At 36.9% G+C, this 576,716-nt stretch overlaps 4 long non-coding RNA genes, 3 other non-coding genes and 1 pseudogene across 11 annotated transcripts; 4 read left to right on the top strand and 4 right to left on the bottom strand.

Moving 5' to 3' along the window:
• The first annotated feature begins 54,770 nt into the window (after positions 1–54,770).
• Positions 54,771–98,363, top strand: LOC143662594 (uncharacterized). The gene is made up of 3 exons (XR_013165447.1): positions 54,771–54,854; positions 73,283–73,498; positions 98,021–98,363. It is a non-coding gene; the product is annotated as an uncharacterized LOC143662594 (long non-coding RNA).
• Positions 98,364–207,462: 109,099 nt separating this feature from the next.
• LOC143662581 (keratin, type I cytoskeletal 18 pseudogene) lies at positions 207,463–208,713 on the top strand (annotated as a pseudogene).
• A 27,736-nt stretch (positions 208,714–236,449) lies between these two features.
• On the bottom strand, positions 236,450–237,933 carry LOC143662574 (uncharacterized). The gene is made up of 3 exons (XR_013165437.1): positions 237,891–237,933; positions 237,252–237,303; positions 236,450–236,792 (listed from the first exon to the last, which is right to left on the bottom strand). It is a non-coding gene; the product is annotated as an uncharacterized LOC143662574 (long non-coding RNA).
• A 16,745-nt stretch (positions 237,934–254,678) lies between these two features.
• On the bottom strand, positions 254,679–511,083 carry LOC143662555 (uncharacterized). Of its 4 annotated transcripts, XR_013165410.1 has the most exons (8): positions 510,891–511,083; positions 385,883–386,025; positions 355,420–355,510; positions 309,079–309,143; positions 280,980–281,088; positions 275,364–275,472; positions 262,081–262,243; positions 254,679–254,940 (listed from the first exon to the last, which is right to left on the bottom strand). It is a non-coding gene; the product is annotated as an uncharacterized LOC143662555 (long non-coding RNA). The 4 variants fall into 4 exon arrangements; XR_013165420.1 differs by lacking the exons at positions 254,679–254,940; positions 275,364–275,472 and having other exon boundaries at positions 260,449–262,243; XR_013165427.1 differs by lacking the exons at positions 254,679–254,940; positions 309,079–309,143 and having other exon boundaries at positions 260,449–262,243.
• Positions 305,065–305,252, bottom strand: LOC143675428 (U2 spliceosomal RNA). Its single transcript, XR_013171652.1, has one exon. It is a non-coding gene; the product is annotated as a U2 spliceosomal RNA (small nuclear RNA).
• Positions 460,146–460,216, bottom strand: TRNAV-UAC (transfer RNA valine (anticodon UAC)). The gene has a single exon. It is a non-coding gene; the product is annotated as a tRNA-Val (tRNA).
• A 30,486-nt stretch (positions 511,084–541,569) lies between the features above and the next one.
• LOC143675166 (U6 spliceosomal RNA) lies at positions 541,570–541,676 on the top strand. Its single transcript, XR_013171410.1, has one exon. It is a non-coding gene; the product is annotated as a U6 spliceosomal RNA (small nuclear RNA).
• A 19,965-nt stretch (positions 541,677–561,641) lies between these two features.
• LOC143662544 (uncharacterized) lies at positions 561,642–570,973 on the top strand. 2 transcript variants are annotated; one of them, XR_013165403.1, is made up of 3 exons: positions 561,642–561,740; positions 568,568–568,615; positions 570,866–570,973. It is a non-coding gene; the product is annotated as an uncharacterized LOC143662544 (long non-coding RNA). The 2 variants fall into 2 exon arrangements; XR_013165405.1 differs by having other exon boundaries at positions 561,658–561,848.
• The last annotated feature ends 5,743 nt before the right edge of the window (positions 570,974–576,716 follow it).

Here is a 576,716-nt window from a genome sequence, read left to right as displayed (position 1 = left end):
TCACAACTGTTCTAGCTCTCTTGGACTTCCTTTTACTATATCCGTAATAGTCCCAAGTGTGGCTCAAATCATTGAACATCAACATTCTACTCTCTTACATTTGCAATGCAAGCATTCCTAACCCATTCATCCATGTATTCATTCAGCAATATTTACTATATGCCAGAAATCTATGAGGTGCTTGTGACAAAATGGGAAATACATGCTTTAAACACACATTATGGGTTTCCAGAATGGAAGTATGAGAAAGTGTGTTGGGAAGACTAACTTTGCTTGGGCATATGGAAGCATTCATGAATTGGTGAATTCTCTAAAATGTAGTAAAGAATTTGTATGCATAGTTGAATTTTTCTAAGACATGCCTTCACAATTGTCATCATATTATCAAAGAGGTCTATGCCCCCACGAAAGTGGTAAACAAAGCTCTAATTGTACGTGTTTGTCTTGTCTTTCCAATTAGTGAACCCTTCCAACATGAGGAGCAGGTACAATTGTTTTAATTTCATCATTACCTCAACAGTTAACTTGTCCTGCTTCTTGCATCTCCTACCAAGCTGGGAAGAATACAAAACGCATTTTCTCATTTGTAATGATTGCTGTCAGACCTCTGGGAGATTTGATTGAAAAAAGGTGAGTCCTTCCGGCCAGCCTGGGAATCTGAAAATCAGCTTTATATAGTTTTGAAAAGCTTTGAAATAAAAAGAGATGTTCAGAGAAAAAGTAGCAACCAGGTCAGAATCAATATTTATTGGCTTATTAAAAGAAGGGGGCTGTTGGAAGCAAGGGTCGCTCCACATGTGTGGGCCGGGGAAAATGAGTGTATATATGCCAACTGCTGCCTGACTGTGAATACCAACTGTTAGTGTCAAATATTCTCATTTTTCTTATATTTGCAATCTTTGAGATTTCTCATTTAACATGTCACAGGGCATGCATGCAAGCCAGTCAGGTGTTAATGCAGCAATTATTATACCAGAAATGATTTCTATTTTTGTTTCATCTCTCTCCTTTCACCCCACTCTACACTTCTCCCACATGTTTGCCTTTTCTATCTTTCAACATTTAAACTCTGCAGGAAAGATTCTAGTACAGTTTTCATCTTCAAAGGCAACCAGTTTCTACATTACAGAAGTCATGGACAGCCTGTTGAATCAACCTCTCAGGCTTCTAATGTGTGTGGATATGCAGACATTCATGGCTCCAAGGAAACTGGCTTCCTGTGGAGTGCCAGAAGGCAATGTCAGTTACTCAGCTGAGAGATAATACTAATTTGGTTCAGGGTAGTTGTGGTAGAGGTGGCAAGAAGTGATTTCAATCTTGATTTCAACAGGATTTGTTGACAGATTTTCAAAGATAACGTCATGGTTTTGGGCCTGAATATTTGGAAGGATTTTACTGAAATGGTGAAGTCTCTTTGAGGAGTGGGATTTAAGTATAAGTACTAGGAATTTGTTTCGAACATGTTAAATCTGAACTCCTCCTAGGTATTCAGATAGGAGTAGGCTATGGAAAATATGAGCCTAGAGTTCAGAAAGATATCTCTGTTGGTGATTAAAAAAGAAGGTCATTAGCATATATATATATATATATATATACTATTTAACATCATAAGACTGGATGAAATGATCAATGGTATGAGTTAAAGGAGAAATTCAAGGACTGAGACTTGGAGGACAAAAAATTAAGAGGCAGGAAAGAATTGGAAGAAGTGGGGTATGAGGAAAAAACTAAGTCTGTATTTCGGTTTGCTAAACCTGCCAGGATGCAACATACCAGAAATGTATTGGCTTTCACAATGGGAATTTATTACAGATTTACAGTTCTAAGGTCACAAAATGTCTAAATTAAGGTATCAAAGGATGATACTTTCTCTGAAGAAAGGCCACTGGCATCTGGGACACCTCTGTCACACGGGAAGGCATATGGCAGCCTCTGTTGGCCCTTCACTCCTGGGTTCCATTGCTTTCAGCTTCTGATTCCAATGGCTTTCTCTCTGAACATCTGTGAGTCCTCTCTCAGCATCTCCAGGGTTATTCTCTCTCTGTGAGTTCTCTCTCCTTTCATAAAGAACTCCAATAAAGATTAAGATGTATCTTGAGTTGGGTGGGTCACATCTCAATGGAAACAACCTAATCAAAAGGTCCCACCCACCGTAGGACTGCCCCCATAGGAATGTATTAAAAGAACATGGCCTTTTCTGTGGTACATAACAGCTTCAACTCAGCACAGTCTGGTATCCCAGAAACTAAGCAGACAAATTTTTTCCAGGAGGAGGAAGGGGTGATGCTGAAAGATTGACCATTGGATTTAGTAATGTGGAAGCTTTTACTGGCCTTGACAAGAGCAATTTGAGTGGAGTGCTGTGCAGTGGTAAAAGTAGAAGTCTAATTGGAGAGATTTTAAGAGAGATGGAGAGAAGAGAAATTGGAGACACTCAAGAATTTTTATTCTAAAGGAAAGTAAAGAAATCATAGATGGAGAGGAAAGTGGAATTTTATGAGTTGAGAGGATTTTTAATTTTTGCAAGAAAGTAGAAATAACTGTATATTTATATGCTAATGGAAATGATACAGTAAAGAGAAAAAAATTTAAGGTGAGAAATGGGAGAATTTCTAGAGCAAGGCCTTTGTGTAGGTGAGAAGGGTTGAGATCTAGGGGAGAAAGGGAGGGGTTATTCTTAGCTCAGAGCACCCCATTCCTCTATGTCATAAGGGAAGGAAGAAGCGCATTGGGCTCTGCTGTTGGGAGGCGGGTGGATAGGCCAGGAAGAACTGGTTGACACACCCTATGAATGGCTTCAATTTTCCATTGATATAGGAAGCAAAATTGTCAGATGAGAGTGAGAATCAGGGAGGAAGGGATAGAGGTTTGAGGAGGAATAAGATAATCCTTTAGGGGAGCAGGACGGTCAGAGGATAGGGCATTTAGAATGATTTTTAGAAGCATTTAAGGCCTAATTGAGATTTGCGATCATGAATTTGAAGTGAGAACAGTTAGCCAGTTAAGCAATTAGCGGAGGGAAAAAAGCATCATATGGTAACACCACTCTGCCCCAATCAAAGGTTCTGGAAACTTGGAAATAAGCAAATGAGTGAGGAAGAAGGTGGTAAATCAAAATCAAGATTTGCTCACCTCACAGTTATGTCCAGAGAAGGGGCTACCACATATGAAAAAGCATTCTCCTGTAAACCTTTATCATTAAAAAACTGAGTTTTTTCCTCACCATAATCGTCTACTAAATTTGAAAGCTTTGTCGGCATCACTTCAATAGGCTTTGTTATCTCCTGGTCACCTTTGGATTGATATCTATTTGAACAAGATTCTAAATGTTTTTGTGAGCTTTAGTAGTCAGCCACTATTATCGTGACTTCCTGTAGAAGTATCATGGAATGTTAAAACTGGAGGGCTATTAGCCAAGTATGTCTGGTCTCTTTTTGCCTATAAAATAGCAGAAACTCAGAGAAGAAAGATGATTTGCATGAAGCCATCTAGTTTGGGATAGGAAAGGAGTTGGTATCCAGATTTGGGACTCCTGCCCACTGCTCCATCTGGCATGTTTCTCAGCTGGTTCCTTGGACTCTCTAAAGACATCTGCAAAACATCTTTCAATTGTGAACTGAGAGGAGGCTATTATGATGAATTTTACAATGTCAATTCATGCTAGTTGAATAGAGCACATTGATATGAAATTAATTTTGTTTGAACATCAAAGCTTTAATAATGAATTATGTAAATAACTTAAAAGAACTAGTCTAGGTGTCATATTTTTAAAGATTAATTACAATAATCAGGGAAATAGTGACAGTTTTCACATTGATAATCTGGTTTCTCTTCCTTCTTTCCATGCCAGGATATAAGGTACATCCTTAAATTGAGGATTTTAGTTATATTAAATCCAGTGCCCATTCATGTCAAGTTGGCAATGTGAATTCTGGACTGTCCATCAGGAAGATTATTGTTAAATGTGAAAAATAAATCCATTACATAATAGCTTTAATTTCCCAGTAATAATAGTGCAACTACATGAAGGATGATATGAGGAAAAACAATTATGAGGGCAAGTCAGGTAAAGCACTTCTGCTAGGTCTCCTATAATTAGGTAGTTAATTCTTGATGACATCACTGTGATGGGATTAGCTTTTCTGTGATGTGCTTTCTTCTTTATACTATTATGTTTCTATTTAATTGCTTCAACAAGTTGGAATTTGTGTGAGCTGAAGCATGGAAGACTGGAGCAATGGGTTGCTGCCTGTAAGTGATGGCCAATTATCTGATGGGACCAGATTACTCTAATAATCACTGTAAAGTGAGTCATGAATATGTCTGCTTGGATGCAAAGTTTCCAGGGAAATATATTTAGAAGTTTGAAATAGAATGAGTGAACATGATTTTAGTGGCTAAAGTAGACATCTGAATCATGCATGACATTGGGTCTCAGGTGATTTTGGTTGTGAACCTGAACCTGGGGAGAGAGCCTACCTACACCACTTTATTTTGCTGCTATTGGATGCACACATCAGAGGCATCTTTGTTACAGTAGAACTCTGTTTTTACTTTTATCATGCACCTGTAGTTCTTATAGTTAGAGACATCTAGGAACCCAAGGATAGCGTGCTTGAGGAGGGTGTTAATTTGAATTTAAAGAGCTCATTTGTCTTCAGGTTGGCATAAAGGCATTTTCTTGACACCAATGAATCCTCTTTCTTATTTCTATTTGTGATACCTTATCAAGGCAAGAAGATTACCATTTATGTTGAAATGATCATCTCTTCTGTACTTCTTTTTACAATCAATCGAAAATTCAGGAAGGGACTGTAATTGGTTGTAGAATCTATCAGATTGTCCCATTTAGCCCCAAGAGCATGTACTCTTCCTGAGTTATCACCTGGAAGAAATATAAAGTCATCAATTAACCACTAATTAATTTAAAAGGCAATTTTGTTCGGTCACCATGTTAAGTATTAGTGACATACAAGGATAACTATAGCAGGGCCTTGGAATGCAGAGAGCTCACAGTCTGGAGAGGGAGGGTATTTTATAGAAGGTGTTATGTTTTTAATAGAAGGCAGAAATAAGTGGCATAAAAGGTGAAGATGGAAAACAATGCAAATGATGCAATACCCACATTTTAACTGAGTACCTATACGCACACATAGAACATGGTCCTCAGGTTTCCAGAGCTCACAGTCAACTGTGGCAATTATAAGTTATTTTTCAGTTATAAGGTGGTAAAGAGTGACACAGCAGGCATAGCACTGATTGCAGTGGGTATTCATAAAAGAAAGATACCACTCCAGCTGGGGTGATCAGAGATGGTTTTAGTGTCGAGAAAGGATTTAAGTCTACTTGTGAAATATCTCCTCTGACAGGTGAAGGTGACTGATTAAAGGACATCTCAAGAGAGGTGAAGGAAACGGCAGAAAGTTCTAGAATTGGGAAAAGTATAAAACACTCTGGGATCAATGTATATGATATCCACAAGTGCCTCCCCAGCTCCCTGAATTCTGGCCTAGGTGACTCAGAATAAAATTCTAGTGTAATGGTAGATCCCTCATATCATCTGAGAGAGTGAACACCTGGTGCCTGACCAAAGCTTCATTCACTGGCTTCTTCACAACCTGAAAAGATTTAGATATGGGGATGGAGAAAGGTCAGATGACAAAGATGGATTGGGGTTAGATAGAGGAGCCTTAAGTGACAGAGTGAAGATTTTGGTAAAGATAATTTGCGGTTCCTCTGCTCATGGAGGTTACTCTGGGTCTTGTCCATTGGTCATTATAGACCTAGCAGAAATTGTCTGAATTTGGAAAAGTCATGAAACATCTTCTATCCCAGTCCTGCAAAGCTTGAAATGTGTCTAGAATACAGACTTAGCCTCCCACGGTGGAATTTACAGCCATGAAACTTTCGTGGTTGCTATAGAGAATCTGAGCTGCTTGATGTGACGGTTTTGAAAGGATTATGCACCCTAGAAAACCCATTCTTGAATCCTAATCCAATCTTGCAGAGGCAGCAGTTTCTTTTAAACCCTATTTTGCACTGCATGCTGGAAACTTTATTAAGTTATCCTCATGGAGATGTAACTCACCCAATTGTGGGTATTAACTTTTGAGGGAGATATGACTCCACCCATTCCAGGTGGGGCTTGAGTAGTTTACTGGAATCTTTTAAGAGAGGAAGCATTTTGGAGAGAGCCATGAGAACACTGAGAGCCCATGTAGTCAGAGACCTTTGGAGATGAAGAAGGAAAACACTCCCAAGAGAGCTTCATGAAACAAGAAGCCTGGAGAGAAAGCTAGCAGACATCACTATGTTCACCATGTGCCTTTCCAGCTGAGAGAGAAACCCTGAACTTCATCGGCCTTTCTTGAGTGAAGGTAACCTCTCATTGGTGCCTTAATTTAGACATATCTATAGACTGCTTTAATTGGGACATTTTCACAGTCTTAGAACTGTAAACTAGAAACGTAATAAATTACCCTTTTTAAAAGCCATTCCATTTCTGGTATATTGCATTCTGACAGCTAGCAAACTAAAACATTTGCTTAGCTCATGCATCTCACCCAGCTTCCTTAGAACCTCAAAGATCAACTTTAGGGTCGTTCTGGACACCAAGAAAAGGAGTGAACATTTGGGCCAGCCCAGGGTGCTATTAGAGCCAGTCAGTCAGTAAGCATGGATCTTTTCTTCGTGACTTTATGTCCCCTTTCTTCATACTCATGCTTCCTCTCCCATGCCCTTCCTCACCTTTCTCCCTATTATAGCACACACAATCATGCGGAGCACCCATCTCCATCTCTAATGCAATGAATGTTGCTGTCAGTTCAGATAAGAGCTCCTGCTGGATAGAATGGCAATATTTTCAGTCCTGGCAAGCACGATCATAAATTCAGTTTATTAATATTGCAACAGTTGCACTAAATGAGATCACTTGGCTAACAAAACATTTATCAACAAAACGCTGCCACCTACTGAAGTTTTGCAAACAGCCCAGATGATTGGATAAGATCGCAAATTCGCTCTGTCACAAGCTTATGGTCTTTTCTGAAATGGTTCAGATAAAAGAATGATAACCAGCAAAACCAGACAAGACAGTGCTTTCATGCAGTCTGTTTAGAAAGTGTCAGGGTAAATCCCACAGAGTGGCATCCAAGCAGAGGTGGAGGTTTGGAGGCTCTTGATGTGTAGTTTATTATGGAATGTTCTAACAGTGCTTTGGTAACAGAGCTCCCAAAGAACTGCTGGAGAGGGCTGGGTCTATTAAGAACACTCTGTACAAAGTGGTCTGTAGCCCTGGAGTTCAGTCTGCAATGGAGGCATGTAAAAACGAGGAGGTTTTTATTTGCTGGAAGATAGAGATATTTGGTAACAACAACAAAAAAATCCTGTGAAACTAATGATTATAATAATAGCCATTTTTCTATGTGAATATATAGCTGTGGAAATATGCTTTCATTCAAAGATTCTTTAAACTGTGGCAACCACTTTGGAAAGGGATAATTAGAATGCATTGTGTTTATAAAGTTCGGGCTACCTCAGTAAGTAACGTGAGAACTAATTTGTAATGTCAAGGGGGAATTCAGGCAAAAAACAATGATGATTTGTGTGTGATTTTCTTCTTCTGAAGCTAATAGTCATTTCTTCCAAAATAAGTGGGAAGTAATTTTGAAATGTTGAATGACAAAACAGGACTCTAAATACCTCCTCTCAGGTCCCCAGACTCTATTCTACAACAAGCTAGAATTGGCTAGGAGAGAAACAAAACATGCTGGCACTCTTGCAGTACCAGGCACCTCTTTATGTATAAAGAGATCATGTTTTTCCATTATACTGTGAGGCTTTCAAGGGGAGGTCACTGGATGCTGGGGTTTAGGAGATTGCCTTGCATATTGCAGGGATTCAGTGAATATTTGTTGAATGAATTGAAGAGACCTCAGAAGTTTATTTCTGAGATCTATTTGGCAAGCTGCTCCATTTTTCAGTTACTAATATTCTAGATTCCTAGCATTAGGAATATTTTAAAGAATTGATTTTTCTCCTTTTTCTGAAAACTCGTGCAGTTCCCTACGAAAAGGAGGTGGGTATGTTATCACCAGTTGAATGACTTTCAGTGGGTGACTGGTCAACCTAATAAATAATAACACATGATACTGTAAATTGAACACTAAGCAAGTGCCAAGTACGGTATGAGTCATTTTACCCCTATTAGGCATTAGTTCTAATCCTCATAGTAATCCATCAAGACATGACTCAATCATTTTACCTGTTTTGGAGAACAACAACAAAAAAAGTTGAGGCTCAGAGAGGTGGAGTGACTTGGCCAGGTTCGCTTAGATTTGACAATGGGAGAAAGAATCTGCATCTAAATATATGTCTTCTAGTTCAAAAGGCCTGCTCTTTTTTCCATACCAGTTTGGGCATAGTCAGTTTATTTTTCCCTTTGCTTGTGCAGAGCGTTCGTAGAGAGAGGGGCATAGAGGAAGCTCCTCTCTTTTCTGCCCAGGGAAGCTGTACTTCTCCAGCACATGCAAGAACAGAGTTTACTGTGTGCTAGTAAATGAGATCATGGGTAGAAAGCCCTCGGACCTCCTTAGAAGTAAGTGACTATAAAAAATCCCAGCCATCCGTATGACTCTTGGAGGTGATACAGTTTCAAACGGATGGAGAGCACGGTGTGTCTGCTGTTCAAATTGGCATCCCTTCATGCCATTCTGGGAATTAGCTCAGAACTGACTACAGGAAACATAAATCACCTTTGATACCCAGTACTATTTCCTAGCAGGCCCATATTTTCCCAGGAGGTTCATTCTCTGTAGTAGATAAAAGTTAGCCTTCATTTCATGTGATCTCATTTCATTTCCCTCTGCCGTAGATACCAGCTTACCAACATCATTCTGGGAAAGCAGGATCCTATCCCCTGCTCTTAAATTCACGGTGGTCCAACTCGAGCTTCACTTTTCCACTGAATCCCTCCATCACTCCTATTGTTACCAGGGGAACTATTCTCAGTCTCATTGAAAGGGAAAGCACATTCTGAATATGTAACAATAACCTGCACACAGCTCTCTGATTATAAATATCAAGTGCTATAAAAGCCCCATCAGTGTGGTGATCAAAGGCACAGGGGACTCACTGCTAGAGCAGCAGGTGATTCAGAACAATTGGAACAAAGGGAAATGCTGAGTAGACTTGGGGTCCCGGGAAATCCACATTATGGATTTTTCAGTTGTGCCTTATAAAAGCATTTCACTAGACCCTAAGAAGGCAACTGATTTTGTATGGACTCCAACATGATAATCAGAAATAAATGAGATTTCTCATTACTAAAAATGCAAAAAAAAAAAAGTATTCTTTCTAATACTATCCTTTAGTACAGGTAAAACAAAAACAAATGAAGAAACAAAAAATAACCTGATAAAAGTGTTCCCATTGGCATTTTCAGAAAGACATCGTTCTATCAACCAGAGAGAGATGGGGATCAAAGAGAGAAATTCAGAAAGAGCTGGTGGCCAACTAGGCAAAGCAAGCCATGTGTGTGGTAATACATTACTTGTTCTTTCTGAGAGGAAATAATTCAGGCTTAAGAATTATCAGCTAATCAGATTGAATGAACCAATCATGGTCTCCTAAAGCAAGTTTGGGGACACATCTGACATAGTCAACGCTCTCCTCCACTTTTTAAAAATCATTGATTAACTTTTTCTACTTAGAAATAAATTTGTCTCTCCCAAAAACACTTTTCCAGAGAGTAGAATTCACGAAGGGTGGCCCCACATTAACCTTGATCCATGTGAGTTTCTGAGATACCAAAGGGACAATTGTATGGCCACTTTATGAGGTGACTTTGAGAACGGGTCAGAGTCAGACACGAGTGAAATGAAATACAAAGCTGAATATGGGAATCTAATGAAACCCAATAATGACATAAAATGAAAGAAAATGTCTTGGTTTTGCTTGAGAAAACTAAGATTGTCTATATTACCATTTAGTATTCATGCCATGATTACACATATTACTATTTAGTCATGGTTACTAAAGTAAATACCAGTATATATTATTAATAGTGTATATTGTTATTTAGTTAGATCATTCGTAAAGTAAATGCCATTGTACATTAATAATAGTGTGTTGGACTGAATTATATGCTCCAATTTAGATATGTTCTTGGCCCAGGAAAACCATTGTAAATAGGATCTCTTGAAGATTTTATTTTAGTTGAGGTGTGGCCCGCCTGAAAGGACCTTAATCCGGATTACTGGAAGCCTTTTTAAGCAGAAGAAATTCAGATGCAAAGAGAGAAAGCCTCGGGGAGTGGCCAAAGTAGGAAGTCAGTGGGAACCTGAAAGAGAAAGGAGAAGACGCTGTAGCTTGTCAAGGCAGAGATAAGCCAAGGAACCCCCCAGCCAGAGTCAGAACACTGTATTATTTGGGGATAATGAAAGCCGTGCTGATGTCTCAACTTTGGATTTCTGCTAGCCTCAAACCTGTGAGCCAGTAAAATCCCATTGTTACGCCAACCCACTGTGTGTTATTTATGATAGCTTCAGCAAACAAGCAATACGTGTTACTATTTAGTCATATCATTCCACAGCGAATACCTGTTACTGCAGCATGAGCATTCCTACACCTGAAAATCTTAACTTGTTTACTTTTGAAAAAACTCTATTTGCTTCCTCAACCAATGAAAATCAACCATCAGATGCTGGGATGGGTCATTTGCTTGTTTCTCTTGGGTCTTCTGCTTATCCTTCCCCGTTCTGCCCGGAGCTCCATCTCCCAGGTTTGCCTCTCTTGTGGGGGCTGAGTAAGCCCAGCCAATGGAAGCCACTGACAGGAGATAAGAGGGGAGGAGCAGGGGAGGAGCCTGTGCATCGCTCCCCATTTCTTTCTGCCTTGTGTGGTGTCTGCAGCTCCAGCTCTGCCTCCTTGGAGGTCTAACTTAGGCTGGGCAGACCTGCCCTGTGGTCCTCTCTTGGAGGAGACTTGTAGTCTCAGTTCCAGTAACACCCGCCATCCTCACCTTCCCCAGCACCCCCCCCCCCCAAACACACACTCATTGGTGCCGTGTCCCTGAGTATGATAGCAGCTTCCTGATTTTGTAAGTCCCTTGTCTGGCTTCTGGATTCATCTACCATCTGTGTGGACCACTCCATCTATTAAACTCCTTCTGTTTGACACACCTAGTGTTTTCTGTTTCCCTGACTAGATGCTGACTGATATGTCTCATCCTAGATCAGTGCTCTATTAACATGTGCTTACATCTCAGCATCCATCTGACCTTACACCTAAAGAAGCTCTGTTGTTTTTCTTGTTGCTACCATTACTGTTACTATTATTTTTGTTGTCCTACTATAGACTCCCTGTATTTCTAGGCAGGAATGTGTTTTTCAAGTAGGAGGGATGTACAGAGATGTTCTTATTTTAAGAATCATGAACCTAGGGTGGGCCATGGTGGCTCAGCAGGCAAGAATGCTCGTCTGCCATGCCAGAGGACCCGGGTTCGATTCCCGGTGCCTGCCCATGTTAAAAAAAAAAAGAATCATGAACCTAAAGTTGTGCAAAAAATTTGAACCCTAATAGGCTAGGAAGGCTTCAGACTCCCTGCCTACCAAGTGTAGGTCCACAAAAGGACCACAGGCAGTTTCTTTCCCCTCTCTTTCCTTGACAATATCTTTCCCCTTGGCTTTTCACTGAGTGCAAAGCCAGCTCTCGACTGAGAGCGTGTTCTCATCCTGTCACAGCAACAAGCACCTGCAGAGAACATGCTGTCCAGCTGCAGCAGTAAATATTCAGAAAGAAAAGGACAGCATGCATTTGCATGTGCACTTTCAACTTGTACGTTTAAAGATGAAGCCTTCCAAGGAACCAGCCAGGAAAAACCACACTCCTTTAGGCAATGACCGTTGTAGACAGTAGATGCACATCAGTGATCCTTGTCAGCTGGGGATCACACAGAACCACGGTACCAAAAGAGATTTACTGACCAGTGGATCAACAGAAGACCCGTGCTGATTTGAAAAAACAGATAGCTCTCAAATATGAATGGTGCATTTTGGTATATAATGCAACTTAGAACAGGTATTAAAAAATATATATCCTAAACTCTAAAGCTACGTGCAGGATTGTTTTGTGCTTGTTTTTGTTGTTTTAATTGTAACATCAGCCACAATGTAATGCTAGGGAAGGGGGGTTTAAGTTTCTAATTCAGCATAGCTTTTATCTATGCCTGAGCTTTTAGGGTGTGCCCTTGGGATTCATCCTAGGTCACCCTGAGGGTTAGGCTAATGACAGGCTCTATATCAGGTCATCTTCAGATCCATTGCCTCTGAGATAAGGGTTATGGGCAAGGACTTTGGAGTCAGGAAGATGGGATTTGAAACCCCCTTCTTTCTATTGCTACCTGGACAGCCTTTTGCAAGTTACTATACTGCTCTAAGTTTCTCTCCCTTTTTCTAAAAAATGAAAATAATAATAAAAGCAATTGGTGAAATATTAAATTGCATAATACATTAAAAAATTAGCATTGACCATGAATCAAAAAAAAAAGTTAGCATTGTTTCTGGCACATTATAAACACTTAACAATGGACTGAAAACATTTAGGAAACAGTTGGCAAGGTACTGAAAGCTGGACCCTACCTCAGGGCATCGTTGCAGCTTTTGACAGGTTTCCCCATGTCCTGAAATCACCTTAATCTACATTTCTTCAACCTGAAGAGACTGGCTATGTTTTGCACTGGTTTCTTAGGATAGGCCACTGATAATCCGTTTCTCTAGGACTGGAGGTACAGATCTGGGCTCTAAGTATATCTGAAACAAAGTTGGCAGTATGAAGCTACAAATGGACTCATACTAAGACATTTATGTTTTCCTGGGAAGAGTCCTGGTTTGGAATGCTTGTTTTGGATTTGATGTTTCTGTCCAATATGCTGAAGCGAAATTTCATCACTCTTTCTTTACTCCATGCCAATTTGTGGATATGTGTCCTATTTATTCTGCTGATTATCTTTGAAAGCTTTTCATTAAGCATGAATGAAGCAACTGGGAAGGTAGATGTAGATGGTGCTATGGCTAGTCACGAGAAAATACCTCACTGGAAAGATGCTCTTTCTACAAATCCAAGAGAATCACTCCTTCAGTTGGTTTTCTCTGTAGCTCAGTATTGAATTGGTTGTGCTGCTTCCATTCCATAACTTTTAGTGACAGGGGAAACAATAAATAAGAATCTGGCACATAATCCTCAACCCCTTTTAACTTTACTTGAGGATAGGGTAACTCTCCTGAGGCTGCCAACAAGTCATTCTTGATGGAGTGCTTGAGTAAGAGGAACACTAGGATGGGTTGGTAGAGAAGTCAGCAATCTCTTGGGATGGAGTTCACTGATGTTTTCTTTGTGATGATGTGATGGTTACTCCATATTTCAACTTAGCTAGGATATGGTGTCTAGCATTTGGTCAGGTAAACACTGGGCTGATTGTTACTGTGAGGCTTTTTGGTAGATGAGTTTATATCATTTGTTGCATCTATGATTGATGGCATCTACAATCAACAAAGAAGCTTGTCCTCTGCAATGAGGTCTTAAAAGCCAGAACCGAGGATTTCAGATTTCAGAAAGAAGAATTTCTGATTCTACTTCAGCCAGCCAGCTTCTCCTAGGGAATTCAACTTCATCTTCATTGGGATTTCCAGCTTGTGGCCTGCCATACAGGATTTGGATGTGCTAGGTTTCAGAATTGCTTTTTTTAAAAGTTTCTAGCTTGCAGCCAGCACTATGAAATTTGGACTTGCCAATCCCCACAGTCTTGCAAGCCAATTCCTATAATAAGTCTCTTATATATATTTATAGGCAGTCAGTTCTGTTTCTCTGGAGAACCCTGACTAATACAAGTGGTCCAGGAAATAGCTCTGTAGAGGGGAAGGTGATACAAGGCCACCTCTCAGTTTCTTTCTTTAATTTTTTTTTTTGTTGTTGTTCTCATTGCTTAGCTCTTTTGAAATAAAATATTTTTTCCCTCACAGAGTTTTTCCCTCTATTCCCACCAATTTCACTTTCCTCTTTCTTTCATCTGCTTTTAAGATTCTAAGTTCTAACTCTTATTATCTTTTTCTATCATTTTGTTTTTTTCCTATGTCCCTTAATTGGCCTGAGAGGTCCTTTCACTTACAGGGAGATCAGATTCCTCAGCCTTTTCTGACCTAGAGTCAAGCTCCCATATAATTGAGCCAGGGACTTTCATTTCGATTTTGTTGAGTACTCACCAAACCTACATCAGGTCTGTTTTTCTAATGTAATTCCACTAGAAAACTCCATGTCCTTCACACAAGTGAGGGTGCACTTTGCTGTAACTTTGGCCACCCTGCAATCCCACTAATAGCCTTTTACAGGAGGGAGACTATCTACAGCAGATCTGAAAGTGCTCATCCATCCAGTGAGTCCCATGGAAGAAGCAAATAGAGGAGCTAAGAGACAGCTAAATGTTTTGGTCTCTGACTATAATTGCAGTTAAGTAAAGCAATTGATTGTCTGCAAAAGCAGTGGGCTTTCTACCTTCAGTCATGTGTGCTTCCACCCCATGATCCCAGAGCTGCGACAGGCATTGAACAGAAGTGCGAAGCAGAGCAAGTCGTAGTTTTTGGACATCTGTGACACTAAAGATAGGGAATACTGCATGGTCAATATTGTTAACAAAATCTGGCATTTGAACTTTTCTTAAGAATATGCCAGACCAGAGCTGTGCAGTATCTAAATGTATTTGTTGCAGATCTACTTTATGCAGTGGGGCTGATGTTACGCTGAGAGGAGTTTGCACCTAAAGAAAAAAAATTAGCTTTCTTTAATTTTCTAAAATTTCCCTCATCCTTCTCTTAAGGCTGCATCTGTCTATAGATGGAGGAAAAATTGCCCATACAAGATAAATGCATTTCTTTCCTGTAAAAAGATACCTTTGGGGTAAATTCTTGGGCTTTTAGGTTTTCCCCCCTCCTATATCCTTGCCAGAATGGTTTCTGGATGTAGGGATATGACTACATGTCCTCATATGATAGTGCTCTCACCTGGTCCTCACTGCCAAGGCAGGCGGTGTCCCTCTGACCTTTCTACAGAGCAGAGACCATGCTGGCCCTTCCCTGGGAGGACATAAATCCTTTCCTCAGCATGTTCCTCTGAATCTGAGCCAAGTCTTCCATCCAATACTAGATTAGCTGACCTCCGTATAGCACCTGTTACAGGGTCACCTTACATTCACCAGGGTTTGCCTTTTGGGTCCCTTCAGCCTCAACTCCACTGGGACCTCATGGGAATTTCCCTAAAATAGGTAGGAGAGTTAGAAAAAAGAATGATAAAACTTAGTTTGGAAATATCGTACAGAAACATTAAGTCCAGAACAAGTATTTGAAGCCAGGCCTTCCTACAGTGACATAGATGCCTCAGAATGTGTTTATTTGTAGCATCAAGTTGGAAGCTTTGTGTCAGATGCATTTAGGGTCCTCAGTCTGTACCCAAAGTCCTGGGGAAACTTTGGGAAATAATCAGAACCTGTCCTAAGCATCCAATGCAAAGCTTTAGCCTGTGACTTTGGCCTGAAGAAGCAGATTCCTTCCATTCTACAACGGAATTAGGGAAACTCAGGAAAGCTTTCTCCAGTACTTTTATGACTATATTCTTCCCTTAGTTATTTTTTCCACTACTGAGTGGTTAGTGCTTTTTTGGATATGACACTTATAAAGGGGCACTTAATATTTTCACCATCTCTGCCAGAGCAAGTGATACAGAAGCTTACAACTCTGAGATTCTCCTACCACTGCCTTACCATTTGCACTCCCAGCCAGGAATTTGGTTGGAAGGAAAAATTAGACACGTCTTTGACATCTTCTCCAGCTCCCCACTTCCATCTCCTTTACCTATATCTAGGACCAGGAAAACTCTTCACTTTCTTCCAAGGTGGGGAGGAAAATTTCCTTAGGCTCTATCATCCAAGTTGGTTAGGTATTCTCTTGATATGCAAAAGGGAGATTTTTCTAATATAGAGACCATTTTTTCTCAACAAACCCTAGTTCCCAAGAAAATTATATCATTGTAAATGCAAAAGAAAATATGTAATTTGAAAACAGATTGAGCAAGACTGCCTTGTTCTAGCTGGAGTCTACCTACGTTTTGAAGCACTGAAACACAGTAGTTCAATGCTTGAGGAGCCTCAGGGAATTATGATTTCAAGGGCAATAAAAAATGCATTTGTTTATTAAAGATTTAAAGCATCAAAATAAAACTTAAAAACTTCTTGAAGAAAATAAAAAAGAATATTGTTATGACATTGACATAGGAACCAGTTTCTTAAACAAGATCCCCAAAACACATCAATAAGGAAAATCTTGAGATTAGTAAAAGGTTGACCTGGGAGGTGGGGACACAGGAAGAGAGGCTTTCTTTGGGGAGAGATGCCATTGGCCCTTCAGCTGCCAAGGATGCCTCCTTCTCCCCTCCACTCATGGGTGTATGTGCTAGAAGGGAGTAGAGGGGACTATGTAGATAGTTTCCCTCAGAATTTTGGGGAAACACAAGAGATTGGTGTTTGTTTGATTTGTGTCTGAGAAATTAAAATGATTAAAAATGTAAGAGTAAGGAGATATTGGCTGCATTGGAAGCAAGCTGTGCTTGCCCCAAAGGTGAGTTAAGATTTTGTTGTCATTGTTGTTGCTATTTGCTTTCTTGCCTTGCAAATTCTTTTATCTGTAGATCAATTAGACTTGCTCGCTGGCCTGGAATTTAGAAGGGATATTGCCCAGGAAGACCCTCTAGAGAACTCTGGTCCTCAACAAAGCCCCAGGATGTGGAAACCTTGGGTCTGAACTTTGAAGTCACCAGCTGTCATCTACATTAAAGCAATTACAGTTAGAGATTTCCAGGAGAAACTCTTAGAAGAACCCACTAAACGGCTTAACAAACTCACACTGGGAATATGTCATGTTCAGAAGACCTCATCATCTAATCAATTAAGAATTTTCTTGTATCTTACCGCTTTTCTCCTCCACCTCCAACCCAAGCGGTGTCAGAAACTGTGACTAAGGAGCAGGGGGATGGGTTCAGAAGACATGGTGAAGTTAGGAATAAAGTGTTTCCAGTGACTCTTTTCCTCAGACAAGCTTCTCAGTTGAAACAGATAAAGTAACAAGAAATCTCAAATACAAAGATAAGCAATCAGACAAGAATTAAGAATTAAGGCATCCAACACCCAAGGGAGAGTCACAAAACAAACTGTGGAAGAACTAGAACCCAGAGAAATATAGCTAGTGGTGGGAGGGTTTTCAGTTTGGGTTTTCTGGAAGCAGACCCTGAAACAAGGATTCAAGTGCAAGTAATTTATTTGGGAGGTGAAGAAAACAGCAGGAGGGGAGTGAAGATGCAAAAGAAGGAGGAGAAGGCACAGAAGCCTGTGACATCAATCCAGCAACCACTGTGGGCAACTGAAACTCAATTCCAGTGGGGAACTACTAGCAATGCATGTAGAATACATGCCTCAGAATTAGCCACCAACAGCCTCACACATTGGTGCTCCCTGGGGATGTTAATCCCTCAATACTTCCAGTCTGAGATTTTGGCTGCAATGTGGGCTCCAGTCACGAGAAAACCCCAAGGTAAAGAAACACAGATGCTTCTAGGCAAGGTTGTGGTAGGAATGTAGTAATAGATATAGGTGGGGTACTGAGACAGCATTCACTACAGAAGCATACCTATGACTTTTACAATAAATAATTTAAGAATCTTCAGAAAGATGAGAAGAAATTGCATTATTTACTTAAAAAAATCAACCAGAGGAGCTGGAAATACCAGAGGAAAAAAAAAAAGAAGAGTAAATTAGTGTAAAGATTAAGTCAAAGTATTCTCCTGGAAAAACACAAAGCATTAGAAAGCATGAAACAAAAGTTGATAAATAAAGGATGAATCCAAATGTTCTATTCATCTCTTCTAGAATAAGATAATGGAGATTATGAGGAAGAGAAATTACTCAAAAAATAAGAGGGGAAATATTTTTGCCTAAAAGCAATGGCTTAGGGCAGGCCATGGTGGCTCAGCAGGCAGAGTTCTTACCTGCCATGCTGGAGACCTGGGTTCGACTCCTGGTGCCTTCCCATGCAAAAAATAAATAAATAAGTAAAAACAATAGCCTAAAATGTCTTAATAAGTACTAACAAGGTTAATGCTAAAAAGATAAACACCTGGACATAATTCTTTTATAATGGAAAGTTCTTAAATAGACCTTTGTTTATAGGACATTATGGCACATGATGAAGTGAAATTTCAGATTAACAGGGAAGATAAATCAATCATTTAATACTTGATGTTGTCACAATTAGCCATCAGTTTAGAAACCACAATTAGCCTGCAGAGTCCTAAAATAAATAGGAGATGAAATAAATAACTAAATAATAAAAATCTATAAAAATGTGAAATAAAATACAGAGGTCTTGCTTTACATTTATAGTGACTTGATTTTCAACCAGGGTGTTAAAACAATTCAATGGGGGAAATAGTAGTCTTTTCCACAAATGATGCTGGGGCAATCAGATATCCATATGCAAAAGAACAAAGTTATATCCCTATGTGCTGGTTTGTAACTCTTGTGTACCTCCAGAAAAGCCAAGTTCTTTAATCCTCATTCAGTGTTACTGGATGGAATCTTTTTTATTGTTTCCACAGAGACATGACCCACCCAACTGTGGGTGATAACTTTTGGCTAGATGGTTTCCATGGAGATGTGTCTCCACCCATTCAAGGTGGGGTTGCTTACTGGAGCCCTTTAAGAGGGAACCATTTTAGAAAAAGTTTTAGAACCAGCAGAGATGAGAGAGCCACACAGCCAGAGATCTCTGGAGATGCAGAAGGAGAAAATCCCTGGGGGATCCTTATGAAATGACAAACCAAGAGAGAAAGCTAGCAGATGTCGCCATGTGCCTTTTCAGCTGACAGAGGTGTTCTAGATCCATTGGCTTTTCCTGAATCAAAGTATCTTTACCTGGATGCCTTAATTTGAACATTTTCATGGCCTTTGAATTGTAAACTTGCAACTTAATTCCCTGTTTTAAAAGCCATTCTGTTTCTGGTATATTGCATTCTGGGAGCTTTAGCAAACTAAAACACTCTACCTCACACTGTATCCAACAATTCACTCAAATTGGATCAAATTCCTAAGTGTAAGTGCTAAAAGTATAAAACTCTATGAAGAAAGCATAATGATAACTCTTTGTGATCTTAAGGCATGGCATAGATTCTTAGATGTACCATAAATTGGACTTCAAAAAATATTTTAAAATTGTGCTTCAAAAGACACTATCAAGAGAATGAAAAGGTCATAGAATGGGAAAAATATTTGCAAATCATATACCTGATAAAGGATTACTATCCAGGATAAATAAAGAACTCTTAAGAGCAACAAAAGCAAACAATCTAATTAAAAAAAAAAAAGTACGGCAGACAATGGTGCCGCAGTGGCAGAGTTCTCACCTGCCATGCTGGAGACTCGGGTTCGATTCCCGGTGCCTGCCCATGCCCCCCCCCCCCCCCAAAAAAAAACAGTAAGTCTCTCTAAGCCCAACTCTTTAGGTGAAATTGTTACTCTTCCCACTATGTGGGCCATGACATCCAGGGGTGAAAGTCTCCCTGGCAACCTGACTCCCAGGGATAAGCCTAGCTCTGGCACTCTGGGATCAACAATGCTTTCCTGACCAAAAGAGGAAAAGATTTGTAACAAATAAGATATCAGTGGCTGAGACAGTTCAAAAACGTCGAGAGTCTACTCTGAAGGCTGGTCTTATGCAAGCTTCAGCTTAGACATTACTACTTACCATGGTTTTCCAAACTTCAACCAACACCATTCCTGCCAATCCTAAAGAATACCTAGGGCATTATAGAAAATTCTACAAAGGTTCCATTCATTAGAAACCTACAACCTCTGGTTGTGTTCCTGGACCAGGTAAATCCTTAAATGCAGAGGGGCCAGCCTCTCCAGAACATCAACTAGTTCCACCCCCCTAGTCCCTATTATCAACAGCCCCTCCCAACATGAAAAAGTTAAATGGGCATAGCCTAAATACCCCTAAAGAATGGGAGAAAGATCAAAGGAGATGGTGGGGTTATTCAGAGAAGATAGGGCTTAATAAATTAGTATGATTATAGAATCATTATACTGATATTTCTTTTAGTCTCTAATGTCTTGGAGCAGCTAGAAGGAAAAACCTAAAATTGTGGAATTGTAAGCCATACCAAACTCTGAAATCTGTTCTACAACTAATAGTTTTGCTGTGTTTGAACTTTATTGCTTTTTTGTATATATTATTTTTCACAATAAAAATAAATAAATAAGTAAAGAACTTGAATATACACATCTCCAAAGAAGATATTCAAAAGGACAATAATCACATAAAATGAAGCTTGACATCATTAGTCATCAGGGATATGCAAATCAAAACCTCGATGAGACACTCCTTCACACCCAATAGGAGGGCCATAATTGAAAGACAGATAAGTGTTGGTGTGTATGTAAAGAAATTGGAATTCTCATACAGTGTTGGTGAGAATGTAAAATAGTACAGGTACTTTGGCAAGCAGTCTGGCAGCTACTCATAAACTTAAACATAGGGCGGGCCACAGTGGCTCAGCAGGCAAGAATGCTTGCCTGTGATGCCAAAGGACCCGGGTTCAATTCCCGGTGCCTGCCCATGTGAAAAAAAAAAAAATTTAAACATAAACTTTCCATTTGACCTAGGAATTCCACTTGTAGATACATACCTAAGAAAAGTAAAAGCATATTTCCGTACAAGATGTTTTGCATAATAGCCAAAAGGTAGAAAAAAAACCAAATATCTGACAGCTGATGAATAGTTAAACAGAATTGATACATTCACACAGTGGAATATTATTTGGTCATAAAAAATGATAAAGGACTAAAACATGCTACAGCATAGATGGACCTTGAAAATGTGGAGTGAAAGAAGCCAGTCATAAAGGGTCACTTACTAAATGAGTCCATTTATGTGAAATGTCTAGAATAGGCAAATCTATGGAGACAGCAGATTGGTCCTTGCCTAGAGTTGGTGGGATGGGAGAGGAATAGGTTGAATTGTGGCCCTGTAAAAACCAGGTCTAAATCCTGCCCCCAGTCCCGTGAATATCATCTTATTTGGAGATAGGGTCTATGACGATGTGATTGATTAAGAAGCTGGATTTGGGTGGACCTTAAGTCCTTATAAGAAGTGGGAAAGAGACACAAACAGACACATTAGAGAAGGCCAGGTAAAGGTAGGCAGAGATTGAAGTGCTGCCTCTGCAAGCCGAGGGACACCAATGATTGCTAGTAAACCATCAGAAGCTAGGGGGAAAGGAAGGACCCTCCACTGCAGATTTCAAAGAGCAGGGCCCTGATGACACATTGCTTTTGGGCGTCTCGCCTCCAGAATTTTGCTACAATATATTTCTGTGGTGTAAAGCCAACAATAGTGATAATATATTAACAATAGCCACAGAAAATTAAGTGAAGCCGTCTGAGGGTGTTTGCTAATGGATGCAGTGTTTCTTTTGGAGGGATGAAAATGTTCTAAAATTGATTTTGTTGATGACGGCACAATTCTGAATATATGAAAAGCTACTGAATTTTATACTTTAGTGGGTGAATTGTACGGTATGTGAATTATATCTCAATAATGCTTTTACACAAAAATATAGGAATCTATTTCTGTAATCTCAATGTACAGAAGATGTTGCTAAGCACACAAAATCCAGAAGTTAAGAAAATAGGTAGATACATCAACATTCAAAATGTACCATAAAGTTAAGAAAGGAAAAAAAAAAGAAATGATAGATTGGGAGAAAAAGTTTGCAATATTTATCAACAAAGAATTCATATCCAGACTACCTAGAGAGCTTCCGCAAATATTAGGAAGAAAAACACTAATGTTACTTTTATTATGTATATGCATGAGTATGTAGTGGGGGAGAGGAGAAGGCGTGAGAAGGGAGAGTAAACTGTGAAGCAGAGGTGTAAGATTAACCCATCAGTCCAAGCACCTGAGCTCGTGGGCAGAGCTGCTTTACTTTGAGTAAAGTGAAGAATTATGTGCTTATAACTCTGGACTGGACATTTTATTTTTCCTCAAACAAGATGGCTCTTGTGCATGAAAGAGATGGAGAGATTTTTTCTTTTCTGTTAGCCTTTGGAAACGCAAAGGGATTTGTCTGAGATTTCACCCTCCAGAGTGGGGAAGACAAAGAAAAGATCTGAGTCCTGGACGGAGTTTTGTCCAGGAAGTTGTGGAAATTTTTTTTAAAGTTCTCTGCTTAGTCAATGTACCAGTTATAAACACATGGAAAAATGCTTCAACTCAGTAGTAATCAAGAATATTGGTTAAATGGATTTCATTCATCAACTGGGCAAAATTTTAAAGCTTGGCAAAGGTGTGGGAAAGCTGCTATTTTCATACCTGGTGGTAACATAATTTGATGAATATTTTTGGAACACAACGTGCTAGTTTCTATTAACATTAAAAATTGTCATTCTGTTTGACCCAGGAATTTCACTTACAGTTATTCTTTCTAGAGAAATAGTCTCTGGCATTTATAAAGGTTGTATCTACAAAAATACATATTGCAGCCATGTTCCTGCAAGAAACTTGGGGGAAAAATTTAAATTGCATAAATCAGGGAATGTTAAATCTTTGGAGGGTATTTGTGAAACCTTCCTGTAGCAATAACCAAGGATGGGAAAGACATACAAGGACCAATTTCCTAGATACTGTTAGATGGGGGGAAAAAAAGCCAATTTCAGACTTTTATAACCCTATAAAGTTGCTCTGTTTTGCTTTTAATTGTGTGTACATCAAAGAAGGTCTGTAAGAATACATAACAAAATGTTACAAGTATTTGGTCTGGGGAAAGAAGTGAGGAGAGTAAAGAGGAGTTTTCATTTTATATGCCAATCAGCACTGCCCAGCAGAAATATAATGAGAGCTACAAATATGAGCCACGTATTTCTTTTACATTTTCCAGTAGCCACACTTAAAAAGGTAAAAATAAACTAGTGGCATTAATTTCATAATATATTTTATTTTATCCAATCTACCCACAATGCCATCATTTTTAACATGTATTCAACATAAAATAATTATTTTTATTTTTATTTTTTTTGGCATGGGCAGGCTCTGGGACTCAAACCCAGGTCTCCTGCATGGCAGGCAAGAATTCTGCCACTGAGCCACCACTGCCTGCCCATCAACAATAAAATAATTATTAATGTAATATTTTACCTTCTTTTCTTCATACTCTTTTTTTTTTTGTATGCTGCATGGCGGGTGTCACATTTCATTCTTTTTCCATGTGAGTATCCTGTTATTGAAGCACCATTTGTTGAAGTTTTCTTTGTTTCTTTGCTTGTTTGTTTTTGGGAAGTGCATGAGCCGGGAATTGAACCTGGGTCTCCCTCATAGCAGGCGAGAATTCTACCGCTGAACTACCCTTGCATAACTCAGCCTTTGAAGTCCGGATGTCTATTAGACTTACAGCCCATCTCAATTGATCATATTGAGTGGGACAGTATATCATGGACTTCTGTATAGTTCTGAATTATTAATGATCAGCCTATGTTTGTGTTACTTTCAGTATTTTGTAAAAACGACAGCAACGAATAGAGAGAACCAGAACCGCTGAACATTTCCGATGGAAAAGATGTCAGTAGACTCTTTTTTATAACCACGTGCTTCGGGTGCCTCACTGTGTTTTTTCTCTGCTGGGTTCTACGACGTCGCGTTTGAAAGAGGTAATTGGCCAAGGTTGCAGTGGGCTCCGGTAAACCGACAAGCATGTGTGCTTCTCTTGCCTTATAGGGCTGTGACTTGAGATCAAATGGTTCCCCAGGGGGCTGGGCAGCTCACTCTGGTTACAGAGGACTTGACCTACTCTGCCCAGGCTGTAATGGAATCACCTAAATCTGGTTGTGGCCCGCCCAAAGCATGTGCACAAGAGATTATTTCTGGAACAGGCATCACCCAAAACTCCCCTGCTGCTGCCTGACCCTTCCAACCTGTCCCTTCCTCACTGCCTCTGGTCCTCTTTATTATGCTGATGCATGGACTTCAAACGGTCTCTAAGCCTCCTTCTTGCCGTGCAAATATTCCCAGTTCTGGAAGACTTGCTAATATTGGCCCTGCATTCCTTTGGACCCCTTCCAAGTTCTTCGTGCCTCTCTTTAGTGCAAAGAGGCAACACGGTCATCTAATTAGCAGAGTTAGAGGATTAACCTGTGGTTCCCACAGTTTATAGTCTGCCTCATACATTATGACATTTCTCCCCGCTATGCTTTTTTTCCACACCAGCAGCATTTTACTCAGCCAGTTATTCCCATTGCATTTGTAGAGAGCTCTGAGACCCAAGTTCTTTCCCTGTTCACGGGATAATTGACTCCCCTGGCAGAAATAAGATAAATTATCCTTCCTTGAATTATCCTTCACCCCTTTAAACTGCCAACATGACTAAAATTGGAATTAAAATTTGAGAGAGTCCCAGGATAACTATTCAGATTAGAGTGAGATGCCCTGATTTGAACAAAAAGTGTGACAGACATGAGAATATTAAGTTAAATGGTATTTTTCATGGTGGATGCGTTATCTTGTGAGTCTGCTCAGATCCCAGCCTTCCCTAATTCCCTGGGGTTGGACTGAGAGCTCTCCTGAGCATTTCCCCCCTCTATCTTTGTGCTCTGTGTCTTGGCCCTCAAGTATTGAATCTTAATTGACTGTTTACTACATTTACTTCTCCTGGGGCTTGGGACCACACCTAAAAAAATGCACAGAGGCCAGATTTTGGTCTAGAGCAGAGGTTGCTAAAGGTAAGAGACCCCTTGAAATAACCCCGTCCATTGAAATGTAATGATAAACAGGTGCATTTTATTTGTGACAAACCTCCCCCACATACACCTGCCCCTACCTACCCTCTCAGAGGACACCACAAGTTCCCTTGCACATCAAGAAACACAGAAATAAACGTTTCACGATTTTGCTTTCACTGAATTACTACTCAGTCAAATCATAATGATGCTTAAAATTGTGCAAATTTTCCGACTGAGCTCTTTTGTTGACAGTGAGGGGCGGTGGTGGGGGGCCTCTCTCAGGTGCCCTGTTGGCTGGCTGCAAGTAGCGCAGTGTCTGGAAGACAGCCAGTCCTTACGATGTGATTTTTGAGTAAACGAGCTGGATAAGATGGAATCCCATTGGGAAAAGAAGCCATTCTTTTAAGGATCCTATTTCTAGGCTATTGAATGTCATGTAACAAATCTGGTCATTTTATGCATCTGTTTATAATATTTGTTTCCAGGTGTAGAAAGAGTAAAAGTAATAATCAGTGTATATGTTCATTTATTTTTTTTTTGCCAAAGTGTAAGCAGGATATGTAATATTTACATTTGTTAAATCTACTACAAATTCCATGTTGCTATTTTCAACTACTGTTTTATGACAATAATTACTGATAACTTCAGTGCTTTGTATTTATATGGCAATTTCCATCAAGGAATTTCAAAAGCTTTTATGTCAAGGTGTTTTCAAGAACAAATTCATATTATATTATAGAGCCTTACTCATTTCAATAATGGCTGTGGATGTTGCTCATTTTGCTTCTAATTTTATTTCTTTTAATCTGCCTTTTTCTTCTTTTCACAATTCAACATGATAATCTCATCTTTTTGAGCTCTTTCTTCCCACATACTCATATCTTGGTCCAAATTATACTACTACCCCCATTAGAGTATATTCGAGGATGGTCAATTGCTAATACTAAGTTGAAATAGCTCTTAATAAGCATATGATCATTTCAGTTGGGAAGACCAATTTACTTTCCAAATGAAGCAAATGTTGCATAAGGATCGAGAAATAAGGTCTATTACATCTATTGAATACAGATCTGCAGTCATGATTAAATCCTGGAAACAAGGCTGCGATTAGTTCAAAACAGAAGCCCTAATTGTGGGCTTATAATTCCAGTGATTTCAGGTCAGGATTTCTTATTCATAATTCCAGAAATATAAACCAGAGGGCACATAATAACAATCAGGATGTATAATTTTACATTTTACAATGAGTATGTATATCCATATGTTAAAATACCAGGGACCATTATAGTGTGGTTCTCCAGAAGACTCTAGCTACATCTCAGACAAGTTTAATTCTATCTACATTTACCCAATTTGGAATAAGAAAAGGTGTTTGAAACTGAAATGATCATATGTAAATTAAGAGTTATTTTTACTTGTATCTGTGGGAGTCGACCTACCCTTTGCCAATACATAGGGTAGGAACCGGTTGTTGGAAGGAAAGACAAGGAGAGACAGAGGGAGGGGAAGGAGACAGAGAGGAGTCAATTGCTAGTTGTTGTTCTGTGTTTTTTTTTTTGCTGTGACAGATCCAGTCAAAGCATGTTGTGCATAGGTACCCTTTTAAAGCACTGTGCTTTGTCTAAGAATTGCAATGATGGTGAGTAAGAACATTTGAATGAGACAAAAAATGTAGGCAATCGTTTGGATGTTTTATTTGCACATTGCCAAAACGTGAATAATGGGAAAAGTTTGGTTGACTAATTGATTGGACTAGGTGAAAGAGTGAGCCTTCCAAATACGGTGCTTTATTATTATTATTATTACTATTAGGACGAATAGTCATCATTCATATTCCTCTTTTGAAGTCTGGCAGCCTCAATCAAACTTAGTTTTTCTTAATGTTCTGAATCCAAATTGTCTTTCGAAATATAACTTCAAGAGGGGAAAGAAGTAAATCATTCAGATGGCATATTTACTCAATAGTGATGAGAATAAAGCACTTTTATTGAGAAATCAGTATGGTTATTTACATATCTGCATTGATGTATTAATGCTAGAGAGTCTTACACATTCATATTTACAAAGGGGTGTGCCATTATGCATTATCTAGTTTTATGAATTAGCTTGTAAAAATAATGCAATTGCTATCAAGGCTATAATGCCTGGTGGAATTTACTTTGCTTGTTTGTTTTGACAAGTGAGGCTTAGTTTTATGATAATATTTCAAAGCACACAAGTAAATGCCCTGTAGTCTGTTTTGTAAAGGTAATGAAGCCTTAGCGATGTTCAATCTTACTGCCGCGTCCTGATATTAAATCTTTCCTTGAAATCTGGAGAGTGAGACTGCTGGCATGTTCACTGAGAATTCTTAGGCCAAGTAAAAAGAATAAAAATCCCCACTACAGATATTGCTTCAGTAAATTCACCCTGGTCATTATCCTGTTATGTTTGAATACACATTTCAAGAGGGTTGGTGCATCTTATTAATGATAGCAACAAATATTTATTGAGTCCCAATTCTGCCAGGTCCTGGGCATACAGATTCAATAAAAAAAACAGACCGAAATACTTCCCTTGTGGAGCTTACATCCCTCCCATCCAAGAAAATAAACTAATAAAATGCAAAATCGAGGCTACAACCTTCTGGTGCAGGGGCTGTTCCTAAATGGCATCCTGTTCGAAGTTCTACACAGGGGCAAAGCTGTCTTCCTCAGATATAGATCAGATCTGCCACTTTTCTGATTATGTCCAGAAAAATAACCTAAACTCATTGCCAAGGACTCCCGGGCTCCTATCCAGGTTGCCACCCTCATTTTTACACCCCAAACATGCTTCAGCCATGGTTGCCTTCCAATTGCTCAGGTTTGCCAAGCCCCACCCTGGCTCTGGCCTCAGTGCCCTTCCCCTCATTTCACTATGCAGCCAGCCCTTTGCCTTCTTTTTGGACTCTGCTTACATGTCACCTTCTAAAAGAAGCCTTAACCTAATCACCCTATTTAAAGTAGTTTACCTACCATGATGTTCTCTGTTTCAGCCTCACTTGGTCTCATTTATGGCACCTAGAGCATTTGTAATAATTTCGTTTGTTGGTTTTCTTTTCTTTTTTTTTTTTTACTTGCGTTTGTGTATGGTTCCCCAATAGAATTCATGCTCCATATACCTAAGGTCAAGGTTGGTCTTGGTCATCGTTTTGTCTCTATAATATATAGAAGTTGATCAATCAAATGTGTTGACTGGCTTTGGATGACTGATTGACTGACTGAATGAATGAGTGAAAAGGTAAAGAAAATGACAACCATATACTCACTCCCTCCATTCTCCGTAGTTACTTGGTAGGAGGACTTCATACTAATTGTTGGACTGGGAGAACACTCATTGCCCTGTCCCTTCCCCCCTATATACCACACACACACACACACACATACACACACACACACACACACGCACACATGACTATGTCCAACTCCCCTACTGTTTGCTATATTTTAGTATCACACATGTTAAGTATTTTGATTGCACCTGGCATTTTCTTGTGTTGAAATTTTACATGCTTTGGGGTAATATTGATTAGTATTAGCTCCTCTAGAGCTAGTGAGCATCACAAGGGCCAAAGTTATATCACGCTCTTACTTGTATCTGCAAAGCCGGTTCAAAGCCTAACAAATTATGGGCACTCAATAAAGAGGTACTGAGTAAGTGAATGAAGGAACAAAGGGAAGGAGTTATGGGAGCTGACCTAAATCTGTCCGAGGATGCTGTGTGCACAAAACTCACCAGACTGACCCTATCAGAAGTGTACTGAATGATTCAGGATTTAGCAATCAGAGGAGAACATGCCACCAATTTTTACCCACTAAAACCTCAAATGCCTGAACTGCTTAAGGAACACAGGTTTTTCCTAAATGTTTGCCATAACGTAAGCTCCTCTCTGGTTCAATTCTTGATGTCTAAGATGTACTATTCTTCTTTCTGCCTTAGTACATGACTTATAATCGGCATACCTCACTCTCCACTGAAAGGGAAAGATGGAACCTGAAAATGCTGACTGAATGAAGGTGTCCAGAGAAAAGAGGGTGGTGAGGGCTGAAGAATTGGAGAAGACAGGCTCTCTTTAAGACATTACACATGAATTAGAGGAGATATAGCAAGTAGAAAGAATATGCCATCAAGGCCAAATGTGTCTGTGGGCCCTTCAAGAGTCAGGATTATGATATGGTGGTGTGATTTCTTACTAGTCATGAAGATCCCCAGGGATATGATTTGCATTGAAGAATTGGGTCCTTTGCACCTTTGTGCAACTGGCTGATTAGGTTATCGAGAAGGAGCCTCTGAGCTGGGCACTGAGAAACAGCAGAGAACAAGATAGACAAGGCCCCCGGTTCTCACAGGGTCTAAGTTCTACTGGGGAGTAGAGAAGATAAACTCTTTACACAAGAAAATCACCAGTCGTGGTGCAGTGCTCAGAAAATCAAATTTCTTCAATATCCTGACCTAGTTCATTTCAGTTTATTTATTTTCAGAAATATCCTTTTTATCTCTTTCCCACACATGTTATCTGCATATATACATATCTTGTTAAATTTGGAGTCCCAGCTTGACCATGTACTGGTGAACCAACGTTTTGCTGTAAGTGGTATGAATTGTGGTAATGTTGATATTTTGCAACACATCCTGTTGTTTTGGCTATAGAAAATAAGATGCATGAATAATAAATTAATGTGCAATAATATAACTAAATCAAATTTATGTGATGTTCTTTGTTTTGCAAATTAAAATGCACAAACAGCTCAATCCTTTTGTCTTTATTGAACAGTTTGCTGAATTGCCTCAACTTGGAGCATGTACATAAATATTCAAATTGAGTCTTTCACTCTGAGGCAATTTTGACATTTCCATATTGGGTTGCTCAGTGTTTTATCTAAGAAAGATTAACCACATGTGACCAAAATATGGTCACTTATATTTGTATTACAATTCTTTCAGTCATATACCTAACAAGTGGATGATTTTACCTGGTACTCCTAAATGAAAGCATTGTAGAGGGTTTTGTGTTAACCACTTATGGAAATAATGATAAAATGTTTGTAGCGAGCTATAGCTATCATTAGCACAAATAGTTCAGTTGATATCTCTATGGCCCTCTGTCTATCTTCTCTTGTGTTGAGATGTTCTGAGTGTGAAGCACTTTTATTTAAAATGAAGGTCGTGCCAGCTAGCTGCTTCGACTGGTTCCAGAAGGCAACGTGAGCAGCGTTAAGCAAGGGGCTGTAGCAGCTGGTGCACAGGGATGCAAGGAACCAAACCTGCCCCAGTCCATCTTCACTTGCAATTCAAACGGATGACTGGGGGACAGCACTTTCCATTTCACTAGCTCTAGTCCTTTGTTCCTTTGTTCCTTTGCCAGTGACAGTGAAGGAAAGAGCCATATGTTCTTGGTGAGGGTGGAAGGAAACTTATTTGGACAGCAGAATTGGGCCAGAGTCCCATGTTGCAGCATAGATTCATGAAAAAGCAGATGCAGCAGTAGAAAGCTTAGGTATATGTCCTGGTTGTCACTTAACTAACTCTGTAAATAGGAGCAAGATGCCTCACCTCCCTGAGTCTGGATGCCCTCATCTGGGAGAAAAATAAGGATGGTAAAAGTGTTCTCCCCAGTGTAGGATGTCACTGTCTAACACATGGGAAAGGAAACCATAAATATTTGGTGGATGTCAGGAGTCTTCTATAATTTCACTCTGTTATTAATATTTGGGGTAAATAGCATCCTTGCAGAGTTTCACTTTTTTCCTCTCATTTTTGCTAGAATCTTCACCCAGATTTCAGTCTATTATTGGCTGTGGGTTTCAGACTAGTGGATAGACCACCCAGAGGACCTTGGAGATTGTTCTTTTTTTGTTTAGCTTGTTTTTTGCATGGGCAGGCACCGGAAATCGAACCCCGGTCTCCGGCGTGGCAGGCAAGAACTCTGCCACTGAGCCACCGTGGCCCGCCCGGGAGATTGTTCTTCATCTGCAGAACATTACCTTGGGAAATATTGGCCAAGGAAGGGGATGGCATTTAGTTATTAGCATAGAAAAAGCATCTGTGTTCATGAAAAAAGCGCAAATTGGACTCCTACAGCCTGTGTCTATGCCTTCGTAGACTGTAGCAAATTACGCTTTCAGAGATTTTCACCAAAATCCTAGGTCAAGTTCTCCCTTGCTGACAAGGATATTTCTGCAGAAGTCCAAGGGCAGCTTTTCACCGGAGGTTAGTAACCCATCATTACTGAAAATTTTATTATGCAATGTTAGATAATTGTATCCTGATTTACGGTTACTTAACATATATGTATACTTTGTCTCTCCTCTTTCTCTCTCTCTCTCTCTCTCCTGCCTTTTCCCCTTTCCTTTGTGCCTTACCCCTTTCCCCTCTCTCACTTTTTTCTGTCTCCTTCAGCTCTATCTCTATAGCTATATATGTTTATATATATGTATGTATATACACACACACACATACATATGCATATATATATATATATATATATACAGACAAACATGCAAAAGGATAATATTTATTTTACCTGCAATGACTAAATTTCTTGCTCTATAGGTTTACATTTTCTTGGGCTTAATGTTGCATTAATGCATTTTTGTTTGCCTGAATGAGTTATCCTCAGCCCCTGCTTGAATCTGTTCATTAACATTTCATGAAGTCAGCTCTTGATGAATTCACAAGGCAGAACCGCAACTTTCTCACTGTTTTCATCGTGTTAGAAAGCACAGCACCAGCTTTTCATACTGGTGGATGCTGGAGATAAATCCTCCCATGCCAACTCATCACGTTGGAATGACAGAACTCCTGCTGAATTTACACAAGTCTTTTATTACGTGACCTGATTTGAGTGAAACAAATGGGTTATTTACTCTGTAACAAACTAAGAAGTGACTCTTTTAAAATGGTAAAGATTACCTTACATCATATCTGGAAAGATTTTTGCCATGTGTTTTTCTGATATTTCTGCAGTTTATGTGAAAGTTGAAAATCCCAGGCACAGATTTCTTTAAAGGAGAGAGTTACAGGAAGGCGGAGAGGAGCAGTCCCCTGGGATTTTTGGAGGCCTTGCATAGTGCTGGCTGATCTTGTTCCAATTGAGAAGTTATTTTCAGGCATTTCCTCATTGAGGGTTTTAAAGCCACAGAAATACTTTTTGGGGGATCAGGTGTTATTACTTTGTCTTCTGTTTTTAGCCGTTTGAGCTAAAGGGAAAGCACATGATTTGAGAGTGGGAAAAAAGGATATTGTCATTGAAGCTTCTGTGAGATGATGGATTGGGGGGAAGGGAAATAGCTTTACTTAAATAAGATTAGGGAAGCTTGAGGAGGCCCAGGAAAGCAATGAAGGCTGCTGCCCTGACCTGGTAGGAGAGCTTCCAGTATTTGTTATGAAATGCTTGGTGAAATCCAGGATGGGGGAATTCTACACTGAAGAGGAAGGGGTGAAATAGATATTAGGAGATAACAGCTTCCACCTCAACCAGGGTGCCCCCATGGTGCCTCTGCCCTCCACACTAGTGGAAATCATTATAGAAAACTCTGGAGCTTCAGGAAGGGAAGGGTGATGGAAACCGAGTCCAGGGCGGTTTCTAGAACACAGTATTTTAAGGTCTTATTCTTCACATTTTTGAGACTCTGAACACAACCTATCTATAAATTCCCATTTCAGCCAACATAACAGCCTCTATTTCACTTGACTCACCTGCTTTTTGCAATAACCCAGAAATCAGTCAGTTTCAGAGTAATTATTACTCCAGCATCCAAAAGAGGTTCCCAAACCACCATGTTTGTTCTGTTTTGGTGTCTTCTCAACAGGGAAACACACCTGCAAATTAGGCTGCTTTGATGGCTCCAGACTTCATTCCCACCTTAGTTTTACCAATAAGCAATGTCTTAATTTCTCACCCATTGGCTGACTCAGACTGTAAGATTCTGAGTATGCTTTGGAGCTGATCTTGTAATAAACTCTTAATTTTTTATCCCCTTAAAAAAAGTCCTCTCTTTTAAACATCTGCCACATTTTTAACTTGTTGCGGTCTGCCTTTTTCCCAAGTGTGACAGGGTCCAGAAGTTTCTTTGTTTATTTAACATATTTTAAAACACTCACCACATGTCAGGTGCTTTTCTAAGCATTGTGGATTCAGTGACAAAGCCACTGCTCTCATCGAGATTACATTTCAGCGTGTGTAGGGCTTGGGTGGGGCAGGCAATAAACAATCAAATACACAAAGATACCTACCATATGTCACATGGTGATACTCACTGCAGAGATAAGTAGAATAAGGGATAGAGTGTCTCAGGGTTATGGAGATTTAGGTTATTTTAGAAGGGTAGTTAGGACAGCCACTCTGGTAAAGTGACATTTAATCTGAAATGAATGAAGTGAGGGAGCAAGCCATGCTTATTTCAAACTTGAGACATTTTGTAGATACAGTATGGAGGTCAATGTGCATATAGTAGAGAATGATAGAAGATGAGGCCAAAGAGATATTCATCAAAGATATCAGTAACTCAAGATAAAGACTTTGGGTTTTATTAAGAGTGAGATGGGAAGCTAGTGGAATGTTTTGAGCACAGGAACAAAATGATGTAATTACCATACTATGAGGGTCACTCCTGCTTAGAAGCCACATATCCTCACTTCTGCTACGTCCTCCTGGTCACACAAACTAGCCCCAAATCAATGGGAGAGTATTCCACAAAGACACGAATACCAAGGAGCAAAGATAATTGGGGACCACCTTGAAGGTGGCTATCACATGACTATCCGATCTTTCCATCCCCATTTGTTGGAAAAAAACTATCCTTTTCCCATTGAATGACATTGGTTCCTTTGTTAAAAATTAATTAGCCATATGTTACTGGGCTCTCTATTTGGTGACACTGATGAATAAGTATAAATTATGCCAATAACCCACTGTCTTAAAATAAATGATGAAATAAGGTAATAGTGCAAACCCTACAAATTTGTTCTCATTTTTGAATTTTTGGTTAGTTGAAGTCGTTTGCATTTCTATATACATTTTAACTGCTATTGTCAATTTCAACAACAAAAATCCCCTTTGGGATTTTGATTGAGGTTGTACTGAACATATAGATCAATTTGAGGAGAATTCACATTTTAACATTATTGAGTCTTCTGATCCATTAACATGACATATTTCTACTTTTGTTTAGATCTTTAATGTTTCACAGTAAGGATTTACAGTTTATGTGTAAAGGTCTTGCACTTAGTTTGTTTTTGATGTATATTTTCATTTCAATTTCCAATTCTAGGTTGCAAAAATACAAAAGTATGCTTAATTTTTTTAAATGCTGAAATTTTATCATTTTTAAAATATGATATTCATAAACTCAATTATTCATTCTCCTTATTTGTAGATTCTTTAGGAGTTTGTATATAGACAATCATGTCTGTAAGTAATGACAGTTTAACTTCTTCCTTTCCAATCTGATGTCTTTTATTTCTTTTTCTTGCCTTATTACACTGACTAAGTCCTCCAGTATAAAGTTAAATAGAAATGGTGAGAGCAGAGGCTTATTTTATTTCCAGTCTTAAGGGGAAAGCATTCAGGCTTTCATCATTCTTGCCTGAAAAGAATGAGTTTTCTGCTATCATTGGGTGAAGTGTTCTACAAATGTCATCACACAAATTTGTTTGAAGACTTGTTCAAGTACTCTATATCCTCATGGGTTTTTGTTGCTGTTGAAATTTCCATTAATTATAGAGAAAACTAGACACTGCAGAAGAAAAGAGCTGTGACTTCAGGGACATAACAATAAATAGAAACTATTAGAAATCACCACATAGAGGGAAAAAAGATTGAAAAATTAGGGGAAATGTAGGGAGGAAAAACTATTTGAAAGAATAATGGGGCTGGAAAATTGCAAATTTGATGAAAACAAAAACATACGGATCCAAGCAGCTCAATGAACCTTAAGCAGAAGAAATATAAGGAAAAGTACATAAAAGCATATCATGAACACATTTTCTGAAAACACATAATAAAGAGACATCTTTGGAAGTAGTTTTGAAAATGAAGGAAAACTGAAGACTTTAGAATCAACAAAAGCTGAGAAAATTCATCATGAATAGACTATGTACTAAAAGAATATAGTCCTTTTTGAAATTAATTTATTAATTTTTTTTTAAATACCAAAAACACCAAAAAAATGCAAACATTCTTAACTTTTGATCATTCTGTTCTACATATAGAATCAGTAATTTACAATATCATCACATGGTTGCATCTTCATCATCATGATCATTTCTTGGAACATTTGCATCTATTCAGAAAAAGAAATAAAAAGAAAACAGAAAAAATTAATACATACCATACCCCTTACCCCTTCCTTTCATTGATCACTAGCATTTTAAATTAAATTTATTTTAACATTGGTTCCCCTTATTATTTATTTTTATTCCATATATTTTACTCATCAGTTCATAAGGTAGATAAAAGGAGCATCTCAGACATAAAGTTTTCACAATCACACAGTCACACTGTGAAAGGTGTATCATTATACAATCATCTTCAAGAAACCTGGCTACTGGAACACAGCTCTACATTTTTAGGCAGTTCCTTCCAGCCTCTCCATTACATCTTGACTAACAAGGTGATAATCTATTTAATGATAATCTATTTAATGCATAAGAATAACCTCCAGGATAACCTCTCAACTCTGTTTGGAATCTCTCAGCCATTGACACTTTATTTTTTCTCATATCGCTCTTCCCTCTTTTGGTCAAGAAGTTTTTCTCAATCCCTTGATGCTGAGTCTCAGCTCATTCTAGGATTTCTCTCCCACGTTACCAGGAAGGTCCACACCCCTGGGAATCATGTCCCACATAGACAGGGGGAGGGCAGTGAGCTTACTTGTTGTGTTGGCTGGAGAGAGAGGCCACATCTGAGCAACAAAAGAGGTTCTCTTGTAGGTGACTCTTAGACCTAATTTTAAGTAGTCTTGACCTATCCTTTGTGGAGTTAAGTTTCATATGAACAAACCGCAAGATTGGGGGCTCAGCCTATAGCTTTGGTTGTCTGCACTGCTTGTGAGAATATCAAGAATTTAACTGGGGAAGTTGAATTTTCCACCTTTCTCACCATACCCCTAGGGGGACTTTGCAAATACTTTTTTATTCACTAGGACATAGTGTTTTAAAAAAACTTTTCAAGCATAAGGAAAATTGATGCCAGATGAAGATATGGGACCTTAAAAATGTACTGATTAGTGCCCCAAATAGTAAATATGCACATAAATATAAAAGATTTATTCCTTTTTTAAAATCTCTTAAAAATAGCTTATTAAAGGAAAAACAATAACACTGTATTGTGAGTTTTATAACCTATGTAGAAGTAAAATGTGTAACAAGAATGCACAAAGATTAGAGAATGGAAGTATGTTGTTGTAAGGTTCTCAGAATGTATGTGAAAGGGGGGTAATAGATAAAGTAAACTCTGATAAGTTGAAGATGTGTACTGTAAACTGACCTCAGGTAAGTTTTAATTAGTGTATTTTGTGCTTCTACTTCTAGAGTTTCAACTTGCATATTTTTTAGATAGCTTCCATTTTCTCCACCTTGTATCCATGATTTCATTTACATCCTTGAACTTATTTTATGATCCATGAGGACAGTAGTATTCAGCTAAAGGTTCAAGGTTTCCTTTGCAGATCTCCCTGACTTTCTCTCTGTTAAGCTTCTTCCTTTATGGTACTTGGTCCTACAAATTCTAGCTATGTTGGCGTTTCCTGACATCAATCTCTATTTCCTGCACTTAGTGATACCATCAGGCTCGATTTCACTTGCCCCTCCCTATGCTGTGATTGGGATCATTGTGACCAGGCATTCTGTTGGGACAATCACAGGCCCTTTTCTCTAGGATCAGAGTCCAGGGCTCATGGTTGGTCAGTGTCTGAAAACCATTACTTCATTTATTTTGTCCATTATTAGTACCATCGTTCATGATGAGAGGGCAATTCAAGTAGCAGTTAATTGTTTATAAGAAGAAATGAACTCCCTCAAAAGCCTTTTATTTTTAATCTTCCTCAGATGTTGGGGTAAATTAGTTGACGCTTCTTTATGCTCTCAAAGCTCTTATACTCTAAGATTGCACATTGTATTTCAACTTACAATTCACATGTCTGTCTCTCCTTCTGGTCTATAAGCACCTTGCAACAGTCACTAACTCATCTTTGTGTTTAAGCGCTCAGCTGGCACAGAAACAGTTCTCAAAAATATCCATTCAAGCTTTCTCCTCTAGGGACACATTTTCTTGGGATCTCAGAACATGCTGGTTAGCAAAGAACATATACATACATTAGTGGTGGTAGAGATGGGATTATATCTTGCCACTTTCCTTGTCAGAGCCCATGCCAGATATTATCAATCATCCTGGTTCTGCTTTCACCCCAAATCACTGTGGCTTTGGACTCTTACCTAGTATACCTTCTACCAATATGTATGAGTCTTCTTATATGCTGAAACTTCTAGGCCATCGATGAATTAGTATTACCCTTAGATATATTTTGCTTAGCAAACATTCACATGGCACTTGTTATATGCCAGCACCATTCTAAGCACTTTACAATATTACCTGCTTTATTCTGATTAAAATCATATGATGTTGGAACTTGTATTATTTTTGGTTTATAAATGAGGAGACTCAGGCCCGGAGAAGTTAAGTAACTTGTCCAAGGCTATACAGATTGTAAGTGGTGGGTCAGGGGATACTAATCCAAGGAAGCTGGTGGAGTGAGTGTCCATTCACTTGCAGCCTGCATGCTCTAAACCAACTAAAAGGTGTCTGTTATTAACACATCCTTTCTGACAAGCAGCAGTAAGGGACAGGTTGAAACAGATGGGAGTTGTAGTTGGAAGTAGCTTGGACTTCTTAGAACACAAAGGAATAAATCTTCCTCTTGATTTATTAATTTCATAAATATCTACTATGCTTCTTTTCTGTTCTAGTCACTGCTGGGAAGGAAGACCAAACATTAGGCCAAAGTGAGACAAGACAGTTCTGTACTGAGATTCTTTTTTCAGACACACAAACTATCAAGTCTAAGACAGCTCACCTTAATTCCAGATCCTGCCAGCTAGAGAAACAGACATACTTTATGCCTGGATGCGGGGTGGGGGTGGGGGGGCTGGGATTGCAAAAGGTCTGGGACCCCAGCTGTGAGAGGCTGGGAAAAGTGGGAGGTAGCTGGATCTTCATTTTCAAACATTCATACACCATGTTATTGGTGCATCATTGTGAAGGGCTTTTCCTAGCCTTGTGTAGCTGTTTACTTGGGCTCACAAGATGTGTTCCCCCAAACACCAAGAGCAAAGAAGAAGCAAGAGACTGAGCAATAACAGAGGCTTAAGATAGGAAAAACCAGTTATCGATGACATTTATACCACTGGAGGAAAAACTGTTCTCTGGTAATGTTGTTCTTGTTTTGTGTTTTACTTGTTTTTTGACCCAGAGGATGGGATTAAAATGATACTTGAGGAATTTTGTTCTCCCATTTAGGATGACATCTTGGGTTCTCTGGTGGGAAACTGGATCTTTTTGGGTGAAAAGAGATGGGGAATTTGTTTCACTGGCATCTTGATAATTGACTAGTCAGCATGACCCTTGCCCACAAGCCAGCCCACAAAATTCAGCAGAAATGCTGACCACAGATTTAGGTCACACATTTAATTATTAACATGATATTTGTCTAGGCTGATTGGTTGCATGTATTAAATTATTTGTCATTGCATGAGACTATTCATATGGTTCTTTGCTGCAGGGGAAAAAAAAGTTTTCATCCAGATATTTTGGAAAGATCTTGTTTCTCAAGGATTCTACCATTTACTTCAAAGTCTATTAGGTGCTATGTTTCTCAGCAACGCCAGAGCAAAATATTGTTAGAACATAGGTTTTTTGATGGGTTGATAAATTTCCTCATTTGCCTGTAGTGTAGGAAGTTGCCTGCAAGTGCACATGCTTATTGGGAATCAGGGTGTGTGTGTGTGTGTGTGTGTGTGTATGTGTGTGTGTGTGAAGAGGCTTTCAGTGGGTGCAACCTCCACTGAAAGAACACAGGCACCCTTTCCTCCTTTTAGACGATGGATGGGCCATGGAATGCAGGGGAGTGGAGAAAACATCTGTTAACCCCGTGAAGTGTCAAATTCTGGCTAGGGTCTGGAATGAAACTCATGCTTCTAGAATTTTGAACAACCGTGAAACCAGCCCTATCCTTTTCTGGCTCTACATCTTCAGACAATCAGTTGCAAAGATACGAGTGAATATATATTTACATATGTGTATAGGTAGGATTATTGGGATATAAATAAAATAACATAGATTTGTAAAACATGCATATGGTGAAAACAATAACAACAAAAGACCAAACATGCTTTAAACAGACAAACAAAAACCAGAACAAATCAAAAACAGGAGGGACAAAATAACACAAGATGGAGAATAAGTCCCCCACCAGAAATAGAGCCCTAATATCAGTTCTCTATCTCAGAGGTAATTATTATCAGTTCTTATATATCATTTGCAGATATAAGCATATTCATATTTATGAAATTTACTTTTTATATTAGTATGATTGTTCATTTCATACAAGCAGATATGGACGTTGGTGGTGGAGGTGGTGGTTTTGGTTCTTAGGTAGGACAACTGGTCAAAAAAAGTTACTAATCTGGATTTCATAATTTTATACTGGAGGGTAGGGTAGGGAAGGAAGGTTTCTAATAGTCATTTTATGTCTATTATGCAACAGGTCTCATGCAAGGAATTTTATACACACAGGAGCAGCGACATAATTTTGAAGAAACAATGTGAAATGCAAATGTGGGGCCATCTCTTAGTGGATTGGATTAAACAATAGAAATTATTGGTTTATGGTTTTGAGACTCGAGTCCAAAATCAGGCTAATGACAAAGTTTGCTTTCTCCCAGAGTCTGTGGCAGGCTGCTGCTGGCTGCCTCCTATCATAGTGCAATGCCCTTTCCTTTCTGACTCTTCCAGTTTCTGCAGACATCTGGCTCTTCATTTCTCCTTTTTAAAAAGCCTCCAGTAATATGGATTAAGACCCACTTTCATCCATTTGGCCACACCTTAATGAAAAATAACATCTTTAATAGGTACTACTGGCAAAGGGCTCACCGCCCCCCCCCCCCCCCCAGGGAAGATTAAGAATATGTGTTTGTTGGGCTACATAATCCAAACTACTACAGTCCCCTTCATCAAAAATCAAGAATTTCAAGACAGGGACAGCAGAGCATTATGCATGCAAGAGGCCCCACTAAACAAGCTCTTATGTGACTTCACAAGCTATACAACCATGAAGCCAGCCTTATCCACACATTTCCAAATTCCATAAAACAACATGATGATGGGAGCATAGTTGCCTTCAGTTTGCAGATGGAAAGGGAAGGTTTAGAAGTTTTAATCCTCAATCCCCTTTGCCTCGTATTTACCTAAAGGATGGCTTGAAAAGAGCATCCATCCCAAAACAATATGAGTTCCCCAAAGAAGAAAAATATTTGACCCTGATATCAGTCATCTGGACAATGTGAATTTTATATGAAAGAGCTGCTCCAACTTCCAGTTACCAGATGTCTGCAAAAATTCATAGTAGGCTATTAAATTTAGCAGATCCTGTCTTAATTAGATTAGCTTCTGCACAGCATGACAGCAGAGAGCCTCTCTGATGGAGGGTTTATAAAGATTGCTGGTGGGAATTCTTTATGGAAGATGGAGTCTTTTATCCAAAGAGACTGACAAATAGGAAACACGCACACACACACACCGCATAACAGTATAAAAATGTGGTCATGTTGTGTTAAAGCAGAAACATAGGTCTTTATTTCATTGACGTTTTCCTTTTTATTTGGCTTCAGAACATGGATCGTTGGGGATAAAGATGGGGGGAGGGGATGTTCGAAACGACCAGCTAAGAGAAGAGCATACGGGAGGTGGAAACGACGAGCGAAATTCTTGTCTGCAAATCCTCCAATAAATCTAGCACCAAAGGACCGCTCAGCTGCCTGTCAGTGCACGAGGGTTATTTTATTTATTTATTTATTTATTTTCAGACAGGAAACAAAACCACACAGTTTGTCTTGAGCTGGCCTTACGTGATTAAACTCGGCATCTATTCTCTCTCTCTCCATTTAAAGTCACTAAAAACAAAACAGAACAAAACAAAAACGCTCACGCAACGCCGACCAAGAGCCCAAAGCCCACCTCTTTATTTCCCCCTCTCTCCTCTGCCAGGGACATGGGACTAAGCCTGCAGTGGTTGTGTGGAGACGTTGCTTGCTTTTTGCGATGCGGATGCGCACGCAATAACAGATGAGAGCTGAATGGCTTTTCCCGGATCCTGGTCACTGCAGAAAGATAGCGGATGTGGGCAATTTTTCTTATCATGTGATTCACCAGCCGAAAGGTCACGTTCGTGGAAAGGCATCTTAGCTCTTCCGCTGTGGTGTCTGCGAGAGGGACTGAGAGGACGAAAGCAGAAGAGAAGACAAATCAGTTCCCACCTCCCAACTGTCCTGCCCTTGGGCAGCAAGGGAATTGGGATGTCCTGAGACCCAGAGCGCATGGGAACAGGTCAGGAGTGCCGGGGGCTGACCCGTCATTTGCTCCTGCAGGCTGATCAGATTCACTTCGTACACAGGCAGGGTTACTAGGCAACTGATGAAATAAACGTGCTGGTCCTGCAAGCGAGCTTGCAATTAATTAACTTAACCATTTTCATTTCGACTGTTTTCTTCCCTTCTCCACCTCAGTCCACTTAGAGATGCTGAAATGTGAGAGGCAGTGAGGGTCCTTTTGGTTTTAGGGGGAGGAGGCCAGGACCCATCTTTGCCTCCAGAGGGGAATGTCCAATTTGCATTAGTTCTTCCAGCAGGTCTTAAGAGAGAACCTGAGCAGCAGGCAATTAGCATTTTAAGCAAATAAGAGAAAATATACAGAAATGCCAAAAAAGAGCATCTGGCATATACCTATTCAAAACCTGCAGGCTGATCAGATTCACTTCGTACACAGGCAGGGTTACTAGGCAACTGATGAAATAAACGTGTGGACAATGCTTCTTCATTGTCCTGGTCACTGGGTAAACCAAGAGGCACAAAACTTACAGTATGGAGAATCATTTCAATAAATCGATTGTTTGCACATACTATGGTAGATACTGAGGGAGAAGCACAGGGGGCTGTGGAGTGATAAAGGCAGTTCCTTCAACCAGCCCAGGCTGTCAGGGAAGAAAGTCTCTGGAGCAGATGAGGTTTGAGCCATGACTTACAGACCAGTAAAGGTCGGGAGAAAAAAAAAATGTGTGAAGTAGGCATTCCAGGGACAGTCTAGTAGGAACAAAGATCGAGTCATTTTAGTAACATTGTGGACAATTCCATTTTGAGAAAGTGAAAACTGAGTGGCCAGAAAGGAGACTGGAGGAACTGGCAGTGCCTGATCATGAGGTCCCATCCATGTCCATCTAAGGGATTCATACTTTACCTTGGGGGTGGTGGAAGCATAGCCGGACTTTCACCATAGACAGTTGACTCTTGGTCAGTAGAATCAGGATGTTAAGAGGACCCTGAAATGGAAAAAACAGCAAAGAGGCTTTTTCACCAGCCCAAAAGTGAGATGAGGAGACTTAGTACAGTCAGGGAGGAATGATGGGGCAGAATGGGCGAGTTTAAGAGCGATTTGTCTTTTGGAGTTGAGTAGGGGTTGGGTGGGAGGGAGGGAACAAGAAGCCTAAGGGTTCCTGCTTGCAGAGGCTGAGCGGGTAGTGGTGACATTAAATGAAAGCAGGACGTACAGCTCCTGGGGGAACAGCGAAATACATGAATTCTGCTCTGTTGAATTTGAGGGTCCATGTCCAGCAGACAATTGGTTAAACAAACCAATGACTTAATTCCCTAAAAAAATAAGAATAAAGGGGATTCCTTATAAAACCTGTGATTCCCCCCAAAAGACTCTTGCATGGGATTTAATGTTCATAGTAATTTTTAAAGCAGGATAGACAATGGGTAGGGAGAAGCGGTAGGGGGACAACCTCATCCAGGGAGTTGTCCACTTAAACGTATTTTGGTAACAGCCAAAGAAAATGCAGATCTAATAGCAGTGATAACGTTATTAATCATAGCTACTTTATTCTCTCTAATCTATCCTTCTAATTATGTAATGGTGTTGTCAGATTCAAATGTGAAATAGACTGGAATTACCCATGGCAAACAGAACAGCCCCGGCAAATAGATGGTCCTGAATGATCTGACTTTCTCTGCACACCTGATCAAAAGCATCCATCATTCTTGCCTGCCATGCTGGAGACCCGGGTTCGATTCCTGGTGCTTGCCCATGTGGAAAAAAAAAATCATCCATCAGGCTCTGGGGCAGGAGGGCTTATGACATGTGAGTGGGGTCAAATGAGAATCTCTTAGCTACCTTGTATGATTGCTGAACAGGGAAGAATTATTTCTCCAGGCCCTGGGAAACTAGATTGTTTCCGTTTCCTTTGTAGCAACCAGAAGATTTATGATCTTGCTTTCATATTTGCCTTAAACTGGCCATATCTCTGTGTAACCACTGTTGCAGCCAATTTTTGGTGAAACGTAAATGACAATGCTCTACACGAGGTCATTGGTCTGTTGTGGCAGAGCACAGAACCAGTGGATTTTGACAAGGATGTGTTATCATTTTTAAGTAACAGGATGCTGGCCGCAATAGCCAGCGTTTTATAACTGTTCCCTCATTTTTTTAAAAAAACTTCAAATCTACATTTTATATAGAGATGTCTAGCTTTTTATTCATAGACTACTTCATTAACTAGAATAATTTTTATCTGTGGATGAGTGTGGATGGGTCAGTGCCAGTGCCAGCGGATTAGTTCACTGAAAACTCTAAAATATGTTTTCAATTGTTTGCTGAGCTAGCTGCTTGCGATTTAGCTTCTCCGACACTGTCTTTCCCCCCAAAGAATTATTATTTTCCTGATCACTTCTCTGAAAAGCCTTTTGAAATTGCTCCAAGGGAGCCCTAGTTTTCAACCTTCACTTGAAGTGTAGGCCACATTTGTTCCATCCTTGGTATGCCATCCCTTACCTGAGCCATTTGTGAGTCACAGTCCTCTACTGTCAGAAGAGAATAAAGAGTTTTGTCCCTTACCCCAGTAGAAATTGGGTTAAGGGATGAATCAGCTTTGCAGCTCTATAGGCAAGGAGCTATAAATGAATCCAAATTCGACTGGAATGCAATAGGATGGGAAAATTCTCATTGCATGTCTTAAAACTTGGTATGAGAAAACCAATCCTGAATAATACTTATTGCCTGAAAATCTATAGTCTGATATGAATGTGGCTGCATCAGCTTTATTTTGGTTAGTGGTTTCTTGGTACTTTCAAACTTTCTTTGTCTTCATGTTTCAGTTGAGACTTCTATAAAGAGAGCATAATTGGAGCTTATGATTTTTTTGCTTGAGAGCATAATGAGTTTATTATTATTTTTGTTTGTTTTATGCAATAATCTGATCCATTGATCTCTAATTCCTGATGGGAGAATTTATTCTATTTACATGCATTGTGACTTTGGGATTTATTTTTCCCCAGCCTTTTTTGTTCTTTCTGCTCTTCTTTCCTCCCACTTATCTGTCTTCTTTTGGTTTGTTCATGTTTTCTTCTAGTGATTAGCCCTAAAATGTTAACATCCATAATTGATCTGACAACATCTAAAATCAATTAATAACTCTAATTTCCTTTTCAGTGACATGTGGAACTTGAAATACCTTATCTTGGATACTCTCTCTTCCATTTTATGCTATCATATTACTTTATTTCTTCCTTGTTATTATACTGCTCGAAATTAGATATTATTTTATTATTCTTTTGAATAGTCAATTCTTGATGAAATTTATCTAGATGCAGTGCCCATTTTCTTGTTCACACTCCTGTTTTATCAGTTTTTCCTTTTGAGACAATTTTCCTTTTTCTTGAAATATATCTATTAAAAATTCCTCCAGTGAAGGTCTGCTAGTGGTAAGGATGTTATTTTTCTGTTCTACGCATGCCTCTATTTTCCCTTTAATTTTCCATATTATTTTAAAATTTTGAAATAATTATTTAGGGTCAGAGGAAGTTGCAAGGGTAGCATAAGGAGGTCCTATGCACTCTTCACCCAGTCTCCCAAATTGGGAACATCTCCCATGAAGATAGTGCAGTTTCAATATCACGTAACTGGCATTAAAACCACGGAGTTTATTCAGTTTTCTCCACCTATACATGCACTGATGTGTGTGTGTGTGTGTGGGGGGGGTTATGTAGTAGAGAATTCTATACAATTTTATCACATGCGTAGTTTTATGTAACCCCCATACGATAGAGATTCTTTATCACCATGTTTCCCTTGCAGGACCTTTTACAGCCACTCCTATTCCCTCACCCTTCCATCCCTAACCCATGGCAGCCACTAATCTGTTCTCCATCTCTGTAATTTTGTTACTTCAACAATGTTGTATAAATGGAATCATATCAAATGTAACTTTTGGGATTAATTTTTTTTTAATTCAGCCTAATTCTCAGGAGAGTCATCCAGGTTGTTACATGGAACAATAGATCATTTATTTTTATTGCTGAGCACTGTTCCATGGTATAGACGTACCATAGTCCACGTGACTATTCACATGCTGAAGGGCATTTAGGTAGCTTCCAGTTTGGGACTCTTGTGAATAAAGCTGTTACGAACGTCCATGTACAAGTTTCTATGTGGACATAAGTTTTCATTTCTTTGAGATAAATGACCAAGAGTGCAATTGCTGGATCATATTCACTCTCAACTGTTTGAAAGATTATTTAGCTGTTTGTAAATTTTGTATTGTTTGCTGTCTTCTGACTTTATTGTTGCATTTGAGAAGTCATTTCTTTTCCTTTAAATTATTATTCTGTTTTAGGTACAGATTGCTATTTTCTGTGGCACTTTTAAGATCTTCTCTTTGGTATTTTCTAAAGACATTATATGTCTGGGTGTGGATCTATTATTACTTTATCTGTTGAAATTTTTTATTCCATGAATTATAGGATTCATAGATTTCATACTTTCTGGAAAATTCTCTGTCATTATCTTTTTCAATTTTGCTCTCCACATTTCTTCTTTTCTCTTCTTACCGATAAAGTTTGAATTCTTCACTCCATCCTTTATGTCTCTCAATCTCTCTTTCAAATATTTCATTCTTTATTCTGAATTTTCTTTAGTTTTATTTTCTAGTTTCAAATTTTCTCTTCAGCTGTATGCAAATTAGTGTTTAATCCTTTCATTTTATTTTAAATTTATTTTCCACACTGATTGATCTATCTAATCATTTCTTTTTCCTTTTCATGTTTTTAATTTTTAAAATTCTTTTTAACGTCTTCAGGCACAGACATTCCCTTCCTTTATTATTTATATTTGGTAAATCTATTATCTGGAATTCTTAGGCACCTAGTTCTGCCACTTATTCTTTTCACATATTCTTGTTCATGGTAAATTGCTTTGTTATGCGTTTTTAGTTTTGCATTGTGGGCTCATGTTTGTTGGACAATTAGGTATGGGAATCTTTTGCCACCTGGGTTGAAAATACGTTCTTCCAAATAGATTTTGTGTTTGTTTAGTTAGGTAGCCCAGGGCGTTAGTAGTCCAGGACTGCTTTTATATTGATTTCTTTGCTTGGGTATTCCCAGAACAACCAAGTAGTATGAATTCAAACCTGGAATCCATGTGAAGGCATACTTTTTGTTATTAGGTCTTATGGATTTTGTTCTGTTCATTTTGTTTGGTCTAGCCAGGCTAAGAGAGACAGATTAAAGCAGTACACAGTATGCTGTGGTGTGCTCTTTCAGGACTCCCTGTGGGGTTGCCTGAAGCCTTTGGGAGACTATATCATAGTTAGCTCTCACTCTACCCAATCTTGATTCTTTCCCTTTCCCCAAAGCTGTAAATCCCAAGAATGCTCCCTTATAAAACTTCTTGCATGTTAAACTTGTCTTATAGTTGGATTTCCAGGTAGACCAACCTGCAACAAAGACATGATCTCTTTCACTGGTGGTGTAAACATTTGGGGTTCTGCACTAATTCAGGCATCTCTGGTTCTAGTCCCCAAATCATGATGCCCATTTCTTCCTCTTCTGTCCTTGCTTGGTTAATAAAATCCCCATCTAGTCAAGGCCAATCACTACTCACTTTCCATTTTTTATTTCTTTTTTGCCCCTGAGAATTTTCTTTTTCTCTTGTGAGCTCAGCTTTGCATTAAAGGTATGTTTCCTATGTTTAATCCAATATTTCCAGGTGCTTTTCAGTGTTGCTCAACTCTGTTAGTTGTCAGAACAGAAGACTGTGCCAAGGGGTTCAGAAGGGATCACTCAATAAAATTTCCCACCAAACTTGTTATTTCTGTGAAAATCAAAGTTTGCTAATTCTCCCCTTCTTCACGAATGTTTTAAAATCTGGTCTCTATGTCTTTGTGGTTGATTTTTGTTCCCTCAGTGAGGAAAGACCTTTCAGCCTTAGAAGAATAAGGATATGATCCAGCTTTTGCTGTGTTGCAGTGGGTTGTGTAGGTTCAATTGCCTTCCCCGATATGCTTGGGGTGGATGTTTGTTCCCTAACCCAGTTAGGTTTGGAGTAGACAACTTACTTAAGCTTTTCCAAAGTGGACAAAAAATCATCTTTATTATTCTAAAGAATATCAGTACCCTAAGATAGAACACACAATTTTTAGAAAATCAAATTTACTGAGGTACAATTTGTATGTAAAAGATGCACCCATTTTAAGTGTACAAAATTCTCATGTGGTTTTTTTTTGTGTGTGAAAATAATGTATATACAAAAAAGCAATAAATTTCAAAGCACAGCACTACATTTAGTTGTAGAACGTGTTTCAGAGTTTGGCATGGGTTACAATTCCACAGTTTTAGGTTTTTACTTCTAGCTGCTCTAAGATACTGGAAACTAAAAGAGATAATTTAATGATTCAGCAATCATATTCATTTGTTAAATCCTGTCTTCTCTGTATAACTCCATTATCACCTTTGCTCTTTCTATCCCCCTCTTTAGGGGTGTTTGGGCTCTGCCCATTCTAACTTTTTCATGTTGGAAGGGGTCTGTCAATAATATGGGGTAGGGAGATGAACTATCTGATATTCTGGAGAGGCTGGCCCCTCTAGGTTTCAAGACTTATCTGGTCCAGGGACCCATCTGGAGGTTGTAGGTTTTGCAAAGTTACTCTGGTGCATGGAACCCTTGTGGAATCTTATATATTGCACTAGGTGTTCTTTAGGGTTGGCTGGAATGATCCAGGTTGGGAGTTGGCGGATTATTATAGGTAGCAATGTCTAAGTGAAGCTTGCATAAGAGCAACCATCAGAGTAGCCTCTCGACTCTCTTTATACATTTTGATATGCTTTGACAAATTTATACACACATGTAACTGTCACTACATGAAGATATAGGACATTTTCATCACTCTTAATAATTTCCCTTGTGCCACTTCCAAATCAATTCCCTCAGAACCCATGACTGCAGGCAACCACTGATATGTTTTCTGCCAGTATGGATTATATTTGTATTTCCTATCCATTATATAAATTGAATCATTCAGAATGTACTTTCTTGAATCTGGTTTCTCTCTGCACAATGTTTTTGAGATTCATCCTGTTATATGTATCAGTAGTTCATTCTTCTTTATTGCTAAGTAGTTTTATATTGCATGGGTATACCACAATTTGTTTTTCGATTCACCAGTTGATGGGCACGTGGGTTGTTTCCAGCTCGAGCTGGAATAAATAAGCTAAAAAAAAAATTTAAAGACACTAAGTTTAAATTTCTCCATAAACTCTCTTTACTGTATTCTAAAAGACTTGGATTCGAAAGTGTTTCACTTGTGAGATATCATAAGGTGTTTTTAAGATGAGAGGGCCTGCCCTACTCCCTGCCTCCTGCAATACCTGCTGCTTTTCTAATGTGCCCCCTCCCCGCCCCAGATGGTGAGGCCCCACTGTGGTCTCCTTTGGGGAAGAGCCTGAACTCTTCTTTGTGCCAAATTGTGCACTTCAGTAATAGTCTATAGTCCAATTTGTGAGGTACTAGTGGTTGGGAATGACATAAAAATACCCTTCTTTCTTTCTTCCCCTCTGTACTCTGTAATATTCAGGGTGCAATTGAGTCCAAAGTAGGACGAGAGAACATCCAAAATTGAAGGTAACAGCAGGGATCACACATACCTTAAGCTTCTAGGAAAACACCGATAAGTCAATTTCTTTAAAAACAAAACAAATAAATAGAATCCTTAAAACTCCATTCACTAAATAAAAGCGGGAAAGATAAAGACAGGTGGAGTTTGGGAGCAATTCAGAAATGAAACTCTTCTACATATAGGTAGGCTGTGTACCTCTCACCCGACTTCTCAGGCTCCCAGCTGTTTGCCAACACCCACTGGGGACTGTTGGACTTTCCACAGGAGCCTCATGGTCCTCTTCCTCTGAGCAAAGTTACCATGTTCAAGCCCACCTGCCTCCTGAGCTGAGCCTGTCTCCAACTGCTCTGGGGACCTTCCCATGATGCTGTAACCAAGGGTCCCTGTACCTCCAGGGGTGGCAGCTGGACTCTTGGGCAGCTTTCAATATTTCAATGGTAATTTCAATATTTCAGTGGTAGTCTGCCATGAGGCTGCAATGGCTAAACCAGAAGTCACCACCATTGGAAAGGGAGTCATTTTAAATCGGTTGCATGTATGTAAATTAGTTTGTGATGATTAAAACCTCTGGCTGGTAATTCTGCATGTCATTGGTTTACACAAATGATGAAGCAAATTAATCAGTAAGTAACAACTGTGGTGTAGGTAGTAGACAAAAATTTGTGAAAGGGGGCATCCTACTGAGAAAAGTCATAAAGGTGGCCCTTGGTTAAAAAATAAATAGGGATGACTGCTGTAAGTCTTTCTGGAAATGTCTTCATACAAACTATTTCTAAATCTAATAATTCACTTTCTGTTATTTATTTCTTATAATACTTTTTTTTTTCCCTTTTATAAGATCATCCTGCTGTCTGTATTCCTTCCCATCTCTCCTTCCTTGCCATACAATCTGTGCTTAGTGGATGACTTATGCTTTGTTCTGTGGTTCCTAAAAACAATGACATAAAGATAATTTTTAAGTTGCAAAAGTGATGTGCTCTTACACAAACATAATGTGGGAAATAATTTACCTCGAATCAACATATCTCACCTCCTTCAAATCAATGATAATTTCCCTATTTTCTCCCCCTTATTTGTGGAAATTGCCAAGGACAGGGACCTTTTCCCTTTACTTCCTTTTAGGTTCCTTGCGGTACCTGGTGCCATTCTGAACACCTGGTAAAATGTTCAAGAATTTCTTGAACTGATTTCAAGTCATCTGCATGGAACTCAACGTAGTGTTAAGTAGCCTGAGCAAACAATAAATGATGAAAGGTGAGTTGATAACCACACACATTCGTGAAGACCTGGCATTTGTCTGCGCTAATTTAAAAGGCAGCAGAAGGCAAATACCTTTGTTCTGGTATAAATTTTGGGATTTACTCCTCTTATTCCTCAGGCTGCTCACTAGTTTACCTGAGCCTTTTGGGCCACAGTCTGAAGGAATGGCAGAGGTGGGAGGGTTTGAAGTCAGTTATATCTGCAGCCAGACTCGCAGGACTGGTGTTTGGTGAGCTGGTGGTATTTTCATGGGTTAGCATATTTGTAGGTTTGGGAAATTGAACTGCCAGTTCAGCTTGCAATGCCACAAAACTCAGTATGCAGTTTGACATGATCAGATACCTCATTTATTTTCCATGTTGCAGAAAAAATGTTATGATACGTTAATGAAAATTGAAATGAGAGAAAAACTACCTGTGATTCACCATGTCAATAAATGACCATTTTCATTTTTTTCATATTCTATGTTCCCTCTTCAAGTGAATACATTTTATGTGGTTAATCACGGTAATGTAGACACAGCTCCTTATTCTGTTTTTCGTTTAACATTTCATCACCAGCATTTTCCCGTGTCATTACTGTAGTTCCAAGGCACCGTAGCCTGCTTACATCGCACCCAGCTTTGGCATTTCCATCAAGAGGGCATCCGATGGAGCTGGGTGAGGCCTGTTCTTAAGAGGTCAGCAGGGCCTTTCCAATGTCCACTCTGGGTGCTGGGTGGGGGGTTATTTTACCCTGGGGAGCAGAGAATTGAGGGGAAGAGGGCCCTAGGGTTGTCTGGACAAAACAACCTCCCCATTTTCCTTCCAGAAAGGCCCTGGGGTGGGGGTTCGAGGGGGGCTTCTAGGGATTACAGGGCCTGGTGGGCAGGTGGGAAAGGGGCAACTCAGAACTCGGGGCAACTCTGCTAATCACCAGACAGGTGTCTGTGGGGCCAGGAAGAAGGTATGAGTGGTCAGGCGTTCTGTCAAGTCAAGTTCAAGGCCACATACATAAACTCAGGCTAACCCTGGCAAACAAAGGACCAAATGGGGCCTGCTGGGTGACTGAAACCAATGAAACTGGGGAACGCTTCTGCTTTTTGTACCCTCACTTCAGTGTATACCTCAGAAGCCATCCAATACATTTGTTCAAGATTCTTATTCTGCCTCCTTCCATACAGGATGTGAGATATCTCGTCCCAAACCCTGCAGATTCGATCATTCCAGCTTGTTGTATTAACATCAGTGTCCCTTTTAAATTTAGACCCACGGAGTGTGGAGTGAATAGGAAGAAGGAAAAGGGCTGGGGAAAGACAAACGAAGCCCACGGAGGGTTGTAAAGTACACAGAGGAAAGCAGGTGAGCTTGCCCATTATTTCTTAGACAGGACATGCCAGGAATAAAAAATACACAGCATACTATTCCTCCGAGGAAATGATGCATGAAATAAATGTTATTAGAGGCCCAGGGGGATGCTTTTCCTTATTTGTTAATGTACCTCGTGCTGAAAATATGCCAAGAGCTGTCAGCACTGGGCTGCGGAATTTTAAGAAGCCTTCCCTCCTGATTCTTCTAGTTAGTGGAAGGCATTCTCTCTCCCCTGTTAGAGAGAGCCTATCCAGCCATGAAAGTTCATATCTCTCCACTCTTGTTTCATCCCCCTCCTTCCTTGCCCACAGTTAACAATGAAACAGATTTCCTGGATGAATACCACCATTCACCAACCAGCACCAACACTTCCAATTTACTCCGGAGCATCTCTCTTGTCCTAAATGAGGGGCCAGTGTTCTCTTGCTCTCTAAGCTGGGGCTGCTTTTAGGAAAATTTGAATGCAGTCAAGGTCATCCAAGTGGTGGGGAGTGACTTGCAGTATCCCTGGTCTTCCCTGAAGACAGCATTGGAGCAGTAGCCTATTGTGTGTGTAAGTCAGGGACAGGAAACAATCCCACCCAAACACATTTAAAGGATTTGAGGGTGTCTCCTTCATCACATTAATCTAGCAGAGAGGCGAAGGGGGGTGGTGGTGGTGAGGTGGGCTTAACATTTGTATTTTGTTCACATGGGCTGACAGGTTGACAGGTTGTAGCTTGCTGGTTTTCCCCCTCTGTCTAGTCAAACTTTGCATTGAATACTCTCTAATTGTGCTTGTATTTGCTCTCTTCTCTCCATCTCTCAACATTTGTGCCCAAATATGGCTTTATTTTGGCCCTTATCTTTCACTTCACTTCAGATGTTCAATCCTGTGGGTTGGGCAGAAAAGGCAGTTTGCCAAGCTTAGAACAGGACTTATGTATAGAGAAGTAGTGTGTGTGGGGGTGAGGGGAGAGAAAGAGAGACAGGGAGAGGAGGGAAGGGATATATTCTAACGTGTTTTGGAGCTTGATTCCTCAATAATGAAAGTAGTCGCTGTCATATGGACATGTTAACATTCTAGTCATCTTTGATATTGACCTGCGCATCCACTTATTCATCCATAAAGTCATTCAACAAGCACTTAGTGATCACAGCTGCTAGGTGAGTTAGGTGCTTGATGACAGTTAGCTCCTTTTTCTTGAATATGCTGTTTCTGCCCAGGACCTAGCACAGTGCAGCACTCCGAGCAAAGAGGCATGAGATGATGGTGGGTTGATGTGGAATCATCCAGTCCTTTCCTTTGCAGCCCAGGAAATGTATAGCCATAATAGTTCCATGTCCTGAAGCACAGCCTCAGCCTTCCTTGCATATACTGTATGCAACGCTGATTTGTGATGGATAGACACTCATTTAGGGTTGACCCCTTTGGATTTGAATTCTGCATCTGCCACATTTTGTGCATGACCCTTGGACCAATTACTTGTTCCCTCTGGGTTTTGTACTTATAACGGCTCAATTGCTAATATGTTGTTTTTATTTATTTATTTTTAATAATGGCTTATTCTTTTGTTCCTTGAGTATCTTGTAAGGATTTCTCCATTGTCTCTCTTTTTTTTTTTTACACGGTCAGGCACCGGGAATCGAACCCGGGTCCTCGGGCATGGCAGGCAAGCATTCTTACCTGCTGAGCCACCGTGGCCCGCCCAATATGTTGTTTTTATACCTCTGTCTCTGGTAATTTCTTCACCTCCTTCTCCTTCCTTTCTAATTACCAGGTACTTCTCCTCTTCATTCTTTTGCTGTTCTAGACTTAGCTACTTCTCCTCAAACACTGGCTGGTAAAGTACCAGCCAGGTACTCAGTAAATATTATTCATAAATAAAGTTTTGAATCTGATTTTCCAGGAGTTGATAAATGTAGAATTCCCCCTAGCTTCTCTCCACATATCCAAGTGATTTCAGTGGCCAGGACTGAAGCAGTTGGAAGGCCCCTTAGAGAATTAGCGAGAGATTGGCTTTGTGTGGAGGCTTACTGAGAGAGGGTTTTGAGGAACTTAGTTTTTAGTATAATAGTCAAGTGCAACTTTTTTGCAATTAGAATTTTATTCCCATTAAAGTCATTGTTTTAAAATTTATTCAAATATATTTGGAAAATAAATTATTTTAGTTTCAAGTCATTTTCCTAAGTGGTAATTTATCTTCTTAAATAAAAACAAAGGAATAGATTTTTATGGAGAACGTATAATATTTGGAAAGTCAAAAGTTATCTCACTGGTGGGCATAGTGCTTTAAGTATTTATTTTGATATTTCTATCAGTAATATAAGTATTCTGTTTGGGTCCAACATACAGGAAAATGCGTGTCTAAAATGCTCTCTATGGAGTCCTTTGTTCAGGTAATTTCTGTTTCTGAAGCTGAAAGAAATTAACCAGTGTAAGTATTTTTTCTGACAGTCCTGTTACCAAGGCTGATTTATTTAACTTTTTTCTTGGAATGTGTCTTCAAGTTTAAGTCATCCCTTCCAACTCATTTTTTGTTCTGTGCTTAAATATCAGGGGGCAGGAAAATCCATCCCACCACCTGCTTTTGTAAATAAAGTTTTATTGAAACATGGCCATGGCCATTGGTGTACATAAAGTGTATGGTTGCTTTGTACAGTAGCAGAATTGAGTAACTGAGGCAGAGGCCAAATGATACTTCAAAGTTGAAAATATTTACTCTCTGACCCTTTTACAAAAAATGTTTGCCATCCCCTAGAATTATAACACAGTCTCTAATTGATAGATATTTAGTTTGTTTCCAATATGGAGCCTTTATAAATAATGCTTCCTATAACTTATAAGTAGCTCACTGTATGTATATGTAAAGGTTTCTCTACATTATATGTTCAGGAGTAGATTTGCTGAGTCTAAAGGTGTGACCTTTTTTCTTTTTTTTTTTTTTTGTATATGGTAGGGTCACATTTCATTATTTTTCCATGTGAGTATCCTGTTATTGTAGCACTCCATGTGAGTATCCTGTTATTGCAGCCCATTTGTTAAATCTTTGTTTGTTTTACTTGGTTGTTTTTTTGGGAGGTTCGTGGACTGGGAATCGGACCTGGGTCTCCTGCATAGCAGGCGAGAATTCTACCATTGAACTACTCTCGCACCCCCAGGTATGAACATTTTTAACTTGACTTAATTTTGCTAAATTATACTCCAATCCTCTGTTAGCTCTTTTTAAAATGTGGTGGGTTATTCTATTATTCTATTCTCTGTCAATTGGTTTTCTTTTTACATATCACTTAGACAAAGTATAAATTCTTGGGCCATGTTTTCTTTCCTTGTGAACTTTATATGTCTTGTTCAGAATGTTGCTGTAAAGAACCCTGAAGCTCATGTAATTTTTCAAATCTCTTATAGTGCTTTATTATTATTTTTTGACCCAGGTATGAAAGAGTTTCTTTTCTTTTTTTCTTTTGTTTGAAACCTAGGAATTCAATACTTTGGGTCTGTCACCATTTTTATTGGAGCGTTGCTTCTCTCTAGATATGAGAAATAATATAAAGCATAGAAGGATAAAATGTTGCTCCCTTTTCTATTGCTTCTGCCAGAAGCCTGAGGGTACTAGGCCTTCCTAGGTCATCTTACTCTAATTTTAGGGACCAGGATTTCGCAGGCCATGCAGAGCTGAAGTGCAAGAAAGGGCTGACTTCCTTAGGATTCCTCCACACTTTGGCGAATGTCCTTCAGATCCTAACCCTAAATGTGGGGGGGTCTTTGCCAGGGCTCCCATCCTTGGCAGGCCCTGGATGACTACTCTTGCAGTATTTTGGGGGGGGGAAGTTTGTTTACATTTATAGCAGCTGACAGCCTATCTCCGTCCTCCCTCACCGCACTGGTGCAATTTTCACTGCACTCTGAAGATCTTTACAGCCATTTTGGTTTAGGTTAGAAGAAATTCTATTTTCACAGAAAACATATTTCTTTCAAACTTTCCTCTCCCCCTAAGTTTTTAGCTTACATAAAGGGAAAGAAAGAGGCAGTGCTATCTTTACTTTAACATCTTATAATTGCTTCCCCATGGCAAATTTTTGAGCAGAAAGTTGGTCCTCAATTGAAAATTGCATTTAAGGAAGACAATTTCCTTTGTGGTGCATTACTCCCTTTGTAATGCCTGGCTTAGATTTACAGCAAAACAGGCAAGGTTGAGTTCCTAGAACACACATTGCCCTACTGGTTAAGAGATGAAGGGACAATTCAGAAATGCAGCTCTGGCAAAGGAAGCAGCCCTGGAGTCATGTGCTTCCTTTTGCATGTTCTGAATTCACAAAAGCTATGTATGACACCACATGTCCTACAGATTTGCTGCAAAGTGACCAGCTCTGTTTATAGAGCTGTAGTACCTTTATTTTCTTTCCTTTCTAAAAACAAAAACACGACCCAGTCATGTTAATTGGGAAGTCAAAGAGTCAAAAACTCAATTTAAACCATCTTTGGCTTGTAGGTAAGTGAGTACTTGAATCCAGCCCTGTGTGAAAGGTCTTATGAGTCATTCAGAAGTTTAAGAAAAGGAAGGATGAGATGAGAACACGGGACAAGGTTTGCATTGATTAGTTTTTACCCTTTCCCCTTCTGTTGATGACTAGTTTTTAATAGATGAGAGACATTTACCAGTTGCTGATTGAGTTACTTTGAATTAATCAACTCATTTTGAAAGCACAGTTTAGGATGATATTGTTTCAGAATAACCATATTTATGAAGAATCAGTTTGGGACAATAATATTTCAGAATAGCTCTACTTATGATGAATCAGTTTAGGATGCTATTATTTTAGAATAGCTCTACTTATGATGACTCATCCACAGTACAGCTAGGGTGTAGCAATTGTTTCCAATTATTCATTCCAGCTCCCAGAGTCAAGGTAGACCATGTTAAACTTATTATCTGTTTAACGTCCTTCCCAGGACAGCATGTCCAAGGTTTTTTTTTTTTGTTATTACTTGGGTCATCCTTTTCAGGCTAATTGTATATTCTGGTGTGTCTTGTTTAAATGGACCAGGCTAAAGCTGAATTTGGTCCTTGGAATCAAGAAAGACTGTGCTTTGGCACCCTTCTAACATCTTATATTCACTTTAAGGGGCTTTAGACAGGTTACTGGAAATGATTTCCAGTACAGCATTGCTTTCGCTTATCTAAACTGAATTTCTTTCCTTGGCCATTTTTGTGACTTATTCCTGCTTCCTCACAATTTCTTGTAGTCTTGACAGCCTGTGTAATTATTGTTTTTATCGGCAGATTTTGCACTTCTGAGTTGCTAATAAATATGTTGAAGGAAATGCGCACTATAAGCCTAACTGTACTCAGTTTCTTGGGGAAGAAACTATTAACTTTGTCTAAGGCTGCTTTTTAGTTTCTGTCTCTTCAACAGTTCCAAAAATTCACAATGGGATTCTGCATTTTATTTGACATATGTATCAAGTTTTTCCCCAAAAGTCACTAAAACCTTTCAGAAGCCCAAATTTGTTTTGTGCACTCATTTTTCCTTTATCTACTTTTTGTTGGCCTGTTTTGAAAACTTTCTAGGTAAACAGTCATAACTTCCCTGTTGCAGAAATATGCATGTCTTTATGACAATAATATGCAAACTTATTTCTTGCATGTGGTTACAATAGAGAGTATAGTCACTATCCCTATATCCCTACCCACCCACCCCTACCTCCATTGCTGAGGAATTCAAAGTGGAAGGGAAGCCCGTCTTGTAGTAGCCATGCAAGGTGGGTAATTTTTGTAGACCTAAGCCCTGAGCTAAGGAAGCAGAAAAATGGATTAATAGACATCACACTCTCCCCCAAGATATTTAGAAATAAATTCAGGCTAGGGCATTTACTACATCTTAAAAAGGGTTTCTCCTTGTGACTGACACTCCCTTAATCCAGTGTATGGCAGATGAATCATAAAATAAAGATAATAAATAAATAAACAATAGGGGGGATAAGGGGCATGGGATGTTCTGAATGTTCCATTTAATTTTTAAAATATTTTTATTGTAAACAACAAACAAACATACAAACATTCTTGACATACAAATATTCTTGACATGGTTACAATCAATGGCTCACAATATCATCACATAGTTGTGTATTTATCACCATGATCATTTTTTTGAACATTTGCATCACTCCAGCAAAAGAAATAAAAAAGGAAAAGGAAAAAAACTCATACATGCCATACCCTTTATCCTTCCCTCTCATTGATCACTAGCATTTCAATCTACTCAATTTATTTTAACCTTTGTTCTCCCTACTATTTGTTTATTTCTTACCCATATGTTTTACTCATCTGTCCATGCCACAGATAAAAGGAGCATCAGACACAAGGTTTTCACAATCACACAGTCACATTACAAAAACTATATTAATATACAATCATCTTCAAGAAACATGGCTACTGGAATACAACTCTACAATTTCAGGTACTTCCCTCCAGCCACTCTAATACACCATAAACCAAAAAGGGGATATCTGTATAATGCATAAAAATAAGCTTTAGGATAACCTCTCGACTCTGTTTGAAATCTCTCAGCCTTTTTTTCTTTTGCATGGGCAGGCACCAGGAATCGAACCCATGTCTCCGGCTTGGCAGGCGAGAACTCTGCCACTGAGCCACAGTGGCCCACCCCCACTTTACTTCTTTTATGTACAACTCCAACAAAAAGAGTTCTTAGGATTTCTTTATCTGAGCATTAACCATTCACTCCCATATAAAGGAGCCTGTACACAACTATATGATGGGCTTGTTTGCATTCAGTTTTAAAAATAGGATATAATCTTAGGAACTTGGGGGTACATTTTAGAGATTAATAATGGTGCTGTCTTCAAAATCCCTAAGTAGACTCATTGCCAGTCTCTCTGTCTCTCTCAGTATGCAACTAAATGGACATCAGTCCAGTATATGTAGTTAATATGCATAGCAAACTAATTCAAATTATGATTATTTCTGCATATCATCACCCCTTGACTCTTGAAGACTTGTTAGATAAGGTTAAGAGTCTGAGAAATAGAAATGACTTCTGACATATAGTAGACCATGGATATTTTGCCATGCTAAATAAAAATGTATTCATTGTAGATTGCTTAACAGGTAAGTAGAGAATTATCTGATTTTCTCTTTTCTGCTCATTCTCTACATCTTCTTCTTCCTAAAATAATAGTGAGTGGACCAAGTGAACTCTGATTGACTTATGCTAATACTAAAAAATGGCTACCTTTTAGTAAACACTGTTCAAGGACTTTTCATTGTCTCGTTGGCTCAAAAACCTGTCAAGTTTATATGATTTTTATTTACATTTATATGATTATTATTCACATTTTAGATAAAGAAGCAACATCAGAAATTGCCCAACAATTCACAGGCAAGAAGTCACAAAAATGAGATGGAGGCTTAGATTGACCTTATTCCAGAGTCTGAGCTCTTCCTATGTGACCATATTTTTGCCCCTTCTCAACCCTCCAACATCCCAGGTGTGTGAGTGTATTTCTGTGAGTGTATTGAGGGTAATGTGGAAAAGAGTTGGAATTGAGGAGATGAAGAAGAAAAACTTGCTTTTCATGCCATCTTCCAATGCTATGATGGACGTTGTCCGTCATGTAGGGGTTTGATGACAGCAGACAGACACAGCACCTGCTCTGTGATGTTAGCCATGTTTAACTGACAATCAGCGGAAGACATTGGCCTATGGATTTATTTCATGCTAGTTTCAGGTCTTTATGAAGATATACTAGAGTATCTTATTTTGAAAGATGGTCTGAGTAGATATATAAAAGATCTATATATCTCATTTTAACTCTACTTTGTCATTGAATGATACCTAAGCTTAGCCATTTGCATATAGTTGTATGCATTTACATTTAGAAAGTTTTTGTTTGATGGTGTTTCCCTGTGGTTATGGCAAGATCCGTCAGGCCATGTCTTTCTGAGCCATCGGTGACTTATTGTATCTGTACTGTTTGGAATTTTCTAAAAATGTTCAAACAGTCTTACCAGGTTGCAATGCTAGTTCTGCCTTTTTTTTTTTTTTTTTTTTTTGCTGTCACTCTTTCCCTTAAGGGGAAGAAACGGAGTTGGGTGTGTGACAAGATGAGGGCAGGGGAGGTAGACTTAGTCGCTAATAAAGTTTCAGTTCATGAGGAAAGAGAAACACTTTAATTAACGTGTCTCTTAGGAAATCTGAGATAGAATGGGACAATCTCATCACAATCATAACTGTCCCCTACCTAATTAGTGGGATATTAAAGCAGAATTGTTTAAGTCAACCCATCTCACGTTCATAATCAAATGTGTACCCCAAATTTGCACACACTCTGACCTGAACTTTTCTTATCTTAATTTATTCCAGGGTCTGGAGGTTAAAATTATTTCAAAATAATCACCCTCTCTGAGAAATATGCAAGTACACCCAATGCCACATTAGTTAGCTGAATAGACGTGTGTTATCATGAATGCTATGCTTTTTGCCCAACGTTAGTTCAAGATGTTTTTCATCAAAATCCATTTGTTTCCTTAGTTTTGTCTTTAAGGGAAAAGCTAGGGTCTCACAAATTTAATAAATATTGGTTAACATACAAGTGTGACATGAAAAGACATAAATAATTCTTGTTCTTTTAAAAAATGTTTTTGCTTTCTGACATAATTTATTAAATGACTCCCACTCATAATATAAATTTGTAGTTTTGAGTAAAGCCCTAACATTTTCCAAATGTTTATACACTAAAATGTTTTGGCTAGTAAGCCAGACATATCACAATAGCAGACTCCTATGAGAGTTTGAAGTGAATGACTTTTTTCCATGTCGTAGGGCTGCTTAAAGTATGCCAAATTTAAATTCTACGTGTTTCCTTCTGGTATTAGGGCCAAAAAACAAAAGAAAAAACAAAAGAAAAACAATTCACCAGTGCTACGAAAGTGAAAATCGGGTATGTAATTTGATGCAATGATTTATGCCTAATACATCATGAAAAATAATGTTTTTTTCTTTTACTTAACAACTATTCATTGAGCACCTAATATATGCTAAACATTATTTCAGATGCTGATGAATAAATCATAAGCGAAAGTCTCCATTTTCTTGAATTGTACACTTTAATTGGGTTTGGAGAACACAAATAATAAATAAGTAATATGTGTCCCATACCAGACTGTGGGAAGTATATGAGTGAAAATAAAGCAGAGGAATTGGCATGTGGAGTGATGGGTTTGCTAGTTTAAGAAGGGTGATCAGGGATACTAGAAAAGAGGACCTGCTAAGCAGTTAATGCAAATTCCCAACTTATGGATATGCGTTTTACAAATCTGAGGCACATATCTACAACAGCTCCTTCTCCTTGACCAGCATAAATGGCTCTCCTTTCTGGTTGTACCAAGTCACCAGTCAGTTTCCACTCCTTGGCCCCTTTCTATCTCTTAAATGCTGAAATCTTTTCCTATACTTGAAACGGATGCTCTTTCTTTCTTTTTTTGTGTTTAATTTGCGTAGGTAGGCACTGGAAATCAAACCCGGGTCTCCTGCATGGCAGGCGAGAATTCTGCCACTGAACCACTGTGGCACCACCTAAAATAAATGCACTTTTTAAAGATCTATTTTCCTTATACCTAAATCTCCATCTTTCATGGAATTCTGCTGGTTTTACAACTCCAGATTTTGGCCCATGGGGAGGTGAACGTTCTTATAAATACTGTTCACCATCAACTTATATAGGGTAAAAATTGCTGTAAATTTCTGCTTTCTTGGGAGTTATTTATTCCCTAAAATATACATTTGTTTCATTTATTTTCCTGTGATCTTCTCAATAGTTAATCACGATACTATCCACAGAACTCCAAATTCAGTACATCAGGTAGTCTGTCTGTTCCATTATTTTTCTCAGATTATCTTCTGTCCCAGTGTGGACTCATTGTTCTCTGGTCTCAGGTGTAGCTGTCCTGAAATTCCCTCTGCCTCTCTTCATTGTAGCCTGAAATCAAGGTTTTTGTCTCTTCCATTTGAGTGTTTGTTTTGGTGAAGCATCAAAGATACTATGAATGTGTTTGTAACATTGGAAAATATCTTTATGTTATACTAACATAAATTAATAATTTGTCTGAAATAGAATATAGTTTAGAAATAATTCCCATACATTTTAAAGAAAACAATTTATTTTGAGATTTAAAATTTATAGGACAGTTGCAAAAAACTCCACTACCCTCATAGAAATACACAAAATCACCAACTTTTAACATTTTGCCACATCAGTTGTATCATTTTATCTCTACCATCTGTTTAGCTTTATCTATACCTATATCTACCTATATCTCTCTATCTCTATCTCTCTATCTCTATCTATCTATCTATCTATCTATCTATCTATCTATCTATCTATCTATATCTTCTAAACATTTGAGAGTGGATCATATACATCATGCTCTTTGAATACTTAGCACTTCCATTCTATCTGACTTTGGCAGAATTTCTCCATTGTCTTCTAGCTATCAACGTTGCTTTTGAAAAGTCAATTCCTATTCATATTCCTGATACCTTGATTGAGACCTACTTTTTTTCTTCTTGAAATTTCTTGGACCTCTTCATAGGCCCGTTGAAGATCTTATTTCCAAATGAGTTCACACCCACACTCCTGGGGGTTTGGACTTGAAATTGTCCTTGGAAGAGACATGATTCGATCTTCAACAATCAAGTTCTGTATTTTTTTTTTTCTTGGAATCAGTTCTGTCAGAGAATAATCCTTTAATCTTGTACCTGCAGAATATAAGTTTCTTTGCCTATATCCCGGAATCCAACGGGGGAAGAGTTGGTGTGCAGACCTTTATTCAAATCCCATTCTTGAGATGGCCCCAATCTGGTCCCAGAAGGGCCTGGGGTCCCTGAGGCCAGAAAATGGTCTGTTTCAACCTTTGCTGAGAGGGTCTCTTCAGTTCTTTGCCAGGGAAGTGAGGCAATTGCCTGAGCATAAAATTCTATGTTGAGTATAATTTCTTTTAGCACCTGTAGACTAAGTTCCATTGCATTCTTACGTGCAGTGTTCCTGATAAGACAACAGATACTGGTCCAACTCTACAATCCCACGAACAGCTTTTTTTCCCTAGAAGCTTTAGGGATGGCCTCTTTGTGTGCGGTGCTCTGAAGAGGCTGTGCAATGGACATTGACCCTGAGTTGATATTCATCATGATTGGAGTTCTCAGAAGGTCTTTTTATTCTTAAGGCTCTTGTCTTCTTACAGCTCCAAGACATTTTTATTGTATCTCTTTAATGTCTCCTTTTGTTTTCCTTATCCTTTCTGAAATTCCTCCTACTTAGATATTTACCTCCTGAGATCAGCTCTGCCACTTATCTTCTGCCTCTTATTTTTCCATTCTTTTGTTTTGGTTTTTGTTTTTTGGATGCATGGTCCGGGAATCGAACCCAGGTCTCCTGCATGGAAGGTGGGCATTCTCCCACTGAACTACCCGGGCACCCTCTCCATTTGTTTTTGTGTTTTATTTTCTGTGTAAATTATTTTATCTTATAACCTTTTTATGAGATTCTTTGTCTCATCAAAGTCTTTTTCCTGACAAGAGCTCTTTCTTGCTTTCCTATCATTTTAATGCCACCCTGTCCTTGTTTTGTAAATTAAAATCTTGTTAATGTCTTTGAGGCTATAGTTTCTTGATAGTTCTCTTTTGTGTCTTTACTATTTCTTCCTTCGGGGTTTTGTTCTATGTTGCTTACCTAAACTTTCTCTTTCATGTTTCATGCTTTCTTCAAGTTACCTGCTCAGATATTAGATTGAGCAACTACAAAATTACTGCAATCCTTGTCCTGTGATTAGGCAAGGCATTTGTGGACTAGCAGCTTTAAATCAAACACAGACATAGCTATGAAGCTTTGAAACCACAGAAATGAGGATGTATTTGCTTTGTAACCACCACGTATGTATTCCTCTCTTTATATTTAATAAAGAGTTATTTTATGAAGAGTTAGTGTTAAACGCCTGGCTGCCAGACACTCTATTTGCTCAATTAAGAGTTAGGAAGAAGAAAATTCACAGTCACATATTCTGACTTTCAAGTGATCTTCCTTTTGTCAAACTTTATGCTTTATTCCCAAATTTGTTCCTGGAGTTCCTAATGGTGAGATTCTCCAGTGTTTTACAAGGCACTCTCACTTTTATTTTAGCCTTCCTATACTTCTTCTTATTATTTTTCTGGTGTTTATTTTTTTACTTTTATTGCTAAAGTGAATAGGATTCTTTATATCATACTTTCTTTTAAAATAGGATCTTACTTTTTATCATACCTTGACAAAAATTCTAATTGATTTTTGATTAATCCTTTGTGCTTTTCTAGTTACACAGTCATATAACTTATAAATAGCAACTCCTATTATTGATGCTTATACAACTTTGTTTTCATTTCTCCTGTTTCATTACATTAATCCTAACTTCCAGAATGATAATGGCCAATATGGTAGAAGGGGACACCTTTTCTTATTCTTATTTTAACATAACACTATCCATGTTCATTCTTAAACCTGATACTAGTTTCAAATAGGCATTCCTTATTCTGTCTGATATCATTATGATTTCTTGTGATCACAGTTTCTTGGGAGAAATAGTAAAGATTTCATTATGGAGTTGAGAGGAAAAAAGTAGCTTCAGTTGAATCCTAGGAAATGACAGTGACTCAAATTGAAAATCTAGGAAAGGATCAAAAATAGAAACTCTTGTATTGAAGGACCATTTGTCAGATGTTTATGGAGAGAAATGATTTTGTAGAGATAAGTTACAAAATACAAAATCAATACTTTTTAAAATGGATTCATCTCTGAAATTCAAATTTTCACTGATCTCCTGGGACTGACAAGCATAACTTTAAAATTGGAGCACCATGTTTTGATCAGCTACAGAATAAATAAGGAATTGAAATCAGTTGTTTGAAGGAAATATGACTACAGGACTTGTGTTTGATCAGCAATCTTCAAAAATTTTAGATGAATGTAAATTATTTGCGTAAAATTCCTTGCTTGTTCTTTATTTAAAAGTTTTAGACAGTGAAAATATTCTTTCAAACAGGACTGTCTAACCTTTAGGTCATTAGAATTTTAACCCTTGATAATCCAGGTAAATAGTTGCCTCATGTGGATTGCTAGATTTCCTTTTGGGAGACTTGAAAGTTGCAAAGACCCAAGAGATACTATACAAAGAGCTTCATTTCATTACCACTTTCACTTCTAGGCAGAGATATTGGATCTCCTTTCTTTAGACTTATATTCTTCCTTTCTCCCATTATCATAGCCATGAAATGCTGATTGCCCATTATAATCTCATGCTCACATTTTACCCACACTGAAAGAGGAGACTGGCACCTTTGGATGATACTAAGTTGTTGCTAAGATAAAACATGCAAAGATATTATAGAAAAAAATTACTAGGCTCTGGTGAAAGTATTGTTTTTATTTGATTTTAAACATCCTAGAATGGTCCAGAAATGAGACTGTTTTCAGCCTGGGAAAAGAAGGAAGAAAACAAAACTAAGCAAACAATCTTTCTGAATGGAGCCCAAGATTTCTAGCTGGACTTGTACTAGACCGAGAACACATTTTCTTTGCTACACTGCTATTTCCACAGGAATGTTGTATTATAGTGGATTCATTTCCCACACATCCTACTGTGGTCATCTGGTCACCCAGTAATTTCCAGTGTGTCACTAAAAACAGGCAGGGAACATGGTAACTCTTCCACTTGTGTTCAGTTTCTGCTTATCTCTTTGGGTTCCCAGCATGACATAGTACTGAGAATTCCCGGGAGCAGGCTAGAGGCCAGGTTCTTACCACACAGGATCCCTTTAGACAACTAGAAGGTGAGAAAATGCACACCTGCCAAGCCAATCTCTCACCTAACTTCTACCTCCAACCCTTTCTACCCAGAGAAATGGAAGACAAGCACTCACTCTGTGTGTCATTGGATTTTCCCCCCTTTAAACTTTCCTTAGGGATACAAAATGCTGATGCAGTTGAGTCCTAGAAATAGGTGATTTATAACTAAAATGGACCTCTGCAGCAAAAGGTCTATGAGAGATGGGAGAATTTATTTGCTAAATTGCTATGCAAATTTCACAATTAAATCTTAACTCAGCTCCTGAGGGAATATCAAGGATTACTGGAGGAAAGGGGCTTTGACATGATTTTTAAAAAGGAGAGAGAGCAAAAAAATAGCAGAATACCTTCCAGTTTTTCAGCTCTTCTCCTCCACCTTCCATGACAATCTCCCAGTGGGAATCACAGTCGAGAGAATCAGGTGGAATAGGGAACAGGAAAGACGGTGATCAGGGGAAATGCAAAGAAACCTACTTTCTATTTGTAAAACTGAATTAATGAATTTTTAAAAATATCTGTCGGTACAGTGTGCAGTCCGGGGGGAAATGGATTCGGAGACACACACAGACACTCATCTTTGCCTTTATTCCTTCCCTCTGTGTCCTCAGCCACCTCTTTCTGCATCTTACCCTGACTCTGTGTTGGTGGTGAGTGGAAACTTCTTGGTCTCCCCCTCCCCCCACCCCATTCCCAGTCCTGACTACCCAGGCGTTCTCAGCTTGGTACTTTTAGCAAGAGACTTCTGTTTTGACAGTCTGTCTCTTGGGCATCACCACTGAAAAGGCCAAGGATCCCAGTGCCGTTCAAATCTTTGCCTTTAAACAGCTTCTCACTTTCCTGAACTGCATGCAAATAGGAATGGTCTCAGAGCTCTGGGGTTCACCCAGCTTCCAAGTGATTATCTCAGCTCTGGAAAAAGCTCTCACTCCATGAGTGCTTTGGAGGGCATTCGCTCTTCAGACCCTTTCCCCCCTCCCCCCACTGACTACCCCCAGGCTGCTGTCAGAGCTCAGCAAACACAGATTTCCACAAGCCTCCGTTTTCCACTTCTGGTAGAGGGGAAGGCTCTTTTCCCTCGTCTCCAAGCTCAGCTAAACAGGCCGAAGGCAGCTGGTTCATCCTCCTTGGCAGAGACCTAATTGTTCCATGGCAGCAACCCTAACGTATAGTGCAGTTTCTTCCTTAAGAAGGAAGCACATGTCCTTTTCCAGGAGAGAAAGAGTGCAGCAGCCAGCTCCACATGCAGCCTGGCCATTGTGCAACCTAAAGACTAACTAGTTTGTACCACAGAAAATTAGGAAAATGACATAGGAAATTCCCACTATTCTCAAACACCTATGTTTCAATTCCTTCCTTTGAATTCAGCCCCTGATAGAAAGCCACGCACCCCCAAGAAGTCAGCTTGGGGTAAAGAAGGGCGCTTTTTGCTGTGTCAGTTGTACCTAGGATGGCTGACCAGAAATCAAGAAAGGCCATAAAAGCAGTGAGAAATAATGGGAACAAGCTGCTTCTTAATAACCCTAGTACTTAAGATAAAGGAGATGAAAATATCCAGGCTTTCTTCTAAGGCCCTGGATTTTCCTGGTTTGGTTGCATTTAAGGAATCAGAGAGTAACATAATTCGCCAAGAATGTGCCCCTAAGCATTTGCCTCCTCAAAGTTTATTTCTATGGGGAAAATATGTATATTTTGCTTTGGGAGAGGAGGTAAGCTTGCAAATCTCATTAAATTTATAATCAAGTTGATTAAGTCACCCAAGATATTGGTTAAGACAACAGCCACTAATTATCAACTCAAACGTGCCCAAATCCAGGGAACCCAGCAAACTTTCTCTCTCAACAAATAAATATCTTTTTCCAGTTTTGGTGAGGAAAAAAAAATCATGATTGTACCATAACACCTCGCATAAGGGGGAACTTCCTGTAAAGAAGTTGTGCACTTCAAAAGATGTTAAACACTGAGCACATTGTATAGGTACCTTTTTGTTGCCATGTCTATATTACACTTCTATTGAGTGAGTTATATTTTTTTCAAAAATGCCTTCCTATGGGCATCACCATATTGGCTGCCCAGCATGGCCCTTTGAGGCAAACTATAAATTGATTACAGGCATGCCTTGTTTTGTTGTGCTTTGCAGATATTGCATATTTTAAAAATTGAAGGTTCATGGCAACCTTACATCAAGCAGTCTATAGGCACCATTTTTGTAAGAGGATTGTTCACTTTGTGTCTCTTGTGTCTTTGTGTCACACTTTGTGTCCTTGTGATATTTCGCGTCACATTTTAATTAGGGAATGAACGTTGTGCTTTTAGACATAGTGCTACAGCATATGTAAAGACCACAGTATAGGGTGAGCATAACTTTTATATGCACTGGGAAACCAAAAAAATCCATGTGACTTGCTTCACTGCGATATTCACTTTATGATGGTGACTAGGACCCAAAGCCACAATGTCTCTGAGGTGAGCCTGAATCTGGAACTAGAGCACACGTGGTAGAGCGTACTTTCCCTTATAACTTAACCTTCTTCCTTTACAAGTAAATGGCTATGAGAAAATTGGAGTTTTAACAGTTCTTTCTGAGAAATGAACGCGAATGGTGAGGAATTCAACGCAAAAAGTGGGAGTCATGGGCTGTCATGGCAGGAAGGGACTTCAGATATTGTTTATGGGGTGGGGGGTGGGGGCACGTGATGCATGAATCCCTTCATCTCCTGGACCATTGGTGGTGCTGCAGACCCTCCATGGGCACTTCTAGTACTGGGGGACACTCCAGTCCCATGAGACACACTGTATTGCTGAAATATTATTTCTTAAATTGAGCCTCTTTGTAACTGGTAACTTCTGCCCATTGGTCCTCAATGCTCCTCTGTGATGCCTCACATGGAGAGAACAACCCATTATTTCATTTAAGTGTTTACTGAGCACATTCAATACTTATTGAGCATATACTATATGCACTGTTCTGAGGGCTAGGGAGATAGCAGTGAATGAAGCAGGTGAAAATCCCTGTCTTCAGAGGTCTACAGTCTAGTGGAGGAAGAGGGTGAAAAAAACAAGAAACTGATGTAGGAAAGCAGAAATGATGATGCTATGAGAAAAACAAGGTAGGGAAAGAAGTTGGCAATATGTAGGGAGAGGAGGCTCAATTTTAAATCACGTGCTGAGAAGGTGACATTTGATCAAAGGCGTGAAATAAGTAAGAGAGTGAGCCTCATAGGTGAATGACATCCTGGGTAGAGAAGACAGCCAGAGCAAAAGCTTTGAGGAAAGCATGCACTTGGCAGGTTTGAAGGACAGTAAGTGTCTCAGATGAGCATTTGTGGCAGTGGGAGCTAGGGAAACAATTATAAGAATTGGGGAGTGTATCAGTTTGTCAGGGCTGCTATAACAAATACCGTGGACTAGTTGGCTAAATCAATAGGAGTTTATTGTCACAGTTTTGGAGGCTAGACATTCAAAATCAAGATATAAGCAGGCCATGCTTTCTCCAAATTCTGTAGCATTCTACATTTGTGTTTTTTACAAATTGGAGGTTTGTAGCAACCCTGTGTCAAGCAAGTCTATGGTCACCATTTTTCTAACAGCATGTGCTCACTTCGTGTCTGTGTGTCACGTTTTCATTAAGTGACTTGCTGCCACTTCGTACCTCCATCTCTGCTTCTGAGTCATGGTGAGCTGTCTCCTTCTGTCTCCTGTCTCCTACAGACCCTGTGTACAAATTTCCTCTGCTCATAAGGCCTCCAGGTCCAGGGGTGTCTTCGTGGGGGACCCGATTCAATCCATAATTGGGTGGAAACTCAGGCAGATTGGGCAGGTGGGCAGTCAGGTTCTGTGAGCCTCTGTTTTTCACTCTGTGGTAGGAAACCCCTGTAGAAGTGACGTGATCTGATATGTGTTTTTTTTTTAAAAATCTTTGGCTCTGGGTTTAGAGCCAGTCTTGGATGGGGGATGAGAGGCAAGTCAAAGTGGGAGAAGGAGATGAGAGAAGAGGTATTATAGCAGTCCACTGACTTGGAGCACACCTCCGAAGCTGTCAGGAGGTGGAGGTAAGATGAAGAGAGCAGTCAGAGATAAGCCCTGGGATTTTAGGCTGAACAAACAAAAGGATAGCACCACCTATTGACCCAGATAGGAAGGACTATGGATGAAACATTATGAGGAGATAATCAGAAATTTAGCTCTGGGCATACGTCGTATTTGAAATCCATAATGCAGGATATTTCAAATATTTGAAGACAGTTACCATGCCCAGAAAATAATGAATATCAGTAAGTTCTGCTATAATGGATGTATGCATTCCCCCAAAATCATCACACTGTGTAAAATTGCATACTAAGAACCTTGGGGTTTATAGAAAAAACATTGGGTTGGGCATAGCACTTAAAACACTTTAAAAACAGGGTGCAAGGGTAGTTCAGTGGTAGAATTCTCGCCTGCCATGCGGGAGAACCGGGTTCAATTCCCAGTCCACGCACTCCCCCCAAAACAAACAAGCAAAACAAGCAAACAAAAATTCAATAGGTGGTGCTGCAATAATGGGATGCTCACATGGAAAAAATAATGAAATGTGACCTACCTACAGTGTACAAAAATAAATAAATAAATAAATAAATAAATGTGCATGGTTTCTCACCTGCTAAATGTTTATGAAATACATAAAGACTATAGTAAATCTGACATTTTTACCTTGAAAAAACTTAAAGTTTGTTTGTGAACATGGCCTTTAGAAGGGTTGCAGCCTGTGAGTAATTGGGAAGTAGTACAAGGCGGTGATCTGAAATCGGATGGAAAGTTGGGACCCCTGATATGGATGGGTTAGTGTTGGCACTGGACAGCACAATTAAGCAGTCTTTTGAAGCTTCTATTCCTGGAGGCATATTTTTATGCCTTAGAGATACAGGTTCTTGAAGGTATGTACTTATAATAGATGCCTGTGTCATCAAAAACTGAGAATTTGTGGGAATGCATATACTTCTTTAATTAATTTCTGTATCACCATTGGAAATTCTTTTATGGTGATTTCACCTGCACTCACAGCTTCACAATGCTGAAGACTTTGGAAATTGTAGCAATGTTGGAAACCACTAAACCAACCTCAGTTAATGCTGAAAGGAGGCACTTCTGCAGGATTTGGCAATCACCACTGAAGGTCTTTGAATGCAGGTAGTGATTTTCAGTATTTGCACGCAACATTGGGTGTTTTGAACTAGTACACATGCTCAAATTTGGGATGTTGAATGAGTAGTGCTTGTTTGTTGTTGCTGTTGTTTTGTTTTTGTTAATAGAAAAGTGCATAATGCGAAGGAATAACCAAACAATATTGGATGGAATACCATACATGGTGAGCTGGAGTGGTTGATAGATGCGTGGGATGTGTGCCTGTGTCTATCGTTGTTGTGTTTTCCTCCACAGCTCTGTTCAGCTCAATGCAGCTTTCTGCATCCACCTCGTGTTTCTCAGGGGCTAAATTGCACATCAGCAAACACAAAATTCACATTACACTTCAGTTGTCCCCTGGTATATCAATTGCACTGGGGCAAATACACAATTTCAAAACAAGACTTAGGGTAAAACAGACTGCACAAATAATAATCTGGGGAAAAAATTTTAAGTATTAGAAAGTTAAATTGGGTAGAAAGCAAATTTAAGAGTGTTTTTATTTATGCTATAAGCTTGATGTAGAAGAGGAATAACTGTGATCTGAAGCAAAGGTAACTAAAGTGAGTTCAGTCTGTGAAAATGAGGATTAGCAAGAAATCCACACCCTGCCTTGCATGGTGGAAGTTTCAGTAACTGCCAGTTTCTAACCTGTTCTGGAACAGAGTCTTGGGCCATGGAGAAGCCTCCCTGGGCAGGGCTAAGAAGTGAGGATGGCTTAGTAATTGCTTGCCCTGTGCAGAGTTTTGCCTTGACCCCAACTGCACGCATTAGCACGGGCCCAGAGGCCCCGCACCTCAATGAAATGTGGCTGGACTTAAAAGGAGCTTGGGTCTCAGCAAATAAGAATCACATATAAAAATGAAAACTGGGTCCCATATGTCTTTAAACCCATGACAGTTACTGCTGATATGATACTGCAGGGGGAAATGGCTGAAATTTTTGTTGGGTAGATGGATTTTTGGGGTCTTTCTGTGCAATTTTCTGTAACATAGTGGGGTCTTTGTCACTGTAATGAAAACTGCCTTCAGCTGGAAGGAAAAAGGAGAGAAAGAGAGAGAAACAATAGCAGCCTAGAAGTAGGATTTTCCAAATAAATTAGACACTTCTGAGAAACAAGATTTATATTAGAAACACTGATAAAAGCTTCTCCTTGAAGGTGTGAAGATCTAGGTCTTAAAATTAATGTAAATAGCAGTATTACCCGCCGCAGGCATCAATCGAAATCTTTGAGCTTATGAAAAAAGACATGCATAAAAAGAGGGACAACAAAAGAAAGGGTCACATCTAATAAAGAGTGTTTGCAAAATTTCAGAAAAATTTGTGCAGCTTTGAATAATAACACCTTTCATTTTTACTTCTTCATGGATATTATATGAAATGAGACAAAAAAAAAAGGAGAGGTGGAGATGGTTTTTGACTTGCTTCATTTACATGAACAAATGTAGATTTTTTTCAGGTTCTTCTGTATGTGCATCTGTCTGCAGAGAGCCCTGGTTTAGCCTGAGCCCAGAACCCAAGATCAGGAAGAAAGAGAGTTCTATGGCTTATGGCCTTTGATACACATCCTACCTGTAAATATAAAAACCTTTCAGTTCTCAGGTTTACTCAGGTGAAGAGTATGTGAAAGATGGGTGCAAAAACATTTTCAAAGCAATGACATGCCAATCAAAGATTAAGTATTATTAATGTGGGAATAAGGAAAGAAGGAAAAAACGGTCAAGCAAAAGGAAAGATTGCTTTAGTTGATCTGGGTCCCATGAGAAATGTGCATTTTGCTAGTGGGGAAACTGGGGCAGCTGGGTATGCGGAAGACAGAAAGAGATGATGTGCACATGTTCAAGTGTTTGCAAATGCAAGGGGGACAGCCTTTTATTAGGCAACAGATATGCTGAGTTTCAGGTTTACATTACCAGGAGATTTGGAAAAGTTGAAACTCAGCCTAACAAGGGCTGCCAATGGCCTCTAATGAAAATTTCCATTTGGAGAGACTCGATGTTGACTTGGCATGACACCAAACAAGCAGCCTGCTGCAAAATTTTACACCAATTGTATTTCTCCTAATTAAACCCTGTCTGACCTCAGCATTAAGAAACAATTTGTTTCAGGATATAACCAGCACACATAAGCAATTACATTCTGTTTGCCCCATTAGCATTATTTGGCTCCTTTGCTATCCAGGGCTGCTACTGCAGCAAATGCTGCCCCTGAGCCAGAGCTATAAAAAGTCTGGAGTGTTTGGAGGCTTCCCCCCAACCCCCACACTAAGAACTAAGAATATCATCATATTTTAGCCAAGCCAAAGATTCTGGGAACGGTGTGTTTCTGTATTTATTATAAGGGAGTGCCTCTCTACATATATTCCCTCTAAATTTTTATATGTACATGCGTTTATATATATATATATATAATATATGAGAATTTCTTATGAGTTTAAAAGACCTTTACTTATAAAAAAGTGAGGAAGCTATAAAAATCTAAGCTTATAATAATCTAAGCTTATCTCTGCTATGCTATTTTTCATGTCCCCATTCAGCTCTGACCTGTGTAACTTTTACTTTTTTGTTGCTATCAAACTTGGTGAATTTTGAAGTTTTAACTGGGAACATTGGGTCCTGCCTGCAAAGCTTTTCGGGGAGACAGCTGTTCTGTTATAAAAGAAGACTCCTGCGCCTAACAGAAAGACTAATTAGAGAAAGATCATCAAACCTGGAAACTCTCACCTGGACCCACTGTCAAGTTCACTTCAGAGGTGGGTGCTTGGAGTCTAGGGGGTCGGGACTCTCAGGTCTGGCCCTCAGAGCTGTTTGCACATCACCTACCTCCGTGGATCTCCATTTCTTCTTTTATAAAATAGGATGGACAATAGCTGAGATGTTGCTTCTTACAAGGGTTTTGTAGAGATTAGTTTACTCATAGCTGTATTAATATTTGGTCCTTGAAAGTTGCAGGGGACAAAATAGGTATTAGAACCTGCTTCCTTTTAATGTTACTCCAAATCTTTTAATTGTGTGCTCTGATTCATCATCTGCTCTTGAGTTGGGAGCTGAGGTGGGAGGGAGGATGCTCTGTATTCCATCAGGAAGGAGATAGATAGAGAAAAGACTATGCAATCTTTTGGAGTAAGCCATAAGTAGATGTTTGGTCTCAGATTTTGTCTAATTTTTGCTTCTAATGCTTTGGGAAAATAATTACCATTACTTTCTGTCCTTCAGCTTGTCTGCCTGAAAAATGGGGATAAAACCATCTTGCCCTTCTTATTTCACAGAAATATGATAGGAATAAGCCGATGATTGCCAATGAAGGGCCTTAAGACTCTCAAAATGCAGGTGCTACCGAATCTAACTTAATTTCATTTCTGTTGCTCTAGTTGTGTGCCTCAGAATAGGGTTGTGACACTGACTCTCTAGAGCAGGGTTGCTTTCTGTGAATCAAGAGCACCTTCTGTTGGCAATAAGTCTCATGAGACTTGAAAAGAAAGGTACATTTCAGCATTGAATTGGAATTATAGAAGACTGAGAATAAATGCTTCAAAAGCCATAAGGTTAAAGCTCATTATGAAGATACTACATCATCACTAACAGTAGTTTTTAATAAGTGACTACAAGTGCATGGCAATGAACTGGTGAACTGGAACTCCATCCTCGCCCCCACCCCCAGCAGAGGTATGTCCACAAATGCACAGACGTGTAACTCATTTGCTCTCATCCTTTAAGATGAAGGGCCTGGACTGAAGCATGTTATAGTGGGAAGAGCACGTGTTATATTGGGATGAATGCTGCACTTTGAAATAGAAAACTTGGATGGAAGTTTTTTACTAGCCATGAGGTTGGGTCAAGTCCTTCCACTTTACATGGTGCCAGCTTAAACAAATTTAGCTTTCCAGATACTGCTATCTGCATTTTGTTCTCCTACAAAATTCCCATAAGCAGACATACTGCTTATATGACCAGTTGCTAGACCAGGGATGCAAAACATTTAGGAATCATCTGAAGCACTTTTGAAAATGCAGATTCCTAATCCCTTAGAGGTTCTCATATGTCTGGAGGGATACATGGGAATTCGCATTTTTAGGCAGCAATCTTGGTGAATTTGATGTAAGTGCTCTGCCTCTAAAATACACGCTGCTACATATATCCACCGGGAAGAACAGTGTCTGATGCATAGTAGGCGTTCAATATACGTTTTTTGACTTAATGAATATATGATGCCTTAGCCTCTCCACAGCAAGAAAAACTGCCTATCCAGAAAGAAGTTTAAAAGCTTATCTGTTGGGGTTGGCCTCCGCCTAAACATCATGGCGTTGGTACTCTGATAGAAGGAGAGACAAGGGAAGAACTGCTAAAATAATCAGGATAAGAAGAGTTGGAACTTCATGACAATAATAACTCTCTTCCGCCACTGACTTCAGGGTGAACCACTCACCTCCTGCTTTATGAAAAGCATTTCCTGCTCTTTGTATTCTTTCTATTGCTTCTTGGTTTTGATTTAGCAGTCACAATCTTGATGCTCGTATTTACTCCATCCTCCTCTTGGCGTCTCCAGCCATAACCAATCTTACTTTTTCCCCTTCATCTCTGAGATGTCCTCTTAGGCCACTATAATGTTTCTATAACATTCCATTGATACTGATCTGGTTTTACCACGAACTACTTAGTGCTAATGAATTAACATGATTTTTCTGGATAAGGTTGCCAGATAATCTACAAGACACTCGGTTAAATTTGAATTTCAAATAAACAATGAATATCTTTGAGGCATAAATGTATCCTGAACATTGCACAGGACATACTCAGAGCAAAAATTTATTTGTTATTTATCTGAAATTCAAATTTAACTGGGTGTCGTGTACTTTTAGTTGCTTAATCTGGCAACCCTGTCTCTGGGTGATCATGTTTTGCATCTTTGAATCCAGTTAATCTCTTGATTCTTATTAGTTTTCTGATGACTTATTCTTACTTATTCTTTCATATCTGCATTGACCTAAAGTTGTCATCTTTCTATGTTATTCTTCTTTTAATTTTAATTTGCATTCTCCTGGTTCTTTTTCTGTCTAACTGGTATTGCCTGGACTGTAGACTGTTCAGATCCCTGTTCCCAAGTTTAATATAGACTCTAAGATACAAGGGAACTTTGTTGTAGGTTTTCTCCCTGTGACTCCTACCTGGCTCCTAACCCTGGGAAAAAAAACCATCAGGGTTTAGAAGTAGTAATCTATTTGGAAAAGGGAGCTGAAGCAGCAATAGCAAAGAATTTCACGCTGTTTGGGATATTCTCAGTTGCTCCTGTCCAGGAATGCTTATAATGGGTGTAAGATGTCCATCCAGGGATGCTCATAATGGTGAATTTGATGTCCATCCAGGAATGCTCATAATGGGTGTAAGATGTCCATCCTTCAGCTCTGCTTCTTATTTCCTGGAAACCAAAGAAGGAAATCCTAGACATCAGTAGAAGATCTTTGTCAACATGTTGATGATGACATTTTGTTCTCATTCTCATTTCTCTGATGCTTCCTACCAACCATATTTCTTTTATCTCTTAACCTCCTTCTCTGGGGAGCCAGTGACAGGGAAAGTTGTTGTACAAATGGAGGTATAGTGGACAGTGGACATTTCTATGGCTTTTCTCTCCTCTTTGTCAGTGATGGAATAGGTTGACTAAGTGCAGCAGTGGGATTCTTTCCAGATCATGAAGGCATAATAAATGCAGTAATTGAAAATAGTTTTTGTTCCTCTACATTATGATCTTCCTAGACCACACATAAACTAATTAAATGAGGTAAAATGCACAGTCCGTGTCTCTAACAAATTTCCGTATTTATAATTTCCTAAAATTCTAACTATATACCTACCATCCCATAGATACCACATCATAGATAAAGTTTAGCTAACTCCTTCATATCACAATATGCAGTTAAGCATTGCTATTAGTTGAACTTGACTGCTTGGATTTTTAGGGCATAAAAAAATTGCTTGTTTGGGTAATGTAACCAAAAAATTATGAAATAAAGTTTTCTTTAGTAGCCCTTAATATTGTAGATTTGACAGCAAATTTTGCCACCAATCTATAGATAATTCTTAGTTAAACATAAAACTCTGTTTGAAAGAGTTTGATAATATGTCTGCATTCATTAGCTTCTACTAGAGGGAGGTTCAGAAATATTTTTTTTTCCTTACTTTTTCTAAGTCAACATAGCTCTTACTAAAATTGGGATTATCAGTGGTTTCTGTCCCTGGTACGGCTGCCAAGACCATCTGAGAGAAATTCCTCTGAACCCCATGTCACCTCTACAGGTGCTACAACTTTTCATTTCTATTGAACTACATGGAATCCTTGAGGACCTCAACTCCCAGCCTTGCGATCTCTTCTCCCTTCAACCACAGCCCAAGTGAAAGGGAAACGTTCACCATCCCACCCCCAGCCCCAGATCCACAAGTCCAGGGAAACCCCAATGTCCCCACAACCAGAGACAAGCACCTACCCCAGCTCTGACTCCCTCAATTCAGAGCTCACCCCTATCTCCTTGACCCAACACTGGAGCGCCTTTTAAAACCAAGAATCTGGAGCTCTGCAAGTGACCAGATAAATATGGCCATCACTTTGGTGAGCTCCCCACGCCACTCTGACTTCATCAATTCACATCCAAATAGTACCAGAGGGGTCATTTCAAACAAAAATCCAATTGTCTCTCTCCCTTATTCAAGACAAACATTTTTCATTGTGTCCATGATAAAATCCAACTGCAAGACTGAGTATCGGTCAACCTCCATTTGCTTACTTTTCCAGGTGCACCACTCCTCCCTCACTTACCATATATGCTTCCTTTCAGCCCTGCTGATGTGCCAATCTGTCTTCTACATCAAGGTTGTCTCATTTCACCTCCTTTCCTCTCTTCTCATCACTTCCTCACAGGGATTTCATCTCAGATAGACCCCTTGGGTTGTTATTCTTGGTAGAGCCTCAAATCTTTCCCTTATAGCACTCAGCACCATCCATTATTCTGCCCTGAATTTTGTATACCTAACAAGTATGGGCACTGGATGACCATTTCTGCATGTGGACCCCACTGGGAATCAGAACCCATGCCCCTTGTTGAAATTTTCAACTTCCAATGAATCAGGAGAATCCCCTGTGCTCTCCTGAGCACAGTGTATCATCATTTCATATTTCTCTTTACTCACTTTCAAGCATTGTCATACATTTGTGATAGATATGAGATTGGTAATTCTATGTTTCTTGCTGCGACACTCTTCTGTTTTTATTTAATAATAATAATAATTGTTGATATTTATTCAGTGTCACGTAAGTACAACCTCCATGCTAAGCACTATATTTTATACATTATCTCCTTTACGTCTTACATTACTCTTATCCCTATGAGCTAGAGAAAGGAAAACAGATGCATAAAAGTTAAATTATTTGTGCTAATTTAAGTAATTAGTAAGCAGTAAATCCAAATTGTGAGCCTAGCTGACTGATATTACAGCTTACTTTTTATAATATGCTATGTTTCTCTCCATGTGATAAAAATGGGGTTTTAAGAAGGAGGAAAAATAACCAACTTTTCTAGCTATTTACCATACTCCTTCAAGTTTGGGGTTATAAAACAAATGAACTGTAATCCAGGTTTGGGAATCCAGGCTAGAGAGTTTCTTAGTAAGACTTTCTTTTCCTCAATTTCTGCTACAAACTTTTCCCTGTGGTTTCATTTTTTATTTTCTTAGGTGCATGGTTCGGAAATCGAACCCAGGTCTCCTGCATGGAAGGTGAGCATTCTACCACTGAACCACCTGTGCACCCACTGCTGTTCATTTTTACCCCCTTTCCCTGGCATCCTTTCCCTGGATCCCTCAACCGTAAATCAGTGGTAGATATTGTTATAGCTTGCATAACTGAAATGGCACCTCCTTCTCCTCTTGCAGATGATTTTCCTCCCAGAGCCAGGTTTTATGAAGTTCTTACTAATCAGATCTAAATTTGGAGCAGTGAGTTGGCTAAGACAGCTCACTCTAGTTTGGAATGTTCCTGAGATGATTGGATCTTGTTATAATTGTATCAAAGTCCAAAGGAAAATGCTTTCCTTTGTTTCATAAGCATGACTTCTGGAATGAATTGACCCTAGGTCTACTCAGATGAGGGTGAGATAGAGATCCATTTACCAGACCATTGCCAACACCCAAATCTGTTTGCTTTTGCCCTATCTCACTTCTAAGCAGCGGTGTGAGTGCTCTGAAGCAGCAGTGTCATTGGTTAACTTTGCTTGAATAAAGGAAGGATGAAGAATATCTAAAGTCACAAAATATTTATTTTTACTCTTAAAAACTTTTCAGTGAAAATTCTGCCACAGTCTTACAATCTTCATATTTTCCATGATTCTCTCTAAAAGCTCAGGGACTTGTTCTCAAGGGACAGGGCAGCATGTACCTTTGAATTCCCTTTTAGGCTTGTCTTTTCTGGTTAGCTTCAGATTGAGATTTCAGAGCACACCATGAGGTTTGTGAGGTTTGTGGTAACCAGGTTGCAGAAAGTGTTCAGAAAGAAATAGTGTCTGCCTAAGAAAAGCACGCATATACATGCACACATACTCACACATTTGCAAACACACGAAGTCTCATTGACACATGCTGCATATACACGCATGATCTCACACATGAACATGTACACATGCACTCACACACGTGCACACACACATGTGCACACATGCACATACATGCAAACTCACACATACACACACAATCTCAAGAGGAGGCTAGAGCTGGGCCTCTGCTCTGAGTTACTGAATAGGCCACTCACCCTGAGATCAGGTCTCTGCTTTGAAGGTCACATATTTTGTGGCTTATCAAGTATTTGAGCCTATGATCTGATTCTCACTAAAATGTGCCAGGATGTCCAAATTTCTGTTGATGAAATCTTCCCAGTGAGACAGGACAAAGTGACTACTAGGATTCGAATGATGATTGGAAATATTCACCACTTTTCAAGTTGTGCTAGTGCTACCCTGACCCCAGTGTCCATCATGCTGGATGAGGAAATAGGCACTAGTTCTTCAGAAAAGATCAGGGCCCAAGTAGGCAGTTGGAAGAAAGAATACTCCCAGTTAGAATCTGAGAGGGAGCAAGGCTTTGTATGTAAGTAATTGGGTGGGACTTCACCCATGGTGATTAAATGAGGCAGAAAACTTATTGGTTACTACTGGTTACAGCACTAGCTTTTGAATCACAGTTTGGATTTGAATTATGTTTCCGCCATTTATTATAACTATGCCTGGACTTCACCCCTTTAAGCTTCTTTGGCCTGTAAAATAAAGATATTTGTATTATCCAAGTAGCGATTGGTGCCAGGATTAGATGAGAGAATTATGAAAAGTGCTTAGCACAGAGCTTTGGACATAATAAGTGATGGAAATGACAGTGACTGTATTATTTTTCTATTGCTGCATAACAAATTACCCCGAATGGAGCAGCTTAAAGCAATAGAAATTTCATAGCTCACAGTTCTGTGAGTCAAAAGTTTGGCATTGTGTGCAGGGGTTCTCTGCTTAGGGTCTCACAAGGCTGAAATCACAGTTCCAAGGCACCTGGGCTCTGATCTGATGTTCTGGGGAATAATCTGTCTCCAAGCTCATTCAAGTTCTTGGCTGAATTCAGTTCCTTGTGGTTGTGGAACAGAGGCCCTTGCTTCTTTGCTGGCCATTGGCTGACGGTGTTTTCAGCTCAAGACCTCTCATATTCCTTCTCATGCGGCCCCTCCATCTTCAAATCCCCCTTACCTTTCTCTATGACGTCCTTTTATGCTCTTGGAAGCTGGAGAAAGCACTTTGCTGTTAAAGCAAAGTCAGTCAGGCAAACCCAGGCAATCTCCCAGAGTATGTTAAGGTCAACTGACTTGGAGCTTTTATTACATCTGTACAGTCTCTTCACAGCAGTACGTAGATTTGTATTTGATTGAATAGGCAGGATACATCTGGGCATCTTTAGAATTCTACCTACCATAGTGATGATGATGGTGATATTGATGTTTCAAACTTTTGAGTAGTCTTTGGATATATTAAGAGAGAGCTGAAGCTAAGTTTGGTGGGAGATGGTAGAAATTGCCTAATTGTTCTGCATCCAGAAACACAGTGCACTTCTTTGCTACTGGGAGGGCAGGGATGAGTTATAAAATGAGAAATGGATGGCGATGAAAAAGAGAGGAGAGAAAGGAGACAAGCCATATGCTAGAGAAACTGAAGGAGATTTAAGATTCAGGGTGTTCAATATTTTATCTGAGGTTGCCCTTTTGTTTTCTCAAATCTCTGATAGTACCTTATGTGACTAGCTTCTAGGGCTGAGTAGATGTAGCACAGAAAAGGACACTGTGATGTTATCCATGGCTATACTGAGTTAGTAGATGAAAGAGCTCAGATGGAGGTGGTCAGAAGAAAGAATTATCCCACTGTCTTAGTTTGCCAGGGCTGCTATGACAGAGTCACAGGATAGGTTGGCTTAAGAATGGAAATTTATTGTCTCAGGGTCTTGGAGGCTAGACATCCAAAATTAAGTTCTTGATAGACTATGCCTTCTGAAGTCTGCGCCCTTCTGGTATTGGTGCACCACAATCCTTGGGGTTCTTTGGCCTGCATTTCTGCCCCCATCACTTGACTTCTCCTTCTGGCTTTCACTTCTCCTGCTCAGTCATCTGTGTCTCTGCCTGGACTTTCTCTCCTTATGAGGGTTCTAGCAATATAGATTAAATCCCATCTTGATTCAATTTGGGATCATCTAAAAATGATCTTCAAAGTCCACCACTTAACTAACAATAGCATTTTCATAGCTCTATTTAAAAATGGGTTCACACCCACAGGAATGCAGATTAAGATTTGAGCATGTCTTTTGTTAGGGACATGATGCAATCCCCAACACCCCAGGAACAGGTGGGATCTCAGAATGGGTGAAGACTTTAGTACACATTCAGAGGACAGGACATCTAGAGATGACCTGACCAAGGCCTCTGTGTTCTGGGCTCAGACATACATGTATTATCCTCTCTATTTAACAGATTTGTTCATTCATTCATTCATTTGATAAACATCTATGCAGTATCTTAAATATATATACAGGAATTGTTTTGGGTTTTAGAAATGCAGTGGTGAACAAAAAGTTGCTGGCCTCCTAGAGCTTATGCTCTGATGGAAGAGATGGTCAATAGACAAATAAACAAATACAAAATATTTCAGTTAGTTATAAATGCTAAAAAAATTTAAGCATGGTAAAGGAATAGATGCTGATGGTGCACGCAACTGCAGATGGGGTCGTCAGAGAAGGCCCCTTTGAGGTGACACTGTCCAGGCCTTGAGCAAAGTCAGGAAGCATGGAGAAGCTTGCTGGAGACTCAGCTACGATGATGAGTGAGGACTCAGCCCCAGGGGGAGGGAGTGCAGGACCAGAGCAAGCGAGACTAAACCGCTCCAGACACTTTTGTGACTCATATTATTTCTTTTCTTGCTGGGTTTGCTTTGGAATTGCTGAGATGAATGCTCCCAGGTCTACTACTTATTAATGAAAATGTGTTTCTCAATAGGTGCATGGAGAAAACCACATCTGTCTTGATTTCCAAGCACTATCAGCACTCCTGGAGGGCCAAGTAGGGTGTGAGCTGAGGCAGGTAGGGACAGATTTCTGAAAGGGCCTCTCACCAAAGTTTGCTGTGGAGCCTGATTTTAGGGTTCATTCTCCAATTTCTGTATAAAAGGGATTGATTGTGACAATTGAGTTTGGCCACCCACCCCACGGTGTTTCAGAACAAGATAGAAAAGGTTTTGTTAACATAAGATGGCCTCTAGACAACAATGTGGTCAAACAACTGAAAATATAACACTACATTAGGCTGAAGTGCTAGTAAAGACAATGGTGGGATAAAAAGTGATGGTTGGTGTTTATTTCCAGGTATTCCACTTCCATGCAGCCATGATGAGAGAGATTGCATAAAGGGAGGTGAGTAAGTAGATGCTGTCTTTATTCCAAAAAGGCTGGAAGGACATGCAGCATTTTGTCTATAGAGGAGAAAATGAAGGGATATGTGGCGTTCAGCAAAGCTGTAACTTCTCCTCATTGAAATCTGAATTTTGTGAGGAAATGAACATCAAATCCCAGTACTCAGCCCATATTTGACATATTGTTAACTGCCCAATAAATATTTGTGGAGTGCACGAATGCTGAATAAGCAATGAAAATGTGCTTTTTTTTTTTCTAAGTGGAAGAGCTAGTTTTTATGAGAATAAGAATAAATAATTGTCAAAGAGTCTGAAGATGCACTGAGAAAAATAGGACACTCCTGGAAGCAGACCTTAGTGCCACAGAGGAGGGATTTTATAATAATCCAGATGATTAAAACAGAGGACACTGCTGCCTGAAAAGAAGCTGAGCTTCTACTCACTGAAAGTCTTCACGTGCAGGACGACCTGCATTGCTCGTGTAGTTGAAACATTCTTTCATTGAGTAGGGAGCTGTTGGGGCAGACATTGAACTCCAAGAGTCCATGATTCAAAATGTGGATGTTAGGCGATATGCATTCAGGGAACTATGGAATTCCCCAACATAAGAGGGCGGATGTGTTACTACTCAACCGAGAAGATACTTTACATGAAGGTGTATCACACACCATCTGACACCCATTTACTCACATGCCCCCTCCCCCATCCCTCTCTTTACCAGGCTTTTGTTCTTGGGATGCCAAAGTGTGGCCCACTAAAATTAGGACGTGTCTGAACTCCATGTTGAGCAGTGGTTGGAAGCTCCTATCCCCGGGAATGATAGAAGGTTTTACCTCTCACTCTTCTTGTTCATGGCTTGTGAATAAAGAATTAATGAAGTGAGTTTGGGGGCAGCCAAATACCCTTGAGGAGCTGTGGTCTAGTCCTTTCCCTTAAACCATTTGCTTTTAACTCTCTCTTGAGCAACTGCTCAGTAAAGTTAATAGCTGCAAGCTCTTCAGGGGAAGGTTTGTTAAAATTATGTCCAAGAAAATAAATATAACGAATGAACAATCTCTGGAGAAAGCCTTGACATTTAAAAAAAATGTAAATTAGTCTCACAAGAATCTGCTATGAAATAGGCAAAGTGCATTAGTACAAATGAGATATTTTTACAGTGATTATAGGAGCCATCTCCTGGGGACCACACCTGAGCTCTTAAAAGCTGAACCAAAAACCAGTTGTGTATGCAGGAATCTAGCGTGACAGATTTGAATGTATTCCACTAATAACTCTCCTCTCCCCATGCCTGCCTCTCAGTGCACGTTTCCCCTGTTGCTCAATGAGCTTTGATACAAGGATGCTGGAGCATGGCTTTGAACTCCTCTGAACCCAATTATACCCAGCCATTTGGAAGTGCCGTGGAGGGATGATGGTAGAACAGCGCTCTCTGAACTAGCACACGGAGAGTTCAAGAAGGAGTTGACTGCGGCAGGTCTGGCAGCCAATTCATACAATTCATGCATGGAACTGTGCCGCCGTGGCACTGCTGTCTGCTGCCCAAACATGGGCATGGAGGATATAAAAGGAAAATTCAATTAGTTAACCAAAAAAAAAAAAAAAAATGCATTGAGCTAAGTGAAGGGGCAGCTGGTAGCAGCTTCTTTCCTTTGATTTGCAAGAGAAATGTCCTGTTAAGGCCCATGTCCCCTGACTAGGTTTGTGTGTGAAAGGAGAGGCATTTCCCCTTCCCAAAGAATTTTTCAGCTCTTCAAACCTAATGGAAGTCAGTTCTCCAGGTGAGAATCCTACCCTTTTTCTCTCAAAATCAGCTTGGGACCAATTAAGACGATTCAGACAGAGAAAAGAAGAGTCTACTGGTGACTGCTCTTCTCCCATAGGGTAGGGGGTTTACACTTTTTCCTTTCAGACAAAAGGCATGGCCCCAAAGAACTTGGGACCAAGATGAAAATGTGGGCTTTTGTGGCCAGCCTCTAAGAAAAGGGAATGTGTTTTATTTATATCATAAATCTGTTTTATTTTATGGCTCAACCATAAAACCTTAAAATGACATTTTAAATCTAGATCCTCTAATATGGGTCTGTTTTCATTGATTGAAGCGGACATGACCTCCAAGCCACTGAAGGCAAGCATCCATTCACACTTGCCAACATGTCTCCTTTAATGTTTGGAGGCATCACAAGGTGAGGACATAGAACAGTTCATTTCTAAACTTTGCAGGAGGTAAGAAATCCCAGAACCTTTAAAAAGCAGCGTTCCGTTTTGTTAAATTCCTTCACTCAACAGGCAATGGGTAGGCAAAATATTTGTTTTGTTTTTCTTCTAAACATCTAAAATATATTGCTGAAAAGTAGTTTCTCCATCCTTAGATTGAGTCAGATGAATAGGCAGGTCTTTCAGTTAAGTGACCCTTCCCAGCATCTGGCTGAGCAGATGTGTGATTGCCCAGGATACTGCAGCAGCAACCGACTGGAAAGGACCTGCCCCCAGCCCAGCACATCACTCTCTCTGGAGCCTTGGTTTATACATCTCAATTCTCTGTGCGCTGTAATTATGAGCCCCTTTTCTGCCTGTTAGGACCAAGCCTGAGGTCCCTAGCTTCTGAGCTCTGCATCCTACCTGCTAGTATCAGCAACCACCTTCATGATTCCTGTGTCAGTCCACAAGAAAAAGCTTTTAGCTTTTGAGATCTCTGAGTAGGATACAGGCACCCACCATGCTGCAACCACCGCTGCTGGTCCCTCCTTACTAGTCTTAGGGAAAGGAATTCTTTCACCTCTCTCCTTCTTTTGGCTTTTCATCCCCTTCCACCCCTACCCCAAGCTTTCCTCAGTAGATCCAAACTCCCCAAACCAAAGCCTGAATGGGAGATTGTCTCCCAGCATGTTCAACCTCTGTTTTTTAGCGTTGTAACTACCTCCTTGGTTCGGAGGGTCCAGACTGAAACAAAAATTCCTGGTAGGGAAGTGGAGGAAATGCTTTTCATTTATTTCTGCATAAGTAAGAACAAAACACAAGTTAATAGGCATGAAATTTTCTACCATGCTGACATCAGTCTTGCTCTATGACATGGATCAAAGCAAACAGCGTGGACTCTTCCTTTGTTCCCCCTTTATTGCACATTCTTCCTTTGACTTTTTCCAGTGTCTCCGACATGCTTGCTGTAAGCTGATGAAAGCTTCCTTTCATCCAGTCCTTCCTCCAAGCCTCTTTTCTTCTCTTTGGACTCAGGCAAAAGCCTTCTAATTGAGCTCCCTGTCTGTGGTCATCCTCCCTTTAATGTATCATCTAATAATGGTATTAGCTCCCACGTGCCAGGAATTGAGCTACGCAGTTGCACAAATGACCTCAGTGTGTCTTTTCTAGTGCCCTAGGGTTTGGGGTTGTTATCAGGCAGAGGATCTATTGATTTTTCCTCTAATTTTCTTGAATTCACAATAGCTTCACTTTGCATACTCCATTTAGTCCCAATGACTTTAAAATCCCCCTTGGTCTGACTTCAACCAAACTTCTGGGCATGTTTAACAGTTACTACCCCTAGTGCTGAGCCCCTGAATGCCCAGGCTTCATAGACATCCCATCTGCCTTCTGATTACACACACACACACACATATATATATATATATGTGTGTGTGTGTGTGTGTGTGTGTGTGTGTGTGTGTGTGTTTTAACTTCTCACAATTGTCTTCTGCCGCTTCATTCTTTTGAAGGGTCTTTTGAACTTCCATCTCATTCTCACCTATGGTAACCTACCCATGGTAGAAACTGATAGCTGCTTATCAAATATCTATTTTCTCTTCTTTCTTACCAATAGATTCCCAATCCTTCAATGACTTCCTATAATCTTGCTTAAAATAAAAACTCAATGCCCTTTCTATGAATGATAAGGCCCTATAAAAGTTGAGTCTTGCTTATCTATCTCTTACCACTCTCCCTACTCCCACCTCTCTTGGAATTCTTACAGTTCCTTGGATAATCCAAGTATTATCTAATACCAGCTTCCTTGCCCTTATTTCCTCTTTCTTAATACTAGAATAATTACTACCTCAAATCCTTCAGGTTTTTACTTAAATGTCAGTCCTTAGACAGAGTTCCCTGATTATTACCCTTACCAAACTCTGAAATCTGTTCTACAACTAATTGTCATGCTGTGCTTTAAAATTTTTTGCTTTTTTGTATATATGTTATTTTTCACAAAAAAAGTTGGTTGTGACAGTAAAAAAAAGTATTTATTCCTTCTAGCCTCCAATGTTCTGGAGCAGCTAGAAGGAAAAATCTGAGATAATGGTATGGTCGCCCATGACAAACTCTGGGATCTGGCTTATAACTACTTGTTGATGAGTGCTTTCAAAACTATTGCTTTTTTCTTTCTTTTCTTTGTATATATGTTATATTATACAGTGAAAAAGTTAAATAAAAAATATTTAAAACCCTTATCAGAAAAGAAAGATAGCACCATTTACTCTCTTGTTATACACCATTATATTTTCATAGTACTTATTACTAATTTTCTTACATTATAACTATATTATACTGCTATATATTATAATATAATATATTATGTTGTGACATGTCATCTCATATTCATTCATTTTCATAATCCATCTTCTTTATTAGAATGTAAGCTTCATGAACTGGAGATTTTTGTCTGATTTATTCACCACAATATCCCCAGCATATAGACTCATGCCTCACACATAGTAGGCAGTCAATAAATAATTGTGAGCTGAATAATTCCAAGGAAAGGAGTGAAAGAAGAAAGCAAGGAAAGAAGAAAAAGGAAGAAAGGCCAACGATTTTGGATACAGATTTGAAATAGTCGTACTGTTCCTTAAGTCAGAGAAAATGAAGGACTGATTTAGGAGCTGAAATTCCTCTGAGGATGTTTTCCCCAGAATAAGTGACAATTACTTGAGATAACATTTCCCTGGATTCCTCCTTACATCAGAAGATGGTAAAATCACTAAAGCATGTTATGTCAACGCCTTGCTCTTGCAATTGCTGGAGGGAGTGGTGTGAATGTTGCCTCAGCAACGTTACACCTTGACTGGTACATCTTAAGTAAAATCTCCAACATGCTGCAGATAGAGTAACTGGCTTAAAAGTTATCTTGGGTCTCAAAAATATACATTGCTGTCTAGTTTTGCCGAACCAGTTGCTTATGGTTAATAGCAGACTATATGTACAGAGTTAAAACCAATTATGAACATTGTCCATTGTAGGGGCTTGGCAGGAGGGTGGCAGGCTAAAGAGCACCTTGCCATTTATATAGAGCAGTGTTCCAAATGTTAATTGATATAAGTTCTACTGCCATTAACCTAATATTGGGAAGACAAGATTTGTAACACACTAAATAGAAAATGACTTTGTGTCTAGCAATGCGATTCTCTATTTCTCATTAAAACTTACAAAACCCAGCAAGGTCTGGTCCTGTCACCTTCTCTTGTTCTTGTTTCCCATGATTCTGATACATGAGGTGTCTTTCTGTCCTCCTAACACACCGTGCTGATTCTCAGATCCACCCAGTTATTTTCATGGCTCCTTTCCGTCATTTCACTGCTCAAATAGCACTCATTTGGGGAGGTTTCATCATAGGGTTATATTACTATTTATTTACCCTTCAAAGTTGATGGACATGTGAGTTTTTTCAAGTTTGGAATTCTATTATATAGCTGCTAAGACCCCTCATGTTCATGTCTTTGTGTAGACAAAAGTTTTTTATTTCTCTTGGGTAGATATCTAAGAATAGAATTGCTGGGTCACTTGAAAAGGGTATTAACTTTACAAAAAACTGTTCAAGTGTCTTCCAAGATCACTCTACCATTTTGCATTTCCACCAGCAATGTATGAACGTGCAAGTTGCTTCACATTCTGGTCAACCATTGATATATCAGTCATTTTTCCATTTAACCATTCTAATGTGCATGTAGTACCATTTCATTGTAGTTTTAATTTGCAATTTTAAATGGTGCATTGTAGTACCATTTGCAAAAAAAAATCTTGATGCTCACAATGTTGAGCATCTTTTCATGTGCTTATTTACTATATGTATGTGTTCTTTGATAAAATGTCTTCATATCTGTGGTAGCATCATGTACCCCCTCAAAAGACGTGTTATTCATCTTAATCCACGTTCCTGTGGGTGTGATCAGTTAAGGTATGGATTCATTTGTGAATAGGATTTTCTAAGAGCCTGTTTAGGTGTGGCCAAACTGAATCAGAGTCAACCTTGATCCTTATCAAAAGGTCAGAGAAAGCCATAGGAAGAGACCAAAGATTCTGCCATGTGATAGGTGGCAGAGATGCAAGTCAAGAAATGCTAAGAATTGTGGTAAACCAGTAATAGAATGCTACAAACTTCGAGGAGAAAGAATGACCTTCTTGAGACTTTGATTTTGGATTTCTAGCCTCTCAAATCAGGAGATTATAAGTATTTGTTATTTAAGCCAATTCATTGTATGGGATATGTCATAGTAGATCTGGCAAACTATGACAATACATTTTGCCCATTTTTTATTAATTTTGTTTTCTTCTTGTTCTCAATGTTTATCAACTCAATAGAAGAAAAGCTAAATGAAAAACTTTTCCACGTATTTTATGGTATTGTTATTGAAATTACATCCCTTCTGTTGTTCAAGCATTGTTCCTTGCATAAGGAGAACCTCTCTCCTAAATAGTTAGTATGCATTTTTTCATCATGAACTGTGAATAATTTCATTATATTTCCAAATCTGCTTTGCATAAAGGAAGTTCAGATCTAAATTTAATGTTTGATCACAGAAATTGTTATTCTAGTTTTTTGATATACATGATTTTCCTCCCACATGTTTTTCTGTATTAATAGAAATATAGTGTTTATTGTTTAAGTGTTTATTGTTTTATTGTATACCTGCCTTTAGCTTAATCAATTTGAAATTTCTTTTGAAGGTAAATGTGACATATCTCAGTTCCTTCATATTTGAATATGAATAATGCTGCTGCTGCCCCAATTCATGGGAATGTTAGAAATTTTATTAATGTTCTGGAATCATCAGACATTCTTGGTGATCTCGGATTGATATAGCCTGAAATGGTCTTTATTCAAAACATGGGCACTAAAGTAATTATTTTCCTATGTTTCTCTAAAGAATCACTTTTTACCTTGAGTATGTACACTTATTTGTACTTACAGCAGCATTTATCAGTATGGCATGTACTTATATGCCATTTCATGAAAGCGTGCCATTGTTTTCTGAAACAGAGTATATAAAATTATTCTTTTGAAATTTCTCTCTCCAATTACAGATAAGGTCTCTGATGTCATGAGACATGTCTTAAACATCTTTATTTCTCTCATCATAGCACTAAAAAGGTGATCTGTGCATAGTAAAATATTTAATAAATGCTTGGTAAAATAGGCTTGGATAAAGGAGTAGCAGCATTTACTGATTTTTGTACATCATTCATTCATTTACTCTGACACTAGTCTATCTGTTTTAGCATATACATGCAGGTGAACTGCCTTTAAGAAGCTAAAGGGAATTAGAGAGCTGTAAGGTATAGCCATAATGTTCTCTAAATATCATTTTATTTCTAGAAATATCATGCCCACTTAGTGATCAAATAAATGAAACTAGTAAGAGAAAGAAAATGATGAGGGAACAAAGCTGCTCAGTGGGAGGCCTGAGCCAGAGAGGAGTAGGAGAGGGTGACAGAGGTTGAGGGAAGAAACAGCTCTCGCCCTTCTGTGGGGCACTGATTCTGTGGCTGTACCAAGCTCTCTTGGAATTGAATAGCAAGGGTTAATTTGACATAATAAAATCAGCATGAACACTGCCAAAGAGGCCTGAGCAGACCCTCAAGTAAGTAATTAATTCTGGCTGCTTTCCGCTCTCTAGCTTTCAGCATCCTTAATGTTATCTAATTGTAAAATTATTCTTCAAAACTTCCTAGTATAAAGGAAGAAAATGCCTAGATCTAGCCAGCTTTTCTGGAGGGCATGGGTGCCTCCTGCATTTTGGTGAAAGTACCCAAGATGCTACTAATTAAGGGTGTGTGTACACTTGAAAACTTTTGATCAACTTTCATAAAACAACTTACAGAGAAGTTCTAGGAAAGCTCTTCCTTTTTTGCACTAAGCTACCATTCTGAGGAAAAGCACAAGATCATCGCCACATCTCATGGCTTCTCTGTCCTTCAGTGACCTTGATGGACCCTGGGATGTGCATCCACATAAAGGGAAAGCATGCAAGGAGGAAAAATAAGTTCCTTGTCTGGCCTTTAGTTATTGCTGCTATTGGGGGTTGATAATAAAGAAAACATACCGGACCATTCTGCTTAGCATATGCTGAAGATTCCAGTACCGAGGGTGTTAAATTCATGGCATTGCAGCCAGATAAATAAAATCCTCACTCTTCAAAGGTCTCGCTTTTTCTCCTGTTGTGTGTCCTTATTGCTCAAATATGAAGGCCCTTCTGTAGACAAAGTCATTTCTCTACCCATGACTGTGGCAGGAGAGACCCGTCGATGACCTGAGGCCTTTTCCACAGTGATGACCTGCTTAGATTGTAGGTCTTGGGGTCTCTAGATAGCCTTGGCAGTACAAGTGCAATGCACTATTAGAATAATGACTATTTTCTTCTGCCCAGTTAAAAAATAGAAGGGACAGCTTTGGATGGCATCCTGGTCAGGGGGGACATATCTCATGTATCCCTGGGGTGAGATATAAAACTGAGGGCTTGACCTCCTTTGGCCATTAAAGACCTTGGGGTCCTTTCCTGTCTCTTTGTTTCCTACAAGAGTAGTGGTGGAATGAATTCTGTGGCTGGCTAAATTCTAACTGGCGTAATTATGCTGTCACCCTATATCCCCCTGGAGACTCAGTTAGAAAAGTTACTCTTTGATCATGCTCTTAAATCCTACAGAGCTGGGCTTTGTAACATGGCAGGTGAAGAATGGCTATTGGATTTTGCATGGCTCCCTCGCTGGGTGAATGATGCTAATTCTATGTATGTATTCTGCTGAGTGCTTTGGGATCCTTCAGGGGAAGCCACTGAAGGAAGCATGAACTATTATTAGTTGAGTCTCAAGAAAAAAGAGTTTGTTGTTCTAGGCTATATTCTTTTGATAAATTTCAGTTCAGACGTCAACAATTATCAAAAGGCTGAGGAAGATTGCTAGAGGTTTAAGATTTCATGCAATCATTATACACATACACATATGTTTATATATACATGCTCATATATATTTACACATATAAATACACACATGCATGCACATATATTTCTTAGAGCTAAAAATAAGTTTCATTGCACATATAACACTTTTCATCATAAACATCCCAGATAACCTCTTGCTCACAGCTGTTTATTTCAGATTAACAGTCTCCCATGTGGAAATGGCCAGTGAAATGTGGGAAGGGCAGTAGTGGTGCTTGGACTGGATAATATTTTGGTGGTTTTTATTTAGAATAAAAAATTATGACTGAAGATGCTTTAAAAATACGATGAGAGAGTCATGGAGACAGTAATTATGGACATCTCCTAAATGCTAGATTTTTAAACTCCTAAAAGGACCAACCTCACTACAGAGGGTTTCCAGAGTTGAAGGGTCTAATGTGCATGGAGGCTCAAATAATATGCATGGCTGAACAAGAAGCCCACCTTAAGTCTTGCATAACTTCACATTTATAGCAATGGACACACCCACATATATAATTATAGGGCAAAACTGTATATATGAATGACCATGAGGAGCCATGCGATGGTGGCTCAGTGGCAGAATTCTCAGCTGCCATGCCTGAGATCTGGGTTTGATTATCAGTGCCTCCCTATGGAAAAAAAAGAATGCCCATGAGTTTTAGTCTCATCCTTTGTGACCCTTTTCTTGTTTTGTTAACTCAATATGAAGAAATAAATGAGAAGTTTAATAATCCCATATGGGGTGAAAGAACCTAAATAAACATCAAGAGAGAGGGATTTTTTTTTTAGATCAAAATAAATGACCAATGTAGATCCTTATTTGTGATCATGGAAAGATGATAAATAAGAAATCAAACTACAAAATAATATCTATAATCACATTCCTGTAAAGTTTATATTCTTGTGGTTTGTATGGTGTTAGAAATAAGTTTGGACTTCTGTACATATCCAGCTTTAACAGTGTTTACCTCCTAATGGTTTGCTCATTTTTATTTCTTTGAGTTTTTATGAGTTTTGTAAGTTATATTTTTGTAATGGAGGGTTAGTACTTGTTTAAAATTAATTGCAAGCAAGACCATAGAGAAAAAATATAACCCAGATCACATGGTACAGTAGTAAAATAGCTTAGAAAAGAAGAATCTACTTTCTTGGTTTGTTGCAATCATCTGTTGTAAAAAAATCAATATGGCAGACTGGTTTATTTGGAATATGGCATTTTGTGGGTCAGAAACAAGCTGCTAAATAACTGCTCTGAGGGGATGGCTGTCAGATGAATCTTAATTCTGAGGTTGGCTCAAAGAAAAATTGTAGCAAAACTCTCCACCTGGTCTTGTGTTTTGATGATCACCTGACTTGTACCCATCCTCCAGACCCCTCTGAGTCAGTGAGGCTGAGAAGGGACAGGACCAGCCAGAGCAAAACTCACAGGGGCTTGCAATCTCAGGATCCCATGTTGGAATCTTGCAACCTTTAAGCTTACTAGTAGTAAATAATAAATGAAATATCAATAGAAATGATAAAATGTTAATCAAATATATGCTGCTACATAGAACCTTGTCTAAACTTCTACTGTGAGACTAACACATATTCTTGGATCTTACCTTCCAAAATGCTCCTTAATCTGAGCCTGAAAATAGCTTTAAAAAGCTAGATTTTAGCAGATGGTTGTTATGTGTTTGGCACCCCAGAATGAGCCTATTTGGTGATACTGTTATTACACCCCAGGAAAGCACTGAGGCACAAGGAAGCTAGTAATTTGTCCAAACTTATCAATCTGATATAAATGTTGGTATCAAAACTTAAGTCTTTACCTTTTGTGCTGGTTTGAATCTGTTGTGTACCGCAGAAAAGCCCAGTTGTTTAATTCTTGTTCAGTATTGCTGGGTGGGATCTTTCTGATAGTCCCATGGGAGTGTGACCCAACCAGTTGTGGGTGGTCACTTTTGATTAGATGGTTCCCATGGAGATGTATATTCACCCATCCAAGGTGAGTTTGCTTACTGTAGCTCTGTAAGAGGGAAACATTTTGGAAAAGGCTTTAGAGCCCACACAGCCAGAGACCTTTGGAGATGAAGAAGGGTAGTGACCCGAGAGGAGCTTCATGAAACAAGACTCCTGGAGAGAATGCTAGCAGACGTCACCATGTTTGCCATGTGACTTTCCAGTTGAGAGAGAAATCTTGAATGTCATCGGTCTTCTTGAGTGAAGGTAACCTCTTGTTGGTGTCTTAAATTGGACATATTCACAGCCTTAGAACATGTAAACTTGCAACTTAATAAATTCCCCCTTTTGAGAACTGTTCCGTTTCTGGTATATCGCATCCCAGCAGCTTGCAAACTTGAATACGTTTTCACTCCAGAGCTGCTCCACTCACAATTATTGTATAAATTGTTGAGAATAGAAGGGTCTTTGTGAGTTTTTCTGAGATTCTGTATCTTCATGTGTGAAATAAGTACAATAATGTTGATTTCAGAATGGTGAAGATTGCAAGGGAAGGCTTCCTTATGTAAGTATTTTAAGCAGTATTAGCTCTTTGTTGTTCATAGGTGGTTGGGTCCTTGGAGACTATGTTGGCTGCAGTTATTGACTGTAAAAACACAAGATCTATAGCTTTCTGCAAAAAAGTTTTGCAATTTTTTTTCTGCAAAAATTCAGATGGGTTTAAGTAATTGTATGCCTTCCAATTCATTTTTCACACCTCTTCAATCTATTTGCCACCAATACAAGGACCATGTTTTCCAAATAACAAAAACTGAATACATGAGCTGATGAATTACTTTTTCAAGCTTTCAAATTTTTTATGTCTAGTTTATTCATTTATATTACTTAACTAGGATACTTTATTTTACATCATAGAATTATTTATAGAATGATATAGAAAGATAAAACATTAAATTATTTCTTCATACATGTAGTGAATCACATTAATTGACAATAATTATATTGCATGAAATTTAAAATTGTCCTAGAAAAAAATCTCATTGTGCAGGCAGTGTCTTCAGAGTGATATACCGTTGACTTTGTTACAGGGTCAATTCTTCACGCTTCAACTCTGTATTCAAATTCTCACCCTTCTTTGTGATTTTTTTCCTCTATATTCCCATAGCACTTGTTACCTGCATTTTCTTTATTGCACTTGACATACTTCACTGTAATTATTTGTTTGCGTTTTTATTTCTCCAATTGAACTTCAAGTTTAAGAGACTGAGTCCCTATTTACCTCTCTAGCTGTTTTGTTTTGCTAAAGCTACCACAATGCAATATACCAAACATGGATTGGCTTTCACAAAGGGGATTTATTATTATCGTTCTAAGCCCATGAAAATTTCCAAATTAAAGTATAAAGAAGGAGATACCTCTTTATCTCCCTAGAAAGGCTGCTAGCATCTGGGTTTCCTCTGCCGCATGGGAAGATACATGGTGATGTTTGCTGTCCTCTCTCCTCTCTTGGATTCTGGTTTCAAAATGGCTCTCTCACCTCCTGTGGATCCTTCTCACTTCTCCTAAGATATTTTCTTTCTCTCCTAACTTCTCCTAAGGCATTTTATTTCTCTGAGCTCTTTCCAAAATGCCTCTACCCTTTATCTTCTGATACAGGACTCTAGCAAGGGGATTAAGACCCATCTTGAATGGGCTAGATCACATCTTCATGAAAACAACCTAAGCAAAGATTTTACCCACAATAGGTCTGAACCCACATGGATGGATTTAAAAAACATAGACTTTTCTGGAGTACATAACAGATTCAAACCAGCATACTGGCTTTATGTTTTGCTCTTACACTCTAAATACCACACTGAAATCCTGCTCAATTTGCCTGGATTGTTCTCCCATACTTATCTGATTTCTATTGTCTTCCCCTGTGCTTGTTTTCCACACTTCTCCTCCAACTTTAGGTTTCCTCTTAAACATCTCTTCTTCAGGACAGCCTTCCTAACCCAACGAGACTGTAGTAGCTGTTCCTTCTGTGAACTTAGCCACTCTACTTACCTAAAAGATGGCCTTTATCTCATTGTGTTGTAAGTGGCTTTTATTTATCTCTAACTTCGAGGACAACAGATATTCTTAGACTGAGAGTGATTCCTCTTTACCATTGTGTCTTGTGATGGTTAATTTTACAGGTCAATTTGGCTCAGTTCTGACACTTAGTTGTTTGGTCAAACACTGGCTTAGATGTTGATGTGGACGTCTTTTGTAGATGTGATTAGCATCTACAGACAGTTGATTTTAAGTGAAGGATGTTGCCCTTCATAATGTTGGTGGCCTTAAAAACAAAGAACTGAGGGTTTTAGAAAAAAAGAAGAAATTCTGCTTCAAGACAATGTCCCTCAAAATTTCCAGCCTGCTGTCATCTCCTATTAATTTTGGACTCAAGACTGCAGCATTACTCTTACTGAATTTCCAGCCTGCTGGTCTACCTACAGATTTCAGTATTGCCAGCCCTTGCCATCAGGTGAGCAATTCCTAAAATAAATCTCTTCCTAAGACTGGAACTGAGCATGAAGTCAATATATGCTTGCTCCAGAAAGGAGTAAATGATTGATTGAATGAATAAATGACTCTTCTTCTTTTAAACCAGTCATTCATTCTGGATTTTTAAGGCCAGTTATATTTTCAAATGTTCCACACCAGAGTCTCTGCATGTACAATTTTCCTTGCCAAATGTTGGCTTAGAAGAATAAGATCCATATGTGAGAGTAAAGTATAGTGGGACCAATGTGTTTCTTTATTTGGACTATTCACTTAATGTAGCCTAAACTTGCATTAACTTTTATTAGTAGCCATATCATACTGTTAGCTTATAATGAAATTGTGGTCAAATAAAATCCCCAGGTCTTTTTCACATGAACAGTTGTCAAAATGTATAAACAAACTGGTTGAATTAATACCTGGGAATGGCTAATAGGGAAACCCTATTGCTTAAAATGCAATTCTTTCCAGGCCAAATGTTCACCCATCTTAACAGTAATTGCACAATGCATTTGCAGCTAAGACCTCATTAAAACTTCATGCTCACCTGTGCTCCAGTAGTACCGTGTATGCATATGGGTTAGGGCAATGACCAGGTGATTGCCTCCTGGGTTTGCCCAATTGTGAATTTCAGTTAGAGCCACAAAAGTCTGTGCCTTTGTGCCATGATTTATTATAGGGAATTTGGATCCCAGGGGAGTTAAAGCAATTCAGAAGCAGCAGGAAGAGACAGGGAGGAAGGTGAGCAAAGAATTGAGTGACTGTGAGCGGTATTGTGACACCTTGTTAATTATTAACTCTGACAGCAGGCTGTCAGTTAACCGGAAGGGGAGGGTGGACCTAATTAAGTGTCCAAACAGCAGTTCCAAGGGGCAGATATAGTCCAGAAACCTACAGTTTCCAGGGGGGTGGGTGCAAATAAGTCAGACACCTTGAGTCCTTGGGAACCTGGATATATTCCAGAAACCTGGAGTATAATCTCTGCACACCTGCATTCATTGCCAGTTGTAAGTGTGGCATATGCATCAAGCCCTCTGTATGAGAGGAGACATTGGAAGTTGGATAGCCAATTTTTAACTCAAGGTAAGATGAATGGTAGGTAGAATAGAAAGAAGGATAAGTAATCAAATGAAGTTAAAGCAGTTGTTTACATTACCTTTTTGCTTAGTATAAAAAGAGTGCCCTATGGTATAATAGATTTTGCAAAGATGCAAATATAAAGTGACTCTTCAGTGGGGTAATTTTGGGAAAACTATATATGTTAGAAGATCTTATAGAGAGGGTATGAAGGGATTGAGGGGAATAAAAATCAAGAGATTGGATGAATAAAAACTGCAATCTCAAGGAGGAGGAAAAGACAAGTTTTCAGTGGGGATACACAGAGAGCAATGAGGATGCACCCAAGCCAGCAGGGTCTGTTGGAGGAGGCCTCCATGCTCAGAGATGACTTGGGGCTCCTTAAGTTGATGTGTTGGCCTGAAAGGACTATGTGCCCTAGAAAAGCCATGTTTTAATCCTAATCCATTTTGTGGAGGAAGCTGTTTCTTTAATCCATACCCAGCACTGCAGGCCAGAAACGATTAGATTATCTCCATGGAGACGTGACATGCCCTATTGTGGGAATTAACCTTTGATGTGACTCTGTCCATTCCAGGTGGGTCTTGATTAGTTTACTGGAATCCTTTAAAAGAGGAAGCATTTTGGAGAGAGCCATGAGAACCATGAGAGCCCATGTAGCCAGAGACGTTTGGAGAAGAAGAAGGAAAACGTCCCCAGGAGAACTTCATGAAACAAGAAGCTTGGAGAGAAAGCTAGCAGACGTCACCATGCTCACCATGCACCTTTCTAGTTGTGAGAGAAACTCTGAACTTCACCAAGGTTACCTCTTGTTGGTGCCTTAATTTGGACATTTTAAGAGGCCTGCTTTAAGTTAGACATTACCATGGCTTTAGAACTGTAAACTTGCAACTTAATAAATTCTGCCTTTTAAAAGCCATTCTGTTTCTGGCATATTGCATTTTGACAGCTAGCAAATTAGATCAGATTCCGTCTTTGTAGACAAGTCACTTAACCTCTCTTTGCCTCAGGTCCACACACCCAAGACAAAGGGAATATCTACTTCACAGAGTTGACGTAAAAATTAGATTAACTGGCATCAGTTCACTTCCTAGCACAACCTCTCTCTCTATAGCAGGAGCTCAATATCTTAGTAGATACCTTAGCCGTATCTGCCTTTAAGCCTCATAGGAACCAGCAATTTCCCAGAGGAAGAATTGCTTGAAGGTGTCTGGAGATCACCTCCTGAAGCAATCAGGTAACTTTATGTTACCTACAGTTGGACATGCATGGCATTACCTTTGCACATTGTCTCTCAGCCTGGCTGCCACTTTAAAAGGAGAGTGAGCCCTTCACATAGGCTTGGATCTGAATGGAACCCCTTAGAGATAGGCAATGTGCAGTTAGCAGAAAAGAACGTATACTTGGACTGCCACTGGCAAATTACTTTGAGTGTTTGTGGATTATTTTTCTGTTTATGAAAGTGAAATGTGCCCAATATAGAAAACTCAGTAAGTACAGAAAAGGCATGTGACAAAATACCTCAACTGCTCAGAAACAGCCCCTCTTGCAAAATTAATATTTTGGTTCAGTACCTTTCAGACTTTTCTCTTTATGTATTTATCTCCAGCTACTTGCAAGGTGGATCACCTATTTGCCCTTTCAATTTTAAGTTTAAGTTTAACAAAAATGAACCAACTCTTCAATCATCAATACTGAGAGTGAAAGAGAATTTATAGTGGCTCCCTGTACAGGATGATAAATTCAGCAAGTTTTTACGTCTTGTTGCTCACTCTTTCCTTAGTCTTTCTGACATAAATGAAGTATTAGTTGGTTGCTAATAGTTGTTTTTTTTTACATGATATATCTTCTCTTTAAGATTTATTATTTTGGCATTGCCATGTTGTAAGGTAAAGTTAAATTCTTAAAAAATCGTAAGAGGCAGACTTCAAAAAATAGCCACTGTGACAGGTTTAGAACCCACAAGAAGAGATTATTGAATAAGGCAAACAAAAAATACAAAAAGGGTTTGACGAGAAACTGGAGGAAGAACTGATAACTTTGAATCCTTATATGTTTCTGTTACATGCAATGGTATTAAAAAATTTTCAATTTGTGATAATACTTGAAATTTATATTTGCATCATGTTATGAATCCTTTTTTTCCCCTCAGGATCACCATGAGAATTACTGCATGGATAATGCCTTGTGGATCCCAGCTCTAAATATTCTTAAAAATAGATTGCTAGATTGCTTTATGGCTTACATTGTGCACTTAATGCTTTACATTAACCTCCATAATTACCTTTGAAATTTAGGGATCATTGTGTTCATCTGCACATATGGGGACACTGATTCCTGCATAGCTGAATTCTTTGCATTGAGCTGCAGAGCTAGTAAGTGCAGAGCCCTGATGCCAAGTCACAGCTTTGTCCTCCAAACCTGGACACTCCCAGGGCAAGCAGCCAACTTAGCTGAAAGAACATGAATATCAGTGGGTACTAGTTTGGGGTCAAGGCTGTGAGTTGTTTTCCATATATTGGAAGAGTCCTGAGTTTTAATTGAAGAAAGCACATGCTTCATACATTCACTACAGGTCCAATTCTTCCTCTAAGCAAAAAGTCAATTAGTTGATATAATTGTTGTCCACAGAATACGTTTACATTCTTTTGTCACTAGTGTTACTTTTGAACTGCACCGAACACATCAATACACAAATTCACTCTCCTTACAGAAAAAAAGCACAGGAATATAATATTTTAATTTGTTTTTTTACTCCTGAAGGTATTAAATCAGAAGAATAAGTAAGAGGAGTAATTTCTTAAATTTAAAACATGGGATGCAGCTATAGTACAATTATCCCAAAGTTTTGGTATGATGCCAAAGGTTTTTAAAAACATAACACGATTTTCTCCCATCTTGTATGTGGAAAATGCATACTATACACAAGCACAAATATACTGTTTGCTGTCACTAAAATGAGTCGAGTCATCCAGATTATCCCTGACATGATTTATCAAGCCTTTAGAACCCCTTGCAAACAGTGATGTTCTTGATCTTCTTTTCTTCCTAAGTGTTTAAGAATCTTGATCTAAATATTTGCCAAAGGATAGGAAACCCCAGAAATGTGTATTTTCTCAACAAGGTATCCCTTCATTAAGGAATTAAGATCAGAAAGGATATAATATATTATTCTTTCTGAAAAGCCTATAGGAAATATTCTAATTCAAAGCAAGAAATTTAAAAATATGACGTAGGCAATTTGGAAAAATCTGTTACCATCTTCCATGTTTTCTAGCCAGTCTTCTACCTTAATTTAGGGTTGCAGTCCACGGGGTCCTTTTATTATATTAATTGATTTCCAGATCTACTTCCAATTGTCCCTGTCAGTGTAGCTCTAATCTGAAAAGCAGAAGTGGAAATTTGGGTCTCTGTGCCTTTCCAGAATGTTTTCTGATCTTCTGATATTACAGGTGATGAAAGCTACCTAGGATCATTGCTTTTTCAGTAGGAGGTAAAATTTAACGTGTAATAGGAAGTGTTTAGTGAAACTGAAGATTTCTTTAGGGTAGGAAATGGTTGCAGCTGAGAATAGTTACAGATTAAAGGATCTAAGCTCATAAAATGCTATACTTTCAAATCCATTTGGAATAAAAAAAGAGTAAGCCTTTCAAGTAAACCACTATTGCCTATTTTTTTTTACCATTACCTACATAATCCATACCTAAAACTTAATGAGTTATATGGAAATAAAAAGATTTGTATCTTTTCTTGTACTATGTGCTCTTAAATATAATTTATATCAGCCAACCCACCACTTTACTTTTCCCCTCCTGTGAAATATAAGAATAATTTAGAGATGCTATCAATCTGTCGAAATCCCTTTCTTAACTCGATTTCTCACTAGACATTAAGGGATGTCAACCTTTATTATGCCTTTACTATATATCAGGCAGTAAGCTGATTTTTATAAATTATTTCATATAAATTTCACAACCGCTTTGTGAAGCAAATGGTTTACTTCCCACTTTGCAGATGAAAAGACTAAGCCTCCAAATGGCTAAATAATGACCCTCCAATCATGGAACTAGTAAATAGAAAAGGTGGCATTTGAAAGAGTTTCGCTGGGCTGCAAGATCTGCCTTCGTTTCTTTTCTCTATACCATATTGCTTCTCAATTCCCCCAAGCGGTTAGTGAATATGACGCAAGTCTTTGTTTTCAGCAAGTCAGTGAAGTCAGTTCTTGCTTTGCTGACCGCACTCCCACTGGAAGATCATACCCTTCAATCGGTGAGCACTGAAACACTTGAGGCTGGGCTGCTATGGCTCTTTGCATCATGGAACCCTAGGAAGAAACTGGAAGGCCAGTGAGTATGTACTTAGCAGAAGTAAGGTATTTATGTGGACCTTGATTACCTTTACATTCCCTCCCCTGTCATTTGCAGCCCTGACCCAATCAGGTAGCAGGTTTAGAAAATAGCTACAAAGAGGAGAATGTGTTAAAAAAAAATGTTCACCCAATTTGCACCTTTTAACAAGTCAACCCTCTTTTGTGATTTGCAAAAAGAAAAAGAAAAAGAAAAAGTCACATCATAATCCTCAATTCTACCGTTACTTCTTTCCTGGCTTCTTGTGGGGGCTATGTAGCAAAACTATCATTTTGTCTGAGTTGGTCAGTCAAATCGAATGGGTAGAAATAGGTTACGCTTTTGAAATCTCTTCCAATAAGATGAACAGCATCATGTTACACTTGATGGAATGGTTTATCCTTTTAAGGGGACCAGGATGCTGTTTTCATGTGCAAGGTGCTGGGCTGTCTAACTGACAGAGCCGGTCAGAATCACAGTCTTTGGGCAAGTTAAGAAACTGCTGACAGCCTCAGTTTTCTCTCTGTAAAGGAGGATGGCAATAGCCTATGGAGTATGATGGGTGGTGCCCAGAGACTAAGGTTGAAGAAATGCCAGTTACCCCAAGGGGAGCAGAGTCCGTTCTTGCCAAGGTGTGCCTGTAACAATAGATGGCTTCTCCATCCTTGAGCCCACTGTGTCCTCACAGCCTGATAATTGGAATCAGACCCTTTAGTATTTATCTACTTGTTGATGGAATGACTAGCTCTGGAGAATGCTTTTTCCCAATTTCCTATTTTTAGAAAGTATATAAATACCTAAATTAGATTTAGCCCGAAGTGAGCTGCAGTATTTGATATGCCAAGAATGTAATTAGGTTGCTCCGTTTACCTGCACAGTCACATGCAAACTTTAACTCATTAATCTGTGAAGGACTTTGATGAAACTTTGAATGAGACACAAATATGCCAGTCATGGCAAAGTACTACTATTCTTGGAGAACTTTCAAAGGACTTAAAATGATTGATATTAGTAATAAGGTTTTATAATATCATCCTCACGCTGTGATCATGCCACCCTGAAATCATCAGAGGATTCTCATAGTTTTGGCGTCCAATTAAAGGCAATTAGGTAAGCTAAAATCATAGTACCAAGAGCTGGTAGATCTGTGGGCTGCTCAGTTCTTCTCTTTGCCATCAGCGATTGGTAGGATGGAAAGCTTCTGGGCCTCAGTTTCCTCTTCCACGAAGTAAGGATAACTATCAAAGATCAGAGAGAAGTTAAATGCGCACATGCCTATGAAAATGCATCAGGAATTTTAAGTGTAGATTTGATTGTTGGACGTGGAGACGGCAAGCCTTGGTGGGATCAGCTCTGTGTCTTCTACCTGTCCACACCAACCTCACCTTCCAGAGGTCCTAATTTCCATTCTTCAAACCCTCCACACCCTGCTTCATTGTCACAGGACATTCTTCCCTAGTATGGGTCAGAAACTCATCTATCAAGGCTAAGTTCAAATGCTGTAACTTCTATACACCTTTCACCAACGTTCTACTGCAAGTAACCTCAGCCCTGCCTGGGCTCCCACAGCATTTTCTTTCTTTTTTGCATGGGCAGGCACCAGAAATCAAACCCGGGTCTCCAGCATGGCAGGCGAGAACTCTGCCACTGAGCCCCCATTACCCGCCCCCACCCCAGCATTTTATATTCTCTTTATTGGACTTACCACGCTCTGTCTTGTGTTAAAAATTTCACATACGAACATTTACTTTTTAAATTCATGCATCATTACAGTATTTGTCTCATCTCCTTTGGGTTCAGAGAGCTAAACCAACCTCTACCTCTGCTACTATCTTCCCACCCCCTCTGGGATATTGTACCATCACATATGCCCCTTTTCCTTTATTTTTCTCTCGATAGAACACTTACTCTCAGCCTAAAACATATCCATGTGTGCCCAGCCCTAAAACAAGGTCCCCTCACCTCCCTTTCCCAGTAAATGTTATGACAAAGCAGTGCACAAAATGCCTTAATTTCCTCACCTTCCCCTCACTCCTTAATGCCTTAAATCACCATGCTCTGTGAAACTGTTCTCGCCATTTCCGCAATTGAGCCCTCTATTAACTTTTGCCTAGTTTTTCTCTCTCCAATTCATTCTAAATCCCTCTGCTAAATATCTATTTCAAAAATAGTTCTTACTATGTTATTTTCCTCTTTCTTAGGAAACTTTGATCTACAAAGAACAGGAATAGACAATCCTTAGAAAAGAAACTTAACAAAAGGCCAATATGCACGTGAAAAATATTCAACCTTACTAGAAAACAAAGAAATGTAACAGAGTGAGAGATACATTTTCTCATCTTTCTTGTTGATAAAGATTTAAAAATATATATATCTAGCCAATGTAGTTGAGTTTAGGATTAAATGAACACATTTTGTGAGCAGCCATTTAAGTGGAAATTGGTATAATCTTTCAGAAATCCTTTAAAGCACCTGTGTTTAGGGCTGGGCACACAATGGCATGTTTTTAGGCTGAGGATGAGCATTCTGTCGAGAGAGAAATAAAGGAAAATATACCCATGCAAATTTTCAACCAATTAAATTTTAGCAATCTACACTAATTTCTAATTGTACCATTGTTTATAATAGCTAAACATGGAGATAATTCCATGACAAAAAGAAAATTAACATGCAGCCATGAAATGAAATATCATGCACCCTAAAAGGATGGTGTACAAGTATATTTATTGACATGAAAACATTTTGTAATACCTATTTAGGCAAAAAAGTAAATTTACAAAATGGTATTTCAAGCATTCCTAGTTTCAAAACTATTTATTGTACGCTTAGGCCACTTCCAGTCATTGTGGATCACGATCATTGCTTCCAGAAACACCAGGGTGCAAATGTCCATTCATGTCCCCACACTCAGTTCCTCTAGGTACATACTGAGCAACAGGGTTGCAGGATCATATGGCAACTCCACCCCTAGCCTCCTGTGGAACCCTTACATTGCCCTCCAAGGGGCTGTACCTCTCATTTCCCTACCGACAGTGAATAGGTTTATCTCTTTCTCTGCATTTTCTCTAGTGCTTGTTTCTCCCTGACCATTTTTAAATAGTTTTATTCACACATCATACAACCCAGCCTAAGTGTATAGACATGTGTTCTAGTTTTCTAGCTGTTGGAATGCAACACACCAGGGATGGATTGGCTTTTAATAAAAGGTAATTTATTTCATTAGTTCTTCAGAGGAAAGGCAGCCAACTTTCAACTGAGGTTCTTTCTTATGCAGGAAGGCATGGGGCAATCTCTGCTGGCCTTCTCTCCAGGCCTCTGGGTTCCAACAACTTTCCCCGGGTTGATTCCTTTCTGCATCTCCAAGGGCCTGGGCTGAGCTGCGAGTGCTGAGATGAGGTAGGCTGCGCTGCTTGGGCTGTGCTACATTGTGCTCTCTCATTTAAGCACCAGCCAATTAAGTCAAACATCATTCATTGCAGCAGGCACACCTCCTAGCTGACTGCAGATGTAATCAGTCACAGATGAGGTTCATGTACCATTGGCTCATGTCCACAGCAATAGAACTAGGCACCTTCAGCTAGCCAAATTGACAACTGAATCTAACTACAACATGCCTATACTGTATCTGAAGACATTTCCTTTTCTTCCACAAAGAATCATACTCCTTTCCCAATCCCACCACTTGTTGATATTTAGTTTTGGCATAATGCTTTTGTTACATTCAGTGGAAGCATGTTACTGTTGACTATAGACCCTAGCTTATATTGATTGTATTTTTTTTCATATACTATCTATTTTCAACACCCTGCAATACTGACTACAACTGAGGAATGGAAGGGGGAACTCTGGTGTATACATATACACCAGAAGTTCATTTCTGCAAGAAGAAATGAAGTTGTGAGACATGCAACAAGATGAATGAAACTTAAGAACTGTATGTCGAATTGAAATGTCGGGAACAAAAAGACAAACGTTATCATGCCTCAATTATATGGTCTAACTATAATATAAAACCTCAGTGGACTAAAGTCGAGGTCATTGGTTATCAGGTTGGGGCTTATTATAAAGGGTCCTGGATTGTAAGCTCTTATGGCAGTCACATATATTCAGGAGGTGTAACTGTTAATTCTGAATTCTGAGATACTGAGCTGTTTGTGTATAATCTGGTCTTCCCCTGAAACTTCAGGTATTTATGTGATATCTGAGACTCAAAGTCAGAGCTCTAAAGCTAGGAAAGTCAGCAGTACCCCATCCAGGAACAGTTTAAAAAGTTGAAAAAGTGATCAGACTTCAAACAGAGATATGAATGAAGTCAATCTGGAGAAGACTAAGGCGTTGTCAGAAGACTGGGTAAAGGATGATATTGTCCATATTGTAAAACTTCAACTTCTGTGTGAGACTAGAGGGAGAGATGTTTATTTGAGGCAAAATTTATATTTTGAGTAATGCATTTCCTAATTTAACTTGTGTGGTCAGTTTAGTTGAACACCATAATAGTACAGGGAATCTTGAATAAGGCGTGAGATTTTGTTGAAAGACCAGGTTAGTGTGATGCCTCAATAAATCATAGAGTGATTTGGATAGTGAATAAAGAAGTATTTGCAGGGTCCCTGTAGGGGAATGGGGAGAAAGGGGGAAAGATTCAACTTCCTCATTTGGAGAATTTCTGATATTCTCAGGGCAGTGGGGACAACCAAATAAATAGGCCAAGCTCCCGATCTTGAGGTTCACCCCTATGAAACTTATTCCTGCAAAGGATAGGTTAAGCCTACTTAAAATTAGGCCTCAGAGTCACCCCCAGAGAACTGCTTTTGTTGTTCAAATAAGGCCTCTCCCTCTGTCTCTTAAACCAACATGGCAAAAGACCTCACCGCCCTCACAAGTGACATGATGCCCAGGGGTGTAAACCTCCCTGGCGACGTGGGACAGAGATCCCAAGATGAGCTGGAACTCAGCATCAAGGGATTGAGAAAACCTTCTTGACCAAAAAGGGGAAGAGAGAAATGAGAAAAAATAAAGTGTTGGTGGCTGAGAGATTTCAAACAGAGTCAAGAGGTTATTCTGGAGGTTATTCTTACACGTTATATAGATATCTCTTTTTAGTTTATGGTGTATTTGAGTGGCTAAAAGGAAGTATCTGAAATGGTAGAGCTATGTTCTAGTAGCGTTGTTTCTTGAAGATGATTGTATGAAGATATAATGTTTACAATGTGACTTGTGTGATTGTGAAAAACTTGTGTCTGATGTTCCCTTTATGTAGGCTTTGGACAGATGAGTAAAAAATATAGATAAAAAATAAGCAAATAGTAGGGGGAACAAAGGTTAAAACATATTGGGTAGATGAAATACTTGCGGTCAATGAGAGGAAAGGGTAAAGGCTACGGTATGCATGAGTTTTTTCTTTTTATTTCTTTTTCTGGAGGGATGCAAATGTTCTGAAAGTGATCATGGTGATGAATATACAACTACGCGATGATATTGTGAGCCATTGATTTATATCATGTATAGAATGTATGTTAAGAATGTTTGTGTTTGTATATTGTTTTGTCAATAAAAATATTTTAAAGAACTATTTATTGAGTACCTACTATGCACCAAGGTATTATTCTAGGTATGAGAAGTATGAGTATATATAGAAAATTTGGAAGAATAGACATAAAAGGTTAATAATAGTGATGATATTTAGGTGGTGAAACAATTTTCAGATTTTCTGCAATGGACATACATTACTCCTACAATAGATTTATGGTTTTTAAATTTATTTAAAATACCAATAACCTTAAACTAAATATCAGTTTCTCTCAGTATCTTCTTCTAGCCCAAGATACCCTAATTCCTTTTCCAGCCATATTTCCCTTAAAACCATCCACCCAACATCCATTATCTATTTTCGCTTGTTTAATCAGCCACCTGAATTTCTTACTAGTGTTCCCGTCTCGTGGAATGCTCGTGCTCCATTTTCTTTATAATCTTCTTTGCAGAGGCCTAGCAGGGAATAAACTTCCCCATCTCTGAATGTGCATATTCTTTCATTAATATCTCTCTCACTGCGTCTATGGTCTTCGTCCTCCTAGACCAGACTGTGTGATCATTAAAGGCACAGCTCATACCTGGTCCATTTCTGTCTTCCTCCCATAGGACAGCATCTTCTTTACAATCTTGAACATATAAGGTCCCAAATGAGCATTCACAGGTTGAATTGACAAACGTATGTATTCCTTTCTAGATTATTACTCTCCTTGAGAGCAGGGGATCTTCTTCTTTAAGGCTTCTACAACATCTCTTCACAGAGGGACACTTCTCCTAGCATGCACAAGCCGAAAAGGAATCAGTTTCCAGATCCTGAACTGCCGTGTGAGTTCAGTCCCCAAAGTGAGAATGGAGGCTGTGATGGAGATGTCCAGTTGGGCTCCTTTCTCATCTAGTCATTCCTAACTCCTTCTCCCACCTTACCAAACAGTTTTCCTCTTCCCCATCCTGATTCTTATTATGGTTCATTGCCTTAAGATGTACTAGTCTCCCGGGTACCAGGAAAAAGCCAGCTTGAAATTTTGTCAAGCAATCATATATCATATCACTCATCCAACCTCTTCATCCACAGAGCCCTACGACAGCAAATAGCTCCCTATAAAAAAAAATCTGCAAAAAAATGAAAGACCAGGAGCCCTCGGGTGGGTAGAATGCTGCCTTTCATGCGGATGACCAGGGTTCAATTCCTGGACCATGCACTAAATAAATAAATAAAGACAATGGCTTCTTCTCTCACCCATGTAACAAACTCACGGTCAGGGTCTGTGCTCAAGATGGCAATCATTTTATCTTTATCTTTATTTAAAAATTAGAATACAAAAGGGAAATGGTTGTCAAGGAACATGTATTTACACATTTCTTTGAAACAAAGAATGAAATCAGATATCTTCAGACAGAATTGTACTCTGACCTTACTGATAGCTGTGACAAAGAGGACGCAATTGTCATCAAGTTTATATAGTGGGCTTTCCCATAAACTGAATGAACTAAATCTGAATTTCTGAATGTTGACAAAATATATTTAAAGCATGTGATAGGACAAAAATATTTTATTGTTTTAGCAAATGTATTTCGAAATGAATCTACTTTGTTTTAAAAGAATTTTTCTCAACATACTCAAAGTAAAATATTAGTGTATTCAGTGAAAGATGCCTCCGAGTGAAAGAGTAACTGATATAATTCATAGTCATTTGGTAAGTCTTGGTAAAGCCTTTGAGGATCCTTCCCAGGAACTGAGAAAGAGAATGTGGTTAGTGTCAGTAACAAGTCCTTTTGCAAGTCAGGTGTTTTCTAGTATTTTGCTTTCCACAAAATTGAAAGAGGCCTGCTTTTGTCAGGGTTCTCCAGAGAGACAAAACTGGCAGGATATCAACACAGATACAGATATATGATAGTTATTATAAGAATTGGTTCATATGACCACAGAGATTAGCAAATCTGAATTCTGTAAGGCTGCTAATAAGCTAGAAACTTTGGTGAAGATGTTGTTGAATTCCCCAGGGGAAGCTGGCTGGCTAAAGAGGAGGCAGAAATGCTTCTTTTCTCTGAAATCCTTAGTTCTGGCTTTAAGACCTTATAATGATTGGAGGAGCAGACTCCCTTCATTGCTGAGGGCAGTCTTCTTTGTTGATTGTAGATGCATTCAGCCATAGGTACATTCAGCTGTTTAAAGATGTCATTTTATCTATGAAACATTCTCACAGTAACAATCAGACCAGTGCTTGTTCAAGTAAACGACTGCATACCATAACCTAGTCAAGTTGACATGTAAAATGAACTGTCACAATACCTTAAGCATGTTTTCAGCTAATCACAAAAATGTTTGTGATATTTGGCTGACAACTTAGAAGAAGTTCAAGGAATTGAGTAAAAGGGCTATAACAAATCTCCTTTCATTTCCATCTACTTATTCATCAACACGTTTTCTCAGCACTTGCATCCATAAAAATGAAAATCAGAAATAGATTTAATGATAGACAATATCTAATTCTAGCATTAATTAATGCAATGCAGGAGAATATTTTAGTACTTAGATCTTGATGACCAGGTGAAACAGTAAATAAATAAATTCCAATTCATATACCAATTTTAGTTGCAGAGATGAATGACAAAGTATAGTAGAAATACCAGTTCAAGGAGAAACAGGAACAATGTAAAATTTCTGGCTCTTGAAGTGTCTGTTAATATCTTTTTAATTGATAAGGGTGGCTAGCAAATTGCTCTGGTATTTATTTTTGACTTGATGTATTTGGAAGATGTAATAGTTTTATTTTAAAATGTCAATGGCTACAATACACCAGAAATTACATCCTTTTCAACTATGTAAATTTATGATAAAGCAGTTTAGATATCAGTCTAATGTCTAACCGTTTTTCCAAATTCTTTGCGGGTGCATGAGCAAAGGCAATTTGAATATAACTGCCCTATAAAACAGAGAGCTTTGTACTTAGTTGATGCTCAATAAATTTTCAGGACAAATTAAACCTTAAACAGTAATTAACAGAAGAGGTGAGCCAGAGATGTTACCTTTCCAAACTCCGGTAACAGATGGGATCTACTTCTTGGCATATTTCCTCCAGAGAAAGAATTCAATCCACAGGTTGTGTTGAACAGAACAAAGTGACAAGCCCAGTTTTCTCTCATGTGCTTCTCAGATTAATTTTAAAATGCAAAAATAAGTGCCCTTGAAAAATGGCAGCTATAAATCACAAACTCAGGCCAATTACTCTTCTGTATCTGAAGTTTACATAGACTGTAGAATGTTTGCAAAAGCAGTCACTAGAACAAAAGTAGACAGGAGTTGTGCCCTGAGAGAAAGGCTTTGATTGGGTATTGGCCAGGAAATTCTTCCCTTCTTTTTGTTCACTGCTCCACCCTGTGACTTTCAAGATCTGACTTCATTCTTGGTGAGAGGATATAGAGCTCATTCTGAGCAGAAGGAATTCTGATCATGGCATTCTCCATGTAAGTTGTGGAAACAATTTCTGCTGATAGGGGCATATCGGTTACAGCTTTATCTGAAACAAATGTTGAACCCAAATTAAACTTGTTTCGACATTTCCAGAAAATGAGGATAAACGTTTGAGTTACGTTTTCACATGATTCAATCTCAGCTGACCTCATGTGCCCCAGCTCTCTCCTGGTTCATTCCACCCATCCCATGCTCACAGGCTAGGTGTCCCTGCTCACTTCCCCTTTCCTCTGCCCAAATGACGACCCACACCCCCAAAATCATGGGGTTTGCTCCTTCAATGTCCTAAAGCCACCTCCTCTCAGAGGGCTCCCCTGGTTGCCCTGTCTAAAATAACAACAAGGCTACCATCACCCTATCATCTTTCTCTGCTATTCATAATTATATAGGGACAACTGGCTTAAAGGAGGACTGTGCCCAAAATGGGGCATATGATCACCCTATCAGAACACATATCCCTCCCTACATTTATCACTTCCTAAAACTTATCACTTCCCTGTCTTTGCTTTCCTTACAATTGCTTTGACGTCTGGCAGAGTGGTTGGAGGACCTTCATAAAACTTGTTGAATAATAGTAAAGTTGGCATTGTATTCTGAGAATTGTCCCATATCATTAAACAATCTTTGACAATAACATTTTAAAGATTTCTAATACATATTGCCAAGTTGTTTCCCAGATAGATTTTCTATCTTTCAGCAATGATCTATGAAACTCTTTTATAACATCAAATATTAATATATACTAATATTGTTACTAATTGGGTAGACAGTTTCAATGTGCATTTCTATGATTACTAGGCAGAATGAACATGGTTTTGCATTTAGTGGCTATTTGTATTTTTCCTGGGATCATCTATCTATAATCTTTATCCATTTTTTCTAATAATATTTATTGTGTGCTTATTATATTACTTACAATGCAGAGGAGAGAGTCAATAATTACAAGTTATGGGCTCTAACACCCCAGACTTTCATTTTTACTCAAAAAGAGTAAAATATATAGAGAATAATAGCTCTGAGAAAAGTTTAGAAATTGGTTTAATTGGGAAATAATTATGGAAAAATATTCAAAAATTTTAAAAGAACAGGGTTGGAAAAAACACTTGCATAAGGACCTAAATCAGCAATATTTGTTACTGAGCTTTAAAAAAACATAAAGCTTAGGGCAGTGCGATGGTGTCTCAGTGGCAGAATTCTCACCTGCCATGCCAGAGACCCGGGTTCGATTCCCAGTGCCTGCCCATGCAAAAACAAACAAACAAAAAAAACCATAAAGCTTAAAAGACATATTCACTGTTTCCCAATTGGTTCTGCTACATTTGCATGATGAATAAGAAGAAAGCAGAGATTTTTAAAGAGGGACCTTCCATTCCCACAGACCATAAAGAAGGAATAGGACAGAAAGGAGCCAATTCTACCCTATCCAGTTCCTACTGAAAACCATAGACTGAGTTAAAATTAACTATACCGAATGGTGACTATCTTCCTTGAATTTCAATTAAAATTGATAATGTGTGACTATTTGTGCTTTGCTACAGATACCTCTTTGGGAGAGGTTCCAAGCAGAGGATGCCTGACTATGCCAGTCACTGTCTCACTTCCTTATTGCTTTGGCTCTGGCTCCATCCCTGACACAGACCTCCAGGGAGTCAGGTGTTTCTTGTTTGTTTGTTTTTCAGGCATGTGCAGGTCCTACCTGCCTGACCAAAGCGGTGGGTGAGATCCCAGCAAGATCTGGGCTTCTATTAGGCCTGCTCTGCACAAACTGGAACCAAATTAGAGGTCTTGAGCCAACTGCTGTCAGAATAACAGAAGGTACTTTAAACAATAAGCAAAAGTACATTTTTCATTCAGAGCCTCTGCTTTGGTATGTTAGAAACAGAAAGCAGTGTGGTTGGTACTGAAATGACATATGTGGGAAAATTATACCTGGACCTACATGGTAAATATGTTTGTTTGTTTTTTTTTTAGTTTTTGTTTTTATAAACAAATACTCCCCTTTCCCTCTCTCCCTCACTCCATACCCTGTAACTTCTAATCTGCTTTCTATCTCTGCGAATTGCTTTTTCTAATCATCTAGTGTAAAGGATATCATATAATTTTTGACACAGCATGTCTCACAACTTCATTTATTCTTGTGGCTAAATAATATTCAATTGTTTGGATATATCACATTTTGCTTACTCATTCATTTGTTGAAGAAGGCTTGAGTAGTCTCCACCTATGGCAATTGGGAATTTGTGCTACAATAAACATTGGTTTAGAAGTATCTGTTTGCAACACTGTTATTCTCTTTGATTGTACCCAGAAGTGGAATTTCTGGGCCAAATGGTGATCTTATATTTAATGTTTTGGGAAATTACCATTTTACTTTCTGCAGTGCCTATACCATTTACATCCCCAGCAACAATGTACTGCAGGTCCAATTTTTCCATGTTCTCTCCAATATTTGTTATTTTCTGTTTTTTAAAAAATATCAGCTGTCCTTGTAAGTGTGAAATGGTATCTTATTGTGATTTTAATTTGCATTTCCCTAATGGCTAATGATGTTGAGCATCTGCTCATGTGTTTATTGACCATTCGCATATCTTTATTGGAGAAATATTTATTCAAGATTTTGCCCATTTTTTAAATTGAGTTGTCTTTTTCGCTGTTGCATTGTAAAAGTTCCTTATAAATTCTGGATAGTAAACCCTTATCCAATATATGGTTTGATACTATTTTGTCCCATTCTGTAGGTTATCTTTTCACTTTCTTGATAATTTCCTCCAGTGCACAAGTTTTTAATTTTGATGAAATCAAATTCTTCTATTTTTTCTTTTGTTGCTCATGCTTTTGCTGTCATATCTAAGAATTCATTGCCAAACCCCAGGTTATGAAGATTTCCCCCTATGTTATCTTCTACACATTTTATAGCTTTTGCTCTTATCTTTAGGTCATTGATCCATTTTGAGTTGGCGTTTGTATATGGTGTGAGGTAGGAGTCTAACTTCCTTCTTCTGTATGTGGATATTGATTTTCCCATGGCCATTTATCCTTGGAGACTTTTTCTCCCCAAACCCAATCCCAAGTCTCTGGGTTACCATTCTAGGTTGTGGAAATGCTGATCTATTATAGACCTACAAAAATGAGAGGAAATAGAATGTGAAAAGAGGTAGAGAGAAAGAATGATGGAAGGAGGAAGGTGGTGTCACCAATGCTAAGTCTCCTGATTTAGCCTTTATCAGTCTTGAGCTCTTGGACTCCTGATCCGGAGCTGCCCCTTAAGGTCGAAGGCAGTTCAAAGTGGGAGAGAGAGAGGATGGAAGATACAGAGAGACAGTTGAGATTTCTTAGAGGACTAATAGATCTGTTGCCTGTTACCATTCTGTCCTCCATGGAAGAAACACGAGACCAAGAAACAGAAACCAGAGAAGAAAGGACTGTGCCCAGGTTCTGTCACCTTTATCTCTTTAAGAGTTGTGCCAGTGCAAGGACCTCGGTTCGGGCAATTCATATCAGAATGCTTTCTCCTTGTGGGTAGGGTGTCTTTATCCTGACAACCTGGGGGAAGATCGAGTAGAGGTGTGGAGAGAAGAGCAGAGTTAACCAGCAAACTTCTCCTGAATGTCAGTGATCCCCATTTTGATCAGAGATATATATGGCACAGGAGATATAGGCCACAGGAAGCTTTGCTCTAGTCTTAAACGAGGTGAGGATGCTCACAGCAAAATTCGGTCTAAAGCTCAGTGCATTGCTCTGTGCTGCAGAAGGATAACACTTGAAATAGAGCCACCTGGGGATTGAGTAGCCTGAAATGCTTTCAGGAACTTCAAAGCAAATTGAACATTAACTGGGAAAGTGCCAATTCTCTTCAGACCTAAGCAACTTATGGAAATAAGAACTATACATCAGAGAGAAGTTATATTTTACATATGGAGTATTATTCATTTGTTTTCCTTGATCTAAAACAATATTTAACCAAAAAAATCTACTGGAAATTTTAGAATAAGACATTTCAAAGGAGAATGAACATTTAAAAGCTATTCCAATGCCCTTAACACCACAGAGAAGGAGGCTGATGCATGGGTGTCCCCAAGCTAAACTAGAATCCAAGTTTCCAGGCTTGTATGCAGAACCTTTATCACTATTATAGTGGAGGGATTGTATAATTTTATTTCACAAGAGAGCAAGTTTGTTTGAAAATGATAAAGACTTTCCATGAATAAAGTTGGATGTATATGGATTTTCAAAACACCTACTATGTCTATGACTATGAAGAATTATATCACCAAAAGTAACCGAGAACATAATTTAGTGAGATCTCAAATAATTTGCAAATATGTGATCTATGCTACACTCTGAAAGGGAAGCATTTTTTTAGATGCAGGTACTAAGTAATAGAGCACTTTCAGCATAAATGTATGAGAAAATAAATAATGCAAAACAATATACCTCTCCACTTTCTGAGTGCCAATATAAGCATTTTATGTATTTTTATTATATTTTATTCTCATAACAACCCAAGTAACTCAGTGATGTATTGTCCCCATTTTACAGATGAGGAAACAAAATGAAAAAGAAGCTGAATCACTTGCTCAAGGTCACACAGTTTATGAATCACAGAACCAGGACAAATTGACAGTCAATGCCTGTGAAATTCAAAGAAAGGAGCAACTGCCACTTCCTTAAGTAGAATTTCGTTTCAAATACACCACTAAAATCCTATCAGAATCTGGGCAAACATGATTTGGGTGAATTATCTAAGGGATGTGCTATGTTGCCATCCATTTAGGTATTCTTATTTTACCTATAATCAGAGTTGATCATCAGAATGCCACACAAATGGAATATATCTTGGCCATTCACGGAATTCCCTTTACAGAGCTACATTTTAAAATTATCACTTGGGCTTTTTTTATAACGTACTATCTCATAAAATCCATTCTTGTATTCTATTTAGGGGTGTTGAAAGCACTTTCTGCTACATTATTTGGTACCTGGTACATGAAGCTCAGTGTGGAAAGAATTGTTTTAGAAATGCCTGCTGGGGCAGTCTTGCATTCTCTATGTGAAGTTTTGTGCCTGAGACTATTGCTCTTTCATTTTGGATGCCAGGAAGCTTTGAATCAAATTTTAAAATGACGTAATAATTGTGTATACTATTATGGTAGAGACATCTATTTTTATTTGCTTCTGGTTCTGACTTTTACCCTTGTTTGCTTTTCTCCTGGACACAGTTCTCCATTATTATTATTAATTATTATTACCATTTAGGGGATCTTTTCCTGTTGTAAACTATCTCGAATCCTTTATAGGGTTATCATAGATATAAATAATTAAATTTCAAATTCCATATTTAGTGTAGGGGCAAACATCAATGTCTAAAAATACTTTGAATCAGAACCTTTGGGTTCATTTTTATTCAACAATAGTAAGCCACTGAAACATGCCTAATTGTACAACATAATGTCGAGAGAATCACATAAGTGGGAAGATTAGTGTTACAAAGAACTTAGAGATAATTTTATAGGTGATGGAGCTAATGCTTAGAGAGGTTAAATAGTTTGCCCAATGTCATTCAGCTAGTTTAGTGACAAAGAAAAGAAACTAGAGACAAGTATTATTTATATATTCATATATAAAATTAACTCTCACTCTCTCTCTATAGAGAGAAAATAAAAAGGAAATTAGCAGTTAATAAATCAGAAAGCAAAATATTATGGTCTAACAAGAAAACCACAGAAGTAGCTTACCATTATAATGCAGCATGATTGATCCTATAATAGAAAAGTGCACGGGGACTAAACACTGATAGAGAATGGACACCCAGCTTAGCCAAAGAAGGGTGGAGATAGCTTTTGCAAAGATTATGACAACTGAATTAAGCCTTGAACACTTAGTCCAGTGAAGAAGGCTGGGGACATTGGGATGGTGATTTGGATGAGGCTGAGTGCGAGAAGGAACGACATTGGCAGAGAACAGCTGTGGGAGGATATGCGGCATATCCAACATGACTGAGACTCAGGGAACATCCTGGAGAATGGGGGAAAGGAAGTAGAGAAGCAGGCAGGGATGAATACACAGCAGGACCTTTTCCTGAGGACCGTGGGAGCTCTTGAGGACCTTCTACAAGATGGGACATATTTTCATGCTTTGGAGTTATTTATACAGGATGGACTGGAGAAAGGGTGATAGCAGAGACAGGGAAACAGGTGAGCTGGTGTTTTAGTTCACCAACTACTAAAACAAACCCCATGTACATAGTTCAGCTCAATGACAAGTTTCTTGGCTCATGCTTTCAGAGGCTAGAAGGCTTGCTTCCCCCTGAGATTGGTATATTCTGGCTGACAGGCAATCTTTGGGGTTTCGTGGCTTTATTGTCACCTAATGGTCTACTTCCACCTTCTGGGTGCTCCCCACGACTTCTCTTTCCATATCCAACTTCCTTTGCTTATGAGGACTTTGGCCATATTGGATTAAGACCCACCCTGTTCAGTTTTGGCATACCTTATCTAACAAGATCTTTGAAGGGCCTATTTACAAATGTGTTGACACTCAGCTGCCCAGGGTTAGGACCTAAACATGTCTTTTGTCGGGGGTGGAGGGCACGATTCAACCCCCAATCTCTGGCTATAGGCAATATTTCAAGTGAGAAATAAGAGAGATCTCACCAACAAAGTAACCCTGAGGACAGGGACAAAGAAATATAGTGTGGGGGAAAAAATGGGCATTTGGATCTTTAAGACTTGGTGATCAGTCAGATTGACAGACATGGGGAGATATGAAGGACAGGAAAACATCAAGCTTGGGTGACTGGGTAAATAGACACACTGTTGGCAAGAGAGTGGAAAAGGTAAAAATTAGGACTGGAGGGAAAGTAGTGAACCCACTCTTGAGCATATTTGCCAGCTGATATTGACAACCTAGGGGAGATGGCCAAAAGGCATTTTGTATATGGCTCTGGAATGCACAAGAACAGTCTGTGAGACAAATAGAAAATTGGAAATATCCATTTGAGATTATGCTCATGGATTTTTTTTTTTTTTTGGTACATGGTCCAGGAATCAAACCCAGGTCTGCCATATGGAAGGCAAGCATTCTACCGCTGAACCACCCCTGCACCCGTCAGTGATTTATTTTTTTATTTTTTTAAAAACTTTTTTATTGTATAGCATGACATATATACAAAGCAAAGAAATAAAAAGCAATAGTTGTCAAAGCACTCTTCAACAAATGGTTACAGGACAGATCCGAGAGTTTGTCATGGGCTACCATAAGATCCTCTCATATTTTACCTTCTAGCTGCTCCAGAATATAGGAGGCTAGAGGGCTTAAATATTCTTTTATCATCACAATCAGCTTTTTTTTTGTGTGTGAAAAATAATATATATACAAAAAAGCAATAAATTTCAAAGCACAGCACCACAATTAGTTGTAGACCATATTTCAGACCCACTAGAGAATCACTTTTATACCTACCTATTCCCTTACATGGAGTTCGACCTCATAAGCTAGCAGTTCACCCATCTTTAGCTTCTATGGATCTTTAAGTCCCCTATACTCTGTATTATAAGCCTCTGATTATACCTTTATACTGGTCATAAAAGTGGAATCATACAGTATCTATCCTTTTGTGTCTGGCTAACTTTGCTCAGCATTATGTCCTCAAGGCTCATCCATCTTGTCATGTCCTTCAAGACGTCATTTTGTCTTATTGCTGCATAATATTCCATTGTACGTATATGTCAAATTTTGTTGATCCACTTGTCTGTTGATGAGCATCTTGTTTGTTCCCATCTTTTGGCAATTATGAATAATGCTGCTATGAACATCGGTGAGCAAATGTGTGTTTGTATTATTGTTTTCAGCTCTTCTGGGTATATACCCAGTAGTGCTATTGCTGGGTCATAGGACAACTTGATACTGAGTTTCCTAAGGAACCGCCAAACAGTCTTCCATAGTGGCTGTACCATTATGCATTCCCACCAGCAATGTCCCAGTTTCTCCACATCCTCTCCAACATCTATAGTTTTCTGTTTGTTGAATAGCAGCCATTCTTATAGGTGTGGTGTTGTATCTTATTGTAGTCTTGATCTTCATTTCCCTTATAGCCAGTGAAAATGAACATCTCTTCATGTGCTTTTGAGCCATCCGTATTTGCTCTTCAGAAAAATTCCTATTCATATCTTTAGCCCATTTTATAACTGGGTTTGTTTGTTCTTTTGTTGTTGAGTTCTATGATTTCTTTATATATACAAGAAATCAAACCTTTGTCCAATATGTGGTTTCCAAATATTTTCTCCCATTGAGTTGGCTGCCTCTTTACCTTTTTGAAAAAGTCTTTTGTGGTACAGAAATATTTGATTCTGAGGAGTTCCAATTTATCTATTTTTTCTTTTGTTGTTTGTGCTTTGGGTGTAAAGTTTAGGAGCTATGCCCTATTACTTGAAGCTCCTCAGTGATTTTTTTTTTTTAAAGTTATATGCATGATTCTGCTGGAAAGTTTTCTCTGGAATTGTGGTATGTAATTAGGTAACTGAAGTCTCTGTGTTGTATAGACAGAGTCAGTAGCATAAAATGCGATTGCCAAGAGAAAGTGTTAAATTGGAAGAGGTCTGAGATATTAACCTCCTAAATTTAAAGGGTGGATGGGGAAAGAGGTGCCTCCAAAAATAACTGGAAAGAAATAGAGAAGTACAAGAAAAGCAGGAGAGAGGCTTATATGTCAGGGACGCCAACAACAATATCATCAAGTACTGTAAAGACTAAACCAAAGGAAAGCCATGCAGTACAAAACAAGGATTAGCTACAAATAAATTGAAAAACTGGAACAGAAACCATCCCTCTAATTTTAGCAATTAAGAATTCATGGATAATATTATGAAGAACAATTTTTCATAATGTCTCAAACAATGTTTTAACACAGACCAAACTGGATATACTGTAGATATTCAATAATTGATTATTGAACCAGTGCATGGGTGTTCTCTGCAGACTGGCAAAAGGAATTGTGGTTGTTTTATGAATTCTGGATATGAAAAAGCTATCAGCTCTTACATGATTAGAACTTACCTGTAAAATTAAGTTAGCAGCTGGGTGTTTAATATTGAACAAAATCATTGAAGCCTAAAACTCGGTTATCTTTGAAAAAGAGTAAAAGAGTTTGGTTTAATGCTTTTCTCAGTCCAATTATTTTACATAGATTTACATAGATTCAATCAAGAAATAAAGAATCAAACTGGGAAGAGAAGCAGGGCTGTTTAGAGGGCTAAATGAGAAATTGTATACCGGGTCACTTAGTATGATATTAGGCTTATAAAATGCTCAATAAAGAATAGCCATCAGTATCATTACAAAATTTCTGGAATTAAAGCATTTTCTATACAAAGGCAAATTGTAGAACCTAACGACTCCTAGATGATGGGCCTAAGTTGAATTATTTGGGGATTAATCTTCAGAAATTAAATGTTTCCCTTGAAAATATGTTCTTAGTAACACTGATGTGAATGATAAAATTGAATTATTGCCACGATACTATTCTATTTCCTTGAAATCCTGCTATTCTGGAGACTTTCTCAAAATTATTCTCTAAGGCATTTCATCCTGTTATAAATATCGCATTCCCCAACCTCAGTCATACATATGTAACACTTCTTTTGGTTGGGAGGTGGTGGTGGTGATAAGAATGGAATCAAGAAAGAGAAGAGAAGGAATTGGAAATCACTGCCATTCCTTTGTCAACAAGCCTTACAGGTGTTTCCTAGCAGCCTGTTTTGGTCTGCTGCTTGCTAAAGCAGTATGAAAAATATGTAATTATATTCCAGTAACAATTGATAGAAATACAAAAAGGATGAATCATAATCATACCTTGTTTTTACTTTCTCTTTTTAAGCTTCTCTCTTTTTACAGTAGCTGCATGTAGGTTCTAGGCTCAGTGCCAGTTGTATCAATTAAACAGTAACTAATTCAAGTACATTTGCAATCTGTGTTTGAAATGCCATCCCATACAGTAGTTACCAATTAAGCATGCGGCAGATTAATGGATGCATTGTTCTCCTGGGCTAACTCGACCACATTGTCATTAAGCTTGCAAGCCCCAGTGAACCAAACACTTCCATTTAAAGGGAAAGGAAAAATGCATGCTTCCAAAAAAAAAAAAGTTGAGTGGTGTTTCATATCAAGCAGAATTATTTAACAGTATAGTTGGCAAGGAACATTTTGAAGGGAGAAGAAATGATGGCTGTTCAGTATTTGTTTTTTTTTTTCTCAATTTCTTTATTTTGTATCGATTTGATCAATGGAGAAATATAAGGTGCAAAACAGGGAGGTAAAGAATGGGAACAGATCAGACAGAAAAATGGCTCCTGTAAGTTCACAGTTCCTTAAAGCAGATGTTCTTTTCAGCTGGTTATAGTATATCATTATCTCCGGGAGCCCTGAAGAGAAAGTACAAAGAATCATCGGGGAAATTGAGAATGTATCATGTTTATTGGGCAAAACACTTGGCTCCATGCCCCAAACTCCCGCCTCACCCACCATTGCCCATTTAAAGGGTTAAATATTTGTGATAGTGATTGGGTCCATATTGAATTTATAAGCTGATGATTTTTAGAACCAAATGTAATCGTTGCAAAGTAAAACTATTCTTAGCACTCTCTCAGAATTCAGTGGTCATTATAGTTCATATCACAACAAATGGAAAGAGGTTCCAAAAATAAAAAGAAGCAATTCATTTTAGTCCTCCCGCATTTATGAATTCCTATATAAATTTCTCTTCTTTTTTTATTCATATTCTCTTGTCATTTTATCTGCCCTTCAAGAAATTAGATGCTTTAAAAGATATTTAACTCTTTCTTATTAATGTAAAAATGTATTCTGCATTTTTTTTTTGCATGGACAGGCGCCGGAAATTGAACCTGGATCTCCAGCACGGCAGGTGAGAACTCTGCCACTGAGCCACAGTCTGCATTTTTTTATATGCTATATTCCAGTGGGCATGGGATGGTGAGATAATGGCTGCCCAAAGCCTGAAGTTGATCATTTCCCTTTCACTTCATGTTTTTCCACCTTGCCCTGTTCCACTGAAATCCAGAACCAAACGCGTGACGTCTGATGGACCCCTCCACTGGCCTGTCTAATAAACGATCATCAGAGGGTTCAAAAGTGGACCCACTACTTTCTGTCCAAAATTGCTTTTTAACCTTTCTGCTATCATGGCAGATGGCTACTTTTTCTGCTCTTTGATCAGGACCGGAAAGAAACTACTCACTCCTCTGAGCGGACTGGACATCTGGGAAGAGTGGAGGGACATTGATTCCACTAAATCTTTGAGGAAATTGTGGCTGCATGGTTCATCTCTGATGTACTGCAGTGTCTCTGAGCTGGGAAGTGAGTGTGCATGATTGTGTGTCTGTCTCTCTCGTGTGTGTGCATATGTCTGTCTCTATCTCTTTAGTGTTGGAAGGGCAAGTTAGCCATTGTGGTAACAGGTGTATTTAACTAACTTTAATCATCACAGAGACTTTCTAATTTGACCGCTGTTTCTGCTTTCAGTGCATTTAAGATGCGTTTAGGATTTCCCAGATAACTGGAATATGTGTTTTTTTTTCCTACTAATAAAAGTATCAGAAGGGCTTTTACTTTCTATTCCTCTCTCAGCCTCCTTCTTCTGGCTTTTCTTTATTCCACCTCCTCACATCCTTCTCCCCCTGTTCCCTCATGATGGGCTCATTGGTAGAGGAATAGAAATGTTGAAATCGATATGAGAATAAATTGCCACACAGTCTTTATTGTGGAGGCAAGGTTTCTACAGAAAATCTTTGTAATCAGAAAGGAGGGAAGATGCGATTAAAGTGATTAAACTGAGAAAGTCAAAAAAGGACAACTTGAAAGATTAGGTCTACAATGCCTGAGAAGCATAATCCGCTGTGCATGTTAAGTGGAGCTATCCTCTCCGCTATCAGCCCTTCACCACTGACCTTCTGTTGCATTAGCACAGAGCTGCTTGATCCAAGGCAAATGCCGGAAATTGAAAAGCCAGAATGCCAATGATTACAGCAGGTATCAATATTATTGTAATGCTGCTTCGTTATCATTAGGGGACTTAATTACTTAGGAAGAGTGAGAAGGCCACAAAGTGAAGCACCAAATCACAGCTAGAATCAGCCTCTAGATTGGGAGTGGTAGTTAGAGAAATGCCTCAAATTCAGATTCAAAGCTGGTCAACAAAAGAAAATTAAAAAAGAAAATTAAAAAAGGAGTGAGGTTATAAGAAGACTGTCATGTCATGGGTAGAGTAGACATGAAAATGGCTGGCCACGAACCTACTAGACAATGTTATTAGTTTTTGGAATGCATAACACAGCATCTGGCACATGGTAGGTGCTCAATAAATGTTGCGTGAATTAAAAAAATCAGTGAGTAAATTAAAAAGACAACAACAAAAAAATGAACCAGCTGAACTTACTCTGGTGACACGCTGAAAATGATGACTTCAGTTGAAAATTAAGATGTGAAAAGGTCAAATTTGGACATTGATCTTAACCAACTCAACTCCTCTTGAATGCAGAGCTAATCTTAGATTCTACACAACCTCTTTTTAACTGCTTTCTAAACTTCTCTTGATACAAGTTTACAGTTCTCAGCCTGGCTCTTGTGACTTTATAATTCTGAAATGTAGAGTTCAAGCTGGGCACATGTTTTCTTTTAACTCTGGCCTCTAAATAGAAACACAGGGCATTTCTGAACGTTCTGGGGCCATGGTTGTGCTGAGCCAAGCCAGAATTAGCTCCACTTACTGACCTACAAATAGACCTGACCCAGCCCGAGCTGCCTTCACAAGAGGGTTGTGGAAAATTCATATTTCTAAATTTATTGAATCAAATTTATTTATTCTTGGGTAGATACAAAAGCCAAAATAAACTCTCAGCTGCATTTGAATGAACTCGTACATTCAGTCAGGCATCACAGCTCACTTTTTCCTGTCATACTCACCACAGAGTCAGTTTGTCTTTGGCCCATTCAAAGTTGAAAAGGAAAAAGGAGTTCAAAAAATCTGAAAAAAGAAAATGTGTTTTGAGAAGGGAATAAGTTGACGTCGGTTCGGAGTGTTTTGAAAGCTTTGTAAACCCTTACAGATTACTTTAGAACTCAGTAGTATTGCAGGGGGCAGGGACTGTGCTCATTCCTTCCTACTTACTCAGATTTATCCTTTGCAAATGTTGTGTCCCTGGGGTGAAAGGAGGCAAACATGATACAAGGCATGATGGGATGAGTCAGGCTGGTTTCTTATGGAAAAGTAAGTAAATAGTTATAATTAAACCTCCTTCTTTGAATGGAAATGGAAGTATAGAGTACGGCTTTTTTTTATTTTTCTGCATGGGCAGGCACCGGGAATCGAACCCAGGTCTCTGGCATGGCGGACGTGAACTCTGCCTGCTGAGTCACCATGGTCCACCCAAGTATGGCATCATTTTCCTGTTACCTGAGAAAACTATTTAGAACCCATGGTCCAAGGATTTCTCCTGAAATTTCTTTTCTGCCAGTTCACCATCCATGCCAGGAAACTCTGGGCTTGTCCATGCCTGGAAGTTGAAGCTAACTTTATCTGGGACCTCAGGGAGAAGGAAAGGCCTCACTTCAGCCAAGATTTATGTGTTAGTTTGAAAGTTACTGGAATGCAGTATGAGAAATGGAATGGCTTTTATAGAGGGGAATTTAGTAAGTTACAAATTTATAGCTCTAAAGAACTGAAAGTGCCCAAATTAAGGCACCAACAAGGGGTTACCTTCAACAAGGGGTTACCTTCAAGAAAGGTTACTAGGTCAAGAAACCTCTGTCAGCTGGACAATTACGTGGCTGGCATCTGGTGGTCCCTTGCTTCTGGGCCATCGCTTTCAGCCTCTGCCCCTGTGGGGTTCCCCACTTTGCTTTTCTAGGGCTGGTTTTCATCTCTAGGCTTCCCTTGGCTCTCTTCAGGTTCTGGCTTAACATCTCATGTCAATGTCCGTCAGGCTCCAAGCATCTCCAAACATCCGTGTCTCTCTTCTCCATGTGTCCATATCTGTGTCAGCTCTGCTGTGGAGTTTCTAAGCCTTCTGCTGTTTCTTCAAAATGTTTCCTCTTTTAAAGGATTCCAGTAAACTAATCAAGACACACCTGGAATGGACAGAGTCACATCTCCAGCTAATCAAAAGGTCTAGCGAATCTGTTCTCGTTTGCTAGCAGCCGGAATGCAACACACCAGAGACGGATTGGCTTTTAATAAAAGGGGATTTATTTTGTTGGTTCTTCAGAGGAAAGGCAGCTAACTTTCCACTGAGGTTCTTTCTTACGTGGAAGGCACAGGATGGTCTCTGCCAGTCTTCTCTCCAGGCCCCTGGGTTCCAACAACTTCCCCCGGGGTGACTTCTTTCTGCATCTCCAAAGGCCTGGGCTGAGCTGCAAGTGCTGAGATGAGGAATGCCGAGCCGGAGATAATCTAATCGAAAGTTTCCAACCATAGTAGTGATTCAGGATTAAAAGAAACAGCTGTTCCCACAGGATTGGTGGGATTCAGGATTTAATTCAGGATAAAAGCATGGCTTTTCTGGGGTACATAGTACTTTCAAACTGTTACAGTTTACGTCTTCAAATTCTTTTTCTTTGTCCCAGGATTAACATATTCTAAATTTAACTGAATGTGGGCATAGATCCTAGATCCAAGAAGATAATCACATTGGCTGGAGTATAAAATTCCAGATACCATAAATCCAGTGTTGACCGTAGATCTGCCATTCTCCACCCTGGTTGCACAATAGTATGATCTCAGAAGATTTTGAGAAATATCCCCCAGACGTTCTTATTCAGTTGAGTTGGAATGGGGCCCTACTTTTCGTTTTTCGTGTGTGTGTGTGACTATTACAAATTCTAGGGTTACGTTCAATTTTCAATTTGTCCACTCCTCCTCATTCTTTCACAGCATTAACCAGCTTGAGCTTCTGTTTTTGATAACACAATGTCCAAAGAAGCAATGTTTCTACTTGGCTTTGCTACCTTTCCTAATTTACAAAAGTGATAGCAAGTAAAATAGCAACAAAAAATATGTTAACTGGCAAATTAATCCTATAAAAATATAAGCATAACCTTTCTGGCAAAAATGATAAGGTTTTATTAAAAGATGATAAAAATGTCAAAATAAATGGACCAATATATCATAGTTATTAATAGCAAGTTCTAATACTCTAAATATATCAATTTACCTCATATTAAGTAATAAATTTTGTTGAATTTCATACAAAGTCTCAGAACTGCTTTTCAGGGAACTGGACAAAGTTTTTCTACAATTTATATTGATGAACTATATAAATTGAGAATACCCAAGAAATTTAAAAGAGGAACCGTGGAGACAGACTTCCCTACAAGATATCAAGATAGCTTTATATATTATAAAGCTATAGTAATACAGTGTGTCATTGTCAAAGAAAGGATAAGTACACTGATGGAATAATGAACCCAGATACAAGTACATATACATCAAAACTTGATTTGTGGCAAAGCTGATCTCACTGATGAGTGGGAGAAAGAATGGGTAAGTTTACTGGGATAATTGGTTATTGATGTGAGAAAAAAAACATAAACTGAAATTGGCGTCTTACCTTATAGCTAAAGAAAAATAAATTCCAAATGGCTTAAAGACCTGAATGTGAAAAGCAAAATATAAAATTTTCAAAGAAACGATAGGATAATATCTTCATGAGAAAATTATTTAACAAGATTTTTAAAAAACCTTAAAAGATGGATAAATTTGGCAAAATCTAAACAAAAAACTTCTTTATATCCAACAATTCATAAATAAAGGGGGAACTATAAAGCTACATCCTGGGACAAAATATTTGTAACAAATGTGACTGAAAAAGTTTTACTGCTCATTATATATGAAGAAATTTTACAAAGCAATGAGAAAAAGATAAGCAAAATAGCTTAGAAGGAAATAACGCAAACAAATAAATAGGTATTTCACATGAGCAACAGCAGTGGGTAACAAATACTTGAAAAAATAATCAAGCTGACTCTGGTTAGGGAAAGGTATAAAAAAATTTAATGAGATACAATTACATATTCAATAAAGAAACAAAAATTAAAATGTTTAATAATATTAGGTGTTGGCAAGGATGTGGAGAAATGGAAAGTTTCTAACACTGATGTGTGAGTATAAATTAGTGTATCTGCTGTGGAAGACTATTTGAGAACTTTTTGAAAAGTTAGCAATCCTCATACTCTTCATCAGATGAGTATATCCTAGGTATATACCTGTGTTACTTTACAAGTTGCGAGAATGTGATATACCAGAACTAAAATGGCTTTTAAAAGGGAATTTAATAAGTTACAAATTGACAGTTCTAAGGAAGTGGAAATGTCAAAATTAGGGCACCAGCAAGAAGGCTAATGGGTCAGGCAGCTGGGAAGTCACATGACTGGCATCTGCTGGTCCCTTGCTCCTGGGCTCCATTACCTTCAACCTTTGTTCCTGTGGGGGTTACTCACTTTGCTTCTCCAGGGCTGACTTTCATCTCTTGGCTTCTGTTGGCTCTCTCCAGGTTCTGGCTTGCTTAATATCTCATGGAAATGTCTTCTGGGCTCCAAGCATTTTCAAACATCCGTGTCTCCATTCTCCGAAGCAACTGTTCTCCAAGAATGTACATCTGCTCTTTTTATTGGCTATGAAGCTTCTGTTGTTTCTGGCTCTTTCAAAAACGTTTCTTCTTTTTAAAGGATTCCAGTAAACTAATCAAGACCCACATGGAATGGTTGGAGTCACTACTCCATCTAATCAAAAGGCCACACCACAATTGAGCACATCACATCTCTGGATAATATGGAAATAATATAATCAAAATTGTCCTATCTACAGTGTTGAATCAAGATTAAAAGAAATGGCTGCCTCCACAAGACTGAATCGGGATGAAAACACGGCTTTTCTGGGGTACATAATATTTTTGAATGTGCACAGTACCCTAGGGAAATTCTCCATCTGCATACAAGAAGGCATGTACAAAAATGTTCCTTTTTTTTGTAAAAAATTGAGAACTTAAATACCCAGAAACAGTAGAATAAAGGAAGTATTTATGCATATTATAAGTAACACACTGGTACTTCCCAATATTGTTCATGATGGCACTTGTGAAAAATAACATTTGTATGGCATGCTAATACAAACTGGTGGGGATTGGATCATTTATATGTAGGGTGATCATATATTCTAGTTTGCCCAGGACAATCCTGGTATGCTGAGCACTGCCCTAGTCCCTGTGTATCTATTGTGCCAGTAAAATTGATAACAGTGCTCCCTTGCACTTTCAAAATATTCCAGCTTAGACAAAAAATTACCTGCACACTCTTTGTATCTGGAGCTTAGTACAACAAACTTAGCTATATTTTTATTGTGTATTTTAAATATGGCAAAAACAAGATAAATATATTAGAGGTAATATTAAATACTAAATCTATATCAGACTTTTAGGTAAAATAATTTTAAAATTTTAACCAAGAAACTTAAACTTCTTGCCACTAAAGAATTTTTTTTAAAAAAGCTAAAATTCTGACTCCCATACAACTAGAGAATGAGTATGTGTGAGTGTTTTATCTAATTTATTAGTAAGTGAGGTAACAAGTAAGATGTTAAGATCAGTTCAAAGGAGAATCCAAATCATATTGGAATACTGAAATGAATTTGCTAATGGATATAAACTGCTCAATAGTCCAAGGACAATAAAATGCCATGTTTGGAATCACATCTCCAGTTGAGGGTTGGGGCCTGGGGTGAGGGATGAGAAGGCAGCTCAGGAGACAAAGACAATGTGCATCTCTATTTATAAGAACCATTTGCATTATCGTGATTAGGAAGCATCTTCATCACCATCAACCCTCTAGGAACTAACCTTTTTTCTAAAGAGTTGTAAAATAGGTCAATCAAAGGAAATGAAGGATGCAGATGCCCCCCTAGAATCAGGCAACCTGAGAGGGTCTGCTAGACAACACTGAACATTCTTCAAATACACCTAGGAACCTTTCTACTCAATTTTTTTTACATAGAGCTAAAGTAGCCTGGAGTGTAGTAATTTATTAGTCACTATTTTTATAACACTAGCTTTTATATACAGAAATATCCAGTGATTAAAACACTGCATCTCACAGTTTCCAAAATGTAATGAAAGTTGAGATTTAAGGGATACTTACGATTGCTGAATTATTATATAGATATTCCTTTTTACTTTCTTGTATATCGGAGTAGACAGAGGGAAATACCTGAAATCTTTAAACTGTAATCCAGCTGCCTTTATCTCTGAGAATGACTGTATAGCCTTTATCTTGTGCCCTTGTGATTATAAAAACCTTGTGACTAACCTTCACTTGTACCCATTTATCTGTTTTTTTTTTTTTTGACTTCAGAGTCCTGTGATCACTAAAGACAGCCCCTAATGTTTATTAATGAAGGACCTTGGGTCAGCCCAAAACTAACCCACCCCAAGTCCAAAGTTATTGTGATAACTGAACCTGGATATGACCAAAATGGGCCTGCGTGACATGCACAATAGCTTAGACTTTAACCTATAAATCATTGTTTTAGTTTGCTAATGCTGCCAGTATGCAATATACTGGGAATGGTCTGGCTTTTATAAAGGGGATTTATTTAGTTACACATTTACAGTTCCTTGGAAAGGTGGCTGGCTTCCCTCTGGGTTTCTCTATAACATGGGAAGACATATGGTGATTTCTGCTGTGCTTCTCTCCTGGGTTCAAACGGCTTTCCTTGGGGCCATTCCTTTCTACATTTCCAAACATCTGGGTGTGATCTGCCTCTGGAATCTGAGCTGCTGGGCTGAGCTGAGCTCTTTCTCTCTCTTCTGACTTCACCTCTTAAGCCTCACTCATTGCAGAAGGCACTTCCCTTAGCTGACTTCAGGTGTTATCAGTCATAGATGAATTTCACATGCTGATGATTTAAGTCCGCAGCAACAGAACTAGGCTCTATCACCTGGCCAAGCTGACACCTGAACCTAACTATCACATGTCCACACTGTTATCTATACACATTACCTTAAACCATATCTAACCTCTAAATAGAAAAAATAATGTCATATTTTTTGTGCCTAATAATGCTCATCTGTCCTGCATACAGCGCATTAAATCTTTCCATATACAAAATACATTCATTTCATCACAATATCACAAAAGCCTTGAATCACTTGCTTAACCCCTTCTAAAAAATGGAGTGGCAAGCAGACTTCTCCCAATCCCTGGGAGATGTACTCCACCCTCTCCAAGGTCTGGGTCACCAAAACTCTTCCTGACCATCGAGGCAGGAGGGCCAGCCTCTGTCTCTGGGGCAAACTCACCCCCTCCACATGCACAGGTGGATCCACACTCATGGCCTGAGTTTTCTTGGGTTCAGACCTTAGCCTCTATGGTTCTGCCTCAGAAGCCATTCTTCCTTCAATCTCTCCCTTTTCTGAACATTTTACTCTAGACTGGCAGTACTTCTGTTTATATAGATCTCACAAAAAAAAATTGTTGACTTGGCATGCAGCATACAGGGATTAAAGCCATCAGAAAATAGGACTTTCCACAAATCCTTTGTGGATAATTCCATCCCTAATCCTTGCTTCTACTGTAATGACTGACTGGTTCCATGTTTGATTAAATCCTCATGGGGGTATTATTCTCCAGGGTCTCACTTTCTGGAAGCCCAGAATTTTCCAGACCATCAGTTTCTGGTTTCTTTGCACCCAAAAGTTCAGCCCTCAGCCTTTCCTTTTCTTGTTGCATTTTACTATAAGCTGAAAGGCGAAACCAGGCTGCATCTTCCACAGTTAGCTTGGAAATTTCCCCAGTCAAGTATCCCAGATCATCACCTTCAAATTCTCTCTTCCATACAGCACCAGCAATCAATTTGGCCAAACTTTCTGCTGCGTCAAAACAAGGGTTGCCTTTCTTCCAATATGCAACAACACATCCCTCTCAGACTTCAGTGGAAATGTCTTTAGAGTCCATATTTCTACCAACAGTCTCTTCAAAGCATTCTAGACTTTCTCTATAAAGCTCCTCACAATTCTTCCAGAATATTCCCCTTATCCATTTAAAAAGCCATTCCAACATGTTTGGTATTTGCAAATGCAGCAGCACCCCACTTCTCTGGTACCAAAATCTGTTTAAGTTTACTAATGTTGCCAAATGCAATCCACCAGAAATGGATTGGATTTTATAAATGGGGGGCTTATTTAGTTACAAATTTACAATTCTTTGGAGGAAAGACAGGTAGTTTCATCTGACTTTTTCTTTCACGTGAGAAGGTACAAGGTAATGTCTGCTGGGCTTCTCTCCTGGCTTCTGGGTTTGTGCTGGTTTGAAAGGATGTATGTCCCCTAGAAAAGTCATGTTTTAATCTGAATCCCATTTCATAAAGGCAGAATAATCCCTATTCAATACTGTACGTTTGAAACTGTAATCAGATCATCTCCCTGGAGATGTGATTTAATCAAGAGTGGTTGTTAAACTGGATTAGGTGACGACATGTCGCCACTCTTTTTTGCAGATCTTGATAAGTTTCTGGAGTCCTATAAAAGAGGAAAAATTTTGGAGAATGAGAGAGACTTGGAGAGAGCAGAGAATGCTGCAGCACCATGAAGCAGAGAGTCCACGAGCCAGAGACCTTTGGAGATGAAGAAGGAAAATGCCTCCCAGGGAGCTTCACAAAGCCAGAAGCCAGGAGAGAAGAAGCTAGCAGATGGCACTGTGTTCACTATGTGTTCTTCCAGATGAGAGAGGAACCCTGACTGTGTTCACTATGTGCCTTTCCAGATGAGAAAGAAACTCTGACTGTGCTCGCCATGTGCCCTTCTACTTAAGAGAGAAACCCTGAACTTCATCAGCCTTCTTGAACCAAGGTATCTTTCCCTGGATGCCTTAGATTGGACATTTTTATAGACTTGTTTTAATTGGGACATTTTCTTGGCCTTAGAACTGTAAACTAGCATCTGATTAAATCCCCCTTTTTAAAAGCCATTCTGTTTCTGGTATACTGCATTCTGGCAGCTAACAAACTAGAACAGGGTTCAAACAGTTTTGCCTGAGGCAGATCCTTTCTGTATCTCCAAATGTCTGAGTGTGAGCTGGCTCTGAGCTCTGAGCTGCATTGGGCTGTGCTGTGCTGAACTCCTTCTCTCTCCTATTATCACTCCTTTTGAGCCTCACTCATTGGGGAAGGCACTCACCTTAGCTGACTGCAGATATAGTCAGTTATAGATGAATTTCACATGCTGACAATTTAAGTCCACAGTGCCAGAACAGCTAGGCACCAACACCTGGCCAAGCTGACACCTGAACTTAGCTATCACAGTCACCTATACCTCATTATAATACTAAAAATCATGCCCATCATCATATTAAGTCTACCATTCTCTTACATACATTCTGTAATTATTTTATACATGCTCAATAATTAAATCAACTCTAGTTACGTCACCTGGGGCCATTGTGCCTGTCTTTCAATGCTATACAACTTTTAGAATTATTGTAGTTCAGGGAGACAGATTTTTGGGCCAATAAGCCCTCTGATCTCCTGGGTAGCACCTGGCATTAAACTTTTTCTCTCTTTGAAACCCTGCTGTCTCAGGAATTGATCATTTGAGCGTATAGGCAAAAGAATCCACCACCTTTGTTAGGTAACAAAAATGCTTTTGAAACAGTCTTTATGTCTTTCTGCCTTTTGTATTGTACCATCCATTAAAAAAATGTATGCTCTTTGTTTTAATACCTTGCTTCAAAGAATTCATTTACCACTTGGACTATTTCATACTCAGTCATTTGTTTTGGTGTATCCATACAGAATTAAAAATGTCCTATAAAGCCTTTCTCTTGAGGGATTCTAATTAGCGCTATTAACTGAACCCTCCTAAGAATGTCTTCAGATTTATCCATCTACAATAAAATACTTTGCACTTATAATTTTCTGGATCAATGTTGTTCCAAGTTATATGGCCTGTTTACAATGAACCTAATAACAGTATATAATTCCATAGTCGCAACTTTTCTATTTTCTATGCTTCTTTGGTCAAAAACATAGTATTGATAACTTCCTCCCAGGCTGGTAAAATGAGTAATTCTAAAACTGTGTGAGGCATTTTTTAATCTTTGGTTATTAATTGAACTACTTTCAACTGGTTCCTGATCAGAGCATTTTTCTGATTTTGAGCTTACAAACACTTGTAAAAGTTTAATCCTTTTTCGTGTGTACAAAGGAAAGGTTTTCTAGTATAAGGCTGGTGTTGTGTTTTGTCATCACTGCTTTATTTAATAATTTTTCCATGTAAATAAGACATTTAGGTAGAGGGGTAAAGAAGGATTAATGGGGCACAGGACATCAAATTTGAGTATGTGACTACTTTTTTTCTTTTAAACATGGGGGCTTATATTGTGACTCTAAAACTTTATAACTTTAATAAGAAAAGTATCTGTCATATTAAACTGCTTACAGTGACTTTAAGTGTTTACTAATTTAGAAAATTGAAATTTCAGAATATTTATATCATCTGCATTCCTAGGAATATTTTGAAACAAACATCATTTTAAGCAAATAAAGCTGTGGTAAAAATTCATAAAAACATGAATATTTGAATATTGATGAACATTTCTTCAAAATTTTGATTCTAAATTTTAAAGTAATATAAAAAGAGAAAGGGGAGAAGCATTATAGATTTCTTTATTTATCTGTGACTTTTGATAAAAGCAGAAATTCAGGATAATTTTTTAAATTTGCAATTGAGAAGGAAAATGGTGTATTTCTTAAAATCGATTACAATTGAAGATGTTTATTTTCAGTGATTGTATGAAATTGATTATGGACAGGTAAAGATTCAGAACTCGAAGTTTTGAAAATTTACTTTCCCAAATTAGTAAAAGCCTAGAGGCCTTTAAGTAATTTATGATATAATAGATTTATTATCTATTGACCATATTTCTACACTTTTATTTTTTATCTTCTGGAATTCTGATTAGATCTTTTCACATCAACTCCCTGAGTTTCTTCATTTTTCTTTTTCTTTATAAAATTTAAATTATCAGATTTTATTCATTTCTTGATGTTTATTTTAAAATATGCTTGGTCCTTTTGTAGTCTCTTTACTCATATTTTGCCTCTTTTCTTTTTTAATATATTAAGCACATCTGTGGTGGATGAAGATGTTCATCCCAGCTTGGACATATTCCTGGTCTTGGTCTACTTTCTGGTGGGTGTGGACCTTTTGTACATGGGATCTCTTAAGATGTTACTTCAGTTAAGGTGTGGCCCGAGTGAATCAGGTTGGGTTTTAATCAGATTACTGGAGTCCTTTATAAACAGAATGAAATTCAAAGAGAGAGAGAGAGAGAGAGAGAGAGATCCACATGGAGGAGAAGGAGCCAGAAGTCAATGAAAACCAGAGAAGAAAAGAGAAGACCTTGCCATGTGCCTTGCAATGTGACAGAAAAGTCAGGAACCAAGGATTACAAGCAGCCAGCACCAAAGCACCATGATCTTCAAGAAGAAAACATCACCATGCTGATGCCTTGATTTTGACTGCCTCTTGCCTCAAAACTGGTGTAAATTCCCATTGTTTAAACTAACTCACAGTATGATATATGTTTTATCAGCCAGGAAACTGAAACAACATTCATTTTATGTTCTTTGTCTAATAATTCCATTACCTTATTATTGTTATTATTTTTTGACTCTGATGACTGTTGGTTTTGCTGATTCTTTCTTATGGTGACTTATTTTGTGTTGTGTGTTTGCTTTTGTCTTGTTTCTTACTTGCACCTTTTACTGTGTGACCACATATATTTTACCTTTATTCATGCAATTTCTTTGAGGTCCATGTAGAAGTCTATTCCTCCAAATGATTTGTATTTTTGCCGGACCCCCTGGGAATCATACTAGCTTGAAATCACTTTTTTACTAAATTCTTAGCTAGAGGGTTTTATTCAGATCATCTAAGTACTGTGAATTCAGGTTTTAAACCTCATGAGGACTAGCTGTTTACAATTCTCAGGGCAGATATTTTTTCCTTCCATTTTAAATGCCAACGTTTGAAGCAATTTCCCTGACAGTTTCTGTGGTATATTTGTGGGGTCAATATTTTTTCTAATTTATCATTATGTTAAAGATGTTGAATTGTGGACACTCCACACTTTGGGCAAGTTCTGGGCTTTGTCTCCCCTCCCTAGCCTCCCGAGAGACCATGAGCAATATACAAAAGTCTCAGCTGCTCCACCTCCTCAACAGGGTTGTACTGTCAGTCTTAAATTTTAGGGTGAAATGGTATCTTGCTATGGCTTTATTTTTCATTTTCCAAAATACTAATGATGTTAAATGTCTTTCTATGTGCTGTTGACCATTTTAATATCTTTTTGTAAAGGGTATGTTTAAGTGTTTTGCACGTTTACGTTGGTAGTGATTTGTTTGTCTTTTTATTATTGATTTGTAGCAGTTTCTCATATATTCTAAATACATTCTAGCTTTTATATTTAAGTCTTTGATCCTTCTCAAACTTATTTTTTTGCAGATGGGGTGAGATAGGGGTTGGGTTTTATCTTTTCCCATATGAATACAACAGTTCCAGAATTATCTGGAAAGACTTTCTTTTTCCTGTGAATTGCTTGATACTTTTACAAAACTAATTATCCATGGAAGTGCAGATTTCTAGGTGCTGTATTTTGTCCATTGATGTATTTGTTATTCTTTTCATATCACACTGTTTTCATCAGCACAGCTTTATAATAAGTCTTGAAACCAGTGAAAGTGAGTTCTTCAATATTATTCTTCCTCTTCAAGAACGTTTTGTCTATTCTAGATCCTTTGAATGTACATATACATGTTGCAATTATCTTGCTAATTTCTTTTTAGAAGCCTTCTGGGACTTTGATTGGGATTGTGTCACCTCCAAAGATCAATTTATGGAGAACAGTTATCTAAAACTATTGTTTTCTGCTCAGTGGTACAATGGTCTCTCTAGGAAGGAGAGGGCACCAACTCACAGCATTTGCTAATTTATCTAGTGTAAATACTCCCAACATGGCTGATTTCAAGCTACCAACACTTTGAACGCAGAGTCAAACAGATGTGCTCATTCAGGTCTCACAAGGCAACATGAGTCATCCTGGTCACTATTACTTCTAATCCACCAACATGGCAGAACTCTTCATTCATTTAGGTTTTTATTTCTCTCATAAATGCTGTGTGATTTTTATTTTCAATATTTTTAAAATCTTTCCTTGAATTTATTCCTAACTTGTTGATTTTTTGATGCTGTTGTAAATGATTTTATTTATTTAATTTTCCAATTCTTATATTGTTAGTATTCAGACATATATGAAAATTTGTATATTAATTGATCTCATGTCCAGTGACTTTGTTAAATTCACTTACTGGCTTTAGTAGGGTGTGCTGATTTGAATCTGTGGTGTACCCCAGAAAAGCCATGTCCTTTAATCCTCATTCAATATTGCTGGGTGGGAGCATTTTGATTGTTCCCATGGAGATGTGACCAACCCAATTGTGGGTGGTAAGTTTTGATTAGATGATTTCCATGGAGGTGCGTCTCCACCCATTGAAGGTGGAGTTGCTTACTGGAATCCTTTAAAAGAGGAAACATTTCGGAGACAGTCCCTTTTGTAGAGACACTAGAAAGCCAACAGATGCCACCATGTTCGCCATGTGCCCTTCCAGCTGAGAGAGAAACACTGAACGTCATCAGCCTCCTTGAACCAAGGTATCTTTTCCTAGATGCCTTAAATTGGACATTTCTATAGACTTGTTTCAAATGGGACATTTTCTCAGCCTTAGAACTGCAAACTTGTAACTTATTAAATTCCCCTTTTTAAAAAGCCATTCTGTTTCTGGTATATTGCATTCTGGCAGCTAACAAACTAGAATATAGAATTTTTGTAGAGTCAATACAGTTTTATATGTAATCAACCATGTTGCCTTTGAATAAAGAAACAATTACTTCTTTCTTTCCAATCTTTATGCTTTTTAAATTCATCAAGTTGCCTCTTAACATTTGATAGGACTTCCACAACAATGTAAAATAGAAGTGGTAAGAACAGACATTTTTGCATTTTTTTTCAAATCTTAGAAGAAAAGCATCCAGTATTTTACCATTAATTATTGAATTACTGTAGATTTAAGATAAATTGTCAAGTTGAGAAAATTCCTTTATATTCCTTGTTTGTTGTGACTTTTTTTTATCATGAATGGATGTTAAATTTTGTTAAATGCATTTTCTGCATCTATTGTATTAATTCCATAAAAATTTTTACCCTTATTCTGTTATGTGTAATTTATGTTGATTAATTGTCAAATATTACATTAACCTATCATTTCCAGGATAAAGCATTATGGGTCTCTTGTATTACATTTTTATAAATTGCTAAAATTTGGAAGGAATTTTGCTTCTGTGTTCCAAAGGAATGTTGTTCTGAAAGTTTCATTTCTTGTAATATCCTTGACTTGTTGTAATCTCAGTTATGCTGCCCTCACAAAATGATCCGGGAAATGTTTCTTCTAACTTTATTTTCTGAAGTAATTTGCATAAGATTGGTGTTATTTTATCTTTAATATTAAATGGAATTTATTTGTGAAGTCATCTGGGCCTAGAGATATCTTTATAGAAATATATATTTAAAAAATTAATGGATAGAAAAAAATTAAGGATACAATGATTTTAAATAAGATTATGATGATTTAATTTTTCTATTTATTTTTCTATTATTTTTAATAAGGGATTTTATTCATGATATGTGTTAATTTCATCAAAGTATTCAATATGTTGGCATAATGTTGGTCATCATGAATGAGCATCATGCTTCTGGTTAGGCTGGATTAACCAAGCACTAACTTGACATCCCACTGTAACAACTAAAAAGATGGAAAACATATATAGGAACTATCTGTCTTCAGTTATTGACAAAAGGCAACATAGAACTGTGATCCCTGAGGAAAGAGGAAAAAAATGAAGTGAGTTGTACTATTATTTTAGTTTGCTAAAGCTTCAGGAATGCAGTACACCAGAAATGTGTTGGCTTTTTATAAAGGGGATTTATTTAGTTGCACATTTATAGGTCTTCAGAGCAAAGGTAGCTAGCTTTCATCTGGGTTCCCCTGTCACATGAGAAGGCACGCAGTAATCTCTGTTGGCTTTCTCTTCTGGCTTCTGGTTTCAAACAGCTTTCCCTGGGATGTTTCTACTCTGCCTGAACAAATGTCTGGGTCTGTGTCAACAATGAGCACTAAGCTATGCTGAGCTGCTTCTCTCTCTTCTGACTTCTCCTTTTAAGCCTCCAGCTGATAGAATTAAAATGTCACACATTGCAGAAGTCACTCTCCTTAGAGGACTGCAGATGGAAACAACCTTAGATGAATTTCACATACTGATGATTTAAGGCCACAGCAACAGCACAGCTGTCACCATCACCTGGCCAAGTTGACACTTGAATGTAACTACTACAATGATTATACTAGTTTTCTTCCTAGAAATAATTGGTGGAACATAGTATAGGGAAGGAAACCCCAGAGTCTTGTCATTTCACTCAGCTGAGGAGACAAAGATAAGAGTTCTAGAGGAGGCTGCTAGAAATTGTGGTATATAAAGGAGACTTGTGATAGAGCAAGAGATCCAGAAATCTGTACAGGGGTTCCCTTGAGTTTTTGGCTGAATACCAACTTGTCTATGTACAAGATGAAAATTGAAAAGATTGAGTGAAGAACAAATTCTGGGGACAGAATAATTCCTAGAAAATTGTAATACAAAGAGTTCCCTGAATTTATAAATGTCCAGGAATCATTTAACTTCCCATCAGCCAATGTGGAGAGGCTTTTTTGAATATGTGAGGGCTATCTGGGAACTAATGCATTAGTAGGGGACCTAATTAGCCCTACAGGAAAGGCTACTTAGACTTACATTAAAATAGCTTAACAATTAACCATGAAAGAAATAAAGAGACCCATAAATGACTTAAATACTGGCCATAACAAAGTCCCACACTCCTTAAAGAAATCTAAATAAATCTAGCACCACAAAATATAAATTCACAATGTTTAATATATTATAAAAATTACAAGATATATGAAAAAACAAGAAAAATTACCCCTTCACACAAACAATCACTTAATAGAAAGATCAAGTAATGCAATGATGGAGGAATTAACAGACAAGGACATTGAAACAGCTATTATTATTATTATGCTCCAAGTGCTAAAAGATTTAAAGGACAACATGAACTTAATGAGGAGGGAAATGATGATTTAAAAAAGAACTAATTGGAAATTTTAGGTATGAAAAATATAATAGCCCAAATGAAAATTTCATTGGATGGGATTGATTAAAACCACAGAAGAAATGATTATTAAATGTGAAGATATAACATTACAAACTGTCCATAGTGAAACAAAGAGAGAAAATAAAATTGAAAACATATTGAGTAGAAATTCAGTGATCCTTGGGATATAAAGCTGCACATCAAAAAAATTTTGAATCACAGAAGAAATGGGGAAGAGCTGGACAGTATAAACTACATTTGAAGAAATAATTGCTGAAAATATTACAAATATAATAATAACTGTAAACCCACTGACCTGAATAACTCAAAACAAAGAAAATAGGACATTAAGGCATCTTTTAATCTAATTGCTGAGAGTCCTTAATAAAAAGAATCTTAAAAGGAGCCAGAGGGAAAAAATCATTTATGTAAAGAGTGACAATAGGAATTGTGCCAGGCAGAAGACAACTGAATGCCATCTTTAAAGTACTGAAATAAACTCTCCACCTAGAAATATAGACCCAGCAAAAATAGCTTTCAAAAATGAAGGCAAAATAAAGCAAGCAAATTCTGAGAGACTTTATCACTAGCATATCTGTAGTCTTTTAGGAACTATTAAAGGAAGTTTTTCAGGCACAGGAAAATGGTAACCAACTGGAAACTTGAATCTACACAAAAGAATGAAGACTTCCAAAATGCTAGATTTACAAACATGCAAAAGAAATTTTTCTCAGTTTTCACATTTTTATTTTTAAAAAAGAATGCTCTTTCAGGAAGAGATTAGCTCTGCTCCATGGAAAAGTTAGAGAAGGGGCAGGAAGGTGACTGAGGTGGTGATTCGGAAGTGCAGCTGACCTGGGAGAGCCTTCTGCACCACATAGGGCAGCCTTAGCTGCAGAGGCCAAGGAACTGAGAGGTAGAAAGTTGGAGCTTGGAGCAAAGGTGCAGAGCCCGTGGGAGTGCAAGGATGGGAGCAAGGGGACCAGGAAGTAAGCTGGGCCACAATCCTTGGGTGCACTACCCTCAGCTGTGCAGCCCTGTGGCTGGCAATTCATCCCATTCCCCACATACCTGAACCCCATCACCAGCTTCCATCCCCCATGCTCCAGGAGCTCCCACTCCACCAGCCCCCAGTGCACACACCTGTCCCACACCCCCACCCCAAGTGCAGCCCAACCCACCTCTCCTGCACCCCTCCCGAGCACTGCCTTCCTCTCCCTGTCCCCTGCAGGCTGTAGCCAGTGCATAAAGGCTGCAGGCACTAATCTCCATATCCAGGCTACCCCTGGACCCTGCCCATAGTGTCACACAGCCTCACCCCACCCTCTCCCCAAGCTCTGTGCATCAGTTTACTGCACTCCTAGACCTATGTACGGACATGGGGCCCCAATCATCATTCAGCTCTGGGAACCTCAGTTTACAGCAGCCCTAGAACTGTGCATGCACATGGCCCTCAGCCACACTTCCTAGCTCTGAGAATATGCTGACCTGCACAGCTGGGTCACATCTGCCCCCAATCCACAAAGGCATAATGCTGACCTGCTGCCACAGCTGTATGCGTGTGCACAAAGGGCCCTGTGCCTTAAATGAGCACACACCAGGATTATGCCCCCTAGACTGTGCATCCGCATAGCAACATCTTCTCTGGCTGCTGGGCCCCCAGGTTCATAAGCATCAGCATAACATCCCCAACTTGTGCCTATACTTCCCCTGAAACAAATCACCTCACTGAGTGCCCCATCCTATACCCTGTTTCCTGCTGTACAACCATCCCACAAACACAAGACCTTAGAGTACTGAAAGAAATCAACTCCCAAAGTAAATCAATCAAGATATTTACATGCTGTGAAGACAACAGAAGCTCACTAAGCTTATCATGATGCAGACAGATATAGCTCTGCCTAATGACCAAATCAAAACACCAGAGGAGACACAGACGTTGGAACAACTAATCAAAGATGTTCATACAACTCTACTTAATAAAATAAGTGGGATAGCAAATGACATAAAGAAGATCAAGAAGACAGTAGACGAGCATTAAGGGGAATTTAAAAGAATAAATAGAAAAATAGCAGATATCACAGAGATTATAGACTCTGTTGACCAAATAAAAATCATACTAGAGGCACAGAACACCAGGTCTGAAGAGACAGAAGAAAGAATAAGTGATGTAGAGGACAAGATAACTGACTTCGAAGACTCAATAGCAAGAAATGGCAAAAAAGATGGAAAAAATTGAATTGGATCTCAGGGAAATGACAGACAAAACAAAGCGCACAAATATAAGAATGATTCATGTCCCAGAAGGAAAAGAGAGGAGTGAAAGGCTAGGAAGAGTCATTGAGGATATAATGGGGGAAAACTTCCCAACCCTCATAAAGGACATAAATATACAAGTCAAAGAAGCCCAATGAACTCCAAACAGAAGAAATCCAAATAGGTCTTCCCCAAGATACACCAATCAGTCTGTCAAATGTTGAAGAGAAGCAGAAAATCCTGAAAGCAGCAAGAGAAAAACAATCTACTACATACAAGGGGAACCAAATAAGACTGAGTTCCGACTACTCAACTAGCATCCTGGAGGCAAGAAGACAGTGGTCTGATATATTCAAAATCCTGAAAGAGAAAGACTTCCAGGGAAGAATTCTGCACCCAGCCAAACTGTCCCTCAAAATTGAGGGAGAGATTAAAGTTTTCACATACAAAATAGTCCTGAATTTGTCAACAAGAGATTGGCCCTACAAGAAATACTAAAAGCAGTTCTGCCAACTGAAAAAAGAAATACAGATAAGAGAGGAAGGTCTGGAGAAGGGCACAGAATTGAAGAGCACCACTAAGGGTAATTTAAAGAATACAAAGAGAAAGAGGGAAAAGAATATATAGATCTGACAAATGAAATAAAAAAGATGAGATGGTGGATTCAAGAAATGCCTTTTCAGTAATAACTTTGAATGTTAGACTAAATTTACCAATGAAAAGATACTAATTGGCAGAATGGATTAAGAAACATAATCCAGCTATATGCTGCTTACAGGAGACTTAAGTTAGACACAAGGATGCAAATAGATTGAAATTGAAAGTACGGAAAAAGATTTTCCAGGCAAATTGTAACCAAAAGAAAGCAGGGGTAGTTATACTAATATCAGACAAAATAGACTTTAAATATAAAGACATCATAAGAGACAAAGAACGACACTATATACTAATTAAAGGGTCAATTCAGCAAGAAGATATAACAATCATAAATGTTTATGCTCCTAATGAAGGAGCTCCAAAGTACATGAGACAGACATTGGCAAAACTGAGGAGAGTGATAGATGTTTCAACAATAATAGTAGGAGACTTCAATACACCACTCTCCTCTATAGATAGAGCAACCAGACAGAAGATCAACAAGGAAATAGAGAAGATAAATAATTTGATAAAAGAATTAGACCTAACAGACATATGTAGGTCATTGCACTCCAAAGCACAAGAATATATATTCTTCTCTAGTTCTCATGGAACATTTTCCAGGATAGATCATATTCTTGGGCACAAAACAGGTCTTTATAAATTTAAAAACATTGAAATTATTCAAAGCACTTTGTCTGATCACAATGGGGTGAAGCTGGATCCTAATAACCACCGAAGAATAAGAACATTCCCAAATATATGGAGATTAAATAACACACTCTTAAACAACCAATGGGTCAAAGAAGAAATTACTAGAGAAATCAGTTGCTATCTGTAGATGAATGGAAAATTACTGGGGAGTAGTAACCCAAGGGTATCTGTGTCTTTGTTCTATAGTTCAACTTGAATTTAATTTAGAAGAAAGGAATACTGTATGTGGAATTCAGCTTGAGCTCTTTCCTAAATGCAAAATGAGGCCATGTGTAAAACTAGAATATATTAATGCATGTTTGAGAATTTTAAAGTTCCATGGTCAAAACCAGAAGCTTTATTTTGCATATTTGAACCCAACCACCATTAAGAATTTTGTTGTCCTTTGGGCATATGTATCAAAATAATTTTGTTCTAATTATTATAAAATAGAAAATTTGTGATCCATATAATTTATGTATAATCTTCATTATTGTAAATTTAAAGGAAAAATGCATCACACAATTACGTTTTTTTTGGCACCAGTGAAACAATAAAGTTGCTATTAACAACAAAAAGAATGTTTATAACAGTTTAGTTTATAACAAATATAGAAGTAAATTTAGGACAGTGGGTGGAAGGAATAACATCTCTGGTAAAGGATGAGAAGGGTAAATAGAAGTACATTGTCCTAAAGTTCTTATATAAAATTTAAATAATACACTTAGAGAGTAGACTGTGATAAGTCAAAGATTTCATTTTATAAATACATATCTGGTTTTTGTTTCAAGAATAAACTAGCCTCATAGAATATTAGAGAGTGTTCCTCTTTCCCTATTTTCTGAAAGACTGTTTTCCTAACTTCCTTCCTCTGTTCCTTTCTTCCCTCTTTCCTTCCTACACTCCTTGTATCTATTCTTCCAGTCTATGCCTTTTAATAAAACAAATCCGATTTATTTGCATCATCTTATTTTGTTCAAATCTTTCGTTATTTTTTTATTTTCCTGCCATTTTTAATTCTCAATGGAGGTTTCTGTTTATTTTTTACCACTTATTTTCCCCTCTTTGTTTACATTTAACATGTACAGTTAACTTTAAAAGTGCTAAAGCCAAACAGTACAATATCCCCCTCCTCTAGAGATAAAATCTCTTAGAACATTTTTGTTTCTAATTCTGCCCTCATCATGTATATGAAATTGTTGTTTGGCATTTTAATTCTATTTTCTCTATATTTTTTTGACTTCATACATTCAATGCCATCATTTTTGCTTCATGGCTCAATGCTTAGATTTGCATTCTCATTTATCATTGACTTTGCTCACAGTTTCATGTTGCATTTTAGATCAGCTCTCTGCTATTATTATACCTCCTTTTTTTTAGGGTTTTTTTTTATTAATTAAAAAAAAAGAAAAGAAATTAACACAACATTTAGAAATCATTCCATTCTACATGTGCACTCAGTAATTCTTAGTATCATCACATAGATGCATGATCATCATTTCCTAGGACATTTGCATCGATTTAGGAAAAGAACTAGCAAAACAGCAGAAAAAGATATAGAATGTCAATATAGACAGGAAAATTAAAATAATAATAATAAAAAAAATATATATATAAAAAGAAAAAGAAAAAAACAAAAACAAAAGATACAAACAAACAAACGAACAAACAAAAAAACTAGTTCAGGTGCAGCTTCATTCAGTGTTTTAACATAGTTACATTACAATTAGGTATTATTGTGCTGTCCATTTTTGAGTTTTTGTATCTAGTCCTGTTGCACAGTCTGTACCCCTTCAGCTTCAATTACCCATTATCTTACCCTGTTTCTAACTCCTGCTGGTCTCTGTTACCAATGATATATTCCAGGTTGATTCTTGAATGTCCGTTCACATCAGTGGGACCATACAGTATTTGTCCTTTAGTTTTTGGCTAGACTCACTCAGCATAATGTTCTCTAGTCCATCCATGTTATTACATGCTTCATAAGTTTAGTCTGTCTTAAAGCTGCATAATATTCCATCGTAGGTACACACCACAGTTCGCTTAGCCACTCGTCTGTCGACGGACACTTTGGCCGTCTCCATCTCTTTGGAACTGTAAACAATGCTGCTATAAACACTGGTGTGCAAATGTCCGTCTGTATCTTTGCCCTTAAGTCCTTTGAGTAGATACCTAGCAGTGGTATTGCTGGGTCGTAATCCATTCTGCCAGTCTATGTCTTTTGATTGGGGAATTCAGTCCATTAAATTTTAGTGTTATTACTGTTTGGATAATATTTTCCTCTACCATTTTGGCTTTTGTATTATATATATCATATCTGATTTTCCTTCTTTCTACACTTTACTCCATACCTCTCTCTTCTGTCTTTTCATATCTGACTCTAGTGCTCCCTTTAGTATTTCTTGCAAAGCTGGTCTCTTGGTCACAAATTCTCTCAGTGACTTTTTGTCTATAAATGTTTTAATTTCTCCTTCATTTTTGAAGGACAATTTTGCTGGATATAGGAGTCTTGGTTGGAAGTTTTTCTCTTTTAGTATTTTAAATATATCATCCCACTGTCTTCTAGCTTCCATGGTTTCTGCTGAGAAATCTACACATAGTCTTATTGGGTTTCCCTTGTATGTGACAGATTGTTTTTCTCTTGCTGCTTTCAAGATCCTCTCTTTCTCTTTGACCTCTGACATTCTAACTAGTAAGTGTCTTGGAGAACGCCTATTTGGGTCTATTCTCTTTGGGGTGCGCTGCACTTCTTGGATCTGTAATTTTAGGTCTTTCATAAGAGTTGGGAAATTTTCAGTGATATTTTCTTCCATTAGTTTTTCTCCTCCTTTTCCCTTCTCTTCTCCTTCTGGGACACCCACAACACGTATATTTGTGCGCTTCATATTGTCATTCAGTTCCCTGATCCCCTGCTCAAGTTTTTCCATTCTTTTCCCTATAGTTTCTGTTTCTTTTTGGGATTCAGATGTTCCATCCTCCAGTTCACTAATTGTAGCTTCTGTCTCTTTAAATCTACCATTGTAGGTATCCATTGTTTTTTCCATCTTTTCTACTTTGTCCTTCACTCCCATAAGTTCTGTGATTTGTTTTTTCAGATTTTCTATTTCTTCTTTTTGTTCAGCCCATGTCTTCTTCATGTCCTCCCTCAATTTGTTGATTTGGTTTTTGAAGAGGTTTTCCATTTCTGTTCGTATATTCAGCATTAGTTGTCTCAGCTCCTGTATCTCATTTGAACTATTGGTTTGTTCCTTTGACTGGGCCATATCTTCAATTTTCCGAGCGTGATCCATTATTTTCTGCTGGTGTCTGGGCATTTGATCAGATTTCCCTGGGTGTGGGACCCGGCTGGTTGAAAAGTTTTTCTGTGAAATCTCTGGGCTCTGTTTTTCTTTTCCTGCCCAGTAGGTGGTGCTCGTGGTGCTCGTCTGTCTGTGGGTCCCACCAGTAAAAGATGCTGTGGCTCCTTTAACTTGCCAATCCGAATCTCGCAGTCGACCTGGGAAACCGCGCGTGGAGGGCGGGGGGGTCGCCGGCCACCGCGGCTTGGGGGAGTGCCGGTCCAAACTGCCCAGCTGGCCCGAGACACCAAGCGTGGCGGGAGGGCCCCGCTATCCAACGTTCCCAGTCAGACCGGGGAGCCACGTGCGTGGAGGGGACCCCAGTCGCCAGCTGCCCCGGCCGGGAAAACGCGCGCCCCTCGGGTATCTCACCGCAGTGGATTCTCCCTGCCCGTTCAGCCGTTCCAGAATGGGGTACGCTGTCTTTTTGGTTTCTGTCGTGGCTCCGGGAGCTGTTTTGCATTGTTTCTGTTTCTTTAGTTGCTGTTCTGGAGGAGGAACTAAGACCTGCGCGTCTTACTAAGCCGCCATCTTCTCCGGAAGTTATTATACCTCCTTTTGAAACTTGTCCTTTAAAAGTTTCTTTAGTAAAGGTGTTTGGTGGTAAACTCTCCCTTTTTTGATCTGGAAATATATTTTATCTTTGTTCTTGAAAGCTTTTCTGAATGGACAGTTCTAGATTGGTAGTTACTATCTGTGAGCTCTTTGAAGTTATTAAGCTACTCTAGTGGTTTCCACTGTTAAGAATAGGTGTTAAGAAGTCACCTATTTCTCGGTTCATTTGTTATTCTTTTGTGGGCGGGCTAAAAGCTGATTTTAATATCATCTTCTTGTCTTTCGCAGTCTATATTTTCACCATAACATATGTTTAGATGTAGATTTCTTTTCATTTATTCTGCTTTGAATCCATTGAGTTTCATGAAATTGAGGATTTATCTTCCAACTATTATTGAAACAAATCAGCTATTATATACATTGTCTCTCCCCTCTTACCTTTTCAAATTCTATCTCTCATTCTCTATTTTTTTGTTGTTGCTATTGAATGTCCATTAGGAGACTGCTGGACATGTCTGTCCTTCAGGACTCCTTAACTTTCCATCTCCTAATCTCTCTACTGCATTCTGGATAATTTTTCATGTATATATGAAAGACACAGCTCAGCTTACCTTTTAATTGTGTGTCATCTGTGAGTAAACCTTTCCATTAAATGTTTGTTCTTAATGATTATACATATTTTAATACCAATAGTCTATTTTCCTAATGTCTCTATCAGTTTTAAGATCATCTATTCTGCTACTACTATTGTTTCTATGAATACTCACGCAATAAACTTTTCCCTAACATCAGCACACCTCTGTAAACAATAGAACACACATTGTCCCTGAAATTCACACCCCCACCAGTTTGCCTCTCAGTCTATCTGTCTTTAGTGTGGTTTCTGGTTGAGCTATCTGGAGAAAGTTCCTTCTGAAAGCACCTAGACGTGCACAAAGACACTGAAGATCTAAGTTAGAGAGACACAAAGCTACAGGACCTCTGGAGTCCTCTGGGAAAGTCAATTTGTGATCTCTAGCAAATGCATAAGCACATAGAAGGAAGAATGGTTTGTTCCAGTCTGATAAGTCCTGCATTGGGCTAATGATTCATCATTTATTAGGTAGATGCTGGTAAAGAGTGGGAGCTGAAGAGGCTCCCCAGGATAAATCACATCTTTTCTTTCTGCAAATATCCTACAAGCATTCTTAGAGACATTGTCAGGATATCTATTCCATCATATATGTTAAATACAAAGTCCTCCTAAACATCTTTTTTCAGGCTTGATTCAGGCATCAATTCGTTGTCACCCAAGACACAGGGAACCCAAATCCAACTTGCAAAGAGGTCTCCTTGAAACCTGCAATCCTCCTTCATCATGTAGGTAAGGAAAACAATACCCAACTTTTTCCCAAGGGATTTTCCTTGCTTGCTCACTTTAATTTCCATCTTTTAATAATCTTGAGCCTAGGAATTATAAAACAAGTCTGCATTTGTGCATTTGTGAACCTAAGTGTACTTGCCCTAAACATATTTTGAGATGTAAGCCAAAATTGAGGCCTAAAATCTTGTAAATAGGTATAAAAATCTGTTACATCTGAATGTTTATATCTCAACCACATTATCTGTATATTTTAACCAATATATTCTATACATAAAACAACTTTAAATTTATTATCTTATTCTAGACATCATAAACATACACAAAAATCAAGTTGTAAAATATTATATAAAAGTAAATAAAAAAAAATCCTAATTTTTCTTACTATATGCCAATCTCTTATTTTGCACCGCCCACTTTAGACCAGATTTCTTAACGATAATAAAGATTTGACTCGTTTTATATGTCACCATGCGAAGTGATAAAAGAAATGAAGTCCATAGTCTGTGAAAAAAAATTGTTAAATGCTGCGAGCTGTTTCAAGTTGTAATTGATACCAGGAATTAACTTTCTTCACTGAAACTCCGAAGAGAGGACTATGGAAAAATCCTTGTAGTTATACAACAGCAGGCAGATTTGGAATCCCACACAGAGTATCCTTCTCTCAGTTATCTACCACCTCTTCAACAGATTCTCAAAGGAATTGTTAAATATGATTTATTTTCACAGTTTGCAACATTTTTAAAAAAAAATGGCACCGCATGTGCTGGTAGACATGAAGATTCTACAGTATTTGTGGCTGGTATATTTCTCAGCTATGTGATACCTGCTTCATGCACCAGAAGCTACATCAATAAAAAAAAATTGCGCTCCTATGATCTTATATAGAAAGTGTTATGACTGCCTAAAACCAAAAAACAGCTTTTCTTAAGAAAGGATTCCAGCCTGAAGAGAAATTTAAGGATATAGATTGTTCAGTAGTTATTTAGCCAAGCTATGTGGTTAGAGATATTGTCAGGGTGGCTAATTTACAGCCCAGGAGAGGTTATCAGTAATTGATCTGTTTTGAAATGCCCTATTTCAAATAAGTGCCTCTTTTTTGAAAAAGCAGACTTGAGACTTAAAAAGGAAATGCCCTGTGGTTGTAGCAGTTTCATAGATTCTTCTCTTTATTTTTCCCTTTCCTGTTTTGAAGGTTAACAGGGTATAACATATCCAAATAAAATCAGTAAGTGGCTCAAGGATCAAAATATTTTCCTTTCCTAATATTTTCAAGCCATTTTAATTTTAAGCACAAACTTAATTATAGAAATCAGTGATGCCCCAGCCAACCCCCAATTTGATCTGAAGTTTCCATTGAGTGTTATGGTTTAGTTTAGTCTTAAGGTAATTATTTTTTTTTTCCCCATCTCAAGTAGGGATTAAATGCTAAAAGTTGTGTAATTACTTTATGGGCATTAAGTAATTGTCAGTTGAATGCCTGTAGATTCCAGCAGTATATTTCCAATGGATTTAGGCAATTCTGAGCACATTTTACTGTTAAAAAATAATGACTATTTTTACCTCAGAGTGCTTGACTAGTATAAGATTAGATGAATCATCTATCCCTTTCTGAAGAAGATCATTTTCCCTGCGTTTTAAATGATAAAACTGAGGCAGATACTTGAAGAGATTTGCTGAAAGTTGCATTATAATTCAGGTGGAAACAGAATCTCAAAATTTTCCAGTCCTCTGCTTTAAATTGTTGGTTTGCTTTAGGATCATTCTCACTATTCTGTATATTGCTTCCATTCCTCCTTCCCTTTTCTTAAGGAAGAACTTTTTTTTTCTTGAAATTTTCAGGCTTTATAAATCCATGGATTATTTAATCAGTGAGGGCTGAAAGCTTTGAAATTAACCTGGCTACCCTGGAAAGAAATTAATAGTTTTGATTCAGTTAAAGATATAAGCAGTGGCCATTCGACTTCAAAGCCATACTTCCTTGGCAGCTCCTTGTACGTTTCTCCCCTTAGAGTAATTTGTGGGAAAAAGGCAAGGAGAGTCATCATTATCGTTACATTGTTTATGCCCTAATTCCTTTTGAGGAAACGTTCCTGCTTGCCACTTACTTCTCCATGGGTCATTGGAGGCATTTCCGAATTGGAGGAGTTGCACACATTTTTCTAGAATAGGTCATTCAGCCAGAGGGAGGGCTAGTCCCACCCAACTTGGCTCACTGTCTCTCTGCCCCTCCCTGCCAAGCCCCAGATATGCAAGTGTGCAGGTGCACAGGTGTACAGGTGCACAGGTGTACAGGTGCACTTCTCTGAGAGCAGAGTGCTTGTTTTCTGGATTGAGGGTAGTGTGGCAGCCCTGTCAAAAACTCAGAAAGATGAAAACTCCTGGCTATTAATTCAGGTGATCATAAAACAGATCAAGAGCGAAGACATAAGATTAGAAAAATTCAGGAAAGAAAAGATTTTAAACTGAATCTTAGCAAATAATCCTTATTACTGTAGAGAAGAAGTAGGAGTTAAGTCCCAATATCTTTAATCATTATCATAAGAATATATTTTCACTCTATTTTTGTAAGCTAGGACTACAACTTTGCTAAAAATAAAATTTTTTATTTGATAAGCAGATATTGATTTGAGGAAGTACGCAAAAAGCAGGGAAGAAAAGTAAATGATCCATTGTGGATACTTTTTTTGTACAACTATACATTCAATGCATTTATGTACATAGCTCTGAATTAGACATTGTGGGTGATATACAGAATTATTCTACAGTCCTGCTCTCAGATAGTGGGAGAAAATAGAATATATACATATAAATAAAATGACCATGCAAAGAATTAAGCAAAGTCTTGCCATCTCTAAATTACTAGAGCGAAATATAACAGCATTTTTGGAAATTTGGTATTTTGAACTTTATTACAAAAATTATCTTGTGTTGTCTTGACATCGAAGTCAGTTTATAAATCATTTAATTCCCAACTGATCCCGAATTCTGTATATTTTCAGTAAGTGTATTAGAAAAAAGTTGCAATGGAATCAATCTTGTCTCTTAAGCATCATGACATTACTTAAATAAAGGAAAACATTTTAAACAGACATACTAACTAGAAATCAGGTGAACAAGGCAAGTGTAGAATGATAGCTCATTGTTCTTTTTTGGGGGGATGGGGGTGGGGTTGAACTATCCGGAATCGAGCCCGCTTCTCTCCTGCATGGAAGGCGAGCATTCTATCATTGCACCACCTGTACACCTGAGAAACATGTTTTGACCTCCTCCCACTGCCACCTCTGAAGAGGGAGAGAAGGGTCTTCCAGTCTTAGCCCATATTAAGCAAGCATTTATTAGCAAAAAATGAAAAAGGTGTCAATTACTTAACAGACAAGTGTGTTTAAAATTGAGCAACTTCATTGTAAATACATTGCTAAAAACTACAACAACAAACATTTGATTAAATATTTTATTGCCCATAGTATAAATGTGCAAGGTTTTAACGTTTGATCCTCTTTACAGATGGCAAAAAATTATATGATTAAACCAAAACTAGTTCTTATAGCCAACAAGTTCCCGCCCTTCCCATTGAGAAATGAATCAGAGCAAGAAGGAATTGAAGGTGGAGAACCAAAGGAGACAAATGATAATTTTATTTTCTTGAGTAAGTTTACAGAGCCAGAAGTGGCAAGAGGAAGGATTTGAATCCACGTCTTGCTGACTCTATTCTGTTTATCACTGCATTGCCTAGCATTCTTGAAGTACTGGGATTAGCCAAACTCAGCCCTGGGACACAATTCAATATCCATCCTTCAAACTTCCGTGAGGATAAATACAAGAATTATCTATTTAAACAGCATGACTGGATTTTTAAAACTATTTAAAAAATATTTTTATTGACAAATCTTCACATCCATTTATTATTTATTTATTTGCATGGGCAGGGACCAGGAACACATTCATTTATTTTTGATTTTATATAATTTTTTTTTAGAAATCATGTTTTGGAAGTAGTGCATGGTTTTAGATTCTATCCCAACGAAACTTTGTGGAATGAGGAGCTATACTATTTGTAAGTATGGTCCTGCTCTCCCAAACACAAGAAACGTTGTTGAATATGTTTGTCCAACAAGTCAAATATGTTGGAATGTGGCATAGTTGACAACACACAATGTTCCTCTATCAGAAGGCAAGGTCAAGTGTGCTATAACGGTTGGAACATGATTGCCCTAATTTCTTGTTTTGATCCATAATTTCTTCATTTCCGAACCATAGCTCCTGTGAAATTCAGAAGGAACACAAATTTTGGAGCAATTCTACAAAGGAACAAAATGGTAAGCAACCTTTCTTTTCTACTGGTGCTTCAGGTCCAAAAAAAAACTGCGCCATGGACAATGGTCTCCCAGGGGTAAAAGGAACAATGTAGGGAAACATTCTCTCTGACTTTTTCTCTCTCTTACCCCACAGCTCTCATGGTTTCTGCTTCCCCACCCCACTTTCCAAAGATGAGTATGCCTCTAAGGAACAACTAGTGAGCAGTTGGTTTCTTTCTGGTTCAAAGCAATTATTTCCTATGAGTTTTTGCCGTTAGTTCAGCACAAGTAGGATTGGGTAATAATGTGCAGATGGTATAAAGAAAGCTATCAGCGCCACTGGGGAGAAAAGAGCTAAAATGATATACATGTTTTTAAAGGCAGATAAGTAGGAGCATTTTTGTATCACCTTCCTGAGTGATTGGCACCCAGTCCTCTTGTGTCTGCCAAACTGCAAAACACTGAAGAGTATGATAAAGATGTCACAGTTCATTATGAGTATTCTTAGAGTAGATGATCAACTCTGTCATGTCAGAAATTTCCAATTTTATTCATTATTATTGTAATTTATTATACATGTAATCTGGGCAATTGTAGGACTATTTGAAAATATGAATAAGGCCACAAAAGAATCAACCAAGGATATCCACCCACTATTACCATTTTATCATTTAAGTTATATCTTCTTCTCCCTCCCCCTTCTCATATATATATATATATATATATATGAACTTATACATACCGCACACTATATACTTATATTTATGGACTACATGCATGCATATATATGTGTATGCATGTACCATGTATGTATATATATATGCACATGCAAACATATATACACACATATGTACTTTTAAACTGTAATACTCTACACACAGTGCCATAATCTAATATTCTCATTTAATAATGTATCATAAATAGTATTACAAATCAATAAATATACATTTGAATCATTACTTTAAATAACTATAGGAAGACATTTAGCTTATTTTGATTTATCTCCAACATAAATGAAGTTGTGATACACACAGTTCACATATCTTTACATATTTGAACTATTAAATCCTAAGGATAAATACTTAGAAGTGGACTTGCTAGGATAAAACAAACAGACAAATATTTTTACAAATGCTGCAAAATACCCTGTGAAAAAGTTTCAAGTTTATAACTCTCCAGCAACAAATGCAAATTTGTATTTTCCCACTTCCATAACAATCCATATTTTTAACATTTTCTTTGCTTGTCAATCAAGGGAACATAATTGTTTAATTTACATTATTTTGATTGCTTATGAGGCTTAATTTCATATATTTATTAGTTATTTATATTTCTTATTTTCTTGAATTGTCCTTTCATGCTCCCTTTTGCCATTTTTTTTCTGTTGAGATATTTAGTTTTTGTTGTTTGCATGAGATATTTATTTATGAATGGTTTTGTTCATTTGTAATTTTTCAATATTTTTATTATGGACATTTTCAAACAAAAATGAAAGTAATAGGAATCCTCATTTGATAAGAAATGATATGTTTTGCAAATGCTTTTCTCCCAATTTAAGTTTGTTTATGGATTTCTTATTTTTAATACAATTTCATTGAGATATATTCACACAACATAAAAACCATCCAAAGTATGCAATCACTGGTTCACAGTATCATCACATGGTTTTGCATACAACCCCATGATCAAATTTAGAACATTTTCATTATTCCAGAAAATAAATAAAAATAAAAAAGAAAACCTCAATCCTCCCATATTCCTTATCTTGACATATTATTGACCCATAGTATTGGTGTGGTACATTTGTTACTGTTGATAAAAGAGTATCAAAATACTACTTTTAGATATAATACATAGTTTGCAATAGGTACATTTTCCCCCAAATACCCCTGTATTATTAACTCCTTATAAAGACGTCGTACATTAGCTCTAGTTCATGAAGGAACTTTTTTACATTTGCACAATTAATCTTGGACATTGTGCACCTCAGTCTCACTGTATTATATATTTCCACTTTTTAACCTCCAAATTTCCTTCTGATGATGACTTCCCCTTTCCACCACACTCACACGCCCACTCAGCACTGTTAATTATTCTCACAATAATGTGCCACCATCACCTCTGTCCATTTCCAAACACGTAAGTTCATCCTACCTAAACATTCTACCGATTTTAAGCAACCACTCCCCATTCTTTAGCCTCATTGTATATCCTGGTAATCTGTATTATATATTCTATATCTTTGAGTTTACCTATCATAATTAGTTCATATCAGTGAGATCATAAAATATTTGTCCTAGTGTGCCTGACTTATTTCACTTAATATAATGTCCTCGAGGTCCATATAGATTTTTTTTTAATTAACTTATTTTGATAAGTGTGGTTTAATGAGAATCCCTGTTATATATTTGGTGATTTTTATTTTCCTCAGGCTACTTTTGGAGTGGATGGTTTACGAGCAGCTATTTGGAGAATATTAGAATATTACATTCAATTTTTATAAGGATATATATTTATTATTTTACATAAGCACTAAGTAGGGGAGAGGATGCTGACTCACCTGAATTCTCTAATCTTGCTAGACTATTTGTCAATGCTACGGATATCTCTTAGAAAAGGTGCATTATTAGGTACTGAATTAACCTGCATTTCAAAAATATCAGCACCTAATCTCTATCTTTGGGTCTGATACATAAAGTTACCTTAAATTAAATAACCTTACTTAGGACATTCTAAAGTTTGTTGAGAAAAGAGATCTTAGTTATCTAAAGACATAAAACAGTACCTAAGCAAAGTGAGGTTTACCTCGGATCGCTCAGCAGGCAGTTAGAGAAAATCATTACTAGAAAGAAATGCCTTAAATTGCACGTTTGAAAGAACTACCTTTTCCTATCAAATTGCTTAAAAAGTTCAGAGTTTCATAAGTTGAGAAATACATGAACAGATGTGTTTATTGAAATGTTTGAGTTTCTAGCCCTCATATCTCTGTCACTGTGTTTTCTCCTTCTTGCTATTCATCGCTTCTTTCTAAATATACAGTATACAAGATTTTTAAAAGAATGATCTGTTTTCTTTAGAAATAATTAAATGATGCTTCTAATTTTCTTAATGCTAATGGGAATTTTATTATTAAACCATAGTCTTTAGAGTTTTGATTGATACATAGAGTGAATTTTGCAAGTTGATTCTTACCCTTTTGTCCTTTTGCAGGAGAGAATCAGGAAGATTGCGTTAAGCAATAAAAGAACATTTTTCAAATAAATGAACATGTTACCCCCAAACTAAAACATGTATAACCCAAACTACAAGTTCTTTCCAGAATACTTACGTTTTTTATATTCTCCCTTAAAATAAGAGAGGAGATAATATAGCTTTAATGATTAAAACTTTATCCCTTTTATAGGTCTTTCTACATAGCTAAGTTGTGGCTATATAGTTGACACAAACTAGTCCAACAGGTAATACATAAAAAGTTGGAATTACAACCTGAAGTGTTAAATCAGTGGAAAATCCATAATTGCATCCACTATTCTGGAAAACCAGCTCTGTCTAATTTCAGCTAGCGAAGTATTGCATGTTCTTAGGTTTTAAACTTCCCTTTTAGAGAAATAAGTGGTTCAGCTTTTCAGAGGCTGCAAGGCAGTCAAGTTGCTCTGTACAATCTGTTTGATTAGGTCAGCCTGAAACGGCAAAAAGTGGACTAAATCATTCAGAACCAAGTATCATTTCAGTTCTGGATCATACTGACATGTGTTACAATGTATTATTAAACATGAAAACCCACATTGCACTTGAAATAATACAAGGAAAGAAAATGCAACAAAATGCAAACCTTTGCGATTTTGCCACAAATGGGCAATATTTAAAATAAGCCAGCTGATGTCATGCTTATGCCTAAAGAAAATAAATACATAAAAATGTGACAGCCTGACTAACAGCTTAACTAAGCAATTTTCTTCAAAATTCATTTCCATTTGTAATTGTCAGGTATGTAGTCCTATTTATAATATGTACAGAATCCTACACTTGGGCTGCCTTCTATATGAAATGAAACGATATTAGTAGATACATAAATGCAAAATGCTTGCAGCAAGAAAACATTATGCCCCCCCCAAAAAAGTTTCATCACTTGAGGACTGATTATTTTCCCAGGTCCTTTGCTCACCTTCCCCTTCCATTTAGTTGTCTTTTGGAAATTTCAGTTTTCAGCAGTCATGGAAATAAGACATGACTAATATACCTAAAGGAAATCAAGGCAGGATTTATTGAAATTTGGCAATGGGCTATTTATTTCATCTCAACTTTCTATTCATTTTAGAATTATTTACATGGAGTTTGGTTTGTAACAAAACTCGTCTAATAGAATCAGAGCTGACATAAAGGACAGCCTGTGTCATAAAGTACATAAAGTTAGCTAAGTGGAGCTTCGTTCTAAGAGAAGTACTGTATTGCAAATGTAGCAAGGCAGGGAAATTTACTTAGCTGAAATCTAAATTTGCAGACTAGCAGCTAGAAGGATGACATTATTGAGCTTTTGATTGGTTGGGCATAAGTCCCCCGTTAGGAGGCTCGATCACAGAATTTGGTTACTTAGCTGCATTTAAAGAAAGAGAGTCTGGTTATATCAGTTTTCAAAACTTTAAAAATACTAAAAATATTTTGTGTTAAGCAGGGTATGTAAGACTGGTCAGAGCCCAAAGAAAATAGCGGTGAGGTGGAATTCTTTATTCTTTTTACTTTTCTTACACAGTTCTCAGCTTTTCTTTCAAATAACTGCTGGAAATAATATTTAAAGAATATCACTTAAGGAATCCCAAGTTGACTTCCAAGTGGTTCATACTGGCCTTGGTGAGAGAGATGGGCATGTTTCTGAATCCATCGTTAATTGAAGTGTTAAAGAAAAAGTTGTCACTGGAAAATATAGATGGAATGACAACTAGTAAAACACAGAGCATTTTTATGGCCATGAGATTTGAACAATATTGTGCAGCAGACAGTTGAATGCAAGGCCAAAGTAGAATGCCTTCTGAATGAATATTCTCTGCAAGGCAACACTTTTATGGGCTAAAATGAGAGTTAGAAATTATGCATGGATATAAAATATTCAGTTTGCTTGCATCTTCTGAAAGGATGGATAATTGAAGCAACCTCCATGATTCTGTAATGCATAATAAAAATATTTACTGTCCAAAATTAAAGAAACTCAGTTTGACCTGGCAAAAAAGGCTGAGGGAAACATTTAAGAAAGTCATTTCTATTAATTACACAGTATGAGAAGGAAGATATTCAGTTGTACAACTTGAACTGAATGCAAATAACTTGTGATTATTAGATTTATTATTAAAATAAAAAGGCTACTGCTCAGATGATATTAAAAAATGTATGATCTTTACTTATTGAAATGCATTATTATTGAGTGTATATTTTGTATATTTTTTTCTGCCAGCTTTATTGCAATATAACATACATACTTTAAAATTTATCCTTTTTAAGTATGCAATTCAATGGTTTTTAATAAATTTTCAGAGTTGTGAATAAACAACTTTAAATTAAAAATAAAATGTGTTTTATTGGTACTCCTAAATCTATTTAACCCTTAAAACATGTGAAGAGAGATAAATATGGCATGATTCTTTTCTTTATGAAGTTTATAATCTAACATGTAAGGCATCTGCCGCTCAGGATTCAAATATCAGGGTTCAAGCCTCAGGGAAGATACTTAAGCTCTCAATATGTCAGTGTTCTTCATCTGTAAAATGGGTCATTATAATTATTTCATAGCATTGTTATGAGGGTTACATATCTATTAGGTACATATATTATTTCTTGGGACAAAACAAACACTCAATAGTTATTATTTCTGATATATGATTGATATAAGACAAGGAAGTGTGTACTAAAATAGGGTTAGAATCTGAGAACTATAATAAGTGGGGATATAAATTTTGATGTAGTTATTTTTTGGTTAGTAAGCATCTAAACACCGAACACTTTTCTATTTGAGAGAACCTCAACATAGGTCGGAGATTCAGCTCTGTCTCTTAGTATTGAGGTCTAACTGTAAGGATATCTCCTCTCACCATAGTATGGACACTTGAACTGGGATTGGCCAAGTAGGTGATTGAGTCTGTGACTTGGAATCTTAAAAACAAAAGGCTCAAGCCTCTGCAAAGTGGCAGAGTCAATATTCCAACAAGTAAGTCTGCATCCCAGGTCTAAAACTATCCCAGTGGCTTCTTAAGAAGGCTGCTCTGGTGGTGCGAACAGAGCTGGGTTATAGACCAACATTTGCTTGTTCCCTAGCCATGGGTCTCCAGCCTTCTTAATCATTTTATGATCGAAACAATTAACAGGTATGTTCAATTTGGGTGTGGGGTAAAACGGTGGGCAAGGGAAGGCTTTTGGAGATTTTGAAAGGCAGAATTTATTCAAGCTAAAATGGAGATAAACATTTAAGAACACAGCAGTAATAGAGTAAGAAAAGTCAAATAAGCGTGCGTTGGGATTCTAGGTAAGCTGTTATAGAAGGAAGAGGGCAGGAGTGTTGGTTCAAGGCATATGACAAAGGGCTGTGTTGTAATTCTAAATTTGAAATCTATACTAAGTAAGTAAGTAAAGTGGCTCAAATATTTTTGAGAAGGGATACAAAAAATTGTTGCTTTAGGAAAATTAATCTAGAGCAGAATTATTTCAAATTTAATCCATAGTAAGGGGTGTATTTATATTGTGATTATATATATATGCATATATATAGATATACATACATATATATAAATAAAATATATGACTTATTTATATATATGTGTATATATGTGTGTGTGTGTATATATATACATGTGTGTGTATATATATATATACACCCACGAACACACATATACACTGGTGAATAAATGTTATTTATAATAACCTTTATATTTACTGTATATATACTATTTACATTTTAATCTATTTTATCGCACCTCATTCCATTCTCTTCACTCTCTATGTAACTAGGATATGCCGTTTAATCTCTGTCTCAGGCTCTGTTTCCTTAACTGAATGATGCATCTCTACATGCAGTGCCCGGAATAGTAAAGGTCAATGAGCTACCTAATGTAAAGCTTCTAGCACCTTGTTTGGCACATAGGTGATAAATGAATGGCAGCTTCTATTATTCTTATTGCTCTTAATACCTACATTAGAGGTGAATCAAAAACTTGATAATCCAAGTTGTGAGGCAGCTATAAGCTACCTTCTTAGTCAAGCTATGTGAAATGTGACCTATAATTCCTATTTTGAGCAGAATGGTATAGCAGAAACAAAAAGAATGAAGAGTGTAGAAGTCTGTAATGAATCCAAGTTCTGCTGTTGAAAGACCCTGATCTTGGATTTCCCATACATCGAAGGATATTAAAATAAGCATGCTTTACTAATGAATTACTGCAAGATGCAAATGTGGAAACATATGTCAAAACATTGTGTAAACTATAACCATCATACCTCTGTGAGTTATTGCTCTTTGTGATAATAGTATACATATAGAGATAGGTCCTAATAAGAGCTCAAGATCTCTACTCAAAAGGCAGTTCCACATAAGACCGTATATGTAAAAAGTGAACAAATAGCATCTAATGTTAAGAGACAATCTCCGTGGGCCTCTTACATTTTTGTACATCTTGTGAGCAGAGGCAGTTTCTACTTTTATTCTTTCCTGTTTTTAGAAGGATGCTGGTGTAGCAAATAGCTTTGGAAGACAGAGCTGATGTCTCCCTCAAGGACAAAGGGTAAGTTTGCTCATTGTATTTTTTTTTTTGGCATGGGCAGGCACTGGGAATCAAACCCGAGTCTCTGGCATGGTAGGCAAGAACTCTTCCTGCTGAGCCATGGGGGCCTACCCTGCCCATTTTTAAAGATTCAGATTCCTTAAGTTTGGGTGTCCTCTCTTGTATTGCAGTCCATTGCAGGTATAGCCATTACCTGGCCCTCTTTGAATCACTCTATTGGTAATAGGACTTGGAGAACTGGTGCAAGGAGATGCTGATATTCTGACTTTTGCTAGTGCTATGAGCAATATACTGTCCTTTGTCCCTTGCCTGGGAGTGTCATGTCTTTTGCCATCATCTGTAAAACCTGGATCAAATTTAGTTGTCAGCCTACATGTGTGGTAAAATCTCAGACCTCTCACAATTCTTGACACTCGGCACTCATTCATGGTATTATTTAATGTTGAGACATTGCTTCAATCAAGGTATAGATTAAGATACCAGAAGATGTTGTCCCTGTCCTAATGATTTTACTTGAGAATAAGACAAGGAAGAAAAAGGTCTTAGCATAAACTCCTCCTAAATAACATTCTATTAAAAGAGAGTACTGTGTGGTAAGGGTTGAACACATTTCAAGTAGTCTTAAAACAGTCATTTGGCATTTGTAGGATGATATAGTATAATGACATAACTAGGATTTATCTTTACCCATTTGCAGAATTCATATAGTTATTAATATGGAAACTCATGTGATTATACTGAAATAATTATACTCTATGTACATTAAGATAAAATAAATATATATATGTTAATGTTGTTCAAAACATTGACTTTAGCAGAGTAGAAAAGAGTTAGATAAAGTAAAAGAAATACAAATAAAATCCAATATTCTTAGATGAATTGGAGATATCATGGTGGTTTCTTTGATGTACTTTTCCTTGAAAAACAAACTACTGTCTCTTTCAGAACAATGCAGACAGTGACCAACCCAAGGACTATGAGCTCCACTTACAGCCAGATTTTTGTCTCTAAATACCATTTCCCCTTAAAAGGACCTGGTTTCTTAGGCTAAATGGCTGATTCTACTCTGGGACAGAAAGCATATCAAATGAACATGGATATTCTTAAAGAAGCTATCAGCTCATCTGCTTTGCCTCTTTATCAAAGAGATGAGACCAGTTTCCACTCTGGATGAGAAATTCTGATTTCTGCTTTTCTACGGTAGAAATTTGCTTTACAAATGATTAAAATACTTTACTTTTATTAACATAACCAACCATTCCAATAGCACTCAGAATTGTTCCCAGTTTAGAAATTTTTGTAATTTTCTTGGCACACTTATATGGCAAGTAGTTTTACGCATTCTATTGTATTTTGCTTGACCGTAGGAGTTTTCATGTTTTTAGGTCCATCAGAATAAGAAATTAACCATGAAATCTTAAGAGCGCAAAAGATCTTTGCAAATCTCTTCAGGAAAGCACTCTGGTTCAAGTCTGAGCTGTAGACTAAAGGAGGTTTGGTTCCTTGATCTACTGCTATCTGCAAGTGTGACCATGGGAAAATAATTTAATTTCTTTGAATACTGATTTGCTCAAGTGTAAAAACAGGATTATTGGGATATGGCATGAGGTAATGCTGGCAAAGTGCCTGACACTGAATACATATTTAACAGAAACTACTCATGGCCACACCTAATCTTCCTCAGTTCAAGAAAAGTATAAACTATTTTTGACCCTTGAGTTAGATGCCAAAATTTTTCTGCAATCCACTGCAGTTTCATTGTCATATTTCTCCTTTGCCTTCGTCTCAAATTTCTTGGTGGTTCACTAAAGGATAGCTGGGTGCAGTCATCTATATAAAGTCATATTATGTCCTTGAAATAGTCTGACTTCTCCAACATTAGACATTTACTGAGCATCTTTGATTGTTGTGTGGAAGATGCAATGGACGTATGGTTGAGGAGCGTACATGTGACTTGGAAACAAAGAACACATTGGAAATGAAAGATGAATTAAATAAACATTTAGAGACAAACAGTTATGTCTCTATTTGATCAGCAATTTTGCTTCTGAATAGCTACTGAAAGGAAAGAATCTTAGATGTAGAAAAGCAGAAAAGATTTGTACTACGATGTCAATCACAACAAAATCTATAACCGGAAATACCTCAAATATCTAATAATAGAGAAGCCAGTTACTAGAGACACACAATGGAATACTATATAGCCATTAAATGTTTATAACATCAGTGTATTTTACTTAATTTAAATTTAAATTTTAGGGGAAAGTAAGTTTGCCAAATTGTATATGAAGTATGGATCCAATTATTTAAATATACAAATACTATTTGTTTGAACAAAGAGATTTAGTAAAACATCAGTTACAGCTGGAAATAACAGGAGATGACTACTGACTCTTCCTTGAAGGATTAATGGGGTTTCGACTGGCAGAAAATGGCCAAAAAAAAAGGTAGCGGGGTGGTCTTTCACTTCAGGACCAAGCCGATTGAGCACCTTGTTTTCATTTCCTGGTTGCTAAACAATACTATGCACTGGGCAGGGTTTAATAATGGGAATTTATTGATTCCTGGCTTCAGAGGCTAGAAGGTGTGCTCCCTCCCAGAGTCAGTATCATCTGACTGGCCAGCAACATCCAGAATTCCCAGCCTTTTCTTTCACAAGGCAATGTGCATAGAGATGTTTTCTTTTTCTTTCCAATTCTGTTGACTTTCAGTATCTGGCTACTTCCTATGGATTCTTTCTTTCATGTCCAATATCCTTTGCTAAAGAACTTCAGCCATATTGGACTAAGACCCACCCTCATTCACTTTGGGCACACCTAAACGAATAACATCTTCAGATGTCCTGTATACAGACGGGTCCACACCAACAGGAACAGGAATTGGTACCTGAACCTGCCTTTTGAGGGGACACCATCCAATCCCCAACACAGCTTCCATCTGTACTTACAAACTTATGGCAGTGGTAGGGCTAGAGTTATGGTGGAACCAGGAAAGACAAGTGGGTCGTATAGCTTCTGTTCAGAAGCAGCTTACACCGTTTCTGCTGACATGCCATTAGACAAAGCAATTTTTATGGGTAAATGATGTCCAGGGATGGGCCTATAGATGAGATGGCCAACTAACATAAACAAATAACCTAGCTCATTTCTCCATACGTTAGCAGTGAGCTTGTGAGGCAGAATCAGTACCCTGAAGAAACTTACACTTTGGTATGAATAAAAATACAGAATTGTAGAATTCTTTCTATGGTCAGAAAAAAAAAAGGTGAGTAAGCTGGTAAGATGAAAAAAAATAAAGGAAGATGAAACTGGAGAGAACATAGGTGGTCAGATCAATAAAGGCTTTGAATATCTTGTTGTAAAGATGGGATTAATTTTAGGATCAATGGAAGTCACTAAGGAGTCCGAAGTAGAGAATTGCATGATCCAGTATTTTTTCAGCAGAAGAGATATTACAAATTAGAATGGAAAGAATTTGGTAATTGTAAATTAGGTGTCTCATGAGAGTGAGGAGGTAAAAGATGAATGCTGGGCATTTTTTATTTTGTAAGATAAATAATTATAGGAATTTCATTCTTTCTTCAAACTTCCTCAAAGCTTTGTCCTTATTTTTATGATGTAATATGTCACTAATGACCTCAACTTACTAATTATTCATTATGGTTTATACATGTGAAAATATTTTATAAGTTTTAAATGTAGGTTATTTCTCTTCATAAATATACTACTCAGTTTCCCATTCATTGCTCTAAAATGTGGTTTCTCAATAGGTGGGAAACAGAGACGTTGTCCAGAGTCAAGCTCCAAGCATGATATCCTCAAAGGGCATGGCTGTCATTGAACTGAAAATTAATTTTTTATTTCTTCCAAGTGGACTTGGGTTTCTCCAGATGAGTGAGAAAATATCAGAATTTCCAAGGGATTCCCATCATAACCTTAAGAGAGCTGAGAGCCCATCTAATGTATCTGGAATTCAGGATTGAGAGAAGTTATATTTGCACCCAGAGACTGTCCAGATTAGTTTAATTTTATCTACCTATACCCTATTTCCTACTTCTATAATTCTTCAGAGTTCCTCTCACAGTTTTACATGATTCAAATCTATAGTGAGGTCAGATATCTTGGGGACATCATCACCATTTAATATTTAAGGATACACTTGCAATATTAGATGAAGTTATAAAATTGAGAAATTTAATCCTTGCCATATCCCTCTGCGATAATTTGCAATATCTAAGGAATAAGGAAACATAGAGTCATGTAGTTTGACCAGGGCAAAAAAAAAAAAGTCAATAAATCTATTTTCTCATAGAAATTCTTGTCTGGGGCATTTGGCAAAGCTTTGTCCTGATTGTTATGAAAAACAACATAGAAACATTCAAACACATGCAAGCCATCAAGAAGCTTATGGGCTTGTCTCAGAGAAAATACAAGTGTAAACGAATTACCTGAGCACGTTGTTCTGGCTAATTATAAAGCCTCCATAGCCTTACCATTGCTGAGGGAGCCAAATCTCAGCTCCTGTAAGACTCCGAATCTACCTCCTGCTTGTCCATCCAGGATCCTTCCTACACTGTTTGTTCTTTGTTGCAGTCTTTCCAAGCCATTTGTAATTTTTAAACACAATATGAGTTTCACTGAGCACATCCAAAACTGAAACCCAGCCATTCCTCCCCAAACCGGCCCCATCTCCATTTACGTTGATGCCCTCATTCTCGTTGCTGAGATCTAGGCATATGATATTGTTCTTGACCACCATTTTTCCCTCTGCCCTATAGTCAATCTGCCTGCAAATCCTGCGGAATTTATTTTCCAACTACATACAACATCCAAACATTTGTGATGGCCATGACCACCCTTCTCTGAGCCACACATCTGAGAGAAAAATACAGAGTGAGGCTAAAACAGACCAAATATCCCCCAAATCTCAAAAGTGCACAGTTGTCCCAGGTGCATTCAGATTAGAGGATGTATTGAATTGTTCTATTCTGGTGTCTCCAAGTCTCTTAGCTTTTAAAGTTTTACTGAATTGTTTTATAATTACCATCACCCCCACCCCCCTGAAATTTAGTCTTTGGGGTTCACCCCTGAATAGACCTTGTACTTTTCCGGCCTCTGGCTTTCTAATGGTTAGAGATAGCCATCCATCATCCCCAACAATCGCCACAAACAACAGCTTCTATCTTCTTTGAATGATTATTATGTTCCAGGCCAGGCTATTATATTTATCTTGAATTCCAGAAAGAGGCCAATGAAGGCAACACTATTATTATTATTCCCTTTTATAGATGAGGAAGCTGAGATCGAAGGACCTTAAGTCACCAGCTTCATGCCAGCCAGCTCATAAGTGAGGGAAGATGAGTTTACACTCAAGCCTTTATGGCAGGGAAGCCCCTGCTTCTTCTACTGGATTATATTCCTCCCTGGCATTGCAAAAGGAGTGGATGTGGATAATTTTAAGATTCCTGATCATTTTAAAGGTATAGAATCTAGTTTCTCATGCTTCATGTGTATTTGGTGAAAATAGAGGAAATCGTTTATAGTGAGTAGGATTAGGCAAAATCTTGGGCTTCAACAGGCCACTGGAAGGCTTGTAACTGGCTTAATAGATCTGATGATTTTGTAAAAGGTCACACACTGACCACTCCTTCAGACTTCAGAAAATCTGAAACTTGGCAAAAATAGAAATTATTGATCCTGATGATGACCAATAGGTAAGCCATATTCAGGTATTTAAAAACCCTGTCATAGTCTTTCATTTATCTTTTGTGGTATTACTTACTTCAGTTTTAAATTTTTGAGTAACAGGTAATAGGTATTCAAAATTGCACTCTACAGATTGCCAAAATGAATAGCCATAAACCTAAACCGTGCGTGAATTTATTGTTCAAAATGAATTATTTAGATGTCTACAACTTGCTGATTTTTACATACTGCTGGCTAGTGTATGAAGTCATAATTTTCAGGGCACAGATATAAACACATCACATAATGAGTAATTTTGAATTATTTAATTTTTACTGATATGGCATACCTTTTAAACGAAGTAATATTTTGTCTTACTCCCCTGGATTAATAAAAAACTATTTCTAAATGTCAGTTAGGGTTTGGTGGAAATCATTTATTAAATGTTGTATACTCAGTTTAAATCTAACTGGGTAACGAAACATTAAAGTAAAGGGGAAAAAATCTATATTGGTCTAATTTGAATTATATGTTCTTCTCAACAAGCATAATTGCTATTGACTGCCTAAAGCACCATTGTCTAAGTCATGAATAATCATAAAACATTACAATTGGCACAAGAAGAATGGAAAGAAACCCATAAAAAAAAGCACAAAATACCAACCACCTTCCCCTCCTTTCCCTCCCCTTAAAAGAACAAGGCCATGCAAAACACAATGGCTTTATTACCTGAGAAAATGTGCTACATAATAATCACGAGGAGCCTCATTTATTATAGATAATATTTCACTTCGGGTTTGACATTTTATTCATGAATGAAGCTCAGTTGTTACTAAGTGTGTGCCATAAAAGAACAAAAAAAAAAAAATAGAGAGAGAGAGACCCTTAATGCCTTGCCCTCCTTTTTCATTAACTGAGTGCTTAATTCAGAACTCGAAATACAAATTTTGCTTTAGCAAAATATTTTTACAGACGCTCCGGAAGTTGGCAAAATGTCACAAGTTGAATATCGTGAAGAGGAGTTAAGGTTTAAAGTCAATAAGCCACTTGCCTAAGGGGTATCTTTAACCACTTTGTTCAGTACATTCACTAAATTATCCTGCACTTGAGTGTGCCTTTGTCTTTAGCATCTGAGAGTTTAGGCTCCTAGTAGAGTTTCCCACACCTAGGTAATATTAGAGTAACACAATAATACACGCGGTGTTATTGCTGATCAGTTGAAAGACCCATAGATTAAACTGAAAACCAATTTTCTTTAAATCACAATGTTAGTTGTGCAAATAAATACCATTCAATAAAGGTAAGTATGCTGTTATCATTCCATTTCTGTAGAAGTGTGTAAACATTAGAAAAGAGCTTTTTAAACTCATTACTGTTGTCATTTTGGCCCAGATAATTCTTTGTTGAGAGGGCTGTCCCTAGGCATTGTAAGATGCTTACCAGCATCTCTGACCTTTGTTCACTAGAGGACAGTAGCATTTCCCCTGTCATGACAATCAAAAACAACTCTAAATTTTGCCACATGTCTCCCAGGGGATAAAATCACATTCCCTCAACTCAGTTGAGAACCATTGCCTTAGAAGAGAAATTCATTGCGAGATGGTAAAATGCAAAGTAAAAGGAAATCCTTAGCTTAAAAAATGATGTTACCCACTTTGTACCTCGAAGTTCCTGAAATGCTGTTTGAAATAACTAGGAGAGGTATCTTACTATGAATGAGCACCATTTCTGTGGCCCCTTTATGCTGCCCTTCCAAGTTCTATGACGTCTCTAGAAGACAATTTAAACAGCTTTCCATGATCAATACTAATTAGGGCTGTGATTGACCAAATGAACAGCAATCAAATAAATGATTTAAGAAATAAAATATTGTTGGGCAGAGATGGTGGAATGGCATTGAAAAGGTTGGCTGCTCATTCCAGGATGATTCCTGCTCAGGAAGAGATCCTTAATTCTCAGGAGAACAAACATACATTTCACAGCAATTTGCCAGCCCCTACGAGGGCTTAATCACTTTGCATTGTGATTATTTGCTAAAGTATCTTTTTCACCCACTGGATTATGAGCGCTTGAGGAATAGTGGCTATTTCTTAGCTACTTTTACATTCTCTATGCCAAGCCCTCAGTGGTGGTGGTGGTGGTGGTAGGGCATTAAACCAGATGGTTATCAAAGAAATAAGTACTATATTTGATGATTTATTTAACAAAACATGTATTAGGTACTTCTCTGTGTCGGAAATTGTTCTAAATCCAAGGATTGCAAAGGTAAATGAGTGTTGGTATCTCTCCTCTAATATTGCATGGCATAGCGGTGAAGAGAGGCCAAAAAATAAGTACATGGAATAGAACAGGTTAAAAAAAGTCCTAAGGAGCAAAGAGTAAGGCATAGTAAAGAGAAACTAATACTAGCTTCCATTTTTCTCAGTTAAGAAAGCAATGGCTAACTTCTTAAAGAAATGCTTTAATCTCCAAATCATACATTCAATTATTTGTCAGCAGAAGGAAATTCTGTATAAAATTATGCTCGAAAATCAATTGCAGTTAGAGTAATTAAATAAAGAGAAATAGAAGATGATTATGTTTTCTTACCAATACTAAAAAAAAAAAATAGGAAAAGAGCTACTAAATAGGGAGGATAGCTAGGATTGTCGTTGGAAGGTGTAGGTTCAAGCTCCAGTTTGGAGTTATTGGGGGAATCATTTAGGCTCCATCATTTAAATGGATGGGCTCTATTAAAACTGTGTTCTACTATTTCTGTAACAAATTATTTTAAAAAAAATTGATTTTAAAACAGCACAAATTTATCCTGAGTTTTGCAGCTCAGAAGTCTGACACAGGTCTCACTGGACAAAAATCAAGGTGACTTCAAATCTCTGCTCTTTTCTGGAGGCTCTAGGGGAGAATCCATTTCTCTGCCTTTCCGGCTTCTAGAGATGGACCACACACATTGGCTCATGGCCCCTCCTCTGTCTTCAAAGCCAACAATGCAGTATTTCTCTAACCCCGTTTGCCTTGTCACATCTTTTCTCTGTCTGCAGCCAGGAAAAGATTTCCACTATTATAACTTAGACAATTAGATGGGTGCCTACTACTAGGATAATCCAGGGTCATTTCTTCATTTCAAGGCTGTACCCTTATTCATATCTGCAAAATCTCGATTATCACATAAGGTAACACACTCACAAGTTCAAGTTCAGGGAACCTTTTCTATCTACCAAAATGGGTAAAATAAAGTTGTCATACGTGATCTTAAAGAAAACTTCACATTGGAATGTCTGTCATAGAGCACCTGCCTTTTCCCCATTGCCCAGTGGAGAAATCTTCTTTCCCAGTCAAGTGGGGATAGGATGATTTGCTCATTAATTTTAGATTGCTGTCTTCAGTGAGAATTAAAAAACAAAAAATGGGTTAAACGAAAGCGTGAATGATTTGACTCACTCATTCTTATTAGAATCTTCCCAATATTTGAATTGGGAAGATGCATAACAGGAGAGTCTTGCAGATCTGAGGTATGTAAGATTAAAGACAAAAAGAATAGAAGATCCTTTGACACTGTTATAGACCTAGGGATTGTACATGACTGTTAACCTCCATAGGAAAGAAAAAAATGAACACAACCAGAGCGGCAGGTCCTATACCATCAGAAACAATTTTTTTTTTTTTTTACATGGGCAAGCACTGGAAATCGAACCTGGGTCCTCTGGCATGGTAGGCAAGTGTCCTTGCCTGCTGAGCCACCATGGCCTGCCTGCAATTCTTTTTTAATATATACTATTTTCCAAGTTAAGAGAAGGATGCCATGGAGGAATGATTTCTTTGTGACAGTTCTCAGCCTTTTGCATTTAAAATGTTCATAGCAATGGCTCATTGGGTTCTGGGATGAAAATGAGCATCACCCACAAGAATAGTCTTTGGATTTGGGGTTGGTTCTTTATTGTTGTAACAGGAAGAGAGTAGGAGAGAAGTTGAGTGATACATTGACTTTTCTATTTATGAAATGGCCTGAAACATAAAAGTTCCCTTCCTAGAAAACAAATAAACAAGCAAATATAGTCCTCCACAGTTAGCTATTTTGTAACCAGGGGATTCAGAAACCTTTGCAATGTTTTTCTTATCCTACTCTCTAGTTTGACAACTTTGTGGGAATTACTGTACTTTGTAAAATACTGTTTGGACATTTTCACTGCTACGTTTTCTCTTCAGAGAAAGCTATTTGATAGAAAGCAGAGTGAAGAAAAACTATTAAATCAGTAAGATAATTTTAAAGTCTCAGCATTTTAGAGTTTGAAGGAAGTTCAGCCCTCTTGAATTATGGATTCCCTCCACACTGTCCTTTATAAATGGCTGCCCAGGTCTGGTTGGAACTTCGCCCAGTCCTCACCATTACGGTTCCTAGACTCTTACTTTCCCAAGACCCTCACCTAGATACCTACCCTCTGATTCCTTATTGTTCCAGAGCAAAGTCTAATGTTCCTGCTGAGATGTGACTATTGCAAGACTATCAGATCCCTTATTCAGGACACTCTCATTGACACTTGCTATCTCATTTGTGTTTGCAGTTGCAGAACAATATCAGCATACAGTGAGACCCCCATCAGCCAACCCACCCAACTCCTTTGCCACATGAGGCTGTTCAGTCTTGTTCCTTCTACACCATACTTGGGCAGCTATTTTACATTTATCTCTTTGGATTTCATCTATGAAGATGTGACAATTCCATGTCAGTCATTCGACATGATTGCCAACTCTTCCGGTGGCATCGATTTGAAGAAGCACACCTCCTATGCTATTCTCCCAGGGATTGTCCTGCTGCTGCTGACAACCGAGGCCAGGCTGACAGCTAATTGGCTTCTTTGCTTACAGCTGCTTAGCTTAACATATATTCACCCAGTTGGTCAGCTGAGATCCCCCTATCCCTGGAATATCTTGGGAAGTCAGTCGATAATTTTTGTTGAAATCCAGGAACACATAATTTTTACCAATATGATTTATAGATTTGTCTTATACTTCTTTTGTTACCTGTGATAGAAAAGAAAGAGAGTTTAAAGTGCAGACATGTGAATAAAATGATCCAGTCCACTGTAGACCATTAAAAAATGACAGAGCCAATTTTCCCAGCAGGAAAGAGAGGTTGCACAGTGTAGGTTATGATTCCCACAGGGTTGCCACTTCAGAAGAAAATCTCCTCTGCCTGTGCAGTGAGGCTTAAAATTCCTTTAATTTGTAGTATCACTTAATTAGAAGAAAAATTTAGATTAATACATGTGGAAAGTGAGCATATTGACATAATTTCATTCTAAAGAAGAAACAACTAATACCAGATTTGTCCCCAAGAAGACATGATTCAGGATAGTGAGGTGAGGATAAGAGAAGATTGCTCTCAATTTGGTCCTGTAAATAGTTTGTGACAATTCATTTATCTGTGCTGCTGAATTAAGTGATTCAGGACTATAATTAGACCCAACACGGCATCTGGCTCACAGCTCCCAAGGCAGCTTCTTCTCATGCCTTCTGAAAGCCTTATGAAGATACAGAAAGGATAAAAATTCTCCAAGAAAAAGGAAAACCATGACTGACATTCAAATAACTGCCAGAATTTTGGAGGAAATTCCACCATCCACAAAAACATATGGTCAGGAATAAAGTGATATGATCAGAAACACTCACAAATTTTGCTGCTTGCAAGAGTGAACCTGTCCATCTGAGAAGATGGGCTGCAGGTTTGTTCCTCCTCCAGTGTGGGCTTCTTGGACCTGGGTCATGCAATTTGCATCAATCTGAGAATTCGCTGCCCCTCTGAGCTGCACAAAGGCTGCTTTTCTGAGGGGACTTGAGTGCCATCTCTGCCCACCCTCCATTACCTCCATTTGTCTTCTTGGGGACAAATCTGGTATTAGTTGTTTCTTCTCTAGAATGAAATCATGTCAATATGCTCACTTTCCACATGTACTAATCTAAATTTTTTTTCTAATTAAGTGATAGCTACAAATTAAAGGAATTTGTACCAATTCCCTTTTAAGCCATTTATTAGACTTCAGGAGGAAAAAAAATGGAGAAATAAGACGACTGGCAGTAATATCCAGATTTGGAAAAGTTTTAGGTTCAATTAATAGTGCAGCACAGGTGGAAAGAAAGCAAAAAAGGTCATTCAATTTTTCCATGCTCTTAGCTCATAAATATCACCTCACTGTTTTCCATTCTCTTTTAGGCCATAGCACTTGACTCATTTTCTGTGCATCCTCAACCAGCCAAGATTTTTCATCTGGACAGTGCTTAGCCTTGAGTGTAAAAACAATAGAAAGAATAATATGTTCACCCTCCCGAACAATATATGTGCTTGACTCCCTTCCTTACCGCAAGAACAGGAAACAAGGCTGGAGATTGAAAGCTAATCTTAACAATCTGTCATACAGGTTCAAGTCTGAAATAAAGATGATTCTCACTTGATTAACCTCCAAGTGGACAATGTGTAAGAAGAGCAAGGACAAGCTACATACCCTGTCCAATGACAAACACAAAAACTGCATGGGTACCACCTAATTTTAGAAATAGTGGAGAGAAGATACAACATGGAATAATTGGTACATCATTCTGATTTTTTTCAAAGGAGGAAAATATCTCTACAAATGACTTTATAAGAATAAGAGAATGTAGTAAATTTATTTGTATCTTCAATAAGATGGAAAAATATATGTGCTCCATGAATTAGAAATGGCAAAACTAAGAAGAGACTGTGCTGAAAGTGATGGAGCTGGATGAATTAAGGAATGAGCATTCCTTAATGAGCTGGATGAGCATTGGAATGGAATGAAAGGCCAATGGAGGGTTTACCATCAAGTTTTGGAAGGGAGGAAAAAATATCCTGGAGTTTTACACCTACACAAATATTATTTATATGTGACCATAGCCAAAGGAACTTCTTAGGTATGAAGTTATGGAATAGGGATAATAATACATACCTCATACAATCATTGTGAGAATCATCAAGAGTGTTAGAATCATGCAAAGCCATGGAACATGAGACAATTTAGTTTGCTGCCAAGCACTACATTAAAGTAGGTTCCTGATAACCTGAGTAAGCTGCATAGATGTTTGCTGAGATTAAATGGGAAGCAAGTTTAGGAGAGAAATATGACACATAACAGGGTCTCGTTCATGGTTGTTGAATCTGAGAGAAGGATGGCAGGCTACAACGCATGGCATCCGTCTGCTGTTGCTGAAACTAGGGGCTTAGCCTCTATTTTGTCTTCTGTAAAATGAGATGGTGGAGCTACAAGTTCATCTAGCTCTACCTTTCCGTGCCATTTAGACTTCTTTAAATCAATAAGCAGGCTCTTATATCGGCAAGCTGTTATACTTGATATTCTTTTGTTTTCTATGCTAGGTTTTACTATAGAGACACAATCTTAACTTTAGCAGACATGCCAGTGAGATGAGTATTGGGAAGCAAATAAGCAGCATTTTGATATTATATGACTGGGTAGATTTGAAAAAAAATGCAAATAAGCAAACAGGTTCTGGGTGTATTTACATTGCTTTAGCAATTTTATGTAAGACTGGATAAAGGTCTGAAATGCTCCAACCCACAATACCATAATTTTCGGGGTGGGGGTGCAGGGATTTGGCTATAATGGGGTTAAAGAGAAGCACACTAAGGTTTGTTAATGGACTCTCTACGTGGGCTGTGTAGGAACTTAAAGCACATTAATAATAAAAGCGAAGCTTTAAAAACTGACCTTGTAGTTGAAAGAAATGCACTTGTATCATTACCAATTAATGTGTTAGGTAACATAGTTCGTACTTGGAAAGCAACAAAGAGGAGTATCTAAATGATATTCACACATCTTAATTAGCGTCATTAATAGTTCTTTTGCCATCTCTCATGAAGGCAATCGCGTTACATTGCAAGCACCTTGTTATAAGCCAACACAGGAGAGTAGATTTGAAGCCAAGTCCTTAAACGTGGTTTTAAGTTATGGTGTATATGTGACCAGAATATTTCTCTCTGGCCTCTTCTTAGCTGCAGGACTTCTGAAAGCCGTCAGCACAATGCTGAGACCTGAAAGGAGGGTTGACTCAGAGACAGAGTTACAGGAGTGGCTGAAATCAGAAGGCAAAAATAAAGGAGAAATATGCAAACCGAATTTCTTCTGACAAGGTGTCCCTATATAATTGCCTAGTCGATTTTAATATTATTGGTGAAAAAATAGAAATGTCCAATTCATGGATTCAGTAACTGCTGCTGAATAGCTGAAGGAATTTTGAGAACCAAGTTCTGAAAGTTACTAAAAATGTAGTGCAACTAAAAAGGCTGATTATTAAAAAATGTTGTTGCACTAGTTTATTGCGTGGCACATCCAGACCGGTATAATTTAGCACCCATCCTGTAGTGGGTATATCTTCATTCTTTTGCCATCACTGGAAAACATAATCTATATTCTAAATAAATATTATTGTGGATTTTCTTTTGACTCTAAAAGTAGTACACCCCCTAAATCATAGTGGATGGAAAACTAGCAAATTAAAAAACAATGAAGAATTTTTAAAAATGTGATATGATTCTACCCCACTTTTTTCTCCCATACAAGCTATATAAATATGAACATATATATCTATCCATAATTGAGATATTTAAATTATGTGTATTTTTATATGTTAATTTTTTTCTTGTGTCATTAAACGTTTGCTAAAGTGTACCGAATACAAAATAACCTACTTTATAGATATGCCATAATTAAGTAATCTTATTGTTGGACATTTAAGTTATGTACAGGTTTTCACTATTGAAAACAATCCTGTGTTAAATATGTTTGTTCATAATTCATTGTTTACATCTCTAATTATTTTATTAACATAGAATCCTAGAAGCACCATAACTAAACCAAAGGGCATGTCTATTCCTAAGATTCTTCCTACAGATTCCAAATCGTTTCTACAAAGGTCAAACTGTTTCATATTCCTGACAATCACATCTAGAAGTGTCCAACTTTGCAAACTATTTCATTTTGGCCTTTAATATTATTATATTTTTAGTAATAGTGATGATGAATGTTTTCAAATTTATTAGCCTTGTATGTTTTCTAATAATTATGTTTACCCTCATTTGGACACAAGGATCTTAACAAAAATTGTCTCTTGAAGTCAATTAAGTCTATGTGCATTATTTAATTTTTATATTATATTATAAATAGTGTAATAGAGTGTGGCAAAGTACACTTAAAATCTGAACGCCTCTACCCTGTAGGCCACTATTTTGCCATTTAACCATTTTAAGCCCGCACATTCTTTTTTAAGGCAATTTTATTGAGATATATTCACACACCATATAATCATCCAAAGTGTACAAAGTTCACACTGTCACCATATAGCTGTGCATTCATCACCACTATCAGTTTTGAACATTTTCATTACTCCAAAAAAATACATACAAGAAAAGAATAAAAATAAAAATGAAAAAAATAAAAAAAAAAAACACACCAGAACAGTTCATACCTCTTATTCCCCCATTATTTTTTTACTCATCTGTCCATATACTGGTAAAGTCAATGTTAGTCACAAGGTTTTCATAATCACATGATCACACTGTATAATAAACCTATATAATTATACAATTGTCTGCAGGAATCAAGGCTACTAGAACACAGTTCAACTGTTTCAGGTATTTCCTTCTAGCTATTCAAATACACTAAAAACTAAAAAGGGATATCTATATGTTCTAGTTTGCTAGCTGCTGGAATGCAATATAACAAAAACAGAATGGCTTTTAAAAAGGGGAATTTAATAAGTTGCTAGTTTGCAGTTCTAAGGCCAAGAAAATGTCCCAACTAAAACAAGTCTATAGAAATGTCCAATCTAAGGCATCCAGGGAAAGCTACCTCAAGAAGGCTGTTGAAGTTCAGGGTTTCTCTCTTAAGTGGAAGGGCACATGGTAAGCACAGTCAGAGTTTTTCTCTCATCTGGAAAGACACATGGTGAACACAGTCAGGGTTCCTCTCTTATCTGGAAGGATACATGGCAAACACGGTGTCATCTGCTAGCTTCTTCTCTCCTGGCTTCCAGTTTCATGAAGCTCCCCGGGAGGCGTTTTCCTTCTTCATCTCCAAAGGTCGCTGGCTCATGGACTCTCTGCTTCATGGTGCTACAGCATTCTCTGCTCTCTCCAAATCTCTTTCATTCTCCCAAATGTTTCCTCTTTTACAGGACTCCAGAAACTTATCAAGATCTGCCCAAATAGGTGGAGACATGTCGTCACCTAATCCAGCTTAACAACCACTCTTGATTAAATCACATCTCCAGAAAGATGATCTGATTATGGTTTCAAACATACAGTATTGAATAAGGATTATTCTGCCTTTATGAAATGGGATTTAGATTAAAACATGGCTTTTCAAGGGGACATGCATCCTTTCAAACCAGCACACTATATAATGCATAAGAATAACTTCCAGGATGATCTCTCAACTCTATTTGAAATTTATTAGCCACTGAAACTTTATTTTGTCTCATTTTTCTCTTTCCCCTTTTGGTCAAGAAGGCTTTCTCAATCCCATGATGCAGGATCCAGGCTCATTCCTGGAAGTCATGTTCCATGTAGAGGGGAGGGCAGTGAGTTCACATCAAGTTGGTTTAGAGAGAGAGGCCACCTCTGAGTAACAAAAGAGGTTCTCTGGGGTGATGCTTAGGCATAATTATAAGTAGGTTTAGCCTATCCTTTGTAGGAATAAGCTTCAGAAGGGCGAGCACCAAGATCAAGAGCCTGGCCCATCAAGCTGACAGTCTCCAACGTTTGTGAGAATATCAGATCTTTCCCAGGGAAGTTTAATATTTCCACCTTTTCCCTCAGTCCTTCAAGGGGACTTTGTAAATACTTTTTAATCATTTGCTCAGATTACTGTGACATATAAGTGGGCATCATACCTTCCTGTATGAACCAACAAGATCTCATGCCCTATTCAAGTTTCCACATAATTACGTTGTTTGAATAATCTGACCATGCAAGTCAAATTATATAGTGTGTTACTGAAAACATTAATCTTGCACCAAATAAACATCTCTTCCTTTGGTCTCCCACAGAAGATGAAGTTTTAAAAAATAGTTAATATCATCCTTTACCCTTTAGTCTGCTTTACCTTAGTCCTACCCAGATCAGTTTCATTCATATCTTTAATTGAAAGCTGATAACTTTTTCAGCATTTGTAAAAGTTGCTGTGTGGGGTAATGCTGACTTTTGTAGCTGCAGAATGCTAGGTCTGAGTCTCAGGTGTTGTACAAATACCCAAAGCTCCAGGGAATGACCAGATTATACACAAAAAGCTCAGCCATAGAATTTAGTAATCACAGTTACAACTCCGGAACAGGTGTGAGAGCTGTAAGGGTTTGCAATCTAGGAAACTTTGCAATAGCCCTTCACCTGATAAACCTATGCTTTCAAATTCAATTCTGAGTTTGTACTTTATAGGTAGTCCATATTTAGTGAAGCATTATTATATTTGTCTTTTCATTTCTGCCTTGTTTTACTCAACATATTGTCCTCAAGGTTCATTCATCTAGTTGCCTGCTTCATACCTCATTCTTTCTTGCAGCTGCTCAATAGTCCATTGTATGTATACACCACAGTTCCCCCTTCCATTCCTCAGTAGATGTACCCTTAGGCCACCTCCACCCATTTTGAATCACAAACAGAGCTGCCATAGACACCAGTGGGCAGATGTCCATTCTCGTTCCCACACTCAGTTCCTCCAAGTATACAGCTAACTAGGGGTTGCAGGATCATACGGCAACCCCACGCCTGGCCTCTTGTGGAGCCAGTGTGTTGTCCTTGGGGGGAAGCCCACCATTCTTGAGCCACACGGTTAAGGTCAATTGATTACATCTCTAGAATGAACACATTTTAAAATCATATTCAGAACAAAAAAGAGTGATTATAATTAAGGACCTCTTACAATATCAAGTGTGATATCACTAGTTTTTAAAGACAATTTATTAGTACATTAACATTCATCCCTGTCCCTCCCCAACCACCAAATCTATTCAGTTTGCTGTTGTTCCACTTTACTTTGCAAGCAGTACAACTATATTCATTTATAGGCACCTCCTTTCCTCCATTTCAGTTTAAACTTCCTAGACACTTAAATTTTTTTAAGGAAAAAATGTTTTGAATGTTAATAAGAACCACCCAATCAAAATTATGGGGATATTGACCCTTTCCACAAGAGAGGAATGATTTCATTGCTAAAATTAAAATACAGTATTTTTAAGCTGCCTTCATATTTTCATTTCTATAACTATGATCAGTGAACTGCTTCACAATTGAGCCAAAAATAATTTCAGTCAATTATGCACACACATTTTCTTACTTTTGCATGTAAATGCAGGGTTAAATACTAAGGTAGTGACTATAGCAATAGTGTATTTTGTGCCACCATGGGAAATATTTAGAGAACGTGGCAAGAATTTCCTCTTGGAAACACCTTCCTTCAACAAAACAAATAGAGACTAAATGTGGAAAATAATTTCAGAGAGAAGCTGAACTTACCCCCTATGGAGTTGATTTTTTTTCCTAAGCACTTTTAAATTTTAACTGAAATTAGGCTTGGAAGGCCTTATATTTATTTAGCTTGAAATGGCCTGTTATTTTCATATTTATTTGCTCCACTTAAAAAATACTTTTACTATGATAGCTTTCTCTCTTGTGATGCACCCATCTCCTTTTTGGCTTATCTTTCTAGGGTTACAAGACTTAGGAATAGGAAACAACTTAGTTTTTTTTTCCTTTTCTCCTTTTGTGTATTATTATTCTAAAATCTTGCCATACCATGTATCATCTTAACATCTTTTTTAAAAAAATTATACTACCTTTTATTTCATTAAGTTATAGAAATAAGTCAGTTCAACATACTATTTAATCATTGACCAGAAGAAATCTACATTTTCCTGTTTTTATTCCAGTTCAAATAATGGATGAATGAGCTTCAACAGAATTCTAGTTTGGTTATGTCTCTTTGGAAATTTTGGGAGAGATGCTATAACTAGAATCATGGATATAGAGCAGTCTCTTTATATCCCTATGCAAAATCTTTTCAGACAATGTAAATAAGTATAAACACTTAGAAATGTGTAAGTGTTCATCAGAAAGTCAAATATTTTCTTAAATTGTTTATTTATCCAGTTAATCATATTCAATTATTTTAAATAGTATGTTAGGTTATATATGTGTGTATGTTGTATGTTCGTGCATGTATCTATGTGTGAGTATGTGTAGATAAACCCGCTTTCCAGTGTCACTTCACTTGCATGTTGATATCAGTGATTGGGTCTTCATTTTTACTCATTTCTTCTGGGGTCACTGAACACAGTATTCTGGAACCAACAGCATTGTCATGAAAAGCTGAGGCCCTGGATCAGGATCTGCATTTTTAACGAAGCCCCAAACGATGCATGTTAAAATTTGAGAAGCTCTGTTCTGGGGCCCAACATCCTTACTCCCAAGTACACATGTTAGCGCAGAGTATTCCCTTAGCCTGAATACGGTACTGATATTAGACATGTTATCTCAGGTTGCAAATACCTTCACCTCAACCTTAGGAACATTTTTCCACCTTGTGCTAAAACAACGTTATCATGGTGCTCACAACAAAACCACTGAGTGCATTCTTTTGTAAATGCTTTTAAATTAGTTTATCAAAACAACATCTAGCCCTACTGGGAATAGGAATAATGGTTAAATCTGTGTTAAATTAACATTTCACTTTTAAAACCTACTTAATAAGGTGATTTCCATAAGCATCCAAAACTAGCATTGATTGAGGATGTATCCAGGTAACATGTTTTCTCCAAACCAAACCTGGTTGCTGAAAAAATCAGCTCACTGAGGGAATACCTTAGGAAGAATTTGAATGAAGGGATTAATTTGGGGGATGAATAAAAGCCTTGCCTTATGTTTGGGAATATAAAGCTCTTGCTGAACAAATTTAGATAGAAATGTGCTCAGGGCATTTCATCTCATGCTCTATTTTGGGAAGTTCAAATGTTGTATATCTTTGATGGTACTGCTGGGCACAAAACATTTGATTGACTGATTTAATTCTCAGGAGAGCAGCTGGAGACACATACACATAGGCATTTATACACCTATACACCAGTAACATAGATGTCTATTCCCCTGAATACTACACCCACAGGTACACACAATTGTATTGTGAGGGAAAATATGCTCTCAAGAAGTCCAGATGTTTCAAGAACCTGGCTTAATGTTAATTCCAATTTGATGTTGAAGGTTTCAGGTGAAGCAGAGTCCTGACTTTAGACGGCATTCCCCTTGTTATTCATGGGAACTGATCAAGCTTCACAGTGGGACTCCAGGCTGACTCTTATTTCTGTTGTTTTCCTCAATCTTGCTGGCTAAATAATGTAGCAAGCCTAATAAATTCAAATAAAACTTCTGATTGGTTTGGCAGCAGTTTAACAATCTAGAATAATTTACTGATCTCAGAGACTTCATGTGAGTCCATAATGTTTAGGCTAGAAATAATAAAAAGCACTCAATTGATTAAGCTGTTTGTAGTTGCCTAAGAATTAGCATATCGTATAATTGCAAATATTTTATAATGAGCAAGTGGGACTGATAAAAGGGCTCAGTGCTATTGACTACTGAACTGATAACCTTGATGGGAGGAGAATCTCAATGAAAGGTAAATCCTCTGTGTGGGCTGAATGCAGAGTGTTCTAGGGACTTTTGAAGTCCAGGCTTCAACAAGCTGCTTGTTAGGGTGGGTGCTGCCAAGACTCCCCCAGAGCCTGCTCTTCACAGGACTGTGCATTTGACCTTCATTTCTGTATAACTGTGTCCTGACAAGAGACTCCTAATGGGACTCTTGGCCATTGGAGATTGTACCTTATCCCTTGAGCTCCTACTCAGAGATTGAAATCTTCCAAACTCAAAACATAAAAGCAAAATGTGAAAGACTGATTGGGAACCTCACCAGACATAGTGAAGTACGTCTATTTTGTTTTTGTTTGTTTTTAAATACTTCCCCATACTTTTTTATGGCTCTTCAGTTTGCTTTTATTTTGTAATATATATATATATATATACAAAGTATATACACAACTCAAAATGTCCTATTTTAACCACAGTTCAGTGGTCTAATTACATTTACAGAATGTGCTACCATCACCAGCATCCATTATTCTAACTTTTTCATCACCTCAAACAACACCGCACCCATCAATCCCACTAACTCATTTAGAAAATTTCAATTTATTATTGTGGCTAATATTTTATTTTCCTAAAAGTAACACATATTCCTGCACCGTAAGAACTCCAATGTTACATAAAGGCAATAAATGAAAAGTACAATTACTTGGCCCCTCACTCCAGTTACACTTTTCAGAGGCAAATACCTTAAAGTTTCTATTTTTATTCTTTTGGTAGTGACCTTTATAACTCTAAAAAAATATGTTTTTACCTCAGTTTCTTGTTTTATAAACTATAGGCAGCAAGTGAATGTTCTACTCCCTCCTCTCCGAACCTCTTCTCCAAACAAAAGAATTTTGCTTCTTTTTAAAAATAATTTTCAGTTCTTCTTTTGCTTACCTTTAAATTTTTAAATAATATAATGTTTTTTATTTCCTCACCTATCAACTTCAGAAAGTTGATTGGTTCTCTACCATGTGAGACAGAGGAAATTATGAGCATAAAGAGATGCTCATAGCGTGAAATTTTACACCACTTCCAATTTAGTCTGTAATTGTAATTGTCTTCTGTTCTTTACCTATGGAGTCATTTCAGAAACTAGAAACCAGTGAAATTTACAAAGTTATGAACCTAAGTTTGTTAATATAAGTTATTATAGAACCATCGTAGAAAAAAAATCCTATAATCCTAGATCAGCAGGCTAAGCCCTTTGAAGAAAAATACTCAAGTGTTAAGGTATCAAAGAAAAAAATGCACCTGACAATGCGAAACTGGCAAGGATGATTATATTCCAAAACTACAAATAATAGGGAAGAGAGAGAGACCAGAAGTCTATTGAGATGATGGAGAGAGAGAGAGAGATTGAGAGAGAGAACCAGAAAGAGAAAGATTGAGAGCAGAAGGCTATCATAACAGGGTAAAGAGAATTGGCTCACTTCCCCTAAAATGGGCCTGAGGTGAGCTAGTGAGAAAGTCCTGGAATAGAAGGTCAAGCAACAGGATAGGTTAATTACCTTGTATTTTCTCCTGAGTTTATTGTGGAGCCCAGGTGGAATGGCTTCTATATGGATTCCGTAAGGGTCAAAGTCAGGGAGCTCACAGGCCTAGAGACAAGAAGTCTGTCTAATATTTTAGTCAAGTGAGGGGGAAATTAAGTCCTGCTTGATCAGTTACACAATGGGCACAGGGATTTCTTTAACTTTTTCTGTTTTCCAGGATCACAGGGCTCAGGTGACATTGCCACAGCTTAAATGGATTTCTTTCCTTACATTTAAAAAATTGCTCCAAATTATGATATATTTTAGTTTTCTATATATTTTGATGATTATCTTTTATCTACAACTATTGGTTTTCCTAGGTTTTAGATATGCCTTTTGGCCAAACTACAAATTTATTACAGATATGAATCTGTTGAAAACAATTCTTTTCATTCTTTTTACTATGTGAAGTTTTACTTCCGGTTCTCATTTGAACTGATTAATTTCAAGGCCTCTATTCTGATGATGTTCTGTGATTTCCTTTCACTGCACCCCTCAACTCCATGGTTTCTTTTTTCTAACAACTTTGCTGAGATAAAATTCATATGTCCTTAAATTCAGCCACTTGTGGTATACATTCAGTAGCTTTAATATATGTACAGAATTGTGCAAATTTCACTATAATCTAATTTTCAAACATTGTCATTACCCCTGAAAAAAACCCTGTACCCATTAGCAGTCACTATCCATATCCCACCACCTCTAGCCCTCAGCAACCTCTGATTTATTTTCTAACCCTATAGATCTGCCTATTGTGGATATTTTATGTATATCAAATCATATTATATCTGGTTTTTCATGACTGACTTCTTTCACTTTCAACCTAATGTCTTCAAGGTTCATCCATGCTGCAGCAATGTCTGTACTTCATTTCTTTCTGCTTCTATGGAATATTCTGTTGTATGGATATCACTTACTGCTTATTCATTCATCAGTTGGTGTACATTTGGATGTATTGTTTTTTGGCTGTTATGAATCATGCTGCTTTGAACATATATATACAATTTTTTGTGTGGTTGTATTTCTCAATTTCTCTCAGGTATATACCTAGGAGTGGAAGTGCTGAGTCAAATGGCCCCTCTAAACTTTATATTTGGAAGAATCTTCAAACTGTTTTCCAAAAGTGTCAGCACTACTTTACTTTCATATCAGCAATGCATGGTTCCAGTTTCTTCACATCATCATGATATTTTTTTCCTTTTTTTTTTTTTAGATTTTAATACATTTTAGTGATGTGGGATCACATCTTGGTTTTTATTTACTGTTCCCTAATGACTAATACTGTTGAGCATCTTTTCATGTGCTTATTGGCCATTTACTTTAGAGAAATGCCCATTCATATCCCTCGCCCATTTTTGTGTTTGTATTATTGAGTTGTAAAAGTTGCTTATTTATTCTGGATATATTCCCTTATCAGGTACATAATTTGCAAATATTTTCTGCCATTTTGGGTGTTGTCTTTGCTCTTTCTTGATGGTGTTATTTGAAGCACAAGAGTTTTTTTTTAATTTTGATAACGTCCAATTTGTCTATTTTTTTTTCTTTTGTCATTTGTGCTTTTGGTACTGTTTCTAAGAAGCTACTGCCTAACCCACCTTCATTAATATTGACTCATTTGCTTTCTTCTAGGAGTTATAACTGTAGGTCTTATATTTATGTCAAAATGGCATTTTGACATCATTTTTGTTTATATTGTGAGGTAGGGATTCCAACTTCATTCTTTAACATGAGGATATCCTGTTGTCTTAGCAAAATTTGCTGCAAAAAATACTATCTTTTCCCTTTGAATCAATGGAAAACTGCAACAACGCAATCCAGGCAGGACTACCAATGTCTCTGAAACTTCAGGAATGAAGGTTTGGGTCACCCCACCAGGTAAAGAACCACGGCCAGCTGAAGTGCTTGCTGAGGGTAAAGGGAACATGGAATGGGTAGTGGAAGAAGATAGTGATAAATATGAACTTCGACCACATGATCAGTTATAGAAACAAGGACCGTAATGCTGTTTTGTTCATGTTATACTATTTAAGTTGTAAACTATCAAGTTTAAGAATGAATGTTGCCCAAGGATTTGCACCCTATTCTGGAGAGATTTAATGTGTTTCCAGTTATATGCAGAACAGTTGAGTATTGTCAGGTAAAAGAAAAAATGTGTTTTATTGTTTATATTTGGAAATTCGGTATGGTTTAAGGTGATATATATAGCTGCCAACTTGACAAGGGGTGGACTGTCATGGTCAGCGACATGTGTCAACTTGGCCAAGTTGTGGTACCTGTTTGTGTGGTTGGGCAAGTGCTGGCCTGTCTATTGCAATGAGGACATTTCATAGAATTAGATCATGATCATGTCAGCTGCATTCACAGCTGGTTCCATTTGTAATCAGTCAAGGGGTGTGTCTGGACTCAAAGGCACTAAGAACTCTGATTCCCATAATCAGAATGACACTCCAAATCCATGGAGTGAGTTGGCAAAAGAGATAGTAAAAATATCACTATTTGATTCTCCTAATGCTTTGCTTGTACAAAGCCAGGCTCTGGGGGATAATGTTTTTGGCATCTTTATGGAGTTTTGTGGAAATAAAAGGCATAGAGAGGTTAGCTGGCTTTTGTTAGATACACTGGATACATTAAAGAGTGAAAGGGATGAGCTTAAGCCTTCAAACAAGAAGCTTAAGAGCTGTCTGACATATGTAGATGTTTCTATGAGTATCCTGATGGAAAATCTTATTTCCTGTAGCTGTAGACTTGAGATCTCTGGAAATCAGATTCAGAATCTTATTGTTAGAGTAGCAACTTTACAATGTAAACTGAAATCTCAATGTTGCATGGTGTCTGCCGATAAAACAAGAGCAGTGATTAGAAAGGAGTGGGACCCTGAAAAATGGGATGGTGACATATGGATTAATAATGATGTCGGGGGTGAGGTTGAAATGCTGAGTCTTCTCTAGATAACCCTTTAATAGTCTGCCCTGAGGACATAGTGACCCCACCTCCAGCCTGCTTTAGGAGTTGGCCACCTAACCTCCTCCTGAAGAGATTAGCCCTAGAGTGATTAATCCTGTTTCACCAGAGGAAACTGCAAATGAATGCCCTGAAGCAAATGGCTTGGAAGATATTTCTAAATCTTTTCATGACCACCCCCACCACCCCTCATTTCTTCCAGATGTGTAACTAGACTAAAGTCCCAATAGGCCCCTAAAGATGAGGTACAAAGTATCACACATGAGGAGGTACATTATACTCCAAAAGAACTGTGTGAGTTTACCAATTTATATAGACAGAAATCAGGGGAATATGTGCGGCAATGGATTTTAAGGGTGTGGGATAATGGTGGGAGGAATATAAGGCTGGATCAGGCTGAATTTATTGATATGGGCCCTCTAAGCTGAGATTCAGCATTAAATATTATAGTTTGAGGGGTTAGAAAAGGTATTAACAGTTTGTTTGGATGATTGGTTGAAACATGGATCAAAAGGTGGCCAACATTACCTGAGGTTGAAATGCCAGAACTGCCTTGCTATAATGTAGATGACGGAATTCAGACGCTTAGAGAGATTGGAATGTCAGATATGGATTTATCATGAAAAGCCTACTCTTTCACCCCAGGAATGTCCAGAGGATGAACCTTTTACCAAAACAGGAAGAAATAAATTTGTGAGACTAGCACCATCATCCTTGAAGAGCTCTGTAGTTGCACTTCTCAGTAGGTCAGATATTACTGTAGAACTACTGTCATTGAGCTGGAATCCTTAAACACAACGTGGATGACTAGATCCCAAGTTGGCAGAAGACAGGTGGCAGCACTTAACTGCCAAAGACAGGGTAGATGTGGCTATTATAATTGACAGTAAACTCAAAGCAGGAGTCAAAATTATATGACTCACAGAGATTTGTGGCATTGACTAGTAAATCATTGGGTACCTAGAAATACAATAGAAGGGCAGTCTACTAAATTATCATTCAAGCTATATAAACAAAAGAGTTCTAGGTAAAGTGAACAGAAATTTAACCTGAATTACAAAAACACAGAGCCATGGCCTCTTAATCAATTCCCAGACTTGAGAGAGTTTAGAGTCCCAAAGCCCCTTGGATGAAGGGGAGGCCAGGTCCCACTGGGGGAGAACCCTCTTACACTGTCACAAATTTATACTGTTAATCTTCATCCAAGCCTTCCCCAAGGAGACCTTTTACCAGGGTAACTGTGCATTAGGGAAAAGGAAATGATCAGATATTTCGGGGATTATTAGACACTGGTTCAGAAGTGACATTAATTCCAGGGGACTCAAAACGTCACTCTGGTTCACCAGTCTGAGTGGGGGGCTTATGGAGGCCAGGTGATCAATGGAGTTTTAGCTCAGGTCCATCTCACTGTGGGTCCAGTGGGCCCCCAGACCCATTTTGTAGTTATTTCCCCAGTTCCAGAATGTATAATTGGAATAGACATACTGAGCAACTGGCAGAGTCCCCACATTGGCTCTCTAAATCATGTAGTGAGGGCTATTATAGTGGGAAAGGCCAAGTGGAAGCCACTAGAACTGCCCCTACCTAGCAAAATAGTAAATCAGAAGCAATACTGGCTTCCTAGGGAGATTGCAGAGATTATTGCCACTCTTAAGGACTTGAAGGATGCAGGGGTGGTGATTCCCATCACATCCCCATTCAACTCTCTTATTTGGCCTGTGCAGAAAGCAGATGGGTCTTGGAGGATGACAGTGGATTATCATAAGTTCAACCAGGTGGCAACTCCAATTGCAGCTGCTGTTCCAGATGTGGTATCATTACTTGAGCAAATCAGTACATCTCCTGGTACCTGGTATGCAGCTATTGATCTGGCAAATGTTTTTTTCTCAATAGCTGTTATTAAGGGCTACCAGAAACAGTTTGCTTTCAGCTGGCAAGGTCAGCAATATACTTTCACTGATCTACCTCAGGGGTATATCAACTCTCTAGCTTTCTGTCATAATCTTGTCCTCAGGGATCTTGATCATTTCTCCCTCCCACAAGACATCACACCAGTCCATTATATTGATGATATATTGTTGATTGGACCTAGTGAGCAAGAAGTAGAAACTACTTTAGACTTCCTGGTAAGGCATTTGCGTGTCAGAGGATGGGAGATAAAGTCAACAAAAGTACAAGGGCTTTCCACCTCAGTGAAATTTCTAGGTGTCCAGAGGTGTGACGCATGTCGATATATCCTTTCTAAGGTGAAGGATAAGTTGCTGCATCTGGCTTATCCTATGGCACAATGCCTACTTGGTCTCTTTGGGGTTTAGTGACAGCATATTCCTCATTTGGGTATGCTACTCCAGCCCGTTTATTGAGTGACTAGAAAAGCTGCTAATTTTGAGTGGGGACCTGAACAAGAGGAGGTTCTACAACAGGTCTAGTCTGCTGCACAACCTGCTCTGCTACTTGGGTGATATGATCCAGCAGATCTAATGGTGCTGGAAGTGTCAGTGGCAAATGGAGATGCTGTTTGGAACCCTTGGCAGGCCGCTATAGGAGAATCACAATGCAGACCCTTCAGATTTTGGAGCAAAGTCTTACCATCTGCTGCAGATAACTACTCTCCTTTTGAGAAACAGCTTTTGACCTGTTACTGGGCCTTAGTAGAGACTGAACTCTTAACCATGGGCCATCAGGTTACCATGAGAACTGAGTCGCCTCTCATGAGCTGGGTATTGTCTGACCAACCAAGCCATAATGTTGGGCATGCGCAGCAGCACTTTATTGTAAAATGGAAATGGTATATAAGAGATAAGGCCAGAACAGGTCTTGAAGGCACAAGTAAGTTACATGAGGAAGTGTCCCAAATGCCCATGGTCTCCGCTTCTGCCACATTACCTTATCTTTCTCAGACCAGAGCTATTGCCTCTTGGGGAGTTCCTTACAGTGAATTGACTGAGGAAGAGAAAACTCAGGCCTGGTTACAGATGGTTCAGCATGAGATACAGGCACCACCCGAAAGTGGACAGCTGCAGCACTACAACCCCTTTCTGGGGTGTCCTTGAAGGACAGCGGTGAGGGGAAGTCCCCCCGAGTGGGCAGTACATCGAGAAGTGCATTGGGTGTTCATTTTGCTTGGAATGAGAACTGGCCAGAGGTGCCTTTGTATACTGACTCATGAGCTGTTGTTGTTTGGCTGGATGGTCAGGGACTTGGAAAGACTATAATTGGAAAATTGGTGACAAAGAGGTCTGGGGAATAAGTTTGTGGATAGACCTTTCTCAGTGGGCTAAAACCATGAATGTATTTGTGTTCCATGTGAATGCGCATGAGAAGGTGACTTCAGCAGAGGAAAGTTCAAGTGGATAAGATGATTCATTCTGTGCATACCAGTCAGCCTCTTTCCCCAGCAACTTCTGTCACTGCCCAATGGGCTCAAGAACAAAGTGGTCATGGTGGTAAGGGTGGAGGTTATGCATGGGCTTAGCAACGTGGACTTCCACTCACCAAGGCTGACTTGGCTATAGCCACTGCTGGGTGCTCAATCTGCCAGCAGCGGAGACCCATACTCAGCCCCCGATATGGTAGCATTCCCTGAGGTGCCCAACCAGCTACTTGGTGGCAGGTTAATTACATTGAACCACTCCCTTCATGAAACAGCAGCGATTTGCTCTAACTGGAATAGACGCATATTCTGGATGAGTTTGCTTTCCTGGCACGCAATGCTTCTGCCAAAACTACCATCCGTGGGCTTACAGAATGCCTTATCCATCATCATGGTATTCCACACAGCATTGCTTCTGACCAAGGAACACATTTCACAGCAAATGAAGTGCAGGAATGGGCACATGTTCATGGAATTCTCTGGTCTTACCATGTTCCCCATCATCCAGAAGCAGCTGGATTGATAGTACGGTCGAATGGTCTTTTGAAAACTCAATTACAGTGCCAACTAGGTGGCAATACTTTGAAGGGCTAGGATAATGTTCTCCAGGAAGCTGTATATGCTCTGAATCAGTGTCTGCTCCATGGTGTTCTTCCTCCCATAGCCAGGATCCATGGGTCCAGGAACCAAGGGGTGGAAATGGGAGTGGTACCACTCACTATGACCCCAGTGATCCACTAGGAAAATCTTTGTTTCCTGTCCTTATGACCCTGAGCTCTGCTGGTCTACAGGTTTTAGATCCAAAAGGGGGAGTGTTTCCACCAGGAGAAACAACAATGATTCCATTAAACTGGAATCTAAAACTGCCACCTGATCACTTTGGGTTACTCATGCCCCTGGATCAACAAGCCAAGAAGGGGAGTACATTAACGGTTGGGGGGGATTGACCCTGACTATCGGGGGAAATAGGACTGCAACTACACAATGGAGCTAAAGAATAGTTTTCTTGGAATATAAGAGATCCCCTAGGGTGTCTTTAAGTACTGCCATTCCCTGTGATTAAAATCAATGGAAAACTGCAACAACCCAATCCAGGCAGGACTACCAATGGTTCTGAAACTTCAGGAATGAAGATTTGGGTCTCCCCACCAGACAAAGAACCATGGCCAGCTGAAGTGCTTGCTGAGGGTAAAGGGAACATGGAATGGGTAGTGGAAGAAGGTAGTGATAAATATGAACTGTGACCACATGATCAGTACAGAAATGAGGACTGTAATGCTGTTTTGTTCATGTTATATTATTTAAGTTGTAAGATATCAAATTTAAGAAAGAATATTACCCAAGGACTTGTACCCTATTCTGGATAGATTAAATGTTTTTCCAGTTACATGCAGGACAGTTGAGGATTGTTAGGTGAAAGGAAAAAGTGTGTGTTTTATTGTTTTTTATTTAGAAATTCTGTATGGTTTAAGGTGATATGTATAGCTGCCTAGTTGACAAGGGGTGAACTGCCATGGTCACATTCATGTGTCAACTTAGCCAAGTGGTAGTACCTGTTTGTCTGGTTAGGAAGGGCTGGTCTGTCTGTTGCGATGAGGACATTTCATAGAATTAAATCATGATCACGTCAGCTGCATCCACAGCTGATTCCATTTGTAATCAGCCAAGGGGCATGTCTTCTGCAATGAGTGATGCTTAATCTAATCACTGGAAGCCTTTTAAGGAGGATTCAGAAGAGAAAGGCTCTCTTCCGGCTTCGGCCAGCAAGCCTCTCCTATAGAGTTCATCCAAACACCTCCAGCAGAATCATTGGCTTCAAGTGTGCCCTGCAGATTTTGGACTCTGGGTTCCACAGTTACATGAGACACTTTTATAAATTTTATATTTGCAAGTGTTTCCTGTTGACTCTGTTTCTCAAGAGAACCCTAACTAATACAGCATGTTTTATTTCTTTTTGTTGTCCAACTTCCCTGACTAGAACCTCCAAAATAATGTTGACTAGAAATGGTAAAAGGGACATCTTTATCTTGCTACTGATCTTAGTGGGAAAGCATCCATTCTTACACCATTAAGTCTGATGTTAACTGTGTGATTTTTATAGATGCATATATCAGGTTAAGGAAGATCCATTCTATTCCTAGTTTCTTGAGAGTTTTAATCATGAAAGGGTGTTATCCTTTTCCATGTCTATGGAAATGATCATGTGTTTTTGTTCCTTATTAATATAGTATATTATGTAATTACTTTTCAGATGCTATATCAACTTTATAACTTGCTTTGGATAAGTCCCACTTGATCATGATGTATAATCCAATTTATCTGTTGCTAGATTCACTTTGCTAATATTTTTATAAGGAATTTTGCATCTATATTCATAAAGGATATTGGTCTGTTGTTTTCTTTTCTTGTGATACCTTTTTCTAGGTTTGATATCAAAGTAAAACCTGGCTTCATAGAATGAGTTGAGAAATATTTCCAACCCTTAAATTTTTTTGGAAGAGTTTGTTAAGGCTTGATATCAATTCTCTTTAAATGCTTGGTAGGATTACCAGTGATACCATCTGGGCTTGGACTTTTTTGGAAGATATTTAATTACTAATTTTATTTCTCTGCTTGTTATATGTTCCTTATTCTGGGGAAAAGAATCAAGACCATACTCCACCTAGAATCAATTTCTCCCCAGCAGAGTCTTTGCATAGAGAAAATCTGCATAGAGATTTTTCCCTTAGATAGCTGTTCTGTTATGTTCATTTCATTAACCTGGAACCTGAAAATTCCATCTTCACCAAACACTTCCTAGATAGTGTGAGGGACCAGTCCCATGGGTCCCAGCACATACAATCATGAGGGTCTGTATCTGTGGGAATTTGAAGAGTAAAGTCTCAAAACAGGTTCTCATTTCATGCTCATTTGACTAGCCACAAAGCTTCCATTGCTGGGCATCTATAGTTTACAGCCACACACATTCAGGCGCTATTCTTACAAAAACTTCTCAGCCATCTGCTTGTTATTTAAAGTGTTATTGTAAGGAGTGCGACTTGATGGTAGAGTATGATGTGAGCCTGAAGGTTAATAAAGAACTTCCTATTTTTACTTAGGAATTTTGATAAATGTAGGTGTCTTAAGTTTCCTGGGACTGCCATAAAAAAGTACTATGAACTTGAAGGCTTAAAACAACAGATATGCATTGTTTCACAGTTCTAAAGGCTAGAAGTCTAAATCTGTAGTGTAGAAACCATCCTCCTAGCTATTTGTCCTTTGATGGCAATTCTTTGGCTTCAGTTCTGCCTCAGTCATCACGTGGTTGTTAAGCACCGAGTCATTGAGAATTCCACACAGGACAGGGAGTCAAAGCTTAACCGGTGTATTGCGGGGAGAAAGCAGGTGGGAGAAGGCAGGTGGGAGAGCAAAAGGGAGAAAGCTGGTGGGAGCCTGAAAATGACTCCCGCCTGGGGAGCCAGCGAAAAGAAAGAGAAAATGGCTCTAGCTTTCTTCCTGAGAGCTATGCCTTAAAAAAAAAACCACACAGCGAGGGGAGGGTGCTGGCTCAGCATTGTTCTCTCTCTTGATTGGACGGGGGCTCATTGACTATGATCTGATTGGTTGGTGGGGTTCTGACACACTGATTGGTTGGTGGGGTTCTGACACACTGATTGGTTGGTGGGGTTCTGACACACTGCTCTCCTGTCAAACAGACTTTCTGGTGAGTATGGCACCAGCGGGTCTGGGGCTCTCAAATATCTCTTAGTTATAAACCTTGTGATTGTTTATCTTGCTGTCACATCTGGCACTGCAAAAGAAGCTGAGGAGAAAAAAACTGAGAGAAAGCCTGAAGCTGAGAGGCGCCTAGGTCAGAGTCCATTTTAAATGTAAAGTTCTTTTTCCTGAGACCTGAGAATGGTGTCCTCTCCTCTCTCTGTCTGTCTGTGGGTGTCTTATAAAGACACCAGTCATATTGGATGAGAATGACCCTAATTCATTTTTACTTCATCTTAATAACACCTACAAAGACCTTATTTCCAAATGAGGTCTCATTCACAGAACTAAGCTTAGGACTTAACAGCTCTTTTCTGGAGATACGATTCAACCCATAGCAATGGGTAAGAAGGAAAAAACCTAAGTTGAAATACTCATTAAGGCCACACTAGCTACAGATTGGGGATGGCCTATGGTGGGTCCTAGTCCAGATTAAAATAGAACTCTCTTGATGGAAATTTAAGCAGAAAACAGATGATGATTGGAAGGTAAATCCTAAGGACATTGGCAGAAGGCGATTCCTCATTAGTTTTAAGGGTCAGAATATTTAGACAGATGTTCCATCCTGAATCTTTCTTTTCAGAAATATCAGAGCCATGCCAAGATTTTTGTAGCAAAATATGCACACTGAAATTGGGAATTATGGGCTTGTGTTTATTTCTGATATACATTTGATAAGCAGGACAGACAGAAAACATGTGTTCATCCATTCTGAACTCATTAATGAAGCAGAAACTAGTAAAATATGTCTTCTGGAGTGAAAGAGGGAACAATGAAGTTGTAATACTCTCCAGGGTGTGCATTATGACCTAATAATGCTATGCCCTGGTATTTTGACAGAGTGCCATGAACTGCCTAGGCATGCCATTGTGTGCTGTAATACACCCACTTGGGTATCTTATAAGGAAGATATCAATGTTCTTTCTTAAGGAAACCCATTCAGGAAAAGGATACATAGTTGTTCTAAGATGGGGAATAGGTCAAAGTTGCCATGTTGTGTTTTAGGTTTCTAAGGCAGGTTGGGTCAAACTGCTTTTGAATTTATGGAACCTAAAGTAGCACCATATAAACTAAAAGAGCAATGAGCCAAGGATTCAGGAACCTGGATTTGCATCAGTTCATCCAACTTCTGGTTATCTGACATTGCACATGGTTTTCAAACATTCCGCTACTCAATTTCTTCTCTTGTAAAGGAAGGCTGATGATGCTTCCAGCTTATTTTATAACTTTTTTGGGAATCCAAATGAAATAATATTCTTTTCAAAGTGTTTATAAATGATGAGGCACTTAACAAATATATAATAGGCCTAATAAATACCAGGCAACTTTAAGAGAATTTAAAACCACAAACTCTCAAATGGATGAAGGTTTTACTTCTAAAGAAGAATTTGGTCTGTATAAAGCTTTGGAATAAAATTCTCTGTTCAAGCTGACCTTTGCAGGTTGCACCCAAGACCTAGGTTTGGTTACTACCTCATGGTTGACACCAAACCTATCTTTGTGACAATTTATAATAAACGGTTGAGGGCCACACAGCCATTTTGTGAGTAGGAGTAGGCTACTGAATTCTCCCTTTCACCCGATACCTCATTTGAGGGCAAGTGTGAATGGTTTGTTCAAAGTAAGATCTTTATTTCAACCCTGCTGCTCAGTGTTTGTTTTTTTCTGCTTATCCGAATGTTTGTTTCACTTTAAGGGCATTATCTCTTTCTCTTTTTTTAAATTACACTGGTGTCATAACAAATGGGAGTGTAATCCTGTTGCTTTTAAAGGATTTTAATCAACATTTGTGCAACACTATGTCTACGCTTTGTAAAGTTTCTCCATTTTCATTGCAATGCTTTTTTCAGCTAGATAGCCTTGGAAATACCAAAAACGGTCACAAAACCAGCAGCATTAACATTTATGAAGAAGAAATAACATCTAATGGTTATGTATACAATATGTTGTCACAATAAATAAAGGATTATTATTATATTACTGTGCTCCTGTTAAGTTTCTGCGCATAAACAAAATTAAATGTGTTGCCCATTGTTTGCCATTGGAACTTCTGGGAAACAAGTAAGAGATGACATGTTAATGGATGAGAATCTTTCTTCACAGAAACCATAGCTTTGACTACTTTGAGATAATGAAGTAACATTGTTTTGTTGTTGTTGTTCCCCAAAGGTCAGTTGATTTTCCTTGACCCAGGAGCAAAGAATACAACCCTACTTCTACCTAACTTTTTTGCAATTTCACCAAGTAGAATAACAGTATAAGAAAATGATAATGGAGCAATGCAAAGTTATCGCCAGCAGGAAAAGCAGAATAAAGCAACAAATTCAAAACACAAGCAAACAAAAATAACCCCAAACTTAGTTCATCAGCCCTGCCTTCGTGGAATATATTTCTTGTTATCTACCTACACTTACTCTCTTCACGGAGCAAGGGGGTAAAAGGAGGACCGGGCAGTGTGAAAGGCATAACTGTGTGGGGAGAGGAAATGCCAAGTGAGGAAGCTGTGCAGTACCCTGGGGTTTGGGGTGGGAGTTGGGGTATGCCTTTCAGAAAACAGAGGTGCAAGATGCTTGGAAAGAACCATAAGACCTGGAAAAATAGAGAGGTGGATGGGTATCTGCTGTTTTGCATTGTTTCTCCCCTGTCAAAGAAGCAATGCAGATAAGGAATCAAAAATACTAGCTACATTTGTCTGAAGCAGAGGGGCTTTAAGGCATACATACAAAAAGAATCAGAGAGAGTTGGTACTGCAAAATTAATTTATTATTTTACAAAACACGATTCTGTGTGAAAGCATGTACACGCAAGGTAACTGTGGAAAACACCAAAATGAAATAGCATGGCTCTGGATTTCCAGGACTCTGCAATATATTGGAGGTGAGCTAAGGTAGAATAACTATAATTTTAATTTTAACATAAAGAAAAGTTGTGTAAGTGTCAGGGAGGTTGAGGAGAATGAGAATTACAGGACAGCTTTGGGGCTCTGTGGCGGGTGGGATCGTGGGAAATCATGGAGCAGAGCAGTTACAGGGGCACCTTCTGGGAAGGGGCGGTCAAATATCAGGATGGAAATGGCTAAAACATAGCTGTCCTGATGGACCAGAAAACTCAAGGCATGTCCCTAGACTTGCATGATGAAATGAGTTGCAGGCAAGGTTACAGCATAGAGGCTGAAATGTCAAGTGGAGATACCCAAGACACAGTGACAGAGCTCTACATCTGTCAGGTCACTGCGACAGGAGTACAGAGAGCGCCCTGTTACAATTGCAGGCAGGCCAGCTGCAAGGGGGGAGTCTGAAAAGAGGGGAGACAGACCTCATGAGAGCCTTTCTAGACCTAAGCGGGTAACAATGTGAAAACGAATTCAAAGATGGAACTCAAAAGAGATATTCAATTACTAAGACTAGAGTAGACAATTTCAATGCTTTATTTTTTGGTCTAATCATTATTTTGATTCTCCTGATGTCAAGGAGTAAGAAGGGTTGGGGGTTAGTTGACGCCAGCTAGAGTTGGCTCAAGGATGGGCTGAGGGTGCCTGTTGAACCCTTTTTTTTTGGCAGTTGAAAAATACCTAAACTGTAATGATTTGTTTTTTTAGGTCATATGAAAATATTCTTATGAAAATGTCCCTATGTCAAAATCATAAATTAAGGTAGCAGGCACCTCAGTATGGGCCCATAGCAAATATCTGTTTTTATAGCTGGGATCAAGGGTTATGGCTAAAATGGTAGCTATGCTGACATTGGATTCCATTATGTCAAGCCAGATTAATTTAAATCCCTCTGTCTGGGGCTTCAGCTGGTATCCAAACCCAAGGCTTCAGTTCTAAGTCATCAGTGACTATAATTGGGGGAAATAGCCTAGCACCCTGGTAAAACCTGGGAAAGGAGCACTGCAGATTGACCTTCAAAATGGAAACTTAAACAGCAATAGAAAATAAACAAAAATTGGAAATTACATGTTATCTTCTCCAGAGACTGCAACTTCTAGGTTTTAGCATAATAAAAGAATGCACAGAGGACATAGCAACAGTTTCCATTATAATTAAAAAAAAAAAGTTAAACTAAAATAAAAGTGAAAATGCAAGTTTGGGAGTTATTTAATCTGGCTATGACAAACGTTTAATACTTGTGATGGTTAATTTCATGGGTCACCTTGGTTAGGTAATGGTGTCCAATTATTTGGTTGAGCACTGACCTGCTTGTTGCAGTGAGGATATTGCATAGGTAGATTTGTATATAATCAGTTGCTTGCATCTACAGTTGACTGCATCTACAATCAACAAAGGAGAGTGCTCTCAGAAATGTAGGGAGTTTCCTCATCCAAACTGTTGGAGTAATCTTGAAAGCCAGAATTGCAGATTTCAGAGTTGGAAGCAAAATCTCTACCTCAACTTCAGCATTGATTTTTGCTAGAATTTTTAACCAGCCAGATTCCCAGGGTGAATTTGGACTAAGGACTTTAGCATCACCTTTCCAGAATTTTCCTACCCAAGGCCTGCCCTACAGAGTTCAGACTTGCCAGTCCCCATAGTCACATGAGTTTATTCATTACAATGAATCTCTTTTCTGTTCTGCTGCTCTGAACTACCCTAACTAATACAATGCTCATTGTATACAAAGAGCTCATATGAACTGGTTAAAAATACATTAAGACTTCAAAAGATAAATAAATATTTATTTATGGTACAAACATAGTGAGTACCATCTATGCACAGAGAACAGGAACAGTTCTAGTACAGCATGGAAAATAAGACAGGCATGGCCCTGACCTTTTGAAATTTACGAACTATCTGGCAAATAACATAAACACACAATTTACATAAAAAGAAAATTTAATGCTTAAAAATTATGAAGAAAACACATGCATTTACATTACATTTCCTAGTACAAAAATATGAGTATATTAGTGAGGCTTAGTCTTATTTTGTCTTGTTTTGAGTCGGTAATTTTGAAGTAAAAGTTGTACATTCATATACATTAAAAAAATGCAGGCTGTATTAATTGGTTTAACCTTTTTAGAAACTAATTCGTCAATGTACATCAAAAAGCCATAAAAATTTTATATCTTCAGCCCAGTAATTCCACTTCTGGGAAGTTACCCAAAGGTAATAAACCCAAGGGAGAATGTTATATATGACACTGTTAATTACAGTATTATTTACACTGGCTACTACAGCATTATTTATAATAGCTAAAAATTAGAAACACCTAAATGTCCAACAATAGAAGAATGGTTAACTGAATTATGACACATCTGTTGGATGGAAAATTATGCAACTATTAAAATAACTATGGAGATTATGTAGCCAAATGGAAAGGGCTTATAATGAGAATACAAAAAATATATGTAAGATTAACTGCATTTGTGAAAATAGGTGTGCATATGTAAAATCAAAAGAGGAAGGGCTATATAAAAATTAAAATAATTGTGTTAGGAAAATAAGATTAAGTAGTTTTATCTTACTAGTTTTTCAATAAATGAAAATGGACAGAGGTTCAATTGCATATGTGAAAGATGAGGACACAGCAGTTAAAAGAAGCAGGGGGGGTGGGCCATGGTGGCTCAGTGGCAGAATTCTTGCCTGCCATGCTGGAGACCTGGATTCGATTCCCGGTGCCTGCCCGTGCAAAAAAAAAAAAAAAAAAAAAACAGGGACACTTACATGGGAATAGTTTAGGTTCTTCCTTACTTTGGTTGAGTCATAGGATATGAAGTGACAAACAAAATCAAATAATCTACCCTGCTACACTGAGGTCAAATTGTTGAAAGTCCTCCATCCCTAAGGAATTTTGATGTCATTCCACCAAAAGAATAAAACAAAAGCAATATTTGTGAAAGCAAATAACAGGATGAGAATCATGAACCACAAAGATTCATTTGACCAGGACTACTAGATAGATTGAAGGAGAAATAAACTGGAGGCGAGAGAGTTGACAAAGGTCATTGCAATAATTTAGATGACTGTGGTCAGGAACTAGGCAAGGGAAGCGAGTGAATGAAATAAATCTGAGATAAAATATAAAGGAATTAACAAGGCTAGGTTATGACTGGACATGGGCTTTTTAAACTGGGTGGCAGGGAGAAGGGCAATGGTTGTAACAGAGAGAGAAATTGGGAACAGGCAAATATTTGCCAATTTCTAATGCATAGTGTTAGAATCTCTAATTCAAATATGTTTTAATCACTGAATTGTGCCACTTACAATTGACTAAGCAAAGATGGCGTCATTCAAAAGGGAAGCCAGAAACCAATGTTCTGGGGCATTTTACTTGCCTGCTCATAAGTTTCTGGCTATTTTGCTGGTAAAAGTCTCAGAATCATCTGCGAAACTTTCAAACGTTGGTATATTTCGCTTTGAAAAGTACACAATGGATATACCTGTTTTTTTAAATGACTCGGGCTAAATAGTTCCTATTCTCCCTGAAAATGACATTTCGGTTCTCTAGATTTCCTTGACTTCTTCCATACCCGTAATTTCTTGGACTGTTGGCCCTTTAATGTGCTTGACCCATAGTTAGTTTGACTCCCAGCCTCCTTAATCAGGATCTTTGAGGAAGGGGCTTGGGGTGTGACCAGACAGGTGTGAGAAACATCTAGCATATCTCTTTCTCATTTTATAGGGGAGGAAATCAAGGCCAAGAGGTCACTAGCCTAACTCAGGTTTCCTGACTCCCAGTTGAGTGCTTTTTCCCTTATACCACCTAAGAGTCCTTCACATCTCTGCCACTGGAAACAGAAATAAACAAAGTGCACTTGGGAAGCATTGCCTTTACTTTTTTCCTTTAATAATAACAAACACAATTGCACAGTTACTCATAAAATGTTAATTACTCTACCCTCCCAACAACATCCTGATTTTTAGTTTAAACTATTAGCTTGAAGCATTAGGCATTTCAACAATAAAAAGCTACTCTCTTTTCAATATACCTTCAATTTTTTATTTCTTATAAATATTCAAGTGAGTATTTCCATTTGCGGTGTATGTTTGCTAATTTACTGGAAGTCAATTCCGTTCCCTGGAAATGTCACTTGGGTGGTCCTGCTGGGCTAAAATGGAATCTCAAGTACTGAGTTTTAACCCATAGTTCCACATAGGATTCAACAGCTGTTTGCTTTCTCTGGGGGCATTTTAGAGAAACCGCAGTTTCAAGAGTAATCAAAAAAGACTCCTCTTTGAAAATAGAAGCTCTCCTGAAGGTAAGACTTCTTATTTTTGAGACATTTAGAACTTAAATCTGATGAAGTTATTTTATTGGCCACTTCTCAGGGGACAAGTCCATTAAACTGTATATTTGCTACAACTCTCCAGTTCTTTTACCCATAATTTTCTTTATATCAGGGAAATATGACTCTTCTCTGGGAGATCAGTCCAAGCTGGAGGAAATCAAAGATATTCATGCTAAAGAGCAGAATGAATGGCGTTAAGTATGACTTAATTTAAATACTGGTCTAAGGGGAGGTTGCCCATGTTTCCACTGCTGGGCATTTCCCTCGTGCAGAAACAGAAGCACAAGATTTTCTGGAAGCAATTGTAAATTTAATCTTTGTTAATAACAATTGCTCATTTATTCCTCCAGTGAATAATAACTGGGAACCTATTATGATTTGTTTTATTTTCCTGAAAGAAGCTCTTACTGGCTGATGATTTTGTCAACCTCAGCTCTGTGCTGCGCACATAAGAAATTAGCAGTAGTGAGGCAACACAAAGAAATACAAAATACAAGCCTGAGTGAGAACTTACGGCAGGGGGACCAAACTTCCTATGAAATTCAGGGAAGCCGCCCTAGTGGGAGGGACTCTAAGGGCTGAAATGCTGCCTTACAGCAGTGCGTGTAGGAGAATAGTGATGGCTATACTTGGCATCTGTGTGTCACTACACCTGGCCACTGCTGCTGGTTATACCACTGCAACTACTGACGGTGTGCTTGCTTTACCTGCACAGTGTCCAAAACCTTCTGTACCCTAAAAAAGACACATTCTCAATTTTTATCTGCATTCCTGTCGGTGCAAACCCATTTTTAATTAGGACACTTTGAAAATACATTCTCACTTAAGGAATGGCATTCATTTGTGGATAGGATTTTCTAAGATCCTATTTAGGTGCAGCCAAACTGAATCAGGACGAGCCTTAAACCATATAACTGGAGCCTTTATTAAGTCGGAAAATTCAGATGCTGACAGAGGAGCTAGGAACCAGAAGTAAAAACTAGAAGAGCAAACAGAAGGAGAGAGCTTGCCGTGTAACAAGAGGAAGAGATGCAATCCAAGGAACCCCAAGGACTGCGGCAAGCCAGCATGAGAACACTAGTGACTTCAGAGAGAAAGCATGGTCTTGTCACACCTTGATTTTAGACTTCTAGCCTCTGACACCATGAGACAATAAATTCCTGTTGTTAGGCCAACCAGTATGTGATATTTGTCATAGCAGCCTGGCAGACTAATGCTCAACTCAAACAAATTTATTTCCTCCCAAATGAGCTATGGAAGTATTGTCATCCATATTTAACAGATGGGGACAGGAGGCTCAGAGCAGAAAGTGAGCTCAGGACTGCAGAGCTCATAAGTGGCTGAGGTGGGAGTTAAGCCCACGTTTGTCTGAGTAGGAAGCACATGCTTTTAACGCTGCCTTGTGCATTCTGAGGCATTTATTTTGCACACCCCGGGATTTCTTTGCAGTTTTCTTTGGGGGATCAACATGTGACAAATTACAATATTTCAGATCTTACAAAACATTCATTGCATTGAACTGAAGCTTTCAGGAAGCATTTTCGATCCCATTTTGGAGCAGTCTCCCAGAGGCAGAGTTAAAAATGGTCGTCTTCCTTATGAACAACATTCGATCATATATGTGCCAAGCATACAAAGCTGTCTACAGCCAGATCCGGGGGATAACGTTCTAATGGAAGGTCTTCAGAGTGTTAGAAATTTGTCCTTTGATCTCTGCATATGTCAAAGAACTCAGCATACTTAATTGAAATTAGAACACTGGACATTGTACAAAGTAAATGGCATTTACATTTGTCTAGGTTACATATCTGCCACTGCATTGAGGTAGAATTTGAAAGCTATCAAAACATCTTTCCTTTTGGTCTTTCTCCTTCTTACTGCTTTGTCTCTTAGAGATGGTCTTTAAAAGCACTGTATGCTTTGTATCATTTGGTCTTTAGCCAAACTACTTTAAAATGTATGTGATTTGCTCATCAATGTATGAATGGATAAGCAAATTGTGGTCTTTCCAGACAATGAAATATTATTCAATCATAAGGGAGTGAAATTCTGATACCTGCCACAACATGGATAAACCTTGAAAACATGCTGAGTGACATGAGCCAGACACAAAAGGACAAATGTTGTATGATCCCACTTAGATGAAATATCTAGAATAAGCAAGTTCACTGAGACAGGAGCTGAGGGAAAAATGGAATGGGGAGTTATTGATTAATGCAAAGGTTTTCAAAGTTTTAATCCCAGATGCCCTTTTCCATTTTTAAATGTCTCAATCTGATATTTTAGTTCTTTCCTGTTTCTCAATCTCCCTATAATCATCATCATTATTATTATTTTATTCACTCATGTTTATTTACATTTACCTACATGCACGCCAACTTTATTTTCTCATTATTGTTTCTGGAATGCTACCCCTGTATTCTTTAAATTCAATGAAAATCTTTGAGCAATTAAATCTCTCACTTTTTGCCTGAAATTTTTTTACATCATTCTTAAAAAATAGTTTAGATAGGTATATGTGGTAGGAAGAAAAATGCTTTCCAAAGGTGTCTAGACCTGAAACTTGTGGCTGTGTTAACTTCCATGTCAAAAGGGGTTACAGACTTGAAGTTAAAGGTGTTGAGATGAAGGAATTATTCTGGATTATTTGGGTGGGCCTAATGCAATCATAAGAGTCCTAAGCAGAATCAGAGAGAGAGAGGTTTGCAGATGCTATACTGGTGGATTTGAAAATAAGGGAATGGGCCAAGGAATGCAATCAAGGAATTCATCTAGAAGCTGGAAACCAGGAAATGGTTTTTCCTGTTAGAACCACCAAAAGGTATGCAACCCTGCTGATACCTGGAGTTTAGCCCCGTGAAAACCATTTCACAATTTTTTTTACCTCCAGAATAATAAGATAATAAATTTGGGTTGTTTCAAACCATTAAGTTTGTGGTGATTTCTTATAGCAGCATTATGAAACTAATTTCTATAAAAATATAGAATCCTGTTTCCCTCAATCTTTGAATACATGATTCCATTATCTTCTTTTTAACAGAATGAAATGAATTCTAAGGATACCAAATAGCTCACAAAATCTATGGGAAGGTTGAAAACCAGGCTCAGGAAACAGGAAGGATCCAAAGGAGGCTAGCAGTGGAAACTCACCCAAGGACACTGTAGGGACAGCTGGGTTACAACGGTGTCAGAACTTAACCAAGGGCTATTTTAGAAAGAATCGAGGTGGAATGCTCCCGGTGGCACTGCCACCACTGGAAATTCTCTTCTCCTGGATTATTGGCATGACTGCTGTGTATGAAAACTTTGATGGTCCCTGCACCTTTGCCTCTCTCCCTCTGAATTCAGTGTCAATATTCCACAGGACAAATATAGGTTATATGCTGATGTCCTTGCTGTCAAGATAAGGGAAGATCTGTCCTTTTCCAGTTTCGTTAGTGGGAAGAGTGTCTGGATGCTGGGCAACAAACACTTATATACTTGCCCAGAGCACCATTCTTGGGTTTGCTTCTGGACTCGCTGTTCTGTTTCATTGAGTTGTTTTCATATTCTCTTGCCTCTATGATGGTGGGTTTTGTTATTATTTCCATACAGTACACTATATTAACAGCTTACATGATACATTTGCTATAAGTCATGTAAGAACATTTTTATGCTTGTACTATTAACTATAGCCCATCATTTAAAATAGGGTTCACTGTGTTACACAGTCCTATGTTTATCTTTTAATTTTTATTCTAATAACATATATATAAGCTCAAATTTCCTCCTTAACCTCATTCATATATACAATTCAGTGCTGGTAATACACTCACAATAACATGCTATCATCACCATCATCTATATATAAAACTTTGAAATCAACCTACATAGAGATTCTGTACAAATTAAGCATTACCTCCTGTTCTTTATCCCCAATCCAGTGTCTGGTAATCAGTATTCTAGATTCTAATTTTATGGGTTGGTTTATTCAAATTATTTTATATCAATGAAATCATACAATATTTGACCTTTTGTGTCTGCCTTATTTCACTCAGCATGATATCTTTTAGGTTCTTACATGTTGTCACATGTACCAAGACTTCATCCATTTTTTCCAGCTGAATAATATTTCATTGTGTGAATATACCACATTTTTTATCCATTCATCAGATGATGGACATTTGGATTGCTTCCATCTCCTGGCAATTTTGAATAATACCACCATGAACATTGGTATAAAAATACTGGTTTGGGTCCTTGTTTTCAATTATTTTGGGTATGCAGCTGATAGAGGGTTTGCTGGGTTGTATGGTAATTCTAAATTTAGCCTCCTGAGAAATTACCAAGCTGTCTTCCACAGTGACTGCACCATTCTACATCCCCACCAGAAATTTATCCACATCCTCTCCAACACTTGTAATTATATATATATGTATAATATATATATATAAATTTTTAACAGTAGCCATTCTAGTGCATATGAAATGGCATCTCTTTGTGGTTTTGTGCTGAGACCAGCTCAGCACGAGAGGCCAAGGAAGGTACCATGAATCTGAAAAATAAAGACACTTATTCAGAAGAGTCTTTTAAGATGATAGCTGGGGACTCATATCTCAAAGGACAAGAGCCCTGAACGTTTGCTCAGCCACATCTTTATTTTCTCAGTACATCAGGGAGTGCATAGAAATAACTTTTTGTTTGTGTTTATTCTTCATTAAGTGCAGACAGAGAGAGTGCCTGTTCCTTCATTATCAGGGTAATGATTATGGGACAAAGAGCATGTTTTTGCTCTACCTTTACTGGAATGTTAGCCAAGTGGATGCTTCTCGACCTTGACTGACTTTAGTGTTCCAAAGTTAACATCCCATCATAACCCACAGGTCTCACTGTTCTGAGTCTGCAGATGTTTAGCAAAGCTGTTGCTTTGACTTCTTTTCTTATTTTTCCCTTCAGTTTTGATTTGCGTTTCCCTAATAGCTAGTGACGTTGAGCTTTTTAGTGATTTGGATAACCTCTCTGGAGAGATGTCTATTCATGTCTTTTGCCCATTTTTAAATTGGGCTGACTTTTTATTGTTGAGTTATAGGATTTCCTTATATATTCTGGATATTAGACTCATCAAATATGTGGTTTCCAAATATTTTCTCCCATTAGTACATTGTCTTTTTACTTTTGTGATAAAGTCCTTTGATGCACAAAATTTTTTAGTTTTGATTAGGTCCCATTTATCTACTTTTAGTGTTACTGCTTGTGCTTTGGGTATAAAATTTAAGAAATTATTGCTTACACAAGATCCTGAAGATACTTCCCTGTATTTTCTTCTAGGAGTTTGATAGTCCTGGTTGTTATATTTAGATTGTTGATATATATATATATATTTTAACATTATTTTATTGTAAAAAATAACATACATGCAAAAAAGCAATAAATTTCCAGGTGCATTTCAACAAGTAATTATATAACAGATTTTAAATTTGGAATGGATTACAGTTTCATGATGTTTCATTTTTCTTCTAGCTACTCCAAGACACTGGAGACCAAAATAAATATTAATATATTGATTCAGCAGTTATATTCATTTATTAAATACTACCCTCTCTATTGTACTCTTTCTCTCTTTTTTCTCTTTTTGTGAAAAATAACATATATTCAAAAAAGCCATACTTTTCAAAGTGGACCTTCGAAATGAATCTCCACCCATTCAAGGTGGGTCCTTTACTGGAGTTCTTTAAGAGGAAACCACTTAAGCAAAAAGATTCAGAGCTGACAATGAGAGAGACATTTGGAGATGCAGAAAGAAAATGCCCCCAGGGAAGCTGTTTGGAACTGGGAGCCCAAGGCCCTGCAGATGCCAGCCACGTGCCGTCCCAGCTGACAGAAGTGTTCCACACATCAGCCTCTCTTAAGTGAAGGTATGCTCTTCTTGATGCGTTTTCATGACCTTAGAATTGTAACTAGTAACTTAATAAATTTTCTTTATAAAAGCCATTCCATTTCTGGTATATTGCATTTCTGGCAGCATTAACAAACTAATACAGATCCCTAAGGGGCTACCTCCTATGAAAATCTGCTTCAAATGACCAGGTGTCATCTCTCTCTGATATCACTCTATGGTGGATAAAAGGAAAAATAAAATCATTTATTCATTAATTCAACAAAAAGGTATTGCATCCCCAAGAACTGTTTTAAGTACGAGGTCTGTAGCTATAAACAAAATGCTCCAAGATTACCAATAAAATGGTAGTCTATCCAGGGAATGTTGACTCTTTTTATTTGCCCAGTTTTTGTCCTTCAGTCTGTTAAATTGCTTTAAAAACCAACTTCTTGGGGGAACCCCACTTACCAATAAGCCCACCTTAGGTTCTGTTTCTAATGCCCAGTAGACTCTCCTGGCATGACTGCCTTGTGTGAAATGGTGTCTAGGCTCAATGGGAAATGATTAGAATCCTGGCAAGGATTCTGGGGGAAGAAGTGTCAGGAAAAGTGCTGCACCTGCTGCATGCCATCAAGTGGCCCCCAGCCAACCATAGCTTCAGATTATTTTCATTAATGCATTGCTACTTTAAAAACATGACCCAGAAAACATTTCCTACTCACAGAGATCCTTTATTAAGGATACTATAATTATAATACAAGATGGCTGACAAGTACTGTGTTTTTACTTTATTTTCCAATGGACTTGAAGGACCAAAACCTCTAAAGAGCTATGATGCTTAATATTATGCCTTTTCCTCTGTGAGAATTAAAAGGGATAATGCATAAAAATCTATGCATTGTATAAATGTTCTTCTGATGTATCAGTTTTGTTTGATCATTGATATCGTTGCCTTTGATACAGAGGGCATGGCTGTGACTCTGAGTTGTTCTTCCATTTGCTCCAAACCTCCTGGGCCTGACATGTGTTCAAGCAGGACGGCTGTCACTGTGAGAGGTCCACAGCCTCCCTCCATGGGTGGGCTGGATTGGCTGAAGTTGCCTCCAGGTGGAAGCTTTAGATGAAACAACTGTGCTTGAGTATGTGTTCTCTGTGGGTACATTTGTATATGTGTGTGTGCATACATGGGAAAGGTTCTGAGATTACTGTAAGAAAGTTTCATTAAAAATAAAACCTAAAAAAATAATAAAACCTGATCATGGTTGATGCATACACAACTATGTGATAATATTGTGGGCCATTGATTATACACCATGCATGGAATGTATGTGAATGAAGATTTGTCAATAAAAATATTTAAAAAAATAAAACCATTGTTTTGATGTGGTAATATAGTAACATAAGCTGTAACCACTGGGGCAAAAGGGGAAACCAGACCTCTTGTACTATCTCTGCAATTTCATGTGAATCTGTAATTATTTCAAAAAGTTAAATAGTTAAATTTAACTAATTAAATTAAAAGTTAAATAAGTAAAATCTGTTTTAACATACTCCCATTCAACTTCTTCCATTCATTTAATTATTTTCTTAATCCATGACCAAATAGCTGACAATTAAGAGCATCAATGGAAGAAAAGTGTTTGCAAAAAAAAAAAAACTGGTCAAGATAACTTTGACAGTCAGATAATTCCAACACCACAAGAGGAAATACATTCCAACATTCTAAATCTCTGCTCCAAGAATAAAATACTTCAAGGAGAAAGGCTTGACATCTCAAACTATTTTCCCATTATAATTGAATATAATACCTGGAAACAAAGACAGTTACCTCTAATATAATGATGATTTGTCTATTCTTTTTTCCTGGGAAAAATAGCCCTTGATCCAGAGAGTAATTTTTAATAATTTTCTCTCCACCCTTTCAATACGTCTCACAAATATCCTTTGAAATTTAAAGAAATACTAGCTCAATTGTTTAAAAATAATTTTAAAAATTTCCACAGATTCCAGAACTTTTTAGTTTTGATAAAAAACATTCAAAGTTGCTAAATTGCTTTATTTTAAATATATAATACATGATATTATCTGTGTGTATGTGTGCTGGTCTGAATTTGTTATGCACCCCAGAAAAGCCATGTTTTAATCCTGATCACATCTTTACCTGGCCAAGTTGACACCTGAACCTAACTATCACAGACATGAAGGACATCAAGAAGACATTAGAAAAGCATAAAGAGGAATTTGAAAGAATAAATAGAAAAATAGCAGATATCACAGAGATTAAAGATGCTGTAGACTAAATAAAATATATACTAGAGGCAGCCATGTCCTGAGTCCTGGACTCTTGCTTTCCTTCCCAAACCACATGAGCTTCACCAGCTGCTCCACCACCTTTTCCACCTACTACTGATTCCTGGGCTCCATCCAGTTGCCCAGCCACCAGGTCTGGCCGACCAGCAGTTTAGCCAGCATTTATGCGGGTGCCAGTGATTCGGGCTCCTGGATCTCGATGTCCTGCTCCTTTAGCTCCCAGCACAGCTGAGGGGCCGGGGCCTGGCTAGTGGGATGGCCAGGGGTCCAGCAGGAATGGAGGGCATCCAGGGTGAGAAGAAGACCACACACACTCTGAACAACTGCCTAGCCTCCTACTTGGACAGGGTGAAGAGCCTGGGGACTGAGAATCAGAGACAGAAGGGCAAAATTTGGGAACACCTGGAGAAGAAGGGACTCCGGGTTAGGCACTGGGGCCACTACCTGAAGACCATTAAGGAGCTAAACGCTCAGATCTTTGAAAAGTCTGTGAACAATGCCTGCATCCTTCAGCAGATTGAGAATGCCCAACTGGCTGCTGCTAACTTCAGAGTCAAGTATGAGACTGAGCTGGCAAGGATGACATCATGGGCTTCACCAGGTCATTGAGGGCACCAACATAACTCGGCTGCAGCTGAGGATGGAGATCAAGGTTCTCAAGATGGAGATGAAGAAGAACCATGAGGAGGAAGTAAAGGGCCTACAAGCCCAGATTGATAGCTCTGGACTGACCATGGAGGTGTATGCCCCCCAGTCTCAGGACCTCAGCAAGATTATGGCAGACATCTGGGCCTAGTATGAGGAGTTGACACAGAAGAACTGAGAGGAGGTGGACAAGTATTGGTCTCAGCAGATTGGAGAGAACACCACAGTGGTCACCTCCCAGTTCACTGAGATAGGAGCTGTTGAGATGATACTCACAGAACTGAGATGTACTGTCCAGTTCTTGGAAATTGACCTGGACTCCATGAGAAATCTGAAGGCCAGCTTGGAGAACAACCTGGAGGAGGTGGAAGCCCACTCTGCTGTGCAAATGGAGCAGCACCTGGAGTCAGGGCTGGCAAAGACCTGGGCAGAGGGTCAGTGTGAGACTCAGAAGTATGAGACCTTACTAAACATCAAGGCCAAGTTGGAGGCTGAGATCACCACTTACCACTGCCTCATAAAAGTTGGGGAGGACTTCAGTCTCAGTGATGCCCTGGACAGCAGCAACTCCATGCAATCCATGCACAAGACCACCACCTGCAGGATCGTAGATGGCAAAGTGGTATCTGAGACCAAGCACACCAAAGTTCTGAGGCACTGAGGCAGCAGACAAGGTTGCTTTGGGGAAATGGTGGCCAATAAAAACTTCTGCATCTTCAATATATATATATATTTACTAGAGACACATAACCACAGATTTGAAGAGACAGAAGAAAGAATAACTGAACCAGAGTACAGGACAACGATTTGAACACACAAAAGAGGAAATGATAAAAATGATGGAAAAATTTGAATTGGATCTCAGGGAAATGATAACAAAACAAAGTGCACAAATATAACAATCATCAGTGTTCCAGAAGGAGAAGAGAAGAGCAAAGAGCTGGAAAGATTAGTGAAGGATATAATGGGGGAAAACTTCCCAACCTTTATAAAAGATACACATATGCAAATCAAAGAAGTCCAACGAATTCCAAATAGAATAAATCCAGATAGGCCTACCCCAAGATACACACTAGTCAGTCTATCAAATGTTGAAGAGAAGGAGAAAATCCTGAAAGTGGTAAGAGGAAAAAGATCTATTACATACAAAGGAACCCATATAAGACTGAGTTCAGACTACTCAACTGGCACTATGGAGGTGAGAAGGCAGTGGTATGATATATTTAAGATCCCAACAGAGAAAGACGTCCAGCCAAGAATTCTGAACCCAACCAAATTGTCCTTTAAAACTAGGGAGAGATTAAAATGTTCAGCCACAAGCAAAGGCTGAGAAAATATGCAAACAAGAGACTGGCTCCATGAGAAATACTAACTTGGCTGAGAAAACAAGACAGGCAAGAAGGGCTGGAGGACAGCACAGAATTGAAGAGTACTTGTGTGCTGGTTTGAAAGGAAGCATGTCCCCTAAGAAAAGCCATGTTAGAGGAAAATGTAGGGAGATATCTTATGAAACTTACAATTGGAGGCGGTTTTATGGACCTTAAACCTAAAGCAAAAGCACTGAAGAAAGAAATAAATAAATGGGAGCTCCTCAAAATTAAACACTTTTGTGTATCAAAGAACTTCATCAAGAAAGAAGAAAGACAGCCTACACAATGGGAGACAATATTTGGAAACGACGTATCAGATAAAGGTCTAGTATCCAGAATTTATAAAGAGATTGTCCAACTCAACAACAAATAGACAGCCAACCCAATTATAAAATGGGAAAAAGACTTGAACAGACACCTATCAGAAGAGGAAATACAAATGGCCAAAAGGCACATGAAGAGATACTCAATGTCCCTGGTCATTAGAGAAATGCAAATCAAAACCACAATGAGATATCATCTCATACCCACCAGAATGGCCATTATCAACAAAACAGAAAATGACAAGTGCTGGAGAGGATGCGGAAAAAGAGGCACACTTATCCACTGTTGGTGGGAATGTCAAATGGTGCAACTACTGTGGAAGACAGTTTGGTGGTTCCTCAAAAAACTGAATATAGAATTGCCATACGACCCAGCAATATCATTGCTAGGTATCTACTCAAAGGACTTAAGGGCAAAGACACAAATGGACATTTGCACACCAATGTTTATAGCAGCATTATTTACAATTGCAAAGAGATGGAAACAGCCAAAATGTCCATCAACAGAAGAGTGGCTAAACAAACTGTGGTATATACATACAATGGAATATTATGCAGCTTTAAGACAGAATAAACTTATGAAGCATGTAATAACATGGATGGACCTAGAGAACATTATGCTGAGTGAGTCTAGCCAAAAACTAAAGGACAAATACTGTATGGTCCCACTAATGTGAACCGACATTCGAGAATAAACTTGGAATATGTCATTGGTAACAGAGACCAGCAGGAGTTAGAAACAGGGTAAGATAATGGGTAATTGGAGCTGAAGGGATACAGACTGTGCAACAGGACTAGATACAAAAACTCAAAAATGGACAGCACAATAATACCTAATTGTAAAGTAATCATGTTAAAACACTGAATGAAGCTGCATCTGAGCTATAGGTTTTTTTTTTGTCTGTCTGTTCGTTTGTTTGTGTCTTTTTTTTTTACTATTATTATTATTTTTATTTTCTTCTCTATATTAACATTCTATATCTTTTTCTGTTGTTTTGCTAGTTCTTTTCCTAAATCGATGCAAATGTACTAAGAAATGATGACCATGCATCTATGTGATGATGTTAAGAATTACTGATTGCATATGTAGAATGGAATGATTTCTAAATGTTGTGCTAATTTCTTTTTTTCTTTAATTAATAAAAAAATAAATAAAAAAAAGAAAAGCCATGTTTTAATATAAATCCCATTTCATAAAGGTAGAATAATCCCTATTCAATACTGTATAATTGAAACTGCAATGAGATCATCTCCCTGGTTGATGTGATTTAGTCAAGAGTGGTTGTTAAGCTGGATTAGGTGACGACATGTTTCCACCCATTGAGTGGGTCTTGATTAGTTTCTGAAGTCCTATAAAAGAGGAAACATTTTGGAGAGAGAGATTCAGAGAGAGCAGAGAATGCTGCGTTCGCCATGTGCCTTCTCACTTGAGAGAGAAACCCTGAACTTCATCGGCCTTCCTGAACCAAGGTATCTTTCCCTAGATGCCTTTGATTGGACATTTCTTTAGACTTGTTTTAATTGGGACATTTTCTCGGCCTTAGAACTGTAAACTAGCAACTCATTAAATTCCCCTTTTTAAAAGGCATTCTGTTTCTGGTATATTGCGTTCCAGCAGCTAGCAAACTAGAACAACTTGTAAGGGTAACTTATAAGATAAAAAGAGAAAGATTTTATTGTGATCAATAAAACCACAAAAGATCTGAAAAAAAATCCAAAGGATAAGATGGATTCAAGAAATGCCTTTACAGTAATAACTTTGAATGTTAATCAACTAAACTTACCAATTAAAAGATACATATTTGCAGAATGGATTAAAAAATATAATATATAATATGCTGCTTACAAGTGACTCATGTTAGACAAAAGAATACAAATAGATTGAAAGTAAAAGGATGGAAAATGATGTTCCATGCAAGCTGCAACCAAAAGAAAACTGGGGTAGTTATACTAATATCAGACAATATAGACTTTACATGGAAAAACATCATAAGAGACAAAGAAGGACATTATGTATTAGTAAAAGGGACAATTAACCAAGAAAACTAAAATCATAGATGTCTGTGTTCCCAACCAAGGAGCTCCAAAGTACATGAGACGGACATTGGCAAAACTGAAGGGAGTGATATATATTTCAATAATAATAGTAGAAGACTTCAGTACACTACTCTCCTCTATAGGTAGAACAGCTAGACATAGGGTCAACAAGAAAATAGAGAACTTAAGCAATTTGATAAAAGAATTAGACCTAACAGACATATATAGGTCATTATACCCTGAAACAATAGGATATACATTCTTCTCTAGTGCTCATTTAACATTCTCCAAGATAGATCATATGCTAGGGTATAAAAGAGGTCAGTATAAATTTAAATTTAATGAAATTATTCAAAGCACGTTCTCTGATCACAATGGAATGAATCTGTAAATCAATAACCACCAAAGAACAAGAACTTTCACAAATATATGGAGATTAAATAACACACTCTTAAACAACCAGTGGCCTAAAGAAGAATTTGTTAGAGAAATCAGTAACTATCTGGAGATGAATGAAAATGAGAATACAATATATTAGAACTTATGAGATCAGCACAAGCTGTGCTGAGAGGGAAATTTATTGCCGTAAATACCTATGTTAAAAAAGAAAGAGCAAATATCATGGAATTAACTGTTAACCTGGAGGAACTTGAAAACGATCAGAAAGATAACTCCAAAGCAAACAGAAGAAGAGAAGTAACAAAGAAGAGGGCAGAGTTAAATGAATGGGAGAACAAAAGAACAAAAGAAAGAATCAATAAAATCAAAGGGTTTTTCTTTGAGAGAATCAATAAAATTGATGGAGCACTAGCAAGTCTGACAAATTAAAAAAGAAAGAGGATACAAATAAAATCAGAACTGAGTGGGCAGTCATTACCACAAACCCTGAAGAAATGAAAAATGTCATAAGAGGATACTATGAACAAGTATCTGCCAATAAACTAGACAACTTACATGAAATGGACAAATTCTTGGAAGCACACAAACAAGCCACACTGAGTCATGAAGAAATAGAAGATCTCAACAAACGAGTCACAAGAGATCCAGTTATCAAAAATCTCCCTACAAAGAAAAGCCAGGGCCAGATGGCTTCACAGGAGAATTTTATCGAACATTCAAAAAAGGAACTAAAACCAATCCTGCTAAACTTTTCCAAAAAATCTGAGAAAGAGGAGTACTACGCAACTCATTTTATAAAGCGATCCCACTCCCGGGCAGAGCTCACTGAACCCAAAAGGGAATGAGGTGAGTTCGCGCACGGGCTTTGGCAAGTGCAGTTTTTAAGGCAGGGGTCAGGTGATGAGATGAAAGGGGCGGTACATTAAACAAAGGATTATTATGCTAGCGGGTTGAGCAGTGGTTGGTTAGATGTCCGTGAATAGATTTTTGCTGCGCAAGGACCTTGATTTAACGGTTCACCTCTCGTCCTGGAGTGACTTCATGATTCCAGGCATAGAGCCCTCCCTTATTTCCCCGACCCAACAAAAACTACAGACCAATCTCTTTAATGAACATAGATGCAAGAATTCTCAATAAAATATTAACAAATCGAATCCAAGAGCACATTAAAATAATTATACACCGTGACCAAGTGGGGTTTATACCAGGAATACAAGGATGGTTCACACAAGAAAATCAATTAATTAATACAGCACATTAACAAAACAAAAGGGAAAAATCATATGATCATGTCGATTGATGCTAAAAAAGTGTTTGACAAAATTCAACATCCTTTCTGACAGAAAAACTTCAAACGATAGGAATCAAAGGTAGCTTCCTCAATATGATAAAAGGCATATATGAAAAACCCATTGCCAGCATTATACTCAATGGTGAGAGGTTGAAAGCTTTTCCTCTAAGATTGGAAATGAGACAAAGATGCCCTCTGTCACCACTATTTTTCAATCTTGTAGTAGATGTTCTAAAGAGAGCAATCAGACAGGAAAAGAAATAAAAGGCATCCAAATTGTAAAGGAAGGAGTAAAACTTTCATTATTTGCAGATGACATGATACTATACTCAGAAAATCCTGAGAAAGCTACAACAAAGTTCCTTGATTTAACAAACAAATTCAGCAAGGTGGCAGCTATAAAATTAATGTGCAGGGCGGGCCATGGTGGCTCAGCAGGCAAGAATGCTCACCTGCTGTGGTAGTTAGATTCAGTTGTCAACTTGGCCAGGTGAAGGCACCTAGTTCTGTTGCTGTGGACATGAGCCAATGGTAGGTGAATCTCATCTGTTGCTAATTACGTCTGCAGTCAGCTAGGAGGCATGTCTGCTGCAATGAGTGACGTTTTGACTTAATTGACTGGTGCTTAAATGAGAGAATGCAATGTAGCACAGCCTAGCAGCTGGGCATTCCTCATCTCAGCACTTGCAGCTCAGCCCAGGCCTTTGGAGATGGAGAAAGAAGTCACCCCAGGGAAAGTTGCTGGAACCCAGGGGCCTGGAGAGAAGACCAGCAGAGACCATCCTGTGCCTTCCACATAAGAAAGAGCCTCAGTGGAAAGTTAGCTGCCTTTCCTCTGAAGAACTAACAAAATAAATCCCTTTTTTATTAAAAGCCAATCCGTCTCTGGTATGTTGCATTCTGGCAGCTAGCAAACTAGAACACCTGCCATGCCAGAGGACCCGGGTTCGGTTCCCAGTGCCTGCCCATGTAAAAAAAAAAAAATTAATGTGCAGAAAAATCAGTGACGTTTCTATACACAAGCAATGAACTAACCAGGGAGTCAATTGAGGGAAAAATTCCATTCAAAATAGCAACTAAAAGAATCTAGTATCTAAGAATGAACTTGACTAGGGATGTAAAGGACTTGTACACAGGGAACTACATAACATTGCTAAAAGAAGGGCTAAATAGGTGGAAAGACATTCCATACTCATGGACAGGAAGGTTAAATGTAGTTAAGATGTCAATTCCACCCAATTTGGTCTACAGATTCAACACGGTACCAATCAAAATTACAATGACCTACTTTGAAGACTTGGAAAAGCTAGGTTACTAAATTCATCTTGAAGAGAAAGAAACCCCAAATATCTAAAAGCATCCTCAAAAAGAACAAAGTGGGAGAATTAACACTCTGCTATTAAAAACTTATTATAAATCCACAGTGGTCAAAACAGCATGGTACTGGCACAAAGATAGAAGTATTGACCAACAGAATCAAATTAAGAGTGCAGAAATAGACCATGAAATCTATGATAAACTAATCTTTGACAAGGCGCCAAAATCCACTGAACTGGGGCAAAACAGTCTTTTCAATAAATGGGCATGGGAGAACTGGATATCAATAGCCAGAAGAAAGAAAGACGACTCTTACTTACACTCTATACAAAAATTAACTCGAAGTGGATTAAACACCATAAAGCTCCTAGAAGACAATATAGGGAAACATCTTCAAGACCTAGTAATAGGAGGTAGCTTCCTAACTTTATATCCAAAGCACAAGCAACAGAAGAAAAAAATAGATAAATGGTACTCCTCAAAATCAAATGCTTTTGAACCTCAAAAGACTTTGCCAAAAAAGGTGAAGAAGCAGCCAGCTCAATGAGAGAAAATATTTGGAAATCACACATCAGATAAAGTTTGATATCCTGTATACATAAAGAAATCATACAACTCAACAACAAAAGAACAAATGGGCTAAAAATATGAATAGAAATTTTTCTGAAGAGCAAATACAGATGACTAAAAAGCACATGAAGAGATGCTCATTCTCATTAGCCATGAGGGAAATGCAGATCAAGACTACAATGACATGCTACCTCACACCTATAAAAATGGCTAATATTAAACAAACAAGGAACTACAAATGTTGGAGAGGCTCTAGAGAAATTGGGACATTATGCACTGCTGTTGGGAATTTACAATGGTACAGCTGCTATGGAAGATAGTCTGGCCATTCCTCAGAAAACTAAATATCAATTTGCCTTAAGACTGAGCAATAGCACTACTTGGTATATACCCAGAAGAGCTGAAAGCAGTGATATAGAGATTTGCACACCAATGTTCATAGCAGCATTATTCACAATTGTCAATAGATGGAAACAGTCCAAGTGTCCATCAAAAGAAGAGTGGATTAACAAAATTGGTATATACGTATGATGGAATATTATGCAGCAGTAAGAGGAAATGCTGTCCTGAACCACATAAAAAGATGGATAAGCCTTGAGGACACATGCTGAGTGAAATAAGCCAGACACAAAAGGATAGTTACTGTATGATTCCAATTTTATGACCATGGTAAGGATAAAGTCAGAGGTTTATAATACAGAATATAGGAGACTTAGAGATACACAGAAGCTTGAGATGGGTGAATGGTTACTAATGAGGTTGAGGAGTTAATTGTAAAGGAATAGACAGAAGTGAAGGCAGTTCTCTAGTGGATCTATAAGTAATAGTACCATATTGAAGGTAAGCATGATCAAAATGGGTTGTATAGACTCATGCATTCCATTGATTAACACTACAAATATAAATAAGTTCTCGCATTAACTACTGCAAAGGTATGAATTTTGTACAAAAAGTATATAATTTGGGGGGATGGGGGAAAATTCTATTGCTGCTATTGGCTATGTTTAACAGGAAAACATCAACAGTACTTCAGCAATACCAAGGATAAATAATGGGGGCGAGGGACAAGAGTTAGAGGGAGATTTGGATATTCTATTTGGTGAGGGTGTGTTTACAAAAGGAAGAAAGGTTTATAATGTCTAAAACCTAAATTTTCTGTTTCATAATCTAACTCAACCTGTCTGGGTGGATCATTTAAACAATACAAACACAAGGAGTCTAGAAAAAGAATGAGAGCCTTTAACCCTGTATAGCTTAATGTAATGCCTGGATACACCCCAAAGTATGTTACGCAGATAATCAAAAAATATTGGCAAAGGCCATTGAGGGACAGGGGAGAAAAAATATAGAACTATTAAACTTTACCACCAGGGAAATTCCAGATGCTATGTCAAACATTAAGGATACTCAAATCAATAGGCCAAGCCCTTGATCTTGAGGTTTGCTTTGGTGAAGCTTATGTGTACAGCAGAGAAGCTTAGTGTACCTATAGGTATGTCTGAGAGTCACCTCTGGAGGACCTTTTTTGCTGCTCAGATGTGGCTTCTCTCTCTCCTAGCCCAACCCTGCAAGTGAAACCATTGCCCTTTCCTTGATATGGGACATAATACCCAGGGATGAAAGTCTCCTAGACTGCATGGGAGATGACTCCCAAGGATGAGCCTGGTTCAGGCACTGTGGGATCAACAATGCCATCCTGACCAAAAGGGGGAAAAGAAGTGTAACATATAAGGTATCAGTGGCAGAGAGAAATAAAATAGTCGAGAGGCTACTCTGGAGGTCATTCTTATGCAAGCTTCAGTTAGACATTGCTACCTATCATAACTTGCCAAAACCCAACCAAAACCACTTCAGCCAATCTTACAGAACATCTAGGGCATTATATAAGATTCTACAATGTTTCCATGCACTAGGATAACTTTCCAGAAATGTACAACCTCCAGATGAGTCCCTTGACCAGATAAGCCCTGAAATGCAAACGGACCAGCCCCTTTCAACATGAAAAAGTTAGAATGAGCTTAGCCCAAATATCCTTAATAAGTAGGAAAGAGATCAAAGATGATGGTGACATTATACAAAGAAGGTCAGGTTTAACACATGAGTTTGACTGCTGAATCATTATATTGATATCTCTTTTAGTTTCCAGTACCTTATAGCAGCTAGAACTAAAAACCTAGAATTGTGGAATTGTAACCCATACCAAACTCTGAAATCTATTCCATAACTAATTGCTGTGATGTAGTTTGAAATTTATTGCTTTTTGTAAATATGTTATTTTTCACAAAAAAGAAAAAAAGAGGAGTAGAGAAGATAGGATTTAACAATTGAGTATGACTGCTGGATCATTGCATTGCTATTGCTTTCCATCTCCAGTATCTTGGAGTAGATAGAAGAAAAAATGAAAAGTTGTGGCACTGTAACCCACACCAAACTTTAAAATCCACTCTATAACTACTTGTTTAAATGTACTTGGAAATGTATTGCTTTTTTGTATATATGTTATATTTCACAATAAAAAACATTTAAAAATGATGATGAAATTAAAAGGCACTATGCTATTTTCATCTCATTTCCTATCAAGTCACCTTGGCTTCCCAGAAGTCCAACCTTTCCTTTTTCCCTCTCCCACTCCCCATCTGCCTTAGGTCTATGAAAGACCACAGGGAGGTAGACTTAAATTCCACACCCATCTGCTGGGCCTCAGACTTTGTCGTAGGACCATCCACATTAAATATGAGCAAATTTGTTCTGGGGAGATCACCACTGAATTCTAAACTGACCCATTAAGGCATACCAAACTACATCTGTACACTCAACATTCTCATCACTATGTTAAATTGTATTTGAAAAACTAGACTCATCAAAATTTAGTATGCACCATTTAATATACACCATACAGCTAACATATTTGGAAAATATTAGTTTTTCTCAATCTTTTTGTGTGTAGATCTCAATTTTAAAAATAAATGTTTTATAATGTTATAAAACCCTTGGGTCATCACAATGATAGGTGGGCTGGGCACACAGTTAATAATTTTGCACACAGCCTCCTGCTGAAGATGGGACCCTCTCGTCCTGTCTTTGAACCAGATCCCAGAATCCTCTCACTTCCCCTACTCTCTTGCCTTCAAGACGTGGATTCATTTCTTTAATCCAAATCCACAGTGTCTCACTTCCTGTTGCTGCCTCTGCTTCAGGTCAGCTCCTCCCTACAGACTTTCTGATCAGAGACCAGGTAACCAACAGCCCCATCTGCCCCCATTCACACTTGATCTTCCTGGTCAGCAATGGCTTGAAATGTTCAACCAACCACAGTGACTCCCTGAGAGAGGCCTGAAGTCCTTCCTCGGCACCTATGGAATGCTAGATAATGAGAGAGGCTTAAAAATCAGAAACAGAAACAAAAGCTTATGTTTCAAGATGCTGCTTCCAATCTGTCCCTTTATTGATTCTTGAAATATTTGCCTGAGAAATCCTGAGGATTCACTTTCCTATGTTTCCAGTACTTTCTGCAACTGATTACTCTAGATGTACTGGAGACCCGGACTTCCTGAAAATGTATGTGCTCATTTATATTTCTGGCCCCTTGCAAAACCATGGAAAAGGAGCATCTCTAAATAACAATGAGGTAGAGCTAGGGGGTGGGAGAAAACCAATGGAAAGAAAACAAAACTTCCATGTATGCTCTTTGGAATCTCCTAGCATCAGGATTATTCTAAGTATGTGTTCCCATTTTTGGGAAGAAAGTCCTAATGGTAACTAAGTGGAACTATATTCTATTATGCTAGGAGGGAGTTAATTATACAGAGTTGGTCCTTCTCATCAGGATAGGGTCATGAGATGTCTTAAGTATTTTACTATATTTGTAATATTCAGGAACCACAAGGACCACAAAGATGCCTTAATTCACCTAAGGGTTCTTAATTTTAAACCTTCAGGAGTTCCCCTTAGCTCATGTGTATTAAAACTGTGCTTGTTGTCTACAAGAAAAGGGGAATAAAGGAGGCTTAAAAATAGGCATAACTAGGACAGGTTACTCAGTGAAACTGTTTTTCATTGTAAATGGAAAAAGACATCCAAACAAGATTTCCCTTGGGTCATGTCTGTCCCTGCTCTATACGGCACCTATAACCTTATTGAGAATTGGCTGTATGTTACAATGGCAGTCTCGAACTTAGGAGAAAATTGAGTTCTAAAAGTTTCTTTGAAAAAATTTTATTGTAATAACGTTATAAATATTACATTATGACATTAATACATAAATGCTGATTATTTCATAATGTGGTAGGAAGACTGTCAAGCTCAGTCAATTAAAACATTTTGTACTGTGATGGGGCTGTGGGTTACCTGGACTCTGATCAGAAAGTCTGTGGGGAGGGCCTGGCCTGAAACAGAGGCAGCAGCAGGAAGCAAGATGGAAACACAGTGGATTTGTGTACAAAATGCTGAGATGATTGTCATCTGCTCATATATCCATACATCCATCCACCCACCCATCCAGCCAGCCATTCCTTCAGTGTTCATTGAGTGAAACACAGTCCCTATTCAAAGAGTGGTAGTGTAGATGCACAAAAATCATACCGTGGAAAACAGGGGGTGGATGAGGAAACTGGCACAGAGAGGTTAGGTAAGCCACCCAAGAGTGCATAGATGGTAAGGTGCTCTAAGAATTAAAATGAAACAAGTAAGTCTCTGAGTCCATGTTCCTAACCATTTATGCTATACTGCTGCTTCTTGTTCTAATTCAATGTACCATTATACATTTTTATCTCTTAATTTGCTTCCAGACCACCTAAAACATTTTGGAGTCTTCTCAAATCATGTTTGCAGAATTCCTTCACCAATACAAAGCTAGTAACCAAAATCAATACTTACGGATTATCTCCATAAAAATGTTATGATATTTAAACAGTTGATAGATTCAAGAGCATGCAGGTCTGTTCTAGTTTTCAAGCTGCCACAATGTGATATACCAGAAATGGTATGGCTTTTACAATGGGGAATTTAGTAAGTGGCAAGTTTACTGTTCTAAGGTCATGGAAATGTCCAAATTAAAGCAAGGCTATAGAAATGTACAATCTAAGGCATCCAGGGAAAGATAGCTTGGTTCAAGAAGGCTGATTAGATTCAGGATCTCTCTCAATTGAAAAGGCACATGGCAAACATGGCAATGTCTGTTAGCTTTCTCTTCAGGCTTCTTGTTTCATGAAGTTCCCCTGGGGACATTTTCCTTCTTTATCTCCAAAGGTCTCTGGCTACATGGGCTCTAAAGCTTTTTCCAAAATAGTTCCCTTTTAAAGGGTTCCAGTAAACAACCCCAACTTGAATGGGTGGAGACACATCTCCATGGAAACCATCTAATCAAGTTACTGCCCACAGTTGGGTGCGTCACATCTCCTTGGACACAATATAAAAGCACCCACCCAGCAATATTGAATGAAGATTAAAGGACATGACTTTTCTGGGGTACACAAGAGATTCAAACTGGCACACTCCAGCCTTTGAACCTCCAAAAGACATATTCTTTCCAAAAGCAAAACACATTCATTCTATAACAATATCAGAGAGACTTAAACCATTTCAGTAACAGTACAAATACAATACAAAGTCAGAAACAGTAGAAATTCTCATCAAAGTCAGCTACAAGCATGGTCTGTCCTAAGGCAATATTCTTCTCCGGCTCCTGAACCTGTAAAACTCAGAATAAGCTATTTGTTGCCAAAATACAAAGGAGGGACAGCCATATGATAAATACCCCCATTTCCATAGGAAGAAATTGGAGGGAACACAGGCATCACTGGACCCAAGCAGTTTTCGAAAACCTGCAGAGAAAATTCCATTAGATTTCAAAGTCTGAGGGTCATTTACCTTTAGGGCTTTAGAAAGCAGTGGTCCCACCTTTTCCAAGGGCCTATGCAGCAGCCCACCTCTCTTTGAATGCAACCTTGGGGGACACTGGAGAGACAACCTTTTTCTTGGCCCCACCCTTTCCATGCATCAGGGTTGCACCTGTGCTCTGTTTTCATCTTTGGGGCACACTCTCAACCTCTACAGAGCAATGTAATGGCAGCCAGGCTCTCCTCAATCCCCAAGGAATCTGCCCCACTCTCTCCAAGGCCTGAGGCGGGATAACTTTTGCACTGCAATGAGGTGGAAAGCCCACCCTCTGTCTTTGGGGCAAACTCACCCTCTACAAGTCCCTGGATAGGTCTACTTTTTGGCCCATAATTTCTTGACTTCAGACCTTAGATTCCATAGGTCTGCCTCTGAAGTTATTTTACCTTCAACCTTGTTCCTTTTCTGAGACTTTTAGTCCAGAATGGCAGCAGCTGCATTTATACAGATCCCACATCACTGTAGCTAGCTTTCTGTGTAATATGCTCAGATCCTGCCCATCAGACAAAAAGGAGTTTCCACAAATCCTTCCTGGATAGCTCCATTTCCAGTCCTGGCTTTTTCTGAAATATCTGACTCATTCCATGTTCAGTTAAGTCCTCACATGGGACACTATTGTCTGAGATCTCCCTTCCTGGAAACCCAGAATTTTCCAGAACATCAGTTTTTTATTTCTTTGAACCTAAGAGTTCAGTTTTCAGGTTATCTCTTTCCTGTCACATTTCACAATAAGCTGAAAGGAAAACCCAGACTGCATTTTCCACATTTAATTTGGAAATCTCTTCTGCTAAATATGCAAGTTCATTACTTTTAAAATCTGCCTTCTAGCCAAAGCCAGTAGTCAATTTTGCCACTCTATCTGCCATTTTAAAACAAGGATCATCTTCCTTCCAGTTTGCGATGACATGCGCCTCATTTCTGTCTAGAGCCTTGGCATATGCATCTTCAGAGTCCACATTTCTACCAATAGTCTCTCCAAAGTGTTCTAGGCCTTTTTTATCAAGCTCTTCACAACTTTTCAAGAAACTTCCCCTATCCATTTAAAAGACCATTCCAACCTGTTTGGTATTTGCAAACTGCCACAGCGCCCCACTTCTGGTACCAAAATCTGTTCTAGGTTGCGAGCTGCTAGAATGTGATATATCAAAAGCAAAATGGCTTTTTAAAAGGGGAGTTTATTAAGTTGTAAGTTCATTGTTCTAAGGTCGTGAAAATGTCCAAATTAAAGCAAAGCTATAGAAATGTCCAATCTAAGGCACCCAGAGAAAGATACTTTGGTTCAAGGAAGCCAATTATGTTCAGGGTTTCTCTCTCAAATGGAAACATGGCAACATCTCCTAGCTTTCTCTTTAAGCTTCTTGTTCCATGAAGCTCCCCCAGGGACATTTTCCTTGTTCATCTCCAGAGGTCTCTGACTGCATGAGCTCTAAAGCTTTATCCAAAACGGTTCCTTCCTAAAGGGTTCCAGTAAGCAACTCCACCATGAATGGGTGGAAACACATTTCCATGGAAACCATCTAATCAAGTTACCACCCACAATTGGGTGGGTCACATCTCCACGGACACAACATAAAAGCTCCTGCCCAGCAATATTGAATGAGGATTAAAGGACATGGCTTTTCTGGGATACACGGCGGATTCAAAATTGATACAAGGTCTATAAGTAGAGAAGTTCTGAAAAGGGAACTTTCCAATTAGTTTATGGTTTGGGGAAATGTGCATAGCATACATTACAGCATTGGCACTATTTTTGAGACTACAGTAAGCTTCTTATTATAGATTTGACTCTGATTTTCTAGGAACATATACCTTGGGTTTCTGACTATTAATGGACATGGTTATATAGTCCCATCTCTTTCTCCACATTTTCTGGTTTTTGTGAGGCTGGCATGTGTCTGTTGTTGTACTCTTCTATTGTATGGAAATAAAGTCTCAACCCTTACGGTCCATAAAATAAAGCCTGAGACTAAAGCCTTTGGTGATATCCAAACTTTCAGGTAACCCTGGCCCTTGCTCTTGTCCTTAACCAAACTCCAACTAAAGATTAGGGTAATTACGACAGAGAGAGAGAGATCCTTATCTGAGTAGTCACAGTTACAAGTTGTGTTCAAATCCTTGCAAAGTACACTTAGACCTCATACTTCATTTCTTCAATAGTAATCATTTATTGAGCAAATATTATCTTAATATAATGCACATCAAAAAGCAATTTATTACAAGGAACAGACATTATAGTTAGGGGAGGAAAAACATTCATAACTCTGATTTAAGGGGAAAAATGGTAAATACTTTGAAAGAGATCTGACAAAACTGTAGGAGGACCTAGGAGACAGTGGATGATTCAGAACGAAGAGATTCAGTGACATTTGCATTGGAGCTTGGAAGGATGAATAAAATTAAAATGTTCTTGTCTGAGAAGGTTTGCTGTGCAGGGTTCTCCCTGCAGAGGATGCAGCTTTATCAAATGTAAGATACTCTCAACACTGGAAAGTCCAGCCTCGTGAACATATGGAGCAACCACCCAGAGGGGGTACAGGGACTATTAGAAATCTTTGTCAGAGCAGGTTAGGAGAACATTGATGGAGAATATCTGGCCCAAATTAGTAATGACCATGTCATATAAGCCAAGATCAAAAGCTTGTGAAGTCAAGATCTATTATATCTACTATTTCTCCTGAATCCAGCAGCTCTGCCATTCTATCATAGAAGGATATTTGATCCATCTGTACTTTTTCATAACAAAGCTAGTGAACTATTATTTTGTAAATGTTTTCAAATATATTTTGTATGATTTATTATATTGTCTTTTCCGTCTAGAAATTATTAGCCAATAATTCTTCAGCTTATCCTTTTCCTTGCTTTAGAAATAAAAAAGCTTATAAATATGTTCTTCTTGACATTAAGATACTTAAATAGGAATTCTTAAAAAATGACAGCTATTAGGGTTATGGTGACTTCCACCAATCCTTAGAATTCTTGATGGCAAATTATCAGAGACAGTGAGTGAACTAGGCAGAACTTACCTAAGTAATCTATCATCTGCCCTTAATTAAACTAACAGGGTGTCCTGCCCCCTCAATCTATGTGTTATTGTTTCTACTCAATAATTTCTTACTCAGAACTATCAAAGTTCTATTAAGGTCATTACAATCAGTTATACCAATGGTGCTTTTGGTACCTATCTATCCACCTTCTAAACACTTCAGTGCAGATTGTACACATCATGCCCTTTCAACACTTAACACAATCACGTATATTTCCTAAGAACAAGAATATTCACATATGTAACTACCATAGTGCCATTATCTAGCTCAAGAAATTTACCACCAAAATAATGCTTGCAGACAATAGTCCAACATTTTTTTATATCCCAATCCATTTTTGTTTTTAACACTCAAGTTACTCATCTTTGTAGCACTCACAATTTCAACCCCTTTCTCCATCCATTTGCTCTTCGATTAACCCTTCTCCTCAACTTTAGGGACCCATTTTGTTTTGTTTCTTCCTGCCCTTAAAATGTGAATAGTGCTGTGCAAGGGTAGCTCAGTGGTAGAATTTTCCCCTGCAATGTGGAACATTTGGGTTTGATTTAAGGTGTGAATGGGTAATGTACTTCTGTTTCTTCTCTCAGATATATCTGCAAGTTGCAGGCTTATCCAAAGCCTTAAGAGGCAGGAATAATCCAAACAATTTCCAAATGTGATATATGACATTCTTACTTTAAGTACTTAACTGCATCCACTCATTTCATCTTCTCAATAATATTACGTGGTAGGGGCAATTGATGGCCCTATCTTATGGATGAGAACACTGAGCCCAGAACGCTGAGTATTCATCCAGATTAGTTACACAGCTGGTAAGCAATTGGTCTCCCCAAATCCCCATGCTCTAAAAATAACAAAATTTTGTTATATTTCTCTACACAAAAATAATGGATTGCCTTGCCTCCAGGAAGTTTCTGGAAAAAAAAAATTTATTTGCTGTTTTGCTCATCCTAGCCCTTTAAACATTTTCTCATAACCCTTATCTCCATGTCTAATTTTTATCTCATATAGAACAAGCTATTACAATTTTTCAAAATATGGTTGTGCCGTGTTTAAAGAACATTTCTACTCTTCATCCACATTTTTGTCTTGCTTGTGCCATATGTTCAGACACACACATCATCATCATCATCTTTTCTTTGTTACTAGCCCTTACTGGGCCACACCCATGGAAGAAATTATAGATCTACCTAGGACCTCTGAATATCTTTTGTTTTGTTTTTCGGTGTGATGAAGTACTTTTTTTTCTCACTGTTGTGCAGTAAAACAGAGATAACCAACATCATTCCCCGTAAATGGTTAGTACAGTATAAAAAGAAAATCGGATTCCCAGGTTTAAAATGCTTTGCTTATTTGTCATAGTCTTATTTTCTACTTGACAAATGGAATCCTAACATGTGGTGTTTTTATAACATAATCAAGTAAAACATCATTTGATTTTATTCAGTCCACATTTACATTTATATCTTTGAAAAAGGGTAGCATACTTCTAATGTGCATGTTTGCTATCTGGTTTTAGCAGGTATAGAATGAAGGGCAGTCATTACCTTCTATTATAATGGACAGACAGAATTTTAAAAAGCATATATATTTCTACTGAAGTTGCTTGTTCGGGCAAAACTGGCACCAGAAACACCTGTATTTTCTAATATTTTTGGCTAAATTACTTTAAATTAAAACAGAAATTTGTCATACTATTTCACTTTAAGCTAATTCAATAGGCATCTCTGAAGTATAGATTTCCTTATATAAATTCAATGTTTTCATTGCATCTAACAAAATCCACAAATGTCCTTAGTAGCAAACTATATATAGGTTTATATGGTTTATATATATACAGTTTATAATATATTTTCTGATTATTTCTCAAACATCTTTAATTGTTCATGTGCGCAAATCAAAACCCAAACTCTACACATCACATTTTATTTTTATGTCTCAAGTCTCTTTGAATCAAGGGCAGTTTCTCCAAGTCACTTAAAAATATATCTTTGACTTGTGGAAGAAATCAGGTCAGTTGTTCTGTCTGAATTTGACTGTGTGCCTTGTAGTATCATTGAATTTATTCTTCTATATCCCATTTATTTCCTATAAATAGCAGTTAACCTCCAGAAGCTTGGCTATATCTGATTCAATATTTTTCAAGAATTCTCCATAGCTGGTGCTGGATCCTTCCTGGCACATTACATCAGGAGGCAAACACTGTCTGGTTGTCCCACTTTCTGTAATGATGACATTCAAGTAAGGAAGCCTGACCCCTTTGTTTTAAAGTACTCCATTCAAGTTCATTGAATTATTTAATACAGAAATTTATTGACTCACAGTTCTGGAGACTAGAAGTCCAAAGTCTAGGGGTTAGTAGGGCTGTGTTTACCCTTAAAGGGAAGAAGCTGCTCCATATTTTTCCCTTGGCTTTTGGTGGGTAGCCAGCAATCCATGGTGTTGGCATATGGCAGCATTACTCAATCTCTGCCTCCATCATACAGTGTTCTTTCTCTCTGTGTGTCTCTTCTTCATCCCCTGTATCCAAATTTCCTCTAAGGACAACAGTCATACTGAATTAAATGCCTAACCTAATCCAGTTTGACTTCATTTTACTCAGAACATCTTCCAAGATCCTAATTCCAAATAGGATCACATACATAGGACTGGGTGTTAGGACTTGAACATATCTTTTTGGAGGGTACAATTCAATTCATAATACCTGCCCAAACCTGGTGCAATCAGCTGTTTCCTCCAAGGACCCTGTGCTGATTTGAAAGGATGTATGTCCCCTAGAAAGGCCATGTTTTAATCAAAATCTCATTTTGTAAAGGTAGAACAATCCCTATTCAATACTGCATGTTTGAATCTGTAATTAGATCATCACCCTGGAGATGTAACCCAATCAAGAGTGGCTGTTAACCTGGATTGGGGAAAATGTTTCTCCACCCGTTTGGGCGGGTCTTGATTAGTTTTTGGAGTCCTATAAAATAGGGAACATTTTGGAGAAAGCAAGAGATTTGGAGAGACAGAGAATGCTGTAGCACCATGAAGCAGAGTCCACCAGCCAGCGACCTTTGAAGATGAAGAAGGAAACGCCTCCTGGGGAATTTCATGAAGCAGGAAGCCAGGAGAGAAAGCTAGCAGATGATGCCATGTTCACCATGTGCCCTTCCAGCCAAGAGAGAAACCCTGATCGTGTTCACCATGTGCCTTCTCACTTGAGAGAGAAACCCTGAACTTCATCAGCCTTCTGTAACCAAGGTATCTTTCCCTGGATGCATTAGATTGGACATTTCTTAAGACTGCTTTAATTGGGACATTTTCTCTGCCTTAGAACTGTAAACTACCAACTTATTAAATTCTCCTTTTAAAAAACCATTCTGTTCCTGGTATATTGCGTTCTAGCAATTAGCAAACTAGAACAGACCCCCTGGTTCTTTTAGTGGGAAATGAAAATTAGAGTCAAAATCTGGGTCCTTGGTATGCTAATTACTACCAGATTGCTATAACTTTTAGGACTCTTCAACAGTCAAAGCTGGTAAATAAGTTTTTCTTAAAAACAAGACAAAATAATTATGAGTGAATACTATTTTTTTCATTTCTATATTAATATTATAAGATATTTAATGCTTTGATTTTATAGTTCTAGCTATTTTCTTGATTCCTACTTTATTGATATAATTTCTTATTTACATGATTGTATTTATATATATATTCTATATAATATAAATAATATTACCCCATTATTTTTGTTTGTTTGTTTTTTGCATGGGCAGGCACTGGGGAATCAAACCCAGGTTTCTGGCATGGCAGGCTCTGCTGAGCCACCGTGGCCCACCCATTACCCCATTATTAACACTAAAAATTAGAATTAAAATAAAATCTGAATTTTGGGGGTATCTATACGAGTCCTTAAAATATATACCAATAAGTCTCCACAGACAAACTTGTGTGCTCCAGAGTTACTTGGAATAACTATTTTCTCTATGTAACTATGATATTAATTTGATACATAATTATGCTCATTTGTTTCAACTACTATTGATTTTCAGAGATGTGTTTTTCCTTTTTTTATTAAATTTTTAATAGGCCACACTATATAATAGAGGCATGCTTCTTCTGGCCAAGTTAGAGAAACAAGGACGGGATTTACTCTTACCCTGTAACAAATAACAAACTGGCCAAAATACACGACAATGGTTTTCAATACAATGGATATCAGAAATTGAAGAGCATTGATCCCTGAGATATGAAAAACAAATGAGATGAGGCCTGTGATTGCCCAAGTTTACTGCCTCAGGAGGGGACGGCAGGCAAGGATTGCCAGACAATCTGGGTTGATGAAATGGAGCTGTGAGTCCACAAAGACCAAATGGCTTGAAATTGCAGTACAGGCTATGTGAGAAAAGAGATCTGCATGGAAAATCCTGGATATCTGCAGAGGGTCCTGGAAGTATTCAACAGAATGCTTATTGGCACATCAGTATGAAACCACTGTGTAAGGCCTGGGAAAGAACATAAAAAGAGAAGAGGTAGAAATGTTCTCAGTGCATACATGGGGCCTGTTCCCACCAGCCAGCCTGTGGAATCTGATAATTCCCAAGGCAATAGAGATCCAGAAGGCTCTTATCTCAATAGTTGGGAATGATTAGTCCTAGACTAAACACTGATCTGGTCCTGCCTAATAATTTGAAAAGCAAGCCCAAAAAGAATAAAACAATTTCCAAGTAACTGAATTGCATCCTGGTATCACTGAATTTAATTCTTCTATACCCCATTTATTTCCTACTTATTCTGGAACAAAGCTCAAGAATATTTATAGGAATGCAAAGATATCATATACCCAAAAAGGTAAAATTTACCATCTTTGACATTCCAATCTATCAGCCATGCAAAGAAAACGAAAATATAATCTCTGGCAGAAATGTAATCAAAATTGACACAGAAATGACAAAGATGTTAAAATTTGCAGTCAAGAACTTTAAAAGAAATGTTTTAACTCTGTTCTACCATATGTTTAAAATGTTACGCAGAGACACAGAAGATATAAAAAGACCCAGATTTAACTTCAAAAGATTAAAATTACTATGTTTGATATTTTAAAACACTGGTTGGGATTAATGGCAAATTAGACATTGCAGAAGGAAAGATTAATGAATATGAAGACACCACAATAGAAACTTTACAAAATGAAAAGCACAGATGAAAAATTAAATAAATGCAAAGAACATGAGTGAGCTAGCTTTCAGACAATTTCAAGCAGACATGTAATTGGAGTCTCTGAAATAGGGAAGAGGAAGGGGTTCAGAAACAATTTTTGAAGAAGTAATGAACATTTTAAAAATTTGATGAGAATTATAACCCCCCAGATTTTAGAGGCACAATGATCCCCAAGCAAAAGAAACACAATACAATGACACCAAGAAACATTATAAACAAACTGCATAAAACCAATTATAAAGGGAAAATCTTAAAGGAATCCAAAGGGAGGAAAATACACACATTCTCTGTAGAGATATAAAGAATGGGATGAGAGCAGATTCTTCGTCAGAAACAATGCCAGCAGAAGACATTGGAAAACATCTTTAAAGTACTGAAAACAAAACGTGTCAATGATAATTTTATATCCAGATAAAATATTTTTCAAAGCCAAAGTGAAATTAAGATTCTCAGTCATACAAATTCTGAAAGAAATTCTCCAGCAAACACACACTAAAAGAAATACCAAAAGAAGTCCATCAGGCAGAAGAAGATGATTCCAAAAGGAAACATGAATCTACACAAAGGAACAAAGAACACTAGGAAAGTTAACCACATGGCTAATAATCTAATGTTTTCTTATTAGTCATTGAAAAATGCAAACTTCTGGGTTTATGTGCTTAGAAGGAGTAAGTTACTTGGAAAATAAATTAGTCTAGTGCACTGTCCTGCAGGTACATATCAACACAGCTTCACAGTTGGTTACTTACTGTAAGATCAAGGAATAGACCGCAGGGTCCCTGAATCTTGGGCCCATTCGGAGGGACTTCACTTGGAACACCAAACTTTGACCAATCTCAGGAATATGCTGGCGCTGTAGCCAGAAATTGTCCCTTGTAAGCCAGTAGGCAGGCAACAAGAGTCTCCAAAAGAGTTGCCAGATTCTAGCATGATGTGAGGATTTCAGATATAGTAGAATTGGAGCTTCTCAAAGAACCAGAGGATCTTTACCCTTATGCCTTGTGGGTAAGGCATAAGGTATCCTTAGGGGATCCTTGTGGGATCCCCTTGGAATAAGGCATAAGGGTATCTTTGTGGGATCCCCGTGGAACTGGAAGGCAAGAGGAATGTACCCCTAAATCTGGAAGTTTATCTCTGGGTTCTTTCTCTCTGAAGCTATTTGTATCCAAATGATCTCTCCTCTTTTTTTTTTTTTTTTTTTTTTAAACTACGTTAAGGGAACTTGAATCTTTGCATGAGTCTGTGGGTTGCTTCCTGCTAGTACTGTGTAGTATCAAGAACGTAGGATATGGAGCTAAGCTATCTGGATTTAAAACCAACTTCACCACTTTCTAGTTACATGATCTTGGCAAATTACTAAACTTCTGTTCTTTAATTTCTTCTTCTATAAAATGGCGGTAATAATAGTACCTACACACAAGTTGTTGTGAGAATTAAATGCAATATAGGCAAAGTGCTTCAAAGTATGCCAAGCACACATAAGTATTCAGTAAATGTAAGCTATTATTTCCATAATGATCATCACTTTGGGATAACTACCCATCAGGTTTTTACATTCTATAAGTGAGAAAAATGTTTTTCAAAGGGTTGAAACTTGGGGATTTTTCTAATCTTGCAAGAGGCATCCCTTATAAGAGTCCTATTATGTACATGATAAACATATACATTAAATTAGGAAGGAAATATAGTGGATCTGAAAAAACAAACCAATTTCTCCTTCCTAGGAAAGTGGATGCTTCTGTGCCTTGGAGTAGTGGTTGAATGTGGCTAAGGGAATAAATATCTAGTTCTTAACCAGCGTGGATACTCTTCTACGACCCTTGAATTTGAAATACCTGCTTCTTGCTTCTGGGTCACCTTCCTTACCACTAAGCCTTTGTTTCTGACATTCTTGCCTGAAACACACATTTCAAGTATTGAGTTTTTGTTGGTACTTTTCTCCAGAAAGATTTCTTCCCTTCATTCTGCTCTGAAGACACTGGCTGTGTGTTGTTGCGCCATGTTTTCTGATTGGAACCTTCTAAATTTGCCCTTTGCTCCCTTGGGAGCTGCATTTATCTTTGGGAGCTGCACTTATCTTATGTAACTGGTTCTTCTCTACTTTTTGGCAATGAGACCCTTTACATGGCTTTTGGTAGAAAGATTCACTTCCTGCTTACATTCCATCCTGAAAACAAATTCTGCATTTGTGTAACCCCATGATACTTCCTGAGTAACCCCCTTAAACATTTGCAGGCAGCTGTAGCTTGGTGGGTTGCTGCTAAATACTTAATATCCCTGTAGGTAACCTATTATTCTCAGAAAAGACTGCCCAGTGGAGATTATGGAAGATCATGACTGGTTTGATCAGGGGTGTGTATTTTTGTGTGTGTAAAATTCTGATCAGGGTTAACAGACATTTATTGATATATAGAAAGCAGAACAACTCCATTTTAAGAAATTTTAAAATTTTTCCTATAAAATTTTAATTAAGCAGGGTTATATTGTTTGACGTATTAGGGAAAAGAAAAAAATACATTTCCGAGTGCTTCTTCAAACCAAGGGAATTATATTAAATACCTGGGGTAAAGGCAGAGCTTTGTGATTACTTAAGCATTCCATGCGGGTGGAGTCAGCAAGACTTCCCTGTAAGATGGGAATTTTAATACATGTGTGCATTTTAATCAGTTCACTATTAAATGCCTGTGAAGTAGCTGGATAGGAGAATTAAATGCATGCAGACTGCAAACACTAGCACATGCTCTTTGTACTATATGTTAAGAATCTTAATTTTATTTTAAGCATTTGGAGCCATCACATGTATTGGAGGAAAATGTAGCTTCCAATTTACAATGGAAGTCAACAGAAGAGAGATCTGCTAGAATGTAATTTATTTGGCATGCAATTTTATAGGATTTACCTAATGGTGAGGTATAAAAATATAGATAGCGTGTCTAAAAAAAACCCTAGGTTTGAGCTCCAATTCTACCTCTAATCGCATGAGTTTGTCTTACATGACATTTTATTTTCTCATCTAAAAAATGATGAGCTTACAAAAAGTTATCTCTGTGGTTGCTTTCTCCTGAAATTCCGATTAAAATTTATAAACTGGGGTCAGTCTGCATTCGGAAGCTGACTTCCACATGATCAATTCCAACTTGCATTTTTCTGTTCCTCTTTTCTTTTCTTCTTTTGTTTTAACCTTTGTTCTTATGAGAACCCTTTGTCATGCTGTTAGGTGAAATCTGCTGACAACCTCGTGCATGCTCTTTATAGAGCTGCCATATTCTTGCTGCATTTTACACACTGTGTGTGTGTGTTTGTGTTATGAGCATTATTATAGGAATTGGCTCATGCGACCCGGGGGATTGGCATGTCTGAATTCCATAAGGCAGGTAGCAAGCTGGGGACTCTAATGAAAGTTTCTCCCAGGAGGAAAAGCTGGCTGGCTGGAGTAGAGATAGAAATTCCTCTTTTTGACTGCTGAAATCATCAGTTCTTCCTTTAAGCTCTTCAACTGATTGGATGAGACATCTCTCATTGCTGATGGCACTCTCCTTTGTAGATGTAATCTGCCATAGCTGCAATTGACTAACTAATAATTTAAATCCATGAAATATTCTCACGGTAACAATCAGACAAGTGCTTGCTCAACCGAACAATTGGATACCATAACCTAGCCAAGTTGACACATGAACATAACCATCTCTACCCCAAAAGAAACAGTGACTTCTCCCTCATATAGGCTAGAGGGGCCCCAGTTTCTTCCTCAGCTCTAATCCCATCTCAGAGTACCACTGGGGTCAGGTACTTCTAGCTCATTCCCCAGAAGTATGAGGCTTGAATTAAAAATTTAGTACTTAAAATTCAGAGCATACAAAGTTACATGAAATATTCAGAATGACTCCCAGCCCAGAAAAGACAGTTGTACTCAGATCAGGGGGTGTTCTCCCAGCTTCTCAGTACCCCCTTTCCTACTCAGCCTTCACAGTGTGGGCAACTGAACATTATTACAACCTGCATCAAAACCCCTACCCTCCTGTCCTGCAACCACAGAACTAGCACAGAATACGAGGGAAAGTAGCGTGTGGACACGAAGAGGGATGTAGAAAATCTGAGCGAAAGGAACATCTGGTCACCAGAGCAGTCCTTCTGCAGCGGGACAGGAATGTCACATTGTTGGCTCTTCCACAGCCTGGTTGATTTACACTCAACATTTCTTTGTACTCCAAACTCACTCCAGTGATTTGTCAGGTTCCCTGATATTGTGAAAGGGCACACTGTAGGTATCGTACAAACTGGGACTTCTGGTCCCCAAAAGATATATTCCTTCATTGTAAATATATAGATGGGGGGATTTTGTGTTTACACTGCAGTGAATTATGAATATAATTAGTTTCTCTCAGTTGACTTGTATTTAAGAGACTCTGGAACACTGAGAAGCTTTGTATACAAAGAGCCAGAGATTGGACCCTGGGACCATGGTGAGTTCATCAAGACAGTCCACCTTGAAGGATTTTTTTTATAGCCAGCCAGTCTGCTCCCCTTGATCGTATGTATCTCCATCTGAATAGACCTCCAAAATACTCGGATTCGGGACTGCAGGCAGTTTTGTCATTGTCCTTGTGGCATGAAGTTAGTAGTAAACACCGTTCCCAAGCCCTTGAACTTTCCAATATTGTTTGAGACCTTCATAAATTGTTTAGTGGGTTGGGGCATTTTTATTTTTATCAAAATAATGAAATAATACCTTTTTATCAACTCCCTGACAATGCCTTTATATTAACAAAACATGCATTATTTCATCTCACTCTAATTAATATCATGTTTAATAGGTATCTCACTTTATGCTAGGTTTCAGCACTCTTTTCAAAATCAGCTAGCTTAAGAATTTTACTAATTTAATTGAGAGCAGTCTTAAATTAATTGTATAATTAATCTTGTCAAATTAAGTAACATTTCATACACTACCTTGTTAAAGAAACTTGAATATTTTAAATTACCATGCTATTAGGCATTAATAAAGAAGTTCTTCTTCTGTATTGTTCTGCTTTATAACACAAAGAAGGTAATTGCAATATAAATTGCAATATAAAAGCTAATTTCTATAGTATATTAGTAATTAGATACACATTATTCCCCATTATATCTTTGTTTAATTCAATGGATGAGCCTTTTTTTTAAAGAAATATTATCTCCCAAATGCCAGAATTTTGCTATTGAATTAATGATCAATTTCAAAACTGGACCCTGAAACATTTTCAGGAGTGTTTTAGTGAAACACTAGATTTTACATCAGCTGTGAAAAGCAACAGTGTTAGCTCTGGGGAGCTTGAACCTCACGTACTACCTAGGGCATGTCTTTCTTTGCATTAGTTGCTCTGATATTTAAGAGTATGCAGCACAGAGATGGAAACAGCCAAAATGTCCATCAACAGACGAGTGGCTAAACAAACTGTGGTGTATACATACGATGGAATATTATGCAGCTTTAAGGCAGGATAAACTTATGAAGCATGTAATAACATGGATGGACCTAGAGAACATTATGCTGAGTGAGTCTAGCCAAAAACTAAAAGACAAATACTTTATGGTCCCACTGATGTGAACGGACATTCGAGAATAAACTTGGAATATGTCATTGGTAACAGAGTTCAGCAGGAGTTAGAAACAGGGTAAGATAATGGATAATTGGAGCTGAAGGGATACAGACTGGGCAGCAGGACTAGATACAAAAACTCTAAAATGGACAACACAATAATACCTAATTGTAAAGTAATCATGTTAAAACACTGAATGAAGCTGCATCTGAGCTATAGGTTTTTTTTGTTGTTGTTGTTTTGTTTTGTTTTTTGTTTTTTTTTTTGTCTGTCTGGTTGTTTTGTTTATTTGTTTGTTTTTACTATTATTATTACTTTTATTTTTTTCTCTATATTAACATTCTATATCTTTTTCTGTTGTGTTGCTAGTTCTTCTAAACCAATGCAAATGTACTAAGAAACGATGATCATGCATCTATGTGATGATCTTAAGAATTACTGATTGCATATGTAGAATGGTATGATTTCTAAATGTTGGGTTAATTTCTTTTTTTTCTTTTTTCCGTTAATTAATAAAAAAAAAAAAGAGTATGCAGCACAGCTATTTCTTAGATGAGAGCGAAGAGCTCTTATCTTCGGCAAGTCCTTGGAGGTTACAAGACAGAGTGTCCTCACGTCTGAAACTGGAGGCCTTTCCTCCAGAGACTGCCAGGGATGACTTCAAGGATGATGCTCAGAAATGGGACTTCTAACGTAGTGGCGAGAAATGGAGTGGGCAGGAAAGAAGGGAATGCATAATAGCTTATCAATATTTTATGAATAGATAGAACTTATTCTCAAGGTCAAAATTAACTTCTGTGAGCACACATATTTAATAAATATTGGTTATTAATTTTAAGTTTCGAATGCAAGTGTGGATGTTAACCTCAGGGAGCTGTGCTCCAGACATATGCCATGTTCCTCAGGCATGGAGACTATGCTAAAGTATCCCCTCAGTTACCTTATACACATTTTCAGACAGATGTAGATTATACCTTATTAATTGATGATGCTTAAATATCCTCACTGGTCACAAGAGTTCAAAGGGTTGATATTGAGTACTCTGTACCTGGTAAAATCCATAACTTTTAGTACGCATTCAAAAGTATTGATAAAGTGAACAAATATAGCTAGATAAATATAATAGATAAATAAAAGACATAAATTCAATACTACAGTTGGCCTAATGAAAGTATTTTTTTCTAATATATTTCTAACATCATTTGGCAGTGTCTGCTATTTGAAAATGGTCAACTGGCTTAAGGATTTTTTTTTTTTTTAATTTAAAGAAAAATGAAACAACATCTCTCAAATCCCTTTTCTAAGAACAACCTTTTTGGGGCACTAGAAAAAGTGTAAAATGTTTACCATGCCATTTAAAATGAATCTGCAATGAGAAAGATCTAAATTTAATGGGCAAAATTCATTGGCTGAATCCAATCTCACTGATGTTGGCTATTGCTTATTTGAGGATTCGTAGTATGTTTGTCATTAGCTCTGTTCATCAAATATTTTTGGCTCTTCTTCTGAGCACACAGTAGGATTTTATTTGTCCACCCATTTGTGGTTACATATTATCATCTGACTTGCTTTGGCTCTTTGAAATGCAGGTAGAAGAGACTCATCACTTCTGGAACGAGGTTTAAAATCCAATAATCTGATGCACCACGTTTCCTCTCCTACTCAGCAAATTTGGAAGAACATAGATGGAACCTGCCTCAGCTTGGGTTCCTGAGAGAAGAAAAATTAAAGCTGAGACCCAGGCAATCATTGGTGAGCACGTAACTTCACTATGTTGCATGAATACGAAATGAACATGTGGTGTTTTAAGCTGTTGAAGATTGGGGGCTGTTTACTATAAAATCATAGCTCAGCATATTTCTGACTATGTGATCACATCTTTGAATTATATGACTGTGAACTCCAAATAAGCTGGAATGTTGGTGAGGAAGGTAGAGTTCATATATATCAATGGAGGAATAGAAAGTTAAAATGATTTTTAAAAATGTTAGAGAGACAGTTGGATCCTTTTCATAGGTCTGGAACAAATCTCTAACATTTATAAACACCCATTTGACTCTGGGTACATAGATAAAATAAAATAAAGGTTTGGAATGCTAATACAGGTAGGGTAGAACTTACAAAATACATTTAATTCTTATTATAGTGGACGTGCTTTATAATATTCACCTTACAAGTAAGATTGCCTTCGTGCTGACCCCCTTGGTAGTTCCTGTTTCTCCTATATTTACACATAAACACAAACATGAATGCACATCTATATCTATATCAACTCTCTTATACTATATATATTACATATAAATTTGCACAAAATTATTTTGTAACGGAAACTCTTTCATGTTTTTCAGGCAATATAAAGTTGCTAGGCAAAACCATTTTATGAACATCTTTGTGGCAGAACATAAAGAAGTCTCAGTGGTTTTAAATGGCTGCATAATATATATTTTACGTGCAAAGGTGTGTCTCCAAGTTATATTTTTATATAAAAATGTCTTTACTTCCTTCATTCCTTCCTCCCTCCCTCCTCCCTCCCTCCCTTCCTCCCTTCTTCTCTCTTTTACTAAATTGGATCATACTGTCCATGAAATTTGGAATCTTTTTTCCCACTTAATGATGTAGTGTATACTTCTTTTTACTGCGTTACCTATTTTAGAAATGCGCATGTCCTACATAAGAGTTTCAGATTGCCCTTGGAGCTATTTCCATCCACCCCTTCCGCATCAATAGATTCCTTAAGTATAGTAGTTTCCACAGATGCTTCCTAATTTTTAAATTTAAATTTAAAACTACTGCTTATTTTTAACATACCTAGCCCTGCAAAGCAGGGAACATCCTTTTTCACTGCGTCCTGTGGTGTACTGCGGAAGCAGCCTCCTAGCCCAGCCTGGCTCCCACATATCAATTGTCTTCTATGATGCGTCATAACAACTTTGCTCAAGATTTGACTCTGTCAGATGTACGACTGTCAGATGTATAACTCAAATGGTCACTGCCCCTCTGCCAGCAAGAGAGAGGCTGGGAATGACCTAAGTAAGGAGTAAGTCCTAGAAATAAGGATTGGGCTTTAACTGCATTTACGTACCAAAGAGCCTCAAATGTTTCAAATTCTTCAACCTACCAACAAGGATTAATTTTTTAAGTTTCTGAACATCATTTCATTTTGTTTGGCACATATGGCTAACAACTGTTATTTCATTTCAAGAGATTTATTGTTTATAATGGAGTTTTCTTTATTTTCTTTTTGTCATTTAAATTTAAACTTACAAACATCTTTGATATAGAGTTCTATGCATTCTAACACATCATGCCTACATCCATGAAACCTCACACAATCAAGATATGAACAGCTCTGTCACCCCCAAAATTCTTTTATCCTATCCCTATTTTGTCAAATCTCCCCCTACCGTAAACCCTGGGAAAAACTGATCTACTCCCCATCCGTATTGTTTCATCTTTGTAAGAATGTCCCAGAATGAAATCATATACGGCATGTGACCTTTTGAATCTGGACTCTTTCACTTAGGAAATTCCTTTGCGATTATACCAACTTGTTGCTTTTATTAATAGTTTGTTCCTTTTTGTTGCTGAATAATGTTCCATTGAATGTGTATGCCACAGTTTATCCATTCATGTAGGAAAGACATTTGTATTATTTTTTCAATTGTGGCAATGATGAATTGAGCTGCTGTAAGCATTCATGCATAGGTTTTTGTGTGAATATACATCTTTCAATTTAAATTAATTTCCCTATGGTAAATATCCGTGAACAAAATTGCTAAGCCATATAATAAATGTGTGTGTAACTATATGAGAGACTGCCAAACTTTTTCAAAGTGGCTATACCATTTTACATTCTCACCAGCAATGTATGAAAGCTGTAGATGCCCTGCTTCCTTTTTATACTTGGTATTCTCATTATTTTTTATTTTAGCCTTTCCAATAGGTGTTTAATGGTTTAACTTTGCATTTCCCTGGTAGCCACTGATGTTAAGCATCTTTTCACGTTTATTTGTCTTTCTTTTATTCTCTTTGGTGAAGTGTTCACATCTTTTGCGCATATTTAAATTTGGTTATTTGCTTGCTTCCTATATTGAGTTCTGAGAGTTCTTTGCATATTCTGGATAAAGGTCCTCTGTTGGATATGTGATTTGCAAATATTTTCTTCCAATTTACAGATTTTTTTTCATTCTCTTAACATTAGTATCATACAACAAAATATTTAAATTTTGGTGCAATCAGATTTATCATTTTTATGCCTTTTTGTTTGTTTCATGTCTAAGGGCTCTGTGTCTAATTCTAAGGCATGAAATTTTTCTCCTATGTTTTCTCTAAATGTTGTTATTAGATTTTATATTTAGCTTTACAATCCATTTTAAGCTAGTACTTACATAAGTTGTGAAGGTTAAATGGAGTTTAATTTAACTTTTTTCATATGCTGTCCAATTGTTCCAACTCAATTTGTTAAAAAAAAAAAAAAACTATCCCTTCTCCATTGAATAGTTTTTCTGCCTTTGTCAAAAATCAATTGGCCATATCAGTGCGGGTCTATATAGGGACTATCCATTCTGTTCCATTGATTTATGGGTCTATCTTTCACCAATATCACACTGTCTTTATGATAAGTGATTTGATTCCTCCAAATTTATTCTCCTTTTTCAAAACTGCTTTAGCTATTCCAATTCCTTTGCTCCACATATGCATTTTAGAATCAACTTTTCTACATCTAAATAAAAAAAAACCTCTAGGATTTTGATAGGAATTACATAAATTCTGAACATCAATCTGAGAATAATACACATTTTTACTATGCTGAGTGTTCTAATCCATGAAAAGATATGTCCCCCTTCCCATGTATTTAGGTCTTCTTTAATTGCTTTCATCAGTATTATATTTTCAGCAAACACATCATATACACCTTATTAGAGTTATACCTAAATATTTCACTTTCTGATCTTAGGTAAATGCTGCAAAAATGTTTCCCAATTGTTCATTTCTAGTATATCGTTGATTTTTTGTGCGTTGAAGCTGTAGCCTGTGTCCTTACTAAGCTAACTTAGTTCTAAGAGATTTTGTATAAGGAATGTTTGTGTAGGCAATCCTGTTGTCTTGAGAATATAGACAGTTTTATTTCTTGATCTCCAGTTTAATTGCTTTTTATTTTTTTTCATGACTTATTGCACTGGTTACGACTTCAAATGTGACGTTGAATCAGAGTGCTGAGAATAGATGTCTTTGCCTTGTTAATGATCTTAATGATCCCTCTTTCATTATTAAAAATGATATTAGCTATGGATTTTAGTAGATGCCCTTTATCAGGCTGAGGAAATTCCCTTCTTACCCTGGTTTTCTGAGGAATTTTTTTTCTGATCTTGAATGGTTGTTGAATTTCATCAAATGCTTTTTCTGTATCAATTGATATACTCATGAGGTTTTGCTTCTTTAGGCTGTTAATATGTTGGCTAACACTGATTGGCTTTCACATATTGAACAACTCCCATCATAATGATGAATCCCACTTAGTCATGATGTATAATTTTTTTATATTGCTGAATTGCATTTCCTAAAATTTTACCTATAATTTTTGCATCTACATACATGAAGGATATTGGTCTATAATTTTCTTTTCTTGTAATATCTTTGCCTGGTTTGTTATGAGGGTGTTCTAGTTTGCTAGCTGCCAGAGTGCAATATACCAGAAATGGAATGGCTTTCAAAAAGGGGAATTTATTAAGTTGCACATTTACAGTTATAAGGCTATGAAGTTGTCCAAATTAAAGCAAGTCTATAGAAATGTCCAATCTAAGGCATCCAGGGAAGGATACCCTGATTCAAGAAGGCCAATAGTGTTCACGGTTTCTCTCTCAACTGGAAAGGTACATGGTAAACATGATGACATCTGCTAGCTTTCTCTCCAAGCTTCTTGTTTCATGAAGCTCCCCTGGGGGCATATTCCTTCTTCATCTCCAAAGGTCTCTGGATGATGAGCTCTGTGGCTCTTTGGCTCTCTAGCTTTTTCCAAAATGCTTCCTCTTTTAAAGGATTCCAGTAAACGAATCAAGACCCACCTGGAATGGGTGGAGTCACATCTCCCTCTAATCAAAGGTTAATACCCACAATTGCATGCACCACATTTCCATGGAGATAATTTAATCAAACCCCAACCTACAGTGCTGTATAGAGATTAAAAGAAATGGCTGCCTCCACAAGATGGATAAGGATTAAATCATGACTTTTCTAGGGCACATAATCCTTCCAAACCAGCACAAAAGGTAATGATCTTCTCATAGGATGGAATAATAAATACCTCCTCCTTTTCTGTTTTTTGAAGACACAGTACATAATTGGCTTTATGTCTTTGTTAATGTTTGATAGGATTTGCCAGTAAAACCACTTAGAAATGGAAATTTCTCTTTTGGAAGGATTTTAGCTACAGATTCAATTTCTGTAATTGTTATAAAAATATCCAGGTTATCTATTTCAACTTAGGTGAGTTTTGGTAGGTGGTGATATTAAAGAAATCTGCCAATTTCATCTGAGCTTGCAAATTTCCATGCACAAATTTGTTGATAATATTTTCTTATCATTTTAATGGTTGCAAAGGGTAGCTGTATCCCCTCTTTCATTCCTGACTTTCAGTAATTGTGTCTTCTCTTTCATTCTTTGCCAATATTGCTAGTGATTTATTAATTTTATTGAACTTTTTATTGAACCAGCTTTTGTTTTCATTGGCTTTTCCTCCTGGTTTTGTTCTACTATATGTGCTGATTTGAAACTGTTGTGTACCCCAGAAAAGCCATGTTCTTTAATCCTGATTCAATATCGTTTGGTGGGATCTTTTTTATTAAGTTGTTTCCATGGATATGTGACTCACCTGATTGGGGGTGGGACGTTTTGATTAGGTAGTTTTCATGTAAATGTGTCTTCACCCACTCAAGGTGGGTCACTTACTGGAGTCCTTTAACAAGGGACCATTTTGGAAAAAGTTTTAGAGCTGACACAGACAGAGACATTTGGAGTTGCAGAAAGAAAATGTCCCTGAGAACGCTGTTTAAAATGAGAAGTGAATGGACTAGCAGATGCCAGCCATGTCCCTTCCCAAATCAGGCCTTTCTTGAGTCAAGGTATCTTTCCTGGATGCCTTAGCTTGGACATTGTTACAGAATTAGAACTATAAGTTTGTAACTTAGTAAATGTCCTTTATAAAAGCCAACCCATTTCTGGTATATTGCATTCCCAGCAGCATTAACAAACTAAAACACCACATTATGAATTGCTGTCCTTATCTTTATTATTTTTTCCTCTTACTTGCTCTGGGTTTATTTGCACATATTTTTCTATTTCCTAAAGTGAAAATTTAGATTAATAATTTAAGATTAAATTCTTTTCTAATATAAGGATTTTATGCTATAAATTTCCCTCTAAGAACTGCTTTAGCTTCATCCTACAAATGTTCATATTGTATTTTCATTTAATTTAAATATTTTCTAATTTCCATTAAGACTTCTACCTTGACTATGAATTATGTAGAAGTTTAGTTTTAATTTCCATTATTTAGAGATGTTCCCATTGTTTCTTTATTGATCTCTACTTGAATTTCGTTATGATCAGATAACATATTTTATTATTTGATTATTTCATGGATACTTAAAGTGTTTTTATAAATTTTCATTCCTAAGATATGGTCTCTATTGGTTAATGTTCCATGCATACTTGAGAAAAAAATGTGTATTCTGCTGTTGGGTGAAATAGTCTATAAATGAGAATTTGATTCAATCAGTTGATGGTGCTGTTCAATTTTTCTATATCCTTATTGATTTTTTATCTTCTAATTCTATAGATTACTGTGAGGGAAATGTTGAAGTCTCCAACCATCAAATTGATGTGTCTATCTCTCCTTTTAATTTTGTCAATTTTTATTTCATATACCCTGAATATTTGTTGTAGGTATACACACATTTAGGATTGTGTCTTCCTGGTGAATTGATGCTTTTATCATGTAATGATAATGTCTCTCACAATTTGCTTTGCTCTGAAGCCTTTGTCTGATATTAATGTAGTCATTCCACCTCCCTTTTGATTAATATTTGGATGGTATATATTTTTCATCCTTTTACTTTTAAACCTGCTTACAGCTGCCTACAGCCCTGTATTTCAATTGTGTTTCTTATAGTCAGTACATAGTTGGATCAATTCTTTTTTTTTTTTATTTTGACAAACTGTGTATTTTAGTTAGTATTATTTGACCATTTCCATTTTATCTACACATTAGCATGTTTTGGTATTAGCATACCATTTTATTGTTTTCTGTTATTTCTGTTTCTTGTTCCTGTTTCCCCTCACCTACCTTCTTTTTGCTTATTTTGAACATTTTTAGTTTTGTTTGTACTATTTTATTTTTGGACATGTATTTTTTTGTCTTTTCTTTTTCTTTTTTTGGCATAACCAGGCATCAGGAATTGAGACTGGGTCTCTGGCATGACAGGCAAGAATTCTGCCACTGAGCCGCCATTGCACTGCCCTTGGCCATGTATTTATGTATGAATGTTTCAGTGGTCATTCTAGAGATTACAAGATACATACTTAAATTTCCGCAGTATACTTCAAATGAAATATTCCAGCTCAGGATCTCTGGTAAGGCTGAAAATTCTTTTTCCAACCAATGCATGCAGCTGCTGACAGGCCTTGGTTCATTAGGGGCTGTTGGAGGACAGCCTCAGTTTCCCATCTTGTGGAATTTCTGTAAGCTGCTCACATTTTGTCAGCTTGCTTCCTCCTGAATGAATGATGAAAGAGAGAAAACGAGGGAGCTGCAACCATTTTGCAACTTCTTCTCAGAAGTAGCATACCATTACTTCAGCCAAATGCTGTGATTCACATGGAAGCAGGAGGGACTTGAGGACAATCAGTGGCACCTTGAGGCTGACCACCACATCACTGTTGGGCCCATTAGACAACATTCTCTAGGCTAATATGAACAGTTCCATTCTAGGCCAAGCCAGGGTATTTAAAAAAAAATTGTTTTTTTTAGTATTTTTTATAAGCACAATTGTAGGTTTATAGAAACATCATTCAGAACATAAGAGAGTTTCCATATTTGCCCACACCCATCTCCCCCTCACACAATTTTTCCTATTAACATTTTGCATTCTTGTGGTACCTTTGTTATGATGGCTGAAACAATAATATTATAATTATGTTATTAGCTATAGTTCATAGTTTACATTAGGGTTCATTAATTGTGTTGCACAGACCTATGGTGGGTGGTTTTGCTGTTTTATTTTGGTTTTTTTCCTTCATTTTTATTATGGCAACATATACACATCCTAAAATTTTCTATTTCAACCACTTTAAAGTATCCAATCCAGTGGTGTTGATTACTTTCACAGGGTTATGCTACCGCATAGTGAACGTTTTTAAATGTAAACCAGATTATGTCACTTCTCTACTCAAAACTCCCTATTTCCCTCAGGTAAAAGCTAAGTTCCTTCCTACGGCCAGCATGAATCTTTGCAGTCTGTGTCACTCTTACCTCAGAGTCCTCACATCCCCACTTTGCCCCAATCAGCTGCAGTGGCCTCCTTGCTTGGCCTTTTATGGACCAGGTATGCTCCACCCCAGGGCCTCTTCATTGCTTGTTCCCTCTGGCTGGGAACTCTTTTCTTCCAGATGTCCCTATGGCTCACTCCTTCACCCCTTTTGAGTCTTGCAAGTTCGATTATTTTTTGACAAATTGATTTCCTGTGGCTATAATACCAGCACTCACATATAGTGCCCGAAAAAGTTCATGCTGATTAGTGTGAAAACTTTGCAGTTATCTAAGGCCCTTTAGCAGTTGAGAGAAGACGAACCCATTTTCTTGAAACTCATAAAATAATGAAGGATGAAGATGAGCAAAGGAGGTCACAAAAATTGTGGTATATTTTAAATGTCTTCATTTAATTATTTAATGTTTTTTACAAACACATACCAATGCACTGATTTTACAAACACATATCAACACACACCAACCTCATTTGGGGACACCCTGATAATTGCAAATCTGAAGAATTTCATAAATGTTAAACCCAAGAGAAATAGCCTTCTAGTCTTCCCCTTATGATAACCCATATACAGAGATTGATATGACTCTTTATTTTTCAAAATCTACCAATAAAACTCACAAATTCATCTGACAATTAGTCACCAATATTTTCCGTTTTACTGTTCTGATGAAGTTTGGGATCTTAGAGCTAGCTGCTTAGCAACACAGCTTTTCCAGCAAGCATGAAAACTACATGTGTTCATCTGACCCTCTTAATCACTAATTATATATGAGTTGGAGCTTAGTATAGAATTGAGACCTGGCAACTGATCAGTAGCTCAGTAGCATTTGATCAATTCAGGCTATTATGCTGGAACTACAGACAAACAAGAAAGAAGAAAGTCAGTTATTTAGGTTTGGGGTCACAGTTGGTGCCATTCACGGTGCTATAGCAACCTATTTTGCCCATTATTCCACCATTTAACTTAAGCTTGCTATTTTAGATGCTTTAGAGTGATGTTCACGGGTGAAATTTCTCAGGTTTTGGTACCTAAGAGATATTGAGTAAGCAGTCTATTTATACAATGGACTCTATGAATCAAGTATTTGATCATACTTTCTGGTTAGTTTTGGAAACACAGATGCTCAGAGCCCAATTGCAGCCATGCTGTGGTAAATGTATAAGAGGTTATGCTCTGTTTTTTGTTATTATCTTGACCACAGGTTTCATCTTCCTTTCCCTCTTTCTATTTTCTTCACTCCTTATTTAGTCATCTAATTTCCAGGAGTTAATTTTAAAAATCATTTCAAATTCTATTTGAATAAAGAAGATTAGAATAAAAGGAAGGGGGGAAGAAAGGGAAAAGGGGAGGGAAGCAGGACAAAAGATAGTCATAAGCCATGTAAGAATGTTTGTCAATAGTAAGAATATATTTTGATAAATTAGAATGATCAAAACTGGAAAGTGCCACTTTGTAAGTAAATGGGGCACCCATTGCTGGGATACAGGATGCATGGGCAATTTTCAGAAGAGTTGCAAAATTTGGTCAGAGAATATCTATGTCTATCTGTCCCAAAATTAAGACTAAAACTCATTTCCAAAGAGCGTAAAAGTATATTAAATGAACTCCACTCTTTTTTCTAATAATGTTTTCTGGTGAGAAATCCTATGCATAAGTGATATTTAAGTTTCCATTATTGAGTTTCTCTGGTTCTCCATTAACTGATTCCAGTGGCAGGCAACTTCACATGCTTCCATATACTTACAACGGTACCTACAATAAGCACCCAAAGAGCCTAATATCCCTTTTGTATCACAAAATCACCAAACCAACCTGAAAAATAGAATACCTAGAATAATTGAACCTATTTAATTAAAAGTTGGTGAGACACAAATAAAATTCCTCATACATGAAGCAGCTTTCACTGAATCTCCTCCTTTCCTTTACGGCAAATACAATGCCTTCACCCCCATAATATCCCATTTTTTTCTCCCAACATCTCTCTTGCATCAAGTTTCCTATCCGTCTATCTACTTGTCACATGTTATCTTTCACTACCCTGATTGTCATTGGACCAATAATAAAAAATGTTTGGAACACTTTGCAAAAAGTAGGAAGACAGTAATAGTTCCACTATCCAAACATAACTATCTTCATATTAATATACTGTCTTTTAGTCTTCATTTAAAAACAATCATCTTCATAAAGGTATGATCATACCATGTACACACAAAATGCAAAAATCTTCTTTTTTGCATAATATATTCTTAAGTATATCTCCATGGTCTTTGTAATTATCATTTTAATAACTGTACTCCATTTACTATCTTACACTAATACTTATTTTTCAAAATCTATCAGGTTGTTTTCAAATTTTCACTGCTGTAACTAATATTACACAGAATATTTTATGAATAAAGACAGTATGTGTTAAAAAAAAAGTTGGCAAGACGGTAAATTGCTGTTCACCTGTATGTCCTTATTTACTGTTGGGCAAAATGGTTCATAGAACTTCATGCCATAGAGAAGATCTCAGCATGGATATTGAGGCCATTGGGCTTTGTGCATGAAAAGCTTTTTTTACTTCTAAATATGGGGAACTACTTATCCAGTATGGTCTTTTTATCAGTTCCTTCTTTTCTCAGGGCAATGATGATGAAAAGCTTTTCAGGGATGTCTTTAAAGTGAAATATGCAGCCTCTGAAGCCTGAGCCTATTTGTTGTTTCAAAGAGACTTTAAGAAACTGCTCATGGAGACTAATGCTCTTACTCATTGCCATGAGTTCTAGGATTCTCTTTCCTAGGTTTTGAAGAGAAGACAGTCTACTATGGCCAGATATTTCACTGTCTTTAAAAAAAACCAACTACAGTTTCTGAATGCATATATCTGGTGAGATATTAGCTTACACATATTTTTATTAGCTATTAATAAACCTCAAAAAGTGAAGGTAAGATTTCCCTGTACATCTTTTTCTTCTTCAAGCAAATCATAATGGAACAATAGGAAACTATATCACCATCTTTCTTTGAAGAAGAGACTAATAAAGACTTTTAGTGTGAAATGAGTTTCTGTATACTCAGAGGTTCTGATGGATCCATTAAAGTCCATAAGCGACTAAATGGATTCCTTGGTTCCCCATAACCTGACAGGGAGGGTTTGATGGCACAGATAAATAGCTGAAATACTGTATTGGAGCTGATATTAGAAGCTTTCTTTCACAAACATTTTGAGCAGACTCACACTACTCTATTTTTAGTGTCTTCCTACACAAATGAGTGAAGGAGCTCAGCCACAACATCAGAAGTAAGACTTCCGGCTTCTGGGTTCAGTTTGCTCTGAAATCTTATGGCAAAGAAATGGCACTATCGTTAGAAATTTAACAACTGCATAATTATATCTTATATGCTCCCATGGGAGAAAGTATTTGATAGCAAACATCATGTGGCTACAGCTACACTATGATTTGGGTTGGGATGAAAGGATAAAATATAAGAAGACATATTGGGACAACTCTGTATATAAACGTTAGTATTGGAAAGAGAAAAATTTCAAGTTGCATGATAGCTTCATGGACAATTTTTATTTTTCTTATCATTTCCACAGATGTGATTAGTAATAATAAATTACATCTCTAAAGGAATTTATAGTTTCTTATACAGGTCCTAATTTGATACTCATAATTCTACGAGAGCAAGTATTTTTACTGCAATTTTACAGACGAGATGAACAAGAGTAATTTAAGAGCCTTGGAATTTTAAAATTGTAGAGTTGGTAGGGAACTTAGAGATCATCACATAGTTCTCAAAAGTTTTTCCTCCTTTCCTTTTTCTTTTTGTTGAGGGGAAAGGGGTAAAAAAACACGTATTTTTTTCTAATCAGAATGCTCATGTAGAAGTTCATCTTAGAAAACACTTTAAAGTGTAATATTTATTTTCAAGTTCAAGTTTGTAAAATTTTCTTATTATAAAAACAATGTGAAAACAATGTTTTGATTAATCCAAAGTTTGAAAATTGTTATTAATATTAATAGGCATATTATATTTTACACTAAATCCTCCTTTACTTCCTTTATTTATAAATACATTGTATTTATTTCTTATTACCTGTTTATTTCTATACTCTGTGTGTTGCACAGTACTGTAGATAGTTGTCAATTATATGAATGAATTTTTGTACCTGATAACATATTTCATTTAAGAAAACTGCCCAGTGATTTCAGAATATCCTTAAATGAAAACAATCTCCAAATTCCAACTATGAGTACCTGTACAGAAAAATAACAATCCCATCTACTCCACACAGCCACAATAAAGCTCAGAAGTGGAAAGGATCAGGTGAGCTAGAAAGTGGTGGAAGACTCAAGGCAAAAAGAGCAATCTAAAATTATTACGATCCCTTCATGATTATACAAGAAACACCACAAGCAGAGCGCATGCCTATGTTGCTCAAATATTCCACATTTTTGCATGTGAACAAAAAATGATATGCATTTCCAGATTCCAAACTGAACTAGAACCAAGAGGCAGGAGTCCTGATTCCATATTCACCCAGCTAGCTCACCAATTACCTCTGCATAACCGTAGCATATCATTTAGTTCAGAGATAGGTATTCTTATCTGTAAAATGTGCTTGTCTTAGGGGGAAAGAGAAAAGAAATTAAACTATATTATGGAAGATAATTCCTAACTTCCATAAGCTTCCTGATATCTTCAGTGAGACTTAGTGACTATGTGTGGTGCATTTTTCTGGAAAGTGTTTCCAGAGTTTTCATCATATTCTCAAATGGTCCACAATAAAAAAGTAAGTTACCACTAATTCATAGCTTTTCAACTAGCTTTGGTCTTTGTGACTGTTTTAAATCTCTATGTATAGTACTGTAGAACTAAATCTGGAAACCAGTTCACTTGACCTCTAGAGAGTGGGTTTTTGCTTGTTCTATTACTCAACCTCTTTTTCTACCTTTAAATTGCTCAGGGTCTTGGGTTTGATAGGCTTCCTATCTCCCACCTCCTACATACTACCAATGGTTTTAACTTTTTGGCATTTGTTTCCCTCTGACTTCTTAGCTGTCTGCTATTCCCTTTGCAGCTAGAGTTGAAGTAACCTAAGGGGAGATTAAATTACTGGAGTTTGAGTAAGTTAATGAAGAATATGCAGCAAAATGATTTTATCTTCCCTTCCTCGTCTTTCAGATATTTTTAAAATATCAAATTAGTATTTTGTTATAGTTAGTATACCTGGACATTTCAACTCTTTGGAACTATGGTGAGCTGAATCATGCCCCTTACAAAGACATGTTAACTTCCTGGTCCCTGTCCTATGGGCATGAACTCATTTGTAAATCCATCTTCAAGCTCTAACCCCCAGTCCTGTGGGTTGTAAACTCATGTATAAATAAGATCTTTGAAAAATCCTATTTGAATGAGGCCAAACTGAATCAGGGTGAGCCTTAAAGTGGTAAGACTGGAGTACTTATAAGCAAAGGAAATTTGGACACTGAAGTGCAAGCAACGGGAGGAGACGCGAGAGTGACTGCCATGTGATAGAGGCGATGATTGACTGCCAGCAGCCACCCCCAGGACATGACTGACATCAGAGAGAGTATGGCCTGCTGATAACTTTGATTTTGGACTTTAAGCCCCCAAACTGTGAGCCAAAAATTCCGGTTGTTTAAGCCAACTGGTTTGTGGCAGTTTGCTATAGCAGTTCTGACAAAATAAGGCAAGAAATGCCCCATTATGTTAACTTAATCAACTGCATCCTACAACTTCTGATTCTGGACATAAGACATAAGCCTTAACAATGCCACTGGAATTAAAGTCTAGCTTCCAGAGAGAGCCATTATAGAGGCTTTGCTTTATTGAACATGCCCATTGTACATCCCAGAGGATTAATCTTTTATCCAATCCCTCTTAATTGTACTTTGTAAATGCTGTACAATTTTGAATACATCTGGATTTGTCTTGTGTCTCTAACAGACTAGCTTTGGCAACAGGGATTGCAGGAGATGTTATATCTTTCAAGTACCTAGACACTTGTTTATCAATAAATAAATCAAAGATATATCAGTAAAATCTGGAGGCTAGAAAATCTGTGTGAAAAAGAGTTATTATCACTGGATAGTATTAAGCCTCAGCAAATTTAAATAAATTGTTCAATAGCAATGATTGGCTGCTTTTCTAAGTGGTTATCCTCACAATCTAGTGGAGCGGCATTTTACAAAGAGAACATAAGTCCCATTTTCTAACTCTGCTTTTTTATTTCATTGTATTCCAAGGTCGTCTGATTCCAGGGAGCTCTGCTGGCTACAAGCTCATGGAGGTTGGCAGCTAGATGAAATATTTGGGTACACTATCTTTGGTGGCAGTAAATTTTACCCTTAATAATAACTGCTTAAGTGATATTGCCAACACGGAGATGCAAGATGGCCCCTGGAAAAGTCTTCGCTTAGAATCAGCTTATAAAAGGATAAATCCCACTTGCTTAGTACTCTGGAGGATGACAGAGACTGGAAAAGAACTCCATAAATACTAAATTGAAGAAAAAGAAAAATAATCTCAAAGAGCAGGAAGGAAATTTCTGACCCAGACCTGCCGGTCCATACAACCCACCCTTACTTGTACTGGCACAGCTTGGGAGTCGTGCAGAGATGGTACAGATGCCCACTGTCACCACTGTTATTTAACATTGCACTGCAAGTTCCATCCAGGGTAGCAAGGCAAGGAAAAATAAATAAAAGGCATCCAAACTGGAAAGGAAGATGTAAAACTTTCACTATTTGCAGATGACATCATCCTGTAGAGGGAAAAATCCCAAAATATTGACAACAAAGTGACTAAAGCTAATTTAAAAATTGAGCAAAGTGGTGGGATATAAGTTCAACACTCAAAAATCAGCAATTGTTTCTATACACTAGTAATCAGCAATCTGAGGAGGAAATTAAAAAATGTATATTACATTTAAATAGCAACTAAAACAATCAATTATCTGGGGATAAATTTCACCAGAGATGCAAGGAACTTGTACACAGAAAACTACAAAACATTACTAAAAGAAATCATAGAGACCTAAATAAATGGAGGGAAATTCCATGTTCATGGGTTAGAAGACGAAATACCACTGACGTGTCAATTCTACCCAAAATGAATTACAGATCCAATTCAATTCCAGTCAAAATTCCAAAGGCCTACTTTTAGAAATGGAAAAGTTAATTATCAAATTTATTTGGAAGGGTAGGGTCCCAAAGAGCCGAAAACATTTTAAAAAAAGAAGAACAAAGTTGGAGGACTCACACTTCCTGATAAAGCTTATTACAAAGCTACAGTGGGCAAAACAGCATGTTACTGGCACAAGGATAGATATATCAACCAATGGAGTTGAACTTAGAGTTCAGAAATAAAACCTCACATGTATGGACAAATGATATTTGACAAGTACACTCAAATGGAAAAGAATAGTCTTTTCAACAAACAGTGTTGGGAAAACTGGTTATCCATATACAACATAATGAAATGGGACCTCTATCTCATACCGTATACATAAATGAACTCAAAATGGATATAAAGACTAAACTTAAGAACCAGAACTATAGAACTCCTAGAAGAAAATGTAGGGAAGCATCTTTAGGATCTTGTGATAGGAAATGGTTTCTTAGACTGCATTCAAAGCAAAAGTAACAAAAGGAAAAATAAATAAATGGGGCCTCCTCAAAATTAAAAACTTTTTTGCATCAAAAAACTCTATCACAGAATGAAAAGATGACCTACTCGATGGAAGACAATATTTGGAATTCATATATCTGATAAGGTATATATCTGATGTAAAAAATATGATATATAGATCCATATAACTAATAAGGAATATATAAAGAAGCCTTACAAATCAACAATAAAAAGACAAACAACTCAATTGAAAAATGGGCAACAGACTTGAATAGATATTTCTCCAAAGTGAATATACAAATGACTAAAAAGCATATGAAAAGATGCTGAACATCACTAGCTATTATGTACATGCAAATCAAAACTATAATGAGATACCATTTAACACCTACTAGAATGGCTAGTATTAAAAAAAAACTACAAGTGTTTGAGAGGATATGGAGAAATAATAGCATTCATCGTTGATGGGAATGTAAAATGGTGCAGCAGTTGTGGAAGGCAGTTTGGCAGTGCCTGGGGAAGCTAAGTATAGAATTGCCATATGACCTGGCAATCCCTATACTAGGTATACACTAAAAAGAATGGAAAGCAAGGACTCAGACATTTGCACACAGATGTTCAGAGAGGAATTATTCACAATTGCCAAAATATGGAAGCAACCCAAGTACCCATCAACTGATGAATGGATAAACAAATGTGATACACACATACCATGGAATATTATTCAGCTGTAAAGAGGGATACAGTGCCCATACACACAATAGCACATATGAACCTTGAAGACATTATGCTGAGTGAAGTAAGACAATCACAAAAGGACAAATATTGTTTCACTGATATGAAATAATTTGAATAAGCAAACTCACCGAGTTAGAATCTAGAATATAGGTTACCAGGGGCTGGGATGGGGTTACAGAATGAAGAGTTAATGCTTAATTTGTGCAGCATTTCTGCTTGGGTTGATGGTAAAGTTTTGGAATCATGGTGATGGTAACACATTATTATGAATGTTATTAACAGTACTGAATTATATATGTGAATATGGTTAAATGAGTAAATTTTAGAACCTATAAGTGTTACTAGAATAACATTAAAAGAAAGACATTAAAAGAAGACTGTGTATAACACAGTGAACCCTCTTGTAAAGGATGGATCCTAGTTAATAGTACAAGTGTAAAAATATTCTTCCATGAAATATAAGAAATGTGCCTCCCTAATACAAGGTCTTAATAATAGGATGATATGTGGGGGAAAATACACCTACTGTAAACTTGGTCTATAGTTAACAGTACAATATTGATATTCTTTCATTAATTATAACAAAAGTACAACACTAACACAAAGTGTCAACAATAGGGGGTATACAAGAATGCTGTATTTTTACATGATTTTACTATAAATCGCCAACTTATCCAATTAAAAACATAACTACTTTGTCCGTATTTTTAACCAGCAGGAGAGAACATATGGACTAGTCCATGTATACCTGTTATTACTAACCATCTTTCATCATCTAATATCAAAGATGTTAAAACACGAAAAAAAAGTCTCTTAAAATTGGTGAAATACTGTATTTGAAAAACAACTGTGACTCCTGTTCTACCAACGATGGGTCCTTAGTGCCCTTCAAAACAAACAAACAAACCAAAAAACCCCACAGCAGTTTATGGCCATTTGGGTTGCCTTTCTTGGGATTAAGATTCCTATGAATGATTCCTGTGTGTTGGCTCAAACACATAGTATTTTGTGATTTCTCTGCTGTGGCAAATCTCATTTCAGTTTTAAAGTGTTGAGCGATTACACAGTACTGTTTGCATGGTGCCCCTTTTAGCTTTTAGGCCACTTATGGTTTGTCAATCAGTCCTACAGTGTTATTTATTTATCTATCACTTAATAACCATGCCGCAGATAATAATTTCTTGGGCCTAGCATGGTAATTTGTACTATAATTTCACCCCTGCTGCTGTAAACTTGCATCCAGCTTCAGCTATGATTGCTAAAATGAAGATTTCTAGGTCACTTTTCAGCCTCTTTGGTTCCTGTCTTTCATCATTTCATCCCACTCCATCTTCTTCAGTTGAAGTATGGCTCATCAAATGCATAAGCATGGACAAAATGTATCATTTGTTTCTTTCAGGTTATGGCATGTATGTGGCAGATTGGGTAACTTTCAAGTACTCACATGAACTTTTAAATTTGTTTTGCAGTCCTGTATACCACAAAGAAATATAAAAGTGAATGATTTTAGACTCATACTCAAGTTACTTCCTAGAACCTTCAGCATTAGGAATATGTAGAGTACGGAGAGCAATTGAGAAGTGTTCAGAGTCTTCTCAAAGCTCACTCTAATATTGGAGAGTCGACAATCAAGAGCACGAGTTTGTGAAAGAATTTATTGCTAACACAGGAAGCTCAATTCTTGAAATATCAAAGCCTTGCTCTTTATTTTTCTAGGCTCATTATATCTCAGTTGGTTTTTAGAGAAGAAACTCTTTCAAATTCCTCAACATTTTCGGCAATAGACTTTGGTCCTTTCTTTTACCTCATTGTGGGTTTTTCTCTTTTTGGCTAAGTCTTTGATGTCCGGGATTGTTTCTGCCATTGCAGGCCTTTAACACGTTAGAAAAATGTTATTATGAGTCAGTGTCATTACCCAAAGAGTCAAGAATCTGATCTGCAAAATAAATGAAAACAAAGGGCATTTCCTTCTTAAAAATTGTTCTTGGAATTTTTATGAACTCCCCTATTTTAGGCATGCTTAGAACAGAGTGAATCAAGGTTCTTGGGTGCTTCTGATGCCAAATTCATTAACTTAGAGAACAAAGCCCTGCAGTGTTGCCTTTTGATGAGTTGCAGATGTTAGGTCTCTTAATAGCTACCTCATGGCTTAGAGACAGCCCCCACAGAGAGAGGCGTTGCAGCAGAGTGAGAAGGTCTGCTTTTGAAAACTACTTTCAACACTTCCTGGATGCCACTTTGGGCAATCAACTCACATTCCCTAAATCTCTGTTTTCTCATCTGAAATATGGGAGAGATAATACCCATCTCTTAAACATATCACATGGATTCATTTTTAAATGCCTAAAACCTCCATGCTACTGAACTACATGTAGTCAGCATACAATAAATGGTGTTTTCTCTCTCCTTAGGCAAGAAGGATTGCTTAATAAATTATAAAGGCTTCATGCAACTATAAGACAATTTCATTAACAGCATTTTGCTTCAGAATTTTTGCAAAGCAGTTTTAGAAAGGGAAAAGAAATCTAGCCATTATCTTACAACAGCTAGCACAATATAGGTACACAATAAAAGCCATCTTTCTCTCCATTTTCCAAACTTTTCATCACTTATTAGCACAGATATGGCATGTCATACAAATGTCAGCATTTCCTACATCAAAGCAAACTTTTCTCTTTGTTTTGTTGTCCTGTTCTAACATCAAAAATATCCTTTTGAAGGTTCATAAACATGGTGGAAAAGAAATAACAAATACAAAATTCCCCTTACCTTTCTTAGACAAATATCAAGATTTAATGCACCTGAAATACAAAGAAAAATATTGGGAAAAAAAAAAGGAGTTCAGATGTAGCTATGTGTAACTTCTCAAAGTGGACAAGACATCTCCGTGCTTACAAAACTGGCTATATTTTTATTTTCCACCCTTATAGAAATGATTAACTCACATAAGGTCAAGGTAGGCATTCATTCTTTCTAAACAACTTTCTTGACTGTCTCATCACTATTATTTCAAATCCAGGATCTACAATCCATATTAATCCTTCACTGAATCATTTTAAATTAATCAATTGTACATCTACTTAAAAAATCAAAGAAACACCTAGATAGATTTTAAGGCTACATCTCTTTTTATTGTAAGCACTTTTTGTCTTATCACATCACTGAAAGATGCACAATTTCAAAACAAATATTTTTATTTATTTATTTGACTTACTCAACAATTTTTATAAATGGGTCCACTATTTTGGGAAAAGACAGCACAAGTAGTTTTTACTTTGCATCATAGCTCGCCTTTCCACATAGTTCTGCCACTCGCTTTTGGATGCTTAATTGGGTTTCACCCTCTTAATATGAAATTGAAATTTTAAAAATTGATTTAAATTTAGAAAGTTAGACCAGGTGTTTTTCATTAAATGACTTAATTTATAGCCATGATAAGGGGATATTCTTTCATCTCTATAAGGTATATAAATACTTAGTCCAACATCTTATAATTTTAAGTGGAAAAACAAGATAATTCAAGGCCAAGGTCATCCTTTCATGTGTAGGTTATTTTCCCTCTTAATTTTAGTAGCTCCCACAATGTATACTATCATGCTGTAAAACCCATAAATTCCAAGCATGACAAAGGAAGTTAGTACAATATGGGACTAGGCTGCAATAGAACCAAACACATTATCACTTCTTTGGTTATTAGAATATCTATGATATATATCAGCTACCAATCTGGGGATCTAAGTTATCATATTGTAATTCCATTCAACGAAACCTAGGGAAACAGTGGACATGTTTAAAGTAAATGTTCCCTATCTAAGTATATTGATGAATCCCAAAGATTTGCAGACTATGGAAGATGAACTGCAAAAACCCATGGTAAAATACATAAAAGCTTTTGGTTATAATAATCATACCTCTCAATTAATTGCTATATTTTAATGTATGGTATCACATACTTTCTGCACAATAAAACATGAAACTTAATCAATGTTTTTCATTGTACCTGATATATGAGTCAGTTATTTTTTCATTTTTTATCGATAAACATGCAAGTAATGAAATATAATATTAAAACAATTACCCATGAAACCTACCATCTAATGTAAGAAAAAGAATATAATCAATATGTGTAAGGTTTCTTGGGCTCTTTTCACCCCATTCCTTAGCCATCTTCTCAGAGGTAATTACTAGCCTGCATTTTCATTTATTGTCATTTTTCAGTATTTTTTTTTAAATTTCATCAGGTATATTTATAACCCTTACCAGTCTATCACTCAATTTGCTTGTTTTTCAATTTAATAAGAATACTGTATGTATTCTCAGTATCTTTTTGCCCTCCACATTATGTTCTAAAATGTATTGAGGTCAATTAATCTAGTTGCAACTCACTGATTTTTTACTCACGTATGCTATTTCCTTAAATGCCTATATCAAAATATATTTACGCATTCTTTTGTTGATGGACATTTAGTTGTTACCAAGTTTTTTTCCTATCCTGTATAATTGTCTCCTGGGGCAGGCACAAATTTCTTTAGGTCATAAATCTAGCAGTGGATCTGCTGAGGCATTGGATGTTTTGGTTTGTATTCCACCAAATGCAGACCTTGAGGCAATATTTGGGTGTATGTGTTTCTTTAGGTGGGTTACTCCAGGGAACATATGGAGTGTAGGCAAGTGAGGCAGGGAAAGAAGAAAAGCTAATAAATGGTGTGTTAATGTCTGGCTAATGCTGTGGCAACTGGAATCCAGTTTTAAGGTGGAGGTTTTGAAAGTTTGTTAAACTTACCTCAGAATCATCCAACCAAGCAATAAGAAAAGCTCAGATGTTTATCCTTCACTTCCTGTCCCTTGTTGCTTAAGGTTATTTTAGGCCAAATTCGTGTCCTCACACTCTAGCCTGCCCCAAGCACAGGCTGAGTGAAGTCCTGGCAAATTATTAAGATGCCATCAGCATGTGTGAGGGTTGTCCACTCGAGCTACGATTGACCTCTAGGGTTGGCCAAGGACGCATGTGTTCAATTTTGCAAGACAGTGATGAATTGCTTTCTAAAGTGGTTGTACCCTGCTTGAATTTCTCATCCGCAGTGTATTAGAGGTCCTATTGTTCAGAATCCATACTGAATTGTCAGTTTTAAACCTTTGCCAACCTAATGGTTATTAAGAGGCACTTAAAAATTATTGTATTTTTCTGATTGCTAATAAGGTAGAACACCTTTAAATAAATTTATTAGTCATTTAGCATTTTCTCCCTCCCCATCTGTGCTGGTTTGAAAGGATGTGTGTCCCCTAGAAAAGCCATGTTTTAATCCTAATCCCATTTTGTAAAGGCAGCCATTTCTTCTAATCCCTATTCAGCATTGTATGTTTGAAACTATAATTAGATCACCTCCCTGGAGATGTAATGTAATCAAGAGCAGTTGTTAAGATGGATTAGGTGACGACGTATCTCCACCCATTCGGGTGGATCTTTATTAGTCTGAAGTCCTATAAAAAAGGAAACATTTTGGAGGCAAGAAATTCAGAGAAGAACGACATAGCCACGAGAAGCAGAGAGCCCACAAGCCAGAGAACTCTGTTAATGAAGAAGGAAAATGCCTCCTGGGGAGCTTTATGAAACAGGAAGCCAGGAGAAGAAGCTAACAGATAATGCCGTGTTCACCATGTGCCCTTCCAGATGAGAGAGAAACTCTGACTGTGTTCACCATGTGCCCTTCCACTTGAGAGAGAAACCCTGAACTTCATTGGTCTTCTTGAACCAAGGTCTCTTTCCCTCAAAGCCTTAGATTGGACATTTCTGTAGACTTGCTTTAACCGGGACATTTTCTCGGCCTTAGAACCGTAAACTAGCAATTTATTAAATTCCCTCTTTTAAAAGCCATTCTGTTTCTGGCATATTGCATTCCAGCAGCTAGCAAACTAGAACACCACCCAAAAAGCTTCCTTGTGTCCTTCATCCATTTTAAACAGTGGTTTTATACATTTTTTAGAAATCTTTATGTATTTTGGATACTATGCTTGACAGTAAATATATATGTGTAATAATTCTTAATATTAAGAAAGTTGAATTTTATCAATCTTTTTTTATAGTTACTTCATTTTATATCTTGTTTAAGAAATATCCTTCTACCTCAATAGTGTGTTCTCAATGTTATATTTTCAACTTTTCATATGTATTTGGAAGGGGGATGGGGTTGTTGTATGGTCCGGAAATCAAATCCAGGTCTCCCACAAGGAGGGCGAGCGTTTTACCACTGAGCCACCCAACATGTTTGGTTTTCATATTTAGTTATTTAAACTTACTGAAATTTAACTTAATGTATGATATGAAGAAGGATCCAATTTTGTTTGTTTTCTTGTGAATAACCAATATTTTCAGCACAGTTTATGGGATGAACCATCTTTTTCTACTCATTGCAATGCCATGTCTGTACTAAACCATTTCCTTACATATGCGGCTTTTATTTTTCCTGTGTAAGTATCAAATTGTTTTCATTACCATAGCTTTATGCATAGTTTTGATATCTATTAATCCAAATCTTATCTTTTTCTTCTAAAAGAATGTCTTGGCTTTTCCCTAAAAACTGTAGAAAAACTGCTTTTCAAGCATGAAAACACCTGTTGGAATTTTGACTGACTGAGATTACACTGAATTTAGATATCACTTGAGGGCAATTGACCTCATAATGACTCTAAATCTCTTTATGTCTGAACACAGAATATCTCTCCATTATTTATGTCTTATTTATTGTCTTTAAATAAAGTTTTAAATGTTTGTTTGCATGCTTTTTCTTCTAGATACTGTATATGAGGCTCAAAAGATTCCTTCTATCCTAGTTTGTTGGAAGTCTTTCATCACGAACAAATGCTTTTTCTGCATCTAATGTGATAGTGGTATGGTATTTTTTTCTTTTATTCTTCAATGTGGTGAATTACATTAACCAATTCATTAACATTAGCCAATGTTGGAACAAACTTTTCGCTCTTGTGATAAAGGTTTTGTTCATGATTGTCTAGTTTTCTGGGCACTAAGCTTACAGCAATAAATTAGTCAGTCCCCATTCTTATGGAACTTATATTCAAGTGTGACTGAGTGGTGGGGTGGTGGGTGGAAGTTGCAAAAAATAAACAAACAAATAGCTAGATGCATTAAGCAATATCAGGAACTGGTATTCAGAAAAAGACATACGTATTAACCAAACCCCTTGCTGCAAAACCAAAATGATAACTTCTGATTAACCGAGATTACAAAAAACTCTTGCACGTTTATCTGAACAAGACATTGCACATGTCCTTGCCTGATCTCAATGACCAAAACTAATGTGGACAAGCATAAAGTACATAAGCACACAATGCTGCGAAAGAACATCAACTAAGGAAATAAGAGAAGGACGAGTTTAACATTATATATAATAAAATGGTCATCAAACTGAACCAGAATGCCTTCAGTTTATTTTGGTTTCATGCTTCCTAAAAGTGTTTGCTTTGTTCTTTTTCCCAGAATATACAGTATAGGTAAAAACAGTATTAAAAGGAATTTGTGGGACTACTTAAAAAAGCTAGAAGGTAATTATGCAGTCTCCTATAGCGTACCTAGTAATGGGACATCAGTATCCATCAGTATTTATAAACAAGTTTATCCTTCTAACTTTTGCTATGAAATAACTCTCTCCCTAGCTCCTCTATCTTTCTGTGTTAGAGCCCAGGATCCTGGGTCTGCCTACAGAGTCAAACAAAGGGCAGACATCGGTGGCAGAATTAGCCAAGCAGTCCCAGTGAAGAAAATGGGATCAGATAAACTCCCCTCATGGGGCAGAAATTAGAGAGAATTTCCAGCCAACAGTGCAAAAGAAAGTAAGAAATGGCTAAAGTATTTTGGTTAACTGGGAGATAGGCATGAGAGAGCTATGTGGCCCCCAAATGAATTATCTTCAGCTGCCTATCTCTAAGAAGGAAGTGAATCACAGAACATCTTGGTAATGAGGGTCTCCTGCCTCAGACAGCACTAGCACATTTTAAAAAACCCACTAAGAGGAGCTGTGGAAAGGAGGGGGGTTGCTCTGGTTAAGTGTGACTGGAGGTGTGTTGAAAGTTCTAAAATTTGAGCGGCTGGTTTGGGGAGACAGGTCAAGGTCGTACCACTGGGGACCTTATCAACACCCCAGGCATGTCCTGAGCTGAGCTTCAAGTGCTTTCTAAGAGCCCCTATGATTTGGACAACTGCAGGAGTTTTTGTGACAAGGAATGAGAAGAAACAGATTGGAGCAAAGTGCGTGGAGTGAGGGCTAGAGAAGGAAACTTGTCAAGAGTAGAGAGAAGGAGAATCAGTTCTGAGCTGCGATAGAAATGAGGCCATGAAGGGATTCAGCTGGAGCCAAGAAGCCAACTTCTGGGTTCCTGGAAACCCTTTTGTCTATAGAGCGGTTCCTGGAAACCCTTTTGTCTGTGAAAACCCTGACAACTTTTCCTCATAACAGAGTATATTATTATGTACGTTATTTTGAAGCCAGCCCTATCTGGGTGTAAATTCTGTCTTTGCTTTTATAGTAGCATGACCTTAGGCACAGTATTTGCCCTTTATCAGCCTTGTTTTCCTGATCAGTACAAATCAGCCTCCTTGGGTGGTTTTGGGGGCGTGAGGTGAAGTACTTTGAATGCTTACCATAACGCTCAGCTAGATAATAATAATTTCGTTTAAAAAAATCATTCAATAAATGAAAGCTCATGTTCATCTCAAATGCTGGGGCCAGGAAAAGAGGTGCTGTTTACAGGTGCTCAGGGAAGGAGAGGGGTCCATGAAGTCGGGGGAAGATGGCATGGTGCTTTCAGAGGATGTTCTGGGGTTTGGCGTACGAGAGCAAGGGTTGGGCCAAACAAAACATTAATCTACATGTTTGACCTGAACTTGAACCCTTGATTTCTTGGCAGCAGATGAGGCCTAAGAAAAGTAAGGTCATCATGGTTACCATGTCCAACTTCTAGCTCGGTGTCAGCACTCACGGGCAATGGCTGCTTTCTCTCTTCAGCTTAGGCATCTCTCGGGAGAGGGACTTTATACCTATATCACCCAGCTGTCACCTACCCACGTCCATCTGTAATTATGAGAGAGTTCTTCTTCAGAGTGGGCTGAATTCACCTTCTTGTTCTCTCCTGGAGCCACACAAAATAAATATCTCCCTCCTTTGCACGTCCCCTCCATCATACAAGGCTCTTCTTCCTTAAGATGCGTTATTGTGAGGAATTGGCTAAAAATAAAAAGAAAATAAGAAAACCTTAGGGGATATTCTTATGACTAGGACTTTTTAAGGTGATTTATAGGAGATGTTTAATGAGAGCAGGAATTGAAATTGCTCTTGGCTCAATTTAGGACAGTGAATTTTTATGACGCAACCAGATACTTTGAAGAATAAAGAAAAGATGCAAACCCTGCCCTTAAGAAGCTTAGAATCTGACTAATGTAGCCATGTTCCACGATAGAGCAGGAAAGTCTGGATGAGCAAAAAAACAGATCAGATGCAAATTAATTAAATTAATTATAAAATACTAAAAATTAAATTGTATCGTTAAAAAATTATAAACACTACTTGCAAGTCTACATTTGTTAAAGCTAAAAGCTACATTTTTTAATTAAAATGATTTATTATACATTATAAAAGCCATTTATGGCCATTGTAGAAACAAATAAGAGAATCAGCAGAAAGGAGAAAATAACAAAAACCCCACTACCCAGCCACGACCACCATACTCCATGGCATATAAGCTATGTGAACTTTTTCTACAGATCTATGGATACTTTTTATAAAATTTTACTGTACATGCTATTTTATAAAACAGCTTTTGATTACAGATATTATGCATACTTTTGGTTAATAAATATTCATTGTCAATGCTTTAGATGTCTAATTGTATTTAATTAAACAACTGCATTACTTTTTAGTAATTTACTAAAATAAATTGCTTGTGATTGGACATTTTGTTTGTTTTCAAATTTTACTAGTATAAACAGCATTATTATAGCTAAATCTTTGCATCTGCTTAATTATTTCCTTAAGATACATTCCTGAGTGTGGAATTGCAGGGTCAAAGCATATGCATGTTCGTAAGCCTATTGATAAACGGTACCACTCTGAGTTCACAATCATTATCAATGGCGTATTATTATTTTTTAACATCTGTTAATTTAACAGGTGACAATAATATGCTATTGTTTCAACTAGAAAGTTAAAGGACATTGAAAATGATGATTTTCCAATCACTTCTTTTTTCTTGAACTGTCTGTTTTTATACAGAGTATTAATATGTTTCATTCAACAAATATTTCTTGAACATCTATTTTGTGCCATATGCTACTTTTGGTGCTATGGATATATTAATAAACAAAACAAACAAAAATTCATGCTCGCTTGGAGCTTATGATCTAGGGGAGTTTATATTTCATGAGTTTTAACATGGTGAAGATATTGACAGTTTTATCGATGGTGCAAGTGTTTTGCATTCCCACCTTGCTATTTGTAAGAAGATTTGTGTAATTATGAGAGAGGAGTAATTGGGGTCAATGTGTGATAAGCTATTAGAGATGAAGTACTGTATACCTAGGAAAGCATCTAATTAAACCCCTTCATTTTATAAATAAGGAGCCTGAGGATGTCCACTAAAATAAAAAAACTTGTCTTCCACACATCTATGGCCAATTAAATTTTTTTTATTATTAAATTTTAGGAGGTGCATGGTTCGGAAATCGAACCTGGGTCTCTGGGATAGCTGGCGAGAATTCTACCACTGGACTACCCTTGTACCACCCGAGCCAATTAATTTTTGACAAAATTTCCAAATCTACTTGATGGGGAAAGAACAATCTCTTCAATAAATGGTGCTGAAAAAACTGCATATCCACATGCAGAAGAATTAAAATGGACATCTACCTCATGCCAGAAACAAAAATTAATTCAAAATGGATCAGTGACCTAAATATGAGCTAAAGTCATAAAATTCTTAGAAGAAAACAGAGGGAAATATCTTATATCAGGCAATGGATTTTTAGAGTACATCAAAAGCATGAGCAATGAAAGGAAAAAATAGATAAATTAGACTTCATCAAAATTAAAAACTTTTGTGCATCAAAGGACATTATCAAAAAAATGAAAAGAAAATCTACAGAATGGGAGAAAATATTTGGATATCTTATATCTGATAAGGTTTTAGTATTCAGAATATATAAAGAACTCAAAAACAAAAAGACAAACAGCTCGATTTTTAAACTGGCAAAGAATTCAAGCAGACAATTCTGTAAAGGAGAAATGAAAATGGCCGGCAGATACATGAAAAGACGCTCAATGTCATTAGTCATTGCTAATACATCTGCTGGGTGGAAGTGCATAGGAAGATGAGAAACTGAAGGACAAGCAAAAGCCAGGCATCCACCTTCTGAAATGCTGCAGACGGCGGCTGCAGTGGTTGTGTTGGAAATCCCAGTAACACAGGCTGTGAGATGAGTTCAGACCTCAGGCAAAGCTGAGATGGCAGCCTGGGGCAGGAAGGTGAAAGGAGATGGGGAGGTTTTGGTGGCCTCAGCCTGCCCATTTCATCCTTTTCCTCCTCCATTCACCATCTGGCTGCCCTACAACTCCCATTCTTTTTCTGTCCTCCACCAAAACCTTCTTATTCTTCTGTCATATTAAAATGTAACTGACATGACAGCAGAGTGAAGAGTTATTCAACCAACCCGTGTATCACATTTTCATTCTTAAACAAGTCAAGATCTCAGACTAGAAGGGAATAAGCACTAATTGCAATCCCAGCAATTTATTACTTGCATAATAAAGATTTTTCCTTGCTTTTCCTTCTTCTCTCCCTCCCTTCTTTCCTCCCTCTTTCTTTTCTTTCTTCCTCTCTTCTTCTCTCCCCCTGCCTTCTCTCTCTCTCTTTTCCTTTTAACTGTTTTGAGATGGAGCATGGAACTGAGGCCCATTTATCCTGCCACCTCAACAGACCTATTTTTGCCAGAATTTGACATTCCATCAAAGTGCATGCTCAAATTCTGACCAGGATAAGATCAGGAGAGGGTGATAGACCTGGAACTTTAGAGACTCACTTGTTCTTTTCTCAGAATGTGGAGAAGCATCTCTACCAGCCCTTCCCGTCCATGTCTCATCTCAATCCAGGACTGGGGGGCAGAAGATCCTTCAGCTTCTTAGGTCCTTATACCCATGCAGGTGTCTCCTCAAATAGTAGACCCCAGAACAGGTGAGAGATTGACAGAGGCCTGCAGGAGGAGTAGCCCATCATAGCTATGTGCCAACCAAAGTTTGCAGACAAGAGTGGTTCTGCTGTGGGACACGGGATCACAAAGACCTCCAGTCAGAGGTGTGGAAACTGCAGTTAATACTGGCTTAGTTTGCAGCCAAAAGAACAGCAGAAGGAAACCTAGGGTAATGGAGAAGTACAGATGGGTGGAGAGCAAGCACGTAGTTTTGTGAGTTTTATCACAGTTTTATAAAAGGCTAGCATTTATTTTAGAGCTAGTTCTTGGTTTTATTTTATTCACGGTGCATAAAGGACTTTTGGAACCTATGAAAACCTAATGATGATAAATATTTTTCGTGTATTGTCATCATTATCAAAAAACATTTATTATGTGCTTAAACCACCTGTGGTGTTTTCTTAGGTCTTGTGTGTGAGGAGAGTCAAAATTATACAATTCAGGCACTCAGAGGGAAAATTTTGAAATTAACTAACTGAAAGGGCTTTCCAGCAGCAGAATAAATAAGTTCCGAAGCAAGGGCACAGGATCTCAAGCACAAATGTAACTCGCATGCAATGAGGCAAGAAGGAGCTAAATGATGTAAAAGTGCTGAAAAGAGCATTCTGGCGAGGAAGGCAGTGGTTTTATGTTTGACACAGCTTTTGCATATTGAGTTCAGCCCGTTTGTTTCTTGGGAGAAGGACAGTTATATTTTTTTAAAGGGGTCATCAGCAGAAAAAGTCATAGAATGAAATGGACTGTTTGTTCTTGGAGGATAGTCTTCCAGGGGGTAATTATTACAGAAACTATTCTTCCTACTTAAAAGCCTTTTAAGTGATTGTGCAACCTCTCTCACATGCTGAACAACCTTTCCAATGGGGCCTGAGAGCCAGGGCAAATCAGACAAAGTGGATGGTCTGTCTGAGGCCATGACAGTGTAACTCGTATGGCTACCAGGACAAAAGATGTGACCAGAAAAAGACCCATCAAACTGACTGGCGTAAAGGCAGGGGAGAAACTCCCAGAGCATGAGTCCCTGTATATCAGATAACTAATGAAAACTATGGCCTTTGTATATAAAAAGAAAGAAGAAAATAAGTAGTAAGACTGAGAAGTTGTAATGAGCACAGGGAAATGAAGCGCAGCTGGTAAGAACAAGCATGTGAGACAGTCACATGGGAGAAGCCATTCTCACCACAATGTCAGAGAACTTTGACCAAAATATATTTAAAAGCTCCTAAAAATTCACTAATAAAAAGACAACTCAATGGAAAAATGGGCAAATGACACAAGCAAGCATTTCATAGAAGAAGAAATCACATTCCATACAACAAAAAGAGAAAATTAAGATGGTTTAAATAAAATATCAAGTGTTGGTAAGAATGTGAAACATTTGGAATGCTGGCATGAGTGTAAATTGTAACCCTAATTGTAAAAGCATTTTGGTATTATCTTGCAAAGCTGTATGGGTGCATACCCTTTGACCCAGTATTACCATTCCTATACCTATAACCTAGAAAAAACCTTGTGTGACACAACTAGATATTTTTAAGAATGTTCTAGCAGTGTTTTCTTTGTAGCAAAAATGGTGGGGGAAATCCACAAGATTAGGGGCAAATAAAAGTGTAGAATATTCATGCACTAGAAGCTCAAACAGTAAAAAATCAATGAATTCAAGTGAAATAAAACCACTTATACACATTTTGGGGACATGCTATTTAGTGAAATAAAGTAAGTTGCTTAAGAATCCATCCTTTGTGGTATTGTATTTAAGAGGTTCAAAAACAAGCAATGCATACACATGTTGTAAAATTAAGGCATTTTATTATACTGGAGGCTTCGAAGAGATATCAGACTGAATTTAAAATCTGATTCAGTATCTAATAACTTGGGTTGTGTGAATAAGTTTTTTACTCCTTTGAGCATCTGTTTGATCATCTGTAAAATGAGTTAATTGTTAAGGGCATGGGATGAAAAACAAAATTCATATTGTTGGTTACATCTTGGGGGACGTGCCAGGAGATGAGATTGCCAATATCGGTGCTTCAGTATCAGTAATGTTCTCATTCATAAGTTGATTAGTGATTGCATAGATCTAAATCTTATATTTTATAATATACAAATTTTAAATATATTTTGCATGTAACAAATGGAATATTTTTAAGAAGTGCCTATATCCCTCTACTAGAATGTATATCACATGAATATGGAGATTTTTAATCTTTTTTTTCTAACACTGTATCCCCAAGCACCCAGTTCAGTGCTTATCATGTACATACATGGTACTTGCTTAATTAAATATTTGTAGACTGAATGATACATAGGTTTCTATGATCATCTTGAGGAAAATATCTCCAATAAGAAGTGTAACAAAATACATGAATTTTTCTACTACCTTAGGAGGTAGAGCAAAGTATTTAAATCTCATTAAAAAGTTAAGCACCTCACATGTTGGGAAAGATTAGCTTCTTCAACAAATGGTGCAGAGAGAACTGGATATCCATATGCAACAGAATGAAGGATGACCCCGATCTCACACCATATACAAAATTAACTCAAAATGGATAAAAGACTTAAATGTAAGAGCCAGGACTTTAAACCCCCCAGAAAAAAAATGTAGGGAAGCATCTTCAGAGTCTTGTGTTAGGTGATGGTTTTGTAAACTTACACTCAAACCACAAGCAATGAAAGGAAAAATAAATAGATGGGGCCTCATCAACACTGAAACTTTTGTACATCAAAGGACATTGTCATGAAAGAAAAGAGACAACCTACTTAATGAGAGGAAATATTTAGAAACCACATATCTGATAAGAGTTTGATATCCAGAATATATAAAGAAATCCTACAGCTTAACAATAAAAAGCCAAACAACCCAATTATAAAATGGGCAACAGACTTGAACAGACATTTCTCCAAAGATAATATACAAATGGCTCAAAAACATATGAAAAGATGTCCAACATCACTAGGTATTATGGAAATGCAAAGTAAAATCACAATAAGATATCATTTCATATCTACTAGAATGGCTACTGTTAAAAAAAAACAGAAAATTACAAGTGTTGGGGAGGATGTGGAGAAAAAGGAACACTCATTCTTTGCTGGTAAGGATGTAAAATGGTGTAGCTGCTGTGAAAGAGTTTAGCAATACCTCAGACAGCTAAATTTGGATTACCATCTGACCCAACAATCCCTCTACCAGATATATATCCCAAAAAATTGAAAGCAGGGACTGAAACATATTTGCACACTGATGCTCGTAGTGGCATTATTCACAATTGCCAAAGATGAAAGCATCAAATGTCCATCAACCAATGAGTGGATAAATACAACGTGGTGCATACACAATGGAATATTATTCAGCTGTAAAAAGGAATGAAGTCCTGATGCATGCAGCAACATGGATGAAACTTAAGGACGTTATGCTAAGTGAAATAAGCCATTCACAAAAGGACAAATATTGTGTCATCTCACTGATATGAAATAATTAGAATAAACCAACTCACAGAGTTAAAGTCTAGAATATAGGTTATCAGAGAATAGATTGGGGTAGAGAATGGAGAGCTGATATTTAATTTATACAGAATTTCTATTTAGGTTTATTGTAAAATTTTGTAATTGGATGGTGGTGATGGTAGCACATTACTATGAGTGTAATTAACAGTGCTGACTTATGTATGTGAGTCTGATCGAAAGGGGAAATTTAGGGTCGTGTATGTTACTAGAATGAAAGTTAGAAGATATAACATGGGACTGTATAACTCAGTGAAACCAGTTGTGGACGAAGGACTGGGGTTAATAGTACAAATATAAGAATGTTCTTTCATGAATTGTAACAAATGCACAACCCTAATACAAAGTGTCAATAATGGGGGATATATGGGGAAAAATACACCTAACGGAAACTGTGAACTAAAAAAAAAAATAATAAGCATGGAGTGAAACTTTTCCTTTGGAATTATTACCATAAAATTGAAGAAGATGAATTTGGTGACATCATTCAAGGAGAAGATGAAAAAGCCCAGGAAGAAGACTGAGACCTTGCTTCTGGACATCCCTGATTAAGTAGGTTGACCAATCTTTTGTGGAATAGTGTCAGTTGTCAAACTGAATCAATCATACCTGAATATCAATAATATAGTGACAAATACGAATGAGTCACTGGGCAGAAAATGCCCAAATGCTTTTCCCATAATATCATCTTAGTCCTTCTCAAGCCTCCTGTTTCCAGGGCCCCAAGTCAAAGAACTCTTTTCAGGGTTCAAGTTTTGATCCACCTTTAGCCCAGGTGGGTCAAAAGACTCTGTTCACAATTTTGGTGGCAAAGTCTGGGGAATCCTTTCTGAGTCTGCCAGTCCTGCAATCTCCTAGCCACTGTCTAAATGGGGAATATTTCTGATTTATGTATTGCCAGGTAATCCATAATTATATAAGCAGAGGAGGAAATTCAGTATAATATAACTTATGTTGATTTTTTTTGGCTATTGTGTAACAGCTGGATATTAATATATAGGAAAGAAATTCTCAATATGCCCCAAACATTTTCTTGTTCCAATAAATGGCTCTTAATGTTTAGAAATCTGATTTTTTCTCTTAGGTTTTAGAATGTTTGAAGCAAATTTTCATTAGGAATCATGATTTAGGGTCCTGGTAGACAGTTTTTGCGAGCAAACATTAAACTCTATAAATACTACCAGCTGACTAAAAAACTAAGTGGAGTAGGTGAATAGATTTGTGGTTTGCTTTATAGAGACTCAGAAACTCCCAGGTTTTATTTCGGTCTAATTATAGATTTTGACTTTTTCAAGGTACATCATCAAAGCTTGGCACAGACATCTAATGGATCCACGTGTCAAAGGCCATAGAAATGGACAGGTCATTTAAAGTGTCATGGAGTTAATGGTCACAAATCCGTGTATCTTTGCAGGCAAGGGGGTGGTTTTTACTCGGCGAGCCTGAGGAAGTGAAGTGCCCCAGACATAGTGACTGTCTGATGAAGAGAGTCGCTGAACATCAGCTAGCACAGTGTAAATCTAGAGGTCTCTGGTAAAGAAACCAAAAAGAAAGAAGAAACAATGACAAAAGGCCACAACTGTTAGGATTATTGCAAAAGTAAAATGGTTCCTGGGTTCATAAAAAAGCTGGCCTTCCTAAATGGCACCAATGGCTGACTGCATGAGAGAAAAGCAGTAATCATTAGTAATCTACTAATATATTTGTGGATGTATTAGTCAGGGTCCTCCAGAGAAACAGAACCGAGGGAAGATATACATGTAAGTATTAAGAGATTTATTATGGGACTTGGCTCATGACTGTGGGGACTGACAACTCTGAATTCTTGGAGGGCAGACTGCAAGCTGGAACTCCAAAGGTGACAATGAATTCCCCAGGAGAAGCGGTTGCCTGGGGTAGTGAAAGAAATTCTCCTTTCTGACTGCCAAAATCCTTGGTTTTCACTTTATGGCCATCAAGTGATTGGATGAGGAGACGTCTCACTGCTGAAGGCAATCTCCTTTGTTGATTTTTAGATGCAATCAACCATAGATGCAAATCAGCTGAGTAATAATTTAAATCTATCTGCAAAACACCCACTACAGGTTGTTGACTTGATCAAAGATCGGACATCACAGCCTAGCCATGACGGCAAATGATATTAACCATCACAGGGGCCATGCTGTGAAAATAAGCTGCCCCGGAATGCAAAGCAGGAGGGTGATGGACACACTGGGCATGAGCTCTGGTTTGGGCCTGCATTTAAATTCTATCTACTTGAACTTGAGGAAGTTGTTTCAATACTTTGGGACTCAGTTTGTCTATCTATAAAATGTGATACAAGCCTAAAAGTTTAGACTTAGGTTACATTGCAACCACTGTAGATGTCAGTGACAATAGTCTTTTATTCTAGCAATTAACTCTGCTTTCTCTTAGTCAGAATGACTTTCTTTAGGCAACCTTTTGGATGATAAGTAAAGAAAGTAGTCAAGTAAATTAAAATATATGTCCTCAAAACTTTATGAAGGAAAAAAATGTATTCATGAGGAATTCTGTCCTCAACAGGACAGAGGAAAAAATTAAAGAATAAAAGAATATAAAAAGAGCAAAGCTATGTATTTCTAACACAAGTGCTCCAAATCATCTCTTATTTTACATAATTCATAGACTTGGTCTTTCACATCAGATTTGTGGCCATGTACAAAGGTCACAGCTAGAAGAGAACAAAATGTGTAAATCTGAGGGTGGGAGTTCTTTTCCCCCATTACTTATTTATCAGACAGGTTGATGTCAGATAGAAAGCTTGGCTGGTATTTTGCCTTTCTTCCTCTCGTGAAAAGAATTGACTCTGTGTCCTACCTTGTTAACCTTTTCTGTTTATTTCTATTTGCCTACAATTTCTTATTATAGTTGCCAGTTAATCACAAATATATTAGAAGACTTCTTTTTAATCTAGCAGTCTTCATTGCTTTGTGGTATCTCTGCGAACAGTTGTGCCACCGCTAAGAGCGTCCAATTACACTCACTGCAGGGAAAAGCAAGAGATCAGCAGTTGACTCTGCTTTTGTCTAAGATATCAAACGTGAAAGCAAATTAGGTATCTAAAAATAAAAACTAACATTAAGACTAATAAAATGGAGCTTTGACTTTTCTCATCACAGACTCATTTATACTTAATGACACAGACTGGCTGGATAGGTAATTGTTATAATCTCTCTTGAAATGGATTTAAAAAATGGCTGATCCTTTCCTCCTTTAAGGACAGGTGAATGGACGCCAAGACAAAAGAGAAATGAGAGCCCTTCTACACAGTTTTACATTAATTTGTTTGCAATATTGGCTTGCAAATAGAAGGTCAGAGGGAGGTGCACGAGCTAGTGTTACTAACACGTGTCAGCATAAAAAAGTCAATCATGCATTATTTTGCTCACAAGCCAGATCAAACATGTGAAGCATCAGAAATACAACAAATTCTTCTTTCCCCAAAGCCCAACCTATTATGCTTTAACCAGAAAAAGGTTATCTAGTTTAGTAATACAATGTATAAAACACTTCTCTGCCCTTGGAGGTTTTGGATGGTTCCCCTTTCTATTTATAGGCATTCTCTCAAGCTACAGATGTACAATTTATATCTCCTACCATATGAATACTTCCTACCGTTCACCTTCTCTCCCCACATCGATTCTTTTCAGACCCTCACACCCTCCTCTAGGTCAGAGATACCGCCAGCCGGACCCGAAGGTAGCGCTTCAGGGTGATAGCGCCACCTAAAGGCTGCACATGAAACTATTTTATCCATTGTTTTTCTCCAACTGCTGCTGTCTTCTCCAAGAATTATTATTTTTCTTCACATATTGTATAGCAACTTTTCTAAGCCCTTCATTATTCACAGTTGTTCTCCTTCCCACCTCCTAACTCAGAGCCAGAGGGAAATTTTTAACAATTATAAGAAATAAAGCAATTGTCATAGAGGTCTTTTTTTTTATGGAGAACTTCTAAGTTACTTAAATTGTTTTCTTTCTCTTTTCGTTTTTTGTAATAATAATAAGAACACAATTATTTAGTGTCAGGCCTTCTTTCATTTTACTTATATTAAGTTAACACTTTTAAATGGGCTTATTAAATGGACAGCTTACTTAATTCCTGTAACCCTCTCCCCAAGATGTACATATGGGCCGATATTCCATTTGAATTTATTACAAACTTTTGGGGGAAACCTCAAATAGGAGAAATGATAGATGAAGGAAAACTGAATCACTCTGTTATTCACATACACATACGTACACTCCAGGGAGAAGGGGAGGGAGGGAGGGAAGGATAGAGAGAGAGAGAGAGAGAGAGATGCCTACTTTAGTGACACAATTTGAAAAAGAGCTGTCTTCTGTCTCTAGTCTTACAAATAAATAGGTAAATACACTGCTCCTTCTCACGAGTAAGTCAGCTCCACTGGTGTGTCCTTTCTTATTTTTCAGAACCAGCTCCACAAGAATCAAATCTCTGTTGACAAGTGTTTGTAAATGAATCACAAATGCAGAATTTATATGGCATCAGTGTGCCATGGAGCTCTGGTTCATTGCAGCAATGACATGTAACAAGAGGAAATTCCCCCGCACAGCCCAAACACATTGCACTCACTAAGAATCCCACACTGGAGTCAGTCTCCCCCATTTGCATGAAACCTGGGGCTGGCCTGGTAGCCTTCCCAGGTTAACCCCAAACAAGCCCTATGGAAATAAAATCATATAAGACCTCATCAACTCTTCCACATGATCTCATTACTTTCTCTATTTAAATATTTAAATCAATTTTATTTACACTACAATTTCCTTATAATTATAATTCTAAAAAGCTTCCACTCAGGCAAAAGCATAACCTTTTTTTTTTTTTTTCCATTTTGGCACAGATCTTAACACTTATAACAAAAGCTTTTCAAAACACTAGAAAAATAGAATTTTTAAAATTTTTCTATTTTAAATAGAATTTAAAATAATGAAAAAATTCTCAATAATTTGGTATATATGGAGACCCCAGTAGATGTCCTGTAATACTTGACTTATGTAAAATGAACTGTAATGCAACTGTACAACTTGTATTATCATCTCACTTAAAACTCTACCAGTTTTATGTGATTTTCACATTTGTGAAATATAAAACTCAGGTTGACCAAGTTTGACTTGCTCCTGGATTCTGTTTTCTGCTCCAAACCATTACTAATTTTGTAAGTCTAATCAAATTTTACTTGCTGTAGCAATTTCCTAGACCTGGGGTTGGCAAGCTCTTTCCAATAAAGGGCAAAATTGTAAATATTTTAGGCTTTGTGGGTTACAGTTTGCTTAATTATTCTTGGTAAAATACATCTCAATATTGTTATCATGTTTTATTTTAACTCTTTTTCTCAGAGAACTGTGAAGGTGACAACGAGGTGAAAATTTTAAATGCTACCTATGATTACACAGTCACAACATTCTGAGTAGCAAATAAAAACAGGACTCCAGTCGAGTCGAGTCATTGGCTGCAGTGGAATATGTTTCTTCTAATGTAGAAAGGGAATGCACCTTTGAAACAGGTAAATAATGAGCAATTTCAAAACATGCTTTGGATTCCTAAAAAGAAAAGTCATTTTGGCTAAATCAGACTAGCGGCATTTCTTTTATCTACATGTGTGGCAGATATGGTAATCTCAGGAGTTTGGAAAATGGAAATACAGCCCCTTCTTCAATACCAGAAAACAGCAATCAAAATCCTGATGATTTCTTTTCATGCTGACACAACACGTAAAAACAGTTCTTGTATCCTAGATTAATACATCTTTGCAGTTACAATGTTCAATAGCAGATGTGGTGTTTAAAATGTTAACACAAATAACTTGGTAGTTTCTAGGTAGACACAACAAAAGATTTGGATCACAATTATAGTGTGTGAGCATATATTTCATCTAGACTTCCAATTTTTGTAAGTGTATTTACCATAGAAAAATACATTTTTTTCATGTTAGTAATTTCAAAAAGCTGAATCTGAATGATTGAAAATAATTAGCTGGTTAAGCTCTCAAGTCTGAGAAATACTGCACTGAAACAGTCACATGACATAATTTTGTATGCTGCAAACATTTAATGATTGTTGTTGAGCTTATTTTTTGGAATTTTTTTTACTTCAAACTGTAAAAAGTTAAATAAATGCTCATAAAATACAAAGAAAATACCCAAAAGTAAAACTTGCTTTAAGTTTATCTTGCAGCTAGACCAGTGGCTGTTTTGTTGTTGTTGTTGTTGTTGTTGTATTTTCTTAATGTGTCTTTATTTTTGAGTTGCACAAACACACTTAGGAATTTGATCTTTATAGTACAGCATTTAAGAAGTAAAAATATACTCCCAATTCAAAGAAATAAAAAGGTTGTGCATGATTACATGCCAAACAAAAGAGAGAATGCTAGAATACTCTGATAGTGCAGGCATCATTAAAAAGGAAAAGAAAAAACTTGAGATGCTCATTAACTTTCGATATTTTAAGGAAGCAAGACTTTTTACCAAGTAGCTTAAAAGCCAGCAAAACAGGAATCAGTGATGTCAACTGCAGTGTACAGAGTATGAAGTGACAAATGTTACACAAATACGCAGTTAAAAATTTACCAGTGGACACTGAAGATCTGGGAAGCTGCTCTTTGGAATGGTCAAGTAGAATCACCTTCTTCCAGTCACTTTTAGTCCTTATAGCAACATTGTGCTACATCGCTGCTGGCTGAGGAGGTAAAGGATTTGTTTTGTCATTAGCAGCTAACAAACTTATTCCACATGTTCTTAAAGGTGGAAATAAAGGCAAGAGTTACCAGGATGAAGGTCATATACTTCTCGGCACACAAACACAAGAAGCATTACTAGTATTTAAAAAAAGTCTCTGATGTCTCCCATTGTACTTCAAAACTCAATTGAGATGAAAGCCTTTCTCCATTGTAGCAGCTCTCATGATTTCCTTAGAATACTCAGGCAACTTAAGATAATGCACACATGTATTCACTGATGGATAGCTTACATCAGTAGCATCAACCTTGCTACCGGGGAGGCAGGTTAGCCAGTCCACCCGGGGGCAGAGTTGAACAACCAGAGGTAAACTGTAGGAATACTTTCCTTTTGCCTGAAGACATGTCACTCAAAACCCTCGCAGACCTCAGGAAACCAGACCAGCTTAGGTTCTTAGGGTCAGTGTAATTGATAATATCATCAACTTCCCAGCAGGGTGATTGATTTCCACAAAGAATCATTTGGACTTCTCCATGGCTGAAGGAACTTAATTTCTCCATTGGAAAAAACTTTATTAAAGCCATCTCTAAAGGCTTCTATCTGTTTCTGAATATCCACATGCATACAAAAGTCAAACATCACATCCACATATTCTTCTGCCTTATCCATTTTTATCATCTCATCTTCTCCACTTGGCTTGATGGTGCCTCTTCATGGCAAGATCTTTAATTACTTTTAAAAATTTGGCTCTGTGTGGGTTTACCAGTTCAGAGTCTTCCCAAGTTAAAATTCCAAAATTCTATTAAACCAAGCTGGCAGTTTAGGTTTGGGAAGATCAAGAATAAACTCAGATTTTGTATCTTCTTCAAAGCTTTCTATTGAGAGTGAATCATGACCTTCTTCTGTGGAAGCTTCAGATGGACTTTCAGTACAGTTTAAGTCTCTATACCTCATTATTTGTAAATCAGTTAATATTGCTTTTTTTCTGTTTTGTTTTTTTTGGCATGGGCAGGCTCCGGGAATCGAACCCGGGTCTCTGGCATGGAAGGTGAGAATTCTGCCACTGAACCATGGTTGCACTGCCCAGCTCATATTGTTTAAATGTCACCCAAACACATGAACTCACAGAAAGGTTTAGAGATAGGTAAGTCCACCAGTCTATTGTCTTGAATGCATTTAGCCAAGAAAATTCCAAGGAAATGAAAATGTTTTGTGATTCTTTCAAGCTGTTCACTATCTTATGCAAATGGTGCTGTGAATAGTCTGTATGATTTCTGCAAGTAGTATCCAGGAGGTTTCAATCTGCTTCCAAGATTAACAAGACAAGATTCATCGTCTTGGAAATTATCATCACAAAGTCAAGATCCCCAAATTGGTTCTCTGGAATTCTGCTTCCACCAAAGCATAAAAGTGGTCCCAGGCTATTTCCTTCTTCCCCTAAAAATTCAACCACAAGAACTGATATTCAATCTGCATGTATTTGCATAAGCTCTTCTCTGCCCATTCTGTCAGTGATTCACTACATGGAACTTTTTTTTTCAACTTTTTTTATTGTATGGTATAACAAATATACAAAGCAAAGAAATAAAAAAGCAATAATTTTCAAAGCACTCTTCAACAAGCAGTTACAGGACAGATCCCAGAGTTTGTTGTGGGCCACCATATGATCCTCTCATATTTTTACTTCTAGCTGCTCCAAAATGAAGGAGGCTAGAAGGCTTAAATATGTTTTTATCATCACAATCGACTTTTTTCCTTCTTTTTTTATGAAAAATAACATATATACAAAAAAACTATAAATTTCCAAGCTCAGCACCACAATTAGTTGTAGAACATATTTCAGACTTTGACATGGGTTACAATTTCATAATTTTAGGTTTTTACTTCTAGCTGTTCTAAAATACTGGAGACTAAAAGACGTATCAATTTAATGATTCAGCATTCATATTCATTTGTTAAATCCTATCTTCTCTGTATAACTCCACCATCACCTTTGATCATTCCATCCCTCTCTTTAGGGGTGTTTGGAATATGGTCATTCTAAATTTTTCGTATTGGAAGGGTCTGTCACCAATTTGGGGTTGGGAGATGGAACTATCTGATGTTCTGGAGAGGGTGGGCTAGATTTCAGGACTTATCTGGCCCAGGGACCCATCTGATGGTTGTACGTTTCTGGAAAGTTACTCTAGTGCATGAAACTTTTGTGGAATCTTATATAATGCCCTAGGTGTTCTTTAGAATTGGATGCAATGGTCCTGATTGGGGGTTGGCAGGTTATGAAAGGTAAGAAGGTCTAACTGAAGCATGTGTAAGAGCAACCTCCAGTGTAACCTCTTAACTTTATTTGAACTTTCCCTGCCGCAGACAGTTTATTAGTTACACTTCTTTTCCCCCTTTTGCTCAGGATGGAATTGTTCCTCCCACAATGCCAGGTCTGGATTTACCCCCGGGCGTCATCTCCCCATCGCTAGGGAAACTTTCACCCCTGATGTCATGTCCCACGTAGGAGGGGAGGGCAATGATTTCACTTGCAGAGTTGGGTTTAGAGAAAGTGAGGCCATATTTGAGCAACAAAAGAGGTCCTCCAGAAGTAACTGTTAGGCATGTCTATAGGTAGGCTAAACTTCTCCACCACTATCTACATAAGCTTCACAAGAGTAAGCCTCATGATCGAGGGCATGGCCTATTGATTTGGGTGTCCCTAAAGTCTGACACAGTATCAGGGGATTCCCCAATGGTAATGTTTAATTGTTCCATATTCTTTCTCCCATTCCCTCAGGGGACTCTGCCAATACTTTTTGATTGTCTACTGCATCCAGGCATTACAATAATCAACTCAGGATTAAAGGACCTCTTTCTTATTCTGGGCTCCCTGTTTTAATTGTTCAAATGAACTATGTGGATAAATTGACTTAGATTATGCACTTCAGAAAATTTCAGTTCCAGACCAAATAAACCTTTCTTCCATTGTCGTGGTACATTACATCATATTGTAATGAACATAGTAATTCCTATGTTCTGAATTACTTTAACCCCAACCTGTTCAGCTTCATTCTTATCTCTAAACATCAGGTTACATATATAAAACAGCCTCTTAAATTCCAGAAATAATAATCACCACTGCGGACTTAATGTGTCTGCTCTAAAAGCTCACAATCTAGGCCCCTGTTTTCTTATAAGCATTTTCTAAAGGTGACCAAACCATTCTTGTCTTTTTTGTTTCTGTTTTATTTTGTCTCACCAAATGTCCCACATGTTCATTTACACCCTTGCATGTCTCATGACTTTGTTCCTTTTTGTAGCAACACAACCTTCGTTCAAAAGTAAACACCATCATTCACCAATCTATTTCTCTTGTCAGTGCATCCTTCAGCCACCTGCATTCACTGAGCAAAATGTAGAGGCCCCAAAGTCCACAGTCCATCAACATTCTCAATTTTAGATAATTTCATTGTTTCCAAGAGGAAGAAAACCAATAAACACACACTTGCCGAATAGGAAATCTAAATCTCCTCTTATCGCTTGTCCCTCCCTCCATTATTTACCTCTGCTGTTGCTGTGGTGGTGCTGATGGTTTCCTTTTGAACATAGCTCATAGCATGCAACAGCAGTTTTTTCCTGGACTTAAACACTCTTTGTACAAGAATTATATCTTTGAAGTAATTCTTGCAAGAACCAATTCATATTTCTAGTGTTAATCAGTGGGACACGTAGGTCCGTACAACCCCTTTCAATCTTGCTCATCTTCAATATGATAATATTACTTATAGACCCACTGTATGGAACTTTTACTCTTTCAAAAAACATACTTCTTTAAGAAATAATTTCCTAAGCTAAAAATGAGAGAGAATTCAAAATTTCTTTTGAAGAGAGACAAAAGTCTCAAGTTTTGACTTCAGTGGTAGTTTTGTTTGAAGCTGAATCAACTCTGAAAGTTGCTCACTATTGTTTGTGGTTTGTAAGGGTGGGGTGGGGGTGGGGTACTAGCATATGGGGGAGGAAGGAAAATTCCTTGATTGATAGGGACTTTTTATTACTACCAATACATCCTAGGCCAAAATTAGGCCCTTGGCAGAAAGTGTTCTCGAGGTAATCCATATCTGTTGTCCCAGGTTTTCTAGGTGACTATTGCAAATACCACACAATAGGTTGGCTTAAACAAGAGAAAACTATTGTTTTGTGGTTTCAGAGGCTAGAAGGCTTGTTTCCTCCCTGGGTTGGAGGTGTCGTGGTGTTGCCTTACTGCAACCCCTGGTTCCTTGGTTTATATTTCTGCCTCACGCCGTATGGTAATGTCCACTCCTTTCTCTTCCAGGTTCTCCTGACTTCCAGTTTCTTGCTCCTCTCTTTTTCTGACTATGTCTGAATTTCTTCAATTTATAAAGAATTTCAGCAGTCTGGATTAAGGCCAGATTTCATTCAGCTAGGCCACACTTTAGCTAAAAGAATAATTTCTAGAAATGTTATTTACAATGGGTTCATACCTACAGGGTCAAGACTAAGAAAGTGTCTAAGCTGGAGTACATAATTCAACCCATCACACCTGTGTTTTTTTGGAGGAATAGGAGGAAAAGGAAATCTTTGTCTCATGAAATGTCCACTTGATTACACCAGCAATAAAGGACGTGAATTGGAGGAAGAGGTGAAGAAATCTGGTTAGAGGGGACACCCCACCTTATGGGGATTCCTCTGCCCAGTGCTGTATTTGGAAAAGCCATGGGTAATTTGATGACTATTCCATTTTGATTTGGAGAGTTTATCTTTCTGGTAATGTGATGAATCATTTCCTCTAGTTCTGCATATTTAGGTTTTTCCCTGCAGTTCTTTTTTTCTCTAAAATCAATTTCTGTGAAGAATAGAGTTGAGCTTGTTTAGTTTTCCATGGGTGACCTCCTGCCTTGCCATTCCTGCTGATTATATGAAATTTGGCATTTCTATTGATTAATCTAGAACATCATATTCTTTTTTAATATGGTTAAGCTTTTAAAGAATTACGTACTTGCCTTTCAATTACTCTATGTCATAGAGCAAGCATTTTTCCATTTTTAAATTGTTTTCTCTATGTAATTGATTTTAACAGAGTAAAAACTTCTGCTCCAAATAAAAAAAAAGAGATCAATAAAATTTCCAGTAATTACTACCTGTGCCATCATTTCCCAAGAAAATGCATAGACACCAGGACTGAAACTCATGATTTTAGACCATGCAGCCACAGCCTTGTATAGTTTACTAGAAGTCCAAATACAATTCTGAGGCAGACCACAGCCCTCTGTGACCCTGGCGTCCCTCACAGAGTTGCCTTTGGTGACAAAGACCACTGCACTACCCCAACCCATAACAAACATTTCAGCACTCCTCCCAGAGACAAACCTGTGTATTTATAAGTCTCCGACAAGTGTCTATTTAAGTCTTTTCCCCATCTTTTCCTTAACTCTGTTATTTTGCTATAATTTCAGACTCCTAAAAAGCTTACAAGAACAGCACATGAAACTCCTGTATAATTCTTACCCATATTCAATAATCTTCTTTATGTTATCCATTCGAGAGTAATTGGAAATTTCAAGCCCCTTTGCCTTCCTCAGTATTTCAGTATTGACTTCCTAAGGAAAAGGACATTCTATAATATAATGAAAATACAATGATCAGAATCAGGAAATTTAACACTGACACAATAAATTTTTTAATGACAGTCTATATATAAATTTATCAATTGTCCCAATTACTTTTATGGGTATATACTCTATATATGGTATATGCATTTCCCAATCTAGGATCTCAGGATTTCATCCAGGACCATGCATTGCAGTTAGTTGTCATGTGCCTTTAAACACTTTAATCTGGATAGCTCTGCAGCCTTTGTCTTTCTTGATCTTAATATTTTTAAAAATACCAGAAAATATACCTCAAATTGGGTTTGTCTGATATTTTTCAAGTACTAGATTATGATTATATTTATATTTGTCATGACTATCACTAGAATGATGTGTCCTCCTAAGTGAATAATTTCAGGAGGCATATGATGTCAATTTGTCATAATATTGGTGACAGTAACTTTGATTGCTTGGTTAAAATGGCAACTGTCAGATTACTCTCCTATAAAGTTGTTGTTTTCCCTTGGTAAATGATAAGTAATTTGTGGAGAGATAATTTGAGACTATGTAAAATCGTATCCCTTTTCAAATTTTCACCTAATTGTTTAAGCATTAATTGATGATTCTCTAAACCTATAATTTATTCAATGTCTACTAGTCAGCATTTTACTGCAATGTCTCCCTTTGCCTAATTTGTTTGTTTAGTCATTTATTTATTATGTATATCAGAATGGACTCATGGATTTTTTCCCATGAATTATAATCTATCTATATTATTATTTATTTGAATTATTAATTTGTTCCCAAACTGGCCAGTGAGAGCTCCTTTTGACTGCAGCTGTGTCTTTTTGGGGGGGGGTGCATGGTCCAGGAATCGAACCCAGGTCTCCAGCATGGAAGGCGGGCATTCTAACCACTAAACTACCTGTGCACCTGAGCTGTGTCCTTTTGATTTGCCCCATCATTTATCAGCATTCTGTGGCAATAGAAAGGTTCCAGAATCATCATGTACTTTCCTTACCCAATCTATAGGATAAGCCTTTCATTCAAGGGCCACCTGGTGACTTTTAGAAGAAAATGCTATTTAAAAGCCAAGATCTCAGTATTGTATGTACATTGCTTCCAGGTATTCTTATTAGGAAGATTTAGGAAATGTATGCAATTTAGGAAACACATACATGTACCTATATTAATATCTATAAAGCTATGAGTTGGTACTGATACCTCCAATTCTAATTTAAAACCACTGAACACATTCTATGCTTTCATACTGATAACTCTATACTCCAACAGTAAGAAACTTATCTTTCATTGTTTTTAATATATGTGCTCATTTATTTAAGTATAGAACATGCAAAAAGTAGTTTCAAAATTGCTAAACCATGTCTCATAAGAAATAAACCTACAAATAAGAACTCAACATTTTTTACAGTTATTTAAAACAATATTTTCATTGACACATCTTCACATACTTACATTCCATACACGGTTTACAATCAAGAATTCACAATATGATCACATAGTAGTGTATTCATCACCATGATCATTTCTTAGAACATTTGCATCACTCCAGAAAAAGAAATAAAAAGAAAAATGAAAACACTCATACATACTATACCACTTACCCCTCCCTGTCATTGACCACTAGTATTTCCACCTACCCAATTTATTTTACCTATTATACCCCCTATTATTTATTTATTCTTATCCATATTTTTTTACTCATCTGTCCATACCCTGGATAAAAGAAGCATCACACACAGTTTTCACAGTCACACTGTAAAAGCTATATCGTTATACAATCGTCTTCAAGAATCAAGGCCACTGGAACACAGCTCGATAGTTTCAGAGACTTCCCCACAGCCACTCCAATACACCATAAACTAAAAAAAGGATATCTAAATAATGCATAAGAATAACCTCCAGGATAACTTCTTGACTCTGAAGTCTCTCAGCCACTGAAACTTTACTTTGTCTCATTTCTCTCTTTCCCCTTTTGGTCAATAAGGTTTTCTCAATCCCATTATGCCAGGTCCTGGCTCGTTCTGGGAGTTCTGTCCCACGTTGCCAGGGAGATTTACACCCCTGGGAGTCATGTCCCATGTAGTGGGGAGGACAGTGAGTTCACTTACTGAGTCGACTTAGAGAGAGAGGCCATATCTGAGTAACAAAAGAGGTTCTCTGGGGGTGACTCTTAGGCTTCCTTTTAAGTAGGCTTAGTCTGTCCTTTGCAGGAATGTTTCATAGGGGCGAACCCCAAGATTGAGGGCTTGGCCTATTGATTTGGCTGGTCCCACTGCTTGCAAGAATCTCAAAAATTCTCCAAATGGGGAAGTTGAATATTTCCTCTTTCCTCCCCAGTGCCCCAAGTGGACTCTGCAAATACATCTTTTTTCACTGCCCAAATAATTCTGGGATATGTAAGGGCATCTCACCAACCTGAACAAACCAACAAGATCTCACGTCCTATTCAAGGTTCCACGTACTTTTGGTGCTCAACTAAACTGACCATACAAGTTAAATTAGGAAATGCATTACCCAAAATATAAATTTTGTACCAAATAAACATCTCTTTCTTTGGTCTCACACAGAAGTTGAAGTTTTAAAATATGGACAATATCATCCTTTACCCTATATTTGCTCTACCTTAGTCCTGTCCAGATCAGCTTCCTTCATCTCTCTACTGAAAGTCTGATCACTTTTTCAACTTTTTAAACAGTTCCCCTATAGGGTACTGTTGACTTTCATAGCTTCAGAGCTCTAACTCTGAGTCTCAAGTGTCGCATAAATACCCAACATCTCTGGAAACAGCTCAGTATCTCAGAATTTAGAAATAACAGTTACAACTCCTGAATATATGTGACTGCTGTAAGAGCTTAGAATCTAGGACCATTTCTAATAGGCCCCAACCTGATAACCCACGTTTTCAACTTCAGTTCACTGAGTTTTCATATTACGGTTCGTCTATATGGGTGAGGCATGACAGTATTTGTCTTTTTGTTCCTGACATTTCATTCAACATATCCTTAAACTTCCTTCACCTAATTGCATGCCTCTCAACTTCATTCCTTCTTGCAGATGCTCAGTAGTCCATTGTATGTGTACACCACAGTTCCCCCTTCCATTCCTCAGTTGTTGTGCCCTTAGACCATCTCCATTCATTGTGAATCTCAAACACTGCCACCATAAACACGAGTGTGCAAACGTCCATTTGTGTCCGCCACTCAGTTCTTCCAGGTATATACTCAGCAAAGGGGTTGCAGGATCATATGGCAAACCCACAACTGGCCTCATGTTGAAGTACCACACTGCCCTCCAAGGGGCTGCACTTCTCATTTCTCTACAACAGTAAATAGGTACATCTCTTTCTCTGCATTTTTTTTAGCATTTGTTTCTCTCAGTTCATTTTTAAAAATTTCTTCACACATCAAACTCACCAGACTTCGCACCATAATCTATATGAAGAGCGTTCCCCCTCTTCCACAAAAATCCATATCCCTCCCCCATACTGCCCACCTGTTGACATTTAGTTTTGGCATAATTCAGCTGAAGGCTTCAGTGGAAGCACATAACAACGTCAATGTGTCCAATCACTGATGTAGGCCCAGCAGTTGTTCTGTACTGTTCCTGGCTATTTACTAGCTGCTCTGGAGGATGAACTAAATTCCACACCTCACTAATCCATCATCTTATCCCACCTCCAATCAGATAACTGTAATTTTTAGTATTTCTTGAAATTTGATTAGATACTACAAACTTGCTATTCTTTTTTCAGCATTGTTATGACCATTTATTTATTTTTGATTTTGCATTTAAGTTTTTTTGTAAATTATAGAGGTTGTAGATGTATATAAAAATAATGTAAAAAATGCAATATTCCTTTATACAGCTATTGTTGACACTTTGCATTATGGGTTACATTTGTTACAATTGAAGTAAGAATAGTAAAGTTATACTAACTATAGTCCACAGCTTACATTAGATTTATTTTCCCCATATACCTAGCATTAACACTTTACCTTAGTGTGGTTCATTTGTTATAATTCATGACATAATATTTCACACTTTTACTATTAGCTATTTACTATTAACATTTCATAACTTTTACTATTAACCATTTATAATAGGGTTCACTATGTAAGGCAGTACCATGTTCTATCTTCTATTTTTTATTCTAATAACATATATATATAACTTAAAATTTCCCCCCTTTAACCACATTCATGTATGTAACTCAGTATTTTTAATTACACTAACAATGAAATGCTCTCATCATCATCATCTAATTCCAAAAGTTTACAATCATTCTAAATAGAAATTCTGTACAAACTAAGCATTAACTTCCAATTTCTACCACCAACCTATCCTCTGATAACCAATATTATAGATCTAACTCTATGAATTTGTTTGCTGTAATTACTTTATATCAGTGAGATCATATAATGTTTGTCCTTTTCTGTATGGCTTATTTCACACAAGATAATGTCTTCAAGATTCATCCTGTCTTGCGGGTATCAGCATTTCATCCTTTTTTATGGCCGAATAATATTCCATTGTATGTATATACCACATTTTTTATCCGTTCATCAACTGATGGACACTTGGGTTGCTTCCATCTTTTGGCAATTGTGGAAATGCCTCTATGAACACTGTTGTGCAAATACTTGTGCAAGTCCCTGCTTTCAGTTCTTTGGGGTAACTACCTAGTTGAGGGAATTCCATATATGGGACTCTATACTAAGCTTTCTGAGGAAGTGAAAAACTATCTTGTACAGTGGCTGCATAATTTTATATTCCCACCAGCAGTGAATGAATGTTCTTATTTCTCCACATACTCTTCAAAACTGATAATTTTCTTTTATTGTTGTTGTTTTTTACTAGTAGCCATTTAGTGGGTGAGAAATTATATCTCATTATGGTTTGGATTTGCATTTCTTTAATAGCTAGTCATATTGAATGTCTTTTCAAGTTCTTTTTTTTTTGTCATTTATATATTCTCTTCAGAGAAATGTCCACTCAAGTTTTTTGCCCAAGTTTAAATTGGGTTATTGGTCTTCTTTATTGTTCAGTTGTAGGATTTCTTTATATACTCTAGATATTAAGCCCTTACCCGATATGTGGCTTCCAAATATTTCCTCACCTTGAGTAGATTTTCTTTTAACTTTTATGATAAAGTCCTTTGATGCTCAAAAGTTTTTGATTTTGATGAGGTCCTATTTATCTGTTTTTTTCTCTTGTCACTTGTGCTTTGGGTATAAAATCTAAGAAACCATTGCCTAATGAAATATCCTGAAGAAGTTTCCCTATGTTTCTTCTAGTAGTCTTACAGTCCTGGTGTATAGACTGTTAATGTATATATAACCTGATTCTTACATTTAGGTCATTGATTCATTCTGAGTTCATTTTGTATAAAGTGTGAGTTAGGGGTCCTCTTTCATTCTTTTGCATACGAATATCCAGTTCACCCAGCACTATTTGTTGAAGAGATATTCTGTCCCAATTGAGTGAACTTGGCAGCCTTGTTGAATAGCTGTTTTCCAGAGATGTGAGGTTCTATTTCTGAACTCTTAGTTTGACTTTATTCATCAATAAAACTAACTTGATGCCAGTACAGTGCTGTTTTGACCACTGTAGTTTTGTAATATGCTTTAAAGTCAGGAACTATGAGTAATCCAACTTTGTTCTGTTTTCAGTAGGTTTTGGCTATTTAGAGCAAATTACCCTTCCATATAAATATGATAATTAATTTTTCCATTTTTGCAAAGTAGGCTGTTGGAATTTTGATTGGGATAGTGTTGAATCTTTAAATCAATTTGGGTAGAAGTGACATCTTAATGATGCTTAGTCTTCTAATTCATGAACACAGAATGTCCTTCCATTTATTTAGGCCTTTATTTCTGCCAGCAGTGTTTTGTAGTTTCCTGTGTACAAGTTCTTTGTATCTTTGGTTACATTTGTTCTTGGATATTTGTTCCTTTTAGTTGCCACTGAAAATGGAATTTTTTTCCTTGATTTCCTCCTCACGTTGCCCATTACTCGTGTGTAGAAACAGCACTAATTTTGCACATTGATCTTGTATCCCATCACTTTGCTGATTTTGTTTATTAGCTCAGGAGCTTGGTGGTTGAGGTTTTGGGACTTGCTCTTTATAGGACCATGTCATCTGAAAATACTGAAAGTTTTGTTTCTTGCCTTCCAATGTGTATACCTTTCATTTCTTTTAATTGCCTAACTGCTTTAGCTAGAATTTCTAGCACAATGCTGAATAACAATGGTGGCAATGAACATTCTTGTCTTGTTCCAGATATTAGAGGGAAAGTTTCAGTCTTTCACCATTGAGTATGATGTTAGCTGTCAGTTTTTCATATTTGACATTTATCATGTTGAGGAAGTTGCCTTTTATTCCTAATTTTTAAGAGATTTAAATTAAAAAAAAGAATGTGGTATTTTGCCAAATGCCTCTTCTGAGTTAATTGGGATGATCATGTGGGTTTTTTTCCCATTTGATTTGTTGATGTGGTATTTACATTAATGGATTATCTTATGCTGAACCACCCTTGTGGATAAAATGCATTTGATCATGGTGTTTAATTCTTTTAATGTATAGTTGGATTCAATTTGCAAGTATTTTCTTGAAGATTTTTGCATCTATATTGAGAGGAGAAAGTGTTCTTGTTTTTCTCTCTGCTCTTCAGTTTGTATAATTTCTGTTGCCCTCTGAGAGAATGAACAACTTCTTGTTTCCTGGTTCCAAACTCACTTCTCAATACCTGCTTTGTAATAATGGATGAAATTACTGTAAGCGGTTGTACTTATTGTGAGCATGATAGCAAGCTTCTCTGCAGGGAACACTGTGGGAACATTGCAGAAGGAGTAGGGCTGCTTTTGCTGTTATGGCTGCTGTGTGGGTTGGTCAGTGGTGCAGATGTGTATGTATCTAGTGGTTCTCAGTCCTAGCCAAGTGCTCAAAATGTATCATCGCTTAGTGACTATGCAGAGTTGTCCCAGCTTGAAGATCATTTTCCCAAAGGCCTCACAACATGGTCCAAGACTTCCAGCCATAAGGGCAACATGCTTTCTCTCCATCCCCACAATTCTCAATGTCTGTTCTCTGTGGCTCTCCTAATATAGATTGTGCAGCAATAACACAACTTCTTCTGTACACCAACCCCTTGGCTTTAGCTCACCTATCCCTTAAAGGTCTATCTCCCACAGACTTTCCAGGGCAGACACAGTGTACTCAAGGCCTCATGCACACAGTCATGACCTGATTACTTCTGAGCACCTGCTTACCCACTATGCCCTAGAAGGTTGCTTCTTGATTGCCCAGTGAATATGGAGAAGCTTTAGCCTGAGAAACCCAGCAAATTTCATTGTCATCCAATGGTCTGCAAACAGACCTTCTCCATAGAGGTCTAAATCACAGCCTTGGGAGGGGTCTACTTTTCTTCTACATTTTATAGTTACTCTTCTAACACAATTTAATTATTTATATTTAACTTCCCATCTTTAAATCAATGTGTGATTTTTGGCCCCTTACTAGACCCAGACTGATACAACTTTCATCAAGTTCACTGATCTTCTCTTCAGCAGTGTTCCATTTTCTGCTAAATGCATCCAATAAATTTTTCATTTCAAATATTAAATTTTGGAATGCCGAAGTTTCAAGTGAAATAGTTTCTATTACTTGGTTAGGATTTCCTCTATGTTTACTCATGGTATCTATATTTCCCTTTACTTCTTTTCTCTGTTTATAAATGTATATAGTGATTTTTAATTATATGCTAAATATTGAGCTTCAGTATTATGTTGTCTTCCTTTAAAGAACATCTTTCGTCCTGGTGTGCATGATCCTGTTAAATTTGGTTTGGAGCTTTGCTATGGTATGTACAGGGCTGGCATAGCCCTATTCATAAAGTAGAGCCTTATAGGGACTTCAAATTTCCACTCTGGCTGATTTGAATCTCCCCAAATTGTCCAAACTATATAATCATTTTTGTCTGTTAATAGGGTCCAATAGCTGTTTGCTACTATATCTCTTCCTTAAACACAAGCTGTACTGAGGATTTAGCTAAATATTCAAGGGATTTTGTGCATATTTCTGGGGTTCTTTCTCTACATAGCTTCCTTTTTTCCCTGGGAACCTGCCTCTCAGCCAGCTACCTCAGCTGCTTCAACACCAATCACCCAGATAAATTATTACAGTCCACTTTCCTATAATGTGTTTGGAAAGAGCCCCTAAATGAAAGCTGGAGTTAATGCTGAGCTGAGTGTGTGTGTGTGTGTTTATGTGTTTCTGTGTATATTTTTATAAATTTCAGCTTTTCCAAATCACAAAATTTGTAAAAACAAAAAGCAAGGCATAAAAAAAGAAATTCATTCCTAATTCCAGTGTTCAGAGATAATCACTGTTTACATTTTTATTTCTATCTATTCAGTGTTTGTGTGTGTATATATATGTATGTAAACAAATATATATAGATAAAACTGGATTCATATAATACGTAATGGCTTTACATCTTATTTTTCCACTCCAACTTTATTATGAACAATTTTCCACATCATAAAATAATTTTCCAGAACCAACAACATGGCATAATTTTTAAACACGTAAATCTTTCCTGAAATGTGAGCACCCACAATATAATTATAAATGGGTCAATATCTGATAAAACTGACATTTTCCTTTAAATTTTAAGACAATTTCAAGGGAAATTAATCTATAATTTATGTATACCTTCTTTATTTTTTTACTTGTTCGACCTAGTATTTCCCATAAGCCATATATTCTAATTGCATTTGGAAAACGAAGCTAAAATTTATAATTGAGTAATTTCTGATGCCAGATTGGTAAAACTGCAGAGGTTTATGGTACACAGTTCAGCACATCAAACAGCCTAGTCTGGGTTCATTGCTTAAGGTACCATGGTATCTTCCAAAATCATTTTTAAAACCCTGCAATATAATTGAAGCTTTAAAGAAAGGAAGCTCTCCTCAATTCAAAAGTAATAAAAGGTCACTCTGTCTCACAGCTACTTGCTTTTAAAATCTTTAGAACAGTCAAGATCTATTTTCTCTCCCCTTTTCTCTTGCACACATTTACACAGATTAAGATGCTAAAATCCAAGGAAATCGTTTTTTTTCTAAGTTCACATTTTTCAGTGTTTATAGGAAAGTGTAAGTGAAAGTGCTCTGATACTTTACTGCACAGAGCCACCTCTGAACTAATTTCACAGCCAAGACCACAGCTGTTGTTCACCCATCTTTGAATTGGCTCAATATATCCTGTCTGTTTGGTGATGTTATTGACTTGCCTCGTTTGTCGTGCTAACAGGATCTTTTGGGAGAAAGAAACAGTGAAGTAGTAAGGATGGAGGAAAGGTTGCAAAAAGGAAAAAAGAATACTTTGTAATTATAACATATACAAATGACCAATCTCCATGGTGTCTTTTTTTCATTAGGTTTTGGCACCATAAATCTGTACGTATCATCCAATGCTCTCATCATCCCATCTACTCCTCTTGGCTGGAGCAATTTTACTCTTACTTAGGATCATTCTATTAATTTACATTTTTCATAGTATTATTGATATTTTGATATCATGTAATTCATAACATTTTTGATCTTCAGCACATTCTTTCCTATAAGGGCCACATATTTCATCAGTTAATTTTATTTTGTACAAAGAAAGCATTAATTCAAGTTACTGAAAATGATGCAATGTATCATCCAAGTTTAAGGAAGTCTCCACTGACTCAGGAAGAAAAGACACATATTTTTGCACTGGAGCTTAAATTTGTCCGAGACTACTGTCTGCTCAATTATAAATCAGATTTTAACAAGCATGGGACTGGGGCTGTCAGATCCACATCATGCTAATTCCCATTTCAAGCTATGACTTAAACTCAGTATTTTAAAACATACTTCTATAAACTATAATTCCTGAAATAGGATCAAACAAAGCATAATGAATCATTTTTCTTATGCTTTGTTTTTCTATCAAACTTTATATAAAGTTTTTTGTATTTGCATATGTTCACATATACACATATCAGTTTGTTACAAATCTAAATTAAATTATCTCCACAGTTTTGCTATCCAAAAGCTAGGTAGAAAGACTCTGCCCTTTAGGATAGACATGCAATTGATTCAAATGAAATTTCCCAGAAGAGAGGATTTCACAGTCACCACTGTTTTGGCGAGTTAATTCCATTTGACCAATTTTGCATTCTGCACCCACGTTGTCACACACATAAATGTCATTTGCTGATTGTCCTCAGCTCTCCTCTCCCTTTTTTAAATGTTGTAGTGCCCCTGGGTCCACTTTCCTACATCTTCTGTTCTCGATCTACATGCATTCCCTTGGCAATCTTATCAGTACATTCCATTAAATATTGTCCATGTGCTGATGTCTTAGTCTCCTGTATCTCCTGCTGTAACAAATTACTGCAAACTGGATGGTATAAGATAATAGAAGTTTATTATCTCTCATATTTCTGGAGGACAGAAGTCCAAAATCAAGTGTTGGTAGAGCCCCACCTGCTCCAGAAGCTCTAGGGGAGATTCCTTTCTTGCCTCCTCCAGTTTCTGGTGGCTTCTAGTATTTTGGGGCTTGTGACTGCACCACTGAAAACTCTCCATGATCACAACCGTCTTCTAACTCCTCTGTCTGTAACTCATCTCTTTCTCTCTCTCTCTCTTTAGAGAGCTTGTCATGACATTTAGGGCCCACTTAGATAATGCAAGATAATCTCCATCTCAAGAACCTTAATTTAGTCATATTTGCAATGACTCTTGTTCCTGAAAAGGTAACTTTTACAGGTGTATTAAACAAGATTTCCTAGGGAAACAGAACTGACAGGATATATATATATATATATATATATACACACACACACACATATGTATTATGCATATATATTATGTAAATATTATGAGATTTTTTATAAGATTTTTATAGGAATTGTGATATCTGTGGGGATGGGTAAGTCCAAATTTTGTAGGACAGGCTACAACTGGGAATTGCAATGAAAGTTTTCAATGAATTCCCCAGGAGTAGCTGACTGGATGAAGTAGTGATGGTAATTCTGCTTTCTGACTGCTGAAATCATCACTTCTTCCTTTAAGGCTTTCAACAGATTGGATGAGATGTCTCTCATTGTTGAAAGCAAGCTCCTAAATTTATTGTAGATGTAAACAGCCATAGATGCAATCAACTTACTGATGATTTAAATCCAAGAAATGCCCTCACAGGAACCATCAGGCCAATGGGCTTGCTTGTCCACACAACTGGACACTACAATATGGCTAAACTGATACAAGAGCTCAACCATCATCACAGATGATAGGGCGCAGAAGCTGACATATTTGGGAGACATTTTTCAGTCTATAGTAGAGTTGATAATTTAAAAATACATATCTCAACACTGAAGTTAGAATAAAATCCCATCTCTTTTCCATAATCCACCAGGTCCCTCCACATACCTCTCAGACTCCATTTCCTGCCATCTCCACTTGCCCACTACACTCCACCCACACAGCCTCTTCCCTGTTCTATTCTCAGGTACTTGCTTCCTCACTCCCTCAGGTCTCTGCTCAAATGTACTTCCACTCGGGCTCTCTCTCTGCCTGCCCTTACCTCTCTTACTCTTCTCCTCCCTCAGCCCTTCTTCTTTTCCCGTCATTTTCCCATCCTTTGTGTGTCTGTCCTCCATGCAAAATCACTTCCATTTCTAAAAAACACCTCTCGGTTTGCAGCCGGTATCTCACAATACACAAAATGTTATGTGGCCTTGATCAGGACATCGGAATGCAGACATTACTGGCTAATTAATAATCCAATTATCAGATAAAATTCAATGCTGTTATAAATCTGAAATATATATTACCAAAAAAGTGAGAAGTAATTACTATGAGGAGCCAATATACAGTTTCTCTTGGTGTCTTTTTTAAAAAATTACTTCTGCATTGAAGAAGCCAGCCCTAGGGATAGCTGAACTAGGCAGAAATAATACTGCCTTTAGCTACCTGGTTTCGTTCTCTTCCGAGTTCTCTCTTCATGCCCTTCCCCTTCCCCAAACCCTCTAACCTGGAAAATCTCCTAATCAAATCTCCTTTTCTTAAAAAAAAACAAGAAATGCATTGACAACAGCAGGGCTGGCTACAGAATTTGTAGGGCCTGGTGCAAAATGAGAGTATGGGGCCCTGTGTTAAAAAAATATTAAAAATTTGAAGATGGTGACAGGAGAGCATTGACCCACTTGCAGGGTCCTTCAGGACAGTCATTATGCTTAGCACAGACAGAGGCAGCTAATGAGAAAGAACAAGCTCTGTCATTCTTCTAGTGACTTAAAAGTTATTAAGACCTAATACAAATCAGGTTCCGAGGCTGGCAAACCTCCACAATGCCTGAGCAGGAAAGAAGGCTGCTCCACGTTAAGTGCGTTAACTCCCTTTTGTAAGACAGAAATAAAGTGTCAGCTGAGATATTTTTATTATACACAAACTCATAATCCTTATCTACCTTGTCATCCAAAATAGACCCCACTACTCACTCCTTTTGTGCATCGGCCAGCTCACTTTTGCCAAAGCACGTAAGGTCAGTATTGCCCTGAGAAGGTCTTCTCTGAAAGCCCGAGGACCACACAAAGCAAAGAAAAACCCCTGACTCCCATTGCTGTAGGGATTCACCAAGATCTTTTGTCTCTAGGTCAGTGCTGTTTTGGATAATCATACAGCTATCCTTGTATGACTCCATGCAGGGAAAATCTGGGTTTTAAAGAATTGATTGTTGCTTTGACTTTTTAGAGCTATTCATTTCCAAATCCCAGAACAAGACCCTGTAGTTACAAACTTAAGTGAATCAGACAATTGGATAAGTATACACATGAAGAACAAGGTCCACTGGGAAGTTAAACAGCCACATATTGTAACACTGTAATTTGTAACTTGCATAGCTACAAAAGGGGCAGTGAATCCTAAATTATTCTTCCTTTTATATATATATATATTTGAAATCAGAGGGCATAAAGTCATTTCTTCTACTGCTAGGCCCCTGAGCAGCTAATGCTATTTCTTCCTATATAAAGAATTGCTTCTAAAAAAGTTGCTTGATGACCGATGTCCCCCTCACACTGACTTAGTCATTATCCACCCTTTGTTTGAGAACTGTCACCACTCCCAGCCACTCATGGCTCTCTGTGCTTGCTGCAGGATCAACGTGACTTTTTTGTTGAAACCAAGCTGCTCGATGGCTGATTGCTGGCCACCAGCCCCTCCTGTCAGCTGTCTTTGCCTCCCTCTTAATGACAGCTGTGTCACTCTTCCCCAGACGGCCTCAGTGCGTCCTTGAAGGATACTGCTTCCTGCTTCCTTTCCCAGCCATGATATGGAGGGTGGAGTCCCTGGGGATAGAGATTTGCCAAGTGTATGTTTTCTCATTGATTGAATGTTGGGCCCTGCGTTTGCCTCATGTTCTTTCTTATCTGCATACCCTGGGGTTGGTAAATACAGAGTTCCCAGTTTACAATGGGGCTCTGTTTCAAAAGTTAATTTGTAAATCTGTTGGAACTTAGATAAAGCGTTCCTTCAGAAACAAGGTAAGAAATGTTGGTTAAATTTTCAGGTCAGCCTGTGGAAAGGTCAGGTGGTATAACCCAAATCTGTAGATCGGTAGTGAAAAAAAAGATAGTGATCTGTCTCAGCTTCCTAGGACCACAGCAACAAAGCGCCACAAACAGGGTGGCTTAAAGCAACAGGAATTTATTGTCTCACAGGTCTGGAAGGTGGAAATCCAAAGTTAAGGTGTTGGCAGGAACACACTCCCTCTGAATCCTGGGGGGAGAATCCATCTTAGCCTTTTCTAACTTCTGGTATTTGCCAGCAATGCTCGGGGTTCCTTGGTTTGTAGGTGAGTCACTTCAATCTCTGTCTCCTCCATCTTCTCACGGCCGTCTTCTCTCTAGAGGTCGTTTGCTTCTGTGCCTCAATGTCCTCTTCTTAGGAGACCAGTCACATTGGATAGGGGCCCATAATACTCCAATTTGGCTTCATCTTAACAAAGATCCTTCAAGGATCCCATCTCGATTAGCTCACATTGACAGGACCAGCGGTTAGGACTTGACTGTATCTTTTGAATGCATTTCAACCTACGACACTGACACAGATATAAAAGCACTGTATTTCAAGCTACACTTGATAAATGTTTGGTCTCAGCCATGAACTACAGTGACCAGGAGGAAAGTGGGACTAAACTTTCTCACCATAGGCCATAGGCCCATAAAGACTTTGGAAGAAAATCTTGTAAGACTGAGAGAACACAATTTTTGGCAGTAGCTGAAAAAAAGAATGAAATAGGCATTTAAGTCTAACTGTGGTCAAACCAGCAGATGGACCCAGGGCAGCAACATGATGTCAACGTGCCAATTATGTGCCTCCTAATCATCAATGCTGTGACTGGTGATTATGGCAGCTGAAAAGACAACAGAGTGCAGGAAGAATAGGTGATCCAAGCAGCCTGCACCTACCTGGTGATTATTCTAGCAAGGGTGTTCTTTCACCAACACCTCCTATTAGTACAATATTGCCCAAATGTGGGCGAACATAAGAATTATTTGACTCACTTGCTAAAAAGATGCAGATTCTGAAGTCCTCCCTGCAATCCTATGAATCATAATTTCCTAATCATGAGAACTGCCAATTCATTCATAGATGATGCCTGAAATGCTGACAGCCTACCTCACATAAAGATGTGGCTTGTCAATCACCCGGTTCCCACATCTGAAACTGTGGGAAGACCACGGAGTGGCACAGCAGACACAGGCAAAGAAAGGCACGGGGAGTTGGCACAGATGGAGTGTGATGACGCTCATGCCTCCTTCATGGTGACAAGCGGAAAGGGTCAGAGAGAAGGGACCACTTAAACAGTTCTTCACTCAACCAAAACTTTTAAAGTTTCTGTTGCAAGTTATTCAGCTGAACATTTTCAGATGTGTTAATTCACTTCTTTCATGCCTTCTGATTTGATTTAGAGATGATCACCTTTCTGTGTTAGTCTTTCCTTGAAGAAGCCCCCATTGATTCATACTTCAACAGCAAGATCTACTGGGGCACTTGTAATGTACCTGGCTCTCTACTCTGAATTACATCATGTCATGAATTAAATATTGGCATTGTCATACAACAGTCAACAAACATTTATTGAGCACCTACTATATGCAAGCTCTGGGCTAAATGCTCATGGGATACAATAATGAATAAGAACATAGATGTTAGAGATTTTATAATTCATTTAGAAGAGAGGATATAGAACTAAGAAGTTAACAAAGATATAAGGAAGCATGAGATGTCATTTTAGGTCAATTAAGAAAAGTAAAAGTAAAAGATTTCTTTTTATCTTCATTTATTTCTTCCCTAAGACTTCCTTTCTGCAGATCTCATTTCCTGCCCTTTTTCCATCTCTCTGAAGAACTTTTTAACATAACTTTCAAGGCAGATCACCTAGAGATGCATTACTTCAGTGTTTTTTTTCTGGAAGAATATTAATTTCTCCTTCATTTTTTCCAGATTTTATTGAGATATAGTCATTTATTATGTATTCTATCAAAGTACATAATCAAAATCTCACAGTATCATCACATAGTTGTGCAATCATCATTACACCAGTTTTAGACGATTTTCATTGTTCCAAAAAGAAAATTGCCAGATAAACACACAAAAAGAAAACCCCAAATACCCCATACCCCTTATCCCCCCTTATTATTGACCCCCCAGTATTGGGGTCAATACTGTGATGAAGGAATTTTACCGTGATGAAGGAATTTTACTGTGATGAAGTTACAGTTATATAACTTTACTGTGTTACTGCGATGAAGGAATTTTAAGGTATTACTACAAACTATAGTCTGTGGCTTGTAATAGGTATTTTTTTCCCGCATACCTCTCTATTATTAACTCTTGTATGATTGTTGTACATTTGCAGTAGTTCACGGAAGAACCTATTTATATTTGTAGTGTTAATTGGGGATGATACATGACTCTAAACAAGCCCTTCCAACCAAATTCACCTACAATACAGCACTATTCCTTATATTCCCAATAATAAGCTGCACTCACCCCATATCTATTCCCAAACATTTCAAGTTCAACTGTTATATATTCCGAACATATTAAGTAACTGCTCTCTCTTTTCTACCATCTTTCTATCTCCAGTATCCTATATTTTATATTTTAAGACTCTGAGTTTACATGTTATAGTTCGTTCCTATTAGTGAAATGATACAATAACTGTCTTTTTGTGTCTGACTTATTTAACTCAGCATTATGTCCTCAAGATTCAGCCATGTTGTCACATGCTTCAGGACCTCATTTCTTCTTACAGCTGCACAATATTCCATCCTTCTGTGTATATCACATTCTGTTTCTCCATTCATCTGTTGATAGGTATTTGGATTGCTTCCCATCTTTTGGTAATTTTGAACAATGCCACTATAAGCATCAGTGTGCAAATGGCTGTTCACGTCCCTACTTTCAGATCTTCTGAGTATATACTGAGTAGTGGTATTGCTAGGTCATAGCGCAACTCAATATTTAGTTTTCTGAGGAACCACCGAACTGTCTTCCATATCAGCAGTACCATTTTACACCAGCAGTGAATTATCCTCTCCAACACTTATACTTTCTTGTTTGATTAATAGAGGCCATTCTTATAGGTATGAGATGATATCTCATTGCAATTTTTTTTTTTTTTTTTTTGCAAGGGCAGGCACCAGGAATTGAATCTGGGTCTCCAGCATGGCAGGCAAGATTTCTGCCACTGGACCACCATCACACCATCCCTCATTTTAGTTTTGATTTGCTTTCTCCTAATAGCTAATCAAGATGAATATCTTTTCATGTGTTTTTAGCACATTTCTATTTTCTATTTGTAGAAATGTCTATTCACACCTTTTGCCTATTTTATAATTGTCCTTTTATTATTGAGTTGTTGAATTTCTTTATATATACTAGGTATCAAACCCTTATCATATATATGGTTAACAAATATTCTCTTCCATTGAGTTGGCTGCCTTTTTTGACCATTTGACAAAGTCGCTTGACACACAGAAGCATTCAGTCTTGAAGAGTTACCATTCATCTACTTTTTTTCCCATTGCTTGTGCTGTGGAAGCAAAAAGCGTTAGGGTAGGGTTTAGCTAAGAAGCTGCCTCCTATCACTAAATCTTGAAGATGTATCCCACATTTTCTTCTAGGAGTTTTATGGTACTGGGCTCTTATATTTAGGTCTTTGATCCACTTTGAGTTAATTTATATATAAGGTGTGAGGTAGTGGTTCTCTTTCATTACTTTGGATATGGATATCCAGTTCTCCCAGCAGAATTTATTGAAGCAATTATTCTGTCCCAGTTCAGTGGATTTTGGGGCCTTGTCAAAAATCAATTGACCATAAATCTGAGGGTCTATTTCTGAACTCTCAACTTGATTCCATTGTCAATATGTCTTTCTTTCTGCCACTACCATGCTGTGTAGACCACTGTGAATTTATATGTCAGGAAGATTAAGTCCTACCACTTCATTCTTCTTATTCAGAATGTTTTTTGCTATTTAAGACCCCTTTCCCTTCCAAATAAATATGATAACTAACTTTTCCAATTCTGCGAAGTAGGTTTTTGGAATTTTGAGTTATATAATGCATTGAATTGGTAGAACAATTTGGGAAGAATTGACTCTTAACAACATTTAGCCTTCCTATACATGATCACAGAATGTCTTCCCTCCTATTTAAGTCTCCTTTGATTTTGTTAAACAGTGCTTTGCAGTTTTCCGAGTACAGGTCCTTTACATCCTTGGTTAAGTTTATCCTAGGTACTTGATTTTTCTGGTTGCTATTGTGAATGTGTTTTTTTCTTAATTGCCATCACAGTTAGCTCATTCGCAGTGTATGGAAACACTACTGATTTTTGCACATCGGTCTTGTATCCCACCAATTTGCTGAATTTGTTTATTAGCTCAAGTAGCTATGTTGTAGCTTTCTCAGGATTTACCAAGTACAGGATCATGTTGTCTGCAAATAATGAAAGTTTTACTTCTTCCTTTCCAATTTGTATGCCATTTATTTATTTATTACCTAATTTCTCTCATTAGAACATATAGCACAATGTTAAATAACAGTCATGACAGTGGGCATTCTTATCTCATTCCTGATCTTAGAGGTAAGGCCTTTTGTCTCTTAACATTGAGTATGGTGCTGGCTGTGGGTTTTTCATATATGTCTTTTATCATATTGAGGAACTTTCCTTTGATTCACACCTATTGAAGTGTTTTTATCAGGAAAAGATACTGCATTTTGTTGAATGCCTTTTCAGCATCAATTGAGATGATCATTTGAGTTTTCCCTTTCAATTTGTTAAAGTGTTGCATTACATTAATTGATTTCTTTGTGTTGAATCACCCTTGCATGCCTAGAATAAACCCACTTGGTTGTGGTGTGTAATTCTTTTATTGTGCTGATGGATTCAGTTTGCACGTATTTTACTGATAATTTTTATATCTATATTTCATTAGGGAGATTGGCCTATAGTTTTCCTTTCTTGTAGGATCTTTATGAGGTTTTGCAATTAGTGTGATATTTGCTTAATGTGTTAGGTAGTGTTCCCTTTTCTTCAATTTTTTGGAAGAGTTTGAGCAGAAGTGATGTTAATTCTTCTTGGAATGTTTGATAAAATTCCTCCATAAAGCCATCTGGCCGGGGTGTTTCTTTGTCTGGAGGGTTTTGACGACTGATTGAATCTCTTCATGTGTGATAGTTTGTTGAGGTCTTCTATTTCTTAAGTCAGTATAGGATGTTCATGTGTTTCTAAGAAATTGTTCATTTCATCTAAGTTGTCTCATTTGTTGGCATGCAGTTGTATGCCATATATAGTATCCTCTTGTGATTTTTCATTTCCTTGGGGTCCATGGTAATGATCCTCCTTTCATTTCTTATTGTATTCATTTGCTGCTTCTCTCATTTTGACTTTGTCAGACTAAATAAGGGTTTGCCAATCTTGTTGATCTTCTCAAAGAACCAACCTTTGGTTTTATTGATTCTTTCTATTGTTTTTTTCTCCAATTCATTTACTTCCATTTTAATCTTTGTTACTTCTTTTCTTCTACTTCTTTTAGGGGTAGTTTGCTGCTCTTTCTCTAGTTTCTTCAGTTGGTCAGTTATTGAGTTTATCTCTCTGTTCCTTTTTAATATAGGCATTTAGAGCTATAAATTTCTCTCTCAGCATTAACTTTGCTGCATTCCATACTTTTTGATATGCTGTATTCTCATTTTCATTCATCTCCAGATACTGATTTAACTTGCAATTTTTTTCTTTGACCCACTGATTTTTTAAGAATGTGCTGCTTACCTCCATATGTTTGTGTAAGTTCCAGTTCTTTGCTGGTTATTGATTCACAACTTCATTCCATTGTGATCAGAGATCTTGCTTTTGAATAATTTCAATATTTTTTAAATTATTAAGACCTGTTTTGTACCCCAGCATATGATCTATCCTAGAGACTGTGCCATGAGCACTTGGGAAGAATGTATATCCTGCTATTTGGGTATGCAATGATCTATATATGTTAGTTAGGTCTAATTCACTTATCGTGTTGTTTAGGTTCACATTTCCTTATTGATCCTCTGTCTAGTTGATCTATCTATTGAAGAGAGTGGTGTGTTAAAATCTTTCATTATTAATGTAGAAACATCTATTGCTTCCATCAGTTTTGTCAGTGTTTGCCTTATGTACTGGGTGCATAAACATTTATAGTTATTATTTCTTTGTGGTGAATCACTTTTTTTATTTGTATATTGTTCTTCCTTTTCTCTTATAACATCTTTGTATTTAAAGTCTATTTTAACTGATATTAGTATAGCTACTCCTGCTTTTTCGTTGTTGTTACTGTTAATTGCATGCATGGAATATGTTTTTCCAACCAATTATTTTCAACCTATTTGTATCTTTGGATCTAAAGTGAGTCTCTTGTAAATAGATGGATCATTTTTTATCCATTCTGCTAATCTGTCTTTTTATTGGGAAGTTTAATCCATTAACATCCAATGTTATTACTGTAAAAGTAGTCCTTACTTTAACCATTTTATCCCTTGGCTTTTATTTGCCATATATAATATTTTTCTCTCTTTTTATCCTTTTAGTTACCCTTACTGATAATCATTCTTTCTACACTCTTTTTCAAATCTCTCTCTCCTGTCTATTAATTTTAAATCTTTCTCTCTCTCTTGTCTATTTTTCAGTTGACAGAATTCCCTTTAGTATTTCTTGCAGGCCAGACCTCCTCTTAAAAAAATTCTCTCAGCATTTTGTTCACTTGTGAAAATTTTAACCTCTCCCTCTCTTTTGAAAGACAGATCTGCTGGATAAAGAATTCTTGGCTGACAATTTTTCTCTTTCAGAATCTTAAATACATCATACAAGTGCCCTTACACCTACATGGGGCCCAATGAATAAGCAATGCCTAATCTTATGTGACTTTCCTTGTATGTGGTAAATTGCTTTTCTATTGCTGATTTCAGGACTCTCTCCTCTTCAGGATTTGTCAGTCTGATTAATATGTGTCTTGGAGTAGGTCTATTTGGATTTATTCTGTTTGGAGTTCATTGGGCTTTTTGATTTGCATATTTATGTATTTCATAAGGGTTGGGAAGTTTTATTTAATTATCTCTTCTTATGCCTCATGTTGCCCATGCCTCATTACACTGAGATCCAATTCAAATTTTTCATCTTTTTTTACCATTAGTTCTTTTATGCATTCAAATTCAGTTTCTCTGTCCTCATGCTCACTTATTATTTCTTCTGCTTCCTCAAATTTGCTGTTGTGAATGTCTTATATATATATATATATATTTTATTTTTTGCATGAGCAGGCACTGGGAATTAAACCTGGGTCTCTGGCATGGCAGGCGAGAACTCTGCCAGCTGAACCACTATGGCCCACCCCTAATATATTTTTAATTTGATCAACAGTATCTTTCATTTTATAAGATCTGTTATTATTTCTATTTATTCTTTCAAATTCTTCTCTATGCTCTTCTAGTGTCTTCTTGCTATCTTTTATCTCTTTAGCCAACTCACTGAAGTTATTTAGGAGATTTATTTGCACATCTTTGATTAGTTGTTCCAGATTCTGTGTCACCTCTGGCTTTCTAATTTGATCATTTGGCTTGACCAAATCTTCATGTTTCTTTAAGTGGTCTGTGATTGTTTGCTGGTTTCTTGGCATTTGATTATCTTGATCAAGTTATTTTAAAGTTGCTTTCCTTTGCTTATCTCCTATTTTGTTTTTGCTTAGGTTTGCATTGAAGGTCTCCTTTGACACTTGGTTTGTCAGTAATTCCCAGCCAAATCAAAGCCAGAGATGAACTCAGGGGGCTGCAGCCCTTTGCAGAAGTGTTTTAGAGGCTGGGCAGAAAAGGAGCTTACCAGATGGTACATTCCTAGTCTTCCCAGCAGATGGTGGCCTTGGGCCACTTCTCCCCCACAACACCACCTCTCCCTGAGGATGGCAGTCCCTTGGGCAGGGACCAGACCAGACAACAATCCAGTCAAGGATGCTGGCCCTCGGGCATGCTAGAAGCAGCTCCTGGGATAGGGTATGTGCACTGTGCACCATGTTGAAGACTCCAGCTTGTAGGTGTGATGGGTCTGGTGACTTCCAGACTCCTGTTTGGAAAGACTCCAGGCTGCAGGACTGAGAGGTTTAACTTCACCAGCCAGCGACTGGTCCAGATGTGTTCTGCTTTTCACTGACCACAAGACTGCCTTGAGAGTGAAGGAAGGGTGCCTGGCATTGCAAGGCAGACTGCTCCTCTGCTCATGTACCCAGTGAGTGCCCTGAGCCCTTGTGCAGAAAGGACTGAGGCAGCAGGACCATGTGTCTCTCTCTTCACCCAACAGTCAGATCAATTCTGTTCTGCATCCCCCTGTCTTCCCAAGGGGAGGACTTCCTGACTACCTGAAGTCCAGGTGCACATAGCAGCTTGCCATAGGTATGGGGAGAAAGCACTTGGCATTATTGCAGGATCTCAGCCCATGGATAAAATGAGTTTACTGGCTTCTGGGAATATTGGGCTGCAGGACTGAGAGGAATGCCTCTCCCACTTCTCTGAAGCAGAGGTGTGCCACTTCTCAGCTGCCTAATCCAAATGTTGGCCAGGGACAGATTTAAGGATGGTCGCAATTGAATACACTCACCCCAATTTCTCAGTTGTAGTTTTTCCACTTTTCCATCTGGGTCTTCCTTATATAATGCAGATCCTCTTCTCTGGTCAATCAGATTGCAGAAGTGCTGCTTTGGTAGTTTTCTCCAGGTCCTCTAGTGATTTATGATGGAGAAGTGAGTTCTGCTGATCCTATTCTGCCATCTTCTTAGAACTACTTGCCTTTATTTTATTTATTTATTTATTTTTTTCATGGGCAGGCACTGGGAATCGAACTTAGGTCTCCGGCATGGCAGGCAAGAATTCTGCCACTGAGCCACCATCGCACTGCCCCTCACCTTCATTTTTGAAGAATATTTTCACTGGATATAGAATTCTAGGTTGGTGGCTTTTTTCTTTCAACACTTTAGATATCTCACTCCTCTTTTCTCTTTGCTTACATGAATTCTAACTAGAACTCCATTATAAATCTCATCTTTGTTTCTCTGTAGGTAAGGGGTTTATCCTGGCTCCTTTTAGGATTTTTTCTTTGTCTTTGGTTTTCTGCAGACTGAACATCATATTCCTAGGTGTAGTTTTTAAAATTTATTCCTAGATATAGTTTTTAAAATTTATTATGTTCCTAGATGTAGTTTTTTAAATTTATTAATATCCTTCCTGGTGTTCTTTGAGCTTCCTGGATCTATAGTTTGGGGTCATTTATAAATTTTGGAAAGTTCTCTACCAATATTCAAATATATCTCTGCCCACTCTTACTTTCTTCCCTTTCTAGCATTCTAATTATGCATATGACAGACTTTTTGAAATTGCCTCACAGTTCTTGGATATTCTGTTCTAGTTTTTCATCTCTGTTCTCTCTGAATTTCATTTTAGGAAATTCCTATTGACATATCTTAAAGTTCATTGATTTTTTCATTGGCTGTGTACCCTCTACTAATGAACCCATCAAAGGTATTCCTCATTTCTCTTACAGTGTCTGATTTTTAGTGTTTCCTTTTGATTTGCCTTTATAGCTTCCATTTCTGGGCTTATATTACCCATCTGTTCTTGCATGTTGTTTACTTTTTCCATTATAGCTCTCAACATATAAATCATATTTATTTTAAATGGGCTGTCTGATAATTCCAGCATCTGTATCCTATCTGAGTTTGGTTTTGATGCTCACTTTATCTCTTCAGATAGTGTTTTTATTTCTTGTTTTTTAGCATCCTTGTAATTTTTGTGGGAAACTAGAGAAATGTATCAAATAGAAACTAAGGAAAATAGGCCTTTAGTGTGAGGTTTTATGTTAATCTGTCCATTGATTGTGCTGTGCTTGATGCTTATTATGACTGTAGGGGCCAGAGATTTCAAATTCCTCAAATGTCCTTATGTTTGTCTCCCTGTTGACACTGGACCTCCCTAAGTACTCCTCTTCAGAGAGAGTCTGCATTTGCAGTCCCTTTGATGTGGTGGAGGAAGAAGAGGCATTTTATAATTTTATAATTAAATCTCAGTCTTTCCATGAGACTGCTTCCCTCAGCTATAATGTGCAGAAGCATTTTTTAGTTCCCCTTCCCCATTAGATGAGGAAAAAAAGCTAGAGGGTGATGGAGGGGAAAAATGTCTTTCCCCCGGGTAGGACGAGGCTCTAATAATTTTCCCCCCAGAGAGTAGCTTTTGTTATGGTGAATTCTCTGGGCACGTTTCACAATTGTTACTCTTCTCTGCCCCTTGCCAGGGTCCGGAGCTGATTTTTCTTTTCTCTTCTCCCCAAGAATCAGGTGGAGTTTTTTTTTTCTTTTTTTCCTCCCCTGAGGAATGTACCATTCCTGGAGGTACTGTTACACCAGGTTGATGGTGGAGTGGATGGTGCAAGCTCCTATTCCATCTCCCTTTCCAAAATTCTATTCAGTATATTGTCCTTGGAAAGAGGATATATCAGATATTAAACTGATAAGAATAGACACTACACTTGCTCTTGTCAAAAGGCCAAGAAGCAATTTCGGATGGAGATTTTGATGGTAAAAATCAATGAAATTGTGCCCCCTCAAAGATTACACTCCCTAGGAATTTCTCACTCTCATGCTAGTCCGCTCGTCTACACTCAGCCTCCAGCAATTTCCAAAACTGTCATTTAAGTGTTCCTACCAGTTTATGCTTCACTGGCTTCTGCTCCAGGTAAGCTGATCTCAGCTGTGACTCTCTAGATTTACCTGTCTCTCTGAATTTCAGAATGGCTGTTTGCCCTGCAACCTCATTTCACTGATGGGTCAAGAAAAGTCACTGATTTTCTGTTTGTGTACCTTTTTTTGTTTGAATAATGTCTTTGAATCGCTTTATGTTAGAGCTGAAACCAGAAGTTCACTTCTGACATTTTAAAAAGAATGCTAATATATAGTCAGATTTGAGAACCATCAGGGAAAAGAGAAGAGGCTTTGAAGTAAGACATGCCTAGTCTGAATCCTGAATCTTGACTCCCATAGAACATATGTGATGATGAGCAACTATGAACACATTGTTCTCACTGACGTTTGGTTACCTCATCTGCAAATGAGATAGTTCTTGTCTTGTACGGTTCTTGTGATAATTAGAAAGATTGTTATAGGCATGTCATTGCCATACCCTAAATTCTCACTTCTTTGGTTGTAGATAATATTCATTGAGTGCTTACTAAATATTAGGTGTGTTCAAGTACTGAATTTTCATAAGTGAAGAAACTGAGGTATAAGGAAGTTAAGTAACTTGCCCAAGGTCATAAAACTAGTAAACAGTAGAGCTGGCATTTGAACCAGGTGGTGAACACAGAGTCTCCAGCCTGGAGGGGATTTCAATAGTATATTTAAATAGTATATTTAAATCTACATTATTTTGGTTGAAAGTGGTTTGTGTTGTGGTAAAGGTGGAGAAAAACTGGTATATATTCAAAATAAATTAAATTAAAAAATAATACAGGATGTTTACTTAGAATTACTCTCGCTACTTATAAAACGGTAGAGTTGTTTACAAACCTGTGCATATCATACATAACCAGCTGCAATGAATTGACCTTCAATTGGAAAACTATTGTTGTACATGGGTCCTTCCCAGTAAATCCAAGTTGGGATCCACCTTCCATGCAATTTTTATTATATAATCTTATTTATTCATTAGAATAAATGGTAAAATATAAATTTATTTAAGATATGCTAAATTTGCCATATTTCCTTTACATAATTCTATTTAACTCACATTCATGGCTTGAGTACACTAATTAAGGAAAAATATTGAATTCAATCAGCCTTATTCCCCCATATCATTACTGGACAAAGGCCATGGATTATTTTGCCTGATGCTCTCAATAACTAATTCCTGAGACACCAGGGTTTCAAACAGAGAAAGAGGGTTTATTACTAGGCATGTAGTAGGGGAACAATTGGCCCAGTATCCCAAAATCTGTCTCCCCAAAGTGCAGTAATTCTGAGAAAAGACGGGTAAGTTTTAAGAAAATGAGCATAGTGGCCCCAGATGATATAATTAGAGGTGATCTACTTATTGAGTGTGCAGACTGATTACATGCTTAGTCACAGAATGTATGTAAGAAAATGGCAGAATGAGGTATAGGTGATTGTAGGTTAAAGTCTAAGCTATCGTGCATGTCAGGCAGGCCCACTTTAGTTAGAGCCAATCTTGGTTATTAAGATAACTTTGGACTTGGGGTGGATTAGTTCTAGACTGACCCAAGACCTTTCATTAATAAACATTAGGGTCTGTCTTTAGTGATTACAAGACTCTAAAGTTGAAAAACTGCATAACTACATAACAAATGAAGGTAACTCACAAGGTTTTTACAATCACAGGGGCAGAAAATAAGGACTATACAATCATTATCAGAGATCAAGGCAGCTGGATTACAAATTAGAGATTTCAGGTGTTTCCCTCTCTCTTCTCCAATACACCAGAAAGCAAAAAGGAATATCTATATAATGATTCAGCAATCAAAATCATCCCTTAAATACTGATTTCTCAGTTACAATTCCTCCCTCTCATTTGATAATTATCTCTCAATCTTGAGGGATATCTGGACAATGAGTCTTCTAATTGCTTCATGGCTGAAAAGGAGCATTGTTATTAAGAGGCAAATGGATGAAATGATGAAAATCAATTATTGTTCTTGGAGAGTCCAGTATTTCTGGGTTTCAGAGTTTCTCTGGAATTGGAACAATCTGGAGGTTTTAAGTCTCTGAAAAGCAAACTTAAGTAAAATTTTTTAGAGCCCAGGATATCTTTCAAGGTTTCCTGGAATATTGTTGGTTGGGGTTTTCAATATTTGGCCAAAACTTGCATAAGAGTAGCCTCCAGCATGACCTCTTGATTTTATTTGAAATCTCTTAGTCATTGAAACTCTATTTTCCTTCTTTTGGTGAACTAATCCATTATGCCAGGACCAGTTATTTCCCATGATGCCAGGGCCAGTTATGTTTCACAATGCCAGGGCCAGGCTTACATCCCTGGAAATTATGTCACACACAGGGAGAAAGGTCAGAGTTTGGCTAAGAGAGAGACCACATTTGAGCAACAGCAGAGATCTTCTGGAAATGACTCTTAGACACTAAACATAAGTAGATTCATTTTGCTATTACAGAAATAAGTTAAGGGTAAACCTCAAAATTAAGGTGTTGGCTTATTAAATTCGGAGCTCCTCTTGCTTAAGAAAATGTCAGGAATTCCATAGGTAGGGAAGTTTGATAGTTCTATTTTTCCCAGTCCCTCAAGGGAGTTTGCAAATACTTTTCCATTTTCTGCCCAAAATACTCTCAAATGCATCATGATGATATATGAATTTAACAGACTATTAAGATTTTATTACTTATTCTAGGTTCTATATCAAATAAAGCTGAATTAGGTAGTTTAAATAAACTGAATAGGAAGATTAAATTAGATAGTGTGCTACAGAAAATTTAAATTTTGGACAAAATAAGAACTTTTCTTTTTGTCTCACACAAAAGTCAAAGCTTTAAAGTACAGACAATATATATATATATATATTTTTTTTTTTACCTTGTGTATTGATTTACCTTAGTTTTAACCAGATCAGTTTCTGTGACACCTTTAATTGGAATTTGATATTTTTCTCTTTGTTGTTGTTGTTGTTTTATTTTTAACAATTGCTATACAGAGTTAGACTGACTTTCAGAGTTGGAGAACTAAATGTGTCTCAGGTATTACACAGATAATTAAAGTTCCAGGCAACTATTAGGTTATACAATAAGCAAAGTATTTCAGAATTTAAAGATAACAATTAAAGCTTACAATCTAAGCTTTAATTTTTATAATATTTTTAAATGAAGTTATTTTCAGAAATAAAAACATTAGACAATTTTGCTATATTAACACACTATAGGAGAGATTTTTGTTCTATTTCACTTTTACACATTTACCAGAGTTTATTAAGAGATAAATATAATCTATTTATTTGTCCTGCTTTTTTTAAAAAGTCTTTCCTTCTGGCATATAGCTGACCACATATACTTTTAGAGAAGTATTAGAGCAAAGCAGTGCAGCTGACAAGTAAATTTGGCTGTTTCTATGATCTGCAGCTTTTTAAGAATAACTAAACTGTGATTAACTACATTATACCATTGCTTAACATCATGCAGATTAGTATCAGGATATAACACAGATAGTGATTACATTGTCAAATTTTATGAGTTTACGCCATCTCTAAATATATGAATAATATTTTAGCTATAGAAATTTAACTAGTACTAGGGTAGAAAATCCCTCTTAACCACTGTGATGCTTCCCAAACACCTCCCACACAATATGTTAAACTATTTTAGCAACTTACTTTTGTATGATGAAAGAACGGATCACTTGCAACAGTTTTCCCTTAGCAATGAAAATAGTTGTCTTCTGAAATAAATGATAATGCCAACATAAATATTAACAAGAATATTATTTTTATGTAAAATCTTTGATTTCTAGACAGAGTACTCCAGCAATTAAGAAAAACTTTTTAAAAACTTTACATTAAGAGCAGATCAACAATCAGTGTTATTTTAATAGTGAGAGAACTAAACTTCAGTTTGGTATGAATACCTGATCTGACACAAAAGCTTTCTTTTTTGAAATACATAATAAACCAACCTTAAATTTTGGGCAGCACTGATTGTGATAGACAGAATTCCCTTTCATAAACTTCTTTTTGACAACTCTCTATATTCATTCAGGGCTTATAATCAACTATGACTATAATAAACAAAATTCATTTCCTTAAACATATTTCTATCATCTTCTATATCCATTCCACCTATTGTTTTTATTTATCCAGACTGTACATAATAGAAATAAATTTGATATAAATTCAGAAAGCTTTTGAACCTGGACACTTCTTACAATAACAGTATTCATGAAGGGGAGAAGAGACAGAGATATAAAATAATAAAAGAAGGAAGAAATTTATGCTTGAGTTTGGAACACAGTTATGCATCTATATACCGTATACTCACAACACACAAATGATTACTTTACAGAATGTTTAAAATCTCTCAGTCAGGGGGCGCAAGGGTAGTTCAGTGGTAGGATTCTCGCCTGCCATGTGGGAGACCTGCGTTTGATTCCCGGTCCATGCACTTCCCCCAAAACAAACAAACAAGGAAAGCAAACTAACAACAAACAGACAAACAAAAATTCAACAAATGGTGCTGCAATAACAGGATACTCACGTGGAAGAATAATGAAATGTGACCCCACCATACAGCATACACACACACAGAAACCCTCAGTCCATTTCAGCACTACCTTCAAATGTCAGAAAAGCCCCAAGTTTGAAATACAATCACCTTTTTGATATTTAAGGGATTTATACCCAGGAAAAAAAACTTTAATTTCTTCTCAGTGTTATTTCCAAACCCTAAAAAATATCAGGAATACGTTAGTTCATAAAATTAAGTTATGGCTTTTAAGAAAAATTAGTTCAGAGCTCTGTTTATTTAAATGCTACTTTCTTATTTAGAGGTCTTACAAGTATTTCTCTCCTATAAGGTCTTCTTAGGTCATTCTTTATCTATCTGCTTTTTAAATTCTTCCAGCACTCTTATTCCTTCATTATTACTCTCTTACTATGCCCTGGTACAAGTATATTCTAGCTAGAGTATAAAAATTTTAAAGCTAAGAATCAGGTTTTCTCTATTTATGACAGCATATATTAACAGAAATGTACTGATTGACATTAACAAATGGCCAAATAACCAAAAGCAAGATTCTTTGAAATCCAGGTAATCAAGGTCATTTAAAAATCCATTTATATTTCTTAGTAAACTTAATTGATTTCATAAATAGAATATGTTTGAAACATTAGCATATTTTCTATTTTATTATATTTTATATGTATTGTTATTACCAGGTACATTGCTTAACTTAACATATTTAGTTAGGCTAGCTTATTTTATCAGTAAGCTTGTATAAATTTAGGAAGATAAACTCAAGTAGAATCAAATTTCGTTTGTTCAATTCAAAATTTATCTTAAAATTCCTTTTATTAGAGATTGAAAAAAATCGGTTTTAATAATATCTTAAAATACAAACAATTTTAAAAGTACATTGACTACCAAGTTCTGGAAAATATGCTGCAATTGTTTAATTTGCCCCAAGCCTGAATCCAGGAAAACTTTCACATATCTCTCAAAGATCTTTCATTTTACTTACTGAAATTTGATAATTAGATTTTATTCAGTTACTGCTATCCCAAGGATATTTATATTTTAATGATGATCTGATTACTACAGTTACCATAACAAAGGTATTATTGAAAAAAATAATATTAACAAACAACCTATTCTGTAAGATTTTCTTATGCTTACCATTTCTAATCTCCAGGCCCAGTATAAAAAAGGAGAAAAATGGATTCTAAACCACACTTCGTTGTGTCTTTCTGTGCCTAGACACAGAAAGGTTAGACCTTGGGCAGGGATAGGTTGGACAGAAGTAATCAGGCTTGTAGAATTTGGATTTGAAAGTTTGAGGTGAGGGCTATGGAATTTTGACAGTTCCTATGGCATTCTTTAACTATTTCCAATTATTAGATTTATTTTACTAAAAGCTGTGACCAGGACCACTGGAAAAGCACTTTGTTTTTTCTAGAGGCACCCTTTTGGCAGTTTTCCAGGTGCAGTTTCTTTCTAATGTCCAGGTTTGTTTACAATAATTACAAAACTAAGGTTTTCAAATCTTGCTACTCAGAGAATTTTACCTAAAAGAAAAAATAAAGAATTTCAAAAGTACCAATTTGTACAGTTACATCAGGCACCTAATTATTTCTAAGCAGTTCAAATAGAGCTCTTTAAGAATTTTATTAATTTGTTCCCACCCAGAGGAATGAGAACATACATTGAACAGGCAGACAGCACAAATAGAAAGGTAGTTACACAAGAAACAGAAACACAGAAATATTTCTGAGAGGGACAAACACATAATTGAATATGTTATGTCATTATACTTTTGTCTTTTTTTTTTGCAGACAATTTTAACTGTATTATCTTTAACTGTAATGGTAGTATTTTATTTTAAATCATTTTGAAGCCAGATGATGTTACAGAAATAAACCCTTTTTTTTTTGAGATGTATAACCAAAACCTTTTCAATTTTCAATAAAGCCCAAAGGAATTAAAAATTCCCTTTTTCAGAGAATTTCCATAATCAGTCACCAATACAAATGCAGGAACATACCAATCAATAAATGTACACAAACACTTAATGCTTACTATATTTAAGTAACACACCAATTAATAACTAGGCCGAACACACCAACAAACAATTAAACCAGCATTAAACTCTTACTATATGCAGGTAACACACAGGCAAGCATTTAAACAGGCCTACTTAATTTCATTAAATACTAATTAATTGTTAGCTTACTCATTTTCTAAGAGTATTCTCAACAGACACATTTAGTTCAAGGCCTCAAAGTAGTCAAGGAGATTCAAACCACCAGATTTACTCCCCGATCTACTTTTATCATGGTGACCCACTGACCCAGTCAGCTGTCTGGACATCAAACTGGAAATAGTTTCTCTCTTTGAAGCTTTTTAAGGCACCAGAAATCTCCGAAGTGCCGGCAGAACAGAGGACCCCGGCTGCCGAGCTTCTAGACTAAATTCAGTCCAGTGGCCGCAAAAGTCTAGGTCAGCCGGCTTATCTCCTTTGCCGGGGCTCCAGCGCTTTGGACATTCATCCCATCAGAGGGTCACCAAATTGTTACTGGACAAAGGCCATGGATTCTTTTGCCTAATGTGCTCAATAACCAATTCCTGAGACTGGGGTTTCAAAGAGAGAAAGAGTTTATTATTAGGAGTGTAGTAAGAGCAGATCGTCTAGCAGCCCAAAATCTGTCTCCCCAAACTGCAGTAATTACAACAGTTTTATTAGAGAAAAAGGTGGGCAGGGTTTAAAATAATGAGCACAGTGGCCTCAGATGATGTAATTAGAGGCACTCTGCTCATTGGGCATGCACAGATTGATTACATGCTTAGAACTTATGTATCAAATGGTGGAAGGAGGCACAGGTGTCTTGTTGGTTAAAGTCTGAGCTACTGTGCATGTCAGGCAGGCCTGTTTTGGTTAGATCCAGTCTTGGTTATCAAGGTAACTTTGGACTTGGGTGGGTTAGTTCTGGGCTGACCCAAGACTCTTCAATAATAAACATTAGGGGTTGTCCTTAGTGATCTCAAGACTCTAAAGTTGAAAAACAGGATAACTGAGTGCAAATGAAGGTTAGTCAGAAGGTTTTACAATCACAGGGGCAGAAGATAAGGGCTATACAATCATTATTGGAGATCAAGGCATCTGGATTACAATTTAGAGATTTCAGGTATTTCCCTCTGTCTAGTTCAATATACCAGAAAGTAAGATAGAATTCTATATAATGACTCAACAATCAAAAAAATCCCTTAAATTCTGATTTCTCAGTTATAATATGATTGCAAGAAATCATCTTGAATTACTTTTTTAAATGCTTGAGCCATAAGGCTATCTTGCAAAGGGGAAATATCATAATTTATGTAAAACTAACAAGTAATTCTGATTTTTAAGTAAATTCAATTACATAAAATCAATTAGATACACTTCTGATTTCAATATTAGCACATGACAATACACTATTTGCTGCTTATATAATGGAGTCACAGTCATCTATTCATGATTTTTGTAACAGCTTTATTGAGATAATTAATCATTGTTAAAGCATTCTCTAAGGGAATTCACAACTCAAGTCTAAGAGATTTTGAGAACTAGCTTAAATGCAAAAATTGTCTTTATTACTTTTTTTAAAACTGGAAACTATCTGGCAATGCAACAAATTGTCAAAACTAAAATCCCCTTGCAGTGCCGTTTATGTTTTATTGCCATTCTGCTGAAAATCGTGTTAAAACAGATGCCTAATCAGATGGCAAAATTTCTGTGTTTGAATTATTATGAGAATATGAAATTCAAAGATATTTCAAAAGCACTCTGAATAATTATTTAAAATCAAAGTGCTTTATGTGTTTAACGGAATAATATACTACTAATAGAATCTTTGGTTGCTTACTGTTTAGGGAATTCCAAAAGACTTCCTCTATCCAAAGCATTATTGGAGTTCCTTCAATGAGACCTGGTATACAATCTGTTCGGATAACTTCATGATATGAAAAAGTCATCACTGTAAAATGTATGGCTCCATCATAACCTAATTCAACACAGTGGCTTGCAATATGGTGACTACAACTGCGATTTGGTTCATTAATTCTCAGTAACAGTTGTTAATCAGCTCATTAAGCAAGTATTGTATAGAAGATATCAACCAGGGGAACATCTTAAAAACCACTAAATATCTTCTTTTTCACGGGGAGGAATAAGAAAACAGGTTTAATACCAGAGGAGGAGTCTATAAAATGACAGTATTTCAATGATGGCAAAGTTTTAAATAATTGCACTTCTATAAAACAAAGCAAGCTCTGGACATTTTGTGCCTTTTCCAGAAAAATGTTCAAAGTCATAAAACTCCTTTCATTTGGCCTTCCTGGATTTTGCAACTATTTTGCTATTAAAATGCAGAAAATAATTCTGGTCCTCAATCTCACACTGCAATAATTTGCTGGTTCTTTCTCTTCTTTCTATAGCATGTAATTCAATAATATGTTTCAGGTATTTTAAATTTCAATGATTTAATTTAAATATAATTTTGTAAATTGTATTAGCTGATTTTCAGCAACTTATTTTATCTTGAAATATGCATTATGTATATGCTTACGAATGGCATACAAATTAAAATGCTTTAAAAAACAATAAGATGAATTTATAACCTACTTCCCAGTTTAAAAAGAACTTTCACAGGTTTGATTTAATTTGACCTTTGCAAAACCTACAAAGACATAGGGTAGACATTACTATTAGCCTAAAATTACCCACAAGAAACCTAAAGCTCAAGTTGTGTGACTAGCCCAGGTTGAAAAGTTTTTATGTTCAGTTTTTACAACTGCAAATCCCATGCTCTTTCCATGAAAGCATACTGATTTTCCAGTAACTAACCAGAGGTTAGCAGCCTCCCCGTGGGAATATTCTTGTCATCCACAGCCCAGAGGAAGGAGTCTTTAAGCACAGGAGAGATCCAGTGTATGCTCAGGCAGGAAGGAGCACAAAATCAAACTTTAATGAAAGCATCATACAGAGTTATTTACTTTTAGAAGCATAACCAAGACCCAAACCTTCCAATATATTGTAAGTCATCTGTCTAGAGTTAAGCAAACTAAATGACGGAGGAGGTTCATTGAATTAGAGCCAATGTAGCATGTGCCTGAAATTATTCTAATAGAACTCTAGTATCAGCATCTTCCACCATTCTAGGTGCAATGTTTCATGAAGCATGGCAAGGACTCCAAGTGATTCCCTTCTGAAATAAGAAGGTCTTTTCTTCCAATTTCTTTCCCGTGCTTGTACATCTCTGTGCTTCCGAATCCACCTGGCCACTCCATCTTTCAAGTGGCCTAAGGACAGACACTAAAAATATTCTGATAATTTGCATGAAAGCAGGAAACCCTTCCAACCTATATGAACTACTGCAAGTAGGCATTTACTAACTGAATTTATCTTTATTTAGTTTCAGGTTCCTGTGCATCAATTGAATTGATCTATATTAATTCAGATGTATCAGTGATTTGGCCTATTGTGTATTAGTTCAGTGTTTTGATCAACCTGTTTATTTCAGTGAACAGTTTCTCAGGTATTGCAGATGAGTAAATTAAAATGTTAGCTGGCAATGACATAACATGTAATATCACTCAATATCTGATTTAATCAAACATAGCGTCATGTTTACCAAATGTACAAATACCCCAGTGTTTTCAAAGAATTTCAGCCAGCTTATATAAGGCACAATTTTTGTGTTAATACAATGGAAATAGGGACAGTACTGTTGGAAAGATTACCCTCCTGAGGTTGTTGAAGACCCTGTTTCTACAGCCTCAGTTTTTAAAACCATAGCATATGCATTCTGTCCTGAATTACAACTTCATGGAATAATAAGGCCCAGTTTCCCATTGGGCTCAATTAGGGCATTGTCAAATTTCTTAAATAAAAAGCTAAGGTTTCCTAAATTGTTTCTGAGCAGCTTTTGTATTTCCATATTCCATCTGCCACGCTGTCATGTGTTTATTGCAAGTTATAGTTTCTCCTCTAGCACATAGGTATTGTTTTTTCCTTTAAATCTTTTTCAGAACAAAACCTAATGTTCTATATATACTTTGAGAAATTCTGTCCTAGAGTAATAGACCACTAAAAAATTAACTTTTCTTTTATATTGTTCCACAGAAACTATTGACACCATTGCCAATCCTGGTATTTGGATATCATCAAGCTACTGAGCACATGAAAAAAAGTCAAACTGAGACCAGAAAACTTACACATTTTTTTCCTGCAGTCTGATGGATAAGACAAAAAGAATTAAAGCAGCATGTTTTCCCTTATGGGAAACCAAATCAAGATGGTTTAATGAATAAAGGATCTGAGACGGTTTGTACTCACATTGAGGTTCTATATGGCCAATATACCTATGCCTCTGACAGCATATTTTCCTCATGAATCAGTAAAGAAAAATGATAAAAGACATGGAGTGGGAGGAATCTTATTTAAATAAATTTCTCTTGAAGACAAATCTTAAAACTTAAATGAAATTGATGGAAAAGATACTTTGAATTCAGAGCCTTATCCTGGCACATTTCAGGAGAGGAGTCTTAGTTATTTAGAGGTTTGGTCTAGCTTGCCTGTTTCCTCTAGAAAGATGCTATCATTTGACCAATCCAGCTAATGCTATAGACTTATATCATATAATTATGTATTTATTATAGCCACTGTTTGAGTAATATCATTAAAATTGGCAGACCTGTTTCATCAGAGCTGGCACATAGCACGATTGACCACCTTATATTATCATAAATTTTCTAGTACAATCTGCCTGCAAAAATCAGTTCAACCCTCAATGAGCAAATGATATGCTATTGCTAGATTGTAAGTTTGGGGAGAGACTTTGAGGATCTAAGTTTTCAGCCAGGAGGTTTAGAAAAACACTCATGCCATGCCGTAGGTGAGATCAAAGCTATCATCAATTACTGAGATGGAAATTTGGCAGATTCCACCGGGGGAAATAGTTCTCACTCGGAAAGATCCTCAGGATGGCATGAGTAGTACAAATAATCAGTAAAAACACTATTTAGTTGGGAGACCCTAGTTTAATTTAGAATACCTTTGTGGCTCAGGATCAGTGGCTTTTTTTCAAATGGATTCCTTCAGGCTAATGTGGACAATGAATCTCGGCTTATGTAAGATCATGTAACAGTATTTGTCCTCAATTTCAGAGAAACAACCAAATATTGCTTAAACTTCTCTAGGTTATTTGGTCACTTACTAATATTATTATATCTTGGTTTATAAACATTAAAATCTCAATCAACTAAAACCAAACCAAACTGAACTTTCAATTGATCATAATTCATTGTGCTCCCACTTTTAGAAAAAAATGTGTCAATCGTAAGAAAACAAGCTGAGATCAAAGATTAACAAAAATCTTTCAGAATTCACAGTACATTTTTTGATACCATCAAAAAGGACTTTGTTTTGGGTGCACAAGTCGTTCAGTAGTAGAACGCTCACCTTCTATGAGGGAGAATGGGGTTCGATTTCTGGACCATGCACCCCCCCCAAAAAAAAAAGAAAGACTTGTGTTTTATGCCAACTTATTATTTAGTCATATCCAAACTTTCCTAACATTTTAAATGATTTTCAACAGGAGAAGAGATAAAATGTCTTTATGTTAGCTGTTGTATTAGTGAAGACCTCTTAGATACAAGTGACAGAAAAACCAACTCAGATTGGCTCAGGTAGCTCAGCTCCACATAGTAAGAACAGTTGGGTTCTTAAGAACCCAATGGGTCCCAGCCTCCATTTTTTGGATCAGCTCTCACACATGTGACTTCACCCTCAGACTTCAAATTGTGACAAAACTGGTTGCCAGCAGCCCAATAGCCATTTTCTCCTAGGTTCAAGTCCAGAGGAAAAAATGAGTGTTTCTCAGTAGTCAATTACAACCCCAGATTATATCTGATTAGCTCTAATTGAGTCTATGTCCAGGAGAATACGACGTGACTCCGATTAACCAGGGCTAAGACAACAATGCACTGAATGTCTACTATAATTATTAATTAATCACTGGGCTAGACCATGAGCTTCTTAATTTCACAGTCCAGGATCTTGTGGATATTCTACCCTCACCACTTCTCCCAATACCTGGTACATAGTTGATCCGCAATAAATGTCTCTTTAATCGAAGTGGATTTGAATTTTTTTCATTAATTATTATTATAAAAATGATAAATCTATTTGGAAAAAGGTTTGACCATGAGTTGGCAGCAGGACACCCAATAAATGCATAAAAATAAATAAATAAATAAATAAATAAATAAATAAATAAATGGGCGGGCCACGATGGCTCAGCAGGCAAGAATGCTTGCCTGCCATGCCAGAGGACCCGGGTTCGATTCCTGGTGCCTGCCCATGTAAAAATATATAAATAAATAAATAAATAAAAATAATAAATGCATAGAAGGCAGTTATTATACGGAAACAGAACACTGTGTTGTATCAGACCATGTATATTTGCTGGCATGAACAGAAGTCCATAGCATATTGTCAACAGGATGAAGTCTGATCAAAAGATCATTCCATCTAACCTCTGTCTCTGCTTGAGCTGTGTTTATTTCCAGAAAGACAGAGCATGTGCAAACACCTGCAGGAAGTGGTTGACAACTTCAGCTGTTGCCCCATCACTCCATGGTGAACCACAAAGTCATCCCCAGCCAATAATATAGCAAGACCCACCTTGATGCTAGCCACAAGTTACTGCCTTGCCATAGCTGGAGAAGGACCCTTCCCTCCCCAACACTGACCTTTCTTTATCTTTTTAGTAAATTTTCCACCTCTGGGCAGGATTTAGACACCATTCTCTGAACATGTGATATATATAAAATTACGTTCTAGCATGGCCAAGGACTGCATGTGAACAGAACCAATGATGAAACCCCACTGCCCACTTGCATCAGTCATCTGCACATGTCTTCCCTGAATCTCTATAAAAGAACCATGCTCTCCTCCCTCCTGAGATAAGGTGCCTTTAGGACACAAGTCCACACTTCTCCATTCTTCAGCTGAAGAATGAAGTTCTGCTTTGCCTCACTGAGTCTGGTTTCATTCTATTGTTGCGAGCAACACTGGATAGGAGACCCATTTCCAGGGTCCAACCTAAGGAGGGTTGGTACCAAGATGATATAAATAAAGCAGATTGCAAAAAAAAAAATGTCTATTTTTTCATTCCTTTTTTTTTTATAAAAAAATATATAAATGACTACATAAGTGTATGTTTGCTTGCAAAGACTCTATGGTTAGTAACCAAAAATATTACAGACTTAGGTGTGGTGGTGATTATGGTTGATTTTTATTTTCTTCTTTGAATCATTTTGTATTTTCAGAGTGCATGTGTGTGTATGTGCACATGTGTCCTTTTTTGTTTTTTCTTTTCTGTCTTCTGTCTTTAAACATGTATTATTTCTATAAATTTTTTAGAAGCTATTCCAATTTGTCCAAAAAGTTACATACTATGAAGTATTATTGTATTACTTTCTTGCTTTTCCTTTTTTAATTTGAGCATAAGTTGATACACTTTTATCATGTAAAACTTCAAACTCATAAGTCTTTATTCTTTTCTCAAAAAATAAAACTATTCCTAGGTGCTACAGAAGTCAAAAAGAAAGACTCGTAGGCAGAGCACTTCAAAAAGTCCTCAACCAATTCATATTTCAACTGCCATAGCACCAGATTTCAATGAAGCACATGAATCAGGACAACTTGACATTAACATCAGTCCAATAGAGATGTCAAAAATATAGGGTGCAATTAGGAGCTGAGAAATAACAAAGTGATGGGATATCATCAAATCACAGCAGAGATTATAATAGCACTCGACACTAGCAACCTAATGAAGCTGATTGAACTATTCAACAGCTTTTATTCCAGGAATAAATGGGGGTGGGGAAGGACCTTCTTGGGCAGTGGGAAGATGGAATCACTGACAGAATACCTGCGAAGGGAGCTCTTATCATACTGCCAATAACACTGTCACATTCTGGGGTCAGCATAGACTTGTGCCATGCAATACAGGGTCAGGACTACAAGAGACAGTAAGATTGGATGTTTACATCTGGGACTGGGATATAAGGTCAGTCCTTTAGCATCCATTATAATGTAAAGCTTCACTTCTCTACCATGGTCTCAGTTTTTTTTTTTTTTCTTTGTCTGATGTTATATCTGGAGAAAGAAAGAATTATTTCCCAGGTATGAGAGAGACAGGCAGACACTGGCATGGAAATTACTTGCATCCTTTCCAAAGGAAAAATAATGGCAAAGAACTCGTAGCAGACAGAACAGTACAACCTCACTGGTATCAGTTCTCACCAGAGGGCTGACACTGTTGGGTGGTATAAGCTGGGTGAACAAGTGCTGAACTGGCTGGACTTCCTTTAATATTTTATTATGAAATTTTTCAAGCATATAGAAAAGTTGAAAGAATAACACAATTAGCACTCAAATGCCCATCACCGAGATTCAGCAATTACTCATGTTATATTTGCTTTAGTTTTCTAGTTTGTCTTTTTAAAGGGTTATAGGCAACATGGCAAAATACTTCAGTATGCAGCTCCTAAAAATAAAGCATCCTCTCCTATTATAAACTCATGACCAATAATATACATAATAAAATTAATAAAAAAATTTCTAATTTTGTATAATCTTTTTTCCCTATGCAAATTTTCTCAATTTTGTTTTTAAAACAACAACAAGAAACAATGTTTAAAGCTGGTATTTTTGAATCAGAGTCCAACCAAGTTTCTTTCTGTGCACTTGATTATATCCCTTTAGTTATTTTTATCTAAAAAAGGACCCACCATTCTAAAACTCCACGAAATTAACTTTCTGATAAGTCATAACCAGCTGTCTTCAGAATGTTCCGTATTTTTTTATTTTTTCACATTGTTTCTTCCTGAATTTTTTAAACTTGTTTCTCTCCTGTTAGCTGACTAAAGGACTTATTAAATTCAGATTAAACTTTTTTGCAGAATGTGTCTGAGATGAAGCTATGCATCTCATATCATATCAGGAAACTTGTATGCAAGGTTGGCCCTTACTTTTAGTAATGTTACTTTGATTACTTGAGTTGAATGGTTAAAATCATTTTATCGTAAGCTATATTTTTCTCTTTGTAATTACCAAGTGTTCTAATTTGCTAGCTGCCAGAATGCAATGTACCAGAAATGGAATGGCTTTTTAAAAGGGGAATTTAATAAGTTGCTAGTTTATAATTCTAAGGCCAAGAAAATGTCCCAATTAAAGCAAGTCTATAGATATGTCCAATCAAAGGCATCCATGGAAAGATACCTTGGTTCAAGAAGGCCAATGAAGGTCAGGGTTTCTCTCTCATGTGGAAGGATGTGTGGTGAGCACAGTCAGAGTTTCTCTTTCATCTGAAAGGGCACATGGCGAACATGGCATCATCTGCTAGCTTCTTCTCATGGCTTCCTGTTTCATGAGGCTCCCCAGGAGGCATTTTCCTTCTTCATCTCCAAAGGTCGCTGGCTGGTGAACTCTGCTTCTCATGGCAATGTCATTCTGCTCTGCTCTCTCTGAATCTCTTATTCTCCAAAATGTTTCCTCTTTAATAGGACTTCAGAAACTAATCAAGACCCACCCAAATGGGTGGAGACATGTTGTCACCTAATCCAGTTTAACAACCACTCTTGATTAAATCACATCTCCAGGGAGATGATCTAATTACAGTTTCAAACATACAGTACTGAATAATGATTAGAAAAAATAGTTGCCTTTACAAAATGGGATTAGGATTAAAACGTGGCTTTTCCAGGGTACATACATCATTTCAAACCAGCACACCAAGTAATCTTTGGGCCTATATATTGGTCCTATGCAATTATCTTGCCCCAGTGGATATCGCATCCATTGATAATTAGCACTTGAATCAGTTACTTATTAAGAGTGCAAAGAGTGACTTTTCTAATTTTATCTTCTTTCTACATTTATTGGATGCCATTCTTTGGAATTGAAGAATATAATAGAATCCAGACATTCTGCAATGTAGCATTCACAATGTCCAGAATATAGTTCAAAATCAGCTGATATACAAAGCATACAAAGACATAGGTCAAAAGATGACCCATACTTAAGAGAAGTGGAAATCAATGGAGACCAACCCTGAGACTATCCAGATACTGTATACAGACAAGAGTGCTAAAGCAATTAATATAATTACTCTTGATGAACAAATAGGAAATCTCAGCAAATGAATAGAGCTACTTAAAAAAAAAACTGACAAAATAAAGTGTCAATGTAAAAGAACCAGAAAAAGAACAAATTTGAAAGATTTACACTTCCTGATTTCAAAACTTACTACAAAGTTATAATAATTTAGAGAACAGAGTCCTGGCACAATAGTAGACATATAAATTAATGGAACATAACTGAGAGGCCAAGAACAAACCCTTCCTTTTATGGTCAATTAATTTTCAACAAAGATGCCAAGCCAAGTAATGAGAAAAGGATAATCTGTTCAATGAATGATACTGAGATGATTGGGATTTCCACATGAAAAAAAAAAAAAGAATCTTACTTCATGCATTATGTAAAAATTAATTCAAAACAGATCACGGGCCCAAATGTAAGTGCTAAAACTCTTAGAAGAAAAATAGGAATAAATCTTGGGATAGGCATAATTTTTGGCTACAATATAAACTGCTTAAGAATTAAGCAGAAAAATAAAGAAAATGATAAATTAGACATCAAAATTTAAAACTTTTGCACTTTAAAGAATACAATTTTAAAAAATAACAGATAAGCTATGAACTGGAGGAAAATATTTGCAAACTGTATATCTGATAAGAAATTTGTTTAAACACAAAAAGAATTCCTACGACTCAATAATAAGAAAAATAATCCAATTTAAAAATGGACAAGATTGCAAAACTAAATGTCAATAGGCAGCGGAATTGGGAAAGGAGTATGGATTCTTTATGGAAGAAATGGAAATGCCCTCAGAAAGAGAATGGTGGTGAAGGCATGTCTATATACTTAGTTCAGATTGTATGATATGTGGATAAAACTATTTAAAAATGAACAGAGAGAAACAAGTGCTAGAGGAAATGTGGAGAAAGAGAAGTACCTATTCATTGTCAGTCTGGAAATGAGAGGTACAACCCCTAAAGGGCAGTATGGTGGTTCCATAGGAGGCTAGGGGTAAGTTTGCCATATGATCCTGAAACCCCATTGCTCAGTATATACCTGGAGAAGCTGAGTGTGGGGGCATGAATGGACATTTGCATGCTGGTGTCTGTGGCAGTAGCGTTCATGATACACAATGAATGGAGGTGGCCCAAGGGTACAACGACTGAGGAACAGAAGGGTGGACTATGGTGTATACACACAGTGGACGACTGAGGGCCAGAAGAAGGAACGAAATTGTGAAGCATGTAACTAGATGAAGGAATCTTAACAGCTGCATGTTGTGTGAAATGTCAGGAACAAAAAGACAATATTATCATGCCTCAATTATATGCACTAACTATAATATAAAAATTGAATGAACTAAAGTTGAGAGCATGAGATATCAGGTTGGAGCATACTGTAAAGGGTCCTAGATTGTAATCTCTTACAGCAGTCATACATATTCAGGAGGTGTAACTGTTAATTCTAATTTCTCAGATACTGAGCTGTTTGTATAAAACATGGTCTTTCCCAGAAACTTCAGGTATTTGTGTGACACCTGAGACTCTGAGTTAGAGCTCTGAACTATGAAAGTCAGCAGTACCATACAAGAACTTTAAAAAGTTGAAAAAGTGATCATACATTGAGTAGAGACATGAATAAAGTTGATCTGAATAGGACTAAGTTATATCAGAAGACTAGGTAAAAGATGACATCATCCATATTTTAAAACTTCAACTTCTGCGTGAGACTAAAGGGAGAAATGTTTATTTGGTGCAAAATTTATATTTTGGCTAGTGCACTTCCTAATTTAATTTGTATGGTCAGTTTAATGGAACACCATAAGTACATGCAATTTTGAATAAGGTTTGAGATTTTGTTGGCTTGTCCTGGTTAGTATGATGCCCCAATAAATCCTAGAGTTATTTGAACAGTGAATAAAGAAGTATTTGCAAAGTCCCCTTGGGGGAATGGGGAGAAAGGGAGAAATATTCAACTTCCCTCATTTGGAGGATTTCTGATATTATCGCAAGCAGTGGGAGCAACCAAATCAATAGGTCAAGCCCTGATCTTGAGGTTTGCCTCTATGAAACTTATCCCTTCAAAGGATAGGCTTAACCTACTTAAAATTAGGCCTAAAAGTCAGTCCCAGAGAACCTCTTTCATTGCTCAGATGTGGCCTCTCACTCTAAGCTGACATGGCAAGTGAACCCACTGCCCTCCCCCATTATGTGGAACATGACTCCCAGGGGTGTAAATCTTCCTGGCAGCATAGGACAGAAATCCTGGGATGAGCTGGCATTCAGCATCAAGGGATTGAGAAAACCTTCCTGACCAAAAGGGGGAGGATATAAATAAGACAAAATAAAGTGTCAGTGGCTGAGAGATTTCAAACAGAGTTGAGGGGTTATGCATCAAATAGATATCCCCTTTTTAGTTTATGATGTACTGGAGTGGCTAGAGGGAAGCACCTGAAACTGTGGCGCCGTGCTCCAGTAGCCATGTTTCTTGAAGATGATTGTATAATGATGTAGCTTTTACAATGTGACTGTGTGATTGTGAAAACCTTGTGTCTGATGCTCCTTTTATCTATGGCATGGACAGGTGAGTAAAAAATATGGATAAAAAGTAAACAAATAATAGGCAGAACAAAGGTTAAAATAAATTGAGTAGATTGGAATACTAGTATTCAATGAGAGCAAGGGGTAAAGGGTATGGTATGTATGAGGCTTTTCTTTTTTCTTTCTTTTGCTGGAGTGATGCAAATGTTCAAAAAAATTATCTTGGTGATGAATATACAACTATGTGATGATATTGTGAGTCACTGATGGATGGTACACCATGCATGTCAAGATTTTTGTATGTTTGTCCAATTTTTACAGTAAAAATGTTTTTTAAAAATGGGCAAGATTGGAATAGATATATATCATAAAGATATATAAGTAGTCAATATGCATATGAAAAGATGCTCAACATCATTATCTATAAACTTAAAAATCATTGGACTATATATTTAAAATGTGTGACTTATTACACCTCAATAATGTTGATAAAAATAAATGGAAATTCTAGAATTGAAAAAAAAGCAACAAAAGTAAAAATTACTGTATTAGAGATGGCAGAAGTATCAGTAGACCTGGAGATAGAACAAGAGAAATAAACTGAAGGATAGAGAAAAAAAATAGAAAAAAATGAGCAGAGCCTCAGCAATTCATGGGGCAATATCAGTAACTATGCTTGGTATTCTAGAAGTAGAGAACAGAGTAAAATGGGGAAACATATTTTTTAAAATACAGCCAAAATTTTCCAAATATGGTGAAAGACATGCACTTGCAGAATCAAGAAGCTAAGTAAATCCCATGCAGACTAAATGCATAAATACAAAAAACAGGACAAAAAACCATCCTAGGCACATCTCAGTCAAACTACTGAAAACCAAAGACAAAGAAAAACTTGAAAGCATCTAAAGATAAAGAGCATATTATATATAGAACAACAACCAGAATGACATAGATTTCTCATTAGAGAAAAGAAGGCCAGAACGCAGTGGAAGGATATCCTCAAAATGATGGGGGAGGAGTAGATGGGAGAACTGTCAACCCAAAATTTTATGTCCAGCAAAGATATTCTTCATGAGTAAAGGAAAAGCAAAAACATTATCAGATGAACTAGAACTAAGAGAATGAATAACCTGCAAACCTGTGCTACACATGAATGCAAAAGGAAGTTGCTCAGGGTAAAATGAAATGAAGGAAAGTTACACCTTCAGGAAAAAATAAGAACACTGGAAATGATAAACATATGACTTATCTGAGTTCTAAGACTTGAATCAACTTCCAAAAGCTACTGATAGCAACTGCAAATACTGCAATAATTAATGCAATTCAATGTTGACTACTCAGGAATTATGCCAAAGTACACAGGTTAAGGGTCATCCTCTACAAGATTTCTTTTCAGGCAACAGTTAAAATTTGGGGGGCCCAGGCCATTTGCACCTCTGACAAATTGGCTAAAAATTCAGGAGTTCCCACCATCCCCTTGGTTTTGATAATTCTCTAGAATGACTCACAGAACTCTCCTGGAAAGTAAAATAACTGGAGCTTTATTATAACAAAAAGATACAAATAAGAAATAGCCAAAATAGACACATAAGGCAAGGTCCAGGAGGTTCTCAAATGGAAGCATCCATGTCCTTTCCATGTTGAGTCAGAATGCATCATCCTTTCAGCACAGCAATGTCATTAAAAATCATAAAAACTCATTGGGGTTTCAGGTGTCCCTAGTTCATATGGAGTTTCATTGCATAGGCATGATTAGTAGAATTAATTCCCATGAAGTTGAATTCAATCTGCAGCTTCCACAGAAGTCAGGGAGGTCAGACTGATAGGATGTGGCTCAAAGCCACAAGCCCCTAATCACATGGTTGGTCTTTCTGTTGGCCAGCTGACAACCTATGGCTACAGGTGTGGCTGGCCCCACTCTATTATCAGCTTAGCACATGAACGATCCATCAGGTATGGCCCTGGGTCCATTATGAATAAAAAAGACACTCCTATCATGGGAATTTACAAAGATGAAATGTAACTACAAGAACTGGAATAAAGACCAGACAAGTTCTTCATTGTGCTATGTGGATGGCATATTAAGACAACTTTTCCTCTTAATATAATTAAGATATGTATGAATGAAGAAAAAGTATAATGTTGAATTGTGGTGTTTATAATATTCATAAATGTAAAAAACATGACAAATATAGCAGAAAGAATGGTGGTAGGGAATAAATGGACTTACAAATTTCCAAGATTCTTCTACTTGACATGAAGTACTACCATGTTGATACTAAAAAATGGTGGTAATTTAAGGAGAAATGGTTATTGTAATCTTTAGAGCATACCCTAAAAAATATGCAAAGAGGTATAGCTTTATAAAATCTTAAAAATAAGCTAAAATTCTAAAAGGAAATTTGACTCCAAAAAATATCAAGAAAGGAAGAAAAGAAAAAAAAGAGAAAAAAAAATAGTGAAATTGTAGGCATAAATCCAAACATGTCAGTAACTGAGTATTCAGTGTGAGGGGTATGCCATGGACATACTATTGAGTCAGACAAGGATGCCATGGACATATTGTTATAAGTAGACTTCAGGACAAAGAGTCTTCTCAAAGCTAAACAAGATCAAAATGATAAAAGAGTCAATTTATCAAAATGATAAAAGAGTCAATTCATCAGGAAGGCATAACAATCAAAAATGTATATCTAATCACAGAGCTTCAAAATAGATGGAATAAAATTTGACAGAATTAAAGGGGAGAAATAAATAAATCAACAATCATGGATAGAGATTTAAACATAAACTCACCAGGCAATTGACAGAACAACCAAGAAAAAGAATCAGGACTGACATGAAGGATCTGATAAACAGTCATCCATGATGAATTAATTATTTATAGAACAACACATCCAACAATTTCACACTACCTTTTACTTACAAGGGAGCAGGTATTTTCACCAAGATAGACCATATGCTGGGCCATTAATCAAATTTTAATAAATTTCAAAATCCTTAGTCATAATGGAATTAAATTAGAAATCACTAAAAACAATCTAGAAAAAGCCCAAATAATTGGAAATTAAACAACATACTTTTAAATAACCAATCATATCCCATAAAAATTTTCTTTGTGATTCTTTAAAATAGCTTATTAGTTGCCTTCATCTATTCTTCTATTACCCTTTCCCTGAAAATATTATGGCACACTTCCAGCTCTTGACCCTTATCTTCAAAAACATGAATTCCTTCACCTATGCTTCTCTTAGAGAATTTTACCTATTCCTTTATTATGGTACAATCACTTTTTCTATTATTCCTTGGTTTATTTTTATCACACATAGAGTGTGACTTTCATGTCCTTTAAGTTGTTTTTGCATTCCCAGTTCTCAGTGTAGAGTAAACCCTTGATCAATGTCTCTTAAAAAAAAAAAACAATGGAGGAAGGAAAGGAAACAAAGAAAGAGGGAAGGAAAGCAAGCAAGCATGGAAGGAGGGGAGGGAAGGAGGGAGGAAAAGAAGACACGCTTTAACTCAAATAAATCAGGCTACTAAAACTATAGTTATATAACTCTAAGTCCAAAGCATAAATATTTTTTATTTCCCCCTTAATCTAGAATGTGATTTGAGGTATATTTTTCGAGAGTTAAAAAAAAATCCTTTCTCATTGGCATGAGAAGAGGAGAACTTAAAGAGAATCTGCTTATAACAGATCCAGCTTTTTAAAAATATGTCTCTCATGCTAATAATTGCATAATCTCACATAATTTCTAACATTCTAGAAGTAATTTTCAGAGTATCTAAGTGTCAGGTATCCACACTGATTTCAGATATTAGAGGATTAGCTGGTACATACAATGTTGCTTTTCCTCCAAATCTGGACATAGCTCCTTGAGGATAAAAGAAGTCTTCGCAGTCTACCAAGAGTATATGGAGCTCATAGAAGTCTAGAACTAGGCAAAATATTTCTGAACTCGTTTTACTCTAAATATGATTTCACTGACTTAAATGCTAATATTGGCATTGGTTTTGCTGATATTTTCTCCCTACAAAATCTGGACTGGGAAGATTGCATCATTGCAAGACATTTTTCCAATAACAGCATTCTGAATTTGTGTTTATGCGCCACTGTTACAATTATTTAAAAACAAACTGTGGGATTGTTATAGGAGGGATTATACTTAAATCTCTAATTAAGGTTATGGTATTTACTGATTATTTAACAATCAGCCTTTATTTACTTCCATCCTTCACAGGGTACTTTTAGATTTGGTTGAAAATAATCAATTGGGCCTTAAAATCTATTAGAATAAACATCAATTCTGTTGGCCCAGGACCTTTTCCATGTAGCACATAGCTAGAATTCAACAACTCAATGAACAAATATTTGTAGAGAACGTATTATGGCACTCTGCCAGACACTGGGGTTCTGACTCTGAACTCAGGTTCTGACTTAGGCAGGAGGTGGTAAGAGTATAGAGGCAAGTAAACTTCCATGACAGGGTTAGGGCTATGACAGGAGAAGTACTGAATGTTAGGGTAGTTAAGAGAAGGTTTCTGAGGAAAGTAGTATCTCAACTGTAACCCAAATCATGATAAAATTGATCCAGCCAACAATTAACAATATCTCTCCTCTAAATTTACCATCCTGCTTCTTGAGGTGACTATTTTTTCTCTCCTCTCTTATGAAATTGCCACCATCCCCTATAACTCTCACTTTTGGCTGATAGCTTTATGTCCTGCTTTATAAAGAAAATAGGAACAAATAATTACTACATCACTTTTCATCCCTAAGTCTACTAACTTACCTGCATCAGCAGCCACCCAATTTGCCCTAAATGTGTGTTATGGAATCCTTTCCCTCATACCTTCTCAAGGACTTTTTTCCCTTTCCCTCCTGCAACATCAATCAAATCACCTTTACAAGATTATTTCCTGGGACTATCAATCATGTCTTAATACTACCCATCTTTTAAAACAACATGTACCTTGTACCCAAGTCTCCTTCTCTATGTTTAGCAATCACCCTGTTGTTCTTTTACTTTCATAACAAAATTCCTCAAAGGATAACTAAACTCACTGCTTCTCTCTCTTACCTCCCATTCTCTTCTTAACCCATTGTAATTGCCCTTAGTACCCACCAAACAGCCGCACGAGCTTTTACCAAGGTCATCAGTAACCTACGTCTTGCAGAGTCATGCCCTGCTTGACGTTCCAGCAATAGGTGATATGGGTTACCACTCCTGGCTTTTCTAGGCTTTCCAGCTACCGCATTCCCCTGACTTTCCTCTTCTCCATTGGCTACTCCATTCTTTTTCTCCTGTGTTGGCTCCTTCTTCTGTACTGTATCCCTAAAGGTAGGAGTGTCTGAGGGTAGGCCTTTGCTTTTCCTGTCTATCCACAGGCTTGTCCTAAGTGATCTCATTATGTCCTGTGACTTTAAATACCATCTCTATATTGATGACTCTCTACATCATACGAGGACATGTTCCTTCTATGTAAGACACTTGAGTCCAATCTCCTGTGTTATATGTCCACTAGTGTAGTCACCCCCCACCCCAGATGGACAAAAAGATGTCTCCATTCCTGTTACTGCAAGCAATGCTAAAATGAACAGCATTGTATATGCATCTACATTCTCTGGAATGTAGAAATCCTCTCAGGAGCAGGATTTCTGGATCAGATGGTATACATAAATATAATTGAAATACTGTCAATCTTCTCCAGAGTGGCTACACATGCATCAGTACCACATGCTAGGTTCTCTAGCCTGGATGCAAATTGTAATCAGGAGGGAAGTTAAAAGTCTGGCCCCATAGGCTGCAAACCAGACTACTTAAATCAGTAGTGGAACTGAGGTATCAGTATTATTTAAAACTCCCCAGATGATTCAAATATGAAAATAAGTTTGAGAACCACTGCTCTATTTCTTCACCAACACTTGGCTTTTTCCAGCTTTCCAATACGATAGGTGTTAAAGTATTGTAACATTATATTTATAATTTGCATTTCCATAGAGATTTATTATTTTCAATATAATGAGTCAGTTTTCCCAAAACTGTCTTCTAAATACATTTAACATGCCCCATTGATTTATGGTCCTGTAGATTGTCAAGCGTCACACTACTGGAATCCAGTAAATTCATTTACTTCGAAATATCTTCTTAAATACATAATTCTGAAAAATATTTCAGACAGGGTCTGTTGGCCATAACTGTTAAAATATTTACATACATAGTATCTACTATGTTAGGTGCTGTTTGGAGCATTGTCCTGTCGTTGGAATAGATTTTACCTGTCCTTTTGAGAGAAAATAAACTTTATGCATTTTTCAAGTACCCCTGCAGCTCCCTTCTCAGGTAACAATGAAAGCATATTCTTAAATTTTTACAGCTGAATGGGAACTATGTATGTCTCTGATCCATACATGAACATAAGTTATTTTTGAAAAAGGAGAGTGTTCCCACTTGAAGCTCATTAGAGAATTCACCCATTATGTGAACATGTTCCACAAATGCTACAAATTGACTGAAGTTTCTTGATTATTGTGGGTGACCAACCAAGGCATTAAATATGGACAGCCAACAAGTGAAGTCAACCTCTGCCGCATGGTACAGATTTTCTCATTTCCAAAGAAGCAGAAATCCATTTCAAAAAATTTAAATGCCAGAGCCACCAAATGTTAATTGTTTGTGTGAGCAAACCAAAACATACCTACCAATCAGGTTTGGCCCATGGTTCATCAATTTTCTACCTCTGCCTTGTTCCTCTAGACCTACCCTTGTACCGTCAGTTTGTCAGGAAGAAATGCCACTGGGTCATGTGATCTTAGATCCCATCTAATCTTAAGTCTCCTCCTAAGGTTATGTCCTGGGCCAGGTGCTTTCTCAGTGCCACACCCATCTTCTTGTCATTATACCTAACACATTTGATTCTAATATCTATCTTAGGAGTTTTCTTCCCACTAATCAGAGCCTTGTCGAAGGAAAGAGATTGTGTTTAGATCTTAGCATTCTGTACAGGACCCAACCCATTTTAGGCACTTAAAATTCTTCTGGGATGATGAATGTCCTCAATGTCCTTTCAGTAGTTACTTAAGAAATGCCCATCTGCAAAACCTGTCAACGTCTTCTGCAAAACAGTTGTCACTGAAACTAACAATTTAACTTCTTGAATACATATATCACATAAAAATTCACAGAAAAATTCTTATAGGCTTTATTGTCAGAAAAATTTCATCTCCTCAAGTGAAGTTAAATGTTTCCCTTTTTGTCTAAAATCAGCCATACATCCCTTTTTCCTCCGCTGCCAGCAAACTCAGAGGTATCTTTAGAAATGATAAAGATTATAATAACTGGTTGCTGAAACTTAACGTTGCTTTATTTCTTTCCTCCCTAATATTTTCCATTTTGTTTTCATTGTCCTGTCTTATGCTTGTTAGTTGTTTCACTCAAGTAAAATATTTTATCGAAGTAAGCAACATAGAAATCATTAGAAAACAATTACAAAGTAAAATATACAGCAATTTGCTTTAGGACAAATACACTCCAGAGGCTTCACCCATTTGACAATTAGCATCCAGCAGATTTTAACACCCATTTGCCACATGTTCAATAATCCTTACTTTGTACTCCACCACATTGCACAGGGAACTTATTAGCATTTAGTGGTTACAATGAGGAGCTTAGTTTCATTGTACCAGTGAGCTAGGCACTTGGGGTGGTGTGGGCAGAGAAGACAAGTATAATATATGGACCCTATCTTCACGGAGGTTGCCATATCATGGAGGAAAACAGGACGGTTGCACAAGACAATTAATACTGAGTAATAGTGGCATATGACTAAACACCAAAAAAGGAAGAAAAGACCATTGGAAAGAATGGCCTTAGTGTAAAGCTCTTCCTACTGGTTTGCCTCTCAGTATTGTTTTAGGAGCAGGCTCCATTACTGAAGGTTTTAAGCTATTTTTTTTTTGTTATCCAACTGCTCATGCCATCATCTCATCCCTTGTTACAAACTGGCTCTACCAGATACCACTCTGTTTGGGAACCAGTCTCATTTCAGCCCTCGGCATCCTTTGTGGGCTCTGCATGTTGAAGTTTTATCAGTTTTGTGTGATGAACAAATTCTAAAGCACTTTTTACAGAAAGCCTTCCTTTACTCGTATTTTTATCTCTTATTGCTATCACAAGCTTGTGTGATAGATTTTGCCAGCTTAAATGCATAGGGTTCTCTGGAATAAATAGAAAATATACACACCTGACTTTTTTTTTCTTTCTTTGCTACTAACAGTACGTGTGCATATATACAGATGCCATCAGATTGCACCCCCAACTCCCAGCCTCACTGGAGTATATACAGATTTGAAACAAGATTTGCTTATCTCCCTTTCCTAGTGGATTTTTTAAAAATAGTATTTGCTGGTTTTCTTTTAGGGATAAAATGTTCACTTTCATTTTGGAGGCTTTATCATAATCATCTCCATCCTTTTGTCTGATCAGGTAGAACCCTAATGTCTTTTTCCATGCTGTGTCTGATGAGCAATACAGATTTGGAAAATCGCTCCCTTTCATCTCTCAAATGAAAATAAGGAAACCAGAGCATTATTAACCATTGGGGTGAGGGCTGTTTAGCTCATTTTAATTGTAACCTTGAACCTTGTTCAAACGTGTATTTTTGTTAGACACAATTACTGTTGCCTTCAATTAACATTTTATGAGTACTAGTTGTATGATATTTTACTAGGCAATAATTGAGAAAACAATGACAAATGGTATTTTTACATAAAATATCAGCAAATACAGAGTTAGAAGTCTATGACCCAAAACATACGGTAAGACTAGTAAAATAGGAATGGCATTTTCCTCATTAGATGGAAACCAGAAGTTAGAATACAGCAGGACTAAATAATTTCAGTTTCTATATTTTAGTTCTCAGTTTAACCTTGACTCATTACTACACCCAGTCCAGATCCTTGTCACCTTACACCCAAAGGCCTTTAACAACTGCTTCCCAACCCTTGTCATTGCTGTGAACACTATTCTCAGGGTTCTATTAAAATACCGTGATGACATGAGCATAATTTATCAAATATTGTCACATCCCTGACTCAAGTTGCTGACATGTGGAAGCTGGCTGGCCCTGGTCATGAGAAGCAGAGATTGTGTTCACTGGGACCTTAGGTTAAGTGCAGGGCTTCTTCCCTGACTCTGCCTTGCCTCTTCCACACATTCCCAACTTATTTCTACCCTCCTTAAAACCTCCAAAGCTGTCTGCTACTTCTCAAATCAAATCTGATGTTTGACATTTAAGGTCCTCAAAACCTTGCATCTCTAAAATATCTAGGCTCCTACATATATCATTAGTAGTAAGCACCACCCCTTCACTGACCTGAAAAACTATCCAGAAAAATGTTCTTTTCCTCATCCTCACCAAATCCAACCTTATCATCCTTCCAGACTGTGCTGGTTGGAAGCAGGATATACCCCAAATGTTAAATTTAATCTAAGCAAATTTATCTGGAAGGGCAGGTTGCCCCGAATTGCTAAAAACATCTTGAGGAAAAAAAACGAAGCTGGAGGTCTAGCGATGCTGGACTTTAAGGCATATTATGAAGCCACAGTGGTCAAAACAGCATGGTATTGGCATAAAGATAGATATATCGACCAATGGAATCGAATAGAGTGCTAAGATATAGACCCTCTCATCTATGGACATTTGATCTTTGATAAGGCAGTCAAGCCAACTCACCTGGGACAGAACAGTCTCTTCAATAAATGGTGCCTAGAGAACTGGATATCCATAAGTAAAAGAATGAAAGAAGACCCGCATCTCACACCTTATACAAAAATTAACTCAAAATGGATGAAAGATCTAAACATTAGGTCTAAGACCATAAAACAGTTAGAGGAAAATGTAGGGAGATATCTTACGAATCTTACAACTGGAGGCGGTTTTATGGACCTTAAACCTAAAGCAAGAGCACTGAAGAAAGAAATAAATAAATGGGAGCTCCTCAAAATTAAACACTTTTGTGCATCAAAGAACTTCATCAAGAAAGTAGAAAGACAGCCTACACAATGGGAGATAATATTTGGAAATGACATATCAGATAAAGGTCTAGTATCCAGAATTTATAAAGAGATTGTTCAACTCAACAACAAAAAGACAGCCAACCCAATTACAAAATGGGAAAAAGACTTGAACAGACACCTCCCAGAAGAGGAAATACGGATGGCCAAGAGGCACATGAAGAGATGCTCAATGTCCCTGGCCATTAGAGAAATGCAAATCAAAACCACAATGAGATATCATCTCACACCCACCAGAATGGCCATTATCAACAAAACAGAAAATGACAAGTGCTGGAGAGGATGCGGAGAAAGAGGCACACTTATCCACTGTTGGTGGGAATGTCAAATGGTGCAACCACTGTGGAAGGCAGTTTGGCGGTTCCTCAAAAAGCTGAATATAGAATTGCCATACGACCCAGCAATACCATTGCTAGGTACCTACTCAAAGGACTTAAGGGCAAAGACACAAACGGACATTTGCACACCAATGTTTATAGCAGCATTATTTACAATTGCAAAGAGATGGAAACAGCCAAAATGTCCATCAACAGAAGAATGGCTAAACAAACTGTGGTATATACATACGATGGAATATTATGCAGCTTAAGACAAGATAAACTTATGAACCATGTAATAACATGGATGGACCTAGAGAATATTATGCTGAGTGAGTCTAGCCAAAAACTAAAGGACAAATACTGTATGGTCCCACTGATGTGAACGGACATTCGAGAATAAACTTGGAATTTGTCATTGGTAACAGAGTTCAGCAGGAGTTAGAAACAGGGTAAGACAATGGGTACTTGAAGCTGAAGGGATACAGACTGTGCAACAGGACTAGATACAAAAACTCAAAAATGGACAGCACAATAATACCTAATTGTAAAGTAATCATGTTAAAACACTGAATGAAGCTGAAAAAAAAAATTTAATCCATTCCCTTGCATGTAAAGCCATTGTAAGACCTTTTATCAAGTTGCATCAGTGAAGAAGCTCAATCAGGATGGATCTTAACCCTATTATTGAAGTCCTTTATAAATAGAATGAAATGCAGACCAAAGGAGAAAGCCACAGAGGGAGCAGCCAGAAGCTGAAACCAATGGAACCCAGAAGAGAAGGGAGAGACAGAAGATGCCTCTATGTGTACTGCCATATGGCAAGCTGAGGAACAAGGATTGCCAGCAACCAGCCCCAGAATATTAGTCTTCAGGAAGAAGGCATTGCCTTGATGATGATTTGGTCTTTCTCTGAGCTGCAAAACCGTAAGCGAATAAATTCCCTTTAAGCCAAATTGTTGCTTAACATTTGCTTAAGCAGCCTATGAAACTGAAACACAGACCATTTAGAACCTTTGTCTTCTATCATACCATCCATGACAAGTGCAGTCCAAACTGCTATCTTCTTTCTTAGAGTTTATGTCCTTCCAGCATTTCAATATTTTACCAGATTATTTTTCACTTACACCTATGTGGTTAAAATTTAAATATTGGCTTATGCATGCTAGTTTCACTTTTCTAATCACATCAAAACACTGCGGAAGTAAAGGACCTTATCACATATTTCTTTTCTATATCTTACATTTAAATTCATACATTGATAAATGATATTGATTGAAAATTGATATTTCTTAATTTCCTAACTCTTTAGCACCAAATTGTAGCTGGATATCATTCAAGAGTGAAACGTATTTATCTGCAAGTCGTATTCTTGTAATGATTCTCAATTAATATTTCAAGTCTGCTCTCCAAAATTCTGGTTGAGGTAAATCTCTAAAACCACTAAATGTTAGAATGTTTGGACTCCATATTTAAAGAAAAATTAAGACAGAGAAAATTATAGATGTATGTGCTATATGAGATGCTGTTTTTGAAACTTTTATATAGAAAGGTCTTGCCATCCTTGAACTTTGATGGAATATTTTCTAGAATTACTAATATTTGTGAGACTGTATTTAAAGTTGGTTCAGGAAACTCCTAAATTCCGCATTTTTATCATAGGCTCTTCATGTGTTATTTATCCGGAACTTTCATTCAGGGCTATGACTGCCGCACTCTGCAAGGAGAGAAATTGAGGCTCTTCTCTTGCTGATGCATTTGAGGAGTAGTGAGAAAAATGCTTTTAATTGGAGTGACCTTAAAACTAGAGAGAAGTTCTTTTGGCATCAAAAGAAAACAAAAGTTAATTCCTACCCAAAGCTTCATTAAGCGGACACTTTGTAAGAAAGGCGATTAAAAATGCTCTGATCCCATTAGCTTCGGGGGAACTTTATGCTGAAATGCCTTAGACAGAGCTGTTGGTCCTGCTTTATCAGTAAAGCATCTTAGATGCCCAGTTAAATGGGACTTATTTCCGTAGCCCAAAAGGGTGTTTAGGGATTTCAGCACATTGCCAATGGCTGACTAGCTTTATGGGGCTTATGCACCAGTGCGGCCACAAAACCAAGTTTCATCTCCTGGATGTGTGAAAAAGCCCCTTATAAATTTAAGCTTCCCGTCCTCCTGCTGCTCCCACAGAGTGTTGAAGATCTCAGTCTTCAAATATTAACTTTTGGAAAATCATATTTTGATGATTTGCTGGTTTTTCAAACTATATCTGTTCGCGAAAACAAACAAAGCCATGTCTGGCTATTGTAGCGTGGTCTCACAAAGTTTCCTTTAAAATGCATTTGATTGTTTTCCTTTCCTTTTCGCTAGAGGTATAGTTAGTATACAGTGAAATGCATAGTTCAATTAGTTTTGACACATGCCGGCACTCCAACCATGAAAAAGATCAAGAAAATTTCCTTTTGATCTTTTCCAGTCTGTACCATACTGCCTCCACCCATCTTACTTGGGGACAGAGCATGAAGGGGATTCCAGTTTCAGAAGAGGATCTGCAGGCTTGGCTAATTCATACGTTCACCTGCAACAAAAATGCTGATGTCAGAAGGCCTCACCAAACAAATTTACCCAGAAAACTTCCCAAACGTGCATCCATAAGTTTCTTTGCATTTCTGAGAATGACACTACAGGTCTGACATCCACCTATGCATATATCTACCTGTCTTCCTTATACTAACTAGATAAATGAGCATGCGGATAAGTGCTGCATCTTATTTATCACCTTCCCTTGAAGCAGTTGAGCACAAGATAGCTCAGCTTCAGATTTATATTTCTAACACCTGTACTCCACAAGAATCATTTTTTAAATAACACTTTAAGGCCAACAAACTATGGCACTTGTAATTCTCATCTTTCAAGCTACACTGTAATCAGTGTATTTATTCCATACATGGTATCATCAAGATGGTTCTTTGTTTAAAAATTCCAAGTGCTGTATGACTAATGAGTAGAAAATTAAATATCCAAAATGTCTATATACTTAGATTTTTAAATGTCATATATATAGAAGGGCTAAAGTGGGCAATGCACTTAATTTAGCAAAGGATCTGTTCAAAGCAATGGAAGAATAGCCCATAAAAAAAAAAAAGAAAAATCACCTTACTATGATTAAAATGAAAAAGGGAGAGGGAGCTAACCATATCCCCAGCTTCCTGCAGTGTGAATGAAATCAAAAGAAATAAAACTAATACCACTGAACCACAGAACACACAAACACTAGTCATGGTAGGCATCTTCAAATATTTAAAAGACTGTCATGTGAAACAGGAGTTAATGAGATTTACTCTGTTAACTCCAGAGGACAGAGCAAAGAGCTATTAAAAAAAAAAAAAAGCTCTAGGAGAGGTTAATTTTTTGCCTCAGTATAAAGAATTGTCTAATATTTAGAATGCCATATATAGGTTGGTCCAGACTGCTTTGCTAAATAGGAAACTCCCTGTTTCTATAAGTATTTAAGTAGCCAGAGGGACCTCTGTCTGAAAATACATACATGGAACTGCAGCTCTGTGAGAAATTTGCTTATATGACCTCATCAATTCATTCATACTCCATGATAAAGTGATATTTTGTACTTGGTTAATGAGAAGGTATAATCTCTTCCAAATCTGCTTGTTAGTTTGTTTTTCAAATTCCTTGACAGTTAGGAAAGAAATGTATTCTCATTTCCAGCTGTCCTCTTGTATTTCACTGAAGAGGAAAAAATAAATAAATCTCAGAAGAGCTCATCAGTATTTTACTGTGATATGATTACCTCAGGCAGTGTTACAAGTTAATTAAAATTCTGTTTGCATTCCTTGCATTATAGATAAGCATCACCAAGTGGAATCACTCTGAAACATCAGATTTGGGTCATTATCCAATTCAGGTTGTTAACAGTCTGAGTAATTCTGGATCCATGATCTTAAGGCCATCGAAGACTAATACCCTGTCATTATTACTGTACTCTAGGCTATAAGGTCACACGTTCTAGAAGTTTGTTGGCTCTCAGAAGGCACGAAGCTGAGGAGACAGTGGCAGAGATACAGTTATTTACTATGTTTAGATGCTGGCTCTAACAAAGAAATGTGGATTTTTATTTTTAAATATGCACAACAAATGGGTTTTCCAAAGCTAAGAAGAGACACACTTTCCCATCAATTGATTAAAACAGAGCTGTAAATAAATAAATAAAATAGAAGCCTATTGCTGACTTCTAACAGTCAGTAAGAAAAATAACTCACATTATCAGAAAGGGCAGTACAAAATTACTCGTGCAAAGAACAAGTTAAAACTTCGTGCTTTTCCTCTTTGGCTTTCTTGCTACCAATTTAAGATCAAAATCTTAGAAAGAATTACATTCCGTCTTAGGTAGAACTGACAGAAACACATTTTCAATTACCAGCAGGTGAAAATAGAACAACAATGTCAGTTGTTTTTAAAAAAAACCAAGAAAGTTATTTCTTGCTTTACTAAGGTGACTATTTATAAATGACCAAACAAGATTTCTAACAAATAATATTACTGCTTTCAAAAGAATATAAATGCTATAGCTTTTCATACTACTACATTTAATTTATATTTCTCTGCTTTCATGGGGGACCAAAAGGTGAAAAAGTCACTCTAACAGAATTACTTGAAAAAATAAAAATACATAAAATGCTAACTACAACCCAAGGGGACTTGTTATATTAAACATGGTTATTACCCATTTCTGTTAAAGGAAAGCAGAGTTCATGGTGCAGATTTTTGTTGCTTTTGCAATGTTCATGCTTAGGATACATTTAAACGCTTTTGAGGGAGATGAACATAGTAAATGCATCAAAATTAAGCATCCTCATGTCCAAACATGACAGGTTTAATTCTGTCAGTTTCCTCACCCTCTCCAAAAGCCAAAAATGTTATCCTGAGCACTGTTTCAATGACTCAGATAGGAAACCCCCTTTTCTCGAGTCTGTCTACAAACTAGATTTGTATTTGCATTAGTATTAATTCCTTGATTTTCTTTTTGTAGACTTGGATTTTAAATCAAAATATTTGTAAGTTAAAAACAGCTTTATCAGAACAGGATTTCAATGGGCTTCACATTATCCTTTGAAAAGACAGATACAGAAATCACTGTGTTCTTTTTCTTGCAGTATTTTTCCTAACAGCTCCCAACTGCTTAGAGCATTTTACGGCATAAGTTAATGTTCACATAGTTAACTTAGATTATCTCCCATCTAGGTTAAAGGTTTTAACGATGCCAAATTATCTCACCACCTTTTCCCTCTTTTGATTCCATTAACCTTAGTATTCCAAAGCAATCTAATTTTGGATAAATTGCTTTCTTGTGTTTTGGCTGCTAACTTTTGACAAATGTGTTTTAAGTTTCACTCAGAGGCTAATTTTTCTTATTTTAACCACCGAATGCATTACAAATTATGCTAGCAAGATGTCTTTTATTTCTCAAGTTTTACTTACTCAGAAATTATAATTTTTGAAGCTAAAAAAAGGTTGAAAACTTGATTTTGAGCTAAATATCATTGATAGATCAAATTGTTCAGAATCTATGATTACGAAAAGTTGTTTTGAGTTATTTTCTAGCTGATAGTGCTCTGAAAATACTGGCGCATATAATCACATTTTGCTTATTGGTGTATGACCAATCAACAGAAGTATTAGGGTTTTTTGTGTATGTTTTGTTTTGTTTTTTTAAGGAGAAAACAAAGTTAGCTGGCTTTCAATTCAGAGTTGCCCAAAAAGCATACTTGAGCATACACACATACACAAACACACACACACACACACACACACACACACACATACTTGGATAAGAAAGGAAGGTTATATTTCTCTTTATTTTTAATGAATAGCCATTTAATGTACTCACAGAAGAAACTGTCAATTAAGATGTATTAAGTATCATGACATTGTATTTGACACTATAAAATATAAAAGAAATGTAAGACATGTGCTTAGCATAACCACCTAGTTAGGGAAATAGATTTGTCCTTTCCCAAGTAAAGCAGACAATTTGTTATTGAAGAAATTTGAGAAGTAATAATAATATAACAAGAGCTGTTAATCTTGAGCCCTTTCTATTGGACTGACACAGGATCACAAGTTTTACATAAATTATCTGATTTGATTCTCACAGCAGTATAATGCAATTGGCAGTACTATGCCTATTTTACAGACAAGAAAACTTAAACTCCAAAGGTCAGATAGTTTGCCCAAGAATATAGAGCCAATGTTGAGCCACAATTTAAACCCAGGCCTGAGTCCTAAATCCATGTTTTATACTTTTTGTTTAACCCTGCATTTTGGAATATTCTCAATATGATGTTTCAAAAGTGAGAGAGAGAACTTTCAAGAATAACTTCATAAGGAAGCAGGTATTTATGCTGAATAATGAAGGTAAGTTGAGTGTTGGTAGGCACAGATGTCTAAAATCTATTTTAAACAAATAGAAATATATGAACCAAAGCATGAGGCTGCGAGTGTAGAGAGTTTGGCTGGAGCGTTAGCTAGGGTGTAGTAGAATTAGAAAAGCCAGTGGGATACGAAGAAAGACAAAGAGAGACAATTGGTAGTTTAAATATATAAGGTGAGTTCATTTATGAGGAATTTTGGAAATCAGAGATAGGGCATAAGAAATAATTCATAAAAATTCATTATGAATTAATTAACTCAGAAATCTCACATTTTCTCACAATTATTGTCTGAGATCAATTATGTATTTTACTGTGCTTTGTTTTTCTTCTCAAATGAGCAGTCATTGATGTAAGAAGAGACTTCCAAAGTAATTTGTATTTTTTTGGTAAAAGAATATCAAAATTTGAAATGCTTTAGTAAATCAATTAATCCTTAATTTTGTGCTTTTTTGAATACTAAAGATACATTTAATATACCTAGGAATATTGTACAAAATGAAAGATGGATTGTTTGTTCATACTAGTTCATTATTTACAATCCTCAAGAGAGAAATTGCCCATTTTTTATTTAGCACCATGCTTTGTTATCTGCCTAAAAAGATCTATGCAAAAGTAGGTTGTTTTTACTTGTGGCAAAATTGAGGTCAATTCCTGTTATGCATGGAACTCTTGAATATTCAAATCCATTTTGAATTATTTGAAAGTTTTGTTTTGTCTTTACAAGGATAAAAATTTTAAAAACTATCCATTATAGTTATCCTCAATACAAGAATGGAAATTATTATGTATCTTTTTCTCATTGGATTATTGATGATTATTCCAAAATGCTTTATTAAACTTTGGTAAATTCTAGGAATTCAGTTGTTCATGGAAAAGAAACATGACTGCATTTGATGACACTTATTTTTCTTATTTTTTCTGTTTTGAATTACTTAGAAATTATTTTGCAAGGATAAAACTTGCTTGCCATACCACTGAGTCAGAGATATTTGATCTAAGTCATTTGATCAGAAAAGAGGAACATAAACAAGTTCAATCACATGAGAAAGCTTGTAATGGGACACAAGAGTAAATGTATTTACTAGTGCCAGATATGCAAAATGTGCATAATTTGCCTGGCAAGTGCAGGGTTAATAAATGTAAAGAAGAGGCAGAGAAGCAAGGATGTAAATGCAAAGTATTTCACTGAGCTTCTCAGAGATGGGGGTTGATCAAGCAATTAATGTAGTTAAAAACACAGAGCGTACGTGAATCTTTATCTACTTCATGAAAGTGATCCAAAACAAATATTTAAAGTTGGTAGACTAAGACTACTTTCCAATGAAGCAGAAAAATGTCATAAAAATCCAGAAACTAAATACAGGCCCAACCTGTCAGAATTGGATTATTTCATAGTGCTTAAATTCAGTTCAATTAACCTGGGAGGTAGTTCATTCTTACTAATGAATCTACATTGAAACCCCAGGTAGGGGGCCAAATGCTCTACTTTTAAAATTTTCTTTCTACCCTTCTTCCCACTTAAATCAATACTTCTTAACCCAAGGGTAGTGCAGACAATATTAAGGATTGGGAAGACCTCAGAGCAGGAGTAGTTTCAGAAGATGCCAATTCTTACCTCTTATGAGCTTCAATTATTAAGAACACAGCATGGTATTATGTGATCCAAATGGAGTAGCAACTAACCTTATTTTAGTCCTTCATCTGGCCAATGTCAGATAACAAATGTTTGAGTCTAGGAAGAGTGCCTGATTTTGCTTACTCCTGCATCCCCAGTGCTCAGCATGTTGCCTCTCTATAGCGAGTGCTCAATTAATATTTGTTAAAAAATCAATAAATATTGTACATCTATACTCCACAAATAGGACAGGCATGGTATGTAAAGTCATGAGATAAATATCTTCCTTGAGGGCCAACCTCCCTAAGAAGTTTGAAAGCAAAGTTAAGTAATTTAACAATTAGTGAAAGTAGAACTATATCAAACAAATTTGTATAATTTATGGCTAGAATGCAAAAAAATCACATGAATTTGTAAGATTAAAACATGAGACTTCAAAGCTATTTCATGAAAATAAGAAAGCAATCATGAGCTGGCTGCTTCTTGCATCGCCCTCAAACGTCCTCCCCCACCATTAGAGGATCTTTGATGGAAAAATGTGAAGCACAGAGTATACAAAAATTGTGTAAATAAGAGCTAATGTATGGTGCTCAGTGAAGACAGATTTATGAGCATCAGTGCAGGCATTTGATAAATCAATAGACAATTCAGAAAGTAGACACTGTCTTATTCATCTTTGTGCCCTGGCACTGGCACATACTCAGCACATGGGATATGCTAAAAATAGTTGTTGAATTGTACTGAAAAGTGCTAGGTTAGGTGATTTGGGAGAAAGAGCAAATGCAATGTGGTCAGATCCTAGGCATGTGTAGCCCAGGAGGAGTAATCTTGTGAGCAGTTTAGATGAGGATTGAAGCACATTTTGGATTGAATCATGCCATGCCCTCCTCCCAAAGACAAGGCCAAGTCCTAACTCTGATCCTGTGGATAAGATCTCATTTATAAAAGGGATTTTACAAGATGGTATTGTAAGGTGAGGCCAAAATGAATCAGGGTGGGCCTTAATCCAATACGCCTGGAGTCCTTATTAGCCGAGGAAATTTGGACACAGTGGGAGACAGATGGGGTGAGAGATGGCCAATGACAGAGGAGAAGACTGACTTCAGGACTGGAAGCAGGCTCCCACCAACACACCACGGATTTCAGAGGAAGCATGGGCCCACTGATGCCTTGATTTTGGACCTCTAACCTCCCAAACTGTGGGATAACACAAGCGTGTTGTTTAAGCCAACTGTTCTGTGGCATTTGTTACAGCAGCACTAGCAAACTAAGACAAAGCCTGTGATGTGCCAAAACAAAATGAGCCAAACAGTGTTGTTTGTGGGAGCTTCGAGGACAGTGCCGCCCATTCTCATTACTTTACTGCAGGCATTCTTCTAGACCATGGGCCTAAGTGGTAGAGTCCAGCATCACAGGCTTGGTCACCCAAGAGCTGGAGCCTTGTGCACACCTGGGTGTGTGTGTGCTTACAGAAGTGCACAACCTAGGGAAAGAAGGACCCGCTTGAGGCAGGGGGAACAAAGTGCCAGCATGGCCCTGTGGGGCTTAGTTGCTGGGGCAGGAATGCATCTGGGCCTCTTTTTTGAGGAACTGAATATAGGGTTCTTTGGAGGGGAGTTTTCCATTTCCTTCTTGCATGGCATTCTCCCTGGCAAGAACGCCTAAGGACAAAAAAACCCTCACTGATCCTTAATAGCTGGATATTCATAATACCCATGGCCACCCTCATCAAAGCCACGTGAGCAAGAAATAAATCACATTCAGGAAAGACTGTTTGGTGACTCTGAAAGAACTGGTAAGGATGAACAGAGAGCCAGATGCAAGCCCGTGAGAGGCTTATGCATTATCTCGGCTGCAGCTGGATCTGGGAAAGTCGAGAACTGAGCAAGAGCTTTGAAATGATCTGAAGTCCATGCACAATCAGTGCCCAACTGCCGCTGGTTGATCCTAGAAATGACAAGTCACCAGCTAACCTGAGCATTAGTAAGCCTCTTTCTGAAACCCTGGAACACAGCTGGCTTCATGGGCTTGTGACCTGTGCACTTGCCCAGGAACATTTAGAAGGACCTGAGTGACTTAAGTGCTCTGCTGTCACTGTCCTGAAATTCTTAATAATTTTATCTTTGAACGTGTGTTCTGTAACTGAAATCTGATGGGACACACAGCATGCATGCACACAGAGGCAACACATGCAATGTATTCATGTCTGTCCTTCCTTGATGCCTGTTGGTATATAGAATTCATGATGCCGTCAACAGAAATCCAGTGGATCTACAATGGGTGGGAGCTCAATGAGATGCAATATAAGTACAAGGTAAGCACAAGTTACATCAACGACTGAGCACGCAGGGATGCTGACAGTACTGAGAGACCACTCTCTGTTCAAACCAGAGTTTATTCTGAATTCAGAAAGAAGGTATTGACCTTTAAGAAACATCAGCCAAGTAACTCTATCATATCCTTTCTTACTGGTATTGCTTCCCTGTATTAGCCAACCATTTACGAAGACACAGAGGAAAAGGAAAGCCAAGACAACGCATAGTTCCCATTCCTTCCATTCATTCCTATAGTCTTAAGTAAGCTCAAGGTAGAGAATGTTGGCAGAATGTTCATGTTTCAAAAAGTGAAAACTGTTGATTTCATTCTGTGTAGAATTTCCATTATTCTGGTAAGAATAAATTACATATGCGTGTATGAGTATGTTCGATTTTTGTAATTTTGGTGATTTCAATTACTAGTTAAAATGTCCTTATATTTGCATTTAAAGCTGGCAATGAACACTGTAACTGTACATGGTGATGATTTAAAATTTTAATTTCATGTACTTGGAACAATATTATATAACAAATACAAGACACTGTGACAAGTTGATTGAGAAACCACGGAAGAAAGGAAAGAGTTCTATGTCACAGTATCTTTAATAGCACTTTTTTCATGCTTTTTTGTACAAGAGGTCCCTTCTTTTCATATTGCACTGGATCCCATAAGTTTTGTAGCCGGCCTTGACTGAAAGAGATAGTAAGAAACCATCTGCTGATTCCTGTATGGTCTGACAAATGATGTGATTATATTAAAGTTCTCAACAGAATGCAGTCATTAATATCCTCTCTTCCCAACCAATTAGCATCAGCTTCTGGGAGTAGAAAATCAGAGCAACTGTGGAAAGAGAGGGGCTAAAGTTCAAGCCAGCTCACTGAGTACCCTTTAATTTTCTTGAGCCTTCCCCAGAAGGTAGATTATTCTGTTTCTCTTACATTCACATATGTTGTTCCAATTAATTTTAGATATTGACATTTTAAATATGCAGTTTTAGATATATCAGCAGTGATGTTCAAAAATGTAGTTTCTGCTCACAGCACCCAGGATGTTCATTGGTACCTAATCGTCAAATGCACCACTGAGGATCTGTAGAGAAGACTATGAGCCTTCCCTCTAACACTTAACTGGTTCCGTGCTTTCAGGCTCTGCTGTACACGTCAACCTTCCTCAATCTTAAAATCAGTTTCTGCTCCTGCGCTGACTTGGTGAAGCAATCTGTGCCTTTTTATACATATTTATCAATAGCACAGCTTGTTTCAGTTCCTAGATTTCTGAATATGGGAATGCTCTTAACTCTTCTTTTTTGAAATTTCCCCAGATACTCAGGGTCTTCTGGCAACCTCCGTGTTCAGTTTAGGTCTCTGAGCATTGCTGCCTAAAATAGAGTGAATACCTCCAAAATGAAGACTAGATTTTGTTTAATTCTCCCAGTGATGGAACATTGATTAGTGAGGATATGATCCATCTTGAGAAAATACACTACACCTCGTGTAATCAGTCTACACTAGAGCAGGTCAACTTATTTAATAGCTTTCAGAATCCAGTTCTCTCAATGGTGGCAAAGATCAACAGAGACAGAAAGAAGTCTTAAAGCAGTCTTCTTCACCCTTTCTATAGCTGACATATACAAAAATTAGTAACCTCTGTAACCTAAAATATTTTGAGCTTTGTGGACCACAATGTCTGCTGCAACTACACAATTGCTCAACTCGGCCACAGTAGCATAAAAACACACTGTATGTAAATGAATGAACGTGGAAGTGTTCTAATAAAACTTCTATCTAATTTTTCATAGGAACAGCTAGAAGGTTGGCTTTAGCTTACAGTCCATCATTTTCCAAACCCTGCTCTGAAATTATAGAAAAATTCTGAAAGCAATGTATATCTTTGAAAATTTTTTCTCAGACTGTTTATCTTCTCCTTCCTCTTCTCACCTTAGAAATGTATGCTCCCAGAATTTCCATTCTCAGTTCATTGAACTTCATATTCCAAACACTCTCCTAGGTTGAGCACACCTCAATGTATGGCTTCAATGCCTTCCACACAATTTGACTTCTGTCACAAAGACAACCCATCTAACATAGCAGCACATGGGACTCTCTGCATCTATTTCCTGGAGCCATTACGAGCTTTATATATTCATAATTTGACTCATTACCTTTCTCCTTGTTGAGCAGTGCTCTAGTTTGTGAGTTGGATCATCCAGTTTCTAAATCCAATTCTGTGTTATAATCACTACTTAAGCCCTAGGAGCTGAAATATTTTCCACTTTTCTCTTCTTCTCCCTCACTGGTGTCTTCACCATTGTTTATTTAGTCTTCTGCCTCTCATGTCAATAACCCTATCTGCCACTACTCACAATCTAGTCTCAACACAGCTGCTCAAATGATCATTTGTAGATGATTATCTGATCATCCAAAAATCTTTCAGTGGACTTTTACATATACCCCTCAGAAAAGCAAAGAAGGACCCTTATGACATTACGTTTTCTTGCTGGGGAGGGAGGGAGGGAGAGTGAGAGACAGAGACTGTTATAATAAGGATGTCAAGGCACATTTTACTGCTAGCTGGTACTCTACACAACTCTCATGTAGAGATTGATGTACTGGGCTGGACCACAGGGATCCAGGAAGCCTTTTGCTTAGGTTAGGCAAGCTAAGGTAAGTTCTTTCCCCAAGTTCTTATTCTGTCTCCTGCTTACATTTCCAGAAGGCTGAAAGGGGTGTCCAGTGATGGGGTGGTCAAGGGAGGAGTACATTCTTTACAAGAAGAGTGGACCCCTGTATCCATTAGACAGTCTATGAAGGACGAGCAGCTCCAAGACCTTTTGCACCCTGGCCACATGAAAAGAAACATACGCCAAGTACCAAAATGGAGGGATTTAAGTGGCAGAATGACGGTCATGCGTTCCAAGAGGGGCATCAACAGCTATTCTCATCTCACCAAATCCCCAAAAGCAGGAGTGCAAATAAAGCATATGCTGAACTTTCACCCCTTCTTTCAGGACGGGAAGAAGTCCAGCAGCTGGGACTGTGGCTCCCCAAACATTTCTGTGAACATTTTCAATTCATTTTCTTCTTTGACGATGGGGTAAGGAGGACGGTAAGGGGGAGCTACAAGCATTCCTTAACCTTCCCTGTTTCTCTAAAACAACTTTGACCCTTCTGTCAAGGTATCCTTTGCTCAGCTCCTTATAATTTCTCCTTCCCACACATCATGCTATCCCCTCCCATCACCACCGGGACCAGGAGTAAGAGATTCCCAACAGCTGGATCATCATCCCATCAGTTCAGTTCTCTCTTCCTTTGCAAAACCCTCTTTGGTGCATCCAAACCAAATTATTCACATCCTCCTTTTCACTTCAATGAGACCAAATGATACAGCTTTAATCATACTTAATTTACTCAGTTTCAATTGCTTTATAATATGTCTATTTCCCCTACTAAATGGTGAACTCCTGAATTGGAGAAGCTTTGTCTTATGTATTTTTTCACCCCAAGCATAATTCAGAATCTGGCACTTTTTGTGTACTTCATAAAGATTTTTGAATGATTGGTGAATGAATGAATGAAGTGCCATAATTGATTAGAAAGGTTTGCATTAGAAACTTCTTAAGACGTTCAATTTTAGAACTAAGCTGTGTATATTCCTTTATAAAGAATTATAAATATAAAGAATATATACTTACTCTTTTAAATAATTCTGGAAAACACATTTTCATTATATAAATTTTAGGAGATACAGAAAAGCACCAAGAAGAATCTGACCAAGATTTTAACAGCATGAAAATGGCCTTAAACACATTATTAATCTTTCTTTCAAAATAGCATCTTTAAAGTTTTGCAACCCCTTCAATGGGCTATGTGTTGTGAAAAATACTAGGCTACTATGGAAAAGGCACTTTGTTTATGCTCTGCTTGAAGACCTCAGTCAGGAGACTGTGAGCTGAAACCTTACTGTGCTGATTTGAAATGATGTAGGTACCCTAGAAAAGCCATGTTTTAATTCTAACCCCATTTTGTAATGGAAGCCATTTCTTCTAATCCCTATTCAGTATTGTGTGTTTGAAACTGTGGTTAGATCATCTCCCTGGAGATATGATTTAATCAAGAGTGGTTGTTAAGCTGGATTAGGTGACAACATGTCTCCACCCATTTGGGTGGGTCTTGATAAGCTTCTGGAGTCCTGTGAAAGCGGAAACATTTTGGAGAAGAACAAGCCAGCAATCTTTGGAGATGAAGAAGGAAAATGCCTCCTGGGAAGCTTCATGAAACAAGAAGCCAGGGGAGAATGCTAGCAGATGATGCCTTGCTCACCATGTGCCCTTCCAGCCAATAGAGAAACCATGACTGTATTCACCATGTGCCTTCTCACTTGAGAGAGGAACCCTGAACTCCATTGGCCTTCTTGATCCAAGGTATCTTTCCCTGGATGCCTTTGATTGGATATTTCTATAGACTTGTTGTAACTGGGACATTATCTCAGCCTTAGAACTGTAAACTAGCAACTTATTAAATTCTCCTTTTTAAAAGCCATTCCATTTCTGATGTTTTGCATTCAGGCAGCTAACAAACTAGAACTCTTACCTTTATTTGTCTGGATATTCTGATGGTGGCTTAATCAGTCACCAACCTGTTGGGAATATCTGTCATTATTTATCATATGCTTTCAATCTTTAATACTCTCCCCATAATTTTTCTCTTTGTCCAACGTACCCAGCAGATCAGGGAGCTTTCTCTTTCTGAAGATATACTTATTTTCTTGTGTTCTTCATGTCTTTATTCTAGAACAAATCTCTAATATTCACATCTTATTTTTGTTTTAGTTTTAATTTTAAAATAAATTTTATAATGTGAAATTAATATTCTTTCTAAATATTTGAATTTATAAGTTGTAGTAATATTGTATCATGTATCATAATTTTATTTTTTTGAAAGCTTTATTTTTTTAAAGAAAAGATCATATGTTAACTTTTCTTCAATAATTACTGTGGAATTCATTAAGTATTTAATTAAGTAGGTATGGATTCCTCACATATTGTTCTAATTGTGCAAATAGAACCTGAGACTATTTATTTTAGGTGGATTGATGCATATCTCTTTAAGATTTTCAGTCTTCTAGTTTTCTATCCATTTTTCACATTTACATTTAAGTGGTTATAGATAATCCATTTTCATGAATATTTCTTGGTTTGTATTTCTTTCTGTGTACCTAAATGTTGCAACAAAAAACGCAACATAATATTATGAATTGTTTTGTAGAGCCAAATCTCATGGACTCAGTTTCAATCTCTTTACTGATAGCTTTGCATAATCTATATTCAAACACCTACATGGTCAGATTAAATTAATTATTTCTTCATAATTGATGTTATTAAGTCTGAGGGTGGCATTTGGTCTTTCTGATAGATGTTACTTTGGATTTATTCCATTATTCTGTGTGCCAAAGATGTACTTTTACTTTGTAAAATTACTTAAATAGGTTTATTAAACAGGTAAATCCTATGATAATTAAAATAATTTCATTTGCTTTTAAATATTTATTAGTAATGTTAAGTATTCGCATCAAATTCAAATAGTCTATTTAGCACTTAAGTGCATATGTTTTGGAATCAAACTGTCTGGGTTCAAATCCCCAGTTCCCCTTGTATTAGATAGATGTCTGCAAAATAAAGTTAAATTATTACAGATGATGATAGACATTTCTCCATAGGATTATTCTTAATGTTGATTTGAGAAAGAAGGAGAGGGCACAGCACAGTGCGTGTTAGCCATCACTGGCATGGTAGCATGCCAGATGTGATTCACGTGAATTTCTTTTTCATCTTCTAGGAGTAACAATTCCAGGAACTGGCAATTATTTTTCTCTTTAAGTTTCACAGAACATGAGGCCTTAATGCTGCTGCTGTTGGGGAAAAAGCAATTAAGCAACCTGAGTCCACGTCCGTGTCCTACATGCCTGAATTGTAGCCAGTATCCTGGGAGCATCGAGTGCCATTTGACATAAAGAGTGTCTAATCCGCTTTCTATAACCCATCCTGGTTGACGTATTACTGGCCTATTGTTTGGAGATGTTCCTCAGCTATCCCTATCAGTATGCAACTTGAAGTCCTGGCCTTTGAAAAGAAATGGAAGGAGCATCTGCAAAACCAAGGTCCTGGTCTTTCGGGACAGTCATTTCTGCGGTTCACACCCAAGGGATTAATACATTCAAGTTAATGATGTGAGAACACAGTTCTTTTCCTCCAGAGGTTTCAGTCCAAACATCCCAAGCCTGTGCAGCCATTTAGAGCGTTACTTTGTTCTAGTGTAACACATTCGGTTACAAATCCTTGTTGGTCAAATGCAGCATACAGATACTTTCTAGAATTATTGATACACTGGTAAGCTTGGTTTCTCTTCCAATCTCTAGTCATGCTTTCTAAAAGTTTTATAAATAATGATTAACCCTTTGAAAGAAAAAGATCTGTTTGCACTTTATCCTTATACAATCATCATAAATTTCAGATTGAGAACAGAGTTCAGTGTAAAAAAAGACAACAATACCCTTAAACAATTTCAAATGATTAAAGTTTAGAAAAAAAAATTCATAGATAATTTTCTGATATTTGGCTGAAGAAAGGAGATACCAAAAGAAAATATGGCCTGATATGATCATTTCCTTTCTTTAATTTAGTAGTTCAAATTTTTAAAAAATTTCTAATGTCTTTCTAGAAAAATTAGAAAGTATTTGCCCAAAACTGACAGAGAAGATTTACTATACTTAATGTATAAAGTATCTTCACAAACCAATATTAAAATTACATCACAATAAATTATAAATAGGTTGTTCTGAACCAAAACTGAATAACATAAATATTTATTTTCAAAATCATGCTATTCCAACTCCTGAGGGAATCTTCAAACTCATGATATGTGTACATGTGGGCATTTTTTAAAAAATAAGATAATGTTATTACCTACCTCACAGAATTTGAGCATCAAATTAGGTGATGCATTAAATTATTTAGCATCATGTTACCATATAACAATACATATTAGACATTATTTTTGTCCGATAAATTAAGAGATTTGGTCATCCTATCCATAAGGAGAGGGTTGAAAGAAAGGTTTTGTGACCTATAATTCCAGAGTGTATGTAGTTTCAGACTTCTAAACTTAAAGCCAATCCACAGCAAGGCAATTATACCTAAATATAAGCAGCCACAGCAGTTTGCAAAACCGATGTATAAATAAATGTATGAGAACATATTACCTGACAGTTTCACTGAGGTCTTCACTAATTGAAGCACAAATGATTCTACACCCCAAGAAGCAAGCTCTAGTATTATTACCAGTCAATGCCCTAAATGTAAAGCAAGGCAAGCCCACCTCCCTCCTGTGTGACAGTGATAGAGGCTTGTTAGCTGTCCCAGGCAAAACAAAACAGAATAAAACAGGAACCCCCAAGCTTGATGGAAGGCTTCCAGGATATCTCCAGTTCTCTCAAAAATGATGTGAGTTTTTCAGAAAATTCCTTGAAATTTTTTAATTTTAAGCCACTTTCCATTAAACTGTAAATATATTTCATTAAGAACTACTAGGTGAGGCCAACTAGGTAAAAGTTGACAAACAAAATAATGGAGCTACTACTCTACGAAGAAGTAGAATCACTGGCTCAGAGTCATAAAGTGAATGCCAGTGTTTCTAACACAATTTTGGGGGCCTAATATATTCATTATATTTCTCTGCATTTCCATTTTAATTATCATGGAGAAAAGGCAGCAACCCTTTTGCCATGTGCTGTAATTTATACTTGCTCTAGCAAGATAAGCAATCCCACTCTAAATACATCATAAACAAAATATTTATTAGAAAAGCCTCATTAGCATGCATTTCATTCTGATAATAAGGTTTAAGAATTTAAATGAATATCAGTGTTATTTGAGAACATGGCTATTAACATTTAATAATATTTAGCAGTTATATAGTCCTTTGTGTTTTCAAAGTACTTCAGACATTAATTAATTAAACCTCAAATCATCATTGTGAGTAAGTTCAGCTCATGGTTTCTTCAGTTATAAAATAGTAACTTTTCCAACTAGGAGTTCTCACTAACTGATTTTCCTAGAAGTTGTCTCATGCAGAGTGAGATGGCTTCTGTGTCCAGTACAGGAAGGAGTTTCTCAGTTGCAATCTGTCACTGACGTTCTACTGGTAAGCTGTGTGCCCAAAAGATGCAGGCAACTGGACCTGTCCATACTACAGAGCTCTTTAAATAGTCTCGGGCTATCTTTATTCCTATTCAGCAGCTCTGGCTGCCAGGCTCCCAGTCCTGCCGCAACACACATTGATGTGACCTATTCAAGGGCATAAAACATGTTCCATACTTAATAATTTATCCATTGAAGACTAAGTAATGCCACAAAATTGCTCATGAATTAAAAGAAAATGTTAAAAGGTTTCAAGCCAGGAAACATCCACAATGGTTGGGGGAGGTGGGCGGTATAAACATTTGAGGACACTTGAAATTGTAGGCAGCCATCGTCACAATTAGCACCCCAGAGGTCCGTGTGACAGGTATTAACAACGCCGACCTGGGGGCTGACCTGGTCACTCTTCACTTATTTTTATCTTTATTACAGCAGTTGTACAACCGTGTACAAAATGCAGAGTTCCCATATACCACCCTATCGTTAACACCTCTCATTGGTGTGGAACCTTTCTTACAAGTGATAACACATTTTTATAACTGTCATTGGCTTAATTTAGGCCTTGCTGTTTGTATAAGGTACTTTCAGGGATTACTTTTTTTATTCTTATTCTGTTATCATATCTAAACCTAGTATTTCCCCTTTAAACCGTATCCAGTTACATGTTTCAGTGCTGCTAATTATATTTGCAAGGCTGTGCCACTATCTATACCAAAATATACTCATTGTTCCAAATAAGACCCTGAACATTTTACGCCTTGACTTCCCGTTCCCTATCCCCATCTTAGCCCCTGGTAACTTGTGTTTTAGAGTTTATGACTCTATTACCCTAATTATTTCATATTAGTGAGCTCACTCAACATCGCATGACTTGACCACTCTTGAGATGGCCACCCAAAAGATTCTCCAGTTGGCATTTGGTTCCCACCACTCAGAATGGGGCACTGGGAGCAGAATGGCAAATCAGGCTTCCCTGTTTCAAGAACTGCATGGGTCAACAGGCTCCTGTGTCCTTGGTTTTTGAACCAAGGGTGTCCTCACGCATGGAATGCAATCGTGTGTTTTGCCCTTTGGAAAGTAATTTAATTTGGTCCTTTACACTGGGTTGGGATAAAAAGAGACATTTGTCTTATACAGGGAATGCTCAGCTTTGCTCAAAGAGTTTCAAGGCTGTTTCTTTGATTCACATTGTGGGTAGGGGAAGAAGCCAATCCCCAAAAGTCCACCTCTGGAGAGCCAGGGCAGAGAGCTCTATTAGCTTCCTACAAAAGATCATTTGATCAAGGCTGAGCTGAGAAAAACTCTAAAAAACATTCTCACACTGAGACAGGAAAGCATAAATTTATTATCAGCAGGGAAAAAGGAAATTATTATCATCTATCAGAGTGATGAAAAAGACAGGAAGAGAGTCTTAATACCGTCACTCTGTGGGTCTCAGCCCTGCTGGGTCCTGCTATCTGCCTCATTCACAAATGCAAGTTTTTAAAATACAACCCGGTTCTTTGGAGTAGTTGGGATATGGGTTACACCTTCAGTTGCCCATACTCACCAGGTAGGAGTTGTTGTTTTTAATAGTAGATCAGAACAAATGAAGCAACCTTCTTTTTTAAAAAAAATATGCTCAGCATTATATGCTCACATAAAGTCCCACAAATTATTCTTGGGGATTGAATTTCCTGGGATGTAGAGATGGCTCATTTTCCATGGTCTTCACTATTCAATTACTAATTTTGACATCTTGAATAAGACGTCTGCTTTATTTTAAGAGAGAGTGAGACAAAAAGACAGAGAGAAAGAAAGAGGCAGAGAGCAAGCAAAACTTACCTTAACCTTAAAATTCTATGTATAAATGCTCGACAGGTACCCTGGCACAGAGCTGATGTTCTAATAGTCATTTCCAATCTGAACCTTCATTCTACAAAAAGTAACAGTTCCCTATTAGTTCCTTGAGATAAACTCCCCCAATCTGGGATTTAAACATCAATATCAGGGTTATATTTGACTTTCCCCCTCCTTCCCAACTCCCAGTTTCACACGCCTTCTCCCAACCCCAGCACACACAGGCAGGAACAATATATTTGGCTGTTTCATGAATACACGCGCTGTCGTCCCATTCTCTAGGCTTTTTGTTTGAGCTGTTTCCATCACCTGAAATGCTTATGTATTTTTCAGTTCTCCCACTAGATTGTGAGATCCTTGAGGAGATGGACTTGGTATTATTCATTTCTTTATTCTCCACAGTGCTTACAGAGCTTTTCAAACATGGTAGGCAGTCACAAATGCTTTCTTCAAAAAGAATTGGATTGAAAAATATAAGCCAGTTTTTTTTTCCTGAATGGTTACAGAGAAATTGCATTGAACTCCAACATATTTCACCTAAGGAAAGATTTGCAGCATGAAGTTTTTTTCAAGAATTTTTTTTTGATGTAGACCCAGCAGAAACACGATGTCTTCTGGTTAGAGATAGGAGGAATTCTAGCCAGAGTATTACCAAAATGTAGGAAAACTAGCAATAATTTTTTTTTAATTAAATACATTTCCTTTGCTTGGGAAACTTTTAAACTCTTAGTTTTCCAGCCTGCCATGACAAATATCACACAGTGGGTTGGTGTAAATAAAAAGCATTTCTTAGGTCACAGTTTTGGAGGCTAGAAGTTCAAAATCAATGGGTCAGCAAGGTTATGCTTCCATCCAAGAGCCTGTAGGGCTCTGGTGCTGTCTTGTTGAAATACTCAGGATTCCTTGGAAGGCATCCCTGCCTCCCAACACATGAGGATGCTGTGACCTCTTAGCGTCTGCTCTATTTTTTTTGTTTGTTTTCTTTTTGCTTTTGTATGCTGTATGACAGGATCACATATCATTATTTTTCCATGTGAGTATCCCATTATTGCAGCACCATTTGTTGAATTTTTTTTGTTTGTGTTTGCCTGTTTGTTTTTTCTTTGTTTGCTAGCTTGTTTGTTTGTTTTTGGGAGGTGCATGGGCCGGGAATTGAACCTGGGTCTCCTGCATGGCAGGCGAAAATTTTACCACTGAACTACCCTTGTACCCCCAGCACCTGCTCTTTCAAAATTTTAAAAATATGTTGTAGGTCTCCACTGATTTCTGGCTTTTGGCTCCTCCCTGTGACTTTCTCTTCACTTATTGGGCATTGTTTGCATCTTTTGTGCTCATGTTTAAAAGAGCTAATCACATAATGTGTGACTAACCACAAGTGCCACATGAATTCAGCAAATAATTAACCCCACCTAATGAAAATACACCTCCCAAAATGTGGGAAATTAGATTGTACAACTTCCACCTCTGAACCTCTGAGCCAGATGACCTCTCTTCTTCAGTGATCCCAGAGTGGATGGATCATGTAGCCCCAGCAGTTGCTGCATCTAAATCAGTCAACAGTTAGCATCAATGTTTCATATATATATATATGGGTTGGTGTAAGTAAAAAGCATTTCTTAGGTCACAGTTTTGGAGGCTAAAAGTCCAAAATCAATAGGTCAGCATATAGATAGACATATGAACTAAAAGTGAAGGTCAAATGTTTTATTTTGAAAAAAAAATTGAGGGTTGTCCTTACAGGAGTTCTTCTCCTGAACTTATAGAATAAAGGTATTATGTTTTTATGAATCAATTTAATTTGAAAATGTTAAAAATGTGTTGTAGGTCTGCATTGTGTAGGGCACTAAGCTAGATGGTGAGGAGATGAGGATAGGAAGTCTCTGTCCTGAGTCTAAGGAGCTCACACTCCAGCAGGAGGGACAGACATGCAAACAACTGATCATGCAGTGTGCTCCTTGTTAATGGTATGAACAAAAGGCCACAAGGCCACAACGCAAGTACCCTGCCAAAAGGAGTTTAAAAAGGAAAGCACTGCTAAAGAGATGACTGTTGAGCTGGTTATGCAGAGAACAGAGATTGGACCTCCTAAGCAAGCGTAAAAGCACAAAATCAGGATAGTTTATGGCATTTAGGGAGACTGAAAAGTGCTTGCATTTGGAGAGAAGATAAATTGAGTGGCAAGGATGGTATATCCAAATGCCTACAAAAAACTAGACAACCAACATCAATTAGTAAAGCCACCATGTGGGACTGACGAGTGCTGAAAAGCATGACTCTTGTGTAAAGAGGCCAGCAGGCATAGCTCCAGTAAACAGGTGGCTGCCAGCTGAAATACAGGCCCAGACTTGGGAGTAAAAAGAAAACAGAAGTCTGGATTTTTATGAGAAATATACCAAACTTCAATATTGAAAACCAATGTAGACTAGCACTCCTGAGTTATATATCTGAATGTGGTTAACAAGGGAAATTTTAGGTTGCATTTTTATGTTACTAAAATAAAAATTAAAAAAAAAAAGATTTAGAATGATTAACACCATGCGATAGCCAAACAAAGCACATTTGTGAGTATATTTGCTTCCTAGGGCAGCCATAGCAAAGTACCACAAACAGGATGGTTTAGACAATATAAATTTTTTCTCTCACGGTTCTGGAGGTCAGAAGTCTGAAATCAAGGTGTGGGCAGGGTCATGCTCCCTCTGAACCTCAAGAGAAAGGTCTTTGCTTGCCTCTCCCAGCACCTGGTGGCTCTAGGTGTTCCTTGGCTTGTGACAGCATCACCCCAATCCCTGTCTCCATCTTTACATGGCCTTTTCCCTGTGGCTCTGTGTCCAAATTTCCCTTTTCTTATGAAGACACCAGCCATTAAATTGAGGTTCCCTCTTCTCTGGTATGACCTCATCATAACTAGCTACATCCACAAAAGCTCCATTTCACCAGATAAAGTCACTTTCTGAGGTTCTGGGTGGATGTGGAGCTGGCGGAGAGGTAGGGGGAGACACTCTTCAGCTTAGTGTAGTGGGTGTGCTGGTTTGAAAGGATCAAATACCCTAGAAAAGCCATGTTTTAATCCTGATCCAATTTTAGGGAAGCAACCTTTTCTTTTAATCCCTATTCAGCACTGTATGTTGAAAAGCTGATAAGAGTATCTCCGTGGACGTGTGACTCACCCAATTGTGGGTATTAACATTTTTTTTGAAAGTCAATATCCTTTCTTCCCCAGAACCCATTTGAACCCATTTCAATAGGTTCAAATGGGTTCTACTTAACAAAAAAGTTAACTTTTGATTAGAGGGAAATGCAATTCCACCCACTCCAGGTGGGTCTTGATTAGTTTGCTGGAATCTTTTAAAAGAGAAAGCATTTTGGAGAGAGCAGCCAAGCCACGGGAGAACCATGTGAACCCATGCAATCAGAGACCTATGGAGATGAAGAAGGAATACATCCCCGGGGGAGCATCATGACACACGAAGCCTGGAGACAAAGCTAGCCATGTTTGCCAGGTGCCTTTCCAGTTGAGAGAGAAACTCTGGACATCATTGGCCTTCTTGAACCAAGGTATCTTTTCCTGGATGCCTTAAGTTGGACATTTCCATAGCCTTGTTTAATTTGTCTTAATTTAGATATTTTCATGGTCTTAGAACTGTGGACTAGCAGTTTAATAAATTCCCCATTTTAAAAGCCATTCCATTTCTGGTATATTGCATTCTGGAAGCTTGCAAACTAGAACAGTGAGTTAAGTCCAACTGTAGATGACCATGATGAAAATTCTGTGTTTCAGGAGATAAGGCTGAGAAGGTGGGTTGTGGCCAGATAGTGAAAGGAAAATTTGAAGTCATAAATGTGTTTTGCTTTTGCGGACAATGAAGATGTTTCTTATCTTGATTGTGGTCATGGTTTTAACCACATCGACATGCATCAAAACATGTCATCATGCACTCTAAATGGGTGCACTTTGTTGCATGTCAACTGAACTTTGATAAGGCTATTTCAATGTGTTTTTTTTTTTAAGTAATATGCTCCTCCAACATTAAAAAATAGAATTGTATTTCCCACTTCCAAAGGCTTTCTAGCATTATTTTCCCCATGTGCTTGATTTAAGGTTCTGGCTCAGAGTAGGGAGAGCATCAAGCAAGGGGCTGAGATCTTGGGTCAGAAAAACTAGAGACTTCCAAGAGCAGTTTGGAATGAAAGGAATAAAGGGACAAGACATGAGTCCTGTCTGTTGGTCTCTGAGTTTCTTTAGTCTCTTGTTTCTAACTGAGAAATGATAAATGATAGAACCATATGGATAGGATAAGAAAGAAAAAGCTTAGGAGAAATATGGAAAGGTACATGCAAGCAAAGGTTTTAACAGACTTTATTTCTACATCCTGTGTTGTCCTTCCCCTTTTTCAATGGAATTTATTTGGCAATAAGTTCTTCCACTTAGCTGCTGAAATCCATTTTTGGACCCAGTATAAAAAGCGTAAACCACTGTGTGAATAAAGAACAAGTATTGCTCTGTCACGGCTCGAAGGCTGAACAGATTATCATTAATCAGCTCATCCTCTAAGCTATTATAAATTCAGCAGCAACACAGCCCACTTAAGACAGGAAGAGGGTTCAAGGGCTCATTTGTGGTGGTGAAATTTTCTGATGACCCTATTCTCCATTCTCCTCTGTTTCATAAGATAATTAATTAATTATTAGCATATTATTTTTTCATTTGATTATATATATATATATATATATATATATATACACTTCTATGCTCTTGAGAAATACATGCAAGCGAACGAAAGGGGAAATTTATGATAGGATCTGTCCTCTGAGAAGTCTCTTCAGGGATTTCTAACATCACTTATTTCAAGTGAAGTTAAATTCCATAAGAGAAAAAAAAATTATGCATTATCTTATGTACAATGGAGTTTTCTTCCACTTTTCTTCTTGAGTGAAAAGGCAATGATAGAAAATAAAAAGCAGAGTTCAGAATTATATTAAGCCCTTGTAATTTGTGAGCTGTTATGTTAGTGATGAAATTGTATCTAGTATAAATTCTCAGCACAATGGATACAGTTCTGCTCCATGACACATATTAGCATTAATAAGAGCTGTGCTACTAAATTCCACAAATTGCGTGACAAATTATCTGCACTGGATGCTAAGCCAAGGGAAAAGATGGCAAATAGGAGAATTAGGAGAGGACCGGATAGGTCAAAAGATATGTAATAGAACATATCAAATTTAAATTGTTAGGAAGGTTACCAGTGAGTGAACACTCTGGTAAAACAATTATATTTATAAATACATAGCAGAATAGCTGAAACCACAGGGTGAAGAGTCCAACAAAACTGTTTGAATCCTGATTCTTTCACTTACTCACTTTGTAATCTTGGAACAATCATTGATTTCTCTAAGTCGCATCTCATGTTGTGAAGTAATGAGTACAGTGCTTGATATTTAATAAGCACACAGTAAAAGGTACCTGACGTTCTTAGCAGAACCATAGATCATTAGAACTGAAAAGATCTTTAAATATCATTTTAGTCTACCAATCTATTTTACAGAGGAATGCTCTGACATTAGATACACTGTTATTTGCTTAACTTTACACAACTAGTTAGGAACAGAGCTGGGAATAGAGCTGGGAATGGAGCTGGGATACCTTGAACTTTATCCCACTTTGTTTTTATTTTACAGATAGCATCTGGATTTTTGAAAGAAACATTAATCAAATATAATTGTCATACCATATACTATATATCAAAGTATACAGTTTGATGAACTTTGACATACATATGGGTTCATGAATCCATTAAAACAATCAAGATAATTAACATACCCTTCAACCCCAAAGTTTCTTCATGCTTTTGTATAATCTATCCCTACATTCTCCAACCTGCCCCTAGCAATCACTTATCCGGATTTTTTTCATTTTCTAGAATTTGACATAAGTGGAATCATATAGCATAGCTGTATATGGTTTACACTCTTTTTTGATCTGGCTTTTTTTTTTTACTCAGCAAAATGATTTGAGATTTGTCCATGTTGTTGCATTCAACACTTCATTTTTATTCTTGAGACATTTCAGATGTGTCCAATTTGGGGCTAATTTTAAGTAAATATACTATGAACATTAATGTGTAGGTCTTGGGAAGGGTGGATGTGTTTTCATTCCTGTTAAATAAATACTGAGGACTGCAATAGCCGTGTCTCAAGGCAGGAGGATATTTAACTTTTTAAGAAACTTTGAACTCTTTTCCAAAGTGATTGTATCAATCTACATTTCCACCAGCAGGGTCTGAGAGTTGCAGTCATTCCACATATACACCTGTATATGGAATAGTCAGTGTCTCTGTTTTCTATTGCTGTGGAACAACATTGCCATGAATTTAGCACTTAAAGGGCACCCAGTTATTCGCACAACGCTCTAGTGGTCTTAAGTCCAGATCCAGAGTGATTGGGTTCTATTCTCAGGGTCTCCCAAGGCTAAAACCAAGATGTTAATCAAGCTGCATTCCCATCTGGAGCTTGAGGCATCTTCCAATTTTATGTGGTTGTGGCAGAATCCAGTTCCTTGAGTTGTAGGACTGAGGTCCCCGTTACCTTACTGGCTATCAACCACGGGTGCATCCAGTGACCAGAGGCCACCTGCATTCCTTGATTTGTGGCCCCTGTCATTTTAAAAAGTAGCTAGCACTGGCCCATAGAACCCTTCTTACACTTTTAATCTCCCTGACTTCCCTGTATTTACGTGTAGGTCCATATTTAAAGGGCTCATGTGGTTAGGTCAGGAATATTGAGATGATCTGTTGACACTAAGGTCAACTGACCTGGGAACTTAATTACATCTGCAAAATTTCTTTCACCATAAAATGAATCATAATTACAGCAGTAATATATCATATTCACAGTTTCCACCACATCAAGGAGTGGAAATTGTACAAGGACAAGGGTCACTGGGGATTATCTTAAAACTCTGCCTAGCACAATAAGTATTTTTAATTTTAGTCATTATAGTGTGCATATAATGGTATTTCATGGTGATTTTAACCTGCATTACCCTGTCAACAAATGATATTGAGCATCTCTTCATATGCTTACTTGCAACTTATATTTCTTCTTTGGTGTCTATTTAAAACTGTTACCCATTTTTAATTGGATTGTCTCATTATTGTTGAAATTCAAAGGTTCTTTATATATTGTAAATGTACGTCCCATATTACGTGTATGTTTTACAAAGATTTTCTCTTAGACAGTGCCCTGCTTTTTTTCATTTTTAACAGTGTCTTTGAAGGGCAAAAGAAATTAGTGTTGGTGAAGTCTAATGCATTGATGTTTTTCTTTGATAGCTTGTATTTTATGGGTCATATTTAATAATTTTTGCAAAAATCAAGGTCATTAATTTTTTTCAGTTTCTCTTAGAGAAGGTTTACAATTTCAACTCTTAACATTCATGTCTATGATCCATTGTCAGTTCATTTTCGCATATGGTGTGAGGTGTCAAGGGTCAATTTTTACATATGGATATCCAATTATTCCAGCACCATTTATTGAACAGATTATCCTTTCCCCACTGAAGTACCTGGGCTCTTAATTTGAAAACTAATAGTGCATATGTGTGTGTGTCGCCTTCTAGAATGCATTCTGTTCCATTGAGCTATGTGGATATCATTATACCAATACAACACTTGTCTTGATTACTGTAGCTTTGTTAGGAGACTTGAAACCAGGGAGACTTATTCCTTCACTCTGCTTCTGTTTTTCAAAATTGTTTTAGGCTATCCTACAACCTTTTATATTGTGTATGTAAATTTTAAAATCAACTCGTGAATTTCTACAAAATGGATGCTTGGATTTTGTGTGAAATTGAGTTAAATTTATAGATAAATTTGGGTAAAATTGATATTTTAATAGTATTGCCTCTTTGACCAATGAACATGGTATGTTTCCATTTATTAGGTCTTTTTTTATTTCTCACAGCATTGTCTTATGGTTTTTAGTGTGCATATCTCTCACCTTTTGCAAATTTATTCCTAAGTACTTTTGATGGTACTGTTTGTTTTTATTTTTTTGGCATGGGCAGGCTCCAGGAATCAAACCCGGGTCTCTCTGGCACTGAGCCACTGTTGCCCACCCTTTAACCATTTCTTTTCTTTTTTTTTGGTATTGTTTCTTTAATTTCATTTTCCATTTGTTCACTGATAGTCTGTAAAAATTCAAATTGATATTAGTATATTGAATATGTAAGCTACAACCTTCAGAACTCATTTATCAGTTCCAGGAGCATTTTTATAGATTCCTTAAAATATTCTAAATGAATAATCATGTCATCTGAAAAGAATGATGGTTTTACCTCTCACGTTCAAATGTGAATACCTTTAATATATTTTTCTGGCCTAGGACTAAAAGTATACTACTAAATAGAAGTAAGTGGTGAAGCACATGTCTCATTCCCAACATTAGGGGGAATGCATTCAGACTTTCTCCCTTAAGTGTAATGGAGTTTTCCTAGATGCTGTTTATCAGCTTGAAAAAATTCCCCGGTATTTCTTGTTTTCTGAGATTTTTAAGTCATAAATCATTGTTGGTTTTTTCAAATGCCTTCTATATCTACTGCAATAAACATATGAGTCTTTTTCCTTTCCACCTTTTAGTATGGTGAATTAGATTACTTTTAGTCTGTTAGCATGATGAACTACCTATTAAACCAATTTTACATTCCTGGAATAACAACTATTTGGCCATGATATGTTATTCTTTTTTTATACAGTATTGGGATTTATTTGCTAAAATTTTGTAAGAACCTACATCTTTATGTTCATGAGAAATATTGGACTTTAGTTTTGTTTTTTCTGTTGTAATGTGTTTGCCTGGTTTTGGTGTCAGAGTAATGCTGCCTTCACAAATTGAGTTTTCTATTTTCTGAAAAAGTTTGTTTAGAATTATTTTTCTTTTTTCCTTCCTAATATATTAGAAAGAATTCAGTTGTGAAGCCTGTGATTATCTCTTTTTTTGCTGGAAACTTTGAAAATAAAAATTCTGTATTTAATAGATTTAGGCCTATTTAGGTGAACCATATCTTCTTAACTGAGATTTAAACGATTATCAAGCAATTTTTCAATTTTATTTAAGTTGTATAATTGGCATAAATTTGTTCCCATTATCCTTTTATTATTCTCATGATTTCTGAATGATTTTATATAGATATCCTCTCTCTCATTTGATTTGGCAACTGTGCCTTCTCTCTTTTATTCCTGATAAATCTGGTTAAATGTATTATTTCTTTTGAACTTCTCAAAGATCTTTTTCTATTGATCTATTGATTTTGTATATTAGTTTTATAATTTCTATTCATTTTATTTTTGCTCTTCTCTTTTTAAAGTTCTTCTTTTTTATTTCTTTGGGTAATTTACTCATTTTATTTAGTTTCTAAAAGTGAAATACGAAGGTATTTATTTAAGGACTTTCTTTTCTAATAAGTGTTTAAGCTTGCAAAACTCTTTTAAGCACTGTTATAGCTGCCTTCCCCTGCAGTGTTTCACTTGTCAAATCTCAATTTCCATCCAGTTCAAAATAAGTTCCAATTTCTTTTGATGTGCTGGTTTTTAAGAATGTATTATTTGTTCTACAAATATTTGAGAATTTTCCAGGATCTTTTGATACTGATTTAGAATTTAATTTTATTTTGGTCACAAGACATACTTTTTATGTTTTCAATATTTATAATTTTGGGGAGACTTTTTATGGCTATCCTTTCAATGTTATCCATTTTACTTTATGTATTTTGAAGCTCTGCTATTTGATACATAAGTATTTAGGAATCTTATGTGTTTCTTGATGAATCCACTCCTTTATGACCATGAAATTGTCTCCTTTACCTTTGGTACTATTATTTGCTCTGAAATTTACTTTGCTTGATTTTATTATAGCTACTACACTTTCTTTTGGTTAAATATTAACATGGTATATTCATCCTTTTACCTTTCAATCTTCTTTTTTTAACATTTTTTATTGTGAAATATATACACGAAAAAAAGCAGCAAATTTCAAAGTACATTTTAACAAGTAGTTATAGAACAGATTTCAAAGTCTGATATGGGTTACAGTCCCACAATTTTATATGTTTCCTGCTCTAAGACACTGGAGACTTGAAAGAAATAACAATATAATGACTCAGTAGTCGTACTCTATTTGTTGGATCCTAACTTCTCTGTTATAATCCTTTCTCCTCTTTTGATCTTTCTCCCAGTTTTTAGGAATATTTGGGTTAGGCCCATTCCAACTTTTTCTGTTGAAAAGGGGTGTCAACAATATGGGATAGGGAGCTGGAACGGTTGATACAGTATTTGAGAGACGGGCGCCTCTAGGCTTCATACCTTACCTGGCCTATGAACCATCTGCAGGCTGTAGGTTTCTGAAAAGTAAACTTAACGCGTGCAACTTTTGTAGGATTCAGACAGAGCCCTCAGTGTTCTTTAGGGTTAATAGGAATGATGTTGGTTGGGGTTTGGCAAACCATGGCATTTAGCAATATCTAGCTGAAACTTGCATAAGAGCTGCATCCAAAATAATTTCTTGACTTTATTTGAACTTCCTTAGCCACTGAAGCCCTATTTTGTTACATTTGTTTCCCCCTTTTGGTCAGGAAGGCATTGTTCATCCCACGTTGTCAGGAAGACTCACACGCAATGGGTAGGGTTATGGTTTTACACCCATTTACTTTTTTTTTTTTTTCCACATGGGCAGGGACTGAGAATTGAATCTACATCTTCAGCACGGCAGGCAAAACCTCTGTCTGCTATGCCACCATCGCCCACCCCACCCATTTACTTTTACTTTATTTTTATTTATAATTAAAATTGGTATCTAACAGACATGATTTCTTATCCAACCTAATGATCTCTACGGGTGTTCAAAGGATTTATCTCTAATGTAAATATTGACTTGTTTCAGTATTGTTTTCGGAAGGGTTCTCCAGAGAAACAGAACCAACAAGATATATATTAAGAAATTTATTATAAGAATTGGCTCGCATGACCATGGAGATTGGCAAGTCTGAATTCCAAAGGGCAGGCCACAAGTTAGAAATGTCAATGAAGGTGACATTGAATTCTCTAGAAGAATTGGGCTGGCTGAAGTAGAGATAGAAATTCTTCCTATTACTATTTCAGCAGTCTATTTGAAGAAACTCTTCTCATTTTTGAAGATGATCTCCTTGTTGATTGTAGATGTAATAAAAAAAAGATGCCATCAATGGACTAATGATTTAAATCTATGTATGAAATACCCTCATAGTAACAGTCATGCCAGTGCTTGTTTGACCAAACAAATGGATAGCATAACCTAGCCAAGTTGATAGATGAAATTTACCATTACACATATTAATCTACCATCCTAGCATTTATTTCTATTTATTCTATACATGCTTTGTTCTATTTTTCCACTTTTCTGCCTTCTTTAGGATTAACTGAGTAATTTTAATGAGGGCATTTTATTAGCTTTATCAGCTAATAATTCTATCCAGTGTATTTTTTAGCTCAGACACTGTATTTTTCCAACTCCAGAAGCTCAATTTGTGTCTCTTTATCTTCCATATTTCTCCTTAACATGCCTATGCTTCTACTTAAACTGCCTCTGCTTTGGTGAACATATTGGTCATATTTAATGCTTTAAAACAGTCTTTTCATTAATTCTATTGTAGCATTCATTTCTGTCTTTTCTAATGATTTCTTTTTATCATTATAGATCTTTTTTTTTTCCTGCTCCTTGGTATGTCTTGTATTTTCTGATTAGATCCAAGGAATTGTGAGATTTACAAAGTTAGATGCTGAGTTCTTTTGTATTTCTTTAAATATTTTTGAGTTTTTTCTTATGATGAAGTTAATTTACTTAGGAACATATTGATCCTTCTAAGGCTTGCTTTTAAGCTTCGATAAGCAGAATAAGACAAACCTTTAATCTAGGGTTCTTTTCATCCCACAACTTTAGCAATACTCTACTGAGTATTCAACATGATACCATATATTTGCGGTTTCTCCACTCTGGTTGTTGAGAACTTGAACAATTCCCATCTCTATGTGATTTCTCCTTTCTAGTGATTCTTTTTCTAGCTTCATCTAGTTTTCCCACATACATGCGCTTAGTAGTACTGAGCTCTAGACTTCAAAGGAATGTTTTACAGATCTCTGGAGCTCACTCATTGGGCTACTCTCTCATCATCAGTCCTCTGCTCTGCTAATTCTACCCACCTTGGATTTTCCAAATTCTCAATAGTATCTCCTTAATTCACGGTTACGTCTAGGCTCAGTTTTGGTTCTCCTTTCCTGGACTACAACCAGAAAGCTCGCTTTAGGCAGTAAGCTGGGACAGTGATCAAGCTCTCCTCATTTGTTTCCCTTCTCTCAGCAATGTCCTAACTGTCTGTTGTCCAATGTCAGAAAACCATTGTTTTGTATATTTTGCCCAAGTTTTTGGCTGCTTACAGCAGAAAGGTAAATCTCTTCCTTGTTTCTCAATCATGGCTGAGAAAATATGGTTGAGTCTGTGTGCTGTTCATTCTTAAAAAAAATAAAAATTGATAAGGCAGTAAAGCAAAAGAAACAATGGGATTATCTGAAATGTTCTAATTTAGAAATATTTTTAATAACTTCCCTTAATTTTATATACACATGAAAAATAAAATATCATATACTTTTGCCTTTCCAGTCAATAAAAACATGTTTCCATCATTACTGTTAATGACCACATAACATTCCATTGAATGGATACATTATGATTTATTTAATTCATCCCCTATTGTTGGACAATTAGAGTTTTCCAACTTACTAACATTTTAAAACATGCTCTGTGTTCTGGTATGCTAGCTGCCGGAATGCAACACACCAGAGATGGATTGGTTTTTAATAAAAGGGGATTTATTTTGTTGGTTCTTCAGAGGAAAGGCAGCTAACTTTCCACTGAGGGTCTTTCTTACGTGGAAGCACAGGATGGTCTCTGCTGGTCTTCTCTCCAGGCCCCTGGGTTCCAACAACTTTCCCCGGGGTGATTTCTTTCTCCATCTCCAAGGGCCTGGGCTGAGCTGCAAGTGCTGAGATGAGGAATGCCAAGCTGCTAGTCTGTGCTACATTGCGTTCTCTCATTTAAGCACCAGCCAATTAAGTCAAACATCACTCATTGCAGCAGACACGCCTCCTAGCTGACTGCAGATGTAATTGGCAACAGATGAGGTTCACGTACCGTTGGCTTATGTCCGCAGCAACAAGATTAGGTATGCTCACCTGGCCAAGTTGACAACTGAATCTAACTAACACACTCTGCTAAATCTCAGTCACTCATACCTCTAGTTCATTGTTTTTTGCCTGGTCACTGAGTAGACTTTAAAACTCTAAAACTTTCTAGGCTACAATGTTTGCTCTGTTGCTTCACCTCACATATTTTGTTGGAATTCTTAATAAGGAGAAAAGTGAAAAGAAGGACAATAGATTTTGACAGATGATATTCTGACCTGAGATTGATAAAATATGAAGTTTTGTCTTCAGTCCAATCTGAACTCTCCTTGGGGAAATGGATGTCTTGAAGCATCATTTGAAGGAAAATATACACAGAAGGAGATGTAAGCTCCCAGTTTATCAGTAAAGTTACTAGAAATGCACAGTACCTTGCCAAGTTAATATGAGCTGGTGCTAGAGACAACTTGAAATAAATGAGGAAACTTTTAATCATGGGCTGTGGGTAGAATTGACACTGGTGGGTGACTCACACTACAACTGAGTGGCAGTTGATTTAGCTTGTTGAAATATCTTGATGATGTAATCCATGTCCCAACAGACAGAACTCCCTGAGTTTGAGCCTAATAGTTATGTTTTTCAGAGTTTCAGCAGAGAGGCCTGGCTTATGGGATAATGAAAAATTAATAAAACAGGTAGATGTGCTATTGAGTTAGAGCTGAGATATTTTAATAGACAGCAAGGTGAATTTATAACAGACTAAGTAACCTACATTAATGTATTTTACGCTTGCAAAGCTTAAAAAGACAAATAGTTTGGAATACCTGCTTCAGCAAGAATAGAAAAGACTAATGTTTACATGCCAATCTGGAGATTTAATTCTCTATTTGTTTTGCTAAAAGATTATACATTGATGCCTGGACAGTATATAGTGTGAAAAAGCTTTTCATTTTAAAAGTGGGATTGAATTTCACCAGTTTTAATAAAACAAACAAATTTCTTTGTTCTGATAAATTATTAGCCACTTTCCTTTAGGTATTTAAAGGTTTAATGGTATGAGGAGGGAAAGACAAACACTTCACAAAGAAAAATACAGTCTAAATGGGGAATTTGTAACCATTATTGGTATAGAAATGTCAAACTATTGAGTAATCACTGCATTGAGAAAACTTCTAGAGAAAATAGAGGTGGTAGAAAGACCCAGACATCTGAAAGAAGAAAGTTTTTTAAAAAAATCAAAGAAAGCCAACCACTTTCGGGTGAATTAAGATCTGACTTTTAAAGTATTCATGTCCAAGATTTGTAGTAGACAAAATAAAACACACTAAAAATATGGAAACAAAAGAGCCTATCACACTGAAATACATTAGAATTGTTTTTGCATTTTTTGTTTCCTTGAAAACATTTCTATCCATTTTATGGTTTAAAATCAAAATCATTAAAGGTACTGCAAGATGAGGCATTCATTTACTCATTCAGTCAAACAATTATTGAGTACATACCATGATCCAGATAATGTACTAACCTGAGGATACAGTGAAAAAAATCAATTTTTTAGAAATCACACATTTAGTAAAAACAAACAAGGTAAGCATTTGTAAAGAAAAAATCAAGGTTTCATAGTTTAACTCCTTTTTCTTTTTATTGTTTTCCTCTTGGCTATTTCCAATGAAGATAGAAGCACCATCATTTTCTGAGTCCAGAATAGCTCATTTGCTACCTGGTCCAGTAGCTTACTGGGATAGTGGTATAAGTACCAGTACATTATCCTCATATGAGGTAAACAGAAAGAAATATTCCCTTTTCCAAGGGGCTGAAATAGTAAGACCACATTGCATACAGTGCCATTGACAAAGTATGGCACATATCACATCATCTTTTCAGACCCTGAAAATACATTTCCAAACACTATTAACTGTAAATTAAATGTTTTGTGCCAAAAGCAGGCCTTACTTAAATGTTAAGTTTTGATGACAGAAACTTTAAAATGGAACAGTTAACCAGCTCTTTGATTATTCATTCTTTACTTTTAATATTGACTGGTATTTAGGCTTTAACCTTGTGATTCAGGATGCATCCATGGATTTCCTACACCCTCATCTACACGCTAGTGCATCCAGATTTATAAATATTTCTAAAATTCTGATATTTGAGCTGTTGGTACACTTACAGTAGTCTAAATATTTTAAAGAAGGCTGAGTCTGGAGCAGGTTTGGAAATATTTACTATTAAAAGAGAGGTAGAGGAGAAAAAGGATGGGTGTTGCATATGGTAAATAAATTTAATAGACTTTTTTTTGCATGGGCAGGCACTGGAAATTGAGCCCAGGTCTCTGGCATGGCAGGCAAGAACTCTACCTGCTGAGCTACCATGGCCCGCCATTAATAGACACTTTTAAGGCCTTTTTTTTTAAATACTAGGAATTGTGCTATCAATGCATTTATCTGTATGTTACAGCCCCTTTCTTCAAGGAGTGCATAGTGCAATACCTTAATAAATCCTATATTGGAATGCAACATTTGCCATATTACAGGTATAATCCAGATGCTATGGGAGCCAGAAGAGGGAGAATAACAAGCAAATTATACATGAACTGAGACTTTAAGATAATAAGTAACACATTTACAGCTAAAGAAGAGTAGGACCTTCACATAATAGAAAACAGTAAGGGGAAAAACGGAAATGTGAAAAACAGGGGCATGTTTAGGAGAGACCCAAGTCATTCCATGTGATCTAAGCATGGGCTGTTATAGGAAGGGCTCATCCTCTGCTCTCTTATTCTTTCACCCTCTCCCTTTGGCTCTTAAAAATAATGCAGTTGTTGAGTACAGTTTTTTTGCTTGTTTATTCTATCAGTAACTGAAAGAACTGCCAATTATTCCTCATTGTGATTGGGATTTTGCTTCTGTTTTTAGTTCTGTTAATTTTTGCTTTACGTATTTTGTGACTTTCTTACACATGCACACCAATTCAGAATTTAGGATTATTATGTCTTCTTGGTGATTTGAATCATTTATCATTATTAGAGGCCCTTTTCTTACCTCTACTAATGATCCTTTCCTTAGAGTCTACCTTGTCTGATATTAGTATTACCAAATCAGTTCTATTTTGGCAAGTGTGTTCATGGGATCTCTTTATTTTTTACTGCTTTACTTTCCATGTTTTTGTAACTATATATCAGCTGTGTCTTTTGTTAACGCAATACATGTTTTATATTTTTGTATTTGGTCTTTCGATCTTTGTATTTTAATTGGAATGTTTATTCTCTAATTTTGTTTATTTTGCTTATTGATATATTTGGGCTTACATAAACTACCTTACTACTTGATTTACACTTGTATCATTGATTGTATACTCTTTTCCTTTTTCTTCCCTTCTTCCAGATTATTTTTTATTATCCTGTGTCCCCCTCTATTTGTTTAGTAGTTATATATTCTTTTGGAAATACTTAACAATGGTTTTCAGGGAGAAAGTAAATGAAGAATGATGAGAGAGGAAATATAAAGGTTAAATATGCAATAGAATAAAAATAATAATATGCACAAATATACACAACAATATTTGTCTATAAGTTAAGAAGGGGGAAAATGAATCCTTTATCTGAAGATGTGGTAAAAATACTAAGTAACATTAAACTTCAATATATCAAAGATGATTTAACTTCTAGTGTTAATTGCCTAAAGGAAAAATAGAAGAATTTTAGGCAGGTAACACTAGGAGTTAAAATAGACAAATATTGTTGTGTATATTTGTGCATATTATTATTATTCTATTGTATATTTACCCTTTATATTTCCTCTCTCATCATTATTCATTTACTTTCTCCCTGAAAAACATTGTTTAGTATTTCCATTAGTAGTAGATCTGATGATGATAAACTCTTGTTTTTGTTATAGGAAACTATCTTTATTTAAATTTCTTTCTTCGAGTATTGTTTTCACTGGTCATAAAATTTTAAGTATACTCTAAAAATGTTGTTTTACTGTCTTTTGGCTTCCATTGTTTCTGTTGAAACATCATCTCTCTCTTAAATTGTTGCTCCTTTCAAAAGAATGTGACTTACCCCCACTTTTGCTGGCTACTTTTCAAAATTTTTCTCTTTGTTTTTGGTTTAACTTTAATGTGTCCAGTTGTAGTTTTCTTTATATTTATCCTACTTGGGGGTTGTGAGCATTCTCAATTCTGTGGCTTCATGCCTTTTGGAAAATTTTTTAATATTGCTTCTAACCCATTCTCTCTCTTTTTTGGGGGGCGGGGGGACGCCAGTGATATTTCTGTTAGCCTTTTTCAATAGTATTTTATATGTTTTTTAATATCTTCTCTGTATTTTTGATCCTTTTGTTTCTCCATACTTCATTTCCTATACTCCCTGTCATGGTCAGGGACACATGGTCATGTGTCAACTTGGCCAGTTCTGGTACCTGTTTGGTTGGACAAGTGCTGGCTTGTCTGTTGCAATGAGGAAATTTCATAGAATTAGATCATGATCACATCAGCTGCATCCACAGCTGATTCCATTAGGGAGTGTCTTCTGCAATGAGTGATGCTTAATCTAATCACGGGAAGCCTTTTAAGGAGGATTCAGAAGAGACAGATTCTCTTCCTGTTTGGCCAGTGAGCCTCTCCTGTGAAGTTCATCTGGACCCTCCATCGGAGTCATTGGCTTCACAGCCTGCCTTGCAGATTTTGGACTCTGCATTCCCGCAGTCACGTGAGACACTTTTATAAATTTTATATTTGTGAGTATTCCTTGTTGATTCTGTTTCTCTAGAGAACCCTAACTAATACACTCCCTTATGCCCATTTTCTGAATTGCTAAACTCTCTTCGGTGGTGTCTAAAACGTGGCTAAACCTGTTTATCGAGGTCTTAATTGTGACTACTGCATTTTTCAATTCTGAAATTTCTATTTCTAGATTCAATTTCTCTAACACAATTCTCAATTCTAACTCCCCATCTTACATTTTATCTCCTTGAAAATATTAAAATATCAGTCTATTTCTGATTATTCCCCATATGATTTTTCTGTGATGTCTTTACCTTGTCTGTTTTTATTTTGTTCTAATTGTGATATCCTCTTGATCCTATATTTTTACTTAAGTGCTTGACATTTTAGTAGAACTAATTTGAGGCCTAATAGGATGTTGCCTTATTTTAGAAAGAATTTAATTTTATCTCTGGCAGATAGATAAAATCATTACCAATTTAAGATAACTTCCTCCAATAAGGGTTTCTATCCCTGAAAAGGTCAATTTAACTCTGAATATCTCTTACTCCTAAAATGCCAGTTTCCATTTCAATCAATGAATGATTCTTGTTTCTAACCCAAAGCATCAAGAGTTAACAAACACCTTCTGTAATCCCTCAACTTCCCTTTGCGCCTTCCTGGTCCTGAGAGTCTAACAAAAACTCTGCTCAACTTCTTGGCCTCTCAATCATATCTTCTGGAATCAATGGATGTCCCAAGTGGAAAAGCTTATATCCACACCTCTGTGTTTCCATCTTCTATCTGATCTTGGCCTCAAGATTCTTCCTTGCTTTGTTAGCTCTTAAAGTCTTTAAAGTTCAAATGGACTAATACTCATGGAGAAGTTGATCCAAATTACCTAACTTCAATTGGCAGAAACTGAACTTTCCTCTCCTGGCTTTAATCTACAAACATGTTCATGTCTAATATTGAAATTTCCACAGAAAATGCACTGCCTTGTCTCTGTGTCTTCTTTGAATCTGTTCTATTGATTACCATGTCTTCACATCCAACTTCTTCAGAAGAATGAGCTACAACTGCTATACCTAGATTTTCCTTTCCTATTCACCTTTTAATCCATTGATATTTGGTATCCATCATAGCTCAGAAACTACTGAAATTGAGTGAAGTGACTATTTAATTGCTAAATCCAAGAGACTCATATTAGCCCACAGTTGACTCTCTGTCACATTTGAAATTCTTGAAACAACCAACCCAAGAGACCAGTGTAGTTTTCATGTTAATTTATTTTCTTATCATTGATGTTGAACCTCCTGCCATATATCTAAGCATGTGGTGGATATGTGTAGTATCATATAAACAAAAGGCACTAGATGTGGAAAAAAGAATTTCAGGAAAGTAATGATGGAAATGTGATTATGGGATAAAATGAGTGGGTGGAGTTGAGTGCCCATATTCGTGATCTTTGCTTCATCTTATCTTTCAAAGTTTGATGAAGCAACAAGATCATGAATATCTCTAGAATGTAACTGAATCTAGGGATAGCAGAGTCATATGGGATTCATTGCACAAAAGAAATTTCAGTGTAAAGAAAAACAATAATTCTTTGGATTAAAGAGTGGAGCACCAAAGCAAGAAGAAAGAATAAATCATGCCCCCAAATTAGTGGGAGAATGGAAATAACTGGTAGAATGATTCAAATGCTAATTACTCTGTAGCAAGGACCTCAAGAAATTGCTACAACACAGGAAAACTAAACATTACAGGTCTTACTGCAAAAAAAAAAAAAAAAAAAAAACGGGAAAATGGGAACAAATTCCTGGACACTGAGGAATTGCTAAAGCAAGATAATAGTTAGTTTTGAGATAATGAAACAAACTATTAAACCAAGAAGGACAAGTTATAATAATATAAAGTAGTTAGAAAGTATAGAAGAGACTAAGATAAAAATTGTTATTGTTTAATCTACTTTTAATTTTACTGAAATTTCGTATTATAAAAATAAACTTAATATGTTTTAAAAGAAAATTGGTCAATAGCCAAGTGATCATAAGGAAAAAGCACTATTTTAATATTGTTTTACAATATTAGTGGGAGAACTGGGTTTGATTCCCAGACCGTGCACCCCCACCCCCACCACAAAAGAAAATACTACTATTTTATGACTCATGCATTTCTTTTTAAGTGGAAAAGATTTTTAAAGAAAAAAGCCCCGTATTAGACAATAGTAAGATGTCTTTGTAATGTTATAAATCTTTTACTTCTGTAAGTGTAGAGTTACTTAGGTAGAGAAGCTTAATATTTTTCAGTCTCTGTAAGCTACTCTTTTAAAAATATGTTTCTAGAAGGCATTTCACTCACTTTAAGCTGTGCATTTAATTTCATCATGTGAAAATGCTTTCAACAATTGTAATGGATAGGGAATAGTAGTGGTAATTGTTTGGTGTGCCATGTATATTTGCTTTACATACTATTTCAGTATTAATAGATACTCTCAGATACTAGAATATATCAAGTGAAGGTAGAAGGGGAAAACATGGCTCAATGAGTTATATATATTACTTTGAATAGAAAACCTTAAAATATTTGGTTGAACAGAAAATATACTTAATGCAAGGTGCTGTTTCCCACTGTAGATGACACATGCTCCACAGGCTGGTATTTCTGAATTGACAGCTCACCCCTTATGTAAGACTCATTCGCTAAATATATTCATGAATATCCCTCAAATCTCCAAGTCCCTATTGGCAACTCCCTCCTGAGGGGCCCAAGAAAATTTGTATTGCTTTCTGGATTATGCCAGAAAATAGTCTCACTGAATATTTCTAAACATCTTTCCAAGAGAGACCTGGATAACATCAACAGTCTTCTACAATCATCTATTTCCTGATTATGTTTTCCTTTTGCTAACCAATGTACCATCTATAATATCTTTCTTTATCCATATGTAAAAGTGAATTAGCATAGTCCCAGTAAGATAGAGAGCTATTCTCCCTCTGATGCTGTAGGATATTTTCCCCAGATTAGAAATAGATTCAATGACTGTCCACATTTCCTAAATGATTAAATAGTTGTCCTTCCACAACTTAGTTCCTTTTGAAATATGAAAACCTGTTATACTTCTGCTGTTAATTAATTTAGGGTGAACTCAGAATTTTGATTGCTTCTATCGTCTAGTAGGAAAATAAAAATCTTATGATCAAACATTATACAAAAATAAAAGTTATTCATGTTGGTCATGTGAATGTAATCCAAATTGATTGTGCTCAACCCAAGAATTCCAGCCACTAAATTATTATTTATCTTTGCCCATTAATAAACACTACAGATGTTGTCATTTTGCCTTTAATCCTTTTGAGTTTACTCTGTCAGTCTCATGCACCTTCAAATAATAATGCTGAGTAAATAATATTACTTTGTAATGCTAATGTTGCTTCTCTGCTTTTACTATTCCAGAGAAGCCTTGTCATTCTGTCATGTTGGATGACAATGTGTGAGGCAGGCATTCATGGAGCCAAATATTCAGGACTCCAAGAATCTTATGGATATGTTACAGGCCATCTGAAGCAAACATGAAGGGAAAGGCACACCATACAACAAAATGAAAGTCTGCCAACATAGCACTATGATCCAGCAGTGAATCACCCCAGAAATTCCTGGAGAAGCCAAGAAAATTATAACATTAGTTACTAAAAATATTTTGGCTGATATAAGCCAATCACCATAGCAAGGTTGTACAAAAATTCATCAGACAGCAGAAATGAGAACTACATATATCAGAATACTCATTTGAGTAAAAAATTTATAATAACATTTGTACAACAAATGTACTAGTAAATGATCACCAAATATCAGCATTGACTAGATTTAGTTAACTAGTTTATTAGATTCCATTCAAAAACTGAAGCTCAGAAGTGGGCTATTGTGAAAGGAAATCTGATTTATAAAAAAACAGGCTAAGAAATAATTCCCTTAAGATGGTAGAGTGAGATATTCCAGGGCTCTGTCTTCCCAAAGTAGTTTTAAATAAGCAAAACTAGTAGTAGCTGGAAAACAGCTAAAATGTTGAAATAAAGGGACAAGTACTGAATTAGGAAAAGGAAACTTAAAAAATAGAAAAAAGTCTCATGGCAAGATTGCTGGCCTTTTCTCTACACTTGGTACAGAGCTGACCCATATTCCCGGTGTGAGACCCTGGACCCAATTCTAGAAGGAGCACAGTAACATTTATGCACTTATGGGGGTGACACTTATCTGTACCACTCTATCTGGTGGCACCCTGAAGGACTGACAAGGATACATCATAGGATCACCATCCTTGAGCTTGCCCAACACATAGAAACAGCCCAGGGTGCAGCTAATATGGGGTTAGAAAGTAACACATCACAGAAGCCTGGGACAATTACCAGCTTTAAAAACATAAAATATAGCAAGTAGGACATAGAAGAAGGACTGTTTCATAGGGAAAAAGGGGACTTTCAGATACATGTAAATGGGGGAATTCCAAAGGCCATATACACAAACCCTGGACAAGACACAAGCTCAGAAGAAAGTAGGAGACACTAACACCTTCTGGTCAATGAAGATGGGAGTGTAAGATACCTGAGGCTGCCATTCCCCCACAGGATATTTGATCAACCAGCAGACTGTCAGATCTGTCTTAGTCAAAACTCCAGAAAACAGATAGAGAGTTTCAGTAACAGGGAGAATGCCAAATGAAGAAAACACAGCCTTAAAAATGGTAGAAGCTTATGGCATCCATTGTTGGCCCCGCCTCCACCCCTCACTGGCATGGTGTGAGCCTAGTTCACACTCCCACTGTGGGCTCCTGGTCCTGTTCCAGTAGAAGCAGTGTAACCTCTGTGTGCACATTGTGGTGCCCATATGTCAGTGACAATCTATTTGGTGGCAACGTGAAAGATTGAATCAGGAAACTTGTCTCAGGCTCACTCTCCCACACATTGCCCTGTAGGCAGAAGCAGCGCAAGGACAGTGTTCTCGTTTGCTAGCTGCTAGAACGCAATATACCAGAATACAATATAAAGAATGGTTTTTAAAAAGGAGAATTCAATAAGTTGCTAGTTTACAATTCTAAGGCCAAGAAAATGTCCCAATTAAAACAAGTCTATAGAAATGTCCACTTTAAGGCATCCAGGGAAAGATACCTTGGTTCAAGAAGACCGATGACGTTCAGTGTTTCTCTCTCAAGTGAGATGGCAGTCACGGTTTCTCTCTCGTCTGGAAGGGCACATGGCGAGCACAGTATCATCTGCTAGCTGCTTCCTGTTTTGTGAAGCTCCCCGGGAGGCATTTTCCTTCTTCTCCAAAGTGCTGGCTAGTGGACTCTCTGCTTCATAGTACTGCAGCATTCTCTGCTCTCTCTGAATCTCCTTCATTCTCCAAAATGTTTCCTCTTTTATAGGACTTCAGAAACTAATCAAGAACAACCCAAATGGGTGAAGACACATCTCCCCTAATCCAGTTTAACAACCACTCTTGAATGGGTTACATCTCCAGGGAGATTATCTAATTACAGATTCAAACATGCAGTTTTGAATGGGGATTATTCTGCCTTTACAAAATGGGATTTTGATTAAAACATGGATTTTCTAGGGGACGTGCATCCTTTCAAACCAGCACAAACAGCTAAAGCAGTATAAGAAACAATTAAGTCAAAGTGGCCAGGTGCAAAAGATTACTTGCTTTAAGTTGCAAAAATGGAGCACTCACAGCGGGGAGAAAATCTAATTCATAGAAAGCAGAGGAGAGATTCTAATTCCTGAGAATGGGAGAATTTCTAAGACCACCAATAAGAACAATCCAAGGATAAGATACAAGCTCAGAAGAGATGGAGAAGGCACTGAATGTCACATTTGCCTTGAAATGATCTTCTTGATAGGAGAGTTAATTGCTGTTGGATAGCACCATCCAAATGCAGAGACAATTTGTAAACACTGTAAAAGGAATTTTGCATTTGTTGGTTTTTGTTAGCTCTTAGCTTCAAGGAAATTTACATCATCATTATCTGGATACAAACTTAAGGAACAGGCAGTTCAGGGACTAAATCCCATAGTTAAAGCTTTAAAATATTAAAATGTACAGTGTGCAACCAAAAACTAGAACACAAACAAACAGGAAATAATGCCCAACTGAAGGAACTAGATAAAAATTCAGAAACCATCAACAAATAAAACCAGATTTTGGAATTACTGAACAAAAACTTTTAAATATGCTCAAAGAGATAAAGAAAAACATGGAGAAAGAACTAAAGGCTACCAGGAAAATAATGAATGGACAATATGAGAATCTCAATAAAGAGATAGAAATCTTTAAAATGAGTCAAACAGAAATACTTGAGTTGAAGACCACAATACTTAAATGAAAAATTCCTTAGAGGATTTCAACAGCAGATAGAAGCTGATAAAATAAAGAGTGAACTCAATGCCAAGGCAATTGAAATGATTCAAGCTGAAGGGCAGAAAAGAAAAAAGAATGAAAAAAGTGAACAGAACCTAAGAGATCTGTGAGACACCACTACACATGCTACTCTATTCATTATGAAGAAGAAAAGAGAAGGGGCAGAAGGAAGATTCAAAGAAATAATGGCAGAAAAGTTTCCCAAATTTAACAAAAGTCATGGATATGCACATTCAAGAAATCCAGTGAACACCAAATGAACAGGTTAAATTGGAAGAGAACCACACCCAGAAACATAGTAGAAAAACTGTCAAGTAACAATGACAAGAAGAGGGTTCTGAAAGCTGCAAGAACACACAGCATTATATTTAAGTCACAATAAGATGAAGTGCTGATTTTTTATCTGAAACCATGGAGGCAAGAAGGCAGTGGGAGGATATATTTAAAGTTCTGAAAGAAATCAATTGCCAACCAAGAATTTAATATACAGCAAGAATGTCTTTTAAAAATGTGGGCAAGATTAAGATTTCCCAGACAAACAAAAGCTAAAGGAGTTTGTCACCACGAGAACTATAGGCAATGAATGCTGAAGGGAGTTCTTCCAACTGAAAAGAATAGACGATAGACAGTGATTCAAGATTCAAGTGGCATACAGAAATAAAGACCTCCAGTTAAGGTAATCATTTGGATAATTATAAATGCCAACAATATTGTATTGCATTTTTTGGTATGCAACTCTATTTTTACTTCTTAAATAGAAATGTAAGAAAAAAAGAATTGATAAACCAATGGTTTTGAAAATACAATGTATGAAGATATTAATTTCTAAAAAGGACAATTAAAAAGGGGTGCAGACAGAAAGGTATAGGAACAATGTATGTGTAAGTTATTGAATTTAAGTTGCTTTCAAATCAAACATGATTGTTTTAGATTTAGGATGTAAAAATTATATGATTTACAAAGATCAAACTTTAAAAAATGGCAAAAAAAAAAGGTGCTGTAATATCAGTAGCTGCTTTAAATGCAAAAGGGTTGAACTTTCTAGTCAAAAGGCAGAGACTAGTGGAATGTATTAAAAAACATGACCCCACTGGGCGGGCCACAGTGGCTCAGTAGGTAATAATGCTTGCCTGCCATGCCCAAGGACCCGGGTTCGATTCCCGGTGCCTGCCCATGTAAAAAAAAAAAAACATGACCCCACTATATGCTTTTTACAAAGCACCTTAAACTAGAAGAAATAGGAAGCTTCACCAGACCACTAAATAAAGAGATTGAATCTTTAATTAAAAAGTTCCCAATAAAGAAAAAAACAGGACCAAGTGACTTGACAGGGGCATTTAACCAAACGTTCAATGAAAATTTAACACAAATCTGCTCAAACTCTTCCAAAATACTGAAGAGGAAGAACTCCTCCTAAATCATTCTATGAGGCCAACATTATCTTAACACTAAAGCTAGATAAAGACACCACAAGAAAAGAAAAATACAAATCAATATAAATACAGATGCAAAAATCCTCAACAAAATACTAGCAAACCAAATCCAACTGCACATTAATGGAATTATATACCATGATCAATGGGATTTATCCCAGATATTCATGTGTGGTTTAGCATGAGAAAATCAATTAATAGAATATGGCACATTAATCAAACAAGTGAAAACTCCATAGTCATCTCAATTGACAAAGAATAGGCATTTAACAAAATGTAACACCCCTTCTTGATTAAAAACACTTAGAAAACTAGGAATAGAAGTAAACTTCCTCAACATCATCTAGGGCATATAAGAAAAGCCCACAGCTAACATCATCCTCAATGGTGAAAGCCTGAAAGCTCTCCCTCTAAGATTAAGAACAAGATAACTGTTCCCACTGTGCCCACTATTATTCTATATTGGACTAGAAATTGTAATCAGATCAATTGGGCAAGAAAAAGGTATAAAAGACATTTAGATTGGAAAGGAAGAAAATCCTGAAGTATACACAAAGATTCTCTTAGAGCTAATAAACAAATTTAGCAAATTGATGGACTATAATATCAAGATGCAAAACTGGGTAGGGTTTCTTCCCTGAAACATGGGTTATGACTCCCAGGGATGAGCTTGGCCCTGACACATGTGAGATCGACAATGGCTTCCTGACCGAAAGGGGGAAAAGAATTGTAACAAATAAGGTATCAGTGACTGAGAGAATTCACATAAAGTTGAGAAGGTACTCTGGAGGCTACCCTTATGCAAGCTTTAGCTAGATATTACTATTTATCATAGTTTACCAAAACTCAATCAAAACCATTCCTGTCACCCTAAAGAGCACCTAGGGCTTTATCTCAGATTCTACAAAGTTTCCATTCACTGTGATTACATTTCAGAAACCTACAACTTTCGGAAGGGTTCCTAGGCCAGATTAGTCCTGAAACCCAGAAAGGCCAGCCTCTCCAAGAACATCCAACTTGTTCCATCCCCCTATCCTATATTATCAACAATATTTTCCAACATGAAAAAGTCAGAATGGGCATAGCCCAAATACCCCTAAGGACTGGGAGAAAGATCAAAGAAGATGAAGTTATAACAGAGAATATAGGACTGAACAAATGAGTATGATTGCTGAATCATTATATTGATATTTATTTTAGTCTCCAATGTCTTGGAGCATCCAGAAAGAAAAACCTAAAATTATGGAACTGTAACCCATACCAAACTCTGAAATCAGTTGCATAACTTATTGTTCCAGTGTGCTTTGAAATTTATTGCCTTTTCGTATATATGTTATTTTTCACAATAATTTTTTTAAAGAAGCTGTCAGAATCACAGTGGCAGATTAAAGTTTTCCAAAATTATATATATATATATATGTAACTCAGTAGTGTTTCTATACACTGGTAATAAACAGCCTGAGGAGGAAATCAAGGGAAAAGTTCCATTTATAGTAAGAACTGAAAGATTCAACTATCCAGGAATAAATTTAACCAGTATGTAAAGGACTTATACACCAAAAACTAAATGTAAGAACCAAATCCATAAAACTTTTAGAATAAGGCAGCACATCTTCTGGACCTCTTGTTAGCAATAGTTTCTTAGACTGTCCTTCAAAAGCCTGAGCAACAACAAACAGACAAATCAGAATTCATTGAAAGTAAAAGCTCTTGTGCATCAAAGGACATTGTCAGGAAAATGAAAAGACAACCTCCAGTATGGGAGAAAAAAAATTGGAAACTGTAATGTGATAATGCCTTATTACATAGAATATATAAAAACTCGTACAATTCAGCAACAGAAAGACAAACCACCTCATTTATGAAATAGGCAAATATCTTTGGTAGACATTTCTCCATAGAAGACAATGGCCAATAAGTACATGAAAAGATACTCAAAGTCATTAGCCATTAGGGAAATGTAAATTTAAACCACAAGATATCACTTCTCACCCACAATAATGGCTGAAAAAAAAAAAAGGAATAACACTTTGTGGTAGGAACCTTAATACATTGTTGGTGGAAATGTAAAATGGCATAGTTGCTGTGGAAAACAGTTTGGCAGTTCTTTAAAAAATTAAACATAGACTTATCACGTGACCTGATAATCCCACTTCTAGATATATACCCTAATAAATGAAAACAGAAATTTGAACAAATATTTGTACACAATGTCCATAGCAGTATAAATCACAATAGCCAAAAGGTGGAAGAAATCCAAGTGTCCATCAACTGATGAATGGATAAACAAAATGCAGTATCTACATATAATGGAATACTACTCAGCCATAAAAAGGTATGAAATTCTGAAATTTATAACCTTACAAGTTTTTTGTAAATAATGAACAATAACTGCACGGTGGACATTTTTACCTTTCTGTTACTAAGAAGATGAATCTCCTAAAAGATATTTGTAGAGTCACCCTGTAAATGGCAGAGTCAAACTAGAATTTGTGTTTATATAAATCCAAGTCCATATTTATAAAGATAGTGTATGATTCAAGGCTGGGAAAGGGGACTAATACATTTAATGAAGTCATCAAACTTACAGTTCCAACAAGAATAGGTACTCAAATTTTGAATCAAATAAGGTAAATTAAGATAAGCACAATTGTTATATGTGAATTTGGGTTCACAAGTAATTAGTGTATGAATAAGGCAGAGGATAACTGTCTCAATAACACTTCATGTGGAATTGGGATGGGCAGTAGCAGTTAGTGTGCCACACACTCCATATGAATCATAAATCAGATGTGGGTGTTACACACAAAAAAGAGGCACTCCAGAAATCAGGAACACATGAGAGTGTCTTCTGAATTCTGAAGGTCTACCTCATAAAGGACAAGATGTTTCAGGAAGGCAAATTTTAAGTCAATGTAAGGATAAACTTTACCCCAAATTTATACCAAATGCCTGGGAAAGCAGTGATCTCCCAACAGAAAGTATGGCCAGGAAGAAGTTAAAGAAACATCTCTATAGGCAGAACATCTGCAAATCATCAGCCAATCCAATAGAAAAAATCACAGAGATTTCACATTTTGCTCTCCTGATCTATTCCCCACCTTTTGCCCTGTTCTGTGTCCAGGTAGGCTGGCCTGTAGTGACTACAGCAATAGGGTCCCTTGTCCACTGAGGCTACCTATGGGTTCAGAAAATAGAAGAACCTGCTGAAGAGCTGAGGGAGGGGAGAGACTGATGCCAGGGTTCATCCACCTCCATCAATGTCTTTATTTGGGCCCTCTGAGGCTGGCTGGCTCACTTCTGCATCACAGAAGTCACCTTCCTGTCTCTGAGCCTCTCTACATAATTAGCAGTCCTATCACTCCTTCCTCCCTTCTTCTCTTCAAGTCTAGGGGTACTAACCAGCAGCAGCACAGTTACCTGCGCTGAAACTCTGCCCACACATTTGTAAAGTATCTTTTTAGGAAAATATCCTCAGGGTGCTGCAATGGTGATTCAGTGGCAGAATTCTTGCCTGCCATGCTGGAGACCCCGGTTCGATTTCCAGTGCCCGCCCATGCCAAAAGAAAAACAACAAAAAAACTCCCCAAATTCCCCCTGTGAGTGTAGCATCTGTTTCCTCCTGGGATCATGGCTGATTCTCCAGATGACTTAAAGAATCACCTCACAAAAGAGGAAGTCCAAATGGCTGAGAAACACATGAAAGTTGCTCAACAGCATTACTAGTCATGGAAATGACAAATAAAACCCAAGGGATACCACTTCACATCACAAGACTGGCAAAATTAAAACATTTGACAGCAGCAAGTTTGGGCAAGAATGTACAATTGTGGGGACAATCACGAACTAAATGTGGGAGAGTGATTTGATAAAATCACTTAATAGAGTCATTTGATATTTTCTTGTAACCTTGAAAATGCGTACAACCCATGATGCAGCAAATCTACTTGCAGTCATATATGAGAATGTGAATTCCAACAATGCTTCTAATAGAAAAAATCTGGAGACAAGCAACCCAAATGTCTATTGACAGAAGAATGGATAAATCCATTGTGGTAAGTTCTTAAGAGGAAATATCAGGTAATGTAAGAAAACCATAATAATTAAGGCCATACACATCAACACAGATGGGGCTTAAACATGATTTTGAACAAGAAAAGCCATTTGTAGAAGAATATCCATGGCATGATTCATTCAAATAAAGTACAAAAGCATGCAAAGCAAAATGATATCTTGTCTAAGGGATAACATACATGCATGGTAAATCTATAAAGAAAAGCAAGGGAGTAGTGACAGACCAAAAATTCAGGATTTTGTTCACTTCAAGTGGTAGGAGATTGAGAGGTGTACGCAGGAAGTTTATGGGGATGGTAAAGTCTATCTTGTAAGTTAGGAGGTGTTTGTATTATTCTTTTACTTCATATGCTTTACTTATGTTTTTATGATTCTTTCATATATCTTCAAATTTTTAACAGAAATATTCAAAACAGGAAGTCAAACAAACAAAAAAGACCAGAATAAAAACTTACTTAGAGTAGGTATTAACAGATTATAACAACCTTGTGAAACTGTTTGTGTTAGTTATACTCTGCTGTGTAACAAATTACCCCAAACTTAGAGACTGAAAACAACACACATTTCCTAGCTTAGTTTCTACAAGGAAGGGGTATGGCCATACCTTACCTGGATCCTCTCTCATAAGACTAGAACTGGATTGTCATCAGAGGCTTGACTGGGGAAGGATCTACTTCCAAGCTCCCTCCAGGTTGTTGAGACATTTATTTCCTTGACTCTGTAGGATTCACAGCAGCTTTACTCTTCAAAGCCTGCAACAGAGAAATACCCTAGAGTATCTGATAGCAAGATAAAGGCCTACATGACACAATGTGATCCCTGCTTTGTCATTGTACCCTCAATATCTAGAACATTGTAGGTGTTTAATAAATATTTATTGATAGAGAAAGAAGGAGAAAGAAAGGAAGATAGTGAGGAAGGAAGGAGGGAAGGAAGCAAGGAAAGAAGGAGGAAAGAAGGAAGGAAGGAAGAAAGAAAAGAGTGAGGGAAAGAAATTACCATTGAATAAATTTGACTTTCAAAAAGCATACGTTTATACGGTGACTTCCTGTTCCCTGTTGTGCACTTTGATGTCCCCCATTATATACTCTTCACACAGTTTGGAGCCATGAGACCGAACTACTAGCTCTACCACACACCAGCCATTGACCCTGGGCAAATCACTCACGTCCCTGCTTTTCCTAATCTAAAATAGGGATAATAATGTTTGTTTTACCTACTTTGCAAATCTGTTGTGACAACACATATGTAAAAATTCTCCAAATACTTTGTAAACTGAAATTTAACATATAAATAGAAGGCATTATTATAGTTCAATTTTCTCTGGCTTTGCTTTGGGCTGAATCTATTAAACAGAAAAGTACATAATGCCATTGGCGAGAAAAGAGATTAAGGAATAAAAAGTGGCACATCAGCAGTAAATCGCAGTAGGTAATCCATCTATATCTATAGAGAAATATATATTTGATCTAATTATGTTGAAATCCAGACTATCTCCTGTATCTTTATTAATAATAAAATTGTATGCTATCATTATCTAAAAATGGCTATGTTGTCGGGGGAAGAATATTCTACTTAACGACAGCTTATATTTCTTCCTCACAACACAGCACTGTCATCCCCAAGAAGGGGTGGTGGAGATTGGGGTTATGAGCTGTAAGGGGATGGGCTTATAGCGAAATTGGCAGAGTGTGGGTTGGAAGCCCAGAAGGCTGGCACAGTTCCCGTAATACTGGACTTCTTCTGGCATTACTAGAGAAATTAGAAGCTGAAGCAAACCAGGGACACAGCCAGTAAAGATTAGAGGGCAATTTTCCAGCTTAAAAAAAAAAAAAACAGATAACAAGTATTAGTATACCAACAAATGTATAAGGGAAACACGTCTTAGAGACTTTGACTAAGGACAAATAAGTTTAGCTGTTGAAAGTAGTCAGAGTTACACTCCCAGAATAAGTCAAGAAGTTCACAAATAATTCCTTTATCTACTTTGTGCCCAGCCTGGTGACACTGTAAAAGGACTAAATCATTCCTGGGTTCTGCACAATATACCCTAAGTGTTGAGGTACCAGTGTAAGGATGAGTAACCAAAAATGTGTTATACATTAGGTCCACATATTTAAAATCTTGTTTCATATGTATTTATTCAGTACCACAGATGAATAAATTAAACACGACTCACATAAATCAACAGAAATCATGAGTTTACACACACTGTGCAAGCTTCATTGTGCATGCAGTGAAATAAATGATCCTGAACAATTTCTCTTCATCACGAGGCACAAAGGCATACACCTCACTAGACAGGCAAGGATATCTGTTCACATCACTTCCATGCACAAAAATATTTTGCCTTTTCAGTTAGTTGGCCCCTGCTTTTCATTTTATCACTATCTATATTGGGTTCTTGGTCATGCACAGGGTACTGGATTTTTTCATTCTAACAGGATTCTCTATTTTTATATACCTTATGATTAAATTTATCATATTAATGTGAAGTGTTGCAGGACATTATACGTATTTTGGTGTCTAGTGCTCATAATTCACCTATACGTTCTGAAATTTGAAGTTGACCTGATTCTCAAAGTAAGCATGGTGGAATTGTGTGTTTTGACATCTAAGAGGAGCAATCAATACTTCAAATTACTGGATGGATACAAGAAAGGCAGTAAACAAGAAAAAAATTGGAATGTCCTTCGTCTCCATATTCCTACTTTTAATTTATTTGATGATAAAGGAAGTCTAAATTCATGGTGCCAACTCATCTTGAGAAATAAGTCTACCCAACGAATAAGAACACAGTTGTGAAAATTTTTCTTTGCCCCTCACTAGTCCAAACTAGTATCTTTATCTACTTTTGCAGCTATCTGGATAACCTTGAGTCTGGGGCTTTTGCTTCCCTAGGGAATGTCTGTATTACCTTAGCCTCACCGATAGCCAGAAACAGCTCCTCATCTTTTCCTGATTCAAAAGTTATGTACTGTTTGGTAGCTGCTCACCAAATTTGAGGTTTCTGCCTGTGAAATGACTCCAGCTCTTAGCTCACTTGCAGCGGAAAGGTCAAAGGAAAGTCAAAGATGAGCTCTTTAAGCCTTTCTAAATTCAAATTAATTCCCTCCACTTTTCTGGGATTCCCTTTTATAATTCAGCTCTTCTGTGCACCATAAGGAAGTGGCCTTCCCGCGTCCTAGTACTGCATTTTACACCATCAAAAAGATTTTATGTGCAAGGATAATTTTTATCGAGGGAGAATAAGCCATCAAGTTTCTTGGAAATTTTACTGAGTTCTAGTTATTATAGCAATAATGTTCAGATACAACAGCCTTTATTAACAGTTTTGTTATATTTGCAGAAGTATCTTAGTAGAAATAAAAATACATTTTAGATTTTAGGCTTCAGAAAATAATTTTGTTTTTTGAGCTAACTTTGTCCTATCAAGTTGGTGTTGAATTATGTCTCTTAATTCATCATTTACCCATTGCCTCTGTTATGCCACAGAATGCCTGTCTCAAGCGAAGGTCTTACTGGGGCTACTGGGATGGGTGAGGAAGCAAATAAGTCCCCTGAAACAAACAAAAAGTTACACCATCCTCCAACACTTTCAAGAACCTCTTTCAGCTTTAAACTTGGAGGCATTGCAGTATTTGTCTGTGGAAAGCATGGAGGCCTCCAGTTTCGAAAGATAACAAAACTGACTATACAGCGCAAAATGAAGGGTCTTTTTGGAAACTATCTGGACAATTTTAGGCAGTACTGATTGTCAAACAATTACCAGGAGCTCAGATTGGAATGAGAGTTGACTGTCTACATCTTGAATTAACCAAATAATTTTGTAGGCTCTGCCTGAATCAGTGCTTTGTAAATGTAACAACCAAGGACAACTATAAAGGACAGCATAATGCAGTAGCAAAAGCTTAATATCTCTGAACCTAATCTCTATATCCTAAAACTTGGCTAATGCCTACATTGCAGGATTATTGAGAGATAGTTTTGTATCATTTTGGTTCACAGCAAGGATTCAGCAAAAGTTTGCAAAATAGATGCTTCAGCAGTGCTAATTCAAAGTACATTTTTGAAGCTACTAATGGCAAGATAAGTATATCAACTCAGAGAAGCCAATATAGTAATGCTTTAATACAGACTAGTTTTGATTCAAATTAGACAGCCCATTAAATTGGTGGGACATGTCCTCAATATCATGTCCTGGCTAAAAAATTTTGAGTTTGCTGAGAAGACAAATTTATTATGGAGAAGCCTTTCAACTTTGCAAAGAGAAGCAATGTGAATAGAAGGCATATAAGAAAAAAAATCTTGGAGAAACCAAGAGCAACCTCCTTCCAGATAATTTATCTGTAGTCTGACTGATCCACACAAGAAAACGTTTTCTTGGTGGATAACTCGGTTACAAATATTACAATTCAAGGGAAAGAGAATATCTTTTCACAACTATAAACCTTGTGTTCTTTATTCTCGTTTGCAAGGAAAACTCTGCTACGAAATACTTTTTACTCTTTTCAATGTACTCTTTTCAGAGAGTTAATAATTAAGCTGCCTTCTTTACACTGCATAAAAAAGTACTTAAAAATATGTTGATGTATATCTCAGAAGCTCCTCTTGTTGCTAAATACTAGGTTTAATATTCATGATTTAGAATAACAAAAAATTGCCTTGTTCATTTTTCAGATCTGTACTTTCTCACTGAACTAACAAGTGGATGATTGCCAGGAAAGGAAGCAAGCCTGTTCTTATTAATTATTTACCACGAAGCATTAACATCACAGGTCAGTTACAGGTTTATGTCGCCCTCGTAAATCTCTATTATATTTTGTGTCATATATCATAAAATATTAAGCTGATTATTTTACCTATAAAGTTGTTCATTTTCCATATTTCCTCAGTGCTTTGGAATTCAAGGGCTTAAGGGATATAACTTAGATAAAAAATTTGTAATGGAATGGCAAATTATCCACCATAAGGAGTAAATGTATCACTGCTCTTTCAATTCATATCGATCAACTTGACTGTCTATCATTTTATGCCATTCTTTCTGCTTCATATTTTTATTTATCTTATGGATAGGGAAAAAGAAGCTTTAGTAATCCATATCCCCTGAGACCTCAGATGCCTTCTTATCCTAAATGTAGCTGTGAATAGGACATGCCCTTTTTCTCTCCTCAAAATTCCCTTACGCTATCCTTTCACAGTCACACCCTCTCCTTACCTCTAAACCCTGACAATCACTGATCTGTTCTCCGTCCTTATCTATAGCTTTATCTTTTAGAGAATGCCATATAAATGGAATCATATAGTATATAACATTTCTGCAACTCTGCAACTGGCTTATTTCTCTCAGCACATAGTATTTGAGGTTCATTCAAGTTATTACATCTATTGATAGTTGGTTCCTTTTATTCCTCAGTAGTGTTCCAGTGTGTGAAGATATCAGCCCCTTATCCATTCACCCACTGAAGGCTATCTGGGCTGTTTATAGTCTTTGGTGATTATGAATAGAGCTGCTATAAATATTCTTGCACAGTTTTTCATATGGGCTTTTTTGTTTCTCTAGGGTAAATACTCAGGAATGGGAATCCTGGGTCATATGGTGGGTAGATGTTCAACTTCATAAAAACCACCCAATTGTTTTCTAGGGTGGTAGAAACCATTCTGCATTCACTCTAGCCCTGTATGAAGTTGCTGATTAAATTATTCTAAGACATGACTTCTTGAACAAGTTAGAGTTTTGGAGACAGTGATACCTGCAAAAACTATTGAGAAACACCTCATAACCATGAACGGCCCTTACCAAGCTATGCTTTTGAACAGCTTCTGGAGATATGAGCACACATAGGAAAACCGATCTAATGAATGTCGACATCAACCACAATAAAATAAAATGAAAACCTCATTCTCCCAACAGTGTGGTCTTATCACAATAGGGCTATATTTTGTTCTCCAGAATGCAAAGTTTGGTTTAAAATTCTGCACATCACAGCCATACTAATATCCCTTTAGACAAGATGCAGAGCTGCTGAGTAAGACCCCTGCAAATCAGCAATGCTTTTTCATAAGACCAACATCCATAATTTATATCTGCATATAATTAGCCTGTTTACATTTACACATTTTCTGCTTCCTTTTATATGAAATATTCCACAGGATACTTGGTAATGCGTTCAGAATAACCTTTTTAAAATAAAGACTCTGGGACCAAACAGTTTATAAAATCCAATACCTAATAAATACTTTATATGAATAAAAAAGTGTTTTCTTAATCACAAACAGTATATTTATGCTGGAGCTAGCCTTTCTTGCTTCACAGGCCAGTGGCCTGACAGTATATGGATCTTTATTTTTTGTGTGTACTCAGAACAAAAATGCTGCTGCACTTCCGAATGGTTTTATTTGCACACGAATATCACATTTCTTCTTTGATCGGTCCTTGGGTTTATTTTCTGGATACTTTTTTTGACCATCCTAGCTGACCTTGGCCAAGTCAACGCCTTTTATTAACATGATGAAGAGGGAAAAAAATTCAACCATTCATCCAGAAATTCAGTATTCATGGTGTCAAGATTCTGAATTCTCTCAAAATATTTAATCTAATAAGTGGATTTCACCATGAGAAAATGAATGCAGCGGGGAGGGAATCTCATAAATTCAGATAAATTGAGCGGTATGATGACAGTGGCCTGGATGGCTAGGAATTTGGCATTTTTGGTGCCCAGGGAGTGGAACAGATAAGCTAAGCAAGACCTTCCTGCAGTCACTTCAATGATCTCTACATGGGCACCTAGAACAGCATGAACTGAGATTTCAAAAAAGAAAAAACAACCTGAAACAGAAGCAGTTCCCCCTCATGAAGGGAACTGAGACCCAGCAGAAAATCCTGTCCCAGAGTTGAGCTCCTACCTGAAAACTAAGCCTGAAGGTGTCTGAAGATAATTTAAATGTTTTTTGTAAGAGGTACAGCGTTGGTTTCAAATTTACACAATTTTCAAAGTATTAACAATACTACTTAGAGCTTCTTTGCAAATGGACTTGATTCTTGTAATCCAGTCTTAGAGCTGACTTTTCAATGGACTTGAGCTTGTCTATCCTTACTTTTCTGAAACCTCAGCTATAGTACCTGGTGCCCTTGACTACATTCCAGAATGGATCAGGCAGTGTTTTAAGACCCTCAACCCCTCTACCTGGAGGATGAAATTAGCTGTGCCTCCTGGAGTTTGGCTCAGCATCACTGGTGACCATATGTCCCCTCGTTCAAATGGTGGTCTGCCCCTAGACCCTATCATAGTGATTCCAGGCCAAGAAAGCAGGGTCCCCAATTGATGTCCAGCTATGAAGCCAGCCTTCATCTTGTAGCATCCCGCCTAGGTCCTGGCCATGAAATCGCATCACCATCACTTGCTTAATTTTGAGCATCATAGACAGCTTGCATTCCTGCTACAATCACCAGTTTACATCAGTACTTTCCATCCTGTCCAAATCAAACCTCTAGACAAAATCATTGACTTCAGATGGATGGCTAGCTTCCAAACCAGGTGGGTTTCCTGAGACCCACATCCATGCCTGGTGCTAGCTTCTTCAACCTTTCAACAAGTATGAAGTCTCAGCTTCCAGGAAGCTGAATGTGCCTGACATCGGGTTGTGTTGGTAATCACTGCGTAGTCTGTATAATTATTCTGGAAATTCTTAAATCACTAAAATCACAGAATTTGGAGGCTGAAAGTTTCTTAGAGATCATTCATAGAGATATACTTGAACTGTAAAAAAGACATGAAAAGACAGACAAGCTGTTGGGGGATAGATTTCACAGAGGCTTCAAGAGGAAAGAGGAGAATGTGTAATGCTTATTCTCAGTCATGCTGTTAGTGGTTGTTTCAGTTTGGGGCTTTGGCTGTGTGCGTCCCTAAACCATCAATGTTCATCTCCCTCCAAGATGCCATTACAAACCACAGACTTCCTTAAAGGACTGATTTGAGTCCTACCTTCCTTGGAGCAGGCAGGGCCACTGTAATCTAGGCTAATCTTTAGATTGCATTCTTTGTGTAGCCTTCTCACTCCAGCTTATCATGTACTCACCTCATTTTACTTTATGAGACAAACATCATGCTGTCTTTGGAGAATTAAAGTTGAAAGCATTTGGATCTTGTTTTCATATTTTGGAACTCCAAGAGGGTTTCTTTCACAATTTTTCTGAATTCAAAATTTGGAATTTTATCTTTAATGCATAGTTTGACAAAAAAAACTTAAGACCCGTTCATCCTAATGGGGCATCCTCAAGGCACCCTAAAAGCAAACAAGAAAAGAGCTATGGGTTCTCAGACTACAGACTTCTGCATTAGAAGACACAATTTGAAGTTCAACTACCAGATTTAAAACACCAGACAAGTCATTTAACGTCTTTATATTTCTGTTTTCTTGTCTATAAGGTGAGGATAACAATTCTACACTTACATAAATCTCTAATTTGATTTGAAACAAATGATGAGGTGCTGCCTGCATTTTATAAACACACACACAAATATATATGTATATTATATTATAAAATCTAATTTTAAAAGACATTAAAGTCATGCACATTTTATTGATGTGGGATTTATTGATGATGTGCATTTTGATATGCACTACAAAAATCTTTGCGCACCAACTCTAATTCAATCATGTGAAATTAGGTATAAAAATATAATGTATAGAAAACTATTTTAAAAGCCATACACACAGTAAGACAATAAAATAACAAAGAGCAACTCCTTGTGTTATAAATGAGGCTTTTTTAGAAGTGTGTAACATTGCCCAGTCAATTCACGTTTAAAAACAGTGAGAATTCTAGTAGATGTGTTGCACAAAAGTCTTAGTTTATTGTAGTTATTGACAAAAGTGAAGAGTGCAAAAGAGACCCCTTAATAAAAGGATCATTAGAGTATATAAGATTTTGAAAGTTTGGTATCATGAAAATATATGTTTGCACAAAGGAGAAAATAAAGAAGCTACTGGAGGTTTTAACTAGCAATATCTCTGACTGTCTGCATTAACATATATTTATTCATTCATCTATGTAGTTATAAAAAAATTCATTCAAGAAATAATTAATAAGGCTCCGTAGATGTCAGGCACTGTGCTAATACTTGGAACTCAAGAGTGAACAGTTTAGACCAGATACTTGCCTTCAGAGAGACTGAGGTAGGAAGCATTAAATTGATTATGAATCAACTTAAAAACATCTGATATGCACAAAAATATATAAGATGATTTGTACCTGTCCATGCAAAAAATTATAGTAATAGCAAAATAAGCCAAAGAATGTAGTTAGTCAACAGGCTTCCAATGAGCTCTTGAGGCCTTTTCTTCTTTGTCACTAAAATACAAACATTTTTGAGTTTTCTTCTTGTAATGAAGCTTTTAGGACAAAGGAATCAGTGCCAACATTCAATATTAGAAAGACAAATGACTGGGGATGCATGTCAAATCAGTGAAAAAACACAAATATTTCCTTTGGACAAAGTGTCAGTTTCAGTGGATAATATGCATCAGTAGAAAGGCACTTTACATTCCCTGACATGTACTGGGGAGTTTTCCTTCTGGATGTTGGAGATCTCATTTTGCAAATGTCAATGAGGAACAAAATTCTGCATAAATAAATATAGTTATCATTGATTACATTCTCCATTGGGAAGGATGAGTTGTAAGGAGATGGAGCCATTAATTTTTAAGAATGAAAAATGCATACATAAAGGAATCAAAAAGCATCTGCACCAACATTCTGAAGACCAGAGTTACTCTCATTATTGTTTGTTTGTTTACACACACTCTTTTCTAGTGAGGATTTAAGGCAACTGTCCTCCATTTTCATAGCTTTCAACATACACATACTTTATTTGTTTTGTGATCGGTAATTAAAATTATTATATTCCAGACCACAGCATATGATTGTGTAGCCATTTTTAGTTCTGCTTTTTAAGTTCATCAGATCTTAGATGGAGTGTGTGTGTGTGTGTGTGTGCAATCTTTATTCATAGGCACAGCAGCTAAAGAAAAAATTCCACCCGGCAAGAGCACAGAAGAAAATCTGCAAAGATTAGAGGACTCAAAAACACAGAGCAGAGGAAGATCCTCAAGAAAATCTAGAAGTAAAATTTACTTGACATGCTAAAATATTGCTCCAAACCTGTATCAATTCATATGTACCAGTTGTGACATTAGTATAAATATTGATGCATCCTGATATTGTTTGTCAGGATGACACCAGCTTTCAAGTCCCAAGGCAAAGATTTTATAGAATGTTGGAATAAAAGGAAGCATTAGACATTAAATCCAGCAGTTCTTAAGTGTGAGTATATGGATTTTTTTGAAACTTGAATGAAATCTTTGGACTATCTCCTTAAACATTGCAAAAATACAAGTTTGCACACTCTTTCAGAAGACAGACTCCTTTCACAAATGACAGGTTAAGATAAGAATTTGTCTCATTTCTTAGCAGACAAGGAAACTGAGGTGCATATAAAACTGATTTGCGCAACATTACCCAGGCATAATTACATGATTTTGAAGATATTTCTGAAATTAGCCATCTTCTCCCCTTAGAAGAGAATATAGTTTCACTCCCCTCAGTGGGAGAATGAGAATTTCACAGAAATTCCAAAGCAGAAAATATATATTCCTAGATAAATGTGTGTATCACATGCATATATGATAGGTTGATGACAGGTGATGATAGGTAGTTAGGTAGATAGAGAGATAGGTAGATAGATAGATAGATGATAGATAGATAGATAGATAGATAGATAGATAGATAGATAGATAGATAATAGATCTATCGAGAGACAGACAGATAGAAAGTTGGATATGATGGATGGATAGAAAGAAATATTCTCCTCCTCCTGCAACTGTTATATCTCTCTGCTTCTTACCTTCACAGCAATCTAATCACAATGTAAAATTATTTTCTTCATAATTTTTTTCTGCTTAAAATCTGTTTCTCGCTATCAGAATCTAAGCTTCTGATGAATAGGAAATTTTTATGTCTTATTTACTGCCATGCCTAGAAAAGAGCTAAAAGGGAGCCTGGCATAAAGTGCACATTTTAATAAGTATCTATAGATTAAATGAGTACATATATCTGAAGGAATGACATTCATGGCATTTGTGTAGTTGGGTGGTAGATGATTATCTTATTTGCTGTTTTTTCTTTGTATTACTGCTTTTTAAAAAAATGCTTTCTTAGTGTTTATTCACGGTTCCCAATTCTTCAGTCATGAATATGGATTTTTTGTTAAATCAGATTAAACAATTACTTTTTTAGGTTAGAAATTCATTGTGCGGTACAATTTCAGAAATCATTCAGCCCTATTTCATCTTCTTGGCACCATGTCTACCTGGGCTAGAAAAATACAAAGTAACAAACACAACGAACAAAAACCTCTAGCGCTCCTGGGTGCTTGCTTCCCAAGATGACAGAGAAAATAAAAAAACAACAGCGATGCCAGAAAAGGGCACTGCCACATGCAGCCTATTTGGTGTGCAAATCTGCAGCCACTGTGTGCCCAGGAAAAGGCTGTTAGGAAGTTCGTATTTGCAAACATAGTAGAGGCCACAGCCATCAGGGATATTTCCAAAGCGAGTATCTTTGATGCTTACATACTCCGTGCTCTTTCCATGAAACTATATCATGCTGAACTGTGCCATTCACAGCGAGATGTCAGAGACCAGTCTTGAGGAGCCGGGAAAGACCCAGCGCTACCTGGCTTTAGACCTGCTGGTGCTGCCGGATGACCCCGCCCAAGCTCACGTAAGGAGCTGAGTCCTTAAAGACTGAAGAAAAACTAGTCTCTGGGAAAACAAACAAGCAAAAAAAAAAAAACACGTGGAAACTAAACTTTAAAGAAACAAAAGAAAACACCTCTAGTGCATGCGCTTTCACAGTTCTTTGCTATTTTTTTTTTGCCTTTCTCTCACTGGTATTTAGTGAAACTGGTAGAATCAATGAGAGAGTAACCTCAGTTGAGAAAGCTGCAAGTTCAGTCCTTTCAGTTCTACTTTTGTAACATGACTATAAGTGGCACTATTAGAGAAAATATTTTTTAAACATATTATAAGTTTAGAGGGAAAAAAGTATAGCAAAATATGCAAAAAATTACAATAGCTGTTAAAAAATATAACTAATCTCTCCCCTTTTTCCATCTCCAGGTACTTTCAGTCTTTTCTAGGTTTCAACTGTAAAAAGAATATGTATTTTTTAATGTGGAAAAAATCTAAAGCCATTATACAATGACTTCAATTCTGCAGTAATGAAGCAGGATATTACTTTGAAAATGTTAGAAAAATAAAAATAACAGAGAAATGCTGCAAAAAAGTAACCAAATGCCCAATTCATAGTCAATAAAAAATTCTGAGCAGAGTTCAATTGCTCAACAAGGGAAAAAAGATGAAATAGACTATGCCACATAAAATTTTTCACTGAAGATTAACAAATGTGCTTCCACGTAGAACACAAAAGTCTGATGGGAGAGGACTTTAAGCTGTGTAAAGAGCATTGAGAGGAGTTTTTTAAAGATCTTGATTATGACTTTCTGACTCCTGTAGAATATATTTTCTCTTTATTTTGAAATGTTTGCTGCTAGAGCTGGGATTATTGAAAGAGATTTGCTTCTACATAATGATACAAAGGAAGGAGATGGACGGTATGACACTCTCCAAAACCAGAAGCAATTCAAATACAGGGGTAACTACTTCAATGGGATTGTGCTTCAAACCAATTGGATCAAGAAATGCATCTGTTTGGGAAACCAAATTCATTGTTGTGAATTCATGAGCATCAAGTTTATTTATTTATAGATCTTGCTGAATTAACCAGAGATCATAAGCTTAGGGGTTTTAGAAAGAAGAGATTCATTTGGTAGTTCCAATATATTTTTTATATCACATGATATTAACTCATCTAATGATATAACAACAAAAAAAAAAGAAATAGGACCCAACCTTTGCTAACTATGGATTCCCTCCTTGGGCTATGTAAAAGTTACTGGGATGATGTGTTCTGTTAACTGGGAACATATACTTCATACCTACTCAAATTCTTAAGTGTTGCCTTTCAAGACAGGATGAATGGCCCCTAGAGAAGCAGATGGCAGAGTGTGGACCCAAGCAGCTGTGATGGGGAAAAGAAGCAGAGCTTATCCCAGGAAACAGCGTTTCCAGACCAAGCATCTGCCACCGAGCAGCTGTGGAGTCCCACTCACCATCATGGTGAAGGGAAAGACCTTGCTTCTCCTCTCCCGATGTTCCCTTCTTTGTGCTTAATGTTCCTGCCCAATTCACACCCATCTCCTCACCCCATTCCCAAAGGAAAGAGCAAGAGAGGAACAAAAATCTCCCTCTGCAAAAAAAAGTAGGGCAGACTTTTCCTCTTGAAAATCAAGGGAATGAGGAAGGAGTAGATTCTCCAAGGAGCCAACAACAGCATTTTCTTTCATTCACGCATTCCGCATTTTGGGCTTTTGACAAAAACAAACAGATAAATTGACTCACTTTGGGCACATAAAAGATAATTTATTATTGAAACAAATCTTGGTGTGATAAGGACCAGTGTTTTCTCCAATCTTTCTTGCATTATTTTTATGTATGATGCCAGTTGATTCATCTCCCCTTCCTAATCATGAGTCTCATCCTTTTTTATTACCACCATTATCTAAATCTTTGATCTATTTAAGACTATTTTACAGGTCGAATTTGAAGGTGAATAGCTCTTTGTGAATTGGAAAGCTATATGAATTTGCCAGCTTTTTATTTTGCAAATCAATGACTGCTGTGCCTCAGGCAGCCTCTGTTCTTTCTGAAGGCTGCATTGTTTTTGTCATGTGGGGAGAAAGCTATTTTGAAAAAAAAAAATAGGTATTGAAAGAGTTGGTATCTTAAGGTACTTAAGAATGAAATAGTAGATATTTACCATCTAGTATTGGAATATTAGATTCTAAAAGATGTTTAACATGAGGCCCATCATATTTATTCATCTTTATATCAATCTAGTGTATTGATCTGAAAACGTGTTTTGATAAGTGTTTGTTACATTTATTTGTAGAAGTGTTAGAAAAATTTGACATGAGGGGTTTTATAAAAAACGCCATGTAGCACTGAACTGAAGCACAATCTATTGTTTTAAATCACATTTCCTGTTGTTTTTCTAATTAAAAAAACATGCTCAATTTATAAAACTAGGAAGCAAAGTTAAAGGATAACTTTCAAAAAAGATAAAATCATGACTCTCATGCAGATAAAGAAATGAACACATCAAATACTTTTTAAAATGATGGAACCAGAAAAGATACCCCAACCCGCTCAAAGGAGAAGTTAAAGAGGCACAGATTTGTATGAAGTAAAGGGATATTGAAATGAATTCCTTTCATTCTGTCCAAATGACAAGAAAACTGTTTTCCCCACAGGAAAGGAGGCTGTTGTTTGAACCTCCGCTCTTCAGAATTAATTAGCATGTTGCTGGGGGTTGAATCATGTACTCCACAAAGGACATGTTCGAGTTTCAATCCACCTTTCTCTGGGTGTGGATCCATTTGTACCTACGAAGATGTGTTATCAGTTAAGGTGTGGACTCATTTCATGACTAGGGTCTTTGAGGATCCGATTTCGGTGTGGCCAAACTGAATCAGAATGGGCTTTCATCCTTACGACTGGAGGCCTTACAAAGAAGAAATTCATAGGCATTTAGAGTAGCTGGAAACTCGGGGAAGCAGAGAGGAGAGAAGAGATTGCTCTATGATGGAGGATTGCCATCACTAAATGCTACTGAGTGCAGAAGGAAGCATGGCCCTGATCTTGGACTTCTAGCCTCAAAACTGAGAAAAAAAGATTCTTGTTGTTTAAGCCAACCCATTGTGTGGTCTTTAAGATAGCAAAACTAAAACACATGTCTATGATCCAAAAATGTTTTCTCTGCTTTCAGTTGCATACATCTCTTCAGGTGTAAAATAATGCAAAGGCAATGAAAGGCTAAAATCAGGTAACCTGGAAAGTTGGGCTCTAAATAATGCATTGTTTTCCAGTGGAACATCCAATAATCTTTCTTGCTTTCCCCAAATTTCCTTACAAGAAAGAAAAGTAGGAAGAAGAAATGAAAAGAAGGGAAGGAGGAAGGGAAGAAGGAGAGAAAGAAAAAGCAGAAACTAAAAATAAAAAAAAATCATTTGAAACTCCCTATACAGATAAAATCATCTGCGCCAATTTGAATCTATTATGTACCCCAGAAAACCCATGTCTCAATCCTGATCCATTCTTTTGGGAGTAGCCAAGTTTTTTTCATCCTGATTCAATATTATAGGGCTAAAACTTTTGATTAGATTATCTCCAAAGAGAGATGACTCTACCCATTCTAGGTGGGTCTTGAATTCTTTACTGGAGTCTTTAAAAGGGGAAACATTTTAGAGAAGTCTCAGAACCAACAGAGCCCACATAGCTGGAGGCTTTGGAGATGCATTAAAAAGAATACCCTCCAGGGAAGCCACTGAAGAAGCCTGGAGAGAAACCTAGCAGATGTTGCCATGTGTCTTTCCAGCTGAGAGAGAAACTCAGAACCCCACTGGCCTTCTTGAGCCAGGGTATCTTTCTCTGAATGCCCTAATTTGAACATTTTTATAAACTTGCCTTAATTTGAACATTTTCAGAGCCTTAAAATTGTAAACTTGCAAACTAATAAATTCCTTTTCTAAAAAGCCATTGTGTATATCATATTTCAGCAGCTTACAAAGTAACACCCCATCCCTAGTAGTTTGGTGAGTTGTTTCCCAGAAATAGGTTTCACTAGAGCTATACAGAATTATACTGTGCATATAGCTCTACAAGACTGCATTTTTTCTTTAAAATACTGTATACAAATAATGAACACTTAATCATGTCAAATACTCTGATTTTTTTACATAATATGGACGTTCCTGCAATTTACTTAACTAATTTGTTATTGTTGGACTTTTTGAGGGGTAACTTTTTTCTACCATAAATAACTACATGAGAAAAATCTCTGAACAAATATCTTAACAGGCATCTCTGATTCTTTTCTTAGAAATTCCTAAGAAGGGCAATTTCTGGATCAAAAGTGAGGTGCATTTTAATGTATTTTGACAGATGTTTCTAAATTTCTCTACAGACATGCTGTACCAATTGGAAAATCCTGCCAGCTGTGTGTCATTTTACTCATTTCTCCACACCCTAGCCAATACAGGGCATTATCATTCTTCTTAAGCTTTGCCAATTTGATGAACTAAAGCTAGTGTTTCTTTGTTGTTTTAAATTTGTCTTTTTTTTAAACCATTAAGGTTCAATTTTTACTGGCTAAAATAAATGTTCTTTTATTTTGATCTCATGTCAAACCGAAGCTTCACGAGTACAAGGATGGAAGGGATAAAATTAGTTCTTCCCTCTCTTTGTCTCTACTTTGGAATAGCTGAGGATCACTGACAAACAAAATGAACAGGCAATTTCGTTTTAAAAAGATGGGACTAGTCGAAAGTCTAACATAGGCGTTCCATAGACATTTGTCTTCTAGAAAATTTTGAGAAACAAAACAAAACACGCAGACTCAGAATGTATCCACGAAAAGAATTTCTAAGTTATGGAACCAAAAAGTAGCATCAGCAATTACTGGGGTGAAATTTGGTTAATAATGAAGCTTGAGCACTTCTGATTGAATTCTGATTTAGTGAGATAAAAAGCATCTGTGTACTGAATTATACATAAAGGGAACAGTTTGTGGATTATTCCTGCCTGTGCCTACTTGCACACACTGTGTAATTTAGGCCTTCATACATTTGGAGTCCTTTTTTTGTGTGCAGAAACTGAGTTATTACCTTCCTCCCCACTAGCATTTGGTCGATTCTATTTACACATGTAAACTGGAATACAGAGGGTTGGGCTCCAATTTTGTGTCTAAAAGAAAAACACATAAGTGGTTTTGAGATCTGGCAAATGATTTCCTGCCCAGTTTCAAGCAACATGAAGGAGAGTGATAGGAAAACAATTTACATTGTAAAAGAGGTAAGAACATCTCTAGACTAGAAAGGAAACATTGGCATGGGCTCAAGGAGATCAGTTTTATTTCCATTACTCTCCTGCCTCTTATGTTTTCCTTCCATTTGGATAAGCCAGGGGTGGTGGTGAAGGACAAGAGCCAGGAAGAGCCTCATCAGGTCCCTGGGTAACTGGCAGGAGATGAAGTTATGGAAGCAAAAGAGCCGAAGACAGCAGGGAAAAGCAATGAGCAGATACCAGCTCGGGGGGGCTCATGTGCCACCCAGAATTCATTTACCTGATATTTGCGGGTGATCTTGTGCAACTCATGTAACTAATTACGACACTACGGTCTTCTCTATAAAATGGAGTTCTACCTACCACTTATAGACTGCTGAGATAATGGGCATAGAAGCCTTTAGCATCTTGATATGCTGATAGAATGATTTCTTATGAGAAAACTGGCATTTCTAAATCAGCCAAGAATGGGACATTTCCATATTTAGCTTGTTGGAGATATAGTCATTTCTGTTGAAATAAAAGAAAATATGGGCTTGAATGAATTCTTAGCTTGAGAGGAAAAAGTGTTCCTATTTAAGAATGGATCAAAATATGGGTCCTTAAACTGAAGTAAAATGAAAATTATATATCTGTTTGAAAATGTAACATTAAAGTCTACATTGAAAATGAATTTCTGAGAAAAAGAAAAAAAAATTATGTCTAATGGTTCTTGGTTAGAGGGAGCTGAAATCTCTCACACTATACTATCATTAATTTTATGTTAATAGGGTTTGTTAACTTAAGTTTCTACCACTGCATGTGCTTTGTGGATTTTTGAGTTGAGGGATTAGCTCTGGCCTATGGCCCCTAATTGGATATTGTCTAATTATTAATATTCATTTTTCCAGAGAGATTTGCTTCACAGAATTAAAAAAGTTGATGAGTCGACAGTAGCTTCTATTCCCCTCTGACTTATGCGCAGGAAAGGAAAATGTAATTCAAACAGGACCCTCATAAACAACTCTGGTATCATTATTATAAAGCAAAGCTCAGTGTTCTACTTCAAGTTTTCGCTTTTCAGAATATTGAATAAAATGGAAATTACTGAGTCAGTAAATCTCATGAATTATTTTAGTAAATGTGTGACTTACTATGGGTTCAACTGTCTATCAATAGGCTTATGTTAAACTTTTCCTGTTTAAAATCTGCATGGAAAGGGGAAGAGCTTTGTTTCTCTTCTCTTGATGGGAGAGGAAATTCTACTGAAGAAAAATTCTCCCTTTGTAAGCAAATATACATGGCCTGTCTTCACTGTTTTGATGAAGAAACATTCCCTCGAAAAAGGGCTGCTCCATGGAAATTCACAGACTTTTTTCTGAACCGATAAAGAAAAAAAAAAAAAAGAAAGAAAGAAAGAAAAAAGGTAGACTGGACAGAAACCTTCAGAATGGATATGAGAGAAAGAAATGAGATGATGAAAACCAACCAATAGAAACTCAAAATAGTCAAGGTGAATGACGAACAAAATATTAGTGAGAATTTTATCAGTGGAAAAGCAAACCTACATGTTTCTATACAATATATATATGCCTCATTGTCCGTGACTAAATAAGGAGAAAGAAGTAGAAAGAAAAATGTCTCCTGTGACAGAAATATTGTATCTGGTTTTATTTTCCCATGGCTTAAGTAAAGGTCTGTGGATTTCTTAGATTGGATGCCGTAAAGGAAGAGTTGGATCACTTCATACATTCCAGAGGATAAGATGAAAAGAAAACAGGTCTTTAAACTTAGTTTTTACAATCGATTTAAAAATGATTTTTAAATAACTTGTAAAAAGCTACAAGTGATCTAATGATGAGAAAAGTCTACTTACATGTCCTTCATAGAGGAAAGAGAAATGAGGCTTTCTACTGATCTACGTATTTAAAATTAACTTTTTCTAATAATTCCTTTTTTTCTGTGCATCTTTATTTCCTTATTGGAAACCTTAGAGTTTTCAAGTCCAAATATATTTGCACTCAGTTTTCAAATATGTCCCAAGGGCTACATGTCACCTGTGAGGGACCAGGAGCAGTAGAGAACAAAAAGGGAATTTATAATTCTTTTTGTTAAACCAGAAATTGAGAGTCTGAGATTATGACCAGCTTATAACAGAGGGACCTGAAATTTCTCAAAAGACCTCAGAGTGCTGTGAGAAGTCTTTAGGAAACTGATTATCAGATGCATACTAACCCATTTCCAGATTTAAGGACTTAGAGAACATAATGTGTGTGTGTGTGTGTGTGTGTGTGTGTGTGTGTGTGTCTTGTGGAATCTCATCCATGCACTCGTTACATGTCTGTAAATCAGATTTTCCTAAATTCCTGATTTAGAAATATGCGCCTTTTAGAAATTGAATAATGGGTGTCTAGAAATTGTCACTCTGGCCAGAAATTTCACCTCTGAAAATCTGGAGTTGAATTGTGTGTAGTTGGAGCTGAGCATTCATTTTTTGCATTCAGGATTAACTACCCACTCTCCGATCTTCAGGGATGCTTATTCCACGGTCACCCTGTTGTGGATTGGCCCCTGGGTGGACATGCCAGATGACGGCTCAGCTGCCGTCTGGTCCCTCAGCCCCACTCCACTTCTTGACCATGAGGGGGATGTGAATTTCCTTCACACCTGTTGAGTAGGACTGGATATAGATTTACACTGACACAAGGTTTGGACCAAAGAAAAGGGTTTTCTATTTCATGGCTGCTCTCCACCTGATTGGCTGATTGACTCTAGAGCAATATATGTGCATCTGAACCAGCTATTCCCAAAAGGTTCATGCTAACAGGTTGAATTTACTCTCTAGCTGTGTGAGGACCAATATAAACTAACTGTGGTAAAGAAAGTAACACAAACCCTCGATAAAATCCATTTTTTTCATTTATGCTGACTCCACTGATATTTTTCATAGCAAAGATGAACTCTATAAAAATTAGTTCAAAGCAATGTCTGTGATTAATTGTACGAATATAAAAAAAAAAGTTCTTTCATGAACTTGAACAAATATATGACACTATTACAAAGATTTGATTATATTGCAATACAACTATTGCAAACTATGGACTGTAGTTAGTAATATTTTAATACTATTTCATCAACAGTAACAAATGTACCAAACCAATTTTATGGGCCAGTAATAGGGGGAGATAAGGGGTATAGGAGGATTTGGGTTTTAGTTTTTATTTTTATTTCTTTTCTGGAGTAATGAAAAGTTCTAAAAATGATCATGAGGATGTATGCACGACTATGTGATGATTTTGTGAGCCAGTGATTGTATACTTTAGGTGGTTTGCGTGATGTGTGAATATATCTTGATACCACTGTATTTAGAAACTCATTTCAAAAATAACAAACCATTAGTAATGTTTTCTTTCTGAAAAAAGTGTATGAATCAAATACTGAAGAAAATACACTATTATTGGGTGTAGCATCTCAGGTAAATGGTTTTAGAATTGTGTGAAGCAATAATATGCAGTTGTAGACACAGATATTAATTAATGAAAATATTTCTGTTTGACATTCTAAAATTGGAGATAACACATATCTGATTCAACTCTGTAGAAAATCCAAAGGCCCTCATGCATGTAACTTGTGTTTTGGGATTTGATATGGTCCATCAGTACCAGGAAGCCAAATATGTCTGCAAATGTCCTCAGATATACAAAGGATCAAATATTTTAAAATTCACTCTATTCTTCAGAGAAATATTTCAAAAGACTTTGCCCTAATAAAGCATTTCTTAGATTGTTAGAGATGCTGGACATCCTCTGGTTTAATTTGTCTAAAAGTTTATCCCTTATATGTCTACTCAACAAGCCAGACTAGAAAGTTACATTTTTAATCCATGGATATATTCCAAAGCTGCTTGTTTATCTCCCATTCCTATTATTCATGATGATAGTATAAACATATTTATTGAAGTAAAACATTTTCAGTATACCCTAACCCGTCCTCCAGAAGATCCTGCTTAGAGACAGCTTCCAGGGTGTTCTGTTGATCCAGAGGAGCTGCCCTCTCTTATGGCATGGTTGTGAAGGTGGAGGGGGTGGGTCCTGCATTTTTACCTAATTACTGCAAATCCCAGTAGAAGAGATTTAGAGTAGGTATTCTGGAGGCCATCCATGACTTTATCATCAGTAAAATGAGGGTAAGAACCTATTCGAATAATTGTTTTGAGGACTAAATTAGTTAATACGACCAGAAGTATTTGTACAATACCTGGCACATAGAAAGAACTTTATAAGCATTAGCTATTACAACATTTTGTAGTGGCACAAGACTAAATATTCCAGATTTTGTTTGCTAAGAAGTTTCAAATGTAATGATTAAGAGCAAGAATTCTGGAGTTAGACTGTGCTGATTCAAATTCCATTTCCTCCCTTATGAACTGTGTGCCCTGGGAGAAGTTACTTAACCTTTCTGTGCTTTAGTTTCGGCACATATAAAATGAGGCTAAATATAATACCTACCTTAAAGACATTCTTTGAGGAATAAATATATTATTTTGTTCAAATAGTGGCCCAAAAAAATAGTAAATATTTGGGTAAATTTACCTGTTTATCTTTTATCACTAGTTGTACTAGTGATAAATGTATTATCATTATTGTTAACCTTCTAATAATTTTTCAACTCTCACCCAAGCCCATACTTCCTAGGGACAACCTTCACTGGCCAGGTTAGCTCTTCCTATCTGTTTCCTCTCCTTGGAAGTAGGTTGGAATTTTCCGTGTCTATACACGATGGCTTGGTAAATGTCCGTCCACTCACTGAGCTCCATGAAGGCAGAAGCTAGCTCTGGCTTCTGCTCACCACTTCTTCCCAAGCTGTTAAGGCATGTTACATAGTTGGCCGTCAATAAGCATTTGTTGAATGAATCAATTGTGCCAATGGCTCTACTCTCAGGGTATAATCTTGGTTAACACAAATGCCTGCTCTAGGTATAAAAGAAGTGGTTATGATGGCTATGAAGTCAGAATATGCTGTAGGTTTCTCACACATTCCTGCTGGGACACATTGCTACTTGCTTTCCAATCCCAGCTCCACCGGTAGCCACATCATTTCCTATTATGTAATAGTTTCAGGTCGTTCTGGGGCCCACCTTCCTTTCACGCACCCAAAGCTGTGTGAGCTCTCGACAGCTGCAGCTTACTGCTACAGGGTTCTCAACACAGCCAACAGAGGTAGACCAGAAGGTTAGAAAATTCAGCTTAATTGAAATTGTGAACCTTGTCAGATTCAAATAACAGAGCAGGGCAAAATATATGAGCCTCTCTCCTCCCAGCAAAATAAACCAAGGTTAGTTAAATAAATAGGCTAAAAGGTGTTCTTACAAAATCAGAATAGAAAGGAAAGGGAAAATATTTATTGAAGTATTGTTCAGTAGAGAAGCAAAGAGAGCAGGTGACTCATTTTCATGACCATCCAAAAATACAATAGGCATATAATCATATAGTTAAATTATGGAAAACCAATGCTTTAAATCATGCATACATACAGACAAATATGATATTTTAAAAATAAATGTAACCTTATTTCAAATCATCTGTGCTTCCCTCCAGAATAAATGTAACAATTTAGTCCTTAAAGCCTTGATACAGTTTCCATAAGAGTATAAGGAATTCCAGTTTCAATAGTCAGAAACTAAATAAACAAAATATATTTAAAATGTCTATATTTTAAACCTTAAAGTGTTTCTTATACTCACAAATCAAATAAATGTGAAATTAAGCTCAAAACAGGCCATTGTGGACTTTTGGGCCAGATTTGATGTCTTTGATATGAACATTTTAGAAAACTAAGTTCTTAAAAAATACCAGAAAACTCTAAATTATCTGTAGCAGCTTGGCTAATTGAACAGGCAAGCTTGCTTTTGTACGTTTCCATTTTTACTCTCGCTTCATTCTAACACATGATTTTTGCCACCTTCCAGTGCTGTAAGCTAATGATCTATCTTAACATCACAGTATAAGTAACTGGGTTATGAGAACTGAATGATGAATAACTGTTAAAGACAAAGTTCAAACCGATTACAACTCTTCCTTTTAACAATAATTAATTGAAATAGTTTAAATAGAGATTGACGTAGAAAAGAAAATGAATTTGGGAGTATGTATTAAAACATAGATTATTGACTCAGAAGACCATAATGGCCCTTTCATTGTCTTCAGGGTGAAAACACTTTTGAAGAGTTTTGTAAATGAGTCTTATTGACCTGATAGACCACAATAGCTCCAAAGAGGGCATTAGTAACCATCTTCAAGCAAGCATTTATATTGGTTAAAGTCATTATTGGCATTTGTACATAATATCTCTTCAAATTCTAGGGCAGATGCTGTCTGAAAGAAAGTAGCCAACTTATATCCATTTAGAAAAATGTGAAACTTATTCTTCATCTCCTCAAAGTAACAAAACTATAGACTAAAATAGACTTATTTCTTATTAAATTGCATGCATGCTTGATTCTGTTGACTGGCATCTTCTTTTAATGTGATCAAATGCCAAAAACCCTGCAAAGTAGGGGGTTTTTTGGCAAGAAAATAAATTGATTGTGCATTAACTTGAAGAGTTAAATTTGGTCTTTGTGGCAGCAGATTACATCTACCACCCGTTGATTATTAGCATTAGAAGAAATTTTAAATTATTTTTAATATTAGCCCTCACTATTGTAGTGGTCAAAATCATCTTTGCTTCATTTTTACTTGTTATTCATTTACACCCTCATTTCTTCCCCCACCTCGCCCCACTGAAGGAACAGAGCGGTTCAGAAGAAATAACACTGTTGTGTTCCTGCTGCACATAAATTAATGGCAACTGTGTGTGCTTCTGGTGTTTGACAAGGCCGGAATTCTGGTGGCTTGAAAATAGATGCCTGAAAGGGACAAAAATAGAGAGCCATTGCCATTCACAGGTGTTCTGATCTGAAGACCTACTGTGTGCTTACCAGACTGTCAGCCACTCAAAGGCAGGGTTTATGCCTTTATTCACTTGGGTTCTTTTATTGCAAACATCAGAAATGAATCCAGGTGAAGTTGGGCAGAAAGGAAGTTATTGGAAAAATACAGAGAGGCTCACAGGGGAGATAAAGTAGACAGCAGAAAGAACCAGTTGAGAGTAGGCAGGATTCAAGAAGTGCCAGAAAGGGGGAAAGAAATACTGAAGACCTGACTGATCATTGACCCTTTAATGAAAGGAGCAATTCTAACCAATTTTCTGTAGATGCCTGTATGTCACTCTCTTCAAAGGTCATCACCCTAGCAGAGGGTCTGAAGGGCCAAGTTTAAGACCTATGCCTGTCCTTTGGGTGCTCCAGGAGGGTGAAAGGAAAGATCTAGAGAAAGGAGGCTTCATGGAGCCCATTGGTTTCTTCGGCAGGAGAACAGAGCATTTTGATTTACCATCAATTCAAGATTTCAAACAATGGAAGATAGTTAAAGCCCCAAAATGGAAACCAGGGGGCTCTTAGAAAAGGGAACAGGTGGTAGGTGGCCAGAAATGTTCACACCTGGTAGTTACTTAATAAATATCTCTTCAATGAATGAATGATAGAATGAACAAGTGAGAGAATGAATGAAGTTATAAAAGAGGCATGAAAAGCTTTGCTTTTTTCTAATCCTTTAAAAATATAAATCAGATCATGGCAATAAGAATCACAGTAGGCACTCAAATATTTCTTGCCATTAGAGCAGAGGTATTCCAAGAGCTTTCAGTAAAGCAAATTTATGTCAAGCAAAACTTAGTATCTAATTTACTTTCATTATGAAATCAGGGAAAATGGACATCTAATATTATTGATTCCTGGATACACTAAAAATGAAGCAGATATATAATAGTATATTTGAAAGAGAGATTATAATTTTGTTTAAAATGTGAATAATGTTGCTCCTACTATTAAGAATTATGTTTTTCATCACATTCAAATAAAATAAGCACATACTCTTTCTTTTTTGTTTGAAATAATAAGAGTAAAATGAGACCTGGCTTTTATTGAAGTGTCGTCATTAAAAATAAATTTAAAAATATCTACATCTTTTAAAATCTTTTTATTTCCTCATTTCTGAAATGTCTTCAGTCATTTTTCCTTCCCAATTGTGATACCCAGCTGCAGGATTTACAGAAGAAGAAATGGTGCTCATGTCGATAAGGAACTGGCAGTTCTTCTCAAGCTACCATCTAGCAGACGAGGCATGATACTTAGAATGTACAATATCGCATGGTACATTTGTCCTAATACGTGAGTTACTTATGTAGATTTCTATGTAATAAATACCAGCTCAAGGAAACAAGACAGACATTGTGAGAGAGAGAGAGAAGTGGGAAGATGGCCATACCCAAGGGAGAAGGATTGAACCAGAGGATATCTGGATTTTATTGATCATCACCATATTACACAGGGTATGCAACATAAGTAGGATGTGGTTCTTTATCTTTTAAGTACATACGTTCTGGGATTATTTTTTTTTAATTTTTGCTTCTTTTTCAATGCGGTGAATTTATATCTGCTATAAAAGTTTAATTCTGTTCCCAAACATCACCCCTTAACTCCTTCATTTTTCTACATCATTCTTCCCTAGCTCATGCATCCATCATCTCTCCCTGCACTTTACATTAGCTCCCTGTTTTCCATCTTGTTCCCTTCAAAACGATTCTCAAATACAAATGTACTCCGAAAACAACACCGCTGTTTTCACCAGCTCAGTGTGTTTCCATTATTCCTACAATACAATGGAGTTGTCGACACATGGAACGCGTGCCTCCAGCCACTACCCAGCCCACAGCACCCACCCCTTGCTCAGGAATGGAATGAGCAAGTACTGAACTCCTTTCCCATGCTTCCAATCCTCTCTCCTGGCCCTTATGCCTGCAAGTACTTTCTTTGCTGATTTTTAGGGAATCAGGATTGATTCAAAAAGATGCTGTGACAAAATAGGAAAAGGAATTCATCTAACTCTTCGGATTCAAGGAATTCCTGCACAAGACAATCTCGGTCATTTGGGGACTACCTTCAGTTCAGTCACTCATTTGACACCACACTGTTTTAATTGATTTGAGGACTGCAAATTCCCAGAGCAGCCCATTTGCAATGCTGGGTACTCAGTGAAGTGCTACTGATTCCCTTAAATCCTAGAACCTAAATTAACGTGAGCTGTGAGTGGAGCCAGCGTGACACTTACTATGACATTTTCTTAATAAAGCCAGTTAAATCAGAAAACAATTGAGCAACTGTGATAGATGCTGTGGGGGTTAAAGGAAACAAGCAAGGTAAGATCTTTTATGTTAAAGAGTTTGCACCCTAAGTTACGGTTTTACCTTGGAAACATAGAAGTCTAGATGATCTCATTCTTTAAATCTTTTGACTCTATCTGTAAGTAAACAGGTATACAGGAAATAAAAGAATAATTAAAATCCCTGGCATCAACCAGGCAAAAATTCTTAATATTTTGGCAACATAAGAAATATGTCTATTTATTTGTGATTAAATTGTCATCAGTTTACTTCACACCCATATGTAGAAGCTTATATGGTGAACTTTAAGGAAACAATCATTGGAATCTGAGCATTTATTCCCCTGACAGAGAATCTAATATCTGTTTACCTCTCAATCAACAAAACTTTCAATAATATGGAGATTGTAATTTCTGAGATATGTTACTGAACTTTCTGAGATATGTGCAAAAGAAAAAATCTGATAAATTTATTTGGGTTTAAAAAGGTGATAGTTGCTCCTTGTTCAGGTAAACCATTAAAAGTATTTATTGCTCCTTTGACCCTTCTCCCAATCTTTAGGGAAAAGAAGAAAAAAAAAAGTAGTTATTGCTAGAACTCTCTTTCATGTTAAATAAGTGTATGCATTTTCACAGATTTTCAGATGTCTCTCAATAAAACTGTTTGAGAATTGAAAAGTTGAGCATCTTAGTTGTATTTCAGAATTAATTGTTCACACTAAGTTTGGGCTAATTTGCATGAATCTCTTTTTATTCCGAGCCATTGTAGTTATTCTTCATTTTCAAAAAAAATGACATTTCTCCATCTCATAAAATACAAAAACAGGTTCAATCATAAAACCTCTTCATTTTTAGAATAATCACAGTCTTCATTGATTCATCTCCCGAAAACTGTGAAAAACAGTTCAGTGTTTTCTGTCAATGCTGCAAAGTGTAGATTTGATTGGGCATAGAGGAAACAGTTTTGCTTCAAGAAGATCTCATTAAAAGCCACCTGCTGCCTTAATAATGTAGCATAATTAAAATGCTAGCCCCAAATTCGATATTACTTAGACATCGTGGACACAAAGAGAAAGCTGATTAAAACTATCTAATTTGAAACTAAGGTAGCAATTTGTAGAAAGGTGTCCTGAATGTGTTCAAGGAAGGACACTTTCGATTTGGAAAGGAAATCGGTGTAGTGACCCACCTCAGGAGCTGCCTGGCCTGGCTTCACCTGCGAAGCAGCCCTCAACTTCCCCTGCCTTTCCTTCTTGCTAATAGGAGACTTTTCTTAATTTTTAATTCTTTTCTAAACCTACTAATGATTTTATAGAAATTATTCTTCTTGGAAGAACTAAATTGGCTGTGTCCCAAGATAATTATTTCAGTAACAAAGACATAGAGTGTGGAACAGGGATAAATGAGGAATTAAGTAGGGGAATCATGGGGAGAACTTGTTGTCTCAACTGAACAATGGCACTAAAACTTAAATGAAGCCCACATTTCTTCTGAATTAAAGCGGCAGACCTCATAAACAACACAAAAGCAACAATCAATGGATTGCCAAATCACTGAATGCAACATGTATTACAAGCAAGACACTATTTTACATGCTCTGAGCGGCACGGAGGATTGTTTTGCCACCTCAGTCTTCCTTCCTTTCCAGTCAGTGACTTCCATGGGTTCATGGATGTAGCTGTAGCCTCACTCTTCCCTGACCTCCTGAGCTTAACTCCACTGCCAGTCACTTAGTATTCCTTCCATTTCTTTAGTCTACTTGCTCAAATAGTTTCTTTTCCTCTGCCTATCAGCATGATCAATTAGCTCCCATAAAAACAAAAATAAACAAACGAAACTCCTTTCTAGCATGAGTCAGCCTCCAGTGAGCTCTCTGCCTCTCTCCTTCCTTTGTCACTCTTCTTCAACTGCAATGTGGCTTGCATCCTCTCAGCTCCACGGGACCACATTGACAAATTCTATCCATGTCCTTCTAATTGACACAACCACGTTAACAGTGGAGGTCTTGATATTACTGAACCTCTCAATGAATGAATGTTAAACTGTTCCTTTTGCTTTTGAAACATCACTTTGAGTTTTGGATTCCCTTCATATTTTTCCATTTTAATAATGTGTCTTTCAACAACTGTTCTCAAACACCTAGAGAAGTGAACGATCCCATTCTCTCTCTCCAACCACAATGCCTTCCCAGAGCTCTAGACTCATATGTCCAACTGTCTGCTGGGCAATACTGGGCTGTCCCACAGTTCCAACATGTACAAATCCACTATCTTCTTTCCCTCACGCTTTCCTCCTCCTCGACTTTCTGTCAATGAGACCATTGTCTACCCAGGAACCCAAACTCTGATGCCCTCACCATTCCCTCAGTCTCACATTTAACTAATTTCCAAATTCTACTGATTTTACTTTCTAAACATATCTAAAGTCATAATTTCCTCCTACCTCTGTGGTCATGCCAACCTCTTCTCCTACACACAGCTTTAAATGTTGAAGTTTCACAAGCTCAGAGTTGGCCTTCTTCTCATGCAACACTCTCTCCCTGGGCAATCTTATTCAAGTCCAGGACTTTAAATCTACATATAATTTAGAAAAGACCACCAAATTTATTTCTTCATCTCAACCCTCTCTTCAATGCTTCAGGTCTTTATTTTCAAACTAACTACTTGGCATCTCCACATGATATCTCCCAGGAAACTGAGGCAAGAAGAGGTTAAGTAATTTCCCCCTGAACCTGAACTTACCCAGTTAGTGCTCAGGCTAATGAAACAAATCGATGTATGCAGATGTGACTCTCCTGCTCTCTTGCTCTCAACAAAACCTGTTCTAAACTAACTTTTAAATGGTTAGCTGGGACTGAGAACTGTGAGTGCAATTTTAAGTAAGTGTCCCTAAGGGAAGGAGTGTTCCCTTCACTTCCTCCTCCCTGCTAACCTGAGGATGGATATAACACTGTTATACCAGCAACCAACTGTTCCATAAAGTGACCTTGGGAGTAGAGGCCACATATGCAATGATACAATCGGAGAGAAAGAGTTTGGGTCCCATATACTGCAAAGTGCCTCAACAGCCTATATTAATTAACTTGTAGATTTTTTGAATGTGAGGGAGAAGTAAACTGTTCTTGCTAAGCAATCATTAGTCAGATCTTCAGTTATTCACGGTCAAACCCAAGCCTAACTTATAAGTTTCCTAACTTGCTTCTCTTCCAGTGGTCTTCTTTGTATAAGTCAGGACATAGCTATCCACCTAGGTTGGAGGAGCAAGAAAGTCTAGAGAAGCAAATCATCCTTGATTCCTTTCCCTTCCTTACCATTTACCTCAGTCCAGTGCAGTGCCAAGCCCCATAGGTGCCCGTGCCCCCACCCAAAGTCAACCCTGAATCTTATTATACTCATAAAATTAATAAATAGCCAATAATCACTCTGTCTCCCTTATCCATTCTCTCTGCTATATTTAAGGTTCTCTTTTAAAAACATAAATGGAACCATGTCACTCCTTGCTTGAAGCTCATCAATTGCTTCTCAAGCATCCTGAATCCTTCTAAATCCTTCAGTGGCAATGTTATTCTCTGTCTGGATTACCTCAGGGAAGTTTTGTTGACAGTTTCTTCCAGGCCAGGTTGGATGATAAAAACTATATTTTGCTTACCAGGTCCTAAATGCTTTACAGACGTTAGTTATTTAATATTTACAACAATCCTGTGAGGTAGGTACTATGACTCTATTTACAGACAGGGAAACTCAGGCACTGAGAGGTTAAGCAACTTGCCCAGCATCATAGCACAGTATGTAATGGAACTGGGAATTGAACTCAGAGACTCTAATTCTGAGTCTTGCATGAAACAACTCTGCTACAGCAGTACCGCCATTATTAATTCACATCACACACCCTAATTTTTCCTCGCAGCATTACAGCAATAATAAATACCTTTTCTCTAATCATTTGGATGATAGCTTTCTCCACCACTATACTGTAGCTTCACATGAATGAACATTTGTTAGTCTTATTCTCTCCTCTCTAAGCAGAAGACATCTTCTCTGATAGCGCCATCCAGTTTGGAAAAGGTGGCCCTTCCTCGTATTCCCGCAGATATCTGCACATAATTCTCTCAGTGTGATATCATATTAGTAATATTAGCAAATATTTACCGAGGGTTTAGGATATATGCTAGTCACTATTCTAAGTGCCTACCACATATTGACTCATTTAATTCTCCCAACAAAACCAAGAGGTGGCGAAGTATTGTTCTCATGTTAGAGAAGAGGAAACTGAGGCATGAAAAGATTCAGTAATTTTCCCCTGAACCTGAGCTTACCCTGTCAGCCCTCAGGCTACAGGAAACAAATTGATGTATGCAGACTGAGCCTCTAGGATGATATGACTCTCCTGCTCTTTCACTCCACATTACCATAAACTCCTATGGGGCAGAGACTATGTCTAATATATCTTTGTATTTCTAGCACTAACAACACATTGCCAGTTCCTAGTATGTGCTTAATAAATATGCCTTGAACTTAATTGAAAACAAAACCCCTAGACTCAAGCAAAGGGTAAGACGCACATTTGTAGAAAATGGAATACTTATGTGCTTAAATTCTCAGTGCAGCTTCTCTTTTTCTCCTTTATCACCGTCTCATGTATATGTTAATAAAGCATGGTCCAAACTTCATCCCAGGGAGGCAAATGCCAAACTGACCAGCCTTTGGTATGCCTGGAAGCTGCACTTTGCTTTGATAATCTATAGCACTTTTTCAGGTAACAGATGTTGAGTGAGAATGTGTTGGAGCAGAGGTGGTTTAGCCATTCAATCATTTTTTTGTCACAAGTGAAATTCAGTGCAACTACAGATATATATCCCATGTCTTCTACTGGTGCTGTGAAAATTGATCTGTAAATGCTTTGACTCTAGGTGAAAGTAGCTGTATATCAAAAAAGAAGCCTTGCAAATATCATTTCAGCCAAGGTAAGTAACAATTTTGGATGAGCAAGTAGGAAAGAAAATGGATCTTTATCTTATGATCTTTAGACAGTGAAGTAGAAAGCACAAGAAGGAAACAGCTTCGTTTGTGATCACTTGCTTATCTAGATTCCTTCTTTATCTTGTACCTATTTCTATGATTTCATACATCATCAGTTTGCTCATCTCCTCCCCTTCCAGACAGTAATAAGTTCCATGAGAACAGGGTTGCCCTGGGAAGTCCCTCCAGGGAGTAGGTGCCTAATGCATACCTGAAAGGAAATGAATAGATCTAGGACACATCCTTAAATAAGCATCAGTTGCTCTGGACCAGCCTGAAGAGCTGGGCTAGGGGTTCAGTTTTACTTTAGATAATAGTTTTCTCAACCACAGAAATCATATTGGAGGGAGAAATTGACTTAGGAATATTGATAACAAGTCTGCTGGTTACAATAAAACCCACATGCCCATATGCTGAAGCACATTCTATACTGAATCTGGAAGCAGATAAAATAACATTTAATAAGAACCTGCTGCAGACAAGGCTTTGTACTAAGCTTTAGTTATCAAAGAAGGGTAAGAACTTGTCCCAGCGCTACAGCTGGAATTAGGGTCAGGCAAGTAAGACACTATCCTTGGGGGCTTGAAATGTAAACGATGCCAAAACAAAGCAAAATGAAAAACCCTCCGTCATCAAGATAAATAAACAGTTTAAAGCAATACTTCAAAGAATAATAGTTAATTTTGATAATCCACAACGAGAAAAACTTGAAATTGTAAATAAAGGTAGAACCAGTAACAGCACCATGACAAGCCATATAGGAGCCTGAGGCAAAAGAAAAAACAAAACAAATAAACAGCAATACTGAACCTGCCCTTATTTAAATTTTTGATATGTTGCTCACCATGGATTTTTTTGCATTAATTTTGGTTTTTAAAAAATAGTGCATCAAAATATTATTTATCATGATAACTGAGGTTTTGGATGCCCCTTAAATTTTGTGCACAAGGACAGCGCCTTGCTCGTCTCACCCCACTCCTAGCCCTGCTCAGTGCTGGAGAATTTCACAGTAAAGCTGAGAGGGAATGATCACTGAAATAAAATGGAATTTATTACAATTAAATGTTCTGAGGGAGGAGTGCAGAGAGTGGTATGGATGCTTAAAGCATTTGGTCCATTGGGATCCAAGGAGAAAATAGTATCTCAGGGGATTGTTAGTAAGTAAGTAGGGGTTAGCCTTGTGTGTAAATGAGAAATGCATGGTGGTGGAAGAGCATGGATAAAATAAGACAAAATGATGCCAAACATCATGGTGCACACACGGGACCACAGGCAGGTCAGTTTTGTTAGAGAGGCACATGTGACACATGGTAGCAGAGATGGATGGGGCTGGAGGAATAGATGGGACCAGCTCCCAGTAGCCTCGTTTGCCATGCCAGACACTTGAATGATCCTTCTACCCATTGTCTCACAGCATCCTTGCTCTCTCCCTGCCTTTTCGTGATTAGGGCTGCTGCAAGACCACTGGGCTGCAACCCAACAGAGTTCTATGGCCACATTTGGAGACGACAATTCACCTGACAAATAGCCCTGTGCTAAGGGATCCTATGTTTGGGCAAGCCTCTCCTCTCCTGTCAGGGAGCATATTTTTTCTATGACCTTCTAAAAACAATGTCCTGGTCCTGAGATGTGGTTCTAGAGGTAGGAATTTTGCTCATTGTAGTAAACCTGCGGAGAGGCAGGGAATAGGTGTGTCCACCACAAGATCCCACTCAAAAGGCTATGCAGGGTCCATGTAAAGGACCTACCTGAACCTCGGCTTTATCTATTCCCCTAGATTCAATGAAGACTTCCATATTTATTGAATGATGAGCATGTACACAGCACTGGGCCAGGTTTGAGAGAGGAATAAAAAAGAAATTAAAAAGCAAGGAACTTTTTCTTCATTTTGGGAGATGTTAGGCCCACTAATGGATGAGATAGTTTAAGTGGTAATATTAATGGTATATTGTAATATCAATGCTATGATAATGAGAGCCATAGCAACTGAGGCATAATTGAAAACAAACAAATAAAAGCAGCATTTAATTTGTCTGTCTATAACTCAGAGTGGTTTACTCAATGCTTTTTCTCAACTGGTCCCCAACCTCCCTCATTAATCATCTTAAAAGACCCTATGATGCAGCTTTGTGCTTTAGTTTCCTAGCTACTAAAACAAATACCATACAAAAGGATGGCTTACACAACAAGGACTTATTGGTTAACAGTTTTGAGGCTAAAAGAAGTCCAAACTCAAGGAATCAAAAGGCAGTACTTTCTTCCAGAAGACTGTGGTGTTGTGGGGCTGGCTGCCAGCCACCGTCCTTGGGTCTTGGCTTTTCCATCACATGGTGATGGGGTTCTCTAGAGAAAGAGAATCAGTAGGAAATATTCATACATATAAAATTTATAAAAGTGCCTCACATAACTGTGGGGATGTGGAGTCCAAGGTCTGTAGGGAACACCATAAGCTACCAGCTCCAATGAAGGTCCTCAATGAACTCTCAGGAGAGGTGGCTGAGCAACCATGGTGATGTAAGGGTCCAAGGTCTGTAAGGCAGGCTGCAAGCTGGCAACTCCAACAAAGGTCCTCAACAAACTCTTAGGAGAGGCTGGCTGGCTGAAGCAGGAGGAGTTACTGTCTCTTCTGAATTCTCCTTAAAAGCCTTCCATTGATTAAATTAAGCATCACTCATTGCAGAAGACACTCTCCTTAGCTGATTACAAATGCAGTCAGCTGTAGACGCTGCCAACATGATCATGATTTAAGTCCATGAAATGTCCTCATAGCAACAGACAGGCCAGAGGTTGCCTGGCCAGACACTGGGCACCACCACTTGGCCAAGTTGACACATGAACCTGACCATGACACATGGCAATGCAATGGTAGCATCTTCTCCTATCTTTTCCAGGTTCCATTAACTTCCAGATTCTGGCTGCTCCCTGGGGCTTTTCTTTCTATTTGATTTTCACTCTGCTTATAAAAGATTCCGCTTCCAATTTAGTTGGACCTCACCTTAATTGAAGTAATATCTTGAACAGATCTTGCTTACAATGTATTCCACACCCACCAGAATGCAGACAAAGACCTAGAACATATCCAAACTGGGGAACACAGTTAAATCCACCACATATTGCATCAGCTCCTCAGTCTCCTCAATAGTCCCTGGTTCTCATGGGTCACCCATGACTTTGCTCATGTTGTTCCTTCTGCTGGTAAAGCCCTTCCTGTTCTCCATCAGAGGAATTTCACTTGTCCTGCACAGCCCATGATCACAGGACCTCCTCTGTGAACCTCTCCCCTTCCCTCCTCTCCAAAACAGCAGGATTAATCACCCTATGCTCTGTTATGAGGATGTCATTAGTATTATTTTTCATACCAGGAATCTGACATTTATTGTATATTATTACCATTTATTGTTTAGGTGACTCTCTCCCCAATTTCTTAAGTGTTTCATTTGCTGAATGCCTAGGAAAGCCCTTGTTGGTTGAATTAATCCATAGAATTTGGCAAAGAAAATTAAAAAATGATGAACACATTACACAATTAAAAGAATGAGAAGGGGTTAAATTAGTTGGAATTTTTCACCCAGAGAAGGGAAAGCTATTTAATTAATTTACTAATAACTGTTTTCAGAACATAGAGTGAAAAAACTCTGATCAGTTTGGGAAACCACACAAAACCAGCTAACTCTTTATAAACAGTGTCACTTTTAGAGTCCCAAGATAGTTTCAAACAAAATGTGTTAACATTTAGATCCTAAAATTTATTTTCAAACATCTACCACAATCTTGAGAAAATGTACAGTGGAAAAGAGGTTGTTAGGGGGATGTTATGGTATTGAACACCAAAAGCAAAACTGAACTAAAAAAAAGTACCAGAATTTAAAAACTGGGTTTTAGCATATCTTTTTACCCTTCTCCCAAATGTCACAAGCCAAGGGCATAGTGTGAGTCTTGGGATTTTCAGCCATTTGTCACTGTTTTATTACAATATTAGCATTGTTTAAAACACCAAAGTATTTTTTTTGACCATGAAAATGGATGCACAAGTGCAGAAAGACCATGCATATTATTAGCATAATAATGGAAAACATGCACAAAGCTTTGGCTTGACTTGACTTCTCTGACCTTCAGCACTTTAGTTGGAGTTGGAAATGGCTTTGGGTTTTTAGCCTTAGTATGCAAAGGTAGGTGGAGATTGCATAATTTCTTGAAATCATTGCCCTCAGAGAGTGACAAGGTGTAAATTTCCAAAATGTTTGAAATTTCAGTCCACTAGGCCAGCTCTGATGTGTTGCAAAGCCGAGTGCAATGCTCTAGTTAAGGATTTATCTCAGGCTTCGAAGCCCCAGGCCAATGAGAGCTGGGTGCACTGTGAAGGTGAAACGGCACAGTCTCCAAAGCTAAAGAGCCATCCACATCAATTTGCAGCCAGCTAAGTGGCATCAGCAGTGGGAGAGCTATTTACACTCCCTTTCCGGCAGAGAATTATGGTGCTGTAGCCAGGAGGGAAGCGAGGAGAATTGAAGGGGCTGCTCAGAAATATAATGGTCATTTATGGCTAAAGTACCCCCATAACAGTAGGCCCCTAGCTCTCAGCTGCAGAATACTTGAAGAATTTGCAATGAAGCACACACACACACACACAAAGCACAGACCCACAGAGACCTTCTGCAACATGAACATTCATATTAATGTACAAGATGATGTTTACCTTGCTCGGCTTCCAAATTTTGTCCTCACACAGATGCTGATCAGATGCCAATAGAGGGGTCTCAACCCACTATGGACAATTGGATTCTTAGCATCGGACAAGCCAGACAAGTGAAAAGGGAAGGGATCAGAATGAAAGTAAAAACGTGTATTACGCAATTTAGGAAAATTCTGTATTTTGCAGTGATGGAAATTATAGTATTGTATTTTCAAGATAATAATTTGTTTTCCTGACAAGAAATCACACCACTATGCGTTGCTTCTGTATTAGTTTTTAAATTAGGCTTTTTAATTACAAAGATAAATTATGTATGTAAGAATCCCACTTTGAAAACTATATAGAACAAGTTACTTAAGATTGCATTAAATGTTGGAATCGACTCTCTCCTACGACAATGTTCTCAGGTGGTGTGCTGGTTTGAAAGGACTCTGTACCCTAGAAAAGCTGTGTTTTAATTCTGAGCCATCGTGTGGAGGTAGCCCTTACTTCTAATCCTTACTCAGTACTGTAGGTTGGAAACTTGATTAGATCATCTCCACGGATATGTGACTCACTCAGTTGTGGGTATTAACCTTTGATTAGAGGGAGATGTGACTCCACCTATTCCAGGTGGTCTTGATTAGTTTACCGGAATCCCTGAAAAAGGAGCCATTTTAGAAAATGCTTCAGAGCCAAGAGAGAGCCACAAGAGAGCCACAAGTACCACAAGAGCCCAATAGCCAGAAACCTTTGGAGATTTAAGAATGAATATGCTCCCAGGGAGCTTCATGAAGCAAGAAGCCTAGAGAGAAAGCTAGCAGATGTTGCCATGTTCACCCTGTGCCTTTCCACTTGAGAGAAAAACCCTGAACTTCATCAGCCTTTCTTGAGTGAAGGTAACCTCCTGTTGGTGCCTTAATTTGGACATTTTTATAGACTTGCTTTAATTGGGACATTTTTGTGGACTTAGAACTATAAACTTGCAACTTAACAAATTCCTCTCTTTTAAAAGCCATTCCATTTCTAATATATTGCATTCCAGCAGCTAGCAAACTGGTGGTTTGAATTTGAACAGGTGATAAGAATTTACTCTTTCCTTGGCTACCTGAGCACCATTCTGTGCCCTCCTGCAGCCTAGCATCCACTTAATCTAGGGACAATCCCTTTGTCAGTTATAGTAACAGTGGACCTGGGTCTATCCCACAACTCTACAAACATAGAAAGTGTGGATGGGGCCTTCATCTAGCTTTACTTTGTATGCCTCAGAGAAAGTTGTGCTTCTCTCCCAGTTACAGTTCCCTGCAGATTTATAGATGCCACAGAGTGCCAAAATTAATTAATCAATTGATCAGTTAGTTAATTAATTAAATTCAACCTGACATAAAAGAGTCCAGAATAAGTGGTTCTGTGTGGGTAATATATTTTTTGGGAGCATAGGCTTAGAAGTTTGAATAAATAACCTGCCTGGATCTCAGTTTCTCCATCTACAAAAGAAAGAGAATAATAATAATGCAGGTAAATAGTGGGGATTAAATAAAGTGATGACTATCAAGGGCTCAGGCAGGGCTTGGTCTATATTAAGCTCATGTTATGTGGGAGTAGCTATTCTTTTCTAAGCAATGATTTGAGTCTAAGTTCAATCAGAAGCTCCTCTTTGGGTTTCTTTAACTTCCAAATGCTCCATATCATATTATATCTGTACTTGAGGCTATTTATCCATAGAGAATGAGGTGAGTATTGCCTGCTCTTTTGAGCAAGAAAGAAGCAGCAATTATTGGGGAAAGGTTATATAGAGAAATGGTCATAATTCGGCAAAGGCTGAGCGACTGACAAAGAGTCCTGAGCCATTGCATCCTTGGTAAACTAGTTGCTGTCAGACTTGCCATTTCCATCTACATCTGCCATTTAATCACTGCCTCTGCAGTTGAGGGAAGCATCCAGAAAGGAATGAAACAAACAGAGATATCTGGGGAAGATGACTTAAGACAAGGGGCGTATGCTGAAAAAAGAGGTCATAGGTCAACCACCACATGCTTGCCAAATTTCTTGCATTGTTTTTGGCCAACCCTGCCTTTGAAACTTTCTCTCGAACTTCTCAAAATGTATGGGCCACTTGAAGGAATACTGAAGAAACTGATAAATCATGGGATGATAAAATTTACTTCTATACCTGTCAAATATACTTCCAGTAGACCAAGGAATCAATGATTTCTTGCTCAGTCATTCTTCTATTAAACATAATCTCCCCTAAATTAGGAGAAATAAGCACAGTAGCATTGCCAGAAATAGAAAAGAAAAGGGTAAAATAGCACTCAGAAAAATAAGTAAAGGGAAATGTACATTTTGAAAACTAGAGAACTGCTTTGGGTCTGGGTATATGTGTCTAAGAAAAGAACTTAGATCACAAAAGAAATGGCATTCAAGTAAAAGTGTAATTGCGTGAAGAAGTGCACAGGAGGTGAAAAGCAGAATGTATGAAAATTTTTATACTGCGGTTTTCAAACAACAAGAAGAAAACCTGAAATAGTAATTTTAAATGAAGAATGAGAAGGCAAAATCTTTGTTTTGTTTCTTGTGTTGGAAGTTTATTGCTATGAAAAAAGGTAGACTGTAATATCATCCTTAACAAGCAGAATTATTCTAATACTAGAAGCAGAATTAAAATGGAGCTCTTGTTCACGGAGAACAAGCTTGAAGTGTGGGGTCAGACAACCACAGAATTACAAAGAGGCGAGGAAAATATGCTGAATGAAGACAGAAAACAGAACTGGTAAAGTTACGCCTGATGAGACTCCCTCATTTCCGAGATAACTGCTGAACTCTGTGCTGTGAGGAGTAAGTTTGCAATTAAGCTGATTTGCCATTATAGGCCCAAGGATATAAACAAAGAGATGGCATCCAAACACAATCTGTAACTAAAAATGATCAGTTGAAGATTTAAATCCATAGGCATAGTACAGACCTGTAAACTTCTGTGATTTGATATGTTTCTAATCTCTTTCCCTGCTGGTCAAATCCAGCCTGCAGCCTCCTTTTGAGCTCCTGATTGCTAGGGCAGATACCCTATAATATGTTGGCTTAAAGAATGGGAATTTGTTGGCTCATGGTTTTTATTGGAAAGAAAGAAGTACCTGAAAGAGAATAAACGCTTACCTGATTGTGGAGTAAAAAAGAATTTATTCATGATCTTGCAAGAATGGGCACACAACCAATATGTGGTGGCTCGTGCCCTGAGTAACGGAAAGTAGCAGTATTTATTCCCTAATCCTAGCAAGCAGGTCCCTTCCGTTTCTCTGCTGATTAGACACTTTAGAGGTTACAGCCTTATCTGAGCAGCCTAACTATTTCAAATTTCCCACAATGAGTCCCTGCTTTTCATTATGCTTTATATTCCAGAGATCCCGGTCATTATTTATTTAGATTTTTTACCCATATAAGGATTCAGAGCCAATTCTAGACTTGCATCAGAGGCCCTCTCCTTTCCCTGCCTGCAAGACTGGTCTGAGCTGTCTTGAAGCCCTTTGCTTAGTTAGTTCCTTTTCTCTCATCCTGCGCCATTTGGGTTGAAAGCTAGACTTAATTTTATTCTTACAGTTTTCAGGCTAGGAGAAGCACAAAATCAAGTCATTATCAATGTGATGCTTTCTTCCAGAAGACTGTGACATTCTGACACTGGCTGCCAGTGAACCAAAGTCCCTGGTTTTTCTGTCACATGGCAATGCACTTGGTGGTCTCCCTTGCCTTCTCTCTTCTTTCTGGGTTCTATTGACATTTGAGTTTCTGGTTGCTCCCTCTGGTTTTCTCTCTGTGACCTTCCCTATATGGCAGTTAGTAGTAAGATTAAAACCTATCCTGATTTAGTTTGGCCACATCTTAACTGAAGTAACCTCATCAAAAGGTCCTATTTACAATAGTTCATACTCATAGGAATAAGTTCAGTTTAAGAGCATGTTTCTATGGGATAGATAGTTCCAAGTCACCACCGTATTTACATTTTTAACTAGTTGAAAAAAGACAAAAACAAGATTAGTATGTTGTGACCCATGAGAATGACATAAAATTCAAATTTTAATTTCAGTTTCTATAATTTTAGTTTTACCAAGCACAGCTATTCTTACTTTCTATTGTCTATGGTTGCTTTTGTACCAAAACCGCAAAGTTGAGAAGTTGAAACAGGACCTTATGGACCAACCAACCCTCAAATATTTACCATCTGCCCCTTTACAGAAAGTTTGCTGTCTCCCAAACTAGAAAAAATAGCACAGTGTTGGGTGCGAGCACCGAGGATTCCATTTCCAGCTCCATCGCTTTCCATCCAGTTGTCAGATCTTCTCGAGGCTCATCTTCCTAAGTTGTACACTGAGAGGAAAGACCTGCTTCACAGTTTTGCTGTGTTTATTAAACATAAGGCATGCAGTTCCAGTTCCCTTCATAGTAAGTTTTCTGGAATGTCATTCTGTGCTCTTTTCTTTGGTCCTCTTCTCCAGGCAACGTCTGTCTCACTTCCCAAATTAAGCATTCCTTAAACTTATATCCCAATACTCTTCTCTACAATTTCTCTGTTGGGTTTCTCATCATTTCTCTTGCCTGTGAGGCTGATGATCCCCATACCTTTATTTCCAGTCCCGTTTTTCTTCTAAATCCTGTTTAGAACTTTCCCATTGCCTTCAGGATATATTCTCTTATATGAGCATATAAACATCAACCTTTATCAAAACAAATAAGCATATTCTCCTTCTCCAAAAACAAACAAAAAAGTCAAGATCTTGTTCTACAGACATCATTGTTTCTTTGACTATCACTAAATGCATATAGTCATTCAAACTCAGAAATCTCAAAGATGGTTCACTCATCTCCTTTCCTTTTTCTTTCTCACAGCCATCCTCATTTTTCCAGCTCCACTCCTTCCATCACACCATTCCTACAGAAGCACAGCTGCACTAATGTCATTCTCCTACTTTGAAAACTTCCTAGAGCTCTCTACTGTATCTCCAGGTAATGGCAAATCACTTCACCAGATACTTGAGGCCTCGACAATTTCATCCAACCAACTTTTCCGAACCCCTCTACTCTCCTTAAGTGCACTATACCCCAGCCAAATTTTATTGTTTACTATTTAATTATTCACTTATTTGATTATTCACTATTCCCAAAATTTGTCTTTCTCCTCTTTTCAATACCTTTTCATTGCTTAAGCTATCCCATCTAGCCAGGATACCCTTTCTCTTTATTCCAGCATGACCAATCCAACCCGTACTTCTGAATTCTGATTGTGTACCACCACTTCAGAAAGTCCTCTGAATTTTCTAAATCACAAAGAATCTTTCCCTTGTCTGAAAATGCTTGACAATTGATTTATGGCTCTCTTAAGGCTTTTACTACCATCTTTCTTGGATTATAACTCTGTGTTACATGTTTTATTTATAGAAAGAGACAATATATAGAACAGTACATCAGAGAGACTTCAATCTCATTCCCGCCACTCCCAGTTGTATGACGCTGGGCATGTTATTTAACTTCCCTCACCTCTCTTTTCTTATCTGTAAGATGAGAATAGAAATGTCCAGCACATAAGATATAATGAGGAGTGGGGGATGTTAAGATGAAGTAATGTGTATAAAGCATTTGGCACATAATCTGCCATATGGCTATGTTTATTCTGTCTTTCTCATAAGGTAATGTGTCTTTATTTCACTGAGTAGAAGTTCAAGCAATTGAGGTGAGGTTGTGTTTTATTTATGGTTTCATTTTCCTTTAATAAAATGTCAAAATTGGTGGATTAGGGGGATAGAGGCATGTTGGCATTTGTATTATTTTTTTAACTGTCATGTAAGTTTGAAACTATTCTAAAATAAAAAAAAAGGTTTTTTAGTACCCTTAAAGTAAGTACTCGACAAATATTTATTCTAATGAACTGAAATAGTTAATGAGATTTTAATCAAATACAAAGAAGTGCTTATATGAACTCTGGGGTGTAGGTTGAAAACAAAATTGAATAACTGTGAATATACATCACTGAGAATCACTCAGGAATGTTGTGTGAATAAAGGTAAGGATATTAATTCTTTCCAATACCATGAACTCACTAATTAACAAAGGAAGGGAATAGATGGTAAATTAATGAAATACGATATGACCTTGACAAAAAATTGACTATTAAATTGATCAAAACAGTTTTTCATTGATAGGACTCCTAAAAAAGCTGAAAGTAAATTGCTGAGCTTTCAGTGATCAGGTGGCACTTCAAAGATCAATATATTTCTGGGGTCCAACAAAGAATCTTGATGTATTCGTCCATGTATAAGAGCACCTTACCCCACAGCTTAAAGAGTTTTCCCGTACAATATTATAGTCATGCCTGGTATGTTTTCTTGGGTCTATTCTTCTCTTTGTTAGAAGAAAGTGAGACTGATTGGAGACCTTGACACCGAACTGTTAAGAAACTTTTCTTTCTTAATTAGGAAGACAGAGGATTATTTATTTGCTTAGAATTACATAAGTGCTTCACATCCACCATTAGCCTAAGGGGCCATCTCAAAACTGATGCATTAGGCACGCAAAGAGAAAAAAAAACAGAGTCCTGAGTGTATAGTTAGTTGAGTCGTTGTACGTTTCTTGTTGTGTCCTTGTAAATTAAGATGTTCACACTTTCAAGTTACAATTTTCTGTTTGTGTTTACAATGAATATTCCAAAGTTCAGATTTTCAACTATTCATCAACTAATATTCTACTAATCTGCAAATTAGGGAGCCTGAAGAGAGTGTCCTGCATCTGGAACAGGCATGATCTCCCAAGGGCGTCTGTGGTTGCTTCAGCCTTTAATATTTTAGCCTTAGATGATTAACTGCTAAGAGTAAGTGTCTTTCAATTTCAAAAAGCAGAAAAAGTGGTGCTGTGTTTTGGAAACAACAAGACCCAGAGTTAGGACCTAGAACCTAGAGCCAACTCTGCAGGTAAATGTCCCTGTTAAGTCTCTTGGAGACTGCTTAGATTGTGTGTGAGAACATGTCATTATTTTCAGGAGTACACAATAGCCAAAGTGTACCTGAAAAGGAAAAGAAGGAGAACTATTTCCTAATATCTTTTAGAGGATTCCAGTGGTTCCTTTCATCAGGAAGCATATTCATATTATAGAAAACAAATGCTGAAGAACCGTAATGTGATAATAACAAGTGAGGTCATTAAGTGTGTACTAAGCCCAGCTCCATGCTAAATGTTTTATATATAATGATGATTTAATCCTTATGGCCTATGATGTAACCCCATTTTATAGATGAACAAACATGTTTATCATTTTATAGCTGAACAAACAGAGGCTCAGAGCAGTTATTTGCCCAGATCACAGAGCTTGTAAATGGCAAAACATAGATTCATATCTAGATATAATGACCAAACAGTATTTCTTCACTCATAGGTGAATAGGTAGCATTTATTAACCACTAAGTTTATCTTTAATTATGAAATAGAAAGCTATCGTTTTCTAAAGTAATTAAATATGTCCCTGCCCTAGTATATGACAGAGAGAAAGTAAATCTGATAAAATGAGAAAGTTGTTTATTTCTAAAGCTCTTTCCTGAGAAATAAAATCCCAAATGCAGGGAAGATGCTACCAATTTTAGATATAAAACAAATTTTGGGGACTCAGCTTGTTTTTGTATAAGTGGAGATAGGATAATGTATTCAATTGTACCAAAACATAAATAATACTCTTAAAATCACACTCAGCCCAAAGGGGAAAAAAGGAAAAGCAATTTAAAGAGAGTTTAAATTGGATTTAATCCCAGTGTTATGATGCTTTATAAACCCTGAAAGTCATCATGCACGGGGCTTTCATCTTAATCATGCATCCTTGTGTCTAAAAATACTTGCCGATGATTCTTAGGACTGTTAGAGATGCCTCTTGAAAAAGTACTAAGGATGCTTATTAAGAACTCATGTGTCTTAATCAATTCTTACTCCATTAATAAATGAGACTCCTGTTAATCAGAAATGGACTTCTGAGGGTACAGATTCTATCCTTTTTCCTCTAAAAGCCCCTGAAATTATGAATACTTTCTTCTTCAGTATTTAAAAAGCAGACAACCAAATGCTCTAAATGCAACTAAAGTGATCTCCCTTTCCACAGTCTATGCAGATAACAATACCTTCATAATTAAAGTACTATTATTACTATTTAATTGTCTGTTTCATTGTTTAATGAAAAGGAACTAGTTAATTATGGTGATGGGGAAAGACAAAGGACGGTTTCTAATTGGGATGTGAAGCTCTAGTTTTTACAATGTGGGCTGCAAATTGCTTTATTTATACTTCTGAACATCAGAATCTAAATTCACACATCCTTGTCAAATTATGAATCTCTTTCAACATGATTTTAAAATGTGTTTAACAAGGATTTTTTTTGGTGTAATTTTGCATCTTTTAAATGATATCACATTTATCTCCTGATATATTAGAAGTGGATATTCTGTATTGTTTATAAACAGTCCTGAGAGTCAAAAGGTGAGAGAATCTTTTTAATGCCTCCCAAACAAGGGGAGGGTCAGGCCAGGAGATCAAGACTCACAAAAAAGCTAGAAGTTCAAGACTGATCTAGCACTGATTAAATTCCTCCTCGCCAGCCATCTATACTGAGTTTAAACCTCACTGATGCCTCCTAGCCCCTACATAGAATCTAAACCTTGGTGCAAAATTCTCAAAGTTGTTGCCTTTGTCTCCAAAGGAACTCACATCTGTGGGTTCCATATTGAATGATTCTTCACATTTGTATAGCACATTGCAGTTTTCAACAGCCCTTTTACACCTGTCATTTTATCTGATCTTTACAACCTGCAAAGCATACAGTTCAGATATTTATGTTCATCATACAACTTAGGAGACAGGTCAAAGAGTTGAGGTGCTGTCTAGATCTCATGGCTAACAGATTCCTCACTGAGCCATCTAAAGAGATGGGCAATTACATAAAGGAATTATCTACATGATGTTGACTATTGATGGTTAATATTTTGTCAATGCAATAAAGCAGTGAGCAAGAAGAGTGCCTACTTCATAAGCCTAATCATCACCTCACAAAGAGGTGTTGAGAGAGACTCTGTGCTGACATGCAAAACTTCCCTGAAATTTGGAAAAATGTCTCAATGCAAAATTGTCCTCTGATAAAGACATGACCCCAAATAAATTCACCTAAACTGAATTTATTTTATAACTTAATGTTTGTGTTCAGATTCAAAGCACTGCTTCTGCATAGGAGATGGGGAGAATAGGTGACACATCTAAAAGACATTTAGAGAAAAACATGAATTTTATTATGCAGAAGGGAAATAAATCCTGCAGGGTGAAATGTGGTTTCTCAACTTTTGTTTCCTTCAGTGACACTCTAGAAATGTCACCAATAAGTACCTACACCCAAACGTGCTTTATTCCCTCCTCTGTCTATCAAGGCTGCCACACTGCCAATCCATACCTTTTACTGCTCCTGCACCCAGGCTGAAAACTAACACAAGTCAGAATTTACTCCATGAGGAGATGCCAAAAGAAGGGGGAGTGTCTTCGTTTTGCAGGCTGCTATGACAAATACCCCACAATGGGTCGGTTTACACGATGGAGATTTATTAGCTCATGGCTTTGAAACTAAAAAAAAAGAGTCCAAAATCAAGCCATCAGCAAGGCAATGCCCCCAAATCTGTAACATTCTGGTGTTGGCAGCTGGTGATCTCTGAAGTTCCTTAGCTTGTCCCTGCTTCCTGTCACAAGTCAATGTCATCTCCTTTCTCTTACAGTTCTGTTGACTTCAAGTTTCTGGAACCTCCTTGTGGTTTTCTCTCACTATGTCTGAATTTTTAATGCTTATAAAGAATTCCAGTAAGCCAGGTTAAATTCCAACCTCATTCAATTTGGCCACCCCTTATCTAAAAATAATATCTTCAAGAGATCCTACTTATATAATAGGATCACTCCTACAGGAATGCAGATTAAGAACATGTTTAAATTGAGGTACACAATACAATCTCCCATGGGGAGGATATCGGAAACAAACTTGATATCATTTCTTGTGTTTATTAGGCTAAAGTTTATTTAATGACAGTGTCTTGCACATCATTAATGTCACAGTAATACAAATTTCTTCATTTAGCAGCAATATCACCTAGAAAAGATGTGAAGTTTTTGGTCCTTAATATTGATCTCCACAGGTATTTCAGCTGACATTTTCTTTGGACCAATAAATACTTATGTTTAATATTGATTTTAATATCTTTCTTTGCTGCTAAAAAGTTTGGTGTTGTGTTTTTATGTGCAAAAGTAAGTATTAAACTAGGGTTTTCATATTGATTCTGCTTCACTCTTGCCAAATAATATCTGTGGAAAGTATATTATTATCAATTTTTGCTCCCTCTTCACAGACTTCATCCTACTAAACAGCAAGAATTCAGAACTGATGCTTCCAGGAAACCCTCAAGTCTGAGAACAGGTAAAAACTGCATTCTATGCCTTTCTTTATTAAATCTGAGGATTAAAATATGATTCTGATGACTTACTGGCCAATCACAACATTGCATAAAAACTAGTTTTAGTAGCACTGTTGTAACTTTTCTTATATGGTCTAGTTTATTGCCTCCTACAAATAATTTAGGCAAATAATATGATACATGGCACAGTGGAGATATATTAGGCTTATGAAGATTTGGGGGCATTATTTAATATTTTTATTTAATGATGTTATTGTTTGTCTAAACTATATGTTCCCTAAAAGCTAATGTTTCTAATTATAGCTCTATATTTTAGCTTCTAATCTGCTCCAGCAAATGTCATGAAATGGGTTGGATTAAACAGTGGGAAATTTATTAGCTTATGGTTTTCAGGCTAAAAAGAAATCTAAAACAAGGCATCATCAAGGTGATGCTTTCTTCCTGAAAACTGGCACTCTGGGGTTGGCTGCTGGTGATATTTGGTTCCCTCTGTCACATGGTAAGGCCCATGGTGGCATCCCCTGGTCTCTCTTTTCTTTTCCAGATTCCATCAACGTCCAGTCTTCTGGTTTTTGGACTTTCTCTTTCTTTGTCCAAATTTCATCCTCTATAAAGGACTCAAGTAACAGGATGAAGACCCATCCTGACTGAGGTGGGCCACACCTTAACTGAAGTAATCTCATCAAAAGGTCCTACTTGCAATAGTTTCACATCCATAGGCATGGATTAAATTAGGAACATGTTTTTCTGGGGTGCATACAGCTTCCGCCACCACACCATACCTGTAACTCATTCACATAATCCACATTCAGATGTATTAATCTCTGCAGCCCAAAGAATAGGGATCTTGATTCTGTAAACCCAAGGTTTAGAAGCAGAGGGAAGAGGTTATCTGTCTCCCATTGTTGTAACTGCTTCATCTTTATTTCCTTGACCATTCTAAAAATTTAAGTAGCCAGCTTAGCAATAAGTGGTCTTTAATAAGCAGCAGTCCAGCCAGACAGAAAAAAGTGAATTCAGGATAGAGACGGATGCTTGTGTAGAGGGTAAGTTATCAGGGGAGATCCAAATTCCCAGCAAAAAAAGAACAGTAAAGGAGGCAGGCAACACCAGGTGGTATCCACAACAGACTCCACATAGACAAGACCCAACCCAAGAGAAATGAGACCTATGAGAAAAGCATGAGAGAAAACAGGCCATTTAGGAATGAAGTCAGGGGCACAGATATGAAAAGAAAGAAAGAAAATACTCTAGTTGCTAAAATTGGCATGCAAAATTCCCATGGCAGCCACATGGGAAAAGGGACTGAAATATAAGGGTGTTCTTGATATTAGGCCAGCAGAATAGTGGTTAGAGCTCCATATATACTAATATTCAGGGACAGGATTGATTGGTGTGTTTGGCAAAACATTAAATATATATTTGGGAGTTATGTGATACCCCAAGGTTGCAGGAAGAGAAAGTCAAATAAGGTGTTGCATCATGTTGGTAACTGGTTTTAGAATGCTATCTATATTAAAAGAAATAAAATAAAGCAGTAAAAGTATAAATTATATAACAATGTATATAATAACAATATAATATAAAATAATGAAATTAAAAGAAGCAACTTTGTATTAAAAGAAAAATATTAGCTCCCCTGTCTAATGATTCTAAGGAACAATATCAAGACTAATGAAATTCAGGAATACAAAATTAATTAAGATTGTAGGTTAAATATCATGGTTCTTTATGATTGAGATATCTGCAGTTGGAATGACCTTTTTGTCTTGAAAAGGGTGAAGTTGAAAGTACAGTTAATAGGCCAGAAAAGTAGAAATTAGGATCTAGGAAGAAGATGATGCAGACTACAGAAAGTGAGAACAAGTTATCAAGTCAAACATCAGAACCATGCAACATAGGGTAAGCATTACCACACATGCTCATGGGATGAACACAGATTTGCAGGGAGGATCAGCAATGATTGATAAAATGTTCCCTAAATACCTGTTTTATGCAGGATATTACATAAGATGGTGAAGGATATATAAATATAAAGACATGATCCTTGGCTGTAGGACCTTAAAGGTTAATTGTAAAGAAAGACTATGTATATACAATTTAAAAATAAGTAGAGATACAACTGAGCATTGTATAACGTTCATATGCACATAATACATGTATAATTAGTGGTACAGGCAATAGGAAGTATTGGCACAAGAGAAGGAGAGAGAGTGCCACAATATGGGGTGATGAAGGAGAGTCCCTGAGACAGCAGGGAATAAACAAAGCAAAAAGATGTTTCCCTACAATGTTCTGATGTTATATAGTCTTAGCATACTCTTAATGTTGGGAGTAGAAGAAAGAAGAATAATGAAAGAAGTTAGAGCAGGAAAAATTCTGGGTATAATTCCCACTATTGCAGTTAAAGAGGTGTTTGAAACTATTTGCATACAGCATAGCTAGGGTTTTCATAAGGACCCAACAGTCCCTCCAAGTTCAGTCATTCACCTCCAGAAGTATTAATAAGCCTGTGCTGGTTAATGAGATTAATACTGAGTTGAAAATGTAGTTTAAAATAGCCCAGGGCTTGAGATGCCTCCAGGAAACTTGAAAAAACAAATTCAAAGTCTTTTGGGAGAAACACACCCTCAAGCCAACCTTCGAATAATTCCTATGAATAAAGTTCCAATAAAAAGAAGTTCACTATGAAAAATTTCAGTTTGCACAAAGGACAAAGGTACATTTACAAGAGTCAGGAGAAACAACTCAATGGCAGAGTCAAATCAGAGAAGATATAAATATTGCAATTATCAGACAGAATATAAAATGCATACATAATATATTCCCAGAAATAAAAGATAGGATTTAAAATATAACAAGAGAAGAAGCTAAAAACTTAAGCAATGAAACTTTAAAAATAACTAAATAGGGGGGTGCAACGGTAACTCAGGGAAAGAATTCTCACCTGCCATGCCAGGGACTCAGGTTTAATTTTTGGTGCCTGCTCACATTAAAAAACAAAATGTGAGGCTGGGAAATTTGGACAGGCACTCCCCCAAGCCGCGGAGGTTGGCGCCCCCCCACCACGCTTGGCGCCCCGGGCCGGCTGGGAAATTTGGACAGGCGCTCCCCCAAGCCACGGAGGCTGGCGACCCTCCCCACGCACGGATCCCTGGGCCGGCTGGGAGATTCGGATTGGCACTCCCCCAAGCCACTTCGGCTGGCGACCCCCCCCCCACAGTGAGAGTTTTCCAAAGTTAAAGGAGCCACAGCATCTTTTACTGGTGGAACCCGCAGACAGATGAGTGCCACGAGCGCCACCTACTGGGCAGGATAAGAAAAACAGAGCCCAGAGATTTCACAGAAAAATCTTTCAACCTGCTGGGTCTCATGCCCAGGGAAATCTGATTAAATGCCCAGATGCCAGCAGAAGATAATGGATCATGCTCAGAAAATTGAAGATATGGCCCAGTCAAAGGAACAAACCAATAGTTCAAATGAGATACAGGAGCTGAGACAACTAATGCTGAATATACGAACAGAAATGGAAAACCTCTTCAAAAACCAAATCGATAAATTGAAGGAGGACATGAAGAAGACATGGGCTGAACAAAAAGAAAAAATAGAAAAACTGAAAAAACAAATCACAGAACTTATGGGAGTGAAGGACAAAGTAGAAAAGCTGGAAAAAACAATGGATACCTACAATGGTAGATTTAAAGAGACAGAAGCTAGAATTAGTGAATTGGAGGATGGAACATCTGAATTCCAAAAAGAAACAGAAACTATAGGGAAAAGAATGGAAAAATTTGAACAGGGGATCAGGGAACTGAATGACAATATGAAGCGCACAAATATACGTGTTGTGGGTGTCCCGGAAGGAGAAGAGAAGGGAAAAGGAGGAGAAAAACTAATGGAAGAAATTATCACTGAAAATTTCCCAACTCTTGTGAAAGACCTAAAATTACAAATCCAAGAAGTGCAGCGCACCCCAAAGAGATTAGACCCAAATATGCGTTCTCCTAGACACTTACTAGTTAGAATGTCAGAGGTCTAAGAGAAAGAGAGGATCTTGAAAGCAGCAAGAGAAAAACAATCCATCACATACAAGGGAAACCCAATAAGACTATGTGTAGATTTCTCAGCAGAAACCATGGAAGCTAGAAGACAGTGGGATGATATATTTAAATTACTAAAAGAGAAAAACTGCCCACCAAGACTCCTATATCCAGCAAAATTGTCCTTCAAAAATGAGGGAGAAATTAAAACATTCTCAGACAAAAAGTCACTGAGAGAATTTGTGACCAAGAGACCAGCTCTGCAAGAAATACTAAAGGGAGCACTAGAGTCAGATACAAAAAGACAGAAGAGAGAGGTATGGAGAAGAGTGTAGAAAGAAGGAAAATCAGATAGGATATATATAATACAAAAGGCAAAATGTTAGAGGAAAATATTATCCAAACAGTAATAACACTAAATGTTAATGGACTGAATTCCTCAATCAAAAGACATAGACTGGCAGAATGGATTTAAAAACAAGATCCTTCTATATGCTGTCTACAGGAAACACATCTTAGACCCAAAGATAAACATAGGTTGAAAGTGAAAGGTTGGGAAAAGATATTTCATGCAAATAACAAACAGAAAAGAGCAGGAGTAGCTATACTAGTATCCAACAAATTAGACTTCAAATGTAAAACAGTTAAAAGAGACAAAGAAGGACACTATCTACTAATAAAAGGAACAATTAAACAAGAAGACATAATAATCATAAATATTTATGCACTGAACCAGAATGCCCCAAAATACATGAGGAATACACTGCAAACACTGAAAAGGGAAATAGACACATATACCATAATAGTTGGAGACTTCAATTCACCACTCTCATCAATGGAAAGAACGTCTAGACAGAGGATCAATAAAGAAATAGAGAACCTGAATATTACTATAAATGAGCTAGACTTAACAGACATTTATAGGACATTACATCCCACAACAGCAGAATACACCTTTTTCTCAAGTGCTCATGGATCATTCTCAAAGATAGACCATATGCTGGGTCACAAAGCAAGCCTCAACCAATTTAAAAAGATTCAAATCATACACAACACTTTCTCGGATCATAAAGGAATGAAGATGGCAATCAATAATAGGCGGAGTGCCAGAAAATTCACAAATACGTGGAGGCTCAACAACACACTCTTAAACAACGAGTGGGTCAAAGAAGAAATTGCAAGAGTAATTAGTAAATACCTCAAGGTGAATGAAAATGAAAACACAACATATCAAAACCTATGGGACGCAGCAAAGGCAGTGCTAAGAGGGAAATTTATTGCCCTAAATGCCTATATCAGAAAAGAAGAAAAGGCAAAAATTCAGGAATTAACTGTCCACTTGGAAGAACTGGAGAAAGAACAGCAAACTAACCCCAAAGCAAGCAAAAGGAAAGAAATAACAAAGATTAGAGCAGAAATAAATGAAATTGAAAACATGAAAACAATAGAGAAAATCAATAAGACCAGAAGTTGGTTCTATGAGAAAATCAATAAGATTGATGGGCCCTTAGCAAGATTGACAAAAAGAAGAAGAGAGAGGACGCAAATTAATAAGATCAGAAATGGAAGAGGAGGGACATAACCACTGACCTCACAGAAATAAAGGAGGTAATAACAGGATACTATGAACAACTTTACGCTAATAAATACAACAATTTAGATGAAATGGACGGGTTCCTGGAAACACATGAACAACCAACTTTGACTCAAGAAGAAATAGATGACCTCAACAAACCAATCACAAGTAAAGAAATTGAATCAGTCATTCAAAAGCTTTCTAAAAAGAAAAGTCTAGGACCAGAAGGCTTCACATGTGAATTCTATCAAACATTCCAGAAAGAATTAGTACCAACTCTCCTCAAACTCTTCAAAAAAATCGAAGTGGAGGAAAAGCTACCTAATTCATTCTATGAAGCCAACATCACCCTCATACCAAAACCAGGCAAAGATATTACAAAAAAAGAAAACTACAGACCAATCTCTCTAATGAATATAGATGCAAAAATCCTCAACAAAATTCTAGCAAATCGAATCCAACAACACATTAAAAGAATTATACATCATGACCAAGTAAGATTCATCCCAGGTATGCAAGGATGGTTCAACATAAGAAAATCAATTAATGTAATACACCATATCAACAAATCAAAGCAGAAAAATCACATGATCATCTCAATTGATGCAGAGAAGGCATTTGACAAGATTCAACATCCTTTCCTGTTGAAAATACTTCAAAAGATAGGAATACAAGGGAACTTCCTTAAAATGATAGAGGGAATATATGAAAAACCCACAGCTAATATCATCCTCAATGGGGAAAAATTAAAAACTTTCCCCCTAAGATCAGGAACAAGACAAGGATGTCCATTATCACCACTATTATTCAACATCATGTTGGATGTTCTAGCCAGAGCAATTAGACAAGAAAAATAAATACAAGGCATCAAAATTGGAAAGGAAGAAGTAAAACTATCACTGTTTGTAGACGATATGATACTATACGTCGAAAACCTGGAAAAATACACAACAAAACTACTAGAGCTAATAAATGAGTACAGCAAAGTAGCAGGTTACAAGCGCAACATTCAAAAATCTGTAGCATTTGTATACACTAGCAATGAACAAGTTGAGGGGGAAATCAAGAAACAAATTCCATTTACAATTGCAATTAAAAGAATAAAATACCTAGGAATAAATTTAACTAAAGAGACAAAAAACCTATACAAAGAAAACTACAAAAGACTGTTAAATCACAGAAGACCTAAATAGATGGAAGGGCATACTGTGTTCATGGATTGGAAGACTAAATATAGTTAAGATGTCAATTCTACCTAAATTGATTTACAGATTCAATGCAATACCAATCAAAATCCCAACAACTTATTTTTCAGAAATAGAAAAACCAATAAGCAAATTTATCTGGAAGGACAGGGTGCCCCGAATTGCTAAAAGTATCTTGAGGGAAAAAAACGAAGCTGGATGTCTCACGCTGCTGGACTTTAAGGCATATTATGAAGCCACAGTGGTCAAAACAGCATGGTATTGGCATAAAGATAGATATATCGACCAATGGAATAGAATAGAGTGCTCAGATATAGACCCTTTCATCTATGGACATTTGATGTTTGATAAGGCAGTCAAGCCAACTCACCTGGGACAGAACAGTCTCTTCAATAAATGGTGCCTAGAGAACTGGATATCCATATGCAAAAGAATGAAAGAAGACCCATATCTCACACCCTATACAAAAGTTAACTCAAAATGGATCAAAGATCTAAACATTAGGTCTAAGACCATAAAACAGTTAGAGGAAAATGTAGGGAGATATCTTATGAAACTTACAATTGGAAGCGGTTTTATGGACCTTAAACCTAAAGCAAGAGCACTGAAGAAAGAAATAAATAAATGGGAGCTCCTAAAAATTAAACACTTTTGTGCATCAAAGAACTTCATCAAGAAAGTAGAAAGACAGCCTACACAATGGGAGGCAATATTTGGAAACAACGTATCAGATAAAGGTCTAGTATCCAGAATTTATAAAGAGATTGTTCAACTCAACAACAAAAAGACAGCCAACCCAATTACAAAATGGGAAAAAGACTTGAACAGACACCTCTCAGAAGAGGAAATACAAATGGCCAAAAGGCACATGAAGAGATGCTCAATGTCCCTGGCCATTAGAGAAATGCAAATCAAAACCACAATGAGATATCATCTCACACCCACCAGAATGGCCATTATCAACAAAACAGAAAATGACAAGTGCTGGAGAGGATGCGGAGAAAGAGGCACACTTATCCACTGTTGGTGTGAATGTCAAATGATGCGATCACTGTGGAAGGCAGTTTGGCGGTTCCTCAAAAAAATAACTGAATATAGAATTGCCATACGACCCAGCAATACCATTGCTAGGTATCTACTCAAAGGACTTAAGGGCAAAGACACAAACGGACATTTGCACACCAATGTTTATAGCAGCGTTATTTACAATTGTAAAGAGATGGAAACAGCCAAAATGTCCATCAACAGACGAGTGGCTAAACAAACTGTGGTATATACATACGATGGAATATTATGCAACTTTAAGACAGAATAAACTTATGAAGCATGTAATAACATGGATGGACCTAGAGAACATTATGCTGAGTGAGTCTAGCCAAAAACTTAAGGACAAATACTGTATGGTCCCACTGATGTGAACGGACATTCGAGAATAAACTTGGAATATGTCATTGGTAACAGAGTTCAGCAGGAGTTAGAAACAGGGTAAGATAACGGGTAATTGGAGCTGAAGGGATACAGACTGTGCAACAGGACTAGATACAAAAACTCAAAAATGAACAGCACAATAATACCTAATTGTAAAGTAATCATGTTAAAACACTGAATGAACTGCATCTGAGCTATAGGTTTTTTTTTTGTCTGTTTGTTTGTTTACTTGTATCTTTTTTTTTCTTTTTCCTTTTCTTTTTTTTTACTATTATTATTATTTTTATTTTTTTCTCTATATTAACATTCTATATCTTTTTCTGTTGTTTTGCTAGTTCTTTTCCTAAATCGATGCAAATGTACTAAGAAATGATGATCATGCATCTATGTGATGATGTTAAGAATTACTGATTGCATATGTAGAATGGAATGATTTCTGAATGTTGCATTAATTTCTTTTTTTCTTTAATTAATAAAAAAAACAAAGCAAAAAAACCTAAATAATTTTTTAGCAATGAAAAGTAAAATATAAACAAAAATAAGATAATAAAGTGGGAAAGTTACAATATAAATGAAAATGCAGCATAAATATATAAGAAAACATGAATACAAAAATTGAAAGTAAAACATCAATTAACTGTTAAACTATGCTAGATCCAGCTGGAGAGTTAATTAATGAACTGGAAGATAGATCTGAAGGAATCACTAAGGATAAAGCAACACAGACAGAGAGACACCCAGGAATAAAACTTAGAAAGAAAGTTAAGAATTGTAAAGAGTGAGAGGTCTGAAACATGTTTACTCAGAGTTGCTGAAAAAAGGACAGAAAAAAAATGGAAGAAGAACAATATTCAAAGGAAATTAGCCAAGAATTTTCTGTAATTGACTTAAAGACATAACATGGATTATTCACTAAGTGCACTAAATATGAAGCAGGATAAATAAAAAATAAATCCAAGCTGAATTATGAACCCAGAAAAAATTAAAACATATTCTTACTCTTGGAAAAGTATTTGCAAAGCCCCCTTTGGGGAATGATGAGAATGGGGAGAAATTCAACTTCCCCCTGTTGAATTCTTGATATTTACACAAGCAGTGTGGACAACCAAAGCTATAGGCTGAGCTCCCAGTCTTGGGGTTTGTTCATATGAAACTTAACCCCACAAAGGATTGGTCAAGTCTACTTAAAATTTAGGCCTAAGAGTCACTCCCAAGAGAGCCTCTTTTGTTGCTCAGATGTGGCCTCTCTCTCCAGCCAACACAACAAGCAAACTCACCACCCTCCCCCTGTCTACATGGGACATGACTCCCAGGGGTGAGAACCTTCCTGGCAATGTGGGACAGAAATCCTAGAATGAGCTGACACTCAGCATCAAGGGATTGAGAAAACCTTCTCCACCAAAAGGGGGAAGAGTGAAATGAGACAAAGTGTCAATGGCTGAGAGATTCCAAACAGAGTCAAGAGGTTATCCTGGAGGTTATTCTTACGCATTGAGTAGATATCACCTTGTTATTCAAGATGTAATGGACAGGCTGGAGCCAACTGCTTGGAAAAGTAGAGCTGTGTTCCAGTAGCCATGTTTATTGAGGATGATTGAATAATGATACAGCTTTCACAATGTGACTGTGTGATTGTGAAAACCTTGTGTTTGATGTTCTTTTTATCTACCTTGTCAACAAATGAGTAGAACATATGGAATAAAAATAAATAATAGGGGGAAAAATTTTAAAATAAATTTAGTTTGAAATGCTAGTGATCAGTGAAAGCGAGGGGTAAGGGGTATGGTAGGGATTATCTTTTTTTTCTGTTTTCGTTTTACTTCTTTTTCTATTGTCTTTCTATTTCTTTCTCTGAATGAATGCAAATGTTCTAAGAAATGATGAATATGCAACTATGTGATGATATTGTGAATTACTGATTATCTATGTTAGTTATATTTTGTTTGTTAAATTTTTTCTAATTAATAAATAAATTTTAATAAAAACAAAACATATTCTTACTCTTAATACATTTCTGTGGGTGGGAATCTATTGTAAATGAGAACTTTTGAAGATGTTATTTTAGTTCAAGTATGACCTGAGGATCAGGGAGGCTCTTTACCTGGATCACTGCAGTCCATCATAAGCAGAAAAAAAATTCAATAATAGTACAAGACAGTCACATGGTGTAACAGAACTGGAAGTCAGTGGAACCCAGAAGAGAAAGGAGAAGATGCTAGCATGTGCATTGTCATGTGAGAGAAAAGCCAAGGACCCAATGCCACAGTCTTTAGGACCAAGTATTGCCTTGCTGACACCTTCATTTGGACTTCTCTTAGATTCAAAATATGAGCCAATACGTTCCTGTTGTTTAAAGTCCACCCATTGGATGGTGTTGGTTTTAGCAGAAGGGAAACTAAAACACCACATTGTAACAAAATGGAATAAGACAAAAGACAAAAAGTTCATATGGAAATTTCTAAAGGAAACAGGAAAATGATACCAGAATAAAGTTCTGATATATAAAAAAGAGTGATAAACAAATAGATAAACATATTAAATTCAAATAAATATGAATTATATAAATATATCTAATTTGTAGCATTACAAACAAAATATACAGCTACATGCTGAGCAACCAAATATGTTAAATAGTGAAATGGGAAAGTTAAAGCATCCTATGGTCCATGTATTGTTCTAGAGATTGAGAAAATTATTCTGATGAACTTCAGATTTTATCAGGTTAAATATAGGTCATAAAATTTCAAGCGTAACCACTAAATAATATGACTGATTAAAATGCAGCACTATAAAAAAAATGCAGCACTATTAATCACAAAAGAGTTAAGAAGGAGGGGGAAGAAAAGGCAACTGTGAAACAAAAAAGCATTCTAGAAATGAATCCAAACATAGCACTAATAATCAGTGTAAATGGAGATTGCTTGTTAGACCTAATTAAGGAATAATATAGATGCAGATTTAAACACAGACATAGAGCTTTCTGGCTCTGTCCTGTTTAAAAGATATATACTTAAAACATAAAGCACAGAAGAGTGAAAAGTATAAGCATGGAAAAACTTATACTAGGAAAATATCAACAAAAGGAAATCATATTTACAATGCTAATATCCAACAAAATAGGCTCCAAAGTAGAAAATATTACTAAAGGTAGAGAGCCATTGCTTACTCACCAAACACATACATAGCTCTCAAACATGATTTTCAGTGTTTTTCAATCATAAACTCCTTTAATCTGAATAAGTACTTGATGAAGTACATTACTATCCTCTTTTTCACAGATGGGTCTGTTGAGGCACAGAGATGATACGGTTCAATAAAAGTGCAATTCATCAGGGAGATATAATAACTTTGAACCTGTAGAAATCTAATACAATAACTTGGAAGCATATAAAGCCGATATTAACAAAATTAGGAGATACTGAAAAAGCCACCATTAGTGTGAAATTCGAATATGCATCTCATTGTCAAAAAAGTGAAAAAAGTAGTAAACATATTAAAGATTTGAATAATAAAAAATCTAAATTGGCTATGCAGGATATGTATCAATAGTATATTAAAATATTTGGCAAATGCACATTCCTTTCAACACACATCAGCAAATCTCCACGTATTTCAAGGAATTGATATTGTTCATATTATGGATTCTCTGCAATGCAATCAAATTTGAAATGAACCACAAGTTCATGTGTTTAAGATAAAATCTTAATGGACACTAAAAAACCCTGAGACCTGAAATATAATGAAAGCGCTACACATCAAAATGTTTGGGATGCATATGACTGTCAGATAACATGTGCAAACCATTTCTTATCAGTTTTAATCATGATAGATAAATCCTGGAAAAGAACCCAAATGTCCAATGACATTAGAATGGATAAATAAATTAATGTATATTTAAACAAGTAAAAAATAATGAATCTCTGATTCATACAGCAAGGATAAATAACATAAACATTGTATGGGGCCAAAGAATAAAGAATCCATGTACAACAGAGCACACGCTGAATAATTCTATGAAGGAGTAAAGAAAAAAATAATAATCCATGGTAGCCAAAGTCAGTGACGGTATCATGGTAGGATGCTATTGACAAGTACAAGAAATGAAGATTTCTGGGGACTTGAAATATTTTATACATTGATGTTGGTGCAGTCACATACGTATAATAATACATATATTCTTCCATGTGTACGCTCTTTGTATTCACTTAACTATATGTGCTTTAATCTTCAATAAAATGGAAAAGAAAGCTCATCGGATATAAACTTAGGGAGCACTTAGAGGAAAATATATATCCTCAAAAACCATGAATTTAGGAAAAACAAAAGCTAAAATTTAATGAGCCAAGTGTACTATAGAAGATTTAAAAATCAGACACAGAAAGAAAAAAATGTCTAAAAATAAAAGCAAAACCCAATAAATGAATCATAAAAAGAAAATAGAGTAGAGAATGAATAAATTTAAAAATGTGTACTACAAGTGATTCTTTACAGAGTTGGTACATAAAATAGATTTATGCTAATACTTTTGAAAATTGAGACAAAATTAATAAATTCCTAGACAAATGCAATATAGCAAAACTGTCTCAAGAAGAAATTTAAAAGCCAATAAGTTATGTCACAAAGTTTATTCATTTATTTGTTAAAATACCTCCCACAAAAAGTTTATCAAGCTTACATGGTTTTACAAGAAAATTCTACATTCCATCAAGAAAAAAATCATCTGGCTGATAATGTATGTGTATGTGTGTATGCATGCACATGTATTTTCCAGATAATAAAAAAATTGGAATACTTTCCAATATGTTTTAAGCAATTTTTAAATGTTATGATAACAAAATAAACATACAATGCAAGAAAGAACTAATGACAAACTTCATTCATGAAAAAACTGCAAAAATTCTAAACAATATACAAGCGAACTGAAACTGCCAGCATGTAAAAAATACCAGGAAACCAAACTGAATTTAAACCGAGAATGAAGTGTTGAGGCAGTATTAGTAAATCTATTAATGTAATATGTCACATTAGAAGATTAAAGGTGAAAAAAAGATGATTTAAATAAGCCACCTAAAACCACTAATCCTGCTAAAACCTCTGAAAGATAGATATTATCTTCATTTACCAACAGGTAGATCAATAATAACAGTAATAATAACAGCCAACTATATTAAATGCTTGTTTTGCGTGAAGTACTGTGCTAAATATGTTGCAACTAATATTTTGTTCCTCATAATAACCCTGAAATTTATCCACCATTATGATCCCTATTTAACAGTCCAATTATTTTTTGCCCAATTTTCAAAACTTGGATCTGAAACAAGAATATTTTTCATGCACCTTTCCTTTCCAATAATAGAGGATAACTTGAAACAATTAATTAAAATATATATAATATATCTGATACACAGCCACCAACACCAAGATTTTTTTCATTAGCTGTGAAGAAAAGGTGGTGATGTGTATTTGTGAAATATGTATATACTACCTTATATTTAAAGATAATGACAGTTTTCTGCTTTTCGTTTCATTACACACAAGCATTGCCATACACAAGGTCGTTGATTTCCTTTTGCAAAATATAAAAAGAGACATTCTGAATTGTACATAAACATATGTCTGAATTTCATTTGCTGTACCTGTGTATTTTTATAATCTTTCAGACCACAATGTGAAGTACTTTCAAATACAGAGCTTAAAAGTATTTCATATAGAATATTTTCAGCAGTGATAAATTAATGAGAATTATAAAGTACTAAGTAAATTATAAGTACTAAGAACTAATATCCATAAAGCTTGGAGAATATAAGATCTCGAAGAATTTACAAAGGTTTAAAATTTCAGACTTTATTTTAAACCAAAACCATAAGAATAAATGATGTCCAGACACTAAAGTTTCCAGGAGAAAAGAAACGACTACACTATAGTTTTAGAAATACAATTTAAATAGACTTTTCCATATTGATCATTGTTCCCCAGCTACATAGTCAACCTTGCAGTCTTTTAAAAAATTCAAGTGTTCTAGAGCCCTTTTAAAAAAAAAAAAGAAAAGAAAATCTGAGCCTTTATGATGTGTTTCCTTTATGTGGGCACGCGCGCGCGCGTGTGTGTGTGTGTGCAAGTGTGAGTGCATGCACCTATATATTTTCCAAAGTGGTGACTGATCTTAATGCATCTACTTTACCCCCTGTGTCTGTTGGATGCTTTTACACTTCTCTTGCTCCTGGGATGTTACCAAGCTTTCAAAATCTTACTCAGGTGGAGAATTTATAAAAAGTGTTTTATATATATATATATATATATATATATATATATATATATATATATATATCCTTTCATGGCTTCTCTCATAATGTGTAACACAGAACATCACTTAGGATTTTAGGGCCCATAAAATAGAAAGCTTGCTTAACCCCTTGACTGCTCACTGCACAGAAGTGGCAGCACCCTGTGAGATTGGAATTTTATGAGTGTTGGAAGCCAAGATGTTTTAAGCTTCAGTAGCATCAACTCATTCTGTTATGGTAACCCTGGTCAAATGCAGCACAGGATTTTCTTGACTTTATCCTTTTTATTTTTTGGTTTTGCAATTGTGGTTTTGCACAATTGTTGCAAGGTATAAATTGCTAGAAGAGGTCCAGGGGTGGATATGGCAAGAATTTCAGCATTTTAGGACACTGTGAGATGTCCTATGAGGGAAGGGGAACCTGAAATTGTATGTATAAAGGTGAATCTTAAGGAAGGGTGGAACTGGGAAAATGAGCTACGCCTGTAGCTGGGGCTCCAGGATCTGCCTCTTGGAATGTTTTGGCCTCTTCCCTGAATGTAAAATTCGATTATATAAGGCCTATGTCACCTGAATCTCTCTTTTATTATTATTTCATGTATTCATTTGAAAGTAAAACAAAAACAAACAAACAAACAAAAAACACTGCTCCTAATTTGCACAGTGTGCTGTGTTTGGAGGATGAATAAAATGCACTGATCGTCACCAAGAAATTTTTACATTTTTATGGGAAGGGTAAGAAAAATGCAAAAGCAATTACAAGGCACAACGTGATAACTTCTTAAATAAAATAGAAAGAGTCATAGTTACATTCAGAAAATGTTTATTTATAGCTTATGGAGTACTCGAACATATCATTTTATCTGTGCATCAGAACAATCCTGCAGAGAAGGTCTGGCCTCAGAGAAAATTGAAGCTCTGAGAGGTAGAGTGACCTTCCCAAGGTCACACAGCTTGTAAGCTGCAGAGCTGGAACAAAATTCTACTCCTTTTATTTCAAATTCAGCTCTCACTCCACTCCATTATGTGATCAACATGCACTTATTAGACATTTGACCCTCTCCCCTCCTCTCTACTGGCTGTGGAATGGTGAGGGAGAAAGAAAGAAGACAAGTGGGAAAGAGGAATCAAGAAAGCTGAGCTTAGGACAAGAAATCACTGAGTTTCCCCCTTCCTCCCCATTATCCCCTGCCCCTCCAAAGTTCTTATGGTCCTTTCGATCTATAAGGTTTCTTATTCTGTTTAGTTTCATGTTATTTCCTGCCTGAAAAATTCTCCCCCTTGCCTAAGATTTCAGTTAAGTGAAGCATTCTTTGTCTACAGTTGTCGCTTGCCTTGGAGTCCCTGAAGTTTTCATGATTCTTCCACCTTATACTCCCTCTATCTATCCACACACTGAGTTCTTTTTATCTTCCAGAGTTTTTATGTCTTGCCCTGATAGTAAGTTGCTGAGGGAAATGTATAAACTCTTCTCAGGCCTTTATAAATCCATTTCTCTGCCTTGACACTACAGAGCCTCATAGTCTAAATTTCAATGTTCTCAAAAGAAATGATCAATTGTTAAAAAGTTGATGCACCCAGGCTGTTTACAAAGATCAGAAGCTTTGATCACATAAAATAATTGATGGTTATAAAAATTGAGTAATTTATTTGTATAAGCTTTTTATTTAATAAATCCATAACCAAAATTAGAAACTGCACAATACAATATTAATGCTTGCAGCTTTTAAAGATAATAATGAATAAAACACTGAGTCCTCATTTTAATTATTAAACATTTTAATGAAGGGAACACACATGCCCCAGTTTTTATTAAACAGGAAAAACAACTTACTGTGAAAATTGGAATCCATCTTACCAAAAGCAAATTAAATTCTGGGTGATAACTTCTCTTTCTGGGAAGTCTTTATTTTAGAATACCACAGAGCACAAGGAAAAGATTATGTCTGAATAGTGACTGGGTTAGGTATGCTTTGCCATGACAACAAGTTTTAAAAGCCATCTTTATGAATGATGTGTCACTGCTTGGAAATATTTCACGTTTTCAGCTTCTTTGTCTTGAAGAATGTAACAGAGCAGAAGGGAATTCTTTAGGTTCTGGATCACCTTTAAATGGGAAGTAGCTAAAGTCTGATTGGACTCAATAGCTCAGCCATGGAGCTCAAGAACAGTTTAATTAACCTCCATGGTTTCATTTCATAGAGCGGGTCTTTGGAAGTCACATCTGTACTGTCAGTTTACTGGGTAGGTATTGTGTGATTTCCACATGATCATTTATCCACAGGGATGGAATGCAGCCATCACAACCATTGATGGGACAGTAGCATAGACTCTAGTGGACAGGCACTTTCAGACCAGGGATAGATGATATAAATGCCAGAAGCCTCTGATAGTAGTGTGCTTGAGAATAAAGTTTATTTTCCTTTCCAAATGGTGAGCCAATGCACATGCTCTGAGCATGACAGTCCAGGTAGGACATGTGGAGACAAAGCCTTCTTCACTAGTCCTCTTGAAAAGAAGAACAGTGAGATTTTCCTTCTTGTATTTCCCCATTGTTCTTATTCTGCTAGTGGGCAAGCCACTGTTGGAACCCAAGAGATTGTTCCACTTGATTGAAAACCGAACTAAAAATTTATTTGAGATGATAATTCATTGTCCCTCATATCCAAGATATAAACAGCTTTTCAACTAAAGTTGTATTTTTTAGTTTTTTTCCATAAATATGCTTGGGCCCAACACAAAATCTAGGGCAAGTTGGACAATGAAGTTTCTAGATCAAGAATGGATGTGTCCCGAAGCTATAAATTATTTAAAGCAAACTCCTCAATCAACATTAGGGGGAATAAAAGAGAAGATTCAGAAAATAACTTCCCTAACATGGTTCTGTAAGTCAGGCTTGACATTAAAACCTTGGCAGTCAGAAGTACATTACATCAACATAACAGAAAGATAAGTTCTAATTATTAAAATTTTTAATGTGTATGGGAAATAAAAATAAAATCAATCACTGTTTCTTTAGATTCTGCCAATATAACTAACGTCCTAAAACTTTTGACAATACAGCAAAAAGACAAACAAATTCGAAAAAAATCAGGAAAATCATCTGAGGGCTCATCAGACATTTGTAAAACCTATCTGAATAAATGATGGCACTTCTGGATTTCATCGCAGGTTTGACATTTGCATTTGAAGCCTTTGTTTCAAGCGTACTGCATCAATTCTGTGTTCCTCTTCAAGTTGTACAGGTTATTTTCTGGATGGATGACTTGCAGAAAAGAACATGCAGGTACCTTTACCTTTTAATGTTTGATTTGATTACTAATGTTTCTGTGCTGAGACAATGTTCCCGACCACAGAAATCTAAGCGCAACAGACACAAATGCAAGTTTGCTGGGGTTGTGGCAGGGTGATATAGGACAGAGATGGCCACGTGAGTCATACCACTGCATTCTAACAGATTGTACTGTGCTGTATCAGAATATATCACTGTGCCCTTAGGACATTAATAATCGGCTACCATTTCAGTGAAAAAAAAGCATGAAAGAGAGAGAAAGCAGTTAATGAAAATGTCAATACCATTCTCACTAGAAATTTGCTATGTCTCACATAGAAGAACACACTAGACATATCAGACTCAACGTCCACATAGTTTGTCAATACTTTTTGGAAAATGCGCCGATGAATGGGGTATTGTTTTGGTGATTCTTCTTTTTTTTCACTTGATTTAGCCAATATTCTCATTGGCCTGGCAGAACTCCCAAATCAAAACTCTCCAGGTATAAAAGAGAATGTCTATTGCCTCTACAATCTAAAAATTTGGATTGTCAAATATCAAAAGAGTATAGGCAGTCCCTGCTGTTCTATACGGCTCATTTTTCCCACTCTGCTCCTTCGAAGTGTCTAATTAGCAGCAACATTTATTTCTTTTTTGCCTTTAGCTCTTCAATCAAGGATTTCTGCTGAAGGAACCCTGCTGGTGGTGCTAAAATTAAAAAAAAGCAAAACAAAACACAAAACTCATATTCATGTAATCAGTCTATAAACACCACCCTTTCATCACCAAGAAAAAAAAAGTATGATTATGTATAAAACTTTTACATGCACTACTAAAACTACCCTCATGTTATCTTCCCCTTTTATGGTATCTTGGTATTTCTTGAGATAGTCTGGACATTGTAGAGAGGATAGAAGCAAGAAAAATGATTGAAAAACCTTTAACTTCAAGCTAATTTTCCATAAAGTCAAGGACAACTTCACTGTGTAAATATATAAAATACCTACATTTTCTGATTTTATGGCAGCACTGTGCATAACACAATGACAGTTAAAGGCTAAATAAAATTCTGCTAATATTTGGATAACTACAATTTCAGTTTTAGAAGAATTTCCCAACATTTTGCCTCCTCTCTTTCTCACGCTCTCTCTTTCTCTCTCTCAGTACATCCAAAACGTATCACACCAAAGACTTAACACTTTTCAAAAGACAAGCGAAATCATGCTTGTTAGAAATTTAATCGCCTATTTCAACTAGTGCATTTGGAAAAAATAGGTCAAATAGATTTGTTCACTCAACAATATTTATTGGTGTCCAATGTGCTAGGAAGTCTCCTAGGCACTGAGGATGAAAGAATGCACAGGATATCACCCTGCTTCTAGGAATTTTTGGCAGAGGCATATAACCAAGGGAATTACCAAGTACAGTGTGAAAAGTGGAAAGTATTCTGGGAGATAAAAGAGAGACACAAATCCTAGAAGTATAGAGATTTCCTCATAGAACTAACTTATAAGTTGTGTTATACATGAGTGAAACTCAAGGCAGAAGGAGAAGCACTTCTGAATGTCAGCATAAGGACCTGTGAAAATCTACCTCTCCATTAGAGCAACGAGAACATTCAAAAATTATCAGAATCAACTGTTTCAGGCCTCTGAAATTAACCGAAGGCTTGCAACAATCGGAAGGGAATTAGGAAAAATGGCTGAATGTCAATCAGAACAGCAAGTGTTGTAGTGTGTTAACTTTCCTTATACTGATTCCTTTCTCCACAGCTCTGTGGTAGCCTTGTAAGCAACTGCCTTAGTATCCCAATATCTGTGAAAAGCCGCAGGCTAGCAGTCCCTGAAATAGGAATAATAAGTTGAAGTCCCCCAAAAGCCCCATTCCCAGCAAAGAATCCCTATACCTTTCTGACAACTCCTTGAAATGTCCCATTCTTTAGGTTTGGTTTTATATGCTCTAATTCACAGCTTGCTCTGTGTGAGCAGCCTTAACTTCAGAGAATATGTAAAAAAAAAAAAAAAAAAAAAAAAAAAATCAGTGAAAATTGATAAATATTGCATCTTTCTAAGTTAGCAATTCAAGATTCCAGAGGGTTAAGCCCTGAACCAAAGGATTATTCTCAAGCTTTGAAACCTAATGGAATTGGCTCTCCTTGAGTTTGAAATCTCTTGGGCCTGGAAACTTTGTTTCCCCACTTTCTTCTTTTTTGAAGAGAAATGTCTATAACTACTATCCTATGATTCTCTTACAATTTTATTTTGCATTCATATCACAGGTTTACAGAGGGGTATGATTTTTTTCCCTAGGATAGATAATACCCAGATCCTCATCTATACCTGATTTAGATGATGATATTTTGGACTTTTGAGCTGATGGTATTCAGATGAGATTCTGGGTTTGAGTTAATGCTGTAATGGGTTGAGACTTTCATCTATGTGGGAAGGATATGCATCTTTGGGGGCCAGTACTGGACTGCCAAAGACAAAATAATGATCCTGCAGAGTTATTCAAAGCCTAATTCACACAACCTGTGAATATGTTACCCTACATGACAAAAAGAACTTCACAGACGTGATTAAGGATACAGTATGTGCTATATTTGCATTTGCTAATGATCTGGATTTCTAAATAACCCATGTATGTTGCATATGTGTGCCCACTTTATAGGTAGGACTTAGAGGATATTTTTATTATTGCTAATATTTTGACTTCATCAGATCTTACATATTGACTTAATGAGTATTTAACTAATTTTGATGTTTTACTTGATGCTAAATTCTTTATAAACACAGATAACCACAAACTTCTGTGTTTAGGGGAAGATGGAGAGTTACCTTCTTGTAAACACAATATTCTGTATGTTAACTAAATCCTGAGAGTACTATAGCGGAAAAAGTACAGTCAGTTTCCAGTATTGGTGTGTGTAACTTTAAAAACTCTAAAAGACTTCGAGCATGAGTATATGTTTGAAAAAAATGGATGGATGAATGTCTATTATTACAGTGGTCATCAGATCCCAGCAAGATAGAGTTATGGGTTGTGTAAACAAAGTGAATACTCCTTGATCACATTCAAGAGAAAGAATTCTCCCAATCATGAATGGAAATGTTTTTCTACAAAATTTTTCCTCTTAAATTTATACTACCAAGAATTGTGAGGGGTCTGACATTTTACCCTACTTGCACACTAACAAGTTAGACAGCCATACTTTAATGGATGCTGGTCTAAGATTGAAACAAAACAAAACAAAAAACTCCTGGGTCAGAGGCAAAGAACTTTATTACTGACAACAACAAAAAAAAATGTTAATAGTATTAATATTTGAACCAGTTCCCCACACCCCAATTCCTACAGGATGAGGCTAAGTTGATGCCCTAACACAAAGAAGTTTGTGTTACAGAAGAAGAACCCAGAGCTTAGGGAACACAAATCTTTTATAATAGACAGTAAGCATGCTTGCTTTTTAATCCAAGAGAAATACTATCTCTGTCTTCCTAGGTCATGAGAAATTCACACTCTCCTTTGGAGTGAAATGCTATATCTATCATATGAGACTTTTGTTCTGCAAACATCCATGAAATGATATTCCAGAATAAAAATCGGTGCTTCTGCTCTCCTGGGATGCAGAAACATAAGAGGCCCATGTGGAATTGTTTCTTAACTTGATCCTCTGGTATTCTCTGGGATTCTTAGATGGACATATTCACAACTTTTGCTAGTTTAGGAAGTTTTCTGTCATTATTTGAATACTCTTCCTGCCCTTTCTCTTTTTTTTACCTTCTGTGACTATCATAATGCAAACGTTGGTATATTTGATGGTACCCCAGAGGACTCTTAGGCAAATTTTTGTTTTTTATAATTCTTTTTTCTTTTTGCTCCTCAGTCTGACTCATTTCAGTTATCTTCTTTAAGGTCACTGATTCTTTCTTCTGCCAGCTCTACTCTGCTGTTGAAACTTTCCTAGGAATTTTTTATTTCATTTATTTTGGTATCGAACTCCAATAATTTTGTTTGGTCCCTTTTTGAAATTTCTGTTTCTTTATTGAGAGTCTCCTATCAGTCATTCACTATTTTCCTGATATCCTTTGGTTCTTTCACTGCATTTTTTCCTCATCCCTTAAGCATATTGAACATAATTTTTTAAAAGCCTTTGTTTGGTGAGTCTACATTCTGTTCTCCTTCATTGATGTTTCCTTGATTTCTTCTTGTTCCTTTGGATGGGCCATTATTTACTGATTGTTTGTCTTATAAAATATTTTAATATCTTATAATATTAACTCTGGGATTTATTTCCTGAAATGTCTGTTTCTTGAGTTTGCAATCAGCTGGGAATATAACGGAGTTTTCCTGGAGAGTTGGGAGCTAACAAACTCAAGCAAACATGAGTAAAACACACCTTTCACTATCTTCGCAGATTCACTTTGCATTGCCAGGTGCTGTCCTTCAGAGTTCAGGACTTCTGTCCTGAAGATTAGTCCAAGGCAAATGCAAAGTGCAGGGTCCTCCCTGTCTCTTCTGGGCCTCTGCCTTGTGCTAAGCTTGTGCTTGCTAGTGGCCTTGGGAGTTCCCTTGCTTACCAGAGTTTGAATGTCTGCTCTCCTTCCCCAGAAACAGAGCTTATCTCTTTTGCAGGTGTTCCACTTAAGGCCTTAAAGCAGGTAAGACTTTCTCCATCTACCTCAAGTGTTTTTTATACTGCTTTTATTGCGCAACTGCTTTTGCCTGGAGGGCAAATTCTGGGAAAGGGGGTTCATCAGAGAGAAGTTTCCCAAGCCACAAAGGGAGCACCAGCCAGCTTCAAACTGCCCTGGAGAAGAAATGAGAAAAATACATCTCGTCACCTACTGATCAAACTTTTGAATGCAAAGGACAAGGTAAGAATTCTGAAAGCTGCAAGAGAAAAGCAACATGTTGTGTACTGGGGAGTCCCAATTAAATTAAGTTCCAATTTCTCATCAGAAACCATGGAAGCACAAAAGGCAGTGGGCTGAAAAACTTAAAGTGCTAAAAGCAGTTGCCAACCAAAAATTTTATATCTGGTGAGACTTTCTTTCAAAAATGAGGGAGAGATAAAGATATCCCCAGATTAAAAAAAAAAATCTGTAGGAGTTCTTCATGACTAGACCTGTCTTATAAGCAATTTTAAAAGGAGATATTCAGACTGAAAAGAATGCACACTAGACAGTGGTTCAAAGCGGCATAAGGAACTAACAGCCTCTGGTAAAGGTAACCATTTTTGCGATTATAAATGCCAGTACTATTATATTGCATTTTTTGGAATATAACTCCACCTCTTACTTCTAACAGGTACTAAATGCAAATGCAAAAATATATTTATGAATCTATGATTTGAGGCATACAATGAATGAAAATATATTTTGTTACAAGTACAAGTAAAGTGGTGGTTGGAGTGGTAGAGAAACATTATATGTGTCTGCTACTGAAGTCAAGTTGGTATCAAAACAAATATGAATATTATATATTTAGGATGTAAAATTTTAACCCATGGTAACCACAAGAACACTATACCCCCCACTTTTATATATATGTGTATATATATATATATATCCAGATAGAAATGAGAAGGGACTTAATATGGCACAACACAATAAATAAAATAAATACAAGAATAGATATTAACAGAACAATTGAGAAGCAAAAATTTATATCTTACAAAGAATAAGTAACAAAATGGCAGAAGAAAGTTGTTTTAGTTTGCTAAGCTGCTCAAAGCAGATATCATGAAATGCATTGGCTCTGACTATGGGAATTTATTAGCTTACAAGCTTATAATTTGGAGGCGGTGAAAATCAAGGCATTGTCAAGGCAATGTTTTCTTCCTGAAGACTGGCTGCTGAATATCCTGGACTCCTCTCTCACATAGCAAGGCACATAAAGGCTTTAGCTGGAGACTTCCTTCTTTGCTGGGTTTCATAGCTTTCAGCTTCTTACTTCCCTGGACCTGTCTTCATGACAGATATATGAATTTCATTCCCTTATAAAGGATGCCAGTAAGAGAATGAAGACCCATCTTGGACTACAACTTAACAGAAGTAACTAATCAAAAAGTCCTACTTAAGATAAGCTTATACACACAAGAATTAATTAAAGAACATGATTTTCTGGGTACATACATTTCCAAACTACCTGCTGACCCCAAAAAGACATGCTCTTTCCATTTGCAAAATACATTCATTCCATCACAATATCCCAAAAGCCTTATGTCATTTCATTAACAATGCTAAGTACAAAGTCTCATTAAAATCAGCTATCAATGTGGCCTCTCCTGGGCACAACTCCCCTCCAGCTGTGTATCTGTTAAACTCAGAGAACAAATTATCTACTTCCAATATACAAACGAAAGGATAGTCGTAGGATAAACGTTTCTATTCCTATAGGTAGAAATCATAAAGAAAACAAGGTCACTGTCCCAAACAACTCTGAAACCCTATAGGACATGCTCCATTAGATTTCAAGTTCTGAGAGCCATTATGGAATAATGGTTTATCCTCTAAGCCTGATGGATCACAACCCCACCCCTTGCAAGTGCTAACACAGCAGCCATGCTCTCCCAGGATACAGCTCCAAACTACCACGAAAGTCCTGTTTTAAAAGTAAATAGGTTAGGCGGGCCGCGGTGGCTCAGCGGGCAAAGTGCTTGCCTGCTATGCCGGAGGACCTCGGTTCGATTCCCGGCCCCAGCCCATGTAACGAAAACGGAGAAACAAAATACAATAAAACAAGAAAATGTTTAAAAGATGTTTCCCTTTCTTCCTCTCTTCCTTCCTTCTATCCTTCCTTCCTTCTCTCTGTCTTTCCTTTAAAAAAAAAAAAAAAAAAAAAAAAGTAAATAGGTTAAACTCTCCAGTAAAAAAAAAAAAAGCAGAGATTGACATAGTGGATTTTTAAAAAGCATGACCCAACTACATGCTGTTTAAAGAGACTTTGAATTTTAAACTCAAAGATATAAGTAAGTTGAAAGTGAAAAGATGGAAAAATATATATCATGCAAGTAGTAACCAAAAGAAAGCTTGGGTAGCTATAGTAACATAACATAAAATACACTATAAGCCAAAAACTGTTTCAGGAGAAAGATGGTCATTATATACTGATAAAGAAGCTAATCAACAAGACGATATAACAATTATAAATGTATATGCCCCTAACAGCAGAGCTTAAAATATATTAAGCAAATACTGACAGATTTGAAAGGAGGAATGGATGGTTCTACATCAATAGGGAGAGACTTTAAAATGCCACTTTCAATAATGGATGGAAAAATCTAAACAGGAGATCAATAAGGAAATACAAGAATATGAAAAATACTCTTAACCGAATAAACTTAGCAGATACATATAGAACACCTCACCCAACAACGGCAGAATGCATATTCTTCTCTAATTCACATAGACCATTCTTAGGCCACAAAACAAGTTTCAATAAATTCAAAAATATCAAAATCATATCACAATGGAATGAAGCTAAAAATCAATAACAGGGAGAAATGGAAAATAAAAAAATACATAGAAATTACACAATGTATTCTTCAACAACCGATGGGTTAAACAGGAAATCACAAGGAAAATTAGGGGGAAATATCTTAAAACAAATGTAATGAAAATAAAACATACCAAAGCATATGGGATGTATCCAAGGCAGTGCTCACAGTGAAATTTATAACTCTAAATGCTGACATTAAGAAAGAAGAACAACTTAAACAATAAACCTAACCTCAAAACTGGAAGAACTAGAGAAAGAAGAGCAAACTAAACCCAGAGTGAGCAGAAGGAAGAAATAAAGATTAGAGTGGAGATAAATGAATAAGAAAATTTTAAAAATATATAGAGAGAATCAACAAAACCAAAAATTGTTCTTTGAAAAGATCAATAAAATAAGCAAATCTTTAGCTAGATTGCAGAAGGAAAGAAGAGAGAGGACACAAATGACTAGAATGAGAAATGAAAAGGAAGAAATAAAATACTATACAAGTATTCTACGAACAACTACATACCAACAAATTAGATAAGCTAGATGAACAAATTCTTAGAAACACATAAACTACCTACATTGACGCCATAAGAAATAGAAGATCTCAATAAACAAAAACTAGTAAAGAAATTGTATCAGTAATCAAAGACTCCTGGAAAAAAAAAAAAGCTCAGGACCAGATACTTCACAGGGGAAGTATCTACAAAATATTCCAAGAAGAATTAACACCAATCCTATTCAAACTCTTCCAAAAAATTGAAAAGATGCAACAGTCTCCAATTCATTCTATGAGCCAAACATCAAATATGCATACAAAAGCCAGATAAAGATGCCAAAGGGAAAGAAAACTGTAAACCAATATTGTTTATGACTATAGAAGCAAAAATTCTCAAGAAAATATTGGCAAACTGAACCCAACAGCACATTAAAAGAATTATAAACCATGAACAAGTAGGATATATCCCAGGTATACAGGGGTGGTTCAACATAAGAAAATCCAGTATTTAAATACACCACATTAACAGAATTAAGGAGAAAACACAAAGTACATGATCAACTCAAATGATGATAAAAAGCATTTGACAAAATCCAACATCACTTTTTGATAAGAACACTTAGAAAACTAGGAATTGAAGGAAACTTCCTCAATGTGATAAAGGGCATATATGAAAAACCCAGTTAGCATCATACTTAATGGTGAAAGACTGAAAACGTTCCATCTAAGATCAGGAATAAGACACGGATGGTCACTGTCATCACCATTATACATAAATATTGTAATGGAAGTTATAACCAGAGCAAATTGGCAAGGAATAGAAATAAAAGCCATCCAAATTAGAAAGAAAGAAGTCAGATTTTCTCTATTGACGGATGGCATGACCCTATATGCAGAAAATCCTGAAAAATCCACCATAATTTCCTAAAACTAATAAATGAGTTCAGCAAAGTGGTGGGGTTCAAGATCAACACAAAAAAAAGTAATGAAATTTTTTTTAATTCCATTTATAATAGCAGCTAAAAGAATTAAGCATCTAGGAATAAATCTAACCAAGGATGTAAAAGACTTATTCTTAGAAAACTGCAAAATACTGCTAAAATAAATCAAAGAGGCATAACTAAATGGAAGGATATTCCATACTCATGGGTTGTGTGCTGATTTGAAACAGTTATGAACCCTAGAAAAGCCATGTTCTTCTATCCAATCTTGTGGGTGCAGACCTAGTGTGGATAGGAACTTTTGTTTTGATTGTTTCCATGGAGATGTGACCCACCCAGTTGTGGGTGGGACGATTAAATTGTTTCCATAGAGATGTCACTCACCCAATTCAAGTTGGGACTTAATCTTTTTACTGGAGCCCTAATGTAGACAATAAAAGGCAGAAAACAGAGAAAGAGCTCAAAACCCACTCAGAGAGCAGATGCCTAAATACAGACATTTGAAGATCGGAAAGAGAACACCCCACGGGAAGCCAGAAAGACCCACAGGAGCGGAGAGAGCCGTTTGAACCAGAAGCCAGTAGAGAAGGACAGTTGACATCACTATATGCCTTCCTATGTGACAGAGAAACCCTGGATGCCAATGACCTTTCTTCAGAGTCAGGGTATCTTTCTCTGGATGCTTTAATTTGAACATTGTTATGGCCTTAAAACTGAAAATTTGTAGCTTAATAAATCCTCTTTATAATGCCAATCCATGTCCTGTATATTGCATTCAGGTGGCTTTAGCAAACCAAAACAAGTTGGAAGATTAAATATTGTTTAGATATTGTTTTACTTTGCTAAAGCAAAGTAAAATTTCAAGTGTTAGAAAAGATTTGGAGAAATAAGAACACTGATTAATTGTTGTGGAAATGTAAAACAGTGCAGCCACTGTGGAAGACAGTTTGGCAGTTCTTCAGAAAGTTTAGTATATATTTAGCGTATGAGCCAGCAATCCCACTTCTATGGATATACCCAAAGAATGGAAAGCAGGGACTGAGATGTTTGCACACTGATGTTCCTAGCAGCATTATTCACAAATGCCAAATTATGTAAACAACCCAAGTGTCCCTCAATAGATAATTGGATAAACAAAATGAGATATTTACATTCGGTGGAATATTATTCCACCATAAAAAATGAAGTTTTGATATATGCAACCACATGGATGAACTGTGAAGACATCATGTTGAATGAAATAAGCTGGATACAAAATGACAAATACTTGCATATCACTGATATGAAATTATTAAATTAAGCAAACTCATAAGGTCATAATCTGAAATATAAGTTACCAGAGGACAGAGTTGGGGGAGGAATAGGGATTCAAGGCTTAAAATATACAGAGTTTCTATTTGGAAGATAGAAAATTTTCGTAATGAGCGGAGGTGATAATAGCACAACATTGTGAATTATATATTTGAATATGGTTAAAAAGGGAGATTTTAAGTTGTAAATATGTTACTAGAATAAAAATTTAACAAAACATCCAAGGAACTCCACAACACTGTGAACCTTAAGTTAAACCATGGACTAAGGATAATAATATAATTATAAACATGTGCCTTTATAAATTGTAACAAATATACCACACCTACAAATGTTAATTATAGGGTAGTATGTGGGAACTCTGTATTTTATATGCACGATTTTTTTTTCAGGCACTTTTTTTTTGGTGCACGGTCTGGGACTCAAACCCAGGTCTCCCACATGTAAAGCGAGCATTCTACCACTGAATCACCCATGCACCTGCATGATTTTTTTTGTAAACCCACAACTTCTCTAATAAAAATAAATGTGGTGCATACACACAACGGAATATTATTTATCCATAAGAAAAAATGAAGTTATGAGAACTGTCGCAAAATGAAGACCCTTGAAAACATTATGCTTGGTGAAATAAGCAAAATAAATAATGACAAAAAAATGTATGATTTCACTTATATGTGAAATAGTAAATTTGCAGAGATAGAAAGCAGAATAGAGGTTACTAGAGAAAGGTAGATGAGGAGAGTGTTTGCAAAAATTTAAAAATAAAAGAACAAAATGTCAAAAAAATTTTTAAAATGAAGGCGTTAGCAATCCTGAGTGAGACACCCAAGACCCTGGCAATTGCCACTAAGAGAGTAAATCCTCAATCTATAACAAACAATACTAGAGTTTCTTGGATTAGGACAAACGACAAGCCAAGTGCTTTCTTACAGCTCTATGAGATTCTCACTACAACTCTGCTGCATTTTGCTTATAGTGAAAGCACAGAAAAAACATCAAGACCTCACTCTTGTAGTCATCAGTCTTGCAGTATCATATGATTACATCAGCAGTTTGTACTCTTAAAGCTTAATTAAGCAAGGTTAGCTTCCCAAAGATATTCAGTAAAGCTGCTCTCTGTTGGTAAAGCTGGTTAGGCCAGAGTTGTATGCAGCTCAGCCACAGACTCAGCAAGAGACCCGATAGCTGGTGAGAAAATACAACTGGCCCCCCCTTTGAGTAACTTTCAATTAACAGGTTATGATTATCACTTAATGTCACTGAGCCTACTAATAGAGGGCCAGTAACAAGTAAATCTGTGAAGTATCAAAGGGCAGCAGTCAGCGTTTCCCTTTCCAGTTTATCACCAGCCCTCTCCTGGGCTCTCACTGGCTCAGAATGGGAAGCACAGCTTAGTGGTGGCATTGCAGTCTTCAAATGACAGCTCTATCCAGCTGAAAATCCTCCTGTGACTTTTCCATATCAATGGAGTCAAAACTCCTTGGCCTAGCAGGTAAAACCCCACGTGATCTAGTTCCTACTACTCAATTTCTTCTCCTGCCATTACCCTGTAAATTCCACCCCCAGTCCTCTATCTGTAGCCTATAGACATAGTTTCCCTGGCATTATGCAGAACTCTTTATAGCTCCTCAAATATGATGAGATATTTTCTCATCTATGTATCTATCTATAAATTGCTCCATCTTAGTAAAACACCCTGCCCAGGTTCCCTGCTTTCTCCTCCACTGGGTAGCAGCTACTTATCCTGAAAACTCACTTTCCCTTATCCTATTTCAGGCTGAGTGGACTATTCACTAAATATTTTTAGGATGTGTCACTCACCTACACTGCAAAGTAGATAGTGCCTTCTGGTGCTGGCTCTTTCTCCCATCCCCATCCAATGTAAGTGTTTCTTCTTGAACTCTCCAGCTTCCTGTTTGCTATGTTTTCCCTCCACTTGTCACACCATGTTGTAGATTTCATCTTATTGTATATCTTCTTCTCTCAACTTCAAGTACCATATATGGTTCTATCATATCATAAGCATTCAATTAACATTAGATGCAATGAGTGAGTGAATGAAGGTATGAAGAATAAATGAGCCACCAGGCTTTTAAACAGGCACTTCCATATGCTGATAACTAAGTCCTCAAGACACTTGAAATCAGTCAAAAGATAGTACAAGGGACCAATAATAAGCCCGAAAAGGACATATCATCATGTAACATCATGCCCCAGGGGAACTTTATACTGAACTAACTATCTTCATTGGCAATTAGAACAGGAAAGCTGTCACTGGGCTCCTTTCCTGCTAATAATTAATAAAGCTGACTTTCCAGCAATTGGCAAGGCTGAGGATGGGATAAACAATCCCGCTGTGCCCTTCAAGGGTCTGGCAAGGAGAGCGCAATTGAAAACTCAAGCGCAAGAACGAGCTCCTGCCTGGTGGTGATTCACCGTAGCTATGAAACATGGATCTGTCAGGCATGTCACACTTGCCTCTGTCATCAGCATCTTTAAGCTGCTTAAAGTGAAGGTACAGACAGGGTCACATGCACTTTGGCCTTGGACACACACCGTCTAGCACATTTGGAACCATGTTTTTGCAGTGTGCTTCACTGGACGAATGTCAAGTAAGATGGTTGACAGCAACTTTGGGAGCCGCTGCACACACAGGGCCCCTGTGATGTCAGGCACTTGGCGTGGGCAGACTGAGAAAACCACACACAAGAATTCCCTAATGCCAGCACCCCTAGAAAGAGTCTGCTTTTCCAACAAAAGCTTATGGCTCATTCTGCACAACTCTTCACCCTTCTGCCCATTCTTTGAAAAGGCTGGGACTTGGCAACATGCTCTTCTTTACTTCTGGGAAACTGATACTGAAAAATGTTATAAAAGAATTTAATTTAAAAAAAATATTCCATTTTTCAGACCCTCTCTTTTTTCCATTTGCTTTAAAACATGCAAGAATATGCTCTGAAGTATTGTATATGAAAATAGAAGGCATGCAAACAGCATAAAAATTCATAGTTCAAAGTAAAAGGAGCTAATTAATAAGCTGCCTTCTTTTCTCCTTTTTTTTTTGCCTTTTCTTCCCACTGAGAAGCTCTAAATACTTGATGTTGAGCTGGGTTTTTATTTTTATTTTTTTAAATTACAGCCTCTGCATCATGCAGACCTCTCCCTGAGATATATTGGCCTAGTACATAAACAGCTTGTGTGCTCCAGGGGCAGTGTATATTTTATTCTAGATGGAGCCCGTGATAAGAAACTGAATTTAGAAAGAATTTTGTAGGAAACTAAAGTCAGCTGCTGAATGAAATACAAGAAAGGGCTTTAAAATGTATTCTCATTCATTAGAATTTTATGTATCAAAAGTTATTTTATGTCTAAAGTGAGAAGGACAAGAATAAAAGAATAGACTTCACAAAACCAAACCCCCGAAGACATTTATATTTTTCCTCCAGAATAAAGTAAATGCTAAGAGATAAATAATTTCACGTGAAGTAAATGCACTGCATGTTCAAAGAATAAACACTATGTGCTCCATTCTTGTTCAGTCCAACCCCACAGCAGTGGATATTTAGCCTCCTCTTGGAAATACAGTTCTGCAAACTTTTATGTTGTGGGGAAATTTGAACTTTGATTAGAATCACTGCTTTATTATACACTTTACCCTGTGGGGCCCTAACAAAGAATACATAGCCACATAAATGTCTAAGTAAATGCTACCTTTCCCTGGCTTTAACTCCAGAGATCAGACTGCTTTCTGCCCTGCCCATCATCCTGGGTCTAGCTGAATTCATAGAGGAAGGTTAACAGGAGGTTAATCAATAGAGCATACTCGTTAGGAAACTATCTGTGTGCTTGTTTGTGAATGAGAAAAGGGTGTGTCTTCAACAAAGATGCCTAGTACCTTTGCAACTCAAAAGGAGGGCCCAGGGGGAGGGGTGGGGTGCAAGCATAGTTCAGTGGTAGAATTCTCACCTGCCATGCAGAGACCAGGGTTGCTTCCCGGCCCATGCAATTCCCCTCAAAAACAAACAAAAAACCAACCCAAAAATTCAACAAATGGTGCTGCAATAATGGGATACTCACATGGAGAAAGAATGAAATGTGACCCCCACCATCCAGCTTACAGACAAATAATAATTATAATAATAAAAAGTGAAACAGGGCAGGCCACAGTGGCTCAGCAGGCAAGAATGCTTGCCTGCCGTGCCAGAGGACCTGGGTTCAATTCCCGGGGCCTGCCCATGTAAAAAAAAAAAAAAAAAAGTGGAACATATCACATGGGAGTATGTTAGAAATACAGAGCTGAGGCTCACCCCAGAGCTACTGAATCAAAACTGTATTTAACAAGTTCCCCATGTGATTCATATACGCATCAGCTGCTCTAGTATCTAGTGACTGCCCCAAAGGAGCCCATGGAGAGGGCAAGGTATATAAAGATAAAAGTGAAAGCATGATGCAAGGTTCAACCTGATCTAAATGAGTGGCAAACACCTTGAAGGTTTTTCGGATTCAGAGGCAAGAGGTCATGGTCAAGGGCAAGGATATTGCAAATGTTTGGACAGGGGAGCCTTAATGTGGAAGCTTGAAGTGAAGGGGATTTGGCAAGTCAGGGGTGAAGGGAAAAGGATACTCCAGAGAAAATTACACAGATTTTATATATGCAGCACAACAGAAGAAAGAGCACAGAAGAGAACAGATAAGACCTAGGTAAGGGGTTCTGAGTCTAATAGTTAGAGACCATTCTTTCAGTAATATTTGCGGGTGCCCATCATTTGCTGGGCTTGTGCAGGCTTTCCCTCAATACTTTAGAATCACTTAAAAAATAGTGAAACTTAAGGTTGGAGAGTAATGCTGACGCCTAAATAAAGTTTGAACTTGTGCCTTTAGTTAATGGACAATTTTTGGAGATAATAATCTAAGCAGGATTGGCTGAGGAAAGAGTAGTGCTAGGTCAGAAAAAAGTCACTGTCAAGTATTTGGAAATTACAGAACCAGCAAGGTGGATAGGAAAAAAATACTTATGCTGGAGCTGTTGCAGAGAGGGAAAAAAAAGGTTCAGAATCCCTGAATTTTACAGCAAAGTGGGACATCACCTTGAAAGCACATAAGTCAACCTCTTCATTTAATAGACAGAACATCAGTGCCCCAGGAAGCAAGCTCAGTAGCAGCTGGGCAAGCTTCACGGGGTACCACTGTGCAGTCAGCCAGGGCCCCTGCTTAGGAAGACCCTACACGGGATTTAATATTCTGCTGTCACCACCTTGAAATTCTCAATATCTTTTGAAAAAAGACCCCACTTTTTCATTTTGCACTGGACCCCACAATTATGTAGCTGTTCCTGATCATTATATTTGGCACAGTCATTCACAGAGCCTCAATATTCAGAACTCATCCCAGATAGCCTGTGTGCTGGTTTGAAAGGAAGTATGCCCCCTAAGAAAAGCCATGTTTTAATATAAATCTCATTTCTTAAAGGTAGAATAATCCCTATTCAATACTGTATATTTGAAACTGTAATGAGATCATCTCCCTGGTTGATGTGATTTAGTTAAGAATGGTTGTTAAACTGGATTAGGGGATGACATGTCTCCACCCATTTGAGTGGGTCTTGATTAGTTTCTGAAGTCCTATAAAAGAGGAAATATTTTGGAGAATGAGAGATTCAGAGAGAGCAACACTACAAAGCAGAGAGTCCACCAGCCAGTGACCTTTGGAGATGAAGAAGGAAGACGCCTCCTGGGGAGCTTCATGAAATAGGAAGCCAGGAGAGAAAGCTAGCAGATGACGCCGTATTTGCCATGTGCCCTTCCAGCTGAGAGAGAAGCCCTGACTGTGTTCGCCATGTGCCGTCTCACTTGAGAGAGAGACCCTGAACTTCATCGGCCTTCTTGAACCAAGGTATCTTTTCCCTGGTTGCCTTTGATTGGACATTTCTATAGACTTGTTTTAATTGGGACATTTTCTCGGCCTTAGAACTGTAAACTAGCAACTCATTAAATTCCCCTTTTTAAAAGCCATTCCGTTTCTGGTATATTGCATTCCAGCAGCTAGCAAACTAGAACAACCTGACTCAGTCCATTGCTTATTCCACCTTCCTACTGTGCTTCAGAGGCAGCTTGTCTACAGCAGGTAAAGGAAAGGGAGGAGTAGAAAACAACTACACCCCTTTAGCTACAAAGACTAAAGGAATTATCAACAATATCAAAAATAATTTAACACGAGGAGAAAGACTGGTTTTAAAGGGAAGATAGTAAATTTCGTGGCATTTGGAGTGCTTTGTTTCATTTATTTTGTTCTGCCTTGCTTTGTGAGATTTTTTTTTTTTTTTGGTTGGTTTGTTTGTTTGCTCTTTGGAGTAAAAATAGATCCTTCCATTAAAACAATTTAAAAAAAGAAGAAGCAAAGTTGAACTGAAGATGAGCAGATATTGAAAAAAAGTATACAAAAAATCATGCCATACCCAGAATAATGGATAAATTCTAAATATGGAAGCTGGGGAAATGGGTGAGAATTTGAAGAAAGAAATAAAAGATGCAGGGGTTTTACTATTAAGAAAGTAGAGCTAGGGGTGTCTGGCTCACATGTAAAGGACAGGAGAAGGAAGAAGGAAAATAAAGCAAGTAAAGAACTGGGAAGAAAAACCAATGCAAAGTGATATGAAATCCAAAGAAGAGAGGTTAAGAAATGGTGAAATAAAAGAAGAATTAGAAAACTCTCAGAATTGGCAATTAAGGAGTCACTGGTAAACTCCTTGAATGCACTTTCAGCATGATCCGAAAGATTAAACTAAATTGTATGGGATTAAGGTCAGAATTTGACGGTCCAAAAAAAGTTAAGAGAGTTTATTTGAATCAGCGCAGACAGCAGAAGTCAAGTAAAGGCAAACAAACTTGTTTTCTAGATGGAGGCCAGCGTATTTCAAGGCAGAGAAGAGACAGGCAGTGAAGAGAGAGCGGTTAAAAGTATTGAAAAGGAGGGTGGATGACAAGGAGAGCGAGAACTCGGGGGAGAGAGAAGGAAGATATCAAGGCAGAGTCACAGATAGAGTTGGGAAAAGAGAAACATTTGTTCTTTTTCTCTGAAAATGTAGAAAAGGCAAAAAGGGTACAGATTTGCCGAGTCCTTTTGAAGGGCAACGCAGAAGGTCATGTCTAAGAGTCTTTGCACAATAGAAACTAAAGTCATTTGGTGAGGTGTTTTGTTATAATCTAAAAATGTAATGCTTTTTACAAATATTGGCGACTGAATGGGCAGGATGTCAGAGACATGTTATGAAAATAGAATTTTTAATCATCCCACATAAGCTCCTTTTCTAGAAACAATGTTATACAGCCTACTTGCCAAGAAGGAATAAACAAATTGCTTATTCAGCAGTATGAAATATAGCGTCTTTTGAATATTTCATGGCAAGGCTTTAGGTATAAAATTTCAGGAGTTGAAATTTGTAGAGTAATAAGAAACTGAAAGGAAAAAATATATATATCAGCAAAAAATGTTGGTGAGAGATGCTAAACTACTGACCTCACCAAAATATGGAAGCAGAATAGTATTATTTACTTATGAGTTAAGATGATACAAGATTAGTCATATAGGCAGACATGCACACACACGTACAACTTGGCTTTCTACTTCCACTTTAGGTACCTGACAAAGGATACTTGTTGTGAGAAACACAGATAATACAACGTGACTTAAAATCATTAATGAACTCAATATATTCTCTTAGAGATGGGCTTTAGGCATACACAACTTATAAGTGTTTCCCTAAGAATTTTTCATTCATTTATTTATTCATCTAAACACATTTACTCTGTCGAGTTAAAAGAAGGCATTTTCCTAGCAGCTCTCTCCTGCTTCACCCTCAAATACCTACAAGCATGCTGGAAAACTCACGATCTGAAGTATCAGGAAACATTGAACCTGAAAGAATGTCGGTGCCAGAATCTGGAAGGAATATGCAATGCCAATAAGGTCAGGGAAGCTGGATCAGGAAAACTGACCAGTAACTTATGCTTCACAGCATGAAGCAAAGTAGCTCACAATGGTAGAAAGAAATAATTTTGCCCCTCCACACTATTACACTACTTCGGTTCCCATGACTGGTGCTATTTATCAGACATGCATTCTCCTGTGCGGAGAGCACTAAGCTGTCACGCCTCTCTCCCCTCTTCCATAGCCAGTCTCTTCACTCCCAGGAAAGCATAGGGTCTAAGACCTCTGAGGAGAAATTCAGGGTAATGATGTGAGGAGCTAGGGCTTTTAATAGAAGAACTGTAAAGACTGAACGTGTCTTCCTGAGCTGATCTTTGGGTCGTCTCCCTGTTCGATTGCTATCACACTGTTTTCTCTCCTCCCTTCCATGCATCTAGTGTGTTAGACAGATGTGGACGGGCTGGAGAGGGAGGGCGGAATGAGGAAGCGGGAGCTTCCTAAAAAATCAATGGCAGCATGGACAGAGTCCAAGAGACAGAGACATGGAGCAGAGCACTTACACTTGCTTTTATTCTGCAACTACAAAGGCAAAGGAGGCCTCTGTGTATTTGTATACCTCATCTGTGCTTTTTGTTTTTATTGCTACAAAATCTTGTGGAATTCACTCTTGGCCTCCCACACAGCCTGTCCATAATTCCTTTTCATTTCCATTAGGTTTAATGGTTTAGATTTAAAATATTACAGCGTGGACGACTAATTTTAAAAGCAAATAAACTTGAATCTTTTCAATAAATAATACATGTTGAAAAGGTTACGGAAACATACATAAGCTAATTTTAACAGATAGATTGTTTTCTCATTTCAAAAGAATAGCACACAAAACTCCATACTTTGTGTCTTCATTCTTCCTTCTTGTTTTTTCTTTCCTGATACAAAAATCCAAGAATTATTTGGCTTTAGTAAAGATGAGTAAAAAGGGTAGTGCCTTTTTAACCCCAAACTCAATGAGGTGTGACATACTAATAAATGCTATATGAAATGCTTTTTGTTCCTCTTTCCTATAGTTTCTCCACTTCAAAAAAAAATGAGTTCATTGGATTTTAGGGAAGAGAGGAGTTATAGAACTTCTTCATATTGTTGTCCAAAAGAATACGATCCTTTTAATCGTATATATATATATATAAAATACTGGCAGATGTAACAGGTACTTCATCTGAACATTGAAATTCATCAGTATATATTTCACTTATGTCTTCAACCACAAATGAGGTTCAGAAATTTCATTTCAACTGCATAATTTTATGGCATTTATTCTGACATGATGCTTAAGACATCACTCACAAATTAGCCTCACCCCTAAGGAGGAAGCAAGGCTGGAAGTGGTCTTGGCAGGCTGCAGGACGAATAAGATCATGGACTTAAATATTGGCAGACCTCAGTTTGAGGCCTGGTTGTGCAATTTATGAGTTGTTTGATCTTGGAGAAGTCATACATCTTCTCTAATCCCGTTTCCTAATGTGTCAAAAGAAGCTAATCATTAGTACTTCCTCATGGTGTGGATGTGAGAATTACATAGAATAAGGAGCGCTTAGTCAGTGCCCTGTGGAGGGAAGGTTTTTGGGCCACATTGAGCATGTCCAGTTGGCCCCATTCTTGAAAAATATGTTTATACATCAGCAGGTGGAAATAAGAGAGTGCACACTGGCCTAGAATTTATGATGCAGACTCTCAGAAACCTCAGGCCAAAGAGTAGGTATGCTTGTCATGCAGTGCACATGGGAAGAGTACAACCTGGAACAAAGAGGGAAACTGGCATTCACACGTAGAAGTGTTCATTTTCAGGGAAGGCACTTTCCAATGATTCTGAGGAAATGGCATATAGTTTGGATCTGGACCAACATTCATACAAGTAGGAATTTCTCAGTGGTCTTCAAATTGCCATGACAGGTACTCTTCTTGAAGTCAGGTTTCCATGAGAAAAATACCATTTCCCTCACTGTTGACTATATAAATGCTTTGGAACAAAGCTATGATCACAATTAAAATATTGAATATTTGGGCATTTCTTTTCAGGAAACTATTATGATTCCAGGACAAATACTTTAATCGTGATCAAAATGTATCGATCAAAGTGCTGCTCTTTATTGTACAATGCCACTCATAAGCTTCTGTATTTAATCAAGGCCTCCTACCAATGTGTCTTTGTTCTTACGCTACTCCCAGATGCAATAGAGTAATTAGGGGTAGAAGTAAGGGGGAGTTGATGATTAATTACTGTTTCTTGGAATAGATAAATTCCAAAGTAGAGTTCTATAGGGTGATGGGATGGTTAGATTCTGGTGTCAGCTTGGTCAAGTGATGATGCCCAGTTGTCTCATCAGGCAAGCACTGGCCTGACTGTTGCTGCAAGGATATTTTGTGGCTGGTTGATAAATTGGAAGGCTCATGTATTAAATCATCAGTCAGCTGATTCCATCTGTGGCTGGTTACATCTACAATCAACAAAGACATGTCTGCCACAATGAGCATCAGTTGAAGACTTTTAAAAAGAAGAGAGACTTTTTTTCTCTGCTTCTTTAGCCATCAAGATTTTTCTGTGGACTTCATCCAGATTCTTCATCAGAGCTGCCAGTTTCATGGCCTGCCTTATGGATATTGAAGTCTTCTATTCCCACGAGTGTGTGAGACACCTTTATATATCTCACATTTACAGATCTCTCCTGTTGGTTCTGTTTCTTTAGAGAACACTGACTAATATAGTTGGATCATTTGCTATGTAGCAATGGACAACAGGTGGATGAGTGGCAAGGGGATTATAGAGCCAAGAAGAAGCCTATGAAAATAATATGCAGGATGTTGTAGTTTTGCATGGACTCCACTTCAGAAGATTTTAGGAAAATGCTGCAATACAAAAGGTCATGGCATTGAGTTCTGGAAGCAGAACAAGAGAGAAAGGTGATCCTGATGAAAAAGAAGGGTGAGCTAAAGAGGGACCTCAAGGAAACAAAACATGCAGGAGTAATACAATAAAACCCTAAAATCCAATTGCATAAAATGCAGAGATTTGTTACTACAGGAGCCTCAAGCTGCAGAATCTTTATCGATGCTGTTCGGCTCTACTAGGTGTTGGTTGTCCACTCCACTTATTGACTGGGACTATTATCGGTCCTTTGGCTGGTTGGGAGTTTCCAGGACAGTGGCAGCAATGCCAAGAGTCTCCTTTGTGAATGATGCTTATTTTATCTGCCTAGTTCAGTGAAATTGAACAGAGAACCATCACTCTGCCTCCCTTCTTCCCAAGAACAATTGACTATCATTTCTTTCTTGGCCTTGTATTTTCTTTATGACCTTGTCTTCCCCAAAAGATAAGAAATTAACTGGCTCCTGTTTGAGAATTACATTGCACAGAATAAGGAAAGCAATTGTTAGATAATAGCATTATTATGGTACAAATTATTGTGGGATTTACCATTTATTTTCAAATTAGAGGCAGTAAACAGATAAATCAATCTATAGAAAACTGAATTAGTGATATTGAATAAGTTCCAAAATTCCCCCAGATTTACTAGAGAGTAAAAGGCTAAAGGGAGAGAAAAGATGACCAAATAATAAATAAATTAAATTGCATAGAACTGAAATTAAACCTTAGAATGATAACTATTTCTGAGGAATACAGGACAATTAGAACAGATTAAAAAATCAAAGATAAAATTAAAATAATTTTTCTTGAGCCAAATAAACATATTAGCATAGGCTGTGGCTAATTCACCATTTTCAAGATAAAATTTTAAAATTTCAATTTTAAAGGAAAGTAGAAGAAGGAAGATGGGAAAATAACCTATCAATATTCAACCAAAGAATAAAATTTAGAACGATCATACGTAAGTTATCTAAAATCAGATATGCTTCAATCTTTTCTGCAATATTACATCTCTCTGGAAAAAATGGAGAAATAGTTATAGGCTTTTCAAAGAAAAATGTGAAGAATCAAGAACAAAACCAGTCAACGTTTTGTTGTTTGTATGCATGGGTATGTGGAAGCAATAAAAAGACATTTCAGATGCATAATTTTATGTGAGGCTTATAAAATATGCCACTCATTTATTCTTCTAGAAAAAGTCACTTTAAAATGTTTTCCTTCTGGCCAAGATTCAAAATGCAATAATGGGCAAGTTATTCTATATAAAGACTGGCGGAAAGAAGTCAATAATTACTTAAATATAGATATATGTCTAGGAAATTGTAGCACATTTGGTTACAAAACTGTATTCAGATGACAAGAATTATACTTGAAGAGGAATAATTTAGAAAACCAACATATTTATAAAACAAAGTTATAAATAAAATTCAAAAATGCAAAAATTTGAGGACAGCTTGCAGGAGGAAACACGTTTGCAAAATTCCTACACAGAGAAGGATTCTAATGCTAACAATTTAATCTTGAATTAAATAGAGAACAGTAGCATGAGGAAAAATAAGAAGGTAAATCCAGTAGAATTAAATGCTTAAAATTAAAAGACCATACATCAAAAAGCAAAGTTAAAATTAAGGAAGCATAAAAACAAAGCAGGAAACAAAATGAACATAACATACCAGTTTTGATAAGATAAATGACTCAAGTTCCCTATTAAACAGTAAAGATTCTCAGGCTATAAAATGGATATTCAATAATATTTTCCATATGTAGGAAATTCTTAAAGGGTAATAGCACATCAGATTGAAAATATGATGGCATAAATATTGAGAAATACAATTATGAGATAAGCAGTGTCGGCAATATGAATTTCAGACTAGATGAAATGTAAAGGTTTAAAATATAGCAAACATGTAAAAGACAATAATTTTATACTGATAATGTATAAAATACACAATGAAGATATAATCGTTATGAACATTTATGTACCAAATACAATTCCATCAAATGATTTGAAGCAAAAATTCTTAGAAATATAAGGAAAAACCAATAGAAACAAAATAATTGTAAAATTAAGCACCTCATTCTCATCCTATATTAGATAAAATAGAAAATAAATTAATGGGACTATAAAGAAGCTAAATAATATAATTAACAGAGCTGAATTAATAGATGCACATTAAAATCTATACCCTGCAGAGCATGTATCTCTTCAAAGGTTCATAAAATTTTTCAAAAATAAATTGCATGTTGTACTGCAGAGGAAAATACAATGAAACCCAATAAGAAGAAACCAAATAAAGCTCTGGCACAACACAATGAAGCCAATTTTTTTTTATTAACAATAAACTTTTGGATTTTTTTAATCTCCAAAACATAACTCAGTGAATAAGGGGAGAAAAACTATTTTATTACCCCATTGATTGCAATTTCAGATTGTTTAAAATATATCTAAAGGAAACATATATATATATATATACACATATATATATATGTATATATATAAATTCACAGATTCATAGCTTGTCTCCTAATTTGAAACACAGTATAATCAAACACATGCAATGAATGAAGTGATTCAGTGAATAGCGAATCCTAATTTAAAGCAAATAAACAAAGGAAAAATACAAACTTCTTAGAAAGTCTTTCTTAACGTGGTAAAAAAAAAAATAGCTATTTTAATCAATACCCAACAGTTAACAGTACTCCTAGGGGTTGAAACAACAGATACTTAAAATGAGAAGATGAAGGAGGTGTTTGCTGGCATTAGGCTAATTTGCATGGATCTAACCAATGCAATTGGATCTAAGTTAGAAAAAAGAGATGCTACCAGAAAAGAGTAGAGTTATCATTGTTTGAAAATAAACAATGTGAAATATAATCATATCTTTATTCAATTAAAAAATACAAGAGAAGCAAATCAAAACCAATAGAAGTACCATAAAATAATTCAATTGAGCAGCTGAGAAAACATATATACTTAAAAACTGATAATTGAGCTATATGCTAGCAATAATATGTTAGAAAATATAATATAAAACCAGATCCCATTTATAATATCAAATATACAGTAAACACACTATAGTGAGAATGTGTCAACATTACTGATGGGCACAGAAGAATTTTTGAATAAATGGAGAGATGATCCACACTCTTTTCTTGGATAGCTGAATAGCTTAAATCTATTGCAATACATTTATAGAATTTATGCATTTCTAATTAACATCCTAATGGCATACTAGGGTTGGAGTGTGGTTCTGATTTTCTAATATTCACTTGAAAATATGAACAGTTAGGAATAGCTGAAGAAGTTTTCCAAAAGAAAAACAGGTAATAATGAGACAAAACTTGCCTTAACACATATTAAAAGGTGACATCATATAATACTATGATAATCAAAATAAGACAGGACTCACCAGAGAAATGTATTGATACTTGAACAAACAAAGTGGAGAGGATAATATAACCAAAAATACCGCTTAAAAGCTTAAATAAATCATTCTGAAACAATCAATTAAAATAGAAGTCTCAGTGCATGACCTAAACCAAAATGAACCTCAGAAACTATTTATAATAAGCCTAAAAGACATTATAGTGACACAGATATCTGATCTTGTGCAAAAGAAGATGGGATAAATAACGTAGAAATCAAAATCAGTAGGTGTTTTTGCTATGTAAAATTTAAAACATTTTTATCTCAAAAGATCATACCAAGTGTCCCCTTCCAGCAGATGGCAGAGCACCTGTGCAGAGGTCCTGCTCCTAGGACAGATCAAAAATAGTCACAAAGAAGAAGACTGACTCCTTGATCCTGTGAAGTTCTGAGGTTCGGGTAAATAGGAGGATGCAGCATGCACTCTCCTATATCTGGTGTCTCTTGCTCAACATCAGGTTGGTGAGACACCTCGTTGTCGTGGATAGCTGTGGTCATTTTCACTCACTGCAGCATCACGTCCCGTGGTGCCTCCAAGGAACATTGGAGGCTTCTGGAGAATAACAGCCTGTCCCTTGATCTGGGACCCACAAGGGTGTATTCAATTTGTAAAAATCCATCAAGCTGAACATTTGTACATTTTTGGTATGTATGTGGGTCATTCTTCAATAAAAAGATACAAAAATAAATTTTTTAAATGACTCATTTAGAGCAAGGCTAGGCTGGTAATAAAGTCAAGTAAACAATCAGAGGCCAGAAAGGATGTGAAAGGATAATTTGATAGGGTAAGCTAGTTTCTAAGGAATCTATACCTGACACTGTCTGGCTTAAACAACAGGAATTTATTGGGTTTTGAAGGCTAAAGGTCTAACATCAAGGCCAGGCTTTCTCCAAAATTGGTAGACCCGCTCTGGTGATGGCAGACCCCCGTGTAGGCTGAACACTCTCTCTTCCTTCTCTTTCTGTTTTCTACTTTCACGTCTGATTCCCTTTGCTTAAGAAAAGCCAATCGTGTGGATTACAGCTCACCTTGATTCCATTTGGCCTCATCAAAATAGAATATCTGAAGATTCTATTCACAAATGAGTCTACCCCTTAACCAGTAATAACATCTTCAAGGGTCCTATTTACAAATGAGTTCGAAGCTGAACATGCCTTCCGTGAGAGACATGATTCAAATAACCAACACCCTCAAGGAATGAACTAGGGGAAAATCCCAACCCACAGAAGTAGGCTTGCCAGTTTTACCCTTAGCTGTGGATGGGAATGAAGTAGGGAGGAGAGAACACATGTTCCCTCAGAATTCCTAACTATAATTTAGGCTTCTATGTGTGTTGAAGCTAGAATTCTCTCTATTTCTATGTCCTGAAAAATCACAATTAAAAATGTATTTTACAGTGTTCTTCAAGCATAAGACTGAGAAAATTTAACTCATTTCTAAATTTAACTCACTTTTAGTGTAACATCCCTTAAATTCAGTTTTAAAAAAATTCTCAGATAAAATCCCAAGGCACATGATTTCATAATCAAAAAAGCACAAAAAGAGGACGCAAACCATTATGATAAAAAATTCAGCTAAAAAGCATCCTACAGAATCAGACCCACAGATGTGGCAGATATTGGATCAACAGAAATAGGATTTAAGTATGCTGGCATTTTAAAGAAATAAAAGAGTGGATTGATAGAGAAAGACCATCATAACTGACTGGCAGGATATTATAAAGAATCCAATAGAACTTCTAGAGATGAAAAAGATGCTTATTGAAATTAGAAACTCAGTGAATGAATTAAATAGCATATTAGACTCAACTGATAAGGGAACTGAAGTAGTGAAAGAGGAAGAAATATCTAGAATGCAGCACAAAGTGGTGGAAAATGTAAAAGAAAAGTTAAGTAAGATTAATGCAGTAAGAAGGCCAAAAACAAAAGAAAGACGAAATTCAAAGAATATTACAGAATTAACTGGTGAGAAATAACAACCCTCATATTCAGAAATCCTGGTGAAACACAAGCAAAATGAATGAAAAGAAAGCTAAAGTTAGAAATATTTTCATTATTTATTTTCAAAGAAATGCAAATTACAACTACTAGAAGGTACTATTTCTCATCTATGAGATTATAAAATCCAAATGTTTGACAAAATCTTCTTTTGGGGAGATGTGGGAAGACAGGTTTTCTCATTTGTTGCTGGTGAGAATGCAAAAAATAATATGAAACTGTAGATGAGAATTAAGTAATATGAAACAAAATTACATATATATATATCTTTGGATCTAGAAACCCTACTCTAAAAGATACTCTAAAAGATACAAAGATACACTAGGAAAAATTTTAAAAGATTTTACAGAAGTTTATTTATGCACACATTACATATAATAGGAAAAATATCTAAAAATTCAAATATCTGCCTATAAGAGACTAGTTGTATAAACTATGCTACATAAATGAAATGAAATATTACACAGCCGTGAAAAAGCATGAAAACCATCTCTATGTGCTACTATAAAATAATCCCAAGGTTATTTTTTTTAAGAAAATATATTATGTTATTAAACCTAGAAAGATAAACTAAAAGCAGATATATACAGCCTAATGGGTAAGGACAAATAAGGGTAGAAGAAAGAGTATTAGATTTCTCTAAATGCTCTTTGTTTTGGAGAATTGACCTCAGACCCACATATATCTTTGCAACCATTATTAAAAAAATTAAATTTAAAGCAATTCTGGAAAATTCAAAGCATTAGGATGATTACATATGAAGAAGCCTCAAAATACCCTACATAAAAGAATCAATAAGAAAGTTTCTTAAGCCTTCCAGATGTAAGATCAACAGACATTGAGGAAGGACATTTTAAACAATGATAAAATTTATGGGAGCAACAAAATAATAAGTGACCTAGAAATAAATCTAACCAAGAGATGTATAAGACCTTTATGTAGAAAATATGAAGCATATTTAAAGACCTTAAAGGAAACATAAACTAAGGAAGAGAAAGACAGGGTTCCTGGATAGGAAGTGCTATGATAAAGTGTCAGTTTTCCAAAACTGATTTAAAGATTCAAGCAACTTCAAGCAAAATAACATTAGGGTTTTATATTTGGATTGGGATTTGGGATTTTGTTGATTTATTTTTGTTTTGGGATTGTATGTTTTTTTTATTGTGAAACTTGAAAAGATGATTTCCAAATTTATATGGGAAAGCAATAAAGACCAAGCCAAGAAAATGCAATTTGTCCTACCAGATAGCAAGACTCATAAGGCTGAAAAGGTTGATCATGTGGTAAAGGAGGAGAGATAGACAAACAGATAACAAGAGCAGAATACAGAGCCCCGGAGCAGAGATATATAAATCTGGAAATCTAAAATATGATAGAAGTGGAACTGTGGCTCAGTGAGGGAAAAACAAGCTACTCAGGAAATTGTGTTGCAGCAAATGGTTATCCACATGGACATTTTAAAAATATATCCCTTTCTCAAACCGTACACCAAGTAAATTTTGGGTGAATTAAAAACTTAAATGTAAAAGCCAAAACTATGAAATTTTCACTAAATGAGATAGGAGGGCATATTTATGCCTTTGGAAAAGAAGAAGATTCCTTAAACGAGACACAACCAAACCAACCATAATCACAAAGAAGAGACCCAACTACCTAACTATATTACAATTAAGATTCTTCTGTTCAGAGAAAGCATCCAAAGACAAAAAAAAAAAAAAAAAAAAAAAAAGACACATAGAAGAAGTAAAAAGATAAGCCATAAACTAGAAGAAAATATCCTAAAAATATGTAACCAACAATTATTATTCAGAATATATGAAGATCTTATATGAATCAACACCAAGAAAGTATACAATAGAAAAATATTCAAAGTAAATGACCACATTTCACAGCAGAGGAAACATGAATAACCAACATATACAAATTGAAATCACAATGAAATATCATTTCAAATCCATTGTGTAGGCAAAATTTGAGTAGTTGGACAATACTATTTTCACAAGGCTATAAAGAAACTGAAGTCTTCTACCTTACTGAAGGGAGTATATATATTGGTACAATCTGTTTGGAAAACAATCTGATATTACTGAACAAATAAAAGCTCCACATTTAGTTATATACCTAGAAGAAACCTGAGGAAAATCACAGGGAACCCTGTGGCAGCATCGTTCATGAAACTTAAAAATGTCAATTTGCCAAATCTTTGTCAATAAACGACGAAGGTAAAGCAAATGAAAATGAGTGGACTACAGACGCTTGCATTAGCATGGGTCTTTTAAAAAACGTGCACAAATGGAAATGTGAATAATTAAACAAACATGCAACACATGTAGTATTGTCTCATGTTTATAAAGTGCAAAAGCTGGCAAGATTAAACAATATAATGCTTAGAATGCAGATAAAAATCAAGGGAATAATTTATACAAATTTCAAGGTAATAGTTACTTTGGGGGTTGGCTAGAAGGTGCAAGTGATAAGGAAAACACATACAAGTAGCCTTAAGGTATTGGTAACTTTTTATTTCTTAAAGCTGAGGTTTGGAATCATGGCACATACTTTCTTTATGTCTGTGTATATATGTGTGTGTGTGTTTTTAAAGTATATATGAAATAAATGCATTGTTTTAAAATATAATACACTTAATGCAAAATTAAAAATATGTATTATATATCTTCAGCACATTGAACCATACTAATCATTAAGAAATACTCTAAATTGCCACCAGAGAAAGGTGAGAATTAATCGCTACTACTTTTCTAAAATGCAATTAAAACAAATAATGAGAGAACATTTTTCATCTATGAAATTAAAGTTTTGTTCTATTTCTAAAATGAAAATGCCTATGGTTGTTGAGGGGATTGTGTAATAGTTTCTTTCATGATTCATGGGAAAATAAATTGATCCAAAACTTTCCAAAAACAATATTTTTCTATAGTTATATTCCTTCACTTTATTTCTATGAGTGTATTCTTATGTACAAGGGTATTTATTACAGCATTATTTATAACAGTTATAAGAACAAAATATTAGTAACAATCTAAAAATTCAATAATATTGGAAGGAATAAATAAATTATGATATAACAATGGGATTGAATATTGAATAACATATAAAAGTCATGATTTTGTACAATAAAAACAATGGAAAAGTTTGATGATATATTAAGTGTAAAAAGTCAGATACCAAACTATTTTTATAATAAGATGGAGCTTAAGAAAACAACTCCCCAATTGTTAAATTGTACTTGTGTATATGTATTAAGTATACATAGAAAGTGGAAGGAAATATCTTAAAATATCAACAGCAGCTTTCTCTGTGTGATTAACTCTTGTATATAATTGTATTATAGTCTGCTAAATATTTCTGAAATTTCCTTTTTTTTTAACCATGAGCGTGTATTATTTTTATAATCAGACAAATGTTATTAAATTTAAAGTATGATGAGTGATTCCATTGTGCCAAGGGCTTAGTAAATGTAGTTATGGATACAAATATTTTTTCAGACTGTCTTAAGTCTGCAGACTAACATGAAGGATAAGACAAGATGAGAACATGTACAATTCAAGGTTAAAGATACTGCATTCCAAAGTGTGGGGATCTTGGGAAAAGAGACAGCTTTCAACAAGTTGTGGAGAGGTTGTGGGGAGGCCCTGTTTTATAGACATTTAAGCAGACATCATTTACAACTGAGAAATGTACACTATAACACATCCTGTGTTGTATATGTGTAAATGTGCCCGCATGTGTACATGACTGCATGTTTTCATTCAAACAGGAAATGAGCCTTCCTGAAAAAAGTAAATAATTATACTAAAGAGTTTCCTTTTCATTATTTATGGATTTTTAGTTTCCTCTCTCTAGATTACTTAATCTAAAATTAACCCTACAATCAGAAGTCTGAAAGCTGATGGCCAAAACAAATCCCTTTTTTTCCTTGAAAAAACTTGTGTGTTCTACTTCTTAAACAGATTGCTATTTAAGTTTAAAATATTATATGAAGTATTTTTACATGTTAGCTATAAAAATCAAGTATTTATTAAATGTGCTAAGCAGTTTTTGGTGGCTCTGAGAAAAACTAGCATTTTCACCATTTTATTATGGGGAAAAAATAAATTTGAGGTGACAAATATCCTTAGGTTACATACAGAATCACCCTCTTGTAACTGATGTAAGAAAAGACATGCTTATTTTTATGAATGCAGTAGATTAATCAATAAGTGAATGACAGCCTCATAGTAATGTTCATTACACAAAAAATGATAATATACAACAGCATGTTGATTATCCACTGTAAGCTTAGCTTGGTCCACAGCCAACTTTCATCTAATGAACAATTACTGATCTTCTGTTTTCACAACACTGTAATAGATTCTGGAAGTGATAAAGGTGTTTTAGACGGGGAAGGTATTTTAGGTCTATGAATGGAGAAGGTCAGGCTCTGAAGAGTAGAATTTGTGTACGACTGATGTAATAAAGAAATGCTCCCAGGAATAAAAAAAAAAAAAAAACAGAGTCCCAACAGCACAGAGAAGACAAGCAAGTGTGTGTTTCTGGCAAAGTCCCAGAGCAAGGAGATCCAGCCTGATCCCTCAGGGAAAATCTGGAGTATAAACTACACATCACAATTGTCCCAATCCTAGACGGTGCCTGTCAGTCAGCCATTAGCTAAGGACTAGCACCAGGGCACGTAAATTACCTGGCATCACTGGCCTTCTGCACTTTGGGGTAAAGCTGATGCAATAGCTTAGGGAGGACATCCACAGGGAGTCACTGAAGGCAAAAAGGTACTGATCCGGGGATCTAGGTGGACGTCTAATAGCACCCCTCCATAGAGTACAGAGGAGTGGAGAGAAAACAGAGATGAATTAGACACACTCTCTGTCTTCAGGTTGATGACAATCCATGGTAGATGAGAGAGACAGTGTAGGAGTTAGATGCAGGTGTCAGCTTGGCTAGGTGAGGGTGCCTAGTTCTATTGCTGTGGAATGAACCAATGGCATACGAACCTCATCTGTTCCTGATTACATCTTCAGTTCACTAGGAGGTGTGCCTGCTGCAATGAATGATGTTTGATTTAATTGGCTAGTGCTTAAATGAGAGAACTCAATGTAGCACAGCCAAAGTAACTCAGCATACCTCATCTCAGCACTTGCAGCTCAGCCCAGGCCTTTGGAGATGCAGAAAGGAATCACCCCGGGAAAAGCTGTTGGAACCCAGAGGCCTGGAGGGAAGGCCAGCAGAGATCACCCTGTGCCTTCCCATGTAAGAAAGAATCTCAGTTGAAAGTTAGCTGCCTTTCCTCTGAAGAACTATACATTAACTAAATAAATCCCCTTTTATTGAAAGCCAATCCATCTCTGGTGTGTTGCATTCCGGCAGCTAGCAAACTAGAATGGACATGTATGCAACTCAGGTTGGAGTTTAGAGGAAATGTCTCCAATTTGAACAGAAAACCAAGGTTCTACTTCTGCCCCTCAGTTACTAACGGTGCTAGTGTCTGAAATATATTTTGCTCTTCTGCACAACAAAGGTCCTAAGGATACCTAATTCACAGGTTAATTTTGATTGTCAAGGAAGATGACATACATGTATTTATTTTACTTTATTTTTTTTAATTTTATTTTTTTACTTTAAATTTTAATTGACAAATAAAAAACAGCATACAAACATGAACATTCTTAACATACAAACATTCCATATATGGTGTACAATCAATGGCTCACAATATCATCACAGAGTAGTATATTCATCATCATAATCATTTTTTAGAACATTTGCATCACTCCAGAAAAAGAAATAAGAAGAAAAAAGAAAAAACTCGAACATAAGTATACCCTTTACCCCTTCCTCTCATTGACCACTAGTATTTCCATCTACCCAATATATTTTAACCTTTGTTCTGCCTATTTTTTTCTATACCCCTCACCACTCCCTTTCAATGATCACTAGTATTTCAATCTACTCAATTTAAGATTTGTTCCCCCTATTATTTATTTATTTTTAATCCACATCTTTTACTCATCTGTCCATAGCATAGCTAAAAGTAGCATCAGACACAAGGTTTTCACAGTCACACAATCACATTGCGAAAGCTATATCATTATACAATCATCTTCAAGAAACATGGCTACTGGAACACAGCTCTACAGTTTCAGGCACTCCCCTCCAGCCTCTCTAAGACATCATAAACTAAAAAGGGATATCTATATAATATGTAAGAATAACCTCCAGGATAACTACCAACTCTGAAATCTCTCAGCCACTGACACTTCATTTTGTCTCATTTTTCTCTTCCCGCTTTTGGTCAAGAAGGTTTTATCAATCACTTGGTGCTGAGTCCCAGCTCATTCTAGGATTTCTATCCTACGTTGCCAGTAAGGTCCACACTCCTGGGAGTCACGTCCCACGTAGAGAGGGGGAGGGTGGTGAGTTTGCTTGCCGTGTAGGCTGAGAGAGAGAGGCCACATCTATCTCTTAGATGACTCTAGGCCTAATTCTACATAGGTGTAGCCTATCAGAAGTTTTTAATTTTTTTTTCCTATTTTGATCATTCCATTCTACATATATAATCAGTAATTCACAATATCATCACATAGTTGCATATTCATCATCATGATCATTTCTTAGAAAATTTGCATCAATTCAGAAAAAGAAATAAAAAGACAACAGAAAAAGAAATAAAACGAAAATGGAAAAAATATATATATATATACACACACACCATACACCTTACCCCTCCCTTTCATTGATCACTAGCATTTCAAACTAAATTTATTTTAACATTTGTTCCCCCTATTATTTATTTTTATTCCATATGTTCTAGTCATCTGTTGACAAGGTAGAAGTTCTTAATTTTGATGAAGTCTGACATCAAGTTTTTTCCTTCCCTGAATCATCATGCCTCTGGTATTGTACCTATTTCTTTTCTAATCTTAAATTAAAAAAAAAAAACTCGTGTAAATATATACAAAATAACCACTTTCAAATTTGCATTTCCATAGTATTAATAATATACATGACGTTGTACTACCATCACCACTGCCTTTACCAAACTTTCCAATCACCTCAAACAGAAACTCTGTACCCATTAAGCATTAACTCTCAATCCCCTATCAGCAGCCCTGATAAGCTGTAATTTGCTGTTTTTGTGAATTTGCATATTCTGCATATTTCATATTGATGAAATCATACAATATTTGACCTTTTGTGACTGCCTTATTTTACTCATCATGATCTCTTCAAAGTACCTATCTCTTGGAACACTTTTCTTATGCATTTTGTTACACCACATTCTCTAGTTTTCTTCCTGTGCCAGTTTGATACATCTCCAAATTCTCTGGTCCTTTTTTACAGGCCCTCCTCCATGCTTTTTTTTTTTTAATTAATTAAAAAAATTAACACAACATTTAGAAATCATTCCATTCTACATATACAATCAGTAATTCTTAATATCATCACGTAGATGCATATTCATCATTTCTTAGTACATTTAGAAAAAGAAATAGAAAGACAACAGAAAAAGAAATAAAGTGATAATAGAGAGAAAAAAATAAAACAAAAAAAACTATACCTCAGATGCAGCTTCATTCAGTGCTTTAACATAATTACATTACAATTAGGTAGTATTGTGCTGTCCATTTCTGAGTTTTTGTATCCAGTCTTGTTGCACAGTCTGTATCCCTTCAGCACCAGTTATCCATTATCTTACCCTAGTTTTATCTCCTGATGGTCTCTGTTACCAATGACATATTCCAAGTTTATTCTCGAATGTCCGTTCACATCAGTGGGACCATACAGTATTTGTCTTTTAGTTTTTGGCAAGTCTCACTCAGCATAATGTTCTCTAGGTTCATCCATGTTATTACATGCTTCATAAGTTTATTCTGTCTTAAAGCTGCATAATATTCCATCGTATGTATATACCACAGTTTGTTTAGCCACTTGTCTGTTGATGGACATTTTGGCTGTTTCCATCTCTTTGCAATTGCAAATAATGCTGCTATAAACATTGGTGTACAAATGTCCATTTGTGTCTTTGCCCTTAAGTCCTCTCAGTAGATACCTAGCAATGGTATTGCTGGGTCATATGGCAGTTCTATATTCATCTTTTTGAGGAACCGCCAAACTGCCTTCCACAGTGGTTGCACCATTTGACATTCCCACCAACAGTGGATAAGTGTGCCTCTTTCACCGCATCCTCTCCAGCACTTGTCATTTTCTGTTTTGTTGATAATGGCCATTCTGGTGGGTGTGAGATGATGTCTCATTGTGGTTTTGATTTGCATTTCTCTAATGGCCAGGGACATTGAGCATCTCTTCATGTTCCTTTTGGCCATTTGTATTTCCTCTTCTGAGAGGTGTCTGTTCAAGCCTTTTTCTGATTTTGTAATTGGATTGGCTGTCTTTTTGTTGTTGAGTTGAACAATATCTTTATAAATTCTGGATACTAGACCTTTATCTGATATGTCATTTCCAAATATTGCCTCCCATTGTGTAGGCTGTCTTTCTACTTTCTTGATGAAGTTCTTTGATGCACAAAAGTGTTTAATTTTTGGGAGGTCCCATTTATTTATTTTTTTCTTCAGTGCTCTTGCTTTAGGTTTAAGGTCCATAAAACTGCCTCCAATTGCAAGATTCATAAGATATCTCCCTACATTTTCCTCTAACTGTTTTATGGTCTTAGACCTAATGTTTAGATCTTTCATCCATTTTGAGTTAACTTCTGTATAGGGTGTGAAATACGGGTCCTCTTTCATTGTTTTGCCTATGGATATCCAGTTCTCTAGGCACCATTTACTGAAGAGACTGTTCTGTCCCAGGTGAGTTGGCTTGATTGCCTTATCAAAGATCAAATGTCCATAGATGAGAGGGTCTATATTTGAGCACTCTATTCGATTCCATTGGTCAATATATCTATCTTTATGCCAGTACCATGCTGTTTTGACCACTGTGGCTTCATAATATGCCTTAAAGTCAGGCAGCGTGAGACCTCCAGCTTCGGTTTTTTTCCTCAAGATGTTTTTAGCAATTCGGGGCAACCTGCCCTTCCAGATAAATTTGCTTATTGTTTTTTCTATTTCTGAAAAATAAGTTGTTGGGATTTTGATTGGTATTGCATTGAATCTGTAAATCAATTTAGGTAGAATTGACATCTTAACTATATTTAGTCTTCTAATCCATGAACATGGTATGCCCTTCCATCTATTTAGGTCTTCTGTGATTTCTTTTAACAGTTTTTTTGTAGTTTTCTTTGTATAGGTCTTTTGTCTCTTTAGTTAAATCTATTCCTAAGTATTTTATTTTTTAGTTGCAATTGTAAATGGAATTCGTTCCTTGATTTCCCCCTCAGCTTGTTCATTGCTAGTGTATAGAAACACTACAGATTTTTGAATGTTGATCTTGTAACCTGCTACTTTGCTGTACTCATTTATTAGCTCTAGTAGTTTTGCTGTGGATTTTTCAGAGTTTTCAACGTATAGTGTCATATCATCTGCAAACAGTGATAGTTTTACTTCTTCCTTTCCAATTTTGATGCCTTGTATTTATTTTTCTTGTCTAATTGCTCTGGCTAGAACCTCCAACACAATGTTGAATAACAGTGGTGATAATGGACATCCTCGTCTTGTTTCTGATCTTAGGGGGAAAGTTTTCAATTTTTCCCCATTGAGGATGATATTAGCTGTGGGTTTTTCATATATTCCCTCTATCATTTTAAGGAGGTTCTCTTGTATTCCTATCCTTTGAAGTGTTTTCAACAGGAAAGGATGTTGAATCTTGTCAAATGCCTTCTCTGCATCAATTGAGATGATCATGTGATTTTTCTGCTTTGATTTGTTGATATGGTGTATTACATTAATTGATTTTCTTATGTTGAACCATCCTTGCATACCTGGGATGAATCCTACTTGGTCATGATGTATAATTCTTTTAATGTGTTGCTGGATTCAATTTGCTAGAATTTTGTTGAGGATTTTTGCATCTATATTCATTAGAGAGATTGGTCTGTAGTTTTCTTTTTTTGTAATATCTTTGCCTGGTTTTGGTATGAGGGTGATGTTGGCTTCATAGAATGAATTAGGTAGCTTTCCCTCCACTTCAATTTTTTTGAAGACTTTGAGCAGAGTTGGTACTAATTCTTTCTGGAATGTTTGGTAGAATTCACATGTGAAGCCATCTGGTCCTGGACTTTTCTTTTTGGGAAGCTTTTGAATGACTTATTCAATTTCTTTACTTGTGATTGGTTTGTTGAGGTCATCTATGTCTTCTTGAGTCAAAGTTGGTTGTTCATGCCTTTCTAGGAACTTCTCCATTTCATCTACATTGTTGTATTTATTAGCATAAAGTTGTTCATAGTATCCTGTTATTACCTCCTTTATTTCTGTGAGGTCAGTGGTTATATCTCCTCTTCCATTTCTGATCCTATTTATTTGTGTCCTCTCTCTTCTTCTTTTTGTCAATCTTGCTAAGGGCCCATCAATCTTGTTGATTTTCTCATAGAACCAACTTCTGGTCTTATTGATTTTCTCTATTGTTTTCATGTTCTCAGTTTCATTTATTTCTGCTCTAATCTTTGTTATTTCTTTCCTTTTGCTTGCTTTGGGGTTAGTTTGCTGTTCTTTCTCCAGTTCTTCCAAGTGGACAGTTAATTCCTGAATTTTTGCCTTTTCTTCTTTTCTGATATAGGCATTTAGGGCAATAAATTTCCCTCTTAGCACTGCCTTTGCTGCATCCCATAGGTTTTGATATGTTGTGTTTTCATTTTCATTCGCCTTGAGATATTTACTAATTTCTCTTGTAATTTCTTCCTTGACCCACTGGTTGTTTAAGAGTGTGTTGTTGAGCCTCCACCTATTTGTGAATTTTCTGGCACTCTACCTATTATTGATTTCCAACTTAATTCCTTTACGATCTGAGAAAGTGTTGTGTATGATTTGAATCTTTTTAAATTGGTTGAGGCTTGCTTTGTGACCCAGCATATGGTCTATCTTTGAGAATGATCCATGAGCACTTGAGAAAAAGGTGTATCCTGCTGTTGTGGGGTGTAATGTCCTATAAATGTCTGTTAAGTCTAGCTCATTTATTGTAATATTCAAATTCTCTGTTTCTTTATTGATCCTCTGTCTAGATGTTCTGTCCATTGATGAGAGTGGGGAATTGAAGTCTCCAACTATTACGGTAGATGTGTCTATTTCCCTTTTCTTTATTTGTAGTGTATTCTTCACGTATGTTGGGGCATTCTGATTCGGTGCGTAAATATTTATGATTGCTATGTCTTCTTGTTGAAATGTTCCTTTTTTTAGTAGACAGTATCCTTCTTTGTCTCTTTTAACTGTTTTACATTTGAAGTCTAATTTGTTGGATATTAGTATAGCTACTCCTGCTCTTTTCTGGTTGTTATTTGCATGAAATATCTTTTCCCTTTCACTTTCAACCTATGTTTATCTTTGGGTCTAAGATATGTTTCTTGTAGACAGCATATAGAAGGATCCTGTTTTTTAATCCATTCTGCCAGTCTATGTCTTTTGATTGGGGAGTTCAGTCCATTAACATTTAGCGTTATTACTGTTTGGGTAGTATTTTCCTCTACCATTTTGCCTTTTGTATTTTATATATCATATCTAATTTTCCTTCTCTCTACACTCTTCTCCATACCTCTCTCTTCCATCTTTTCGTATCTGTCTCTAGTGCTCCCTTTAGTATTTCTTGCAGAGCTGGTCTCTTGGTCACAAATTCTCTCAGTGGTTTTTTGTCTGAAAATGTTTTAATTTCTCCCTCATTTTTGAAGGACAATTTTGCTGGATATAGAATTCTTGGTTGGCAGTTTTTCTCTTTTAGTAATTTAAATATATCATCCCACTGTCTTCTCGCCTCCATGGTTTCTGCTGAGAAATCTACACATAGTCTTATTGGGTGTCCCTTGTATGTGATGGATTGCTTTCCTCTTGCTGCTTTTAAGATCTTCTCTTTCTCTTTGACCTCTGACATTCTAACTAGTAAGTGTCTTGGAGAACGTCTATTTGGATCTATTCTCTTTGGGGTGCGCTGCACTTCTTGGATCTGCAATTTTAGGTCTTTCATAAGAGTTGGGAAATTTTCAGTGATAATTTCTTCCATTAGTTTTTCTCCTCCTTTTCCCTTCTCTTCTCCTTCTGGGACATCCACAACACGTATATTTTTGTGCTTCATATTATCATTCAATTCCCTGAGCCCCTGCTCATATTTTTCCATTCTTTTCCCTATAGTTTCTATTTCTTTTTGGATTTCAGATGTTCCATCCTCCAGTTCACTAATTCTAACCTCTGTCTCTTGAAATCTACCATTGTAGGTTTTCATCTTTTTTTCATCTCTTCTACTGTATCTTTCATTCCCATAAGTTCTGTGATTTGTTTTTTCAGACTTTCCATTTCTTCTTTTGGCTCATTCCTTGCCTTCTTCATGTCCTCCCTCAATTCATTGGTTTGGTTTTGATGATGTTTTCCATTTCTGTTCGTATATTCAGAATTAGTTGTCTCAGCTCCTGTATCTCATTTGAACTATTGGTTTGTTCCTTTGACTGGGCCATATCTTCAATTTTCCTAGTGTGATTTGTTATTTTTTGCTGGTGTCTGGACATTTAATTACCTTAATTAGTTTATTCTGGAGATTGCTTTCACTTATCTTACCTAGGGTTTTCTTGCTAGATGAGTTTGTTGTCTATCTGTTCATTGCCCTTCATTTCAGTTTTTTCTGGGCCTCTAGCTTAAGTTTTGTTTAACAGAGGGTAATTTTTCAGTTCTTGTTTTCTTGTTTCTTGTCCTGCTTGTAAGGTGCCTTTTCCCTCCCCACCCTTAGGAGGGTCTACATAGGTATTACAGACTCCAGCTGTGTTTTCCCGGACTAAGCTGGCCTCCTTTCGGGGGGAAGGAATCACCTGCATCAGTTTTCCCTGAGGGTGAGTCCCAGCAGGTTGAAATACTTTCCTGTGAAGTCTCTGGGCTCTGTTTTTCTTATCCTGCCCAGTATGTGGTGCTTGTCTGTCTGTGGGTGCCCCCAGCAAAAGATGTTGTGGCTCCTTTAACTTTGGAAGGCTCTCCCTGCTGGGGGCGTGGTGGAGACAGAGGAAAGGTTGCAGGCTGGTTTTAATGGCTTCAAATTGTGAAGCCCTGGGGTCTGAATTCCTTGAGAGAGGGATTCCACCTGATTTGCATTTCACCCCTCCCGTGGGGAAGGTTCAGGTGGGAGATAGCCCTGAAAGCAGCCTGTTTCTGCATATGCTTGGGGTCATTGCAGCCTGTGTAATCCCGCTGCTGAATCCAGAGGCAGCCAAGCCTCTGTAGAAACAACCACAGAAGGCTCTGTTTCGTCCCCTTTCCTCTTTTTTGGTTAGCCCAATAGGTGACCTCTGCCTTGACCAATTTCGCCTGAGCTGGGGGCCTATTTTTAGTAGTCAGAATTTGTTTATTAATGCTACTATTGGTGTTTGGTTGGACTCAGTCTCTGCTACTATTAGAGTTTCTTTCCTCTCCCTCCGGGAAGCCACCTGTAGGGGAGGGGCACTGGGCGCCAGCCGCCATGGCTTGGGAAACTGCACGCGGCTTGGGGAACTCACTGTTCCGGAGACTCGCAGCCAGTCCAGCTGGTCCAGACTGGGGTACGCTGTGTGTCCAGTCACTGTCGTGGCTCCGGGAGATGTTCTGTACTGTTTCTGGTTATTTAGTAGTTGCTCTGGAGGATGAACTAAAACACGAGCACATTACTAAGCCACCATCTTGGCCCCTCCTCTTTCTTGTATTATTTGTGGCTGTTTTCACACTAAGGCGGCTGAGTTGAGTATGGCCAGATGAGCTTAATATATTCGCTATCTACCTCTTTACAAGTAAAATTTGCCAACTACTGCACTATTAAAATATTTTTATTCTATACATAATATCAGCTTTAATGCTGCAGAAGTCAAAAGGTAAGAAGACTTGGATTGTCCTGGACTCTTAAATCATTGACTTAAAAATTTCATCCCCATAGAGGTATGGGTCAAAAAGAAAGCTCAATTTGACAAGGGAAAGGGAGAAGAGATTCAGCAATAAAGGCAGGGAAAGATTTTGAATAGTATAAATGTACATCTGACTTTTTTCTGGCCATGTGGCCTTGGGCAAGTTACTCAACCTCTCTGAGTTTCAGTGTCTTCTGTAGAAATGGTGATAACGATACCCTCAAAATGGTACACTATGAGAGAAGAATAGCTAGTTCTGAGCTTGCCACATACTGATGCTCAGGATGAATAGTTCATATCTTCTAAATTGATATGATGACGTACACATTAAGAATGGAATAGGAAAGAGCTGAGCAGGGAAACTATAATTTTCCAGCTCTTCCTGATTTAAGTCTATGTTGCCTCAGTAGTATTATTTTTTTAGGGAATTTTCAGGACACCAGGCATCCAAATTTAAATGTAAATGCACCTCTTACTTCCCATTGTCCCATCTCAATGACTGTGCATTCTTGGCCACATTTTTTAGGTGCATCTTCACTCCAAGACTTCTAAAATGTTGCTGTTTTTCCAGGACCCAGCCTTAACTTCCTCTTCTATACACATGTCCTAAGTGATCTTATTCAGATCCTTTCAGTTGAATACTATCTATACACTGATTACTCCTAAAAGTAGAACTCTATTTCCCACTTTCCTTTAAACTCCAGATTGTATATACAGTTGCCCACTTCTTGTCTACACTTGGATATCTAATGGGCAACAGAAAATTAATATGTTTGCAGTAGAATGGATAACAACCTCCCGCTGATGTCTACTTCTTCTTCCCAGAATCCATGAATATGTTACCTTCCATGGCAAGAGGGACTTTGCAGATGTGATTAAGTTAATGATTTTGAGATGAGGAGGTTTTCCTGAGTGATTCACATGGACCTACTGTAATCACAAGAGTTCATAAAAGGAGGGTCAGAGTCAAAGACAGGAGAAGATGTGATGACAGAAGCAGAGGTCAGAGTGATGTGGGGCCACATGCCAAGGAATGCAAGCAGCCTCTAGAAGCTGGAAAAGATGAAGAAACAGATTCTCCCCTAGAACTACCAGAAAGAACACAGTCCTGCTGACCTAATTTGGACTTCTGATCCTCAGAAATAGAAGAAAATAAGTTTGTGTTATTCTAAGCCACTAAGTTTCTGGTAAATTGTGATAACAGCAATAAGAAATTAATACAATATCCAAAAGAGAGATGTCACGCTTCTTCCCCACACCTTCCCTCTCCTGAGGCTTCTCTCAGGAAATATTAGGTGAATGTCCAGGCATAATCTTGACTAATCTCTTTCCTCCCTGCTCCACCAGTAAACTTCAGAATCTCTGCCTGGAAATTTAATCAAGGCTCCAGTTGTTTTTTCAGTACTCTCATTGCTCCCATCCTGGCCTAATACACCATCATCTCCTACCTCCACTAAAATAGCCTCATAGCAGGCTTCTGAGCTTCTATTCTTGGTCTTCACCAGTTAATTTTTCATTCAGCAGCCACAGTAATCCTTAGAAACTTAAGTCAGATCATGTCACTCCCCTGCTAAGAATACAAATTACTTTCCCAGGGAATTCTAAACAGCAAATGCCTAAGCAAATTCTGATCTAAAATCCATTCTCTGAAGAATGGACTAGATCCAAAATTGAGAAAATGTTGTGCTCACTACAAACTATCACTTCAGTTTTTGGTCTCTCCTCATTTTCTGCTGAAGAGGTGAAAATTTAGGTCTGTTTCCAGAATGATATCAAAATTTATTACTTTGGTGTAAATCAGTGACTTTGTAAGGTTTTTACCATGGCCCATGCTCAGAAATGCATGCACATTATGATCCTGCATGTGTGTTGAATAACGTATATATATATATATGTAACAGCATATTATATATATATATATAGCACCAGTAAATATTTCACAAAATAAATCTTAGTTGTGCAGAGTAACCCGAATATTTTCCTTTTCTTTGTTCTTCTTTTCTAGTCTATTCTATCTTACCCTATGTTATCCTTTTCTACTTTATTTCATTTACAAATGTTGGTTGTGACCTGCTAAGTTGATTTTATAATCCAAGAATGGGTTTGATCTACAATTTTAACCAACACTGGCCTCCAAGGCCTTTTATGCTTCTGCCCCAACTATCTCTCAAACGTCATCTCATATTCGTTTCCAACAGGGTGGAAACAGCTGCAGCTGCTTTGTGCTTTTTACTCTTTCTCAAATGTGGATTCGTTCCTGCCCCGAAGCCCCTGTTCTTCCTCTTTCCTCTGTCGGGGCACCCTTATTTCAGACTTTTGTAGGACTCACTCCCTTACTTCCTTCAGATCTTTCCTCACATTTTACTCCCTGAAAGTCTTTCCCAACCATATAGCAAAGGGCTGAGAAAAATTGAATTGAAAGTCCATTCATTGAAGATTCAACCGAGCCTGAAACAGAGGAGGTTTTGAGGGCACAATAATTACTATCTCAGGCCATGCCTCATTTTCCCTTCTGACCAAGAGCTGAGAGTGTAGGCCAGTTTCCAGGTCATTTAGGAAATTGGGTCCATCATATTAGCTTTCCTTTGTCCCTTTTCTCCATTGTTTACAGGAAGATCTTATTCTCAAATAATCTAATTCCATTAAGTACATAACTATTAAACAGGTATTAAATATGTGTGCCCTTGGGCGGGCCGCGGTGGCTCAGCGGGCAAAGTGCTTGCCTGCTATGCCGGAGGACCTCGGTTCGATTCCCGGCCCCAGCCCATGTAACAAAAACGGAGAAACAGAATACAATAAAACAAGAAAATGTTTAAAAATGTTTCCCTTCCTTCCTTCCTTCTATCCTTCCTTCCTTCTCTCTGTCTTTCCTTTAAAAAAAAAAAAAAAAAAAAAAAAAAAAAAAAAAAAAATATGTGTGCCCTTAAATATGAAATATGATGGCATCTTTTTCAAATTAATGGAACTTGCCTTTAGTGTGACCAGGTGTGCAAGGGTGGTTCAGTGGTAGAATTCTCGCCTGCCATGTGGGAGACCAAGTTCTATCTCAGCCTAAGAGCTTACCACCTGCCATCCTCCCCCCAAAAATTCCACAAATGGTGCTGCAATAATGGGATAGTCACATGGAAAAAGAATGAAATGTGACCCCCCATTCAGCATGCAAAATATATATATGGTGCATACATAACAGGCATACTATTAATTAAGGATCATGAGGAGGAGTTTATGATCTCAAATTAAAGGTATTACAGAAATATAAAGAAAATTGAATGTAAAATTTTCCAGTTAAAGTTATTCAACTATAGTAATAACTGAAATTTGAATATTTAAATGATGCACATTCATATTAAGTTCATTATCTTCATTTTATAGATGAAAGAGTTTGTGGCAGAAATTCAAACTTAGACCTTCAACACCAGTGCTGTTCCTCTCTCTTCTGGACCTTAAGTTTGTAGTGCAATTGTTATTTGCTCATCCTTTTCTCTATTCCTTGGAAAATATTTAGTATAATTGTTTAGTGATGCCAGTACCAAATCATAATAATTAGGGAATGATTTTGACCTCTAAGGAGTAAAAGCAGACCAGAAGAAAAAGGGAGAGTCATTTTAAAGAAACAGAATGGATACCAGACCTGCCAAACTTAATCTAACATGATTAAGTATATGAACATATAAAAAACATGTCCGTGAAAAGGAGAGGTGTCTGCAAGGTAAGCTGAGAAGAATGTTTTCAGCTTGTCCAAGTCCTGTCCAGGAAAGGGGGTGCTTGGCCAATAGACAAACATCTAGCATCAGTACAACCCCATGGCAATAACATTCCTCTGTAGAAATGAACATGTCTAACTGTCTTAAGCCTGTTCTGCTAAATGTTTGAACCATCTAATCCCTTGACTTGATTTCTTGTTCACTAAGCAAACTTTTGATTGTAATTTGGCTCTCTACGAGCATAGAGTGAATGCACTGGTCATACCAATGCAAGGGTTTGAATTCCCATGACATTTATAAACTGGTTTTCCCATTTAATTACAAATCTTGGGAGCTTTGTTAATGTGGGCAGAATGCCTCTCAAGGTGTTGACAAAATCAGGTTTCTAAGACTTGCAAGCTGAGGGCAAAACCATAACCCTGGGGTTAAATTCACCAAGATTGTGGCACCCACATACTCTCTTGAAATGCAAACTTCTGGCAAACCTCTAGAGACTTGGCCTGCATCTCCTAATGTGATCATCTACCTTTTCCACTGAAAATGTCTAAAGAAATTCATTTTTCTCTCACTGTTTCATTGAATCCTGGATCACAGGGCAAGAACACACTTTGAGCCCAAATAGAGAGTGACTTCCTTCCTTCAGGATGAGTATAACTCCCAATCTAGCGCTCTTCTAAGGATTTTTTTCTTACCTCTTGCCGTATGACTTTTGTTGTTCTTCAGATAGCTAATTCTTGGCCTTGAATTCACAATGGTTTTGATATTAACTTGCAGTTTTTGGTCTTGCTGTCACTGGCTTTTCGAGATTTTGATTTAAACAAGAAATCTTCTCATCACACCCTTAGGCATATATATCATACTGGAGTTACTTCACTGAACAGTGCATCTTAATTTTAATACAAATGTGGGTGGCATTATTACATTTTTTCTTAGACCCCTATAATGATACTTTAGTAAGGGAGCTACTATAAAGCAATTGGTTACGGCTCTCTAAAACTTTACACTTAGTTTGGAATCTTCCAAAAGTCCCATTAAGTTTTACTTTTTTTTGAGCAGTGGCGTTTGCTACCTAATGTGCTAATTGGATTGGATTTTTAAAAAGGAAAAAGTTCGAAAGTCTTCTTGAAGTTTTGTAGTAGTAGTCTGTAATGGGTTCGGTAGGAATTTTTTTTACCCTTTGTTGACAGATCAAGAATTACCGTGCCTCTTTAATTAGGCTGCTTTCTTTTATAAATTTCCATGTAAAGCAAATCATATTAAATTCATCCTCCTGCATATTTACTGCTGTGACTGTAAGGCTGCCACACTCCCATGGAATCCAGACTTAAATACTTGTATGACATATGAGACAAACTAGATTTTGAAACAATTTAATTGATGAGATGATATGTTGATTTAAACATGTTTAAACATGATATGTTGATATGAACAGAAAAGAGAAATAATGACTGTTGTCTAGAACCAGGATCTCATGCTTACTTTCCAAATACAGGTCTTAATCTCAATTGGTCAATTCAAAATCAAAAGATTGATTAAGAATCTGAGCATTTGTTAATTGTTCTATTCATTGATTCACCAGATATTTAGTGACTATATTTAGTGACTACATGAGTTGATGAGAACCAACCTTATGGGTCTCTCAGATGATATTGGTGAAATTTTCTCTGAGAGACATAAAGTATTGAAGTTAACCTGTCATGCTAGCCTGTCAGTCAATTAGAGCTAAGTTCATGAGGATGCAAATAAACCATCTAAAGAAGAAATTTTGAGATATTTTTAATGTTGACCATTTCTTAGTAGTTTAAAACTAGATTATGTTTTCTCTTTGTTTTAGAAAAATATAATCCTCTATTTATCCTAAATGTTGTCTGACCTAAATTTAATTCTTAGTGGAAAAAAATACCTCCTTGCAAACTACCACCCTGTGCTAAGTGGATATTTATGAGCTATTAATCACATATCCAATTATTTTAGCATAATGTTTACTATGTGTTGCTGCTTAGAAAGTATGATGTGACCTTATTGCAAGGTTGCAATCAAAATCTCATTCAAATATATGGTTTAGGCCCCATTCATATAAGAGGGGATAAAGGATTGATTAAATGCATTCCCAGAAGCCTGTCTGACTAATACTGTCTGATACAAGACAGTACTTACAACCACAGAATTCCCTCGTCATCTTCCTTGATTTAGTTTGGGCTGCTCCTCTAGTTCACTTGTATTTACAGGAGAGTTAACCTGAATTCACAATTTACTGGGTATCTCCTACAGACAGAGCGCTAGGGCAAACTGGAAAGTTTTAGAGGTCAAGGCCTACCAATACAACAGGGGCTCATTAGAGCTGTATGAAAAATGTTGGCTTGCACAAGAATCTTCATTCAGGTCTAATTCTCATCTATATGTTTAACAGCTGGTGATCCAGACTGCTTGAGCCTCTTTTTCCCAATACAGGGAAAATCAGCTTTTTGCCATGCAAATGTAAATTGTTGTTAGTATTACAAAGGGAATATACACAGGGTACTTTACCAGGAAAACTGTAAGAACTTCACTCAACAAAATATCTACTGGGGTCTTTACCATAAGCAACACTTCTTAATCCTGTAGGGTGTGTATACCTGGGAGACAGACCTCATCCCCTGGATAATCCCATCCAAGTTTTAGAAAGGCGTGGTAGTCAGCAGGACAGAATAGCAGATTCCATCATGTATATTAACAAGCCAAATTAAAAACAACAAATGGTTTCAAAAATAAAATCAAAGGATGCATGTCCACAAAAAATAATTTCTGGGGCAGCATTTAGGAAAGTAGCAGCATACCTCAAACTTAAATAGTGATTCTGTTGAAATTATTTAGTTTAGCGGCAACAATGTTTTGAATGTGAAGTAAAAGAGGGGCATCTTTCCCAATTTTCTTTTAAAAGTCAATTTCTGAATCAAATGCAAAAAGAGATTCCACCCTGACTACACTTTATGTGCTTTGAACTTAGAAAGGAGGGATGAAATACAAAAAACTGTTTCAGGTTATATAACTCTCCCCATTTTATTTGGAACAAAATGGATAACTACCGATGGGTATATTTTTCATTTTTTTTTCACTTTACATTAGGCTCGATAGCCTAATTCTTAGTATAAATGAACAGAAAACTTTTCCATACCTTGTAAAATCTTTTAATTCTTTCTCCGAGAAGATCATATTCCCACTGAATTAAAAGGTAGTGTGTCATCCTTTATTTATTTGAAAATAACTTAAGCATGGGATATGCTTTTGACTGTATATGTTGATATAAAAAAATAATGACGTGATGCAAGTTTTCAATTCAATATCATTGCAAAACCCTCAGCAAAGGCTTTTGGCTATAACCCTTTTCTGGATTAGTAGGACATTCTTTCACAATAATGGAGTTAACTAAAAAGGTAGTAATTTTAAGTCACTAATATTTATCTCTGTGGTGCAAATATCAGTTACAAGGTGTCCCAGCAAACCTTGAACTGTAAGTCACCAAAACAGGGATCCAAATGAAGTGAGTGTGTGGCGTCTGAGCAGGGTAGGCGTATAAATTGCTGTCACTGGGACAATAGGCAAGGTCTCTGGGGCAGGACAATCATGCTATGCCCTTGGAGATCTCTAGAATGTTAACAAGAGCACTATTGTCCTCTTTTCAATGAGCATTCTGGTCTTTTGTGCATGGGGACCTGAAAATCCCATGGCATTTTGTAAAGGTTGCCAGGGTGTGTGTGTGTGCGTGTGTGTTTCATCCACTGCTGACTTTAACATTTAGACAAGTGATTGTAGTGATCTGTAGATCCAAATGACATGTGTTAGAGTTTAGAACCACAGCACAAAGAATGAATTTTACTGTATGTAAATTTTAAAATAAAATAAATTGTAAAAATTGAGAGACCCAATCTGACATTCAAATAGAAGTTATAGCCCTCTTCCAAGTGTCTGAAAGACTATCTACTCTTGCTTTCAAACACCTAGCTTCTCTCCATCAGTATGTTTATTGGGCTCTTATTCAGTGAAAACACTGGTCCTTGACTCTCTCTCTTTTTTTTTTTTTTTTGCATGGGCAGGCACCAGGAATCGAACCCGGGTCTCTGGCATGGCAGATGAGAATTCCGCCTGCTGAGCCACTGTTGCACCACCCATGAAACTTCTTGACTCTCTTTTGCCTCTTGCCTCACATAAATGCAAATACATCGTGTTTTTCCTGAGCTATCATTTTCAATCCATTTCCTGTTCTTAGACTTTGGTGCCCACTTCCTCAGTTATTTGGTCTTGTTCACACTATATAGTTCCCAAAGTGCTTCTTTGAAGGAAAAAGAAACCTACATTATAAACATTACCATGCATTTGCTGGAGGTGGAAAAATTAAAATTATTCAAACGTTTTAATGGAGGAAACATCAGTCATTACATTTTTTTATTTTTAAGGTACATGGCTGAATCTAATTCACTTTGCCTGTCTCCTGTGAGAGAACAAGTGGTGGGTTGAAATGAGACATGAAACTGTTAAGTTCTGAAGCTTTTAAACCTTGGGACTTTCTCTAGTGATGATGGACGTTGGGCATCAAGTGGCATTGAGAATCTACTTTTCTAAGCACTGTATTAGATATGATGGGGGTTGACATATATAGAAAAGATGGATCTGTGACCTTCTGGGAACTGGCAATTCAAAAGGGACACTTGGTAAACGTGTAAAGTTTTCTCATAAATATTCATAAAGTGACTTCCTAAAGGATTGTATAATGGAATATAAAAATCTGCATATGGTAATTTTAAAAAGAAATGCTGATATGAATGTACACAGGAGTGTATGTGTCTGTGTGTGTATGTACATGTGTGTTTGAGTGTTTATGTGTGTTGGTATATTTGTGTGTATTTGATGTGTCTGTGTGTAAACCAGCTTAGACAGTTGGTTATTGGAATTTCCTTCATTTCAAAGATGTTTGGGTCTCATTGCTTCGATGCACTTTTAGTTTCATAATCCTGTAGGTATGTTCTCATGGAATAACTTTCTATCAAAGAGAATATCAATAAAGCTTGAGTCAACAAGGTAAAAATATAGGGATTTTATTTTAAATTGAAGAAGAAAGGTACATGAAAGGATATTTGCAAATTTCCTTTGAACCATCATAGAAGTTCAGATACTTCCAGCATCTGAGAGGCAGTGAATACATTATGTATGAAATGTTAAAGTTGTATCCCTCTTCCCAAAATCTTCCAATTAAGCCACCTTGGAATAATATTTTCAGTAAGGATTCAGTACATTTTTTTTAACAGATTGGCTTTTTGAGATTTGAAGGTCAAGGCCTTAAGCAGTTACACATAAAAATCAATCTCTAGCCATCTTAAAAAATTAGAGCCATTGGTACTGTATTATAAATATCCAGTGTTACTCTTCATGATTTGGGCTCTGTATTCCTCATTTTTGCTATTACTATTGCTCTAAATATTGAAACTAGCAAGCAGCAGATGAGTGAAAAAAGCAAATGCCCTTCTGGAGATATGTGAGCTATACAGTTCCCCAGTTAAGTGGTTGTAGTCTGGAGCCGAATATATGCTGACAAGCACATCTCTTCCTCCCTCCCATGATTTAGACACTGCTATATCCTTGCAATCCCTTTATTTCAAAAGGTGTAAGCTGATGACATTCTGCATTTCATTCTGTATGGCCATGCATTGATCTCCTATTTCTCCCAGTTGACAGATAAACATTGCAATTTCATGATAAATAACATTTACAGCAACGAGAATATCATTAAAACATTTAGGAATAAATGTAACAAAAGACGAGCAAGATGTTCTGGTGAAAGTTGTGGAACTTTCTAAAAAGCCACAATAGTAAACAGAAGTAAAATGAGAAAAGTGGGAAGAAACAATACTGTAAAAGTTGTCAATTCTCACAAGAATCATCTATAAATTAAGCGAACTCCAATTAAAGCCTGTCAAGATTTTCATGAAAAGTGATAAACTGATCCTAAAATTCATATGAAAGAATAAAAGGTAAATAACACTTTGGACAATTTTCAAGAAGAACAAAAGGTGAGGATTTGTTATATTAAATATCATATCTCCCACAGAATATATAGTAATTAATACAGTAGGAAAATAGTGCAAGGATCGACAAACATTCCTCTGGCACAGAAAGCATAGTCTAAATATAAATACAATTTTGGTATGTGACAGAGGTGGCATTATAAATTAAAAGTATCAATTATTCAATAAATGTTAATGTGGCAACTGATTGTTCATAGAAAAAAAATTTTATCTCTACCTCACAAAAGCACTGAAATTTATCCCAGAAGGATGAAGACCTTAGTGTAAAAAGTAAAACTAAAATAGTTAGTACAACTTCATGGCATCAAGGTAGGAAATGGTTTCTTAAATAAGCTATAAAAGTGTATCAAATGAAGAAGAAATTCTTTAAACGGGACTTCATCAAAATTGAAATTTTGAATTTGAAAAGATGGCAGTGAAATACAAGCCATTTATGAGAAAATATATTTGTAACCAATATAACTAACAAAGCATTCAAATATAAAATATTTAAAGAATGCCTACAAATCATTGAGAGAAATGAAAATGGTCAATAGGAAGAAGAACAAAACTTAACCAAAAACTTAAAGAAAAACAACACAATAAACCAATTTCTGACAAGTCTAATCAGGAAAAAATAATGAAACCCGAGATTTAAAAAACAACAATAAAAAATATACCGGTAATGAAAAAGAAGATATGACAAAGGATATGGAAGAGTTGTTTTAATTATAAAATTCAATAAACAACTTTAATAAGTTGGAAGAAATAAAATTGGATCAAGATGAAGCTAATTTCCATATTCCAGAATGCAGAAACATATGCAATATTTGCAAATTATTCTACAGACTCTATAGATTATATATTGTAATCATATTTCAAAACTCAGCAAGGTTAACACTCTCATACACACATAAAAGTATAAAGCCAATCTCATTTAGTAATACAGAAACCAAAATCCTAGGTGAAATTTAGGCAAAATACATTCAGCAATGAATTAAAAGAATATTACAACAGAGCCGCCTGGTTTATCCCAGGCCATGTGTGTACAGATCATTTTTATACACACTCTCAAATCCATTCCCACCCTGCCCCTCTCTATTCTGCCTTACATGGAAGGGAGGGAAAAAATGACACCTGTGTATTTCTTCAGCTTCTTTGCATACTGGCTTCTGGTTAGATGTGGCCAATGGGAGGTTGTTTTATGGTAGGCTGAATTATGTTTCTCAACAAAAACATGTTCTTAATTTTAATCCCTGCGGCGTGAATCCATTTTTAGTTCTTTTTAGCTTATTTTCAGTTAAGGTGTGGCCAGATGATTCAGGCTGGGTCTTAGTTCACACTACTCGAGGCCTTTTAAAGAGGACCCAGAAGTCAAAGAAACCAGAAAGGAGAAGACGTCCCCATGAGATGGGAGACAGATAAAAGCCAAAGAACTTCAAGGATTGCTGGAAGCCAGTGCCAGAACACTGCCGATTTGGGAAGGAAAACATTGCATTGCCAGTGTTTTGATTTTGGACCTGTAGCCTCCAAAACCGGCAGATAGTAAACTCCCATTGTTTAAGCCAACTCAGAGTGTGGTGTTTGTCATAGCAATCACAATGCAATGTTAGCATTAACATTGCAATATTAGCAATAGCTAAGACAAAGCTATTGGCAGGAAATTCAAGGGCAGATGTTACAAAAAAACCCTGTTCCATTCCTCTCCAAATTCACAACTTAACAGTGTCTTCTGAGGTTCCAGTTCCTGCTGGTTTGGGCAAGCTCTTCCTCCATGCCTAAGTCCTGTAACCTACTAACAAGACTTCACTTCTTGTCTTTCTATCCCTGGGGATGGCAGTGTCTCCCTGCCTGCTAACCTCTGAGCTACTTCAGCATCAGCAAACATCCTTTTCAGCAATCCCAACACATTTCAAATTCCCACATTTTACTACCAGTCATGATATCTATTTTCCTAAAGTAACCCTGACCAATACAAAAAGAATAGTTCAATAAAATCTCCATTAATTCGATTTTGCTGAGCATAGGAGAAAGTCATGATAAATCTTCACAGGGGCTGAAAAAGTATTTGAAAAAATTTGACATCTGCTTATGATCAAATAAAATTAAAACCCACATTTAGAAATGAGATCTAAAAAAGGGAAAAGAAGGATAAAACAATAATATTTAAAATGATAATGACAGCCCTCTGCAAAAGTATAAATTGACACTCTTCCCAGAAATAGGTAAGAGTGTCTGATTCCACAGTCTCAGCAATAAAATGTCTTACCAAACTTAGGTATTTTGGTTGCTCTGATTGGAAAAAAAAAACCAAATAGTTTGATTTGTATTTCCTAAGACTGAAATTGACATCATGTATGTTTATAGGCCTTTGTTTATTAACTGTCTGCGCATATAACTTTCTTTGTTTTCTATTGAGTCTTGCAAATTTTTATATATGCTCTTTGTTATACAAGTTGCAAATATACTTTCCTTGATAGTCATTTATCCTTTGACTTTATTTACAATCTTTTTAAAACATTGGTATATTTTATTTTTATGCAAATGTATCAATCTTTTAACATCTGAATTATGAGTTATGTTGAGAAAGGATTTCTAAGTCATTTTAAATGAATTATTTCATTTTTTTCTTCTAGAGCTTTCATGATTTTATTTTTCACATTTAATTTTACTTAATTCTAATGAAATACCTTAGTGCTATCCTGTATTAACCTGTCCTATCCAATTTATCCTAGTGAAAAACATGAAGTATGGATTCAACTTTACTTTTTTCTAGAGAACCACCAGTGATCACTGTACCATATGTCAAAGAATCTATCTTGTACCCACTGGTTTGCCATATATTACATTTCCTATGTAATTGGTCTCGATATCTCTAGACATCTATTCCATTCTCTTCCAACCCGTCCCATCCTATTCCATTCCACCGATCTTTCTTTTCCATATTCCTTAATTATTGTGGCATTATAACATCTTCTATGATTTAGTACTGCTATTCAAGTCTAGCCTTGAATGTTATTGTGGAAAAAATTTGAGAGCCGGGTAATTAATACTTACCCCTTAAGCCCCGATTGTCTAAGGGTTTAATTCTTCTTCAAAGTGCAATAACTTTGTTAGGCTGTATCTCAGGATTACCATTCCGGTGTTCTTTCCCTTGGCATGTGGTGTGCCTTTTCAGTATAGAGATGTAAATACTCTTTAATTTTTGAAAATGTGTTTGAATTATAGCTTTCAATATTTGTTCCATTGTATTGTTTTGGCTTCCTTTTTCAGAGACTCTAACTATGTATATGTTGTCTCTCCTTTGCCTTACACTTTCTCTGGAATTCTCCCTGCCCTTTTAAAATAAATTCATAATTTTACATTTTGTTTTATGCAATTCTCTTGGCTTTAGCCTCAGGGTCTCTGTCTGTAGTTTCCATAGTATAAGGTCTTCTCTGGACCCCTTACTATTTTCTTCTGTATCTTTACTAATTATTTTCCCAATATTGTTTCTTTTTTAATTTTGCCAGATCATGTTTCTGCTGCCCCTATTTTTCTCACCATATTGTCTTTGAGTTGGTGTATTTCTCATCTGTGGTGTCTTTCAGTCCTTTTATTAAGGATTTATTTTTTTAATGGTATAATGTCAGCGGGTATCTTAATCTGGTCCGTGGTAATAGCGATGTTTCTAGTGAACGTTCCTCAGTGGTAAATTGTGCTGTACTTTCCCATCGATTTCCCTAAAGTATCTTGAAATCAATACTATGCCAACTAGTTTTTATAAATCCTGGCCCAGTTTTATGCTAGTTTTTACCCCGACCTGTCATTCCTTTGCCATCTCTTCATTCTCTGTATTTTTTTTCTCCATGTTTCTTCTGTTCGATTTCTTCTCATTGTCATGTTCAGACTACCCAGTCCTTATTGTATTCAAGTGATGCTGTCTTATTACTTTAAAATGATGGTTTCTCTCATTTACAGGAAATTATTTTTCCTGATTTTTTTGTATCTGCCATCATCGAATCATTATACGGTTCATTTCCTCCAACATGACTTCAGAGGAACTTCACTCCTGCCATTGCAGTCCTCATTTTCATAACTTTTGACAATATTTCTGCATTTTTAGAATAATATAACCTAATAGTATAGTATAGCTTAATAGCTATTTCCCAGTTTTGATGAAAGTGGAATTTGCAGAACTTTTTTAATAGTTATTGTTTTTATTATTATTGTTAATCTTGTTGCTTTTGCATAATATACAGACATTGCCTCCCATGCCCACACAGTAGGTTAGAACTCTAGAGCCAGACTATCTGCTTTGAATCCAAGCTCTATGTCTTACTAGCTATGCAATCTTCAGCAAGCTACTTATTCTCTCTCCCTCAATATCCTCCTTCGTAAAATTATGATAATAGTACTAGGTACCTCACTGCAGTTTATCAAAAAATAATAGATGTAGAAAACATAATCATGTATAGCCTTTTTAGCAGAAATGGATTATTGATCACACTCCACTTTCCTTCAGTAGTTTCATACATCCACGCATTTGCCATGGTAGGCAGTGTCTACTTTCCTAGACCTGACCGTGGCCGTTGGCCATTGGCTGGCTTTGGCCAATAAGAGAACAGCCAACATGGCAAACGCAGAAGCTTTAAAAGTGATTATGAATTTGTGCTTTCTCTCTTGTGTGCCTGCCATTTCCATGAGAACGTATACTAGGAAGTCACTGGTCTTTCAGCCTGAGATCAGAATTAACGTATAAAGCATATCCGAACCAGGTTTGTATCATGGCATTACCCTAGCCTATTCGTAGACCTTCAGCCTGAAGCAGAGTTCCCCAGTCAACTCATAGACACACGACGAAGAAAGACATTTTTATTGTTAGATGAAACTGGGCTTTTTGTGATGGTCCGTTATTCAGCAAAGGCTGACTGATTCAGGATTATTGTGAAGAGTAATCAAGTTTATATACGAAGTTCTTAGAACTGTTCCTAGCATATATGCAAGACTATATCAATGTTAGGTATTGTTATTAATTGTAGATAATATGACGTATTATGGTTAGATTATACAAAAATGGATTTAGTCAGAGATAGAGGTAGTCATCAGAATTATGGATGGGCTAAAGCTTGTTTTTCCCCAGCAGATTCCAGGCAGAGCTATTTTTTTTTCAGCCACCTTAGACTAAATTATGCCAAAGAAACAAATGACTCAAAAAAAATCGTAAAGGTTTTCAACCAGAAAGGTTTACTTATCACTGGTGTTCTATATCCATCACAGGTCAGCTTTGGTTCTATTTCATATTGTATTTATGTCAAGACTGAGGTTGAAAAGAAAGCCTAAATTTAAGTCAATCTGGGAACAGGAAAAAAGCTCTGAAATGCCTCTTAACACTTCTGCTTGAAAGTAGCTCATGGTACTCACTCCAACATTTCAAAGGGAGAAACAGGACAAGTAGGAAGCATAGGCATATACTGTGGAACATCTCCTGGTTAATGATTTTCCAACAGAATGTTCTTCCTTTTAAATTCAAACTTCTTAGAATACATCAATCTCTCAATGCAATAGTTTGGGGTGAAGTTTTATATAGAAAATAATGTTTACAGTCCAAAAACGCACTACAAATTTTTAATAAAAGGATGGATGAAAGAGAAAGTTTAGTGTCATATCCCAAATAAAACTGGTAAAATGTCAGATTCCTGTGTAGACATTTTGAAAAATTCATCATGTTCCAAGACAAGGAAAGTGTATCTTAGATGTTTTTGACTCTAAGAGACATATATTGGCATTGTTCGCAATTGCTCTGCCATCATGCATTTGTCCTGAAGACACTTTCATACCTCTTATATTTAGCCCCTATTTTTGCTTAGGGTTATACAAGGAGACCCCAAAATGTTGAGAAATTTTTCAAGAAAATTGTGAAGAAAGAAGCAATGTGATGAAGGCAATTGGTGAAAAGAACCTACTAGTTTCTGTTGGTCAAGTAGTAGTGGTTTTAGCATTTTATGTTCAAATATGACAATTTGGTACTCGTATATAGCTATTAGACTGTATTTTAGTTACATATTAGGAAATAGGAAAATAATTTGAGCTTGACATGAAATATATTATAATCTTCCCATTTATAATAATGGGATACAGGTTCTCAGTGAGTGTGTGTTTCCAGGTCTGGATGACGGCCTTTAACTAAATGATAGCTGTAAAATTTATCTGCAGCAAAAATCCTGGTCAAAAGAGGACTAGTAATGAGCAGCAGCAAGTATTTTTCAAAAATAAGACAGTCTACCACTGCTTCCAATGAGAGTTGCAGAAAAAGTCCACCAAATGGACTCAGAAAGAGTGCTACTTCCTCTGTCATGATCAGGAATCTGTGGAACTGGAAAATAGCACCAAATGTGCTATCTCCAGAGCCACATCATCTGTTCCATGATCTGATCTAGCAAAAGTATGCCCTGCCTCTTGACTCTCACAGAGCTACAAGCCAGGTACAAGGACTTCTCAATCAGCTGCATATCAAATCAAATGCCTTTACTGCATGGCTGCCACTGCTCACTCCTACTTTGCAATCCTTGTCAGCTTGGAAAAGCCTAGATCTTATAAGGAACCTGAACTTTTAGGAAACCTAGGTAATTCAATCTTTTGCTTTACAGCAATGCAGACAACAAGGTTTTATTGGTATAGAGTTATGTAAACTAATCTACAGATTTTGCCACAGATCCCTACCTCACATTCTATACAATTCCACATACAAACATATATCACAGATAGAATAAAGACTTAAAAAATACAATTTTTTAAAGTGTAAGAAATCATCGGGAGGTGTTTTTTTTTAATGGCTGGGGTAAAGAAGTTTCTTTCAGCAAGCTGCATATCCAGAATGCATAAAGGTAAAAAAAAAAAGAAGACAAATTTAACCACAAAAATTGTAAAACTTCCACCTTAAAAAAAAAAAGACTATAAATAAAGTTAAGAGCCAAGCAAGAGTCTGGGAGAAAATACTACCAAAATATATTTTTAAAGTCTTAATATTCCTAATATGTAAAAACTCTTATAACAGAGAAATAAGAAAAATACATACATAACAAGAAAAAAATATATAGTATAATTGAAAAGAGGGTAAAGGAGATTCAAAAGAAAGTTAAAGAGGAAAAATACAAAAGAACAATAAATATATGAAAGGTGTTCAAGAATATTACTAATTGGGTAAATGCAAATGTAAACAGGTAGACACTATTTTTTTCTCATTAGCCTGTCATAAATTTAAATATTTTTTGCTGGCCAGCATGAGGAAATGGATATGCTCATATGGTGTGAGAGGAAGAAACAGTGGAGTCATTTGTAATGCAAACTGCAATACATATCAAAATTTAAAATGCACTTATCTTCTGATCTAGGAATTCTAATTCCACTATTCTGCAAAAATACAAGGCAGTGTACACAAATATGTACGTTAAAGGGCATTTATTGCCATATTATTTGTAATAGTAGAAATAGTCACTTTTAAAAGCAACTGATGAAAAAAGAAGAGTTAAATTATAGTACATGCAATTAATGAAATTTTGTACAGTTGTTAAAAACAATTGGAAATATCTGTTTCTCTAACTTGAAAAGATCTATAAGACATATTAGGCAAGGTACAAATTTAAATTTAGTCTGTTCCTTTGAATGATAAAATGTGTATGTTCAAATACAAATTTTAATGCATAAAAAGGTCTGGAAGGATGCAGTTGCCAGTTGTTATCATCCGGGAAGGTAATGCATAAGTGAAGGTAGGGATAGCAGGGGATAAGACACACACACACTGATCTATGCTTGTCTTGTCTGAATCTTTAAAAATGAGAATATATTCATGTATTATTCATCCAAATAATAAAACAGTAATCCCCAAAAGAGAGAAAGCATGAATTTCTACTATTTCAAGTCCTTAACCACAAAGACCAATATTGGTACAATAGGGCTTGAGAAATAATTTAGCCTACCTCTCTCCTTCCTAAATTTTAAGTATTTTCTGATGAAATTTCAAGAGCTATAAACCATTAAAATACTCTTCATGTTTCAAGAGAGTCAGATTGATGAAGAATTTGGAGTAATTCAAAAACTATTGTCAATTAATTCTGATTTATATTTAGAGATCAAATTAATCCACTTTCAAAATTCTGAGGACTAAAACGTGAATCATAAAGATAACTCAAAGGAAATCCTCTAAGATAAAATGTGGAAGCTGAGGGTGCAATCCACTAAAAAATATTTCTGAGTTCTTCATTCGTCTATCCTAACCCCAAAAAGAGGAAAGTCAAAGTTGGAAAGGAATCAATAATGTGAAACAACGAGTGAATTTCTTAGAACCGCCTGCTGGCTGTACCTGTCTTGTCAACTACTTCCTTATCTCAACCTTCAGGAGATAGAAAAGTATTCAAGGAAAACCTGTTGTATGCTACAGTGATTTAGCAGAGTTATATGCTAGTCCAGTGAGTAAAAATATAATATGAAAGTATAGATTTTATTCAATAAGTTGCCACATTTTATGGATTGCATTTGAAAATGGCAGGTTTTTCTTAAGCAAACCATAAAGTAGATTATGAATGTGAAATGTCAGAATTGTCACACTGGTGTCTGGAACATACTATACTGCTGTGTCTATAAAGGGTAGAAGTAGCTTAATGCGTACACAGTGTAGGGAAGTCTATTGAAACGCACATGGGTATTGTTGGTCATCAATATCATCAGCTTGCAATGAAGAGAACAACTATCCACTTGACATCAAATCACAATAGAAAAGCATCCTATAGGTTTGGAAAGGTTGTGACCGTTTGAATATAGAATACCTATGCTGTGTCTTGTTTTAAGAGAACAAAGTGATCAGCCGTAATTTTTAGTCTCCTCGAAGTCGATCTGCCTTGCAGTATTTTTATTCCGTGTAGCAAAAATACTTAGAAGTGCTAGCTGAGCTAGGATCAGATAGATCCACCATCACACAGCAAGACAAGGCTCTTTTGGCGTTCCGTAGAAGTTCCACATTTGGAACAATGGTGAGTTCAAGACAATGTGGTGAATATAATGTGCTTCCCATAAAAAAGCATGCAACCTCTTACTCTCCAGCAGCATTCAGGGCTACACTAAAGGTTATGTTTGCTGCTGATCTCTGTTGTTCTTAACCACTGACATTTTAAAAAGTCTAAATGCACTGTGCCCTGGGACTCCTTTGTAAAGGGGGCTTTATAAGTGTAAATGGTTGTCAGTACAACCTCTATTTCACTTCTGACTATCACCTCTGGTTCCAAGAGGAATAAGTTTTGCTGTCTTTGCAGAATCCTTAGCAGTCCTCACATTTCCTTGGGGAGTCCATATTCCATCTGGCAAAACCATCATTGCAATTTGTCAAAGCAGAAAGAATTGTGCAATGAAAGCACATGTTCTAAAGAAATAGGGAGTATTGTCTGCCTGTCTTCTCTAGCAGAAGCATGTTCAAAACCCTTCAGCAAATGAATGATCAGCTGGACACAGATAGTGCTTTGGGGTAAATACAAGCTCGAGCTGTTATACTGCAGGAGAATCCAATAGAGTAGAAAATAGATGGGGCATTTGCTCTGAAAGAGATATGTTCTCTGCAGGAAGGTGCTGATGCTAGAAACACTTCACTCAAGATGGGAATCTGTGCTGATAAGGCGCACTTGATCAGGCACCAGATTTTCGTCATGAATTTGACACTTTTCTTTGTAATAACCTTCTCAAAGGAACAGCCCAATTGTAGTATACGATATGCCAGCATGAATATGCTCTGTGCATCCCCATACAGATGATAATATCCAGCAAATTGACCATTTTTTAGAAGAGATCAGATCGTTGATCCCTTTATAGAGTTGTATATTTTCAAAGAATATTCAGGAGATAATATCTGAGGCTGTCCCCATTAGCAACCTTTTGCCACTCACCACTATGCTTGAGGGCTCTGACTTCTGTGACAAGCAAGCCCAAGTATTATTCCTAATGCTGTCACTTACCACTCTGGGTTTTGGGCAAGCAATGCAGACTTTCAAAGCCGGCTTTTCATCCCCCCGTGAAACACCATCTCCCTCATAAGACAGTACCACACATGGGCATTTAGCACTTCAACATTTAACACTTAGTATGCCTTCAATGAATTTTATCTGTTATTGGGTTTATTGGCACCTGTTAAAAGAATTCTTAATGAATTTGCATTTGTAATAAAAAGTAAATATATGATGAAAATGAAAGAATAAAAATCATATACGCTGAGGAGGAAATAATTATCCAGAAATACAGTTAAAAGATAGTTTCTGCTGGTCAAGGGAAAGCAGAAATGAAAAGTAACTAAGTATCCCTGTACCCTATTCTATGATAACTATGATGGTGAGGGGAAGGGGGACAGGGGAGGGGGGGGAGTATTGAGGGGGGAGGGGGAAAGGGGAGGCTCTGTCCCAACCCTGACCAGCCTCCCCACCATGTCCTCTTCCTGGCTGTCCTTACTCCCATCCCAAGAGCTATTCCAGCTGCCATTAATACTTGTCTAAGTATTAAAAGATCAATTAATCACCTGGGATCAAGATGGTAGCACCAAAATGTCATTTTGTTTTCTCAGAAAACTTGAAAGAAAAATAAGACACGTTTTGGGAAATTAAAAAAAAAAAAGCCAATTCTTTCCTTCACACAAAACTGAAACTTTAGCATATATAGCCTTCAAATTGTAGTTCTATTTCTTCCTTTCAGCCATTGAATGGAGATCTCTCACTCTTGAGCTTAAGATTGTGTAACCCTCCTCCATAACTACAAATAGGTCAAGCACATCTGCATGAAAACATTCTCTCAGTGCATGCTGAAGAATTGTGTGTGGGGGGGAGGGGATCAGTTAATACATGCTAGTGGATTCTAGAAGTAACCCTACTGCAAATATTCTGCTCAGTGATTACTTTCCACACTGCACGTGCCTCTATCTGCAGTGAACAGAATTGAGTTTTTTACTGTTATTTAATATTCATTTATATAATTTCATACAAAGACAGTGAATTAATTAAATGAAATGATCATGGAGGATGATGAATTAAAAATTTATACCATGAGGCAATCATACCATGTTCAGGAAGCACAGGGTTGATCACACCAAATGATTAAGTTACACGTCTAGAAATAACATATTTCTTCATTCCCTCCAATCCCCCAAATTGATAATTACCTTGTTGTGTCCTTGTGGTTGAAGCTCAACCATGAGCTGACCCACAGCTGGTCAGTGTGAAGGAGAGAAAGCTGTAGAGAATCGGGTGTCTCCCACTTGAAGTTAAAATGCCAACATGATGAAATGCCTAGCTTAGTGTGGCCATCATGCTTGGCAAAATCCAGGGACACTGGAAATGAAAACTGTTAGTCAAGTTACAATGTAGAATGGAATATAGAATGTAGAGTGGTGCCTTCTGAATCGAGAGAATGGAAGTGGGGCTGAATGGATTCCAGAGACTCCAGGCAATACCCTCTGCTGGAAATGCCTACATTTCCTGGTGCTGGAATAGCTTGCAGATATACTGCCACTGTTTTCATAGTTAAAATAAACCCTAACATCAAAAGTTAATTGTATGGAATCATCCTAGAACATCTGAGGTCAATGAGAAGGTTGGTGCATACCAAGAAGAAACCTCCTGATTTCTGTATTTAAGTGGTCAATGTGTTTACAAGATTAAATACGTTGCTTTTTACACAGTTGGTTCACGATAAATTCTGAACTGCACTAGATTTAAAGACCTCAAGTGACAACAACTGAAAAGAAATAGCAAAGCAGATATGTTTTTGGCAAAATGCAATTTCCAAGCATCAACTACGTTTTTGATAATTCTAAGATAACATTTGATTTTCACCAAATTAGAAGACTCTCAAGAGAGGGACTAATTTCTAAGAAAAATAGGAAAATTTTAAAATGAAGCGTTTCTCATCCTTTCAATTCCCTCTTTGCCGTGTTAATGGTTTAATAAATGCATATTAGTAGAAATAATTAAATCCCTTTCAAAATATCTAGATAGCGCATTTTGCCCTCATTCATTTTTTACCCCCTCAAGTTTTCTGTATTCATTTTTAACACTGGTCTCTTTATGCAGACATCAGTGGGGGACTTTTATACTGAGACTGCCCAAAATTTGTCAGTGCCATCTATGAAAGTTAAAACTGCCACCTTTGGTTATTAATCAAATGTAGTCTAAATGGGATTAATTCGGGTGTATCTATGAGGAAGATTGTCAGGGTGCGTGTCCCTCTTCTCATCTGTCCCCGGGTCTTCTTTTCTTTTTTCTTTTTTTTTTTCCTCGCTGAATTGGAAATGAAGCTGAGCTATAATCTTGCATGGCAGATAGGAGAGCCTTCCTCTGATAAACATCTAAAATGCTAATGAATGTGGGCTGCAGTTCTGAAAGAACAAGCAAAAGACTTGACAAGAATCTGGAGGGTAAAAAAAGAGAAGAACTTTCTGACTTAAAAGAACTCTTTTTGTTCACATTTGGTATTGTTTCCTGGAGAAGAAATTTTGCTCCCCAGAAAAACAGAAAAAATTCTGCTACATCAAAATGCGGAAGCATGAAAAACTGATGAGCTTTCAGATTGTCCTCTTTTGCATGCAAATCATATCAGAAGTTCTCATTAGCATAAATGCATGAGCAACTCTAAATGCTTTTAATTTCCAATCTCAGCCAGCAGAGGAGTAATTTGTCACTGTCAGGGTGAAAATCTAAAAGGAAAAAAAGAGAAGAGAAGGACTCCATGGTAAATTGGAATCATATAAATTTTTGATTTGCTAATTGACTGATGCTGCAGTTCAATCAGCTGCCTTGAAGGTGTAAATAATTCAATGTACAGCCAGAAATAAAAGCATAATGTGCCTCTACGAAAGCATATTAGCATTCAGGGCAGCAAGACCTACCTGACCATGTCTTTTTCACAGATACCCCCTTTAGTAAAATTATACGTCTTCTGCAAGCAATTGCACTTGTATAAACCAATAAAAACACCTCTCATCTCCCTCAAGCTCTGCAAGTAAGAGACATTAGGGCCAAGGAAACAGAACTGAGCAATTTTTAACTGTAAGCCTCCCAGCAGGTTAAAACTGAAGCTTCATGAGTCACCTTAGACAAGTAGCTCACTAATGCCATCATCAAGTGAAAAGAGAGAAAATGCAGAAAAAAAAATCAGATCCTCACTTCCAGTTAATTTCAGTCTTCCCTTCCCTTTAATCAATTACTTTAAATGTCATATGCAAAATGCATTTATTGCAAAAATGTCTCATTAGTGCAGACATGATATGGATATTTTCAAAGCTACTCCCCATGGTTTGTTTGTTTTTTCCTCATGGTTTGTTTTCATAATGGAGATCTAGAATTTTAATATCTTTATCTTGAAACATTTTTTTATTTGCATCATCCAAAAGTTAGTTTGCAAAGAGTCTAGGAAATGGTGCTTAATTCAAAGTCAAAGAGAATAAATGTTACTAAAGTTTCAGTGTATTGGAATTGTACCTTATCTGTAAGCTGTATTTTATCTAGTAAAAATCTGAAAACAGGAAGACAGAGGAGATATGCTAAAACCATGCCCAGGCACTTTCATTACCAAAAGTGAACTTGATGCTAAAATGAAAATGCCATTGCCGTGTGGGAATTGCAAATAGAAATTAATTTTAGACCAATCACCCCAATGAGAAATTGCAGAAAGTATATGTGCCAACATTCAAATAAATTCAGTTGAACTATTTTTCACCTATATGATAGAGTTTAGCTCTAATAAATGTATGCGTTTTAAGATTTATAACAAATATCCCATGTTCCTGGAAAAACTTACCTGCACATACTGACCAAAATGCCTAGAAAGAGAAAGAACACAAAACTAAGTTCTCTGAACTGATTTTGGCTATTAATATAGAGCATTAAAAATGAAAAGAGCTTCTCTCCTCCTCACCCCAGGGATGGCTGGGTCTCATCCTAGACTATGACTATCTCTAAAAGCCTTCGTCTTCAACAGTCCTTCCAAATAAACATTCTGGGGTCATTTGGAGCCTCCAGGGAAAGCAACTCAATATCACATAATGAAAATATAATAAGTGTTATGCAATATGTGTTATGGGCTGTTTGTTTTATTAAATGTCCTCCCCCACATTGTTCTCCCCTAATTCCCTGTCCTTGCCTCTTGGGAGCATTGCTACAACAGAACGGCAAGAGCAAATCCCTGCAATTCTTTAGCTATTGGATTTTTTTTTTTTTTTTTAACATGGGCAGGCACCGGGAATTGAACCCGGGTCCTCCGGCATGGCAGGCAAGCATTCTTGCCTGCTGAGTCACCGTGGCCCACCCTAGCTATTAGATTTTAAGGGTCAAGCATTGTCTCAAGAACCTGAGCTTCTGAGCATCAAAATTCTTAGCCCTTTGCATCATAAAGTTTTTGTCAGAAATGACAATGAAAGCCAGCTTTTTACTGCCTCCAGACTAGATACAAATTCTAGAAGCTCAGAGAGGATGAGATCATCAGAGGAAAAGCAAAGGAAGGCAGAGTGCCCAAGGGGAGCCCTCTACAGGGCTGCCCCCTCCTTGGTGAAATGCATTGGAACCCCTGGGCCAGATGGTGGTCTCTTGCCTGGAGAACCTCCACCCTGTTTCCTAGATAGTTGTCAAGGTGAGCAGCTTCACAGAGATTCTGCCCCAGAGGGCGTGAGAACAGAATAATAACATCAACAGCTTTAATAAGCCTTTATTGAGCACATTCTCTCTGCTGTGTAAGAGGCCCTGAAGAACTAAAAATGTTCTACTCTGGCCCCCAGGTGACCCTGGCCCCACAGTTCTTCCTCCCAATTCCTCCTGATGAAATGCCCTTGCCCAGCCACATCTGCTGTTTTACAAGAACAACTCCTCCTCCTCCAAGGTCTATTATTGAGTAACTAGTCCCCAAACTCGCTGAACTTGGGCTGACCCCTTTTTACTAATGAGCTATAAAAGTGCCTCCCTTCCTCTTCCAAGCTGAACACTCCTTCACCACCTCCTCTCGCTGTGGCATTTTGAATTGAGGCTGACTCTTGACAGAACGCTGCTTGATTTTCTTCCACAGTGGTCTCAATGCTACACATGTTTTATATTTAGTTTTCACAACAACTCTGCTAGGTGGGTACTGCTATTATCCCCCATTTTATAGTGGAAGAAGATCCAGCCTGAAAAAATTACCTAGGGGCCATGCGATATGAGGGGGAAGTGTTGAATATTTAGGTATAATGTAGGATTCCTTATATTCAGGAGTGCTGACAATTTGGGTGGATAATTCTTTGTGGGGATCTAAGAATTAGAAAGGAGAAGAGAATAAGCTTGTTCTTTTAAATTTTTATTTTAGTTTCACTTTTTTAAATGAGCTTTTATTGCTTTTTTAATTTGAAAATCATCACGGAAGGGAAATTTAAAGAGAAAAGAACTGGTTTTCTCAGCAGCCACATCACATTATCGGTCTATATTAAGCTCATGATTGAACTTCACAAACCTTCTTTTGCATAAATCGTTTTGTCTTCTCCAACTTGTGCTCATAAAACTGATTTTCAAACAAAATTCTGAGCTTGATCTTTAATCTGAGGTAAATTTCACATTCATTATTGTGGCTTTTCATCATAAACCAGTGACGGTTTTCCGTAATTTTGGCTCTTTCATCCAACCTATAAGCTCTTTCTCACTCAGTTATTTATCATCTGCAATGTGGGCCCTGCATTTCACTGGTGAAATAGCATAAAGGACAAACTAGGAGCCTTGTAGTATTTCATGCAGACTTCCTTCTCAGAAGTGGTAACTCCTTCATAAGCATTATCTTAGATTGTTCACCAGCCAATTGTAATGGTGTTGTGTTACCTGCAAGATCCCAGCACCTCTGTGACTGGAGACCTCTGGAGTTGGGTAGCACACAATCCTAGCAGAGCCTTAATTTCCAATGAAGTGATTCCATCCTGAGAGGAAAAAAAATCCTGAACTTAGAACTATCTTAGACCCAAATGTGCGAGCGTGACTGAATGCATAATTGGGCCTCTTCTTTCCTCATTCACAATACCCACATGCATAGGCTTCATTTCCTCCACAGATATCTGGTACAAGAGTATTAAACTGAATCTGAACATCTGAGTGGGCAAGTTAAGATTTGGAAAAGCAGAGACAGGAGTTCTTCTGCATGGCCCCACCTTCAAGAATCAAGTTTTTATCCTCTTCAGTCTTAGTATTTTCACGCACATCGTTTCTCAAAATCATGGCTATGTGGTCCCTTAGGCAAAGCAATCATTAGCCTTTGCACATGCATTTTCCTCTATCAGCAGCAACCATTTCCATTTCTACCCTTCACCTTTCCACCTAAAAAACATTACTCGTTTTTTAGGTGGAAAACGAGTAATGTTTTTTAGGACACAGTCATCCACAACTTCTGATCTATCCTCCCTTCTTCATTCAGAATCAAGTCCCTATTGAATCTTACATACCCCAAAGAAGTCCACAGGGAATTCTATGTGTACTAAGAATCCCAATGAATTTCACTTGCTTATTTCCTTTTCTGACTCCTTCACTAGAGGATGAAGTCCTTGAATGCAGGGACTGAAAATGACTTTCTCCCTTGCTCAGCCAGTAAATGGAATGTGGTGGATATTCGATATTTGATGAATGAATAACTGGACAAATCAATGAGACTGAATTTTAACTCATTTAAAACAATCAGTTGCTTTATGACTTCTTCACTTATCTTAGTGTTTTAGTTTCCTTGGATGTTCAAGCAAATACCATGCAATGAGTAGGTTTAAACAATGGGAATTTAATGGCTCATGGAATTGAGGTTAGGAAAAAAGTCCAAATCAAAGCACCATCAAGGTGATGGTTTCTTCCCAAAGACTGTGACGTCCTTGTTCCTGGGTTCCTCTGTCACATAGCAATGCACAAGCCGTCTTTTCCTGGCCTCTCTCTTTCCTTCCAGTTTCCTTTGATGCTCAGCTTCTAGCTAGCTGTTTCTTCTGTGGTTTTCTGTCTCTGTGTGAATTTCTTCTTATAAATGACTCCAGTAATAGGATTAAGACTCATCCTGATTGTCGGGCTACACCTTAACTGAAGTAACCTTATCAAAAGATCCTACTTACAAAGTGTTCACACCCATAGGAATAGATTAAGTTTAAGAATATGTTTTTCTGGGGTACGTACAGCTCCAAACCATCAAACTTGGGTTTTAATTTCTTTTGAAATATCTGTTTTACCCTTTCCTTTTGAACAAAATTCTCCTTGATGGAGTATATTTAGCAGAACTGAAGCTGAAGAATGATGCTTTCCTTTGGTCGTCTGTTAGCATTATACCATCTGCTCCAAGCAGAGGGTCTCTCTTCATTGTTTCTTTCTTGCTCCAAACATAGCTTTAAAGGTCTTTTTGTTATCATCAGAATTTTTTGCAAGTCTCCGCTCAGTCTGGGCATCATTCTTTAGAAATCATTCATACAAATTTTTACCAATCTTCTTATTCATTGTTATTTTGTTCGACTCCTTTCATGTCTTATACAGGTGCTTTCCCAAAAAACTATGCCTTGGCCTACAGCTTCATTATGGGTCTAAGAATTCCATAATGTTTTTCAGTGTGGCTTAGAAAACTATGCATTTCATCCTGGTCCTTCGGCATTCTGATGGCAAATTCCAAAATAGTTTTTCAACAAGAACATCTGTAAACCATTATATAGGGGTGGTGCAAGTATAGTTCACTGGTAGAATTCTCACCTGCCATGTGGGAGACCCAGGTTCGATTCCTGGACCATGTACCTTCCCCCACAACACCCCAAAAAACCAACCATTACTTGTTAGACCCATAAAAATCAAACATTAAAAGTACAAGTGAATGGACCTATATGGTTCACAAAATCCCCCTTTTACTTTCTTTAGTGGCTAGTTCCAGTCCATACAATGAGAGACTCTGATTCTTTCACCTTGTTAATGTATTCAAAATATTGATTTCATGCCTTTATTAATCACACCTGCCTTGTCCTCCACACATACAACAAAACCTCCAAACAAAACCTTGATTATCTGACACCATGACAAATTATCTAAGTGATTTGTGTTGTAAAAATAAAGACTAACTCAGAAGTCTATTTTCTTAGAGTGCCTTTAAACTTTTAAAAGTTTTCAAATTTTAAACCTAAAAAGGATGTTCTGAACTATCAAGTTTACTTGTTACCTTCATTTTACAAATGTATATGCACAATCTCATTCCCCTTCAGTACAGAGAAATTATTCAACATGACATGGATGTAATGGCTTTGTATTATGTAAATTTAGTGGAATGCCCAGAATCCCCTTCTTTTTATTGTTTGGGGTAAGGGGGTGACCAAAAGAGAAATGTGCATGCAATTTGGAAGTTGAACAGCAGCCATTACATTTCTGAAGGTTTGCGGCACACACAAGGCACTTAAGACTCTGACTTGCCCTTGCTCACTCCCACCTCATGACCAGTTTTTCCTCCTGACTGTAGTCTCTGCTGACCTATAACAACGTCAGGCTCACCACCTGAGGTAATAATCTCCCAGAGCCTCCTTCAACAGCTCCTGTATTCTACATCATTCATAGTGGTTGTTTCCCTGATTGAGTGCTAACTGATCCAATGGCTTTATCTAGTTATTAATGCATGGTTGTTATCTCCTCTAACATATAGCATTAGATGGCTGTTGGTGCCCTGCCTCTGTCCCCCACCTCACCCCACTGCTAATCGACACACATGTGGCTCCATGCATCTCTTTACTTGAGTGTTTCTTTGGTCACAGGAGTATCCCTACAGATGGGCAGAAGTATTAAGCTGTTATCAACACAGTAGTAAACTTTAAGTAGTTAGAGATGGGAATTGGCAGATAAATACTCCAGTTTCCTCACCTGGCAGCTGGACTCTGAAGTCACAGGCAATTTGAGGACATAGGCACCGCACCTTTTTCCAGCTGCATACCAGGGCTTTACTAGGTGGCGAAAGCCATTAAAGAATGGGGCATATAGGTGTCCAGATCTCCTTCTAGGTCATAACTGCTTTGTGGAAAAGCTCCTACCCAAAACCAGCCTGAATTTCCCACTTTCCCCAGAATATACTCTATATAATGTTTTTATAAACACATTTATTTGCTTTTCTTTTTCTAAAAAAATCATCATGTATCAGAAAAAAAAGTACATTAATGGAATTTCCAAGAAGTTAAGTTCTTGTTTTTCCAAATATATAACAAAAGTCAGAATTATTTCAACTATTCCAGATATAAAATATTACTAATATAACTACCATCATGCAGAAATCAATGATAAAGGCTAGCTTTGAGATTAACATTTAGGAGTAATAAAGAAACATGCTTGAACTATTTAATTATTTATACTGTTCTTTCTTCATGGTTTCTCTTTATAAGCCAATGACAATCCAAACAATTATTTTTTAAGCCAAAAGAGGGAAAATGAGAGGGCAGCAGCCACAGTGGTGGCTTATGAAACAATAAACATGGGGTGACGGGGCTGCTGGCCAGTGCTACGGAGTCTCCTGCCTTGGTCACCACATAATATCATGGCCCAAGTGAGAAAAAGACTCTATGGAAAGTCAAATTCCCAACTACAGAAGAAAGATTGAAGCCGCCATTCAGTAACCCACCACACATCCCAAATCTTTTCCATGTAAGTAAGTAGAAGGAAGGCATTTTTTTTTAACTTCACTTTTCAGCAAGTGGATAGCAATTTGGATTGGAAAACAGAAATTCATAAGCACTATCAATATGCTCACTTACTTAGTAAAAAAAAAAAAAAAAAAATGATGGTAGGTGTTCATTTCTGTTTTCCAAGAAAGAGGTTCTAATACACCTTAGCAAATTCCTATGTGGGTGAATAATTCAGAATGACAGTTCAGAGAAAAAGATAAATTTACCTTATTGGAGGAATATATGCCATATTCATCACTCATGAAACTTACCGTAAGTACATGTAAGTTAAAATTAAGAGTCAAGTGTCATACAAATGTATTTAGATTAAACCAACTAAATTTTTTTTCTTTGAATAACCAAATATTTTTAACAATGGCTATTACCTTCTTCTCTTCCCATGAAATATAACTGTACTTCCCCACCACAATAACAGGAATAATATAGATGTTATAATGAGTCTGGTATTAAGTACATCACTGGGAAGTCATTTGAATGTAGAAAAAGGGAGCTTTGTATAATAAGAGGAAAATCAAGTTTATTTTGTTATATTGTACCATACTAGGAATATTCAGATTTCATGTTTTGCAAAAACCTTAGGATCTTAATTCAACAGCACAATATAATCATGCACATCAAATATATTGTCTTTAATTTGGAGAGGGAAATTTATGTTACAAAACAAAAAATAGGGCTTCCAATACCTCTAGAAATGCACTATGCAGAAGAACTTGGGGTGGGGATGGGGGTGGCCTTGTAATTGTACCAGTTTTAATTTACAGCATCCATTTATTACTTCCACTGTTTTGTTTCCTGATGAAAGTTTTATGTTCTGCAGAATTCAGTGCAATGAGGCAAGTCTAGTATTATTTTTTTGCTGTGCTGTGTTACCATCCAATTTTTTTTATTTATGCTAAGCTATTGTTTTAGATGATTCTTAGGTTTTCTACAATACTATGACTCACTCTTGCAGAAATGTATGCAAATTATTTTTGTGTGAAAAATGGAAGGCAAATTCATGCATTATGCTGCTCTAGCAAACAAAATAAATAAAAAATAAAAATCATTAACTCTTGCCAAAAGCAAAACAGTTGATCTCTTGCCCACTATTGTATATGTTACTTATTTTCTGTAAAGCGTTGTCCTATGATAAAAATCACGGGCCCTTCAATGATACCAAAAGGCAGATGACTCTTTAATAACTCAGCAAGACTACCTACAACTACTTCCTAGAAGGAACATTTCAAGGAAACCACATCTACGGCTTTTTCAGAAATGCCAGGGATGTGATAAGCATACCTCAGGCAAATTTAATTGTAACATTAATTAAATGATCATTAATTGATTAATTGATTAATTAACATTAATTAATTATTCACTAATTAATTATGTGACCATAGTGTAAAAGGGTTGAAAGAGACCAACAGTGTCAGCACCCACAATCACTGTAGAGACCAGATATAAACTATTCTAGACACATAGGAAACAATTTTTTTTCATCCCCCAATGATGTTGAAGGAGAAATTAAGAACACTTAGCATGAGAAAATCCTTCCAGTATATTCCTTAGCTTTCATTTTCAGAGTAACTTGAGAATACCTTGGGCCATTCTCCAGGCAGCACATCTTGTTTGGTTTAGCTTCCCTTGGGAACTATTCCCTGTCCAGGCTAAATTTGCCATGTTTCTATCATTTTAGAAGCAGCATTCTTTTTCTAAGTTCCAGTTGCAATTGGTTAATCTAAACTCTTTTAAAATTGTCCATATTTCCCTTTATTTCTGGAGTTATTTGGAAATAGTAAAGATCTAACCAATGTAGAATGAACTCTGACAAGGACCACCAAGGCCAAAAGAAATTTGCATTAGTGGCCCATTCCCATCTTCCATCACCAGCAGGCAAGGCAAACCCTAGCTATCAGCTCCATTCCCAATTGTCATAACTCCACGCCATATCATATACTTGACTTATAATTTCAGTAATAGCTATATATTGGACTCTGATAGATTTATCCATACACAGAAAAAGTACAATGTACCTATTTTTTTTTGGTATGCTGTATGGCATGGGTCACATTTCATTCTATTTCCATGTGAGTATCCCCTTATTACAGCATCATCTGCTGAATTTGTGTTTGTTTCTTTGTTTGTTTGGGAAGTGTATGGGCCAGGAATCAAACCAGAGTCTCCCTCATGGCAAGTGAGAATTCTACCACTGACCTACCCTCGCACCCCAATGTAGCTAATTTTAAGTAAAGTTTTAAGAACCTTTTTCATGCCATTGTTATCATTGATAGTGATGATGGTGATAATGATAATAGCAATACTATTTGTACTGGTTTTTATTCACTTAGGTAATTAAATTGTTATTATAAAAATTGTAACATTACAATTAAAGGCAAATGATCTTTGGCAACTACTACCCAAATCTTTGCCCCATGAAATTGGCAAGCTAGAGTTTATCTGGTAGGTTCAAGGAAGAGCAGAGAGGATGGCACGAATGCAGAGTGAGAAGAAATATGGAAGATTAAAGTAGGAGACAAAGGCAAAGAGGTAGCGAGACTGTGTAGGTCCCTATAGAACAATATAAGGACTCTGACTCTAAGCAAGAGGGAAGCTGTTAAGGGATATGAGCATAAGAGTGATATCATTTGACTTAAATATTTTAAAACATGGTTGCTCTTTGTAGAATATAAAATATGTGAGCAAAAACGGAAACTGGGAGATCAATTAGGAAGTTACTACAAATATTCAGGTAAACAAGGATGGTGGTTTAGATCAATGTGGGCAGTGGAAGTGTTGTGAAAGTGTCAGATTTTCTTTTTTAATTTTTATTAATAAAACCAATCAACATACAATATGAACATTCTTTTTTTAAAATCACATAGATGTATATTCATCGTCATGATCATTTCTTAGAACATTTGCATCAATTCAGAAAAAGAAATAAAAAGAAAACAGAAAAAAATCCATACATACCTACCCCTTACCCCTCCCTTTCATCGATCACTAGCATTTCAATCTACTAAATTTATTTTTAAATTTGTTCCCCCTATCATTTATTTTTAATCCATATATTTTACTCATCTGTCCATAAGGTAGATAAAAGATGCATCAGACACAAGGTTTTCACAATCATGCAGTCACACTGCCAAAGCTATATCATTATACACCCATCTTCAAGAAACATGGCTACTGGAACACAGCTTTACATTTTCAAGCAGTTCCCTCCAGCCTCTCTGTTATACCTTAACTAAAAAGGTGATGTCTATTTAATGCGTAAGAATAACCTCCAGGAAAACCTCTCAACTCTGTTTGGAATCTCTCAGCCATGGACGCTTTATTTTCTCTAATTTCTCTCTTCCCTCTTTTGGTCAAGAAGCTTTTCTCAAACCCTTGGTACTGAGTCCCAGCTCATTCCAGGATCTCTTACCCATGTTGCCAGGAAGGTCCACACCCCTGGGAGTCATGTCCCATGTAGAGGTGGGGAGGGCAGTGAGTTTGCTTGTTGTGTGGCTGAGAGAGAGAGGTCACATCTGAGCAATAAAAGAGGTTCTCTTGGGGGTGAATCTTGGGCCTAATTTTAAGTAGGCTTAGCCTATCCTTTGCAGGGTTAAGTTCATATGAACAAATCCCAAGATTGGGGGATCAACCTATTGTTTGGTTGTCCCCACTTCTTGCAAGAATATCAAGAATTCTCTACTTGGGGAAGTTGAATTTTCCCCCTTTCTCACCATTCCCCCAAGAGGACTTTGCAAATACTTTTTTATTCACTCTTCAAATCCTTCTGGGATTTCTCGAGGCATCACTCTGTACAAACCTACAAAATCTCATGCTCTATTCAAGGTTCCATGTACTTATGACGTTCAATTAAGCTGTCCACATAAGTTATATCAGGAAACGCACTAGTCAAAATATAAATTTTGTACCAAATAAGCATTTTTTTGCTTTAATCTAACACATAAGTTAAAGTTTTAAAATATTAATTACTATCTATTTTCAACACCCTGCATTATTGACATTCCTTTGTTCTTCATGAAAAATATTTTAAAATTTGTACATTTAGTTACTATCATTATGCACCCTAAGCATTCCTAGATTATACCATCTCAGTCTGAAAGTGTCAGATTTTATACAGTGTGAATGTAAAGCAAACAGGGTTTCCTGATGGATTGCAGCTAGGGTGTGAGAATGAAACTTAGTCAAATATGACCTCATACTTTTTGACTGGTGGAATTGGAAGAATTAAGTTGTCATCATGAAAGTGGGTAAGACTGTGTAGTTGTCATGTATGGCATTATAAGTTTATATTTAGATATGTTATATTTGAGATGTCTTCTAGAAACTCAAGTTTAACAAGCCATTGGGTATGTGAGTCTGAATTCAAAGGGGAAGACAGGACAAGATTTGGTATTTCATGCCATAGATTGCATAATTTCATCAATAGAGTGAGCACAGTTAGAGAAGAGATACAAGGAATATGTCCAATATTTAGAAGTCAGGAAGATGACAAGGAAAGGAAAATAAGAAGCAACCAGTGAGGCAGGAGGAAATCCAAGAGAGTATACTGTCCAAAAAGAAAATGAAAACAATTTTTCAAGGACAAAGGATTGGTCATTCATCAATGCTGCTCATAGACTGAGTAATATGAGTACTAAGAATTAATCATTAGGTTTATTAACATGGAGGTCACTGATTACATTGACAACGGCAAGTTCAGTGATTAGGTGGAAGTGAACACCTGACTGGAAAGAGCTCATGAGAGAATAAAAGAGAAATTGGAAATACTATTTAATATCTATTTAGATAACTCTTTCGAGTTTTCTAAGGATGGAGAGCAGATAAACAGAATGATAACTAAAAAAGAATATGGACTCATGCGAGGTTATATATATTTTTTAATTAGAGAAATTGTATCATATGAATGAGATTGATCTAGAGAAAAAGTGAGGAAATTATTAATCTTCCATGAAATAGAGAAAGAATTTCAGGAGGTATAAATAAATGTAGTGCATAAGCTGGATCTCAAGAGAAAGAAAATATTTAGACAATTAGAAAGATAGTGTTAGTCTATTTAAGGTTAATAAATGATGAGCAGAAACATAGAAAAGATATATGCAGAGTATATAAAGTTCAACTGAGATGAGGTTCTAAGAATGGAAGTTTGAAAAGGAAAGGTTTGGATGGTCCTGGATTTGAAAATTATATAGTAGACACATCACTGAGGATTTGTCTGTGTGCACACACCCACATATGTATGCATGTCAAAGAATTACCTTTATTAGAGCTACAGTTTTAAAAAGTTATGCTAGCAACAGTGTGCATGTTGAACTGGACTGAAAAAATGAAGGTGGAGTGAGTAGTTAAGACGCTATTGCAACTGTATAGATTGTATTGCAAATATATAATGAAAGTTTGAGCTAATACAATTTGTATATTATATAGAGAGTTTATATATTGAATAATATATATTATTTGTTATGTTATAATGAAATTTAAAACATGAACAGGATAGCATTCACTCCTCACAACTTCTGAACTTGTCAGAGATAAATTTAAAGATAAGGCATTTGTGACTCCAAGACTTATTGACTTACCCAAAATCACAAAGCAAATTACATAGTGGAATCTTAACTAAAGATTAGAATTTGTATTTGAATCCAGAATTCAATTTTTTAAAGTTGTTATCACTAGCTAGAGGCAGTCCTTTTGAATAGCCTTTTATCTGAAAGTTCAGCTTCTGTTGTAGCAGAATAACCACCCTACAAATGATCCTCCTGCTGAAACCAACCATAAACTCTCAACAAAATACAAAAGTCAGCTATCTGATGATTCTGAACTGTAACAAAAGCAGGAGGATTGTGGAGTGGAGGGAAGTCAAAATGTGAAGAAGAAACTGACATAAGTAGGTTTCCTCTTTTTTTTTAATCTTATATGTGGCAGGTCTGCCAGAGAACAAGATGGCACAGGTGACTCTACCATATGACCTGGCAGTCTCTCTTCAAGGTATATACCCAAAAGAATTGATAGTAGGGGTTCTAACAGATACTTTCACATTAGAAGCATTATTCACAACTGAGAAAATATGGAATCAACCCCAGTGTACATACACTAATGAATGAATAAATATAATGGAATATTATTTGGCTGTAAAAAGGAAGTTTTGATGTACCTTGAAGATATCATGTTGAGTGAAACAAGCAAGACACAAAAGGACAAATATTGTATGATATACATATCACTATGAAGTGATAAGAATAAGCAAATTCATAGATTCAGAAAGTAGAATACAAGTTTCCGGTGAGCTGGGGCAGGAATAGCAAATGAGCAATAGATGCTTAATTGGTGCAGATTTTCTGTTTGGCGTGACGGGCAAGTTTTGAAAATGGATGGTGGTGATCATAGCACAACATTGTGAATATAATTCACACCATTAAATTGTATATTCAAATGTGGCTACAAATGAAAATTTGAGGTCATATATATTACTAGAATAAAAATTTTTAAAAATTGATAGAATTGTGCAACACAGTGAACCCTAATGTAAATTATGGACTATAGTTCATATTATAATTATAATAATATTCTTTCATCAGTTATAGCAAAGGTACCATGCAAATGCAAACTGTTAATAATAGGGGAGTATATGGAAACTGTATTTTCTAAATGATTTTTCTGTAAACCTACAACTTTCAACATCTCTAATAAAAGTTATTACTAAAAAAAGAAAAAAAAAGATGGCACAGGTGACTGAAACTTGAATAGAAACCCCAATGTCTTCCTGGCTAAATGGACCAAGGAAATGATCTCAAGAAACTCTTGGAGAGTGAGGGGCCCATCCCAGAGAGCCAAAAAAGTAGAGCCCCTCATTCTGTGTATTAACCCACACAAAACTCTGGCTGATTTCTCAACAACATATGCATGGGACATACTCAAGCCTGAAGGACAAGTTTAAAAGAGTAAGACTTAAGCATCACCTATAGAAAGCAAGGCAGTAGTTAAGCCTGAGTCCAATTGGATTCACTGCCTAATAAAACAAAAGCATCGACATTCTCCATGGCAGAACTTCAGAGTGTACAGAATATACCATTCACATTACGCAGCATACAATCCAAATTTACTTGACATACAAAAAAAAAAAAAAGGAAAAATGTAAACCATTCTCAAGGAAAAAGACAAACAGATGCCAATTCTGAGATGAACCAAATATTCTAATTGCCAGACAAGGACTTTAAAGCAGCTTTTATAATCATGCTCCATGAGAAAATATATATATATATTTAATATGAGTGAAAGGATAGAAAAATCTTAACAGAAAAATAGAAGACATTCCACAGGAAGGACCTATTAACAGAATAAAGGTGAAAAGTTTGATGCTAGAGCAAAAGAAAATATCCAATATTAAAAACAGAAAAAATAGATCCTACGGGGCCTATGTGAAAATATCAAAAGTTCCAATAAATGTATAATTGAATTCCCAAAAGCAAAGAGAGGAAATGGAGAAGATTTTTTAATTGAAAAAGGCTGAAAACTTCCCAAGTTTTGTGTAAATCATAAATTTAGAGATTCGGGAAATCCTAAAAAAGGGTAAATTCAAGAAAATCATGGCTAATCACATTATTATACAAACTACAAAATATCAATGGTAAAGAGAAAAACTTGAAAGAAGTCAGAAAAAAGACATATCATGCAATGGAATCTTGATATAAATAATCAAAGATTTCTCATTAGAGGTCATGGAGACTCAAGACAGCGGAATAATATCTTTAAAAGTAATGAAATTAAAAGGTGTCAATGCAAAATTCTACACAGGTCAAAATATCCTTTAGAATATTTTGAAGGTGAAATGAAAACATTTTCAGATAAAGAAAAACCAGCAGAATTTGTCACGAGCAGAGCTGAACTATAAAAAAAGCTTCATTTTTTTATGAAGCTTTGAAAAAATATTTGAAAAAATATTTTCAAAGAAAAAGTTGTATCTGCAGGAACAAATGAAGAACATTGAATATGGAAAGTATTTTCATAAATACTTTTCTCAAGTTCTTTAAAATACCCATGACTGCCTGTCTAAAGCAAAAATTATAGCATTGTCCCAATAGGTTTTCAATGTATGTAATTGTAATATATATGACAATGTACATAAGGTGAAATAAATGTTAAAGGGACCTATATGATTACAAGTGTTTAATTTACATAAAATAATACAATATTAACTCTATAGTCTGGGAAAGAATAGGGAGATATATTATTATCCTAAGAATAACCATAAAAAATATATAGAAGGTATAGACAGATAGCCAACATATAAATTAAAATAGAATACTAGAAAATATAGCATTTTTAATATTTTATTTAAAATCAGAAAAGATTCCAAACAGAGTCGAGAGGTTATCCTGGAGGTTATTCTTACGCATTAAGTAGATATCACCTTGTTGTTCAAGATGTAGTGGAGAGGCTGGAGGGAATTGCCTGAAAATGTAGTGCTGTGTTCCAGTAGCCATGTTTCTTGATGACGATTGAACAATGATATAGCTTTCACAGTGAGACTCTGTGAATGTGAAAACCTTATGTCTGATGCTCCCTTTAGCTACTATATCAACAGAAGAGTAGAACATATGGAATAAAAATAAATAATAGGGGGAACAAATGTTAAAATAAATTCAGTTTGAAATAGTGATAAATGAAAGCGAGGGGTAAGGGGTATGGTACGTATTGTTTTTTTTTCTCTATTATCATTTTATTTCTTTTTCCGTTGTCTTTTTATTTCTTTTTCTAAATCGATGCAAATGTACTAAGAAATGATGAATATGCAACTATGTGATGATATTAAGAATTACTGATTGTGTATGTAGAATGGAATGATATTTAAACGTTTTGTTTGTTAATTTTTTTTAATTAATAAAAAAGTTTAAAAAAATCAGAAAAGAAAAAGGGAAGAGAAAAAAAGGAGTGGGAAAACAGAAAATAGTTCATAAGTGGAATAACATAAATACAACCTTTAAAAAATTATATTAAATGTTAGTGATTTAAACACTCTAATTTAAGGACAAAGATTGCCAGACTAGATAAAAAGCAAACCACAATAAAATGCTACATATAAGAGATATACTTTAAATATTAAAACACAGATTGATTGAAAGAAAATGTATGGAAAAGTTGTAAATAGTAATTAATGGTTGGAAGGACAGTATTAATAGGTAAAATAGATTTTAAGATGAAGTGTATTACCATATATAAAGGTGGACACTTCATAGTGATAAATGAACAATTCATAAGGATAAAATCATAAATAAGTATATACCTAATAAGAGAGAAACAATATATAGGCAAGAAAAATTGACAGAATAAAATGGAGAATTAAATAATTCCACAAACATAGCAGATGTTCATAGCCTCTTTTAGCCAAAAAAAAAAAAAAAATCCAGAGACACATAGATTTTAATAACACTATCAACCACCTTGAACTAATTGACATTTATAGAACTCTATAGCAAACAACTGCAAAATACACATTTTTTTTCCAAGAACACGTAGTACATTTAACAAGATTGTTCATAAAACAATTTCAGTAAATTTCAAGAGATTGAGTTCATATAGAAAATGTTCTCTGGCCACAAAGGAATTAAATTAGAAATCAATAACAATAGGATACGTAGGAAACCCTCAAATATTTGAAAAATAAAACACTCAAATAATTCATGAATTGAAGAAAGAATTACAAATGAATCTGAATATATGTTTAACTGAATGATAACAAACAGCATACCAAAATATACACAATGCAACTAAAGCAGTATTTAAAGGGAAGCTTATTGCTTTAAAAAGTTCATGTTAGAAAAATAAAGAAGGTCTAAAAATCAATGATCTAAAGTTCTAACTTAAAATGTTAGAAAAAAGAAAGAGTAAACTTAAGTGGAAAGAAAAAATAATAAAGATAAGATTAGAAATCAGTACAACAGAAAAGAGACAGGCAATAGAGGACATTAACAAAGAAAAAACCGATTTTCTGAAAAGATCGGCAAAAATTGACAAACCCTTAGATTGATCAAGAAAAGCGGAGAAAACACAAATCACCAATATAAGGAATATAAAGGGATCATTAATCTCACCCATACTAGAATGATAATATATTTTTAAAAAGTCAACAAACTGACAAATACCTTGATATATACCACTTACAAAAATGCTAAAAAAGAAACAGTAAATCAGAATATCCTTCCATAATTTAAGGAAATTGGATTTTTTATCAAAAAAATTTCAAACAAGAAAATGCCAGGCCCAGGGTTTTACTTGTGAATCCTATCAAACAATCAGTAAAGAAATAATACCAGTGTTATACATTTTCAGAAAATAAGGGAGGAAGAAATTCATCCAAATTCATTTTGGGGAGCTATAAACCTGAAAAATTAAGGACCACTACTTCTCCTGAATATGGACACAAAAATCCATCCTTTGCAAAATATTAGTACATTATAGCCAGTAGTATGTAGAAATATACATAATACATTGTTATCAAGTAGGGTTTGTCTAAGGAAGGAAAGGCTGAGTGAACATTTAAAAAAAATCAAGCAATCAAACCTTAATATGTTAATGTGATTTACCATATTCATAAAGAAGAAAATTTATATTATTGTTTCAGTAGATGCAGAAATAACAGGTGATATAGTCATAATTAACACTATTAGCAATCTAGAAATAGGAAGGTACTTCCTCAATCTGACTTCTTAAAAAATCCAATAACTAACATTATACTTAATGGAAAATATTGAAAATTTCCACCCAATATCATTAACAAGCCAAGGAGGCTCATAATCACCACTTATATTCAACACAATAAAGGAAGTCTTAACCAGTACAGTATGGCAAGAAACAGAAATAAAAGGCATAAATATCATAAAGGAAGAAGTAAAACTATTACTATTTACAAAAATCACAATAATCTATAAAACACTTTTTAAAACTAAGTTCACAGTGTTATTTCAGGATACAAGGTTAATATGAAAATTTGATTATATTTTATGTACTAGTAGCTAACAATTGGAAAATTGAATAAAACATTTGGGAATAAAAAAAATTTTACATTAAAAAAATTAAAGTCGGGTGGGCCATGGTGGCTCAGCAGGCAGAGTTCTTGCCTGCCATGCTGGAGACCTGGGTTCGATTCCCAGTGCCTGCCCATGCAAAAAAATTTTAAAAATAAAGTCTTTCAATTGGAAGACAATAAAGCATGGTTGATAAAATTAAAGAAGGCCTAAATAAGTGGAGGCAAATAATGTTCATGAATTAGAAGGGTCAAAGTCACTATGTTAGTTATAACCAAATAGATCTATAAATTTAACACAATTTCAATTGAGGCCTTTTTGGGGGGAAGGGAATGGTAGAGAATGACAAACTAATTAAATATATATATATATATGGAAATAAAAGAACCTAGTATAGCCTATGAACTTTTTTTCAAAGAAGAAAAATGTTGGAGGATCTACCCACCTGATAACAAAGCTTGTATAATCAAGGTAGCTTGGTATTAATGAAAAGATAAATATATAGATTAATGAAATGCAATAGAGAGTACATAAATAGACCCATGAATACGGCTAATTATTTTTTGTTTACAGTGACAAGGCAATTCAATGGGGGGAAAGACATTTTTTCATTACATGGTGCTGAAACAATTTGATAATCCATATAAAATAAGGAACACTGAACTTTACCTGTTACAATACCTGAAAAATGAATTCAAGATGAACCATAGACCAAAATGTAAAACCTAATAACACAAATCTTCTAGTAGACAACAAAATTTTTTTGTGACTTTGGGTTAGGAAAAAGTGTCTTAGGCCCCAAAATTGGATCTATAAAAATAATTTGCAAAATTGGATTTCATCAAAATTAAAAGCACTTGATCTTTGAATGAACAATACCATCAAAAAAATAAAAAAACAAGCCACAATCTGGGAGAAAATATTAATAAAACATACATCAGACAAAAGATTTTCAATGTTCAGAACATTGTATATAAAGAAGACATTTTCAATAATAATGTGAAAAAATCCAATTTTTAAAATGGGCAATAGATTTGTATAATTCCCCAGAAAAAAATATTGTAATGACCCAAAACACAGGAAAAGATACTTCAAATTATTAATCATTGGGAGAATTCAGGTTAAAATAAAAATGTGATACCATTGCATTCCTATGGCATGCCTGAAAGTAAAAAGACTCACAACACAAAGTTGTGAGCAAGCACAAAGAGCAACTAGAATTCACAAACACTGCTGGTGAATTTTGGTAAAATCACTTGGGAAAACTGACAGCATCTTAAATAGTTAAACATATACCTACCATATTGACCAGCAATTCTATTCCCACTTATTTACTGAAAAAGATGAAAACACATGTCCATATGCAAAGATTTGCACACTAATGTGCATAGCACACTTATTTATTAATATTATTTTTTAGGTGCATAGTCCAGGAATTGAACCTGGGTCTCCTGCATGGAAGGCAAGCATTCTAACACTGAACCACCCCATAGCATGCTTATTTTTTATAGCCCTAAACAAGAAACAATCAAATATCCACAAAGTTGAATGAATAAACATATTATGGAACATTTACATAATGGAATGAATACTACTCAGCTTAAGAAAAAAAGAAATAGTGAAAAAACACAACAAATGAATGGCTCTCAAAATAATTATGCTGAATGAAAAAGGCAAAAACAAGAAAAAAACAGTAAAACAGTGTATGCACTGTGTTCCATTTATTAAGCTCTACAAAATGCAAAATATCAATGGTTTCCTAGTGTTCTAGTTTGCTAGCTGCCAGAATGCAACACACCAGAAATGGATTGGCTTTTAATAAAAGGGCATTTATATAGTTATAGTTTTTCGAGGAAGGGCAGCTAACTTTCAACTGAGGTTCTTTCTTACATGGGAACGTGCAGGGCAATCTCTGCTGGCCTTCTCTCCAGGCCTCTGGGTTCCAACAACTTTCCCCAGGGTGATTCCTTTCTGCATCTCCAAAGGCCTGGGCTGAGCTGTGAGTGCCAAGATGAGGTATGCTGAGCTGCTTGGGCTGTGCTACGTTGAGCTCACTCATTAAAGCACCAGCCAATTAAATCAAACATCATTCATTGCAGCAGGCACGCCTCCTAGCCAACTGCAGATGTAATCAGCAACAGATGAGGTTCACATGCCATTGGCTCGTGTCCACAGCAATAGAACTAGGCACCTTCACCTGGCCAAGTTGACATCTGAATCTAACTACCACAACTAGGGACAGGGGTGGAAGAAAGGATGGATTGCAAGGGGGCATGAGAAAAATTTGGGGGTGATGGAAATGTTTTCTTGACTATGATGATAATTTATAGATGCATGCATTATACATCATATTGTACAATCTATATATGTGCACTTTACTGTATGCAAATTATCTTCAACAAAGTTGGGGGAATGCCTGTAACCTACCTTGTCCTGAACTAAAAAATAATCCAGTATAGCAAAGATGCCAAAAATATATATTAAAGAGTCTAAAAAAAAACCCAAACAAATCATTTTAAATGTATAAAAGTTTCTATAACTTTGCCAAGCTATGCAAACAAAATAAAGCTTCATAGGCTAAAACATTTTTTATCAGTGGTTCACTGTTTTGGCTCAGCTTTTACTCAGAAGGTCCATTCAGTTTATGTTTCTAATAGGAACACTGCAACTATGACTCATTCTTCAATTAGAATCATCGATGTGAGTGTAGTAAAGCTAAAGGACTTGGCATCATTTTCCTGCAGGAAAAAATAATTTCTGACAAAAACAGCATTTCTATTTAGTGTACAGATGTTAACTTTATTAAACTGAAAACATTCTCCTCCCTCTTTATATTTTGTGGGCAATACTTCAGCTCTAATAAATTACCTATTTCATACAGGCAACCAGACAATTAAATGTATTGAAAACATATGATAAAATACAAATTACAATGAAGATCTCAGCTCCCTTCGGATTTTTAAAGAAAATTTGTTTCTTCATTGATACTTGGAATTGTTTATATAAACAAAATACTTCATATAAAATGTTTTCTTGTATTCATTAAGACAATGTCTCTCCTGAGAAAACAGTGGCCAAGGATCAAGAAACTTGGAATTTATTTTAATTTGAAATCATCTGGAAAAGAAGAAAAAAAGATTTTCTCATTTCCATATCAGTTAGGATTCAGTATTCACTGGTCAAACAAACAAATTATGTTACATTGATATGCTAATGAAGTCCTTAGTGCATAGAACCCACATTTAGTGTGATATATAAATTGTGCTAATGAAGAGAGCAGAAATAGCTTAAGGATTGAGAATAAAGTAATTGACAAAAATATTATGTCAGTGACGCAGTAAAAAATATAATTGTGAATCTAAGACAATTGGTTGCTTTCCTATATCTAATGTCATCTTCTGATCACCATGGACCACCCAGACATGGCTTAGGGATGATTTAATCTTTCTTTGAAATGTGGGTAAATGCTACATTAGAGGAATGTTGGAAACGGAATCAAATTAATGGACATGGAGGCAGTGAGTGTAGGTGTGGCCATGCACGTATGAGGTGGTGGTGCAGATACAGAGAAAGCAAAATATGAGAAGGCCTTAGATCCTCCAAATCTGGGGATTTGGGGCAGATATAAGAGTAAGATAAAGAAAAGAGAACAAAAGAAAGACAATTGGGCCTATTAATTGAACCCAAACTCTTGTCTCAAACTGACTAGCAAAATTAAGCAGCGTGATGATTCAGAGCCAAGAGTAAGGCATTGTACAAAAAATGCATTCTTCCAAAATGCACAATATCTAGAATTCCCTTAATGAGAACAATGTATTTTGATGCTACAGTTAGAATTCTAATGCATGGGACAGTAACTGCTAATTTTCCCCTAGTATTTGGTTTTCTTCATCCACTATTGTGATTAACTGCGTGGCAGCTAGGTATGGTCATTTGACTGAGTTTCACGTGATGTGGGATGTTCAGGCGAGTCCTTAAAGGAGGGAAGTTTGTCCTTTTCCATCCTTCCCTTCTTTCCTGTTGGCTAGAATGCATATATGATAGCTGGATTTGCCATAACCATCTTGGGTAGGAAGTGACCTTGGAAAGGCTACATGTAGCAGAGACCCAAGAAAAAAGGAATCTGGGTTTCTGAGGCTTTCATGGGGCAGAGCAATTGAACCAGCCCTACATGACTTCATCCGCTCTTTTAAGTGAGAGAGAAATAAGCTTCTATCTTACTTAAGCCACTCTTATTTGAGAGGTTACTCTTAATTGCGGCCCAAACTCATTTTAAATGGCAAAAAGTCTAAAAACGCAATTACATAAATGAGTTAACACACTGGTAGCAAGAAATTTCAGAAAAATAACCAACAGTAGGATATACTTACTCTTTCAGTGGGAGAAGGCCTGAGAAGAAAAGAAGACGCTGTGCACTTAAATAGGAATTAGGAATGACAGGAAAAGGAAAGGGCAAGTGTAAAACAAAAGCCGCAAAATGTGGAAGACAGATTTCTGGGCTCGTAAAGTATGTTGAGTGTTGGGGATTTAATCGTTGTTTTGGTTTGCCATAGCTGCCAGAATGCAATATACAGAAATGGTTTGGCTTTTTCAAAGGAGTTTCATTAGGTTACAAATATATAATTCTAAGGCCATGAAAATGTCCAAATTAAGACATCAAGGGGAAGTTTCCTTCTCTGAGAAAAGTCTCCCGGCATCTGGAGCTCCTCTGCTACATGGGAAGGCTCACGGCTATGTCAGCGGGTCCTTCTCCATAGATTGGTTCAAAATGGCTGTCGCAGCTTCTGTGAGTCATTCCTTAGCATCTCCTGGGGCATTCTGTCTCCAAGCATCTGTGAACCCTCTCTTTGCTTCTGGTGGAGCATTTTCTTAGTTTCTCTAAACTCTGTCGGCTTTTTTAAAGGACTCCAGTAAACAGAGTAAAACCCAACTTGAGTGGGGGGGGGGATTCTCCATGGAAACAATTTAATCAAAGGTCCCACCCAGCAATAGGTCTGCTCCCGTATGATTGGATTAGAAGGACATGGCTTAAAAAACCAATAGGACCTTTGAAGATACTACTATGGAGTGACCCAGCTGCATCGTGGTGCACCTTCACCCTTATGACTGCAGACCTCACAAAGAGAGTCACTCAGCAGAGACCAGATGTCAGAAGAAGCCGGAGAGTAGAGTGAGATCACCACGTGGCCATGCGGCAGAGGATTGCCGAAGAGCTATAACTAGAAGTCAACAGAGTTTGGAGACAGCATAGTCTTATGGATATCCTGATTTTAGACTTCAAGCCTTCAACAGTGCAAGCCAATAAATGTTTATTGTTTACATCAACTCATTGTGTGGTATTGGACAAAGCAGATCTGGCAAACAGAGACACTGAGACAAGTAGAAGGTATAAGCAAATGTCCTCCTTCCTCCTGAGTGTACTTTAAACATCTCCTTTCTCATGAGCTGTATGTGTGCATTCAATTTAGTAGGAATGACAGCTGTAGGTATCAATGACTGTGGGCTATTGTTAATATTTTAAATGCTCATAAATCTGCCTGTGTATGGTATGGAAGTGAGATGGTGTAGTAGGTGAAAATATAAATTCTGTGCTCAGACAGTCTGGGTTTGAATGATGGTTCCAATATATACATCTGTGATCTTGTGCAAGATACTTAGCCTCTCTGATCCTTAATTTCCTCATTTTAAAAAAAGTTTAATAATAGTGCCAACTATTGACAATGAAATAAGATGCTACGTGTGGAATGCTTAAAAAGTGCCAAGCATAAAGTAAGCTCATAAAGTCATTTGCTGATAATGCTATTGTACTATCGGTGCATTCTGTGCTCCAGGGGAAGAATTAAAATTACAGGATCCTCTTTATTTTTTTTCCATCCTTGATCAAACATAACTTTCCTTCTAGAAACCATAGAATGGAATCTAATCATAAAGATGTCAACACAGTCAAGCAAGTTTGTTATATATCTGTACAAAAATGCTTTGGAGCCATCAGTGCATAAAGAATATTACCTAAAGGCAAAGGGAGAACTCTAAGAAAATAAAATGGTTCTCTCTTGTCCTGTATGTTTCTCATCTGAAATTTCCTGCACCCCTAGCCATAAGCTATAACATGCAATTGGGTTCTGACCAATGGGCAGAAATGATGTACACAACTTCCAGTCTGTCATCCTCTCATATTCTCTCTTTTATTCTCTCCCTTTCTCTCATGCCTAAGGAGATGATGAAACCACAGTTAGAAAGAGTTTAAACCTCTGAATAACTTTCCACCAATGAAGGATACTGGAATTTGCATGAGAAAGAAACAAGTTTTCATTATGCTAATGCACTGAGATTTGGAAGCTAATTTACTACACCCTGGAACATTACCTACCCTAACTAACAAGGTAGTTAGCCTCACGTTCTCACTGGCATCTAACTCTGAAAATCAATAGAATGCGAGATGCTAGAAATGTAACCGATCACATTCCTTCCTGATTAATGTCAAACTACAGAAAATACCAAGATCTTAAAATAGCTGCTCTCCTACCAAAGTCACTACTCAGCTATTTTTTACTCTGGACATTGACAGAAATCCAGAATTTTCATTATATATAATTTATATTATATATCATTACATATAATATAAAGCTCAGATAACTATAAATATTTTGGTGATGTGTACCAGGTATTGATTAGTCATTCCAATTCCTAAGAATTATGAATAAAATACCAGGAAAAAGTTAACTAGATATTTCATAACAATATTTAGGATCACCTTTCAAATAGGCTACAGAAAAATCAGACAATTAGAACTTTATTTCTACATAGAAATAATAACGAAAGTGTACAGTTCTAATAAGATCACTTCATGTCATAAATAATAAGAAAAGTAAATATTAAAATGCATGAAATATGACCAAACATAATCATTCAAAATCAAGGAGACCACAATTTTAAATGGCATCTTATGTATCTTGTATCCATGCCATGTGTCTTAGTCTATAAACATTGTAAGAAAGAAGAGGAAAGAAATTTAGAAAAATAGGCACATGTGTTTATTCACTTATTCTTTCTTGTTCCCAACAATAAGTTTAGAGTCAACTTTCTTCTCTAGTAGACTGCCATCCTTGCAATCTATTTATAATTTCATGATAATCTGATGTTTTTAAATGTTCATGTTTGAAACATTTAATACTCCCTAGAAAGTTTCATTTTTTTCTTTATCTTAAATCATAATGAAAGTCCACAGAGCTTGGATAACTGCTTTATCTATCCACAGACCACAGAAGAGGCTGACAGATGACTTATTCCTGTAATTTGCTTTAAAACAAACCAAATAAAGGAAATTCAGGCCTTAGGCAGTGATTGCATAGACCCATCACATTTTAAGTCTAATAACTTTTGTAAAAGCACAATAAAAGAATAGCAAACCATTTTTATCTGAATAAAATCTACTTCTGGAAAACATGGAATTACCAAACTACTTCAAAGACCATTCACTGAATACCCCAAGGATGGTTTTAAGTTAAAATTTAGAGGACTTGAGTCAATGGTCCGGAAAGAAAGGCAAAAGGAATTGTATTTACAGTGAGAAACATGTTAAAGAAAGAAAAAGAAAAAGCAACTAGCTCATTTGTTTATAGAAAGGAAGTCAGAAAGCCCAAAGCACCACGAAGATCAAAACTAGTTGGATTTAGATCCTCGGGAGACAAAGACATAAAAGGTTCCATAATACTCCCCTCACTCCATGAAAATTTTTGAGTACATTAACATTTTAACACATTAAAGGCAACTACTAATTAGTGACTTGCTTGACTAATCTGGTTGATAATCCGGATTGGTTTTTCATGATGATCACTTTAAATTGGATGAAGAGTGGACAGAGCGATGGGACTGAGCAACATTACCAGTTTTAGAGCAAAGTTTGGGCCCAATGGAACAGTGAGAATTTTAGGAAATGGTGGACGGTTGTGGGAAAATTCTTTCTGAACACGGTGATTCATTATGGCATCCTTTCTACAGAATTTTTAAGTTCTTAGAATTTATGAAAGAAAAATTCAACTCTCAACTGAAATAGGATAGTCCCAATATAAATGGTAACATTTATTAAAGAACTACCAAATGACAATATTTCCAGGTCATCAATTCTGGGGAAGCGAGAAAGCATTTTACAAACTGAGCCCATATAGGTTGATGGGTTAAATCTAATGCAGCAGGGGCAGATACGAGAATTTACCAAGGTTGGAAAATTTGAGAATACCACAGGTAAGGGCAGAAAAAGCAAAATTCTTATGAACAGCGTAAAACTACTGATTTTGTTTATAAGGGTTGTCTTTAGTTTCTCTCTGTATGCTTTCTCCTTGACTTCTGTCTACAGTCATGTTCATCTCTTCTAATCTAAAACTAACTTCCTCTCCAATGAGATTCCCACAAGTTACCAGGTAATCTTTCTATTGCTGTTTATCACCACCATTTTCAAATGAGATATCCACACTTACTGCTGCCACTTGCTCCTCACCCTTTGTGATGGAACCTTTATTACCACTCTACATTCTCAGCACTCATGAAGATAGCCTGTTGTCGGGACATCTTCTCTTTGACTCCTTTGTAGCATTTTACTGTTACTCTGTTTCTTTTCCTTTACTCTTTCTTTCTGTTTCCTTTCCTGGTCATAAAATTGCTGGTTCTCCCAGTAGGTTATACTTTCTCACCCTCTTGCTTTCCTTATTTTCTTAACATGGACATACACTCCTAGATTCTCTACTCAGCAATCATATCTTTCTTTAGCTCTCCCATACAATCTCAAGTCCCTCATATACAATCACATACTTTCCCAAATCTATACCACTGGCTTCTATTACTCAAGCCCTTCATTGCATACTTCTGACTACCCATCCATCTGCACCTAAATCTTCCACTCAAACCTCAAACTCAATATGAGAGCAAATCAACTCAACAAACATTTGCCTTCCTAATACTTCTGCTTAATCTTGTAGTTTCTAAGATGATTTTTTCCTGTCTGATAGATGTCAGTTTTAGCTCAACACTATTTTCCAAAATAGACACTTGACATTTAGCCCAGCTACTTTAGTTAACTCCTTGCTTCATTCATGCATTCATTCCTTCATTCATTCAGCAGATATGCATGCAGTGTTTACCATATACTAGGTAATATCAAACACACACAGTGGGCTTGTCCTCATTTATTTTTTATTTCTTGACTGAAGTCTGCAAGGATTTTACAAATAAATACAAAATTATAATGTGTATGGTAGATTGAATTATATACCCCAATTTAGACATGTTCTGATATTAACCCATGTTCCTGAGGTTGTAAACCCATTGTAAACAGGAACTATTGAAGATGTTATTTTTAGTTAAGGTATGGGAAGGCATACTTGAGAGAAAGGCAATTGAAAGAAAAGCAGATGATCATTAGGTACATAAAGAAGAAAAGGAGAATCCAGAGCACGCACTGGCTTCCCATGCTCCCCAAAACCTTAACCATTATGCAAAGAATAATTGCCCTTCTGATAGTAACATTTAAGGCCTAGGAAGACTGGGACCTTTTCGTTTTTTTCCTTCAGTCCTCTGAATCCTTAAAACCAATAGGTTATATGGATTTCTAAGGCAATGTTCTTCTGTAATGTCTCATCCTGTTTCTATGTCAACCCACTAGGTCAAGAATGAGAAAAGTAAATTACTGTGCTAGTTCACACCAAGTACATTTTCAGGAAGCATTCTGTTTTTCAGTTCGGGAAAATACCTTGATAAATTTCTAAAGTTAGAAAATGAGACCCTGGAGGAAAACACCAGGCAACAAATCATTGTGGGGAAATTACTTTACTTGAAACAAGCAGATAAATTTATTATGCTTCTGGCAGGGAAGGTACAGTAGGGACAGAAGGAGCAGAGAAAGGAGAAGGAGTGGGGTTGGAATCAGATATGGGGCTCTAGACTCTACAAGAAATTCAGGGACTAGGAGAAGTCCCTGGTTTAGGGACTGGAAGGATTTTAAGAATTGATGGCCAAGGTTCAAGTCTAACTATTTATAGGATTCCATTGCACGTTCTCAAGTGTTCGCTACTCTTCCTTCCCAACAGAATTCCATTCTGTTCATGTATCCAGTGGCTCATGTTTCTTGGGCCACTCCCAGCCTTCAGACAGGAAATGTTCATTGCCTAGACTAATCATTATAATTACATTTCTTTATTCCTGAGTAAAGAATAACAGTGTAGATGTGGACATGTACCACAACTGTGACTCCTGAAAAATTCATGAGTGCTCTTAAAAGAAATATGTAACGCGGACTCACCCCGTTTTACCCAAACACATATGGCCCTTGATAGAGTTGACCTGAAAATTTCACCAATCCTGGATCCATTCTATACAGAACTTCTGCTACATGTGATTAGAATTCCTGTTTGTCATTTTTATCAGGTTTCCTGTTATTTGCTGCCCAAGGCAACATAAACTGAAAGAGAATTACTTGTCAGTTGCATGATGAAAGAAATGTATAAGAGCTGGTGAAAATAAACTTGTTTAATATATTCTAGACTGAAAATTTTATGACTCGTAAAACAATCTTTTCAAGCATTTCTACCCTGTTATCTATCAGGCCATAATTTGTTAATCTATTTAAATATCCATTAGATAATAAAACTGCAAGATACTTACTATGTATGTTTTTTTAATGTCCCTGAAAAGTAAGTAATGAATGATATAAAAATCATTTTACATTGGCAACTTTATAATATTCTGTACATAGCTGGCTAAGAAAATCTGTATAAAAACATGAAATTTATCCTGATCCATTTTATACCTAAAGTTGAAAAGTCCATGATAGAATTCTCAAAGTAGTTTGACTCACTCTTGCTATACTTCCTCGTACTCCTCCCATTTTCTTTAATAGGAGCAAGGTGTTAGTCACATTCCATTACTAATGGATTTTCCAAGATTGGTGGAAGTCTTATAAAATTATAATAATTAGAAAAATAAGAGTGTTTGCCATGTTCCAGGTACTGAGCTAAATAATTTCCCTACATCAGTTCATTTCAGCCTCATAGATACCCATTTCTTCAGATGAAAGCACAAAAACTTAGAGATTTAGAGTAGCTTGTTTCAGATCCTGGAAATAGAACATAAATCTATCTGTGTACAAAGCTACTAGCTATGTGCTTGCTTCGGCAGCACATATACTAAAATTGGAATGATACAGAGAAGATTAGCATGGCTCCTGTGCAAGGATGACACACAAATTTGTGAAGCATTCCATTTTATAAAAAAAAAAAAAGGCTACTAGCTATTAAAATAGTTAATACATTCATTTTTTAAATCGCCCACAAAACTCATGTAACTATGTTTCCCTCCTGAAATCATTCCTAAATACAACCACACATTTATATTTATTTTCTAGAAAACAAGAGAAATAGCTAAACAGCATATCCCAATCTCTCTCAAAATATTTTCACAATCATTGACTTATTTCTGGAATAAATGCAGAACAAAGACATTTCAGAGATTTTATACCATATTACAGTAATGAAGCAAGAAATTTTGTTATATATTAGATTTGTAGACCTCTATCTTGCTTCTATGAATTTTAGAAAATTTCATGATGTTAAAATTTGGTGTTGGTCTGCAGAAATTCACGCAGGTATTTGGCCCCCTATTCATTCAGAATAATTTTTTTAAATTTCTTCAAAATTTCTGGGGACCCAACTGTAATTCTCAAACAATGAGAGGGCACTTGGACTGAAAGAATATTTTTTAAAATCTGAAATCTCCCCCAGTCATTGTGTGAATTCTTAAGAAAACATACATAGATTTACAATGAGCTATTTCAATGAATGCTGCAATCTCTTTGGTATTTTATTTAAGTATCAAATGGATTTTTAAAAATATTTTAACTGAGATATTGTCATGGACCATAAGTCCATGCAGAGTACACAATCAGTGACTCACCATATCATCACGTAGCTGTGTATTCATTGCCATGATCATTTTTAGAACATTTGCATCACTCCCAAAAAAGAAATAAAGAGACAAAAGGAAAAAATACATACATCCCATACCCCTACCCCTCCCTCTCACTGACCAGTAGTATTGCAGTCGACTCATTATTTTTTACCCCTTATCCCTCCCTATTTTTTTTAACCTTATTTTTTTACTCATCTGTCCACACCATGGATAAAGGGAGCATCAGACATGTGGTTTCACAATCACACAGTCACAATATAAAAGTTCTATAGTTATGCAATCATCTTCAAGAATCAAGGCTACTGGAATACAGTTCAACAGTTTCAGATACTTCCTTCTAGCCACTACAATATGCTATCAACTAAAAAGGAATATCTATAAAATGCATAATAATAACCTGTAGGATAACCTCTTCACTCTGTATGAAATCTCTCAGCCACTGGAATTTATTTAATCTCATTTCTCTCCTCCCCTTTTTGGTCAAGAAGCCTTTCTCATTTCCAAGGTGCTGAATCCTGGCTCAACCCTGTGAGTCAGGTCCATGTTGCCAGGAAGATTTATACCTCTGGGAGTCATATCCCACGTGGGGCGGGCGAGGGGGGGGGGGAAGGGCAGTGGGTTCACCTGCAGAGTTGGCTTACAGAGAGAGGCCATATCTGAGCAACAAAAGAGGTTTCTCGGGGTGATCCTTATGCACAATTATAAGTAAGGTTAGCTTCTCCTTTGGAGGAATAAGTTTAATAGGGGCAAACCCCAAGATCAAGCACTCAGCCAATTGAATTGCTGTCCTGACTGCTTGTGAGAATATCAAGAATTCCCCAAATGGGAAAGTTTAATATTTCCTCCTTTCTCCCCAGTGCCCCAAGAGGACTTTGCAAATTACTTTGACATGTGCCGGGGCATCACACTAACCAGAACAAACCAACACAATTTCATTCCCTATTCAAGATTCCATGTAATTATGGAATTTGAAAAAAAAAAATTGACCATACAAGTTAAATTACATAATGTGTGACCAAAAATATAAATTTTGCACTAAATAAACATCCCTTCCATTTTTGTTAAAGAAAGCCATACCAGAAGGAGAATAAATGTTCACCCTATTGTGGAGAAAAAAAGAATTTATTCACGATTTTGCAAGAACAGGCATGCAACCAAAATGTGGTGACTGGTGTGCCAAGTGATAGAATGTCACAGATTTTATACCCTAAGCTTAGCACACAGGTCCCTCCTGTTTCTCTGCTGATTGGATACTCCAGAGGTTACAGCTTATTCAGATAGTCTAACTAGTTCAAATTTCCCACCGAAAGTTCCTGCTTTTCATTATACTTTACATTCCAGTGACCCTGGTTGTTACTTATTTATTCTTGTTTTTACCTATGTAAAGATCTGGAGCCAATTCTAGGCTTAGGTCAGAGGCCTCTCCTTCCCCTGCTTGCAAGACTGGTCTGAGCTGTCTTGCTGCCCTTTGTATAGTGAGTTCCATTTCTCTCATCCTGTGCCATCTTGTGTGAAAGTTAAACTTAATTTTGTGCTTGCACTTTGGTCTCACACAGAAGTTGAGGTTTGACAATATGGACCATACCCTCCTTTACGCTGTATTCTGATTTACTTTAGTCCTATCCAGATCAGCTTCATTCATACCTCTAGTTGAATTCTGATTACTTTTTCAACTTTTTAAATAGTTAGCGTACGGGGTATCGTTGATTTCGTCATAGCTTCAGAGCTCTAACTCTAAGTCTCAGGTGTCACACAAATATCCAAAGTTACAGGGAATGACCAGTTAGACACAAATAGATCAGCAGTTCAGAATTTAGAAGTAACAGTCACAACAACTACAGAATAGATGTGACTGCTGTATGAGGTTATAATCTAGGAACCTTTCAAATAGGCTCCAACCTTATAACACATGCCCTTGACTTCAATTCTTTGAGTTTTTATATTATAGTTAGTCCATATGAATGAGGCATAATATTTGTCTTTTTGCTCCTGACATTTCATTCAACATATAGTCCTTAAGTTTCATATACCCAATTGCATGCCTCACAACTTCATTTCTTCTTGCAGCCACTCAGTAATCATTGTATGTATATACCATGGTTTTCCCTTCCTTTCCTCAATCATGTACCCTTAGGCTCCCTCCAGTCATTGCAAATAATGAATACTGTCACCATAAACAACAGTGTGCAAATGTACGTTTGTGTCCCCACTCTCAGATTCTCCAAGTAGATACCTAGCAACAGGGCTGCAGGATCAAATGGTAGCCCCACCCTAGTCTCCTATGGAGCCACCACACTGCTCTCTAGAGGGGCTACACCACTCTGCTTCCTTCCCTACCAACAATGAGTAGGTAGGTACACCTTTTTCTCCACATTTTCTCCAGCACTTGTGTCTCTCTATTCATTTTTAAAAGTTTTATTCACACATCATACAATCCAACCTGAGTAAAAAAAATCACTGACTCCTGGTGTAATCAAATTGCCATGACTTTGTCACCACAATCAAAATGAGGACATTTCCTTTTCTTCCGCAGAGTCCCACACCCCTGCTCGGTACTCCCTGTTTACTGACATTTACTTTTGGCATATTGCCTTTGTTACATTCAGTGGAAGCATATTACATTGTTACTGTTAACTATAGACTCTAGCTTGCCTTGATTGTAGTTTTTCATGTATATCATAACATCCCATTTTCAACACCTTCTAATGCTGACATTCATTTGTTCTTCCTCATGCAAAAACATTCTTATATTAGTACATTAAATCACCATCATTGTCCACTCTAGGCATTCTTAAATTATACCATCTCAGTCTTTATCTTCTATCTTTCCTTCTAGTGTCATACATGCCCCCAGCCCTTCTCCATCAACCATACTAACATTCAGCTTCATTTAGTGTACTTATATTATTGTGCTACCAGAAGATAATATTTTGCTATAGATTTCTGAATTTTTACCATCAGTCCTGTTGTATATTCTCTACTCCTTCAGCACCAAGCACCCAATCTATAACCTATTTCCATCCCCTGATAATCTGTGTTCTTAACTTAAATTCTCAAAATTCACTCATTAATGTTAGCTCATATTAGTGAAACCATACAGTATTTGTCTTTGTGTTTCTGGCTAATTTCACTCAGCATAATGTTCTCAAGTTTCATCCATGTTATTACATGCTTCATGATTTTATTCTGTTTTACAGATGTATAATATTCCATATTCCATCATATGTATACACCACAGCTTGTTTAGCCACTCATCCGTTGATGGACATTTGGATTGTTTCCATCTCTTGACAATCATAAATAATGCTGCTATAAACATTGGTGTGCAAATGTCCGTTTGTGTCCTTGCCTTCAGTTCCTCTAAATATATATCTAGTGATGGTATTGCTGAATCATATGGCAATTCAATACTTAGTTTCCTGAGGAACTGCCAAACTGCCTTCCAGAGCAATTGCACATTCTACATTCCCACCAACAATGAATAAGTGTGACTCTTTCTCCACATATTCTCCAGCATTTGACATTTTCTGTTTTTCTTTTTTTTTTTATAATGGTTGATCTAGTGGATGTGAGATAATATTTCGTTGTGGTTTTGACTTGCATTTTCCTAATAGCCAGAGAAGTTGAGCATCTTTTCATATGTCTTTTAGCCAAATGGATTTCCTCTCCTGAAAAGTGTCTGTTTATGTCTTTTGCACATTTTTTTAATTGGTTGGTTTGTCTTTTTGTTGTTGAGGTGTAGAATATCTTTACATATTCTAGATATTAAACCCTTATCTGTTATGTGGTTTCCAAATATTGTCTCCAATTGCATAGGCTGCCTTTTTACTTTCCTGAAAAATTTCTTTAATGCACGAAAGTGTTTAATTTTGAGGACATCCTATTTATCTATTTCTCTTTTTGTTGCTTGTGCTTTAGGTGTAAGGTCTAGGAAACCACCTCCCATCACAAGATTTATAAGATATTTTCCTACATTTTCTCCTAAAAGTTTTATTCTCTTAGCTCTTATGTCTAGGTTTTTGATCCACTTTTTTTTTTATTTTTGGGTATTAGATATGGCTCCTCTTTCATTTTTTTGCTTATGGATATCCATTTCACCAAACACCATTTATTGAAGAGGCTACTCTGTCCCAGTTGGGTTAGCTTGATCACCTTATCAAGAATCAATTGTTCATAGGTTAAAGGGTCTATTTTTAACACTCAATTCTATTCCATTGGTCAGTATATGTATCTTTATGCCAGTACCGTATTTTGACCATTGTAGCTTGGTAATATGCTGTAAAGTCAGGTAATGAGACCTCCTATTCCATTTTTCCTTCTCAAGATATTTTTACCTGTTCAGGACACCCTGCCCTTTCAAATAAATTTGTTACTGGTTTTTCTACTTCAGCAAAGTAAGTTGTTGGAATTTTAACTTGTATTGAATTGAATCTATAAATCAATTTGAGGAGAAATGACATCTTATATTTAGTCTTCCAATAAATGAACATGGTGTGACCTTTCATTTATTTAGGTCTTCATGATTTATTTTAGCAATTTCATGCAGTTTTCTGTGTACAGGTCTTTTCTGTCCTTAGTTAAATTTATGTCTAAATACTTTATTCTTTTGGTTGCTTGTAAATGGAATTTTTCCCCTTGATTTCCTCCTTAGATTGCTTATTTCTACTGCATATATACACTATTGATCTTTCTGTTTTGATCTTGTACCTTGCCACTTTGCTGTACTCATTTATTAGCTCTAGAAGTTTTGCTGTAGATTTTTCAGGATTGTCAACACATATCATGTCTTGCCATCTTCAAACAGTGAGTGTTTTACTTCTTCCTTTCCTATTTGGATGCCTTTTATTTATTTATTTTGTCTAATTGCTCTGGCTATAACTTCCAGCATAATTTTTAATAATAATGGTGACAGTGGGCATCCTTGTCTTGTTCCTGATCTTAGAGGGAAAGCATTCAGTCTTTCCCCTTTGGGAATGATGTTAACTGTGGATTTTTCATATATTCCCTTTATCATTTTGAGGAAGTTCCCTTCTATTCCTGTCCTTTGAAGGGTTTTCATCAAGAAAGGTTGCTGAATTTTGTCAAATATTTTTTCTGGACTGATCGAGATGATCATGTGGTTTTTCCACTTTGATTTATTGATGTGGTATATTATATTCATTGATTTTCTTGTGTTGAACCATCCTTGCATTCCTGGAGTAAATTTTACTTTGTCATTGTGTATAATTCTTTTAATGTGCTGCTGGATCCAATTTGCAAATATTTTTGTTGAGGATTTGTGTATCTATATTCGTTAAGGAGATTAGTCCATAATTTTCTTTTCTTATAATATTTTCATCTAGCTTTAGTAATGTTGGCATAGAATGAGTTAGGTAGCTTTCTCTCTTAAATTTTTTTGAAGAATTTGAGCAGAATTGGTACTAATTCTTTCTTGAATTAGAATTCACATATGAAGCCATCTGGACCTGGACTTTTTTTTTTTTTAACTTCTTGATGTCTGATTCAATCTCTTTTCTTGTGATTGGTTTGTTGAGGTCATCTATTTCTTCTTGTGTCAGTGTTGATTATTCATACTTTTCTAGAAAATTGTCTATTTCATCAATATTGTCTAATTTATTAGCATATAGTTGTTCATAGTATCCTCACTTTGCTTCCTTCATTTCTGTGAGCTCAGTGGTTATGTTCCCTCTCCTTCAAATGGATTTAGACAAAGCTGAACTTTGTAGCAATACATTGATTTTGAAAATCTGTAGCTCTTAAAATGTTCTAAGAAATAATGGAGAAGAATTAGCCAGTTCTAAAGCTCAAAGTGAGTCCTTAGATTAATCTTAAGCACAATTAATAAAAACACACATTCATACCTACACACATCTTAGTTGAATTTTACACTACTATGAATTAATACAAAATCCTAATAGCTTTAAGAAAGAGAAAAATTACAAAATAAAATAATAATCAGATCGACAATGACTTCTTACCAGGAATGTGAGAAAATAATTGAACAATATCTTCAAAATTCTAGGGAACATAAGATTCTATGCCTACACAAGTTATCAATAATGTGTGAAAGTGAAATAATTAAATTCCAAGTTTTCAAGTACTCATAAAATATACACTGAAAGAGTTATTTGATGACCTATTAAAAAATATTCCAGGGAAACGATATGATATAATTATATTGCTGGGAAAAATTAAACCATTTTTAAGCCTAAATGATTGCTTCTTATGAAAAGAAATATAATTCCATTCCATAAATAAAAATCTTGATGACATCAAATAAGAAGGGCATGGATTTATGTTAAAAATTTATGAATACCACAAGAGCAAATAAAGTGTATAACTTTAAAACAATAAAGTTAAAAGAAACAGCAGAACAAAGAAAATAAAATTAATCCAACATGGAACCTTCAAAAGAATGGAAAGAGAACATACAAAATAAGAGGAATAGAACAGTGTAAAGACGTAAACAAGAGAATAATTGTGAATAGGTTAGGTTCTTCTATTAAAGACAGGAGCTCTATGATTTTCTAAATTCTAACTACATGCTTTTTATGAGAGATACACCTAAATATAAATGGTGAAAATGATAGGATTATAAAAATTATCAGGCAAATACTTTTAAAAATGTAAGAAAGAAAGAAGAGGAATGGCTATAGTAAATAACATATAAGATGAGTACAAAACAAAAAAGCAACTAAAGAGATGAGGGGCATATAAATTGATAAAAGGAAAAATTACCAGGAAAATGTGAAAGCCATGAACAGCCATGGGCCTATCAATGTGTTTCTTGAAATATACAAATTAAAATTGATAAAACTCTTAAGAAAAATCTGACAAACTACAACCAATGTCATAAAGGATTATTTTGTCACGTCTGTGGAGATTGAATCACATCCACCACAAAAGACATATGCAGATTTCAATCCCTGATTCTTTGGATGTGAACCGTTTTTAAGTAGCACATTTGACAATGTTACAAATTAAGGCATGCCCAATCTGTATGAGGGTGGACCTTAATCTAGTATGACTGAAGTCTTTGTAAGCAAAGGAACTTGGACATGGAAAGAAGAAGCCACAAGTAGCAGCCAGACACCAGCAATTAACAGAACCCAGAAAAGAAAAGAGAAGATGTCACCACGTGCATTGTCATGTGACAGAAAAGCCAAGAAACCCTAAAGATTGCTGGACAGCCAGAAGACACCAACTCATTGTTTAAGTCAACTCATTGTATGTCATTTATTTTAGCAACTAGGAAACTAATATAATACCTCAGAAATTTGAGGGGGAAAAAAAGAAAATAGAGAATCTGAACCATGCAATAATAAGTCTGATCTAAAGATTTATAGAAAAGCTTGCATCTAATGCATATAAGAATATACATTATTTTCACACAGCTTTCACAAAAGCTGATTATACACCACATCATTAAAAAATGCAACAAATTCCACATTTGTTATTATACATGTAACATTGACAATTAAAATAAATTGAAAAACAAAACATAGTATTGAATTCAACTGATAAGACAAGAAACACTAGTATCAAAGTCCATGGGATATAGTCAAAGTAGTACTCAAAGGGGAAGAAGTTTTAAAAGTACTTTTTAAACAATAACAACAAATTAAAATAAATGAAACATGCTTTTAATTCAAGAACGTAGAGAAACTCCCCAAAAGCAGAAGGGATGAATTATTAAAAGTTTAAACAGTTATTAATTCTATTTTAAAAAGTGAATTTTGATCAATAAAACTGAAAGCTAGATGGGTACATGGCATTGACTATACGTATATTTTTTGATCTCTCCAAACCATGATGAAAACAGAGCAAAAACCAAAGCCCCATAAAGTTAGGTGACAATTTATCTCATGAACTACCCAATTCAAAAGATGGAGATAAATCACAGACAGCTACAATTGTGCACATACATCTGTGTAAGAGGAAATGGGAGGATGATCGGACTTCTCACAGACCTTGAAAGTCAAGAGATACTCTGTGTAAGGCTCAGCATAACAACCTAAGAAGAGCAGCTGAAACCAGAAGGGCATCCTCAGAGCTGTAAGAAGACCACGATGCAGAAGGCCTGATGGTGTTGGGAACTTCTGGACCATAAAAACTCACAAAACTAGTAAGCCAGTGCTCCATTCCAGGACAAAGCTAATACAGAAAAGAAAAACCTGGGAGTAAAATCCAAGTGAAGGTCCATATAAATGTGTGGGAGGGAAGTAGAAAAGACAGGTCTCAGAAAGTATGAAGCTACGTTTTTCTCACCATTTTTAGAAGACAACATGAGAGAATTCTAAAGCTTTGAAGCTAAAAAAGCTTTCCTTGATCACTCCATTTGTAAAAACACAAATTAGAAAAACTCAGCCATGAATAGGTTTGAGAAAATAGTTTCAAAGAGTTGATAAAGTTCATGAATGAATTACAAATAAAGAAAAACAGTCATTTAAAAATTAAGACTAAACTAGAAGGAATGTAGTAACTAGTAAATACATCAGTTAACACATTATGCAGAGTTACATAATTCTTTAGTAATTATGTGGAAGATGGAAAGGAGGATTTTTTTTGTTGAAAAGCTATGAAGAGAGACATAAATACAATTTGAAAGGAATAGAGTGGGACAAAAGGCAAAGAAAAGCTAGCATACATATATATATGAGTCCCCAAAGACTAAAATCTAATATTAAAACTATAATTCAAGAAGAGTCTTCTGAATTGTATATATATATTTATATATGACTTAAAATTTACCTTTTTATCCATATTCAAATATATAATCAAATGGTGTTAATTACATTCACAATGTTTGCTACAATCACTATTCATCATCTGTTGCCAAAAGTTTTCCATCACCACAAGCAGAAACACTGTGCCAACAAAGCATTAATTCCCCATTCTCTAATCCCCCCTTGCCCCAGGTAATCTGTATTCTAGATGGTGATTCTATGAGTTTTCAATTTTTAATTATTTCATTTAAGTGAGATCATACAATATTTATCCTTTTGAGTCTGGCTAATTTCATTCCCCATGATGTCTTTCTTCAAGTTTCATCCATATTGTGACATGTATCGGAACGTCATTCCTTTTTATGGCTGAATAATACTCCATTTCACGTGTATATCACATTTGTTTGTCCATTCTTCTGTCCATGGACACTTGGGTGGCTCCCATATTTTGGTGATTGTGAATGATGCTACTATGAACATTGGTATGCAAATGTCTGTTTGAGTCCCTGCATTCAATTCCTTTGAGTATAAAGAAGTGGGATTACCATGTCATCTGGTAATCATATACTTAACTTCCAGAGTAACCAACAAACTTTTTTCTTCAGTGACTGCACCATTATACAGCCCTACAAACAATCTACAAGGGTTCCTACTTCTCCACATTCTTTCTTATACTTGTTATTTGTTTTTTAATATCAAGCATTCTAGAGGGTATAAGATGGAACATCATTGCACATTTGATTTGCATTTCCTTATTAACTAGTGATGTTGGGCATCTTTTCATGTGCTTTTTTTCCATTTGCATAACTTCTATGGGGAAATGTATAATCAAGACTTTTGGCCATTTTAAAAATTAGGTTGTCATTTTGATGTTGAATTGTAGGATTGCTTTATATATTTCAGGTACTAAGCCATAACTGCCTATGTGGTTTCCAAATATTTTTTCTACCATTTGTAGGTTATCTTTTCACTTCCATAATGAAATCATTTGATACTTAAAACTTTTTTAATTTTGATGAGGTCCCATCTATCTATTTTTCCTTTTGTTGTATGTGCTTTGGTGTAAAGTCTAAGAAACCATTACCTGATAAGGTTCTAAAGATATTTCCCTATGTTTTCTTCTAGGAATTTTACAATTTGGGTTTTTATATTTAGGTATTTGATCCATTTTGTGTTAATTTTCATGTAGGTGTGAGGTAGAGGTATGTCTTTACTCTTTTACATATAGATATCTAGTTTTCCCAACACCATTTGTTGAAGAGACTATTATTTCCCCATTGAGTGGGCTTGCCATCATTGACAAAAATCAATTAGCTCTAGAGATGAAGGTTTACTTCTGAATTCTCAATTTGATTCTATTGGTCTATGTATTTATCCTTGTTTCCAGCACCATGCTGTTTTCATTATTATAACTTTATAATATATTTAAAAATCAGGAAATATGGACCCTCCAACCTCTTTCTTTTACAAGATTTTTTTACTATTTTGGGCCCCTTACCCTTCCATATAAATTTGACAATTGGCTTTTTTCCATTTCTGCAAAGAAGATCTGGAATTTTGATTGGGATTGTGTTGAAGCTATAAATTTCTTTGGGTAAAAATGACATCTTAAAAAAATTCTGTATTTCAATCCATGAATATGGAATGGCCTTCTATTTATTTAGGTCTTGTTAAAATCTCTTTCACCAATGTTTTGTGGTTCCACACACAAGTTCTTTACATCCTTACATCCTTGGTTAAATTTATAGATATTTCATTCTTTTAGTTGCTATTGTAAGCGGACTTTTTTCTTGATGTTTTCTTCAGATTGTTCATTACTTATGCATATAAAAACTATAAAATAAGTTCCAATAAATTTAAAAATGTTGAAATGATATATCTACTCTGATCCCAATGGAATAAATTTAGAAATCGATAGAAGAGAGAGAACTGGATGTTATATAAATATGTTGGAATTAAGCAACGCATTTTTAAATGACCAATTAATATTTGCTTTGCTCCTTTGCTCTATTAATGCAATAGATTATATTAGTTGATTTTCTCATGGTGAACCACCCTTGCATACATGGGATAACTTCAACTTGATCATGTTGTACAATTCTTTCAATGTATTTTGGATTTGGTTTGCTGGTATCCTGCTGAGGATCTTTACATCGCTATTCATAAGGGATGATAGTCTTAACTTTCTTTTCTAGGGTATACTTATCTGACTTTGGTATTAGGGTGATGTCAGCCTCTTGGAATGAGTTACGAAGTGTTCCCTCTTCTTCAATATTTAGAAGATTTGAGCAGGATTGGTGTTAACTCTTCCTGGAATGTTTGGCAAAATTTATTTGGGTATTTCCTTGCTGGGAGACTTTTGATTACTGATTAAATCTCTCTTTTTGTTTTTGGCTTGATGAGATCATCTAATTCTTTTGGAGGCAGTGTAGGTAGTTTGTGTGTGTATTACTTTGCTAAAGCTGCCAGAATACAATATACCAGAAACGGAATGGCTTTTCAAAAGGGAATTTAATAGTTACAAATTACAATTCTAAGGCCATGAGAGTGTCCAAATTAACGGACCAATAAGAGATTACCTTCACTCAAGAAAGGCTGATGGCATCTGGAAGACTTCTATCAGCTGGAAAGGAACATGGCTGGTGTCTGCATGTCTTTATCCCTGGTTCTGTTGCTTCCAGCTTCTGATGCCACTGGTTTCCTTTCTAAGCAACTGTGGCCTTTCACTTAGTTCCTCTGGCACACAACTCTGGGTTCTGGTTTGCTTAGCATCTGATGAGAAGGCACATGGTGATGTCTGCCCATGTCTAGCCATCTGCTCTCTCTGCCAGCACTCCAAGCATCCCAAAATATCTGTGTCTCTGTCAACTCTGAAGCAATTGTTGTCCAAGCAGCTGCATCTGAGGTTTCTTCAAAATGTTTCCCCTTTTAAAGGATTCCAGTAAACTAATCAAAATCCACCTTGAATGGGTGGAGTCACATCTCCACCTAACCAAAAGGTCACACCCACAATTGGGCACATCACATCTCTGTAGAGATAATCTAATCAAGAGTTTCCACCCTACAATATTGAATCAGGATTAAAGGAAACAGCTGCCCCCACAAAACTGGATCAGAGTTAAAACAGCTTTTCTGGGGTACATAATGGTTTCAAACTGGCACAGTGTGTTTCTCAGAATTTATCTATTTCATATAGTTTGATTAGTTGGCATGCAATTGATCACAGCATTCTCTTATTCTCCTCTTTACTTCTGTGGGTATGGTAGTAATGCCACTCCTTCTATTTCTGATTTTAGTTATTTTCCTCTTCTTTTTTACTTCATCAGACAGGCTAAAAGTTCATTGATTTTATTGATTTTTTCAAAAAACCAATGTTTGCTCCTATTGACTCTAGTATTTATTCTCTATTTCATTTATTTCCACTGTAATATCATCCCTTCAGCTCACTTTGAATTTAGTATGTTCTTTTTCTAGATCCTCTAGTTGTGAGGTTAAGTCTCTAGTTTGAGATCGTTCTTCTAGTTGAGATCTTATAGCTGTGTGAACACATACAGCTATAAATTTTCCTGAGCACTGCTTTTGCTGCACTACATAAGCCTTGGTATGTTGTGTTTTTGTTTTCATTTGCCACAAGATATTTCCTAATTTTCTTTGTGATTTTTTTAATCTATTTCTTGCCTATGAGTGTGTTGTTTATTTCCAACATATTTGCATAACATCCAGTTCTTCCTCTTCCACTGACTTCCAGATTCATCCCATTGTGATCAGAGAAGATATATTGCATGATTTCAATATTTTTTAATTTATTGGGACTTATTTAGTAACCTAACATATAATCTGCCCTGGAAAATGATCCATGTGCAGTTGAGAAGAATGTGTAATCTGCCACCATTGGATAAAATATTCTTTGTATTTATCTGTTAGGTCTAGTTGGTCTGGAGTATTTTTCAAGTCTTCCATTTCCTTGTTGATCTTCTGACTAGATGTTCTATTCATCAGTTAAAGTTCTGCTGAACTCTTCTAGTATTAATACATAACCATCTATTTCTTCCTTCAAATCTGTCAATATTTGTGGTTCTGACTTAGGTGCATAAATACTTATAGCTGTTACGTTTTCTTGTTGAATTGACCCTTTTATCAGTATATAGTGACCTTTGTTATGCCTCATAAGTGTTTTTGAATTATATCCTATTTTACCTGATATTAGTATAGCTGTCTAAACTCTCTTTTGGTTATTATTTGCATGGTATATTTTTCTCAAATTTTACTTTCAGCCTCTTGTGTCTTTGAATTTATGATGACTCTTTTGTCAACAGCATATAGTTGGGACATGTTTTTTATCCATTCTATGAATCTCTGCCTTTTGACTGGAGAGTTTAATCCATTGACATTTAAAGTAGCCACTGATAATGCAGGTTTTATTTCTGCCATTTTTCTATTTGGTCTTTCTAAGCCTTGTATTTTCCGTTAATTCTTCCATTAATTTATACTTTCATTTTTATTTTATTTTTGTACTGTACCATTTTGGGTCTCTTCTCACTTCTTCTTCTTCTTTTTTTTTTGCATGGGCAGGTACCAGGAACAGAACCCGGGTCTCCGGCATGGCAGGCAAGAACTCTGCCACTGAACCACCGTGACCCACCTATCTTCTCACTTCTTTTTGCATTTATTTTTCATATGTTTTCTTTGTCATTAGCAACAGGCTAAAATTTAGCATCCTAAATCTTTATCAGTTACATCAGATATGATCCCAAATTAATTTCAATTAGCATGCACATACACTGCTTCTATATCCCTCCACCCCCACCTTTATTGCTGTACTTGCTACAAATTATATCTTTGTACATTGCGTATCCAAACTCATGGATTTATTATTTTTTATGCATTTGTGTATTTGTATTGTTGGAAGTAAAATGTGGAGTTACATACCAAAAAATAAATGTAATAGGATGGCATTAATAAATACCCAGATAGTTACCTTTACTAGAGGTCCTTATTTCTTTACGGAGTTTCAATTTTGTCAAATATATTTTCCTTTCAGTCTCACAAATTCCCTTTTATACTATATATAGGCAGGTCTAGTGGTGAAGAACTGTCTTATCTCAGCTTCTGTTTATCTGGAAATGTCTTAAACTCTCCTTCATTTTTGAAAGGCGGACTTACCAGATATAAATTTTTTCTGCAAGTTCCAATATGCTCCAAGTAGTATGACTCCTCTAGGGAATTTTTCATTTCTGATATTTTGGTCTTCAATTCCAGAATTTTTGTTTGGTTATTTTTAAAAATGTGTTCTCTATATTGGGATTCTCATAGTGTTCAGTCATTATTTTCTTGATACCCTTTATTTATTTCTACGTATTTTTCCTTTATCTCCTTGAGCATACTGACGATTGATTTTTTTTAAAGTCTTTGTCTGGTATGTCCAAAGTCCCGTGTTCTTTATTGATGGTTTCTGTATTTTTATCTTATTCCTCTGGACTGTTTGTCTTTGTTTAGCTTCTAATCTTTTGTCGCAAACTGTACATTTTAATGTTTTAAAGTGTTAACTCTGGAATTTATTCCCTGAGCTGTTAGTTCTTTAATTTTGTACACAGCTAGTGATATGACAGAGATTTCTTGGAGTGCCAGGAGCTAACAATGGTGAACAAATGCAAAAAAAACCAGCTTTCGGTGTCTTTTCAAATTGGCTGTGTTGCCTGGTGCTCTCCATTCGAGTTTATCTCTCCTTACAAGAATATCAGTCCAAGGTGAATAGAAAGGGCTGAGTCCTCTCCATCTTTTCTGAGTAGGCGCCTTGTCTTGGACTTGTGCACATTCATCATCTTCCATTTATAAGAATTCTAATGTCCCCTCTACTCACTATGAAACAGACATTCTGACCCTCTCAAGTGCTCTTTTGTATGACTTAAGCTCATAATTCCTTTCCCTAGGTTACTTAATTGCTTCTTATGCCTCTTTAGCTGTCTACAAGTTATTTCTGCCTGCAGGGCAAGTTCTGGGAGGGTGAACCTGGGATGACTTTCCTGGTTCAGTCTTTCAGTTTGCCACCTGATTCATTGGACCAATATTAGGCACTACTATCTGCATTTAAGGGTTACTCTGCTGTCTCTAAAACAGAGCCAGAGACCCACAGAGTGCAGGTTGACTGTGCACACATTGTGCAGAGTTTGGAAGAAGCCAGCAAGGGTATCTAAAATTTTCTAAAGCTGCTTTTTCTCGCTTGGGTACCTGTCCAGATACTGAAACCCTTTGACTGTTTTTCAGAGTTCTGAGGAAGATGGCTCTGCCAGTATTTGCTAGTTATTCAAAGATTCTGTGGCTAAACAGCACCCTGGAGCATTTTATTCCATCAAGTGGTTGACCAGCTTCTTCTTTGAATATATCTTTTTTTTTAAATTTGACTTTTGAATCAGTTACCCATCTAAAATTTAATCCAAAAATATCATTTCAAACTCATGGTGTATTTTTTTTAATGCATATTTCCTAGCTTTCTCCACAGAAAAGGCCTAGAGATAATGGCTGACTCAGTAGCAAAGAGCATTCCTAGCATCAAAGCATCAAGACTGTGGCTCATAAACTTATTTGCCAGTGAAAGAACCAAGGTTCCTCAGATAAATGGCTGATTCTAAGTAAAGGCCAGAAATGTACAAGATGAGTTATACTAGAAAGCAAGAACGTTATCAAAGGCCATAGGGTTATATAAAATTATTTGAGTCAATCTTAATAACCTCCCATGGCCAAACCGGGACAATTAGAGCATCAGTAATGAAAAATACTACTATCAATTGAAACATATCAAATACATTTAAATATATGAATTTGTAATGATATTTTTGAAAACTCATTGTTCATCTTCACAAATGCACTATTCTGAAAACTGGTAAATAAAGAGGAATAAACAAATATCTATGTCATCCTTCCCATAGGATCTAACCTCTTAGGTATGTAATCAGCAAACTCCAATATGTAAGAAATTATATAGGACAAATCATGAAGGTACTTTAATGCATAAATTTCAGTGAAAGAGAGAGAAGGAGAAAGAAAAACTGTGGAATAAAGAAGGCTTAAGATACATATAAACAATCACAATGTGTGAATTTATTTTGATCCTAATTCAAACTGAGTGTGTGTATGGGTGCTTGTCCATATCAATGCACGTGTGTGCACATGTCCGTGCATGTGTCAGAGGAGACCATGGGTCCCTCAGCCGAGTCCAGTGATGACTGTTGTAGCTAGATGACGGATGCAGGGGATTCATTAATTATTTTCTCCATGTTTGTATATGTTTGAAATTTTTCTACAATATTGTGAAAAACTGCTCTTTGAAAAATTGGTAAGTATTGTCATGACAAACATTTTTAAAAAGCAAAAAGAAAACATTGGAAATGAAAAGGAGAACTATATAAAAGGGATTGTGAAAACTATAAATACAGATTAATATTAATAAATTTGAAAACTTTAATAATTTTTCTAAAGCAATATAACATCAAATTTTGATAAAGGAGAAAATCTTGAATAGGCCATTTCTATGGCCAGAATTAAAACATAGATAAAGGCATGATCACCTGGCTGGGGTGTGTGGAGAGAATGGGCTCTAAACACGGATAGTTTTATTGTAGAATTCTAACATGTCTAAAGGAACAGAAATTTCCCATCTTACAAGTCTTTTATTAAACAAAACAACAAAAATAATTGGGGAAACTTCCCACATCAGAACTTTCTTACCGTAAGTAAGTTGTTTATAAATCATTAGGACTCCAGTTAAATCCCAGACTCAGGTACCCACTATATAGCACTCATTTTATGGGGCCAGCCTACTGTCTTTGATTAGACTGTTTACATGGAGATTGACCCACCCAGTTGTGGGTGTGACTTTTGATTAGATTACTTTCCATGGGGATGTGGCATACCCAATTGAGGATGTGATGTTTTGATTAGATGGAGCTGTGACTTTCTCATGAGAAAAATAAGTGAAAGGCATAAATACTGGAAAGGAAGAGCAAATGTCATAATTGGCAAATGATATGAAAATCAACTGACAAATCATTAGAATAAAAGAGTTCAGGAATGTGGAGAACTTAAATCTGTATAGGAAAATCAATGCCCTCCCTTAATGGGAGGTAGAATTGGCAATGTGGGAGAGAAAGAATTACTTTCCATGCTTCATATCGTTTGAATTATTTCACTGAGTATGTATTTCTCAATAATACACATAATTTTAATCTTAAAAACAAAGTAATCAGTGACATTAAAGATGAAAACTAAGCAGGAAACAAACAAAAAGATTTAAAAAAGAAAACTTGGTCAGCATTAATGACAAGATCCCAAGTATATTTTTATGGAATGTACTTCTACCCCATTTTGACAATCAGAGCTATATTTGGCCATTTTTTCACTTCCTCTCATCTCCATTCTCCTTCTGCCAACCCAGTGGGTAAATAGCTGATGTTTTTTAGCTATGCCCACAGACATTCCATAATTAGCCTTTCTTTTTGTTCTCCATATACAGTAATTTCCTGACTCTCCCACCAAGGTGTCTAGTAACCAGACGACCCCAGGAGACTGGACATAGTACAAAGATGTGCCACAATAAAAAATCTTTGAATTTCATGTTCTATCTTAAAATTCATTCAAATGTGGCAATGTGAAACTTAAACCATTTTAATATAAAATTATTGACATTACTTAAACTACTTAAAAATCATCCCTCCCCTCAAATTGACATAAAGGACCACAAAGAAAACTGGACATATAACTGTTATAGCTTCGTGTGCCTACACTGCAAACCCAAGGTCAGAAGTCGCTTTGGTTCCCAGAGTGGATTCTCTTTCATCCAAAAGCATATCCTGTTTTCTTTCAAAGTCTCTCCTTTCCCATCCTCTCTTTCTAAATGTCTTTTAAATTGGCCTTAAATAAATGTTTCTTGAGTTTAATTTAGCAGAATTTCCTTTCCTTGCTTTTAGTGCTCCCAACAGCCAGATTATCTCAGCATGTAGGACACTGAGAAGGTATATTTAGTCAGATTTTAAACTTTCTTTTCCAGCACCAGTCTCATATACAGCTAACTAAATGGTAAGCCGAAAGTAAGGCTCTGGATCTCCTAACTTCCAGTCAAATGCTCTTTATGCACCAAACTCTCGCCAAAATCATTTTCAAAGGTAGGGAGAAAGCATAATATAGTAGAAATGAGCAATCAGCTTGACTAACCCTGGATAACTTGAGCAAAAGGGAAGTATTAAAAGGAATTTAGTGCTCACAGAATAGAAAAACAGCCTGAGGATCCACACTTGAAAACAAGGAGGACCATGGCTGCCCTATAAAGTGCTGGAAGAAAGAACTACAGGGCCAGCTCCAGCTCCCATACCCGGCAGTTTGGCTGGACAAACATAAGCCTTCTGCTTTCCATCAGCCACACTCCAGAGAGGGAAAAACACCTGGTCTTGAGGGGCGGGTCCCACATTGACTCCTTGGTGAGAGGAGGGCTGCACAGCTGATTAAGGGTCCTACCCCCAGATCCAATAGGAACGAGGTCTTTCCCCATAAGGAAATAAAAGCGCTGTCAAGAAATGGAAGCGTGTGCTGTGAAATCAAGAAAAAATAAAAGAAAACAATCCACCCCACTTACCCCACCTACCTCACAGGATTGCTGTGATGATGAAGTTAAGTAATGTATGCAAAATTGCTTTGTAAACTATGACGAGCTCTGCAAAGGCATTATAACTGTTATTACTTCTTCAGGGTAACATTTTAACAAATTCATTTAATACATTGTCTCTAAAGGTGAAATTTTCAGGCAGGCTAATGAATGTTTTTCCACATAGGCTACAAGTTCCATTTGACTCTGATCACATCAGATAAGTATTTCAGCCTATGGTGACCTACAGTCATCTCCCTGCTGAGACGGACTCTGGACACATGGCCAACATCTGGCCCCATACACTGTTGTGTGTGTGTGGAGACAATGCTTAGGATCCAACTCCTCGGGGAAGACCATTCATTACCAAGTTTTTGTAGTATAGGTGGGGACGTAGTATAGTGTGTGCTTGCTCTTTGTAGTCAGGATAAAAATCTAAATACAGGCCTGTTAAATATTTTTAGACTTGAAGTATATTGGAACCTCACCACATGAGGGAAGGTTGCACACATAGTGAATTGCAAATAGTGCTTTATTGGTAAAACTTCCATCAAATGAGGTTTTTATCATTTAATTTACTGAACGCTTTAAAGGGCATTAAAAATTGATTCTATAAGCCAAGTTTTGCTCAATAACAAAGTTTATTAAAGCTATGATATATTAACAATTCACGGGTCATCATAAATTGCAGGAAGGTCCCTGGAAGGGCAATGCCAATATGAAACTAGTTAACATTTCCCCAACACACAGAAAGGGCCAAATAACCTTGCTCTCTTCAATATATGTATCAGCATGCTATGGCTCCTTAACGAGTTAACGGCAAATTTTAACAGCTTGAAACAATACCCATTTATTACCTCACAGTTCTGTGAGTCAGAAGACCAGGTTGACTTGATTGGTTTCAATGCTCCGGGTTTCACAAGCCCAAATCAGGAGGCTCTCGGAAGAATCTGCTTCCAAACTGATTCAGGTAGTCAGTAGGATCCCGTTCCTTGTGGCTGTGGAGGTGAGGACCCTGGATCCTCGCTGTCTATCAGCTGGGAGCCACTCTTAGCAACCAGAGGGCCCTCCCCACCCCCTGCACATAGCTCCCTACATCTCAAAACCAGCCACAGTGAGTAGAGTACTTCTGATACTTGGAATCTCTCTGACTCACCCCATCCTTTGACTTCCTCTTCTGCTCTAAAGCTTCCAGGGATTTCATTTGGGCCCACCTGGATAATCTAGGATACTCTCTCTCTCTTAAGGTCAACTCATTAGTATCCTTAATTACTTCTGCAAAGTTCCTTCACAGTAGTACCTAGATTAGTGTTTAATTGAATAACCAGGGGAAATCTAAGATGGAGGAATATCTTTAGGATTCTGCCTACCACAAAATGTCTTCAAGGAGTGACAAGGAACACTAAAACTTGGAGTGTTGAAAACCACTGAATTGCTACTGTGCTCCATCGGCAAGTAATTCAGGCCCTTCAAATTCACAATTTTCAAAGGCCACGATGAGACCAATATCATAAAATTCTTAGCTGTATCAGAGATCGGCCAGTGATGAAAAAGACCTCCCCATTTTTTTTTTTCATTTCTCAAATATCTGGTACTTTTTAAAGATTTCAAATGGGTGTGTTCAACCACAACTCATACCTATTTCTTAGTTATTAGCTTATCTCGAAATTCCCCTTCCATTAAGTTTCATGAGCTGTATATTTGAAATCTTCGTAACACAAATTCAATTATATTTTGCATTCTAGTCCTAAACAAGAATTAGAATCTCAACTCATCATTTACTCTATATGGAATCCTCAGTGTAGTCCCAAACCCACAGATTAATCAGTGAATCAGCAAATATTTATTGAAGGCTCACAGGATGACTAGAACCTTTTATAGAGATAAACAGAAACAATTCCTGCCTTTGTGGATTTTTGAAGGTAGGAAAACAACATATCATCAACATGAATACTGTGTGTTAAGTGAATATCATGATTTTAAAATGTGTTAAGAGGGTTGAGTGTTGGGATATATTACTCTAGGCTGCAAAAGAAAAATGTTTCATAGGAAGAAGTTTTTTGAGTAGGTAAGTCACCAAATGGTTCTGGGACAGGTAAATTCTATCACTTTTAATAAAAGGCTATTTTTTTTTGTACTTTGATGGTTTATTAAGAAAAGGAGAACCATGGGGAGATAGATCACCACAGCTGATGTACAACTCTATGAGAGCTGATAGGGAGAAGGAGTTCTGTTTGATGGGAAACCTTCCAGGCTATCATTAGAAGATTGTATTTGATTCAGAAGACAGTGGGACTCTCTGCCAAAGGTGAGAAAAACAGAGGGATGTAATCAAGGCAGCAGGCCTGAAATAGAGATTTATCTGCACAGTGAAAAATAATTTGAGAAGACTGAACTTTGAAAGCAAACAAAAAAGGATGATGGAATAATCTAGTTGCAATTTACCAGTCATGAAGTGATTCTCTTTTGATGGCAGCAAATGATCTCATGGTTCTAAGTTGAGACAGTGAAAGCAGATGGATTTACAGAGGCAGAGATGGAATTAGAATGCAATGATAGAAAAATATCATGATTACTCTGTGGTTTGGGGGATCTTTACTTTTTAAGATGTTACTCTTACTAACTCTGAGATAAATTCCATTTTTGTATCCAATAGGACTGTCATATAAAGGTTTTAGAGTATATTCTTTCTGCATATGATCCACATTTTCCATATATAAAACCAATATTTTCTGTGTCATAATACATTTTTCCTATATAAGCCACAGGGAATCAGACAAGTCTTCTCAAAATAAGTGGCAACAAAACAGTCTGAAGGATAGGTAGAAGCTATTGCCACTCTGAGGAATAATGTAATCAAATCTGGGTTTTAGAATAATCCTCCAGGCTGAATAGTGAAAAGAAATGAGGGAGCCCTAGATTGGTGGGCTGACATAACAAGGAAAAGAATGAAGGTGATATGAGCAGTAAAGATGGAGCAAGGGATTGAAAAAAGTTCAAGGAAAGAATGAATTAACTAGAGCTTGGTGGTTGATTGAAAATGGGGAAATAGTGAGACAGAAGGAATTATGAAGAATAAACTGCAGATTTCTGGTTTAAACTACTGACGTTGGTTTTGCTGGAGAGAAAGTTTGAGAGATAAATTAATAAGTTTGATAAATGTTGCATTTGAAATACTTGTGAGACACATAAGTGGAAGTGTCTTCATTGGTTATATGGTGAATAGTTGGATATATAGACCAGACACTTGAAATGGAATATTGAGCTCAGTGGGTGTAGCTGATTGTAATTAATACCAAGGAAGTAGTTATGACCATGCAGGGAGACTGTGGTGAACAAGAATAGATGAGAACCTAGAGCATCCCAAGGATATAGTATTTATATATGCCATCTCCACCCTGGAGAGGAGGAGCAAGAGAGAAGATGGTGGGTATCTCAGAGGGAGACTGATTGGCTTTCTCAAGACGACTTGTCTTGGAGTTCTCTGTAAATGAGTTACAGTTAGTGAGTGCATTCATTCAATACCTACTGTTGTTCCAGTTATTACATGACACCTTAAAGATAGGCTCGGAATCTGTAATGAAGATCAACCTACAGGGTGTTGTTTCCAAGGTCCATTCCGTGAAGCTGTAGGCTAATCACAGAGTCAATTCCATGTCCGAAGTTCTCTTTGGAACAGGTATTCTTAAAAGTCATTTTTGAATAATTAAGCACCTTGTCATTGTTAGGGACAGGTGTCAACTTGGCCAAGTCGTGGTACCTGTTTATCTGATTGGGCAAGCGCTGGCCTGTCTGTTGCAATGAGGACATTTCATAGGATTCGGTCATGATCACGTCAGCTACATCCACAGCTGATTCCATTTGTAATCAGCCAAAGGGGAGTGTCTTCTGCAATTAGTGATGCTAAATGCAATCATGGGAAGCCTTTTAAGGAGGACTCAGAGGAGACAGGTTCCATTCCTGCTTTGGCTGGTGAGCCTCTCCTGTGGAGTTCATCCAGGCCATCCATTGGAGTCATTGGCTTCGCAGCCTGCCCTGTGGATTTTGGACTCTGCATTCCTACGGTCACGTGAGACACTTTTATAAATTTTATATTTGCAAGTGTTCCCTGTTGATTCTGTTTCTCTAGAGAACCCTAACTAATACACACCTCTATCCCAGATGTTAATTTCCAATGTACTTCAAGTTGTATTTTGTAGCTAACATATCAGGAAATGGTACTACTTAAAATTGACTATTCTGTGGCAGGTTCCTTATGGCTAAGAGAACTATGTGGTAATACTTGCTCTTGAAATTTTCTAGGCTCTTTTGGCTCTTTCATCTTCTGTGGCTTTCAGGTCTAGAGACTCAGCCAAGTATTTAATCAACAATTTTCCTTTTGAGTACATTTGAACCCCTATAGTCTACCTAAGAACAATTTGACTGAAAAAATATGAGTTAATCTCTTCACAATTAAATGGCAATTTTATTGCTTACATGTTTAACATGAAAAGTATGTGGATATTGGTTGCCTCAAGTAACGCCTCAGATATTCACAGTCTTTACAAAACATGTACATGTAGGAAACCTCTTTTATTCAACACAGTAACCCATTAATGCTACCTCATTTTACAGATGAGAAAGCAAGACTTTACAGAAGTGATTCTCAATGTCACCGAGCTAGCAATTGGCCAATGAGAGTGTACTAGATACTTAATTGTTGGATTAGTTCTTTTTCTTTAACTACGCCAGTATTCTAGGCACCCAAAACATGGTGTCCAACAAATTCATTCTCCACCAAAGCAACCATGTTATTCCAGATTTCTGCTATAGATTTTTTCCTTCTTTTATGTCTTTGATCCTTCTTTTATGTCTTTGATCCTTCTTTTTGGTCTTTTTCTTGGTCTTTTATGTAGCTTTATTTTCACTTTAAATCATCTTCTGAAAAAGGTAGAGTATCATAAATAGGCTAATAAGTGGACAGACACACAAATAACAAATCTGAGGCTTGCTGAGTACTCTGGCAAAAATAAAATTGAAATCATATATATAAAAAAGAAAGGAAGCAAAAAACATATACAGATATTAATGAGATTTCTGCACATCCTCGATAAGGCATTTATTCGTTCAAAACTAAGGCTAATCAAGAAAAGGGTCCCTATTGCTCCTGAGTATGGCTCCAAACCCGGGGATCTATCTTTTCCTCTCTATATTCTGAAACACTTGGTGATACAATTTAGGGGATCAAGTAAATCAGTAATTTCAAAAGAGAAGGAAGAAGCTATGTAAGCAGAGCCAAGGTAGGAAATTCACCCAAAACAAACACCATCATTCATCCTCTGTCCGTCAATTTATTCTCTTTCCCAAATCACTTTTCTTGCATGTACTATACCATATGTCTTGATCTTTTTTGTTTCACTTTTTCACACCATTTAAAATTTTACGAGGTACAGATTATCAGTATTGATTAAGGTCTCTTTTTAATAAATGTAAGTGTTTCTGGGATTCATTCTTCCCAAATATTTATTGAATATTTGTTGAAACCTACTATATGCCAGATACTGTGCTGGCAACTGGCAGTACAGCAACAGACAAAGCAAACGTATTTGGGGATGATAATATGTGATCAGCAATTCACAAATTCGGAAGAATTATTTAAATTGATTCGCTCTTTATTTTTTTAACTAGCACGTGTGAAGTTATTCTCACTGAGGGAAGAGTTTATTGCTTGGATGAGGAGGTGGTTTGGGAATGTCATTTTCCAGGTCTCATCGTCCTTCTCTGATGAAGAGTCGGCCAGTTATCAACTTATTGCCTCTTAGCTCGAAATTCACCCTTCAGTACCCACGATGTGATAATGGACTGGACTCTGTATCTCCTTTACAGTGAATGAGATGTGACACTTTGTCAGTAGAGAGCACTGAGAGATATTTCAGAGGAAGGGCCCCTACCCTTATCCCTGTGCTGATGTTTTCATTTTTCTTGTGCCTACAGTTTTGTGTGGATATGGGGACATCTGGTGGGGCTCTGCCCTAGAGTACAGAGTTCCTTGGTGGCTTCACAACCCTGTCCTGGGCCTAGTGTCCACATTCCTGTAGCTCTCCCAAAGCAGACATAATCCAAGCCCCCTGCCCACAGCAGCACCCTAACTCCATCTGTGCATGTGCCCACCATCCCCAGCTCACCTACATCCAGAGGGTTGTACCATTCTCATTTTACCTGTATACTAGAAGGTTGCTACCTCCTTGTCCAATTACTATGGACCAGTTCTTGCTAGAAAAATCCAGCATACTTCTCCGTCATCAAGAGGGCTGCAGCTATGCCTTCTCTAATGAAGTCTGAACCCCAGCCATGAGGAGGGGGCTCGTTTCCTGTCTGTTCTTTCTTGAATAGTCTACTCCCATAGGATACCTTTAGAGTTCTTTTTATATCTTTATAATTATTTTCCTTTCATAGTTTAATAATTCTTATTATTAAATTTCACTATTTTAATTATCATGTAGTTTCTATCTCCTGATTGGACCCAGACTGATTCAACGAGCTTTTGATACAAAGTAGCCAATGGTGAAAGACAATATGGAAAATTTGTCAACAAGAAACTTCATTGATCGCTGCAGTTTACATAGCACAAGGTACACATCCAAGAAATAACAAGGAAACTCAATTCTCCTTTTCCTCCTTCCCATCTATATTTTCCTCTCCCAACTGCCCCCTGATTTTAGGACCCGAAACTATAAGTTAAGATGGAGCTTGTCTTGGAATCCAACCCTATTTCTGTATCATGTTTCCTTGCAAAGACCGGTTTCAAGTTTCAAACACCCAACTTTATAAAAATAAACTTTCAGGACAAAACCACATTAGAAATTTGTATCCGCTGTTACCACATTTTGAAAATGGGCTGTAAGTATTAAATTCTAAATGACCAAGGGAAAAGAAAATTGATAGCACGGCATGAAATAGCAGAGGAAGGCTTCATCTTTGCAACATGTCTGTATTGGCAGGGTTCTCTAGAGAAACAGAACCAACAGGAAATATCTGCAAATATGATTTATAAAAGTGTCTCACAAAACCGTGGGAATGCAAGAGTCCCAAATCTGTAAGGTAGGCTGCAAGGCTGGTAACTCCAGTGAAGGGTCTCGATGAACTCCACAGGAGGAGCTCACTCACTGAAGAAGCAGTGAAAATTCTCTCTTCTCCCTTAAAAGTCTTCAACTGATTGGTTGAAACCTAAATGATTAGATTCTCTCATTTGTGGGAGACACAACCTTAGTTGATTGTAGATGCAATTGGCCACAGCAGCAATCAACTAACTGATGATTTAGTACACCAGCCTTCTGGTTTATCTACCAGCCATGAAATGTCCTTGCAATAATGGTTAGGCCAGTGCTTGCCTGACCAGACAACAGGGCACCATCACCTGGCCAAGTTGACACCAGAACCTAACCATCACAATATCAAGAACCAATTTAACCCTAGTTTCACTACTGACCAAGTGGTAAGCTTGAGCACATTAACCACTGGACTCTGTTTCCACAGCTGTAAAACAGGGAGACTAATATCCACCCCAAAGATTTGTGTTGGGAAATTAATTACATGTCACGTATGTGAAGTATGACACATACTGTAGATACTACTCAATAAACATTATTTGCCCTCTCCCTTTATCTTTTTTTCTTAAATGAAATTTGTCGTTTTCAACCTGGAAGAGTATGCTTCTTTCCCTGGGATCTATGAAAATGTAGGGGATGCCTGAGGCACTAATCCCACCGTTGCATGTTTGTACTGTGAGATTCACTCCTTAGGAGAAGCCAGTTGAGAAAATTTCACTTATTTTAATGACCTCTTCATTCACAGCCTGAGCCAGCTGAAGAAGCCAATATCGATTACCTGAGCATCTAAAAGGTCTGTATCAAAGAAGTCAAGGGATTTAGGTTTGAACTCATTTCATCACCCTAATCACATCATTACAAATGTTTTCTTTAACTATTTTCAGTTCAATAAAACAAGTTGCATAAGGGATTATGTGACATCTATAAGTGATAAAAAAAATTCCAGTCTTTTCTATAGGTGATTCGTTTAAAGTAGAATTCATTCTTCTTTTAGGGTGGAGAGGAAAGTTGGGAGGAGTTACAATGGATTGGCAAGGAAAATTTGTTAGAAATGTTAGTCAAGAAATGCTCAGAAACCTGAGGCCAATTAAGATGGAACAAAGATAGACATAACCAAGTTAAGCTAGAGAATCCTTAACTAAGCTATGGAAAGCCAAGGATTTTAAAGTTCAAAGTATAACAAGACTTCTGTCAAATTCCTTTTAGAGAAGGGGCAGGAGAACTTTCTAGTAGCTGTAGGGAGGGACAGACATGAATAAAATTCTAGATGAAACTTTAACATAACTGAAGCAAAGAAAGATTGACAGGGTTTTGTGTGATACTTTTGTGTTTTTATATTGGGCTATCTTTTGTGATGATGGAAGTTGCATTGAGTATTGCTCCTTAAAAAGTGCATAAATATATCATTTATTCACAATTATGTTTAAGTTTGAGAAGTTACAAACGATTACATTTCGGAATGATAATAGTCCCTAATTGATTTGAACTATCTCACAAAATCTGCATCCTCAGAATCTCAAGTGCCAAGACAACTCTGATGTGGCTAAAGCTACTCCTATGTTAAAATTTGACTTGGCAGGGCTTGGTAGCATGCTTATGTTTTTTTGTTTGTTTACAAAAAGCATTAGCAATAACAGTAATGAGAATAAAATAACCTCTGCAAACATTATTTGGTCATCAACTTTTACAGCTGCTGCTGTCTCCATGTCCTTATGTCCATCCCTCTTCATCCACACAACCTTTGACTTATTTCAGATCCTCAACCTCTATGGCCTGGACTGTTGCAAAATCCTGCTGTGGAATTTTTCTGCCTCCATAGCCAGAGCTGTCTAAAGAGTAATCTATTTTCTTTAAAATGCATCCTCAGCTTATATCCCATCAATAGCTACACATTGCCTGAAGAATTAAACCCAAGCTCTTTAATGTGTGGTGGGGCCCTTCACCATAGCTCTGTTTGCCTGCTACTCTTCCAGAAACACCTATGTCTCACACTGAATTATACCCGGTGCTGGTTTAAAGCTGTTATGTACCCCAGAAAAGATCATGGTCTTTTAATCCATTCCTGTGGGGGCAGTCTTATTGATGGTAGGACATTTTGATAAGGTTGTTTCAACTGAGATGTGAACCAACCCATTCAAAGTGGGTCTTAATCCTTTACTGGAGTCCTTTATGAGAATGAAAGCATGAAAAGCCCAGAGAGCTCGAAGAGAAACACTTAGAGAGAGCATAGAGAGAGAAAAGTCTTGGGAGAAGCAAGCAAGGACTCACAGAAATGCCAGAACCTGAAAGCAACAAAACCCAGAAGAGAAGGATCAGCAGAGGTTGGCCATGTGCCTTCCCATGTGGCAGAGGAACCCTAGATGCCATCAGCCTCTCTTCAGAGAAGGTATCATCCTATTGATGCATTAATGGGACATTTTCATGGCCTTAGAACTGTAAATTTGTAAACTAATAAATCCCCATTGTAAAAGCCATTTCTGGCATATTGCATTTTGGCAGCTATAGCAAATAGAAGCATGCCCACATGCTTCTCTACCTCAATCAGCTTTTCATAGTGTCAATTACAGCTATAACCGGTGCTCTCCCTAGGAGAAGTTCTAAGACATGACAACTTTTAATTGCCAAGTGATGTTTTAGCACCCCATATATATTGGCACCCTTGAAAGCTGCCCATCTGTTCAATACCCTTTGCTACAATGACGAATTCCTGCTCATTCCTCAAGATTCAATTAGCATGTCACTTCTGTGAAGACTTCCCTATCTAACCCCCAACTTACCAGTATAACTAATCAGTTTAATAGACAATTTAAAATTATGTGTTATATGTCAGTGCTTTTCAATTTTGATCCTAAGAGCTTTACAAGAATTATCTCACTTTTTCCTTACAATAACAATTCTTGAAGTTTTTATGGACAGGAAAACTGTCGGCGAGCTAGTAAGTGGTAGAGCTAGAATACAAGGCGTGGCAAACCGGCTCCCTAGTCTTACTTTTAGCCCGTTTCCTAATCTATATGCTTAGGTAATTTCTCTGCTTTTCTGCCAGAGCCTCTTGGGATTGCTTGTGGTACAGCAGGCATCTAATCATCTACAGGCATGCCTTGGAGATAATGCAAGTTTGATTCCAGACCACCGCAATAAAGTTAATATCTCAATCAGGCAAGCTATACAAATTTTCTTGTTTCCCACTGCATATAAAAGTTATGTTTACACTATTCTGTAGTCTATTAAGACTTCAATAGCATTGTCTAAAAAACAATGTACATACCTTAATTTAGTAAAACTTTATTGCTAAAAAATGCTAACCATCATCTGAGCCTTCAGCAAGAAATCTTTTTGCTGATGGAGGGTCTTGCCTCACTGTTGATGGCTGCTGAATGATGAGGGTGGCAGTTGCTGAAAGTTGGGTGACTGTGGCAATTTCTTAAAGTAAGACACCAATGAAATTTGCCACATAGACACTCTTCCTTTCATGAAGGATTTATCTTTAGCATGCAATTCTCTTTGATAGTGTTTTAACCACAGCAGAACTTCTTTCAAAATTAAAGTCAATCCTCTCAAACCCTGCCACTGTTTTATCAACTAAGTTGATATATTATTCTAAATCCTTTGTTGTCATTTCAACAATTTTCACAGCATCTTCACCAGGAGTAGATTCTATCTCAAGAAACTACTTTATTTGTCATAGAAAGCAACACCTCATCCACTAAAATTTTATCATGTGATTGCAACAATTCAGGCTCCACCTCTAATTCTAGTTCTCTCGCTATTTCCATCACATCTTCAGTGACTTCCTCCAGTGAATTCTTGAACCCCTCAAAGTCATCCGCAAGGGTTGGAATCAATTTTAAACTTCTGTTAATGTTGATATTTTGATCTCCCCTGATGAATCATGAATGCTTTTAATGACATCTAGAATGATGGATCCTTACCAGAAGATTTTCAATTTACTTTGCCCAGAACCATCAGAAGAATCATTATCTATGGCAGCCTTATATGGCCTTAGGACAACTCTTCCTTTCACTTGAACACTTAGAGGGCACTGTATGGTTATGAATTGAATTAATTTCAATATTGTTGTTCCTCAGGGACTAGGGAGGCCCAAGGAGTAGGAAAGCAATGGGAAACACATGTAACATTCATCATTAAATTTGCCTCCTTGTATTGGTGTGGTCCGTAGTGCCCCAGTAAAATTACAGTAATACTATCAAAGATGGCTGATTATAGATTACCATAACAGATATAATAATAATGAAAAAATTTGAAATATTGTAAAAATTACCAAACCGTGACACAGAGACAAGAAGGGAGCACATGAAAGAGACACACTACTCCACTGTTGGTGGGAATGTAAAATGGTACAACTGCTATAGAAGGCAGTTTGGAGTTTACTCAGGAAGCTAAGTATAGAATTGCTATATGATCCAGCAATACCATTGCTATGTATCTATTCAGATGGCATAGGGGCAAGACCACAGAAGGACATTTGCACACCAGTGTTTATAGCAGCATTATTAACAATTGCCAAGAGATGGAAACAGCCCAAATGTCCATGAACAGATGAGTGGCTAAACAAGATGTGGTATATACATACAATGGAATATTATGCAGCTGTAAAACAGGATAAAGTCATGAAGCATGGAACAATGTGGATGGACTTTGAAGACATTATGCTGAGTGAAATTAGCCAGAAACAAAAGGACAAATACTTTACAGTCTCACTGATATGAGCTAACATTGAGTGAACTTGGAGAATTTCAATTAAGAACACAGGTTATCAGGAGATAGAAATAGGGCAGAGATTGCGTAATTGGAGCTGAAGGGATACAGATTGTGCAACAGGACTGATTGTAAAAATTCATAAATGGATAGCACAATACTACCTGATTGTAGTACAATGATGTAAGTACACTGAATGAAGCTGAATATGAGATTGATAGAGAGAGAAGGGCTGGGGGCACATATGAAACTAGAGGGAAAGATAGACGATAAAGACTGAGATGGTATAATCTAGGAATGCCTAGAGTGTACAATGATAGTGACTAAATGTACAAATTAAAAGAATGTTTTTGCATGGGGAAGGAATGTCAATATTTCAGGGTGTTGAAAATAGATGGTCATTCATATTTTAAAACTTCAACTTCTGTGTGAGACTAAAGCAAGAAATGTTTATTTGGTACAAAATTTATGTTTTGACTGTTTCCTAATTTGACTATTTCCTAATGAACACCATCAGTGCATGGAACCTTGAATAGGGCATAAAGTTTTGTTGGTTTGATCAGGTTAGTGTGATGCCCCAATAAATGCCAGAGGATTTGAACAGTGAATAAAGAAATATTTACAAAGTCCCTTTGGGGGAATGGGGAGAAAGGAGGAAAAAATTCAACTTATCCATTTGGAAAATTCCTGATATTCTCATAAGCAGTGGGGACAACCAAATCAATAGCCAAGCCCTCAGTCTTGGGGTTTGCCCCTATGAAACTTATCCCCACAAATGATAGGCTAAGCCTACTTTAAATTAAGCCCAAGAGTCACCCCCAGAGAACCTCTTTTGAATCGCTCAGATGTGGCCTCTCTCTCTCTCAGCTAACATGGCAAGCAAACTCACTGTCTTACCCCCTCTACGTAGGACATGAGTCCCAGTGGTAAACCTCCCTGGCAACATGGGACAGAAATCCTGAAATGAGCAGGGACTTGGCATTAAAGGATTGAGAAAACCTTCTCGACCAAAAGGGGAAAGAGAAATGAGACAAAATAAAATGTCTCAGTGGCTGAGAAATTTCAAACAGTCAAGAGGCTATCCTGGAGGTTATTCTTACACATTATACAGATATTCCCTTTTAAGTTTATGGTGTATAGAGTGGCTAGAGGGAAGTACCTGAAATTGTAGAGCTGCGTTCCAGTAGCTATGTTTCTTGAAGGTGATATTGTAAGCCACTGATTGTAACCATGCCAAGAATGTTTATACGTTTGTTTATTGTTTACAACAGAAATACTTTTTAGAAAAGTGAGCACACGCTGTTGAAAAATTGGTGCTGATAGACTTCCACAAACCAGGGTTTAGAAGTTGAAGTTTTTTGTTTTTTTTTTTTTTACAAACTTTCAATTTTTAAAAAGTTCAGTGTCCACAAAGCACAATAAAACAAAATGCAATGAAAAGAGATATGCCTGTATTAAATATTTACTTTCATGTTGGTTTTCCCTCTAGATTTTGATATCCCTAAAAGTAGGGCTCTTACTCATTGTTTCATCACCAGGAATTTACTTGGTCTCAGTATTTAATAGGCATTCTCTAAATATTTGTTGGATGATTATAAATCAGTTACAGTTATCATAAGTGAAGCCTATGTTCAGATTGCTATGTGAAGAATGCAAGGAACGATTCCCTATATAAAGTAAAAGAGTTGCATTTCACAATTTCACATGAGGAATTGAGAAAGAAAAGAGTAATTGGTCATTTATATGCTCAAAACTGAAGCAAATGGCTAAATTATACCTGCTAATTTAAATTTGATAACCATGTTACATGTGCAGTAACAGGATATTTTCAAAAATAACTCTTATAACATAGTCTATAAGAGCATAATAATAAAAATATTTTCTGTGTCGATGATACAACGTAAAAAAGCTGAAGGTAATTTTCTGATAATCCCTTCTAAAAGAATTATTACAACAGAAGAATAATTAAGACCAACCAGGGAGATAAAAAAAAACCTAACTCAAGATGTGAAGAAATGTCAGAGGGTGTGAAACAATTGTTTTAATTTTTTCTCATTTGTAAATTCATTTTATGCCTTCAAGCGCAATATAAATTATTTACCAAAATTAGCTGCAATCATTTACAGGGACAACTACAAACAGATTCACACATGAACCTGTATAGTTGCTTTATTTGCATGTAAATTGTGCTAATGTCTAATTAGAAAGGTAACTGCAGAAGTAAACAATGCTTAATGTTGTAAAAAGAAAAGTCTCCACTCCCTCCCTTCTGGTTTAAGGAAGAGGTAAAGTGAAAGAGAGTAAAAGAGCCAGTGGCACAAGGGAAAAAACACAGTCTTATGGGAAAAAATTTTTAGAAACCATATTTCAATATAGGATTATGTATGACTTTTATCCGGTTTTTAATTCTCTGCAGGAATAGTCATTCTGGTTCATGAATATACCAGAAATTTTATTTTAGGGCTGAAATACCTGCACTCAGTGAGAAGTCTGACCCCAGTCACACATGCACTTATTTTATGAGATTGAGCTCTTCCTTTTCCTCTGCCTAAGTTGTTGGTTCCATGTCTTTGGTCATGGTCTCAGTTCATGATTCCCTTGGACAAGGACAAGGACAACTTGTTCGTGCGCTCATAAGGTACCATGAAGTGTTTTATATTAACCAGCTGAGCCCTCCAAGCTGTTATTTGCTTATTTGTTTTTCCTTTTCTGTTTGCAACTGACCCTTCCTCCCTTTTTCAACCTAGGAAAGCCAGGAAACAGTACCTTGCCTGAGCCTGCATATCATATGCATTCTTTATCTAATTATCACTGTGGATATAAAAGCAAAGAACAGCTCTGAATTTTAAGTTGTCCACACGGTGTTGGAGGCAGATCTATGAAGAGAGAAGGCTCCTTTCTGAAATGAAAATGCCATTCAGTGGCATTGTTTCATGGTGTCATCTATAAATGACACTAGGAAACGGGCCCAACTCTGTTGTGGAAATCTGTTATAACAGCAATTGCCTTGCTTGTTTTTCAGCAAGTCAATGAAGATGGCATTAAGAGATTATTAAGAGTAGTCAATGCACTTTTGCAGATCAGAATCTGAAGGTGTTCAGTGTGTTCGTGGCAAAGGTTAATTTCCAATCTCAGTGAAAATATAGAGACCTAGTTTGTTATCCTCCATCCTATCTAACTGTGACCAGCATATGCCTAGCACGCTCAGGAATTTGATGAAGACTCTGTGATAAATGAGTCAATAATGAGTACACATACACACAAACACATACTCATATACCTGCATAGTTTATGCTGGTGATCTGGAGAAAATCTTTTTTATTGTTAAACTCTTCCTGGTGAATGTCAATGTCAATTTAACCTCAAGTTCATCAAGCCACATGCATATGAGAGTGGTAGACATTCCAAGGAGCAGCTGTTAAAAGCCAAGTCAATTTATAAGCATCGCCATGCTCGCAGTCTTTAACTTTGCCTCTAGCTGTAGGCTAGACTGCTTTTCAATCAGTTCGAGTTCAGCTGTCTGTTTTATTACACCCAGGCCAGTAACACTTTGGGGATTTTTAGTCCCTTCAATGACAAATGTATATTCAACCACTTCTGTGAATAGCAGCCCACAATGCAGGTCACCAAAGGACAAGAAACTGAGTAGGGATGTCAGAGAAATGTTCAGAAAAATATCTCCATAGGTGTCTGCAATTGTCTCTACCTTCAATCTTTTCAATCTTCGAGACACATGTAAAGTTGTTTCTTTAAGCTTAATTAAAAAAAGAAGAAAAACTGTCTCTGTAGAAGAAATATCTAGATTGCCTATGACATTTCTAGCAAAAGTTTATACAAATTTAGCTCATTCACATGATAGACAAAGACAAGGTTTTTATACTGCCTGATATGGTGGTTTTCTGGGTGTGATATTTTTAATATCAATCTAGTCTCTCCACAGAGACATTTATGTTTTGAGACTTTTGTTTCACAACGCTGAAAAAAAGTCCTTAAACCTTCCAATGTATCAACTATCCTCACTGAGACACTGACAGAAGTTCACCTCCATTATGGTGAACACCAACATTAGGCAACACAAAGAAGAGAAAAAGAAACACCTTTCTAGGATCTGTGCTACGTGCTGATTGAGCGAGGTCATGAAAGACACCCTAATATATTTCCACTCTTGCCTGAGCCTG

This window comes from Tamandua tetradactyla, chromosome 2 (genome assembly GCF_023851605.1).
Source record: "Tamandua tetradactyla isolate mTamTet1 chromosome 2, mTamTet1.pri, whole genome shotgun sequence".
NCBI lineage: Eukaryota > Metazoa > Chordata > Mammalia > Pilosa > Myrmecophagidae > Tamandua > Tamandua tetradactyla.
The sequence above is the reverse complement of the archived record's forward strand: the minus strand, read 5'-3'. Positions and strand labels throughout refer to the sequence as shown.